The sequence below is a fragment of the Neofelis nebulosa genome, chromosome 3, assembly GCF_028018385.1.
Source record: "Neofelis nebulosa isolate mNeoNeb1 chromosome 3, mNeoNeb1.pri, whole genome shotgun sequence".
Lineage (NCBI taxonomy): Eukaryota > Metazoa > Chordata > Mammalia > Carnivora > Felidae > Neofelis > Neofelis nebulosa.
This window is the reverse complement of record NC_080784.1, coordinates 76937962-77514677: the sequence shown is the minus strand read 5'-3', so window position 1 is coordinate 77514677 and position 576716 is coordinate 76937962. Positions and strand designations below refer to the sequence as shown.

The following is a 576716-nucleotide window of genomic DNA, read 5'->3' as shown; positions in this document are numbered from 1 at the left end:
TTTCCAAATTCCTCTCCTACTCTAACTTCCTCTCAATTTCCAAAATTGGAACACAATTCCTATTAGTCCTATGTGCCTGCTGATACTCTAGTATAAATGAGTTTTATAGGACACCTCAATCAGACATACGTATTTAAAAAAAATTTTTTTAAGTTTATTCATTTTTGAGAGAGAGACAGAGTGTGAGTGGGGGAGGGGCAGAGAGAGAGGGAGACACAGAATCTGAAGCAGGCTCCAGGCTCTGACCTGTCAGCACAGAGCCTGATGCGGGGCTCAAATTCATGAACTGCGAGATCATGACCTCAGCCAAAGTTAGATGCTTAGCTGACTGAGCCAGCAGGTACCCTAGATATAGGTCTTTTTTTTTTTTTTTTAATGTTTATTTATTTTTGAGAGAGACAGAGCGCAAGCAGGGGGAGGGGCAGAGAGACAGAATCTGAAGCAGGTTCTGCACTGTCAGCACAGAGCCTGACATATGGCTCGAACTCACAAATGGTGAGATCATGACTTGAGCCAAAGTCAGACACTCAACCAACTGAGCCACCCAAGCTCCCCTAGACATGTCTTTTTAAAAATTTTTTTATTTTATTTAATTTTTTGAGAGAAAGAAAGAGCACAAGGGAGGGGGAGGGGGCAGAGGGGAAGACAGAGAGAGAGAGAGAGAGAGAGAGAGAGAGAATATGAACCTCAAGCAGGCTCCATGCTCAGCACGGAGCCCAAAACGGGCTCAATCCCACAACCATGGGATCATAACCTGAGCCAAAAATCAAGAGTCGGACACTCAACCGACTGAGTCACCCAGGGGCCCCATTTGCCTTTCCTTTCTAATTATGAAATGAAATTACGTGCTTGACATCAGCACACACCAGATATTCTGGACAGAATTAGGGAATAGGAATTGAGCTTACATTCCCCCCAAAGGCAGGGTCTAAAGACAATCCCAATGCAGATATTTACAGAGCCTCAAGAAACGAAGGAGACATTACAACAAGAATGGTATCTCCCACACAGAGGAATTCCAAAAAAATTATGTAGTATTCTGCTCTCTAGAAGGTGGAGCATAACTCCTTCCTCCTTATGTGTGGGCTGTGCATAGTCATTTCCTTCACTTCTTACAGTATGGAAAGGGGTGGGGGTGGGTTGAGTAACCCTGAAGTAGAGAAACCTGGCAAATGCAAACTCAGCTAAATGATCAAGGTCAACATCAACAGTGATAAATGATGCTAATATTACGTACACTTAATATGTGGTAAAAATGTGGCAAACACTCATACCTCCCAAACATCCGTAACTCCAGTCTAAACATGAGGAAAACATCAGACAAATTGTAAGAGGGATATCCTCCAAAATATGTGACCAGTACTCCTGAACACTGTCAAGGCCATCAAAAACAAAGAAAATCTTTGAAACTATCAGAGCCCGAGGGAGCCTGAAGAGTTACAACAACCACATGTAATATGGCATTTTAGATGGGATCCTGTAAAACAAGAAGGAATTAGGTAAACACTAAGGGAATCTGAATAAAATATGGATCCTAGTTAATAATGTATCAACATTGGTTAAGATGTGAGATGTTAATGGGGGAAACTGGATGTGGGTGTATGGGAACTCTGTACTATCTTCACAATTTTTCAATAAATCTAAAACTATTCTAAAACACAAAATATATGAAAAAAAAGATAAGATGGTCTACAGCCTGTACCCTTCCCCAGTCTCCTCCATATACCCATTCCCACCCCAACGGCAAGCTTAAAGCTCCTAAAGATGAGGTCTACAGTTAATGAGGGATAGGAACTGGTTTCCACCTCCTTGTAAACAAGAAGACAGGCCTCCTTCCTGATTTGTATCAGGCTATCTCCACTTCCTCTCCAACCTTAATTCCTCTCTATGCTCTGAAACTACTAAACATATATTTTCATCTGGTACTTAATTGATAACATTCCCATCATACCTATGTTCAGTACTATAAATTCCCTAGAACATATCTCATGTCTTCCCTTCCACTGATGAAGTAGAACATCATCATTTTAACAGTGGAGCTCCTATCTTGAGCTGACAAGACAATTTAAACTACTATAACTGCTCTCCCCAAGTGAGGCAATGTTTTGAGCTTTGCATTTTTGGCTCCTCCCTCATCAAAAGAGCAGTTCACAAGGTACCCAGAGAAACCTCCACAAGATCTTATCTTGCACATCGGCAAACTTCTATACACCAAGTCAGAAGCTACTTTTTCTTCTCATCTCCTAAAATCATAAAATGTTAAAAGTGGAAGCCTCATCCTTTCAATTAATAAAGCAAAAACCAAGGCCCAGAGAGATGCTATAAACTGCTAGAGGCTAAAGCTAATCGAGAGAGACTTGATTAAAACCCAAGTGTTCAGAGGATTAGTTTCAAAGTACCATTGAATGCAAAACAGAAATGATCTAAGGGAAAACAGTATGTTGCCCCCAAAATATAATGTGCCAATGAAATTAGAAGCACTGGATGAATAGTGTCAAAACTGAAAAAAAAAATAAATAAATAAAGAGATGCACCCTGATTAAAAATAGGATAGGGCGCCTGGACGGCTCAACCGGTTAAGCGTCTAACTTCGGCTCAGGTCATGATCTCACAGTGAGTTGGAACCCTGCATCAGGATCTTTGCTCATAGCTCACAATCTGGAGCTATTTCAGATTCTGTGTCTCTCTGTCTGTATCTCTCCCTCCCTCTCTCTCTCTGCCCCTCCCCTCCTGTGCTGTCTCTGTCTCTCTCTCTCTCTCTCTCTCTCAAAAATAAATAAACATTAAAAAAAAATGAAGAAAAAAAAAGCATATAAGATCACCAACTTACCTCTGATTTGCTGAAATCACTGTGTAAAAGTCACTACAAGCCATGTTAAAATAAGTCTGTATGGGGCAAGGAAAGCCAAATGAGGAACCAGGCTCAATCTTGTAAAATTGGTATATTTCTAAAAGATGAATGAACCCCAAAGCAAAGCAACATAATCATTAGGTTATGAAATGGTGAAGATGCAGATTTACCTCCCTTTTCTCCACGAGCCCGAAACCCCTTAACTTCTCCCAAATAAAGAAAACTGCAGACACAGCTATGTGTCAGTATTTTACCAGTAATAACAAAGTATACATAAATAAGCGCTAATAACTTTATAGGTATTTACTATGTGTGTACCCACGTTTTAAGGGTATTATCTATGGTAACTCATTTAATCCTCAAACCCTATGCAATAGGTTTTATTAATATTCCCAATTTACAAATAAAGAATGAAAGCACAGAGAGGTTAGGTAACTTGCCCAAGGTCACAGTGAGAGGTAAACTAAAAAATTAACTATAACAGTTTAGTTCTTTTGCTAAACTCCACTTGGTAGTCACCATGCACTACTTTATGTTCTTATTTATCTTCATTAAAGTGTATTAGCCTAGAAGACATGGATAAATTCCTAGAAACCTAAAACTTCCCAAAACTGAAGGAAGAAATAGAAATTCAAACAGAAAATTTGAATAGACTGATTACTAGCAATGAAATTAAATCAGTAATCAAAAAACTCCCAACAAACAAAAGTCCAGGACCAGATGGTTTCCCAAGAGAATTCTACCAAACATTTAAAGAGGAGTTAACACCTATTCTTCTCAAACTATCCCAAAAAACAGAAGAGGAAGGAAAACCTCCAGATTCATTCTGTGAGACCAGCATTACCCTGATACCAAAATCAGACAAAGACACTACAAAAAAAAAAAAAAAAAAAAAAATAACTACAAGCCAATATCTCTAATGAACATAGATGTAAAAATCCTCAACAAAATATTAGCAAACCAAATCTAACAATAAATTAAAAAATATCATTCACCATGATCAGGTGGGATTTATTCCTGGGATGCAAGGGTGGTTCAACATTCACAAATCAATCAATATGATACATCAACAAGAGAAAAGATAAAAATCACATAATCATTGGCGTGCCTGGGTGGCTCAGTCAGTTAAGCGGCCGACTTCGGCTCAGGTCATGATCTTGCGGTCCATGAGTTTGAGCCCCGCATCGGGCTCTGTGCTGACAGCTCAGAGCCTGGAGCCTGTTCCAGATTCTGTGTCTCCTTCTCTCTGACCCTCCCCCGTTCATGCTCTGTCTCTTTCTGTCCCAAAAATAAATAAAACATTAAAAAAAATTTTTTTAATCATATTATCATTTCAATAGATGCAGAAAAAACATTTGACAAAGTACAACATCCATTCTTGATAAAAACCCTCAACAAAGTAGGGATAGAGGGAATATACCTCAACATAATAAAGCCCATATTATGAAAAATCCACAGCTAACATCATACTCAATGGGGAAAAACAGAGCTTTTTCCTTAGTATCGGGAACAAGATAAGGATGTCCACTCTCCACTTTTATTCAACATAGTGCTAGAAGTCCAAGCCACAGCAATCAGACAAGAAGAAATAAGGCTTCCAAATTGGTAAGGAAGAAGTAAAACTGTTTGCAAATGACATAATGCTATACATATAGAAAACCCTAAAGACTCCACCCAAAAACAACTAGAACTGATAAATAAATTCAGTAAGGTTGCAAGTTACAAAATCAACATACAGAAAGGGCACCTGGTGGTGCTCAGTCGGTTAAGTGTCCGACTTCGGCTCAGGTCATGATCTCCTGGTTCAATTCCTGAGCTTGAGCCCTGCATCCGGCTCTGTCCTGATAGCTCACAGCCTGGAGCCTGCTTCAATTGTGTGTTTCCCTCTCTCTCTGCCCCTCCATCACTCATGTGCACATGCACGCTCTCTCTCAAAAAATGAACATTAAAAAAAAATCAATATACAGGAATCTGTTGCGTTTCTGCACACTAATAATGAAACCGAAGAAAGAGAAATTAAGAAAACATTCCTATTAACAATTACACCAAAAATAATAAAATATCTAGGAATAAACTTAAACGAAAGAGGTGAAGAACCTGTACTCTAAAAACTATAAAACACTGATGAAAGAAATTGAAGATGACACAAACAAATGGAAAGTTATTCCATGCTCACAGACTGGAAGAACAAACATTGTTAAAATTTCCATAGTACCCAAAGCAATCTACAGAATTTTAATGCAATCCCTATCAAAATACCAAGAGCACTTTTCACAGAACTAAAACAAATAATCCTAAAATTTGTATGGATGCACCAAAAACCCAAATAACCAAAGCAATCTTGAAAAAGAAAAATGAGGGGCACCTGGGTGTCTCAGTCAGTTAAGGGTCTGACTTTTGGTATCGGTTCAGGTCATGATCTCACACTTCATGAGATTGAGCCCCACATCGAGCCTGCTTGGGATTCTCTCTCCTTCTCTCTCTGTCCCTTCCCCACTTGTACTCTTTCTCTCTCAAAATAAGTACATAAACTTAAAAAGGAAAAGAAAAAGGAAAACAAAACTGGAGGTACCACAATCCCAGATTTCAAGATACACTCCAAAGCTATAGTAATCAAAACAGTATGGTACTGGCACAAAAAAAAGACACATGGCTCAATGGAACAGAATAGAGAGCTCAAGTATAAATCCATGATTATATGGTCAATTAATCTACAACAAAAGAGGGAAGAATATGCAGTCTGTTCAACAAATGGTCTTGGGAAAACTGGACAGCTATATGCAAAACAGTGAAACTAGACCACTTTCTTATACACAAAAATTAACTCAAAATGTATTAAAGACCTAAATGTGAGATCTGAAATCATAAAAATCCTAGAAGAGAGCACAGGCACTAATTTCTCCAACATTGGCTACAGCATCATTTTTTTAGATATGCCTCCTAAATAAGGGAAACAAAAGCAAAAAAAATAAAACACAAAAAACAAACCCCAAAACTACTGGGACTACAACAAAATAAAAAGTTTCTGCACAGCAGAACAACAAAATTAAAAGGCAACCCACTGAATGGAAGAAGATATTTGCAAATGACACATCTGACAAAGGGTTAGGATTCAAAATATATAAAGAATTTATACAACTCAACACCAAAAACACAAATAACCCAATTAAAAATGTGCAGAAGACATGAACCAGACATTCTCCAAAGAAGACATACAGATGGCCAACAGACACTTGAAAAGATGCTCAACATCACTAAATATCAAGGAAATGCAAATCTAAACCACAATGAGCGATCACCTCACACCTGTCAGAATGACTAAAATCAACAGCACAAGATTGTTGTGTTGGTGAGGATGTAGAGAAAAAGGAATCCTCTTGCACTGTTGGTGGGAATGCAAACTGATGGGAGTCACTGTGGAAAACAGTCTGGAAGTTCCTTAAAAAATTAAAAATTGAACAACCATAATATTCAGTAATTCCACTACAGGGTATTTACCCAAAGAATATCAAAACACTAATTTGAAAAGATAAATGCACCCTTATGTTTATTACAGCATTAGTTACAAAAGCCAAATTATGGAAGCAACCATCAAGTGCCCATTGATAGACGAATGGATAAGAAGATGTGGTATATAAACACAATAGAATTTTGTGTCATAAAAAAAGAAAGAAATCTTGCCATTTGCAACAAGATGGGTAGATCTAGAGACTACAATGCTAAAGGATATAAGTCAAAGAAAGACATATACATATGATTTCACTCATGTGTGGAATTTAAGAAACAAAACACAGGAACAAAGAAGAGACAAACAAACAAAACAGACTCTTAAATATAGAGAACAAAATACAGAGAACAAACTGGTGGTTACCACAGGGGAGATGGGTGGAGGGTGGTGAAACAGACGAAGGGGATTAAGAGTACACTTATCTTGATGAGCATGGAGTAATGTATAGAATTGCTGAATCACTATATTGTACCCCTGAAACTAATATAACACTACATTAATTATGCTGGAATTTTCAAAAAATAAAGTATCAGCTTTACCTTCCCCAATTCTATGACACGTCCTTTTAAAGCAGGGAGCCTATTTTATAAATGTTTGTATTCCGTGTATTTTCTACACCGTTTTGCACATATTATACTGATGGTGATAACTACACAGGTCTTCTCAAAGAACTTGGTGAATACAGGATTTTTTTTGTTTAATTTTTTGAGAGAGAGAGAGAGAGAGAGAGAGAGAGAAAGCATGCACGCGAGCCGGGGAGTGGGGCAGAGGGAAAGAGAAAGAATCTTTTTTTTTTTTGAAAGAATCTAAAGCAGGGTGCACGTTCAGTGTGGAGCCCAATGCGGGGCTTGATCCCACAACCCTGGGATCAAGACCTGAGCCAAAATCAAGAGTCCTATGCTCAACAGACTGAGCCACCCAGACACCCCATGAATGCAGAATTTTTAAACAACATGTAAATGTAGCCAGTTTCCGTGGGACTTAAAATAAATTTCTTTTTAATTTTCTTTTTTAATATTTATTCTTGAGAGAGAGAGAGAGCAGGAGCAGGGTAGAGAGAGGGGGGGAGACACAGAATCTGAAGCAGACTCCATGCTCCCAGCTGTCAGCACAGAGCCCAACCCAGGGCTCGAACTCTAGAACTTCGAGATCATGACCTGACCTGAAGTCAGAGGCTTAACCAACTGAGCCACTGAGGCGCCCCAGTTTCCTTTTTTTTTTTTTTAAAGGTTTATTTATTTATTTTTATTTTTTGAGAGAGACAGCAAGAGTGAGTGAGGGAGAAGCAGAGAGAAAAGGAGACAGAGGATCCCAAGTGGGCTCTGTGCTGACAGTTAGCAAGCCCGACTTGGGGCTTGAACTCACGAACTTTGGGATCATGACCTAAGCCAAAGCGGGAGGCTTAACTGAGTCACCCAGATGCCCCAATCCTGCCAGAGTTTATCATAAAGACATCAACATATGGAAAGAATAAATATATTTAGTATTTATTAAACCCTACTAAATTCCTACCACTCTTCCTGGTGATTAGGGGAGGTCAACGAATTTTGCATTCTCTGCCCTTTTGAGAAACAATATAAAAATGCTGGAGGTCAGCCGGAGGGTCTCAGACCCATTTGAGAGTCTGAAGAAAGCTTTAAGACTTTTAGGAAATGCAGGAGATTAGGAGAATATCTTCATGACCTTGGGGTAGAGAAAGCATTCTTAACCAAGGGTGACAGAGAGGGAAGAAGGCTACTAACAGTTAAGAGAAAGATTCATAAATACATCTGCATTAAAATTAAAAAATACATTCCAGGGGCGCCTGGGTGGCGCAGTCGGTTAAGCGTCCGACTTCAGCCAGGTCACGATCTCGCGGTCCGTGAGTTCGAGCCCCGCGTCAGGCTCTGGGCCGATGGCTCGGAGCCTGGAGCCTGTTTCCGATTCTGTGTCTCTCTCTCTGCCCCTCCCCCGTTCATGCTCTGTCTCTCTCTGTCCCAAAAATAAAATTAAAAACGTTGAAAAAAAAATTTAAAAAAATAAAAAAAAAATACATTCCACATCAAAAGAAAGTATAATGAAAACTTTAAAAATAAGCTGCAGAGTGGAAGAAGACACTTGCAACACATGCAACAAACAAAAGTTGAGATTCCTGAGTCAGAACTCCAACAAATCAATAAAAATGACAGACAAAAACCAGGATATATTTATGCAGTGAAAATAAACTACAAGTGCACATAACAATATGAATAAATCTCACAAACAGTATTGAGTGAAAAGAGTGTAACACTAAAGAATACATATCGGATGGCTCCACTCATATGCAGGGTTTTTGTTTTTTTTTTTTCAATGTTTGTTTATTTTTTGAGAGAGACAGAGCACAAGCAGGGAAGGGGCAGAGAAAGAGGGAGACACAGAATCCAAAGCAGGCTCCAGGCTCTGAGCTGTCAGCACAGAGCCCGACCCGGGGCTTGAACTCACAAACCCAGGAAATCATGACCTGAGAGGAAGTCGGAGCCACCCAAGCGCCCCATTAGTCATATGAAGTTTTAAAATAAGTAAACCAACATTGTATAGAAATACATATGTGTATGTATATGCATACAGGTAAGACCATACAGAAAAGCAAGGAAACAATAATCGCAAAAGTCAAAATTTAAGTTCGTTCCCTCAAGGGGAAGGAAGGGACCAGGACGGATCAGATCTGCTTCTAAGGAACTGACAATATTCTATTTCTTGACTTGGGCACAGGTTACAGGAGTTTCACTTTATAATTTACAGGTTTTATATGCTCTTCTGAATGTACATTGCAAAAGTAAATAAACACACCTTCACAACCACACCTAAGTTTAACAGGGAAAGAAGTTCACAGACTCCCTTAAGTCCATAAACCCCAAATGTATGGTGTCAAGTTATGTGAGATCAAAGAAAAAATCTAGATTGTAAAATGGTGGGGGAGGGAGGAAGTCTGAGAACTGGAGAGGTGAAAGATTAGAAAGACAGATGTTAAGCAGAAGAAACATTAAACTTCTGGGTCAGTTCACACTCTCACTTGGATAGAGAACAATATCTAGCACAACTGTAACTAACAAATGCCCAAGCTTGGTAAGGAATGCGATGGTGTCTGAAAAACACAGTTAACTAATGAGGGGAAAGAGGAGGACAGCCTCTAAAGAAATGTGAACTACTAAATAATGTATCCGGAAAAAAGAAGACCAAATGTTGCAAGTTTAACCCTCTGCCCACTCTATAATCTGTCCTTCACCCCTTAATGGAGTCAAGGCATATTACGTGGTTAGAAACTGCAAACACCAATTTCTGAGTGAAAGCGTAGCAAAGTATTAACCACAGAATCTAGAAAAGCTTCTGCCAGCCTTGGAATAAATACACATATTGCAACTAAATGATGAACACATATCTGGAGCATATCTAGTCTGACCTCCAACATCCTTTACAGCTCTTCACAATACAGTCCATTTTGAGACAAAGTGAAGCGTTTTGGTGAAGGAAGTAGTAGGAATCGAAGGCAGCCTATGCTGTTTAAATCAGCAATACAACAGAGGTACATCTTTGTAAAGTTTTTTCACTGTATTCTCGCAAGAAATATTAATTCATATCCAGCAATTACCCATTATTTCATTAGTCTGGATTATACTAAACAAAACTATTATTTTCAAAACTGGTATTTATGCATAAAATCAAATGCCTTATTTTGATGGAAAATCCTAGTGATGGGCATAAAGAATTATTTTTAAGGTTCCAAGCTCCTACCAAGAGCATCAAATTGACAATTTATGTTCCATCAAATTCTCTCCTTTCACCCCTTCTATCCCTCATTGTTTCCCCACAGACCTGTTATCTTCTAATTCTCCAACTTTCAGGCTAAGGGAGCCACACAGAAAAGCTTCCCCATGACTTGGTGGAATGTTTACTAGGTTCCAATTTCCAAAGAGGCTTTAATGAATCGTTCTCACCTGAATCCTTCTCACTTCTCTATCTCCCTCTTGTTGTCAGCTCCCTAGGATTGTTGTCACTCTAGTTTGTAGATACATGGCTTATCCAGTTGAAACCAAAGGCCAAAGAACTTCCTCTCCACTATGTTTGACTGAAAAACTGCCCCAGGAAGAGGGAAGGGGTGTGGATCCACACTTATTCACTCCTCCACTTAAGTTCCAAACTATCGATCCGAGCCGCCTTCGTGCACCCAAAAAACATTTTAAAAACCCACAAAAGTAACTGTAGACTCAGCAATGAGTCTCAGTCCAAATGAACTGCCTTTTGGCAGGCTACCTCCTGGACTGGTTGGGGGCTCACCTAAAAACTCAAAAGCAAGTGCTATAGAGATTATGGTGAGCTCGGGCGGTGGGGGGTAGGGAATAATCAAAGGTCCGAAGTTCAGGAGACAGGAAACCAGCCCTGACTATCAGCACGTGGTTCGACCAGGTAGCCGCAGCGCAGGCAAACCCGACGGGAGGGGTGTCGTCCCCCGAGACTGCCAGACCCAGAGAATTCTTCGCCGGCTTCTGACTCATCTAGAGATAAGTAATCACCCGGGCCCAAATCAGGAGCTCCTGATTTACTGCGTACGAAACACCTGTAGTTTCGGCTCCGGGACCACTAGCAGGTAGAGAGACCAGTTTGAATTTCCTCGGGCTCGGCCCGCAAGTGAGGATGAGGATGGAAAAGCCACTCTACTCTCCCTGCGTCTCGCCGCGCAGTTAAAGGAGCCCACCCCAACCGGGCGGGTGAGGAAGCCGCCGCAGTCCCGGGCAGGACCTGCGCGGCCCCGGGGCGCCCGTCACCCCCTCCTCCGCGCCCCCTCGCGCTCCCCGCGCCCCTCACCTGCGGCCGAGTGGCCGGACAGCGCACGGCCCCGGGCGCGGCGCGGGCCCCCGAGCTCGCGGCGCTCGCGCAGCTCTTCCTCCTCGTCCTCCCGCCGCCGGCCCTCAGCCATGGACGAGGCGCGGAGACGCAGCCCCGGAACGGCGAGCGAGCCGTGGGCCTTGGTGCTGGGTCCGCGAGCACCCGGCGCTGCACGCCAGCGCCCTCGGGCCCCGGGGGAGGCGGCGGCGGCGGCTACCACCTCTGCGGACTCCACCTGCAGCCCGCGGGGGAGCGGCCGAGCTCGGGCCGGTTTCCCCGCCTCCTCGCGGCGCACCGGCGGCCTCCTTCTCCCAGCTTTCTCTCTCCCACTCTCTTCCCCCTTCTTCCTTCCCTTCCCCGCCCCGCAGAGTTGGAGCCGGGATGGGGCGGGTTGTGTCCGGGCCTCGCCTCCTCGGGGAGGGGTTACCGCCTCTGGGACCGCCCCATAGCCACACGCTTGGAACCGCCTGCTCGACCAAAACAAACGTGTACAAAATACATAAATGGGATAGGAAGGGGAAAAGAGGAGGTGCCGTGGCCTCTTCCTGCCCTTTCACAAGATCCTGGTGTCAACAGGAAACCCATTTGCTAGACACTTAAACAAAGTAGGGGGAGGGGGAGGGGAAGGAGGGGGAGGAAGAAGAAGAGGAAGAAGAAGAAGAAGAAGAAGAAGAAGAAGAACAACAACAACAACAACAACAACAACAACAACAACAACAACAACAACAGAAGAAGAACCTTCCCGGGGCTGGACGTGGAGAGACCGGTCCGCTGGGAGCCCTGAACTCGGGAACAAACTTGAGAGTTTGCTCAAGCCTATGAGCTGCACGCTTTTTTCTTTTCCTCTCTTTTCACCTTTTTAAATGGAGCCTCTCCAGAACACAGAGGATTTTTAGGGCAGTGAAATGATTTGGTATGATATTGTAATGGTGAATACATATCAATATATTTGTCCAAACTCATACGTGTGCAACACCCAGTGAATCCCGATGTAAACCGTGGGCTTTGGGTGATTATGATGTGTCAGTGTAGGTTCCTCAATTGTAACAAATGGATCTCTCTCTGGGGATGTTGATGATGAGGGAGGCTGTGCCTAGGGGAGTGAAATCTCAGTCTTCAGCTCAATTTTGCTATAAACCTAAAACTGCTCTAAAATATGGAGCCTAATTTAAAAAGAGATTTTTTTTTTTAATCCCAGCCTCACTGGATTCTAGTTATCTTAAGAGTTGGGAAGTGACCACAATCCCTGGAAGAAAATGGCTTAAGAGCCATGTACCTGATTATTTGTTGGGAGGTGATTTGGTAAGGTGTCAGGAGCACTGGTGCTGGAGTCAGAAACTAATTTGAAGCACTTAGCTGCCAGACCTACCCCTGTGAACGTTTTTCAAAGATGAAAAGAACTGTGTAAGAAACGTATTGTGTGTATCTCTGTATAGTACACATCTTAGGTTCAGGACTTGCACGTACACACAGTTTCAAAGAGAGGGGCAGATCCTGGAATCTCAGAAAAAGAAACCCAAGCGACAAGCAGGTACATTGCCTCGACATGAACTGGTAGGAAACTCCCTGGTGGAATAAACAGGGCTTTATCTCCAGCCTCTTGCTCTATTTCTGAGAGATTGTGAGAGTTTGTGATGTTCAGCATGTGAGAGAGAAAAAGAAAGGGAGAAAAGGGTCACTGAAAATAGAATTGCTTGCCATAGCTGAGCGCTGTCTCTTTGCCTTTTCAATAGTAGTTGCTACTGCCTGAGAAAATCTTTCTGCTTTTAGGCTGATAAGAACCACAATCGATTTTGTGGAATTGAGGTCAAATCCACAAGTAAAAATTTTATTATTGCATAAGCAGTTAAATAAGTAGACATCTTGAGAATTTGAAATTAAACTAGGAAAAACATTTTTCTGGGCCTGTCGGGTTGTTGTCAGTGTTTGGGTTCACTTTGAGTGAAAGCCTACTTCTCACTTACCTTCAAGGATTAAGAATCACTTGGAGGCCCCTACTCTGACACAATACAGCTTCACTAAGCTGTTGGGAGTCAGTCTCTGATGTGACTCAGATTCTTAGTTTGAAAAGGCCTGAATGTGTTCTGGATCTCCCATCCAATCAGAGCCTTAGGAACCCACATCCTTCTTTCAGAGTGCACTTGACACTCTGTGAGCAAACATTTATGAGAGCCAGCATGTGCCAAATACCACACTAAGTGCTGTGGGGAGACTCAAAAGAGGGAAAGAAATATTTACTTTCAGGCCCTATGGTAAGTTTTTTCATACAGGTGTTGTCATTTTATTTATTTTTATTTTTTAACATAAAATTTACTCTCTTAACCATTTTTTTAATGTTTATTTATTTTTGAGAGAGACAGAGTGTGAGTGGGGGAGGGGCAGAGAGAGAGGGAGACACAGAATCTGAAGCAGGCTCCAGGCTCTGAGCCATCAGCACAGAGCCCCACCGGGGCTAGAACTCACAAGCTGTGAGATCATGACCTGAGCCGAAAGTCGGCCACCCAACCGACTGAGCCACCCAAGTACCCCTTAACCATTTTTTTAGAATAGGCTCCATGCTCAACATGGGGCCAAACTCATGACCCTGAGATGGAGAAATCACATGCTCCACCAACTGAGCCAGCCAAGCACCCAGGTTTTCTCATTTTAAATGAACAAAACATATTCCTTATTCCCCAATGACAGATAAAGATTCATCCAGTTGACTACAAAACAAGGCAAAATTTGGTAAATTCTATAGTAAAGATATGACCTGAGATAAGGGTGCCAAGGTAATTCAACGGAAAAGAATTATATTACAACGGAAAGGAAATATATTCTTATATTCAGAATATATAAAGAACTAGGGGTACCTAGGTAGTTCAGTCAGTTAAGCATCTGACTTCAGCTCAGGTCATGATCTTGGGGTTCATGGGTTCAAACCCTGCATCAGGCTCTGTGCTGACAGCTCAGAGCCTGGAGCCTGCTTCGATTCTGTGTCTCCCTCTCTCTGCCCCTCCCCCATTCACACCTCCCTCCCTCCCTCCCTCTCTCTCTCTCTCTCTCTCTCTCTCTCTCAAAAATAAATAAACATTGGGGCGCCTGGGTGGCTCAGTTGGTTAAGCGGCCGACTTCGGCTCAGGTCATGATCTCGCGGTCCGTGAGTTCGAGCCCCGCGTCGGGCTCTGTGCTGACAGCTCAGAGCCTGGAGCCTGTTTCAGATTCTGTGTCTCCCTCTCTCTGACCCTCCCCGTTCATGCTCTGTCCCTGTCTCAAAAATAAATAAACGTTTAAAAAAAATCATTTGAAAATAAATAAACATTTAAAAAAAAGAATATATAAAGAACTTACAACTCAAACATTTTTTAAAAATTAGCTCAATTTAAAGATGGATATACTCCAAAGAAGATACACAAATGGCCAATAATAACATGAAAGATGTTCAACATCAATAGTAATTAGGGAATTGTAAGTCAAAACCTTGATGAAACATTACTTCACACCTCCTAGGATGGCTAAGATAAAAATATAGATAATAATAAGTGTTGATAAGAATGTGGAGATATTACAACCCTCATACATAGGTGGCAGGAATGTAAAATGGTGCAGCCACTTTGGAAAACAAATTGGCAGTTCCTCAAAAAGTTAAACATAGAGTTACCTTTTTTTAAGTGTTTATTTACCTTTGAGAGAGAGAGAGAGAGAGAGAGAAAATGTGTGTGCGCTCGTGCATGTGAGGGAGGAGGAGAGAGAGGGAGACAGAGGCTCTCTGCCGACAGCAGACAGCCCAATGTGTAGCTTGAACTCACAAACCACGAGATTATGACCTGAGCCAAAGTCAGATGCTTAACCGACTGAGCTGCCCAGGTGCCCCTAGGGCTACCACTTAATGCGGCAATTCTACTTGTAGGTATATGCCCCAAAGAAATGAAAACACATCCATACAAAATATTGTTCATGAATGCTCATAGTGGCGTTCTTCATAATAGCCCAAAAGTGAATACAACTAAATGTTCATCAATTAGTGAATGGACAAAGAAAATGTGGAATATCCATACAATGCAATATTATTTAGCCATAAAAATGAATGAAGTACTGCTACATGCTACAACATGGATGAACCTCGAAAACATTGTGCTAGGTTAAAGAAGACAGAGACAAAAGACTGCTGTCATGTATTATTCTGTTTACATGAAATGTCCACAGTAGGTTAAGCCATAGAGACAGAAAGTAGATCAGAGCTTCGAGGGCAGAGGAGAAAGGAGAGTTGTAGCTAATAGGTACAGGATTTCTTTTTGAGGTCAGGATAATACCATAAAATCAGATAGTGGCAATCGTTGCACAACTCTGTGAATGTACTAAGGGATAAATTTTATGATATGTAAATTTTATGTCAATAAGGCTGTTATTTAAATGTCTATGTATAAATATAAATATATATATATATATCACCATAAAAGCACAGAAAATAAGGACAGGTGAGAGCACTGCACTCTGAAGTCATCATTTTAAAGTAGAGAAACCAGATGGGAGTTACAAGTAATAACAATTTAATCATATAAAAGAAAACCAAAGGCGTGGCCAGCTAGCAACTAAATAAACATGCCGAAACAGTCTACTCACCCAAGTGACACAAGAGCCAAACCCATAGAGGGAAAATGTTAAGAAACTTGGAATGCAAATTTACAGACTAAGAGAACACGATTCACCATCAAAGCTTTAAGGTATTAATTTTTTTTTTTTTGTAAAAGGTATTGAAAAAGAGCCCCGATTATAAAGGAAATGTTCTTTCCTTCTCACTTTAGATATATAGCCTGTAACAAAACGGTGTATTGAATAGAATGCTACCAAAAAGTAAGAATATACTATATCAGGGGCGCCTGGGTGGCGCAGTCGGTTAAGCGTCCGACTTCAGCCAGGTCACGATCTCGCGGTCTGTGAGTTCGAGCCCCGCGTCGGGCTCTGGGCTGATGGCTCGGAGCCTGGAGCCTGTTTCCGATTCTGTGTCTCCCTCTCTCTCTGCCCCTCCCCCGTTCATGCTCTGTCTCTCTCTGTCCCCCCAAAAAAAAAAGAATATACTATATCAATACATATGTAGCACAGTGCTTGGCCAATAGAAGACATAATAAATATTTGTTTAATGACTGAATGAACACCTTTTCATAATTCCTTTTTCCTGCTGAATCACCAGAAGGCATGAGTCTCAAGGCCTTTAACTTAAATAAAAAGTATTTGGAATTTAAAATTTATATCGGAAGACCTCAAAAAAGAAAAAGCAAGGATGGACAGAAGTATATAGTATCTTCAAAGTTTTGTTTCTTAAAATATCCGAACCAACTATGACAGAATTTTAAGATTCATTAAAGTAGGATGGTGATTTAATGAGTGTTAACTGGGGGTACCTGGGTGGCTCAGTCGGTTGAGTGAACGACTCATGATCTCTCGGTCCGTGAGTTCGAGCCCCGCGTCGAGCTCTGTGCTGACAGCTCAGAGCCTGGAGCCTGTTTCAGATTCTGTGTCTCCCTCTCTCTGACCCTCCCCATTCATGCTCTGTCTCTCTCTGTCTCAAAAATAAATAAACGTTAAAAAAAAAAATTTTTAGTGAGCGTTAACCGTATTCTCCACATTTTCTGTCTGTTTTTCATTATATTAAAAGAATTAAAAAGCAAAGTGTAGTAAACTGCGGTAGCTATAGTTTCTGTTTTCTAGTGCATTCTCCTAGTGATAGATAGCTTGTGGAAATGGCCCCATTTCTTTATGTGTCCCTCTTCCTATACTTTACAATGTGACTTTGTATCCCCTTCAGCAAGATGTGGTTCCCTATCCAATGAAGTTGGGCCGGCTTTCAGATATGCTCTGGCCAAAAGAATATGGCAAAAATGACAGTGTGTGACTTCCACGTCCTCAAGAGGCCCTGCTTGCTTCAGCTTGCTCTCTCGAGAGCCTTTTACCACCATGTGAGCAAGCCGAGGTGAGAGGACCAGGGAACGAGATGCTATGTGAGGGAAAGACCAGTTGTCCCAGTGGAAGCCACCTCAACCAGCCCATAGCCAACAACCCCCAAAGCTGAGACAGAAGCCAACTGCAACCGGCAGAGCTGCCTATCTGTGCACCAGCTGACTGCAGACACATAAGTGACCTCAGACCAAAACTTGCCCGGCTGGCCTGTAACCTCATAAGCAGTAAGACATGCTTAATGTTTCACGTTGCTGAGGTTTGGTGGTGGTTTGTCATGCAGCATGTGCTGACTTGGGATCCTCTGTAATCAGTCACTGAAATAGAATTGGAGGTGCAAGAAATTTATTTGAGAGGAACATCTGTGAAAAGGAGAAGGGAGACAAATACTGAACAAGGGGAACCACTACACAGACCTGACAAAGCCTCTGCTGGTCCAGTCATGTAAATGAACAGGCCCTTGCTCAGTCACTAGGTAAGGCTGCTTGGAAGCTGAGGCTGACACTGAAGAAGCTACCAACCAGAGGCTGTCAGCTTACCACTTCTTCATACGTGGGCAGCAAGAGCTTTCTGGAAGGGAGCAGCACCTCTCTGTGTCTGCCATGGTTCAATCCTTGTCCCATGCAAATCTACTTCTCCATCCACATGCAGGAGTAGCTCAGGTTAACCACCATCACTGCACTTGGTCTTAGGGCCTGCACTAGCTGTCCTAGCCTCTCTTCTCCACTATCCATTCTAGATCCCTCTATCCCTCGGCTACCACCTCTGTTGGTCTTGGTGGCTTACCAACTTTTCATGATCAGGTTGTCTTAGCCCCTAGGAATCATATCCTTCTCAGTCTGGGGTTGTTTCACTTGTCTGTTCACAATTACAGTTGACCAAAGGAGAACCAAAAAGATGACCAAGTGGGTCATCTGAGTTCCAAACATAAGCCTCTCTGTTCCCATTATGTAAATTCAGCCTTACCTCCCGGTGTTGATCGGAGTTAATTCTCCCTGCCACAATGGTCACTATTCTCACCTGCTGGTCTCTGGCCACAAGGGGCTCAAAGTGCCCAGATGATAGCCCTAGTTTGTAATTCAATTGGACCCTTGTTGTAGCCTCTGGTGAAAGCATGCCTTTAATGACAACCAGTACCTCTAAGCCTATAGAGCCCAAGAAGCATAACTCAGTAGATTATTGGGAGTGACGGTAAGTGAGGCCGCTCCTATTCCCACCCCCTCATTTCCAGACCCACATATTCTTCTGATTGGAGACATAGCACCACCAAAAGAAAGATCTCTGATATAATGTGTATACCACATTTTTGTGGGTTAATCCCCCTCTTCATAGGGTACAGCCTCCAACTTTGCACTTCAGCTATGGCTTTCTTCACGGGAATACATGTACATATGCCTCTATACATACATACACACATGCATACATATATATACATATATACATACATGCATACATGTATATATACACACATACATATACATATGTGTGTGTGTAAGTATGTATAAAACTAGAGTAAGAAGTGTAATATATAATAGCTTTTTAAAAAAAGTACTATTGCAGCCATCAAAAACAAATCCATAAAGCATGTGGGCATAAAATCCAAATCTCTCAAAGTCACATTCATGGAACAAGCGATTATTATTAGTCCCTCTCTTCAAATAAAAATGAAGCCTATATTGCAAAATCAAGACCAGGGCTCTCAGGAGCTGTAGCTTCAGGTTCAAAACATAATAAAATACATGAAAGTGTCAAAAATGAGAGTTCATTTCCTGACAGAAGGACATTTTTATTCAAATTCTTGACACATCTGAAAAAGAGAAATGTTAGTGGTTTATATACAGTGACCTAGAGCTTCTAATATCCTTTGGCCAAGTGAAATTGTAATCCTTTTCCTTCACCACTTCATTGTCTTTATTCCTGTCTACATTTTAACTTCTCAAAAATTGCTTCTTTCCTTCCTCCCTCCTTTCTTTCAGTTTGTCAATATCTTTCACTTTATTTTTCCTTGGCAATTTCTTTGGTTTTCTTAATTGCTGTGTGCCTCAGTTTCCTCCTCTGTAAAATAGGGACAATAATAATGGCTATCTCACAAGAGACTTGTGAGGATTAAAGTGAGTTAATATATTAGTTTGTTGAGGCTGCCATAATAAACTACCATAAACTGAGTGGCTTAGACAACAGAAATTTATTGTCTCACTGTTCTGGAGTCTAGAAGTCCAAGATGAATGTGTTGGGAGGGCTGAACCCTGTCTGAAGGTTCTAGGGAACTATCTATTCCAGGCATCTCCCCATGCTTCATGTAGTTCCTTGGCTTGTGGCTGTGTAACTCCAGTCTTTACATGGTGGTCTCCCTGTGTACATTGGGCACATATCTCTGTGTCCAATTTTCACCTTTTTTTTAGAGTTTATTTATTTATTTTTGAGGGAGAGAGAGACAGAGAGAGAGAGAGAGAGACAGAGCATGAGCAAGGGAGGGGCAGAGAGAGAAAGGGAGACGTAGAATCCGAAGCAGGCTCCAGGCTCCAACTTGTCAGCACAGAGCCTGACGCAGGGCTCGAACTCACAAACTGCAAGATCAGTCAGACGCTTAACCGACTGAGCCACCCAGGCGCCCCGGAACTTGACCTTTTTATAAGGACACCAGTCTTATTGGATTAGAGGCTCACCCTATACCAGTATGACCTCATCTTAAATAATTATATCTGTAGCTACTCTGTGAGCAAATAAGGTCACATTCTGGAGGTAGTGGGACTTTAACACAGGAATTAGGTGGAGGTGAGTGACACAATTCAACTCATGACACATATGGAAAGAACTTAGAACAGTTCTGGAACATAAAAGGCACAATGTAAATATTTGCTATTTATTGAGTGCATACTATGTGTGGAGCACTGTGCTGGGTACCGAGAATGTGACAGTAAAGCAGACACTGGTCTATTCCTCAAGGAGCTTGTGATTTAATAAGATCCAAGGCAGAGATGACATAGAGTGACTATCATCCCAGTTTGCTTATACATGATTGTGGACTGGGGAGTGATAGGTGGTTCCCGGGACCTAGAACTTTCAGTGCAAATATTAGCAAAGTCCAGGGCAAATCAGGCCAAGTCATTTACCCTGGAAGTGGGCAAGATAGGAAGATATATAAGAAAGAACAGAGGAGAAGCACAGTGGCAGGAACTGTTGTTTCCTCCAGTATCTGTTATCTCCTTAGTGTTTGGTCATCAACAATAAAGACTACGTTGTCCAGTGTTCCATGACACCAGGCATGGCCATGTGACTAAATTCTGGCCAATGGGAAATGGTGTGTGCCAAGTCAGAGAAATGTTTTAAAGAAAAGAGGCACACCATTCTTCACCTCTTTCTTCTGTGGGTTAGAATTTGAGTATAATGGCTGAAACTGGAGCAGCCATCTTTAACCACAAGATGGATGCCAAATATTAACAAATTAGGAGCCTGAACCCCTGGTAATTACAGAGAAGGCATACCTATTAGATCTCAAATATCTAGAATTCATTTATGTGAGAAATAAACTTCTACTTAAAAAAATGTTTATTTTTTGAGAGAGAGAAAGAGAGAGCTCATGAACAGGGAAAGGGCAGAGGTAGAGGGAGACAGAGGATCTGACACAGGCTCCACACTGACTGCAGAGAGCCCAATGTGGGACTTGAATTCGTGAACCCTGATATCATGACCTGAGCTAAAGTTGGATGCTCAACCAACTGAGCCACCCAGGTGCCCCAACTTCTACTTTTTAATGCTAAGATTATTTTGGATTTTCTGGCACACAGTTAATATAATTCAATACATTACAGATATTAACCTTTGTCTTAAACAGTCATGAGAGGAGGTATGGGGGAAAGAAAGTGTTCTGCACAAAAAAAAAGGTCATATTTCATATCTGATAAAGGGTTAGTATCCAAAAATCTGTAAAGAATTTAGCAAACTCAACACCCAAAAAACAAATAATCCAGTTAAGAAATGGGCAGAAGACATGAATAGGCATTTTTCCAAAGATGATATCCAGATGACTAACAGATACATAAAAAGATGCTCAACATCACTCATCATCAGGGAAATACAAATCAAAACTACAATGAAATATCATGTAACCTTGCCTGAAATAATCTACTCTTTTTCTCCTTCTGCGTATAAAAGCCTCCCATTTTGTAAAGCTCCTTGGAGCTCCTTTCTATTTGCTACATGGAATGTTGCCCAATTCATGAATCAATGACTCATCAAAATAGGTCAGTCAAATCTTTAAATTCATACAATTGAATTTTTTTTAAAACAGATTTGGTGGCAGAGATGAAGTCCAAAGTGAACTTCTGGTAGCATTCAGAGACTATGAGAAACACAGGAATGGTACTACAGATCCTTCTGAGTTCTTTCTCTCCGTTTCTGATAGCCATGAGTAGGTTCCTCTCAGTTCTGAGCTCTATTGTTTTTGCATCAAGATCCTGATCTAATTGGCTTTCTGGTCAGTTCCACATTGGGAGCTGCTGGTAGTTCAGGGTGCAATTATCATGTAATTGATGGAAACCCTCAGCCCTTGATTCTCTCCTAAGATCCAGGTGGGAACTGCTGGTAGGAGTTCATGGTTACCCATTTATGTGGAGCCCCCCATCCACAGCGCCCATTTGTTGAGGTATGCTCGTTCAATCCTTCCTCTGTTCTAACTTCCAAGGTGGGAAGGTCCTTCTGTCAGCAAGAATGCATTAACATCTCTTGGTTATTACCAACATATTAAGGTGCACATGTTTGTCTTGTTTTGTGTAGATAAAGGCTATTGCTAGTGGGAATCTTGGAAGCAGTCACAATATTGGCACGCACAGATCAAGTACTTAAAAGCTGTGAGAGTACTTGCCACCTAACTGGAAGACTCCTGTGTTAGGATAAGTTGGTCACAGAATGCCTTAGGTTGACACTGGATTATCCACTAGCCTCAAGAAAATTTACATACAATGAGGTACATTGTAAAACATCACACAGTTTCTAGCCCAGTGCCATAACCTTATTAGGTGTTATATCCAAGAGAGCCAAAGGCATAGATAGATAGATCCTTAAAGTCCAAAGAATCAAGTGTACCACCTTCCAGCATACCTGCTTATTTTGTCTAAGAACTATATAGTCCCAAAAGCTATAAATATCTACAAAAATGGCAAAATCTTACTAAAAACAGTACAGATTGCAATGCCCATTATGGGGGATGTTCTAGTTAGACAAGATGATTCATTTAAGAAATGTAGTTGAGGGTGCCTGGGTTCCTCAGTTGATCTCATAGTTTGTGAAATTGAGCTCTGTATCGACTCTGCACTGAAGTGTGGAGGCTACTTGGGATTTTCTCTTTCTCTCTCTCTTTCTGCCCTTCCCCACTCATGCCTGTGCATGCACATGCTCTCTCTCTTTCTCTCTCTCTCAAAATCAACATTAATAAAAAAAAAAAAAGAAAGTGCAGTTGAAAGCATGTGTTCCCAAATTAAACAAAGAGAATGGAATATCAATTTTAATCAGTATACAGAAGCTTCTAAAAGGCTTCATAATTCCAAAATAGCTTCATTAGAAGATTTGTTACAAAAGGCTAATGAAAAATTAAAAACACGAGAGGTACCTAAAACAATAATAAGACCTACGTGATTCCTACTGCATTCCTTTATCCTTCTTTACCTGAGTACTCATGCTTTATTAACTCTTTGTCTGAATTGACTTTCCACTCTGAAGAGACTATTAAACAGCTACCTTTAATAATAAAACTACTCAAGGTTATAGGAGATCCTCCTCAGATATCTTTTATTCCTTGGTCAAATACCAAACTAAGGGCCATAGTTAAAAAATTTCTTAAGCCCGGGGAGGATCTCCAAATGTTTTCTGAGGAATTTAGAGTCATTATTAGGGCCTATGAAACTGAACTTCCTGATCTTTATTAGCTTCTGCATATGCTAGTAGGACCTGGGGAGCCAAGAAATGGATGTGGGAAGCAGGATGGTGTAAACCCTAGGATGATATCTGAGATCCTTGACCTTCAAGACAGTCTCCTAACGGACCAGAAGAAGCTCGTAAAATAAGGACCAATCTTTAAAAGTCATTCCTAGAGTCTTCCCTGCCCACATTGATCTGTCTATTATTTAAACATGCAAACAAAAGAAGATGAATCTGTGGCAGACTTTAAAACCCATCTGGAAGCTCTCCTCCTGTGGCATTCCAGGTTCCATGCAATAAATGAGGTCACCCAATCTGCTCTAGCTGTTCTGTTTGTAAATGGATTATCTCCTGAGATTAGTGGATTGATAAAAAAGCAGAAAATAGGATGGGAGGCTACTAGTTTGAGTGAACTCATGACACATCTGAGCACTTTGAAAGGACTTTGGAACAAGACTGTAGGCCAAAGTCCACTAAGCTATCGGCCTTACAGATAGAACAGACCCAAAAACATCCACCTAAAAACACTTGGGTCCTCCTCATTGCACACATCTAAGGGTCTACCATCAAAATGATGGCCTAAGGGTCAGTGCTTCATTTGCAATCAACTGGGACACTGGGGGAAAAGTCTCAAAGAGTCCTACACAAATTCTTCAACATAACTTGAATGAAGTAGCTCTGCAGTCAGAAGCTCATAATCAGAAACTGATTTAAGTTGCAACCCAAATCTTTGAGGCGTTAAAAGCAACTGTCCTTACAAATCTTTACAAAACTAAAACAAAACAAAACAAAAAAACCACCTTGTTTCAAGTTCTTTTATACCTAGTGAGTTTTGTGTTGATTCATGGCAGTAATTCTAAAATGAAAGTTGTAGGTCTCTGTATCTCTCTCACTCTCTCTCTCTCTATATATATATATGTGTGTGTGTGTGTGTGTCTATCTATCTATCTATCTATATCTATCTATATATACATGTATCTATCTATCTATACATATATACTGTAGATGTATGGTAATTTTCTACCTCTGGATGGTATTACCAAAATTAATTTATAAAAGAGCTCTATTTAGTTGGCTTAAAGGTAAGTGCTTATATAGATTAAATTCTCAGAAATATAATAGAAACAAACCCAAGTGAATTTCAAGTTCATATGATCTGGGGAAATATTTAATATTAAAGCTAACTTAAAGTTTATTGATTTCATTAAAATAGACATGTCTTCATAGTTATCAACATTAAAAATAATGCAGACATGCATGCAACTTTTATTCTACCTAGGCTTGCTAAAGGTCAAATGAGTTCAGGTTATCTCCTATAAAATTTGTCAATAAGAAAAACAGCTTGGGATGGTAAATGATATTGTCTAATGTCTCATTAAGTTTTTAGTAGGATAAAGAGTTTTTAAGTGAACTTTTAAAATAGCTTTCCCAAATTTTTTTGGTAACTTGAAACCTTAAGTTTTGCTAAGTTAAGTTAAATGATGAGTTAAGTTAAATTTATTGAATATCTAGATCATTGTATTTATTTCCAAATATGATAAAATACTAAAACATTTATTAGTGAACATCAGTCTATCTATTTTTTGCTTCCTTTCACAGAAGCACTGAAGATATTTGTGTCTATTGGTAAACATGTATTGTGCTCCACCAAAACATTTACTATGAAAAACTATATGTTCCTAGAAATTATAAAAGGTGTTTACAAATTAAGGCCAAAAATAAATAAATACATACATAAATAAATAAATAACAGATTTGCAAAGCCACAGAATGTTAACATGAAAGAAAATTTACAATTGTTTACTTCTTTATTTTCACTAGAAATTAAGGTTTCTAAGGATTAATAATTCTAATATGAGTAACTAAAACACTAGAAATAAGGGAAATATCTCTGTATGCAAGGAAAGTAGGATGTGTGTTTCAGTAAAAGAAAGTATAAGGTATGGAAATGCATTTTTGTTGAGAGAAAAGAAAATAATTTTGTCCTAAAGAGAGGCTGGTTATTTCAAAATGGGAAAGAAGAAAACATAGGACAAAATTTTACAAAGTTCATGGAAAAAAGAATTTTGAGATCAGAATTTCACGTGTGGCCAAGCTGGAAAAGATTGCATAGTTTGTTACAAGGATTTTAAAAATAAGGTATAATAGCAATAGTGTACTTCTATAAAACTAAATCTTCATATTCTCTCATCTGCTAAAAGAACAAGTTTTCTTAGATTATTTGTCTGCTCTTAATAAGAAATTACACAACTATTTGACCTTCTGTATTTGCCAATGAAGTCTTTAATTGTCAAAATGGTTAAATGGGGGGTGCCTGGGTGGCTTGGTCGGTTAAGCGTCCGACTTCGGCTCAGGTCATGATCTCACGGTCCGTGAGTTCGAGTCCCGCGTCAGGCTCTGTGCTGACAGCTCAGAGCCTGGAGCTTGTTTCAGATTCTGTGTCTCCCTCTCTCTCTGCCCCTCCCCTGTTCATGCTCTGTCTCTCTCTGTCTCAAAAATAAATAAATGTTAAGAAAAAAAAATTTTTTAATGGTTAAATGGGTAATAAATATTGTTTAACAGTGACCTATGATCCTATTTGAACTTTTTGATATTTTTGACAGTCTTCCCAACATCAAGTTCTAAATGAAATCATTTTGACTTTGAACTAACTTTGGAGTTTTTTAGTGGATACCTGGAACATCTAAAATGATTTGCTCTCTCCTCTTATAAAAAGGAAGATGTTAAACTATTTAGACATATTTGACATGTTAACTTATGTGGGAAGCATTGTCAAATAAGAAGTAATACTAAGCATTCTTTTTGTTGTATTTATATAGGTCTATAGTACTGTTCTGTATAGAAATTGTGTGACTTGTCATGCATTTCTGCCCAGAGTTGCACATATACAATCATGAGGGCCTTAGTTGGCTTGTAGTCTGTTTCTGGTCTCAGGATAGAACTGGCCCTTTTATTCCTGATGCCAAGAGGGATTAATGTGCCTCACGGACTTTATCCAGATCAGGCTGGCCCCCTGGAATGGATCAGGGAGGGAAGAGGAATATACAGATACCCAGGCTCCTAAGATTGTGAGATACGGTAAGAGAAACAGGGAAAAAACAGCTTTCTTGGAACTGCACAAACTTAATGACTCACCATAAATCACACCCAGGTAGTATATATATTGCCCTCGGAAGAATAGCTAGCTGGAAGTCTCACCTGAGGGGAGCACACTCCACAAGGACCCTCAATCGGGACTCCAACCAGGCTGTTCACTGTGGGGTTTCCACAGCCAGAAGGTTGCATGTTGTAAGAACCTAATTTGATGTATTAAGCCCTCTTTGTTCTTCTCTCTACTTCTCTCCTTCTTTATGTTTACTACAATTGTTTAATTCCATATGTTCTCTTTCCCTTATAATTAATGAAGTCTTCCACCATGAAACCGGAAGTACATCTATTATGAATCACTATTATTTAGAACAGGTGTAAGTGTTCCAAAAATTGCATGAAACTCCTAGAAATCTGATATGTCCTATTAATATGTTATTGATCATAGTTCCAGTTATTATTATAAAATATTATGTGTTACAAAAATAACCAAATTTCCTTGTCAACTCCGTTATAATGAACTCTCATCAGATAGTCAATAATGGATATTTTAGGGGCGCCTGGGTGGCGCAGTCGGTTAAGCGTCCAACTTCAGCCAGGTCACGATCTCGCGGTCCGTGAGTTCGAGCCCCGCGTCAGGCTCTGGGCTGATGGCTCAGAGCCTGGAGCCTGTTTCCGATTCTGTGTCTCCCTCTCTCTCTGCCCCTCCCCCGTTCATGCTCTGTCTCTCTCTGTCCCAAAAATAAATAAAAAACGTTGAAAAAAAAATTAAAAAAAAATAATGGATATTTTAAAGTCTTTTGTCTTTTACAGAGAATTATTGTTTTACTCTGATATTTTGCAAAAGTACCAAGTGCTTTGTCTTCAAGAAGATTCATGGAAAGGACTCTGGCAAGCACAGATTTCTGATAACTTTACCATCATAAAGCTGAACTGAATAAGAATTTCCAGAACTAATAACAAAACAAAACAAAACACTGGATTCAAGCAGAACAAGAATAAATAGGTGGAATTGAGTGAACTGAGGAGTATGACTATAGTTTTTATGACTTATTGTTTGAAAGAGCTCTGGTTCTTTAAATGTTTTGTTTTTCCAGATTTGAGGAAACTTTAAGTTATCCCTGACAGCAGTTTGGTAAAGTGTACTATTGTAAACAAAGATGAAACATTTATTTTTTTCTCTATATCTGATCCCTCCTGATTTCAGAAACTCTTCAGTATTATTTTTGTGGCAAAATTATTATTTATTTACATAAATTCGATAAGAATTTATTGTCCTTATAAAGGAACACAATTGGAAATATTAGCTATATTTCCTAAGCTTTAATTGGAATGTCATATTTGAGATAAATGTGCATAGATTCAGATGTGGCCAGACAGATTTAAGGAACTAAAGCTGACTTTACAGAGCCAATAAAACCCCTTGGAAAAATAGACCCGGTGCCCTGCTTACAAAGTTCCAACAAAGCAGACTTAAAAAGTGCTCATAGGGGCACCTGGGTGGCTCAGTCAGTTAAGCCTCTAACTCTTGGCTTCAGCTAAGGTCATGATCTCACAGTTCATGGGTTCAAGCCCTAAGTAGGGTTCTGCCTTGGCAGTGTGGAGCCTGCTTGGGTTTCTCTCTCTCTCTCTCTCTCTCTCTCTCTCTCTCTCTCTCTCTCTCTCTCACACACACACACACACACACACACCAAATAAATAAAGAAATAAATTAACTTTAAAAATAATAAAAAGGTAAAAAGTGCTTCTATGAGGCCATGGTGCTGGGAGCTCTGCAGGTGTAGGGCCGATACTTACAGTCTGGTGGCCACACAGCCCTAAGCACACTGTACCTTGGCAGAAGCAGCAGTATCAGCAGCAGTAGAGCCACCCCCACCATCACAGCCCCTGCACTGGTGCAGTCACCCTCATTACCTCTGTTCTTCCTCCCTTCACCTGCACCATGGCTGATTACCTGACAGAAGAACAGATTGCTGAGCTCAAGGAAGCTTTCTCCCTATTTGACAAAGATGGTGGTGGCGCTGTCAGAACAAGGAAATTTGGAACTGTCGTGAGGTCACTGGGTCAGAACCCAACAGAAGACGAATTGCAGGATATGATCAACAAGGTAGATGCAGACAATGATGGCACCATTGAGTTCCCAGAGTTTTTGACTATGACAGCTAGAAAAATGAAAGAATCAGATAGTAAAGAAGAAATTCAGAAGGCATTCTGAGTCTTTGACAAGGATATCAATGGTCACATCAGTGCGGCAGAACTATGTCATGTCATGACAAACTTAGGAGAAAAACTAACAGATGAAGAAGTAGGTGAAATGATCAGGGAAGCAGATATTGATGGAGATGGACAAGTCAACTATGAAGAATTTGTGTAGGCAGTGCCTGGGTGGCTCAGTTGGTTAAGCATCCGACTTTGGCTCAGGTCACGATCTCACAGCTCATGAGTTCGAGCCCCTCGTTGGGCTTTGTGCTGACAGCTCAGAGCTTGCAACCTGCTTTGGATTCTATGTCTTCCTCTCTGTCTGCCCCTCCCCAACTCTCACTCTGTCTCTCTCTCTCTTTCTCTCAAAAATAAATAAACATTAAAAAAAAATTTTTAGAAGAAAAGAAGTAGCTATCATTGGTGTTCATTCTGCCCAAGAAACTCGATTAAGACTTCATATTTTAACTAAACATGAAACCCTTTCTTCTTCCCTTTCTTTCTTTTACTCTGGCACTGGCCTGGAAAGATAACACTGTCATCTGATTCCCCCAGGCCACATCTTTCAGACTATTGGATTTGTCATCAAGAATTCCAATCTGTCCATGATGCTAGTGATTCCCTCATCCATTTCCTTGTCTCTGGTTAAGAACCCTAAACCTGGGGAAACTTGTGTACAGGTTCTAGGCAAAGAAAGGGACACATAGCAACCAGAATAAAACTGCCTGTGTGGTCTGTAGACCCTTAAAATTTTATTGGCCTTCATGACTGTCACCTTTCCAGGCCTGACTCACAGGAGGCATTCATGATTCAAGATTTGCTTCCTTCGTCAGGGCCCTACTTCCCTGGTTAGTAGTGAGTACAAATGAGGCTATGATCAGGAATTTCTCCTTAACTCTCAAAAATATTGCAGAATCTGCTGCTAGAACGGTAGTTGCCCAGCAAAAAATCCTTTGACTCTCTGGCCAAAGCTGTTCTTGGTAATAGGATAAGACTTAATTATCTTTAGGTTGAGCAAAGAAGTATCTGTGCTATAGCCAACATCACCTGCCAACACCTGGATTAACACTTCTGAGGATGTTGAAACTCAATTACATAAGGTCACTGAGCAAACCACTTGGCTTAAATAAGTGTTTCCTTCAATGAATTCTTTCTTTGACTTCTTTGATTTTTTGGGGTCGTGGCTTTGAAGTGTACTCCAGACATTGGGAATTATCCTGCTTATAATAATCATAGAAATCTCCCTAATGCATTGTTTTCTCTTGAGAGCTTTAAATTTATGTTTGCACCCACTAACCACCAACCAAATGATCTCCCTAAGACTGGAACATCAGAAAAGGAACAAAGAGATTGACCAACTTAAAAATTGTAAAGCAAAGAAGCACCTGGGTGGCTCAGTCGGTTGAGCGTCCGACTTCGGCTCAGGTCATGATCTCATGGTTTGTGAGTTTGAGCCCCGTGTCAGGCTCTGTGATGACGCTGGGAACGTGGAACCTGCTTCAGATTCTGTGTCTCATTCTCTCTCTGCCCCTCCCCCACTTGTGCTCTGTCTCTCTCTGTCTCTCAAAAATAAATACATGTAAAAAAATTTTTTTTAATTGTGAACTAGAAGGCATTGCTTATGAATATCACAATGATTCAGCAAAAACACTGCAACCTGTGAATACCACACAGAGGATCAACAAAGACTGAAAACTTTTGAGTGATAGCTAGGAGTGGTGCTAATTCCTTAAATTTTGATCGCATCTCTCAGTTAAGCTGAGAGTTTGATCAAAAGGGGGTAATTGTTAAAAAGGACCAGCAATCCCCAAATTGAGTCGCTGTGCTAAGCCCTGTGTCAGCAAATCAAGACTTAATACCTAACCTGATGAGCCTCTCCCAAGACTGTAATCTTAACCAGCCAGTCTGGAATTTCCTGGTCAGTACTAGTGAGGTAATCCACCTGATAGACCTTTTTTGGCCCCTAAAGGAAGTTGACCTTACTTGAAATAATGCACTCTCTTTCTCCTTCTGCCTATAAAAGCTTTCTGTTTTGTACTGCTTCTTGGAGCTCCTTTTTATTTTTTAGATGGGATGCTACCTGATTCACGGATCACTGAATAAAGTCAATATGATCTTTAAATTTTTTAATGTTTATTTTTGAGAGAGAGAGAGAGAGAATGGGGGGGGGGAGGGGCAGATAGAGAGGGAGACACAGAATCCAAAGCAGGCTCCAGGCTCTGAGCTGTCAGTACAGAGCCTGATGCAGGGCTCGAACCCATGAACTGTGAGATCATGACCTGAGTTGAAGTCAGACGCTTAACCAACTGAGCCACCCAGGTGCCCCTTTATCCTCATTTTATAGATAAGGCAGCTAAGTCACATGAAGGTTATAGAAGACATAAGGTACATGGTACATGGTGATGTGGGAAACAAAGGCAAAAGAAAAAATTTAAATTTCCTTACAACTTACAGCCCACTGACAAGTCCTTGAGACAGGCAGAGCAACCTTCCTCTATGAGCTCAACTGCCTTGATGTTAATACTTTGCTAAGCACAGACAGCAACCTTATCTTTTTTTTCCTTTATGATTTTATCATTTTAAGAATGTTATATAAATGACTTTTTTTTTCACTTTTCTGTGGTTTGCTGGAACATATCTTTAGAACTCTGTTTTTATTTATCTCTAGTGTTTGTGAGTGTATCTCTTTGTATAGCTATTTCATTGGTTGCTCCCACTATTACATTATAATATATACATAATTTATCAGTCTACTGGTGTTACATTTTACTAATTAATTTACTAATTACATTTACTAATTGATTAATTACCAGTTCAAATTGTAGATATTTTATCTCCCCTTACCCTCCCTGCTTATAATGTAATCACTGCAGATATTTTCTCCAGGTACATGAGAAACACAATAGTGTTAAAACTTTTTTTTTTAATCTTATTTATTTTTGAGAGACTGAGAGACAGAGCACAAGCAGGAGCAGAGAGAGAGGGAGACACAGAATCCGAAGCAGGCTCCCGGCTCTGAGGTGTCAGCACAGAGCCTGATGTGGGGCTCGAACTCACAAACAGTGAGATCATGACCTGAGCCTTAGTCAAATGCCCAACTGACTGAGCCGCCCAGGTGCCCCTAATGTTAAAACTTCTGATTTAACCATCAAACAGGATTTGGAAAACTCAAGAGGCGAAGGAAAGTCTATTGCATTTACCTCTATTATTGCTCTTTCTGTTCTTTCTTTCTGATGATGATCTAAGAGTGCTTTTTTTTTTTTTAATGTTCCCAAAAAACCCCACAAAACTAATTTCCTTTCTGCTTAGAGAACTTCCTTTAGCCATTCTAAAGGTAAGTCCGCTGGTGACATATTCTATTACTTTTCCTTCATCTGTGAAAAAGCATGTGTTTTCCCTTCATTCATGAAGTATATTTCTGCTGGATATAGAATTTGGGTTGGTAGTTATTTTCATTTAGCACCTGAAAAATGTTATGCCACTTCCTTCTGACATGTATGCTTTCTGATGAGAAATCCACCTCTCATTAGACTTGTTTCCCTCTCTAGGTAAACAATTTATTGATCTTTCTGTGCTTTCAAGATTTTCTTTGGCTTCAATTTTCAGGGATTTGACTGTGCTGTATTTTGGTGTGGATTCCTTTGAATTTATCATATTTGGGATCATTTAATTTCTTGAATCTGTAGGTTTATATCTTTTGCCAGTTTGGGAGAACTTTCAGCCACTATTACTTTAAATGCTTTTTCAGCCCCATTCTCTTTCTCTTCTCCTTCTGTGATGGCCTGAATATTAGATCTTTTATAATAGTCCCACAGGTATCTGACACTCTGTTCACTTTTCTTTTTTTGAGCTTTATAATTACTTTCATTCTACATTTTTTTAATATTTTTGAGAGAGAGAGAGAGAGAGAGAGTGAGAGAGGGAGAGAGAGAGAGCATGAGCAAGGGAGGGGCAGAAAGAGAGGGAGACACAGAATCTGAAGCAGGCTCCAGACTCTGGGCTTCAGCACAGACCCCAATGCCAGGGCTTGAACTCAGGAACTGTGAGATCATGACCTGGGCCAAAGTCAGCCGCTTAACTAACTGAGCCACCCAGGTGCCCCATTATCCTACATTGTTATTGTAATTACTGTGTTTGTGTGAGACCATTTAGAAGGCAACCTTATCTTTATATTAACCCAACCTCCAGAATCTTGTAAGTTTTCCTTAACATATAAAATTTCCTTTGGAAACTTCCTTCATCTCTACCCTTCCCCCCCAAATATATGTTAGTAATCATCCTCCAAGTGTATGGCCCACTGATATAATCTGAAGAGCCTCATGACTAAGGTTTTATTAGACAGTAATAAATGACCTTTTCCTACTAACAGCTAGCCTCCTCAAAGTCCTGGAAACCTTGCTTCCAAAATTCCTTAGAGGATTACACTAACCTCCTCCCAACTTGAAAGTTCATAATCAGTCACCTGTCACAACCTCAGGACAGCTCTTTCTGCCCATAGGTACTGTTCCCATTCTTTAATAAAATCACCTTTTGCATTGAAGACATCTCAATAATTCTTTTTTGGCCAATGGCTCTAAACCCACCTCACAAGGTACATGGATGTCCAACTAGAATTCTAAAAGAGGAAAGAGAAAACAATTGACAAAAGGCAACTTTTGAAAGGATAAGGACTGAATATTATCCAGAATTAATAAAACTCATGAATCTTCAGATTAATGAAGTACATCAAATCCCAAGTAGATCTCTAAAGCAATGCTAATACAAAAAATAATAACTAACATTTATTGAGTACTTACCAGTTAGACTATTCTAAATGAATTATATAAATTATTATATCATTAACCTTCAGAGCATGGCAACCTTATGAGATAATCCCTGCCATTATCCTCAGTTTGCTGATAAGAAAACTGAGACAGAGAGGTGAAGTAGCCCTCCTAAGATCACAGCCTGCAAATAGTGAAGCCAGGATTGAAACTCAGACTATTTGATTCCAAAGAATGTACATTTCACACCAAGAAAGGAAATAGGTTTTTTTTTTTTTTTTCAACATTTTTAAATTTATTTTTGGGACAGAGAGAGACAGAGCATGAACGGGGGAGGGGCAGAGAGAGAGGGAGACACAGAATCGGAAACAGGCTCCAGGCTCCGAGCCATCAGCCCAGAGCCTGACGCGGGGCTCGAACTCACGGACTGCGAGATCGTGACCTGGCTGAAGTCGGACGCTTAACCGACTGCGCCACCCAGGCGCCCGGAAATAGGTTTTTTTAATGATTATTTATTTATTTTGAGAGAGAGAGAGAGCTCCCAAGTGTGCAAGTGGGGAAGGGACAGAGAGGGAAAGAGAGAATCAGACTCTCTGAGAGAATCAGAGAGAGAGAGAATAGATTCTGCGCTGAGCATGGTGGGGCTCAGGGCTCAATCTCACAACGATGAGATCATGACCTGAGCTGATATCAAGGGTTGGATACTTAACTGACTGAGCCACCCAGGTGCCCCAAGAAAAGAAAATGTTTTAATATTATTTTATGCCCTACAACTTAACATTATATCTGAACAATCTTACATCTTAATAGCCTATGCCCTTGCTAAAAAGTGTGGTCCATGGACTAGTGGCATCAGTATTGTATGACACCATGTTTAAATATAGAATATCAGTTGCGTTCTAGACTACTGAATCAGAATCCATTTTTTAATAAGATCCCCAGGTGATTCACACACAAAGTTTGAAAAGCACTATTCTATGCACTCCCAAGCCCAATCTTTTTACAATACAGTAATAAAAATTGCTAACTTTAACCCTTTGATGCAACTGGTTGTAGTTCTCTGGTATTATACTGCAAACTCCCCCTGAGCAGATACTGTGTCTGCTTTGACTATGACTACATTCTGAGTGCCTGATACCAAGTTGGGACATAGTACATTTTTGATAACCATTTTGGTTCAATAAGTAAATAAATATTGGCCAAAAATAGATAGAATTTTTTTATGGGAACAAGAAAATATGGTATTAAAATGACCTCTGTTTTCTTACATCTAAGTTACATTTTAAAAATATATCATTGGGTGCCTGGGTGGCTCAGTCAGTTAAGTATCTGACTCTTGATTTCAGCTCAGGTCATGATCTCATGGTTCATGAGATCAAGCCCTATGTCCAGCTCTGCACTGATGATGTGGAGACTGCTTGGGATTCTCTCCCTCCCTCTCTCTCTGCCCCTCCCCTGCTCCATGCTCTTTCTCTTTCTCTCAAAATAAATAAGCTTAAAAAAAAACTTTTTTTAAATATCAGACTTGGGGTACCTGGGAGGCTCAGTTGGTTAAGAATCTGACTCTTGATTTTGGCTCAAGTTATGATCCCAGGGTTGTGGGATTGAGCACTAAGTCAGGGTCCATGTTGAGCTTGGAACCTGCTTAAGATTCTCTCTCTCTCTCTCTCTCTCTCTCTCTCTCTCTCTCTCTCTCTCTCCTTCTGACCCTCTCCCCTGCTCTCTCTCTCTTTCTCTCTAAAATTAATAAAAATATAAATATAAAAATATATCAGATTAGTATATATTGGTAATGTTCTTGAATTGTTCTGAATTGAATTCAGTGCTATTTCTTCTGCTATATTAAAATCAATGCTAAATATATATTATTAAAATAATTAGGTAGAAGTTAATTTTCTTTTTTAATAGTTCGACAAGTGTCTGATATGGGATAGCTGAAAAGTACAAATAGTGTTTTGTACTTTTCTCCCCTGGAAAAGTACAAATAGCATTCAGCCCTCAGCATTCAGCATTCGGTTTAATGTATGTGATGATTTCAATAATACAATAGAAATCAAAGGTAAATTTTTTAATTTCTACTTCTCAAGTAAAGAAGCCACATAACAACAAAAAAAGTAATGCCACCACATGTAAGCATTCCAACCATCTAGAGAAGAAAACAGATGGGTCTTCTGTAAAGTCTTGGACTCAGTCAATTTCATTCCTAAAGTTTCTCTTCAAATTGGTGTTTATTTACAAACATGTTATGTGTGGAATCTTGAGTTACTGTGCTTCCCTCTAATTCTGCTTTTGGAAGACAAACATTTTTGCTTTTCTTTGCTTATGTTGCATCTCCATAGCAATTGTCAGAACTCTTCCTCACCCACCACGTTGACCTCAGCAAGACCAAAAATGTCTTACACAGAGCTTGTCTTATTTTGTTCCCTCCAAAGGGAATGTTCCACTTCAGCAATTCTTAGAGCTAAATATCATAAGCAAATTAGTGGGACTGACATATTTTATGAAATTCAGTACTTGGAAGCCCTACATACCTAACTGTGACTAGTGTTTACTGCCCACTGACCCCACCCCACCCTCTGTGCTTCCAGTCACTCTCAGTTTGTCACTGTCCCCAACATACCCTTCTTGTTTATGTTTCTACCTCAGGAGACACACTGTTACTTCTGCCCAGACTACTTAGAAAGCAAAAGGGTAGAAAGAACATAGGCTTTGGGCAAACTTTGATTCGTTTTTTCATTCTGTGATTTTGAGCAAGTTCATTAACAACTTTCAACTATTTATTGATCAGAAAAATAAGAAATAACAATATAGAGAGGTTAAGGCTGTTATAAGAACTAAGTGAAATAAAAGTAATATTAATTAACAGTTAATGAACACCTTATGTGGCATTATTGTGCCAAGTGCCTATATTATTTGAATTAATTTTTTTAAAATGTATATTTATTTTGAAAGAGAGAGAGAGAGCATACACATGTGCATGAGCAGCGGAGGGGCAGAGAGAGAGAGAGGGAGAGAGAATCTCAAGCAGGCTCCATGCTGTCAACATGGAGCCTGACACTGGGCTTAAACCCATGAACAATGAGATCATGACCTGAGCTGAAATCAAGAGTCAGATGCTTAACTGACTGAGCCCCTTGAATTAATTTGTATATCAGTAGGAAACCTATCCTTTCAGTAGTTCTTTCTGTATTGTGAAATGATGAGTTTTTTAAATGTACCTGTCTTATACACTAAGCCATTAGTTCCTCAAGGACTAGGACATTATCTTCTTATTGCTCTCGGAATCAAGCAAACATTGTGTCTGATACAAAGCAGGAACCTGGTGAATGTCTACTTCATGGGTTGATAGTATGGCATTGTTGACATCCCAGCTATTTTTGCACTGTCACCTTTACTCTCCAAGTCTCAGGTGTTCATCTACTAAAAATCATACCTTGCAGGATTATTTTGAAGAGTAAAAATGATAATGTGCCACAAAAAGACACGGAGGAAACTTAAGTGCATATGGCTAAGCAAAAGTAGCCAATCTGAGAAGGCTGTATACTCTATGATTCCAACTGTATGACATTCTAGAAAGGGCAAAATTGTGGATACAGTAAAAAGATCACTTCCAGAGAGGGGTTCCAGAGAGGCAGGGAGGGAAGATAATTGGATGGAGAATAGTGGATTTTTAAGATAGTGAATTTATTACATATGATACAAAAGTAATCCACTGTCAAAACCTATGGGGTGTATAACACAAAATGTGAACCCTAGTGTACTGTGGACTTTATCTAATAATAATCTATCAATTTTGGTTCATCATTTTTAACAAAAGTACCACATTAATGCAAGATGTTAATTATACGAGAAACTAGGTTGGGGAATGAGGGGGTATATGGGAACTCTGTACTTCCTGTCTGATTTTCCTGTAAAGTTCTCTAAAATAATTAAGTCTATTAATTATTTTTTAAATATAAAATAAAATAATAATGTGAACATAATGATATTTCAATATATGATAGGCTTTTTAAGAATTACATTCAGCCAGGGCACTTGGAGAGTCAGTTAAGCATCTGACTCTTGATTTGGGCTCAGGTCATGATTTCATGGTTTGTGAGATGGAGCCTCACATTGGTCTTTGAGTGGCAGCACGGAACCTGCTTGGGAGTTTCTCTCTCCCCCTCTCTCTGCCCCTCCTCTGTTCTCCCTCTCTCTCCTAAAATAAATACATAAACTTAAAAAAAAAAAGAATTACATTCAACCAATAGTTATTGAATGCTTACTTTGTACTAGGCACAGTGCTGGGCGCTGGAGTTATTTACAGGGAAGACCTTGTCCCTGTCTTCAAGGGATTTAAATCTAATGAAAGGCACAGAGAGACAAAGAGATACTTTTCAATACAAGGTGACATGCATAGATATGCACAGAGGAAGCACATCTCACCCAGTCCAGAGGAGAGGTGGCTAGGGCAGGGAAGTCTTACTGGAGGAAGTTACCCCTGAACTGAGCCTTGAAAATAAGCAGATATTAACCAGATAAGGAAGAGGGGAAAGTGTAAGAAGAAACTTTCAGGCATGATCAAAAGAGAGAGGTGTAAACACAGTATTCAGGGAATTATACGTAGTTGAATATTACTGTGGGTAAGAGACAAAAGGCTGTAGGAGCCACAGGTGAAGATGACAAGGTAGGGAGAGGTGAAATTAAAAACAGCCTTTATATACCATGCTGAGGGATCCATTGCTGGGGCAATAGGGATCCCTAGAAAGATTTTAAGCATCAGAGAAACCTGGTAGCCAGGAGGAAGATTGAGAAGGGCCAGTCTTTTGGACTCGGCTCCCTCTTCTTATCATGTCCCTAGTCCCTGTGCGGCACTGCTCCTACCACATAGGCAGTTTGTTTTTCTGGAAAGGGTCTAGGTGCTGACAGCAGGTGAAGATTTGAAAGTGAAGATTTTGGCAGCCAAATGGAGATGATGTGGGGCATGAAAGGAAAGCAAAGAAGATGGAGGGGCGCCTGGGTGGCTGAGTTGGTTGAGCATCCACCTTCAGCTCAGGTCATGATCTCACGGTCTGTGAGTTGGAGCCCCGCATCGGGCTCTGTGCTGCTGACAGATCGGAGCCTGGAGCCTGCTTCGGATTCTGTGTCTCTTTCTCTTTCTGCTCCACCCCTGCTCACACTCTGTTTCCCTCTCAAAAATAAAGATTAAAAAAAAAAAAAAGCAAAGGAGATGGATATTTTATCAGGCTGCTCATCGCCCATTAAGGCTGCTTTTCTATGACACAGACTCTTTCCACTTCGATCTACTACTCATTGGCTTGATCTTCAGAATATCATCTCCAAAATCCCAGGAGAGGAAGTAATTGAAATATTTAAGGAATACTACTATCATTCTTTTTTTTTCTCAGATATTTTATCAACCACTGTAAGTGGTTAATATAAAAACTGAGCAAGGGGCTGGCTAAGTTGGAGGAGCATGTGACTCTTGATTTCGGGGTTGTGAGTTCAAACTCCACTCTGCGTGTAGAGATTACTTAAATAAATAAAAACTGAAAACTGAATAAAAACAAAAACTGAGCGCAATCAGAAACCCGGATGTGTAAGAAAAAAGCGTGAAGGCACTATTAGATGATCTCAAAGAAGGTAAACTGAACACAGTTTCTAGCCCATAGTTTGGCTTCAGCTTCCATGAAAATGTATAAAGGGCATTTCTGGAGAAATCAGTGGGCAAGGTCATAAGCAAGAACTGGGAAACATAGAACTTAATAAAAATTGGGACTACTGGTAGGTGGCTAGGTACAGGACATTTGGCAAGACTATGGTGGGGATTGGGGATGGGGCAGGGGGTTGCTCTTTATTTTTTGCCTCTAAGTTCACCAAAGATCATCCCAGTTTTGGAGTAGGTCAAAGCAGAAAACTTCTGTGGGGTTTAATGGGTTCCTCAGCTTATCTGGGTGGTAGGTCATGGTGGGGTAGGAGGATAGGTGGGCAGGAGAACAGAAATTCGATCAAAACATGGATAAGGCAAAGAAAATGCAAATAACAACCTGGATCAGGCTCATTTAGGCATTCCATTCTCAGATTTTAAAAAGTAGTACAATGGCAGTTGACATCTTAATGATAACCTCTCTCAAGGCTTCTTCTCTCTTGAGTTATAATGCTCCAATTTGTTGTTCTCTATATCTGGTATATAAACTAATACACCCCCATCTTGAAGTCTCACTTTACCTATTTCCTTACTTGGATATTCTTTTCCTATAATCCATACCTTCTTCTTTCTTTGTTTACACTTTCTTTTTTTGATTTAACATGTCCTCCCTCCCTTAACTTCTTGAGAAAGCATGCATGGAAGCTAAGGTTTTTGAGAATTTATATGTATTCTACCTTTATTCTTTGTTTGTTTGTTTGTTTGTTTGTTTTTGCAAGTTTGTTTGTTTTGCAAGAGCAATTTGTTAAAGCAAAAGTACACTCTCAAGGTGGGAGAGAAGGCAGGATCCACAAGGTGGAACCATCCTCTTTATTCTCTTTTTTTTCTTCTTCAAATTTTTATTTGAATTCTAGTTAATTAACATATAGTGTAATATTGTTTTCAGGAGCAGAAATCAGTGATTCATCACTTACATATAACACCTAGTGCTCTGGTGTTGTGTGGAAACCAGTTTGACAATAAATTTCATTAAAAAAAAACAAACAAAAAAAACCCCTAGTGCTCAACATGACAAGTGTCCCCTTAATACCCATCTCCTATTTAGCCCACCCCCCTACCCACCTCCTTCCATCAGCAGTCAGTTTGTTCTCTATAGTTAAGAGTCTCTTATGGTTTGTTTCCCTCTCTCTCTCTCTCTCTTCCCCCCCCATATGTTCTTTTCTTTTCTTTTCTTTTCTTTTCTTTTCTTTTCTTTTCTTTTCTTTTCTTTTCTTTTCTTTTCTTTTCTTTTCTTTTTTAAGTAGGCTTCACGCTCAGTGTGGAGCCCAGTGCAGGACCTGAATTCATGACCTTGAGATCAAGACCTGAGCTGAGATCAAGAGTTGGACACTTACCTTACTGAGTCACCTAGGCAATCCTATTTTGTTTCTTAAATTCCACATATGAGTGAAATCATACAGTATTTGTCTTTCTCTGACTTATTTTGCTTAGCATAATACACTCTAGTTCCATTCATGTAGTTGCAAATGGCAAGACTTCATTCCTTTTGATGCCTGAGTAATACTCCATTGTTTATATATACCACATCTTCTTTATCCATTCATCAGTCCATAGACATTTTGGTTCTTTGCATAGTTTAGCTGTTGTTGATTATGCTGCTATAAACATCAGGGTACATGTGCCCCTTTGAACCTGTATTTTTTTTATCCTTTGTGTAAATACCTAATAGTGCAATTGCTGGATAATAAGGTAGTTCTATTTTCAACTTTTTGAGGAAACTCCATACTGTTTTCCAGAGTGGCTGCACCACTTTGCATTCCCACCAATAGTGTAAGAGGTTCCCCTTTCTCTGCATCCTCACAAACACTTATTTCTTGTGTGATTAATTTTAGCCATTCTGACAGGTGTGAGGTGATATTTCATCATTATTTTCATTTGCATTTCCCTGATGATGAGTGATGTTGAGTATCTTTTCATATATCTGTTAGCCATCTGAATGTCTTTTTTTTGGGAAAAATGTGTATTCATGTTTTCTGCCCACTTCTTAACTGGATTATTTGTATATTGGGTGTTGGGTTTGCTAAGTTCTTTATAGATTTTGGATACTAACCCTTTATCAGATATATCATTTGCTAATATCTTCTCCCATTCATAGGCTGCCTTTTAGCTTTGTTGTTTGTGTACTTTGCTGTGCAGAAGTTTTTATTTTGATGAAGTCTCAATAGTTCATGTTTGCTTTTGTTTTTCTTTCCTCTGGTGACATGTCTAGTAAGAAGTTGCTCTGGCCAAGGTAAAAGAGGTTCCTGCCTGTGTTCTTCTCTAGGATTCTGATGGTTTTCTGTCCTGCCTATTTATTCTTGATGGACAGTTTGTCTGGGTATAGAATTCGAAGTAAGAAAAAATTTTCCTTCAGAATTTGGAAGCAGTGCTCCATTGTCCTCAGAGTTCAGGGTTCAGGGTTGTTGTTCAGAAGTCTGATGCCATTCTGATTCCTTCTCCTTTGCACATGGTTTTCCTGTTTAAAAGTTTGGAGAATTTTGTCTTTGTGTTTGGTGTTCTAAAATTTCATGATGATATTGTTGGTATGGGTCTGTTGCCATTCATTGAACTGGATACTTGGTAGACCCCTTCAATCTGGCAATTTAGGTCCTTTCCTTATCTTTTACATTACAGGATTTCCTCCTATATTTGGTAATTCTGACTGCCAGCTCATATTTAAAGGTGGGAGAGTAAAAAGCTGATTAGAAGTTCTGTGCATCGGGGAAGAACTGTTGACCATGAATGGTTGCTGAAAGGTGATAGAGTAACCTCTTTTTTGGGAAATTCCACCCCTACCCCATCCCACTCCATATCACTATCTTTAAGGATTTTTTTTTTCACTTGGGCTAGTCGTGTTCCTTAGAGAGTCTTCTCCCATCTTATGTCTGAAAGGTAAGTCTTGATTTCTAGCATATGAGGAATTGGGAGAGGATGTGAGCATTTAGTATGCCTACACTAATTGATCCCTGTTTACTCACTAGAGTCTCTAGCCCCTTCAGCCCTGGATAAGAAATGGATACACCTTCACTTCAGTTAGGGTAGGGAAAGGGACTGAAATCCAGTTGAAAAGAGAGGAAAGGATATAAAAGTGGTGTTACTTCTCAAGTAGCTTCCAACCTCCAAGTGAGACAAAGAAACTAAAGGGACCCCATGAAAAACTGCTTTTTTCCCCTTCTTTTCTCACTTTTATTTTTGCTGAACCCACACCTCCCCCTTACACATGCCTTATAGAACAGATAATATGTCCTCCTAAGGTCAAGGATTTTATGATTTCTTTGGAGTCTTCTAGACAATAGGTAACATCTAAGGAGTGACTGGGTGGGGTCATCACCAATATGTTTTCCAAGACTACTGACTTATCAAGGCCCCAGTTCCATGGCATAAATGACTTATGGAGGACACCTAAACATTCATCTTTGTACCTGGATTACTGAGAAGACCCTTGCACCAAAGCACCATCCTCAATAAAAACCCTAGGATCAAGTAAAGACAAGATTCACTCTTCTTTCTTTTCCAAGTCTCCCAGATGCTCTGTCTATATCTGCACTCTCTCTGTGCTTCAGTGGTTTCTTTTTAAACTTTTAAAAAATATGTTTTTAAGCAGTCTCTACCCCCAACGGGGGGGGGGGGGGGCTGGAACTTACAACCCCAAGATCAAGAGTCACATGCTCTACTGACTGAGCCAGCCAGATCCACCTTCAGTAAATTCTACTATCTGCTCTCATTTAATTTCTACCCTGCATGGAGCCAAGGACTCTCTGGCTGGTCCTGTAGGACCCCTTCTGGATCCTTGGACCTGGCCAGCCTGCATCAGAGCCATTTCCCTTATTTTAACCCTCCTACATCTTCACTCCATATCCAGAGGATTTTGTAATGCCACTAACTTAGCATTTGGTTTTCTCAGGTCTTCCAAGCCCTTTATCACTGCTTTCTAGCCTCCAAAAATCTGTTGCTAATTCTTCTTCTCCCTCTCTCTTCATCCTTGTGAGTTTTAGTAGAGTTCTGGAGGGAGTTAGATTAGATACATTTGTTCAATCTATCATTTCTACCTGGAATTGACTGTCAAACATTCTTAAAAAACTAAGATTCATATGTCTAATAAATATTGAGTGCCTACAATATTTGGGGCACTTTGATAAATGCTGGAGATGAGCTATGATTTATCTTCCATCATGATGATTAATGATCTAAGGTAATGGTTTGAAAAGAAAAGGTCCCTTTCCTTGCCCTGAAGTCAGAATTTTATTTTATGGGGATTACTCTATGCTTGGGTTACTTGGGCAGCTTCATAACTGATTCTGATTTGTAGCCACCTGTAGAAGCCTTGGATCATTTCTGATGTCACCCACTCATTCCCCCACCCTAGCTGTTTCTGAGTGTAGGCTAATTGCACTAATACCTAATTCCAAGACTGTATGTGGTGTCAGGGCTGATTTGCCTTAAAGACCAAAGTTCACCTGAATACTGCCCAGGCAAAGATCAAGTGCCTCAGGTGCTGATTGAAGGAAGGGTGTGCGGTTGTCTTAATAGAATCTTTACATGCCCCATTGTGTCTCTGTTTCTGGTGGCAGTTTATTCTAGATCTTTTCTTCAAAGTTTGGCAATAAGCTTTTTAAAAAATATATATATTCTTTTTTTTTTTTTTTTTTTTTGAGAGAGAGCGAGAGATAGTTCAAGCAGGGGAGGGGCAGAGGGAAAGGGAGATAATCTTTTTTTTTAAAGTTCATTTATTTATTTTGAGAGACAGTGTGTATGTGGGAGGGGCAGAGAAAGAGAGAGAGAGAGAGAGAGAGAGAGAGAGAGAGAGAGCATCCTAAACAGGATCCACGCTGTCACCACAGAGCCCAATGAAGGGCTCCCACTCACAAACCCTGAGATCATGACCTGAGCTGAAACCAAGAGTTGGATGCTTAACCGACTGATCCACCCAGGTGTCCCTACAATAAGCTTTGATAATCACAATGGTAGAAGGAGGCCAATAGGGAGGTATGACACTTACTGAGTGTCTGCTATGTGCAGGCAGTGGTGTTGGCACTTCACATTTAGTAATGCACTTAATTTAATATTATTCCATAATAAATCAATGAACATGGCACAATTCCCCTGGAACAAAGCAAATAATGCAAGCATTTGTCCTTCTCTTTTCAATCTCCTTCTCACTCAAACCTCACTCTAATCCTCCTGTTCTACATTTCTGTGTTCCGTTTTACAAAATCACTTGAAGCCAAATAGACATATTGACACAAATCACATGCATATGAAGGTGTGTTCCTGGGATACGTTGATAACCTTAGTCCACTTAGCTTTTCTATTCCCCGGAGATGAACTGCATACACCTAGCAGCCCAGCCCAGCTGCTTTGATGGCAGGTTGGGGCCCCTGTGGAACAGGAAGAGGTCCCATCCAGAACCAAGCCCCTTGAGCTTGACAGGTAGCTGCTGTTTTTGCCTGACATGCCAGTGTCTACAGATGAAAAGATTTTGAGAAAGCTTTTAGTCACCAATCTTTGTCCTGACATTGGAAAGATGCATAGCCTAGTTTGAATGGATTGTGTCATTTGATATTTCTGGCCCTGGTTACTGATTACAGTCTGGGATGAATTGGAAAAAAAAGAAAATGATCTCTGCTTATTACTGATATCTTCTATTGACAAGGAACTGAAAGATCTCTGCAATTCTTAATCTTGTGCCTTGCGTTAGGAAAAAATCACACATTTAGGACACCTGTAAGTACTAATGATATTAACAAAAACATCTTAGTTTTGCATAGCACGTTCTGGTTACAAGCATTGTTACATATACTAGTTCCTCTAAATAACCTTGAATTCCGTTTTCTTTGATTCATTACTGTGTGATTCATAGATTACTTTGTAAAAGTATTAATGACTAATACAATAAACATGTTTTATCAATTAGCAATTTCCTAATCTCAGTTTAAAGGTATAGTTTATATTGAAAATCTGCCCCCCCCATTCTCCCTCTTCCTGACATAATAACACCTGAAAAAATCTGCAGAACAAAGAACAGTGTCAAACAAACTATTTGGACCTTAAAAGCAGTACCTGAAAACAGAATCAAAATCTCAGTGAGGGAAGAGATACTGAAGGTCACCAGATTTAACCTCTGTGTATTCCTGTTGTACATTCAAATATCCTCTCCCAGAGGAGGGCTTGTTCTCTCAGGAAACTTTTTGCATTTCCTAGATAGTAGATAGCTCCTGGGGCTGGAGGCAATTTACTGCAGGTGGTGGGAGAATTGGAGGCAGTGGATGAGTTGGAAAAGGAGGAGAGAAGGTTGAGAAATGGGAACTGCCTTAGGGAGAGAAGACAAAAGAGTTAATTTTTTTTATAGACACTGACCTTGATCACCAGCCTAGCATAGTCGGTATTGTGGGGTACACAGAAGGAAAAAAATAGACCCCACACTTAAGGAGCATACATCCAAGTGCAGGAGGAAGAGCTTTTCACATGAAGCAGTTAAATGTAGGGTGTGCCAGTAAGTCACCCTTTGAACTCTGAGAAGTTGACTGATAAAATAAGGGCAAACATGATGACACTGGACATAAGTATTTAAAGGGACCAAACAACTAGTAGCCAGGTGTGATTTGTCTAGAGCAGAATTGGGGATTTCACTTAATTAAGCAAAGAATTTATTAACCAATTGTAATTGATTGCAAGTTAAGACCCAAAAAGTAAGTCTGAATGGGTCTTGGCTTCCAAATCCCATTCTAAAGAGAGACCCAAATTCAGCCTGCAGAGAAATTCTCAGTTGGGGAGAGGGCCTCATAGTGGCCTGGAAGTTCCATACCCAGGACTGCCTGCTACCCTTTGCTGTGAGTCCATCCTGAACAACAACCCTGGGCATGATACTTGAAGGAATATCTCCTCTGTGAAGTTCCTCTGAACATGGTCCCCCATCTGCCAGGTAGATGTTACCAGGTAGAGTTAACCACTCTTCCTCCTGTTGTTACCAAAAACTAGGTTTACTTCTTGGTAGGTCAATCCAAATACACAGCCAAGCCAGAGAATGGGAAAAGGAAGGGTTTTACTTGGAACAGTAAAGGAAAACACCAGGGATCCTTCCTGATGAGGGAGCATAAGACAAGCTGATAGGCTGCAAACACCCCCAAGCTCCTCAAGGCGGGGTATGTGTGATATTCCTCGGGCACTCCTGGCTGCCCAAGAACAAAGGAAAGGGGAAAAACAAATGGTTAACTGATAGAGATCACAGTCATGCAGGACATGAGTCTCCATCAGTTTACAAATATCTTAGTAAATTACAAAAAAAAAAAAAAAAAAAAGCAATCTTATCAATAGCCTAGTCTCCAGAAACCTATAGACTCTGTTTTCCTGGAGCCCCAACATCACCCCTCCATAGTGATATGAGGAACAAAGGTAGAAGGAAATGGCAGATAAAAATAAATTTCCTTATAGCATGCAGCCCATTGACAAATACTTGAGGCTGGCAGAGTAAAACTTTCTCCAGGAACTGCTTACTGTCTTAATGTTAATGTTTTGCTAGAGGGAGAAACAATTTTAGCTTGACAATAGCTGGGCCTCTGGTAGCCTGTGTGTCTTCTTTAGCATATGAAAATCTCATTGGAACCTTCCCCTGGAATTTATAACCAGTCTTTCCACAGGGCCCAGGGCAGTTTTCCTGCCCACAGGTCTTGTTCCCATGCTTTAATATAAGCACCTTTTTGCACCTAAGACATCTTCAAAAATTCTTTCTTGGCTGTTGGCTCCAGACCCCACAAACACCCTACTTTCACCCCAAAAACCTTATCACTTCCCAAAACAGTGTGTCCCCAAGAATAAAAGAGGGAAGTTTTAAGTTAAGGGTGCATATTTATTCATTATGGGGCTTGTGCAATGGGGAATACAGCATGGAATTGGGGCAAAAGTTCTCTGAAGTTGACTTAGTCCAGGTCAAATGAACCAGGCTGGTAAGGGTCAGCATCGTCAATTATCTGGCTCCTGTTGGTGTGGTATCTGGGTGCACAAAGGCACGTAGATACTGCAAAGATAACTCAAGAGTGTGCATCGGGTCAGGCTTCAGTTTTAAATATGAGTAGGTTATCCCCTGGCCTGATACTAGCTGATTGTTCTTCCATTCTTTCGCAAGATGACTGGGGACCTAAAATGACTTTTCTTATGTCAAGAAAGCTATGTCTGTCTTTGTTTTTCTGGGAACCCTTAACTCTTTCTACTTATAAAATCCCCCTCTTGAGATATTTTGTTCCTCATTCTTGAGGGGTCATGGATGGAGGTCAGCCTTCTGTAATTACTTCCTGCTGAGAATGGGTCTTGCGGTGTCCCTAGTTAGAGGAGTGACAGTCTCCTGCTGATAAAGCTAGATAAGTTTTTATTATCCCCTGGGGTGCTCTTTAAGGGTTGTTTGAAGAACAATTTGAGGTTGAATTTGTTATAATCACAAAGTGACAAAGTTTACTAGGAGGTTGGAGATGCAGGGGTCAAACAATAACAATACATTATTCCCAGTATTTCAGGGTAAGGTACATTTGACTCTCCTCGGGAATTTAACTCTCCCATGTTAACTGGATTTTCTGAAGGGGAGCTTGAAATCTGATGCCAGTTCACACTTGTAGTCTGTTTGGTCCCCTTCTTTGTTGCCCAAGACAGGTTCTGCTGTCTTTTCTACTCTGGAACGGTAGATCCAAGGTGTCATCCCTTGCAATGTAAATGAAGAGCTTGTGGTTAACGACACTAAATAAGGTCCATTCTGATGTGGAAAACAAGGGCAGAAGGAAATGGCAGATAAAATTGTTTCCTTATAGCCTGCAGCCCATTGGCAAATACTTGAGGCAGAAGGTCCTCCAGGAACTCCCTACTGTCTTTTTGTTGTTGTTTACTTACTTTTGAGAGAGATAGAGACAGAGTGTAAGTGGGAGAGGGGCAGAAAGAGAGACAGAGACAGAGAGACAGAATCTGAAGAGATTACAGGCTCTGAGCTGGCAGCACAGAGCCTGGTGTGGGGCTGGAACTCAGGAACTGAGAGATCATAACCTGAGCCGAAGTTGGACACTTAACCAACTGAGCTATCCAGGGACCCCAAGGAACTCCCTACTGTCTTATTGTTAATGTTTGACAAGAGAGAAAAACAACCTTAGCTTGACAATTCCTAGGCCTCCAGTACCCGGTGAGTCTTCTTTAGCATATGAAAATCCCATTGGAATCTTCCCCTTGTCTTTACCTCCCCCAACTCCTTAGTATAACCAGTCTCACCTCAGGGGCTCAGGGCAGCTCTTCCTGCCCACTGGGCCTGTCCCCTTGCTTTAATAAAATCATCTTTTTGTACCAAAGACATTTTCAAGAATTCTTTCTTGGCTGTCGGCTCCAGACCCCACTAACCCCATCATCACCCTAAAACCCTCATCAATTCCATAAGTGCTGTGTTTGATCTGAGGGGGTTCCTATTTCTGTGTCTTTAGATACAACTAGTCTTCTGGTTCATAACGATAACTTTTTATTTCTGTGGGGTCAGGAAGCCTTAGGTTGGCATAGTGGCTCAGTCCAGTCATAGCTTTCCCTAGTTGTATCATATGTTTTATAGTGTTTTCTATAATGTCTAGTTCAGGTGGAGCCCCACCCATCCCTTTAGGAATGGCTTCCCAGATATACATCATTCCAAAGGGATGGAGTTTTAACTTTCCTTTAGGGGCTGCCCTAATGCGGGTTAGAGCTACAGGTAGCAGCTTTAGCCATTATTCCTATGATTCTTGGCATAGTTTGGCCAATTTTTTTTAAGTTATTTTATTTTATTTTGTCAATGTCTTTTTAAAGGTCTAGTTAGCTTGCTCTATTTTTCCTGAAGACTGGGGCCTCCAGGCAGCATGCAGTTTCCATTTTATACCTAAGGAGTAAGTAACTTTAACCATCACTTTGGAGGTAAAGGCTGGTTCATTGTCACTTTGAAGTGTTTGGGATAGCCCCAAACTAGGAATAATATTCTATGGAAGGGCTTTAACTACTTCTCTTGGTTTGTTTGTTTGTTTGTTTGTTTTTCTGTCTTGCAATGGAAAGTTTTTAATGCAGCCAGTACAAGTGTCAACTAGGACCAAGAGATTCTTGAAGCCATCTGATACCGGGGGCATCACAGTAAAATCTATTTGTCAATTTTACCCTAGTTGGGAAACCCCAGGTTAAACAGCTCTTTTTAGTGCTGGGGCAGAAGGCCTGGTATTAGCATTGTTTTTTGGAAATATGCACATTGGCTCATTACTTTTTCAATTAGATGTCTTAAGCTGGGTGTGCTAATTATTCTCATCAGCCAGTTGTGCATCGTCTCTTTTCCTTGATGAATGGAGTCATAGGTGCTTTAACAATTGCCCATCCCAGACTTAGAGGTACCCATATTTTTCTGGCTTTATTGATTAGCCAAGATTTTAAGATTGAGGTCCCCTTGTAGTCATTTGTAGTCTCTTGTAGGTCCTCGGGGGTGTATTCTGGTCTAAGTCTACATAGGGAAACTAAGAAATAAGTGGTAATTCTGAGGCTTCCTTCTCCCTAGCTGGGTTTTTGGCAGCTGTGTCTGTCTGGCTATTGTCTTTGGCCTCTTCATATTCTCCCTTTTGGTATCCCTTGTGATGAATCACAGTTATTTCCTTGGGTTTGTGGATGGCTTCTAAGAGCCAGGGAATCTCTTTGCTATGTTTGGTCTCTTTATTAGCAGCTGAGAGTAGACCTTGCTCTTTCCAGATAGCCCCATGAGTGTGTATTACCGAGAAGGCATACTTTGAATCAATGTATGTAGTAAGTCTTTCCTTCCCCTAGCTCTAAGGCTTGGGTCAGGGCTATTAGCTCAGCCTTCTGAGGTGAAATTCCCAGGGACAGGCTTTTGACTTCTATCTCTTTATGCAGGGAGACCAAAGCATATCCAGCCTTATGTTTGACTCTCTCCATAAATCTGCTTCCACCCCACTTCATTAGCATTAGGTAAAAGTTCACTTTTTAGGTCTTTACTGGAATATACCACATCAATGGTTTCATTACAGTTAGTGGACAGGTGGCCCCTGGGAAGATGACAGCAAAGTGGCAGGATTCAAAGCTTGCTGTTATTTGATAAGCCGGCCTGGGGTATCTAGCAACAGGGCTTGGAATTGGCCTAGTTTGCCATCTGTTAGCCGATTATGGCCTTTGGTAGTCAGAATTCGTCTTACTTGATAAGGAATCCATACTGTGAAAGCCTGCCTCACAGTAAGGTTTTTGTTTTTTGTTTTTTGTTTTTTTTTTTTGCCCCTTTATGAATAAGCAAGTAGTCACCACTGCCTGTAGACATGGTGGCCTCTGTTTTTGACAAGTATGTTATGATTCTCCTCATAGGTCCCAACATTGGGATGAGGACTCCTAAGTCTCATCCCTGCTTCTCATGGATGTATCATTCAAATGGCTTTGGGAGGTCAGGAATGCCCAAAGCAGAGGGGCTTTTAGTTTTTGAATGTCTTCATCATTTTGGCCATCCCACTCAAAAGGGTCTGTTTCCAGTCCCTGCAATTTTTCATGAAGGAGCTTTTCAATCAAACTGTTGGGAAAATGAATAAAGTTTTATACCATAAGATGGCCTACGGGACTAAAACAAGCTCTGGTCTCTGGCTTGGAGACCACTCTTCCAGGTTCTTCTTGCCCTGTTTGCTGCGCATGTGCATGAACCCCCCCACCCCCCATGAATATGGAGACTGACAACTATAAATTACCCTTCCCGCTTGCATTTGCACTCAGATCTTTGGAGAAACGGTCTCCTCTGAGCCTTCCGGTGTTAAATAAATCTCCGATCCACCAAGATCTCCGAGTGCCGCTTAGTATTTCCGCCAGCGTTCCAGCCTGGTTCTGTAACAAAACCAAAATTGGAAATCCGTATCTGCCAAAATCCCACCATTCCCAAGAAACCCCTCAACTGCTTTCAAGTGTTGTTATATGGCTTGCTTTCTGTCCTCTGGGAGTCTCCTCTGTCCTTCGGGATCAAGTATCCTAAGTGATGAGGTTTTTGGGGTGATTGTGAGGTTTGTGGGGTCCAGAGCCGATGACCAAGAAAGAATTCTTGAAGATGTCTTTGGTGCAAAAAGATGATTTTATTAAAGCAGGGGGGCAGGACCCGTGGGCAGGAAGAGTTGCCCACGGACCATGAGGAGAGACTGGTTTTATACTATGGAGTTGGGGACAGTAAAGTCCAGGGGAAGTTTCCAGTGAGATTTTCATATACCAAAGAAGACTCACAGGATACAGGAGATCTAGCTATTGTCATGCGAAGGTTGTTTTCCCTCTAGCAAACCGTTAGCATTAAGACAGTAGGAATCCTGGAGAAACGTTTTACTCTGTCAGCCTCAAGTATTTGTCAATGGGCTGCAGGTTATAAGGGAATTTAGTTCTATCTGCCATTTCCTTCTGCCTTTGTTTCCCACATCACTATGGAGGGGTGGTGGAGACTTATGTCCTGCAGGACTATGATCTCTATCAGTTAACCATTTGTTTTTTTTCCTTTCCTTTTTTTTCAGGCAGTCAGGAGTGGGGGGGGGGAATATCACACATATCCCCCATGGGTGCGGGGTGGGGGGTTGCGGCCTGTCAGCTTGCCTTATGCTCCCTCATCACTGTCTTAGACATATGGGACTTTTTCTTTGAGACTTTATATCTCCTTTCTGCTAGGAAGTTTAGAACCTGTATTGTATTTTGATCTCAGTCTTCCTTTGCTGGGTCAGCTATAAGAATATTATCAACATTTGGGGGGACTATTCCTTTTTCTAGGTGTAGTCCTCTGAAGTCTTGACTCAAAACTTCTCCAAAGTAGTGGGAGAGCTTTTAAAACCCTGGGGAAGAACAGTCTAACAATATTGCTGCTTTTGATAGGAGTGAAGATCTTCACATTCAAAAGCAAATGGGTCTTTTGAGCCCTCATCTAAGGGTATGGAGAAAAAAAGGCATTTTTAAAGTCCAGAATGCTATAAAACCTGCTATTGCTTGGGAGGTGAGTGAGTGAAGTATAGGGGGTGGGGGCCACAAGATAGATATCCTGTATAGCCTCATTTATTGCCCTAAGACCTTGGACAAATCAATATTCTTCTGTTCCTATTTTTTGCCTTGTTTTGTTTTTTTTATAGGTAATATTGGAATGTTACAGGGAGATTGGCAGGGTCCTATCCAGCCTTGGCTTACCTATCTATTTATTACAAGATCTATTTCCTTCTTTGCCTCCAGTCTAAGGGGGTATTATTTTACTTTCAGCAGGCAAAAGAAAATTTCCCTTGAATTACTTAAAACCTTTACAGGTTGAACATTCACAGCTCTGCCTACTTACCCTCCCACCTAAACTTCTGTCTTCGCTTGATCAAGTTTGTAGGCAGGAACAGGAAGATCCCCATTTAAGAGTGCCAGAAGGGTAGCCTTCTGTGATTTGCGCACATTTATCTTAACTCCACGTTGGTTTACATATATCGTGGTTCCCAACTTGACCAGCAGATCTTTCCCTAACAGAGGGATCAGGCATTCTAGAGCACACAAGGAGTGCTTTAAAGTTTTTTGAATCTATTTCATAGGTCAGAGGCTCCAAAATTTTCTTATATTTACTGTTCCTGACACCCCCTTGATGTTGCATTCTGTCTTAAAAGGTGGCCCTGTTGGGTAATCAACACTGGTACCACCAGTATCAGCAAAATTTCAATTGGTTCTTCTACTATGTGGGGGTCTTCGGAGGATATTGGGATGGTGCCTTGAGGAGCCAACTGGGGAGCCCCCAGGCCCTGTTAATGTTCTGCCTCAGTCACCAGGAATTGAAAGGAAGAGGGTTTAGCTTGAGCCTTTCTTGTCTAGGAATAGTCAGGGCATCTTCTCTTCCAGTGTTCCTCCTTTTTATAGTAAGCACATAGGTTAGGTTCCAGCTTTGCTGGCAGCTTGTGTATCCCATGTTGGGGGTAGTGGACACTCACCCACAGTGTCTTCTTATATTCTTCTCCTGGGTTACCTGGGCTGATCTGCAGTGGCACTGCCTACAGGGCACTCTGTTTCTTCATCTTCGTGTCTTTTTATTCTTCTGCCACACTTGGTTTTTGAAGACCCTAAAGGCCACCTCAACCAGTTGGGAGGTGGGGCTGTTAGGTCCTACTGCAATCTTTTGAAGCTTGCAGTGAATATCTGGAGTGGTGTGAGATATGAAATAAGTGTTTACTACTGTAGCTTTTCTTGGATCCTCAGAGTCCAGGGTGGTGTATTGCCTAAGGTATTTGCTAATTCTCCCCCAAAAGGCAGAGGGATTTTCATTCCTTCCTTGTTGTATGTTCCTTACCTTGCCTCAGTTAATTGGTCAAGTCACTGCAGTCTTTACACCTTTGAGGAGCAAGTACCTATAATGTTCCAGCTTCCCCCTCTCCTGCCCCCCAGCCTAGATATCTGAGTCCTAGCAAAGGTCAATGGTTGGCACTGGCTGCTTAGCTGGTCTCCAAATAGCACTGCCTGGCTGGATGGTGGGCTACTTGTCTGCTTTCTCCCTAGTTTTTTCTTCTCCTGTAATCAGAGTAGTTAATAGGCTTTGAATGTCTCCCTTAGAATGTCTAAGTGCGGTTATGGTTCATAAAAATAGTGCTCATCAGGTTAATAAACCCCTCCAGGTCTGCCCTGAGTCCTTGAGTAGTTTGCTTCCACTTTTACAGGTTAGAAGTAGAGAAGGGTAGGAACATGCATAATGATCAAATTTCCTTCTGCGACCTGCCTTAGAGAGCATACATTCCTAGTGTGATAAGAATGACCACTCCTAATGGTGGGCTGAGCACTGGGGGCCCATCATTACGTTCTCCTTTTCCTAAGTAAGGTGGAGGTGGGTCAGAAGAGTAGTAAACAGGGGGTGAATCCAGCAGTGACTTGGAATCTTGAGGGAATGGACTTGCAGGTGGAACTGAGGGCTGGGGACCTGCTCTAAATCCCCAGGGCAAAGGGAGATCTAAGAAGTCTTCAGGGAGTTCCCTCCAAATGAGAAGCATGGTCTGATTCCCTGGGTTAGATAGTTGAATATACTCAAGCCCATATTTTTTCTGCAGTCCCTTATTTTAGCAGAGGGCCATTGTACATAATGGATCTCATCCCATTTTTCTTCCTTCTTATAAAACAGGTTTAATTGGAGTACAGTATTATAATTTAACAAGACATTTTCTGGCCATTTTTCCTGGTCTTCTAGCTGGTATCGTGGCCAGGAAGTATTACAAAAGAAAACAGGTTGGGGTTTTTTTTTGTCATTGGGATATACCCAAAAAGCTTTCAATGACTCAGGATCCTCCTTAACGGGTCATCTGAGGGAATTGATGTCTGATTCCCCGTATCCTTAGATCTCTATTAAGGATTTGTCTCTAACTACCAAGAGGTCTGCTTTAAGGGTTAGTAGAGACACAGATTTCGCTATTCTTAGCTCACTGAAAATTTCCTTCTCTAGAGAGCTGGTAAGTAAACTCTTTCAATTGGTAATTTAAAAGTGCACATTCAGGTTGTTCAAGTATACCAAACTGGCACATCTCTATAGACAATTTCCAGACAGACAATCTCCAGAATCTGACATTTATCTCCTTGAGGCCTTCAATGATCAGCTTCCAGGACTTGGGAAGACAGGGATGTCTTGCAATCCTCGGATTCTCCAGGTGGACCAGACCAGATAGTTGCACAGACCCTGAGCCTTTCCTGTCCCCACTTAAGATAGAGGCAGAGCCCTAAGGTCAGTTTGTGGGATGATTGCCACTCATGTCTCTGAAGGAACTCTGCAAGCAGATAGCCACTGATCCTGCCCAGTGAGTCTTAGGTACACAGATCCGACACATCAGGCTCCAAGAGGGATTCTCTTATGTCCTTCCCCGCAGGTTCCCTAACAACATAGATGAGTTCACCCAGCTGAACTCTCACTGTCACTGCCCACTTGTTGCCTGAGGGAGGTGGAGGAACTCAAGGGGGTTAGCTGAGAGGTCCCATCTGGGTCACCAAATTTGTTACTCAAAACTGGGTTCTCCTCTCTGTGGGCATTAAGCCAGAAGACACAACCAAGTCAAAGAATGGGGAAAAATTCTTTTTCCCATTGGAAAAAAATGCTAGGGATCCTTCCCAAAGCAGTGTCTCCCCAACAACAAAATTGGGGAAGTTTTAACCTAAGGGTATATATATATATATTCATTAAGGGGCTTGTACAATGGGGAATACAGCATGGGATTGGGGCAAAAGTCTTCTCAAGATGACTTACTCCAGGTCAAAGTCACCAAGGCTGGCAAGAGTCAGCATCATAAATTCTCTGGCTCCTGTTGGTGTGGTAACTGGGTGTGCAAAGGCATGTGGATCCTGCAAAGATAACTCAAGAGTGTGCATCAGGTCAGTCTTCAGTTTTGAATATGACTTGGTTATCCCCTGGCCTGATACTGGCTGTTTGTTCTTCCATTCTTTCACAAAATGGCTGGGGACCTAAAATGACTTTTCTTATGTCAAGAAAGCTATGTCTATCTTTGTTTTTTTTTTGGGGGGGGACCTCTAACTCTTTCTGCTTACACTCTGTCCCCATATTTATTGTGTACATACGTCTCTTATGGACGAACAGTACCACACAGTATTTACAATGCTCAAATTGCACCTATGTCTCCCTCACCATAGTGGAAGACAAGGAGCCATTCTTTGACATTTTTGTGTTCTCAGTGCCTCTGCCTGATGGGTGGCACTCAGTGGATGCTCTGTCAATATTCGAGTGGCAGGATGAGTGAGTGAATGAATTAGTGTATATGAATGAATGATAAATGACTGAATAGATGAAAGGATACATGCAGAGTTAATATGAGCAAAGACTTCAAGGCAACAGAGGAACAGGGAACAATGGCAAGAAGCATGAAGTATGTTTGGGAAACGCCAAAATAAAAGGGCTAACAGAGTTAGGCCAGATAATGGAGGGCCATCAGTGGCAAGAAACATTCTTTTGTTTATTCATTTTGTTCAACAAAAATTTGCTGCAAACTCTTTTAGGTAGTATGGATAATGTAAAGCAAGTCTCTATCCCAGAGATTGCATAATTGAGGAAGAGAGGATCGTATCCCAAGAGCTATCTTAAAAGGAAGACAGGACAAGAGTGGTCAGAGAGATATAACCAAGGAGCCTAGGATTTCAAGGATCAGTAAGTTGCTCCTGGTTGTGCTGATGGAAAAGCATCTGAGCTGGCCGTCAAGGGTAAGAGGAACAGCAGAAGGCATGACATCAGCAAGGAAGCAGAGATAGCACTGTGCGAGACACAGGGGCGGTGGGGGCAGCTGAGAATGATCCCCAAGGCTGAAGAGACAGGCATGAGACAAAAGATGAAGATTTAAGGAGAGCTTGGGTGAGGTTGTGCAGGGTATTTGTCAGGCTAAGGCAATCCCAGTCTACCTGGGAGGAGTTGGAGGATGTGTGATGGCTTGCTGAATGTTAAGGTGATGCTAATTACCACGAGTACAGGGAACTGTCAGCCCAGCCCTGGATAAAAAGCCGAGGCAAATCTTTTTGACAGGACTACCTGAGGTTTTGAAATTTTTTTACTCTATAATTAAGTGTCAAATGCTGAGATAGTCTCTGAGGTTTCTACATGGTATGTGGTACGTGCTGGAAGTCTGGTTTGTACAAGCACATCCTGAATGGTCCAGTTAATCACTATCTTGAGAATACAAAGATCCTGTCCTCTCTATATTTCCATCAATCAGAGTATGTAGAAAAAACATGTTGTTCAGCATTGGCGGTCAGGGGCTCCAGGCGTGGCCAAGCCAGAGCATCTCCTTGGTAACAAGGAGTGTCTGGATGACAGGTCTTGATCTCCTCGGAATGCTAGTCATTCAAGGAGGGAAAAGACTCCTGATAGTTGCTATAAGAGCAACTATAGGCTAGTTGCTCCACTATAAAAGCTTGCTGTGTGTAGATCCCAGCAGCAGATGCTTCATCCGGTCTGCCGCCCCTGGACTCCCTATATGTAAGTTCTCCAATAAACCTATGTCTTGCTTGCTATCTCCGGGTCATTTCTTCGGTCTCGTAGGGCCATTAGTCACCATTGGCTTAGAGTCTGCCAGGGTGTGCCTACATAACTGGTGAGCCAGCCAGGAGGTCAGAGAAACTTGTGAGTGCCCAGATGTGAGAAAGGGAAGAAGGGAAATCTGTGCATGGGGGGTAGGGAGCTGGGGTACATCCCGAGTTGACCATCGACCTTTGTGTGGGCAGTAATGGCTCATGCAAGCCTCTTAAGTAAGTTCCCTAGACTTAAGGAAGAGGCATCTGAGGGAGAAATTCTGACTTGTTTGTTGACGTCCATGTGGGGAGGGGTGGCCCAGACGTCAGATATTTGTGGACCAGCGCATGAGTACGAGGATGCCCTGAAAACACCCGCTGGTCTAATGCACCTGGCAGAGGAAGTGTGGCAAGGAAAGGAAGCACATGGTAGCCCTGTTGTGCTGTCCTCTACCATGGGTAGTCCAGCTGGCTACCAGTGCTTGACTGCAGGCTGAAGCTTGTGTCTGGAAGTTAACAGATGAGCTGAGATTAGAAAAGGATTCGAAAATGTTCACAAGCCTGATGGCTTCGGGGCTGGTGGACAAGATGGGAGAACAGGATAAATGAGAGAACTTAGCGTCCTGTGCTGCAAAGCTAAGAGGGCACAAGATGCCATAGATTAAGATCCTGGCACTGTAACAAAGCCCAATTAGGATACTAAGAGGTGGAAACTCTAAAAAGTGATGAAAAACCCTAATACAAAGAAAACTTAAAAAAAAAATTTTTTTTTAATATTTATTTTTGAGAGAGAGAGAGCCAGAGCACAAGCAGGGGAGGGGAGAGAGAGAGAGAGGGAGACACAGAATTTGAAGCAGGCCCTAGGCTCTGAGCTGTCAGCACACAACTCGATGTGGGGCTTGAAGTTGGACCTGGGCCAAAGTCAGAGGCTTAACCGACTGAGCCACCCAGGTGCTCCCCAAGGAAAAATTTTAAATGTAATTACTACCAGCTCCTAGGAGATAACTCGCATTCTTTCTCTGACCCTTGAAGTTGTAAATCTTATCATGTCTTTAAGGTATAAATACTCCAGGTGATAACCAAAACACTGCTCATAGAGGTTGGAGGGAAAAAAGGAGAGGGAAGGCTCTTTAAAATATAGACTGCTAGAAGGCAACTCTGTATGTAGGCAAAGTAGGAGATGTGCAAAAAAAGTATGAAGAATGAGAATACATTTTTGTTAATGTAAAATCAACAAATTAGTCCAGAAATGAGGCCAGTTGTTTAGAGAGGGAAAACTTAGGACAAAATCTAAATGAAAAAGAAATTAGAAGGTTCATGAAGGGGAATCTTTGGAAAAGAATTTTATACATGATCAGGACTGACTAAACTTGAAATAAATGCATTGTAAAAGTACACTCGTGTAAGACTGGGATTTGGTTTTTCTCTCTATTAAAAGACAAACTTTTCTTGAATTGTGCGTCTGTGCTTGATTAGAAATTGTAAACAAAGTTTTTATTTTCTTTATCTACCCAGAAAAACAAAGTTTCTGTGTTTTGCCTTTACCAGGTTTATAAGAAACTCTCAACAGACCTTTAGCCATGGGTAGTTTTATGTCTTTTATTATTTATAGAGTTACTGTTTTACTCTGATGCCTTGGCAAAAAAGTGTTCTTACAAAAGTACTTCATTCTCCAGGACGCTCATGGAAAAGACTTTGACAAGTACAGGTTTTTGATAGCTAGGATCAAATTGCCTTCATGTAGGAGGGACAATGATAAACCTTTCAAATGCTCCCCCAAGGCTACCTGTAGAGCCCCACAATATGTCATGAAATGTTAGCTGGGGATCCTGTTCTTACCTCCATCAGTGAGGTGGACCCATCGCATTGAGGATATAATGTTAACACGTGAAGTCTTGTCTCTGCTGCAGAGCATCTTTCAGGCTTTGCTGGAACAACTGGAAGAGAGAGGATGGACAGACAGTGAACCCACAGAAAATTCAGGCCCCTGGCTTATGAGTCAAGCACTTGTGTGTGATCTGGTTGGGTAAGATAAAAGTTGTTTCTGCGGTGGTCATTAGTCAAATACAGGCATACCACCCCAAAGCAGTTACAAATTTTCCTAAGTCTCTTAGGGTATTGGTGTCCTTTTACCCTTCACCTAGTTCAATTGCTTCAGCCCTTTATAGATTGGTAAAAAGGGAGACCAATGGGACTGGTCCTCAAAAGAGAGCAAAACATTTTTTTTTTAATTTTTTTTTATACGTTTATTTTTGAGACAGAGAGAGACAGAGTATGAACAGGGGAAGGGCAGACAGAGAGGGAGACACAGAATCGGAAGCAGGCTCCAGGCTCTGAGCCATCAGCCCAGAGACCGACGCGGGGCTCGAACTCACGGTCTGTGAGATCATGACCTGAGCTGAAGTCAGACGCTCAACCGACCGAGCCACCCAGGCACCCCGAGAGCAAAACATTTGAACAAGCCAAGATAGCTGTTAAACATATCCAAGCCTTAGATATTCTTGTACAGGGATAGTCATGTGAACTGGAGGAAGCCACTTACCCAGAAGGGTTAGGATGGGTTTGTGGCAACATCAAGGGCACAAGTGAGTACCATTAGGTTTCTGGTCACAATGATGGAAAGGAGTCAAGATGTGACTTGGTGTTTTAGAACAACAGCTGTGTGCTAATTACCATGCTTTATAGCAAGTAGAAGACATAAATAAAGGGATCCGAGTAACTCTTCGTGCTCAGTATCCCACAGCAGGATGGCTAAAGGATATATTCCAAAAGCCCAAGTCAGGCAGTGCCCAGACCGACAATGGCCGAATGCCATGCCTACTTGCATCAACGCTGTACCTTGACAAACAGCCCCATGTAGTGAGAAGTAGTGAGTGTAGTGAGAAGCTACACTCCATTCTCCGCCCAATAACTTATGTCAACTCTGAAGAGCAGCCATTAACTGACAGAGCAGAGCCATCACAGCTGCCATCCTTTGTGCCGAAAGGAGACAGACCAATCCCTGAGCATGCCTGGTATACTGATGGCTCAGCAAGGGGCCCACCTGTGCCTGGATCGTCACTGCCATCCAGTCCTCAACAGGAAATATCTGGATAGACTCCAGCACTAGACATAGTAGTCAATGAGCCAAGCCTTGAGCAGCCTGAATGGTGATGCTCCCTGAGCCTGACCCCATGTTAGATGCACAGAGAGCTGGATAGTCTACAAAGAACTGACCATGCGGCTTCTCCAATGGGAGGCACAGGACTGAGTGGTGGCAGGGCACCCACTATGGGGCAACGGCCTGTGGAAGGACATTCTCCAGCACATACGAGGTATGAACATCACTGCTTATCATGTAGATGCACACAACGGCACACATCCCACCTGGTAATCAACAGGCTCATGAGTTGGCCCACATCTGCCTCCTTGAAGATATGTCAACAGAAGATGTAACCACCTGGCTACATGAAAAGACAGGACATCTAGGACAACGGACCTTGTGAGCCATTGCTAAGAACTGGGGCTAACCTTGGCATACAGAGACATTGTAACCATCTACTAACAATGCTCAACCTGTGACCAGCAATGACCATGACTGCCGGAAGCTAGGCTATCCCAGCCTGATGGCAAAGCCCTTGCTGTGGACAGATTGGGACTGCAAGGCGGCCCACCGACAGTGAAGCTTCTTGTACTCCCACTTTTATGTAATTTGGCCCTAATAAAAGTACCTGGGGAATTGTCTATTGGGGAATTGCCCTCGACAGGCCCCCTGAGAAAAGAATCATTGGGAAAGAAAATAGCTTCCGCAAGGAAATTGTGCGGCCCTACATTTGGCCCTTGCCATCCCCTATGGAGACCCCTCTGTTTGAAGGAAGGATAGCCTCATGTATTTCTTAGCCTAGGAAGGAACGAATGGATTTGAAAGCCCCACTCCGGCAACTAAGGAGTGTATCTATGGGCACAAGTTACTCCAACCCCTAGGCCCAGTTGGCCCCCAGCAGGCATTCCAGATGATGATTGAAACCTAGTCGGTTAAAGCACAGAATGGTTCATTAGTTCCTAGGTGCATTGTCTCTCTGAGAATGTATAAGGCGTGGGTTCCTAAGGCCCTTTTGGCCCCCTCCTGGCACCTCGGACCAAGGCGAACACTTTTGTTCCTCAAACCACAAATGGTTCGGGGAAACAACTAAGAGGTCATGTCCCTGTAACTATTCCACTTGAGGTGTTGAGAGATAGATGACCTTTCACGAAAACAGCAAAGCAAATGCTTTATAGATTATAGATAAACGTAGATAATAATGAAAATAATGTAAGAAATTAATCAATAAGCAAAGGGCAGGAGGGAATGTTATGAGAAAACAACCATGTTATTCCTTAAAGGGTGATTACACATAGGAACATTTTTAGAATTAGGTAATGCCAAAAAACACAGATGACGCACGCTATAAGGAAATTGCTAGCAAATATAACTCCACGTTTGCCACAATAAAGCAGCCAGTTCAACACACTGCTGTTGTCTGTGTCCATTTTTATTTTTGTTTTTTATTTTAGTTTTATTTTCACTTTTTTGCCGACACCATTCATCCTTTGGGAACCCCTGGACTTGCTGGAGCTGGACTCAGGCACATGACATTTGCCAAGAGACACTGGACAGATAGCAAGGAGGCAGCACCCTCTTCAGAGATGGCAGAGATGGGATCGGTCCCCTGCCCTTCCCTGACGGCTGCTGTTATTCTTTGATACGTATTGACACTTACTCAGGACTCCTGCAAGCCCACCCCAGTAAGCATGCTAACCAGAAAGCCACTGTCCTTGGTCCAGAAGAGTCGTGTGCTGCCTGTGGGGTGCTCACTGACATTGACAGTGACCAAGGCTCCCACTTTACAGGACATGAAGTGCCAGCACTCAAGGCACCTGTTGGCATTTGCATCTACCATGCAATCCCACTGCAGCTGGACTGACAGGACGTGTGAGTGGACCATCAAAACAACTGTCACAAGAAACCATTCACTGGCCCACAGGACAAGCCACCTGTCAACAGCTCTAGGACATTAAATGAACAGGTACATTCCAATGGGTCCAGTGCCTGTACTGTACTCACTCAAGGACCTGACGTCACCCGTAGAACAGAGTAGACAGCAGGCAAGAAAGATGTTCTCTGCTGTAGGTAGGGGCACGAGGTAACCTTTTATTGTCTTTGCCACAAGATCCATCTACAGGGAAACATATAATTAAATGGCCCTGTAAATGGCAAACAAATCCATGCTGGTTTGGGTTTTTGACTCAATGTGGAATAGGAATAGAACAGGACCTAACCATCACTCCATTTTTTTTTTTACCCCGTTCTACTGAAGACAATGAAGGTACACAACCATGTACCTTTCATAAAAAAAGGACACTATCATAATCACCTTATGGAGCATTGTTATACCTCCATTATCCTTTTCAGGTTTTCCCCACTATGTAACAGTGAGAGGGCCAAAAATTTTGTACTCTAAACCTGGAGCCAAACCACAGTCAGGGGTGGTGCAATCCCAGAACAACACCACCTCCTGCATTCTGTTAGACAACCATGACTTGCCTCTTCTGGTATGTACTAAATAGCTTATGTTTTGCTTTTAGATTCTGCATGGGAAACCTGTTCCCCCATTGGGTCCTGACCACAGCTTCTATACAGAATAAGACCAACTATTGGCTGTGTACTGAATTCCTCCCATCAGCAACTGTAAGCCTCCTCTGGCAAATCTAAGTTGTCAACCTTAGCACTTAGAAATACTTCTACACTTGATATAATGCCTCCTTGCCCATACCTGTACTGACACATTTCCCTGGGTGTTGGGCTCCCTCTCCTAGAAGACACAAAGAGAAAAAATTTCCAATTGATACACAAGCAGATAAATAAGACTCTTCCAGTAAAATATGCCATTTGGGATGGGCTGGGATGGTTAACTGCAACCCAGGTACAAATTATGGGAGTAGCCCCATCATGCATAGTGAGGGAAAATGGAACCATTAATGCTACAGGTCCTAATGTGGGATAGATAGTCACATAACAATGCAATCACGCTATACTCATTACTGCTGATACCTGGCTAGGTAGACAAAAGGTGCCTTCTTCTCTCCATGAGGATGGCTATAGCATGTGGTACCCATGGCTGGCCCTACTTACTCTATAACTGAACTGATGCTGCATCTGGGGGCACACATACTTGCCATGCTTTATAATTATCTGCTTATAGAGGAAACCTATCAATTAGGAAGTGGTCAAGGCTTGACACAGAACCAATAGAACATCTTGGTTGTTCTATCCCCTGTCCATTTTCTCCCCTTTTGCAGCCAACATTGATGTAGAGTGGCAGGTAGAGGTCCTAGCCAAACACACAGTTTCCACCTTTAATTCCACCTGTAAGACAATGACCTTCCTTACCAAAGAGAATTCCCAAATAAGACTGGAAGTTCTGCAGAGAGTGGCTCTTGACACGTTAACCATAGCACAGGGAAGGACATGTGCTCTCATCAAGACAGAATGCCATGTGTATGTACCTGGCTATTCCCACAACGTTTCCCAAGCCAAAGCTAGTTTAAACACACAAATTAAATGTATTGATTCCCTGACTACTGATCTTGTTAGTGCTTGGTTAAATCACTTGCCTTCATCCTGGTGAAATGTTTTCTAGTTTCTGAGCTATCTGTGTTTTCCTATTATTTGGATATTGTGGTTTATATTGTTGCTGTGGGATTTGATTGCAATGCACCTTGGCATACTGGCTCCAGGGATATCTCAGAAGAGGTGCATGTAAAGAATGTACAGGCCATTCAGGGTATTCTGGTGTGGAGTGAATGGTATTCGCTAGAAGGCTGGTTTGTACAAGCACACCCTAAATGCCCCCATTAATCACTACCTTGAGAATATAAAGATCCCATTCTTCCTCTATATTCCCATCAGGTAGGACATATAGAAAACACATGTTCAGTGTTTGAGGTCAGGGGCTTCAGAGGCGGCCAACCCATAGGGTCTCCTTGGTAATGAAGAATGTCTGGGGGTCTCTGCCTGGCTCAGTCAGTGGAGCATGTGACTCTTGATCTTGGGGTGTGAGTTAAAGCTCCACACTGGGTGTAGAGCTTACTTAAAAAATAAAAATAAAAAGGAGGCACCTGGGTGGCTCAGTTGCTTAAGTGTCCAACTCTTAGTTTTGGCTCAGGTCATAATCTCATGGTTCATGAGTTTGAGCCCTTACATTGGGCTCTGCACTAGTAATGCAGAGCTGCTTGGGATTCTCTCTCTCTCTCTCTCTCTCTCTCTTTCTCTTCCCCTCCTCTGCTCGCTCTCTCTCTCTCTCTCACAATTAATAAATAAACTTAAAAAAAAAAGAATGTCTGGATGGCAGGCCTTAATCTGCTTGGAATGCTGGCCATGCAAAGAGGGAAAAAGCTCCAGATAGTTGCTAGGTTATTTGCTACATGATAAAAGCTTTCTACATATAGATCCCAGCAGCAAATATTTGTCTAGCTCCTGGACTCCCTATATGTAACTTTCTCCAATAAAGTTATGTCTCACTTGCTGTCTCTGGGTCATTTCTTTGGTCTTTCTGGCCCATCATCCACCCTTGGCTTAGTCTGTGGAGGTGTGGCCACACAGCTGGTAACTCATTCTTCGCATGCTACCCTTCCATTGCACCAGATACTGTTACTATCATTGCTTAGTGTTCTAAAGCAGACCTCAGCTGAGACAGATAACCACAGACCGGGAACATGGTAGGTTCTTCCTCTACTAGTTATAATATACTTGATCATGGGGTAGTGAAGTTGAGAGCAAAAGTACTATGGAAACTTTCAGTTAATAGTGCCTTCAATTTATGAAGCCCCCAGTTACTTTTAGCCATGTATGGTTGTATTCAACTATGGGAAAAATTTAATTTTCTACAGTCGTGGTACAAAACCCAGGTGTATTTTTCAGGATTCTATTGGTTATAAATGATGAAATGTCAAAAGTAGCTTAGTCTTAGATTTATTGGATAGATACTGGGGTAGCTCACAGAGCTGGGAAAAAAAAGGGCAGAATCAATAGATTCTGAGAAGGTTCTAGATGAGAAAACACCAGGAATCTATCTCCCCATCAAGACAACAATTGTGCTGGTAGAATCAATCTGTCTGATGTAAGTATTCTGGAACTCTGGAGTCTATTGAAGGCTTAGAGGCTTGGATGGTAAATTGTGGTCTTTAGCTCTCAGCACACTGACAGCTATCCATCTTCCACCTCCAGTCCCATGGCAGGCAGCCATGCATATGTTTTTGGAGAAGTTTGCTCAAAGCTTGTGGGAGCCAGTTGGGCAAAAAGGACCCTTTCTCCAAACATCAGTGATCAGCTCTGATGGCTGATACTGTTTCTGATCTTAGAGATGTAGACAAAGAGGCAGGCGGCCATTGTTGTTGTACCTTCTCTCATTTTTGCAAGCTCCTCTCCCTCCAACTGAAGTGACTTTTAAGGAAGTTACAGGGCTGGTGCCCTGCTCTCCCTCGTTTTTCTTTCTTTCTTTTTTTCTTCTTTAGGAGCTAGACACTAAAGACAAGAACATTCAAAAACAACAGCCTATGCGAGAGAAATTTGGAAGTCAATGCACATGGCCAGCGAAGGGTGTAGACTCAGAAAAGACCTGAGAAGACTTTAGGTTTACACCTCAGGCTAATCTTTGGCACAGAGATAGACTACAGCAATAAAAAACAAAAAATAAAAGTCTCCAGCAAACCCTGGGGAAGAAAGAGAATCTGATTTCCAGAGTTAACACACTATCGATTCAAACGCCCAGTTTTCTTTTTTTGTTTTGTTTTGTTTTTCCAAATGCCCAATTTTCAACAACACAAGAACCACAAAGCATACAAAACAGGAAAGTATGGCCCACTTAAAGGAAAAAAAAAATTAACAGAAATTGTTCCTGAAAAAGACCTAATGGCAGATCCATGAGACAAAGATTTTAATTTTTTTAAGTTTATTTATTTATTTTTGAGAAAAACAGAGACTATGTAAGCAGGGAAGGGGCAGAGAGAAAGGGAGAGAGAGAATACCAAGCAAGCTCCATGCTGTCATCACAGAGCTTGATGCAGGGCTTAAACTCATGAAACTGTGAGATCATGACCTGAGCCAAAACCAAGAGATGGACACTTAACCAGCAGAGCCACCTAGGCATCCCAAGACAAAGATTTTATTTTTTTTTTCTTTTTTTTTTTAAATTTTTTAAATGTTTATTTATTTTTGAGAGAGACAGAGATGGAATGCAAGTGGGTTAGGGGCAGAGAGAGAGGGAGACACAGAATCTGAAGCAGGTTCCAGGCTCTGAGCTGTCAGCAGAGAGCCCGACGCGGGGCTCGAACTCACGAGCTGTGAGATCATGACCTGAGCCGAAGTCGGTCCCTCAACCAACCGAGCCATCCAGGCGCCCCCCAAGACAAAGATTTTAAAACAACTGTTGTAAAGATGCTCAAAGAACCAAAAAAAGATATAGAGGGTTAAGAAAAAGATGTATGAGCAAAATGGGAATAAAATAGATAGAAAACCTAAAAGGAAACCAAAATGAAAATTCTGGAATGGAAAAGTACAATAACTAAAATAAAAAATTCAGTAGAGGTGTTCAAAAGCAGATTTGAGCAGGCAGAAGAATCAGTGAACTTGAAGATAAGGCAATGGAAATTATCGTGTCTGAGGATCAGAAAGAAAAAAGATCGAGAAAAATGAATAGAGCGTGAGGACCTGTGGGACACCATCAAGCAGGCATTATGAGAGTCTCAGAAAGACAGAGGGGGAAGTCTTGAGAGAGAAAAAGGGGCAGAAAGAATATTTGAAGAAATAATAAATGAAAATTTCCCAAATTTGATGAAAGACATGAATATAAACATCTAAGAAACTCAATGAACTCCAAGATGAACCCAAAAAGACTCAGACCAAGACATACTATACCAAACTTTTCTAAGACAGAGATGAAGAAAATCTTGAAACCAGCAAGAGAAGCTGCTAGTCACATACAAGGGAGCCTCAAAAAAATTATTTGGAGATAATGTAGGTTGAAATGAAAGGACACTAGACATCAACTTGAAGCTGCCTGAAGAAATAAAGAGTTCTAAAGGTAAATATGTGAGCGATTATAAAAGCTAGCATTGCTGTAACAATAATTTGTAATTCTATTTTTTGTTTTCTATATGATTTGAGAGGTTAACACATACAATAAAATTATTGGTCTAAACACTAGTATTATTATGATTCTAACTTCACATGTGTTTCTACATAATTGAAGGGACTAATGCATTTAAAAGAATTATTAGTTTATGTTTTGGGGGACACAGTGTATAAAAATTTAATTTTGTGACATCAGCAGCAAAAAGGTGGGGATGGACCTGTAAAGTAGCGGGTATTTTTTGTATGTTGTTGAAGTTAAGCTGACATAAATTCAAATTAGAGTGTTCTGACTTTAGGATGTTATATAACCCCCATGGTAACCACAAAGAAAACAGCTATGTATAGAATATACATAAAATGAAATAAAAAAATAATTGGAATATACTACTACAAAAAGTAAACTAAGCACAAAAGAAAAAAGTAATGTAGGAAATGAGGGACAAAACAAAACAAAACAAAACAATAAGACATATGAAAACAAAGAGCAAAATGACATAAGTTCCTTATCAATAATGATTTACATGTAAATGGGTTAATTTTTCCAATCAAAAGACAGAGATTGGGAAATTAATTAATTATCATCAGTAAAACCAACCAAAGAAACAAATAAGCAAACATACACATAATCAGCTATATCATTATTACTAGTCAGCCTTAAAAAAGAAGGGAATTCTGACATATGTACAACATGGATAAACCTTGAGGGGATTATGCTAAGTGAAATACGTCAGTCACAAAAAAGACAGTTATTGTCTATTTCCATTTACAAGAAGTATATGGAGTGGTGAAAAATCATAGAGACAGAAAGTAGAATGGTGTGTGTCCAAATCTGGGAGGCAGAAAGTAATGGGGAGGTATTGTTTAACGGGTATAGACTTTCAGTTCTACAAGATGACAAGAGTTTGGGAGGTGGATGGTAGTGATGATAGCACAACATCATGAATGTGTTTGTTTATTTTTAAATTTTATTTAAATCCAAGTTAGTTAACATATAGTGTAATAATGGTTTCAGGAGTAGAGTTTAGTGATTCCTCACTTACATGTAACACCCAGTGCCCATCCCAACAAGTGCCCTCCTTAATGCCCATCACCCATTCAGCCCATCCCCCCCCACCCTAGACCCCTCCAGCAACCCCAGTTTGTTCTCTGTATTTAAGAGTCTCTTATGGTTTAAAAATGGTTAAGATGGTTAATTTTATGTTATGGGTATTTTCCCACAATAGAAACAGTTTGGAAAAAAAAAAAAGGAATGATGCACTGACACATGCTACAACACAGAGGAACTTGAAAATGTTATGCCAAGGGAAATAGTCCAATCACAAAAGGACTAATATTATATGATCCCACTTACCTGAAGTACTGAAGTAGTCAAATTCATAGAGACAGAAAGCAGAATAGAGGCTCAGGGCCTAGACGGAGAGGGGGGAATTGGAAGTTGTTTAATGGGCACAGAGTTTCAGTTTGGGAAGATGAAGTTCTGGAGATGGATGGTGGTGATGTTTAAACAACAATGTGAATATACTTTACACCATTCAACTGTACAATTAAAAAACTTAATGATATGCATGTTTTACTCACATGCAAAAGTTTACCACCCTCTGAGCATGAGTCCACTAGGAGCTCCACACTAAGAGACTCAGGTCATCGTCTGCTCCCAAATTATGGGAGAGGGGGAGAGCCCCTGCTAGAGAATCTTATCCCTCTGAATGCCTGTCAAATACATCCTGTATCATCACAGGACAATCCCTGCCTTGGTTGGGGAGGCAGAGCCGAAAACAATTTTAAAACAGTATGAGAGAAAAGTAAGAATTTCTGGAAAAGGCAAAATCCACATAGACAGAAAACAAACTGGTGGGTGCCTGGGACTGAGTGAGGGTGAATGGGCAGTGAGTGTTGATGGGTATGGGGTGTCTTTTTGGAGTGATGAAAATGTTCTAAAGTTAGATACTGGTGAAGGCTGTACAATCTTATGAATATATTAATAATCACTGAACTGTATGCATTAAATGGGTGAATTTTGGGGCACTTGGGTGACTTGGTTGGTTAAGCATTGGACTTCAGCTCAGGTTATGATCTCACAGTTCATAGGTTTGAGCCCCATATAGGGCTCTGCGCTGAAGGTGGGGAGCCTCCTTGGGATTCTCTCTCTCTCCCTCTCTCTCTGCCCCTCCCCCACTTGCACTCTCTCTCTCAAAATAAATCAACTTAAATAAATGGGTGAATTTTATGGTATATGAATTATATCTCAGTAAAGCTTTTATTAAAAAAAATTAAAACTAAAATAAAAAGAAAAGCTATAACCAGGCAACTCTGGATTCTTGGAGATTATAATGGCTCAAAGCTGCCAGGACTCTCTATTTACCCTTCTCTTCATTACCCTGTTGGTGGGGAACATGGCTTCTGACAGTTTCAGATTCACATCCTTCCTGCATGTGACCCAACAAGCAAGAGTGAGCTTCCTCCCCAAAGCTCCCGTAGAAAGTTCTAGGTGGGAGCTTGGAATGACTTTGTTCGATTCATGTGTGAAGCCTGGCCTATCATTGAAATGGGGGGGTGAGCAACCTGGCAAGGGTTACTTGGGCTTCCCTGGGGTCAGAGGGCCTGGGGCTGTTCCCAGAAAGTGTTGAATAGCACAGGACAAAGACAACAGCTGGCTATATAAAGGCGAAAATTCTCATGTAGATTCTCACTTGATTTTGGCTAGAACTCTGTGGATTTCCTGATTTAAGCTCCAAAAGCTTACATTTATGATTGAGTTCCACTTTGATGCATATGAATTAACTCTGTCTTTACACTACAGTGCACCTTAATTATATCTTAATTACTTCTGGGTCACTGGCACACAGTCTAAGTCCTTCAAATTATTTAATTTAAAAGGGGTTAATTTTTACCTCTAATATCTGTTTATTCTGAAAGACATCTGTTTTCATGTCCTTAGCTCAGAAACAGAAATTTCAAAATCTAGAGGCAAGGCTTATGCTTTAACAGGCACCCTCAGTAGATTTGTGAGTTTGTTCTTCTGGAGACAAGGGAGTGGCTTGGTCATGACTCATCAGCTGCTAAAATGTAGCAGTCCCTTCAGTGCCTGAAGCTGGAGTGGGAGCACTGGTGTCACTCCTGCTGGGTCAGGGCTGAAGAGGGATTGGGAGAAGGATTTAACTGTTCATTTGTAAGCATCCAACATTACTTAGATCCTGTTAGGGGTGGAATTATAGCTCTCCAAAATTCAAAAAAAAAATTTTAATGTTTATTTATTCTTGAGATAGAGACAGAGTGTGAACAGGGGAGGGGCAGAGAGAGAGGGAGACACAGAATCTGAAACACTCCAGGCTCTGAGCTGTCAGCACAGAGCCCGTCGCGGGGCTCAAACCCACAAACTGTGAGATCATGACCTGAGCCAAAGTCGGACTCTTAACCAACTGAGCCACCCAGGCGCCCCATTTAAACAATTTTTTTGGTAACGTTTATTTATTCTTGAGACAGAGACAGAGCGTGAACAGGGGAGGGGCAGAGAGAGAGGGAGACACAGAATCTGAAACAGGATATCTCTCCAAAATTCAAATGTTGAAGTTCTAACCCCCGGTACCTCAGAATGTGACCTTTTTCAGAGAAAGCGTCTTTCTAGAGGTAATCAAGTTAAAATGAGATCATTAGATTGGGTCCTAATCCAGTATGACTGGTGTCCTTGGGAAAAGAGGAAATTTGGAGATAAACATTCACACCGGGAGAAAACCATGTGAAGGTGAAAGCAGAGATCAAGGTGCCACTGAACATGAAAGGTTCCCAACAAATTAGGAGAAACTAGGGGACAGATATGGAACAGACTTTTCCCCACAGTTCAGAGAGGGAACTGACCCTGCTGACACATTGATCTCAGACTTTCAGTCTCCAGGGCTGGGAGACAATACAGTCGTTTTAGCCTCCCAGGCTGTGGTCCTTTGTCATGGTAGCCTTAGCAAGAGAATAGAGATCCTTCCTAATGATGGTGTAAATTCAACTAACATCCTCAGGGGTGGAGAACACACCTTTCCCCTTGCCTCCTTGGTCTAGAAGCATGCTTCTCTCTGCCTAGTTTAAGCTAAACATCTTTACCTTGGCCAGTCTTACTCCCCTCCTATCTCACCTTCCAATCTTTTTTTTTTTTTTTTTTTAATTTTTTTTTCAACGTTTATTTATTTTTGGGACAGAGAGAGACAGAGCATGAACAGGGGAGGGACAGAGAGAGAGGGAGACACAGAATCGGAAACAGGCTCCAGGCTCTGAGCCATCAGCCCAGAGCCTGACGCGGGGCTCGAACTCACGGACCGTGAGATCGTGACCTGGCTGAAGCCGGATGCTTAACCGACTGTGCCACCCAGGCGCCCCTCACCTTCCAATCTTAATCTCCTTCTGCCTACCCTGTGATCCCACCATTCCCAGCATCTTTGACATCTGTTCTGGATCCTCCCCTCTAACCAGTCCCCACAGTAACCCACCCTATGTCACATCTTTATAGATCAAAGTCTAATTTGGAAGTTATCCTATTCCTAGTGTGGGCTGAATGTAGATGTCCTACACACTCTCAGAAGGCCCCTACAGGAAGAGTTCCTTGAAGGAGCAGTGATGGGGTGACATTCCCAAAGCCACAGTGGGCAAGATTTAACCCCAAGAGAGGACTGCATGTCATCGTCACCATCACCCCATTGCAACAACCACAGAGAAGTCACCAAAGCAATCCCTCTGGGATTGTGGACAATTCATTTCTTCTCATCCTGAATTTTGTTTCCTTATTATGGGAGTAAAAACAAATGGTTAAAACATAAGACTTGAGGTTAGAAAGATCTGGGTTCTAGAGGTAATTCTGACATGTTCTGGTTGTATGACCTTGTGGAAACTCCTTAAGTTCTACGAGCTTCATCTGTAAAAGAAAAATAATAATTTCTATATCTGGGGTTGTTATGTGGATTAAATAAGATAATAGTAACTATTGAAAGTTTTTGAAAGCTAACACGTATGTACATGATACTATGCTACGTGAACCACCTCATTTAAAAATGTTTTCAAGGATCTAGGTGTACGGTAAAAACTTCCTGTCTGGCAGAATAGGAGAGGTAGGGAACCTACGGAAACATTTTTCTCTCTTATTCAGACGTTTTGAATAAAAGCCTAGTATATCAAATATACTTGATTAAAAAGTACAAATTACAGCAAAATTTAAAGGTCTATTCAATTTTTAATACTCTAATTATGTTGTATTTTATGTTTCTTGAAATAAAAATGAGTCTCAGTTGGAAATATTTCGGTTCTAATCAATTTTTATGTGGTTGCACTTTGTAGTGGATTGTGCCTATGTACGTACAGTGCATCAAGGCCTTAATTCAAACAATTCACTCAACATTGCTCTGCACCATTGCTTCTCAGCCAGGGACAATTTTCCCCACTGGGGAACATTTGGCAATGTCTGGACACAGTTTTGGTTGTCAGGACATGACAGACTCTCACAACAAAGAATTATCAAGCCTGAAATGTTAAGAAAGCTGAGGTTGAGATACCTTCCTCCCCCCTCCCCTGCCCTCTCCCTATATAATGTAGTTCTCTCTCTCTCTCTCTCTCTCTATATATATATATATATATACCAAGAGAGTTTTTTAAATGCAAATATATATATGACATACAAATGTACAGTCATCAAAGAAACAGAGGGGAAGCGAGCTACATAGTAAAAGAGTTTTTCCAAAAAAAATGCTGTTGAGGAGGGGAGGTGGTGAGCTGGAACTATGTGTCTGAAGAGTCTGCCTGTCTGTGGAGGCTGGAGATGATCAGGACGTCGGGATTCTGAGCAAGTCAGCCAACTTTCCAATTTATCTGCCAAAAGCATAGCCCAATTCTGCTTCAGCCGAGTGACCCATCTGTGAGCCTTGGCTACTGGAGACAAAAGTGTTGCTATCTCTTCGTGGAGCTGGGCACAACTGCAGAGCAGTGCACACTAGCATTTTTGTTAGGAGTTGGCAAGTTCACAATTAGCGCAATTGTTTCAGAAAGTGTGCGAGTGCACTATTGCTTCATGCCATTAATGTCTGCAGTGTGCTAAGAATAAAAGGATGGCTGGGGGAGGGGTACATAAGTTTTAATTATTCAAATACATGCAGAATTATACAGCTGTAAAGACTCCATTTCTGAGGCTCCTTCCTGCATCGACACAATGCATTGGATTCTACCAAGAACACAACGTAACTCCCTTGCTTTGAATTAGGAATTGAAAGGAGGTCCATTAATTCAGGCTGCCAGGTGATCATTTGGTCATTCCTACTGTGGGCAAAACAAAGAAAAGAGAAGAAAAAATCAGAAATGACAAGACTGGACTGGTACAATTCTCTTGGTCTACTCCAGTACTTTTTTTTTTTTTTTTTTTTTAACATTGCATCAGCTCAGAGGCTGTCTCTCATTGTAAGTCCTATGGTTTGTGCAGCCATATTTATCAAATGCTATTATCATTTCTTTCTTTTCTTCTTCTTTTTTTAAGATAAAATAAATATTTGGGGCCCTATCATCCCAGTATTAAAAGACTCACTCTGCGACAGGTTAAGCTCTTACATCTTCAGAGATGGATAATAATGTCAGGCCACCAAGATGCTATTTTTTGTTGGGTTTCCAGGTCAAGCAGTGAATCGCAATGGGATGCTGTTCAGTGCCACGTGTAGTACCCAGCAAATAATTAATAAGCGACCACTGGTACTCAGCATGATGTCAGGTGCTATGAGATACATAAATATATGTTATAGATCTATAAATATGGAAGTAAATGTAAGTATATAAGTGAAAAATAATATGTTATAGATCTATAAATATGGAAGTAAATGTAAGTATATAAGTGAAAAATATCAGATTTTTTTACTTTAGTGGGTCAGAGGTAGTATTTATGGTGAAGGGGGTACCTCAAAAGACTATACTCTAGCAGCCAGTTAATAGAGTTTCAGACTTCTAGGGTATTATAATCTATTTAGAGACAAATTACATTGATAGTAGAGAATTAATGATTGCTAAATAGTTTGGTCTTAAATATCAGTGCAGTATAAGTTTACAAAAGGAAAAACCAGATTGGCTTGAGTAAATGATTTACTCTATGAAGCAGTTAGAAATAAGATGGGCTGAATAATTCATATTACAGAAAACTAGTTAAGCTAAGGAGACTGAAGTCGATATCACACACACACACGCACACATACACACATGCACACACACACACACACACACACACACACTGAAACAAGTCCCATGAACAAGGGAATGACAATCAGTCAAGAGCCATGATATGTGCTGGGCACTGTGTCAGGTGCTGGGGGCACCAAGATGCCCATTGTATGATTCTTGCTTTGATGGAACTCACCAAAAAAGCATTTTAGGGAATTGATTTAGTTGCAGTCCATAGGACAGACAGGAATAGGGAGAGTCTAGAGTTAAAGAGACTAGCTACAAGGATTAGTAGGGAGACGATGAGGGCCTGGGCTGGTGTGGTGGTCCCAGGAGAGCATATAAAGGTGAGTCCGGTAGGCACTAATGTACTGGGAGCCTGGAAAACAGATCTGAAGCAGAGGGAAGCAATATGGAAGGCAGGGACATAGGAATAATGGCAGTGCCATCACCCGAAACAGGGCATTTGCAAAGGGAGCCAAATTGGAATAGCAGAAGTTATGAATTTTGTGAAGATATTGAAAGTGAGGTAGTGTCAGCATGTACATGCTGAAATAAATAGTAGGAAGATGGAACTATGGACTGATGCAAGATAGATAAGAATGAATGAATTCTACAGGAACTGAAGAGAGAGACAGAGACAGAGACAGAGACAGAGACAGAGGAGGTGGAGATCAGAGTCTTGGGTGTATCATTCTCAGAGTTAAGAGTTGGAAGGGAGGAGAGGAATCAAAAATAGTTGAAAAGGTCAAGAAGAAATAGGGAAATGTAGTGTCACTGACTCTAAGGGAGGAAAGAATTTGAAGGAGTGGGTTGCCAGGGTGGTTAAATGTCACCGAGAGGCCAAAGAGAATGAAAACCAAGATAAAGCCATTCATTGTATAAGATTGCACTCTATAACACAGGCTGTGGGTTTTTCGTTTTAAAATTAAATATAAATTATCAGATATTTATAAGCTCTGAAACAAAACATACATGTGAATGAATGATATCTAAGATTCAGTGACCCGTCAGGCTGACATAACAGCACATTATAATCATATAGCAGTTTGGTTTCCAAGTACCTTCAAATACATTATTTCAACTGATCTTTTACAACATTCCTGGGATGATTATAGCTTAAAAAGAGTCAAATTTCTTGTTTTTATCATTTACTTGCTCAATTACTGTTTGCATTTGTATAGCTATCAATACTTATAACAATAAATAACCATCCAGGAACTTTGCTGGCAGAAAATGAAAGATGATGGTTATAATGATGATACCCATTAGTAATGGTACCCAACATTTATGTGGCATAAAGAGATTTCACCCATGTTATTTCATTTTGCCTTCAACAATTCTGTGAAATAAGTCTTGTTATCTCCATTTTATTTGTGTGTGTAGCTTTTAAAGACTCATGCCAGAAACAAATACAGGTGTACTTGTCTTACTGTGCTTCACTGTATTGTGCTTCGCAGATAGTGCATTTTTTATTTATTGAAGGTTTGTGGCACCATTTTTCCAACAGCATTTGCTAACTTTGTTTTAAAATTAAATAGAAATTATCAGGTATCTGTCACATTTTGGTAATTCTTGCAATATTTCAAATGGTTTCCTCAGTATTACATTTGTCATGGTGATCTGTAATCAGTGAGTTTTGATGTTACTATTGGGATTGTTGTGAGGTGTCACAAACCATGCTTGTGTACAATGGTGAACCTAATAAATGTGTGTGTTCTGATCACCCCACCAACTGGCAATCCTCCCATTTCTCTTCCTCTCCTCGGTCCTTCCTATTCCTTGACACACAATGATATTGAAATTAGGCCAATTAATCTTACAACATGGCCTCTAAGTGTTCAAGTGAAAAGGAGGAGCCATATATCTTTTACTTTCAGTCAAAAGCTAGTAATGAAGCTTAGTGAGAAAGGCCTGTCGAAGGCTGAGATGGACCGAAAGCTAGGCCTCTTGTGCCAACCAGTTAGCCAAGTTGTGTGCAAAGGAAAGGTTCTTGAGGGAGATAAAAAGGGCTACTCCAGTAATCACATGAATGATAAGAAAGTGAAACAGCCTCATTGCTGATGTCGAGAAAGTGTGAGTAGTCTGGACAGAAGATCAAATCAGCCACAATATTCCCTTAAGCCAAAGCCTAATCCAGAGCAAGGCTCTACATCTCCTCAATCTTCACAGCTGAAGGCTCAGAGATGAGGAAGCTGCAGAAAGGTTGCTAGCAAAGCTAGCAGAGTTTGTTTCATGAGGCTTAAGGAAAGAAGCCATCTCCACAACATCAAAATGCAAGAGGAAGCACCAAGTGCTGATGTAGAAGCTGCAGCAAGTTATTCAGAAGATCCAGCTAAGATAATTAATGAAGATGGCTACACTTAACAACATATTTTCAACATAGATGAAACAGACTTCTATTGGAAAAAGATGCCATCTAAGACGTTCATAGTGAGAGAGAAGTCAGTGCCTGGGTTCAAAGCTTCAAAGGACAGGCTGACTTTCTTGTAGGAGGCGAATGCAGCTGGTGACTTTAAGTTGAAGCCAGTGCTCATTTACCATTCCTCATTCCTACAGCCTTTAAGAGTTATGGTAAATCTACTCTGCCTGTGCTCTATAAATGGAACAACAAAGTCTGGATGACAGCACATCTGTTTACAATATAGTTTACTGAATATTTTAAGCCCACTGTTGAGACCTACTGCTCAGAGAAGAAGATTCCTTTCAAAATATTACTGTTCACTGACGATGCACTTGTCACCCAAGAGTTCAGATGGAGAAGTACAAGATTAATGTTGTTTTCATGCCTGCTAACACAACATCCATTCTGTGGCCCATGGATCAAGGAGTAGCTTTGACTTTCAAGTCTTATTATTTAAGGAATACGTTCCAGAGTGCCTACGTGGCTCAATTAGTTAAGCGTTGGACTTTGGTTCAGGTCATGATCTCACAGTTCATGAGTTTTGTATGGCTCTCCGCTGTCTGCACGGAGACCTCTTCAGATCCTCTGTCTCCCTCTCTCTCTGCTCCTCCCTCCCTCATGCTCTCTCTCTCTCTTTTTTCAGAAAAATAAATAAACATTAAAAAAAAAAGAAATACATTCCATAAGGCTATAGCTGTCATAGACAGTAATTCCTTTGATGGATCTGAGCAAAGTAAATTGAAAATCTCCTGAAAGGATTTACCATTCTAGATGCTGTTAAGAACATTTGTAATTCATGGGAAGAGATCAGAATATCAACATACCACAGGAGCTTGGAAGAAGTTGATTCCAACCCTTGTGAATGGCTTTGAGGAGTTCAAGTGGAGGAAGTAACTCTGCAGGTGGTGGAAATGGCAAGAGAACTAGAATTAGAAGTGGAGCCTAAAGACAGAACTGAATTGCTGTAATCTCTTGGTAAAACTTTAACAGACAAGGAGTTGCTACTTACGTAGGAGCAAAGAAAGTGGTTTCTTGAGATGGAATCTACCCCTGGTGAAGATGCTGTGAAGATTGCTGAAATGACAACAAAGGATTTAGAATGTTACATAAACTTAGTTGATAGAGTAGAGGCAGGGTTTGAGAGAATTGACTCCAATTTTGAAAGAAGTTCTCCTGTGGGTAAAATGCTAGCAAACAGCATCATATGCCCCAGAGATATCATTTATGAAGGTAAGAGTCAATCAATGTGACAAACTTCATTGTTGTGGTATTTTAAGAAATTGCCCCAGATACCCTGGCCTTCCCCAACCACCACCCTGGTCAGCAGCCATCAACACTGAGGCAAGCCCCTCCACCAGCAAAAAGATTATGACTCACTGAAAGCTCAGATGATGGTTAGTGTTTTTTAGCAATAAAGTATTTTTAAATTAAGGTATGTACATCATTTTTTAGACACTATGCTATTGCTCACTTAATAGACTGCACAATAGTATGGACATAACATGGGAAACTGAAAAATTCATTTGACTCACCTTATTATGATATTCACTTTATTGCAGTGATCTGAAACTGAACACTCAGTATCTCCAAAATATGCCTATACATTGAACAAGGCTAACCTAGACAATATAAATGTCATGCTTTTCATGTTTAATACACTTAAGCTCTGCTGAGAACAATGAGGGAAATCTCTTCCTAGAACAATGTAAAAAAAAACCATATTAGGACATATCAATTGATGTATCTCCTTTCTATCAGTAGACAAAATATAAAGCTGCTTTACTTATTTAAAAGTCTCATAAATTTGTTGGTTAGAAATGTTTTGGTTGCAAATGACAAAACTCACCTCAAAGTCATCTAGGGGAAAAGTAGTGGCAGGGGATTTATTAGCTCAATAATTGAAAAGTCCAAGGATAGAAGTTCAGTCTAAAGGTTCAGCTGTGACTGAGTCCAAATTCAATTTAAGCTGAAAAAGAGCAAATTCAGAGCTTGGTGGGGGGTGCTGTGTGTGCATGTACTGTGTGTGTATGCATGTGTATGTGTTGGAGGGGGGGGGGGGACTGGATGGAAATCAGTTCTACCCCAATTGCAAGAGCTTGGAGTAGGGAAGGGGTAGTTCTCCAAAGGAAAACCAATGTGCTCCTAGCAGCAGAAGAATGGATATTGGGCAGGCAAAACCAGAACATCTCTAAAATTACTTCTGTCCTCTAATAGTGTTTCACCAACTTACCTGAAATTCTCACCATTATTTCTCACTGTTTAAGACTTTGAGACTCAGGAGTGTGGTACAGATACTCTGAGGCAAAGGTTCTCAGCACTAGCTACACATGATTAGAATCATGGGGGTGTGTATTAAAGTATATACATCTGAGTCTAATCTTTCAAGCGAGGTCTAACACCTCATGGTTTGTCCATGAAGTAAGTGGTTGGAAGGAGTAATATACCATGCAAATTTAATAGCAGTAGATATCAGTTCTTCATCCCATACATTTTCCCTCTCCCTTCTCTTCACCCAAGTTATCAGTGACGATCCTTGGAAAGAGTAGACATCCCATTAATATTGGCAGAATTGAATTTGGTGGAACTGAATGGAGAGGGCATACTGTGCTATCTATGTTTGTCATGTGTGTGCTCTAGCACCTTTTAGTCCAGTAGGGGAAGGAAATGAGTTTACAGGAATTGCTGTTCAGAGCCGGGGTGGGGGTGGGGGGGTTCGGGGGGGGGACTTCAGGCACCAATCAACAATCAGTCCCATCTTAGAGAATTGAAAGGAATCTACATTTTAAGAGAGATTTAGAAGTCAAGTAAAGAGAGGGGATTTGGGGTTTGCTTAGTATGTGTAAAGTCCAGTAAGCAAAAGGAAGCCTGGCCTATTAGGGGACTTGAGAGTAGTTCATTATGGCTAGAGGATAATGCCTAAGGGCAGGATGAACAGGGCTAAAGCTAGAGAAAAGAGCAGGGGACATAAGTGCTCAGTTTATTTTTGTTCAAGTGCTCAGAGCTCAAAGGAAGCATTTATTACAGACCCAAATTCCACACATTCTATCATTTTGAGCTTGTAAATTTTCTATCTGTGAGTTGAAGAAAACAACTGCAGTTTTAAATTGGATTTAAAAAATGAGTTCATAAGTGAATAAATTGAAATAACCTCTTTAAAACCATTGCGATTTGGTGCAGTGCAGCAGCTCCGCCACAGGGGTGCAGTGCAGCTCAGCGTACAGTAGGAACGGAGACTACTGAGCAACGGTCTGGGGGGCGGGGCTCCAGGAATCCCTCCCCAAAGCAACAAAAGTGGTTTTTCTTGAACTGGATGGAGCACATTTCCCCACTACTACCCTTCCTAGCTTCCCTGAACATCCATCACCCTCTCCCTGGCAAAAAGCAAAAAACAAAAAAACTCTATCATAAATAATGCGTGTAGAGCACAAAAATATCTGTAAATTGATGGTCCCTACAGTACTTGCTAATATGTCCCCATATCCCAGTAAACAGGGGGCTTGCCTTGTAAAAAAAAAAAAAAAAAACAACAACTTGGAAATAATCCAATGTCCGATAATAAGGGGCTGACTAAATGGCTTATGGTATAGTCATACAAATAAATACAATGCAGTCATTAACAGGTAGGAAAAATTACAATGAGAAAAAGTTAAGTGAAAAAAGCAAAATCCAAACAATATATAGTGAGATCCTAGTTTTAGTAAAGTGTTTATATAATACATATTAACATAGAATAAAACCCTGGAAGGTATCTGTGATAATCTCTTTATGGTAGAATTATTGTCGATTTTTATTTTCTTCTTTATAGTGTTTTATATCTTAGAAAATAATGAATATGAATACTTTTATATTTGGAAGAAAATTAATGAAATTCCAAAACAAATAAGTAAATATCTATTCCAACACATAGAAAAGGATGAGCAATTTCATAACTTTATTACAATTATGTGGGACTAGTTTGGCTCATGGGACTGATTCCATATGAACAGCATCTTCCACTGATATAGGCCAGGGACTGAGAAGCATACTCACAAGTCCTTGAAAGAACAATGAAATACAAGAACGTATTAGTAGTGATTATACATATTTGTTTATTTTCTTCTGAATACTTTTCTGTGTCTTTAAAATTTTTTATAGAAAGCATGTACAGATTTCATTTAAAAATATAAAACAGGGGCACCTGGGTGACTCAGTCCGTTGAGTGACCAACTCTTGATTTCAGCTCAGGTCATGACCCCAAGGTTGTGGGATCAAGCCCTGTGAGGGCCTCTGTGCTGAGAGTAGAGTCTGCTTGAGATTCTGTCTCTCTCTCTCTCTCTCTCTCTCTCTCATTCCCCTTCTGACCCTCACCTCAGTTTGCATGCTTTCTCTCTCTAAAATAAAAAGAATAAATAAATGAAAAGTAAAAGAAATTTAAAAATATAAAACATAAAGGCAAATACAGACTGATTGCAAAATGGAAAGCAAACACAATGATTGAATGAGAAGGGAAAGTCTATCATATAGTCATTTAGAGAGTTCCTCCTTCTTCAGTTTGAAACAGGATTTAACTTGTCAGATGTAATTTGAGATACACATTATTTTTTCATGCTAAACATGACTATTTTGATAAATATATCTTTCTAATCATAAAATTTCAAAAATTTTTAAACTTGAAAACCTTTTTTTTTAAAAGAGGCATGCATTTGTTTTTGTGAAAAATAACTGGTAATTTCTTCACTTAGAACTGTAAATATTTTGTTTAAAAATTTTTTTTAATGTTTTTTTAAATTTATTATTTATTTATTTATTTATTTATTTATTTTTTATTTTTTAATATATGAAATTTACTGTCAAATTGGTTTCCATACAACACCCAGTGCTCATCCCAAAAGGTGCCCTCCTCAATACCCATCACCCACCCTGCCCTCCCTCCCACCCCCCATCAACCCTCAGTTTGTTCTCAGTTTTTAACAGTCTCTTATGCTTTGGCTCTCTCCCACTCTAACCTCTTTTTTTTTTTCCTTCCCCTCCCCCATGGGTTTCTCTTACGTTTCTCAGGATCCACATAAGAGTGAAACCATATGGTATCTGTCTTTCTCTGTATGGCTTATTTCACTTAGCATCACACTCTCCAGTTCCATCCACGTTGCTACAAAAGGCCATATTTCATTCTTTCTCATTGCCACGTAGTATTCCATTGTGTATATAAACCACAATTTCTTTATCCATTCATCAGTTGATGGACATTTAGGCTCTTTCCATAATTTGGCTATTGTTGAGAGTGCTTCTATAAACATTGGGGTACAAGTGCCCCTATGCATCAGTACTCCTGTATCCCTTGGATAAATTCCTAGCAGTGCCATTGCTGGGTCATAGGATAGGTCTATTTTTAATTTTCTGAGGAACCTCCACACTGCTTTCCAGAGCGGCTGCACCAATTTGCATTCCCACCAACAGTGCAAGAGGGTTCCTGTTTCTCCACATCCTCTCCAGCATCTATAGTCTCCTGATTTCTTCATTTTGGCCACTCTGACTGGCGTGAGGTGGTATCTGAGTGTGGTTTTGATTTGTATTTCCCTGATAAGGAGTGACGTTGAACATCTTTTCATGTGCCTGTTGGCCATCCGGATGTCTTCTTTAGAGAAGTGTCTATTCATGTTTTCTGCCCATTTCTTCACTGGGTTATTTGTTTTTCGGGTGTGGAGTTTGATGAGCTCTTTATAGATTTTGGATACTAGCCCTTTGTCCGATGTGTCATTTGCAAATATCTTTTCCCATTCCGTTGGTTGCCTTTTAGTTTTGTTGGTTGTTTCCTTTGCTGTGCAGAAGCTTTTTATCTTCATAAGGTCCCAGTAATTCACTTTTGCTTTTAATTCCCTTGCCTTTGGGGATGTGCCGAGTAAGAGATTGCTACGGCTGAGGTCAGAGAGGTCTTTTCCTGCTTTCTCCTCTAAGGTTTTGATGGTTTCCTGTCTCACATTCAGGTCCTTTATCCATTTTGAGTTTATTTTTGTGAATGGTGTGAGAAAGTGGTCTAGTTTCAACCTTCTGCATGTTGCTGTCCAGTTCTCCCAGCACCATTTGTTAAAGAGACTGTCTTTTTTCCATTGGATGTTCTTTCCTGCTTTGTCAAAGATGAGTTGGCCATACGTTTATGGGTCTAGTTCTGGGGTTTCTATTCTATTCCATTGGTCTATGTGTTTGTTTTTATGCCAATACCATGCTGTCTTGATGATGACAGCTTTGTAGTAGAGGCTAAAGTCTGGGATTGTGATGCCTCCTGCTTTGGTCTTCTTCTTCAAAATTACTTTGGCTATTCGGGGCCTTTTGTGGTTCCATATGAATTTTAGGATTGCTTGTTCTAGTTTCGAGAAGAATGCTGGTGCAATTTTGATTGGGATTGCATTGAATGTGTAGATAGCTTTGGGTAGTATTGACATTTTGACAATATTTATTCTTCCAATCCATGAGCAGGGAATGTCTTTCCATTTCTTTATATCTTCTTCAATTGCCTGCATAAGCTTTCTATAGTTTTCAGCATACAGATCTTTTACATCTTTGGTTAGATTTATTCCTAGGTATTTTATGCTTCTTGGTGCAATTGTGAATGGGATCAGTTTCTTTATTTGTCTTTCTGTTGCTTCATTGTTAGTGTATAAGAATGCAACTGATTTCTGTACATTGATTTTGTATCCTGCAACTTTGCTGAATTCATGTGTCAGTTCTAGCAGACTTTTGGTGGAGTCTATCGGATTTTCCATGTATAATATCATGTCATCTGCAAAAAGCGAAAGCTTGACTTCATCTTTGCCAATTTGGATGCCTTTGATTTCCTTTTGTTGTCTGATTGCTGATGCTAGAACTTCCAGCACTATATTAAACAACAGCGGTGAGAGTGGGCATCCCTGTCGTGTTCCTGATCTCGGGGAAAAAGCTCTCAGTTTTTCCCCGTTGAGGATGATGTTAGCTGTGGGCTTTTCATAAATGGCTTTTATGATCTTTAAGTATGTTCCTTCTATCCTGACTTTCTCCAGGGTTTTTATTAAGAAAGGGTGCTGGATTTTGTCAAAGGCCTTTTCTGCATCGATTGACAAATTCATATGGTTCTTCTCTTTTTTTTTTGTTAATGTGATGTATCACGTTGATCGATTTGTGAATGTTGAACCAGCCCTGCATCCCAGGAATGAATCCCACTTGATCATGGTGAATAATTCTTTTTATATGCTGTTGAATTCGATTTGCTAGTATCTTATTGAGAATTTTTGCATCCATATTCATCAGAGATATTGGCCTGTAGTTCTCTTTTTTTACTGGGTCTCTGTCTGGTTTAGGAATCAAAGTAATACTGGCTTCATAGAATGAGTCTGGAAGTTTTCCTTCCCTTTCTATTTCTTGGAATAGCTTGAGAAGGATAGGTATTATCTCTGCTTTAAACGTCTGGCAGAACTCCCCTGGGAAGCCATCTGGTCCTGGACTCTTATTTGTTGGGAGATTTTTGATAACCGATTCAATTTCTTTGCTGGTTATGGGTCTGTTCAAGCTTTCTATTTCCTCCTGATTGAGTTTTGGAAGAGTGTGGGTGTTTAGGAATTTGTCCATTTCTTCCAGGTTGTCCAATTTGTTGGCATATAATTTTTCATAGTATTCCCTGATAATTGTTTGTATCTCTGAGGGATTGGTTGTAATAATCCCGTTTTCATTCATGATTTTATCTATTTGGGTCATCTCCCTTTTCTTTTTGAGAAGCCTGGCTAGAGGTTTGTCAATTTTGTTTATTTTTTCAAAAAACCAACTCTTGGTTTCGTTGATCTGCTCTACAGTTTTTTTAGATTCTATATTGTTTATTTCTGCTCTGATTTTTATGATTTCTCTTCTTCTGCTGGGTTTAGGCTGCCTTTGCTGTTCTGCTTCTATTTCCTTTAGGTGTGCTGTTAGATTTTGTATTTGGGATTTTTCTTGTTTCTTGAGATAGGCCTGGATTGCAATGTATTTTCCTCTCAGGACTGCCTTTGCTGCGTCCCAAAGCGTTTGGATTGTTGTATCTTCATTTTCGTTTGTTTCCATATATTTTTTAATTTCTTCTCTAATTGCCTGGTTGACCCACTCATTCGTTAGTAGGGTGTTCTTTAACCTCCATGCTTTTGGAGGTTTTCCAGACTTTTTCCTGTGGTTGATTTCAAGCTTCATAGCATTGTGGTCTGAAAGTATGCATGGTGTAATTTCAATTCTTGTAAACTTATGAAGGGCTGTTTTGTGACCCAGTATATGATCTATCTTGGAGAATGTTCCATGTGCACTCGAGAAGAAAGTATATTCTGTTGCTTTGGGATGCAGAGTTCTAAATATATCTGTCAAGTCCATCTGATCCAATGTATCATTCAGGGCCCTTGTTTCTTTATTGACTGTGTGTCTAGATGATCTATCCATTTCTGTAAGTGGGGTGTTAAAGTCCCCTGCAATGACCACATTCTTATCAATAAGGTTGCTTATGTTTATGAGTAATTGTTTTATATATCTGGGGGCTCCGGTATTTGGCGCATAGACATTTATAATTGTTAGCTCTTCCTGATGGATAGACCCTGTAATTATTATATAATGCCCTTCTTCATCTCTTGTTACAGCCTTTAATTTAAAGTCTAGTTTGTCTGATATAAGTATGGCTACTCCAGCTTTCTTTTGGCTTCCAGTAGCATGATAAATAGTTCTCCATCCCCTCACTCTCAATCTAAAGGTGTCCTCAGATCTAAAATGAGTCTCTTGTAGACAGCAAATAGATGGGTCTTGTTTTTTTATCCATTCTGATACCCTATGTCTTTTGGTTGGCGCATTTAATCCATTTACATTCAGTGTTATTATAGAAAGATACGGGTTTAGAGTCATTGTGATGTCTGTATGTTTTATGCTTGTAGTGATGTCTCTGGTACTTTGTCTCACAGGATCCCCCTTAGGATCTCTTGTAGGGCTTATCTCGCCTTCTATTCTAAATGACAGACTTGCTGGATAAAGGATTCTCAGCTGCATATTTTTTCTGTTTAGCACACTGAAGATATCGTGCCAAGCCTTTCTGGCCTGCCAAGTTTCAAAGGAGAGATCAGTCACGAGTCTTATAGGTCTCCCTTTATATGTGAGGGCACGTTTATCTCTTGCTGCTTTCAGAATTTTCTCTTTATCCTTGTATTTTGCCAGTTTCACTATGATATGTCATGCAGAAGATCGATTCAAGTTACGTCTGAAGGGAGTTCTCTGTGCCTCTTGGATTTCAATGCCTTTTTCCTTCCCCAGTTCAGGGAAGTTCTCAGCTATAATTTCTTCAAGTACCCCTTCAGCACCTTTCCCTCTCTCTTCCTCCTCTGGGATACCAATTATGCATATATTATTTCTTTTTAGTGTATCACTTAGTTCTCTAATTTTCCCCTCATACTCCTGGATTTTTTTATCTCTCTTTCTTTCAGCTTCCTCTTTCTCCATAACTTTATCTTCTAGTTCACCTATTCTCTCCTCTGCCTCTTCAATCTGAGCCGTCGTGGTTTCCATTTTGTTTTGCATTTCGTTTAAAGCATTTTTCAGCTCCTCGTGACTGTTCCTTAGTCCCTTATCTCTGTGGCAAGAGATTCTCTGCTGTCCTGTATACTGTTTTCAAGCCCAGCGATTAATTTTATGACTATTATTCTAAATTCACTTTCTGTTATATTATTTAAATCCTTTTTGATCAGTTCATTAGCTGTTGTTATTTCCTGGAGATTCTTCTGAGGGGAATTCTTCCGTTTGGTCATTTTGGATAGTCCCTGGAGTGGTGAGGACCCGCAGGGCACTTCCCCCGTGCTGTGGTGTATAACTGGAGTTGGTGGGCAGGGCCGCAGTCCGACCTGATGTCTGCCCCCGGCCCACCGCTGGGGCCACAGTCAGACTGGTGTGTGCCTTCTCTTCCCCTCTCCTAGGGGCAGGATTCACTGTGGGGTGGCGTGGCCCGTCTGGGCTACTTGCACACTGCCAGGCTTGTGGTGCTGGGGATCTGGCGTATTAGCTGGGGTGGGTAGGCAAGGTGCACGGGGGCGGGAGGGGCAGGCTTAGCTTGCTTCTCCTTAGGTGATCCACTTCAGGAGGGGCCCTGTGGCAGCAGGAGGGAGTCAGATCCGCTGCCGGAGGTTTGGCTCCGCAGAAGCACAGAGTTGGGTGTTTGCGTGGAGCGAGCAAGTTCCCTGGCAGGAACTGGTTCTCTTTGGGATTTTGGCTGGGGGATGGGCGGGGGAGATGGCGCTGGCGAGCGCCTTTGTTCCCCGCCAAGCTGAGCTCTGCCGTCCGGGGGCTCAGCAGCTCTCCCTCCCTTTGTCGTCCAGCCTTCCCGCTTTCTGAGCAGAGCTGTTAACTTATGACCTCCCAGACGCTAAGTCGCGCTTGCTGTCGGAACACCGTCCGGCCCCTCCGCTTTTGCCAGACAGACTCTGAGGTTCTGCTTGGCCGGCGAGCCGCCGCTCTGCCCCGGGTCCCTCCCGCCAGTCCGTGGAGCGCGCACCACCTCGCCACCCTTCCTACCCTCTTCCGTGGGCCTCTCGTTTGCGCTTGGCTCCGGAGACTCCGTTCTGCTAATCCTCTGGCGGTTTTCTGGGTTCTTTAGGCAGGTGTAGGTGGAATCTAAGTGATCAGCAGGACGCGCGGTGAGCCCAGCGTCCTCCTACGCCGCCATCTTCCAGGAAACCTATTTCTTAACTTCTTTTTAAATTTATTTTTGAGACAGAGAGAGACAGAGCATGAATGGGGGAGGGTCAGAGAGAGAGGGAGACACAGAATCTGAAGCAGGCCTCAGGCTCCGAGCTGTTAGCACAGAGCCCGATGTAGGGCTCGAACTCACAGACTGTGAGATCATGACCTGAGCCGAAGTCGGATGCTTAACCGACTGAGCCACCAAGGCGCCCCAGAACTATAAATATTTTGTCAGATATAGAAACAGATCTTTTATTTATTTGTTTGTTTATTTATTTATTCTTTCTATAATTTATTTATTTTTTATAATTTACATTCAAGTTAGTTAGCGCATGGTACAACAATGATTTCAGGAGTAGATTCCTTAAGCCCCTTACCCATTTAGCCCATCCCCCCTCCCACAACCCCTCCGGCAACTCTCTGTTTGTTTTCCATATTTAATAGTCTCTTATGTTTTGTGCCCCTCCCTATTTTTATATTATTGTTGTTCACCTGTTTTGTATCTTAAATTCCTCATATGAGTGAAGTTATACTTTTACCGATATTTGTCTTTCTCTAATTTTGCTTAGCATAATGCCCTCCACTTCCATCCATGTAGTTGCATATGGCAAGATTTCATTCTTTTTGATTGCTGAGTAATACTCCATTGTATATATACCACATCTTCTTTATCCATTCATCCATCGATGGACATTGGCGCTCTTTCCATACTTTGGCTATTGTTGATAGTGCTGCTATAAACATTAGGGTGCATGTGCCCCTTCGAAACAGCACACCTGTATCCCTCGGATAAATACCTAGTGCAGTTGCTGGGTCATAGGGTAGTTCTATTTTTAATTTTTTGAGGAACCTCCATACTGTTTTCCAGAGTGGCTGTATCAGCTTGCATCCCCACCAACAATGCAAAAGAGATCCTCTTTCTCCACATCCTCACCAACATCTGTTGTTGCCTGAGTTGTTAATGTTAGCCATTCTGACAGGTGTGAGGTGGTATCTCATTGTGGTTTTGGTTTGTATTTCTCGGATGATGAGTGATGTTGAGCACTTTTTCATGTGTCTGTTCACCATCTGGATGTCTTCTTTGGAGAAGTGTCTATTCATGTCTTTTTCCCATTTCTTCACTGGATTATTTATTATTTGTTGAGTTTGATAACTTCTCTACAGATTTTAGATACTAACCCTTTATCTGATTTGTCATTTGCAAATATCTTCTCCCATTTAGTTGGTTGCCTTTTAGTTTTTCTGATTGTTTCCTTCGCTGTGCGGAAGCTTTTTATTTTGATGGGGTCCCAATAGTTCAAGAAACAGATATTTTAAGAGTCTCCTGCTCTACTGACTGAGCTAGCCGGGCACTAAGAAACAGATATTTTAAAATAAAGCAGGAACCTATTGTTTTGTGACCTGCTAAATATATAATTATATATATCACAGTTTTCCCCATGTCATTAAATAGATAATTTTTAATGGCTGGGATGTATACTTATTTTAACGTAAGTATATACCATAATTTATTCAAGTAGTCTCCTGTTGTCATATGCAGTAAAACCTTGGTTTGTGATCATAATTTGTTCCAGAAACATGCCCATAATCCAAAGCACTAGTATATCAAAGCAAATTTCCACATAAGAAATAATGAAAATATAGATGATTTGTTCCCCAGTCCAAAAATATTCATACAAAAATGATCACAATACTGTAATATAATACAAAATAATAAAATACCAAATATAGTGAAAAATAAACAAATTAACCTGCAATTACATTTGGAAACCTTCATGGCTGGTGTGAGGGAGACAAGAGAGAGGAGGATTATTGTATAGGATGACTTTCACCATCACTAACAGAATCACTGCTCTCTATTGGCTCAATGGAATCTTTTTCTTTTCGTGTACCTTTAACAAGGAACCTATTCAATGGCACTTGCTTTTGCCTCCTTCTGAGGATTTCTCAGAAATGTGACACTGCATTGTCCTGAAACAAATTTATCACTCACACTGCCACAGCCTTATTCCGGTGGTGCTTTTCTACAAAATTTTGCACTGTTACCCACATTTTACACACCTCCCTAATCTCATTTGAAGTAAGGGATTCCTCCTCCATCTCTCTACAGATGAGATGCAGATATAGACTACTTATAAAATCTTGCAATTTTGGCCATTCACATATCTTGTTAGTACTTCCTGATGATTTCCTCCCTAACTGCCATCGTAATCATCTCCTTCTTCTTACCACCTTTCTTTTCAACCTTTTTCTGTGCTGTATGTGCTCACACCAATGTTGACTACAGTATTAATAAACTCTTGTCATATACTGGTCATAAGGCAGCAGAGAAAAGGGTCTATACCCGCAGGCTGCTTAACTTAGATGATGCAAAGCATTCTTAAGCTTACTTTTGTATGGAAAAGCAAAGGATTGTCCATAGGTGCTTTGAAGTGACAAAAAATACACTAGTGCCAGTTTGGGCACCTTGCAATGTTCTGAAAAATCACTGACTTCTACCAGACACTGAGGTCTGAGACCAAGCATCAGAGCATGGGAGATGATCACCCACAATCCTGCAGCAAGAGAGAGAGAGAGAAGAACCAGTAGCTCAGTTGTGATCATGTGGCATCCGGTGTCACAGACTACTTGTATTGCAAGACAATGCTCGTTTATCTAGTTAAAATTTATTAGAAATGTTTGCTCGTCTTGCAGAACACTCACAGAACAAGTTACTCGCAATCCAAGGTTTTCTGTTAAGTTTCTAGTTTGTAGCCACAAAGAATAATGATGATTTTACTATCTTTGTTCTGTGTCTTAGATTTTTTTTAATAGTAGAAATTGCTGAAACTGAATTGTTGCGTCAAAGACTTTAGTCATTTGCCAAATGATATATAGAACCAGTGCTTCAATTTACACTCCCCTCAGTTGTATCTATTTGGAATATTATAGTGTTATAACAAGTCTTAAAATCAGGTAGGGTTAGTTATCCAAATGTGTTCTTCTTTTTCAAGGTTGTTTTGGCTATTATGGATTTTTTGCATTTCCATGTGAATTTTAGTATCACGGTCAGTTTCAAGCAAAAAAAAAAAATCAGCTGGGATTTTGATTGAGATGGCACTGAATCTAGAAATCAATTTGGGGGGAATTGACACGATTTATTTAATTGTAAGTTTATTTAAGTTAGTTTTTAAAGTTAATAGACTTTTTAAAGCACTCTTAGCTTTGTAGGAAAATTGATGGGAAAGTACAGAGAATTCTCACATATCCTCTCCACCCCCCAGTTTCCCATATTATTTACATCATACAAATTACTGTGGTACATTTGTTATAATTGTGGAACCAATATTTATACATTATTATTAACTAAAGTCTATAGTTTATGGCTCATAAGAGCCATTCCTTGTGTTGCATATTCCATGGTTTTTAACAAATGTACAATGATATTATGCCTACCATTATAGTGTCTTACAGATTGGTTTCATACTATTGCTTTTTCGTACACTGATCCTGTACCTGTACCCTACAACCTTGCTAAGCTCAATTATGCTAGTGACTTTTGTATACATTATATTGGATTTTACACATAGACAATAATTTTGTCTGAAAATAAGAACTATTTTACTTCTTCCTTTCCAGAACTTCTAGTACAATGGTGAAAAGAAGTGTTGATCCACGCCTGGCTCCTGATCTTAGGGGGTAATGCATTCAATCTGTCACAGTTAAGTATGATGTTAGCCGTAGATTTTTCATGGATATCCTTTATGAGGTTGAGGAAGTTCCCTAGCTTGCTGAGAAAACAGATGTCAGATTTTATCAAATGCATTCCTGCACCTACTTAGATGATCACATGATTTTTCTTTTTTAGTTTAAGATGGATGAATTACATTGATTCATTTTCTAATGCTAAGTAACTCTGTATTCCTGGGGTAAACCCCACTTGGTCATGATGTATTATCCTTTTTATATATTGTTGGATTTTGTTTAGAATTTTTTGAATCTATGTTAATGAGTCATATTGAACTATAGTTTTCTTGTCATGCATTTGTTTGGTTTTGGCGTCAGGGGAATTCTGCCCAGATGGAATGAATCAGAAAGTATTTCCTTCTCTTAAAATTTCCAGAAAGTTTGTTTATAATTAATATTATTTCTTCCTTGATTGTTTTATAGCATTTACAAGTAAAGCATCTGAGCCTGGCATTTTGTTTTTGGGAAGGTTCTTTACATATTTAATCTTGTTAATGAACATATAGGATATTTAAGTTAATTCTTCCTGAGTGAGCTTTGGTAATTTGTGCCTTTCAAATAATTGTTTCCAAGACTCAGGTAGTTTCCTCACATACATGCACTCATCAGTACTCTGCTGAATACTGAAAGGGGCCTTCTGTATATCTCCAGGGTTGTGTCTCTGGGCAACTCTTTCTTCTCCAGTACTCTGTCCTGTGGATGCTCACCATTTTGGTTACCTTGGACTCCTGGCTCAGGGAGTTCACTGGGCTGTGTCTGGATTCTGGCTCCCTGCCCTGGGGCCTGGAACCTCTCCCAAAGCAGTAAGCTGCAGCAATCACACGGCTTCCCTTGCTTGTTTCCCATTTTCCAGGGATCATTCTCCTTCATTGTCCCATTGCCTTGAAAACTATTGCTAAATTTTGTCTTTTGCTTTTTTTGAGGGTGTTTTGGACCCTTTTTGGAGGACCGAAAATTCTTACTACACATTTGGCACATGCTACATATCTTTGAATATCAATGAACTCAGGAAGAAATGTTTTGAAATCATTGTGAGAATTCTTGATAAGTCCTCATTACTTGCTCTGTGAAAACACTATACAATGTAAAGCTTTATACAGTTAAGTATTATTACTATGTTTTCTGCACTATAAAAAGCTTTATATGTATTTTGGGCTTGCACTGTACCCCTGCTCTCACAAAAGATTTAGAAGCAACTGAATAATGAAACTTGGGAAAACAATATCATGAAATGCTTAATTTGGTAACTTTACCAATTATATTTAATAAGTTAAAATTTCTAGCTTACTGATGAGTCATTACATATAAAGAGTTTGGATAGGACTATTTTAAAAATTTATATTGGGAAAGGCTTTTTCTTAAGATCTTGCCTTTACAAGCTCCAGAACTTTAGGAAATGTTTAAATGAAAGGAAAGTTACCGAAAAATTATAGTAATTAATGAACATTAGGGACAAAAGTGAAAATATCCATTCAGAGCTGCAAATGTAAAGCTGTTTCTCTTATTATGGTTTGAATTGAATATGCTCTAATGCACTAATGCACACTGAAATCTATCAAGTTTAATTATTTTCTAAATGATAAAATAATTATAAGTTTCCAAAAATGATGGCAGGAATCACAGTAAGTGCTCTTGGAGCATTGAATTCTATTCAGGCCCTCCCACCCCCCATAACTGGTAATACTTTAGGAACAGTTTAGCAAACCCTCTCTTAAAATCTTTTTCATCCACGGTAGGTGTTTTTAAGGTATTGTATGACTGGAAAGAAGAATAAACATACAAGAGCTTGAAGATAGACATTAAGCCAATGGGAAGAATTTCCCTTTGCAGAGAAGTGCATTCCCTTATCTCTCCACTGTACAACAGAGTAATAACCAACCAACCAATCGGCCAAAAAAAATCAACAACCAACTCTTTCAAGACCACCTCATTAGTATTCACAGGTAGCCATAAAGCTCTAAAGAATCATGAATTAACTGTGAATCTTTACTCAAGAAAAATTCTATCCTCTTAATGATGAAAGGGGAAATAAAACTAGCTCTTTGATAGGTCAAAAGTTAATGCAATTCATATTTTGAAAGGTAAGGTTGCAAGTTGTCATAAACAAAATCAACGAAATAAAGGAACCTAGATTCTGAATCAAACCCTCTTCTGTATTTTGAGTCACCCAGTTTTGATTCATATGGTTACCATGTCCTATCAAATACAGAAACCAGTGAGCAGGGTAAGTTGGACACTTGAGAGCTTTCTGGTTAAGCAGTTTTTGCAGGTTCTTTCACCGAAACTATCAGGAAATTTCTACTTGAGTTGAATAGAAGTACAAGACTGAAGTTTCTATTAAAAAAATGATTATTTACTATTGTATCAATTTGGAGACTGCTGGTTCAATGAAAACAAGCAAGGTAAATTTCCCCCTTGGGAATGCATCATATCAGGCACAGAGTTCATCCTAATCTTCTCTGGCTTCCAAACAGATAAATTCTGCTGTAACCACAAGGATGCTGCTTAGTGTGAAATATTTCTGAGGAGGGAAGCTTTAATCCTTTCCTTTAAAAAAATCGTTTGTAATAGCTCCCACACATGCTGCAATAAGGATGAATCTTGAAGACAGTATGCTAAGTGAAATAAGCCAGTCACCAAAAGACAACTCTTGTATGATTCCACTTACATGAGGTGCCTACAGTCGTCAAATTCATAGAGACAGAAAGTAGAATGGTGGTTGCCAGGGGCTAGGGAGAGGGGAATGGGGGAATGTTGTTGAACTAATATAGAGTCGAATTTTTCAAGATGAATAGAGTTGTGGAGATGAGTTGCACGACACTGTGAATGTGCTTAACGCTACTGATCTGTACACTTAAGAACGGTTAGGATGGCAAATCTAATGTTATGTGTATTTACCACAATTTAAAATAAAACAAACAAACCAAGTAACCTATTGCCGACAATAATAATTCCCAGTATTTTTTTTTTTTTTAAACAAGGCACACACAGAAATGATCACTAGCACACTAGGGTAAATAAGTAAAGTTGTTCGGGGCGCCTGGGTGGCTCAGTCGGTTAAGCGTCTGGCTTCAGCTCAGGTCACGATCTCGCGGTCCGTGAGTTCGAGCCCTGCATCGGGCTCTGGGCTGATGGCTCAGAGCCTGGAACCTGCTTCCGATTCTGTGTCTCCCTCTCTCTCTGCCCCTCCCCCGTTCGTGCTCTGTCTCTCTCTGTCTCAAAAATAAATAAACGTTAAAAAAAAAATAAGTAAAGTTGTTCAAGGCCAGAGTTGACCAGTTGGGGTCTCTGGTCATCTTATGCTCCCTGTTTACCCTAAAGGCTTGAAAGGGTCACACTCTTGGCACTTCAGTCACCATTCGCAGACCCCACGTTGGGAGTATCTGCTCATGTCCTTCAGTCTAGACTTTAACAACTCTTCACAGTGTGGCCTCTCCCTTCCTAGGGCTTTTTCATTACATGTAACTGAAATCCAACACAAACCTGTTTAAACAAAAAAGCAGGATATTGACCTATAGATCTAAGTAACTGATGATAGGCAAGAATGCTTTGAGGGGTGCAAACAATTTTTTTTGGACTTGTGCCCATATAAGATTTGACTGTATCCTACTGGAGGTCAGCTTCGTTTTTCAGAAATGCTCTGAGTCTCTGATTTTCAATCAGAAGTAGAACTGCTTTACTAAGTGAGTAGCATCTCTAGTCTGAACAGTTTTGGAAGTGCCTCCTAATCCAGGAAGTTTTCTAGGGAAACAGTGTTCAACAGGTAGTCCCACTCTGCTTCTCAAACTTCAATGTGTTTACAGATTACCTGGGATTTTGTTAAAATGCAGTTTCTGATTGTTTAGGTTTGGGGTAGGCCCTACCTTTTGCATTTACAATAATCTCTCAAGTAACTTTGATGCTGCTGGTCCAAAAGCTACGTTTTGAGTATCAGGGCACTAGGGGAATGTGCAGGAGCATTTTTGATGGTCACATAAACAGGAACACTTATGGCAATTTGTGATGGGGAACAGCGATATTAAACTTTCTTCAATGTGCTGGTCTATGTAATGAATTGTCCCACCAAAATACCAATAGCTCCCCCTTTAAACACCAGTGCTCTCAGGCCCAATATGATGCATGCCTAGTGTCATCCTAAATATTTTAGGATGAAAGTCACTAAACTTTTCATGCCACATCAAAATAGAGTATGACACTCAAGAAAAATTAAAACTACAGTGAATGTTGGGAGGCCACCATTGAGAGTTTTTTGAGGGGAGGTGGGGCTAAAAATACCATTAAAGTTTTAGTATCTATTTTTCATGTGCTTAGAGCAGAACTCAGCCTGATTCCAAATCCTGTTTTTAATCTTAAAAAAAGTGTTGAGAAGCCAGATTCTTGCTCCAAATTTCATATGAAGGCTCTTGCTCTAGTGATATAAATATAAATGCCTGTGTATATGGTTGGAGCAGGTGCTTTGAAGTATTTTAGATAAAATTGGGCTTCTGTGCCTGGTGGAAGCAAGCCAAATGCAGATTAGACTCCACCTTCACTGCACCCTTTTCTCTTGTTCCTGTATCGTTTTTTCATTAGATGCTTGAATGCACCATTCATTATGCTAGGTTCTGAACATTAAGCTAGGATGGTATGGTCTGTTTCTGAGAGTATGTGCAATGTCTCAGTTTCAGACAGCCTGAGTTCAAATCCTGACTCAGCCAGACACTAAGTTGTGTGACCCTGAAGCAAATTTCTTACCTAAGGGACTTTTTAAGTTTATTTATTTATTTTGAGAGAGAGAGAATGCAAGCGGGGGAAGAGGGAGAGAGGGAGAGAGAGAGAATCCCAAGCAGGCCCTGTACCACCAATACAGAGCCCAATGTGGGGTTCGAACCCGTAAGTTGTGAGATCATGACCTGAGCCAAAGTTGGACACTTAACTGATTGAGCCACCTAGACACCCCTTAAGAAGTTAACTTAGATTCTCAGCTGCGAAGTTAGATAATACTGGCACCTACTTGGTGGGATTGTTATGAGTAAGTAACAGATGAAAAACATTTAGAATGCCAAGCATATAGTAAGCATTCAATAGATGTTCATTCCTGCTAAAATATTCATTTGAGTTTGTTACAGCATATATTTTATGATAAAGCAATAGGAAGACAAAACATCATAGTAGAGAGGACACTGTTTTTCATAAGAAATGTGAAATGGTTCCCAGGATAAATTGGAGTGTTTCCATACAATTGAATACTAGCCAACAGTTTAGATCAGCAGTTCTCACTTTAGTGAGCATCTGAATCACTAGATTTGTTAAATAATAGATTGTTTGTTAAACAACAGGGTTTGTTAAACAATAGATTGCTGGGCTCCACCCCCTGAATTTCTGATTGGGTGAGATGCAAAGCCCTGGTATTTGCATTCTGACAAATTTCCATTTGATGCTCAGGCCACTAGTCAGGGATCACATTTTGAGGATCACTAGTTTAGGTGGGGGTTTTTAAACCTTGGCACTATTGATATTTTAGACCAGAAAATTCTTTCTTTCTTTTTTTTTTAAGTTTATTTATTTTTGAGAGGGAGAGAGAAGGCAGGAGCAGGGTGAGGGGCACAAAGAGGGAGACAGAGAATCCCAAGCAGGCTCTATGCTGTCTGCATGGAGTCCTGACGTGGGGCTCCAAACCACAAACCAAGAGATTGTGATCTGAGCCGAGATCAAGACTCGGACACTTACCTGACTGAGCCACCCATGCACCTCAGAAAATTCTTTCTTGTGGGGAGCTGTCTTGTGCATTGTAGGGTATTTAGCAGCATCCCTGGCCTCTCCTTACTTGATGCTAGTAGCCCTTCCTTCTCCTTTCTCATTGTGACAACCAACAATGTCTCTGGATATTGCCAAATGTCTCTTGGGGAGGTAAAATTGCCTTCTGCTGAGAAGCACTGGTTTAGAAGAATGAATTAGTAACATGAAGCAATCTTAAAAATATAGTTTATCTTGAAAATGGCAGGCTGCAAAAAAAGACATACAGACAATATCCATTAATGTAGAATTTAGAAGCACACAAAGCAATGTTATTTCTATAGATACAAATGTATGTATTAAAATTATCAGAAAAGGGGTGCCTGAGTGGCTAAGTCAGTTAAGTCACTGAGTCTTGACTTTGGCTCAGGTCATGATCTCATGGTTCGTGGGGTTGAGCCCCACGTTAGGACTTCACGCTGATAGCGCAGAGCCTTTTTGGGATTCTCTGTCTGCCTCCCTCTCTGCCCCTCCCCCCTCTTAAAATAAATAAGTAAATAAATAAACTTTAAAAAAGAAAATGAAATAATAAAAAAATATATGAATTGGAAGGACACACAGCAAAATCATAAAAATAGTTGCTGATAGGGAGATAGAATACCCAGCCCCAGGCCCATGGCCTTTCTTATCTGTAATGTTCGAGTGTAGCATTTTATTATTCAAATATTTTAAAAATTCAGGAGCTTATTTGGCAACCCAATCATTCTTGTTAATTGTAAGTAATAGACATGTGGAAATTTATTACAGTATTCTCTGTATTTCCCCATATTTAGGACATTTTTCCAAATGAAATAAAATAAAAATATTTGTGTTACTCATGTACTGATTGAAAGTGCTTGTTTTAGGGTCAGAAAAACTACAGTTCAAAATCTAATCATTCCATTGATGAGATAATGACTTCTCTAAACCTCAGTTTCCCTATTTATAAAGTAGAGATGATCGGTACAATTTGTGTTATAAGCATTGACTGAAATAATGCATTTACTGTGTGAAGACAGGTCCTGCAAGAAGCAGGGGTAAAGATGCAAGGATTCCTTTTAGATTTTCCCCTGTGAGAGAAGATGGAGAAGGAGCTGGAAAGGGCAGGGAGAGCCATCAGACCACAATGCCAGTCTGACCATCAGTGGAGTAGAGAGAGAAGCAAGTTGGGTGGAAACGTCCCAGACTGCCACGCAAGCTACATAAGCTTTGGCAAAGCCGTTAGGGAGCCCTCAGACCACTGAGTTGCCTTTCAGAGGCGTTGAGTATCTCCAGGACTGGGCTTGCCTTTGTACCTCTACCAATGCTGAGGCATTGGCTGGGAGCAGCCAATAGTTTCAGAAGCTTGGCCCAAATAGTTTCAGAGCCTAGCAGCCGAGGCCAGTAGATTGATGCGGTTGGAGGTCTGAGAGGAGCATCTGGGCTGCCACAAGTGGGTAGCATTGTACTGAGTGCATGGTGAGCATTCAATAAATATTAGGTGCTAATAACAACAGAACCAATATTAAGTTATACTCTTTTGAGTTTGCCTTGTGCTCAGAACATAAATGAGCACCTTTTCCATAATTTATCCATTCATTAGTCAATGGACATTTTGGTTGCTTCCTCCTCTTGACTGTTGTGAATAATGTTCCTATGAACATGGGTGTGCAAGCATCTTTTCCAGGTCCTGCTTGCCATTCTCTTGGGGATATATACCCACAAGTGGAATTGTGGGATCATATGGCAATTCTATTTTTAAGTTTTTGAGGAAACACCACACTGCTTTCCATAGCAGCCGCAGCATTTTACATTCCCACCAACAATGCACAAGGATTTCAGTTTTTCCACATCCTTATGGACACTCTTCCTCTTTCTTTCTTTCTTTCTTTCTTTCTTTCTTTCTTTCTTTCTTTCTTTCTTTCTTTTTAATGATAGTCATCCTGGAGCACCTGGGTGGCTCAGGCAGTTAAGCATCCGACTTCAGCTCAGGTCATAATCTTGTGGTTTATGGATTTGAGTCCCATGTCGGGCTCTGGACTGACAGTTGGAAGCCTGGAGCCTGCTTCAGATTCTGTGTCTCCCTCTCTCTCTGTCCCTCCCCTGCTCACACTCTGTCTCTCTAAAATAAACATTAAAATTTTCTTTAAATAATAGCCATCCTAATGAGTGTGAGGTGGTATCTCATCGTGGTTTTGATTTGCATTTCCCTAATGATGAGTGATGTTGAACATCTTTTCATGTGCTTGTTGGCCACTTGTATATTATTGGAGAAATGTCTAATCAAGACCTCTGCTCATTTTTAATTTTTTTTTTCAACGTTTTTTATTTATTTTTGGGACAGAGAGAGACAGAGCATGAACGGGGGAGGGGCAGAGAGAGAGGGAGACACAGAATCGGAAACAGGCTCCAGGCTCCGAGCCATCGGCCCAGAACCTGACGCGGGGCTCGAACTCACGGACCGCGAGATCGTGACCTGGCTGAAGTCGGACGCTTAACCGACTGCGCCACCCAGGCGCCCCTTTCTGCTCATTTTTAAATTAGTTTATTTGTTTCTCTGATGTTGAGTTGTAGGAGTTTTTTTTTCTATTCTGGATATTAACCCCTTATCAGATATACGATTTACAAATATTTCTTCCCATACCATAGATTGTGTTCTTTGATGTATGGAAGTTTTAAATTTTGATGTAGTCCAATTTATTTTCAACTTTATTGCCCATGCTTTTGATGTCATATCCGAGATATCATTGCCAAATCCACCGTCGTGAAGTTTTCCCATATGCTTTCTTTTAAGAGTTTTATACTCAGTTCTTATGTTTAGGTCTTTGATCCATTTTGAGTGAGTTTTTGTATAGCCACTAAAGATTTTTGAATAAATGGAGTGATGTGAAATGGTCATGAGCTAAGGATTTAGCAACCAGTGATAATCAATAGGTGCTACACTCATGTCCTTAGATTCTATGTCTACTTTAACCACACCAAATAGAATCCTTTCCATAAAAGGGCCTTGATCAACTTAAACAGTGGTTCTCAACCTTAAGTGCCCTAGAATTGCCTGGAGAAGCTCTAAATACTGATATCTGCTTTCCAGCCCCAGAGATTTTTGCTTAATTGTTCTGGGATACAACCTGGGCATTCACTGGTACTTAAAAAAGCTCCCTGGGTGATTCTAATATGCAACCAAGGATGAGAACTACTGTGCTAGAGAGATTTCCACTGTGGCAAAATTAAGCAACAGTTCACTGTGTGATGATCATTGTTTATTTGCTTTACTTACTGTAGTAAAAGAGCTTGCAGGTTTAAGATAAGGGGAAAAGACAGATTTTCCAATATGTTTTTAACAATGTACTGCTTTCCTCAATATTTAGTGATATTAGAGAGAATCCAAATTCAAGGTTTGGTACATTTTTAAAGAGTTCTTAAATGATCAACTGCCTATACTCTTATTTTTATAACTGAATCATACGCCGTTTTGGTAAATAATGGCAATTGTTTTATCTTAATGGCATCTATTCTAACTCCAGGAAACACATTCAAAAGGAAAAAAATACTTGCAAATGGAATATGCTAATGAACTGTAAACAAGCCTAGAATTAAAAAATGTAACTCTTTTTAAAAAAAAAATTTTTTTTTTAACATTTATTCATTTTTGAGACAGAGAGAGACAGAGCATGAACGGGGGAAGGTCAGAGAGAGAGGGAGACACAGAATCTGAAACAGGCTCCAGGCTCTGAGCTGTCAGCACAGAGCCCGACACCGGGCTCGAACTCACAGACCGCCAGATCATGACCTGAGCCGAAGTCTGACGTCCAACCGACTGAGCCACCCAGGCGCCGCCAAAAATGTAACTCTTTATATTGCAGAACTGAATATCCAGGCTATAGATAAGGCCCCTTATTTATTTTTTTCTAAAGCTACTTAGCTTTGTAAAGTTCACTGTTTATCAATCATATTTTCACAAATTCTGAGAAACAATTAGAACCTGAAATTCATTGTCAAAGCCTGTGGACCACAGAGAATCCTGAAAGGGATTAAGGAGCAGTAGAGGATAAAGGGAGGGGTAAGAAGAACTGAGTGTTTTGTGTCGCAGAGTTAGGTCCCGATGACAGATAGAAAACAGCAAGCATCATATGCTTAGATCAGGAATTATTTTGATAACAGGGTGTCACAAATGCCCTTTTTAATGCCAGATCTTATAGCTTTCTTTTTGAAAAATCATAGACAAGCCGAGGATGGCCAAATCCCAAGGCTATCTAAAATTAGAGGAATTTAAATTAGGTATGTTGAAGAGTTGCCTTTAAAATATCTTCCTGCTGTGTTTTACACCTGCAGTTCTCAAACTTTACTATGTATCAGAATCACCTGGTAGGGTTGTTAAACCATGAATCGCGGGGCCTTAACCCTGAGGTCTGATTGGTAGGTTTAGGGCAGGGGCATGGGAGGAGGCAAAACATCTTCATTTCTAACAAGTTCTCAGGTAATGCTGATGCTGATGATGGAGAAGGATGCACACTTGGTGAGCCACTGTTTTATGCTGGGCACAGGTGTCTCCTACCAGTCCTTATTCTTTTTGTTTTTTTTTTAGCACATCTTTCAAACTGATTTTTGTATTTCATGGAAAGAAAGACTGCTTTTTTTGCAAAAATGCTTTTCTTGAATATGGTTTCAATCTGATACCTGCTTTTATTTTTCAACTGAATAAAAAGTCCTCGTGAGTAACCACTAGGACTCACATATTTAGATATGTGACTGTATTCTACTGTGAGTCACCATAATCCTTCATATTGATACATTTGATTTATAGATAATGATCCTTTTGGTAATTACAAATTTATAGTCCTGCCATCTTTCCAAGTTTTCAATGATTAGAGTTGCAAATTCAGTGGGATTTTAGGCAGAGGGCATGTGTGATAGTCTGAATATGTCCCTTCAAAATTCATATGTTGAAACCTACCCCCCACAGCCATGGTGTTTTGAGTTGGTCCTTTGAGAGGTGATTAGGTCATGAGGGTGGAGCCCTGGTAAATGGGATTATTGCTCTTATAAAAGACCCCTGAGTGAGCTCCCAGCCTCTTCCAGCAAGTGAGGCTGCAATGAGAAGTCTGCAACTCAGAAGAAGGCCTTAGTGCCCTGATCTTGGACTTCTGGCCTTCAGAACTGTGAGAAAAAGATTTCTGTTATTAATAAGCCATCTAGTCTGTGGCATTTTGTTAAAGCAGCCCAAATGGACAAAGATGAAAGCAGTTTTTATTAGGAAAACTTGTGAATTTCAATTATTCATACAATTTTATGAATAGTCATGGTTCACTACAGCTACACTTTCTTGTTGGATTTTCCTTTCTAAAAGCTCCATATAGCTGCTTAATTATAATCTCTCACTGCCTACTTACAGAAAGCTCTTGAAACTGGCTGTAGGTTTCCTAAGTATCTGTGAGTTTAGTGTGTAATGTTATTTTGTAGCCTAGGTCCGAAGATAAAGCATCCAGTATAGAGTGTATGTAACAGGCCACGAAGAGAATACAGTTTCTGAGAAATGTAAAACATAAATGGCAAGTGTTCATCAGACTATAACAATAGACAAGCAGGGGAGAGGGACAGAGAGAGAAAGAGAGAAAATCTTAAGCAGGGTCCATGCTCAGCCCAGAGCCAGATGCAGGCTTCATCCCATGATCATGACATGAGCCAAAGTCAAGAGTTGGATGTTCATCCAACTGAGCCACCCAGGCACCCCATCTCTCTTTTTAAGGAAGAGGTTTATCACTAACCAGTTAGAGTGGGTGACTCCTGCAAATAGAGGAGAAAAGAATCAGAAGTCATGAAAGCTTGATGAAAATGTTAAATAAAAAAAAAAGTGGACCAATTCATATCAGGAAGAGCTAAAAACAAGAAGCCTTAAAAATTTTTTTAAAAAATGTTTGTTTATTTTTGAGAGAGAGGGACAGAGCATGAGTGGGGGAGGGGCAGACAGAGAGAGGGAGACACAGAATCCAAAGCAGGCTCCAGGCTCTGAGCTGTCAGCACAGAGACCAACGCAGGGTTGGAATGCACGAACTGCGAGATCATGACCTGAGTTGTGGTCGGATGCTTAACCAACTGAGCCACTCAGGCGTCCCAATCTCTCTCTTTTTTTTTTTTTTTTAAAGTTTATTTATTTTGAGATAGAACCAGTAGGGAAGGGGGGGTGGGCAGAGGATCAAAGCAGGCTCTATGGTGACAGCAGAGTCCGATGTGGGGCTTGAACTTCTGAATCGTGAGATCATGATCTGAGCTAAAGTCAGATGCTTAACTGAGTGAGCCACCCAGGTGCCTCTATAAGTGTCTTTTAAATTGATAACCACTTAAATTTAGATGTATCCTAAAGGTCTACATCCCCCTACCCTATGTTTTATGTTTTTGAGGTCACATTTTACATCTTTTTATCTTGTGTATCCCTTAATTATTGTAGATACATTTTTACTATTTTTGTCTTTTAACCTTCATACCATCTTATATGTGATGATCTATGCAACCTTTATAGCATTATTCTGAATTTTACTATATATTTACCTTTACGAGTGGGTATTATACTTTCATATGTTTTCCTGTTACTAATTAGGACCCTTTTGTTTCAGCTTAAAGAATTCCCTTTAACATTTCTTAAAAGGCCAGTCTAGTGGTGATGAATTCCTTTAGTTTTTATTTCTGGAAAACTGTATCTCCTTTAATTCTGAATGACAGCATTACTGGGTTGAGTATTCTTGGTTGTCAGTTTTTTTCTTTCAGCTCTTTGAATATATTGTGTTGCTCTGTTTGGTCTACAAAGTTTCTGCTAAAAAATCTGCTGATAGTCTTATTGGGATTCCCTTGTATATGACAAAGTGTTTTTCTCTTGCTGCTTTTAAGATTCTCTCCTTTAGGGGCGCCTGGGTGGCACAGTCGGTTAAGCGTCCGACTTCAGCCAGGTCACGATCTCGCGGTCCGTGAGTTCGAGCCCCGCGTCAGGCTCTGGGCTGATGGCTCGGAGCCTGGAGCCTGTTTCCGATTCTGTGTCTCCCTCTCTCTCTGCCCCTCCCCCGTTCATGCTCTGTCTCTCTCTGTCCCAAAAATAAATAAAAAACGTTGAAAAAAAAAATTAAAAAAAAAAAAGATTCTCTCCTTTAAAAAAAAAAAAACTTTTGACATTCTTTAAAATAAGTTTCTTAAATTTTAATACCAGTATAGTCAACATACATGGCTATATTCATTTCAGGTGTACAATATAGTGATTCAACAATTCTATACATTACTCAGTGCTCTTCATAAGTGGACTCTTGAAACCCAATCCCCTGTGTCACCAATCCCCTCCACACTCCCTCTACCAACCACCCCTCTGGTAACCAACAGTTTGTTCTCTATAGAGGAAGAGTCTTCTTCTTGGTTTGTCTCTCTTCCCACCCCCCCTTGTTTTTTTTCTTAAATTCCACATGTGAGTGAAATCATATGGTATTTGTGATTCTCTGAGTTATTTCACTTATATTCTGCAGCTCCATCCCTGTTGTTACAAATGGCAAGATTTCATTCTTTTTTAAGGCTGAATAATATTCCATTGTAAATATGTACACACTTTATCCATTTATCAATTGATGGACATGTGGACTGCTTCCATAATTTGGCTATTATAGATAATGCTTCAATAAACATAGGGGTACATGTATTCCTTTGAATTAGCGTATTTGTTTTTTGGGGGTAAATACCCCATAGTGTGATTATTGTATTATAGAGTAGCTCTATTTTTAACTCTCTGAGGAACAACTATATTGTCTTCCAAAGTGGCTGCAGCAGGTTGCATTCCCACCAACAATTCAAGAGTCTTTCTTTTCCCCCATATCCTCACTGACACTTCTTACTTGTGTTGTTGATTTTAGCCATTCTGATAGGTGTGAGGTGATATCTCATTGTAGTTCAATATGCATTTCCCTGATAAATGATGTTGACCATCTTTCCATGTGTCTGTTGGCCATCTATCTGTATGTCTTCTTTGGAGAAATGTCTGTTCATGTCTTCCCATTTTTAATTAGATTATTTGGTTTTTGGCTATTGTACAAGTTCTTTATGTATTTTGGATATTAACCCTTTATCAGATATGTCATTTGCAAATATTTTCTCCCTGTCAATATGTTGACTTTAAGGATTGTTGCTTGTTTGCTTTGCTGTGCAGAAACTTTTTATTTTGATATATTCCTAATAGTTTATTTTTGCTTTATTTCCCTTGTCTCAGGAGACCTCTAGAAAAATGTTGCTATGGTGTCAGAAAAATTACTGCTTGTACTGTTTTCAAGGATTTTTATGATTTCAGGTCTCACATTTAGACTTTTAATTCATTTTATTTTTGTGTATGGTTAAATAAAATGATCTAGTTTCATTATTTTGCATGATGCTGTCCAGTTTTCCCAGCACCATTTGTTGAAGAGATTGTCTTTTTCCCATTGGATAGTCTTGCCTCCTTTGTTGAAGTTTGATGGACTGTATCATCATGGGTTTATTTCTGAGTTTTCTATTCTGTTCCATTGATCTATGTGTCTGTTTTTATGCCAGTACCATACTGTCTTGATTACTATAGATCTGTAATATAACTTTAAGTCTGGAATTGTAATACCTCCAGTTTCTCTTTTTCAGGATTGCTGTGGCTATTTGGGGTCTTTTGTGGTTCCTTATACATTTTAGGGTTATTTGTTCTGGTTTTGTGAACGACGCTCTTGGTATTTGGTAGAGATTGCATTCAATCTGTAGATTGCTTTTGGTGGTATGGACATTTTGACAATATTTGTTCTTCCAGCCCATGAGCATGGAATGTCTTTCCATTTCTTTGTCTCATTTTCAGTTTCTCTCACCAATGTTTTATAGTTTTCAGAGTACAGGTCTTTCACTTCTTTCAGTTTGTTCCTAGGTATTATTTTTGGTGCAATTGTAAATGGCATTGTTAATTTCTCTTTCTGTTGCTTCATTATTAGTATATAGAAATGCTATGGACTTCTGCAAATTGGTGTTGTGTCTTGGAAGTTTACTATATTCATGTATCAGCTCTAGTAGTTTTTTATGGAGTCTTTAGGATTTTCTCTGTACAGTATCATGTCATCTGCAAATAGTGGAGGTTTTGCTTCTTCCTTACCAATTTGAATGCCTTGCATTTCTTTTTGTTATCTAATCACTGTGGCTAGGACTTATACTTTGAATAAAAGTGGTGAGATTGGACATCCTTGTCTTGTTTCTGACCCTATGGAAAAAGCTCTCAATTTTACCCCATAGACTATGATGTTAGCTGTGGGTTTTCATATATGGCCTTTATCATGTTGAGGCATGTTCCCTCTAGACCTAGTTTGTTGAGACTTTTAATCATGAATGGATGTTGGGGAGCCTGGGTGGCTCAGTTGTTTAAACATCTGACTCTTGATTTCAGCTCAGGTCATGATTTCATGGTTTGTGAGATCAAATCCTGTGTTGGGCTCTGTGCTGACAGTTTGGAGCCTACTTGGGATTCTCTATCTCTCTCTGCCCCTTCCCTGCTCGCTCCCTCTCTTTCAAAACAAATAAGTTAACCTAAAAACAAACAAACAAACCCTAATGGATGTTATGCTTTATGGAATGCTTTTTCTGCATCTATTGAAATGATCGTATGGTTTTAATCCTCATTGATGTGATGTATCACATTGATTTGTGAATAGTAAAATTTTATTTATTTATTTATTTATTTATTTATTTATTTATTTATTTATTTATTGAGAGAGGCAGGCAGACAGAGGATGAGCAGGGGAGGGGCAGAGAGAGAGGGAGCACACAGAATCCAAAGTAGGCTCCAGGCTCTAAGCTGTCAGCATCCCAAAGCCCCATCCAGGGTTTGAACTCATGAACTGTGAGATCATGACCTCAGCCAAAGTCAGACGATTAACCCACTGAGCCACCCAGGTGCCCTGATTTTTTTATGAATATTGAACCACTTTGCATGCTGGGAATAAATCCCACTTGAACATGGTGAGTGATTTTTAAAATTTTATTTATTTTTAAAATGTACTTTATTTTTTAATGTGTTTAAATGTATATTTTTGAGGAGGGGGGGCAGAGAGAGAGGGAGACAGAGGATCCCAAGCAGGCTCTGTGAACCTGACGTGAGGCTCAAACTCGTGAACCTCAAGATCATGACCAGAGCTGAAGTCGATGTTTAACTGACTGAGCCACCCAGGCGCCCCAGTTTTTTAAAAATGTATTGTTGGATTTAGTTTGCTAGTATATTTTGAGGATTTTTGCTTCTATGCTTATCAGAGACATTGGCCTGTAGTCTTTTTTTTTTTTTTTTTTTTAGTGTTTTATCTGGTTTTGGTATCAGGAGATACTGGCCTCAGAATGAATTTGGAAGTATTTTTTCCTGTTCTGTTTTTGGGAATAGTTTGAGAAGAATAGCTATTAACTCTTCTTTAAATGTTTGGTAGAATTTGCCTGTGAAGCCATCTGGCCCTGGACTTGTATTTGTTGGAAGTTTTTTGATTACTGATTCAATTTCATTGCTGGTAATTGTTCTGTTCAAAATTTCTAATCATTCTTGCTTCAGTTTTGGTAGGTGCTCTGTTTCTAGGAATTTATCTATTTCTTTTAGGTTGTCTTATTTGTTGACATATAATTTTTTATAATCTCTTATAATTGTGTTTTGGTGGTATTGGTTTTTATTTCTCTTTTATTTGTGATTCTGAGTCCTTTTTTTATAATGAGTCTGGCTAGAGATTTATCAATTTTGTTATTTTCAAAGAATTTGCTCCTGATTTCATTAATCTGTTCTATTTTTTTAGTTTTTATATCATTTATTTCTGCTCTAATCTTTATTTCCTTCCTGGTTTGGATTTTGTTTTTCTTTTCCTTCTTTTTTAATTTTTTTAGCTTCTTTATGTATAAAGATAGATTGTTTGAGATTTTTCTTGCTTCTTGAGGTAGCCCTATATTGTTATAAACTTCCCTCACAACCGCTTTTGTTGCATCTTAAAGATTTTGGACTGTTGTGTTTTCGTTTTCATTGGTTTCCATGTAATTTTTATTCCTTCTTTGATTTCTTGGTTGACCCATTCATTGTTTAGTAGCATATTATTTAACCTTGATGTATTTGTGGTATTTCCAGATTTTTTCTTGTGGTTGATTTCTAGTTTCATAGTGTTGTGGTCAGAAAAGGTGCATAGTATGACTTTGATCCTTTTTAATTTGCTGAGGCTTGTTTTGTCACCTAATATGTGATCTATTCTGGACAATGTTCCATGTGTGTTCTGCTGTTTTAGGATGGAATGTTCTGAATATATCTGTTAAATTTATCTGGTCTGGTCTGTCATTCAAAGCCATGGTTTCCTTGTTGATTATCTGTTGGATGGTCTGTCCATTGATGTAAGTGGGGTGTTACAGTCCCATACTATTACTGTATAACTATCAATTATTTCCTTTACGTTTGTTATTAAGTTTTTTTTTTGTATTGGTGTGCTCCCATGCTGGGTGCATAAATATTTACAATTGTTATATTCTCTTGTTGGATTGTCCCTTTTATTATTATATAGTGCTCTTCATCTCTTATTACAGTGTTTGTTTTGAAATCCATTTTGTCTGATACATGTAGTGCTACCCCAGATTTCTTTTGACATGTATTTGAATGATAAATATTTCTCCATCCCCTCACTATCAATCTGCAGGTCTGAAATTAGTCTCTTGTAGGCAGCATGTAGATGGGTCTTGTTTTTTTATCCACTTTGTTACCCTATATCTTTTGATTGGAACATTTAGTCCATTTACATTCAAAGTAATTATTATTTTTTTTAATGTTTATTAAAAATTTTTTTTAAATGTTTATTTTTGAGAGAGAGAGACACAGGGTGTGAGTGGGAGAGGGTTAGAGAGAGAGGGAGACACGGGATCCAAAGCAGGCTCCAGGCTCTGAGCTGTCAGCACTGAGCCCGATGTGAGGCTTGAACTCATGAAGGTGAGATCATGACCTGAGCTAAAGTTGGACACTCAACTGACTAAGCCATCCAGGTGCCCCAATGTTTATTTTTGAGAGAGAGAGAGTGAACGAGCTCGAGTTGGGGAGGGGTAGAGATAGAAAAAGAGGGAGACAGAATTTGAAGCAGGCTCCAGGCTCTGAGCTGTCAGCACAGAGCCTGATGCAGGGCTTGAACTCACCAACTGTGAGATCATGACCTGAGCCACCCAGGTGACCCCCAAAGTAATTATTGATATGTTACTTATTGCCATTTTGTTACTTGTTTTGTGGTTGTCTTGTAGTTTTTGTCTGATCCTTTCTTCTCTCTTTCATGTTTTGTTGGCTTTCTTGGGTAATATACTTGGATTCCTTTTTCCTTATTCTTTATATACATTACTGGTTTTTGATTTATTACAATTTGGTTTGTATATAACATCTTGTGCATATAGCAGTGTATATTAGTTCACGATTGCTTAAATTTGAACCCATTCTTTTTTTTTTAATTTTTTTTTTTTAACATTTATTTATTTTTGAGACAGAGAGAGACAGAGCATGAACGGGAGAGGGTCAGAGAGAGAGGGAGACACAGAATCTGAAACAGGCTCCAGGCTCTGAGCTGTCAGCACAGAGCCTGACGCGGGGCTCGAACTCACATACCGCAAGATCGTGACCTGAGCCGAAGTCGGACATTTAACCGACTGAGCCACCCAGGCGCCCCGATTGAACCCATTCTTTACTCCTCTCCTAAAATATTCCCCCACATTTTAGGAATATGGTATCATATTTTATATGCTTTTATTTTATGAATCCCTTGACTGATTTTTTACATAAAGACTTAAACTGCTTTTGTGTTTTTTACCTTTCATACTCTCACTTATGGCATTTCCTTTCCACTCAAAGAGTCCCCTTTAATATGTCTTATAGGGCTGGTTTTGTTGTCATGGTCTCCTTTAATTTTTGTTTGTCTGAGAAACTCTTTATCATACCTTCTTTTCTGAATGATAGCCTTACTGGATAGAATATTCGTGGCTGTAGATTTTACCCTTTCAGCATTTTGAATATATCATGCCACTCCCTTCTGGCTGCAAAGTTTCTGCTGAAAAACTGCTGATAGATGTAGGGGGTGTCCCTTGTATATAACTGTTATCTTTTCTCTTGCTGCTTTAAAATTTTTTTCATTATCACTACTCTTTGCCATTTAAATTACTATGTGTATTGGTGTGGAGTTCCTTGGGTTGATTTTTGGTGTGTGTGTGTGGGGTGTCTCTGTACCTCCTGGGTTGGGATGTCTGTTTCCTTCCCCAGATTAGGGTAGTTTTCAGCTATTATTTCTTCAAATAAATTTTCTGCCCCCTCCCTTTTTTCTTCTGGGATTTCTATAATATGAATATTATCACACTTGACAGAGTCACTGAGTTCCCTAAGACTATTCTCAATTTACATAATTTGTTTTCCTCTCATTTGATCAGCTTGGTTACTTATGGTTGCTCTTTCTTCTAGGTCATTAATTCTTTCCTCTGTTTCATCTAACCTGGTATTCTTTTTTTTTTTTTTTTTTTAAGTTTGTTTTATTTATTTATTTAGAGTGAGAGTACAAGTAGGGAAGGGTCAGAGAGAGAGTGCAGGAGAGAGAGGATCCCAAGCAGGCTTCTCACTGTGAGCATGGATCCCGATGTGGGGCTCGATCCCATGAACTGGGAATTTATGACCTGAGCCAAAAGCAAGAGTTGAACACTTAACTGACTGAGCTACCCAGATGCCCCCATAGCCTGGTATGTACACTATTGATTGAGGTTTTGTTTTATTTATTGTGTTCTTCATCTCTGGTTGTTAAGGGTCTCACTGTTCTCCACTCTTTTCTCAAGTCCAGTGAGTATCTTTGTAATCAATACTTAAAATTCTCTATCTGGCATATTACTTATATCTATTTCTTTTAGGTCTCTTCCTGTGGTTTGGTCCTATTCTTTCATTTGGGATATATTTTTCTGACTCTTCATTTTGTCTAACTCTTTGTGTCTATTTCTCTGTGTTAGAAAAGTCAGATATGTCTCTTGTTGACAGTAATGGTCTTATGAAGAAGAGGTCCTATAATGCCCTACAGTGCAGGGTCCCCTGTTCCCCAGGGCCTGGCCCTTCAGGAAGTGTCTTTTATATGTGTTGTGTGTGTTCTGCTGTTGAGTCCTGGCTTCTTTTTCCTTCAGTCCAATTGTCTGCAGAGGCTCTCTTTTCCTGTTTTGGGCAGCATTTGGTTCCTAGCAGGGGTTGGGCATGATTTAACAAGGTGTGCACTGGTCTGTTTCTAAAGGATATCTGACGCCACCACCAAAATGCTGGAACTGAGGTTCCATAAAACACCTGTTTGGGAGATGAGACATTGGTGGGGTTTATGCCTCTCTACTTGGGGAGAGGGTCTGCAGTGCCCTGCAGGTGTAACTGAGGAGGACAGTTCTGCTAAAGCATGTGTGGGGTGGCTTGTCATAAGCAAGTTAGGTAGCAAGTGTTGGTATTGTGCTGGTCCCTGCAGGTGGCCCTATGTTTATACTGTGGGGTGGGATAGGGAAATGGCATATGACAGTTCCTTTGTTCCTGGTGGGGTCTCCCTGTGATCCCTATCTCTCAAGGTCATACCCTGAGATGAGTAAATTACTCTCCCTCCTATTAGTCCAGGCATTTTTCAAACTGCTGGTTCTGTGCTATATCTGCATGAGCTTTTGGGCTCTGTCTTTAAGGATGGGAACTCGGCCTCCTAATGCCCTCCAGGCTCTCCCAGAATCAAACCAATGGATTTTAAGAATTTTGGGCTTTAAGTCTAACTGATTGTAAGAACTCATGAAATTTGGCCCCTTTCGCTTTTATTTATATTTTTTAAGGAATATAAAATATTCCTTAAATATTCCTTAAAAATATAAATTTTTTAAGGAATATAAAATTTATTGACAACTATTTACCTGTATTTACAATAAAGTAAACAACATAGAGTTGGATAACATTCTGACTACAAAATTATAATTTTTCCTGGTTTCTGCTGAACCAGTAATTCAAATACTGAGAGGATTGAGCATGCATGTAAGGAATGAGTTGGGATCAAGAAAAAACATTCAGGTCAAGAATTTAGATTATAGAAGTTTGTCCACCCATTTATTCCAGCAGGTGTTAAATTGTCAACTTCTCTAATCATCTGATTATGATTAGGTTTCCATGAATGAAGTCTTATACATTCCATGAATAATGACCTTTTAGTGAATACAGCACAAGGATTCCAACTTCTTGAAAAGGAATGGTTCACTAGAAGGAAGCTTTAAATGTCCATTTAGCTAAGTTTTGCTTACCTAATTAAACCAGGATTTATCTAGATTTCTCATTTAGGTGGGCAGTTGTTGGTAGCAACAAAATTTTCCTTTCAGGGATCTTACAAATAAATTTGCATTTATAGAACTATTGATATGGATATGGATTCTGATGTGGCTGCTTTTAAATTGTCCAACTTAAATTGTTTACATGATAAGCAATTTTTTGTTTGTGGGGGAGGGGCAGAGAAGGAGGGAGAATCTTTTTCTTTTTCTTTTTCTTTTTCTTTTGTTAATTTAGATTTTAGTTAACATACAGTGCAGTATTGGTTTCAGGAGTAGAATTCAGTGATTCATCACTGACATACAACACCTAGTGCTCATCACAAGTGCCCTCTTTAATACCCATCACCCATCTAGCCCATCCCCCTGACCCCCCTCCCTCCATCAACCCTTAGTTTGTTCTCTATTGTTAAGAGTTTCTTGTAGTTTGTTTTCCCCTCTTCTCTCCCTCCATCCTCTTCCCATATGTTCACCTGTTTTGTTTCTTAAATTCCACAGGAGTGAAATCATGTGGTGTATTTCTTTCTCTGATTGACTTATTTAGCTTAGTATTATATATTCTAGCTCCATCGACATCATGGCAAATGGCAAGATTTCATTCTTTTTGATTGCTGAATAATATTCCGTTGGATATATATACACCACATTTTCTTTATCCATTCATCAGTCGATGGACATTTGGGTTCTCTCCGTAGTTTGGCTATTGTTGATAATGCTTGTTGATATCCCTTTGAATCAGTATTTTTGTATCTTTTGGGTAAATACCTGGTAGTGCAATTGCTGGGTCATACGGTAGTTCTATTTTTAGTTTTTTGAGAAATCTCCATACTGTTTTACAGAGTGGCTGCACCAGTTTGCATTCCTACCAATAACGCAGGAAGGGTAGCCTTTCTCTGCATCTTTGCCAACTGTCTGTTGTTCCTTGTGTTAGTATTAGTCATTCTGACAGGTGTGACGTGATTTTGATTTCTATTTCCCTGACAATGACTAGTGTTGAGCATCTTTTCATGTGTCTGTTAGTCGTCTGGATGTTGTCTTTGGAAAAGTGTTCATATCTTCTGCCCATTTCTTAACTGGGTGGGTTTTTTTTTGGAGAGGGTGTCTTTATAGATTCTGGATACTGACGCTTTATCTGATAGGTCATTGGCTAATATCTTCTCCCATTCTGTAGGCTGGCTTTGAGTTTTGTTGATTGTTTCGTTCATTGTGCAGAAGCTTTTTTTTCTTGATGAAGTCCCAAGTTCGTGTTTGCATTTGTTTCCCTTGCCTTTGGCAACATGTCTAGTAAGAGGTTGCTCTGGCCAAGGTCAAAGAGGTTGTTGCTTGTGTTCTTTTCTCGGATTTGGATTGTCTTACATTTAGGTCTTTCATCCATTTTGAATTTATTTTTGTGTATGATATAAGAAAGTGGTCCAGGTCATTCTTCTGCATTTTGCCATCCACTTTTCCCAACATCATTTTTAAAAATTTTATTTATTTATTTATTATTATTTTTATTAAAAAAAATTTTTTTTAACGTTTATTTATTTTTGAGACAGAGAGAGATAGAGCATGAACGGGGAGGGTCAGAGAGAGAGGGAGACACAGAATCTGAAACAGGCTCCAGGCTCTGAGCTGTCAGCACAGAGCCCGACGCGGGGCTCGAACCCACGAACTGTGAGATCGTGACCTGAGCTGAAGTCGGACGCTTAGCCGACTGAGCCACCCAGGCGCCCCACATCATTTTTTAAAAAATTTTTTAACGTTTATTTATTTTTGAGACAGAGAGAGACAGAGCATGAACGGGGGAGGGTCAGAGAGAGGGAGACACAGAATCCAAAACAGGCTCCAGGCTCTGAGCTGTCAGCACAGAGCCCGACGCGGGGCTCGAACTCACGGACCGTGAGATCATGACCTGAGCTGAAGTCGGACGCTTAACCGACTGAGCCACCCAGGTGCCCCCCAACATCATTTTTTGAAGAGACTATCTTTTTTCCATTGGATATTCCTGCTTTGTTGAAGATGAGTTGACCATATAGTTGTGGGTCTGTTTCCGGGTTTTCTGTTCTGTTCTATTGATCTATGTGTCTGTTTTTGTGCCAGTACTATACTGTCTTGGTGATTACAGCTTTGTAATATAGCTTGAAATTCAGAATCATGATGCTCCAGTTTTTCTTTTTCAGGACTGCTTTGGCTATTTGGGGTTTTTTGTGGTTCTGTACAAATTTTAGGATTGCTTGTTCTAACTCTGTGAAGATGCTAGTGGTATTTTGATAGGAATTTCATTAAATGTGTAGATGGCTTTGGGTAGTATAGATATTTTAATAATGTTGCAATCCATGAGCATGGAATGATTTTCCATTTCTATGTGTCCTCTTCATTTTCTTTCATAAGTTTTCTATAGTTTTCAGAGTACAGATCTTTTACCTCTTTAGTTAGGTTCATTCCCAGGTATCTTATAGTTTTTGGTGCAATTGTAAATGTGATGATGGGATTGAATTTTTTTTTTTTTTTTGCTTCTGCTTCATTACTTGTGTATAGAAATGCAACAGATGTTTACATGTTGATTTTTTATATACTGTGACTTTGCTGAATTCATGTATTAGTTCTAACAATTTTTTGGTGGAGTCTTTCAGATTTTCTGCATAGAGTATCATGTTATCTGCAATTAGTGAAAGTTGACTTTGGGGTACCTGGGTGGCTCAGTTAGTTAAGCAACCAACTTCAGCTCGGGTCACTATCTCACAGTTCATGGGTTCAAGCCCCAGATCAGGCTCTGTGCTGACAGCTTAGAGCCTGGAGCCTGCTTCAGATTTTGTGTCTCCCTCTTTCTCTGCCCCTCCCCCTTGCATGTTCTGTGTCTTTCTCAAAAATAAATAAACATTAAAAAATTAAAAAAAAAAGAGTGAAAGTTGACTTCTTCTTTGCTGGTTTCTATGCCCTTTATTTCTTTTTGTTTTCTGATTGCTGAGGCTAAGACTTCCAGTACTGTGTTAAATAGTAATGATGAGAGTGGGCATCCTTGTCTTGTTCCCTACCATAAAGGAAAGACTCTCAGTTTTTCTCCATTGAGGATGATATTAGCTGTTGGTCTTTCGTATATGGCCTTTATGATGTTGAGGTATATTCCATCTATCTCTACTTTGTTGAGAGGGTTTTTATGAAGAAAGGATGCTGTATTTTGTCAAGTGCTTTTTCTGCATCTATTGACAGGATCATATGGTTCTTATCCTTTATGTTAATGTTGTGTATCACATTGATTGATTTGTGAATATTGAACCAGCCCTGCAGCCCAGGAATAAATCCCACTTGATCATGTTGAATAATTCTTTTAATGTACTGTTGAATTCGATTTGCTAGTATCTTGTTGAGAATTTTTGCATCCAGGTTCATCAGGGATATTGACCTGTAATTTTCCCTTTTAGAGGGGTCTTTGGTTTTGGAATCAAGGTAATGTTGGCTTCATAGAAGGAGTTTGGAAGCTTTTCTACTATTTCTATTTTTTGGAACAGCTTGAGAAGAATAGGCAGTAACTCTTTAAATGTCTGATAGAATTCCCCTGGGAAGCCATCTGGCCCAGGATTCTTGTTTGTTGGGAATTTTTTGACTACTGATTCAATTTCTTTGCTGGTTATGGGTCTGTTAAAATTTTCTATTGCTTCCTGTTTCAGTTTTGATAGTTTGTGAGTTTCTAGGAATTTGCCCATTTCTTCCAGATCGCCCAGTTTGTTGACATATAATGTTACATAGTATTCTTTTATAATTGTATTTCTGTGGTGTTGGTTGTGATCTCTCCTCTTACATTCATGATTTTATCTATTTGGGTATTTGGGTTCTTTCTCTTTTCTTTTTGATATGTCTGGCTAGGGAATTATCAATTTTGTTTATTCTTTGAAAGAACCAGCTCTTAGTTTTATTGATCTCTTTTGTTGTTGTTTGTTTGTTTTGTAATGTGTATTTCTGGTCTAATCTTTATTTCCCTTAAAAAATTTTTTTTGATGTTTATTTTTGAGAGAGAGAGAGAGCGAGAGAGCGAGCATGTGAGCAAGTGGGGGAAGGGCAGAGAGAGAGAGACACAGATTCTGAAACAGGCTCCAGGCTCTGAGCTGTCAGCACAGAGCCCAATGTGGGGCTTGAACTCTCATGCCATGAGATCATGACCTGAGATGAAGTCAGATGTTTAAACTACTGAGCCACCCAGGCACCCCTATTATTTCTCTTCTTCTGCTCGCTTTAGGCTTTATTTGCTCTTCCTTTTCTAGCTCCTTTACGTGTAAGGTTAGGTTGTGTATTTGGCAACTTTCTTGCTTCTTTTTTTTTTTTTTATAATTTCTTTTTAAGTTTGTTTATTCTTGAGAGACAGAATGAATGGGGGAGGGGAAGAAAGAATTCCAAGTAGGCTCCATACTGTCAGCATGAAGCCCAATATGGGGCTTGAATTCACAAACCATTAATCATGACCTGAGCCGAAACCAAGAGTCAGATGCTTAATGACTGAGCCACTCAGGCTCCCCGGGACCTTTCTTGCTTCTTGAGACAGGTCTGAATTGCAATGTACTTTCCTCTTGGACTGCCTTTGCTGTATCCCAAAGGGTTTGGAGTCTCGTGTTCTCCTTTTCATTTGCTTCCATGTATTTTTTTATTCTTCAATTTCCTGGTTAACCCATTCATTGTTCTGTAGGATGTTCTTTAACCTCCATGTATTTGAGGGCTTTCCAAATTTTTTCTTGTAGTTGATTTCAGGTTTCATAGCATTGTTATCTGAAAATATGCCTAGTATGTTCACAATCTTTTTGTACCTGTTGAGGGCTGTTTTGTGACCCAGTATGTGATCTATTCTGGAGAATGTTCCATGTGCCCTGGAGAAGAATATGTATTCTGCTTTAGGATGAAATGTTCTGAATATATCTGTTAAGTACATCTGGTCCAGTGTGTCATTCAAAACCATTGTTTACTTGTTGGTTTTCTGCTTAGATGATCTGTCCACTGTTGTAAGTGGGGTATGAAAGTCTCCTACTATTATGGTATTATTATCTAAGAGTTTCTTAATGTTTGTGATTAATTTATGTATTTGGGTATTCCGTGTAGGGGGCATAAATATTTACAATTGTTAGCTCTTCTTGATGGACAGATCCCTTAATTATGATATAATGTCCTTCTTCATCTCTTATTACAGTCTTTGTTTTAAAATCTAGTTTGATAGAAGTATGGCTACTCCAGTTTTCTTTCCATATCCATTAGCATGATAGATGGTTCTCCATCCCCACACGTTCAATTTACAGGTGTCCTTAATTCTAAAACGAGTGTCTTGTAGGCAGAATAAAGATCTTTTTTTTTTTTTATTGGAGCATTTAGTCCATTTACATTCAGAGTGATTATTGAAAGATAAATTTATTGCCATTGTGTTATCTGTAGATTTGGTGTTTCTAGTGATGCTCTTTGGTCCTTTGTATCCTTTGCTGCTTTTTTTTTTTTTTTTTTTTTCACTCCACTATTAGAGTCCCACTTAAAATTTCTTGCAGGGCTGGTTTAGTGGTCATGAATTCCTTTATTTTTTGTTTGTCTGGGAAACGCTTAAAATTTTTTTTTAAAAAACATTGATTCATTTTTGAGAGACAGAGATAGAACATGAGCAGGGGAGGGCCAGAGAGAGAGGGAGATACAGAATCCAAAGGAGGCTCCAGACTCTGAGCTGTCAGCCCAGAGCCTGACGTGGGGCTGGAACCCACAAACTGTGAACTCATGACCTGAGCTGAAGTTGGACGCTCAACCGACTGAGCCAGTCAGGTACCCCTGGGAAACTGTCAAAAAAAAAATTTTTTTTTTAATGTTTATTTTTGAGAGAGACAGGGGGAGGGGCAGAGACAGAGGGAGACACAGAACTCAAAGAAGACTCTAGGCTTGGATTCGGGGCTCAAACTCAAGAACTGTGAGATCATGATTTGACCTAAAGTCGGACACTTAACTGACTGAGCCACCCAGGTGCCTCTTGTCTGGGACTCTATCAGAGCGAGAGTGAATCTTAAGCAGGCTTCATACTCAGTGGGGATCCCATGACCCTGGTATCATGGCCTGAGCTGAAATCAAGGGTTGTTGAATGCTTAACCAACTGAGACACCCAGGTGCCCCAAGTTTACATTATATTTAAATCTTCCAATTATAAAATTTGAAAGTTTAAGGCTTCAGGAAAAATTTCTATTTATGTGATTTATTTCTTATGTTGCTGAAAATGATGGCATTCCAGCAACACAGGCTCATCCATGGTTATAAAGTGCTGTTGATGTTTTGATGAATGTAAAAAAAAAAAAAAACAAACGGGGGGGGGGAGGAGAAAAGAAAACCGTTTACATACTTTTTTTTTCTAATACAAATCAAATCAAATTATTTAATTTTGATAAACAGTTTCAAAACTCACAATCAACTGAACTTATATCTGATGACCTAGTTTTAGAAATTCATGATTGCCTTGCTGCCTTGCTTATTTATTTATTTATTTTTACTTATTTTATTTTTTTAATATTAAATTTATTGTCAAACTGGTTTCCATACAACACCCAGTGGTTACATACGTATTTTAAGCATATGCATAAAAAGTCCCCAAATAAACAAAAAACTCAGAATGGTCGATAGGCATATAGGAGTTGAACACATTGTGATTAATGACTATAAAGATTTCCCCCAACACTTAGAGAAGGTGTTCTCTAATGCGGGAGAATAATATACCATGTCTCAAATGCTCTTTTCTGATAAAGGAAGCAATTACAGAAAGCCTTTATTTGTTCAAAGTAACCAGTGCTATAGCTGCAGAACCCATCCCCCCCCAACAACCCCCCAATACTACTTCAAAAGAAACATATCAAACTTGATTTTCGTTAGAATGTTATTTTTTCTCATGAGTAAATTAAAAAATCAAGACCTAGATTCCCTCTATATTTTATATTATATATTATATATTAGATGAAGCAATGCAAACAATGAGCTTTATCTTCTGGACAAGAATGCCAAGTTAGTCTGTCTTCATAAGAAGCAGTTACAATTTGAGGACACTTCAAATTTGCCTCTTTTGCCAACACCAAGTCTGCCTTTACTGAATTTTTTCATTTCATGAGAAACATTAATTCTCCATTGCTGTCTGTGGCACCAATTATTTGTCCAAGATCAAGACCTCTGGCAAACTTGGTTTATCAGTAGTCTATCTTTTCTTCTTTGACTTGCTCTCATCACATTCACTGTCAAAGATTTTCTTTTTGTACCATCTTTTCCTCTACCAGCTTTTTGAGAGGTAAGAAATGCTTCAATTAACTCTGGACAATCTAAATTTCCCTTAGGTTCCCAAGTATTGCCAGTACCTGTAAATTCTTTCCATTTCAGTAAATGCTCCACCTTCCCATTCGCTACACATCAGTCCAGTACTTTTTCCACCACAAATTCTTTAGGCTCTGCCTCTTCCACTTTTTTACTCTTTTTATTCTATTTCTTTCCCATTTTTTTGCAATGTAGTTTTATTGGAGGCCACTTTTTATTGCAGACTTGAAGAGCTATTATTCTGAGCTGCTCCAAGCCCTGGGTCTGTGGTGTCTCCTCCCTTCTTGCTTTAAGAGCCAAATGTCATAGGGATTTGTTTTTCATGTGTAGCACCCCCCCCCCCCCCGGGGAAAGTCTCCTTTTCATTCTTCACCTGCTACCGGCTCCCTTTCTACCACAGACAATGTCTGTTTCACTCCCAAATGGCATCTTCACCCTTCCTACTCTCTTTTAGTGTGGATTATTCTCTACCTTTAGTTGTGGAGTTTGTTTTCCCAGTCTTCATATTTTTTTTAATGTTTGTTTATTTTGAGAGAGACAGAGTATGAGCAGGGGAGGGGCAGAGAGACACTCCCAAACAGGCTCCGTGCTGTCAACATGGGGCTCAATCCCACAAACCATGACATCATGACCTGAGCCAAAATCAAGAGTCAAAAGCTCAATTGACTGAGCCACCCAGTCCCCTCTGGGTTATTACACTGATGTGAATGTTACCTAGTTGTATCTGTGGGATGTAGTGAGCTTAGGGTTCTCTTACTCTCGCATCTTCCCAGCCTCTCTCTATCTTGGGACATTTTAATTATAATGTGTTTTGGTGTAGATATTTTGGGATCCATCTTTTTTGGAACTGTCTGGGATTCCTGGATTGTAATGTCTGTTTCTTTTACTAGGTTAGGGAAGTTTTCATCAATTATTTTTCAACTATGTTTTCTGCCCCTCTTCTTCTGAGCCCCCTGTAATGCAAATGTTGGTCCACTTGATGTTGTCTCATGAATCCCTAAGGCAGCTTCCACTTTTTTTTTTTCTTTTTCCACTTTCTTTTTGCTGTTCCGATGGGGTGAGTTCCACTGCCTTTTCTTAAAGTTCACTGATCTTTTCTTTTGCTTCATCTAATTTGCTGTTGAATCCCTATATTTTCCAGTTCAGTTATTGATTTTTCAGCTCTGTGACTTCCTTTTGGTCGTTCTATATTTTCTTTTCTTCTTTTTTCTTCTTATTTGAGAGAGAGAGAGAGAGAGAGAGAGAGAGAGAGAGAGAGAGAGAGAGAAGAGAGAATCCCAAGCGGGCTCCACATTCAGTGCAGAGCATGATGTGGGGCTTGATCTCATGACCCTGGAATCATGACCTGAGCTGAAACCAAGAGCTGGATGTTCAACCAACTGAGTCATCCACACACCCCAGTAGTTCTATGTTTTCCATCTTTGTTAAAGTTCTCATTCTGTTCATCCACTTTTCACCTATGTTCTATGAGATTTTTCCTGACCATTATTTTGAATTCTCTATCAAGTAAATCACTTATCTGTTTCCTTAAGGACTTTTTTTTTTGGTGTTTTATTTCGTTCTTCAATTTGGAACACATTTCTTTGTATCTTCATTTCATTTGTTTGTTTGACTCTGTTGGTTTCTGTGTCTTTGATAAAACAGCCACCTCTCCCAGACTTGGAGGAGTGACCTTGTTTAGGAGATGAAACTTATTGTTCAACCCTGCCCTAGCTCTAGGCTCTCAAACCTTCATGATTACCCAGGCAGCCTATTTTATTGCTAGTGGATCCCAGTCATTGAGAGTATGCTGAAACTTGTCAGTTTCCCAAAGAATAGGATCCCAGTCAGTACATTTGTTCAGGTTGATTGGAAGCCAGACCCTCAGGATATAGCTTTTATTATTTTTTATTTTTATTTTTATTTTTTTGTTTACTCAGACAGCAGCTTTTAAAGTATGCAAACATAAGGGCACCTGAGTGGTTCAGTCGGTTAAGCATCCAATGCTTGATCTCAAGGACATGGGATTGAGCTCTGTGCTACAGGCTTGGTCCTGGGCGTAGGCTTGATTAAGATTCTCCCTCTCCCTCCCTGTCCTCCACTCATGATCTCTCTCTCAAAAAAAAAATATTTTTTAAAGTATGCAAACATACACAGTCCTATGGAACTGCAAGCATTAAGTCCCACTGGCTACTAGCACCAGGTGATCTAGGTGTCCATTGGTGACAGCTACAAAAATTGGAGACCAGAGGAGGGTAATTATTCCTTTCCAGGAGATAATGGTGAGCTGGAGTGAGGCAGAAGGAGAGTGCAGATAGGGCATGCCAGCCTCTGTTCCCAGAGAGTGCCCCAGTATGTTCCTTGATGTGTGTTAAGTTAGATGCCTGCCCTCCAGACAGGTGTTTAAGATAATTAAATAAGCATTGTTTACATAAAGTTTGGGCTCCTCTAAATTGGCTGCCTCTGCACTGGTCCCTGTGATGGGTAAGTATGAGAGTGTGAGCTCTTTAAGAGGTGTTTCTCAGTTCTCTATAGCCTTGTTGGTCTTGTGGACATGTGCCCTATTGGTTTTCAAAGCTCGCATGTTGCGGGCTTCTCTTTCAGGTGCAGGTGTTGAACACTGATGTGACCAATGCAGGCTTAAAATCCTTAGCTCCTCAGGTAGAAGCTCCAGGTTTTGATTGCCCTCCTGATTTTGTGTCAGTGTGTCTGAGATGGTCTCAGCTACTCCTACCTGCTTTAATGTGTTTTTTTCCCCCCCCATCCTTTGTCTGATACATAGGATTTGCTTAGCTAGTTTGTGTTTTTTGTTTTTTCAGAGGAAGTTGTTTCATGTGTAGCTGTTGATTCAGTTTATTCATGGAAAGAGGGGAGGTCAGGATTTTCCTACATTACCATCTTGATGTAGAACTTTCAAGTACCATTCTATTAGATCTTTCTTATTTATTTATTTTTTAACATTTATTCATTTTTGAGAGACAGAGTGTTGAGTGGGGGAGGGGGACAGAGAAAGAGAGGGAGACACAGAACCCGAAGCCAGGCTTCAGGCTCTGAGCTGTCAGCACAGAGTCCAATGTGGGACTCACATCCACAGACTGCAAGATCATGACCTGAGCTGAAGTCAGATGCTTAAGTGACTGAGCCACCCGGCTGCCCCAACTATTAGACATTTCTAGGTAGCTCCAGCTAAATTTACTTCCCTTAAAAAAAAAAAATTCCTATAACTCTAATCCTAGAAGGTTTGGAATTTGGTAGGTTCTTTTTGTGTGTACAGTATTTAAGGGAAGGAAGGAAATAAATGATCTCTACCGTGATGACTGCCTTTCAAGTTAGAGTTGATGTCTTGGCCATTGCAAAAAGATAACAATAAATGTGAAATATAACTGTTAGTTCTGCTAAAATCTATAAAAACCACATCGAGCTTATTAAATAACTTATTAAACAATACTAGGCAGCTTACTGAGTCTGTAACATTGGCAACAGATACAGATTTAGAAGCCATATAACTGGGAACTGCATGTACACCAATCACCCTGCAGGTCTTCTGTAGGGGAGACAGTGCTGTTCCCACTCTGTGTGGACACTGCAGTGAGCATTGCCAATACTACCGCTGTGAGCACTGGGTACTAGTGAGAGAATCTCTCCCCCAAGCCGGTCTCTGTTTTCTATATCTTGCAGAATGATGCGTTGTGGTGGTTTCTCCTTTAGCTCATTAGTGTCCCTTTCAAAATCTATGTTCTATCTGTACAAGAGTCTAGAAAAAGCAAGTTTCCGCTTTCTTATGGGAGTTGGAGACTTAAAAGGAGAGAAACCTCTTCTAATGCTAGGTGACTGGAAAGAATTGGTGAATGCATTACAACATGTCACTTTCAGATGTTGGTAATTTATATAAATCCTCTTCAGATTCAACCAAACTTGAGAACCAAAGAGAGTCCAGCAAGAGAGCCAGATGTGTGATCAATATATAGAAATAAATTTCATACCTTCATACCAGCAATGAAATTACTAGAAATAGTAATAGAAAACGTTTTAATTGCAACAAAACCATATGATATACAGAAATTGAGCTATTAAGGAGTACAGAAAATAATTGTGGAAAAAATTATATAACTTTATTAAGGGATATTTTATTAAAAAATTTTTTTTGTAACGTTTATTTATTTTTGAGACAGAGAGAGACAGAGCATGAATGGGGGAGGGGCAGAGAGAGAGAGGGAGACACAGAATCCAAAGCAGGCTCCAGGCCCTGAGCCATCAGCCCCAGAGCCTGACGCGGGACTCGAACTCACGGACCGTGAGATCGTGACCTGAGCTGAAGTTGGACGCTTAACTGACTGAGCCACCCAGGCACCCCTATTAAGGGATATTTTAAAAATACTTGAATAAATGAAGCAAAATATCCTGCTAAGAGATGGGATGGGTTAACATTTTGAAGATTAAACTACTCAAAATATACTCAAAAATATAAATTCAGTGTAATTAAAAAGAATCCCAGAAGGATTTTTGGAGGCATGTCAATAAAGTGATTCTAAAATGTATTTGGTGAATATCTAAAGACAATTTTGAAAAATAAGCCAAATCTTTCGAAACAGTGTTCCAGGATCAAATCTTTAAGCCAAGAAGTCAGGGTAGAAAGTCAAGAAACACACCTGTGTATATAGGCAATTTGCCATAGAGAAATAAAATCAAAGAAATATTGGATTATTTAGTAAATGGTACTGAGAAAATTAGCTCACTGTAAGAAGAAAAATATAATCAGATCCTGATTTTATCTAAAAGTAAACTCCAAATGAATTATAAAAGATCAAGTATAAAAGTGAAGAAGAAAATATAGGAGACTATCAGGAAAGGAAAAGATTTCTTTAACAATTGTTCCTGGTTGGGTCCTCCAGTAAACAGACCCTAAAATAGAGATTTGCATTTAGGGAGATTATTGGACTCTGATCTCAGGCTCAACACCTGTAGGGGAGTAAAGGGAGCAGGATCCTGCTGAGTGAGCAGTTGAACTGTGGTAGTCTCAGCCTGATCCTATGGAGAATTCCAGAGCTGGGACTGCCTTTCTGATTTGCTAAGAGTGGACCCAAACTTTGTTTCTTGCATAGACCAGTCACTGTCTCCAGGAAGTGGGCATGACTTTGGATGAGCTGGATAGTCAAGGACAATGCCAGAGTTTCCCACCTTTTCCTCTTGGCTATTGTGAATAATGTTGCTATGAACATGGGTGTGCAACTATTTCTCCAAGATCCTGCTTTCAATTCTGTTGGTTTTATGTGAGAGAGGGGATTGCTGGGTCATGTGGTAAGTATATTTTTAACTTTTTGAAGAACTGTCCTAGTCTGTTCCATAGTGGCTGCACCAATTTACATTCCTACCAATAGTGCACAAGGGTTCCCTTTTCTCCACATATTCCCCAGCATTTATTTTCTGTGTGGTTTTTTTTTTTTTTTTGATAGTGGCCATTCTAATATGTGTGAGGCTTTATCTTGTAGTTTTGATTTGCATTTTTGACACAACCTTTTTTAAAAAGTAAAATTTATTCTCTTACCATAAAGTAACATATTCATTGTAGAAAGCTGGGAAAATATAAAAAATTAGAATGAAGCAAATATCTCTTAGAATCCTGATTCTTCAAGATAATCAGAGTTAATACTTCGGTTTGCGTTTTTTCAATCTTTTTTGTTTTTGTCCAGATTTACACATAGGTGATGCTAGCCCATACTAACCCTTTGGGCAATTCAGAAAAAGGCATCCTGTTCTCTAGATGAATGCAATCTTGAACCAGGGTGTACAGCTTGATAAGCGGAGCACAGCTAGATTTCAGATCTTACTTGCTCCAAGGGCAGGCATCCTGTGCAGTGAACAACTTGCACAACCATACATTGTAGTTCTGAAAGTACACAGGGGTTTTATTTTATAGCTTTTTTTTTTTAAAATAAAATGGAGATCATACTATGTGGTAGACTGACTATGTTTGGATAGAACATAATTTACTTTAGTTCATTCCTATTCGATAATTAAATTACTTCCAAAATTTTGATATTATAAATTCATGCTGGTATGATAATACTTGTACTTAAATATCCACTTTTAGAATTACTTCCTCATTACAAATTCCTAAAAATTGCCTTGAAAACTAAATCTACTGAGTGCTTATCATGTGCTCTACACCGTGCTCAGGGAGCTACATAATCCTCATCACAAACTAGTGATATAGTTACTACGATGACCTCTTATTAGAGCAAAAACTGAGGCACAAGAAGAAATGAAGTTACTTAGTTACTTGATCCAGGTCACACAGCTGGAAAGCAGTAGAGCTGGGATTTGAACACACTCCTGTCGGCTGCATCTGCTCCAGAGCTTAGGCTGTTAACATGCTACAGTGATTCATTTTATTTTCATTTTTTTTAAGTCTATTTTGAGAGAAGGCAGGGAGAGATTAAGAGGGAGAGGGGACAGAGAGAAGGAGAGAGAACCACAAGCAGTCTCTGCACCATCAGCACAGACCCCGATGTGGGGTTTGAACTCACGAACTGTGAGATCATGACCTGAACTGAGGTCAAGAGTCAGACCCTTAACCAACTGTACTACCCAGGCGCCCCTACCCTGACTTTCTTTAAAGGAGAAGACAGGTGGATTTGAAAAGAGTTTTTATAATAAATAAGACATATTTCATCAGTGGAGTAGGTAGACCTTGACCACTTGATAATCTCCACAGGAGATGAGACCATTGAAAAGCAATTTTATTTTATTATTAATGTATTTGTTAGAATTTCTTGACAGAATGATTAATATTCTAACAAGATACACATTGTTCATTTCTAAGCTCTTCTTAAGAGAAGCAACTTTAGGAGACAATTTATATTTAGATTTAATCTGACTATAAATGATAATGTCTTTGTGTCTTTTTTAGATTAGATTCCAAGGTATCTGGGTCAATGAAGGGATCTTTTTGACATCCTCATCTCAAACTGCCCTCTTCCCTTTGCTGTACCTGAACTTCTGTTTTTGTTAAACAGAGCTGATAGCCTTTGTTCGCTTTCTCACAGAGATGTTAAGATAGAGACTATAGTCCCATGAGCTCTGTGAAAGAAGAGTGTTTGCAAGTACTAATGAGATACTGCTCTCCTTTTTTTCACGTAATCATGGATTTTGATGTTTTAAATATTTTGAGGGAAATGTGTAAGGCAATTTGAAATACAATTACATTTTATTTAAAAAAAATTTTTTTTTCAACGTTTTTTTATTTATTTTTGGGACAGAGAGAGACAGAGCATGAACGGGGGAGGGGCAGAGAGAGAGGGAGACACAGAATCGGAAACAGGCTCCAAGCCATCAGCCCAGAGCCTGACGCGGGGCTCGAACTCACAGACCCGAGATCGTGACCTGGCTGAAGTTGGACGCTTAACCGACTGTGCCACCCAGGCGCCCCAGAAATACAATTACATTTTAAAGCAGGGATAAAGGAGGTAAGAAAAGGGAGTCTTGTGCAGCTGCTGCATTAAAGAAATCTAATCTGAATACTTTGACTAATGTATATAACACAGCTAAAAAGGGTAAGAATAAATGAGATAATGAAAAATACAACTTAGAAAGGGTTGGCATTATATTACTAATCTGTGCATTCACAAGAATGTACTTCTATCTTCCATGAAATCATTTTAACTTCTAAAGTAGTAGAGTTCAAAACAATGGCTGTTTATTGGATACATTATGTTAAAAATGCATTGTTTCAAACTAGAACTCTTTTATATAGTGCCAGTGGGAGTATAAATTGGTATAACCATGTTGGAAAACTTTTGGCAATATTCACTAAATCTCATTATATATTCAGCAGCTCCACTCCCAAGAGAGCATGACACTTGCTTATGGCAGAAAACGTGGAAATAGAGAAAGGAACAAAGAAAATAGTCATCCTAATATAGGGATGACAATTAACATTTTTAAGGAGAATCCTCCTTAAAATTTTTTTTTAATGTTTATTTTTGAGAGAGAAAGAGCTTAAGCAGGGAATGGGCAGAGAGACAGGGAGACACAGAATCCAAAGCAGACTCCAGGCTCCTAGTTGTCAGCACAGAGCCTGATGTAGGGCTCGAACTCACGAACCACGAGATTATGACCTGAACCAAAGTGTGTCGCTCAACTGACGGAACCACCAAGGCACCCCAGGAAAATACTATTTTACATTCTGTTTTGTGGTAGGCTTATTTTATTTTAATGTTTATTTATTTTGAGAGAGAGAGGCACAGAGAGAGGGAGAGAGACAGTCCCAAGCAGGCTCCACACTCAATGTGGTGCCGAAATCAAGAGTTGGACGCTCAATTGACTGAGCCACCCAGGTGCCCCATGGCTTATTCTGTTACTATAATATATTGTGAACATGTTTTCATTTAATAGATATTCATCCATATTTAAAAAAATCTGCCTATAATAACATAAATGGCTTTACCATAACCTAGTGCTTACCATAATTCTGTCTTGTTGGATACTTAGGATATTTCTTTTCACTATACTTAAATGACCCTGTGATGGACATTGTTATATGTAAAGGTTTTTTTTTTAATGTTTATTTGGGGGGGTGGGGGCAGAGAGCGACAGAATCTGAAGCAGGTTCCAGGCTTTGAACTGTCAGTCAGCACAGAGCCCAATGCAGGGCTTGAACTCATGAATTGTGAGATCATGACCTGGGCAGAAGTCAGATGCTTAACTGACTGAGTCACCCAGGTGCCACATTATATGTAAAGTTTTAGCAAATATTTGAATATTAGAATAAATTCCTGGAAGTAAAATTTCTAGTTTGAAAAGTATAAACATTTTCAATATTTAGATACACATTTCTAAAAATTACTATAGCTTCCTTTAGCATGATATGAAATTATCCAACATGCAACAATATTACTTTTTATAATTTTTCTAGTCTTGCCAAATTTATAAATAAAAAATAATTGTTTCTCATTCTAGCTTTAATTGATATGACTGGACTGTTAAAATACAGTGGTCATCTGTGTTTTTTTTACTTTTACTTTTTAGAATTCTCTTTTGAATATTTATCTATTCTTACATCTTATTTGAAATAATTTTTTATAAGGAGTAGTACCCAAAATTCTTTGCTTATTATATATATTGTACTTTTTTTTTTTTTTGCTTTATTACAAACTTTTCATGTTTCAAATTCCTTTCCCAAACTATCAAACTCTGATACTTTTGTTTGTCTCCTTGAGGGACTAGAACTCCAGAGAAACTACTATAACATGGATTTTATTAGACACTTTTCTTGGACTTCATTTCTTCTGTTTTTTTCCTGCATTGACTATGACTTTCCATCTTTCTAAATTTTAGTATAATTGAAATACAATATCCTATTTCAGGTATACAACATAGCAATTTTATGTTTATATACATGATCATCCTAATAGGTCTAGTTACCAGTTGTCACCGTAAAAAGTTAATACAATAATATTGACTGTATTTCCCCTGCTGTTCAATACTCTCCCATGACTTATTTATTTTATAACTGGATGTTTGTATTTCTTGATCCCTTTCACCCACTTTGTCCCCCACTCTGGCAATCAGTAGTCGGTTCTCTGCATCTATGAGTCTGATTTTATTTTTAAAATTCCACATATAAGTGAAATCATATAGTATTTGTCTTTCTCTGTTTGACTTATCTCACATAGCACAACACTCTCAAGGTTCATCCTTGTCCCAAAGGGCAAGATTTCATTCTTTTTTATGGCTGAGTAATATTCCATTGTTTTTGTATTTTTATTTCATGTTCTTTCCTTGTTTTCTTTTCCCTCTCCTTTTAGTAAGACTTATTTCCTCTGAAACAATGACTCTGTTTCATCCCCAGAGGGCAGAGTGGATATGTATGAAATTCATATTGTACACAGGAAACTTAACTGCTTGCCATTTATTAGGTACTGTGCTAGCCACTTCACTGGATTAATTCATGTTATCCTTAAAACAACCCTAATGAAGTACGTATTTTTTTCATTTTATAAACTGAGGAAATTGAAGATTGTTCAAATTATGTGTCCTTTTTTTTCCTGTCATCCCTTTGGCCTTCTTGATTTTTATCCCAACCTGCTCCTTTTGAAGTTGTCTTCTTTGCCCTGGCAGTTGCACCCTTTCAGCTGCTCAGGACAAACACCTCAGTCTTCTTTGCTTTCTTTCCGTCATACTTCACACTCAATCTGTGAGGGATTCCTGTCAGTTCATCACCTCCACCCATATCTCCCTGGTCCAAGTCACTATCCTCTTGCTCTTAGATTATTTCAGTAGCCTTTTAATTGGTTTCTGCTACCCACTACTGTCTATACTCAATCTAGCAAAGTTATCCTATTAAAATGTGACAGAAGATGTCACTTTTCCACCCTAAACTCTCCAATGGCTCCCAACTCAGAGTAAAAGCCTCACCTGAACTGTCTCACCCCAACCTCTTCCCTGTCTTTACCTTCTTCGATCTGCCATTCTGGCCTCTTGGCTCTTCCTAGTGCACTCAGGCATAATTCTGCCTCAGGGCTTTTGTACTTGCTGTGCTTTCTGCCTTGAAAGTTGTCTGTCCAGATATCTTGCTCCTTTAGGCCTTTGCTCAAATATACTTCCTACAGAGGTTTTGCTAGATGTTCTTATTTAAAAGAGCACCATGGCCAACGGACACGTGAAAAGATGCTCACCATCACTCATAATAAGGGAAATACAAATCAAAACCATGATGAGATACCACCTCACACCTGTCAGAATGGCTAAAATTAATAGCACAAGAAACAGGTTTTGGCGAGGATGAGAAGAGGAACCGTCTTGCACTGTTGGTGGGAATGCAAACTGGTGCAGCCACACTGGCAAACAGTATGGAGGTCCCTCAAAGAGTTAAAAATAGACCCTATGATCCAGCAATCACTACCAAGCATTACCCAAAGGATATAAAAATATAGATTCGAAGGGGGCACATACATCCTGATGTTCGTAGCATTATCAACAATAGCCAAATTATGGAAAAAGCCCAAATGTCCAACTGATGAATGGATAAAGATGTGTATACATGTGTACACACACACACACACACACACACACAAATATTACTCAGCCATCAAAAAAGAATGAAACCTTGCCATTTGCAACAATGTGGTTGGAGCTAGAGTGTATTATGCTAATTGAAATAAATTAGTTCAAGAAAGACAAATACCATATGAAACAAGACAGATGAATATAGGTGAAGGGGAAAAAAAGAGGGAGGAGAACCATAAGAGACTCTTTTTTTTTTTTTTTAATTTTTTTTCAACGTTTTTTATTTATTTTTGGGACAGAGAGAGACAGAGCATGAACGGGGGAGGGGCAGAGAGAGAGAGGGAGACACAGAATCGGAAACAGGCTCCAGGCTCCGAGCCATCAGCCCAGAGCCTGACGCGGGGCTCGAACTCACGGACCGCAAGATCGTGACCTGGCTGAAGTCGGACGCTTAACCGACTGCGCCACCCAGGCACCCCAAGAGACTCTTAACTATAGAGAATAAACCAAGGGTGCTGAGGGGAAGTGGGCAGGGGGGGATGGGCTGAATGGGTGATAGATATTAAGGAAGGCACTTGTGTTGAGCACTGGGTGTTATATGTAAGTGATGAATCATTAAATTCTACTCCTGCAACCGGTATTACCCTATATGTTAACTAGAATTTAAACAAAATTTTGAAAAGAAAAAAAAAACCTGTTCCTCCTCATGTCCCCTCCCTGCTTAATTTTTCTCCGTAGCATTTCTAATCATATGGCAGTCCACACATTTATCATCTGTCTGTCTCCCATTTGGAAGGTAAGCTCCATTAGGGCTAGAATTTTTAAGTTTTTTTGTTATCCCCTTTGTCTCCAACACCTAGAAGAATGCCTAGCATGCAAAAAGCACTAATGATTTCCCCACATTCCAATTATTAGAGCAGGCCAAGGTGACCTGCTGGGTAGAACTTTCCCCTTTTTTCTCCCTTGTCCTTCCCCAGATTTTACTTGAGACCCTTGTCTACACTTGTTACAGGTGAAAGGCTAGTGAATCCTGAAAGGACTCCCAGCAAGCGCAACCTGTGTTGGTGCTGCTTTCCATGAGCCACAGCAGTGGTCGTAGACAGCCTTAGAAGGAAGTGTGTAGTTCCTATCATCCCATTACCATGGTTGCAAGAGAGAACTTGAAACTAGATATACCTGATTTTGGTTTTCCCCGGATGCCATTCACTGAGAATGGAGGGAGGAGGATACTCTTCCAAAGGAGAATTTGGTGAGGTGCCAGCAGGACGCTGCTGAGGTGGAAAATCCTCCACATCCACCTTTGTAAGTTGTGGTGTGGCCCGACCTGCTCAGGTTTTGGCTTACCTCAAGTTTCAGCCATGCCAACCACAGGGCTCTGAAAATGCCAAGAAGGCCTCTACCTAAGAATTTGATTCCTCCTCCTGGCTTTAAAGTCCAGAAAGCAGAGCATTGACTCTGCTGCCCAAGCACCCAGGGGGCGTGGGAGATGCAGGAATAGGGGAGGGAAGTCAGCGCCGCCTACTTTGGCAATGGGCACAGCCCCAAGTGTCAAAGGGCAAAGGAGAGGCTAGGCCCTACACCGTGGAGGTCTGGGCTCTGGAAAGGAGACCCGCGCCGGGCCAAAGACCACCACCAACTCCTCTCCCCGGGTGCTGGGGTAATGGATCCTGAACCTGCTGTGCCATTTTCTGGGGAGTCCTGAGTTGGGGATGGTTCCTTTTTGCTGTAGAACTGTCCACATTAAAAAGCCCTCATCTGGGGGTTGGGGGAGGATTGCTAGGGAACATGTGCCACGCACACATATACTCGCGAACAATTGCAACAATGCTGACTCACCTTAAAAACAAAAAGCAACTGCCCTCCACTGCCCTCCGTTCCCCAAAACCCTGACTCCTTAAGTCCGCCAAGAGTAAAACTCCCCCTGCTCACTTCAGTAGAATATGCCAGTAAAATAACAGGAGAACGCTTCCGTCATCGACTCAGCTCTCTTGGGACCTTGTTAGTGTTTTAAAGTTCAAACCTCAGGGATAGAAAGAAAGGCTTCAGTGAAAGAAATTGGAGTGGGGAGAGGGCACCAATGGCTGCCGTCAAACCTTTGGGGAGCAAGAAATCTAAAACGTCCGTGACATGCGGAGTTGTCTGACTTCCTCCACCCCGCAGGACCCAAGAAACCAGCCTTGTGGCCGGTTCATAAATATTGATTTATTTTTTCGTTGGTGGGGAGGTGTGGGAGCGGTTGTGTGTGAAGGGATGCAGTGCTGACAAAAGACGAGCCCCTAAAGGCGGGGTGGGGTGTACTCCACGTCGCCCGGGTTAAGTTTCGGTGGAAAGTTTCCCTCCGAGGCTCCTCCCCCTTCACCCTGGAAACCCGCGTTAGGCGGCCGCGCCGCGGAGCCCAAGCCCTGGCGCACCTGGCGGCCGAGCGTCCCAAGGGCAGGGGTGGGGGCGGGGCTGGCGGCGGCCGGGGCGGGGCCGGGCTCCGTGCTCCCCAGGGCTGCCGGGCAGGTTGGGCCCCGCCTTGCCCCGGCTCGCCCCGCCCCGCCCGCGCTCCCAGGAGCACAGAGTTGGGAGGGGGGAGTGGTGCAGAGCCCCGGATCCGCGCGGCTCAGCCGCCCGCTGACGCATGGTCGGAAAGTTGCGCTCAAACCTTTTCCCTTCTCCTACTTTCTTCCTAGGGCCGGGCTGTTGAGTTGGAGCCGGGCGGGGAGGAGCCGGCTCTCCGCCCCTCCTGGAGTCCGGCGCGGGTGGCGGCTCGGGGTCCGGTGTACCCTGGACGGCGGCACAAACTTTCCCGACAGTTTGGGGACACTTGTCCGGAGCGTCCCGCACTGTGTGGAAGGAGGAGCCGAGTCCGCGGGCAGGTACGTGGCACCCTGCTTGGAGCTTTGCCGCTTGAGGACTTCTTTTATTTTAGGGGGTTAAGAGAGTGGGGAGAGCAGACGCGTCCTTTCTCTGCATTCCGCCGACTGGGCTGGAGGAGCAGGTATTGGGATGGGGTTGCACTGGGAATACCCGAAACTAGATCGCTGCATCGGGCCGCAGCACTGCGGGGACGAGGTGGCTGCGAGAGCCGCGGGACCCGGCGTTACTCGGTGACTGACCCCGGGAGAGAGAGAGCCGGCTTATTTTGACGGAGAAAGATGTCATCAGGGCTCTCCACCTCTTTCCTTGGTCCCTGGGGCCAGAGAGCGGGGGTCCTACGGGAGGAGGAGAGGCGAAGAGATCTGGGGCTCAGTTTTTCTCCCCAAGCCACCTCGCTTTCACGGGAGACCGAGGTGGCGTCCCTCTGAGGTTTGTAGCACTCTCCGGGTGGAAGGGCGGACTTGTTGGGTGGCTCTTGCTCAGTTTCGTAAGGTCTCTAATGAAACTGCGTTCAAATCATGGTGGTTGTTATTGATGTCGTGCCTGCATGCCTGTCCGTCTGTTTCCCGCCCCGACTCCAACAATGCTTCCTTGTTAACCCCGTTTCTGCTAGGGAATGAACTAGCTGCTGTTCTATTTCAAGCCTGGCCAGGGTGAGGTGTTGGTAGCAGCTGTAGTCTTGTTTGTTTGGAACTTTGGGAATCACGTGACCTCTGTCTCACCTACCTGGATCCATCCCTTCTTAACAGACCCGGCTTCCACCATTCAGCAAGTGCTGCAGCCTCAGCCATCCAGTGACGGGGAGATATCCCCATTGGAGGAAGGATCCGCAAGCTGAGGAGTAGTAGTAGGCAGTGTCAACCGATTGGGCCCACACCCAGCCTTCTCGGGAAGGGCTGTGCTATCAAATTCATCTTGTTAGGAAGTCATCTGCTGTCTGCTAATAGCCATAGCAGCCTGATGAAATTATGTAGGTCATTGAAAAATAATTCCTGCTTAATCACCTTTATCCTGTTGATTAATGAGAGAAAAGATTTCCTTTCCTTAATGTACCATGCCTGTTTGACAGGGTCACCTGCCTGACCTCAAGTTTACTTGTAAACGTGGCACTGGACCCGATGTTGTTCCTGCCTCAAACCTAGCGTACCCCAGCCGAAGTCTGCATTTGGAGAACATTAGTGGTCTCCTTTGGACAGATGTAATGCAGGAGATTCAGTCCATAAATTTTAATGCTGCATCTTGTCGGCTTTAGATAACTTTTCAGATAATTAAAAGCTGGTTTCTTTTAGCTCCAGTTAATCCCTTTCCATAGAACTCATAAGAATTATGCCCACGCCTGTCCTGAAACTGTTTGGGGTCTCCTTTTTCATTTGTCCTATAGCTTTAGGAACAGGACTAAACCGTGTGGGGTGGGTGAAAAGGGCAAAAGAAACCGAGCATCCCTGAACTAGATTCAGAGAGAGGTTTAGAGTGGTCTAATACTTTAGGCCCAGCTGCCCACCTAGCTTCCTTATTGTCTCTAAACAGAGACACTCTAGGTTGTATTGCTTTTAATGTAGGCCTTTGAAGACTAGAAATGAAAGGGTGGTTTAGAGTAATGCATCACTGGACAGTTCTGCATCATAATATCTCAAGTTTGGCTCAGAACACTTTCTCTACGAAGTTCATTCTATCATAATAGGAAGCCAATAGATAATGTCTACAAGTCAAAAAGCAAATGTACAAACAAATTATTTCAAAATAGAGAGGTACATATTAGAAGAAACAAGAGTTGCCTGAGGGGTGACTTTTGAAATTTTGTTCTCATATTACTTAAAATAAAATTTTGGTAAGGAAGCTTCCTCTCCAGGTGAATAGAAAACTAAATTGCCTTCTCAAATCCATGCTTAGGTATTTATTTTATATTCTGTGTACACGTGAGCCCTTTGAAGAACTGGACACTCAGATTCTGGCCTTGGAACACAATTGATATCTATTTCACTCTTATTTTCAGTGACTTCTAACTCAGCCTAAGTAGAGGAACAGTGCTCAAGAGTGACCAATAATGTCAGGGATTTCATTTATAGGGATCTGGTCTCTTATAAAGGCAAGAGCAGAAAGTAACATTTCTGTATGTTTTTTTTTTTTTTTTTTTAATTTTTTTTTTTTCAACGTTTTTTATTTATTTTTGGGACAGAGAGAGACAGAGCATGAACGGGGGAGGGGCAGAGAGAGAGGGAGACACAGAATCGGAAACAGGCTCCAGGCTCCGAGCTGTCAGCACAGAGCCCGACGCGGGGCTCGAACTCACGGACCGCGAGATCGTGACCTGGCTGAAGTCGGCCGCTTAACCGACTGCGCCACCCAGGCGCCCCTTCTGTATGTTTTATGATTAGCTTTATAATTAGCAAAGTACTTTGATATGTACCATATTTGTGCTTTGTGATTTAACCATTTTGTAGTGGGTGCTATTATATTTAGATTATATAGGAGGGAAACAGTTAAGATTCAGAGAAAATAAGGAACTTCTAGGTATATACTTCTATCAGCCTTTTATTTTTTATTTTATTAAAAAAAATTTTTTTTTTAACGTTTATTTATTTTCGAGACAGAGAGAAACAGAGCATGAGCGGGGGAGGGTCAGAGAGAGGGAGACACAGAATCTGAAATAGGCTCCAGGCTCTGAGCTGTCAGCACAGAGCCCGACGCAGGGCTCAAACTCACGGACCGTGAGATCATGACCTGAGTCGAAGTCGGTCGCTTAACCGACTGAGCCACCCAGGCGCCCCTTCTATCAGCCTTTTAAAAGGAAAAGGTAAGCAGTTCAGCCAAATTTATTCAGGGTAACAGAGGAACTGCAATTCAGGACAGGCAATTGATGGTGAACTATAGGCAGGTTGGGAGAATAAAGGAGGAGAGTATCCTTTTATAGAGAAAAGGAGCAAGTTGGGAGGGCTTTTGAACACGAGTTCTTTGGAAGAAAAATGAGATTTCCAAGCGGTAGTGGCTTCTCATTGGCTGCAGGTGAGGGCAGCTTGCTGTTGCTGGGCTGAGAGGAAATTTTTCTTCTGGATTGTGCAAGCTGTGACCACGAGTGGTACGTGTGTCAGAGCCCTCCCTTTTTGGCTTCCCAACTCCAATTTTGAGTCTGGTTTCCATAACACATTTTTACATTTCCCCATTGTGATCAAAATATTTCTTTAAGAGCATCACTGATCAAGAGTTGGGTCATCTGTTCTTATTAGAAACATTTTTATTTCTTGATGTGAGGAAGAACCTTTCCTAGGGTCCTGTCCCGTGTCAAGGAAAAGTGCCCAGATTGGAAACTGTTGAGGCCACATTTGAGTAACAAGGGTGAGTGGAAGAGAGAACTCTCAGGCATTTCCCATCTAAAGTCTATATCTTAGGTTGTAAGCATTGGAGATCATCTTGATGCATTGAGCCAGCATCATCTTATTGGGTATGTTATTTCTACCCAAAGGTTTGACAGGCACCAGGTACAAAGTTTGAAAATGATTATATAAAATAAGATGAGCAGAATAATGACTCCAGTTTGTGTAATAGTCCTAAACCAGGAGCCTAAACCTGAAGGTAACTAGCAAAAGAGATCAAAGGATCACGGATCATCAGGTGGAATTTGCTGTAGCAATGTACTTGTTCCCTAATTTTATGTATTTGGGTTTCTGGTTCTTTGGAAGAATTTATTCATGTGTGTTAGTTGCTTGCTATCACACAAATACCTCTGTATTTAGCAAGTGGGTAATCAAGGACGATGTGATGGTCCAAAACTACTTTAACCAATGAGTCAAATAATTGTGGTTGGACTGCTATTGTCTTAACAGAGGAATTGGCAAGTTTTCCCAACTCCAGAGAGAGATTTCTAATAATTTGTTCATTGGTGTGAATACCTACAATAGAGGCATCCAGAGTCCTGTATACCTCTGGGGAGTTCCTGGTGAATGCAGAGTTGAAGGTTTAGGGAGGAAGACCACAGGAAGGCTTCAGATTTATTGTGGATGTTCTCAGAGACCGTTATTCTAGCAAGCATTGGCCTCCAACCTGCCAGCTGTCTAAACATTCATAGGCCCACTGAGAGGCCGGTTCGCCACAAAGATAAAACCAGGTGGTGCATATAAGATTCCTGCTAGGGTTTGATTATTAATAGGGCTCTTAATTGGGATTTTTCAGTTGGTCCTTTCAAGCTAAGGGTCAGTGGTGTTTGAGGAACAAGTAGGGAGAAACCATATTGTTCTGTGGACTTTGCTCTCAAAGGCCATATAGAGAGGAGGTTGTTTGGCTAGGGCAAGCAGACCTAAGGTAGTAGTGGGAATGGGAAACTGTATGGGTGGAATTGGTATGATTAGTTGCATTGAGAGTTATGGCAGGGGAGAGATCAAACCAAGGTACAGGAAAACGTGGTTGTAGAAAATTGACTTAGTGACAAATATCCATAGAGGTGCAGGTATAGTTAGTGGTTGTAGTGGAGATGAAGGAGAAGGTTGCTGTGAGGAAGACTACAAGGTCATGGCTGTCCTGGACAGATTGGGGTTTTGGATGACAGGGTTTGTTCAACAGAATCTGAACTATCAGGAAGGTTTCCCCCTTTTGTGAGGGATTGGGAAACGTGAAGGAGGGTGTTGTCCCTCCAGGATAGAGAAGGAGAAAACAGATAAGAAAAAGCAGAAAGATTATTGGCCTGATGCCATCATCTTGGGGAAAGCTGTCTGCTCCAGCTGTTGTCTGCTTCAGTTCCTGGAAATCTTTAATTTGAGGCCACCAGTTGGTGTACAAGTCCAGTCAAGTTTAAGAGTTTTCTTTACATGGAACACATGGATCTAGGAGTCTACTCCTTGGATTTTGGCTGCACAGGGATTAGTCACTAACACTTGGTAAATGCCTTTTTCTAGTGTGGTTGAAGAGAGTCTTATTGGAGATATCTTTTCCAATAAACAAAATGCCAAGGTTGCAGGGTGTGATGTTTGGGTCTTCATCTCCTGGGAACACACTGTGAAAAGATTGCTCTACTTGAGCATGATTATTTTCAAGAGATGTAATTAGACATTCGCAATATTGAACTGTATCTCCTTTTATTAGGTGCAGGGAAAAAGATGTGGAAGCTAGATTTACAGGGAACCCAGTAAATAACTCAAAGGATGAGAGTTTATGAGCTCCAAAGGGGGTGGATCTGAGATTTAGAAGAACCAACCAACCACCAAGGCATTTGGAGAGTTTCCACAAATTTTGCCAGTTGGGTTTTGATGATGCCTTTGGTTCACTTGACTAGTCCTGAGGAGTGAGGATGATAACTACAGTGAAAATGCTGTAGAACTGGCCAAACAGCACAGACTTGCCATAATATTTGACGAGTAAAAATGGGTTCCCTGGTAGCTGTGAAGCTCAAGAGGGATTCCCTGTGTATAGATGCTTTTCCAATAGGATTTTAGCTTCTGAAGAGGCAGTAGCTTGTCTACCTGGAAAGGCTTGACCCAGTGGGAAAACATGCAAATTATTACCAAAACATATTTATATCCGTAAGATGGAAGTAGCTGAATAAATCCATTTGCCAAACCTTGAACGGTCCATTAGGCAATTTAAAGTGCCCAGGAACTGTGCACACGGGTTGCCCTGGATTTTATTTTGGGCAGGTGGGACGAGTAAAGTAGGCACTTTCTGAAGCCTTGTTAATATTTCCCTACCAGTATTGGTTCCTAAACATCTCATTTTATGTATCAACTGATAGTTTAATGCATGTACAGTTGTCAGTAGTGGGAGTTTTAGAATTTCTGGTAGGGCTATTTTTTTATTTGACCCAAACCAGAGGTTTCTCTTCTTATACCAGCAACCATCCGATTGCCAATACTGTTTTTTCCTTTCTTGTGCTGATCATTGGGTGTCTCTAGTCAGTTTCTCCACATTATCATCTGAAGATGAGTTCCTTTGGACCACGACAGAAGTTTGACTTTGGAACTTTGGAGGGCAGTCTATTTTGCAGAAATGTCAGCAAGGTGATTTCCTTTAGTTTTCCAAAAGTCAAGCTTAGAATGCTCTGGAATCTTAGTAATAGCCAAAGCAGCAGATAATAGTATAGCATCCAATAATTTCTGGAAAAAAAGTCTGCTTTTAATTTTGTCTTTGAAGGAAGCCACATTGTTGCCATAACATTTCAAAGTCATGAGCCACTCCAAAGGTATATCTACTATCTGTGTAAACGTTGGCAGTTTTGCCATTGATTAGGATACAGGCCCCAGTGTGTATGGTTTGGTTTGTTGGGCCAAAGTAGCCAAAGTTAAAGGTGCTGCTTTAGTTCCTTCAAAAGGAGTTGATATTGCATACTCAGCGTGATATTTACCATCTTCATTTTGCACATAAGAACCATCAGTGAACCATGCATGAGTAGTCAGTGTTACTCAGAGTTTTCTGTAAGTCATCACAGGGAGTCAGAGGGTGATCTGTTGGTATTGAGCAGTTATGGGGGGTTTCGTCAGAGTAAGAGGGGAAAAATAGTAGCAGGGCTAAGGTTTTTACAGTGATTTATTACAGTGATGAGTTATTACAGTGACTTACTAAGTGAGACAGCCTACTGAAAGATGCTATGATGAGAGTTAAGAACTTCAAACTGCATGTGGCACAAAGATGGTTAAAGGAGATCCTATGACTATTTCCTTAGTGGTCTTTATAAGAGGGCAGTAAAAGACATAGGTGTGAGGCATGGGGTATCCACAGGCTACAGGATCTAGTTGTTGGCTGTAATATCCAATGGATCAATGGCAATCTCCATGCTTTTGAGGGAGTGCTTCAAGGGCATTCCCTTCTTTTTCATATACAGAAAGGGAGTTGACAATTGGGGTGTCCAAGGACAGTTGTTTTTTGTTTTTTTTGTTTTTTTAACTTTTAGGATTTGAAAAGTCATGTTATCTGAATCTTTCAGATGTTAGATTCAGATTTAGTAGTTTTTAACAAAGTGTATAAATCTTGGGCCATAAGGGGAAAGTTTGGGATCCAGTTGCTACAATAATCTGCCAGTCCAAGAAAACCTTGCAATTCATGTTTGATTTTGGGCTTGCCAACACCTGTTGTTGCTTGTGTTGTTAATTTTAGCCATTCTGACAGGTGTGAGGTAGTATCTCATCGTGGTTTTGATTTGTATTTCCCTAATGCTGAGTAATGTCGAGCATCTTTTCATGTGTCTGTTAGCCTTCTGGATGTCTTCTTCAGAAAAGTGTCTATTCTTGTCTTCTGCCCATTTCTTAACTGGGTTGTTTGTTTTTTGGGTGTTGAGTTTGCTAAGTTCTTTATAGCTTTTGGATACTAACTCTTTATCAGATATGTCATTTGCAAATATCTTCTCCCATTCTGTAGGCGGCCTTTTAGTTTTGCTGATTATTCCTTCATTGTGCAGAACCTTTTTATCTTGATAAAGTTGCAGTAGTTCATGTTTACTTTTGTGTCCCTTGCCTCTGGCAACAAGTCGGGTAAGAAGTTGCTCTGGCCAAGGTCAAAGAGGTTGCTGCCTGTGTTCTCTTCTAGGATTTGGATGGTTTCCTGTCTCATTTTAGGTCTTTCATCCATTTTGAATTTATTTTTGTATATGGTGTAAGAAAGTGGTCCAGTTTTATTCTTCTGGATGTTTCTGTCCAGTTTTCCCAGCACCGTTTGTTGAAGAGACTGTCTTTTTTCCATTGGATATTCTTTCTTGCTTTGTTGAAGTTTCGTTGACCATAGAAACGTCAACCTTTTAAAAGAAAAAAGGTAAACTGTTCAGCCAGCAAAAATTGAGCTTATTTGGGAAGAGTGGAAAAATTACAGTTGGGACAAACAAACTATGGGGTACCATAGGCAAACAAAGGAGAGTGTTTCTTTATAGAGGTAAGGAGGAAGTTTAGAGGGATTTGTTTTGAACAAAAGTTTATTGGAGGAGGGGCGCCTGGGTGGCGCAGTCGGTTAAGCCTCCGACTTCAGCCAGGTCACGATCTCACGGTCCGTGAGTTCGAGCCCCGCGTCAGGCTCTGGGCTGATGGCTCAGAGCCTGGAGCCTGTTTCAGATTCTGTGTCTCCCTCTCTCTCTGTCCCTCCCCCGTTCATGCTCTGTCTCTCTCTGTCCCAAAAAAATAAATAAACGTTGAAAAAAAAAAATTAAAAAAAAAAAGTTTATTGGAGGAAAATGAGAGTTCTAAGTGGTGGTGGCTTCTCATTGGCTGTAGGCGAGGGCAGCTTGCTGTTGCTGGGCTGAGAGGAAACCTTTCTTCTTTTTTCCTGGACTACACAAGCTGTGACCACAAGTGGTATGCGTCTCAGAGACCTCTCTTCGTGGGTTCCCAACTCCAGTTTTGAGTTAGGTTTCCTTAGCACATTTTCACACTCTGCTGCTATACATCGTGGACTCAAACCCGAATCCAGGATTTTTAATACAGAGGCCAAGCTTTTAATTTTTTGCCTGCTACATTTTGTGAAGTGTTTGGATGTGAAATGAAAGCTTATTTATTAACCAAAATATGACCTCACTGGGAACAGGATGATATGTAAATATGTACACACGTATATGTGTATGTAATTTTTATATCGTTTGCATCTCAACAGTGTGGCTATACCTGGGGAAGTGGGGTGGGTGAATAAATGCCCCAATAGATTGAGAAAAGGACTTTTTATAATGTCTAAAACTGAAAAAAAAAAAAAAAAAAAACCTGGGAAATTCTAATTTAAATGTGTGATTTACAAATGTGGAATTAATTACCAGAAGAAATATCTTGCAGAGTTGAAGGAGCTTCTTCTGGGGAATGGAATTCAGGGGTGGAGAAGAGACACACAGGAGTCTGCTGTTTTTGGCTATGTTACTTTACAACTTTGTATCTTATATGCTATGATGTGTACAGGTATACTATTAAAAAAATTCCTTTGGCGAGAATAGCATAGTGGTCTGTTTTTAGAATTTTAGAACTGAAAGGACTATAGCGACTCTTTATGGCCAGTTTTTTCATTTTGCAGGTGAGCAGATTGAGGTATGGGAGTTTAAATGTTTATCAGGGTCCCATGACTGTAGAGACAAACCTCTCCTAGCACAAGTTCATACCATCCCCAGGCAGTAGAACATTTCCCCATGTTTGTTTCTCCACAATTACCTTTCTAGGCAATTCTCTTTTCCACTTTGATCTAGTTTTTTTTGCAATGTTTAAATAGGTTATGGAACTGTGGATTCAAGAGTAGTTATCTCTTAACCCCTCATATTTCCATTATGAAAAAGCTTCAAATATCTTTAGAGTCTGCAGACTCTGTACCTTTTCTTGTGAATTCTGTATTAACTTGTAGTTAGAATTAGAGACACTGAATGCAGTTTGTCTGCAACTGTTTAGGAAGTGACAGCATTGCTCAGTTGAATTTGATAAGTACTGGAATTTGGGCTTAACTTCTATCCTGAGAAGCTGTGACTAACAGGAGATGCTAGCTAAGGAGGTGTTTCCAGTATCCGTGTGTGTGGCTTAAATTTGAAGTTCTGAGAAGGATATAACTTTTCTAAAAGGGAGATACAGACAGATGTTATTTTAGAGCAATTATAGGAAAGTGGTTTTGTTTTGTTTTTTGTTTTTTTGGCATTGTTTGTTTTTTAGAGAGGGCACGCATGAACGGGGAAGAGGGGCAAAAGGGAGAGAGAGAGAGAATCTCAAGCAGGCTCCATGTTTACTGCGGAACCTGATGTGGGGCTCCATCTCACAATCCTGGGGTCATGACCTGAGTTGAAATCAAGAGTTGGTCGCTCAACTGACTGAGCCACCCAGGCACCCCTAGAAAAGTTTTTAACATCTATGTTTTCTCTTTATCCTAAGTTTTTCTCCTACTTCCCTTTGAAGTATATCACTAACTTAAAATAAAACTTTATTCTTTCTGATTATACACATAATACATATTATTCAACAATCAAATATTATGGAAATATGTTATGTTTAAATTTGAAGTGCACTGTAATCTAATGTTCTGGAGAAACTGCTATAAATAGGTACATGTTTTTCCTCCAAACTTATCTCCATATTAAAATATTATTGAGGTTGTTACCGAGTACATGGGTAATACTAAACAACTTTCAACTTGGTTTTTATTTTAGCTTAATATATATAACTTAAAAGTATTTCCATGCCCCTACATACAGAGCATTTCGGCTGTGTAATAGCACATCACAGGTTATTTAAACTGTTTCCTATTGTTGGAAATTTGGGTGGTTTCCCATTTTTCTATATTAAGAATAGCATTTTAGAGAATATCCCCTAAAGTACACTTGTGTGAATGTTTTCTATAGCGAAGTTTTGTGAAAGTCAAAGACATGAAAATATTAAATTTCTCTAATTTATACTTCCTGTAATAGTGTCCCTCCGTGTAAAATTATGTTAACACCTTTTTTCTTAATGTGTAAGACTGAAGATAGAAATGATTCATATGTGATCAGACACTGAAATAGGAGGTCATAGTAGCAAAGGCTCTGAGCTTTTAGGTGGGTCTTGCCTCATTTGCTCACATTGCAAGTTCCTTTTGGTTTTAATGTTTTCCCCAAGAGAAGATAGTAATTGATAACAGCTATAAAAATACTCTGCAGTTGTTGGCCGAGCTGCTAATTAGTTTTGATGGAGCATAGTTTTTTTTTTTTTTCCCCAAACATTTTCCGAAGAACGTTATTCTAGGACATGCCTTTAAGGAGTTCAGCGAATCCATTAGGTGGTGCAGAACACAGAATGAGTGTATCTTAGCTCTTCTTATATTGTTAAAGTTTACTTCTAATGAAATACTGGTAATGGGTTAATTTTAAGACCTTTAGGTTTATAGAAAGTGCCAGGAATGGATTTCACTTTTCTGTGTGTGAAAAATGTGAAAAATGATACTTTGATAAATGTGATAAATGTTACTTTGATGAATTTCATGATTCAGGGTCATTGAAGCAAGCACATCTCAGGGATTCCTGTGGCAAAGTGTTTATTGACTATCTGAGAGAGTCGATTAATAGTTTCACTGAGTTCAAGCTTTGTTCATAGCTATTAGATTAGAGGATTAGATTTCATGCCTCAAAATGAGTGTCTTCTGTTTGGTTTGTGTTCATGGAACTTGTACTTGGGATTCATTCATTTTAGTATTTTCTTTGTAATATATCAAAACGAGTATAGAAAATGTATATAAATGTGTGTACACACATATGTATACATGCATGTATTGATGTGTAAGTGTATTTTAACAGTGTCTTAAGTAGCTCTGTTAGCGTGATTATTTGGTGCATCTTCAACATGAAGATGACGTCTGTCCATCTTTGTTTTATTAGGGGAAATGTTTCTTGACATTTTTTTATATGAAACATTTTCTTTTTTCTTCAAGTTTATTTATGTATTTTTGAGAAAGAGAGAGAGAGCGAGCAAGCAGGGGAGGGGCAGAGAGTGAGGAAGAGAGAGGATCCCAAGCACTGACAGTGCAGAACCTGCCATGGGGCTTGACCTCATGGACTGTGAGATCATGACCTGAGTGGAAATCAAGAGTCGGACACTTAACTGACTGAGCCACCCAGGTGCTCTTATATGAAAAAATTTTTTTAATAAAACTATTTCTTAAGACATGGGGGTACTTTACAGTTGGCATATGCTCTTATTTTGATCTTTTTGGGAAGATGCAACCTGTCTAATGTATTCTTGATTATTGTCTATTCTGTAACATGAAGTCAGTTTTTTAAGTTGAGTATTTAAAATCTCTCCTATTTGTGTATATATTCAAAATGTTGACATTTTGCTTATTTTAAGCAAGATGTAGTCATTTAAATGTGTGTGAAAAATCTGACAGCGGGACTGTTGTTGCCCTTGATTTGCTTCAGGAAACACTATTTACCTGAGTTGTATTAAATGCTTAATGGTTAATGCAAATTTCTTATCAGCTTGGTTAAGTTTCACCTTCTCTGCATTTCCTCCTGGTACTTCTCCAATGTGTTACTGTTTAAGACCTTGCATGTCCTATTTGAAAAGCAGACACTGGAGTTGCTACAGGAGAACCCACTTGCAACTTGAGTTTGGGTGTGTGGGGTCTGCTTGTGTTGCTGCCTCCCGTTCTTTTCCCCTTAAAGTAATCCTACCTTTTGAACATGTTTTAGAGTTAGTCTGTCACTGAGGAGTGGTCATTCCTTCACAGTGAATCACAAAACGAGTAGGTCTGATTAGGCTTCCTGACTCGAGCCTGACTGACTCAACCTGCTGTCCTCTGAGCTTCTCCATATAGGCATGTCAGGGGCAAACTCTCAACTTGGCTCTCTTCCCCATGTGGATAATTTATAAATCTGCATCCTCTCACTGACCTTTGGAATCTTAGGCTTGCTTCTCCAATTCCTGCTGGACAGGTCTACGTTTGAATCCAGATATCAAATTAAACTATAGGGTAGCACTTATGAGTAAGTGCATCTTAATCACCTAGCAGAGTACCTTATATCAAATAGAACCCTATACATGTTTGTTGTTTGTTGATGATCTATCTACTTCTTACTGTCACATGGTCAATTATATTTTTTAAATGTTTATTTTAAAAATAACATGAGAGTGTGCGCGCGAGAGAGTGTCTGAGCAGGGAAGTGGCAGGGAGGGGAGAGAGAGAATCCCAAGCAGGTTCCATGCAGAGCCTGTATGCGGGGCTAGAATCCACGAACCATGAGATCCTGACCTGAGCTGAAATCAAGAGTTGGACACTTAACTGAGCCACCTGGGTGTCCACAATTATTTTTTTAAATCTTGTTTCTGTTTCTGGTTTTTCTTTCTCTAATCCATTTTCATGCTAAAGTCAGTCTGATTTTATAAAGTGTATCTTTGCCCGTGTCACTGATCATGGTCCTTGTTTCCTACTGGTAATGACTCAACTCAAAGTGGGGTGATAAATTTATGTGCCAACTTGACTGGGCCACAGGATGTCCAGATATTTAGTTAAACAGTATTCTGTGTATGTCTGTGAGAGTATTTTTGGATGAGATTTAACATTTGAATTGTTAGACTGAGTAAAGCAGATTGCCTTTGTTGTGGGTGGGCCTCATTCAATCTGTTGAAGACCTGAATTGGACAAAAAGCTGAATAAAGAAAAATTCACACTCTTTGCCTGTTTTTGATCTAGGCCATCCATCTCTACCTTTAGACTGAAACTTGAACTTGAACTGTATCATTGGCTCTCCTGCTTCTCTGACTTGCTAACTATAGACTGTGGGACTTTTCAGCCTTCATAATTGCTTGAGCCAATTCCTTATAATAAATCTCTCTCTCTGTCTGTGGGGTGTGTGTGTGTGTGTGTGTGTGTGTGTGTGTGTGTAATCTTCTATTGGTTCTGTTTCTCTGGAGAATCCTGAGTGATACACAAAGCATCCATCTATGATCTGGTTGCCATGCTGGTCTGTTCTCATTCTGGAGCAGATGCTACCTATGCCTTTTCATCCAACTCTGCTGGGAGTAACCCTTCCTTTTTCTAGTTATTTCAGTGATGCACATTCTTCAAAGCCCAGTTCAGAGCTTGTGTCCTCCACTAAGTCTTTCTTGGCTATCTTTTGGTGTAGCAATTTCTTGGCATGTGAATCTCTGGACTGAAATTTTACAAGCTGAGTCATTTGATGCCTTGCAGTGTCATCTTGTATACATTTGACCTTCTTCCCAACTAGATTATAAATTCCTTTAGGAATTTAAGAATCCTTTAGGAATTCCAGCCCTATCCTTCCAAATCCTCCATTGTTCTTGATGTTAACTTTTACTTAGTAGGTGGCCAGAGAATGTCTACTGATTTTTTTTTTTTTTTAAAGCACCAAGATCTACCTAGGAAAGGGAAGGCAAATCATGCTTCCTTGCCCACCCTCCGTATTGAACCCAGTAAGAAATGTCTAATTCATTTGCCACAAGACCCCAAAGTCTTTATCAATGCCATACTCCAGGGAGACTCTGCAAGTTGTTTGGGGTTGTTACCAGAAATGAAACCTATATATCATCCTTGAACTAGATCCAACTTTGCCTGAGAAAAAAATTGAGTCCTAAAGTCTTGTTGAAATGAGCCCATTCCTGAGGCACTGGTTTGCCTGGTTTACTTTAACTGTCATCTGCTTTGCTCGTGTCTCTCGTAATTCCCTTTGCTCTGCTTCTGGCTAAGTCTTTTTGTATCTTCTTCTGTAAATACGCCATATAGCACATTTTTGTCAATAATTTTGAACAAGGGTGAAGGAAAATAAATAATAAAATGAGCTATATGTTCCTAGGGAATTTAGATTTGTCAAATTTTATGCAAATTTTATTCAAGCAGAGTATGATTTTCCTCATTTTCCCACAACTGAACGTACTTTTTGAGGAACACCATTGGAAATCCGACCTCATTCTGCTCTGTTCTTCAGCTCATCTTTTTTTTTTTTTTAAAGATTTTATTTATTTATTTTTTAAGTAATCTCCACATCCAACATGGGGCTCGAACTCATGATCCTGAGATCAAGAGTCACATGCTGTACTGACGGTCTGCTCATCTTTTAAGCTCAAAATACTGGAAACACTTTCTACTTTCCATCTTCCTTACCCTGCTCTTCTGCATTTATCTTCTAACATATTATAATTTACTTATTTATTATGTGTACTGTTTATTGACTCTCTCCCTTAGTAAGAATATAGAGCTCCAAAAAGGACAGCGATCTTTGGCCATATTAGTATTGGCTGTCTTTGGCTGTATATCCCAAGACATAGACTCGTGCTTGACATTCAGTAAGAATTTGTTGAACTGAGTGGGAGTTTGCTAACTTGGAGGTCTTCACTCCCTACCATTTGTTGCTTAGCTTTTCTTTTGTATTCTTTTGTATTCTCTGAATTCTAGAGAATGGTTACTAAAGATCACTTCTATCCAGACCAGGTTAGTTCTTTCAAACCATATAACTACCTGTTCCCCAGATCTGTGCGTTTGTAATAATAGCCATATCACAACAGAAGTTTATAGTCCCTTGGCTGTTCATGGTTTACAAAGCACTTTCATCTATATGATCTCATTTCAGATATTCTTAAGCCTGTGACAGCTTTCCATTCTTTAGGGGCTTTTACCAAAGTATGCAAGTCAGCAAGTGAGACAGTATGTCTTGTCTCACCAGGGGATGCATTCTTCAGTATGTGCTGGGCATACCTCCCCTTGACTGTGTTGTTCCAAAATTACATGTGCCTCTTCAATGTCCTCTGGCCTTTTAGGAACAATCATTCTGTTCCCCAGAACTGTGCCTATATGGTGTCAGGTCCTCAAGGAAAGTGATAAAAATGAGAAAGTGATAAAACACTTTGTTGTGATAAAAATGAGAAAGGGTTAAAAAAAAAAAAGAGAAACAGACAACCGCCAATATACATTTATGGGACTCTTTTCAATGGAAGATACTTGGCTGGATGCCGAAAAACTATTGCCTCAAAGTTCATTTGCTAGCAAGAGCTACACGTGGACTTGGCTAGCAGGAATTGGAGGCACAAGCATGAAATTGAGAAAGTTGGCCCAAAGGATGCAGATACTGTAGAGGTGAGAACTGGTGGTGATTAGATTCTCCACCAGTAAGTTGCTTTTACTGTCCTGGCCTCTCTCCTTTTTAGCTGTGAAGATGAAACCATTTTCTTCCTAAAGGCCTTCTGTTCCTGCCTCCAAGCCATGGGAGCGTTCGATAACTATTAGTGTCTAATGATGACACAGGAATATTCCTCTGAGCAATTGGAGAGCTGTAGGCGTGTCACATGTTGACAGGTGCTCACAAATCTCTTTTTGCTGTTTTGAAATATCACTGCCAGGGGAGTTGTATACAACTTGTTCTGACAGAGTAGTCTTAAATATTCATTCCTTTTACCTATTACTTTAAGAGAAATGCCAGCATTTAGTCTTCAGGCTGCCAGTAGCAATCTTGGTGAAATTGTATTATAACTTTTTCAAGATACTTATTTTCATATAGTTCATTTATTTATACATCAATACATTAATGTTATTTTTAATGATGGAGGAAAATGCACTTTGAGGTTAGTGGAAACTCAGGGGTTACATGGAAGTCTCTGATCATTTATACTTTCTGGTAAGTTAAGTAGCAAGGATTTATATTGTGGGAAGCAGGATGGCAGTTTATTATTTTTTTTTATTTTTATTTTTTTATTTTTTTATTTATTTTTGGGACAGAGAGAGACAGAGCATGAACGGGGGAGGGGCAGAGAGAGAGGGAGACACAGAATCGGAAACAGGCTCCAGGCTCCGAGCCATCAGCCCAGAGCCCGACGCGGGGCTCGAACTCACGGACCGCGAGATCGTGACCTGGCTGAAGTCGGACGCTTAACCGACTGCGCCACCCAGGCGCCCCAGGATGGCAGTTTAAATACACATCGGGTTCAAGTCCCTACCCTGCCATTTGTAAATGTGTGACTTTGAACAAGTTACTTTCCTTGGATGAATCTTAGCTTCCTCATCATCAAGTGGAGATAATAATGCCCTTATTTCTGTGAGTGTTAAATAAAATAACAGATGTGAAGTGCTTAACATGGAAGTAAAAATCAGTGCACGGCAATCGTTATTTATATACTCAGGTCTATTAGCCCCATTCTAGGGACTGTTTGGGGGAGGTCAAGAAGTGTGTAAAATATATGTCTGGAAAATATATGTGGCAACAGATATGTAATTGACACATAAAATTATTAGGATAGTATGTGATGAAAGTAGGTATGACAAATGAAGGTAGAGGTGACTGTGGTCAAAGTCTTCAAGAATCATGGTAGGGATCATATTAGGATTTCTTTGGTCATAAATTATAGAAATTAAACTGTACAGAAGGAGAACTTATTGGCTCACATGGCCAAAATATAGGACAGGTGAGGTGAGTGTGAGGGAAGCCCAAACCAAAAACTCCTGTATCACCAAAACTGTCTTTCTCTCTCTCTTTTTTTTAATGTTTATTTTTGGGAGAGAGAGAGACCGAGTGTGAGCAGGGAAGGGGCAGGAAGAGAAGGAGACACAAAATCCAAAGCAGGCTCTAGGCTCTGAGCTGTCAGCACAGAGCCCAACGCGGGGCTCTGACTCACAAACCTTGAGATCATGACCTGTGCTGAAGTCAGACGCTTAACCCACTGGGCCACCCAGGCGCTCCAAGACTCTCTGTCTCTTGTCTCTCCTTCTCTCTAGGTCATTTGCTTCCAGGTGGCTGGGGCATGGCTGCCAGCAAGCCAAAAATCACTCAGAGGGGGCTTGACTTGACCCTCTTTCCTTAGTCCAAATCTCTGAATCCTAGGAATGGCTCTGGTTGACCTCTCTTGGGTGACATCTTTGTCCTTATGGCCAGTGGCACCGATTGTCTGGTTATTGGCAGCCCCATTTAGAAATACCTATTTGGGGTGAGGAAGAGGAACAGTTTCCTAAAAGAAGGATTGTGCTTTTCTCAGAAGAGAGGAGCCGTGTTGGACAGCAAGAGCAGGAGGTGTTTTGACTCCTGGAGGGGAAAAGGCCAGCTTTAGTAGTTTGCAAAGAGAGAGGCAGACGTGAAGAACATTCAACCAAAGGCACAGTGTAGAATGAGAAGGTGGTTTGTATTAGTGAAATAGGATCCAGTAGACCCAGACTGAATGGTTTGGAGTGGTTAGTTGAGGAGTTTAGAATGATCTGATAGGGCATAAATCCCAAGAACTGACATCAAATTGACATGTTGTGTTGGATTCTGGCATTTATCTATCTATCTATCTATCTATCTATCTATCTATCTATCTATCTATCTGTCTATCTATCTATCTATTTAGAGAAGGTGCAGAGGGAGAGAGAGAATCTTAACCAGGCTGTAGGCTCAGCGTGGAGCCTGACATAGGGCTTGATCTCATGACTTTGGGATCATGATCTGAGCAGAAATCAGGAAGAGCCAGATGCTCAACCGACTGAGCCACCCAGTTGCCCCAATCCTGGCTTTTATTTAAAAATAGGTTTTATATTGTAGACCAAGTATTTGAATTGGTAATTTGAGAACTAACTTGAATGCAGTTGGAAAGTTACACTCATTGAGTATAGACAAGGTGGTCTTTGTAGTCTCTTTGTTATGTTCATCCTGGCACTCCCTTAAAAATTAGATGTTATCAAGCATTTATAGTACCTTTCCTGTTTAAAAACAAAAAGCCAAACAGCTGTATTTCAGAGTAACCAAATAGTTTGGAAAAAATCTTGTTTTTAGAAGAATTCTAGCTAACAAATGTGGAAGGAATGATATAAAGAAAATATAACCATTTTGTTAACCCGATGAAATAATAGATATTAGGAATGGTCACCAGTGACTAGGGGTCAGAGGCTGATGGCAGACTTTATAATTGATGGATTAGGCTAATAATCCCTGAACCCACTGATCAATCTTAATGTTACAAAAAGAGAAAGAAGTAGATACTACAGGCCTCCTAATTTGATGGGATAGGAAGTATACAAGGTTGTCTGTGAGGTTTCTTGTTAGAAGAAAATGTCATGTAATTCAGATCAAACTTTTATGCCTAACTACTAGTTTATAAGAAGCACAGGAAAAAGAGGACGATGTTAAACAATACCACAGAGAGGTAACCAGCCAAATCCAGAATGTAGAAGTTCCTGTAGGACAGATTACTCCATTAGTGTGATTAAATAAATGACAAGGAAAACAGAGGGAAGAGAAGCTATCATTAGGGGACTTGAGATAGGTGTCCATTATGTTTGGATCTTGATTTGGATAAATTAATTACAAAGCTATAAATTATACAGAGTTAGATAATCTGGACAATTTAAACTCCAGACAGTGGATAAATTAAAGGATTTAGAGGAATAATAGTGGAATTATTGCTATTATTTTTTAAACATGTGTAGACCTTTTTTTTTTTTTTTAAAGGTTTATTTTTGACAGTGAGTGGGGAGGGGCAAAGAGAGAGAGTGGGGAGAGAGAGAGAGAATCCCAAGCAGGCTCCCTGCTGTCAGCACAGAGCCTGATGTGGGACTTGAACCCTCGAAGCATGAGATCGTGATCTGAGCTGAAATCGGGTTGGTTGCTCAACCGACTGAGCCACCCAAGCGACCCAATAGTGGTATTATTTTAAAAATAATTTAAAAATTATTTTAAGGATGCATACTACATTTTTTTTCAGATTATATAGTATTGTGTTAGTTTCCTTTGACTGCCTTAACAAATTACCACTGACTAGGTGGATTAAACAACAGGAATTTATTCTCTCATAATTGTGGGAGGTCAGAATTCTAAACTCAAGGTGTTGGCAGGCCATGTTCCCCTGTGAGGTTTCTAGAGGAGACTTCCTGTGTCTTCCAGCTTCTGCTAGCTGTCCTTGGCTTGTGGCGGCATCTCTCTGCTTAATCTCCTGTCATCTTCTTGTGTACATCTGTATCTAATCTCCTTCTGCCTCTAATGAGAACACATGTGATTGCATTTACAGCCTCCTCATGTAAATGAAGGTAAATTCCTTTTTAAAATCCTAAATTATAGTCACATCTTTTGCTAGATAAGGTAGTATTCACAGCTTCTGGGGATTAGGAAGTTATATATCTTTGGGGGCCATTTATTTTGTTTACCTTCCATACGGGTATATGAGATTTGCTTTCACTTTTCAAACAACTCAGCAAAGGCAAGGAGCAAAGTGAAAGATTATAACCTGCTGAATTATGACTGGCCATAAATTGTTAATTTTTGAGATGAGTCTCGGCAGTTAAGTGTACTGTTCTCTCTACTTTGTGTTTGAATATTTCTGTAGCGAAAGGTAAAAACAAACAAGAAAGGTTGACTCTCAGAGCAGGATTTCTTAGTTTCTCTGAGAATCTGGACAGTATGCTACATTGACTCCTGATAAATACAAATCTCAATTTTTTTTTCCTGCTAATGAAAATTAGGTATGAGATTTCTAACATCCTTCAACTTTTCACCAGCTTTTTAGACATTTCTTTATGTTTCTCAAGAGAGATAGAGGGCAAATGAAAATCTGTTTACTTGGAATCAGAAATTGTAAGCTATAAGATGACCTGAGGCTTAGCTAAGGGAAGTCCTTTTTCTCTTCTGTACTAAAATCTTGGTGATCACATGAGAAGTGTCACTGTTGTTGGTGAAGAAGACTCTCGGGCAGAGTAACTTATTGTATCATTACATCTTTGTCAAGCAGATGAAATTATGAAAGATAATCTGTTCTGCATTATTTTAGAACCCATCTTTCAACTGTGTTTTCATGTGATCGTAAAATGTCCCAGTGACCCACAAGTTGGCATGTAGCTCTGTAGTAGTTAATATTTTTCTATGAATTACTCTTTTAGGTAATACTGCAGTGTTATAAATCTTGAGAAATCCAGTCTGTTTTACTCTGTTTTTCCTTAACCCCGCCCCAACCCCCCCAATAGTGAAATTTTTCATGATTGCTCCTTCTCACCCCTGTGCTTGAAAGATTTCAAGTTATATATTTAAATTATTTTAAATATTTATTTTTCAGAGAGCGAGAGCACGAGAGTGAGCGCGCGGGGGAGGGGCAGAGAGAGGGACCACAGAATCCGAAGCAGGCTCCAGGCTCTAAGCTGTCAGCACAGAGCCTGACATGAGGCTTGAACCCACAAATCGTGAGATCATGACCTGAGGGGAAGTCAGATGCTTAACCGACTGAGCCACCCAGGCGCCCCTCAAGTTATACATTTAAAATAACCACACGATGGTGTAGAGCACAGCATTTCTCAGAGCTATTGTGGTATGTCAGAAATACGATTATTTTTCAAAACACTGCAATATGCCCAATTCAGCCTTAAGTGTATGTGCTATAAATGATAATGACTGTCAGGATACTGTTTTAGACTATTCAAATTACTTTACATATACTTGTGTACGTTAAGGGTTTTTTTTTTTTTTTTTTTAAGGAAAGAAAACAAATTCACATGTAGAATCTCTGATAAAATAATGCCTGAGTCGTGACTTTAGTTGCCAAAAGCAGCATATTTAAAAGTGCATTTAGTCTTCAGAAGTCAGTTTATTGACATTCCATGATTTTAAATTCTTTCCTCAGTGTTTTTCGTATTCAGTTTTTTCCTTCCCAAGGTAAAAGCTGCATTTTGAAGAGTTGGTATAAACTCTAGTTGCAAAATCTCAAAATTAGACTGTCTTTTTTTAGCTCATTGAATTAGAATTTAGCTGGTACATTTGTTTTGATATATGAGACTCCTAAAACCCAGTTCTTTCTTTTGTGTTCATTCTGAGCTGTAGTACAAATTGGTCTATATAGTCAGACAAAATGACATGTGGCCAAAATTAGACTTTTGTGGTGGTATATGGGTATAGTCTATAAGGCTGACTATATTTTGAGCTTCTTATATTGCTATGACATTGTCTTCAGGCTTATAGGAAAGCTACGTTTCTTTGGAGGGTATGGACTGGAGATGGCATGTTGTAACGTAGATATAAAAATGACTTTTCCATGTGAATAAAGTCGTTGGTGGATGAATAGATTTAAATCCTTGCAAGCCTCTTGGGCATTCTAGTTGCTTACTAAATGGTTTATTATAAAACTTGCTGGTGATTATTAAATTTCTCAGCCATTCCATCTTTTAAGGGTTGTAAAATCACCCAATTTATGTACCCTGCAATAAAGGAGAAGTGATTTACGGAAATAATCAAGATAGTGGTTTATATTTCACTTGATAAAGTATCACGATAATCTGTTCTGCATTTTTTAGTGTATGCTTGTGTGCAAGGAAGAAATATTTACTCAGTAATATTCTTTATGAAATAGATTCTTTTATTACCCAGGTGTAGCATAATTTTCAGGAGCACATATTTTTACATAAAATGAGATACTTCTTAAATTTTGTTTTTTTCTTTGCTACTTTTTCTTCTTCATTTAAAAGAAGCTAAAATATGATTTAGAAAGCTGATTGAGAAAGTATCCTGGCATTTGCATGATGCTTTTTGGTTTGCAAATAATTAACAAATAAGGAACTCTTGGGTAAAACCAAAGCATGATCTTTGAGTAAACCACAAATGGAGAATACCATCCAATCCTTTACTGAGTTGACATCCTTGGTATCTCTCAAGCCCTTTCATTTCTCTTATCTGTATTAACTCTACCCTCTCTTCTAGATTATTACAGTAGCTTCTTACCTGGTCTTCCTGCTTCCACCCTATCTACTCCCCACTTGGCTCCTCATTCCAGCCTCAGTGATTTGTAAACAATGCAGATTTCATGGTGTTGTTTTCCTCGCTCACCTTCCCTCCCATTTTAGGAGGCTTGGGGCTTCTCATCACTCTGAAGGTAAAAAAAGATCCTCTGTGTGCCTGTCTCTGAGGGGTCCAGCCTGACTACCTTGCCAGCCTGTCTCACACCCGTTACTCATTAGCTCACAATACTTTAGCACCACTGTCTTTCCTTCAGTTCTTAAGGTGCCCACACTCTTTTAAAAAGCCACAGAATCTTTGCACATGCTGTTCATGACTCCGAACATTCCTCCTCACCCCTACCATGTCTATATCTCTCCCTGTCAGTCCCCTTTGCTTAATTAGTTAAGTCCTGTTTATCTTTTGCTCAAACCTTGTTTCCTCAGGGAAGCCTTTTTATACTAGTTGGGTCTCACTGTTGCAGGCTTTTATATCACCATGAATCTCCCCCCCCCCCCCCCCGCCCCACTTCCCCATTCCATTGGGCTTACTGGTGATAAATTATGTTATATAAATTGTCTTCATAAGGGAAAGTAGTGGGCCTGTTTTTGCCCTAGGACTTAGTACCTAGCACATAACAGGTGCATTGTAAATATTTGTTGAATGAAAGAAAAACATGAGAAAATGGAATCAGGCATAGCTGTTACCTAACTGATTAAGTGCATGTAATCACTTTTGCCAGTACCAAAGACACTGTCATAAGTGAAGTGTGCCTTTCAGAGGGGTCATCCGGGGAGGTTGCCTGCTTATTCTGCTGCTGTTGTTAGAAAGGAATTCTGGAACATATAAGAATTGTTTTCGGAAGAAGTTTACAGGCTGCTTAATAAAAGCACTTACTTTTGGGGCACCTGAGTGGCTCAGTCAGTTAAGTGTCCAACTCTTGTTTTTGGCTCAGGTCATGATCCTATGGTTCTTGAGTTCGAGCCCTGAGTTGCATACTGCACTGACACTGTGGAGCCTGCTTGGGATTCTCTCTTTCTCTCTTTCTTTGCCTCTCCTCTGCTCTCTCTCAAAAATAAATGAGTAAACTTAAAAAAAAATTAAAAAAAAAAAGGACTTACCTTTTGATTAAAAATATCCAGCTTGGTGATTCTAAAAGTACTTCCACTTACAGATACCAATTCCACTTTCAAGGAACCAAATTTGCCACAGTTAAAAACTTCAAAAGAATGCTATAAACATAAGGCAGCCTTAAAAGAGTTGTTCCTAAAATATGTTGACCATTGGTGGGCATTTTTGTAATCAGCGTGTAGTCTTTGAAGAGGCTAATATTCCTGTGGATGTGTGGATTCTGCTATGTTTCTGTTAAAATCTTTCATGAAGTCACCCTTCATGTTGAAAGGATGTTTCACGTTTGTTTCTGGCCGTGAGGGAGAGGGATGCATTTTACTTTCTTAAGTCATTCACTTCATCTTTACGCTTTTCATCCTCCACGGGCAAAATGAGTCTTGCAAAATTTGTTTTTTCCTGGAAAGGAATGTAATAAGGGATTGAGTTAACCATTATAAAGTGCTTTAAATTTCTTAGATGTTGAGTTCTGTGTCTTGCAGAAGTCTCTGTTGGTATGAAAGATCACAGAACTGGGACCATATTCTTCCATTGGAAAGTATCCAGGAGTCTGGCCAAGTTCTATTCAAGATTATTTATTCAGTAGTTTTGTTGACTTAGTCAACCAGCACTTAACCTCTTTTTTGCTAAGGATTGCCCCTTTACCTCCTGATTTTGCAAAGAAGTTGTATGTATTCCCTTTCCCCAATAGCTTAAGTCGGCATTGATCCTGAGCAGAAATAACTGAATTGAAATTAACCCACATATGTCTGTGTCTTAAAAATTTTTTTTTTAACATTTATTTATTATTGAGAGACAGAGCATGAGCAGGAGAGGGCAGAGAGAGAGAGAGAGGGAGACATAGAATCCTTAGCATGCTCCAGGCTCTGAGCTGTCATCACAGAGCTCGATTCAGGGCTCGAACTCACAAACTGAGAGATCATGACCTGAGCTGATGTTGGATGCTTAACTGAGCCACCGAGGCGCCCCTGTGTCTGTACCTTTTAATCTGTGGGAACTCTTTTGGATACACCGAACTGGTAACTGCAGCTATTGAAGTTCGTCTTCAAGCAGGACATTTGTCACAGCTCCATTCAGGTGACCATCAGCACTGTATTTTTCCCTTGCTCACCTTTGAGAAAATGCATTCATCTCTTCCTGATGTAGATGGTTTTAGAATAGTAGACAGCTCTGTAAGCCAACAGTTGAGTGACAAGTTTTAGTAACAAAAGTTCCATTGACCTTTGATTCTCAAGTGTTTTTGCTTACACCTGAACAACTGGGATTTGACTTTCTTTAGTGTTTTGTTTGGTTTACAACTTGCCAGTTAAAGGCTTACATTTTCACACTGCTTCAGTGCGGATAGTATTTACTTATGCAAGTGTATTTTTTGTGCCTCCTTTTGCAAATACATTTTCTGAGCTAAGCAATAATACCAAGATTTGTGAGAGAACTAACTTTTTGATTTTGGTCTTTTAAATGGTGGTTCTATGCTCAATGTCTTTCCTGGCAGGTCACTGCTTCTTGTTAAATAAAGCTCTTAGAAAAAGACCTTTCAGTGTTTGTGCATAAGACTCACTGTGTTTTCTGTCTGTGAATCTCAGTGATTGCTCTCTGTGACTGAGTCATAACCTCATACGTGAATCAGTGACATTCATTCATCTTTGTGAGCCCTGGCCAACCATTCTCTGCCTCTAATGGAATTATTGTCCCTCCACAGGGATTTGAATGCTGTCGAATGCATTTTGACTGAGACATACTGACTTTAGCATTAAGCCCTCTATTATTATCAGTTTTTGTGAATCATCCAGTCTTAAGCCGGGGTCATGTTATTATATAATGTATTTGATGGGTACAATTCTTACGCTCATCACTTATCTGATTGTTGTGCTGTTTTCTGTGTGTTACAGGAAAGAGAACTGATTTTCTGTGTAAGGTAGTGCCATCTTGGGACATTATTTTGCTGTAGCTCTGGGAAGTCTTAGGAATGATGGCAGTAATGTGCTCAGGTTACCTGTGCTCATTGGATGAACCCTGAAACACTGTGAGGTCATGAAAAATTAATGGAGAACTAATACCTACCATTAAAAATTTTTTTAAATGTTTTTATTTTATTTTTGAGAGAGAGAGACTAAGTGCAAGTGGGGGAGGGGAGACACAGACTCCAAAGCAGGCTCCAGGCTCTGAGCCGTCAGCACAGAGCCTGACCTGGGGCTCCAACTCATGGACTGTGAGATCATGACCTGAGCTGAAGTTGGACATTTAAGCGACTGAGCCACCCAGGTGTTGTAATACTTATTATTTCAAATAATGATCTACTCAAGTTCAGGCAACATATGTTAAAATGTTCTAACATGAGTTGAACAATTTAACGCTGGTAAAGAAGGTGTAATGAAGGATTTAGGGCTGACTGTTCGTTCATTTAGCTGTGAAGTAAATAGGCTGCTTTGCATGACACATTTCCTGATCCTGTTTCAAAGAGGAAGCTGAAGCCAGGAGAGGTTAAATAGTGTTCTCAACGTCGTGTAGGTGATCAGTGCCAGAGCTGGGATCTGAACCCAGACCTCTTGGACAGCACAGCTGGTGATCTAATCTCCCGCTGGGCTGCCTTTTCTCCAGGAGGAAGACGTCATGTGGCATGAGAAAAAATAGACTCCTTTTACTGACAAGATGAGATGAAATCAGATTGAAAAGATAAATTAATAAATTACTTGGGCTTTTATTGAACCAGCAATTCAATTTAGTAGAAGTTTATCGAGGGTGTAGCATGTGCAAAGCACTATGCTGGGAGCTGGAGAGGATATCAAGATCACCAACTGTTAGAGCCTGTAAAACATATACAAAAATAACTTACACATGACAGAATTCATTGACTCCGCAGACATTAATTTGGCACCTGTGGTGTGCCAGGACAGGGCTAGACACTAAGAATCATTCATCTGTTTATCAATCATGTGAAGCGTTTGATCACCTGCTATGTGCCAGGCACTGTTCTAGGTGTTGGGAATATAGTTGTGAACAAAGCAGGCAAGGTCTGTATTCTCTCTGAGTGTACGTTCCAGTGGGAAGGAGACAGACCATACCTAAGCGTGTCAAGACCTGCAGAGAAAGAAAATAGGGTGGCGTGCAGAGAGTTGCTGGGTGGCTACGCTAGATTGCAAAGATAAGTAAGGTTTGATACTCTCCCTGGAGGAGACACACATGTAGACCACCTGCTACAGAGTGAGTCAGTGTGTGCAGAGACTGATGTGTGGACAACGTGCTGTGGGTGACTCCCACTCTGAAGGCCTTGCATATCCTCATGAGAGCTGAGGGATTACTACAGGCAGTGTGCTGACAGGACCAGATGTGTGTTTAGGGTGGTAGTTGTGGAGCAGACTCAAGCATAGGCTAGACAGGGAAGACTCTAATGATAGGACGTGATAATTACTGTGAGGAATGACAGCCCTAGACAGGCGCAGGGGGTTAGGAGAGAGGAGGAAGTGTTACTTTCCACGGAGAGAATTAGGGAAGGCTTTCTGAGGGAGGTGACCTTTCAGCTTAGTCTTTAAACACACAGAGGTGAGGGGTGCCTGGGTGGCTCAGTCGGTTAAGCATCCGACTTCAGCTCAGGTCATGATCTCAAGGTCCATGAGTTCGAGCCCTGCATCGGGCTCTGTGCTGACAGCACAGAGCCTGGAGACTGCTTCGGATTCTGTGTCTCCCTCTCTCTCTGCCCCTCCCCTGCTCATGCTCTGTCTCTCTCTCTCTCTCTCTCTCTAAAAAATAAATAAAAACTTAAAAAAATTTTTTTTAAACATGCAGAGGTGAAGGGAAGGGCATCTCATGGGTATATTACCATGAACAAAAATGGAGAGATCAGCTTATTTTAGGGAGTGGCTAGACTTACTGGCTGGCTGGGGCATAGGCTGTGTGGGAGAGAGATAAGTCATTAGGCCTGATATGCCGGATTGCTTCAGGTAAGCAGGGGGAACCCGCTGGAGGCTTTTTTATAGTTTTTGTTTTTAATTTTTTTTTTAACGTTTTATTTATTTTTGAGACAGGGAGAGACAGAGCGTGAACAGGGGAGGGTCAGAGAGAGGGAGACACAGAATCCGAAACAGGCTCCAGGCTCCGAGCTGTCAGCACAGAGCCCAACGCGGGGCTTGAACTCACGGACCGCGAGATCATGACCTGAGCCGAAGTCGGCCGCTCAACCGACTGAGCCACCCAGGCGCCCCCGCTGGAGGCTTTTTTAGTGGATGGTCATAATCACAGCCTTAGAAATATTATTCTTGCAGTAGTGTAACCCCTAAATTGGAATGGGGAGAGAGAAGTGACTGAGCAATAATTCAGGGCCCTGAGATAATGGTGACGTGACCTGGTAGGGGGCTCCTGGAACTCGTTTAGAGACAATGGGGCAGTTGTGCCACTAGGAATGGTAAGGTAGACTGCTGATCAGATGTGGGAAGTTGAGGAGGAGGAGGAGAAGAGTTGATTTCAAGAATGTAAGATGCCTGAGGGGATAGGGTTTCTATACAAACAAGGAATGGTAGAAGGAAAATCTGAGAAACATTACTTAGAGGAGTTTGGGATTTGTGGAGTTAATTTGCTGGTGGGGACCTTGAGGTAACAGTGTTAGATAAGTAAGTGAAAATAAATAGGATTTTAGCTCTGGGTTAGAACATGTAGGCTGGGGTGATAATTAAGCAGCTCCAGTTGTAGGATAGACGACATTGGGCCAGGGACTGACTAGTTCAAAGAGAGAAAGGAGGTGAGGATGGAAACTTAGAAACATGATAGTTTTGGCTGTTTATTTTTATTTTCGCTCTTGTACTTTAGTGCTAATAATCTCTTAGTCAAACTACATTGTTCGACTCCAGCCCTGTACTTCCAGCTCAGTTCTCTGTGTTGCTTGAAAAATTGTGCACCTGGGCCATTTTATCTTGACTCCACTGTAGAATTCAGTTATAATCAGGGACAACATAAAAGGCCCCAGCTTTGTGACCTCCTTTGTTGTTGAGATGCTATTGGGACATTTTTACATCCCATCTTTCAGTGTCTCCAAGAGCATTTTATTTCATAGTAAATAATAGTAAACATCTTTTCTTCCTTAGAGGATTGCAAATTTTTGTTCCTCATAGACAATCCTATAACTGGTCACATTTACCTTTTTACTTCAGCTGTTAGGAAGCACAAAATCAAAGTCTCTGCTCAACTGTATTAACTATGTAGGACCTTACAGTCTCCATACTTAAGTTCTATTCCAATATCTCTTCTCCCAGCCACAGTCTTTATTTTCTTCTCTAATTTATGGTTTCCTTTGGCCTCATTTTTAGTTTTTTTCCCTTAATACATGCATTTCTCATAAGTCACCTCAAATTCTTTGTGGAATGAGATGAGGGCAAAATAATGCTTGTATGCTGTTAACTATTTGGATGAGATGTACTTAGAATGTGATAGATCAGTATGTAAATAGAAGGACTCAAACTATTTTAAATTTATATGTTGTTTATTCTCTGTGAATGTGTCTTCATTGATAATTTTTAGACACATGATACATAATCAGACTGTAGAACTAAATGAAAAATTAGGCAACAGTGAGAGCCAAGTTCATGAGTAAATATTTTCATGTTGACCCTACCCTCTCTGCCTCTTCTTGATCGGTTATTCATTTTCAGGTATATGAATTTTTGCAATAAGAATTGGGTTTTTTTTGTCAGTCATTTATAAATTTTAATATTTGGTCCACGTGGAATCCCAGAGTTGTTAATAATGGCTGGGGACTAATCACTGGAATTTGAACTAATGTGGTCTAGTAATGCTTTTATTTCTAGTCAATTCATGCAGACTCCGCTGCAGAAGACTGTGTAATGTTTGTGGATTGTTCACCCAAGCAATGAATAGATCACTGGTTAGGTAAAAAGAATTGACCTCTTACCACCAATCATTCCTGGATTCTGTTATCTAAGAATGATCTTTTCCATTCTATAAAAGGAGACTTTTGCTTTCAGTGGCCAGATCAGGAACTAGATGCCTTTTTAACACAAATCTGTTAGTAAAAATAGCCAAGTATCTGTTATTATTGGATTTACTCTCCAGTAGAAACTTTCCTCTTATTTTAAAGTTGAAAAAGTGTTATCCTTTCCTCGAACTACTTTGTTAATTCTTGTAAAGTGGGAAGATACAAACTTCTGCTGATGTAAATTTAAGTGGTAAAATAAACCTTTGTAGAATCAAATGATGTCAAATGAGATATTTTTGGAAACTTTGTTTTAAAAATCATATTTCTAAATGTAACTAGACTTCTGTTTGTTTCAGACTGATGACCTACTTTCCTTTTTAAAGAAAATTTATTGTTTAAATTCAGGTTAGGGGCGCCTGGGTGGCTCAGTCGGTTAAGCGTCCGACTTCAGCTCAGGTCACGATCTCGCAGTCCGTGAGTTCGAGCCCTGCGTCGGGCTCTGGGCTGATGGCTCAGAGCCTGGAGCCTGCTTCCGATTCTGTGTCTCCCTCTCTCTCTGCCCCTCCCCCGTTCATGCTCTGTCTCTCTCTGTCTCAAAAATAAATAAAAACGTTAAAAAAAATTTAAATTCAGGTTAGTTAACATACACTGTAGTATTGGTTTAAGGAGTAGAACTCAGTGGTTCATCACTTGCATATAACAGCCAGTGCTCATACTGAAAAGTGCCCTCTTCAATGCCCACCACCCGTTTAAACCATCCTCCTCCCCCCTCCAGAGACCCTGTTTGTTCTCTATATTTAAGAGTCTCTTAATGGTTTGTTTCCCTCTCTGTTTTTATTTCAGTTTTCTTTCCCTGCCCCTGTGTTCATCTGTTTTGTTTCTCAAATTCCACCTGTGAGTGAAATCATATGGTATTTGTCTTTTTCTGACTGACTTACTTCTCTTAGCCTGATACCCTAGCTCCACCCACTCGTTGCAAATGGCAAGATTTCATTCTTTTTGATTGCCGTGTAATATTCCAGTGTGTGTGTGTGTGTGTGTGTGTGTGTACCTACATATATCACATCTTCTTTATCCATTCATCAGTCGATGGACATTTGGGTTCTCTTCATAGTTTGGCTATTGTTAATAGTGCTGCTATAAACATTGGGGTGCATGTGCCCCTTTGAATCAGCATTTTTGTATCCTTTGGATAAATATCTAGTAGTATAGTTGCTGGATCATAGGGTAGTTCTATTTTTAGCTTTTTTTTATTAAAAAATTTTTTTTAATGTTTATTTTTGAGACAGAGAGAAACCGAGCATGAGCAGGGAAGGAGCAGAGAGAGAGGGAGACACAGAATGTGAAGCAGGCTCCAGGCTCTGAGCTGTCAGCACAGAGCCCAACGCGGGGCTCGAACTCACGGACTGTGAGATCATGACCTGAGCTGAAGTCAGACGCCCAACCAACTGAGCCACCCAGGCGCCCCTGTTTTTAGCTTTTTGAGGAACTCCACACTGTTTTCCAGAGTGGCTGCAGTAGTTTGCATTCCTACTAACAGTGCAAGAGGGCTCCCCTTTCTCCATATCCTTACCAACACCTGTTGTTTCTTGTGTTGTTAATTTTAGCCCTTCTGACAGGTGTGAGGTAGTATCTCGTTATGGTTTGGATTTGTATTTCCCTGATGATGAGTGATGTTAAGCATCTTTTCATGTGTCTGTTAGTCATCTGGATGTGTTCTTTGGAAACGTGTGTATTCACATCTCCTGCCCATTTCTTAACTGGGTTGTTTGTTTTTTTGCGTGTTGAGTTTGGATACTAATCCTTTATCAGATATGTCATTTGCAAATATCTTCTGCCATTTCGTCAGTTGCCTTTTAGTTTTTGTGATTGTTACTTTCATTGTGCAGAAGCTTTTTATCTTGATGAAGTCCCAATAGCTCATGTTTGCTTTTGTTTCCCTTGCCTCCAGAGATGTGTCTAGTAAGAAGTTGCTGTGGCCAAGGACAAAAAGGTTGTTGCCTGTGTTCTCCTCTAGGATTTGGATGTTCTGTCTCACATTTAGGTCTTTCATCCATTTTGAATTTATTTTTGTGTGTGGTTTAAGAAAGTGGTCTAGTTTCATTCTCCTGCACATCGCTGTCCAGTTTTTCCAGTGCTACTTGTTGAAGAGATTGTCTTTTTTCTATTGGATATTCTTTCCTGCTTTGTCAAAGATTATTTGGCAGTAAAGTTGTGGGTCCATTTCTGGGTTTTCTATGTGTTCCACTGATCTGAGTGTCTGTTTTTGTGCCAGTACCATACTGTCTTGATGATTACAGCTTTGTAATATAGCTTTAAGTCCGGAATTGTGATGTCTCCAGCTTTGGTTTTCTTTTCTCAACATTGCTTTGGCTATTTGGGGTATTTTTGGTTCCATACAAATTTTAAGATTGCTTGTTCTAGCTGTGTGAAGAATGCTGCTGTTATGATAGGGATTGCATTGAATGTGTAGATTGCTTTGGGTAGTATAGACATTTGAACAATATTTGTTCTCCCAATTCATGAGCATGGAATGTTTTTCCATTTCTTTGTGGCTTCTTCAGTTTCTTTCATAAGCTTTCTATAGTTTTCAGTGTACAGATCTTTTACCTCTTTGGTTAGGTTTATTCCTAGGTATCTTATGGTCTTTAAATGGGATCGATCTCTTGATTTCTCTTTTTGCTGCTTCATTATTGGTGTATACAAAAGCAGTGGATTTCTGTACCATTTCTGTTTATATCCTGTGACTTTGCTGAATTCACATATCTGTTCTAGCAGTGTTTTGGTGGAGTCTTTCGGGTTTTTCACGTAGAGAATCATGTGATGACCTACTTTCTGTTTACATGAAGTATCAATTGTTGACATCGAAATATCTTTGTGATTAGATTTGTATAAGGAAACATGAATTTAGTTGCATAACACAGTGGCATTTACTTATTTAGACCTCCTCTTACTCTATAAGAAGAAATGCAGTTGTTCTAAATGTGGTGATTAATGCTTCAGTATCTTCTCTGAGTGCTATAGGTATGGAGTTTGCGGTCATAGTAGAGCTGAGGACTGCTCTTCTGCCTCATGTCCATGTTGAATTTCTTGGTTTTCATTAGAGCTTTTCAGCCCTACTCACACTTATTATTGTTTATTGTAAATATATATATATATATATTTACATATATTTATATATGTAATACATATATATATATATCTCCCCTTATGGTTTTTACTACTTTCAGTAGAATCTCCTGTCAGGAACTGTGGTTGAATTTCTTTCTGATCTCAGTATCAAAAAATAGTTCTTTCTCTGAGCAACTAGTTTATTTTTACCCTGTGGACACTGAATATTATAACCGATCATGTTTCCCTCTACATGTTGGCTGCAGCACAGCTTAGAGTCCCTGCCCACCTCCTTTTCTTCCTCCTCCTCCTCCTTAAATGTCTAGAACACCTCTCTTCTCCCTGTCATTCTACCTTGGTGGTATAGTCATTGGTACACTTATCTTTTCCTACTAGTTTAAAAGCTGTTTGGAGACAAGAATTCTATACTTTTCTTTATATTCTTTACATTGTTATCACAGGGCCTTGCACACATTTGGCACTCAAATAGTGGCTGACTTGAGCATTAGTAGGTCATTCAAAAATAGCTGCATGTTGGGCCCTCCATGGTGATAAGAATAAGGAGAAAGAAAGAGGCAGTATGGGGCGCCTGGGTGGCGCAGTCGGTTAAGCGTCCGACTTCAGCCAGGTCACGATCTCGCGGTCCGTGAGTTCGAGCCCCGCGTCAGGCTCTGGGCTGATGGCTCGGAGCCTGGAGCCTGTTTCCGATTCTGTGTCTCCCTCTCTCTCTCTGCCCCTCCCCCGTTCATGCTCTGTCTCTCTCTGTCCCAAAAATAAATTAAAAACGTTGAAAAAAAAAATTAAAAAAAAAAAAAAAAAAAAAAAGAAAGAGGCAGTATGCCAGAGAAGGTTTTGAAATGTGCTGAGGGTCAGAGGAATTATATGTTTGAAAATATAACACAATGAAATGTGATGCTCCTAAGGATGAGAAAAGAATGTTGAATATTGGAACCAACATATGCTATTTTCCTCATTGTGTCATATCTAAATATACTGCTGCATCAAAATTGGGACCCTGGCTTCTCCCAACTTAGCTCCGATAAGAAAAATCAGTTTTCTCCTCTCACAGAAAAAAGATAAGGGGTTAGTTAGGAGAGGAGCAGTCTAATCAGTGTGGGTTTAGAAGTTGCTTTCAGATCTGTGCACATATATACTATAGTTATTATACCTGCTGTGAAATGCAGATTACGTCACCTCTAGAAGAGTTGTAATAAAATGGTTGTGAGCTGAAACCAGTGATCCATGTATTCAACTATTATTCTATATGATTAAATTCTAGTACAACTAACGAATGTGGAGTGAATTCTAATCGAATGTGGCACATAGTCAAAGCTCTTATACAGGAAGGTCCATTGAAATGAAAATGAATCTAGTTAACTGAAAGCAAAAGATCATCAACTTTATTTATTTATTTTGAAAGAAAAGGAATCCATTTTAATTGTATAGGAATTTTTAAAGACATCTACATCTGTGCAACTTGGTAGAAAACAGATTTTTTTTTTTTTTTACCTATAACATTTCAGTGAACAGACTTCTTTTTAAAAAAAATTTTTTTTTAATGTTGATTTTTGAGAGAGCGAGAGCGAAAGCGAGAGCGAGAGCGAAAGCGAAAGCGAGAGAGAGAGAGAGAGAGAGAGAGAGAGAGAGAAAGCAGGGGAGTGGCAGAGACAGAGAGGAAGACACAGAATCTAAAGCAGGCTCCAGGCTCTGAGCTGTCAGCACAGAGCCCATTGCGGGGCTGGAACCCACGAACCATAGTATCATGACCTGACCCAAAGTTGAAGCTTTAACTGGCAGAGCCACCCAGGTGCCCCTCAGTAACAGACTTCTTAAACTTTTTTTTATTCTTTTTTTTTTTTTTTTTTTTGAGCAAATGAGTAACTTTCATCGTATAAACAGCTTTATAATTTTCAGTACCAAGGTTATGTTTTCACAAAAGCTCAAATTGACTAATCAGTTAAAAATGAAAATATAATTCTGATATAATATGATGTGGGCTATTATTGAAATATGTTGAATTTATTCAATTTTTTAAAATTTACATTCAAGTTAGTTAACATATAGGGTAGTATTGGTTTCAGGAGTAGAATCCAGTGAATCATAACTTACATATAACACCCAGTGCTCATCTCCACAAGTGCCCTCCTTAATGCCCCTCACCCCTTTAAGCCCTTCTCCCCACCTAACACCCCACCAGCAACCCTTAGTTTGTTTTCTATAGTTAAGACTCTCTTATGGTTTGTCTCCCTCTCTTTTTGTATTATTTTTGCTTCCCTTCCCCTAGGTTCATCTGTTGTGTTTCTTAAATGCTACATGAGTGAAATCATGTGATACTTGTCTTTCTCTGACTTATTTCACTTAGCATAATACATTCTAGTTCCATCCACATTGTCACAAATGGTAAGATTTCATTCTTTATAATTAAATTTTTATAAATTTTATAAATAAAATCTGTATTGGTATGTTGAGAAGGGGCAATCTTTGTTTTTTTGTTTTTAATTTAAAAATGTTGTATTTTATCAGTTATCCCCCATTATCATATGTTATTGGTAAGCTCATGATTCTAGTAGTAAAACTTTAAATACCAGATGCTTAGAAAAATTCTAACCAGAGGGGTGCCTGGGTGGCTCAGTTGGTTGAATGTCTGACTCTTGATTTCGGCTCAGCTCATGATCCGAGGGTCGTGGGATGGAGCCTTGCATAGAGCCTGCTTGGGATTCTCTCCTTCTCCCCCTGCCCCTCTTCCTCTGCCTCACTCCCCAGCTTGCACGCATGCTCTCTCTCTCTCTTTTTCTCTAAAATAAAAAGAAAAGAAAGAAAAGAAAAGGAAAGAAAAATTCTAACCAGAGAAGCTTTTTTATTTGTTTTTCTCTCCCTTACTCTCCTCAGAAAACTAACATGTAAGATTTGTCCAATTAACAAAAACATGAACCCCTGCTTTACCAGAGTTTCATTTAAAAAAAAAAAAATTGCTTAGGGTCTGGAAAGAGTATCTTTGAAATAGTATGTGGTTGGAAACATACCTCAAGGACTTGTTATTGAATCAGTGACTACCAGTTATTTAGCATAATACTGATTATATTATATAGTTTCAATTTTTTTTTCTAAATCATGTCTTCCTCAGACAAAGCTTAAATAGCTGCATTTTTGACATGCAAATATGTTCTAATTCTGCTAGGGCCAAATGAAAACTCTAGACCTTAGTATCCTGGTATACTGATAGTATAGTATACTGATAGTATAATGATAAAGATTATGCTCCATGAGGCTATGCATAAATAAGTAGAAGGGTGTGACATGGCATTAAGCAAGGACTCTGGAGTCTGACTGCCTCATAAGATTGTTCTGAGGATTAAGCGAGTTTATTATTCATGACCAGTAGTTAGAGGAGTGTCCGGCACAAAGTAAGTGCTATATAAGTGCTTTCTGTTTTTATTATTGGCATTATATGGCAAAACCATGTATTTATGTAATTAAAAAATATTTTTCATTGCCTCCAATAGAGTTTGAAGCTCTTTTAAAGTGACCAAAAGGGCTACTGTTGTTAAAAGTTACAAAAAAGTCTAGAGAGTTCTGGAACTCCTCTTCTCCCAGTCGTCTTTCTCTCTAAGATGACCTTCCCTAAATTCTGGAGGCCTGTATGTCCTCGACTGGAAGATGACAGTTCCATGGTGGTGGGTCTCTGATATCTCTTCAGGCCCACAACAATCCTGTGATCCTTTGATCCTACCCTCTGTTTAAAAGAGAAGCTTGAGGCTGTTTATGTCAATATCCTTGATCTGGAATGGTACAACTTTAGAAGTGGAAGGCATTTTAGCCAAATAGTCTACTCCTTGGGGAACTCATCCGTTCTTAGGTTCAACTAGTGGTTTTTTTTTTTTTTTCTTTGTAGATTAGTACCAACCTTTGTTTTTCCTTTTATATTGTTCTTGCAAAGCACTTTTTACATACCATATAATGTCTTTACTGTGTTTATCGTTTGTCTCTATTGTCCTGCTTGAATGTAAGCTTCACAAAGGCAGGGATCTTTTATCTTTTTTTGTTTAAGTGTCTGGCACATTGTAGGTGCTATGTAGGGGCTTGATAAATATTGTTGGGCAAATGAATGAATCTTCAGTTGCCTAGTGGACATGTCTATTAATACATCACTTTTGATTCTCTTCTAAAGCAACTCCCTTTCGTGCCTTTCTTATTTCCACCAATGACACTGCTTTCATGTTACCAAGAGCAAAGTCCTAGAGGGGTTGGCAACCACACCTTAGAGCAATTTTTTCCAGGAGATTTAGACAGTCACTGGCATCAAAACTCTTGGAGCAGAAATAGTACGTTTTCACACAGGGTAGATGGGCCTGAATCTTCTCAAACAGAACCTTTTTTTTTTTTTTTTTTAATAGTTATTTATTTTGAGAGAGACAGAGACAGTGTGTGTGGGGGAGGCACAGAGAAAGAGGGAAAGAGAGAGAATCCCAAGCAGGCTTCGCTCTGCCAGTGCAGAGCTCCCACTCTGGGCTCCAACTCAGGAACAGTGAGCTCATGGCCTGAAACCCAAGAGTCAGTAGCTTAACCAGCTGAGCTACCTAGGTGCCCCTCTCTTCTTTGTAATAACCCTTTTGAGGGAAGGGGCTAATAGCATAATGAACTTGTTGTGAGGGAATGAATCACAAATCCTAACTAAAGCAAAACCTGCTAAGCTGTGGTGCAAAATTGACCTAATGGAAGTGTATTTACTAGCCTGTGATGAAGTTCTCTAGGGTTTTAGAAAGTGCTAAGATCAAGTTCTTCCTACTTTCTTTGGAGGGAGCATTAAAGTGTCCTTTTTGCAAATCAAATGATGCTGGGGCATCTAGGTGGCTCAGTTGGTTGAGCGTCTGACTTCAGCTCAGGTCATATCTCATGGTTTGTGAGTTCGAGTCTCACTTCTGGGCTCTCTGCTGTCAGCGCAGAGTCCACTTCGGATCCTCTGTCCACCTCTCTCTCTGCCCCTCCCTCACACGTGTGTATACACTTGTGCGCACGCGCTCTCTCACTCAAAAATAAACATTTCAGAAAAAGAAAATCAGGGGCGCCTGGGTGCCTCACTCAGTTAAGTGTCTGGCTTCAGCTCAGGTCATGATCTCGTGGGTCGTGAGTTCGAACCGGCGTGGGGCCCTGCGCTGAACGCTCAGAGCTTGGAGCCTGCTTGGGATTCTGTGTTTCCCTTTCTCTCCGCCCCTCCCCCCCACATGCTCTGTCTCTCAAAAATGAATAAATGTTAAAAAAAATAAAAAATCAAATGATGGTAATAATATCTAGTCACAGTAATGTCTTCAAATGAATTACCTTTACTTAGAAAAAAGAAAATTGGCGGTTGTATTGGCGGAATGTGTGTGTGCCTGTGTGTGTGTACCTGTATATATATATGTATAGTTCTACTGGTTTCTGAAATCAGAAGGTCTAGGGAAGACTAGGCTTGGTGGCTGCTAACCACGCAAGCCTGTGAACACACACTCTATCCCTAAGACGTGGCCGTGTTGCCCTTGCTCAGTTGTACAGTATTTGTCTCTTACTGTCTTAGATTGGCTTCAGATTCTTAACGCTGTGGTTTGACTCTGGTTACCCAGGGAATGCATGAAAGTTACCTTCCAAATAGGCAGAAGGGTTCTGTTCATTTTCTGAACTTCAAAGAATATTTTTTTTCTTGTTCAGTGCAGGTTAATCTAGACAATGGCATTCCATGTCCTTTCTGAGTAAATCAGCTTTATTCATGTCATCAAAAGAGGGGTTTTGCCTGGCTTTCTAATTTTTCACACTGATTGAAAAACTCTGCCAGGATACAAAAGACGTTAATTTGTTCATTTTCCTTCCAAATCTTGAACCATTTGTTCTCTTGTTCATATTGTAAGGCAAGTTAACCTTCTCCTCCTCTTCCCAATTGTTCCACAGTTTCGAGTTTTCATTGAATACACTGTATGTTTACTCTTGGATTTTGACATTTTAATTATTGGGAGTGTTTGATCACATATAATCTTAAAAATGTTCAACAATACGACACAGCTCACATTATTGTGGGACGCTGACAGAATGACAGGCAGTGGGAGCCAATATTGTGTTGTGCACAGAGGATTGGTGAACAGAAAGGCAGGGCGTTCCCATGGTGGAGCAGACATGATGTGGTATCTCTTGGTTACTGTGCAGTTCCAGACAAGAGATACCTGCTGTTTCACTCAGAGTTTTATTGGTTGCAGAGAACAGCAGCCCACTCAGTTCACTTAAAAAACAAAAACAAAGCCAAAAAAAAAAAAAAAAACCAACCCTTGAAATGTAGGATTTAACAACCAATCTCAGTGGTACCAGTGGACCCGTTAGGGACTATGGCTTGGGAGAAAAAGTCAAGAATCATGGTCACATTGCCTCCTCTCTTGTTCTGCCTTTTTCTCTACCTCTCTGTTCCCTTCTCTGTACCATGGGCCAACATATTTATACCTACTAGCACTGACATGACCTTTGGTTTTAGGCTCATGTTAGAGCCTGTATTTTTCCTAAGTCAGATTCTCAAAAGGGGCACTTGGGTTGGCTTAGTTCTGCCAATGGATCTATTTCTCCTGGATCAGGTAGCCACCCTGGGTTTAGTGACCTATTGGGGTTGGGTCAGGGAAGACTGAACATCGTACAGATTGGGCAGCTTTTAGTTGGATACTGCATCTCCTGCATTGGTTCTTTGTTTCCGATCTTTTCTATTTTTCATTGTCTTTTCTTTTTTTTTTTTTTTTTAAAATTTTTTTTTTCAACATTTTTTATTTATTTTTGGGACAGAGAGAGACAGAGCATGAACGGGGGAGGGGCAGAGAGAGAGGGAGACACAGAATCGGAAACAGGCTCCAGGCTCCGAGCCATCAGCCCAGAGCCTGACGCGGGGCTCGAACTCACGGACCGCGAGATCGTGACCTGGCTGAAGTCGGACGCTTAACCGACTGCGCCACCCAGGCGCCCCTCATTGTCTTTTCATTACACATTTTGAGAGATTTCCTTATTTTTATCTTGCAGTACTTTTACAGACTTCTCATTTTAGTAATCACATCATCAAAATTGTTTAAAAAGCTCTTGCTTGGGGCGCCTGGGTGGTGCAGTCGGTTAAGCGTCCGACTTCAGCCAGGTCACGATCTGGCGGTCCGTGAGTTCGAGCCCCGCGTCAGGCTCTGGGCTGATGGCTCGGAGCCTGGAGCCTGTTTCCGATTCTGTGTCTCCCTCTCTCTCTGCCCCTCCCCCGTTCATGCTCTGTCTCTCTCTGTCCCAAAAATAAATTAAAAAAAAAAAAAAAAAAAAAAAAAAAAAAAAAAGCTCTTGCTTATTTTCCAATCATTTTATTTTCATTGTGTCTCCTTGTTTAATAGCTGTAGTATCTTCTTGGAATCTTTGAGTTGCATTAGAGTGATTTCCTTTAAAAGTGCTCTTCTCTTTTCCTGAATTAACTGTTTCTTCTCAGTGACAGGTTCCCCCCGCCCCCCATGTTATTGATTTTCCTTGTAGGCTTGTTTGCTTTTTCGTAATTTTTGCTAATGTTTATTTATTTTTGATAGACAAGAGCATGGGCGGGGGAGGGGCAGAGAGAGAGGGAGACACAGAACTCAAGGCAGGCTCCAGGCTCTGAGCTCTCAGCACAGAGCCTGCTGCAGGGCTTGAACTCCTGAACCACGAGGGCATGACCTGAGCCGAAGTCCTTCGCTTACCCGATTGAGCCACCCAGGCACCCCTGCATTTTCATGATTAAAGAATGAAAGACTGGAAGAGTCTAAAAAGATCTGTATGTAGAGTTTCTCCCCCACAGCTGCACTGCACCCCTAAGTAACAATTCTAAATAGATTTGAGGGGAGGCGGGGCCGGGAGAGGCTGCGTTGTCACCTGGCAGCTTTACTTCTTCCCCAAATGCCGTAACGATGAGGATTTATTCTGAGAGAACAAAATTCACATCGGAAGCCTTCGTGCGGCATCTCTCACTCCCTACTGTCAATTTGGTTCTGTTCTTTTAAAGATGAACCCCAGATGTTTTGTCTGTCATTATACTTAGCTAAGCTGCCTGGAGGCTCCGTGAGAGGCTGAGGGAGGTGGGGTAGTAGTGCGCACTGTCATCGCGTAACCCCCTTATTTCCTGCTCTGTGTCATCCTTCTCACTCTGTGATACCTGTTGTCTCTGAGCCCGGAGTCTCACTGGGATTCTGTGGAGCAGATTGTCTCCTTGGTGGTCCTTGGGTAGCTGCTTTCTCCTCATGCTCCATCTGTCAGCACATTCCCTTTTCCTGTTTTCTAGAATGTGTTGAAATCTCGGTCCATTTGAAGTTCTCTCTCAGCAAACTTTTTTTTAATCTCCTGAAATTCTTCTGTTTTGTTTTTTTGAAGCTTTCACTTCATTAGGAATTCAGGAGAGGCACCCAGGCCGTCAACTATTTTGAAACTGAAATGTTACCAGGTTGTTATTTAAAAAAAAAAAAAAAAAAAAAAAAAAATTGCATTTGGTGTTTGGATTTTTTTTACTTTTTAAAAAGAGAGATATATCATATATACACATGTACATACAAAAGGGTATATATCAGTGTATGTATAATTTAAATAAAAATAATAAAATGAATACTGGTGCCTACTAGATAGCTTGAGAAATGGAATATTTTATTTTTAATACATATGAAACTCTTCTTCCCCTCTCCCTCCTGTGGTAACTAACCATTATTCTGTAATTTTTAGCCATTCTCTTGCCCCCCGCCCCCTTTTTTTTTTAAAGGACTTGCCCTGGGGTTGCCTGGGTGGCTCAGTTGGTTAAGTGTCTGACTTCACCTCAGGTCATGATCTCATGGTATGTGGATTCCAGCCCAGCCCAGCGCTGGGCTCTGTGCTGACTGCTCAGACCCTGGAGCTTGCTTTGGATTCTGTGTCTCCCTTTCTCTCTTCCCCTCCCCGACTCACACCCTATCTCTTTTTCAAAAATAAATAAACGTTAAAAAAAACAAAAGGACTTGCCTTATGTGTATTTATCTCTAAGCAATATATTGTTTAGTTTTAGCTGCTTTTACTCTTTGTAAAAATGGAATCCTGTAACATGTATTCTTCTCTACCTTGTCCTTTTACTCCAGATTATGTTTTTGAGACTCATCCATGTTTATTCACAAAGCTGTATTTTATTTGCTGTATAGAATTGCATCATAGGAATATGCCATATTTAATTATCTTTTCTGTTGCTGAGGGACATTTGTGTTAACTTTTTGCAATCATGAGGAAGATCGGTATGAACATAGTTCCTATTGTATATGTGCTAGAGCTTCTCTAATGTATAAACCTAGGAGTGGAATTGTTGGGTCATAGAGGTTATACGTGTTACTAGGTGATGATGACTGTTTACCAGTGGTTGTATCAGGATGAAGGACATTGCCTGTGGCTGGACAACATTTGTATGATCGGATTTGTAAAAAATTTTGCCTGTTTGGTAGATGTGAAATCCTATCTTATTGTGTGTTTTAGAAATTGAGATGTAATTTATGTGTAGTATAATTTACATTCTTGTGACTTTAATTTTCTTTATTAATGAGGTTAGAGATATATTTTCATATGGCTATTAATCCTTCATGCTTTCTTCTGTGAAAGTTTGTCATTTTTTTCAGTTAGTTTTCTCTCTCTCTTTTTTTTTTTTTTTAAATGTTTGTCTATTTTGAGAGAGAGAGTGTGAGCAAGCATGAGCTGGGTGGGGGGGAGGGGGGAGAAAGAAAGGGAGAGAAAGATAGAATCCCAAGTAGGCTCTGCACTGTTAGTGCAGAGCCTGACACGGAGCTCTAACTCATGAACCATGAGATCATGACCTGGGCCGAAATTGGGAGTCGGGCACTTAACCGGCTAAGCCACCCAGGCGCCCTTTTCAGTTAGTCTTCTCTTAATGACTGGTGGGTGTTTCTTCTATAGCTTGGATATGTAGGTGAGAGTATGCATATCTGTATATCTATAATATGTGATGGAATTTAGTTTTGGTGGGCAGACTCCATTGCACCAGGAGGAAGAGGAAGTGCTCATCTCCAATAGTTGATTTTCTGCTTATATGGTTATGGTGTTCTCTCTTTCTCTTTCTGGTTGTGATTCTTCTTGGACAAAATTGAGAAGTAAGTTTTAGCACTTCGAACATTTTGCAGTTATTTTCCCTTCTCTCCTAATCTGCCTTTATTGTGAAAAAATTTTGGCCGACATTCAGTGACTCAGAACGTTTTCTCTGGTATGCATACTATTACAGTTGGAGGATGATGCCTGGGATGCTGGGTTCCAGCAGATCTGTTTCAGTGGTACCACACCGCAGGCTGGCCAGCACACGGCCAGAAGGGGATTTGGGTTGTGAATGCTGATCCAGGGCTTTAATGTGACAACTCTGGTATTTTTCTTGACTCCGCACTTAACACATTTCAGAAATTTTCTGAAATCGAATGGAAAAGTAAGTTGGCTTTATGTAAAATGATAGTATTAATTACCAGTCTTTTCTCCATTTAACAATGTACCCTGAGGTTAACTTTAGGGATGTTTTCTCTAAAGTGGTGATATTTCTATAAATAAAAACTTCATGAAATGGTTAAAATGGTAAATTTTATGAGTGTTTCACCATAGTGTTAATTAAAAAAAACCTAAGGCTAGAAAAGAGAAGTTTTGGAAAACTTAGGACATTAACAAAAATGCAAAGATGACCCCTTTTGAGTGCAGAGGGGTCTTTCAGAAGCTAATTCAGGGGTGCCTGAGTGGCTCAGTTGGTTAAGTGTCTGACTTCAGCTCAGGTCATGATCTTAAGGTTCATGAGTTTGAGCCCCGCGTTAGGCTCTGTGCTGACTGCTCAGAGCCTGAAGCCTGCTTGGGATTCTGTGTCTCCCTCTCTCTCTGCTCCTCCCCCGCTCATGCTCTCTCTGTCTCTCAAAAATAAATAAATATTAAAAAAAATTTTTTTTAATTAAAAAAAACAGTTTAAAAGTTAATTGAAATTACCCATGTATGGTAACTAGCAATACCTCTCTTAAATAAGCTGCTTATTCTTTGTCATGGCTGTTCTTTTTAGAAGGTTTTTTTTTTTGTTTTTTTTTTTTTGAGCTTGTAAATTTTGGAATGAATTTTCAAGAATTGTCTTTTCGTTTGTCTTCTGTTGATGACACTGGCTGTCACTTTCCCCTTCGAGGCAGGCTTGCAGGCCTTCTTTCATTTCCTCCAATCACCAAACTTCTCCTTCTGCAGGGCCTTCCCACAGGCTGTTCTTTTTTTCCCCATGTCTGCTCCAATTTATTTCATTATTATTTTTTAAAAATGTGGTAAAATATGCATGTTATTGGCTGAATTCCCTCCCCCCAAATTTATAGGTAAAAGCCGTACCTCCAGTACCTCAGAATGTGACTGTATTGACAGGGTCTTTAAAGAGGTGATAGAGTTAAAATGAGATCATTAGGGTGGGCCCTAATCCAATATGACTGGTGCTCTGGTAAGAAGAGGAGAATTTCAACACAGACAGTTGCTGAAGGAAAGCCTTGTGAAGACAGAGGGAGAAGATGGCCACCAGCAAGCCAAGGAGAGAGGCCTCAGAAGACCCCAATCCTGCTGACACCTTGATCTTGCACTTTTAGCTCCCAGAAAATAAGTTTCTGTTGTTTAAGCCACCTTGTCTGTGGAACTTGGTTGTGGCAGCCCAAGCAAACTACTGTAATACGTAACACAAATTTTACCATTTTAACAAGATGTACAGTTCAGTGGCATTAAGTACGTTCACATTATTGTGCAACCATCATCACCATCCATTCCAGGACTTTTGTCGTCTTGCAGAACTGAGACTCTGTATCCCATTCTTTCCCCCATTCCCTAGCAGCCACCATGCTATAATGGTCTCTACGAATTTGACTGCTCTATGTACCTCATATACAGGGAATCCTACAGTATTTATTTTCTTTTGTGACTGATTTATTTCACTGCACATAATATCTCAAGGTTCATCCATGTTGTAGCATGTATCAGAATTATCTTCTTTTTAATGATAGAATATTCCATTGTACATATATACCACATTTTGTTTATTAATTCATCCATTGATGGACATTTGGGTTGCTTTCTGCTTAATGCTACTCTGAACACTGATGTACAAATATCTCTTCAAGATCCTGCTTTCAGTTCTTTTGGGTATATAGCTAGAATTGGGTTTGCTGGATCATATAGTAATTGTGTTAATTAATACTTATTTTTTTGAGGAAGCTCCATATTGGTTTCCATAGCAGTTGTTCCATTTCACATTCCCTCCAGTAGTGCACAGGGGCTCCAGTTTCTCCACATCCTCGCCGGCATTTGTTTCTTTTGTCTTTGTTTTTCTTTTTTTGGATGGTAGAGATGGTATTACTAGGTATCAAAGCTTTCAGGTATAATGCAGTGCCCTTTTGATTTTGTGGTAGGAAGGTAGTGATAAACTACGGCCTTTTAATTACCACTAGGTTAAATAAAAAGTTGACTCTCGAAGGGCTGTGATAGGGCATCTATATGCCTCTTGATTCAGGCGTATCATCTTGGAGGCTCACCAGGAAGCATTGGTATTGTTGGTGTGGAAGACTGGCAGCCACTTTTGTACTGTTTGGGCCAATAACTTTGCTGCTGTAGGTAACTTGGGGTCTACGTGTGTGATACAGGACCAGGTATGCCAAAATACAGGCATTTCTCACTGCAAAGACTGTAAAATAACTCTTTTGCAGAACTAAAAAGGCTACTAAGTTTGTTATTCTTCCCACCCTCAAACCCCCAGCAAATTTCCATTTTCCTAAGTCTCGACAGCTGTGTTTGTTTAAAACGCTCAACACATCTAACAATTACAGTCCAGTGGAGAAAATGGGGCAAATCAGACCTCAGAAATCTCCAGCAGAGGTGGTTGTAGAACACAAACCCCAGAAATGCAGTGATGCTTCCTAAAGAGCATTTCTGAAATCACGGAGGAGTTATGTTTGACCATAAATGTTGCATTACAACTGCCTGAAAGATTAGAATCAAGTTGCGTTAGGAATTTCTTTTTATGTTTATTTTTGAGAGAGAGAGAGAGAGAGAGAGAGAGAGAGCGCGCGCGAGCGAGTGGGGGGAAGGGCAGAGAGGGAGAGGGAGACACAGAATCCGAAGCAGGCTCCAGGCTCTGAGCTGTCAGCACAGAACCCGATGCGGGCTCGAACCCATGAACTGTGAGACCATGACCTGAGCCGAAGTCGGAAGCTTAACCAACTGAGCCACCCAGGTGCTGCAGAAATATTTATAAACACATCCTTTAGCTTTTGTTTGTGTGTAAAAATGGAAAATCTTAGTAGGGTTTATTTTTCTTGTTCACTTGTGTGGATTTCCCTTCACTCCAACAGCAATTCCTGGTGGCTCACGGTGGCAAAACAGAAATCATTCTTTCCTGTGGTTTGGGACACAGCCACCCAGCCTCATTGGGAGTTCAAATCCCAGTCAATTCACCGCCTCCCCTGCTTTGCCATCCTAAACTCCAGTTTGTATAGATGATTACTTGACTCTGAAGCAGCTCAGTTTAACGATTCCAAATTCACAGTGGCTTCCCCGTAACCAGTAAAATTAATTTTACACACCCAACTCCTGTTTTTCTTCACACATTGGTATACCCACTGGTTTGAGAATTCACAGTAAATATAATTAAAGCCGTTGAAGCCAAAGAATATAAGGATGTTTCCTCTGTGATTAGCCCATCTTCAGCGTCACTGTAATAATAGTGCTTTGTCTAAGATCCCTGAAAACCCTGCCAGTGCTTCACAGCCTTTGTAAACTGAGATCTCCACCTCTGTCACCAAAGGCAGGCAGGGTATCCCCCAGGAGGGATCAGCTCCTCTTGCCTTTTACTGTTTGCTAATTGGATTCTCTATGGGATAGTAAAGCTGGATTAGGAGTCTGCAGCTGACATCACATGCTTTTCTATGGGAATGATGCAGGAACTGGAGTGGATTTCATTACTGTCTTGAGAGGTGGCACCCCCAGGTCTGTTCTCTTACTTTGGGCAGGGCTGACTCAGGGAGAAGCCACTTCTTCCTCCCGTGCTTGGTGTGTTTTCTGAAAGCCTTCCCATCAGTAGTCCTGATGTCGGTCATTGGGACCACATGTCAGTCTTTGTTATTACACAGAATACAGTGCTACCTCTAAAGGCAAAGAAGCAGAAGGCTGAGTTTACTTTACTATTAATTAATTGATTATTAATTGGTTATTTCATTTATGTTTAACAAATAGGTGTCAGAAGTCTGCTGTGTTGAGAGAGCTGCTAACCTCTGGAGAGGTCTATAAAATACATGTAAAATGCAGTTCCTATTGAAAGTAGCCAGGAGTAGAGGGTAGAAGTGTTGAGCGCTAGGGAACGCATCCAGCTGGCCGCAGAAAGGTACAGACCATCGTGTGGTACAGAGGGTAAATGCTATGGCATTCTGCGGGGGAGAAGTGAAGGCAAAGGAGTCCTGGTGGAGAGCTGCTTTCCATATACTGACCCTTGACTCCTTAAGGGACTTGGCCCTTTAGGAAATATATCCTGAACCTCAATAGTAGTTGGGTATAGTATCCTTAAAATAGATAAATAAACACTTTTCATCTGATGAAAAAAGGAATATATATATATGTGTATATATATATATATATATATACACATATATATATATTTTATAGAGCAGAAGACTTGGAAAACATATACACAAAAGAAAAATTCCGTAGGATCGATTCCTCCAGAAATAAACCATGTTAACATTGTGGAAAATGCCCTTTTTTTTTTCTTTCTTTGTAAATTACTTTAATTATGTTTACTTTGGATTCTCAGATCAGAGGGTGTGCACATTCCATAAAGAGTAAATACGAGTTGGATTCATACAAGATCACTGTATTGGTTGTTGTGATGGTAATTTTGACCTTGTCTGCCTTTTATTTTGTAGTTATTTTGAAAATTTTTGTAAACCTTGAAAGAAGCCCAAGTTCTTTTAGAGTTGAACAGCCTGGGGGTTAGGGAGTACCAACCGTCTGCATAGACAAGAATCCATGTATAACTTTTGACTTTTCAAAAACTTAACTGCTAATAGCCTTGTTGACTGGAAGCCTTCCCAGTAGCAATGAACACATATTTTGTATGTTATATGTATTATATAATGTAGTCTTTTTTAATTAATTTTTTTAAATGTTTATATATTTTTGAGAGAGAGAGAGAGAGTGAGTGAGGGAGGGGCAGAGAGAGGGAGACGCAGAATCTGAAGCAGGCTCCAGGCTCTGAGCTGTCAGCACAGAGCCCAACACGGGGCTCAAACTCACAAATTGCAAGATCATGACCTGAGCTGAAGTCGGATGCTTAGCCGACTGAGCCACCCAGGTGCCCCCCATTATATAATGTAGTCTTAAAGTAAGCTAGAAATAAGAAAATATTAAGAAAATCATGAGAGAAAATACATTTATAGTACTGTAAAAAAGTCTGTATAAGTGGATTCATGCAGTTCAAAACCATGTTCAAGGGACAACTATATGTTGAAGTAAATGATCATGTTTTTATTTTTATTCTTTTGGAAATGATCTTGTTTAATTTTTTTTTAATTTTTTTTTTAACGTTTATTTATTTTTGAGACAGAGAGAGACAGAGCATGAACGGGGGAGGGTCAGAGAGAGGGAGACACAGAATATGAAACAGGCTCCAGGCTCTGAGCAGTCAGCACAGAGCCCGACGCAGGGCTTGAACCCACGGACCGTGAGATCATGACCTGAGCCGAAGTCGGCCGCTTAACCGACTGAGCCACCCAGGCGCCCCGGAAATGATCTTGTTTTAAAGAGAATGTTTTCAATGGATAGCCTCTTGGGAATGATAAGAGATAGAGATTTTTTTAATAAAGAGAATTATGGTTATGTAATTTTATATCAATAAATCTCTAATATCTTTACAGTCTTATAGTGTTTAATTTTTTTGTACTTTTGACGTGTATTTTTTCCAGAAATTATATGTATTATGAAGAAGGTTACTTATTGTACTTTTTATCATTTATGGAAAATCTTTGTGGGCAAAGTTAGTAAGAAGAGAAAAATATTAAATGTCAGGCAGCTTAACTTTTTTTTTTTTTAATTTTTTTTTATTTTTTTATTTTTTTTCAACATTTTTTATTTATTTTTGGGACAGAGAGAGACAGAGCATGAACGGGGGAGGGGCAGAGAGAGAGGGAGACACAGAATCGGAAACAGGCTCCAGGCTCCGAGCCATCGGCCCAGAGCCTGACGCGGGGCTCGAACTCACAGACCGCGAGATCGTGACCTGGCTGAAGTCGGACGCTTAACCGACTGCGCCACCCAGGCGCCCCTTAACTTTTTGATATCTACAAAGCTATAGGTGAATTTAAGACCTTGACTTCTGACAGGTGCATTTGGAACAAGAGATTGCCTGGATATAATGGCCTTCTGCATTTAGGAAAGAGTCTGGCTTTTGAAGTATGTTTTCTGATAAGCTGGTATTATTTTTGTCCATTTTGTTCCAGACCAGCAAAGCTAACAGTGGATTCTGTGTTTTAGAAGAACCTTGCAAATTCTCCATGTTTTGGAAGTTGCTACTGACCATAAACTACAAAGTACAATTTATTCCTTTTTTTCTCACCTGTCATCTGTTTGCCTTTTGATTGATGGGAGAAGTCTTAACCTTTTTGGAAATGGTGGCTCCTTGCTATGGTTTTTAAAAAGGAATTGTTTTTAGTATAATGCCTAGCTACCCTAGCTCTAGAATGTTTTTGTTTTAAAAAAAAAAAAAACCAAAACTCCTGTGTATCTCTGAGACCTTTAGTTTGGGGAGGTGTGGAGGGGGGTAACATACATTTAGGGGCCAGATAGGTAGTATAATGAGATATAAGGTTTTAAGGGGGGAATAGTGAGGATTGTGACAGATTGGAGCATGCTTACCTCTCCAAAAGTAATAAATAAACAAAAGTGATGTATATATGACAGCCAAACAAAGTTCAAATTTGGCCTGAAGCCTACCAGTTTATGCCAGTTATCCCTGTAGTAATAACAACAGTAGAGTACTAATATCATAACAAAAATATCTGACATCTACTCTGTGCCAGGCACATGTATTATCTCATTCTGTCTTCACAATAAAGGTAAATGCTATTATTATCCCCATTTTGGAGATAAAACTGAGACTTAGAGAGGTTTTTGCCCACGTCACAGAGATGGTAAGGAGCAGAGTCAAAGCCACTTTTGCCTGGCTCTGGATCTTGAGCTTTGTGAGGCTTTGATTTTAAGCCACAGAACTTTGGCTATATTGAGTAGGAAGGAAATTGTCAGTGGTTAAGCTACTCAGAGTTAAGCTACCGGCTTGCTTTGTGGTCTTAGAGGAAGCTGCCAGGCCCGGGAGAAGGGGCAGTGTTTGTTCTTGGTCCTAGAAGAGGAAGAAAGCAGGATCATGTCTGCTGCAGTGTGCACAGACTCTAGAAAAGTCTTTACTAGGTGCCTGGGGACTTGATTACCTTGCTAGGGAATAAAGTAATAGTGGAGGTGGAGGAGATGGGGGTGGGGTTGGAATGTGTGCAGGAAAATCAGATGAAATGGAAGTTTGGTAGGAGCTTGTAATGTAGGTTTTGGCAGATGTGAGTAAGATCCCCTGGGATATTTGCACCATTGGCTTAAATGTGTATGAGGGAATATCTAGAGTTGTAGGCTAAAGAACTAAAACGTATGGGGTCTGAGATTTAATCCAGGGCTTCCTGTTACAGTACACTTGAAGACGAAAGGAGGCTTTTGCCTGGAGATGGGGGGCAATGAGGGTGGGGCGGGGTGGGGGTGTGTGTAGAGGTGGGGACAGACTCCTTTGCACTGGTCTCCTGTTTGGTTATCTCACTAAGGCCCCCACTCAAGCCTCAGAGTGGCTTTTCTGGGACATAGCAGATCTGAGTCAGGATCACTGGCATTTCCCGTGATATTTAGTCGAAAGAGAGTAATAAAGAAAGTCTCTTGACAAACCTTTGGTTGCTGAATTAAGGAGCACAATCAAAATATTCGGCTGTGAACGTAGCACCTTTAAACAAACAAGCCCCTGACTCTGCACATTGTAGCTCTCAAAGCCTCTCTGTCTAAGTGACTCCAACTCAAGGAAATGAAAAGTAAAGCCAAGCGATTTTTAACTGGCAGCATGTGAACATGAACCCTAGCAAACACAGCAGCCTCTGTGAGAGGCCTGTCTGGATAAACTCACAGAGCCCTAAAGAGAATTTAAAAATTACACACACACACACACGAAAGGACTGTATCTTGACTTTTTCCCCTGAAAAATAGGAATATACCACAAAAATATGTAAGAAAGTAGGATTGATTAATGGAGTTTGCTTTCTGCCGTGTGAAGACTTTTAAATAGATACTGAAGCAGGAAGAAGCAAACTTAGTTGCAAGAAACCTAATCCTGCTAGAAGGAGGGGGGGGGGGCAGCAAGGGTGGGAGCAAAAATAGGTCCTGAGTGGGTCTAGGGAAACCCTTCTGTTGAATCACCTCCCTGGTTTAAAATGATTGTTTTCCTAGAAGCAACAAGAAAAACTGGTCCAGTTTGTTTTTAGAGTTGGAAGAAAATACTCACATAAGCAGCTCTTGTCTTTGCAGTGTTTCCATCTGGAATATCATCTAAGAGTTTGGCCAGATCTCCAGTGATTTATGTTTAGTAAACAAGATTATCTTCTGCTTCCTATTGTGCAAGAGCAAATGGTTTGGGGTTTAGTTGCTGCTTTTCAGCCTCTTTTAATTGCTTATTCAAGGTAATACTGCGTTAATCTCCATTATTTATCTCCAGTGTCAGATTTAAGACCGTAGTTTCTGAAGCAAGAAACCAGAACAGTGGTTGAAGCTGGAATGGCTTACGTATGGAGGCCCTTGTTGTGGAGCTGCCAAAACGATATAACCTTTTCTTAAGGTTGGTGGTGGTGGTATGAAGGTGAAGGCAGTGTCACATTCAGTTTTTGTGTTTTTTGGTTTTCTGTCGTGGGACAGATGCTCTGTGTTTTCGTGGCAAATGAAATGAAGGGAATCTCAAGTCAACTATTTTGAATGCTTAGGATTTTTCATGTTTTAAGAATTTACTTTTTCCCCTGCTTTGGAAAACCATTTTTTTTTTTATTAAAAAAATTTTTTTTAATGGTTATTTATTTTTGAGAGATAGAGACAGAGCACGAGTGAGGAAGGGGCAGAGAGAGAGGGAGACATTGAATCTGAAACAGGCTCCAGGTTCCCAGCTGTCAGCGTAGAGCCCAATGTGGGGCTCAAACTCAGAATAGGGAGATCAGGACCTGAGCTGAAGTTGGACGCTCAACTGACTGAGCCATCCAGGCACCCCTATGGGAAACCATTTTTTTTTTTTTTTATTGAAATTGTGTATGCCTAGCAGTAGATGGCATTTCTTTTTGATGTGTGAAGATACGTTCTTGTGCAAATAAGAATACTGACACAGTGTTTTCAAATGTGTATGAAGACTTTAATGTATTAAATTTAAATTAAATAGTTTTTGTAGATCTTCTTCCAGTTATTAGGTTGAAATGTTTGTGTGAGAGAGCCTTTAAAATTTTGTTTTTAATGTTTATTTTTAAGAGAGAGAGAAAGACAGAGTGCGAGCTGGGGAGGGGCAGAGAGGGAGGGAGACAGAATCTGAAGCAGGCTGCAGGCTCCGAGCCGTCAGCACAGAGCCCGACGCGGGGCTCGAACCCACAAACCATGAGATCATGACCTGAGCTGCAGTTGGACGCTTAACCTCATGAGCCACCCAGGCGCCTTGAGGTGTGAGCATTTTAGCAAAGAAGTGACCATTTTATTCTGCAAGACAGAAAAAGAAAACATTCAGTGCATAAAGTTTAGGAATATTGTGCATTACACATTTCACATTGGCTGCCGATAAAAAATAGTTACATCTAGTTAGTAAGTATTCTGCTATAGCACTCTCTCCCAACACCTCTTCCTAAATCTTGAATTGAAGGTCTCTCCCTAAACTGGTATCTTGATATTCTGAGTTTCCTATCTTTCACACAGTGCAAACCAAGCAAAATATACAATGTATAGATAGAGGTCCGTTCTGTCTTTCAGATTTTATCAGCTATTTTGAATCTAATTTTTAAAACTGTTCATGATGCTTTGGCAGCAAGCCATGTGGTTGTCATTTTATCTCATTAGAGTTAAATCTAGTCCTGTCAAGAGCAGGTTTATTAGTCTTTTTTAATTGCCTGCTTAAAATTTCTCGGTTCCAAAATCAGCTGAAGAATTTAAGATGGTCATAGTATGGACCAAGGTCAAGTACAAGTTCTGAGCAGATCGGAAGTTCACTGTAGGGGGGAAATGCAGAGAGGAATGATTTCAGGCTGTCATGGAGGAGTGGCAGGTTGCTGAACATTTGTGTCCAAAAGAATGGAACAGGGCTTAAATTGTGTAGTTGTATGAAAATGTATATGTTTATTTGACTAGTATAAACAGTTTTTATGGGTGCATTTTTGCCTTTAAATGTGCCACCTGTTCTTCTGGGGAACCAGAGGCTAAGTATCAGAGGATTAGAAGCTTGACCATAAACGTGAAGATGAGGTGGAATCTGGAGCGGACAAAGAGAGAGGGATGTGCAGTGAGCTAAACATATTGATAAGGTGGAGGGAAAACTGGTTAGAGAGGGAGCTTGCTCAGGGGCAACAGCAGCAGAATCTACTGTATGACAGAGAGAGGAGAAAGGGCTACAGAAAAGGTGAGGTGAAGAGGCTGGCGGTGAGTGCTTTGTTTCCTGAGAAGACATTTGTTGCTGACTGGAATAAAGTATACCCGCGCCTGTGGGAATTGGGGAGGGCTGGCTTTCCGAGCGGTGGTCAGGCTTACTCTGTTGATGCTGCCCAGGAGAGTCTGAGGTGTGTGGGTGTGGCACCCATTCTTCCCATTGTGTGGGGAACAAGAGAAATGGAAAAAGATGTGGGGGACTGTATTAATTTCCAGGGCTATGTTTGGAGCCACATGAGTTTGTGTGACCTTGAAGGCAATGGAAAGCATGAGCAGTTGGGACTATATAATCAACTGGGTAGTCTAGTTGGCTCAAGGTAGAATAGCCTGATAGGCCCATCTCTTTTTCTTGAAATGTTTCTCATCTGGAGGACTTTGGGAGTGGGATTTCTTTGTAATGTATGAGGGTAGGGCTGACCATGAAGAACTTTGGATATATGTCATCAGAATTTTCTCTTGGGGGGCGCCTGGGTGGCGCAGTCGGTTAAGCGTCCGACTTCAGCCAGGTCACGATCTCGCGGTCCGTGAGTTCGAGCCCTGCGTCGGGCTCTGGGCTGATGGCTCGGAGCCTGGAGCCTGTTTCCGATTCTGTGTCTCCCTCTCTCTCTGCCCCTCCCCCGTTCATGCTCTGTCTCTCTCTGTCCCAAAAATAAAAATAAAAAAACGTTGAAAAAAAAAAAAAAAGAATTTTCTCTTGGTTCCTCCAGTTCTCTTCCTGGGGTATACTGTGGATTCACATTGTTTCCTGACAGCCCCAATTTGCTGAACATATATTACATATTCTGGATCTTTCTTGATTTTCTTTTTACCTACCAAAACTCTCTGGTGTTTCTGGTCTCTCCAGATAACTGGAGCTAATTTGGTAAAAACAGTCATTCTCTTGTGTAGGGATAATGTTTGCATTCAAGAGAAAGATTCACAGTGTGTGGACTCAAAGAAATGGTGGCATTTTGGGCATGCCTTTGGGTAAATATTAAGATGGTGATAGTCATTATATGCATATTTCACTCATGGGAATTAAACTAATGCACTTGGCCAAAAGAAAAAAAAAGGTCAAGAAATGATGATTGAATTATGATGAGTATAGGTCCTAGAGTGAACATGAGATGAGAGATAGGAGCCTGCTGTGTTAGGGAGATTTCATTTCCTCTCAGAGAGACCAACTGGGTTTAACCACATGGCCTGTAAAATGCAGGCCAAGTACTTCATCTGGTGTTTACCTGAAGAGGTAATAGTCTTTTCTAGAGAGCAGGAAAAACTGGTTCTCTTGGACTTAGGATTGTACAGCATAGTATTGTATTTATGAGGAATTTCAGGGAATTTTCAGGGGTAGTTTCAGTTGTTTGTAATTGCTGCCTTGAGTTTGACTTTGGACTCTAACCTAATTCTCTGTGCAATTAGATATAACTTTACAGTATTGGTTGGCTGAGGGTAGGTCTTTCAGGGCCCCTGTGAGCTCCTTTAGATTTGGGACTATGTAATATTCATCACTGAATATTAGGTACTTAGGAGACATTTTTCTTGAATGAAATAATGAATTCACAATACCTCTGCTTGGTGCTGTCTCTTCTCACCACCCTCGTTCTACAGTGGTCCCTAGAACAGATACGAATGGGGACATTCTGGCTGCTTTGGTTTAGGAGAGATGAGTTTTACTGAGTGGTTTAGATTTTCTGTTGGAATTGGATTGATCTTTGAGATAATCCCTTTTTCCTGCTTCTGGGAGCTGCCCTAGCCAAAGAAGGTAACCAAAGGGATTGTTTGAAAATAGGATGATGCTATGTGTTTGAAGATGCTCTTACTGTCTTTGTTTTGAATCCTGAACCCATATCTTCCATTCCATAACAGGGCATTCTGGTCATTATAGACCACTTTGGCATCCCAGGAATGGATGGTTCCTCACTTAGAAAGTTCCATTTCCTCATTTGCCCCTCCAAGGTGACTCTGAACACTGGAATTATGGATGACTTACGTTAAAGCATAATAAAAGAGATGTTGTCCACCTCCCCCATACCACCACACCCCCATCCACCTGTGCTCCGTTCTGTCTTTTCAGCTGTGGTCCACCTGTGGACTGCAGTGATGATCCCAGTACTTTGTGCATAACTTGCCTGGTAGCTTACAAATATGCATCATAAAGAAAAGTTTGGCCAGTTTCGTAGATGGCTTTGTTGATAATAATCCTGAGTATGTGGCATCTTGCTCTATGTCTCAGAATATCACCATGGTCCTTATTGAAAAGACCGTCGTTTCTGTAAGGTGTCTGCTTGATGGGGCAAGTTTAAGTAAAGGTAATTACTACTGGAGGTTTTTTTTTTTTTTTTTTTAAGGTTTGATTTCTTTTTTTTATTATTTTTTTATTTTATTTATTTATTTTTTTAATATATATTTTTTAACGTTTATTTATTTTTGAGACAGAAAGAGAGCATGAACAGGGGAGGGGCAGAGAGAGAGGGAGACACAGAATCTGAAACAGGCTCCAGGCTCTGAGCTGTCAGCACAGAGCCCGACGCGGGGCTCGAACTCACAGACCGTGAGATCATGACCTGAGCCGAAGTCGGACGCTCAACCGACCAAGCCACCCAAGTGCCCAATTGATTGATTTCTTTATTTTGAGAGAGACAGAGTGAGTACGGGAGGGGCAGAGAGAGAGGGAGACCAAGAATCGCAAGCAGGCTCCGCGCTGGCAGTGCAGAGCATAACACAGGGCTCACAAAACTGCGAGATCATGACCTGAGCCAAAACCAAGAGTTGGACGCTCAACCGACAACTGAGCCACTCAGATGCCCCTGGAGTTTGTTTTTTTATATCCCGTTTACAGAAGTTCATTTGCTGCCCTCAGTGAGTTTAGAAGCTCCTGTGTGTGACATCCAGACCTTCTTACCAGACACAAATGTGATCTGACTGCTAACCACTCATTCTGATGCTATTTTTAGCCATTTGTCAGCCCTCTGGGCCAGTTTGGTATTTTTATTTTTATAATGGGGCGGTCAGCCTTTGGCTGTTGTATTTAATAGATTTATAGAAATGGAGGGACTCTTAAAGGTAGTCAAGTCCAGAGTTCTTTAAACTTTTCTTTGCCTTGAAAGGACAGTACAAGCACTAATAAATGTAATTTATGCCACTGTGTAAATTGGAGAACAACTGAACATTAAGTTCAGAGAGGCACTGAAACGAGAGGCCAAAAGCCTCTTTTATCTCTCTACTCCCTTCCACCCCAACCCTTGAGGTATACAGATACACCATCTGGGGCTCTGTGGAGCTTAATTTGAAAACCACAGCTCTGGAGGTAATGGGTGTTTTGCTAAGTCTTAAATATTCCTAGCACCAATTTGCTGTTTATTGCTTCCTGAGGGTACAGTTTTAAAACAGAACTGCTCAGAGTTCTTCCCCTGTAGGAAGTAGTGTGAATTACTTACAGACACTCACCAGTCATGAAGAAGCTTATTGTATGTTGTTTAGCCCAACCAACGTGCACGTTAGGTACAGGTAAGAATCTGACTTGAGTGATGGAGTGATACTGGTTTTTCTCTTTGATGGCAAGTATGGCATATGGCTGAAACTATGGATGTGCTTAGGAAGTTGGGATGCCCTATGTGGGATAGACTCTAATTGTGATATTCAAAGTGGGGTCCCGTGGACTAGAAGCAGCCACAGCCCCTGTAACTTGCTAGAATGCAAATTCTTGGCCTCTTCCATGAGTCTGCTGAATCACAAACTTTGAAGATGAAGCCTAGTGGTTGGTATTTCACAAGCTTTGTGGGTGATTCTGCTGTCAGAGCAGTAGTAGTCTAGGGGTTAGCATGGGACAGCTACCCCTGTCCCCTTGCCTTCTATATATAGAGTTTTTCTTGCTCTGTTGTGGACATTTGATGTTATCTCTATCTTATAGGAAATCCTCAGCAACTTTGTCTTCAAGACAGGTTTTAAAAAAAATTTTTTTTAACATTTATTTTTGAGACAGAGCATGAACAGGGGAGGGTGAGAGAGAGAGGGAGACATAGAATCTGAAACAGGTTCCAGGCTCTGAGCTGTCAGCACAGAGCCCGATGCAGGGCTCGAACTCACGGAGAGAGAGATCATGACCTGAGCTGAAGTCGGACGCTTAACCGACTGAGCCACTCAGGCGCCCCAACTTTGTTTTCAAAACAAATAGCCTAGCTCTGACTTCCAATTAGATTACCACCCCTTGGTAACTTTGATGTGGAAATTCTGAAGCCGCGACTAGATGTGTCTGAACACTAGGTGTTCCAGGTGTTAGTAGGGAGCCTGGTTGTTTTGTTTTGTTTTTATTTATTTATTTATTTTTAAACGTTTATTTATTTTTGAGACAGAGAGAGACAGCGCATGAACGGGGGAGGGTCAGAGAGAGGGAGACACAGAATCGGAAACAGGCTCCAGGCTCCGAGCTGTCAGCACAGAGCCCGACGCGGGGCTTGAACTCATGGACCGCGAGATCATGACCTGAGCCGAAGTCGGCTGCTTAACCGACTGAGCCACCCAGGCGCCCCGGGAGCCTGGTTGTTTATGAGAGGAAGTGATCTTCTGCTGGAGCAGTCAGGGCCTCATGCTTCTGGATGCTGCTGAGGCCACTCAGGCATTTCAGCTTCGTGTCTCCAGGGAGGGTCTGCTGGAGGATTCCCAATGAAGCACTTACATGACCACGATCGTCTTAGCTGTCTCAGCATTGCAAACCTGTTCCTCTTCTCTTGTGTCTCCCTGATTAACTAGGCAGTCATTCAACAGCCTGTAGCTAGGGATTCTGAATGTAAGTAAGATCCAAGAATCACCCCTGAGATCAGAAAAATAAGATTTGCTTGTATGTATGAATATGATTTTTTTTGTGGATAGAGGGTCTGTAGTTTTCATCAGATTCTGGAAAGTATCTCTGTCCCCCTGATACCTCCCCCAAACTGATTAACTATTGCTTTAGCTGCTTTGGGATAATAGTTGTAAGAAGTCTTCACTAGATTTGCAGTCATCTGAGGTGGAAGAGCTTTCGGAGGGATTGGCAATCCTAGTTTAGCCTGCCTTGTGGTCTCCTCAAGTGTTTGTACGTATGTTAAGTAAAGCGAGACTGGCTCTTTACTTCTAGAATCATGATTTTCTGTTTCTGAGCAGGAGGGAGGATGCACACTTGTTGCTATCAATGGCTAATTCAGTAGTTTCAGGAGTAGTTTCTTTAAAAAGTACAATCCTCTCAGGTATATAGAACAGGAGGATATTATCCCTGTTTACAGTTGATGACCCTGAGATTTAGAGAAAAAACGTGAAATTGTCGCTAGGTTTATCTGTCCCCATGGTCTGAATGCATAGGACACTCCCACTGGCTCAGGCTCTGGTTACTTCTTTTTTTGTTTTATTTTGTTAAAAAGATGTTTTTTTCATTTTGTTTTAGAGAGAGAGAAAACACAGGGGAGAGGGGCAGAAAGAGAGGTGGGGGGGAGAGAATCCCAAGTAAGCTCCATGCTCAGCATGGAGCCCAGCGGGGGCTCCATCCCATGATCCTGGGATCATGACCAGAGCTGAAACAGAGTCAGAAACTCAACCGACTGAGCCACCAAGGTGCCCCTATGACTACTTCTGAATACTCTTGGATGATGCCTAGACTAGTATTGAAAGTTCATTGTGGATAAAAGTCTGATTGTTTAACTGCACCTAAAATTGTTATTATTATTTTTTTTTAATGTTTAATTTAGAGAGAGAGAGAGACAGAGCATGAGCAGGGGAGGAGCAGAGAGAGAGAGGGAGACACAGAATCTGAAGCAGGCTCCAGGCTCCGAGGTGTCAGGACAGAGCCTGATGTGGGGCTCGAACTCACAGACCATGAGATCATGACCTGAGCTGAAGTCAGACACTCAACCAACTGAGCCACCCAGGCGCCCCTAAAATTGTTATTCTTTAAAGGAAATGGATCCTGTGAAAATTGGGGATTTCTTTTTTGCTGTTCCTTATGTTTAAATAAAAATTTTATAGATCTCATCTCCCCACTTCACAGTCAAATGTAAGCTGGCCCCAACCCCTCTTCTTTTCTCCTTCATAAAGATCATAGAAAACCCCCCTGATCATATTTTTTTAGCATGTTGCGTCAGGAGAGGGCAAGTCATTGGCAGCTGGTAGCATCGCCTCCTTTTCATTAGATTGTTCTTTGGGTTTCAAAGACTAGTGCCCTTGTAACTTATATTACACAGCCTTAAAATTGCACATAAAAGTTTGCTATGGAAGAGTAGCAAATGTAAGATAAATTGAGAAGGTTAAGGGGAAAACTGCTAAGAGCCTCTCATAAGTGAATTCTCATCTTAAAAGCACAGCGATTTCTCCAAGTGACAAATTAACTTGAGATTGTGCTTTGCATTTTTAAGTAATGTGTGTGGTAGGGTAATTCCATTTGTGTTTAAGCTAGAGGTCAGTGCCTCCTGTACTCCACTTGTACTTTTTTGCTTAATGTAGAAAAGGAAGCTGTATATGTGGACATTTAATTTACTTTTATTTTGCAAATGCATTGTATCTGTGATTCAGTCAGTGATGAGATTCTGTGTGTTAAGGAAGGCTGGCATATAAAAGGTGTCTGTGCTGAGGGCTTAGGGCCAGAGCATTTTCCAAAAGGAGTATTTGTGCTTTGAAAACTTCTTATAAAGATTCTTGTTCTGACTTGAATTACTTTTTCACTTCGGTAGGGTCACCGAAAAGGATCAAGATGTCAGTAATTTCAGTTCCATGGCATTGGGTGGGTAGAAAAGGCATTAGTAAGTGGGGGTGGTGGTTCTTTCTGTCAGTGTCATACTTGATTATGAAAATTTAAGTAGGTGACTCCCTATTTCTACCAGGAATATGCATACTGATGTCATTTAGACTTTCACTTTGAGCAAGTGACTCCATATTTCTATCACAAATATGCATATTAATGTCACTTAGACTTTTTTTCTCATTTAATTTCTGTATTTTAGGGCTTATATATCTGTGATTTGTTGAACAGTAGTGAGAATACAGAGAAGAGGGTTTCTGCCTAGCGTTCTTTTTTTTTTTTTTTTTTTAAATATAATTTATTGTCATGTTAGCTAACATTCAGTGTATATGGCTTCAGGAGTAGATTCCCGTGATACATTGTCCTGCTTAGCATTCTTACAATCTGTCTGGTGAGACCTGACTGATCATAGAAAGCTCTTAATTCTTCTAGTCACTGATGTCAGTATTAGGTGTTTAGACTGGGTAATTAATAATATCCTTGCCGTCTGCATCTTTCTATTGAGGTCTTCATTTTCCTTCTTTGGTCTTTGGCCACACTGCATTTTTGCTCCAGGATTTTAATTTATGGGGCAGAGACAGTGGGTATGATGTTAGCTAATTGTGCCTGATGTGGACCTCGCTTTTCAAAGTCAGAGCACAATACTGAAGATCATATTTTTTACTTGAATGAGATGCCTTGTTTTGATCTCAGGGGAATCAATGGGTACACATGCAATGGAGATTAAGAGAGATGAGGGGCAGGTGGTAAGTTCATGAGCTCCAGGGCCACGTTCCAATTAGTCCCCTAACCCGTGGTGGTGGACTTTATATTTCTAGGAAGAAGCAGAATAGATTGAAATACTTGAGGCTAGGAGGGAGCCTGAGGCAAAGCAGGCATCTAGATTTCCCTGAATTTCCTTTTACCTCAGATTCTTGTAAGAAAAAAACCAAACAAACCCAAAACCAGCACTCTGAATCTGTGCTTCCTACAATGGAGCCTCCTATTACAGAATCTGTTTGCATCTAAATAAAGAAAGTAAATGAGTTTCAACACCATGCCGGTCACCTGACCCAGAAGCCATATATAGCTTGGTGGGTATTTTGAGGTTGTGTATTCACCTGTCTGGACAGTTAAGGATTCTGGACATATGTGGGGTTAGGAAATACTTGTGTGATTTTTAAAGGCTTATTGTTTCTTGTGAAACATACTATGTTTATATTAGAGTCCAGTGATGTAGTTTCTGACTTCACAAGAGCTTTGCCTTAGTAACATATACTGTATGATTTCGCTCTTGTGGAATTTAAGAAACAAATGAGCACAGGAAAGAAAGAGACAAACCAAGAAACAGACTCTTAACTATAGAGGACAAACTGATGGTTACCAGAGCAGAGGTGGGTGAGGGGATAAGTTAAATAGGTGACAGGGATTAAGGAGGGCACTTGTGATGAGCACTGGGTATTGCATGGAAGTGTTGAATCACTATAATTGTACACCTGAAACTAATATTACAGTAAACTTTAACAATAATGGAAATAAGATTGAAAAAAAAAGCTTTGCCTTAATAATTAAAACAAGCCTTTTCCTTACCATTTGGCTTTTAATATATGTTTGAGGTCATGATCTTTTTGGTATTGTTTTAATAGAAATAAAATTTACATGATATGAATGCTGTGAATATATTTTGTCAAGAGAATTTAAGAGAGGTTAATTGACTCAACACTTGGTTCATTTATTTGAATTCACTGGCCTATCGGCCAGTGAATTCACTGGCCTATCAGACCAGGCTGATATAAAGCCAGGTCTTTGCCTTCAAGGAGATCATAGCCTCCTAGGGGTATAAAAACATAAACAAATATTAATAGAGGCAGGTACAAGGTGCCCTGTGGCTGCAAAGAATGTTTACTGTGCTTTGCTTTTTGTGCCTGAAAATGGTGGAATCTTTTCCTCTTGCTCTATTTTTTGTAGCGACTTGTCTCACTTTGTTGTCTTCGTGTTTTCTGTTAGGGATTTCATATTAAGGTTAGAGTTTTGTCAGCTGTTTCATGCTTCTGAACATTTCTTGCTTCTAAGATTCAAAGAAAGAAATGCGCGTGGTGATGCCCGATGCTGGTCTGTTTGTTAAGAATTGTAAAGCATGAACTTGCTATGTAACTTGCTACAAAAGTTGATATAAAAAAGATATTTTTGAATGTTGGAGTGTAAACTGAGATTCTGCCAAACTTATTTTTCCTGCAAGACTGCTGGCCAGTATACTCCTGACCTGTTTGCTTACTTAAGCCAGTCCTATGTTATATATATTTTTGCCTTTATTGTATGTTTTAGCCACATCTCCTCCCCAAACCCCAGGCCAAAAAAGAGTCTACTTCCTGTCTTCTTTGCTTTGAAGTTTCCTGAAACTTTAGATCCCTTGTTCTTTTTTTTTTTTTTTTTTAAACACTAAAATCTTTTGCATGTTTGCAAATGGTAGTAGCAGTGCCTTTTCCTTTCATACTGGTAAATGAGGGATTAAGTGGACAGTACTTATAAAGAGGTCCAGAATTCTTAGAGAAAGGAATAAATAAGATGAAGGAGTATTATGCAAGGTGAATAAATTATTTTCTTATATTAAGCTGAGTTTTATTAAGTTAGTGAATTTTTCTCAATGCTAATCTCTCTTTTTTAATTTAATGCTCTGGTTTCTCTTTTTATACTTAATGCTTTTTAGACTTCCTCACTTCCCTTTGGTAAGGCATTTCTGAACTGGCACAATTGCCATTTTTTCCCTTAATTTTATAAAGTATGGTATCTTTTAAATGTTACTTTAAAAAAATTCTTTCATGCCTCTTCCTTGGCTCATATGTAAAAATTGACTTGAATAGACTTCGCTGTAATAATCTTTATTAAAATCTTGCAACATGTTGGTAAAGTGTGCTAGCTTATAGTTTTCATAGCTAACTTTTAAACCGTAACCAGGCTTGTATTTTACCTTTCTCTCTGTGAATTGCTTAAAGGGCAGACTTATCTGGTTACACTTTCCGGTTTCACAGAAAGGCCCTTTTCCGCCTTTTGCTATCTTGACAGCTGAGAAAGTCAAGGGAACAATCAGCAGCCTGGTTTAAGAGGGCGGACATGTGTCCCTTGCACTGGCATTTGCTTCCTCTCTGGTGTGAAAGCTTGTACTTGTGGCTACGAAGTGACGTTGTGCAAAAACATGAAGGACAGGTGTTGACTCTGGCCTTGACCAAGGTGAGAATTTGAGATGAGAGATTTGGGCTCCATGGAGGAGGTGATTTGGAACTTGACCAGTGGGTCGGTTTTGTTACCTATCATTGAAGCTGGAGACTAAGGAGATATCAAGGAGGTATAATTTCACAACTCATAATATAGCTCTAAAATCTTTTCCCTTTTGCTTGATGTATTTTAAGCAGTTGAATACATTTTCCATAAATTTTACTGCCTTCTATTTATCTTTGAATAGAAGCCAATGAGAGAAATATTTAGGAGGTTATGAGCGACAATAGCATGAACTGTTAGAAAAGTCCTTTTGTGGCATTCCTCAAGTGTGTGCTGGTGGAAAAATTGCTGTAATTTGATAGTGAAATGTTGGAAAATGATTTTATTTAGTATTTAGAAATAACGTAAATGAGCCTTGCTTTTTAAATTCACAGGTTCAAAACATTTAGTTATGCCTCACTAGCTCAATCTTTGCTCATTATGCTTTACATTGATGGAATTAAATGTGACACATTGCAATGTTGGACCAGCCACACAGTTCTGAAATACAGAGTTTGACTGAATTCTGAAAAAAATTAAAGGTACCATTTAATATCAGAAATGGAGATTAGTGAAATTTTGTTTTTTACCCTAAAGTTGGTTCAAGAAAGTGTCCCAGTGATAGAAGAGGGAAAGAGCATGAAGAAGACTCAACTGTAAATCGCCATAAAACCAAAAAAGATTCTTAGGCTTTGAGAGAGCAGATAGTTTTTCAAAGCCGTGTTCCCGATGTGTGTAGTGGCCACATTCTGGGTAGTCTTGGGGGTGAGGGGGACAGGCAGTGCAGTTCTAGTACTTCCATCTACCGGTGCTGTTAGTAAACGTGTGCCGAATGGCATTTGGCCCTGAAGCATTGAGTTTTACCTGCTGGGTATCCAAGGACATATGTGGATGAAGGTCAGAGCTTCCTGATGCTTGGAATTGTGTGAGGTTCATGGGTATTGAGAGAGTTGCCCTAATAGAATGCCCATGCATTTTGTAGGAAACCTCTGGAGGCCATCTTCTGATTCTTGTGCTTATCTCGTACAGGGACCATCCACAGTTTTCCTGTGACTTTCAAAGGCATCAATAATTTGTGCTTCAGTGTTGATAAGATAGTATGAGCATTTTCTGTGAGCTCAAATCACCTGTCACCGTTTTGACGGTTAAGGGTAGGGAATTGAAAGTTAAACTTGGGTTTCAGTCTCCGCTTTGCCACTGTGTGATTTTAGTTACATAATCTCTTAAAAAATATTTTTTTAATGTTTGTTTATTTATTTATTTATTTTTTTTTATTAATTTTTTTTTTTCAACATTTTTAATTTATTTTTGGGACAGAGAGAGACATAGCATGAACGGGGGAGGGGCAGAGAGAGAGGGAGACACAGAATCGGAAACAGGCTCCAGGCTCTGAGCCATCAGCCCAGAGCCTGACGCGGGGCTCGAACTCACGGACAGCGAGATCGTGACCTGGCTGAAGTCGGACGCTTAACCGACTGCGCCACCCAGGCGCCCCAATGTTTGTTTATTTTTGAGAGAGACAGAGACAGAGCACAAGTGGGGAGAGTCAAAGAGAGGGGGAGTCACAGAATCTGAAACAGGCTCCAGGCTCTGAGCTGTCAGCACAGAACCCGACACAGGGGGCTCGAACTCACGAACCGTGAGATCATGGCCTGAGCCAAAGTCGGCCACTCAACTGACTGAGCCACCTAGGTGCCCCAGTTACATAATCTCTTTAAACTTCACTTTTGTTGTCTATCAAATAGGTATTCATGGGGCACCTGGTTGGCTCAGTCAGTGGAGTGTGTGACTCTTGATCTCGGGGTCATGAGTTCCAGTCCCACGCTGGGCAGAGACTACTTAAAAAAATGGGTATTCATTCATTTGTTCATTCATTCATTCATTCATTCAGTGAATATTTCTATGTGTCAGGGCTGTTGGTGCTGGGGAGTGAGCAGTGAGCAAAGCAGCAAAACCCCTGCTTTTGTGGAGCTTATATTCTACAGGGAGAAACGGAATATAAATGAATAGAAATAGAATGTATTTTAGATGATAACAGTTGCTACCAAGAAAAATAAAACAGGTTTGGGATAGAATGACATGACTAGAAGGTGCTTTCTTTCTGTTTTATGTGAGGTAGATAGGGGAGGGCTTTGTACTGAGGTGACATGTCAGCAGAGACCTAAATGGAGACAGGAATGATATATGAAGGTATCTGGGGATCTCAGGGAGGAACAAGTCTGCACAGTCCCTGAGGTGAGAGCAAGCATGGCTGTTTGGGGAGCAGCAAGGAGGAGAGCCAGCCTGCAATGAGTGAGGGCCAGAGCAGCTGTGAGGGCAGTACCCACCTTGTAGGGTTGCTTAGAAAATGGAGTGAGAAAACACATTGAGTATGTACTTTATAATACAAGAAGATTGTTTTAGGCATACAAGAAGCATTCAGTAGTATGAAGCTTATTAACAACATTCATTATCTTATTAAATATCAGTAGAAAAAATCGTATCATTTTTATGTTTAATGTTTATTTAATGTTTATTTTTGAGAGAGTGGCAGGGGGCAGGGACAGAGGGAGATACAGAATCTGAAGCATGTTCTAGGCTCTGAGCTGTCAGCACAGATCCTGAGGCGGGGCTCAAACCCACAAACTGTGAGATCATGACCTGAGCTGAAGTTGGATGCTTAACCGACTGAGCCACCCAGGTGCCCCCAAATCATATCATTTTTATAGAAAAGCCATCTGATAAAATTCAATATCAATTATTGGTCTCAAAGAACTCTATAAAATAGAGTAGGAAAATATTCTTAGCAAAAGAAGGTATGTCCATCTCATTCCAAAAGCCATCTTAGGCTTAATAGGAAATTTGAGAACATACTATGAATATATTTGCAAATGAATATATTTGTAAATGACAAGAATATATGACTAGAATACCCAAGAGAATCAAGTGAAAAACTAATTATAAAGATAATGTATGGGGTGCCTGGGTGGCTCAGTTAAGTGTCTGACTCTTGATTTCAGCTCACGTCATGATCTTGTCGTTAGTTTGGGCCCCACCTTGGACTCTCTATTGACAGCATGGAGCCTGCTTGGGATTCTCTCTCTCTCTCTCTCTCTCTCTCTCTCTCTCTCTCTCTCTCTCTCTCTCCCTCTCCCTCTCTCTCTCCCTCTCTCTCTCCCTCTCTCTCTCCCTCTCTCTCTCCCCCCCTCCTTCCCTCCCTCTCTCCCCCTACCCTCTCTTCCTCTCTCCTCTCTCTCTCTGCCCCTCCCCTGTTTGCATGTGCTCTCTCTCTCTCAAAATAAATAAAAAAAAAAAATACAGATAATGTATAAATGTGCCTGGATGCCAAGATATTATGTCAACATTTACAACTTTCATATATACCAACAATAACTAATTTGAAGATATATGGAAGAAAAGACCATTAGCGTACAAAAGTATAAAATACCTAAGAATAAACTTAAGAAATATATATGATGTATATGTAGGCAGGCACTTAATGCTGCTGAGGGATGCAAAAGAGATATGAAAAGGCCTGTCATATTCTTGGATAAAAATATGCCAATTCTCCTTATATTCATTAATATGTGTGTTTGATGATGTTCTAGTGAAAATAACAATAGGATTTTTTTTTTTTTTTTGGTGGGGGATACTAAACAGGCTTATTCTATGTTCGCATGGAAAAATAAACGAGATTCAAATATATTATAAGGCTGTGATACTTGAAACATTGGTACTACCAAATACCATATTTAGTGTATGATAAAGATGGCCTTTCAGATTAATTAGAGAAAGATGCTGTGTTTGATAAGTAGTCAGATGAGCAGGTAGCCATCTGGGATGAACAAGCTATTCAGAGCGGTACCTCAAATGTTAAGCCAAAAGCTATATAAAACAGAAATTAAAAAAATAAGTTCTAGAAGACAGCATGAGGAAGCTATTTTATAACGTTGGACTGCATAGGGCCTAAGTAAGACAGAGAACTGAGAAGCCACCAAAGAGATGGACCAACTTGATCGCATTGCTGCCCCCACCCCCGAAAAAAAAAAAAAAAACTAAAAAAATTCTGCATAAGGAAAGTCAGAGAACAAGAAAATTGGGAAAAATGTTTACTTTTTTATATCAAAAAGGGGGACTAATTTCTCTAATAAAGAGATCCTACAAATCCATAAGAAAAAGTCCAGCAACTCAGTAGAAACATGGACAAAGGATACAAATAGTCTTTAAAAGGAAGGGAAATAACAGTGGCTTCTAAACATGAGAAGATGCTTAATACGTTTATTAAAAGATATTTGTACGTGACAACTATGCCAAAGTACCATTTATCTCCATTAAATGGGCAAAGATTTAAAAGGTTTATGATCTACACTGTAGAGAGTATGAATGCAAAACAATAGCCTCTTTAGTGGCCAATTTGGCAGAATCTACAATAACAAAGAATCTCATATCCTTTGACTGGGAACTTCAGTTCTAGAAATTTATCCTAGATATGAATATATCCTCTGAGATATACTGTATATACATATGTACTATGAATGTATCTTACATGTATATATATATTACCTGTATGAGAAAGTGATTTATGTACAAGATAATTATTGTAGGAGTGTTTATGTTGGTTAAAGATTGGAAACAACTGAAATATTCATCCATGGCAATTGTTACATCTGTACATTAGAAAACTAGTGCAGTCATAAAAAATACCCATGAATCTCTTTATGTATTGTCTTGGAAAAATTGCCAGTATGTGTTTGGTGAAAAATGCAAGGTATAGGATAGTTTATATAATATGTTTATCTGTGTTAAAGTGTTTTGCTTGTTTATGAATAGATACAGCCTCTGGGGAGTATAATTTGAATATGAAGACACCCCCACCCCTTTTAAAAACAATTACACTTAGCACAATGCCTTGCACTTAGCACATATTACATGTTGGTGGTGGTGGCTATTTGCATTATAATTACAGGGTTTATCTCCTGAGTTGATTTTTAACGATTGGGTCTAGAAGAGGAAGCCCATCTTGCTATAAATGCTGCTTAATGAGGGTCATACTCATGTTGTTCATCAAAAATGCTATATATGCTTCCTGAAGTATCTTTCTTTCTTTCTTTCTTTCTTTTTTTTCCTGAAGTATGTTTCTTGGAGGATGTCAGTACAAGCTCTGCAAACCAAAGATGCCAAATAAAATTGGGCAACATTGGATTAAAACTAAGCAGGCTTCTTTCTTGCAGGTTTTTTTAGATCCTTAATACATAAAATGTTCTTTGTGAATGTTCAAGAGAGATATTTAGAATGCAGTGTTTTCCAAATTTATTTGAATGCAGAACTTTAAACAACAATTACTACTTTTTTTCCTTTAAAAAACATCTTTTTGAGTAGTTGTCACATTGGGAAATAGCACTTTAATACTTAGATTTTGGCTTTGTTCACCTTTGTTATTCATTTTAATAAATGTGTATTTTTGATATATTTCTAAGATATTTGTCATCTCTTTCTGCCTGCTTTTCCTCCTCTGTGATATGCTACTACTCACTCATTTGTTTCTTGGTTGATACCTTCCCAAAGTCATCCAGATTACACTGGGTTTCTTGGGTAAATAAGAGACTCTATAAAAGTAATGCAACATCTCAGGGATTGATTGAATGGAAATTGAAGATTGAAGCTTCATTTGATTCAACTTTTCCCAAAGCTTTAGAAGTTTTGCTGTTGGGGGGGTGGGGCGGAGGAATATAATCAACTTAATGGGTAGATAGTTGAGGAATCGTGAGCGTATAATGTGGAGAAGGTGGCATCACTGTGGGTCAGAAGATAGGGTATCTCCCTCTGTCTTCACCACATACCAGCTGTTTGATCTTGAACAGGTCACTCAGCCTCTTGTGCCTTGTGCTTCGTTTTTATTGTCTGTAAAATTCAGGGATTGGGTTTAGGTCCGTGCATTTTAAGGCTGAGTTGTTATTGATGTGCTTAATGGAATCATTGAAGATTGTAGGACCATGTAGAATATATTTTGTTCTATCCTACAGTTTCCACGTGTGGATATAGTCTATCTCAGGTCAGCTCTTTTGGAGGATGAAATTATTCAATAATTAGCTCATAGTCAATTGCATGTATTTGAATGAACTTGTTGAACTTTTTGAGACTTCTGTTTTGATTGATTGATTTAATTACCCTCCAGGAAAGCACTTGATTATAGCACAGGTCAATTAATATAGTGCTGCGGATAAATCCACACCTCCTGTGTAAACCCCCTGAATCTGTTGTACTGATTATAGGGAGAAGTCCATGATGTGGATATTAATTATCCTCCCTGCCCCCCACCCCCGCCCTGTGTTCATTTGGTGGTTTCGCTGTGCTTTTTGTGTGCTTCTGCCTGCTAACAGATTTCTGAACTCAGCACAGCAGAGGTCTAAATTCACTGAATTTATGCCATCAGGAAATGAGGTTTAAATTTTGTTTCTCAGTTGAAATTAGGGATGTAACCTAGATGTTACACAGAAGAGTGTGAGCCTGAATTTGATTTTATTATGTGGAGGTAGAATGTTTTGTTAGGAGAGTACTTGCCTGAGCAGAGATCTGAGTGTGACTGAACAGTTAACTGCTAACTCCCTACCCCCCGCCCCCCTTTTAAGCAGGAGAAATATTTTGTTTTTAAATGAGATGACAACCAAGAGAATTACCAAGACCCAGTGAATTTTTTTGAGAGTCCTTTCAATTTACTTGAGTTCTTTTTAACCTTGCTTCGATGTCATTCTGTGCATTACTGTCAAAGGACTCTGCTTCCTTTGAAGTTCCAAAGTGTTGCTGCTGGCGGAATCATGATGGTAAAATAGAAATGGTTCTCAGTAAAGCCCTTAGTGATACACACACGATGCCTTTTTACCTAAGTAAAAGCGTATGTGTGTGTCTAAAAATTTAGAGTGTAAGGGGAGGATATGTGATATATGATAATGGACACTAAGATGGGAGAAGTATTTCTCATGAATTAGAGATGCCCTTTCATAATTCAAGAGTCACAGAATGAAGAAAGGCTCGAAATCACCTGAAAAGCATCTGGAAGCAATCTGTAATTCTTAAGAGGTACTAGGAGAGCCTGTATCTCTCCAGTGCATGATGATGAAACTGTTCATGTGGGATTATGGAAAAAGTAGCATTCTGTTCTCTTGTAAAACCTCTTGCGATTAAATGCCTGTAGATTTGATTATGAATTATACTGCGCTGTCCCAGATGCTTAATAAATGATTAATTCATTAGAGTGAAGAAGGCAGATTTGAAGGTACTGAAGATATTTTGGTATTTTTAAACAACAAAAATTCAACGGAATAAATTTGATGATCAAACTGGCCTTGTTTAACTGATTTATGAATTGGGCAACCTCCCATCTAGCGACAGAAAGGAGCTTTATAGAGCTGTAGAAGAGGAAAGGTTTTTAAAGGCAGGAGGGTGGGGGCAGAAAATGGAAATTATTAGCAAAGAATACATTGTTTCCGACAAGGTTGTCACCCTAAGGGAGATGGGAGGGGGTGCATTTGGTAGATTATCTCCCTAGTGCTGTTCAGCTAATTCCATGTTGATTGGTTAAAGGTTACATTCCTAGGGGGATGGTGAGGGGGTTGGAAAAGCAGTTAGGTTAGGTATTAAGTCTTGGTTTGCTGAGGTGGGGTTTAGCACAAGTGCCTCCATTTGGGGCCTTCTGTCTCCTTTTTAATGATAAGAATTTATTTGCATGTAAAATGTTACCTTTTATTTTCTGTGCCTCATACTCACTCTTCTTGTGCCTGGTCAGTACCACTACTGTGCCCAGTTTTGAAGATTTAGGTTGCACTGAGGTCTCCCTCCCCCCTCCCCATTTTTTCGCTTTTGTGAAACTTTTGTTACAAGAAAAGGTATTACGTTCCAAACACATACACAAAACCTCTGACAGTGACTTCTAGGAAGCCATCTTTTAATATATTGCATTAACGAGTGGCTCATCCTTGTTACACACAGATTTTAAAGACGTATTTGTTGTACTAGACTCTTGAATTGTTCCCCTTAACCTAAGTTGGGGAAATATTTTACCCAATACTTATAACTATATCAGAACATATCGCATCTTATTTCTTGCTTTTGCAAAAGTAGTTGTGATCATATGTAATTACAACATTGCACTGTGCTTTTTCTTCATATGGTAAATGGCATTTTCCATTTTGTTATAAACTCAAAGTTTTTTGATGGCTGACAAAATTACGGTTAAGTAAATTATGTTGTGTCAAATTTACTTAACTCTTCCCCAGTTATTGGGCATTTAAATGGTTTTTTTGCTTTACAGTTAAGTGTTTGTATGTGTGTGTATATATATGTATATACATATAATTTAATTTTATTTTAATTTGAGTAGAGTCAACAGGCAGTGTAATAGTTTTAGGTGTGCAATATAGTGATTCAACACTTCTGTACACACCCAGTGCTCATCACCACAAGTGCACTCCTTAATCCCCATCACCTATTTAACCCATCCCCTCACTCATCTCTCTGGTAACCATCAGTTCTCTGTAGTTAAGGGCCAAATTTAAGTGTAGCATTTATTGTTTTCTTATAAGATGTTCTTACCTGGACATTTGTCTAGCTTCCACCTATTTTGATCTTGAACAGTGACTTCTTGTGGTTTTGTTTAGCATTTGCATTAGCTTCTGCCTTTTGTACTCTGTGTTGGGAGCTAGTGTTTTTGCTGTGCTCTCCAGGACACTTCTAGGTGTTCTTTGTATTTCTCTCAGGTAGGATAATTTCCCAACATTCTTCAGACTCCTGTATTTCTGGCTGTACAGTAGGGATTAAGCCATCCATTTGTGTTGTGAAACTTATCTTCCCAGTTAGGCCTGATGATAGGAGATGTGTGTCTAAGACCAAAGTAAACCTTGCTCATGGGCTGGCCAAAAAGCTGGAACTTTCAACTGTCAAAGTCAGGGTAGGTCAGAGGTACCAGGGAATATTTTGGGAGTATTCCACACTTTTAAAAAGTTGATTGTGAAAGTTGTTTGTGGCCCTGCCTTGACTATTTTGTATTGTATTGTCATTATCTTAATACAATGCTGCTGATGCAGGGGTATGGATTTATTTAGTTTCATGTTTTTTTTTTTTTTCTTCTATTCTGAAAGAAGTGTGTAGTTGTCTAACATCTCTTAGACAATGGAGGAATCCTCTACTTTCTGCTACCCAGAGGGAGTCTTTCATTTTTGGTGAACATTCAGGTGTTTAAGTAAAAAATTACTTTTTGCTTATAATTTTCTTTTTGATAAAGAGAGGTGCGATCTGAGGAGAACCCTCTCAGTGTACCACAAATGGTGGGGAAAGGGAGGGGAGAAAGACTAGAGAGTCTTAGACTGGGTTTTAGCAGTTTATTAATGATCGTGGGATATTTTTTATTCCTTTCTATAGATTTCAGAAGTCTTCTTCTGGGAATTTCCAACAGTGCCAAGTGTTGGAGAAATCTTTTCTGCCCCTCTGATAGCGTGAATTGAGCAAATACAGCCCAGCACTACGCTACCAAAGACAGCAATCTCAGGTAACATCTTCTCATTACTATTAGTATGAGTTCAGTACTGTTCTGTAACAGGCTTAAAAAAAAACTTACTTGAACTTACACATCCAAGTGAACATTATCTTGTTCACAACAGTTTGAGAGGCTGTCCTATACTCAAAACATTTACATAAACATAAAAAACCAATTTATTTATGTGTTTTTTGGATCTACATCTCTATCCTCTAGTAGCATTCTTTTTTTTTTTTTTTTAATTTTTAAACGTTTATTCATTTTTTTGAGAAGCAGAGACAGAGCGCAAGTGGGGTAGGGGCAGAGAGAGAGACAGACGCAGAATCTGAAGCAGGCTCCAGGCTCTGAGCTGTCAGCACAGAGCCCAAACCCCACGTAGGGCTCGAACCCGCAAGATCATGACCTGAACTTTGGTAGCTTAACTTACTGAGCCACCCAGGCGCCCCTCTCCAGTAGCACTTGTAAACATCATATTTTCTGTGGTGGCACATCTCAACCCTGTGGGGGTGTATTTGGGAAGTAGTCTAAACTTCTTTAGAGCTAGGGTGATGAATCTGTGGGGCTCTACTTTTGATCAAAAACCACAAGGTACAGTAACATAATGAAAACAGTTTTCCTTTTTGTAATTTGTGTGTTTGAAGGCTTATACACTGTATTAAAAGTTAATTCTAAGAAGAGGTGACTCTAAGTTTCAAACAATGGTAGTATTGTTAAACAATAGGGCTTATAGTTTGCAGAGAAGCATGTGCTATCTATTTGACTATGTATATGTTGGTATTCTTTCTTATTAAAATCAATCAGTCTGCATTGTAGAAAGGGTTCCTGTATTAATGAGGTTAAATAAGATGGGATCTAAACTTCAGGTATACCTCTACGCCTTGTAATTTGCATCTCACTGGTGGTGTGTTTTGCATTGTTTTTCCAAGTGTTATTAGGGTGCTTGTTAAAAATGCACATTAAAAATTCAAATTATTAGGCCCCAATCTAGGGTGTCAGAATCAGAATGGTGTGGGGAGGGGTTTGGGAATCTGCATTTGTCAAGTAAATACCATCAAAGATTGACATCCCCAATGTCGTAAAAGCATACCTCTATCTAATCTTTGTATTTTTTTTTTAATGTGAAGCTGTTGTTGCATAGTTAATTCTTTGATATTTGCTTTGAATATAATAGCACAGGACTACATTCTCAAGTAGGTTATCATTAGATCAAATGGAGGGTGTAATTGAATAAAACTGTACTTTGAACTTTATGTCTAAATTCAAAGTGGATGTATTTTTTCCTTAGGTGCAAATCATAAATCTGTTTCTGACATCCAGATGCCAAATGCTAAATTTTATGAAATATCTGCTCTTCATATTTGCTAATAAGTTGTACCTCAGATATCTTCTTCAAGTGTGGCTGGGAAAGAGGAATGGGGAGGCACTGGAGGCCCCTGGAGTCTATGCTACACTCATTTACCATCCAGCCCAGTGTTTTCCAGTAAATACAGTCAGGAAAGTTTTGCTGTGCAATTTATGATTCAAACAGAAAAAAGACTTGGGGCACCTGGATGCCTCCCGTGTCCGAGCATCCAACTCTTGGTTTTGGCTCAGGGCATCATCTCACAGTTTGTGGGATTGAGCCCCATGTGGGGCTTCATGCTGGCAACATGAAGCCTGTTTGGGATTCTTTATCTCCCACTCTCTCTGCCCCTTCCTGCTCTTGTTCTCTCAAAATAAATAAATAAACTTAAAAAAAAAAAAAAAAGGAAAAATTTATAGTGTCCTGAAATTTTGTGAAGCTCTTTGAACACCCCCCCCCCACAATGAAAGGGAGTATTAACGTGAAATGAAACAGTAGCCTTTGTTACGATGTTATTTTCATTACCATGTACATTCTTTAGAAATTGTTCCTATAAATTTACTATTTTTAGGTAGTGTAAGCCTTGCGTATAAAGTGTGTTATTTTTTAGATATTTTCAAGTTTACAGATTATACCTTTACTTTAAAAGATATGTGCAATATTATAGCATTCTGTGCATGTTAATATTGAGAGATAAATGTAAAATAAAAATGTGACTGTAGATTTCTAAGTGAAGGCTATTATCTTGAGATGCTTGTTTCCTTTTTTTAAATATATAGTTTTTTATGTTTATTTTTGAGAGAGAAGGACAGCACAAGCAGGGGAGGGGCAGAGAGAGAGGGAGACACAGAATCTGAAACAGGCTCCAAGCTCTGCACTCAGAGCCTGATGTGGGGCTCAAACCCATGAACCGTGAGATCATGACCTGAACTGAAGTCAGACACCCAACCGACTGAGCCACCCAGGCCCAGAATTTCCTTACTTTTTAAGGCTAAATCATATTCTACTACATTTTTGTGTTATCCATTCATCAACTGATGGACTTTTGGGTTGCTTCAGCTTTTTTGGCTGTCACTAATACTGCTGCTATGTATGTGGTGTATAAATATGTTTGTGTCCCTGTGTTCAGTTATTTTATTATATATATATTATTATATATTCTAGTATATATCTAGAAGTGGAATTGCTAGATCAAATGGTAATTCCATTTTTGATTTTATGAAGCACTGTTTTCCTTAGCAGCTACGTCACTTTATAGTCCCACCAATGGTACCCAAGAGCTCTCTACATCCTCACTGACACTGGTTATTGATTTTTTGTTTTGTTTTGTTTTTTTAATTTTTATTTATTTTTATTATTTTTAAAATTTACATCCAAATTAGTTAGCATGTAGTGCAACAATGATTTCAGGAGTAGATTCCTTAATGCCCCTTACCCATTTAGCCCATCCCCCCTCCCACAACCCCTCTAGTAACCCTCTGTTTGTTCTCCATATTTAAGAATCTCTTATGTTTTGTCCCCCTCCCTGTTTTTATATTATTTTTGCTTCCCTTCCCTTGTATTCATCTATTCTGTGTCTTAAAGTCCTCATATGAGTGAAGTCCTATGATATTTGTTTTTCTCTGACTAATTTCACTTAGCATAATACCCTCTAGTTCCATCCACATAGTTGCAAATGGCAAGATTTCATTCTTTTTGATTGCCGAGTAATACACCATTGTATATATGTATACCACATCCTCTTTATCCATTCATCCGTGATGGACATTTGAGCTCTTTCCATACTTTGGCTATTGGTGATAGTGCTACTATGAACATTGGGATGCATGTGCCCCTTCGAAACAGCATACATTTTTCCCTTGGATAAATACCTAGTAGTGTAATTGCTGGGTCATAAGGTAGTTCTATTTTTAATTTTTTGAGGAACCTCCATACTGTTTTCCAGAGTGGCTGCACCAGTTTGCATTCCCACCAGCAATGCAAGAGATCCTCTTTCTCCGCATCCTCACCAACATCTGTTATGTTTGTTTGTTTGTTTGTTTGTTTGTTTTTTTATAAGGGATATTTTTTTTTTAAATTTTTTTTTTCAACGTTTTTTATTTATTTTTGGGACAGAGAGAGACAGAGCATGAACGGGGGAGGGACAGAGAGAGAGGGAGACACAGAATCGGAAACAGGCTCCAGGCTCCCAGCCATCGGCCCAGAGCCTGACGCGGGGCTCAAACTCACGGACCGCGAGATCGTGACCTGGCTGAAGTCGGACGCTCAACCGACTGCGCCATCCAGGCGCCCCTGTTTGTTTGTTTTTTTTAACGTTTATTTATTTTTTTGAGACAGAGCATGAACGGGGGAGGGTCAGAGAGAGGGAGACACAGAATCGGAAACAGCCTCCAGGCTCTGAGCCATCAGCCCAGAGCCCGACGCGGGGCTCGAACTCACAGACCGCGAGATCGTGACCTGAGCCGAAGTCGGCCGCTCAACCGACTGAGCCACCTAGGCGCCCCTGTTATGTTTGTTTTTTAATAGCAGACTTTCCGATGGATGTGAGTTGGTATCTTGTAGTTTTGATATGCCTTTCCCAAATGATTAGTGATGGTGAACACCTTTTCATATGCTGTTGGCCCTATGTGTACCTTTTTTTTGAGAAATGTTTAGTCAAGTCCTTTGTCCATTTTTAAAAAAAAAAATGTAATGTGTATTTTTGAGAGAGAGAGAGAGAGAGCAAGCGCTTAAGCTGGGGAGGGGCAGGGAGAGAGAGAGAGAGAGAGGGAGACACAGAATCCGAAGCAGGCTCCAGGCTCTGAGCTGCCAGCACAGAGCCTGACATGGGGCTCAAATCCACGAACTGTGAGATCATGACCTGAGCAGAAATCGGACACTTAACTAACTGAGCCCCCCAGGCACCCTTTGTCCTTTGTCCATTCTTTAATTGGGTCATTTGTCTTTTAGTTTTGAGTTGTATTTTTTTAATATATGCTATATTCTGATATTAATCCTTTATCAGAAATATGACTTACACATATTTTCTCCCATTCTGTGGGTTGCCTTTTCACTCTGTATATTGTGTCCTTTGATGCACCAAAGTTTTAAATTTTGATATAGTTCAGTATATCTGTTTTCACTTTTGTTGCCTGTGCAAATCAAGGTCATGAAGCTTTCCCCCTGTCTTTTCTTCTAAGAGTTTTTTTAGTTTTAGTTTTTATTTTAGGTCTTTGATCCATTTTGAGGTAATTTTTGTATATGGTATAAAGTAAGGGTCCAACTTCATTGTTTTGTGTATGGGTATCTGGTTTTCCCAACACTGTTTGTTGAAGTGAAGTTTGTACTTTTAAAAACAGTTTAGGATAAGGAAAAGAAAAGCAGAAAATCATAAATGGCTATGTTGTATCTATGTAGGAATTCCCAGAAACTCCTCTGTTTGTAATTAAGAAGATATGTCAGACTATTTCAGAAACGAAACAAAAAGAAAAAAAAGACTATTTCAGAAACTATTTTATAAATATGAAGCCACTTTAGTCTAAGGTTTAATAAATGTAGGTTAGTGTAAAGCCTGTGTTTAAGTTTTATGTTTGTTAATTGGTGGGCAGTGACTTCTTGTATTTGGGCTTTGATTATGGTAAACTCTGTTTTGTTTTTTAGGTATGGGTGTGTGTGTGTATGAGACCTGATACAGGGCTTTTCTCAGTTAACTCTGGCCAATGAAGGATCTTGTCGTTTTATGGAGCTTTAGTTTCAAGATCGTAACAGAATCAACGTTTTTGTGGTAAAGAATAGCCAGTAATGAATCCTGGGAAAAACCTGTAGCCAGCTCAAACATTCACCTGTCTGTGTAGCAGACGTTATTTGGAACCTGTTTTTGCCTCTTAGCTGTAAAAAGCAGTGTGTGTGTGTCAACAGAATATTTACACTGGTTTTGGAAAGGTCAGATATTGTACCCTTAGAAGTCAGGTTATTTTTGGGAGGGGAGGAGGGTACTGGGCACTGAGTGGGAAGAATATAGTAGCAAATATATGTAACTGAGAGGAAAGCCTGGGCAGAAGATAGAGGGAACAGTTCAGGCGGGTGTAGGAGTGGCATGGATAATGAAAGGATTGCATACTTAGGCGCATTACTTTCTTCAGAGGAAATGGTAGCAGATAATAAAGGTAGCACAGTAAGTACTACAGATGGAAAGTGGGTTTGAAAGGAGTTGGAGACAATATGATATAAAATGTGTATGATAGTCTTGGGGAGATGCTGTCAGTGGAATTCATCTGTTAGGGATTTTGTTCTCAGAACAGTGAGACAAATAGCAGGTAGACAGAGGCAATTACAGATATTCTGAGCTGTTGAGGGAATTACATATTTGAATGTAGTGTTTCAGGGTTAAGACTCATCTACACGAGAGAAGAGCCACAGTGATAGCAGCACTAGAATGCTGTCTTTCGGACGTAAATCCGGGATGTCTGAGTCATGCAGAATTGGGGTGGTGAGTGACTTCCATGGCTTTGTGTGGAACCAGTGGGAAACCACTGTCAAAAGTGGTTTTGAATAAAAAATCTAGCCTCAAAACTGGACTAGATTTTTCTGAGTAAATAATGCTGAGGGAGCGTAAAGCAAGCTGATAGGTAGCAAACGCCAACCCCCCAGGTGGGGTATGTGTGATGTTATTCCTCTGACACTCCTGGCTGTGCAAGAACACAAGAAAGGAGAAAACAAATGGTTAACTGATAGAGATCACAGTCATGCAGGACATGAGTCTCCATCAGTTTACCAATATCGTAGTAAATTACAAGAAAAATGCAATCTTATTAATAGCCTAATCTCTAGAAACCTATAGGCTCAGTTTCCTGGAGCCCCAACATTACCCTCCCCTCCATAGTGATGTGGGGAACAAAGGCAAGAAGGAAATGGCAGGTAAAATTAAATTTCTTTATAACCTGCAGCCCATTGACAAATACTTAAGGCAAATACAGAGTGTGGATAACATTTCTCCAGGAACCTCTTACTGTCATCATGTTAATGTCTTGCTAGAGGGAAAATAACCTTAGCTTGAGAATAGCAAGGGCTCAGGTATCTTAGGAGTCTTCTTTCACTTATGAAAGTCCTTTTAGAGGCCTCCCTTTTTGCCTTTACCTCCCCCAATTCCATAGTATATAATCAGTTACTCTTCACAACCCCAGTGCAGCTCTTTCTGCCTACGGGTCCTGTTCGTGCTTTAATAAAATCACCTTTTGGCACCAAAGAATTCTTTCTTGGCTGTCAGCTCCGGACCCCCACCACTCCAAAACTCCATCAAATAACATAAAGAGATACCTAAAATGACTTTGTACAGTCAAATAATCAAACCAGCTACCTAGGGCTTTCATTCTGAAATTTGTTCATTCTGCATGTATCTTTTCATAATTTATAGACTTTAAAATCACGATCTATCTTTAAATTGTTTTGTGAAATCTGTCCTTTTATTTATTCAGTTATTTTTATTTCTTCATAGGTTCCACGACCCTTGTAATTTCATTCTAGCTTAGTTTGGATCTTTTCCAGCTCTGTATGTTTCTTCCAGTTTACCAGAACGGCTTAGAATAAATGTATGTAATTTATGTTTGGTCATGTTTTCTATTTATTTTCAACAATGTTCCTGAAACGCATTGGCTTTTCTTGGTCTTTAAGAGTATAAGGCTGCCCTGAATCGGTGTACAGAGAAAAGTCTCTAATGGCTCTAGTGCAGACCAGAGGTTGTCAAAGTGTGGTCCCCAGATGAACAGCATCAGCTTCACCTGGACGCTTGTTAGAAATGTAAATTCTTGGGGAGCCTGAGTGGCTCAGTTGATTAAGTGTCCGACTTCGGCTCAGGTCATGATCTTGTGGTTCATGAGTTCGAGCCCTGTGTCGGGCTCTGTGCTGATAGCTCAGAGCCCGGAACCTGCTTTGGATTCTGTGTCTCCCTCTCTCTTTCTGCCCCTCCCCTGTTTGCTCACATGTGTGTGTACTCTCTCTCTCTCAAAAATAAATATTAAAAAAATTAAAAAGAAATGTGAATTTTTTTTTTTAACGTTTATTTATTTTTGAGACAGAGAGAGACAGAGCATGAACAGGAGAGGAGCAGAGAGAGAGGGAGACACAGAATCCGAAGCAGGCTCCAGGCTCTGAGCCATCAGCACTGAGCCTGATGTGGGGCTCATACCCATGAATGGTGAGATCATGACCTGAGCCAAAGCCAGATGCTTAACTGACTAAGCCACCCAGGTGCCCTGTCATTCATATTCTTTAGCTCTTGGTTTCCTGATCAGATAAAGCAAGGGTTCTCAAATATTAGTGTGCACACAAATTGTCTAGTGAGCTTATTTAAAAAATTTTAAAAAGCAGTAAATTTTTTCTAACCTCATACCCTGAGATTCTGATTCAGTAGGTCTTGGATGACTCCGCTGTCTACTTTTCAGCAAATTTTCATATTTATGATCTGAACCAGTGGATGTCTCTGAGTTTCTTTCAAGTTATAAAGCAATGGGATTTAAAATGGCTTTTTTGGGAGGTTCAGTAACTGAAGCTTGGGGGCCAGAACTTTATTTGCAAAGTGCAGTTTGGATTATTTTTCACTGAAACCAATATGTTCTGATTTTGAAAAATCAGAATCTTACCTTGAAAAATCTTGTTCTTTCTTGGCTACTTAGATTACTGTAGGAGATTTTTCTGATGCTAATCCTCATTGGTAAGGCAGTCTGCTCACTTAAAAGAGCTTTCTGACTCTTGTAAACTTGGAGATTTCATTATGTGGTTCTTTAGGTAATTTATAAAAATAAACACTGGCTCTTAGGGAATACTGCTTTTTACTGAGGTCTTTTTGTCCTTACCCTTTATTTATAATCTCTGAGATTGTTCCCTCTGTGTGATGTTTCCCTCATCTGACTTTTGAAGGAATTGAGATCAAGCCTCCCTGATATGTGCCACTTTGGCACGTGGATTACTTTGAGCTGAATTCGAGGCCCAAAAGACTCAGAGATTTCCCCTCCCTCTTAGGGGCCTAAAAGAATTTGTATAGGGGGCTTGGTCCAGGAAGAGAACTGTCACCAGAGATAACTATAAGGAATATGGTCTAAGTGTGGTAAGCTTGGGGGAAGCTTGGCAAGGCCTGGAAATCAGGTTCCTTTCTGTATCTCATTGTCTTTGAATGGCATGGAAAACATTTGTTTTCCAAACATTAGCTCTTCCCACCTTTTGTAAATTGTCTTTCTCCCCTTTGAAGTCTCACACCCCTACCCCCTTCTCCTTAGCTCAGGATGGCATATAAGCCTCAACTGCCCAACTGCCTGTGGGTCACGTTTTTGGGGACTCCTGAATGTACGTAATGAAATCTGTTTTTCTACTGTTAATCTGTCTTTTGTCAATTTAATTAATAGACAGCCAAAAGAACCTAGAAAGGTAGAAGAAAATTTGCTGCTCCCCTCCCATGCCATTCATATTTTTGTTTCTTTAATTTTTATGGTACAATCTTACTAGAAATATTTTTCGTGAGTCTCCCTCTTAGTGGCTGCTCCTTCTCAGTCTTTTTTTTCCTTTATCCCTTGAATGTCAGGGTTCCCCAGGAGCTTCTTTCCTCCACATCTCACCTACGTGCTCTCCCCTCAGGGCCCGCTTCTGCATGTCTGCCAGGCCTTGCTCAAATGACCCCTTAATACCACCCTTTGTAAAGTAGCACCTGACTCTCAGAACTCCCCTCTGAGCTTTAGTTCATATAATCAGCTGCCTACTGGATATCCCACAGGCAGATCCAGTTAAAATATCCAAAACAGAACTCTTCTTTCTACTCCCGTGAAATCTCTCATGTTCCTTGTCTTGGTGAATGGCATCACCATCACCCTTTATGTAGCTGACATTTATCCAGCATTCCCTATGTGCCAGGGACTGTTCTAAGGACTTTCAGGTAAGTCTCACACGATTTTTTGAGGTAGATTCTATTGTTATTCCCATCATACAGATGTGGATACCCGAGTATGTGGCTTAAGTAATTTCCCCAAGGTCACAGCTGTTAATTGGTGGAAATGGAATCCCAGAGTTTGTAGTCTTAATCATTGTGCTCTGCTACCTTCCTCTCTCGGAAGCCTAGCCAGACGTCTAGGATTACCCTTTACTTCACCCTCTTTCCCTCTGAATGTCTGCTCAGTCCTCTTGAGCACACCTACTAAATTTCAGAAGCACAATCTACTTCTCTGTCTCTGTCTCTCTTTTTTTTAAGTTTATTTATTTTGAGAGAGAGAGAGAGAGAGACAGAGAGAGAGAGAGAGAGAGAGAGAGAGAGAAGGAACTTGTGCATGAACAGAGGAGGGGCAGACAGAGAGGGAGAGAAAGAATCCCAAGCAGGCTCACACTGTCATCATGGAGCTGGATGTCGAGCTTGAACTCATGAACCCTGAGATTGTGACCTGAGCCAAAATCAAGAGTCAGACGCTTAACCAACTGAACCACCCAGGTGTCCCTCTCTGCTTTCTATTGTAAGTATTCTAATCTAGGCCTGCATCATCTCTTGCCCCTGCTATTATAACCTGTGTCCTCTTTCCATCCATTTCTTTATATTATGGCCAGTGTGTTATTCTTCCTTGTAGTAAATCTGATTATGACACTTTTCTGTACTCACCAGCCTAACCTTTCCATGATCAGATAGCTAGTATTGGGTGAATCCTCGATTATTCCACTTCTCTGTTGGGCAAGCCCCAGGAGTTCTGAGGAAAGAATGTTTCAGGCATTTGAAGAATCTCACCCTAAGGCAGAAAGCTGGAAGGGTGCAGGTACCCGCACCTTGGTGGTACCTGACATTTTGAGAGTTTCAAAATAAAAAGATAATTGATATCTTTGTTTTTGCCTCTTTGGGTCCTTAATTTGTATTTAGAGAAATAAAAGAACAAAAAAGTCAGAGTCAGGTCTGGTGCAGAGAAGGGTCGGTATCTGTCCTTTTGGAAGTTCTCTGGAAGAGTGCTGTCCCCACTCCCACTCCAGTTCTGTGCTCTGGCAAAGCATACTGTTTGCATTCCCTACAATATGTCACGGTCCCTCTTTTCCTCTGGGTCTTTTCATATGCTCTTCCCTCCACCTAGAATACTCCTCCCTCACTGTCTCTTCGTCTGGCTAACACTACCATTTCCGTTTTCAGGTCTCAACTTAAATTTCAGATCACCCGGAAAACCACCTCTGATCCCATTTACCTTTCAACAGTTTGGGTTAAATGCTTTTTTTTACCTGCTGCCATAGCATACCATTCTTTCCATACCATCTGATTTATAAAAAAAGTTTTTTTTATTTTGAGAGAGGGAGAGTGAATTGGGGGGAGGGGAGTGGTTTGCAGAGAGAGAGGGAAGGAGAAACACAAGCAGGCTTCATGCCCCGCTCAGAGCCTGACATGGGGCTTGATCCCACAACCATGAGATCATGACCTGAGCTGAAATCAAGTGTCAGATGCTTAACTGACTGAGCCACCCAGGTGCCCATATAAAACTGTTTCTTAATTGTTCAGTTTTTCTTTTAGACTGTAAGCTACATTATTGCTGTGTTTCCATTGCCCGGAGTAGCTATTGATTGTATGGAAGAGTAAATGAGTATTTAAATGAACTAATTAATTCCTGCCAATTCCAGCTGCTTCGTACCTTTTTAAAAATAACTCTTTGATATATCAGTTAGGGTTAGGTTCACCTATAAGTAACTACCAGAACCAATGGCTCAAACAAATTAGGGGATTATTTTTCTTCCACATAAAACAAGTCTGGCACTAGGCTATCCAGGCTTAGTGTGGTGCTTTCTTGATTATCAGGGACCTAGGTCCTTCCATCTTTCAGCTTTACTATCTTGGTGTGATCCTTGCCCCATGTTCCCATCTCAAGATGGACATAAGAAGTCTAGCCCAAGTGTAGGTCCTCATTCTAGGAACGAAGGGAACATCATAATGCAAAAGGGAGCTTGCCAGCAGTCTGCCTCTTGCCTCCACCCTTTTTAGGGGCTTTCCTGAAAGGCCTTCATGGATTTCCTTCATGGATTTCCCCTTATACTCATTGGTCAGACGGTATCATAGTATCACCTCTGGCTATAGGGAGGCCAGGAGATCTTTTTTTTTTTTTTTAAATGTTTGTTTATTTTTGAGAGACAGACAGTGTACAAGTGGGGGAGGGGCAGATAGAGAGAAAGACACAGAATCTGAAGCAAGCTTCAGGCTCTGAGCTGTCAGCACAGAGCCTGACATGGGGCTTGAACTCATGAACTGTGAGATCATGACTTGATCTGAAGTCGGATGCTCAACTGACTGAGCCACCCAGGCACCCCCAGGAGATCTACTTTTTGCCTTAGATCTTGGCTGCTTGCTGCAAAATTGGTATTCTGTTAATAAAGGAGAGAATTAGCAATCTACTTGGATATTTTATGATCTTTATTCACAGGCATGTAAAAAATCTAAATGATTACTTTTATGAAACATTTTTTTCTGGGTATTTGCACTTAGTGATTTGAGAGTATACCTTAAAGTCTCACTGAGATGCGCCCCAGTCTTCTGGTGGGAGTATAAATTGCTAGAATATTTAACAACATATTTGGCAAGAGATATCAAGAAGTAAGAAATTTCTATCTTCAGTCTCCTTCTCTTCACTTTTCTGTAAAGCTAAAATCTAAATTCCATAAATTGGATTATTTTGAGAATGTAATGACTTGGGAAAATGCTTAGGATATAATATTAAAGGGAAGGAGCAGGAATCAAAATTTGATCCCAAGTCATTAAATTCTTTAAAAAAAATGCAATTTTAACAGTTGTCATTCATTCCACTATAAGAATATATTTAATCCTTTTCTTATTATTGAACACAAGCTTGTTCCAGTTTTTTCACTATTAGAAATATTCTTTGATGAAAGACTTAGTATATTTGTATATAATTTTATTTAGATTTCTGTGTTTTTGGTAGATTTATAGAAGAATGAACAGAAGAGATTGAATATTTGGATCCCTTATTTGTTGATTTCTGTTGCCAGTTCTTTTGCCACACATATCTTATACCTCTGATTTTGTAAAATTTATGAAATTATTAGGAAATGTAGGGAAAAGAGTAGAAAGATATTAGAGCTTTAAAAATAGTATATTGCTTATGCTTTGAGACATTTTTACTATTCTTGTATTTTCTATATATTCTTTGTTTGCAATGACTATTGTTTTTTATGATTTAAAAAAGAAATTCAGTTGAAAATAAATAATATGCCTTCTATTTTGATGATCAACCACTGCTTTGCTATTTAGGGTCTTATCATCAAAGGTAAAGTTATATATTGATGTTTTAATCACAGAAGAATAAACAATGGCAGATGTATCCTCTAGGGTTTAGAATTTACATGTTAGACATGTTTTCCTGAATTGGTGTAAAGATCCCTTCTCTAGTTTGCCTGGTATTTCAGCCTTACCTAATGGAAACTAGAAAGTTGAAATAACAAACGTTGCTGGGTCTTTTTATTTTCCCCAGTGGCATTTGTTGTAGTTGTTAAAAACAAAAGCACCACAAAACTTGAATTCTCGTATTCAGTAGCTGGATTGGAGTATCACCTCTATGTAGTCCTAGGGTCATTTTTAACTAAATCATCATTTCCAGGGCAATTCTATTAATATATAAGTATATATTTGTTTCTAGAGAAAAATAATGAGAGGACCATGGAGTGTATGGGTTCATGTAAGTGACCCTTAGGCAAGATAGTGACCTCTTTCATATTCACAGGCTCTGTAGGCAGGAATAGAGTAATTTTAGAGGTGCATTCCAGAGTGTTATGAAAGGAGAGAGTGTATGAAAACCATGTGAAATATAAACCAAAGTAGTGTCAGTTAAAAAACAACAAAAACAAACCTCTAAATCAACACTGTATGTCAGAATTTGGGGACCTCGGGATGGGAATGCAAGGTTTAGGTTACATTTGGTGGGGAAAGGGCAGATTTGTGGGAATTTGTTTTGAGTAGTTTCCTTCAGGCTCCTGAGAATGAGCATACTTTTCTAATGTAAAATCATTCTGTGGGCTGCTATAAGATTTTGCCCCTAATTCTGTTTTCCCTCAATTGAGAAAATAATACTGATAGAGAGGTATGAAGACTCTACTCATATTTTTAAGTAACTTGGTATTTTATTAAATATAATACTGTCTGTATACTGTCTGTATACTGTCTATAAGTACTCAAAAAGTGGTTAAAGTGGAGTTTGGGCAACAATGGCCCATGGACCAAATCTGGCCTGCTGTCTGTTTTTTTTTTTTTTTTTTTTTTAAACCATCTACCAGCTGAGAATAGTTAGGGCATTTTTTTTTTTTTTTTTTAATGTTTATTCAGTTTTCAGAGACAGAGTGTAAGCAGGGGAGGGGCAGAGAGAGAGAGGGAGACACAGAATCCGAAGCAGGCTCCAAGCTCTGAGCTGTCAGCACAGAGCTGGACACGGGGCTTGATCTCACAAACTGTGAGATCATGACCTGAGCTGAAGTTGGCTGCTTAACTGTCACTCAGGTGCTGCAGTTTAGGCATTTTTAAATGCTTGGGAAAAAAAGAGACAGGAATATGTATAGAGAGCATACAGTTGATGCATGAACAATGTAGGGAGTTAGGGGCACTGGCTTCCCAGAAAATCCACAGCTGGGGCACCTGGGTGGCTCAGTCAGTTGAGCAACTGGCTCTTGATTTCAGCTTAGGTCATGATCTCATAGTCTGTGAGTTCGAGCCCTGTGTTGGGCTACTGTCAGCAAGGAGCCTGCTTCAGATCCTCTGTTTCCTTCTCTCTCTGCCTCTCTCTGCCTCTCTCTCTCTCTCTCTCTCTCTCTCAAAAATAAATAAACATTAAAAAAACAGAAAAGAAAATCCATGCTAACGTTCGACTCCCTAAAAACCTTCCTAAAATCACTAATAGCCTCCTATTGACCAGAAGTATTACTGATAACACAGACAGATAATTACTACACATTTTGTATGTTATATGTATTATATACTGTATTCTTTTTTTTTTTTTTTTAAATTTTTTTTTCAACGTTTTTTTTTTTATTTATTTTTGGGACAGAGAGAGACAGAGCATGAACGGGGGAGGGGCAGAGAGAGAGGGAGACACAGAATCGGAAACAGGCTCCAGGCTCTGAGCCATCAGCCCAGAGCCCGACGCGGGGCTCGAACTCACGGACCGCGAGATCGTGACCTGGCTGAAGTCGGACGCTTAACCGACTGCGCCACCCAGGCGCCCCAATACTGTATTCTTAAAGTAAGCTAGAGAAAAAATATTATTAAGAAAGCCATAAGGATGAGAAAATACATTTATAGTTCTGTATTTATTGAAAAAAAAATTCACATATAAGTTGACCTGTGTAGTTCAAACATGTGTTGTTCAAGGATCAAATGTATATGTATCTTGAAAAGCCTAAAATATTCACTGCCTGGCTCTTTACAGGAAAGAAAAAAAAAAAAAAAAGACAACCCTTGATCTGAAGCAGTTGTTTTCAACCAGAGGCAATTTTGCCACCAGGGGACATTTGGCATTGTCTCCAGACATTTTTGGTGGTCACAACTGTGGGGGGTGTGGATGCTACTGGCAATTAGTGGGTAGAGGCCAGAGATGTTGCTAAACATGATGCACAGAATGGCTCCTCAAGACAAAGGACTGATCCAAAATGTTGACAAAGACTTTCTCTTGCCCAAACTTAAGTTAGGCCCCTCTGAGCCTTCTTGCTGACTAGGTCTTAAACTTGGCTCCCATCCTGTTTTTGGCCTGCCTGTCTCCATTTTGGCAAGAATTTTGCCAAGCCAGTTTAGTGAAAATACCCCCATTCTTAATATCTGATCAGCTTTGATTCCTGATCAAATTCCATATTCCCCACCCTTGATATCTGCTCAGCAAGAATCCTGTTAGATCAGTTTAGTAAGAATCTCCCATCCTTGCTGTCTTGTCTTAGTAATTTTCTGTCTCCTGACCTCCTCACTCTGCTTGTTGGTTGGTATAAATTCCCAGTTGTCTTTGCTCTATGGAGTTGAGCCTGATCTCACTCCCCTGTTTTGATAGTCTTGACACCTATTATAATGGTACTGAGTTAAATCCTCCCATACTTGTTTGACAACTGTCAGAATATTTTCTCTTTAACAATATCAGTAGTGTTGTGGTTGATAAACCCTGGACTAAAGTAATTTCAGCTTAGGTCATGATCTCATGACCTAATGTTTGGTACATATATGAATTCAGGGATCACCTCTGTAGAATGACTGCAGTGGGGACCCCCCCCCCCAACTTTACCTCTGGGGTTCCATTGTTTTATAGGGAGGAAAGACCAGCAAGCACAAACCTGCACTGGGGAACAGTTGCTTCAGGACTTGGAAGAGGCCAGCTGTAAAGATACTTCACCCAACAACATTTCCAGGGTAGAGGATGGCTGTGCTCTTTGGGTGGCCTTAAGAATGAAATAAGATGGACTCTATCTAGGGGGATTTCAGTTTCAACCTCTCTTTCTCTCCAGTATTTGTTTACACGTTGGAATCTTCATTAAAAGATAAAACCTTGGGGTGCCTAGGTGGCTCAGTCGGTTGAGCATCTGACTTCAGCTCAGGTCATGATCTTGTGGCTTGTAGGTTCAAGTCCCGTGTTGGGCTCTGTGCTGACAGCTCAGGGGTTGGAGCCCGCTTTGGATTCTGTGTCTCCCTCCCTCTCTGTCTCTGACCCTTCCCCACTCACACTCTGTCTCTCTCTTTCTCTCTCTCTCAAAAATAAACATTAAAAAAAAAAAAAGATAGAACCTTTCAATCTTCAACTGAAAGTAAAATGCTAAAAGGCAAATGTATGAACTTGTTAAAAACAAGTTTAGATAGTTACTAAGCAATAAATGGAAGTGATTACTATATCTTTTGGGTTCTCATTTAGAAGTGTGTAAAGAGAACAAGAGTGCACACAGGGTCTGAAGATGTGTTTTTATATCTTGGGGTAGAAGTTAAGGAGATTGGAAATCTTGCTTGGTGACTGAGAGGCAAGAGCAAGTGAAAGACAAGAGCTATAACTTGACTTTTACTGTATATGTAAGTCCCAGTCTCCCATTTCTTTTGCCTGCTACTTTCCTAAGAGCTAGAGCCCTGACCTCTATTCAATCCATGTGGCTTTGCTTCCTTCTCTGGGCAGAAACCCTGGATCGTTGGCTTACCTACTGGTCTGAACTTCTCTTTTTTCCACATGAAGCCAATTCTGCCCAGTACACATCCAGCCTGCTCAACTGAACCCCTCTAGCTGATGGTTATCATTTTCTTTAACATCCTGATTTTCCTTGATCACATTATTCTAGACTGAGTTCTGATATATGACTTCATAAAGTAAGCATAGTTATAAAATGGCCACAAAGCCCTTAATGCATGCCAATTAGAATTTCTCTTTGCATTTATCTCCATTCTCCACACGTTTTAATTTTTCCCCCATTTTCTTCTGGAAATCTTTCATTTTGATGATGGGAAGTCATAGAGAAGACCATGCTGTTGTTTATAGATCTTCAGCTATTGTCTGGGAGAATATTCTCATAAGAGACTTTATGGGTACTATCAGGACATTGTTTGAGACTATTTTAATGACTTGGAATTGCCAACATAGAAGATGTCCAGAAGGACATGGGGAAACTTTAAAATTTGTGCAGAGAGAGGGGGAGAGCATGTGGAGACTTCTAATTAGTAGCCTACTGGACTTTGTGGCCATTCTTTATTTTTCTAGTCTCCCAAAGGACCATTTTATTTTTTATTTTATTATTATTATTTTTTAACGTTTATTTATTTTTGAGACAGAGAGAGACAGAGCATGAACAGGGCAGGGGCAGAGAGAGAGGGAGACACAGAATCTGAAACAGGCTCCAGGCTCTGAGCTGTCAGCACAGAGCCCGACGCGGGGCTCGAACTCACGGACTGCGAGATCGTGACCTGAGCTGAAGTCGGCCGCTTAACCGACTGAGCCACCCAGGCGCCCCAAAAGGACCATTTTAATGTATTAGCAACTCAGTAAAAGAAGGCAACAATCAGTCAAGCAATGAGGTAGAACCTCCTAATTTACTATTTGTTATTAATAGACATAGAAAAATCTTTTTCCCCCTGGATTAAGTCAAGATCAGCTATTCTCTTCAAATAAAATCTGTCTATTAAAAAAAAATTAAATCTGCTAATGTATCCTAAGAAATACTGTATAATCTAGGCTGAAGAATACTGAGTTTGGAGACAGCCTACCTGGGTTCGAATCCTATCTCTGCACCTTGTCACCTGGGACGAGTTACTTAACCTCTCTGCCTCAGTTTTCCTTTCCTCTCAGCTGTGAGACAGAAAATAACAGTATACCTACCCCCATAAGATTGTTATAGGGACTCTTGAGGCATATGTCATTTAATTGTGCTTCAGTTTATTGCTCTTCAGAGATACTGTGTTTTTGCTTTTTTTGTTTAAATTAAATTTTTTTTTTAACGTTTATTTTTATTTTTGAGGCAGAGAGAGACAGAGCATGAACAGGGGAGGGTCAGAGAGAGGGAGACACAGAATCCGAAATAGGCTCCAGGCTCTCAGCTGTCAGCACAGAGCCTGATGCGAGGCTCGAACTCACAGACCGCGAGATCATGACCTGAGCTGAAGTCGGCCACTCAACCGACTGAGCCACCCAGGCGCCCCTGCTTTTTTTTTTTTTTTTTTAAAACAAATTGAAGGTTTGTAGCAACGCCGCCATCAAGCAAGTCTTTCAGCACCATTTTTCCTGTGGTTTGCTCACTTTGTGTCTCTGTGTCCCATTTTGGTAATTCTCCTTTTATTTCAAACTTTTTCATTATTATATTATGATGGTCTATGATCAGTGATTATGACTCACTGAAAGCTCAGATGATGGTTAACATTTGTTTAGCAATATTTTAAATTAATGGATACATTAATAAATGCATTAACACAAATATGTATTAATAAATATATTACTACATACATTGCTAAATATATATAAATTAATAAAAACATTGATTTTTTAGATGTAATGCACACTTGCTAGACTAAGGTATGCTGTAAACATAACTTTTATATGCACTGGGAAACCAAAAAGTTCATTTGACTCACTTTACTGCAACATTAATGCAGTGGTTTGGAAGCAAACCTGCAGAATTTCTGAGAGGTGCCTATATTAGTTTATATGTAAGTCTACATGCTCAGTGCCACTGAAGCCTTAGCTATTATTAGTAGTATTTATTACAGTCCTGGAGTTAATGACCTAATCCGGTCAAATACTAATTTAGGGAGTTCAAAGAAATAGGTTCAGACATTTCCAGAAAGAAAAGCCTAAGCATAATTCTTAAATCAGCGAAAGTTAAATGAAAGAGTTGGCAGATTTAAATTATATGTTTTTTGTATAAGTGACTCACCATACACATAGTAGTGTATAGCTTTATGTTTATGGTATCTTTAGCCGACGAAGTACTGCTGCCTTCTGGGTATCTATTATGGCTGTGGTTAAAATGGCACTGGGTTAAATAAGTATCACTGGGCAAATACTGATTTTCTGAAGAACATAGGAATGAAGATTTGTATGGATTCAGTTTTGGAGAGGATAGCAAAACACGTGGGATTTGAATTTGGGTGATACCAGCCATAATAAAGGCAGTAAAAACACCTGGACTTTGGTCACATGACAGAATAAATTGGCCATTTATGGAGGGGGGCAATTTTTCCTTCATGTTGTTCAGGAGATGGGAATTCAGAAGATTAGACACTTTTCTTTAATCGGTATAGTTGTTTAATTTAGATGTACAGAAACATTTCCAATTGACATTTGTTTTCCTAAAATGCCAAAGGAAATTCCTGAGCTTCATTTTCATATTTTATGTCAATAACCTAATTTTTTTAATGTTTATAATCAAATACACCTGTGTTAATGTGTTGTACCCATCTGTAAAAGGATGTAATTATGGTATAGAAAACAAATTTAGGAAAGAGATAATGGATTTATTCTTTTAAGTAAAAATATATCTTCTTTCTCCGAAAACGGTTTTCTTTAAGAATACCAGAAAATCTGAGCAGCATTCTGCTAGTTGATTTTTTTTTTAAAGCATGAAACAGATGCTCCATTGATCCCCGATATGGTTATTTATGTGCCTGGTTTTCTACATGAAGGGAAAAAAGTTTGATTAATTACCATTAACTGTGACATATCCCGTGGGTAATGAATTTCTTTTGTGTGTATCTGTTTTCTCCTTTTTTCAAATAAATTGGTGGCTGTGTAATGTGTTCCTGTAAAGCGGGCTGCCAGAACACTTAGTGGAAAATAAATGCAGCTTCTGCAAAAGCGTAGGATGGCAGTGTTGTCAAGTACTTAGCTGGTGCCTGAGAGATGGGCTGTTCTGCCAATGTCTGTAGGGTCTGAATCCTTAAGTCATTTTTCTGGGAGTTTTGTTAAGGTCCTGGTGGTGCCTGTGCATCCTTGAGGTGGCTGCTTAGGCTTGGAGCTGCAGTATGTTGCCATGAACAACAGTGTGAGCTTGAAGCCAGTCCAAGATTAAACCTGTGGCTTTGATTTTGGTAACTCCTACTTCTGTTGTCTCTTGTTATTCAGAGTATCATTGTTGCTGTTCATTAAATCAGTGCTTTCTAATTTGGAGTAACAATAGAATTTGACGTGCTTGTATACATTTTCCTCACTTGACTTAATACAACTATATAGGAGATAGGCAGGGTGCCAATTAGGATAAAGTAGGGTTCAGTGATTTGCCCAATGCCATTAAATAGCATGTGACAGACTGAATCTCAAACCCAGACCTTCCAAGCCCAAGCTTGTTGCTCATCCTTCTGTATCACGTGCTTTCTCATAGATTGTTGAATTTGATTTGCTGATATTTTGTTGAGAATTTTTATGTCTGTGTTCATTAGAAATTTTGGTCTATAATTTTCATTTCTTGTAATGTCTTTGTCTGGTTTTATACTAGGGTAATGCTGGCTTCATAGAATGAGTTAGGAAGTATTCTCTCTACTTCTATCTTGAAGAAATTATAGAGATTGGTATAATTCCTAAAATGTTTGGTAGTATCTACCAGTGAACCCATCTGGGCCTGGTATATCTGTTTTAGAAGATTATTAATTATTGATCAATTTCTTCTTTTTTTTTTAAATAAATGTTTATTTTATGAGAGAGAGGGAGAGAGAGCTCCTGTTGTTCAATGTGGATGAAAAATTTGCTTCATAGGTGCAGCTGACTTACATTAAGGGGAGCCAGAAGGGGAGCCAGAACATCACAATGATTTAAGAACAAGTGTCCTGAAGGGGTTGAGCCTGTCTAAGGCTGGAGTTGGGTTCTGGGTTCATGGTGTTTGCAGACCTGAGCTGCAAGAGTTTTAGGACCTTACCACAATCTTCTGCCATCAGTGTGACTTAGTGTTAAAATTACCCAGTCTGAGGAGCAGAAAGCAAAAAGAATGAAGAAGAATGAGCAGTGCTTAAGTGACCTATAGGACACCATCAAGCTTAGCAATGTATGCATTACTGGGATCCTTAAAAGAAAAGAGAAAGAAAGGGGCAGAAAGATTATTTGAAGAAGTAATGTCTGAAAACTTTCCAAATTTTATGAAAGATAGGAATTTACACATCCAAAACTCAAAAAAATTCAAAGTAAGATAAACTCAAAAAGATCCATACCTAGGTACATTGTAATCAAATTATTGGAAGCCAAAGACCGAGAGAACTTGGTAAGCAGCAAGAGAAAATTGACTTGTCACATACATGGGACACTTAGAAAGATGAACAGCCAACAGGGCACCTGGGTGGCTCAGTCGGTTGAGCGACAGACTTCGGCTCAGGTCATGATCTCACCATTCATGAGTTCGATCCCCACGTGGGGCTCTATGCTGACAGCTCTGAGCCTGGAGCCTACTTTGGATTCTGTGTCTCTCTCTCTCTCTGCCCCTCCCCCACTCATGCTCTGTCTCTCTCTGTCTCAGAAATAAATAAGCGTTAAAAAAAAAAAATAAAAAAAAGATGAACAGCCAATTTCTCTTCAAGACCATGGAGGCCAGAAGGCCATGGGAGGATATATTTAAAGTGCTGAAAGAAAAATTGTTATCCAAGAATTCTATATTTGGAAAACTATCCTTCAAATATGAGGGGGACGTTAAGGCATTCTTAGATAAACAAAAGCTAAGGGAGATCATTGCTAGTAGACCTGTCCTGCCAGAAATGCTAGAGAGTCCTTTAGGCTTGAAACAAAAGGACACTAGGCAGTAGTGAAGCCATATGAAGAAATAAAGATCATCAATGAAGATAACTATAGGTAAATATAAAGCTAGTATTACTGTTATTTTAGTTAGTAACTTCTCTTTGTCTTTCCCATATGCCTTACTATTTTTTTAAAGTTTATTTTTTTTGAGAGAGAGAGGGACAGAGAGGGCACAAGCGGGGGGTGGGGAGGGACAGAGAGAGAGAGGGAGACATAGAATCTGAAGTAGGCTCTAGGCTCTGAGCTGTCAGTTCAGAGCCCGACGCAGGGCTTGAACCCATGAACTCTGAGATCATGACCTGAGCCAAAGCTGGATGCTTAACTGACTGAGCCACTCAGGTACTCCTCCTATATGATTTATTTATTTATTTATTTATTTATTTATTTATTTAACTTTTTTATTTATTTTTGAGACAGAGAGAGACACAGCATGAACAGGGGAGGAGCAGAGAGAGAGGGAGACACAGAATCTGAAACAGGCTCCAGGCTCTGAGCTGTCAGCACAGAGCCCGACGCAGGGCTTGAACCCATGAACTCTGAGATCATGACCTGAGCTTAACTGACTGAGCCACCCAGGTACTCCTCCTATATGATTTAAAAGACAAATGTCTAAAGCAGTAATTAGAAACCTGTGTTAATGGGTGCACAATGTATAAAGATATAATTTGTGACAATAACAGCATAAAGTAGGGGTACAGAGCTGGATAGGAACAGATTTAATGCATGTTATTGAAGCTAAGTTGATATTAATTCAAATGGGTTTGTTATAAACTTAGGATATTCACTGTAATCCCCATGGTAACCACTAAGTAATCAATATAATATACCACATTAATAGAACAAAGGGGAAAAACACATGATCGACTCAATAGACACAGAAAAAACATCTGACAGAATTCAGCACTCTTTTGTAACAAAAAGGCTTAGAAAGGGGTATCTGGTTGTCTCAGTTGGTTCAGTGTCTGATTCTTGATTTCAGCTCAGGTCATGATCCTAGGGTTGTGGGATTGAGCCCTGTGCTGGGCTCTGCACTGAGTGTGGAGCCTACTTGGGTCTCTCATCCCGTTCCCCCCCAACACCTGCCTCTTTCCCCCACTTGTGCTTGCACTCTCTCTCTCAGATTAAAAAAAAAAAAAAGACTCAGAAGACTAGGAATAGAAGTGAATTTCCTTAGCATGACAGAGGGCATTTATGAAAAATCCCCAGCTAACGTCATACTCAATGATAAAGACTGAAGGCTGAGATTAGGGTTGGGACAAGGATGTCTGCTTTCACCATTACTATTCAACATTGCACTGGAAGTCCTAACCAGAGCATTCAGGCTAGGAAGAGAAATAAAAGGCATCCAAATTGGAAAGGAAGAAGTGAACTATTTCTGTTTGTAGATGATGTAATTCTATATATAGAAGATCCCCAAGAATGCATGCATACACATACGCACAAACTACTCGAGCTAACAAGGAAATTCAACAAAATTGCGGTATAAGATCAACCCACAAAAAGTCAATTGTGTTTCTACACCAGCAATGAACAATTCTAAAGGAAATAAAGCAAAATATCTATCTATCTATCTATCTATCTATCTATCTATCTATCTATCTCCAGGAATAAATTTAACTAAGGAGGTGAAAGACTGATACAGTAGAAAACTATAAAATACCACTGAAATAAATTAAGACTTAAATAAATGGAAAGACCTCAATGTTCATTGACTGGAAGACTTAATATTGTTAAAATGACAGTATTCCCCAAAGTGATCTACAGATTCAAAGCAGTACCTGTCAAAATTGAAATGGATTTTTCCCCCTAGAAATAAAAAAAAGCCAATCCTCAGATTCATACGAAATTACAAGAGGCCCTAATTAGTTAAAACATTCTTGAAAAAGAACAAAATTTGAGGACTTATACTTCCTGATTTAAAAAGTTACTACAGGGGCTCCTGGGTTGGCTAAGTTTTTACTCTTGGTTTCGGCTCAGGTCATAAGCACCCATATGCTCTCTCTCTCTCTCTCAAAATAAATAAACTTTTTTTTTTTTTTTTTTTTTTTCAACGTTTTTTAATTCATTTTTGGGACAGAGAGAGACAGAGCATGAACGGGGGAGGGGCAGAGAGAGAGGGAGACACAGAATCGGAAACAGGCTCCAGGCTCCGAGCCATCAGCCCAGAGCCTGACGCGGGGCTCGAACTCACGGACCGCGAGATCGTGACCTGGCTGAAGTCGGACGCTTAACCGACTGCGCCACCCAGGCGCCCCAAAATAAATAAACTTTTAAAAAACAGTTTGTAGTAACAAAGCTGTAGTAATCAAAATAGTGTGCTCCTGACATAAGGATAGACATTTAGACCAGTGGAATAGAGTTGAAGATCCTGGAATAAATTCAAGTATCTATGGCCACTTAATTTGCAATAATTAATTTTCGATAAGGTTAAAAAAACCATTTATTTATTGGGGATGAACAAAAAAGAGTCTCTTCAACAAATGGTGCTAACACAACTGGATAACCACATGCAAAAGAATGGATATTGAGCCCACTCAATCTACAAAAATTAACTCAAAAGGCATAGGGCTTAAATACAAGAGTTACAACTATTAACCTACTAGAAGAAGTCATAGGGGTAAATCTTCATGATCTTAGATTTGACGCCAAAAGCATGAGCAACAAAAGAAAAAATAAATTGACTTCATAAAAATGAACAATTTTTATTAATCAAAGGACATTATTGAGAAAGTGAAAAGACAGTTTACAGAGTGGGAGACAATATTTGTAAGTCCTATATCTGATGAGACACAAGTTCTCAAGTTTTCTTTTTTTTTTAATGTTTATTTATTTATTTATTTATTTATTTGAGAGTGAGAAAGAGAGAGACACAGCATGAGCAGGGAAGGGGCAGAGAGAGAGAGAGAGGGAGACACAGAATCTGAAGCAGGCTCCAGGCTCTGAGGTGTCAGCCCCAGAGCCTGTCGTGGGGCTGGAGCCCACGAGCCATGAGATCACGACATGAGCCAAAGTTGGACACTTACCCAACTGAGTCACCCAGGTGCCCTACAAGTTTTCTTAATTGACCTTTACTTCACCAGATTTCATGATTCATCCAGCTTCCATTTTCTCTGCAAAGCATCATGACCACCGTCCACAGCATGCTGAATTGCACTTGCAGCCAAGGGCTACTTAGAGAAACCTTGTACTTGGGCTTCCTCTAGTTGCATTTTATATTTACTGTCAGCCAACTATGTGTATGTTTGTGCAAATTTTACTTAGTGTATGAAATAATTAAGTATTATATAAAACAATTGTAAGAGTAAAAAGATATATCTATGAAAAACAAGTATTAATGCTTTGGAAAAACTTGATGAGAATAACCAAACAAATACTGCTTTTACATTTTATATAAGTGAAACAACTGTAAACTATTGTGAAAAAATTCCAACAACTCCATAAGGATTCAGCATTCAGATTACTTAGGAAGTACCTTTATTAATTTACATGAAAGAAACCCAAACTGGAAAGGTGTAAGTATGCCCTGTGGAGGTGGCTTATGTAAGAAACAAGGTATGTAATAACAACCAGAGTCCTGTACGAAACAAAACATGTGGGTCCTGCATCTAAAGATTGGTGAATAAATGTATGTTCATATGTTTACATGAAAATAATGCTTATGTAATTTTTATGATTTTTATCAGTTAGCCAATTCTTTAACATTAACCATCCAATTAGATCATTCTGGGTAAAAAGAAGTTTTTGCTGTATCTGTTACCCCAAATATAGAGTACTCCACTTCTTGCAGTCCCTATCAAAATAACACCAGCTTTCTTCACAGAGCTAGAACAAACAATCCTAAAATTTGTATGGAACTGGAAAAGATCCCAAATAGCCAAAGCAATCCTGACAAAGAAAACCAAAGCTGGAAGCATCACAGTTTCGACTTCAAGTCGTATTACAAAGCTGTAGTCATCAAGACAGTATGGTACTGGCACAAGAACAGACACATACATCGATAGAACAGAATAGAGAATCTAGAAGTGGACCCATAAATGTGGCCAACTAATCTTTGACAAAGCAGGAAAGAATACCCAATGGAATAAAGATAGTTTCTTCAGCAAATGGCATTGGGAAAACTGGACAGTGACATGTAGAAAAATGAACCTGGACCACTTTCTTACACCATACACAAAAATAAACTCAAAATGGATGAAAGACCTAAACGTAAGGCAGGAAGTCATCAAAATCCTAGAGGAGAAAACAGGCAGCAACCTCTTTGACCTCAGCTGCAGCAACTTCTTACTTGACATGTCTCTGGAGGCAAGGAAAACAAAAGCAAAAATGAACTATTGGGACTTAAAGATAAAAAGCTTCTGCACAGTGAAGGAAGCAATCAGCAAAACCAAAAAACAAGCAATGGAATGGGAGAAGATATTTGCAAATGATGTATTTGATAAATGTCAGTATCAAACGTTAGAAACGTTAGTATCTAAAATCTATAAAGAACTTATCAAACTCAACACTCAAAAAAACAGTCCAGTGAAGAAATGGGCAAAAGATGTGAATAGACACTTTCCCAAAGAACACATCCAGATGGCTAACAGACACATGAAAAGATGCTCAACATCACTCATCATCAGGGAAATACAAATCAAAACCACAATGAGATACCACCTCACACTTTTCAGAATGGCTAAAATTAACAACTCAGGAAACAAGAGATGTTGGTGAGGATGTGGAGAAAGGGGAACTCTTTTGCAGTGTTGGTGGGAATGCAAACTGGTGCAGCCACTGTGGAAAACAGTATGGAGGTTCCTCAAAAAATTAAAAATAGAACTACCCTCTGACCCCACATTTGCACTACCAAAGGATACAAATTTGAAGGGGCACATTCACTACAGTGTGTATAGCAGCACTATTAACAATAGCCAAAATATGGAAAGAGCCAAAATATCCATTGACTGATGAGTGGATAAGGATGTGTGTACACACACACACACACACACACACACACACACACACACGAATATTCTTTGACAATCAAAAAGAATGAAACCTTGTCATTTGTAATAACGTGGATGGAACTAGAGTGTATTATGCTAAGTGAAATAAGTCAGAGAAAGACAAACATCATATGATTTCACTCATGTGGAATTTAAGAAACAAAACAGATGAACATAAGGGAAGGGAAGCAAAAATAAGATAAAAACAGAATACAGAGAATAAACAGGGTTGCTGGAGGGGAGGTGAGTGGGGGGCATGGGTTAAATGGGTGATGAGTATTAAGGAGGGCACTTGTTGTGATGAGCACCGGGTGTTACATGTAAGTGATGAATCACTAAATTCTATTCCTGAAATCATTATTACACTATATGTTAACTAACTTGGATTTAAATTAAAATAAATTAATTAAAAAAAATAAATACAGAGCACTCCACCTCTAAATTTGTTTAACTGCAAACAATAACAGATATCTCTATGATAGATTTCAGGGCTAGTTGACTGGCAGTTCTACAGTGTCATCGATGAGCTTTTTGTCTTTTCCACCATCTTCAATGTGTTTGTCTTTAGGCTGGCCCCTTTCTAGATTGCAAGGTGGTTGTGATATTATCCAAAAGTAGAAAGAGTTCCTGACATTCTTCTGTTTTCCTTATAGGAGCAGGGAAGCCTGCCCCAGAAATTTCCATAGCAGACTCCCTCCAGGTCTCATTGGCCAGAAATGGGTCACCTATCTACCCTTAAACCAGCCCTAGAAAGGAGCATGAAAGGCCGTTATGAGTGACTTAGAATTTAACTCCTCACTCTTTATCCCTGAAGGAGGAGTTAATGCTGAATCAGGTGGAATCAGGGTAGATACCCAACAAAGTCAAATTTTGCCAATAACAACAACAAAAGGGCAAAATGGCAGTTGGAAAGGTAACCAGTAGTTACAGAGGGACAGCATATCCTTCATTAATTTTCCCTGAATGTTACTTCCTACAATTAAGCTTTTGATCAGAGCTGAGCAGCAGAAAATTCAAGGTTATTCTCTTGTTATGAGCATCCAGAGTTGAGCTGTTCAACATTATTGACAAGAATATATCCTTATGCTTCTCAATGGTCATCTAGTGGGTGGCAGGTTGCTGTCTGTTTTAAAATGTGTAAGAAGTCTGGGAATTACACTTGGGTAGATGGCCACCTTATCTTTCATGGAGGAGGTCATTGGTAAACTGTACTAGCTAATGATTATTGCTGCCCTGAACATTTTTCTCTCATTGCCCCTTTGGTAGTAACAGCCCCTTCCATTTGGAGACTTCTTCCCCCACTTGATGTGATTTTGATAAGGATAACAGTCATGTTGATCCATGTCTCCATTCCCTGCCTCCCATTCCTAGCCACAAAAGCAAGTATGAATTGAGGCCTGACTAATTACAGTGCCCCATCTCGTCCCCTGCCCCATCTTCCAGGCTACAGTGATGTATATGGGGAAAGGCACATGATCTAATTAGGCAAACGGGAATTGTCCCCAAGACTTTTGTGATAAATGATAGCTTGGAGTTTATTTCCTGGGTCACATGGAAGACACACATAGAGTGAAGAGGAGGAAGGCATTAAGCAAGGAGACCCAGAGATAAGCAGAAACTTGTTAAGGTGGGTGGTGGGTGAGTTTCATGACAGTACTGAGTCCTGATTCCTGTTTCCTCTGATTTGAGTGCTGTCCAAAATGTCTTCCTGTCTAGATAAACTAATATATCTTCTGTTTTGCTTAAGCAGACTTGAAATGGATTTCTGTCACCTATAATTTCAGCCATTCTGATTAACACACTGTTTGAGGAAGAATCTGGGGATACGGTAATACTTTTTCTTAGAATGGTCACTCTAATACCTGGCTGAATGAACCACTGAGGTGTTCCATGGCGAAAGGTGCACTCATGTTAAATCTACCCCAGAATTTTTCCAGAGCTGGTATTATTATCAATCATGACCATAGGGGAAAGCAATCTCAACTTGGAAATAGTCACTGGCCAATGTTAAGTACTGTAGCTTGTTCCTAGTAAATGATTTATTGTTTTTTTTTAATGTTTATTTTTTTGGAGGGAGGGAGGGAGGGAGAGAGAGAGAGAGAGAAAGAGAGAGAGAGAGAGAGAGAGAGATAACACAAGTGAGGGAGGGGCAGAGAGAGAGGGAGACATAGAATCCGAAGCAGGCTGTTAGCATCGAGCCTGACATGGGGCTTGAACTTGAACCATAACATCATGACCTGAGTCGAAGTCATATGCCTAACCAACTGAGCCACCCAGGTACCCCAATAAATGTTTTAGAATAAGTGGGTTGCAGAGGTTTTCCTTAAGAGATATTATTCTAGTTCAGTGTGGGAAGATATAGACTTAAAACATATTTGGGGAGAAGCACTGAACTGGATTAGTTTTAGAATAGTTGACCTTGAGTTACTTGTGGTGAGGCTAATTTGATATCAGAAGTTCTCTGTCTTGGCTGTTCATAGTTTGTAGAATTATAAGCATATAACCAGTGTGGAGAATACTCATCTTTAGTTTCCCTATAGCTGGGATTCATGTGCCCAGGGACATTCTTGTTGTTTTGAATTCAAAACAAACATGAGTGGAATTCTAATTAGTAGTGAGAGAGGATGGTGACTGGACTGATTGGAAATCTGAGGACAGAGGGTATGAGGTTAAGATCTGTCCAAAGGGAGTCCATATTGTGGAGAAATTCTGGTGCTGTCACAATTAAACAGGTCTTAGAAACTTAGTATGTCCTGATATACTTGGGAGGAAGCCCTGAACTAAATGGAGCCTGGAAAGAATAAGTGTGCCAGAAGAATCTAGCATTTTTCTGTGTGTAAGATTGCAATAGAGTTAGAACTTTTCCTTGTTTCTTTAAAGACAAATAAGGGACAAGTGCAGAGAAACGAAATGGGCACAGTGTCCAATTTCAGAACAAGAATATGAAGTTAATGTAGTAAAACAAACGTTTCAGTGTGGCAGTCGCTTAAGCTCTTTAACTGTATTGAAAACACGGGCTGGCATTACTCTTGTAATGACTGAAGGAGACGAGAAATGACACAATTCCTGTGCTGCCTGGTGTGCACCCAGTAGAGTATTTTGAGTTGTCCTAGCATGCTATGGATTGACAACAAAATTGTATGTTGTTCAAGGCCATTAATAATAAACTAGCCACAAAGGGAAATCTTCTGTACTTAATGGCTAGCTAGCACCGAATAATTTGGGGTTTCTGAAAATGTAAAATAGTTTGATAATCTCCCGAGCTCTGGACCATCTGCAGACTAACTTAATTTACCTAGAACTAGATATTGAAAGAATTAGTAGTCAGACTTGGAAAAGCTTTCTTAATAAATTAGGACAGATTATGCTGTACCCACGAGACTGATAGTCTGCCAAGATTTGATCAGTAACTTTTATTTAAAGGTGCTTTACCATATGGTTTTCTCAGAAAGCTAAAGATCAGATTCTAGCACATTTGCATTAATAAATCATGTTCGTAAATGAGGATAGGCTTGGCCTGTATTTGGGGGATAAAATTCAAATGGAGTTATGGAAAATGGGGGAAAGAAATTGGCCTGGGTGGTGAGTATGTAGAGAGAGGTGATTTTTGGACAGGATACTTAATAAAATATTTACTATATTGCAAGGCTCTACTGAGTCTTCTATGATCTTTGCCAGGGAAGTATTTCCACTAAATAAAAGAAGACCTATATTAAAAGAGTGCTGAATTTGAGAACATAAAAATATGAAACCAATTATGTAATATGGGAGGAAATTTAGAACTGTGGTAATAATTTCTTAAATTTATTTGTAAACCAACTTTCTTACCTGGGACAGAGGACAAATCATACTGCTCCAAGAGAGAAATTCAATATGATAGTCCCTTAGCATTTAAGGCCAAAATGAGACTTACATAATCTTCAATAATGAGTACATGTTTCCTACCCAAAGTAGCACTGCTTAATTCCATGACTTGTACCACTGTCTCTATTTATATGCTGGGATAGGTATAACTAATTTTAAAATCTTTTAAAGTTTATTTATTTATTTTGAGATAGAGAGAGAGTGAGAGAGGGGCAGAGAGAGAGGGAGGGAGAATCCCAAGCAGGCTCTGCACTGCCAGCTCAAAGCCTGATGTGGGGCTCAAACTCAAGAACCTGAGCCAAAACCAAGAGTTGAACGCTCAGCCGCCTGAGCCACCCAGGTGCCCTGGTATATCTGATTTATTTATTTATTTATTTATTTTTTAATTATTTATTTTATTTTATTATTTTTTTTATTAAAAAAATTTTTTTAACGTTTATTTATTTTTGAGACAGAGAGAGACAGAGCATGAACAGGGGAGGGGCAGAGAGAGAGGGAGACACAGAATCTGAAACAGGCTCCAGGCTCTGAGCTGTCAGCACAGAGCCCGACGCAGGGCTCAAGCTCACAGACCGTGAGATCATGACCTGAGCCGAAGTCGGTCGCTTAACCAACCAAGCCACCCAGGCGCCCCTATCTAATTTTTAAAAAGAAGTCAATAAGGAGTGAGAGACTGTAAAAACCAGAAATGAATTTATTAAAAAGTTAAAACATGTTATGTATTATTTTTAACCCAAATTCTTCACTTTTTACTTCCAGGAAATATTTGCATTTATTAGTATTTGATAAGAGTTATCTAATGTATTTTTATTTTCATGTCGTTATATATTAATGGTATGGTAGATAATCTGAGATTTATGTTGTATTTTGAGGGAAATGCTTTCTTGGACAATTAAGTCAAGTGGCCTCTATGATGGTTTTTATCTTTTTTCTTGAATTATAATTGGGATACAATTATATTAGTTTCAGCTGTACATCATGATGAGTTGATATATTTATACATTAAAAAATGATGACCTTCATAGCTCTTGTTACCCTCTGTCATTATATGAAATTATTAAAATATTTTGACTATATTCCCTATGTATGTGTATATGTCTGTATACACATACTACATATATATGTATGTGACACACACACACACACATACACACACACACACACACACACACACACACACACACACCACACTAGGAGGTTAATAGGCAAAATACATAAAGAACTCATACGGTACACTTACCAAAAACCAAACATGAGGATCTGAATAGGTATTTTTCCAAAGAAGACATCCAGATGGCCAACAGGCACATGAAAAGATGCTCAACATCACTCATCATTAGGGAAATGCAAATTGAGACTGCAACAAGATATCCCCTCATATCATTCAGAAGGGCTAGTATCAAAAAGACAAGAAATAAGAAGTGTTGGCAAAGACGTGGAGAAAAGGGAACATTGGTGCCCTGTTGGTGGGAGTGTAAATTGGTACAGCCACTATGGAAAATAGTATGGAAGATCTATACATTGATGAAAGTGGAGTATTAAAGTCCTGTACTAACATTGTGTTGCTATCTTCTCCTTTTATGTCTGATATTTGCTTTATATATTTTGGTGCTTCTATTTGGGTATATAAATATATCTAAGTGTTATATTTTGTTGTGGATTGATCCCTTTATCTCTATGTAATGCCCTTTAAAAAATTTTTTTTAATGTTTATTTATTTTTGAGACAGAGGGAGACAGAGCACGAGTGGGGGAGGGGCAGAGAGAGAGAGAGACACAGAATCTAAAACAGGCTCCAGGCTCTGAGCTGTCAGCACAGAGCCCGATGTGGGGCTTGAACCTATGAGCCGTGAGATCATGACCTGAGACGAAGTTGGACGCTCAACCGACTGATCCACCCAGGCGCCCCAACCCTTTGTTTTTTATTCCAGTATTTGTTTTAAGGTCTATTTTATATAAGTATTCCTACCCCAACTTTCTTTTTATTTTCATTTGCATAGTCTATCTTTTTCCATCCCTTTACCTTTAGTCTGCCAGTCATTCCTTTCTGTGAGGTTCACATGACATTTTATGCAATAGCAGTGTCTTTGAATATGATAGTAAGTTAATTTTGAACACATTCCAAAGCTTTACAGTTTCACCCCCCCCCCCCCATTTTATGTTTCTGAGAACATATTGACATCTTTTTTATTTTATGTATCCCTTAACTAATTATTACATTTATAATTAATTTTACTACTTTCTAACCTTCATACTTTAATGCCTATCTTATTATTTATTTACCTTTTCCCTTGAGATTTTTACTTTTGTATATTTTCTTATTAATTAGTGCTTTGCTGGCTAGCTTAGAGAAGTCCCTTTTTCATTTCTTAAATTTTTTTTAATGTTCATTTATTTTTGAGACAGAGAAAGACAGAGCGTGAATGGGGGAGGGTCAGAGAGAGGGAGACACAGAATCTGCAGTAGGTTCCAGGCTCTGAGCTGTCAGCACAGAGCCCGATGCGGGGCTTGAACTCACGGAGTGTGAGATCATGACCTGAGCTGAAGTCGGATGCTTAACCGACAGAGCCACCCAGGTGCCCCCCCTTTTACATTTCTTATAAAGCCAGTGTGATGATGATGAACTCCTTTAGTTTTTGCCTATCTAGAAAACTTTTAATCTCTCCTTCAATTCTGAATGGTAATCTTGCCGGGTAGAGAATTCTTGGTTGGCAGTTTTTTCCTTTTAGCTGTTTGAAAATGTCATGCCACTTCCTTCTGGCCTGTAAAGTTTCTGCTGAAAAATCTGCCGATAGCCTTACAGGGTTCCTCTTGTATGTAATATGTTGATTTTCTCTTGTTGCTTTTAAGATTCTCTCTTTATCCTTAAATTTGATCATTTTAATTATGATATGCCTTGGTTTTGTTCTCTTTGGGTTCATCTTATTTGGAACTCTCTGGGGGCTTCCTTGACCTGGATGTCTGCTTCTTTAACCAGATTAGGGAAGTTTTCAGCCATTATTTCTTCAAATAATTTTTCTGGCCCTTTCCTTCTTTCTTCTTCTGGGACACCTATAATGTGAATGTTATTATACTTGTTATTGTCCCAAGGTCCTTTAAGGTATTCCTCTTCTTACAAATTAAAAAAAAAAAATTCCCTGTTCTGAGTGTTTTCCATTGCTTTGTCTTCCAGTTCATTGAGTTGTGCTTCTACTTTATCCATTCTGCTGTTGAACCCTTTTAGTATATTTTTCAGTTCAGTTGTAACTTCTGTTTGGTACTTTCTTATATTTTCATTCCATCTGTTGAACTTGCTGTGTTCATACATTCTTCTCCTGAGATCAGTGAGCATCTTAATGGCCTTACTTTGAACTCTTTATCAGATAGGTTGCTTATTTCTGTTTCATTAAGTTCTTTTTTCTGTGGTTTGGAACATATTTCTTGGTCTCATTTTGCTTGTCTGTCTGTGTTTGTCTGTATATAGGTGAACTAACCCCCCAGTCTTGAAGGAGTGATCTTGTGAAGGAGCTGTTCTGTGTGGCTCAGAAATGGAGGCTCAGGAGCTGTTCTGTGTGGCTCTGAGCCAGGCAGTCTGTGGGCATCCCCTATGTGCTGTTTGTGCTTTCTGGCTGGGATAGGGCCCTGGCTGCTGCATGCCAGGAGGACAAGGCTTGGGGCACTTACCTGGCCCAGTTGCGCCTTGGCCTCTGTATGGGTAGAGTGGGACTCAGGATGCTCACACAGTCCAGTTATGGGTCAGCTTCTGGGCTCAGAGGGTGGGCAGGTGTGGAGTGCTGACCCATCCTGGTTTTAGCTCAATCTCTGCATGCTGGGGGTGGGGTGAGGACTGGGGCACCTGCTCGGGTTGATTATAGGTCAACTGCTGTGGGGAGATGGTGGGGCTTGCGTTATTCACTTGCTGTGGTGGCAGCTGGTCTCTGTGTGGGTTGGGTGGGGCTGAGACCATCTGTCTGGGCCAATTGCAGCTCTGGTGCTAATTAGGATGGGTGGTACTATGGGTGCTGGCCAACCTGGTTAGAGCACAGGGTGGGAAGAACATGCCCTCCAGTGCTGGCAGGCTAGAGGGAAGGCACTACAAGTGGTGCCCCTTGGATCTGTCACCCACGTTAGGATGGGAATGCAAAAATGGTGTTTGTGAGCACTTTTGTCCCTGATAAAGTCCCTGTGGGTTCCTGCCTCTTCTACAGGCACTTTAAAATTACTAATTTTAAAGTAGGTCTCCTTTGCTTATGGTATAGGTGCTTTTCAGTCTGCTTCTTTCGTGCTGGATCTCATGGCAAGTGAGTTTGTACACAAGCCCTTTAAGAGCAGCATGTCTGTCACATGAAAAGATGCTCAACGTCACTCATCATCACAGAAATACAAATCAAAGCCACACTGAGATACCACCTCACACCAGTCAGAATGGCTAAAATGAACAACTCAGGAAACTACAGATGCTGTCAAGGATGTGGAGAAACGGGAACCCTCTTGCACTGCTGGTGGGGATGCAAACTGGTGCAGCCACTCTGGAAAGCAGTGTGGAGGTTCCTCAAAAATTAAAAATAGAACTACCCTATGACCCAGCAATAGCACTACTAGGAATTTATCCACGGGATACAGGAGTGCTGATTCACAGAGACACATGTACCCCATTGTTTATAGCAGTGCTTTCAACAATAGCCAAATTATGGAAAGAGCCTAAATGTCCATCAACTGATGAATGGAAAAAGAAGATGTGGTTTATATATACAATAGAATACAACTTGGCAATGAGAAAGAATGAAGTCATGCCATTTGCAGCAATGTGGATGAAACTGGAAGGTATTATGCTGAGTGAAATAAGTCAGAGAAGGACAGATATCATATGTTTTCACTCATATGTGGATCCTGAGAAACTTAACAGAAGAGCATGGGAGAAGGGATGGGGAAAAAATAGTTACAAACAGAGAGGGAGGGAGGCAAACCATAAGAGACTCTTAAATACAGAGAACAAACTGAGGGTGGATTGGGGGCTGGGGGAGAGGGGATAATGGGTGATGGGCATTGAGAAGGGGACTTGTTGGGATGAACACTGGGTGTTGTATGTAAGCGATGAGCCAGGGACGGAATCTACCCCAAAAACCAAGAGCACACTTTACACACTGTATTTTAACCAATTTGACAATAAATTGTATTAAAAAAACAAAAACAAACAGGATGTCTGTTCCCTTTAGTTCTATGATTTTCCTGAGTTTAATTCCCATTGATTTTCAAAACCAGATATTTTGGGGGCTTGTCTTTCTGGTGATGCCCCTAGGGTTGGGTGCCTGTTCTGGGGCACAATCTCTTCACTCTTTTAAAAAAAATTTTTTATGTTTTATTTTTGAGAGAGAGAGAGAACGACTGACTGAGTATGAGCAGGGAGGGGCAGAGAGAGGGAGACGACACAGAATCCAAAGCAAGCTCCAGGCTCTGAGCTGTCTGCACAGAGCCCAACATGGGGTTCAAACACGTGAACTGCAGGATTATGACCTGACACTTAACTGACTGAGCCACCCAGGCACACCTGTAATCTGTTCACTCTTGAGGGGGAGCTCCCCGGTTTTTGGATCCCCACCTAATTGTGTTGTTTGAGGAGGGGGGTGGGTCGTGGGTGAGGCCATGTCTTTGCCTCTCCTACCCTTCTCACTGCATCTCTTTTGTTGTGGAGGTTCTGTTCATCTAGTTCTCAGGCCATTTTCAGAGGAAAATTATTCCATACGTAGCTATAAATTTGTTGTGTCCACAAGAGGAGGTGAGTTCAGGGTCTTCCTATGCCACCATCTCGACCCCTCCCCCCACTATTTTCAGAGTTATAATGACCTACAGAAAAGCTCCTATTGCTCTCTCCACCCCTCTCTCACTACCCGTTAATTTAAACACTTTGAGAACCACAGTTTTGAGTCTGAGGGAGAGATGGAGACATTTACAGGGATAGAAGTGGGTTGGGAACTGAAAAGGGTGGTGTGGGCTAGTGCTTAACAGAGAGATTGTGTTATATATTATTTAAACAGTGAAGGTAAATGTTGCTGATCCTGGAAGCAGACTAGTATTGAAATTAGTGTCTTTTTCCTGAGGCATTTCTGCAGGATTCAGGAGAAGACAGAGAATATAGAATGAAAACGGAAGAGGCAATTTCAAGGTGAAGACTAGAGGAGGTACCATAGGAAGGTTGAGCACTTAGGCCTTGCCGAGCAGGTTTATGAAACGGTTTGGAAGAGGCACAAAGATGGGACTGGGGAGATAGAGTAGGGGTTATGCAACAGGATCACATAATTTTATGTGGCTTTGTGCTTTGAGTGACTCAATTTTTATTTTGTCTTAGAGTATCTCAGAGAGGTGCAACATTTGCAAATGAAAACAACCTTTTGGGAACTTAACATTTAAGAAAGACCTAGGCAGGCACGGTAATTTAGGGAAGAAAGGCTCTGGGGATCTGCTTTCGTGTGCTATCTGGAAATGTTAAGTGTGCAGACGTCTGACCCGTGGCCAGCATTGTCTCCTTACGTTACTGGCTCTGGAATTGTTAGCATTTTGCCTTGGGGTAGGATCTGGCTCATCTAGAGGCTCCTCATCAGAGAACAGAAACTAAGAATAAATAACTGGCTGTATGTGGCCCCCGGCTGGAGCTATGGGTGACAGTGTGAGACGTAAGAAAGAACAAGCAGCTTTCTACTTGCCCTCTCAGTGAACAGTGGTCCACAGTCATTCGTTGAACCAAAAATTCAACGGTGTACTTGCATGGAAAGGCTCTCAGGATTGTAATATGATGTATTGCTTTCACAAGGCTTAGAATTATGGGCTAAACAAAAATTGGTAATTTGGAGTTGGAACTCACTGAGTCCAGAACCAGGTAGGGCCAGTCGCTTGGCATTGTCTGGATCCTGGCAGAGAGAGAGCAGAGCAAACGGGCAGCTCAGAGGTTAGAAAAGTCCATTTCCCCACAGTCAGCTCATTTATGCTTCCCCTCCCCAGCCTACCTTCCCTAAAAACTTTCTATAACTTTGAAGGAACATTCCTCTTAAAACTTCTGCCTCAAGATAAATCCAGGAAACCCTTAAAGCAACAATTTTTCTTCCGTTTGGATTTGGATGAAATTCCTCCCTGTGGCAGTATCGGACATTATTTGGGAGGAATATAAATAGCCCCTAGCTTGGGGCTACCCTTGTACAAGTGAATACTTACTAAATACTACTTGAGGAGTAAATGAGATGGGAAGCAAACTCTTTCAGCCATTGGCACACTGGACGCATTCATTAAGCTCTTTACCTTTATGGGGCACTGAGCCAGGGGTGGTACAAAATGGATTGGCAGATGTGATTTTGGCCCTTGGAGACTGAGAGCACCATTTGTGAGCTTATTCTTGTGTGAAATTTACCTCTGTTGTCATTCTCAACTGGCAAACAAGTAAATAGTGGTTGGGGCAAGGAATAATGGTGGCCAACAGAAGGCTAGCATTGAGGTAGACTGCATCCCAGGGCCCCTTTTTGTTTACTCCATGTTTCTTTCCCATTGAGCTGCTGAAAGTACTTTGAAAATACTGTGATTGGCGTAGTTATTCCTTATTTTGTGTGTAGGTATAAATAATTTAAAGAGATTTTCCCCCCACCCTGTATGTATGTATGTATGTATGATCGATCTATCTATCTATCTATCTATCTATCTATCTATCTACCTACCTACCTACCTACCTACCTACCTACCTACCTACCTACCTATCATCCATCTTTCCTCCCTCTCTCCCTCCCTTCCTTCCTTCCTGAATTTATATCTCTCTCTTGACAAGTTGTGATCTGGATTGGAAACATCAGTTGGGTCAAGGATTGATCTCTCTTTCTCTCTGTCTGTCTCTGTCTTTTTTGTTGTTGTTGTTGAGGAGGAGCAGAAACCTTTTGGGAGGTCCAAACATTTTTCTTACAACTGAAAGTATTAAAACATGGCTTGTCCTAGACAGGGTTGGGAACTAGGAGAGCTTTGTTCTCTTCTTCTTTCACATGCACAGGGCAGGTTATGTCCCTTTTAGCCCAGATGTCTGGCACAAGCTAGCAAATGGAAGCACGCAGAAGGCAGATGTGACTCCCTGACCCACTGTGCCCTTTTCTGTGCCCTTGCATATACCTCCTGCTTCCTTAGCTGCCTCCTTCCACATGTTGCATGGGCCCTCCTTGTCAGCATTTAAAAAAAAGACTTTTATTTCAAAATAATTTTAGATTTACAGAAGAATTGCAAAAATACCATAGAGAGTTCCCTAGTCTTTTTGAGGACACATGCACATCCACACATTCGTGTGTGTGTGTGTGTGTGTGTGTGTGTACATGTATACATTTTGTGGGGGATAAATGCTTAGGAGTATGTTTACCTTTATAAGAAACTGACAAACCTGTTTCCAGAGTGGTTGTCGTATTTTACACTCCCACCAGTGATATATACGAGTTTCTGTTGCTCCCCTTCTTTGTGTTGGGCAGTCTTTTTGATTTTGGTCATTTTGTTTGGTGTGTAGTGGTCCAATGATGTTGAGAACTTTTTCACATGCTTATTGGCCAATTGCATATCTTTTGTGAAGAGTCTGTTTACATATTTTGTCCATTTTCAGACTGGGTTGTCTTTTTATGATTGAATTGTTGGAGTTCTTTATATATATTTGGATATCAGTCCTTTGTCAGATAGGTGTTTTGCAGGTCTTTACTCCCAGTCTGTGACTTAGCTATTCATTTTCTTAACTCTGTCTCTGATGGCATTTCTAAATTTGGACAAAGTCATATTTATTATTTTTCCTATATTATTGCATTCTGTGACCTGAGAAACCTTTGCCCACCCTGAAGTCATGATGATAGTCTATATTTTCCTCTAAAAGCTTTATGGTTTTAGTGTTTACATTACATTGCAAATCAGTTTGTGTGAGTGATGTGAGATGTAGGCATCAAGTTGGTATTTTTCCATGTAGATTAGATAACCCAGTTATTTCAGCATCATTTGTGGAGAAGATTTTTTGTCACTGATTGGATTGCTTTAGTACATTTGTTGAAAGTCATGGCTGTGTATGTGGGACTTTCCTTCCGGGGCTCTCTATTCTGTTCCATTGATCTCCTTTGACTACTTTTGTCTTGTGCCATTATTAATAGTTGTATATTTCATGGATGTCCATAATCATATGGAGTCACTTTGCTGTTGGACTTTCAAAAGTGTATAATTTTTGCTGTTAAAAACAATATGTGATGAATATTACTTAGGTTATTTAATTTTTGATTATTACAGTTGTAAGTGGTAGAAATAATTTGTAAACAAAAATTCAGGGCAAATATATACAAGCGTGATGTTCAGCTTTACATAACATATTCTTATTTTTAGTTCTGTGACAAATGAGGGTGCCTGCTCTTGGTAAAAAGGTAGATTAGCCACGAAGTGCTTATCAGCCAGAGAAGAAGATAACACCTTGCTTCTAAATGTCATCGATGGATTACTTCTATTATACTGTCAACCAAACTTACTAGAGTAGAGAAGTATAAAGACTAAAAATAAAAACTTCAGAAGGGTTTTCTGAGAATTTATTGTTCTCCGTAGATTCCACACTCTATTGTAAATGTGTATTTGCATGCATGTCAAGTGACTGAGAATGAGAGGCAGACATTTGACCAATTGTCTAAAGGCATTCATTCAATTATGGAAATAGAACAGCAGTCATAACTCATGTCTCATATACCGTCAGATGTGAGAGGTTATCTGTCGTAAGCTTTTTTATATGATAATCAGCAAGACATTTAGTTGTGTAAATGATACCCGAGGTGAATGTTTTTTATTTTATGTGAGTATATAAATAAAATTAGATCATGGTGTGAAGTGTTTATAAATGCTTGTTGATAATTTATCCACTTCCAGGAGCAATTTCTGGTGGATGGGCCACCCTAGACATCATTTAAAGTATTTGTGATGCTTTTCTTGGGGAAGATAGATTCTAAGGGAAAAGCAGTTATTTTAGGCGAATATTTAATATATTTTTCATGTTCTCAAAACTTTTTTTTTTTCCATCTGGAAAGTGAATTAATTGTACTTCATAATCTTTTAAGAGGTTTTGATGTATTTACAATAACAAAAATTAATATTTGTGTTGGAAAGACTACCGTACTGGGAAACTACAGTTCTCATAAATTATTAAGTTATCTCTGCAATCTAATCAAAGTTTGATAGCCGCAGCTTGTGGCAGGCTAGATTTTTGGCAAGCAGAACGACAGAGGACAGTATGTAGAACAGTATCATAGGAACTCTGTGGAAGAGTGGATTCTTCACACTTTATATACGCCTTTTAATTTGTCAGTAAATTGGAGATGTCGGCCATTTTTAACGAAATGTAAACTCTCATCTGTGTGAAGCTTTCACTATCAAACTATAGTTGATTATAAAAAATGAGAATCTTTCAGAGGGCTACCCCCGTTTTCTCCTTTTCTGAGGGGCAACAGGAAAGAGCATAACAAAGTGAGTCAAAAAGCCATTTACCCTCCATTCCAGTCCCAGTTTTGATGCCAGCCTTCAGTGCTGATCCTGTGAGGAGGTCACTATGGACACAAGGCACAGGGGCCGCCCTAACCCAGCCCCCATCTGGATTCAGCTCGCAAGATAGAATCGTTGGTTTCAGTTGTATTGGCTTTGAGGTTTTGAGGTGCATCCCAGAGTGAATTGAAGGAGTCCTGGACTGAACTCAGTCTCTGGTTATTCTTTTTTTTTTTTTTTAATATGAAATTTATTGTCAAATTGGTTTCTATGAAACACCCAGTGCTCATCCCAACAGGTGCCCTCTTCAATGTCCATCACCCACTGGTTATTCTTAATGGAAGACTCTCTCTCCTTTCTCACAGAACAGATGGATGTCCTCAGTGGTTCTCTGCTCAGGAATCTGCCCTGGGAAGTCGGTAGAGATTGAACCAGGTTGAGTGAGAGGGCGGTCACAGCTGGCTGCTGGCGGCTGCACATTTCCTTCAGAATCCAATTTTCCAGTCCCCTGCCTATTCTCCTAATGAGAAATAAGCCAGAAAATGGGACAGAACAAAAACCAAAACCCAAACCGTAAAACAGGTTTAAGATGAATTTCATCCTTTGGCTCTCTAATCTTCTCATCGAATTAGCCTGTGTTCAGCAACTTTTGATAATGTGTGTTTTATGTTTAAAATTGGTTTATATGTTTTTCTTCCCGTTTTTTTTTTAAATCATCGCTGAGAGATGCGTTTGCTTGTGTAATTCTAAAGTGGAAGCTTAAAATTAAGAACATTTTGTTCTCCGTCCTTCCCTTGTGCAGTGCTCTTTAACATCAACACCAAGGTGTGTGTGTTTGGTTTGTGATCAGTTTAGCTGTTGGGTGTTTGTGGTTTTTTCAAGCTGACTCTTGCTGCTAATGAACATGATCATTTATACAGTGTCACTGTAGTATAGGCATGTTAAATAATTGATTGGGTCCTGGCAGGTAGAGAGTGGCAAATGTAGTCCCTTTGTTGCTATGGTAATACATTTGGTTTAAGGAGACTGTCATTGGGACCACATGGATCTGGTGAGTGTGACATAATTGCCTATGGTGGAGGCAGTTGGAGAAGAAAATCAGCTTAAGAGGAGATGGCATTTTGAAGCGAATTAATATATATTTCAGAGACTGCTTGGACTCACCATTCTGGAGTGACTTATTCTTTTTTATTAAAAAGCTCATTCTTAGCTAATGCATCAGCACAGAGAATGAGTCAAGTGACAGATTTGTTTACTTGCTAACATGGTGGGATCTGATCATTTATTGTGTAAAATGGTTATTGTGTGAGGTTTACATTCGTCCCTCTATTATCCCTAGGAGGGCTCCCTGTAAGTAAAATTGATGCCATATTTATTAACGATCCTGAAGGGAGAGGACAACATGTTCTCTCTCTTTTATTTCTCCATTAAAAAAAAAAAAAATCCGAAGTCCTTAAAGATAGGGGCTATATTTATGTATTCTTTAATGTATATTTACAGTGCATGCAGCTAGATGCTCTCAGGGTTTGGAAGTCTAGTGTATAGACTAGAGCAGAGCAGATGTGGTCTTTGCCCTCAGTGGTTAGGTGCTAGTAGGCCATGTCCCCTTATCTTTAAATCTCCCTTTACCACTATCCTTTGCCTTTTAGAAACCTTTCTTAATAGGTACTTGATAGACTTTTAGAGTTGTTCCTTTTTGCCTTCCTTCCTAGTTCAATCTCATACTATGTGTTTTTCCCCAATGGTGTATTAATACGACTTGTCAACAACCAACGCAAAAGTAAATGAAGGCTTAAGTGACATAAGCACATGTCTTTCTTTTGATCTATGTTCGTCCTATCTTTCGTGGCTTAACTCAAGTTCTACCTCTGCCATGATGCCAGCCAAGCCAACAGCAATCTCTTTCTGGATATTGTGCTCAGTCAGTGTGACATTTTACCTTGTTTTCTTCTGCTATTATTTAATTTTTCTTGTGTTCTTGCCATACCTTTTTGGTGCGTTGGGGCAGGAAAAAGAGGCTAAAAGCCAGTGGTCAAGTCTTGGCATCTTTATTTTGTAGAGAAGAAATCAGGCCTGTAGAATTTAAAAGGTAACTGGTTAATAGAAGAATCACGACTGGTGTCCAAGTGTCCAGACTCTGGGATCTTTTCTCTTTGCTCTTCACTTCTGTCTGAGTGGAAGCATCAGCAAGTTCTGTGCTCTCAACTTGGCGTGGGCATCTTGTGACCATGGGGTGATGAACAAGATTGCTGACTCTTGGGCTGACGGTGAGCTTAGGTACAATGGGTTAGGACAGTGGCTGGATAGCGCACAACTAATGGATGCAACACTGGGTGTTTTAATTTGATAGGTTGAACAGTTGGAAGCCACTATAGGCTGCTGAGAAGAAGCTGAACGTGGGCAAATTAACACTCAAGGGAGGACGCAAAAGATACTTGCTGCTGTGTGTCAGTGTGGTTGCGATCAGGGAGGTCAGCAAGAAATGGCCTTGGGAGGGAAGTGCTACTACCCGTTTGACACATACAAAGTGAGGCTCTTTGATTTGGCACTCAGGTGCTATAATAAATATATGTTAGAAAAAGGAATCAAATTCTCAAATGGCATGTCAGCTCTATCTCTTTTGATCAAAAGGTTTTCTGACTTGGAATTTTGATGATAATCTTACTTCATTTTCACTTTTTGAAGGATCATTTTAATATTACTTAAGCCTCATCCCATGCTCTAGCCCTAGCCCTGATGAGATAGGTGGACGTTAAGAGAAACCTCTACCTGATTAAGTGAAAAGGGAAATTTATTGAAGGGGTTCTGGTGCCTTAAGGAACTCGGACTTAGCCTGCGCTCTGACCAGGGAATGGATTGCTGGCTCAGCATTCTATCCTGTTTTCTTTCTTCCTCTTATTACACTGGCTTTCATTCCACCTAGCTCAACTGGGCTGCTTTATGTCTCCCAAGTTTATGTCCCAGTTATTGAAGCAACTAGAGGAACTCCTTTAGTGTTTTCCATTTCTGATTTAAATCCCTAGTTGGGGGGGGGGTGCAGAATTTGATTGGCTCAGCCCATTTTTGCAATCCACTCAGCGAGGGTGGGAGGGAGGACAGCCAGGCTCCACCCCTGAATTGGGGGTACTGGGGAGAGAGAAGAGAACCTGTTCAGATATTACCCACAAATTATAATCCCAATTTAAAGTTGCCCAGATTCCTGAAAAGTTATTCACCGTTTGTTGTGTAAATGTTTTGAAATTTCTCTGTGGCATAACGAAGAGTTAAATTTGGTCCATTTTTATCAATTTCATTATATAAAAATAATTGCAGAACCCTAGCTTTTCCTTGAAGCTGGTGTTTTGCTGCTTACCTGTCTGCACGTAGTAAACCCTATTGGAAAATGAGGTGTTTGGCGTTTTGTTTTGTTTTTGGTAACATGGCATGAAAGTTAAAGGTCTGCAGTGCTTTAGCCTAACGTCCTCACAATCAAAATGTGGAATTTTTGTGAGCTCAGAAGTTTTGTTCCCTACAAACTGCGTTTCTTTTGATTGTGTTTATATCCTTCCCGGAGAGGTTTAGAAATGAATAACCTTGAGATGTTCAGACCTCCGGAGGTTTACTGGCTTCAGAGATTCTGATTTTATTTATAGGCTGCAAGAAAACACTCAATGAAGTTTGTTGTGATTCACTGCTCATCACCTTGAGCTATTGCCACTCAGTGCCGGGAAGGCACTGAATCTCGTACAGTAAGAGAATAGAATAAAAACCACGTAGCTCAAAACAGAAGCCTAAGTGTTGTTATCTCAGGATTTCTCATAACATATCGAGTGGACCCAGGCCAATGGCTTTAGATCTGAATTTTTCTGCTTACTCCCACCCCTGTGAGAGGTGAATACTTTGTCAAAACAGCAGCTGCTTTGGGCCTAGTGCTTCTGGTGGCTGAAGGAAAAGCTAACAGGAATGACAGTTTTCAGGCCCAGCTGAATAGCGGTCGGATGTAAAGTAAATCTAGATAAATTATGCTTTGGCCTGTTAGAGTACCCCTGACTCCCTCCCCAGGTCTGATTTATGCAGAAGTGCCTGTCTGCCGCCTCTCCTGAATATACAGCAAACACATTTTCGATGTTCTGTGCAGATTTGAGAGAGCCACTGAAGCAGGTAGCTGTGAAATGGACATCAAGGGTGTCTGCCGAAACCCATTGTCCATGCTGTTGAAATATAGAACTCACACATTTAAGCCAGAAACATGAAGTGGAACAAATTGCGTTGCAAGCCAGGTAATAAAATAAGTGATAAATGGAGAGGGACCCCAAAGGTCGTCCCGAAAAGCTGGCACGGGATTGGAGGCCAGGCTGGGAGGAGGTCGGTGTTGGGAGGGGCTTCATGCGGAGGCTCCTGCATGATGGATGCAGCCAGTTATCTTGACTGCAGTTTCCTACATTTTGTATTTGGGAGGGGGAGCAAGGAGGCTTGGCTTTAAGGTTTTTTTTTTTGTTCTGTTCTTTGTTTTGGAAGGGCTTGGATAGTGTATTTTGTTGTTGTTGTTTTTCATTCCTTAATGAAAACTTAAAGTGAGAACTAGCAGCGTTTATCTTTGTTTCAATCTCAAGAAGTGCTGGAGTGTTATTTTTTTTTTTCTCCCTCAAAGGAGGCTAGAAATGGTGGCAAAGATATGAGGGCTTTTGGACTTTACTAGGCATTTCCTGGCATGGAACTACTACTACCATTACTACTTCTTCTTCTTCTTCTTCTTCTTCTTCTTCTTCTTCTTCTTCTCCTTCTCCTTCTCCTTCTCCTTCTCCTTCTCCTTCTCCTTCTCCTTCTCCTTCTCCTTCTCCTTCTCCTCCTTCTCCTTCTCCTTCTCCTTCTCCTTCTCCTTCTCCTTCTCCTTCTCCTTCTCCTTCTCCTTCTCCTTCTCCTTCTCCTTCTCCTTCTCCTTCTCCTTCTCCTTCTCCTTCTCCTTCTCCTTCTCCTCCTCCTCCTCCTCCTCCTCCTCCTCCTCCTCCTCCTCCTCCTTCTCCTTCTCCTTCTCCTTCTCATATATCTGAGAGAGAGAGAGAGTGCACAAATGGGGTAGGGGCGGGCAGAGACCCAAGCAGGCTCCGTGCTGTCAGTGCAGAGCCTGACGTGGAGCTTGAACTCAGAAACCGTGAGATCATGACCTGGGCCGAGATCAAGAGTTGGACCAAGAGTTGGATGCTTGCTTAACTGACTGAGCCGCCCAGGCGCCCCTCCCTTCACGGAAATTCGTAAAGATCTTTATCACATACTTAGTATCATATAACAGGGTGTCCCCTCCCCTGAGTTGTTTTCTCTGGCAGTTTGGGTCTGTAAAGGGCATCTTTTAAAAAAAAATTTTTAAAATATTTATTTATTTTTGAGACAGAGACCAAGCATGAGCAGGGGAGGGGCAGAGAGAGAGGGAGACACAGAATCTGAAGCAGCTCCAGGCTCTGAGCTGTCAGCACAGAGCCTGACGCGGGGCTCGAACTCACAGACCGCGAGATCATGACCTGAGCCGAAGTCGGACGCTCAAGCGACTGAGCCACCCAGGCGCCCCAGTAAAGGGCATCTTGAGCCTTTCTTTGTTAGATGGATCATGTCCTTGCTCCTTCCCAGTCTTGTCCGTGAGGTCCTACAAAGCAGCCTGGTGAATGGTTCTCTGCCCCTCATGCCTATTTCACAGGTTGGTGTAGGCCACTTACATGCCTTACCACTGGTTGCAAAGGACAGACATGGACTCCTGTGACTTCAGGTCCTGTGAAGCTTATTGTTAGGTCCTAGGAAAGGGAAACAGTCAGGCTCTGAGAAGGGAAGGGCAGGGGCTGAGGAGAACTGGAGGCTGAAGTCAGAAGGCTGCTTGTGTCTCTACTAGTTCTGGAGGCCTCTGCTGAGAGGTTGTGGGGTGTCATTCTGGGAGCCTGCCCTCCCTGTTAACTCAGGTACTCTCCAGGTTGCTGGTCTGTCTTGGGGCTATCTGCTTCACTGCCTGCTGCTAGCTGACTTTACTTCCTGATTCAAATCTCTGAGAGAATTTGAATGGTTGAGCCAACTAACCATCGTCTCTGAGGCTAAACCACCACATCACAGGTTGATGGCCAGCCTAGGGATTGGTTGCTTTTAGGTCAGGTTCCCGATCTGGGTCCTGTCAGTTTCTGTTCCATATGACTAGCAGGTCGATGGTGTGGGAGTGTGTGTGTGTGTGGAGGTGTGAGTGTGGGTGTGTTTTAGTGAGAAAATCATTGCCTAAGGCTGCCCTCAAGCATTGGTTGGGAATATTACCAATTTCCTTTAGAAGGGATCGTGAGCAAGGCATATGCCTCAACGGGGTGAAGAGCACACACACTTTCACGTAATGCCTGCAAGATACCAGGAAGGTAGGTGGAGGATATTATCCCTCTTTTGACACTGAAGAAATTGGGGCCAAAAGAGGTTAAGTACTTTGCTTAAAGTTATAGACATGGTAGGTGACTGAGCTGAGATTTGAAAAATGCCTGATTTACTTGGCTCTCCTAGGCCATGATATGTTTTCTACTTTCGAGTTATTCAAAAATGAGGCAGGGCCACAGTACAACTTGAAATGGTGTTGGCCCTTTCTTGTTCTTGGAGGGACTGGGCTTGTGGTAGCCATTTTCCTAGTGCTTGGTAGCCAGGAGAGCATCTCATTTTTTCCATCCCAAGGGAAAGAGGCTCTAAGAAAGATTCTTGAGTTTTCAGTTATTGAAAAGAAATGGTTAAAACTCAGTATGTTGACATCACTACTGTTCTCACTATATTGGCGCTGAACCAGGAGCTGGGTTGGGGACGTTCTCAAACTGAGAAGCCTTCCTCTGAATTGAGGAACACTAGAGGTGAACATTACTGGAATGGAGCCTGTCAGTCCTGTTCATTTCCCTTTCCCAGGTTCTCTTCCTCACACAGGGGTTTGTGATTGCTCTCCAGCTGGCACACGGTGGGCATAGGCTACACTGTGTTGGCCAGCTTGCAGCTCCACTGCCTGTCCTCAGGTCCTGGGTAGGCACCTTCTTGATGAATCCCTTTTTCCTCATGCTTCATTCTCATTGTTTCTCTCTCTTTTAAAAAAAATTTTCTTTTCAATGTTTATTTTTTTTTGAGAGAGAGACCGAGCATGAGCAGGGGAGGTTCAGAGAGAGAGAGGGAGACACAGAAACTGAAGCAGGCTCCAGGCTCCGAAATGTCGGCACAGAACCCGATGCAGGGCTCGAACTCATGAAGGGCGAGATCATGACCTGAGCTGAAGTCAAGATGCTTAAAATGACTGAGCCACCCAGGTGCTCCTCATCATTTCTCTTTTTATTAAAAAAAATTTTTTTTTAAAACATTTATTCATTTTTGAGAGTGAGAGAGACCACATGAGCAGGGCAGGGGCAGAGAGAGGGAGACATAGAATCCGAAGCAGGCTCTGAGCTGTCAGCGTAGGGCCCAACGCGGGGCTTGAGCTCACAGACTGCGAGATCATGACCTGGGCTAAAGTCGGACGCTTAATCAACTGAGCCATCCAGGCGCCCCATCATTTCTCTTTATTCAGATTTTACCCGCTGTGGGGGAGAAGGCAGATTTTCTGATGCCTGTTTGGGGAATTCTTTGGAATTCTGTTTGGCTTCTTTAGTGGTTCAGCTTTAACTTCTGTGTTCCTTACGATTTTTAGTCTAATAAACTGTACTTTGGGGAAAATGCAGATGTTTGTACTTAACAACTAACTCCTCTTTCCTGCTCCCGTCTCCTCTTTTGACATTACCTCTTTGGTGGTAATGTAGCAATTAGAGTGTGGATTTTGGAGCCAGAAAGATGGGGATTCAGTTCCCTGCTCTAACATGCCCTGAGTCGGGTGACCTTGGGCAAGTTACTTGGTCTCTCTGAGCTTTTGGGGCATGTAAAGAAAGCATTTGGCACAGTCCACGGCACAAGGTAATGACTCCAGAAAAGTTAGGTGCTGCTAAGGTTATAATGATAATCGTGGTAATTGTTGCATTTTCTTCTCAGGATTGTTAATGCTCGTTCTTCCCAAAGGGGGGAGCTCTTAACTTTGAGCTGCTTCAGCATAGTAATGGACAGGAGCCTTAATGCATGGCCTTCTTGTTTATATTCTGTTGTCATACTGGGGTTTGAAGCATTTCAAGTGTTCTAAAGCAAATTTCCTATGAAGATAATTATCATGTTTCTAATGTAGTTGGGAGCTGAGGTGTTTTAATTAATGATGTGCCAGCAACCCTTTCAATATGGTGAAGTGTGATTTTTTTTTTTTTTAAGGCCTTCCTCTACTTGCTCATAATTAGGGACATTTGGAACGCTCAGGCATAATATCTGGTGATTTGTACACTTTCATTAAGCAATTAGGACTGAATGACCCAGTGACCAGACCTTCAGGGGATCAGGTTCCAATTTTTGAGGAGGAGGAGATAGTTATGCTCTCTTCTTCTCCCCTGCCCGTTTTCCCCGTCACCTTTACTCACAGCCAGTGTTTATCTGAAGAAGTGCTGCTGTACATCTTTTGAGGCCTTGATTTTTATAGATTGTCCCTACTGCTCTGCCCCTCTCACACCCGCCCCTCCCCGCCACTTTTTTTTGCCTTGTGAGCCAATCTGGCTAAATCTTAATGCTACAGAATAACATTTTCATATGGCACTGAGTGCTTTTGGGGTACTAAAGATGATTAAGAATGCAAATGAAAGAGGTAAAGTTAGATCCATGAGAATCTGGAGAGAGAGGGAGAAAACCAAAGAAAAAACCTTGAAAACTTAAAAAGGATTGTTGATTTCATATCTAACCATCATTTTTATAGATTGAGCTCCTTAGGAAACAGGTGCCATGCTTGACTTGTTCTGTCTTATATTCCTGTACTTAGCACTGAATCTGGTGCAGAATAGAATTTATGGAATGATTTATTGAGAAAACGGAGGTTCATTGATACTTATGTAAATTACAGTGATATCTATAGGGACAGATATCTGTAGGGTCAGAATCTGAATCTCCAGGACCTAGTGAAAGAAGTGTAAACAACAGAATGAAGTAAAGCAAGAATTAAAACAAAAACAAAAGACAACATAGAAACATATTAGGAATGTATAAGAAAGTTACAAAGTAGAAAATGTAAATTTCCCTTGTGATAGTTCATGTAGAGGGAACATAGAGTGTGTGGATGTGTGGCATTGCATAATTCAGTGCTGCTATTTGATTATTTTTCAAAAAGCAGAGGGCGAGCAGCTGCATAACAATTTTGCTCTTGTTTGGTTTATATCTTTTCTTGATTTTGTCCTTTTATTACTTAAACTAGGATGACTTCTCAAGCTCAGAGTCTCATCATTTTTTTTCCATTTTCCACCTTAGGTTTACAGTTGCTGTGTTTAATCACCCTTAATTTCAAAACTCTTTTCCTTGCTATTAATGCAGATTATACAATTTCAGATCCATTTTCATTCATCAGGTCCTTTATACAGCAAGGGAGTCAAAGGCTGGTATGAGTCTGACACGTATCTTCATTCAACAGGAAGTTGAGTTTTGAGCCGTACTCCAAACATGCCCTCTGTTGTGCAGGTTCCACGGACCAGATACTGTTCCTTTCCCCAGCCCCCTGGCTGCTCCCACTGCTGACATACAGAGGTGCCACAGGGGCCTCCTGGAGCAGTGTGGGTAAACGCTCCTTAAGCACTGTGGCACTCTCAGCCAGCGTAATGCGTGGAGTCTCCTCCTCTCACATCCTGAAGCTAGGTAAGGATTCTAACTCCCGAACCTGGTCAAAGGGGAGGCTGGTGGTGGCGGCTTTCTGGGATCGGGGTGAAGTGGGCGGACAGATATTTCCTGAGGAGTAGAAGAGCCCAGATTGACCATCAGCCTACTCCCATTCTTCCTTTTTCAGCTCAGAGGCATGTATTGGTGGTTGTGGTGTGTGGTGAGCAGAGGACAGAGGTGAGGAGCATCCATCTTTCCTTGTTAGAAAGCACCTGTCATTGTTTTGCCTTGGTGATGTTTTCCCAGGTGATTGCAGCAGTGGTGACTGCCAGATAAGAACTGTAGCCCCCAAGGGAGTGGGGAGCGATCCGTACAAACCACTCACTCTAGGGCTGGAGTGTATGTATGAGGGCTGTTTTGGGTGCCATACAGGATGTATTTCCTTTAGCTCACTGGAACACATACTGTGATTTCCAATTATGTAGGCACCTAGAAAAATTAGTTTTGAAAATCTTTGAAGTAGGCCCAGCACCTGTTTACCAATTCATCTGTAATTACTTATTGATCACATACCATGTGACCAGGCTTGGCCAGAGCTTGCTCAGATAGAATAGTAAAATTTGGTCCAGGGTTTTTGAACCGTCATTCTGTTTGTGATTTAGGTTATTAGGGAAAGCCCATTTACCCTGAAATAGAGACAGATAGCCTCTGGGAGTTCTGAGTGGAAATTCATCTGGTCCCGCTGTCATTTGGAGAAGGTAGTGCGCTGGTACCTTCAGCAGTGGATTACGCACAATCAGCGGTGATGAATGTATGAGCATTTTTAATTAGTCTTCATGCCCTCTGTCTAATGCAATCAGAAACCCTCTATCAGAGGAGAGATTTATAATCAATCATTCATCATCTTCTGAGGTGGTTATAAACCCATTCACTTTTAGCCTGCAACTTAAAATATCTGCTTTAGAGAATTATTATTTAACCAGGCAGATATCTATAAACCAAGTATATTTTGAGCATGTAGACTTAAATCTTAAATTGCAGATTGCTCTGATTAAGTGTAATTGTGTGAATTAAGGTGTCTCTAAGCCTTCAGTCTGTGCAGGGGAAACATAGTGCTAGAGAAAAAGGATCAGCCTGGCATTAAGGAGATATGAGTTCCAGGCCTAGCTTTGTGAACCCCAGTTTCCTTGTTTGTTTTTAAAAAAAAAAAAAAGATTGATACAGCTGGTATTTCAGTCCTCACTATGTCAGTTAAGGTTACATTGCTTATAGCACAACCTTATAGTAAACAACGTTTTTAGACCATTTACTCTGTTGGGCACTGAGCTACTATACTGCATCTTATGGTAGGTATGTGAAGCCTGCATCATCTCATTTATTCAAAAGGCCACCTCTTTGGGGGCACCTAGGTGGCTCAGAGAGTTAAACATTTGTCTCTTGATTTCAACTCAGGTCATGATCTCATGGTTCATGAGATTGAGCCCCACGTTGGACTCTATGCTGACAGTGTGGGGCCGGCTTGACATTTTCTCTCTTCTGTCTCTCTGCCCACCCCTCCCCTGCGTTCGTTCTCTCCCTCTCTCTCTCCCTCTCTCCCTCTCTCTCTCTCTCTCTCTCAAAATAAATAAATAAACAAACACTTAAAAGAAAAAAAGAGGCCGCCTCTATCAGCACTGGAGTTCTTGGTGGAAAGGCTGATTTCTGCAGGCCAAAGATTTGGAGGTGTCAGATATGAATCTGCAATAATTATCTAAATAAAGCTGTTGTTTGAATACAGAGTCCTACAGAGATGATCTTTTGTTTGCCATAGAGGGTCGGACAAATTTCTGCAATTAAAGTGAAATTGACAAATTAAAATTTCTAATTTAACTCACAGCCAAATAATTCCTCTATTTTGATTCGCTGAAAAATGATTTTTTTCTGGGTCACCTGGGTGGCTCAGTAGGTTGAATGCCTGACTTCGGCTCAAGTCATAATCTCACAGTTCATGAGTTTGAGCCCCGCATTGGGCTCTCTGCTGTCAGTGCAGAGTCCACTTCGGATCCTCTGCCCCCCCCTCCGCCCCTCCCTGCCTCAAAAATAAATAAATATTAAAAAAAATTTTTTCCCCCCAAAGGTGAAATTCTAGAGAATTTGATGACAAGTTAATCTTTATTGTTGGTCAGCAGCATTAGTAAGCATGTAGAAAGTGGATCGCTTTTATTCCCCTACTAATTTTGGGGAGTATGGATCAGTACAGTTCTTTGGGAGCCCACTTATATCAGAAGCCTTCAGGTGTGTGTACTTCTAGGGTTTTCACAAAAGGACAAAACTAAGGATATGCGAAAATGTTTAGTAAAAAGAATGTTCATTGTCCCCTGTTTATGACACTAGTTGGTTAAATACATACATTTTATTTTTTAACGTTTTTATTCATTTTTAAGAGACAGAGAGAGACAAAGCACTAGCTGGGGAGGGGAAGAAAGAGAGAGACACAGAATCTGAAGCGGGCTCCAGGGTCCCAGCTGTCAGCACAAAGCCTGACTCGGGGCTTGAACCCACGAACTGTGAGATCATGACCTGAGCCGAAGTTTGACGCTTAACCACCTGAGCCACCCAGGTGCCCCTTAAATACACATATTTAATGTTAAAACAGGTCATTAAAATTGCATGTGTTGTTAAGCAAAAGAAAAAAGTTATAATATATGCTATGCAAGTCTTAGGGTAAGTGCAAGCACATGAATTGGTGAATATGCACACGTAGATGCGGGTTTAAAGTAGGATATCTGGAGCTTAACATAGTTATTTTTGTCTGGTTGAGTGATACTAGTTGTGTGTTTTTTTTCATATCTGCATTACATTTGTTTTTCTGTAATTAATCTGCATTGTTTTTCTGATAGCAAGCAAATAATACAAACCTCCTGAAGTAGTAACCCCAGCTCAATCCAAGGGCTAGAAATTGCTTACACACCTGAATTTGTGAGGAAATGTAATTGTTTTGAATGGACATAATTCTTACCCCGAGATAATCCAGTTTGGTTAATTTGTCTTTATTGACATTGATAATTGAGGAGATCTTTGAGTTCTTTGAAACAAGATTTAGAAAAAATTCACTCTGATTGTACCCTGATAGAAACCAAAAGAAAGTAAAAAGCAAAAACAAAGACAACAATCTCTGGGGACCTTCCTTTTTTCCTTCAATAGTTAAAATTAATACCAATGAAACTTGTTAATTGTAGAAATTTAGAATATTTAGACAGATAACAAAGCAAATAAAATTAAACACACACACAATCCCACTTTCCAGAAATAACCACTATTTACATTTTGGGTTATGTCCTTCCTGAATTTATATTATAGATGCACATATGTGCGTGTGTGTATGTGTGTGTGTATGTGTGTATTTGTAGCCACACGAAGAGATACATGCACAGTGTTTCTTTTTTTTTTTTTTTTTTTTAATTTTTTTTAAATGTTTTTTATTTATTTTTGGGACAGAGAGAGAGACAGAGCATGAACGGGGGAGGGGCAGAGAGAGAGGGAGACACAGAATCTGAAACAGGCTCCAGGCTCTGAGCTGTCAGCCCAGAGCCTGACGCGGGGCTCGAACTCACGGACCGCGAGATCGTGACCTGGCTGAAGTCGGACGCTTAACCGACTGCGCCACCCAGGCGCCCCAATGCACAGTGTTTCTTACCAATAGAGGACGGTCTACCAGACTGTGTAGTTTAATGAGCACCAGGACTGTGGCTTGTGGGCATGTCAGAGTTCATAGTGCAATAACAGTGCCTGGCACTTAGTTGGAATTGAATAAATATTCATGGAACAACTGCATGCATCTTGATGATCTTTCAAGTCACCTGTTTTGCTCCCAAAGGTTATTTTGACGACTAGCTAGAATCTCATTGTGCGGATATACCACACTTAGTTGTTTCCAGTCTTTAAGAAAGCTCCGCTGAAATAAATGCTCTTGTAACTAAATGCTCGATACATCATAAATTATTCATTAAGATTAATAACCTAGTGGTTGAGTTGTTGGACCAAAGATCAAAGGGTATGTATGTGTTTCTCACTTTCAATAGCACTGACAAATGTCCTCCAGAAAGGATGCACTATTTTACGTTTCCAGTGAAAGAACACAGTACAGTACTTGATTTTACCTACACACTTGGGATCATAGACCTTTTTTTAAATTGATTTCTTTTTTTTTTTAGATAATTGTAAATTCAAATACTGTTGTAGGACATAATGCAGGGAAACTCCTTGTACACTTTGCCCAGTTTCCCCCAATGGAAACAGTTTGCAAAGCTATAGTATAATATTAAAACCGGGATATTGACATTGATACAATCCATTGATCTTCCCCAATTTTGTGCTTATTTGTGTGTGCCTTTATTACCCTGTTAAGTTCTATACAGGTTTCCCATCTGGGTAGGTTTGCGTGTCTACCTCCACAGGCAAGATACTGAACGGTTCTAATACTGGAATTGCCCGTACCTAACCATGTCACTTCCCTCCTGCCCTCCCAGTCCCTATCTTCCCATACCTAACTCCCGGCAACCACTAATCCACCCACCATTTATAAAATCTTGTCATTTCAAAAATGTTATGTGAAAGGAATTGTACAGTATGCAGCCATTTGAAGTTGTCTTTTTTCATTCAGAATAATTCCCTGGAATTTATCCAAGTTGTTGCTGTTATCAGTAGTTTGTTACTTTTTATTGCTGAGTAATATTTCATGATATGGATATACTATAATTTGTTTAACCATTTACCTGTTGGACATCTGGGCTGGTCCTAGTTTTTGACTGTTACAAATATAGCTGGTATGAGCATTTGTGTCTAGGTTTTTGTGTGAATGTAGGTTTCATTCTTTGTGATAACTACCCACTGGGTCAGTTGCTGGGTTGTACTGGAGTTACATGTTACAGAAACTGCTGAACTGTTTTCCGGAGTGGCTGTACCATTTTACATTCCCATCAGCAGTGTATGAGCGATGCAGTTTCTCTACATCCTCACCAACATTTAGTGTTGTCATTTTTACAAATTTTAGCTTATTTTGATAGGTGTCTAATGATACATCATTGTGGTTATAATTTGTATTTCCCTAACAGTTAATAATGTTGAACACTTTTCATGTGCTTATTTGCTTCTGGGTATCCTCTTTGGTGAAATGTCTGTACACATCTTTTGCCTGTTTTCTAATTGGATTATTTACTACTCTTGAGTTTTGAGAGTTCTTTAGTTTTCTAGACACTTTGTTGAATATGTAGTTTGCAGATATTTTTTGCCAGTCTTTATTTTGTCTTTTCATCTTCTTCATATAGGCTTTTACAGAGCAAAACGTTTTAAATTTCAATGAGGTTCAGTTTATCAATTTTTCCTTTTATGGATCATGCTTTTGGTATCAAGTCTCAGAACTCTTTGTCTAGCCAACATGGCCTTTTGATTTGTTCCTCAGAGACCCTCTAACTTTGATCATAATTTTTCAGCTTGGGGTAACTGTGTAGGAATTGGGTTGGACTATTTTTAGATTTATTAATAACTGGGCTATTGTCTTTCCCTTTCTCATAACTTTAGTTGGGAGAATATAAGGGTTCTGTTTTATTTCATGCTGTCGAGAGCTTTCACAAGATGTTACAATCCTGCTTCAGAATCGGGGCACCTGAGTCTGGTCATTCATCCTGTTCCCGGTCTCTTTCACCAGTTCTACAATTTCTTGAATTGTGACAAGCAAAATAAACTCCTTATTTTCTGCCATGAAGGATGGTGATGAATGTGGAAATGGGCATTGTTAGGACTCCCCTAACTGGGCTTTTGCTGAGTCAGAAGCTGTAAACCTTTAGGGATTTGTATTTTATATTTTACAGCTTCCTTTAGGCGAGGTAGTAGTGTGTGGTATAGCTGGGTGGTTGACAGTGAACTCTTTAGCAAAATGGCCTAGTTTTTCATCCCGGCTCTTCCGTTCACCACCTGAGTCTGCAGAGCCATGCTCCTTAATCTCTCTCTCCTCCGGTTTCCTTATTCGTAAAATGGGGATAATAATAGTATTTACCTTATGGGGTTGTCCCAAGGATTAAGTTATTACATGTAAATTGCTCGGAGCATGGCCTGGGGAGCCCTTATGGTTGTTGTTAATACTTTTATTATTATACCTCTTGCATCAGTGTAATAAAAGTAAGTAGCTTGGGTGCTTATTAACATGCAGATTCCTGGATCTCCACTCCTAGACGCACTGAATCAGAATCTGAAGGATTAAGGGCTCTAAGGAATCTGCATTTCAGCAAGGTTCTCATATGGTTCTTATGGAGGCTAAGGTGTTTGAACAGTTCATTACTCAGTTGCTTCTGTTTCTCTGTGGTAAGTGAATGCTCCAGTCATTCTTTACTGCCGGGGTTGGGTGCTTCTGCCAAGGCAAATGCTTTCTCTCTAAGAGCACTCCTAGTTGTTACTAGAGACAAACCAAAGTGTCTATACAGGATCAAGTTATGGTGGAACTCTATTAATATCCTAACTGATTCAGTGGCATTTCTGCTGGGGTGAGGCAGGTGTGAGACCATAGGGAGTGGTGAAGTCTATGGTAAACTGGAGCATGAATACCAAACCTGTTAATCTCCCAAGTGGGAATAATAGTAATAAAAAATAAGCCAGGGGGCTGACTTCAGTACTCTGGCTGCCAGTTGTAATAGCCTTGTGCAGGTATAGAGCAGTGTCTTTTGTGTGTGTTTGTGTGTGTCGGTGGGGGTGTGTGTGATGTGGGAGATTCTATTTGCCATCTGTGTGTCAGTTTTTTCTCTACCAGCTGTAGTTTTTTTTCACCAGCTTGTCTGTTAGGGATTATTGTCCAGAGTGACTACTGGAAACTAAACTCTGGGATATCCTTAGGCTATGCGGATAGCAGTACATGTTTCCATTCTCAAAAAGAACGACTCTCTAGCACTTCTCCCACAAGGGATGCTGCAGAAAGACACAGAAGTTCCCTCCCTGAGAGACTTAGCTGACATTTTCTCTAAACAAGACATAACTTTGCCTGGAGATACCCTTTTAAGCTGGAGGCTGGCTCTTGAAGACACAACAGGCTTCTTTCTTGTCATACAACGGCAGTTCTCATAACCTATCTAAGTGGTTCCCTGGATCTCCAGTTCCTTCTGTTCCATCTGGAAAACACACTACCCACTCCCTGGTGAGTGTTCTATTTGGTCGACTATTTCCAGGGTGTTCTTGAGGTTCAGATGTCTCCTCCCACTGCTGAGTTGTGTGCGTTGTTACAGTAATTATATAATTTCATCAAATAACGTTGAAACTGATAAAATATATGTGCGGAGAGACAATTGTTCCCGTGAAGTTGAATTCTTTGTAAAGAGTAAAATAAAGGCGAGTTGCTCTAAGACATTGCTGTCAAATTGGGTGTGGAAGAGATAACTCTAAAAGGTTGGGAAGATGTTTAAAATATGAAAAGATTCTACACTTAGATTCACACTGAGGTTTTTCTCAGCTTCAAGTAGCCAAACTGGAAATGATACATTATACATTATGAGCATGGTTCATGCAAGAAAGACAACTTTGAACTTCAGTCAGTATGCCTGTACTTGAAGAAATGGCAGTGTGAAAATATTGGCAAATGGATTTGCTTTTCTTTAGGGTTCATGATGAAACAAAGTATTGAAAATGTGTACATATGTCCTTTTTAAAGAGTCTCTGCCTTCAAGGACATTTTGTGTTCATCTACCCACAGTCATCTCAGTTGCAGTAGGATTTCTGCAGCCCCTCCATCCCAGAGAGCTATATGCTAGCAAAATTGAGTAGTTGACTAAGACTGGTCTGCAGCCAAGCAGGGGGCAGGTTTTCTTTTCAGAGAAGACAGTCCTCTAAAAACTAAATTATCTATAAATACCTTTCAAAACAATTCTCACTGAAAACTGAAGTTTGATGCATTTCTTTGTTGTCATAGATGTTTAGTTTTAGTTCTTCAAATACTTAAATAGCAGTAATTATACATTTGGTAAAATCAAACATTTTGTTTTCCTGTGAGAAATTTCTCCTATAACTGATGCTCATTATTCAATATAAGGTGACACAAAGTGATTCATTTTTCACGTTCAAGGCTATTCAAAACATACTCTAAGCAGTAAAATTTGGTATAATAAATTATCCTTACTTCAGACACGAACTGATAAATTGTTTTTATATAAGATCTTAGTGGTAAAAATAAGTTTAGAAAAAGTAGTAGCAGTCTGCTTAGATGGCTGACCCTGTTCTGTTCCCACTGTATGCTCTGAGTGTGCCCTGTGTCCCCACGTCAGGCAGGCTGCCCGGCTATTCAGGTCACATCCGCTGACCCCGGGCTCCGAGAGCATGAGCTGCTATGGCTTCCTGGACCAAGGATCCTTCCAGGCAGTGATGTTGAAGGTTGAAGGTAGAACAGGCAAGACAACTTGGATAACCAACTACATACTATTTTTTTCTTGTGCTGACTTTGGCCGAGTCCAAATTGAGTAATAATACCCTTTCTGAAGAAGACAGTTTGCTTTTTGGAAATACATGTACCACCTGCTAGTAACCAGTTAGTCTCCTGCCCCTTGTGATCTGCAGACTATTAGATGAAGCTAGTGATGTCACTTTTCTTTTCTCTGAGTTGTTCATCTCTGCTCATGAAGGATTTTTTAGCACACCAAACTGGTTTTTAGACCCTGTCTGGCTTTAGTAACAAGACTAGATAGAGATAATCATTTATTACCTACACAGGGCAAATGTCCAAGATGATTTGTTGAACGAATGAATTACTTTGCTGGACCCAACAGACATGGCTTACATTTGCTAATAACCTCAAGTGAAGACAGGCATTATGATTAGGTTAATAAACCATTAAAGTGGAGAGTGGGAATGTTAATGCCGGTATAATGTACTAGAATTGCCTGGCCGGAGCAGAGAATTGGACTTTAGCCATCACACATACATTTTTGTAGTCCTTCCTGTTCCTTCCTCTTTTCCACCACAAGAGCTTGTTCTTTTGAGACTCATGTTGTGTCATCACTATCCAATAATGTTCATTAAGCTCCTGCATGCTGAGGACTGCTGGGTTTCGTCCCTTTTAATGAGCATAGACGTTTAAGTTGAAGGATAGGCTTTTATGCGACACTGCTTTGTCCTGGAAGGACTAGTCTGTGAGGACACATGATTTTGGCACGTGTTTTCCTCAGTGCAGTAAGCTAATTAGATCAATCACATATTTTTGTTGGCAAGCTCTTTAAAACAAGGGGTAAATCAGCTTGTCTTTGTCCTGGAAGATGTTATCAGACCTGGGCTCTTTGTCAGCATTAGCCATTAGTGGGATCTTTATCTTGATTTTGTAAATAGCCACTTCCTTTCCACAGTAGATGTTTATGTTCTATGATTCCTTGCTAATCACTTTGTTGCTCCCTGCGGGGCACCTTTTCGCTCACCCCCCATTGCTTGTACAGGGTACAGTGTAGCATAGTGCTTTGTTTTGTGCTACTATTGGTTTGGTTTTTAACATACGTTTTACAAATAAGTAATTGCACTAAATGTTTCACAAAACTTACAGAAATCAACATGAAAGGAAACTTTTCTAGTCTGACCCTCCTTGGGTTGTGGGATGTGACTTGTTTGTCCCTGTTTTTTTTTTTTTTTTTTTTTTTTTTTCTCCCAGCGTACAGCGTTTCCAAGTTCTTAATTTTTCCTTCAAAGCAGGTTTTTTTTCTTCCATTTGTTCAGCCCTGTTTTCTCTTTGTCCTCTCACCTGGCCCAGTGCCTCATCACTGCACCAGTTATAATCCCTCTCTCTCTCTCTGTGTCTTTCTCTCTGTCTCTCTGTCAAAAGCCTCATTCCAACATATCCCATGTTTATCTAACAGACTAATTTCTTTATGTTCCTCTTTTGTCCTGGAACTGCTTTGCTCAGAAATCTTTATCAACTCCTAATTGCCTTAATGAACTAGAGCTTTAACTCACTTGTCTGGCTTTCATTATCCAGTTCCATGCACTCTTGTGCATGGACTCTTCAAAAGTAAGTTGTCTGCCCAGGGTAAGCTTGTTTACTGCTCCATACAGGATGGTGTCATGATAAAGAACATGGGCTCTGGGGTCACATTAGCATGGGGTTCAGATGCTGGTTCAGCAGCTTACCTTGGGCAGTTAATCTTGTAGATTTCTCATCTATAAATTGGGCATAATGATAGTCCTTCCTTCACAGAAGTGTGAGGTTTGAGTTGTATATGTATCTGGCACAAAGTAAGAATTCAGCAAAAGGGTGATGTATTAGTGTATTATGCATAGGTAGTCTAAAATGCCCTTCTAATAACTATCCTAGTACTTACATAATGCTTACTATGTGTCAGACACTGCCCTAAAACCCTTATATGAATTTGTTTAATCCTCACAAGAATTGATATCAGTCCCATTTTATAGATGAGAAAACTGAGGCTGAGAGTTTGAGGGACTTCCCTAAACTCACACAGTTGATAAATGGCAGAGCTGGGATTTGAAGCTAGGCAGTCCAGCTCTAGAGTCAGGGCTCTTAAATACTATTCTGTACACTCAAATTCTACTTGTGAATTTCCTCAGTCCCCCAGCCTAGAGTGATGGCTCTTTGTCTGAACTCCTAACTAGTATAATAGGGAGAATAAGTTAGTAATTACTTAAGTCTTTGCTGTTTTGTATTCTTCAGTCCTGTTTATGTACTAAAAATTCCTTTGACTGTGAGATTATTACATGCTAAAATAGAGATTTTGGAAAATGGAAACATCAAAGAAGAAAATAAAATACACCTGGAGGGGCGCCTGGATCGCTAAGTTGGTTAAGCCTCTGACTTCAGCTCAGGTCATGATCTCACAGTTTGTGAGTTCGAGCCCCACGTCAGGCTCTGTGCTGACAGCTCAGAACCTGGAGCCTGCTTTGGATTCTGTCTCTCTCTCTCTCTCTCTCTCTGAACTTCCCTCAAAAATAAATAAATGTTAAAATATATATATACCCGGAGATAATGTTCTTCACATGGTGTCTGTCCTCTTTGTCTTACTTATAAATATTATACATATATACCTGATAATACAGAGCATTTATATACATTATATACAATTATGGCCATGCCATGTATATAATTTTGTATCCTGTTTTTCTTAACATTATATGTATTTGCCTATGTCATTAAGTATTATTCTAAATCAACATTATAATGAGTGCAATTTAGTTGTTTATGTAATTTGTCTATAGTGGACCTATAGTTTACACCCAGGTCTTAAATGACTAATAAATATTTCTATAATTAAACAGGTCATAGGTCCTGGCTTTAAAGAGGACTTCTGGTATATTCACAAAATTGCCTTTCAGAGATTGTACCACTTTCTTATGTCATCATCATGGGAAACTCCAGGTGTTTAAGCGCTTGTTGACCACTCATTCACTGTTCCTGTTGACCAATAACATTTTGATGAGTCATCCCCAATGTGATGGATGATCTAGGGCAAGGGTCATGACTCACATTGCACCAAACCCAAGGCACATGATGTTGCATGAGTAGTTACTTGGTTGATTTTTCAGTAGAGATGTGATGGGCTCTATAGAATTCTAGGACTTAGGAACTGGAGGAGACTGTACAAACTGTTTAACCCATGTTGTGAAGATGAAGAAAGTGAGACGCAGAGGGGTTAAGCAACAGGTTCATAGAACTGGTTCAGAGCAGAATGAATCTTGATCTGGTTTTGAAACTCATTGATTTTTCATTTTGTCACACTGTGTCTCATTTACCTTAATTATTCATCTACATCTGTCCGTCTGGCTTCCCAGACATAGCTGACCAAATTTGGAGGTACTGCTTAGAACAAAATAATCAATGTTTGCAACTCTTTGGGGCTGAGGTCAAAGGGTTCAGGTTAACCTAATCGGACAGTCCAGCTTTGGCACCGTTCAATCCTTCCTTTCCCCACTTAGAGCTTCCCAGGTGCCAATGTTTAACTCTGATAGAATGGAAGAAGTGTGAAGATGAGGAAGATGAGGACTTGAGCAATGACCTGTCCCTGACGGGCAGAGAGAGGCCTCCAACTCTGTGAAGTTCTTTAGTGCTTTGTGCTTGGAAACAGGTTTCCTTAGGAGTGTGGGCTTCAGTGGTTTTCTCTTCTGCCGTGGTTTGAGGAAAGCTATGGTATGGAGCTAGTCCACGGAAGCTGATTCAGTCTGACTAAACCTTGCCCTGGAAACTGGTTCTTAGGACCATCATTTTATTTTATTTTTATTTTTGTAAAAAGTTTATTTATTTATTTTTGAGATAAGAGTTGGGGTGGGGTACAGAGAGGAAGAGAGAGAGAATCCCAAGTAGGCTCTGTACTGTTAGCACTGAGCCCGATGCAGGGCTTGAACCCACAAACTGTGAGATGGTGACCTGAGCCAAAACCAGGAGTTGGACACTCAGCTGACTGAGCCACCCAGGTGCCCCCTTAGAACCATAATTTTAATGCAGCTTTGCTCTTCAGGCTCAGAAGTATGTAAGTCCTCACTGTTCTCACTCTTTTTGCCTTTATCTTAAGAGCTCTTGGTTTTCCAGGAAGGTCTAGGTAGCACAGATTAGTATTTCTGTATATCAGTATTGTGGGATGAGACGTAAATGCATTGAGTTTTTGCAGTTCAAATGTTTTTTTGATATTGTGATGATTAAGGCATAGAAAGGTTAGTAGCTTCAAGGTTGGAAATGCACATTAAATTCATATCTCTCCTTTACTGCCAATAAGATTGACTAAAATTACCAAGGCAAGATACTTCCTCACTTTTCTTAGTCTCAGAATAACCTACCTTTATCACCCTACCCTTAAACAGAGAGCATAGGATGTTATTGATTACAAGAACTGTCTTGATGGATTAAAAGTTCCTGTAAAAATAATTAAAAAAAAAAAAAAAAAAGAAAAACCTGCTTTGAAAAGCCTCTGGCCTTTGGGGAAAGGTGAATGCCTAAACCCTATTTAATATGCTTTTGGAGGAGAAGTTTAGAAAAGGCAATTTTTAAAGATAATTATGTCCATTCCTCTCTCAGAAACATATTATGGTTGTTTAAACATCATGGAAATGATAGGTAAAACTGGGCTTAAGTTTTTGGCCTGACAACCCTGTTTCCCTTTCTTTTACTTAGTCATTCATTAATTCACTCAACAAATATTAGTGAAGGGACTCTTATGTGCATTGTGTAAGGTGTAAAAGGAGATTTTAATGGTGGGGGATGGGCAGGGGGGAAGCAAGCCTAGCTAAGAGTCTCTTCTAAAAGAGGGTTGGGAGGTCATATGGGAGGAGGAGCTTACATGGGTACTCATTGCAAGAACTATGATCTTTTTGAACTTTTAAGCCAGCCCACAAGCCCTTAGTGGGGATTTAACTTCCTCCTCACCATGGCAACTGGATCATCCACATCCTTCACTTTGAAAGGAGCCAGTTCAGTCTAAGACGCTTCAGTCCCTCGTTTGCATATCATTCCGGCCAACCCCAGTTAACCTAATTTCAATTCCTGTTTTGTATACTGTGCCTCAATGAAAACTACACTCCTAACTTTTCGCCTTTATAACTCTGTCCCTCTTTGTCTTCCTTGGAACACGATTCAGTGTGTCCCACGAATTGCAATTCTAATCACCCAAATAAATGCTTGCTTAAAAAAATTTTTTTTGGTGAATTCTTTCCTGGTCAACAAAGGCATTGGGTTTGATACAGCAGTGAACAAAATACAGATCTTGCTTTCATGGGGTTTATCATCTTGTGGGGCAAAATGTCCAGTCTTTCTGGGAAGACTTCCCAGTGGTAGAGCCATGCAAGCCAAGACCTGAGCAGTGAGAAGATGTCCTAGTCATCCAGGACTGAAGAATATGCCTACTATGAAAAGATCTGGAACTGTGGGGATGTGCATAAAAGAAGGAGGACCACGAACATATTCAGGCTTAGGGACAGAGTCTTCATCTCAATAACAGAAACTGTTTGCTGTTATTTTAGAGCCTAAACTTTGTTTCTCTGGTGGCCACGTTCATGGCCAGAGGGAAACGCAGCGTCTCAGGCTACCACTGCGAAGACGTTCTTTTTGATCCCCACTTCATCGGATTCAGCAGCTCCAGCGACTCCTGCCTTGACACTTGTTCCCTTTGTTGGAAAACTACATGGTGATTCTTCCTCTAGATGGGCAGTTTTGATTGGAACGCATCATTGCTACTCAGAAACCAGGAGAAAATAATTGTGATGTGCTTCTGTGCAGTCGTGCCATTAATTGGCCTTGTCCCCTGCAGGGTTGTCGTAAAGCAATACAGGCCATCAGCTGCATTCTACCTTGTGTGACAAGTGGTGGAAGTATCTGCAGCGGTGGTGCTGAAACTACATTACAAAGAGGGTCTCTGTGGAGCAGGCTACACACTCACAGAGAGCTCCGAGATCAGCTGGTCGATGTTCTTTGAACTTTCTTAAATGCTTTTTTTCCCCCAACAAAATCTTTGGATATCTAGGTTATAAGTCTGAGAAAAGCAATGAATTGACACCTGGGAGAGCCTTCATGGTCATTATTTTTTGGATGTCTAAGCACTGATTCTTCCCGAAGCTCTTGGATTCTGCCAGGCACATGCTGAAAAAGAGCTAATCATACCAGCTCATTTGTATTGGTGCTTGCAATGAGAGAGACACTGTGGAGCACATACTTGTAGTGTCACATTTACTGTCCCTAGCAGCCCTATGATGTTGACATCATATGGTCCTCACTGTTTTACACATGAGGTATTAGGCTTAGTGACCTTTAGTGACCTGCCTAAGGTCACATGGCTAGAAAGTGATGGGAGTTGGCCTTGAACCTGGGTCTCCCTGACTTACCAGCCAGTGTCCTTAATTGCCAATCTAGTGGGACATCAGCACTAGATGTCAAAGGATGTTGTCATGACTTCGTGAGGTCACATCTGTGGTCACGATCAGGACCCAGTAATTTTGACCCCTGGTCCAGTGTTCTTCGTGCTGTACCATAGTGACAGCTGCTTTGGAACTATCAGAGTGATATTTCATAGATCAGCTAGTTTCCTAGGAGAACAGTTACCTTAAGCAAAACGTAGTGATGCATGTCCTTCTTTTCATAAAGCAAAAGAATAGTGTTTTTTTGAAAAGGAGATGAGCATGTGTTGGAGGGGAGAAACCCCTTCCTCCTCTCACCTACCTTATTGTCTTGTCTGTAACCAGACAAGTCAAAAAATCTTTGAAAAGGGTTTATTTTTGAAAGAAAAAGTTAGTAGGTGGGTTAATTTATTTGTCTTGTTCTCCAGGTTGTTTGTATGTATGTATTTATTCATTTATAAATGTTTACTTTTGAGATGGAGTGAACATGCCGGGGGGACAGCAGTAGAGAGAGAGGGGGACAGAGGATCTGAAGCGGGCTCTGTGCCGACAGCAGAGAACCCGATATGGGGCTTGAACTCTCGAATGCTGAGATCATGACCTGGCCCAAACCAAGAGTCAGGTGCTTAACCGACTGAGCTACCCAGTTGCCCTGATATTTATTTATTTTAAATGAACTCAAATCACCTACCAGTCTAACATGAGGGACAAATATTTTTTAAAAGGTAACGTAAGCACATAGAGTAAAAGCTACTTTTGTGTTAATTCTTAAGACTGGTTAGGACTGAATATTGGGAAATATGGATTGAGTTTATTGAAGCAGCCTTAGTGTTGTTTTTTGTTCGTTTGCCTGTAAAGTTATGTTCTTTCTCTGTTTGAAGACTTCTAACATTTCAAAAAATTTTTGTTGTTCAAAGAAATAGGATTTTCTTTCTTTCAAAGTAATCTTTAATAGCTGTGGATATGTATGTGGCTTCTTGTGGTGACTGATAGTGCTTGTTGTAGGCCGTCTGGGATGCAGACTCTGAGATGGTTAGGTTAGGCTGTGTTCTTTGAATCAATACCTGTGGGGAGAGAAGGAAGAAGGACTAGGCAGAGAGAGATGATGGACTGCCACGAAGTCTCCACAAAGGCCTGGGCTGTCCTGAATTGGGGTGAGGTGGTCCCAGCGTTCCTTAGTCCAGGCATGGGTGTGGCTGCCTTCAAGGAGAAGGAGTAATATTGGGTAAAATGGCTGTCTTCAGCAGAGGGCAATTTCTAGAGAAAGCTGACAGCCAGGAACACTCGTAGCAGCTGGGAGAATAAATCTCTTGGCCCTGGAGGGGCTGTGTGGATGTCGCAGCAGCCAGTACAGTGCCGTCAGCTCTTGAAATTCAGTAGAAGGGTAGCAGAAGGTGGAGAGGAGGTTATTAGATAATCTTTGTGTGGTGGATATGGGTTTAAGGTAAGTGGATAGTTGTAGAAGATGCAATCTGTTAACAAATCCAGTCTTACCCTGTGTGTGTGTGTGTGTGCGTGTCTGTGTGTGCGTGTCTGTGTGTGTGTGTGTGTGTGAAGAGAGTTTGAGGTATAGCCCCATAAAAATAGAACCACTTTTTTTGGTATAGAATTTACCTAATTTATTGCGTGATTTATTCTAGTATTAAATTCCAAATCTGGCTAAGTCACGGATTTTTAAATTGCTCACACAGGAATGTGCTTGTATTATAATTATCTGAAGAAAAGCCTGGAACCATGCTGCATAGAGAAGATGAGCATGGCCTATAGAAATTTTATGTAACCAGGAGCCAGATTGCAGAATCTGATCCACAGGGGGGATTTAATATAAGGATTAATGACCTGAATTTTTATTTAAAATATTGCATGGTTTTATATTTCATTAACAATTTTACAAAACACATGTAGTTACATCTTAATTTGCTAATTTGAATTACATACAAAAAATTGCAGTAGATACACAACTAAACTTATGAGCCGTTCCTCATATTGATCAGTATTTGCCATATGAAGAAATAAACACAAAAGTGTTTTGAGTCAGCATTTTGGGTAATTAATTCATCTTTCTTTAAAAAAAATTTTTTTTAATGTTTATTCTTGAGAGAGAGAAAGAGAGAGAGAGAACAAACAGGAGGAACAGAGAGAGAGGGAGACACAGAATCCGAAGCCGGCTCCAGGCTCTGAGCTGTCAGCAGAGTCTGATGCAGGGCTCGAATTCACAAACCACGAATTCATGACCTGGGCTGAAGTTGGACACTTAACTGCCTGAGCCACGCAGGCGCCCCCGTTTTGTTAATCTTTCTAACATGCATTAGAATTACAAACCAGTTGGATTTCATTTGCATAGCTACTCCTGGTATAAGCAGGGAAATGCAACAGCATATCCAGTAGCTGAAACCCCTGATTTTCTAAACTGAGTGCTAGGTTGTGGCGGTAGCAACAACTGGTTGACTAATGGTTGCAGTTTCTTCCAGCCATTATTTTGCCTATTCCCAAACTTTTAATCTGTCTACGAGTTGGATTTGTAATGGGTACAAGCTCCATGACACCGTTCTCTTGACATTATAGTAAAACAAATAACAAATGGAGACATTTCATTAAGACCTAGAATGTAGAGAATCACATCGTATTTTTATCAACACACTTCTCATTTGGTCAGGTGAATTGCTGCCCTGTGTCACTCTCAGATACATTCCCGCACAAACATGGTACCGGTGAAAGAACCCCTCTTTGGTGAAGCCATTCCTACTCCCTTGCTTGACCACTGCTGCAATGGACTCCTCTTCTCTCTCACCAGTCTTCCAGCTTGTCCGGTCTCTTTGCCTCTGCTTGTTGTTAGCCTTGCGACCATTCATCTTTCCTTTAGCTTCAGTTCCTTCAACTATAAAATGGGTATGATAGCCCCTACCTCATTGAATCGTTGTGAAAATTACACAGATGGTTTAATGTGGTACCTAGCACAGGGTACACTGACTCTCATAAATGGCAGCCCTTACTTCTGGTTATTACTGTTACTTGCCCAGGTAAACCTCTCCCCGGTGTGAGTTCCTTATTCCCCGAGGCCTCGGACTAAATCTTATTTCCATGCTCCACACTGTGCATCTTGGGCAGTTGGATGAGTGCTTTGTAAATCACCCATGAATAACATAAATTGTGATCCCTACCCCCAAGGAGACCAGAGTCTGGTTCCGAAATAACTAGAACACAAAGTAGAAAGTACATTGCCATAGGGAGATGTAATTAAGAGGTTTAGAGAAGAAAGAGATTAATAGGGTAAATTTAAGGCAGGCACTTAGTAGGTGTTCAGCATAATGTTTTTGATCCTGGCAGCCAGAGGTTTGGGGATGGTAGAAATTTTTGCAGGATTATAGTGGACATGTTATGTTTCTGCTTTGAATTCTACCCCCCTCAACTTGCAATGGCAGCTTGTTGTTTGAACTTTACATGTGACAGGGGTGGGGAGGGTGCTTCTTTTTTAGCCCAAGCAGGTGGAATTAGATCTGAGAGCATCTGTTAAACGCATCCAGGTCCTTTTGACACTTTTGCTACCATTTACCGAATACATCTACCATTATTTACACTGCGTGTGCTGTTACACTGAGCACATGCTTATTTCGTATGCTTGGTTGCAGTGTGTAGATAATATGAGCATTTTTTTTTTATTTTTAAAAATTTTCATTATATTGTTATTCTGTTTAATTACTTTGAAAAGATTCTCCAGAGAGAGAGAGAGAGAGCGAGAGCGAGCAGAATTAATTATTTTTTAATCACATTTTTTGGCTAGCATGTTCTGCTTTGTGATCCTTCTCCCTTCTCCCCCCCCCCCCCCAATCACATAAGCTAGATTTAGGGGAGAAATCACAGGAGGATCTGTTCAGACAGTTACTTGTTTGATTCCCCCAGAGGCACTGGCTCTTAGATCTTCTACCAGTGTAGCTCTTCTGATCTTTTATTCTGTAAGGTGTTTGTGTCTCTGTATGATGGATGTTTCACTGACCCAAGTAAATGGAAGAAAATTTTATCCAGCCTTTAAATGTATTGCTTTCCTTGTTCTTTCAAAAACACACTTTTCTTGGGTAAGAACATTTTAGAGGCATTTGGCATCAAATCAACAGAATTGTGGCCTTTAATGGAATTTGAAGCACCGAGAGGTGGTTTGATTGGTAAGAATCCATTTTTTGTTGTTGTCGTTCTGTTTCCTTCTCCTTGGCTACACCCCTTTCACACAATAAACAGCTCTCCTCCTCTTCCTCCCCTTATTTTTTGAAACAAGAGTATCTGATTTCATTGAGTTTTGTACTTTGGCTTTTATTGTCACTTTCCTTTTTCCCTTGAAGGGGAGGAAAAACTCAACTTGTGTACAGAGTAAATTAAATTATGAGGAAAATAGTCCACGGAGTTAAACAAGATGAACTGAGGTTTTGTAACTGAATCTAAGCATTGCCATGATGTTGCAAATAGTCTAAACTATGATTCAGAAACATATTAGTCATTTTGATATACTGTTGATTTGGCTAATTACCCTGAAGGCTGGCTGGCAGACTGAATTGCCCAAGTCACCTAGTAATTTCGATCAAATCAACGAGTAATTATAGTTTTGTGCAGGCAACAAATATAGAATACTGATTATGTTAGACTAAAGAAGATGTTATTGTGATATAATCATATAAAATACTTAATTCTAGCATTATAGCAGTCCTTACCTTTTTTGCACTCAGTGCTTAAATTCTCAGCACATGACAGACAAAGATTGTGGCAACTTTTTGGAGAAAATCGTTTTATTCTCTCAATAAACCATACTTATAAGTACTTATATTTTAAACATACATTAATTATAATAAGCATGTGTTTGGAAACCCTTAGAACTAGATATGGTCAGGTTTAAAGCTCGAAATTCTCTTAGATTTCGCATAGAAAGAACCTAAAAATGAACAGTTTGTATGCTAGAGCCCAAAGTTTTTGCTACTAAGTTCACTATCAGTTCATTAGATCAATACTAATATTAGCACAATCAGGCCCACCTGAAATCCAGATTAAATTTGTTTGATTCCCATTCCGTTGTCCTCTTTTTTCTCACGTTGGGGAAATCCTTCTCCAGAGTATGGTGTTTATTACCGGATTTGTAACTGGCAATGTTTATATGCTATTTTCGTGGGCATAAATTTAAAATATTTTAGAACAGAGCCATGTTTACTGAATGGAAAAAATCTGTCTTTAATTTTACTCCAGTTGTCTCTTGGATGGTTTACCTACATTCCTTTTCTATGAAAGCAGGAAATGTAACTTACTTGGAATTAGCACAGATTTGGTATGTAGTTAATGTTTGTGAGGCTCCTCCTTGTGAGTTATTCTGAAGCAAACTCCTATGTTGTGTAGTAACTTCACCCACCTTATATGTCCTTGACCTACCACTCCCCCGCCCCCAAAAAATCAGAGAAAGAGAACAATAATTTCAAAGTTTCAGATATTTTGAGTTTGTTCTTGGGGAATTGTAGATGTGTTCCTGCTATCTTCTTGCTTGGTCCTAACTTCTACCTGCCTCTCCTGGTGTGAAATGTGTCATTGTGCTGAAAGCCATTCCTGCATTTGACCTTACATGTTATGTTTGGTACAACCGACCCCAAATGCCTACTGCTTTCTTGGGATACTCTAGCCATTTTGCCAGCTTAATGAGACAAAGTATGTTGATTTCCAGCAAGGGCTTTGCTAAGGGGTGTCGGTAGTAATTTTGAGTGTTTGCATGTATTGCCTTAGGCATGGACATTAGAATCTACAGAGAAGCTGCAATTCCATTCCAGTGGTATTGAGTCAGATCATCAATCTTTGGTAATTCTGCAGGGTTTAGAATGTAAGCGAATTATTATGCATATGTATGTTAATATTATATAAAATTATCCTTCCACAAAAAGGAACTCTTTTGCTTCCATACCTACTTCACAGCTCCTTTGATTTTAGAAGTTAATTAGCTCTCAAGTGCAGGATGCTTTGAGGGGGAAGTAGGAACTCTTGTCTACTCTTTTTGCTCATCGTTTTCCACCTGAAACACTAACTCCAGGGAGAAATAGTGCCAATTGCAACATTTATCTCAAGCAAAATTTAATTTAAAATACCGTCTTTGATTTTTCTTTTCTTGCTTTCACTTTCACTTTCTTTCCCCTCTGTACAGAAGACATTGATACACACATGTTAATTTAGTGGAGAAGAGTTTTAATTAAACAAGTATGGATAGCCTGAAACCATTCAAGTCTGTGCCAGTCACTGTAGAGGCAAGTGTAGATGAATTGAAGCAGAATATGGGAGAGCTGTGATCTACCCAGTTGCTTCTGGAGGCTTATAGATAAATTAATGCCTTCCTCCCCATGAGGACAGCCTCTCAGCAGGTCTGCTAGGGGGCTGGCAGCCATCCAGTCAATAAGCCACCCTTGCTGCAACAGTGGAACTGCTTAATACGAGTCGCTTCAGCTTTGCTTTTATTTCTTGGAAAGGCATCACAGTCAGCCTAAATTCTGGACCCCCCAAGCAGAAATTAGAGCCTCTATTACCCTTTGTTAATTGCAAATTACATATGGCTTTTGTACTGTAGCGTCTCTGAAAAGGCAGCAAGTAATGATTAGTGTTTCCATCTGTGTGCAGAACTAGACTTGTGTGTGTGTGTGTGCGTGCACCGTGTGTGCATCTCTGTGTGCAGGGAGAGTGAGAGAGCATGTACCTCTCATTGAGGGAAAGCACTGCTTTGTTTGGAGGTAACCGATCTCTTACCAAGTTCTATTTTCGACTTCCACAGGATGATGCTTGTGGCAAAATGGAGGCTTCAGTATAGTGAGATCTGCTGTTAATGAGTGCAATATTTTTAAATGAGAAAGTTTAAGAAATGTATTTGTAGGTGCATAATATTCGGTTTTCAATGGCAAATGTTAGTTTGGAAGAATGGGGTTTGTACAGGTAGAAAAAAAAATCCTATTAAAAAAGACAACATTTAAAAAGTTTTAGTGCAGGAAGCCTGGGTGGCTCAGTCAGTTAAGCATCCGGCTTCGGCTCAGGTCATGATCTCGCGGTCCGTGAGTTCGAGCCCCGTGTCGGGCTCTGTGCTGACAGCTCAGAGCCTGGAGACTGTTTCAGATTCTGTGTCTGCCTCTCTCTCTGCCCCTCCCCTATTCACGCTCTGTCTCTCTCTGTCTCAAAAATAAATAAACGTTAAAAAAAATAAGAAGTTTTAGTGCATGGTGGTGAAATCGCTCAACTATAACTACAGTAAACTGTAATGCTGGACGATTTTTAAAGTAAGAGAAATCTTCATAGTGAGCTGTGACTGATGTATTTTTTTTGATTTTTTACTTTTACTTTGACGGATTTTGTTTTGTCTTAAAAAGAGGTCCTTAAAAAATTATTGAGAACCGTGGAGAATACAGGATTCCTCCAACGACATTTGGAGAACCAGTGATCTAGACTGACAAAAATTTTGGCAAGACATTAATTCTCTAAATTCCCAGAGCTATGAACCCCATAGGGAAAGGTAAACTACATAAATTTTAACTAAGTATTATTACACAATAATTTAAAAATAAGTATTAGAAAAGTGGTCCTTAACAGTAAGACTGCCACTCTTCTGAATTCTTTGCACTTTTTTTTTTTAATGTTTATTTTTGAGACAGAGACAGAGCATGAGCAGGGGAGGGGCGTAGAGAGAGGTAGACACAGAATCCGAAACAGGATCCAGACTGTGAGCTGTCAGCACAGAGCCAGACACGGGGCTTGAACTCATGAACCGTGAGATCGTGACCTGAGCCAAAGTCAGACCCTTAACCGTCTGAGCCACCCAGGTGCCCTGAATTCTTTACACCTTCTTAACATTTTTTTTCCATCCATATTTAGTCTGTTGGAAGCTAATAAGCCAGATCTCTAGATGTAGCTGTTTTCCCTTTGTGTGTCTTCTCTTGAATATTTTCTCAGACATCTTGTGGTCCCTATAATTGATTCAAACAGCATACTGTAGGGGCGCCTGGGTGGCTCAGTTGGTTGGATGTCGAACTCTTGATTTCAGCCTGGGTCATGATCCCAGGGTCGTGGGATTGAGCCCTGCATTGGGCTCCGTGCTGAGCATGTAGCCTGCTGAGGAGTCTCTCTCTCTCTCTCTCTCTCTCTCTCTCTCTCTCTCTCTGCCCCTCTCCCCAACTTGGGCATGCTTGCTCCCCTCTCTCTAAAAAAACCAAACCAAACCAAAACCAAAACAAAACAAAACTGAAAACAAATGGCATATTCTATTAAGATTCTCTTTTATCCCTGTTCACACCATCAGGCATTTTCTGCACAGGTACTTTTCCTTTCCTGTTGAGATGAAGAGACATCAGGTCTATTGGAATTGCTATACTAAGCTGGACTTGGGTACTGCTGTTTTGGATGTTCATTTGCTTTTATAACCTTTTTTTAAAGTTTATTTTTTTGAGGGAAAGGGCATGGGGGGGAAGGGGTAAAGGGAAAGAAGGAGAGAGAGGGAGAGGGGGAGAGAGAATATTCCAAGCAGGCTCCATGCTGTCAGTGCAAAGCTTGATGTGGGGCTTAAACTCATGACCCATGAAATCGTGACCTGAGCCAAAATCAAGAGTGGGACACCGACTGAGCCACCCAGGTGCCCCTGCTTTTATTTTAAATTAAAAAATGTTTTCTCTAAGTAGTACATGACCATGGTACCAAATGCAAAAAGTGAAGAAAGGTACACAGTGAAAAAAGGTCTCCCTGCCTCCTCTGTCCCCAGCCACCTGATGTCCTTCTGCAGAGGTAGCCACTTTGCTAACCTTTTTGGGTATCTTCACAGATGGTCTGTGCATTTTCAGGCATATAGAGTAACACATTGCTTTTTTTCTTACACAAACGATGTATTTGTTGTGTATTTCTTACACAAACGTGTATTTGATGTTCTGTACATATCCTGGCAGCCTTTCCGATATTGGTACATTCAGAGCTACCTACTTTAAAAAAAAAATTGTGACATAGTTTCCATTATATAGAAGTGCCCAACTGGGGCACCTGTCCACTGTGCTGACAGCTCAGAGCCTGGAGCCTGCTTCGGATTCTGTGTCTCCCCTCTCTCCTCCCCTCCCATGCTCGTGCTCTGTCTCACTCTGTCTCTCAATAATAAATAAACGTTAAAAAAAAAAAAAAAAAAAAAAAAGAAGTGTCCAACTTATGTAACCAGACCACTGCTGGGGGATATTGAGGATCTTTCCAGTTGTTTACTATCTAAACAGTGCTACAAAGGCTATCACTGTAGTTAGAGAGGTGCTAGTGGTTAAGAGGACGTGTCTGGCTCAGATCCCAGGATATCTGCATGACTTTGATTAGGCCACTTCCTTTACCTCTCTGTAATTTCCTTACCTGTGAAAAAAGGGGAGTATAGCCCATGGGACTGTTGAGAAGATTTAATGTTGTAATATATTTCAAATAGTCTTGGCACAGAGACATGCTCCGTGTGTGACAACTCTTACTATTCAGTCTGCCATTTTGCAAGATGAAAGGGTCTTCATAGGATAAATGCACAGAAATCGTTTTGCTGATCAAATTTAATTTTGAAGACTATTGCCAAGTCATTCCCTGTAGGTAGAAGACCAGTTGATGTTCTCACCTGAGGTGTGGGAGGTGAGCTCATTTTTAGTTCTCATAAATCGCCTCTGGATATGTGTGTAAATCTGTACCATGATTGTATGTTCCCGAGGCCCATTTAAGTAGTTGCTCAAGAGGAAAAGATTTCAAGTTAAAAACTTCTGACCCCTGAAATTTTTCAGTGCTTCTAGAAGATCTTACTTTTTTACTTTTATCATCATGACATCTTATCTTAATAATAAACTGATCAGGGGCGCCTGGGTGGCGCAGTTGGTTAAGCGGCTGACTTCAGCCAGGTCACGATCTCGCGGTCCGTGAGTTCGAGCCCCGCGTCGGGCTCTGTGCTGACAGCTCGGAGCCTGGAGCCTGTTTCCGATTCTGTGTCTCACTCTCTCTCTGCCCCTCCCCCGTTCATGCTCTGTCTCTCTCTGTCCCAAAAATAAATTAAAAAGTTGAAAAAAAAAATAAAAAAAAAATAATAAACTGATCATGGCAATAATAAATGTGTGAGTGGTAAACTACTTTAAACCAGTAGGCTTTTATTATGTACTTCTAGAATTCTTTACCTACTCATAGATGAGAAAATGTAGTCTATTAAATCTTCATACCATTTGTTAGAGGGATTATTATATTTACATGTAAGGAAGATTTACATAATTTTTTTCTAATGTTTATTCATTTTTGAGAGAGAGAGAGAGAGAGAGAGAGAGAGGGAGAGACAGAGCGTGAGCCGGAGAGGTGCAGAGAGAGAGGGAGACGTAGAATCTGAAGCAGGCTCCAGGCTCTGAGCTGTCAGCACAGAGCCTGACGCGGGGCTCTAACTCAGGAACTGTGAGATCATGACCTGAACCGAAGTCAGACGCTTTAACTGACTGAGCCACCCAGGCGCCCCCATAATTTTTATGTTCATAAAAAATGAATGTAAAATTAGAACTTGATAGTGTTAGGTTACCACATAAGCTACTAGTATTGCACCTGCTTGAAGGTAAGACAGCAGTCTCGATTAGCTCAAGCACCAGTGGTTTACTCCATTTCTGTCATGTTTAGAGTACACAAAAGACACCCAACTCTGTGGCCCGTTTCATAGACTGGTGAAGAAGAGTGCTTTGTCCTAATCAGCGTAGGATCATGTTCTCGGAGACAAGCAAATTGTTGACTTCTAAGCCTTTGCTAACTCTGTAATAAATGCTAATCACTTTGTACCTCTGATGCCTCACCTTGCAGTGTTTTGGGTAAGAGTGGAAGCGCTTAGCCGGCCATGAAATTGGTAGGACACCAAGGCCTGAACTGATTATTATTCAAGAGCGTGGTTACTCATGGGCTGGAACCAGCCCCACGCTGCTGCAGCAGAACTTTTAGTTACAATTAAAGTCACAAAAATTCTACAAGTCTCTCCAGTAATACCTTTAGTACTGGAACTGGCTGTTAGCCTCTGTTTTGGGACTCTTCATGGCTTTACCATGAATGCATCTTTAAAGTGGCTTTTAAACTTTTTTCAAACGGGAGCAATTCATTGACACTTTTTTAGAATTGGCTGAAAACTGTAGCTGCCTCTCTTTAGAGAAGGATGCCCACAATTTATGAGATTCCTGGATATGCATGGGATTTTATTGGTACTTCACTCATTGGATTTAGTATGTCTTATGCCGTGCATGGATGAAGGACATTTTTTGAAAAGAGGGCTTTTCATGTTGTTATTTCAAAGGTAATCATCACATCACCTTGGTTCTACTATGGATTGCGTATCTGAAAATTTTCACTGAAAGCACTTGAAAAGCTGCTGGGAGGGAACTAATTTTGAATGATACAGCTATAAAGGTAGGTGTAGACTCAACAGCACAACTTCCCAAAGTACCTGCTTTTCCCTAGAAAGTGCCCAAAAAACATGTTGGTCAAAAACTTTTTTTTCCAAGAACATTTCTTGAGAAGAACTTCATTAGTATGAGAGGGTCCTTAGATTCAGAGCGTTTACCCCAAATCTCTGTTTTAGAATATTACCCCATAGAAGTTGTTGGTTCATCTTGTTTCTGCATTTACCTCAGTTTTGTGGCATAAATCTTACCTGAGTTATCCTTTGATAGCTTTCAACAAAATAGTGGTGTGAAAGGGCGGTGCATACTACCAAAATTGTAGTGGTGAATTGGTTTGTTGGGGAGACTCCCCAAGAATGGTTTAGTTTTCATGTTTCAACAAATCAGTCCATGTGTGCAAGAAACTTTTCTGTTCAGTCACCAGCGAGCTGATGTCTCGACACTTCGTATAATTTTCAAAAACTATAATTTTTACGTTCTAAATCCTTGCCAGCAGTGGGTTAGTTTCTTAAATAGCCTTGAAAATTAAGTCCCCAAACAAATTTCAGGTATGAATATGAATATTAATTTTAATTTTTCTTCTCCATTCTACTTATCAATCAGTCACATGGCACTTGGGTATGACCTCGGTGGTAGCCCGTTCTAGTGAAATTAAAATGTAAACCATAGAATTCTTTCAAGAAGTTATTGACAGTTTTCTGCAATCTAGTTACTATTTTGAAGTATGCATTTATCAAAGCCTGAAACTATTTGGAATCTACGTACTGAGAGAATTTTCCTTGTGCACACTCTGTTAATGGGCGGTTTACAACTTGGTAGGACAAAACAAGATTCTGCTTTACTGAATAATGGACAGTAATCAGTGAATGAGCCAGAGTCAAAAAACTATGGCAGGTTGAGGGAGGCTAAGGACAAGGTCCAGGAGACTCAGGGCCTATTGGATGCTTGCTTTATTTTCTACAGTCCAGCATTGCTATGTGATATGACAGCCAGAGAGAAAAGGAAACTGGGCCAGAGGATTACAGCACAGGGAGGATTTAGGTTTAATAGGATTTTATTAGGCTCTAAGTAGAGGTTGTCTGAGGTAGTTTAACCCAAAATGAATTCCACCCCCCCCCAACTGCTATTACTCATAATTGAGGGCACAGGTTTTCTCTCTCTTCAGGTGTTCCCAGTATTCGAAGAATCTTCACCCCTAGATGGAATTTTACATGATAAGCACATTTATAGTAATAGACTTTTTATGTATTTAGTAGCAGCCAATTCAGGGCATTCTTAAGTGCATTCTAAAACAATGAGTTTTTCTATTGGCAATTGCTTAGGAAAAAACCCAAACAAACTGAATTATATTAGAGATGGCTGATTCCTGTGCTTTGGGTTTTTTTTTTTTTTTTTTTTAACGTTTTATTTATTTTTGAGACAGGGAGAGACAGAACATAAACAGGGAAGGGTCAGAGAGAGGGAGACACAGAATCTGAAACAGGCTCCAGGCTCTGAGCTGTCAGCACAGAGCCCAATGCGGGGCCTGAACTCACGGACCGCGAGATCATGACCTGAGCCGAAGTCGGCCGCTTAACCGACTGAGCCACCCAGGCACCCCTGCTTTGGGTTCTTTAAGTGAACTAGGCTTTAATTGTTGTTTGTTTGTTTGTTTAATATACCTCCTTTTCTTTTTTTTTTCTTTTTCTTTTCTTTTTTTTTTTTTTTTGAGAGAGAGAATGTGTACGTGCAAGCATGAGTTGGGGAGAGGGGTAGAGGGAGAGGAAGATGGAGAGAATCTTAAGCAGGCTCTATCAGCATAGAGCCCAAAGTGGGGCTCCATCCCATGATCCTGAGATCATGACCTGAGCTGAAATCAAGAGTTGCACACTCAACCGATTGAGCCACTCAGGCTCCCTGAAATACGCTTTTAATTGTTAAAAAGAGTACAGATAGAATCCATTTATAACTAGAAATCTTACAAAGATTTTTATATTATGGCCATTATTCTGCTTCTAAGCTATCTTCTTACCCCTCCCCCGTTAGTAAAACAGTGGAATAAAGTACAGAAAATAATGACTTTTGAGCTGGGAGAGACCTAAGAAATAACCATGTAATCCTAGTAACTCATCTAAATCAGGTTCCAAACCAAGAGCCCTGTTTTTTTACTCAAGGTCTCACAGCTGGTTAGAGTCCTGGAGCCATCTCCCAGTTCAGAGCTCAAGTCTCCAAGTGGTGACTTGACATTTTCTGACCTCCACACGTGGAAGACTGAGCTAAAAACTCTTAGCCCTATCCTTTGTTACCACTTTAAATCCACCTAATCTCTCTAAGCATTTCCACAAGCCAACCAGAGAAATATGAGGAGGGAAGGAGAAATGGGAAGGAAGCCTGTCATGCCTTTTCATCAAGTTCAAGAGATTGCTTCTAATTTGGCGACTCACTGTGGAAAAACTCAGTGTGGCTTCTCTTTAAGTCTAGGCCTCTCCTACTTGTGTTCTTGACCTTGCCTTTCCTCTGCTCTTGTTGCTATATCAAAATCCTTAATATATATATATATTAAGGATATATATATATATATATACACATACACACACACATATATATATATAAATATGTATATAAATATACATATATATTTAAATTCTCTATGTTCATTGGTTCCTTCCCATTAGGCCTGCAAATATGATCATTTTTTCCTTAATAAAAATGTTCCCTTGGCCTTGTTTCCCCTTAAGGTGACCATCATTTCTTTTCCTTAAGGAATTTTTTATAATACATTATTAGAAGATATTATATTTAAATAGATAAAAGAAGGATGGTATGAGATCACATATCATTAAATGACAAAATGTTTACTTTGTAATTTCAGTCTTATAGTGAAAGAGGGGTATATGAAAATAGAGTCATTTGTTGTTCAGGGGGAAAGTGATTTTCACACATTTATAGCTTTCCTCAGTATTAAACTTTTCAGAGGAGCCTGAAATTAGATAAGGATGTCTGTCTATTTGGGAATGAGGCTGAAGGAATTTTTGCAGTGGCAAGAGGTATAATCTAGTAACTAGAATCTAAGCCTTTATGATCTGATGGTATATTTTATAATTCTGTGATATGGAAGCATATGCATGTGCTTTTTTTCATAACCAAATAAATGATATAATGTACTTTCAAAAAAGAGCAAATAAGAATACATATAATTCTTATGTCAGTTATCTCTATCCCCAACAGTGATTTAATAGCATTTTTCTTTCCTTACTGATGAAAAATGTTTTTACATATAATATTAATGAGATATATAAATTTGACTGTTCAGTAATTTTGGAAATAATAAAGTCAGTTCTGTCTGCAGTATAGAATCTGTGCTGGCTTATCAGACGCTATACATGTATTTTGGTAGCTCCTCCCCCCCACCCCATGCCAAAAAACTCAACAACCACACCACAAAACCACATGCAACCGCTGTCGGAAAGAGTCCTTTGGGTATTTTTCAGTGTTGGTGGTTCATTTGAAGAAAGAAAAAAGTCACTCTGAATGGTTTATAGAGCTGTCTCTCAGGCATGAAATTCAAGTTGAAGAGCGTGTGGGTATTTACAGGGAGAACAGCCTGAATATGTGGCCAGAGTGTTCCTCTAAACAGTCCCAGCACCTATAGGTCAGGCTACAGAGAGTAGAGGGCAAGAACGGGGAGGAAGGTCCAACAACGCCGTACTTATGACTTGAGCACATGTTCCGGTGGCTGCAGCTTCTTTTACCTGCTCCTGGCTTTTTGCTTAGTTTTGTCCTTCTCTGTTCTTCACTTGGGACTTTCAGCTGTGCTCTGAGAGTTAAATAAAAAGCCTGGAATGGAAAAAATGCAAAAGGGAAAAAAGTGAAGCCTGAGAACAGGCAGATGCAGGAATATATTGAAAACCCTGGGGCGCCTGGGTGGCTCAGTCGGTTGAGCGTCCGACTTCGGCTCAGGTCATGATCTCACGGTCCGTGGGTTCGAGCCCCGCGTCGGGCTCTGTGCTGACAGCTCAGAGCCTGGAGCCTGTTTCGGATTCTGTGTCTCCCTCTCTCTGTGACCCTCCCCCGTTCATGCTCTCTCTCTGTCTCAAAAATAATAAACGTTAAAAAAAAAAAAATTAAAAAGAAAACCTTGGCATTTGAGGAAATATGCCTTTGTACATCTCTCATAAATATGGAGTCCTCTCTTTCAGTTTTCTATTGCCCTGGGGACACTCTAGTGCTTTAATACTCTAACATGGGAATGAGAGACAGACAGACAGACAGACAGAGGAAATATCCAGCTTTCTTGTCTCGGATGTGTTGGAAGTATTTTCATTTATAGAATCTTCTTGGCAGTTCTCCCAAGCTTACCCATTATTGTGGTTTCTATATTTATGACACATTTAGAATCTTCTGTATTTATGACACATTTAGCCTTAAAAATATGATTGGTTAAGCATCGTCCAAGCGAGATGCACTTTTCTTAGAGAAGATACAGCCTCCTTTGGGAATAGGGCCAGGGATTAAAGCCAGGAGAAAGGAGAATATAGATTTCTAGAAAGAACAGTGGACTGGGAATCAAGAGACTTACCTTTGATTTCCATCAAAACTAACCTGTGGGGCACCTGGGTGACTCAGTGAGTTGACCATTTGACTCTTGATTTTGGCTCAGGTCATGATCCCAGGGTTGTGGGATTGAGCACTGAGTTGGGCTCAGTCCCAGAGTGGAGCCTACTTAGGATTCTTTCTCTGCCCCTCTCCCCTGGCTTGCACACCCACTGTCTCTCTCTCTCTCTCTCTCTCTCTCTCTCTCTCTCTCTCTCTCAAATAAAGTAAAATAAAATTAAAACAACAAAAGAAACTAATTCGTGATTTATGACTTTAGCTAAGATATTTATCTTGTCTATAATGCAGTCTCACTGTCTGAAAAGAGTGCGTGTGCAGCCCCTCTGAGAACAAACCTAACAGACCTTAGAGAGCATGTTTCTAATTTTGATTTAGAAGCAGTTGGCATGTTGAATGTTCCCTTCTTATGTCAGAAGAAGAATCTGGGGATCCTGGGGCTGGGAGGAGTCTCAAGGAGTCTTGTACTTTTTGAACCTCTGGGATGAACTGAAACACTCTGATTTTCCTTATTATTTTCATTATAGCATCTGAATAAGAGACATTGTCACAGAAATATTATGTTTAAGACAAGGGAGTTAAGTCAGAACTTGTTTTTATCTCTTATCACGTAAAGCAGGGCCACATACTGAAATGTTACCTAATAAGGGCCAGTCCAGTAACCAAGAGTGAGGTGATGACGCTGGCTGTCAGATTCTAGGGAGTGGTGGGGACCGTGGGAACGGGAAATGTATACCCTGTGTGCGTGGGGAGGCCATTCCTGGTGTTTAAGACACCACATGGGCCTGTCAAAACATGCCTCTTAGTGGCAAAGAGCTATTGTTGGCAGTGGGCAATGTCTTATTGAAAACAATAGATTTGTATTATTAGGAATTAAGAATTACATGTTGGAAAATTCACCAATTTGAGTAATAAAATATAGTCCTAGACGATACACATGAGCTGTTTCCCTCAGGTATGTAATTTGTGTGATCTTTCTTCAAAGAGGCTGTCCTCTTTCTACATACTTTAATCTCCTTCCATTCTCCTTAAAAAATGTTTTCTTTCCTCAAGAATTATCACATCTAGCAAGTTTTCTGTTCTTACTTTCTAACATTTTTTCCCCCAGATATGAATGTTGAATGGTTAGCCTTCTACCCCCAACAGATGTCATTGTTTTGAATATTCCTTAACTATGTTCTAGTTAATTTCACTCCCTGCAAAGAACTTGAGCCATAAGTCTAACCTGAATCCTCACATTAAGCCCCCTTTCTCACACTTTATTGTTAGTGGGTGGAAGAGTTGACCAGTGTGATACCCTTCATATTACTCAGTTGAAAATAGTTGGGGTTTTTTTGGCACTGCAAGTCTGGAAATTTTATCATGGATTTTGTTTCCCGGTGCTCTAATAATTATCCTGTAATCACTTTGAACTCTCTCCAGTTTGTATGCTTAAAAAAAAAAAAAAAAAGGATTCTGAACTGTACCCAGTCCTTTGGATGGGCTGACCACAATGATAAGACAATACCACTGTCTTACCACTTTTGTCTGAGAGTTAGCAACACGCAGCTGGCTCATATTTACTATACACTCTGTGACCTCAATATCTTTTTTCTCCCTACTGGCTCTGTTGTAGTCATACTTTCTTCATATTTTATCCACATAATTCATTTTTCATTTGTAAGTGTGCTATCTTGTACTCACACTGAGTAAGCACTATCTTGTTTTTGATGGATCATTTCTATCTGTGATTTGTCAAGGTTACTTGGAATTCTATTATTTTTCAGAAAAGCTAGAAACCTTAACTTGGTTTGTAGCTATGAAATGACTGAGAATGCTTTAAATTCCATTATGACAGCCATTGATTAAAAAAAAATTCAATCATAATGGACCCAGGAGTCTGGGTGCTGTTTTATAACTACCACAAGTGGCATCAAGCTATTTATTTCTGTCGCCGTTAACTAATGGTTTTCCTGTTTCTGGATGTTTTTAAACTCCACAGACATTGTTACCATAATCTCTTGCTTGATTATAGACACTAGATTTGAATGATTAGAATTACAATCTAGGGGACTGTGGTTGGTGGTAGTGGAGAAAATAAAGCCAATAATTGTTTAATTCGTGAACGTAGCTTTGGTAGTAGCATCATTATTTTATATTTTTAGTAGCAAGGTAAGAGAAAATAGGGGAACCCGTAGATAGAGTAGTAATGTCTCTTTCGTGGATGTTTTGTTCTGCGTTGAACTTTGAGAATGTCTATGCTTGGATTTAAATTTAATAGCCAGTGTCCTATTAAATATATGAACATAACGAGATGTGTTTTTGTTATTGTCATTACAGGTTTCAGAAGATAACAATGAAATGTGAAGAAGTTACATTTCTTACGTGATACTTGAAAGTTAGTGACTGCTTCCCAAATTTTCTGGAAAATTAAATATGACTTAGAAGCATTGATGTATGAAGGTTTATGATGTCATCGGTTGCGACAGAAAGTAAACTCCAGCAGACTGTGAGCCTGCAGGGAGTTGACCCAGAAACATGCATGATTGTATTTAAAAACCACTGGGCACAGGTAATGTATGAGTTCCACTTCCTCTGCTGGCCTAGGTGGCCCTCAAGGTCTCCATCACATTGAACCAGGATTGCCTACCTCTGTGGCACTAACTAAGGCTTCCAGAAGTATAGGGCACGGAAACCCTTTCAGGTGGAAGGGAAAGCAACTTTTTTTTTTTTTTTTCTTTCCTAGAATAGGGATCTGGTTAAAAACCATGGTTGCCATAAAAGCAATTAGGGAACATATATGTTCCTCAGATATTTTTAGAAGAACAGCAATTGGCCTTAAAGTGACTTTTGCATCACTTTGCAGTAGACTTGACCTTGTTTACAAACTCTCTTTCCCTCCTCCCTGATGATTTCCATTTAGTCCTCACATTCCAATAGCACTAAAATACACATTTATGAAATACCTACCAAGTGCTGTGCTGAGTACTTCAAAAGCTTTAAGCTTTATGTCATTTAATCTTCTCCGCAAACCCACAAGGCAGTTAATATTAGCTTCCTCATTTTACAGATGAGGGAATGGAAAATTAGTGATGTTAAATGACTTGCTTGAGGTTATACAAATAGCGAGTTTGCAAGCAAGTGCATAGACCTTGGTCCCTTGACTCGTGTATTTGACCTCTGTGCTTCTACCATTTTTTGGGCTGGTGGTCCCTGTATAATTTAACAAAAGAAGGTGCCTGGCAGTACCTGAATTCATTAGAAAGCTGTTTATAAAAGTTTTCTTGATTATTCGTTTTGACTTCTCTGTAACTCTGATCTGCTCATAGAGATAATTAAGGGTTGAGTGTTCAGAAAATTTATCAGCTCACCACCTTTCCTCAGGGAGTTTGTAAGTAGTAAAATAAATAAAATTGGCCTTCTTTACTACTTGTCCAACATTACACTCCCTAGGTGAGCTGGTAAGTGGCTATTTATGTGACAGTTTTTTAATGACTACCCAGTTCCTTCCTGTGGCCGGACACAGCACAGGGGTTAAAGCACTGAGCCTGCAAATCACAACAATTATAGGGGACACAGTTTAGATCAAAAACAAAATTGATTCTACTTCTGGGTCATTTGCACTTTGTAGCTTCTTGTCATTCATAGAAAGCTTCCAAGATTTTTTATGCATTTCCCATTCTCTGACTTTTTACAATTAGAATCATAATGGATTTGCTCTGGATTTTAAGGGCATGTCTGCTTTAGCAAAGGGAGGAAAGTAATTCAGGAGTTTTCCAGATAATTAGAGTAGTTGTCTTTGACTTTGCACTTTTATAAGTATTTTAATGTGCCAGCTCCAAAGTGGGTTTGTGAACCAAGGGGATGTGGCTGTTAGCCCATTGGGTGTGGGAAGAATATTTTAGAAAACCTATTTTTATCTTTATCTTTAATTTAACTTAATTTTATTTTTTTGAGAGAGGGCAGAGGCGGGGCAGAGGGAGAGGGAGAAAGAATCTTAAGCAGTCTCCATGCCCAGCCCAGAGCCTGACATGGGGCTTGAACTCACAAACCCATGAAATCATGACCTGAGCCGAAGTCAGACACTTAACTGACTTAGCCACCCAGGCACCCCAATTAGATGTTTTATATTAACAGTACTTTCAGCCTCAGTCATTTCACTTGGCTGAAGAACTCCCATCATTCTAGTATGTATTCTTGGCTCTGAGCCCATTTTGTTTATTTGTGTAAAAATACTTTTGATTGTAATTGTTCTTGGTGGAGTATCTGTGATGTGGTCCATTTAATATCCATTTATACAGACATGATATATCAACCTCTTGATTTTATGTGGATGGATCATTTGCCCTGTCAAATTCCGTCCTGGGCAAGCTTTCTCCAAAGCTGTTGGAGTGCTGTTAGAGAGTCTTAATTCATGAATTTGTAAATACTCTTTCACACTAGTGAAGGAGTAAATTAGTGGTCCCAGAATCATATTACTCATTTCCCTATTTTATATGAATGACTTCAGCATTATCAGACATTTTGGGTTATCTGAAACATAGTACCCTTTGTTTAGTGCAGAAAATATATTTTTTCTTTTCAAAATTTTAAATGTTTATTTATTTAGAGAGAGAGTGAGGGTCAGAGAGAGAGGGAGAGAGAGAGAGAGAGAATCCCAAGGAGGCTTCATGCTGTCAGTACAGAGCACGATGGGGGATCATGACCTGAGCTGAAATCAAGAGCTGGATGTTTAACCAACTGAGCCACCTAGGAGCCCCTCTTTTCAAGTTTTTACTTAAATTCTAGTTAGTTAACATATATTGCAATACTGGTGTCAGAAGTAGAATTCAGTGATTCATCACTTACATAACAACACCCAGGGCTCATCACAAGTGCCCTCCTTAGTACCCATCACCCATGTAGCCCAAGACCCACCCACATCCCTCCATCAACTCCCAGTTTGTTCTCTATAGTTAAGAGTCTCTTATGGTTTGTTTTCCTCTCTTTCTTTTCCCCTCCTCCCATATGTTCATCTGTTTTGTTTCTTAAATTCTAATATGAGTAAAGTCATATGGTATTTGTCTTTCTCTGACTGACTTATTTCATTTAGCATAATATACTCTAGCTCCATCCACTTTGTGGCAAATGGCGGGATTTCATTCTTTTTTTTTTTTTTTTTTTTTTTTGATCTGATGGCTGAGTAATATTCCATTGTATCTATATATGCCATATCTTCTTTATCCTAGTGCAGCAGAATATTGAGTTGAGAGTAAGGATAACTTTGTCAGAGGGAATGGTGTTTAGTTATGAAATACTTGCTTTTATAAAGTGGAGACACTCTTGGTTTTATTGTTGTTTCAACCATTTCTTTAACTTTCTTACCTCTTTAGCCTTGACTTTTCCTTTTAAATAAACCTGCAAAGTGCCCACAGTGTCTATTTACTTCCAAGAAAGGCTCTTGAGGACTTTTCTGTTGCATTTCTTCACGTTGAAGAAATGCATGTGAATGTCAACACAATTATTGTTAAATGGAGATTTACCAAGCCCAAACTGCGGATACATTGGTATAGGGGGCACAGGTGGACATGGGAATGTGTAAGCCTTGGTCTGAGCTTTTAAAGAATGTATATGCTGGGATACCTGGGTGGCTCAGTCAGTTGAGTCCGACTTCAGCTCAGGTCATGATGTTGTGGTTCATGAGTTCGAGCCCCACATCGGGCTCTGTGCTGACAGCTCGAAGCCTGGAGCCTGCTTCAGATTCTGTGTCTCCGTCTCTCTTTGCCCCTCACCCCTCATACTCTGTCTCTCTGTCTCTCTCAAAAATAAATAAACGTTTAAAAAATTTTTTAAAAATAAAGAATGTATATGCTAATTTGGATGACAAGGTGAGATACATGATTAGAAAATGAATAATATTACTACAGGAATTAAATCAAAGGAAGGGACTATTATGGGTGAAAGTGGCTTGGGAAATGGAGGAAGTGAGATTTTTGCTAGCTTGACTATAGGAAAGGAAAGTTTTCTTGACAAAGGAAAACAATGTTTTGGAGAAGATGTTGGGAAGAAATGTTCAGCTTTGGCTTTTCTTGGTGATAAAAAAAAGTGAGGAAGTTAGGGCAAAGTGGAGGTGCAAGGCTAACTCAGGTAAGGAATGAGAGATTCAGTTGATAGGAATAAATGAGACTCATTTCAGAGTTTTGTACATTAGTACTTTGTTGTGAGTTGTGCAGTGTGGAGGTACATGTGGAAGGGTTGCAGAGGATTGGGAAGTGAGCTAAAGCCTGACATAATCTCCTGTGACTAGTGTGACAGCAGCCCCTGGGTTCCCCCGAGGCCACCCGAGGAACCTGTAAGGCTGGTAAGAAATGTGGCATAGTCAGAACTGGGTGACAACATTGTATTTACTGAAGTGCCCCAGCAGCTGGCAAGCATAATACTTTTTATCTGTTAAATTAGGGAAAATGAAGTCAATAGACGTCTGTGGTACCCAGAGTTCTTCTGTTTGTTAGGATACTTGAGTACAAATTCAGCCTAATTAACATGTATTTGGCAGTTTCTGTTCCAGGCCTTGAGTTACAAAGCAAACTCTGATGGAGGAGGCTATCCGCTTGCCCACCTACACGTTGCAGTCTGTCAGGGACAGCTTGTCACACAACCAGGCATCATCCACGGCAGTCTGTGACTCAGGAAGGTTGCCAGTGGAGAGATCTTGAGTGGCCCAGTTGTGCACTTAAGTTTCCAAACTGTTCCCTGGGCCCAGTGATGTCATGACATCCCCAGAATAGTTCTTTAGGGGACATTCAGCAGGTGACATTGCTGACAGTGAATCCAGGCCATAGGAAGCAGCCTCTGGCTTGTACTTTCTCTCACTTTCTGAGACGCCGTCTTGCACTGTCATGTTGCCAGAGCAGTGACTCTAAAACCCAGATTTGCCCGTGTCAGTTTTCTAGTTGGACATTTCAGTGGCATCCGGGCACCTACAGGCCAGCACGTCACACAGGGCCTTTATGGTCTGGCCTCATTTCACTCCCTGTCTCTGATTTATTCTCTAGAAATGGGAAATTACTTGGAGTTCCTAGCCAACCCCACTCCTAGGCAGTGGCCTTCATGCTATTTCACGCTTCTCTGCTTTAGGCATTTCCTCCTCTTCCTGCCTGCAATATCCCTCCCCCTGGTTAAATGCCTCTCCTTCTTAAAGACTCTTTTGGGACATCAGTTTTTCTAGGAAACCTTCTCTGCTCTCTTTTATGCTTCCACTCAGTGCTGCAGCAGCATCCTGAGTGTTCTTTCTCTGTTATACCAGCCACATTCTATTAAGATTATGTGTGCAGTAGCTTCCTTCCACCCTCATTTCAAGCTCTTCATGATCAGAGACCATTTATAGTTGACCTACATCTCCAAGTGCCAAGAATAGCCTAGCCCCATTGTTGTAGATATTCAATAAATTGTTGAACTGCGAGATAGGAACATTGTATGAAGTACAACTTTAGAAGAGCTAGGTGACTTAGAAAACAGCTTTGAACATACGTTAGTGTTAAAACATTCCATAATTTTGTAGGAAGGTCTTTGGACTTCTATTTAATGATCTGTGATTTGGAGGACTGTGTGTGTGTGTTTAGTTTTTATAGTAGTCTGGAAGAACGATTTATAGTCGAGTAGACTATTGTTTTTATCTCTTGCCTTTACTTCTGTGCTTCTTCTGAATGGAAGAGAGAACAGGATGTAAGAAGCATTGGTCCACCAGATAATAAACTGTTCAACTATTTTGCCATGTGAATTAACCCACCCATACACCAGTTTTTCGTAATGGCACAGCTGTACCATGAAGCTTCATGGACCTTGCTCTATTCATTCTCTGTCCTCTTCTTTTGAGCCTTGAATCAGTATTGGTTACATACCCAATGGTGTCTGCACTTAGAGCTAGGAGAACAGAAGTGATGGGTTAAAAATAAAATCAATTGGAAATGCACATTTCTGTGTGCTTCTGGTTAGTCAATAGCCCAAAGCTTCTCCTTACCACCCCTCAGCCTCCAAAAATAAGCGGTTATACAATTTTTGAGCCAAGAAAATTTCAGAGCTCAGATAGAATAATGGCAATGGATGAAGAAAAGTGAGTGAGTCTAGTAGCCTTTCTCTTCTTGGTGAGGGTGGGGATGGGAAAAATTAGATTAGTTAATTAAGTCAAATGTCTTCCCACAATAATGCAAAGTAGATGATATGGTTTAAGTATAGTATCTTTATAGAGCTCCAAGGGGCCTGATCCTAGTAAAGAAGTATAGAGGACTTATAAATGGATTTGAGATGTGTCTGTTCCCTGTGATACTGATTCTCTTGTTCCGTTCATCTTCATTCTTTTGGTCTTTGCCTTGTCATGGACGAAATGACAAAAATTAGTCTTTGAGAGATGAAAAGTTGGGAAGTATTAGAGAATCTCATCTTAATATCTTAGTCAAATGATGTTTGTTAATATTTTAAAAATTTATATCTCTTAGCTTCTGAAATAGCTCTGAACTTGACAGTAGAAAGTGAAGCAGAACAGAAGCTTTGTTTCTTTAGAGGGCTGAGGCATTAACTTATGCTTCTAGTGGACTTTAAAGTGGTCGAACATGTGGAAATATCAACAGTGCACCCACTGTATGATCAGTGATGTCTTTTTTTTACCATGGAATATTATTACATAGATCATTATTCTTAAATCCTTTCCCTAAAACCTAAATTTAACAAACATACCTAAATGAAGGTTTTATTATGTTATTTTACTTATTGATATTTCTACCATGTTTCTTTATTATGGTAGTGCTAGACCACCTTTGGTCCCAAGGAGGTATGATGTGTAGATATAGCTCCTGCTTTTACCCTGTTCAATCGCAGATTTAGATATGCCTCTGGAGACTGGGACTGGAGCTGACCTGAACCAAATTGTACAAGCACAGATATATTACTAGGCTGTTAATCTTAATACAAAAAGAAATGACTCAGTAGATGTCTCCCATGGCAATAGGTGTGCCAGGAATACCCCAGATTGAAAGACATGGCTTTTAAGTAATGATCAAGGACTGGATAGAAACTTAGTTTTGTTGTAGTTATTTGGTACATTAAGTGGAATTTGGCTTAAGATCGCAAAAGCCTGGCCTTCTTCTGTGTGATGGAAAATGTTGCTTAGTAACTTGGTTTTTTCCACGATGTCACTTTAATTAGCATTCCAAAGGATTTGGAAGTATGGGTTATACTCATGTGACTTTCTTGAAATAACTAGGCTCTAACCAAAGTAGCATAAGTAATCATCTCTTAACATATGCGTGTATATAAGACATAAAACAATATTAAGATGTAGTCAAAGCTAATCTGACAGATATACACTTGTGTTTACCATGAAGAATAATCATTTGTTAGCTAGAGGAGTGATTATGTGGATCTTTCATTTTGACAGCATTTGAGATGCCTATTTTAGAATTTGTGAATATTTTTAATCCAGGCCTATTATTGCTGACTGATGGGGACCATCATTAGGAGTAGCTGATATCCTTAATAAAAGAAAAATGCTATTTATTCATCTCCTTTACCCCTAATAACCTTTATATTTATAGAGCAAATGACTTTGAAGTTAGGTTAAAATTTAAGTGTATTTGTCAGATGATAATTTGTATACAATTGTTCATACTATTGATTTTTTGTACATTTGTGATAATTTACATGTGGCTCTATTTGTGATCCAGGCTATGATTCACACATATATGTATCAGCTTATATTTTTTAAAGTTTGTAGACCAACAGATGCCTAGCCATGATCAGCAAAACATTTACAGTGCTATTTCCGATCTTAGCTGCCTTACTTAATGAGCTGGGGCTGTAGCAGGGGTTGATTGCTTTATTAAATGGCATTTTTAGCCGAAAGAAGTGAACTTGTTTAGTAAAGGAAATATTTGCACTGCATATTTTGCTTGCGTTCATTCTCTTCCCATCTCTAGGTCCCTCCAGCTCCCCTAATGGTGTTTTTTTCCGGGACCTGAATCCCTGAGACTGAGTATACAGCGGAGAAGCCAACTTAGCAGAGTTGTGAGCATAAGATAGAGGATACTCAGGGGAATGTGCTAGGCCTGGGGAAGCCACCAGGAGCAGCAAAGACCGTGGATCTATAGGCCTGGAAGCTCAGAGTAGATAAATGGATGAAAGTAGGCAGCAGGCAGAAGTCAGGACACAGGAGTACTGGTTTGGTGGAAGTGATGTGAGAAGACAGCACTAAAGGAAAAAATAAGGAAAAGTCCAGGTCACGTGAGAAAGCATCTACAGAAGCTGAGAGAACTGTGACACCATCTGGGCAGTGAACTTGAGGCATCAGTTCTTTGGCATTTCAACGCATGTTGTGCTGTAGCCAAGAAGCTTCTTAAGACATTCCCTGTCAGGTTAGGAACCAGGCCCTGGGTATGGGCCCTTAGAGACCACTCTTAAAAGCAGTTCATGGGTGTGTCTGCCAGGAAGGGAAAGGGAGGTGGCCTGGGTAGGGTCCTGACACCTAAGAAGAGAGGTTAAGGACATGTGTCAACACAGGCATAATTAACGCTTTGCTGAGCACTGTATATTCCATGACTCACAGGCCTTGGTGTAACACACCCTTTTCCAGGCAGTAAAACCACCCGGCCAGGGCTGGGAATGAGTAAGGGCTCTTAACATGTCTGCTCCATTACAGATGATCAACAAACCTTCAGTCTCCATGGGTTATCATAGCTCTGTTCTCGAGTTTCTCTGCCCATTAACCAGTGTAGAGGAGCTTATACTATAAAGAGGGTAAAGATGCTTCAGTATAAAAGTGGCTAAGTAGTTTGTCTTCTGTATAAAAAACTCAGTTCTCTTTTCTAAGCTTTTTCACAGCAAAAAAAGTAAGTCTGTTTGCAAAGGAATACAGTGGAATAAATAATATGTGACGGTTAATTTATGAGAAAAATGTGCTTCATGACTATGTAAATAGTTCTGCTATATATTACTTATATATATTTAGATGTGTAACATATACTTACTTACATGCATGCATATAGTATAAATACATATACACGTGTATAAATTTATATTGCTTAGGAATTTCTGAGAATTAGGAGATTTTCAATTATTAATTGCTTTTAACTCAGTGTTTTGGTTTTTATTTTTTTAAAGTTTAATTTTTGAGAAAGAATGAGCAGGGTTGAGGCAGAGAGAGAGGGGAACAGAGGATCTGAAGCAGGCTCTGTGCTGACAACAGAGAGCCTGATGTGGGGTTCAAACCCACAAACTGAGACCATGACCTTAGCCAAAGTCAGATGCTTAACTGACTGAGCCACCCAGGTGCTCCAGTGTTTTGGTTTTTTAAAAAAGAGATTAGTGCAAAATTACTTTGTCTACTTTTATTTTTATTTATATTATGAAATTAGATCAATTTATAGGGGAGAAGAAGTAATTAACCTTAAAATCCCATTTATATCTTTTCAGACTCACTTATGATCCTGTGTCTTTTGTCAATATATTTAGTTTTTAACTTAAATTATTTCATATATACATTTGCATGCAATGATATGTTTCACTTAGTGTTTATTTTTAATAATTTTATTGTATGGTGATGTAACATTTCGATTATAATTCTCTTATTGTTGACTGGGTCAATAATATTTTTATTTTTCATTATTGAAAATATCATTGGCGTGAACATTTCTTAACATATTATTTTTGGATTGTTTCCTTAGATTCTCCCCAAAGTGAGATTAACAAGTCAAAGGGCAGGGATAATTTTATAGCTTCTGATACAGATTGCCAAATTGTTTTCCAGAAAGATGGAGCTAATTTGCCCCACCACTAACAGTGTATAAAGCATAGGATCAATTTTAGACAGTTTAGACAGTCTGAGCACACATGAGAAGTGTAATTACATTTCTACCCTGAGGCCTACCTGTATAGATAGTTCTCATAAGTAAACTCAATATGTGGACTTTGAAATTATGGAACTGGGAGAAAGCGTGTTGCTGATTTACTCTTCAGAATGTGGAACCTTGAAGTTCGAGCTTTGGGGGCTCGAGAACATACGTGTTGAGGTGGAGGCCCCTTTTGGACAAGTGAGGTACTGTGGTCCTATGCTGGGAGATGTTGTCAAGGCCAGAGCAGAGGGAAAGGACAGCCAGATCCCAACATTTCTGCCAGTGAGGTAGTCAGTCCTCTGAGGAATTCTGGAGGACTTCTTAGAGGTTGGGGGAGGCTGGGGGATCTCTGGAGTCTGGCAGGGAGCGAAGGAGAGATGTCCGTCCAGTGGATGTGCTGGGGCTGAGTCATTAAGCCAGGTGCCACCTGGGTAGCTGCGAACCCAAGGCCTTTCTCATTGAAAATGTCAACTCAGGGGTGTTGCAGTGATTTTTTTTCTTTGTGACAACATTATTAATTTTATAATGAAAGTTGATAGAGATTCCAGATTCTGTAGAATTCTGTTCATTCTATGAGGATACACTTGCTTGGTCTATAAAGGCTCATTTGCCTTGTTTCTGACAGGAGAAAAACTTAGACCTTTCCTGGGGAAATACATTTTTCTCATTTCTCATGCATGCTGACATAGCATTGTACTTTTGCCAGCTTCCCCAGTGACTTGCAAAAATTCTATAACCTAAATATAGAGCGTGTAACAGCACGTTATAGAACTGGGCCAGGAGGGTACTGCAAAAGACAAACATAATCCCCATAGCATGCAGTTCAGAAAGGCAAAAAGGAACAAGTATAAATTCATCGCTAGGGTGTTGGGTTGTCTAAAAATTATTATTAGAATATGTATACATTTTAAGGGAAGTCAATTGAATGGATATTGTAGAAATTCCAAGTCATAAAGTTACATGGGAGTTGAGATAGGAAATTCTTTTAATTTCTAGGTCCTAAAGTAGAGGTAAGTACTGATGGGCAGAGAGAGGTAGGAAGCATTCAGTAGGCAGCAGTCGTAAGGGAGAAAAACACCAGGACATCGCATGACCTAATTGGGGATTTATTTATATTTTACCGTCAATAGATTTTTTTCTTTGTGGTGGTAAAACATATATAACAAAGATTGCCATCTTAGCCTTTTTAACTTTCTTATTTATTTATTTATAAATTTATTTTTGAGAGAGAGAAAGAGAGAGCACAAGTGGGAGAGGGTCAGAGACAGAGGGAGACACAGAATCATGAGCTGTCAGCACAGAGCCCAACGTGGGGCTCAGAGTCGTGAACCACAAGATCATGACCTGAGCTGAAGTTGGATGCTTAACTGACTGAGCCACACAGCTGCCCCTCATCTTAACCTTTTTAAAATGTGTAGTTCAATGGCCTTGGCTACCTTGACAATGTTGTGCAACTGTCTCCACTATTTCCAAAACTTTTTTTTATCACTTCAAACAGAAACTTGCTGCATTAGGGATTTACTTAGTAAATGGTCATCCCAGAACTTTTTCTGGTTTTAAAAAATGCAAAGTTAAGGGGCGCCTGGGTGGCTCAGTCGGTTAAGCGTCCGACTTCAGCTCAGGTCACGATCTCACGGTTCGTGAGTTCGAGCCCCGTGTCGGGCTCTGGGCTGATGGCTCAGAGCCTGGAGCCTGCTTCCGATTCTGTGTCTCCCTCTCTCTCTGCCCCTCCCCCGTTCATGCTCTGTCTCTCTCTGTCTCAAAAATAAATAAACGTTAAAAAAAAAATTTAAAAAAAATGCAAAGTTCAAACCTTCATTTTTTTAGTTTCATCATATACCATATGCTAGGGGTGATTGTGCTAGGTATGTATCCCTTGTTCATCAGTTTCCTTTCATCCTTACTAACCTTGCATGCTTGGTGGGAGAATGTGTCCATCCAAGTAGAGGAGGGAGGGATGTTCAGTCGAGGGCGTGCGAAGGAGCCATGTTTTCCTGTTGGAACCTCCAAATCTATTTGTAGAACATGGGTAGTCTTACTTATTTAATGTATTTTAAAATTAAAAAGTGATATTTTTGACAGTGCAGAAAAAAAGTGAAAATTTATTATCACTTTGAACACAAAAGTTATTATTATTTTTCCATATATATTTTTCGATCTTTTTTCATGTATGTTTTTGACATAGTTGATAATGATGTATCTGACTATATATAAAGACTTCATTTTTCATCTAATATATCACTTACAATTTTTCATTTTGCTCAGTAGTATTCACAATAGGCTCATGAACACAAGTAGCTTAATTTTTTAAACTATACTACTTTCTCTGACGTTTAGGTTGCCCAAATTTGTAACGATTTTAAATGAACATCTTCAAATGTCTGCTTTCTATAGTTTAACCACTTCATTTTATTCTTGTGAGAGAGAGAGAGACAAACACAGTGTTCATATTTATCTTGTTTTGGGCCATGGCTCCTTCATTTTCCATGAAAGATAAGGCCCAGTCAGGGGTGGTGTGTATTGTAATTATGGTAAACATGAGATGGATGACAAATGTTTGCATTGGTTACAGGTTGTGAAGATCTTAGAGAAGCACGACCCCTTGAAGAACACCCAGGCAAAATATGGATCCATCCCTCCAGATGAGGCCAGTGCTGTGCAGAATTATGTAGAACACATGCTCTTCTTGCTAATTGAAGAGCAAGCCAAGGATGCTGCGATGGGGCCGATTCTGGAATTTGTGGTCTCCGAGAACATCATGGAGAAACTCTTCCTTTGGAGCTTGCGGAGGGAATTTACTGATGAGACTAAAATCGAGCAGCTAAAGATGTACGAGATGTTGGTCACTCAGTCGCACCAGCCTCTGTTGCACCACAAGCCCATCCTGAAGCCCCTGATGATGTTGCTGAGCTCTTGTTCGGGAACAAGCACCCCTGCCGTGGAGGGGAAGCTGGTTGTCCTCCTCAATCAGCTTTGTTCGATCCTTGCCAAAGATCCATCTATTCTGGAACTCTTCTTCCACACTAGTGAGGACCAAGGGGCAGCCAACTTCCTCATCTTCTCCCTTCTGATTCCCTTCATTCACCGAGAGGGGACAGTGGGTCAGCAGGCCCGGGATGCTTTGCTTTTCATCATGTCTCTGTCTGCTGAGAACAGCATGGTGGCCAATCACATTGTGGAGAACACCTACTTTTGTCCAGTAAGTCCCTCTCGTTGGCATGCTTTCCACCCACTCTGCTTTTCCTCTCTCATGCTCATGGTAAATACTTTTTTTTATACCTTTCTTTTCAGCAAGTTGTACTTGGCACCTTCTACGGAAAGATGTTTGGAGGAAATCTTTTGGAGGGAGCAATCTAAGTTGAAAAGCTATTTGGCTGAGCACTGTCAGCTCTAAATAAGCCAACAGAGGAAACTCTATGTGTTACCATTTCATGTTTCATTTCTGTTGGGTTAGGAACTATTTTAGTTTTTTACTATGAACATATCCTGAGTGATTGGTAGAACGTGCACTTTCTATATTCTTAGCTTTTCAAGTTGATCTTGCACTGTAGAATCATGGCACGCTGTGAGACTGCTCAGCTGGTTTCACAGATCAGTTTATTTCTCAGCAAGATAGTGACCAGATGATTATAGACACAAAGCACTGATTTTATTTATAAAAATAAATACGTATTTACAGTTTGAGGTAGCAAGAAATACTTCACTCTGTATAGCTTTGTGATCATCGACATGGTGACAAAGAAAGTGTGAGGTCCTTTGCAGGTGTTGGTGTAGCATAGATCCAATCGTGGTCACAGTTCCAGAAAATAATGGGAGCTGTCTGAGGCTCTTAAGATACCTTAGGGCTCTGATTAGTTTTTGGTGTTAGTGTTGTCTTTGGAAGGGGCATTTGAATGGCAGATTTATATCATCTGATTTGTCGGGGATGTTGGGCAACAGCTAATTTTATTTTCCCAACTCAGTAAACACTCCCAGTCTATTTCCATTGTCTGTTCTTTTTAAAAATTTTGTATTTTATTTTTTGAGAGAGGGACAGAGAGCGCACACATGCATAAGTGGGGGAGGGGCAGAGGGAGAGAATCCTAAGCAGACTCCACCCTCAGTGTGGGGTGGGGCACAGGACTTGATCCCATGACCAAGAGATCATGACCTGAGGGGACGCTTAACTGACTGAGCCACCCAGGTGCTCCAATTGGTTGTTCTTCTTACAGTCACCTCATTATATTTCTTTATAAACTGTACTGTCTTAAGTATGCCTGATTCTGCTGGAATAGTAAGACCATTAATGAGTTTTATTGAAATAGGCCAGGCAAGTTGCCATAAGTAGATTAGATTCATTATTAACGAACACTATATGAGTAGTTCTTGACTGGGGGGAGGGCAGTTAGGAATGTCTGTGGGGTGTCCTTTGTTGTCATAGGGACATGAGGTGGCTGTGGAGGGAGGTCAACTGGCATTTAGTGTTCAGAGGCCAAGGATGCTTAATGTCTGGTAGTTTGTGGAACAGTCTTGCACAGTAAAGAACCGACTTGCCCAAAATGCTAATAGCAACCCTAGTGAATAATATACTGTATTTTGCTTTGAGGTTCAAAAGCAATAATCTTTTTCATGCTACTAAATTCTTATTTTTACTAATAAACCAGGATCACCTAGTATGTGGTGAATATTTTGGGGCAAACAAATGGATAAAAATTTTGAAAATTAGAACTACAGTTCAGAAATTCAGGGTACCATGTGTCTCTTCTGGGTTCTGACCAGTAGAATTAGAAATTGTAGAAAGAGTGATAGTCAGATGGGAAGTAAGGAGCTGATTCCCTTCCATCTGTGCCAACATATTAAATCTCCCTTCCTTACTGCCTTCAACGGTGCGGTTTCTTGTAAACTCTTTTTAAAGAATATATTATCATCGGCAAAAATGGAACTTCTTACCTGAATCTAAGCACCTTTGAAATACATTGCTGTATTACTTTTTTATTTCTTCTGGTGGCTTTAAGCAACACAAATTCATTATCTTACGGTAGTATTGGCTTACTGTAGGTTCGAAGTCCAGCAGGTGTCACTGGGCTAAAATGGAGATCTTGGCAGGGCTGTGCTCCTTTCTGGAGGCTCTCGTGGTGAGTGCACTTCCCTGCCCTATCCTGCCTCTAGAAGCCTCCCACATTCCTTGGCCTGTGTCCCCTTCCTCCACTTGTGCAGTCAGCAGTATTGTATCTCTCTGAACACCATTTTGTAGTCACTCCTCCCTCTTCTACTTTGAAGGAGCCTTGCAATTTACTTTGGGTTTACCTGGATTATCCAGGATGACCTTATTTAACCATCAGCTGATGAGCAACGTTAATTCCCCTTTGCCATGTAACCTATTACATTCACAGGTTCAGGGATTAGAAGCGGACAGTGTGGGTGTGTGGGTGTGGGTGGGCATTAGTGCCTATCACATTTGCTCTATCCAGTTCAGAGAGCTCTTGAAGAAATTTGAGCAATAACACGGTAGAATCAGAATTCTTTTAGGAGTTTAAACTGGGTAAGATAGGTGAGTTTGCTCAAGATGGGGAGATGCTGAGGAGGTCGGGAGATACATTAGGGTCTAGAAACAAGAACGATAGGGATGAGAATGGCAAGGAAGGGCTGGATATGAGCAATGCTGTGGAGGCAGAAGCTTACTAAAAATAGTTTTGTGAGGGACCTATCCAGAGGTTTGGGTTTGGGCTTGGGCTTATTTGAATTGTTTTGGGTAGTTCTGTTAAAGAAGGAGCACAGCCATTGAAACAAATCATCAAAATATTCAGGTGGTTCTCCAGATCAGTATGCAAAAGGCAATTAAGAAAAGATATTATCTGCAAAAGCAAACAATTCTAAGGTATCTTGAATAAATCTAACAAATCTGTGAAAAGGGTTTTACAGAGAAAATTATAAAACTTTTTTAATCAGTATAAAAGAAGACCTAAATAAATGGAAAACTGTTTAGTTTGTAGATACCGTGTAGATGACACTTTCCTGAAAATCAGTCCATAAAGTTAATGCCACTTATGATTTACAACCTTTTATTATAAAAAAGGTAAAATACAGAAAACTTGGAGGAATACCGAAATGATCACCAAATACACACGACTTACATTCAAAATTGTTAATATTTATGTTTATCATCTATGTTTTTTGTTTCTGCTGTACCATTTGAAATGAAGATAGAGACATTTGGAATTAAGTTACAGACATTAAATACTTTAGTATGAATCTCCTATAAATAAGGACACTCTCCTGCATAACCACAATGCCTTTATTATACCTAAGAAAATTATACAATAATTCCGTAATAGGATCTAATATCCAATTTCTCAGTTATGCCTTGAATGATTTTTGTAGGTTTTTTTTTTTTCAAACTGGAGTCTGATACAAGGTACATCTCTGATTGTCATATCTTTTTTTTTTTTTTTAATGTTTTTATTTATTTTTGAGACAGAGAGAGACAGAGCATGAGCAGGGGACGGGAAGAGAGAGAGGGAGACACAGAATCGGAAGCAGGCTCCAGGCTCTGAGCTGTCAGCACAGAGCCCGACGTGGGGCTCGAACTCACAGACCGTGAGATCATGACCTGAGCCGAAGTCGGACGCTCAACCGACTGAGCCACCCAGGCACCCCTGTCATATCTCTTTAAGTCACTATTAATCTATAACAACCTGCCACTTTTTTCCTTAATGACAGTGACTTTTTAAGAGAAGCCATTGTTTTGTTGAATGTCCTACATACTCTGGGTTTGTTTCTTATGTAGTTTAACTTGTCCCTATCACCTGTATGTCCCGCAAATTGGAAGTTAGGTCTAAGTGCTTGATTAAATTCAGGGTAAGTTTGTAAGAATACTTTACAGGTGATGTGATACACGTCTTACTGCATTATATCAAGAAGCATGTGTTGGGTCGTCTCACTTTTGTGATGCTACACTTGCTTACTTATTGGTTAAAGTGGTGATCACTTTATCTCTCCAGGTAAAAGTAACATTGCCCCCTTGCAAATGTAAGGTGTAATTTATGAAGTGTTAATGTGACTTAAATCAAAATCCCAATAGGATTCTTCATGGAACATGACAAATCACTGCTAAAAGTCCTATAAATGTGTGTAAAAGACCAGGTATAACAGATGATTATGAATAATGGTAACAGTAATGTATTTGTTGAGAACTTACTGTATGGCCGATACTGTTCTTCATGCTTTACATGTATTAAATCATCTAGTCCTCACAACTGTAAGTACTAGTATTATACCCTTTTTTATAGATGAAGAAATTGAGGCACAGTGACAGTAAGTAAATTTGTAAAAGGCCTCATGGCTAGTAAGAGATGAAGTCGGGATCTGAACTCGGGCAACCTGACTCAAGGACCCTTGTGCTTAAGCAGCACTTTGTTTATTATGTGAAGACTTCCTATAATGCATGAACCATAAGGAAGCGACTAGAATTAAGAACAAAAACACAGATTTGAAGATATTTGTAATACACATAACTGTATATGTGATTGGAACCCCAAATACACAAAAATATATGTAATGCTACAAATTAATAAGAAAACAATGAAACAGCCCATTAGAAAAAAGGGCAAAGGAGGCCTGCATGGCTCAGTTGGTTAAGTGTCTAACTCTTGATCTCAGCTCAGGTCTTGATCTGAGGGCTTTGAGTTCAAGCCTCCCATCGGGCTCCACACCCAGTGTGGAGCAAAGGATATGAATAGACAGTTCCCAGAAGACACCCAAGGCCAATAAACATATGAAAATATTCTCATCCTCAGTAGCATCAGGGAAAATGCAGATTGAACCCACAGTGAGACACCAGATAATGCTCATCAAGTTGGCTAACTGTTGGACATCTGTTAACACCAAGTGCTGTCAAGGGTGAGAAAAAACAAGAAGTCTTGAGAATATAAATTGGTACAATAATGCAGGAAAGCTGTATGGCAATATTTAATAAAATGGAATATTTGCATACTATGTAATCTTGTCTTCACTTCTAGATATCTGCCCCAGGGAAATCTGGCACATGTTTACAAGGGTACACACACAAAGATACTCAATAGAATAGTGATTTGAGGAAGAGCAAAACAAATGCAGTAAGGGAAAGATAAATGAATGGTTTATTTTTTTTCAATGGAATACTACTCAGGATTCAAAATGAATGAATCACATGTATTAGCATGTAACTAGATCCACATGTGTGAACACCAGTAATCTAAAAACATGTTGAGTAGAAAAAGTAGAAAGAGGTTTCATATAGCATGTTAGTATTTACATAAAATTTACATAAGGTTTTAACTCACAAAACTTTAGTATAGACTGTTTTTTGGACACATATGTATACAGCGAAAGTACAAGACCAAGCACAGGAATAATATGTACTGAGTTCAAAATTGTGGTTATTTCTGGGGATGAAGGAAGGAGAAATGATGGTTATACGATTGGAGTAGGCTTTAGCTCTATTTGTAATGTGGTTGTTTTTTTTGTTTTTTGGGTTTTTTTTTTTTTGAAAAAATAAAGAGCACTCTGAATAAATTATGGCAAAATATTAAAATATGTTAAGTCTTGGAGGTGTTTTTAGGTTTTATGTTTGTAATATTTTATACTTCAAAATGTAAACATATCACTAGAATGGAGCAGTTTTTAATGTTTAGATACCCACTTATTATGTGTTATAAGCAGAATTCACTGAGTAATTGTTGCTTTTATAAAAACGTGTTTTAAAACACTGTACAGTTCATTAAAATCGGAGGGACAACAACAGCTCCAGCTGACCTTATTTGCTAGAGTGGAACACAGAGGTCCGTTGTGCCAAGTTGCCCCTCAGGATAGATCCCATAATCTCATTTGTACCCAGTTTTCTATAATTACATCTGACAACATAATTAAAAAAAAAAAAGAACTCTTTATGTTGATGATAAAAGCGTACTCTGTTAGCCATCCAGCTAAGGACCACAATTGACAAAAAGCTTTCTGTAATTAGTATGATTGTCAAAGTGTGTTAGCATCAGGCTTTGGGAAGAGTAATGACTCTTTCAGGAAACTGGACCACATTTTGGAAACTTTTGTGTTGTAGTTTTTAGGAAGAGCTCGTTCCGCTGCCTCCACTGGCAAGACGTGCTCTCCCAGAAAAGGAGGAGAATTAGAAAACTCTAGGGTACAGTTTAGTACCGACAAATGATGGATGGGCAACTATATATGACCCTATCACTTTTGATTTTTTGTAACCAAATATTGATGGTTATGTCTTCGTCACTTGTTACATATTGGCCAAAGTAGAAAGCTGCATATATGTAAATCAGGAAATGCAAATTGAAGTAAGCAACCTGTAGGTACACAGCCACTGATAGAAAGTTATTTATCTCCTATCCAAAATTTATGAGCTTTTTTATTTTGGCAAGTTGTATCAAATGGTCCCCACCAGCTGTTTTGCTGCTAGCTTCAGACTAAAGTCATCTTCTAGAAATCTTTTTCTTTTGCTAAAATTAACCAGGTACCATTAGTGTTTAAAGTTAATGATGGACCTTCCTTGAATTGTTCCACCCTCTGTGCATGTCCTCTTTCTTTACCTCCACTGGAAACACTGCTGTGTGTAAGCCACGATGCCCATCTCTGTACATGCGTATTGTCTTTAATTCTTTCACCAGTTCACTGAAGAAGCTGAACCTTAGAAACCTCTGTAAATGGCAAAGTCAGGTTTGAAACCGTGTTAGTCTGATACTAAAATCCACAGTTGCAACAGGTCCCATACTGTTCTGCTGTCAGGGAAGTGGTTTGCTTTTTATTTTATTTTGTTTTTAAAGTTTTTGAGAGAAAGAGAGTATGTGTGAGAGAGCCCTGACATGGGGCTCAAACTCACGAACTGCGAGATCATGACCTGATCGCTTAACCAACTGAGCTACCCAGGCACCCTGTTGTTTTAAACTGTTGTTATCCTTACGATTTTATATGGTGATTAGCTTTCTTTTAAGGAGACTCTTGAGAGAAGATAAATTAGAAATACTGAGTTAACACTTAATGGGCTGGGAATAAATACTATGTTTTACAATTACTTTTTTTTTGTTTGTTTTGTAGAGAGGATCATAAAAGGCTCAAATAATAGATGGGCATTTTATGTTTAGCTGTTGAATGTCTATATTTTTTTAAATTTTTACGTTAAGAATGAAATATAAAAGTGAATAGATTATGTCATTAAACTACTGGGAAAATGATCTACAAAACCTATTGTTGCCTCTCCTTTTCCCTTCTACTGTTCCTACAGCACCCCCTAAGTCCCTCTGTAGAGCATTCGTGTTTCTTGCATTTGTTAGTTTGTTGGCTGTCTTCTTCGGCTCACCCGGTCTGACTTGCTCATTCTAGTCCACACTGGAGGTGTGGATGATCTGTCCAGTCAGGTATGTTGAGTATCAGATGCTAGAAGCACTCGCTATGAATAACACATCCAACTCCACAACAGACTACAGGCCTGGAGATTGAGAATCCAAGGTCTTCATACAGAGACACCAGCTGATGCCATGGGAGAGAGTGGGAGTTGGGCGGTGTGGAGGAGCAGGGGGGCGCATCTGGGAGAGAAGCCCACAGTGGAGTGTGAAGGGCCCTGAGAAAAACAGGTGAACCATTTCAACATGGGAGTCGTCAAGAGTATATGTATTTCTCTGTTTTGTTTATAATGACCTTTATTGATGCATTCATTCACTCACTCAAGTGAACACCTTCAAGCCAGATAATATGTTAAAGTACTGGAAACAAACAGTAAACGAGATTGTGCATTTATCTCTTTTTCAAAATCAGGGCATTTGTTGTCCCAAAGAAGAATGTCCCCTATTTAAAGTATTTAACTCCTTGTCAACATACCCAAACAAATCATTTTAATTCCAGTTTTGAATGTGACCCGAGTGAGTTACCTGTTACAAATTTGGAACCTCTGGCAAGGGAGAACAGAGACGGAGAATTCTCCTTGAAGGGAAATCTAATCTTGATGTCACATTTTAAAAATCAATTACATTTGCTAACTCATGCTAAATTAACCGCAGTACAAAGGCTTTAATTCTGCATACTCCCGATTCCTTAACCACTTTGAGGCTTTGAAGATGAATTCATAGACAGGCCTAATTTGTCTGACTAAAAAGCTGGGAATAACTATTCAGTATATCAATATAATTACAGCAACATTAATTTTCAAATTACATACATCACTGACAGTAATTAAAAATAACACATACCTAATATTTTACTTAAGAAAAAAAAATTTTAAGTTTATTTATTTATTTTGAGAGAGTGACAGAGAGCGAGTGGGGGAGGGGCAAGGGTGGGGAGGAAAAAGAGAGGGAGAGAGAGAGAATCCCAAGCAGGCTCCACTCTGTTAGCACAGAGCCTGACATGGGGCTCGAACTCACGAACTGCGAGTTCTTGACCTGAGCTGAAACCAAGAGTCAGATGCTAACCGACTGAGCCACCCAGGTGCCCTAGTATTCACTTTCAAAAAGAGTATTCTGAGAAGGGCATGGTTCAGATGCAAACAGAAGCCTGCCTGTGCAGAAGGACAGTGCCACGTGACAGCTGGACACAGAGGCCTACTGTGTTCTGACCTACAGAAAGTGGAGCCAGAGGATGCCTGTGCTGTCTTCTTCAGAGTGGCAGAGAAACATGGATGAAAATGTTCTGCAGAATAATGAGTATTGCATAGTCTTAAGAACAAGACTCCAAACCTTCATTGCTAAATATTTATGTCTTCCTTTCCAAGACTTTGCTCAGAGTTCAGATTCATTCATGCAACCTACACATATTTCTAGAACACCGACTGTCGGCCAGGCACTATGGAAGGCTGGTGCTGGGGAAAGAGGAGTGAATAAGTCAGACCAGATGAACTGGAGAAAATAGCCAATCATCTAATAAAGACGACCAGAAAGATGACTGTTCCACAGAGAGATGGGAGAGTGCTGTGGGAACAGGACAAGAGAAAAGGAGAGACAGCAATGAGTTGGCAGATAATTTTTCCAAGTTCAGCCTACCTGTTTCCATACTTTCTTCTGACTTTCTGTTTCTGATGCCAAGCCCTGGATTATTTTGTCGTATCTCATCTGTCTGAACCTGCCTTCCCTCCTCTCTCTGGTCTTGATGGCTTGAGGTACCGTCTACAAATGGATGACTCCAGATCTCCACGTCTGGTCCAGATCCCACTCCTGAGCATCAGACGCACACATCTGTCTACTAGGCTCCCCATTGGGGTGTCCCTCAAGCTCTTTTCCCTGGCCTCCAAAACCCTATAGGATCTGAACCTGCCTGGTTCTTTCTACCTCTACCTTTACATTCCAGTAATGCTGTATTTCTCTTAGTTCCTGGAAGATGCCATCTTTTCTTACCCCTATGAGCTTTCGTACATCCGCTGCTTGAAATAGTCTTCCTTCCAAGGCTCTTTTTTGGCGTAACTCCTATTTATTCCTCAGCAGCTTGGATATCAGTTCTGTTGAGAACATTTCATGCTCTCAGCCCCCCAAGTCTAGAGTAAGAGCCTTTTGTATATCCAGAGCACTATATTTTTTCTCTTACATATTTTGAGTATTTATTGCACTATTGTAATTGGCCTGTTCATCTCTTATTAGACGGTCAGATCAATGAATACTTCACTCTTTCTTTTCTGGGGCTAACTCAGGATTGAACGTTTCCTTGAGTGTTCAATCTGATTTGAATTCCTTGTAATTTTAGCATTTACCCTGGAGCAGTGCCTTCTATAGATGACCTCGTTGCACCCATTCTGGGCCACTCCTGCCTGTTCTTTGCATGGCTGCCAGATTGGGGATCTCTAAGGTGCTGTTTAGCTGGCATCAGTTCCCAATTGGGAGGCCTCTAGTACTGTGAAATTAATAGTTTTCCTTGGTCTTATACTCTGCAAGATAAAATCAATAGGTACCCACTGTAAATGTGTTTCTTTCCTACACTTCTATCTCTATTAAAGGCATCACCAGGGTGCCTGGGTGGCCCAGTCGGTTAAGCATCTGATTCTTGATTTCAGCTCAGGTCATGATCTCATAGTGTGAGAATGAGCCTTGCTTTGGGCTCCCCGATGGGCATGGAGCCTGCTTAAGTCTCTCTGTCTCTCTGTCTCTCTCTCTCTCTCTCTGCCCCTCCCCTGCTCACATTCTCTCTTTGAAAAAAAAAAAAAAAAAAAAAAAGAGGATCGCTATTTTCTTAAAGACCTAGCTGGATAACCTGACAAATTTGAGTTCTCATTCACCCTCACTGACTAAGCCCAAATGCTGAAAGTTTCTTGTTAGCACTGAGAGAGGATGTAAATAAACCCTGTGACCTTTGGATTACTACTGGGTTGATAGAGGCCTACCTAGTGCACTCTCACAGCCACCTGACACATGATACTCAGCTCTATTTCCTCCTCTCTTCTCTTATTGCTGATGCTTCAGCTTAGACTCACCTTAGCTGATCATCATCACATCTCACTGGCCCATGACCTCCACTTCTTGCTATAATTTGTGGAGATCAGATTAAGGTGCTTTCTAAACTGTAAACATGTGCGTATTGGTCATGACCTTTAATACGTCTGCACGAATCTTTCTCATAAGGCTACTCATGGTTCTAACCTGTGCGATCTTCTGTCCTGGATTGCCTTAGTCTTTCTCTGGATTTGAACTCAGTGTGTTGTACTGTAATGCATTGTATATGGATCCGCCTCTCTCCCAAACACCTCACGGGCAGACTCATGTTTTCTTCATCTCCGCATGTGTCTCCCTCCACTCCCTGTACCCCCAGCTTAGCGTATGCCTGGCACATGAGAGATAAGCAGCCTGTATTAACCGTGCATGTGTCAGCCAAATCCCTCTGGTGCTGCTGTGTCCTCGGCTGGAGTTGAACCCTTCACCTGTTGAGTCCTTCCTAGCTAGCTGATATTTTTGAATATTTGAATAGCCTCGGTGCTTAGAGTGTTGTCTATGGACAAGTGGCATTGGCATCACCAGGCAGCTATGAGTTACAAGCTAAGAACTTTGGAAAAGAGCTTATTTTTATGTCTGAACACAGGTACTTGCAACCGGGCTCAGTGGTCTCTACTCCTCCCTGCCTACAAAGCTTGAAGAGAAAGGTGAGGAATGGCACTGCCTTCTGAAGGACGACTGGCTCCTACTCCCTGCACTCGTTCAGTTCATGAACTCCCTGGAGTTTTGTAATGCCGTCATACAGGTGGGTACTGGAGCACAGTAGAGGAGCCCTTTGTGCTGGTGCATTCAGGATACAAGCACTGCGGAAGATAGTTCATCAGCATTCCTTTTTAAAATTTTAATGTTTATGGAATATTGCTGCTTTATTTTAAGCATACTGAATGTCCTTGAATGAACAAAAATGTTAGTTTATAGGTTTGGGGGAAGTTTTAATTGAGAAGAAAATAAGTAGGTTTTCTTTATCTTCCTTATAAAAAGTGTTAATTCTGTTTTGATTATCCACTTAACCATCAACAATAAGTTCAATGCTTCACTCATTAAATAGATATTTTTAGGCTTCTAAGTACACCAAATTATACTACTCTTACTTCAAGGTCTTCTTGGGAGTATACAAAGGAAAACACTTTATTTTGCTTAATGGTGCATGCTACATAAAGAATATTGTTATCCCAATTGAATTTAGAAGAAGTTAAGCATCTTCTTAGCAACACAAATTAAATCTATGCTTTGAAATTGGTCTGCTTTGGGGAAGAAACAACCACTGAACTCTAGTATATTTGGCTCCTTGATTAGATTTTTACCTTCAGATTTCTTGTTACTGCTTTCAATAAAAATCAGATTTTATATATATTTAAGGATGTAGTGGTTTTTCATAAAAAATGTTTTCTTTCTATACAATACAAATATTACCTTCATATTGGATTTATTAAGAAATCAAGTTTTCCTTATGTTGATTATAAGGTGAAAAATGTTAGTTATAATCTGTTTATCTACCAAATAAAGAAATAGCTTCTGGAAGAAAATGAAAGTAAATTACTTTAGTTCCTATCTCATTTTTATTGCTAAGTCAAAGGAAGTTTTATTTATATATAAGATAAATGGATTACATCTTCAGGGTTTTTTTTTTTCCCCTTTAATATTACAGTCTATCAACATTTCTTGCAGAAGTGTGTGGAAATAAAAAAGATGAAACTATTAGTTCCTTCCCAAATGTACACACAGAGAGAGATTATCAGTAATTTAAAGATCTAGCTTTACTTCCCTAGAAATTGCTTTTCACTTTATTGTTTGATTTTATTATTATTATTATTATTATTATTTTTTAAGAAAGAGAAGTAAAAGCTAACAGGCATGGTTAAAGACAGAGAACTGATATATTTCATGCTATATTTTGAAATTGAGGCCATATAGTTTTAAGATCTTTTTGTTTGGAGGTATTACTGAAAAGATTACTCATAAAAGATATTAGTAAAGTGTTATCCATGCTAAATATATTTTAAAAATCAAACATAGGAAGAGTTGTACCTCTGGTAATGTTTTCAACTTTTGAACACTATCTTATTTTTTATGAAAAGATTTTCTACATGCCTTCCCCTCAGTATAAATGTCAGAAAATTCATCATTAACATGAATTCTTTCTGCTAGAAAAATAAATGTATTGAATTGTCCACTCTAGTAGTTATACTCTTTTTTTTTAATTAGTCAGAAGTTGAGATGGGACATAGGTGAAGTTATGGGGCAAAAATATACTTTACAGTTTGTTAATTTTAATTTATGTGTCCTTATACATATTCAATCCACTATCTGTTTTCAAGTAGAAACTTGAAATTATCAATTATTTCAGAAGTTTATTTATTTTGAGAGAGAGAGTGTGAATGGGGTGAGGGGCCAGAGAGAGAGGGAGAGAGAATCCCAAGCAGGCTCTGTGCTGTCAGTGCAGAGCCCAACATAGGACTCGATCCCATGAACCTTGAAATCATGATCTGAGCCAAAAATCAAGAGTCAGATGCTTAAGTGACTGAGCCACACAGGCACCCCTAAAGTTACCAATTTTAAAATTTGAAAGTCCAAGCTGTTTATACTGGAATAAACCATCTGAAAAAAATTACATAGTGGTTTGAAGTCTGAATTACTTTTTAATCATGGAATAAATGGCCAAAATATGAATTTCCTTTTTTAATGTAGGATGTTCACAGAAATGTGTGATTTTAAGAAGACCTAAAGATTAAACTCTTTGTCTTTTTCATGACTACCTGTTTCTCTCTTAGGTGGCTCACCCCTTGATTCGCAATCAGCTTGTTAATTATATTTACAATGGGTTCTTGGTACCAGTCTTGGCTCCTGCGCTCCATAAGGTCAGTGACTGGCTAATGTAATCTTGTCTGTTTATGGTACAACTGGTGGAAATTGAGGAAGGTGAACAGTGTAATTGACTTGATAATGACCTTAGCTTCATTTTTCTTCTCATTCCATTCACATTCCTCAGCAATATCAAAGATAGGTCTTTTTTAAAATTTTTTAATTTTTAATTTTTTAATTATTATTTTTTTAAAATATGAAATTTATTGTCAAATTGGTTTCCATACAACACCCAGAGCTCATCCCAACAGGTGCCCTCCTCAATACCCATCACCCACCCTCCCCTCCCTCCCACCCCCATCAACCCTCAGTTTGTTCTCAGTTTTTAAGAGTCTCACTTAGCATAACACTCTCCAGTTCCACCCACAAAAGGCCTTTGCTACAAAAGGCCATATTTCATTCTTTCTCATTGCCGCGTAGTACTCCATTGTGTATATAAACCACAATTTCTTTATCTATTCATCAGTTGATGGACATTTAGGCTCTTTCCACAATTTGGCTATTGTTGAGAGTGCTGCTATAAACATTGGGGTACAAGTGCCCCTATGCATCAGTACTCCTGTATCCCTTGGGTAAATTCCTAGCAGCGCTATTGCTGGGTCATAGGGTAGATCTATTTTTAATTTTTTGAGGAACCTCCACACTGTTTTCCAGAGCGGCTGCACCAGTTTGCATTCCCACCAACAGTGCAAGAGGGTTCCCGTTTCTCCACATCCTCTCCAGCATCTATAGTCTCCTGATTTGTTCATTTTAGCCACTCTGACTGGCGTGAGGTGATATCTGAGTGTGGTTTTGATTTGTATTTCCCTGATGAGGAGCAACGTTGAGCATCATTTCGTGTGCCTGTTGGCCATCTGGATGTCTTCTTTAGAGAAGTGTCTATTCATGTTTTCTGCCCATTTCTTCACTGGAATATTTGTTTTTCGGGTGTGGAGCGTGGTGAGCTCTTTATAGATTTTGGATACTAGCCCATTGTCCGATATGTCATTTGCAAATATCTTTTCCCATTCCGTTGGTTGCCTTTTAGTTTTGTTGACTGTTTCCTTTGCAGTGCAGAAGCTTTTTATCTTCATGAGGTCCCGATAGTCCAGTTTTGCTTTTAATTCCCTTGCCCTTGGGGATGTGTCAAGTAAGAAACTGCTGTGGCTGAGGTCAGAGAGGTTTTTTCCTGCTTTTTCCTCTAGGGTTTTGATGGTTTCCTGCCTCACATTCAGGTCCTTTATCCATTTTGAGTTTATTTTTGTGAATGGTGTAAGAAAGTGGTCTAGTTTCATCCTTCTGCATGTTGCTGTCCAGTTCTCCCAGCACCATTTGTTAAAGAGACTGTCTTTTTTCCATTGGATATTCTTTCCTGCTTTGTCAAAGATTAGTTGGCCGTACTTTTATGGGTCTAATTCTGGGGTTTCTATTCTCTTCCATTGGGCTATGTGTCTGTTTTTGTGCCAAAGATAGGTCTTAACAATGGCAACAGTTTAAGTCTGATGGAATCCAGCTGGTGTCATAGAACCCAGCATTGTGAATGTTAAGTAAGATAGTCTATGTGAGGATTAGCAAGTGACTCTGACTCTTGCGTTTCTTTCAGTTCATGGGGAGTAGCTACTTGGAACTCTCCATTAAGCTGTCCTCTGAGGCCAAGTCTATTCTAGAGAGTGAAAGGTTTACTGTGGTGGGGGAAGGGGCAGTGGTAGCACAAGTGTCATAGATTTGTCATCTCCTTAATAGAACGTAATTTTTTATTATAACAATTGTGTGACAGCAAAAATTAAAGCGAAGCAACTTAAGGTCCCAGCAAAGATTGGCTGTCCCATTAACACCACTCTGAATTCCTTACAATGCACTCATTTCATATAATAAATCAACTGGTATCTTTTCCAGTGTGAGCTGTCCGGAGACACCCATGCACCTAGAATTCTAATTACAAGGAGTTTTTCTTCACGGAGTAAAGAGACACATAGAGTATTTAGTTCATAGAATCGTTGTGGAGTTACTAGAGTTGCCAGTGCATGTGGGGAGATAAGCAAGAAACAACTTATCACATGTGTTGATGGGATGCCCAGGTTTCTACATCTGAAAGTACCATTTCCATGGGCTCTCATTTTACAGAATTGAAGAATACCTTATTATGGCGGCTTTGAAGCCATGGTAATGGGGTTTCTAGTTTAGAGCAACAGGTTTGATAGAAAATGTTCCTCTTTTACCATTTAGTGCTGCACTATTTTGCAAAACAGTGTTTTTGGTCTGACTGGGACTTTTGTGCTACTTCTAGGTTGAGGAGGTCATCTTGGATGTGGTTTCAACCTCAAAATATTGATATTCCCAGATTGGTTTAGTGGTTAATGGGCACAAAGGGACCAAGTGTTCAAAATGAAATCTGTCTTGGAAAATACAGGATGTATCTTTGGAAAATACAAAGCTCGTGTTTGTTTCCAGGTTGTCCTTCTTTTAGTACCTTGCTGTCCTGGAGGTGGGGTGGATGTCTTGTATTGAAGGTCTCTAAGCCTCTACATGGAGACATTTTCCTCTCTGAAGGAATACAACGCTGCTATTGAAATTCTTTGGCAGTAATTATACTCTCTCACACATTTAGACTTTCTTCCTCATTTATTCCCATGCTTTTCCTCACTGACCAGTTGATCTAAAATAATTTCCCAAGTCATTATTATAATAGTGATAATTATCATGATTATTTGTTCAGGATATTTTACATTATTATAATTATCATACCTTAATGTTACAAATATTAATGATAACTCTTTATCCATAATTGAGAATGAGATCCACCTCAGAGACTGTTACAGGGACCTCACTGGTCACTCTGTACTACTCCTTCATAGCACTTACCAGAAGTGGAATCAAATCATTAAATGTGCAATAGCTTGTTTAATGGCTGTCTCCACAGTGGTTTGCCTGCTTCTTGTGGGTAAGGTTCAGACCTGCTTTGTTCACTGGTGTATCTTCTATGCCAAGGTCAGAGCCTTGGACTCGGGAGGCTGAATAAACACTGCCCAAACGGAAGGATGTTTGTTAAGGTGCCATGCAAAGAGAATACTAATAGCACTTTATGTATATTAATTAATATTGCCCTCTATTATGCCTGTAATTAAAATATGAGGTTTTTTAAAATCATGAAGTCAGGAATACATCCTTATTGTGATAAAAAACAATACCGTCACTACTGAATAAATAAAATGCAAAGTGAAGGCTACTATATTAGATTTGAATTTCCAACCACTAACTAAAATTCCCTAACTTTTATCCATTACAGACAGTTTCTCCCAGGGCTATTTAGAGACCAGGGAGAATATTTCCTTCCTAATTAATTTTTCTTTTGCTTTCCAATATTTTCTTCTTTGTGGTTTTTTATCATTTAGAATGAAAAGGTTTAGGAAGGAAGCAGGGCAAGGCAGGAGGGTAAACAATCTCTCCCCTGACTGTTGGCTGCCTCAGTGGTTGATGAAGTAAGGTGCCTCTCATGAGTGGCAGGACAGGAGACCCCGAGGCAGATGAGGAAGTCCAGAATGGGGTGTTTCTAGAGGAGTTCCTGGGGGAACACTCACCTCCAATAGCCTGTGGCCTCTCCTTTGATATGGGAAAGGATAGCTGGAAGTCTCAGGTCCACTGTAGAGGCTCCAATGTATGTTTTTTCATGTTTTGTGTCCCTTGCCCTGGGAGAGGAGCCTAATTTAGTATCCTAAATAAATTTCCATGGTGTACTATTTCAGCTCCCAAGTTATGCATAGTATTTTAGTTACTGCCCGTCCCATCCACGTAGGCAGTTTGCAGAGGTGAACTCATTCTCTCTGTCTCATAAATAATATAAATAAATTCATAGTTAAAAATATTCCTACATCACAATCAATTCTCATAAACTATTTCTGTGGCATTTCCTAACCAGAGATGAGGTCATCACGGAGGACTGCGGGTAATGAGAGGTGGGGTGCTGCTGCTTGACAGGCGAAGGTCGCCTCTACCATCCCTCTCCCAAGTCAGTATGTGCACAATGTAAAGTTGCCTTTGCAAGTTGTTCCATTAGGTGCTTTCTCCATCCAACACTGTGGCCTGTTAGCGCAAAGGCATATTTGTGCTAGCGCAGAGGCATATTTGATTTTTTTCACAGGGCTGCATAGTTTTCTGTAGTGTGGGTATACTCATCCATAATCCCTTATCCTCAAGTCAGAAATTCAAAAAGCTTGGAAAACTTTTTTTTTTTTTTTTTAAATAATTCATGTGGCAGCACAACCTAACCTTTGCTGAACTCATTTGGTGGTAAACCCTCCCCTGAACTATCTTGAGACTATTTGTTTTTATTCCACTTGTGTTAACATGTGTATGTTCTGTGGAAGGAATACTAATATATTTGGTTATATAAGGTGCTGCCTCAGATCCGCTGGGTTAGTCAAATACGGCAAATTTACTTTTCTTAAAAAACAATTTTTGTAATGTTTATTTATTTTTGAGAGAGAGAGAGAGAGAGACAGACAGACAGACAGAGTGCAAGCGGGGAGGGACAGAGAGAGGGGAAGACACAGAATATGAAGGAGGCTCCCGGCTCTGAGCTGTCAGCACAGAGCCTGATGCGGGGCTCGAACCCACGGACCGCGAGATCATGATCTGAGCCGAAGTCGGACACCTAACCGACTGAGCCACCCAGGCACCCTGCAAATTTACTTTTCTAAACTATAAAAAGTTTGAGTTCCAATGTATGTATGGTCTCCAGGATTTTGAATAAGAGATTGGAAGCCTGTTTTGGACATTTAGGAAAGGATCAATTTTTGGAGATAGGTTTAAAATCATACTTTGTAAAAGTCATACTAGAGAAAATGATACCATATTAATATGGATGATTTAGGAATTAGTTTGATCTAGACACTGTGTTGTACAAAACTGGTTATTTATGACTTTAGGCAGCCCTTAACCAGCAAGAGTAGTTCTCTTGTTTCTGTATATTTAATTTATTAAAACTAAATTTTCAAGGCTGAATATTCATTGGTGTGGTTGTATTAGTCTGTGTGTTCTCAGAGAAGCAGATGCCAAGACAGGATTAAACGTGCAAGGATTTTATTAGGGGAAATGCTTGCGAGAGAGAAAATAGGCAGCAAGGTGGGGAAGGCTGGGAGTTGTCGGACCTCAGTGCAAATCTGACCCCAAGTGAAGTAGAGAGAGGGAGGTTGGCTGGGAGTGTCCTTCAGTGTTGTGCAGTCTGAGGAGGCCCATCAGAGGAGGCCTGTGTCTCCCAGGGACAGGTCTGCCTGGTGTCCCTGCTGCACTCAGTCACTGTGGGGGCTGCCTGTGGGATATGTGGTGAGGACTTCTGAGTGTAGTAGCAGGGACCCTTGGTCTCTTTCACTCCTTGTAGATGGAAGTCTAAGAGGTGGGTTCCCATGTTTCCAAATGGTTGACTGATTTCCATGCTTTCCTGATTATAGATGTGAAAGCGATGGACCTATATACTTGCTTCCTTGTGTACAGAATTTTCAGGAGTTCAAATGGTCTCCACTGGCAAGGGTTTGCTTTGGTCAGGATTCGCTTGACGAAGGAGTGTACTATGTCGGTCACGATGAGTATGCTGCAGTCACAAATGACGCCAACATCTCAGGGGCTGAAAAAAACAAATACTTATTATTTGTTCACACTACTTGTCCATCTTGGGGTGTGGGGTGGGCAGTTTGCAGCTAGCGTTCCTCCATGTTCTTCTAACTCAGGGACCCAAGGTGGGGGTCCATCTGGAACTGATAGCTGGGAACATAATGTGAGAGGAAGAGAACACAGTAAATGGTCCACTGGCTCTTGAAGCTCTTATCTGGAAGCTCTTATCTTGACCCATGGCATTTCCGTTCACATTTTGTTGTCTAAAGCGAAGCAAGTCACCAGGCCACATCTCAGAGGGAGGTACGGTTCTACCATTTTCCTAGAAGAAGAGAAGTCTGCAGTGGATTACAATATGACCCTAATGGCTGTCATACGTATTTTGTCAGTCAGGGCCCAGAAGGAACAGATGGCACTCAAATTGGGCAGTGGGGGGACTGGTTACAAGAGTATGGTGTTTCAGTGATCTACTCCTATGTAATAAATTCTCCCTAACTTAGTGACCTGAAGCAACCATGTATTAGTGTAAAGCACGACTCTTTGGTTCAGGAATTCAGGCTGGGCACAGTGGGGATGGCTCATCTCTTTGATATCTGGGACCTCAGCTGGGATGAGTACGGTGGCTGCGGCCTGAATATCTTGGGGCTGATTGGAACGATGGGTTTCTCTCTCTCTCTTCAGCCCCCTTCTCCCTCTCCCTCTTTCCCTCATCCCACACAGTTTCTTCACAGGGCTGGCTTGGGCTTTGTCTCAACATGGCAACTGCAGATAGATGGATTCCTTTTTGTTTGCTGGGGGCTCAAGAGACAGGAAGTAGAAGCTGTCAGTCTGGAAACTGAAACAGTGTTACTCCTGGCATATTTTATTATTATTCGTAGAAGTCAGAGTCCACCCCTTTTGAGGGGGAAAGGACATAGACCCCACCTCTTGGTAGTAGGAATGTCAAAGAATTTGTGGGCAAGTTGACCATGGTTACCATCCCTAGGACTGAATGTGTTTGTAAAGTGTCAGAGAGAGGTGTGTGGAGAGGGCCACCTGAATAGAACCAGAAACTTCAGGTGTGGGTCACAGCCAATCTGAGGCAGTGCCTCAGAGAGGGAGGCAAGGGAAGAAATAGCCAATTTCATTCCCCTCCTTCCCTCTGGTCTCCATTCCCTGGTCTCCCTTTGAGTGAACCCGAATGGAAACCAGATAGCAAGGGAACTGTGGAAAGAAAGTGGTCCATACGGGTCATCTGGGGCTCAGAGCATGGTGGAAAAGATGGAGAGCAGATATGGAGAGGCGAATAGAGGTGATTCAGCACACGTATTTACTAGTATCAGCACTTTAGTGTGCCGATTGTAGGAACAGACAACTGTAGAGTGTATTTGGATTTAGTGCTTAAGTAAAATGTGGTTTAAAAATTTCTAGAAACACACAAGTCCACTTGTCATAGTATATAGTTACTGCCTGTTTCTATGTATTGATCCTTGTTCTCTGGAACCTGAAATCATAGTTAGACTTTAATGCGACAGGCAGATATGCTAACGATATACCAGATATGAATAAACAATGAAAAATTACCTAAAGCACAGGCAGAAGCAGGGTGTGCGCTGGAAGAGTACTAGACCGGGAATCAGAAGATCTGAATTCTAGTCCTGGCTCTCAAATTTACTGCTGTGTGACCTTGTGCAAAGTTTTTAGCCTCTCTGAGTCTGTTTCCTCAGCTGCACAGTGGGAACAGCAAACTCCTCTTTCCTCCTTGCAGGGAATGGAGAGCAAACATGAGAGCATTCTGAGAATCACCTGCCGTTATGTGCAAAGGTGCTATCATAGTTATTCCAGGACAAATTCTGCCATCTCCTATGCAGTCAGAGGATAATATTGTTTGTTCTAAGACCACTTAGTGATTGTGCACCGGAAGCAAAGGTCTGTACCAGACCCTATGGGGAAATGAAGTTGCCTGAAAACCTTCTTGTCTCCATGGGGTTTATAATCTGGGACCTAGGATCCTGACATGTTAACCACAAATGTGAAGCAAGATGGACTAACATAAGTGCTGTCCCAGAGAAGGAAGCCAGGCAGGTGGGGGAAGGTGTGGGGTGGACACAGAAGGTGGAGTAGTTAGGGAGAGAGTGACGTGAGTGACCTGGGGCTGAACCTTGCAGGTGAGCAGGTGGGGAAGGACGTTCAGGAAGTGAGCTCCAGCGGGAGTCCGGGCTCGGGGTGGACCGGAGCGCTGTGGTGTACACAAGGGGATAGGGAGAATGAGGACTGGGCAAAGACCCTGGTCTGACTCCCAGGGCAGGTGAGCATTTGCATCCATAGTGAGCAGTTTCAGCGCAGAGGGGGTTGGGAGATCAGGCTCAGGACCCGTCTGGTGGTGACAAGATACGGCAGTAGGTGTGGTTGGCGTTTTGGGATGTGTCTGGGTGAAATGAAAGAAAACAGAAAGAAAGGGGACTCAGGAGAAGGGAAGGGCTGAAGAAAATAGGGATACAAGGAAGAAGGATCCTAAAGAGAAGATATTATTCCTCTTGCTACCCATAAAACCCTTTCAAACTACTGAAAGAGATGACTGCTTTTCTTTTTTATGTACGCCTGCCAGCTTTCCCCTTGCTGGATCATTAAATGCACTTAAACTTTTGTTTAAAATTATTGGGATTTGAAAAAATTGCTTTATTAACAAATCCAAGACTTCTGACTCCCTAGTAACCTCCTTTCCCCTTTGATGTCCACCCCGTGGACTCTCCTGGTTCTCCTGTAGTCTGTTGGCCGCACAGACTTAACTTTCCCCTCTCCTTCTCTAAATAATGGGCATGCGTGGGGCTTGGTCTTCTGCTGATCAACCCCTACCCCCACAATCAACTACCCAGATGGCCTGAAAATCCTCCACCGCTGGCTGGGTATTTTTGCCTAAGCGACCTGCTGTGTTGTTCCTCAAATTTAGAATATCAGAAGCCAAACTCGTAGCTTTCGCCCCAGTCCAGCTTAGCTCCTCCTCTGCACGTCGTTTATTTCCTAGTTACCTGGCCTAGATGCCTGGTTGTTCTTGAACCTTTTCTCTTACTACCCCCTTTGTTAACCTTTCTTCATAAGGTTCTTTTGTGTGATCCTTTTGTTTCTTCTCCCAACATGGGCACTTTAGGTCCTGTCTCCATGTGCCTTGACCAGGGTTAGTGTCTGCTCACACGTCTTGTTGCTGCAACTTCTTTCCTCAGGTTGCCTCACACATATGGCTGGGTTAAGCTCTCTAAACATATCTTTAAAGCCATTACCCTCCCTCTGAAACCTGAAATGGCTCCATTTCCCTCGGTCTCCTCAGTCCACACCTTGCGCCGTGCCCCCTCACCCCCCACTCCAGGCCATCCTCCTTCTTGTTTCAGAACCTCTCCTATACTTAGCCTATTTCCTTTGCTTGGAATTTTCTCTTTCTTCCTCTTCTCTTGTCAGGTCTTACTGTCTCTTCAAGGACCAGCTGAAGTCCCACTCCTGCCTGTGGCTTTCCCTGACTGTGGGTTCCAGGCATCTCCCTTTTCTAGAATCTGTAGCTTAGTGTCTGCGTCAATCTTTTATCCATGAGCCTATTCTCCTTTCAATTGTTTGATGTATTCTTGGCATTTGACTCTGTTTCCCTGCCTCCATCCTATCACCTGCAGTTCCTAAACAGTGTGCCAGGTCTCGGTGAAATACTCTAACTTTATGAAGGAAGTACAGTGACGTCTGTCAGATACCACATGAATTACTGGCTTGGAATTGCTGAGTTTCGGTATTAAGTATACATTCCTTTCAATATGATTGTGCTTTTGCAAAACTGAGTTTTTGGTGGGTGCTGTACATAAAAATCAAGTATCACATGAAAATCATTGTGGAACGTGGAATGAGGTTGGTATTGTCCAGTCTGATTCCGAGGTTTGAGTGCCCAACAGGAGGTAGGTTGTTAGGACTTAAGTACATGTTAAGTTGTTTGGACTGAAATACTGAATAAATGGGATGGTTGGGTATTTCTTTTGGCCTAGAGGTGCTGTGAAAAAATTACTGATGCACTGAAGGTGCCATGGACTGAGAAAGCCCTACGACCTCTGTGTTGTAATGCTCTTTTATGCCTCCAGAGCGGGGCTTGGAAAACTATGATCTATGGGCCAAATCTAACAGACTGTGGCCTGTTTTTGTATATCCTGTGAGTTAAGAATGCTTTTACATTCATCTACAGATAAACGGATGAACAAAATATGGTATAAACCTACAATGGAGTATTATTCAGCCTTAGAAGGAAAGGAAGTTTTGATACAGGCCTCAACATACATGGGCCCTGAGGACAGCATGCCAAGTGAAATAAATGAGTCACAAAAAGACAAATGCTGTATGGTTCCACATAGTAGTCAAATTCATAGAGTCAGAAGGTAGAACGGTGTTTGCGGGGAGCCTGGGGGAACATGGAGTTTATTGAGTATAGAAGTTTCAGTTTTGCAAGATGAAAGAGCCCTAGAGCTACGTTGCACAACAGCGCGAATGTACTTTGCTGACCTGTCCACTTAAACATGGTTAGGATGGCACATTTTATATTATGTGTGTTTTACCAAAATTTCTTTTTAAAAGAGTGTTTTTTACCTTTCTCAAATATTGTTTTTTAAAAATGTTTATTTATTTTTTTTGAGAGAGAGTCAGCGAGTGGAGTGGGGGCGCCAGGGAGAGAGAGGGAGAGAGAGAATCTCAAGCAGGCTCCGTGCTGTCAGCGCGGAGCCCCACGTGGGGCTTGAACTCGCAAACTGTGAGATCATGACCGGAGCCCAAATCAAGAGTTGATGCTTAACTGACTGAGCTACCCCATCACCCCTCAATTAGTGTTTTTTAAAGAAAGGAGTATATGACAGAGCCTGTATGTGACTCACAAAGCCTACGATATTTACTCTCTGGCCCTTTACAGGAAAAGGTTGCTAACCTGTACTGTAGGAGGCAGCATGGTGTCCTGTATTCGTTAGGTGATCCCTAAATGTTTGAAGATGGTGGTAATACTGGAAGGAAGTCCCTAGGTAGAGAGGCCTAGTAAGGGGATTATCAAGACCCTTTGTTGTTGGTGCTGGTCATTTTTTGAATGCGGTGATCAGGCTGGGGAGTAGCAGATAAAAACGGAAGTGAGGCAGGCTGGTTGACTTTGTCACTAGCTTGGAAGAATCTCTGTGCAGGTGTGTCGTTTAGGCCTCCGGGCTGGCGGGAGACTGGCAGACTGCTGGCAGTAGCAGCCAAAGATGGCGTTAGTGCTTGCCCTGGCCATGGCGGGGTTAGAAAGAGGGGACTGGCAAGGCATTTGGAGGAGAAAGGGTGCGCGAGTAGCATCCCAGGCTCAGTCGTATTATTTTGGTCAAGTGTCTTGTGGACTAGCATGTTCTTCTGTTCTGTGGGTTATTTTGTCTCCTTTATTTGGAGACCGTTAGGAAATTGACAGGAGACCTTGACAGGGGAGTGTGCTGAAGGAAGGGAGAGAGAGAAGGAAAAATAATTACATACCCCGCTTCTTTGCAGGCAGCTCACAGACATTAGCAGTAATAACTGACCTCAAAGAAAGCCTGTACCTTTGGTTTTTGTGAAGAGCAGCCAGCTGTGTTTCATTCAGCAAGTTATTCTGTACAAGGATGCTTGGAAAAGAAGTAAAAAAATCTACCAGAAAACCCAATTTCCCACCATCTCTTGTGTGCTACATGCTTGAACAATGTACATGGGTAGCATAATTTCAGCCATTTCCTTAAAGGCATGTGTGGCTGGCTTCCTATAAACCACGGTGGAGCCCATTTGTTTTACAATCTTGTCTCCTAAACACACACATACATATTCATGATCTGTATCCTGTGAGCTCAATAATTCATGGCTTATTGACTTAGGTTGATGGATGGAAGTTTTTTGGGGACTGGAGAAGATGGAAATTTTGAGAGGCTGGGAGCAGCCACACTCGTGAGTCACCCATTTGCTCTTAGTGTGTCTGTGGGTTAGGTGGGCTGGGACCCCTTTAGAGTCTAATTGGGCTCTCACTGGCTAGGAATGTTTTTGACTTTTATGCTCAGGGGAACTTGTGACTGAAGGTTTTAAGAGAAATTAAATACCATCTTCAAATTATCACCAGTAATAAATGTTAAAGAGCTATAATTGGATGCTGAGTTTACAGGAGGTGTGCACTGACCTCTGAGGTCATACTGTTTTTAGTCTCCAGGGAGGAGTGGGCAGAGCAGCCTGTCACTTAACTGTCACTTCACTCCGTTTCTTCTGTCCACCCTTCTTTACGCATCTCTAGTCTGGGAGATGGTGGAGAGGGTTCTGGAGTGGCCAGAGTACAGAGACAGGCCTCCTGCCTGCCCTTCTGGCAGACTTCCTGTTGCGTTTCTAGATGCCCAGCACGTTACTCTGCTGTCGTCTGCATTACTTCCTGATGAAAAACACCTTGAAGTTTTATGTCTGGTTCCAGTAATGCTGTAAAACTTCACCGATCAGGTCATTCCTTTCAGTGGGAAATTGGAAGAAAGAAGGAATCAAAAACATGGAATTAGGATGCCATCTCGGCCTTGGAATTTTGAGATTTTATATTTGAAATTTGGTGTTTCTTTGCTAAATCTTTTACAATTTCCCTTGAGTGATGGAGCTCCAAACTAGGCTCCAGCTCTGGGGTGTGCCATATAAATAACTGTAATGGGATAATATTTTGGTCTCTCCATTTCATATTTCTGCTTATACACTTCAGTAATTTGCTTTTTAAAACCCATTCTCTACGGGGCGCCTGGGTGGCGCAGTCGGTTAAGCGTCCGACTTCAGCCAGGTCACGATCTCGCGGTCCGTGAGTTCGAGCCCCGCGTCAGGCTCCGGGCTGATGGCTCGGAGCCTGGAGCCTGTTTCCGATTCTGTGTCTCCCTCTCTCTCTGCCTCTCCCCCGTTCATGCTCTGTCTCTCTCTGTCCCAAAAATAAATAAAAAATGTTGAAAAAAAAAAATTAAAAAAAAAAAAAAAACCCATTCTCTACATTTTGGACCTAAGGTGTCCAATCACTAAAGACTCTGGAATATTATCCTGCCCCCCCCCCCCCGTTTTTTTTGCTAGCTTCTCACTCCTCTTCTTATAATGATGTTGAGCTATACTTGTTCATATGGAACTTGGTTTCTTACCATGCCTGGAGTAAACCAGTCACTTAAAATGATTCTGTCCTCCACCATGCTGAAAGCATACCTGTGCACCCACCTGGCCCATACCCTGCTGGTCTGGTGTAAAGTGAAGGGGTCTCAGGGATGTCCTAGAGAAAGAAATGGGGTCACTTCTTCTAGAAGTTGCTGCTCTTGTCTCAGAGCCTGAGGCAGGCTCCAGCGGCTTCGGGTCAGGGAGGCAGGCATTCCCATTAGGGCCATCTGGCAGTGGGGAAGCCATGTGTTGTGGATGTTTGAGCTTGAGCTCAAGCGGGAAAGCCTGATGCACCTGGGGCCGTCTCTAGCTTACATCCTAGTGTCATGGTCCCTGTCTGATGCTAGAGATCTAGTTGTGACCGAGTTGCTGGGATGGCAGTGGCAAGGGGCCCGAACAGTCATTCTGTGTCCTCGGTCATCCTGGATTTAAACAGAAGAGTCCGTGGAAGTCGAGAGGCCAGATGTAGGGATCACTGTGGTCTGTCAGTAGAGGCAGTTGAATGAGGTAATTAAAAGGCCCATCCTGTCATGGGCCTGCAGCTATGTAACATGGATTGGCTGTAGTGCTATGCAACTTGGATTGAAGAAATCATGTGAAGCAGGCCAGCTTCAGACCGCCTTAATTAATAATTGCTCTATCCAACGGGAGGCAGCTATTAAATAGACCCAGAGGATTTTAGTGACACTTATAAGAGGCTTTGACTTGGAAATACTTGATTTATGAATTGAAAACTGAAGGTGTGTGTGTGCCATCTAAGACATTCAATTAATGCATTATAATTGATTAATACAATTTGAGGAAGCAATCTAGCATAACATTTCAAAAAATGTTTTTGAGGTCAAAGAGACCTTAGTTTGAGTTCTGGCTCTTTGCTACTTAAGTAGCAATGTGACTGTGGCAAGTACCTTTGTCTATGCATATATATTATGTATGGATAAAATAATACCTATTTTATTGGGTTCTTGTGAAGAACAAACAAGGCACTGCATTTACAGTTCTTACTGTCTCTGGCATTTATTCCTGACGCATATCACCCATTAACTTAACCAGCTGAATCTCTTAAATGAGACATCCTTCACATGACACCGTATGTTACTGATGTTACTGGACAGTGAATCTTGTACCATTTGTAGTCACCGGTATTTTGATTTTAGATAATATGCCTATTGTTCCCTTTTTTTCACTCTAAATAGACACAATTTTATTTGTCAATTAAATTTAGTGGGAAAAATTACTGGTTCATCAGTATTATGTAGCCCTGTAATCTATACTTCTGCTTATATTTTTTTAGACCTTTCAGTGGAGATTTTTTTAAAAATTTAAGTCCAAGTTCATTAACATATAGCATAATGATTTTACAAATCATATTTAGTGATTGATCGCTTACATATAACATCCAGTGCTCATCCCAACAAGTGCCCTCCTTAATGCCCCTTGCCCATTTAGCCCACCCTGCCCCAACACCCCTCTAGCAACCCTCAGTTTGTTCTCTACAGTTAAGACTCTCTTATGGTTTGTCTCCCTCCCTGCTTTTATATTATTTTTGCTTCCCTTCCCTTATATTCATGTTTTGTATCTTAAATTCCACATATGAGTGAAATCATATGATATTTGTCTTTCTCTGACTGACTTAATTTGCTTGGCATACTACACTCTAGTCCCATCCATGTTGTTGAAATAGCAAGATTTCATTTTTTTGATCACTGAGTAATATTCCATTATGTATACACCACATCTTCTTTATCCATTCATCCATCAATGGACATTTGGGCTCTTTCCATACTTTGGCTATTGTTGATAGTGTTGCTTATAAACATTGTGCGTGTGCCCCTTTGAATCAGCACTCCTGTATCCTTTGGATAAATACCTAGTAGTGCAATTTCTGGGTCGTAGGGTAGTTCTATTTTTAATTTTTTAAGGCACCTCCATACCATTTTCCAGAGTGGCCGCGCCAGTTTGCATTCCCACCAGCAGTGCAAAAGGATTCCTCTTCTCCGCATTCTCGCCAACATCTGTTGTTGCCTGAGTTGTTAATGTTAGCCATTCTGACAGGTGTGATGTGGTATCCCATTGTGGTTTTGATTTGTATTTCCCTGATGATGAGCGACCGTTGAGCATCTCTTCATGTGTCTATTAGCCATCTGGATGTCTTTGTTGGAAAAGTGTCTGTTCATGTCTTTTGCCCTTATCTTCACTGGATTATTTGTTTTGGTGTTGAGTTTGATAAGTTCTTGATAGACTTTGGATACTAACCCTTTATCTGGTATGTCATTTGCGAATATCTTCTCCCATTCTATCAGTTGCCTTTTAGTTCTGCTGATTGTTTCCTCTGCCATGCAGAAGCTTTTTATCTTGATGAGGTCCCAACAGTTAATGTTTGCTTTTGTTTTCCTTGCTTCCAGAGACATGTCAAGTAAGCAGTTGCTGCAGCCAAGGTCAGAAAGGTTGCTGCCTGTTTTCTGCTGTAGGATTTTGATGGCTCCTTGTCATACATTTAGGTCTTTTATCCATTTTGAGTTTATTTCTGTGTATGGTGTAAGAAAGTGGTCCAGGTTCATTCTTATGCATGCCGCTGTCCACTTTTCCCAAAACCATTGTTGAAGAGGTCTTTTTTCCATTGGATATTCTTTCCTGCTTTGTCAAAGATTAGTTGGCCGTACGTTTGTGGGTCCATTTCTGGGTTCTCTGTTCTGTTCCATTGATCCGAGTGTCTGTTCTTGTGACAGTACCATACTGTCTTAATGATTACAGCTTTGTAATACAGCTTGAAGTCTGGAATTGTGATGCCTCCAGCTTTCATTTTCTTTTTCAGGATTGCTTTGGCTATTTGGGGTCTTTTCTGGTTCCATACAGATTTTAGGGTTGTTTGTTCTAGCCCTGTGAAGAATGCTGGTGTTATTTTTTTTTTAATGTTTTTCAAATTTATTTTTGAGAGACAGAGAGAGACAGAGCATGAGCTGGGGAGGGGCAGAGAGAGAGGGAGACACAGAATCCGAAGCAGGCTCCGGGCTCCAAGCTGTCAGCACAGAGCCCGACATGGGGCTGGAACCCACAAGCAGTGAGACTCATGACCTGGGCTGAAGTTGGACGCTTACCCAACTAAGCCACCCAAGCACCCTGAGAATGCTGGTGTTATTTTGATAGTGCTTATTGTTCCTTACCTCATTTTTATCTCTTCTCATAGCCTAACTTTGGATTTACTTCTTTCCTTATTACTCTCAGAACGTGATGTCAACTGTGTTGTACCTGGAATTACTTTCTTCCTTATTCTAATTCTCTATGCGCTTTGCACTTAAATGTGCAAAGACAGTCATCTGGGAACTTCTTACTCTCAAACTCCTGAGTAGCAGGATCTAATTTAATAGGGCTGATGCCCAGAGCTTTGCCTGTTAGCCAGCAACTGGATGATCCATGGACCACGCTGGGTGATGGGACAAATAATCTCTGCCCTTCTGCTGGCATGATACCTGCTTGTGCTCTTTCATTGGACTAGGATTCAGAAGACATAGATCCCAGTTTTATGTGTGATCTTAAGGGGCTTATCCTGGTTAAGCATGCAGTTTTTTCATCCGTGGTAATCCCCATGCTGTCAGCCTCCTAAGGCTGTGGTGAACATCAGATGAGGAGGTAGAGAACAGTGCTTTGGGAAGTTGTGAAGTCTTTCCCAAACGAGCAAGGCATTAAAAAAGGGGATATGGTCTGCTCTGCCTCCCTCTGGAGCTGTTTTAGCCATCAAAGCGGGTAGCATAGGTCACAATACTTGCATCATTTAAGGACTTAGTAGTAGTAGCATCTAAAGGTGAGTAGTGAAAGGACATTGTTGAGTTCTTATGTATTGGTTCTTTTTTTAAATGTTTTATTTATTTTGAGAGAGAGAGAGCGAGAGAGAGAGCAGGGGAGGGACAGAGAGAGAGGGAGACAGAGGATCTGAAGCAGGTTCTGTGCTGGTAGCAGAGAGCCCATCGCGGGGCTCGAACTCATGAACTTGCAAGATCACGTTCAGGACCTGAGCTGAAGTCGGATGCTTAACTGAATGAGCCACCCAGGTGCCCTTTTATGTATCGGTTCTAAGAATACATTTCTGCTCCCTTGTGTGTGTAGAGTGTTTGATTGTAAGAAGTACCTCCCATGGTTCAGGATGCTGGACAAGTGCCATTATTTACTGCTGTGAAATCAACATGGCTTTCCTGTGTAATACTATGAAGATATGTATACAGTGATGTGAATACCATAAAAAATACTTTCAAATGGAAATGTTGCCAGCTTGGCAGTAGGAAAACTGGCCACACATTGGTGTCATGTATATCACAGAATACAACAAAGCGTCATCCTTGTACTGCTGACTGGACCCACCAAGATGCCATGGTGCTATGGGCAGAAGGGGAAGTGAGTGCTCCTTGTCATGAGAGATTGCACAGTAGAGACAAGATTTTCTTCATTTGACTGTAACCATTATTAGTTGTTTTTTTTTTTACTTCTCATATTCTAGGTTATTAAGTGGAAAGATGATGCACACAGTCATTTAGATCCATATACAAATACACGTTTCCCTTCATCAATATATAGAAAAGCCTAAGAGAGTCGACTGTTTATCCCAGAGCTATCTCTTGTGGACCAACTGTGGAACATAATGAAATGTCTTAGTATTTATCGTGGGAAACCTCTGAGAATATAGAAATAGGTTATAATAGAAACTATCAGAACAATTAACTTTTTTTCTAAAGAAAATCTTCTAATTAATATCTAGGTTGTAGTGCGAAGCTTCCAGCCTACGTAACCACTGTATCTTTAAAAAAATTTTTTTTTAACATTTACTTATTTTTGAGAGACTGAGAGGCGGAGCATGAGTGGAGAGGGGCAGGGAGAGAGGGAGACACAGAATCTGAAGCAGGCTCCAGGCTCTGAGCTGTCAGCACAGAGCCCGACGCGGGCTCCAACTCACAGACCGTGAGATCATGACCTGAGCCGAAGTCGGACGCTCAACTGACTGAGCCACCCAGGTATCCCGTAACCACTGTATCTTTGAATATTTTGTAAATGTGGAGGCTCCAGGTAGGGCACATGGTAAGCTGAGACCTGGGCACGCTGTTATGTGCACAGAAACCCAAATCTTCCCTCTCCTTTTGCATATTCCCAGAACAAATTGTGAACTGACTACGGAATCCATGGCCCAGAGCCAGCCTCATGGTGTCTTGGGGGCATCCCTGTCTTTATAATGCTGTATATAATGCTGTGACAAAACAAAAACCAAACAAAAACACTGGCCCGAGTAAACAGACTTAAAATAGAGAGCAAAGAGGAAGGTGCATTTATTCGTTGGCATAAACCTGGATGTAGTGGTTAGTGGTATCTAGTTAGTTCTTTGCGGAGGATTTAATGTGGTGTGACCTTCAGAGTCACACTGCAGGGGTTGATATTCCAGCTTCGCCACCTGCTAACTCTGTGCCCTTGGGCAGCACTTTCAACTTCTCTGAGCCGTTTTCCTTGTTTGTAAAATGGGGATGATATGATAGTGCCTACCTTAAACGACTTGTGAGGATTTAATGGGTTGATACTTTGCAGTGCTGCCTGGCACAGAGTTAGTGCTTTGTATGTGTTAATTCTGTTATTCCTTTTTAGTTCTTATCATGTACATGTTGGAGAATCATAGTTTTAAGTCACTGGGCAGCTCTTTCATTAATCTGTAATTTATAAAATTTGGCATATTGCCAGGAGTAAAAGGTAGGAAACCGTAGGCATCAACGTACTAGGAGAAATAACTCTGGGACTCGACTAGTAGAGCTCAGCTGTTTGAATCTTTTCCCAGGCTGACCCCGAACTTCCTCCAAAGGCTGACTTTTCCAGCTATCTTGAACCACTTGCTATACACTGAGTATGAACTTGATTTCCAGTTAATTGTGCTTATGCCATTCCTCTACTTGAGATACCTTTCTCCTCCAAGTATACTATACAAATCTTTCTCATCCTCCAGTGTCCCGACCACATACTGCCTCCTTCTGAAAGTCTTCCTGACCAAGCCAGGCATAGGCAATCATTCTTCTCATCTTTAGAGTTTTGTTGGTTTCACTCCTATGGCACTTAAAAGATTACCTTGTATGATCATTATGGGTTTGCTGTGTCTTACTTATCCTACCAGGTGACAAACAGCATGAGAGCAGAGATTATATGTGCTTATTTATATATCCATTGAGCATACAAATATTATAGCAGCACATCTAGCACACTGCCTTGCACATGTAGGTATTTTGCTGTTTTCTGAATAAGTAAGTGAACATAGATATGGTAACTAGATAGTGATGTGTATCTGTGGAGCAAATGTGAGGGAGAAAGAGGAGAGAGCTAAGAAGACATTAAGTAGTTGGAGCTGTTGCGGTGGGGGGGGTGTCATGTCAGGTTGATGAACTGATGTTTGGGTGACAGCTGGCACTCCAGGGTGGCATGGAATGGGAGGAAAGTGAGGTACTTGAGGGGAAGGGTGTTTAGGATTGGCTAGACGTGGCTTTTTGCTGAAAGTGGAATATGTCTTATTTGTTGTGGAAATCCACAATGGAAATGACCAGATTTGAGACAGATATTGCTGGAGCAGTGTAAAGGAAGATACGGAGTTTTCCAGAAAGAAAAGAAAAATGAATAAAAAAATATTACTCAAGAATCAGCGATGACGCTAAGATTCATATTTAAACTTTTTTAATGTTTATTTTTTTTTATTTTTATTTTTTTCAACATTTTTTATTTATTTTTGGGACAGAGAGAGACAGAGCATGAACGGGGGAGGGGCAGAGAGAGAGGGAGACACAGAATCGGAAACAGGCTCCAGGCTCCGAGCCATCAGCCCAGAGCCTGACGCGGGGCTCAAACTCACGGACCGCGAGATCGTGACCTGGCTGAAGTCGGACGCTTAACCGACTGCGCCACCCAGGCGCCCCTAATGTTTATTTTTGAGAGAGAGAGCGAGCATGAGTGGGGGAGGGGCAGAGAGAGAGAGGGAGACACAGAATCTGAGTAGGCTCCAGGCTCTGAGCTCTCAGCACAGACCCTGATGTGGAGCTCGAACCCACCAACTGTGAGATCATGTCCTGAGCCAAAGTCAGCCACTGAACCGACTGAGTCACCCAGGTGCCCCTCTAAGATTCAGATTTAAAATGTGCCCTCCACATCTGGAATTGAAATTGTTCAAAATGGGAGAATTTTCTTTATTGTTTTTGGCTTGAGTTGCCTAGGAGATACCTATCAAGTTAAAAATAATTGGCAATATATCATTTTCATGGTTATTTATCAAGGCATTCAACTATCTGGATAAGCATGTATGATATTTATATTCATGATAGTTGCTTTAATAGAACTAGTGGATTTAGCTGTCCATTTTTTTCTTTGAAGATAGCATTCTGTCAGAATTTATGGTTTATAACTTTAAAATCTATTGGATTTCAGTTTTACAGAGGAGCTCTATGTGGAACAAAGGTAAGGAACTCCTTTGTTTCTGCATCCTTATTTCTGGGACAGGTGTCACCCCAGTGCTTGGCACCCAGTAGGGATTCTAAAAATGTTTGTCAGTAAATTAATTAATAACATCTCAGTTTAAACAAATTTCACAGATTGGTTGGATTTCATGAAGCATTTCCTGTGTGTGAAGTTCTTCCCAAATCTAAATGGAGAGATTGAATTGGAGATAGGAACATAGTATGTGATATACACTCACAGGATTTTAGTACTAGACATAATTCCAGAGACTGTATAGTCTCAGCTCCTCATTTTTCGGATAAAGACATTGAAGACCAGAGAGGTTAAGTGACTTGCTCAGGCTCACACAGCTGATTACGGGCAGAACTTGGACCAAACCTAGAACTGCTGGTCTATAGAGGCTTCAGTATCATCTCTTCCCATTACCCCTTTGGAAGTAAATCTTAGATCCATTGATTGCTTCCAAAGCGTAAGTTAACTCCTGAGCTCCCAGTGCAGAATTTAGAACAAATTCTCCTTATGCTTACATTAATTGCAAAATAGATTTCTTTGAGAGCAAATCCTTTTACTCTGAAGCCTCCTATGTGATCAGGGGCTGGTTGGGTGCACCCATACTAATTTTTGATGTCCTGCTTGAGTTTCTCCTCTTGGTAAGTCTGCTCTAACAGGAGAGCTTGCACCATCTAGTGGATCTAAGAAGAGGCTCTTGGATTTACTTTTTGGTGGCCCCACTTTAAAATAAAGAAATGAACAATATTTTTAGTTAATCTGCAGATTCTTACCTGGAACCCTTTATTCATATCATGAGAGTGATATTAGAAGCCCAGAATGGGGAAAAAAAAAAAAGAAGAAAAAGAAGCCCAGAATGATGTTAGGGTCACTTTGTACCTCACAGTGCTAAAAGCAGAACATGCTATTGACCATGCTCTTCTGTTTTTTTTAAAAAAAAAATTTTTTTTTTTGTCGTTTATTCATTTTTGGGACAGAGAGAGACAGAGCATGAATGGGGGAGGGGCAGAGAGAGAGGGAGACACAGAATCGGAAGCAGGCTCCAGGCTCTGAGCCATCAGCCCAGAGCCCGACGCGGGGCTCGAACTCATGGGCCGTGAGATCGTGACCTGAGCTGAAGTCGGACCCTCAACCGACTGAGCCACCCAGGCGCCCCAACTTCTGCCTTTTTTAATGGTAGAAGGAGGGTAAGGAAGTGGGTGTTATATCAACCTGTCTTTTCAACCATGCTTGGATCCTTTGCCTCATTAATTCAAAACATTAACTCTTCTATAATGGGTCTTTCTATAATAGGTGGGAATTAGTCAAATCCTGCTATTATTCTCGGGAAATTCTCTAGTACTCATTTGGACAATTAACTTATTCAATAATGTACAGTATTCTATCCAGTTGGATAAGTGAAGTTTTTGGAAGCTTCCAAATTACTCCTTTGTTTTCTTCAATAGAAATTTAAAATCTTTTCTCAAGCTCCGCACGATATTTGCTTTGTATGGCAGGTGGTAGAAAATGGCATCTTTCAAGCAGGGTAATTTGATGACTGCGTGGGCAACGCAGGGTGGGGATCTCACCACTGACTTGCCCTGTGATGTGAAATGCTCATTTACTTCCTGGGCTGGAGTCTTCTTTGGAGGGAATGTGATTGTCATCCTTATATTTACAGAGTAATGCTCAGCAAAAACCAGAGTTGTTGTTGTTGTTGTTTGTTTGTGTTTGAGTTCTTCATTTTGTTTTTACTTTTGTTACTCCATCCACTGAAGTATCTTACATGGCATCCTAGCACCTGCGTAATGTAGGTGTCCTTTGTGATGGTGTTTCTTACCCTGGTGCACATCAGAGTCATCAAGGGAAGCCTGGCCCCACCCATGGAGATTCTGATTTACCTGGATCCAGATAGGGTGTGAATATGGGTATTTTTTAAAAGCTTTTTGAGGTGCTGTATGATGTTGTTGAAAATGTGTTTGAACCATTGGATTCCAAATCACATTGAACATTGGAGATCTATATTTGAAAACCATTATTCTCTTTGAGGCTAGAAGCTGTACTGTATTGTGATTGGAGTAATGAGGTCATTGCTCTATCTAAAAAGACTCCATTTTTGCATCCCCATTTGGGGCTGGTAGAGTCAGTTTTGGGTGTATGATCCAGGTCTGAGGAATGGGAGTCCCTTCTGGGATAGCCAGGAGCTGTGAGGACCAGAAGTTCATGTTTTTGTGAGTGGCAGTTTAATGTGTTATTATAATTGTCCTAATATTAGGTATGGATTCTATATTGTTGGCATGTGTCCAGTGATAGTAGGAGAGTTGGCCTTTCACATTAAGTCTTTTTCTTCTCTTGTTGGTTTTAAGAACAATTTTTTCCCTTCCTATTGGCTTAATAATCAATTTTACCTCTTTTGATGGTTCCCAGGAGTAAGGTGCTCAGTAAGTTCTTTGGAGAAGCTGTTTTCTGGAGTGAAGTCTAGACTCGTCCCTGGGAGCAGCTGGTTTAGAGAAAAATAGCTGAATTGGTGGGATGAGGGATGGCGTGGTAAAAGGGCAGGAACGGGTATAAATCCTCCAAAATGCCATAACTCAACTCTTATAATGGGAGATAGTGTCTTTGACCTTAATCAGCCCACATAGTTGATACAACTATTCAATTTCAAAGTATTTATGCTCAGTTTCCAGAGGGCAGGGGACGAGAATGCCAAGGAAATGTTAGAATTCTTATCTTGGCTTCTCCTCAAAATAGTACAAAGAACATGAAATTTGGTATTGGGCAGACCTGGTCTCTGGTGAATCTGGTCTCTGCCACTTATTGTGTACTTTTGGGACAAGATTATGAGCCTCACTTTTCTTATCTGTGAGAAGACGACTCTGACAGCTACCTTGCAAAGCCAAATTGACTTAACCCAGAGAACATATATGAAACACCATAATGCATGGTGCAGAGCTGGGACTCCATAAATGGTAGCTATTTCTGGAAATACTATTAATAATAGTAATAATTACTGATGATTATAAAAATAAACAAATTTTTTCCTCCTTTGGAAATGGCTCCTGGCCTGTGTCCAGTTGTCTCTCCGGTGGGCTGAGAATAGGGACGGTAAGGGTGTTGACAGAGGTCCCAGCTGGAAAAGGTGTACTCAGAATTTTCATCCTCATATAATCAACATGTTATCATTTAGCCTCATCACATGTTAAACCCTTAAAATGTAGGTGCTCCTTAGAAGACTTAATTCCACTGATCTTTCATCTTGTGTATAGCTTGCTTGTTTACCTCAGAGGGAATAGACTATAAATCTTCATTTAAACAGTGTGGAAGGGGGGGTTAGGAGGGAAGATGGGAGAATGTGACTTGTGGGGGGATTACTTTAGTGTTAAGTTACACCTGGTGGCGTGGGCTTCGGACATACAGAAAGGGCTGGACCATTACGAAGCCCAGAAGAGGAGATGCCAGGACCGGGGACTTTAGGGTGGTGAGGGCCCAAATACAGCAGCCGTCAGTTTGGAATTGCTGTCCACAGTTCCCCGTCAGGACTGCCTGTGTGTTGCCGTAAGTTTGTTTCGGTGGCCACCTTTCTCACTGCCCTAGGCTGGCAGTGTCTGGGGTTACAGTACAGTTGAAGCCCTGGGCCTGGAGTCTGAAGCGTTTATATGAATCAGTGGAAACTGCGTAGCAGAGGTTATGCAGTTTCAGGAAAGTCAGTATGGTGTAATTGAGGTATAAAGGGCTTTCTTCCCCATCTGAGTTCTGACAGGTTGAGAACTACGAGTGAGGCAGACAGGAGATCAAAATAGTGCCTTTGTTATCAATAAAACTGAGGCTGAAGAATAGAGTTTATACCTGGGGGTAAGATTGCCTCATACCGACCCCCAGGATTAGATAGACTTGCCCAGATGCACCATAGAGCCTGCAGTGAGAGGAGTAGAGAAGAATGTGTACTTCCTGCTGGCAGTTGGGCTCCCAGAAGAAAGGAGAGAGGAAGGACAGGCTTCTCAAAATGACCTTACTCTTCTTCTCCTGGGGAGGGCGTTAGGGAGGCACAGAGGCCGGAAGTACTCTGTTGGGTGATCCTGCACGTGGGAGGAAACATTAAGATCATTTTTCTCTGTCAGGTTTACGGAAATCCAACCTTTCTAAATTCTAGAGATTTGGAAGCAGTAATTCATACTACAGAAACAAATAGGGGTAGTTTAGATGTTATTGCCATGTTGAAGAGCCCATCATGCGTGCCTGTTGCCTGCAGAAAATAATCCAGACTCCCTCCCTTGTTTCTGAAAACCCCTCCTAATCTGTCCCCATCCTGCCTTGTAACGTTCCTTCCCCCGTGATTTTCAAAGGCAGACCTGAGGTCAGAGCAGTGCCTCCCTTGTCCTCTTTCTTATTACTGTGTTCCTGCTGGATAATTCTTTCTGCTTCCTGTCTGTCTGTGCAAAATGTATTCATCGGCTAAGTCTCGGCACAGTCCCTGTATTGGGCTAACGCCCTGCACTGAAGTACACACTGATTTGTCTCGTCTCTGAACTGCCGCTCTCTGGAAGCACGCGGTCTCCTGCTTGTTTCTCCGCGTGAATTTCAGCAGCCCCCCCTCTGGAAGTGCCACGAGGGACAGGATGTTTCCTGTACTTCTTTTATGTCTCCTCAGCTGCTCGTTTACACAGGAAAAGCACTCAATACATAGGCAGGTGATTAAATAAATGTTTCCAAAGAACGTGGGTAGCACCCTTATCACTACAGAATAGAGTCATGTGTTGATTAGGCTGGAGGTAAAATTACCAAGGCAAAGAAATGAAATTAGCTCCCGTTTCATGTCACTGACATGAAATCAAAGAATTTCAGGGTTTTGGAACTGAGAGGGTAGATCATCTGGTTCAACACCATCATTTCACAGCTGAGCACGATAAGGCTCATGACTTGAAAAGAAATATTCAGAGACTGTGAGCTTAGTATTTGTGAGAGGAATAGAGGATATGGAATAGATGATTTTTCAATGCCTAAACATTAGATTATCCAGAGGAGGCTTGTGTGGTGGCTTTATGTTAACTTCAGGGAGTCCTCTAAGTGTTCCAAAGCGCTTTTCGGTTACCCTGGGCCTCACCTTATGGGTTCTCACTAAAATCTGTGGAGGAAGATGCTTTTCACAGAAGCTTTCACCACATCTCGTTGTTGGGCTTCTTCATGGACATGCTGGATTCCATCGTGGGTCAGGGACATCCTGCTTGTTCTGCAGCTGCAGTAGTTGAGACACCAATAGATTGCTTGATTTGCCCAAGGTCACCAGAGTCCAAGGATTAAAATGCAAGTGTTTTACATTCCCACTGCTGTCTGTTTTCTACTACTCCATGCTGCCCTTTGCTTCTTTTTTTTTTTTTATTAATTTTTTTTATGTTTTTTTATTTCTGAGACAGAGAGAGACAGCACGAGTGGGGGAGGGGCAGAGAGAGAGAAAGGGAGACACAGAATCGGAAGCAGGCTCCAGGCTCTGAGCTGTCAGTGCAGAGCCTGACGTGGGGCTCGAACCCACGAACCGCGAGATCATGACCTGAGCCGAAGTCGGACACTCAACTGACTGAGCCACCCAGTCGCCACCCTTTGCTTCTTTAAATTAGTATCTGTAGACTTTGAGAATCCTAGCTTAGAAAGGAAGTGCATTTTCGGTTCCCTCATCAGCTAAGAGAAAGAACAGTTAACACAAATACTTAACCATCTAGAGTAGACAGTTTTGGAACCAAGCTAGGATAAGACATTAGTGATGATATTGAACTATTGTATAAAAATGGCAAAATAAGCACAGTGTTTTGTTTTTTCTACCATTGTTTCTTTTTATTACCTTTTGAATATTTTAGATTTTTTAAAAGTTTTTATTAATTTTGAGAGAGCAAGAGAGAGCAAACAAGCAGGGAGAGGCAGAGAGAGAAGGGAACAGAGGATCCAAAGCAGGCTCTGCGCTCACAGCACAGATCCTGATGTGGGGCTCAAACTCACGAACTGTGAGATCATGGCCTGAGCTGAAGTCGGGCACTTAACTGACTGAGCCACCCAGGTGCCCTGAATATTTTAGAGTTTTAATTAAGAAACAAAAAATCAAACTTTAGTGTTTGCTCTTACTCGTTTAGCAGTTAACAGAAAAATTAACAGGTAAGTATATCTGTATTTTAAACAGTTTTCAAACACTGAGTATTGTCATATTAATGAGTCACAAATTTGGTTTGGTAGATTCCAATTAGCACTTAAAAAACAATAAAATAGAAAACATCAGTGCGTTGTACTTTGTAACTGTAAATACTATGTATTATTGTAAAATATAGTTCTTATGATGGGTTCTGGTTTTAAAAAGTTTAAAAAATACTGTTCTCATGTTTTGGAAGATTATTTGGAGAATGGGTTATGAGATTAATCTTGACACTACTTTTAAGCCTTATCATGGGCTGCAAATGTTAGCTGGTCTTCTCTTGGTATAAAACATTCATTATTAATCCATTCACTCAACAAATATATTTTGAACACCCAGTATATGTGAGGCACTGTTCTAAATGCTGGCATGAGATCACTCTAGCAGTTTACTTACAAAGCAAATCATCTAATTTTCAGAGAAAACACTGTATCAGTTTGCATAAGGTTTAGCTGCAGATAACAGAACACTCCCTTCATGTCACAGAAAACTCCCTTTAAACAATCTTTTTTTCTTTTTTTTTTTTAATTCCATACACCAGTTCTGTTCACGTCTATCTCACTGGCCAGGACAGGTACAGCTATACCTAGATACAAAGGAAGGGGGAAACTGTAGTTTTTTTAGCTCTAAATTTAAGGTTCATTCTCAAAGAAGAAAGACTGAATATTGGGGAGACAGAAGTGCCTGCCACAAACCTCAAAGTTTCATAGATGTTAACAAAATTTAGTTTCTGTTGATGGGAAGCTGGAGCTTTCTGTTACTATTCTGTGGAAAAGCCAGGCTGTGTACATATAGGGTTGCACATGTTGTGCACTGCACAGGGACGTCCTACAGAAAGGGCAGATCAGAAGAGGGAGTTGGCAGAAGCAGCTAGAAGTTAGGAGACTAAAGTGTGTTCATTGTCTCAACACATGCAGTCAGCTTTTTAGAGTCTGAATCAGTGTAAGTTTCTGAAAAGCTACCTCATCTCTGACCTTGCCGTGGTACTTCATGTCATTTCTCTGCCATTGTAGGAGAGAAAATTAGGGTTATAAATTAAGCTTGCATTTACTGTTGATTTGAAACGGAAAAGTAGATTTCTGTCTTTCTTTCTTTTTAATTTCAACAAGTGCACGAGGGAGATAATGCTCCCTCAGTTCTTAAGCATCAGAATTATGGAAAGATAGGAAGGGTCCCACTCTCTCTAACGCAAAGAACCACAGGAAAGTACCTCGCACAAAGCCCCACCTTATTTATCTAAGGCAGCCAGGTGGTGTTTGTCCTGGAAACAGTCTTGGAGAAGAGAGGGAGGGTCCGGTCTGGAAGGTGGTGTGAATCTTCTATTCTTTCCCTGCACCCTCCTAGCAGAACATTAAACATTTATTGGCAACAAATGCCCGGCAATATTTCAAATTGTCGTAAGAAAACCAAAAAGGAAAACAGAAAGGAAGTTTGCAGTCTGCTTAGTTTTCTTTTGCCCGACACTAAACTTTCTTTTCCTCTCCCCCACCCCCCATTTGTATGTCTGACTGGCGTTTCCAGTGAGGTAGAGACAGAATCACTGTGACAGGGTCCACCTCTGTGTACCTTACTCTGTGATTATCTAGTGCCAGGTGATGACCAGGTTGGGGCAACAGAGAGAAACGAGATTTAGAACAGAGAGACGAGAATTATTGAATTCACTTAAGTAGATACCTGTGTGTTTTCTAAGTCTTCCATTGTGTTGAGGACTTTCTGTCTCATGGGAAGTAAGCCAGGAGTGAAATCTGGCTTTTGTCATCCTAGCTTGCCTTTGTTATAGTCTGTGGTGTCTAGGAAAATTGGTCTGTGTATAAAACTCCAGGGCAAATAATACCTTTGACCCGGCAGGCAAATTGAATGGGGAGGGAGGTGGTAGGCCTTCTTATAATTGTTCTCAAATAACTTCATTCTGCAGAAGCTGCTGATTGAGACTCTGGTCCATGAACCATTTCCCCTTGACTGTTGGGTTTTAATGTCAATGCTCATCAGAATTCACTAGTACTGTCCGATTAATCAAGAAGAGAAATTAGGGGGAAACCCAAGGAAGCATTTCTTTTTTCCCACTAGGTCACTTTTCTAGGTTGCTGTAATTCAAGAGCATGGCATGAGTTAGGCTCTGTATTTTCAATGTAATGTTATTCGTGATAAAAGGAAAATATCCTCTGCTTTGCATGTATTGTCAAATTAATCTAACCACCTTGCTGATGAAGGCGTCCCCAAACATGGGTTGTAAAAACCACGTGTTTTTATTAGTAACAGGGCTGCTGATTTCCATCTCGACACATGTATTGATTATCCTCTGAGTCCCTGCTGGTGTAGCAGGTGCTTTGAGAATTCACACTGTAGGTCAGACACAGTCATTTCTGCAGTAAGTTTGTAGTCTTAAAGGATGGGCGAAGGCATTAAGGAAGCTGGGAAAGGAAATGGACTAGCCTACAAAAGAGAAAGCTGAGGGCTTAATAATTCCAGAATAGGAAAGACAGCTGAGTTTTGAGAGTTGGCATTTCCCTGTCACCACGTCTTAATGTGAGCACAGGGTGAGGCACACTGTTTTTTTAAAAAAAGTTTTAATATTTATTTTTTGAGAGACAGAGCATGAGTGGGGGAGGGGCAGAGAGAGAGGGAGACACAGAATCCGAAGCAGGCTTCAGGCTCTGAGCTGTCAGCACAGAGGCCGACACGGGGCTCAAACTCATGAACTGTGAGATCGTGACCTGAGCTGAATTCGGGTGCTCAACTGACTGGGCTGCTCAGGCGCCCCGCGTGAGGCACACTTTAGATGACGGGGGTAGAATCTTCTTTACAATGAGGAATGCTTTCTGGTTGGGAAGACCGGGGCTGTGTTGCCACGGGAAGCAGTTTAGAAGAAGGCAGAGTGGCGATGTGTGCTTTGGCTGCCCAGCAGCAGAACCCCTTCCTCTGGAAGCCCACTTCTTCAGCCTTCTGGTGGTTCCGCTCACGTACTGCAGGGTCCTTTCATGCAGGGTCATTTTGCTTGGGTTGAGACCGTTCTCATGAAGTTGTGTGGACTCCAGGAGCTGAAGCAATATGCTGAGAATAATCCTTCATTACACAGTAGGTGCTCAGAAACTGACCAGTGATGATGGCGTTGTTTCTATGGTGGTTCGTATTATAACTAAGATGCTTTCTGAAACAGCTACTAAACAGCCAACAGATGGATTTAGCGATCTTTGGGATACTGTTTGGATCTCTGCTTCTGCACTTAAACACCCACCCCAGAGTGTCTCTGTTCATTCTGACCTCAGAACCAAACTGTGAAATAGCTTTCTTATGCGATATTTGGAGGATTTCAATAACTGAATTCTATTAGATGAGGTTCAAATATAATGGATCATATGTTGAATTACACTCTGATAAGTTATATTATAATGAAGTATTAGGGAACAAATTATGCACACATAGTACAGCAAGGGAGGTTTTAGATATAATGTGCCAGGGCACCGGGGTGGCTCAGTTGGTTGAGCATCCAACACTTGGTTTTGGCTCAGGTCATAATCTCATGGTTTGTGGGCTTGAGCCCCGCGTTGGGCTCTGTGCTGACAGTGCAGAGCCTGCTTGGGATTCTCTTTCTCCCTCACTCTCTGCCTCTCCTCTGTGCTCGCTCTCTCTCAAAATAAATAAATAAACATTAAAAAAAAAAAAAAGAAAGAATTTGCTGACTGCTCTGGGGAGAGGTTTATGATAGGCAAGAGGAAGTGTATTATAATTTAATGGATTAGTTAGTTGATAAATATTTAGTTGATTTAATTATTACATTTAATGTATTACAGATATATTGAAGAAATGCTGGGAATAAAAGATAGAGACTGGCTTAATTTTAACATTTTTCCTTAAAATATGTTGCTGATGTCACTCTAGCTGTCATTTTAGTTCCTTCCTTCCTCAAATATTTTAGGAATAAGTAGTCAAACTTACTGATTTTGGATATCACCTCCATTTGCCTTTTCAGCCTGCCCATGGTGGTGTCAGTGACTGGTGTGGCCTAGAGGTCTAGGAGCAGAAGGGAGGCTTGAGGGGCCAGGAGGGAGAGAGTCTGACTCATCAACTGCAGGCTCTCTGCAGACTTGGAATAACCGAACGTCATCTTTCCTGAATGTTTGGCTGAAACAGTGGGGCTGCTTGCTGAGAACCAGGGTATCTGTCTTCCCTTATGTACTTGAACGTTCTTTGTGCTCTGTGTCCTTGGAGGGTAGAAGATGTCTGTGAAGAGCCCACCCAGCTGCTGCCCTTGGCTGCACTTGGGTGGACATGCCTCCTGCCTGGCCGCTAGCTTGTCTGGCAGCAGCGAGCAAAGTTCTTAGCCTGTGTTTCCTGTGAAGGTCCCTTCATGCCTGTTCAGTGCGGTCCAGCCTTATTGTTCCTCTCTTCCCTGCTGCTTTCAGTGGGCAGGGTTCAGCTGAGTCTCAGTTTCCTAACCCTCCAATTGGAGCTGCAGGGGCTGAAGACTTACACATGACCCGGGTGAGCCCCTGCTTAGCTAGTTTTTTCCTGTCTGTGGAAGGAAAAGCCAAGGGAAGGTGGCTTCTAACTTGGAGAGGATGCAACAGTCACCTGACCCCACTGCCTGCCACCTGCCTAAGCGACAGAAGGTAGAACCCATCTGTTTGTTCCAATGTGACTGGATCACAAAAAAACAATTAGCAGGTGGGAAATTTGTTTTTCGGGACATACACATAAACCTGCCATTATAGGGAGGATTCTGGTGCTAATTTAGATGCAAATGGAATTGCCCAACTAGAGCTGATTACAGAAAGGTCAGAATGTCTATATGCTCAATTTCACTCCTACGCTACGCATTAAGTTAACGTGCTGCCGCGATCGTGGGCACGATGGCTGGGCTTGGTTCTGGCCTTCGCTTTTGAGAGAGTTTTGAATTACAGAAGCGGGATGTGACACATGGTGTCAACTCCTCTCTTCCTTCCCACTCCCTTTTTTAAAGGAAAACAAGTCCTATTTTGTCCTTTTCTGAGAGGCTTGAGATATTAATTTTAATTTTTTTTTTTCAACGTTTTTTATTTATTTTTTTGGGACAGAGAGAGACAGAGCATGAACGGGGGAGGGGCAGAGAGAGAGAGGGAGACACAGAATCGGAAACAGGCTCCAGGCTCCGAGCCATCGGCCCAGAGCCTGACGCGGGGCTCGAACTCACGGACCGCGAGATCGTGACCTGGCTGAAGTCGGACGCTTAACCAACTGCGCCACCCAGGCGCCCCGAGATATTAATTTTAAAAATGCATGTCTGGGGCTCATGGCTAAGATAGAAAGGAGTAGATTGACTGTAAATTCAGTTGCTTCCTGGTCAGAGAACTAATCTGGACTTTGCATGCACTTCTTCCAGACTCTGAACATGCTGGGTTGGAGCCTGGGGTGTAGGACTGGTGAGGAGCCTGAGTGGCTGAGGGGGAGGCAGAAAGGCCCGTGGGCTGGTGTGGTTATTGCAGTGCTACTGTATCACTTTTCAGATGTTTCTGACTCTAATGCACAGAATTTATCTTAGGCATTTGTGTATGTTTGTCTATATTTTTTACTGAGTATGTAACAAGGCACATACATAAATATATTACATTACATATAGTTTGAACAAAATAGGCACCCAAAAGTTTCACAAAATAGTTCCTACCAAGTGCAATGTACTCTAGTATTTTCTGTTTCAGTCTGGTCTAAACCATGAGTGAACCGATACACTGATTTCACTATCCACTTTTGGATTTCAGACTCTAGTTTAAAAACACCAGTTTGAGGGACTGGTGAAGGCATTGGGCGTGAAGGGGACCCAGGTGAGAGCTACTGGAGGGGGGAGAAGGTGGGTGAAGAAAGGGATTGATTTCAAAGGGTAGACCAAACTGCTCTTGACAGAAATGAAGTCAAGTCCCTGAGTCAGGGCTCAGGTTCCATTCTAGAACTGGGGCTGAAAAGTGAAGCACAGAAGGGTGCCTCAGCAGATACATTCTTTAGGTTCATGGTTGCATTTATCTTGTCAAGGATAATTATTTGTTTGTGGGAAGGAGTTTTCCTTAGGTTATTGCTGTCCTGATGCCTTAATTTTTTAAAATTTGTTTTTCTAAATAATTTTTTTAGTGTTTATTTATTTATGAGACAGAGACAGAACATGAGCAGGGGAGGGGCAGAGAGAGAGAGAGAGAGAGAGGAAGACACAGAATGCAAAGCAGGCTCCAGGCTCTGAGCTGTCAGTACAGAGCCCAACACGGGGCTTAAATTCATGAACCATGAGATCATGACCTGAGCCAAAGCTGGACGCTTAACTGACTGAGACACCCAGGCGCCCCTATGGTTCTGCCTTTAGTAAGAATTAACATTCCTAAGCTTTAGTATCCTTAAATTTTATTACTGTATATTATATGGTAGTAAGGTAGAACCTCATTTACTATTTCTACTAGTATTTGTACCCAGATTTGTAGCTACCTGCAATTCCTTACAGAACAAGAGAAATAAATACTGACAGTCATCTCACCGGTAAGACAAAAGGTCTTACGTACATCAAGAGTTGATTGTCCTTTGTAATTGGACCATGAAGAGGATGCTACTGTCCTGTTCTACTAATATGTCCTCTTTGGGGGCATCAGCAGCTGCTTTGGTTTTGCATTCTGCAAAAGGCAGAGCTGCCTTCCCCTGGGGGTTCATCGTTAGCTTTCAAGTGATCACACTTAGGCTCTGGTCTCATCCTCGTTAAGGAGGTTGCCTATTTGGGGGATTAGAGGAAGATTCTGAAAAGTAAGATAATGGGGCAGGAAAAGATTTTCTGGGATAAAAGTCTTCTGAGGGCTCTGTGAATATGGAGGAGGGAAAAGACAGAGAAGGGAACCAGATTTTCTTGGCTTGGGTATTAGTTTAAGGTGAGTGTGACCTCGTTTATAAAGAGGTTACAACTTGATGCTTAATAGAATTGGGTTTTTAATATTTATACCATGTTATGTAAATGCTGCCCCTCCAAGTGTTTTCTTAAATCCTCTTAGCTTATAAATGACAGCTTTGATTGCTAAGAAAAGAAAAAAAAATAATAAAATCTTTCATTTATCCAGCCTAAGAGTAGTAAACAATAGATGCTTAATGCCCTGCTTTCATGTGAGCCCCCAAAGACTGAGACTTCTGTTCTAAAGGGTTTATTGCTGTGCTTTTGAGCTTATTAAGGTCATGTGTAACTTAAGGGGGGGAAAAGCTGATGGTGCATTATTGGTGCAAAGGCAGCTCCTGGAATTGTGCAGGACATGTCAGCTCAGCAGTGCTCAGTAAGGAAGGCTGAAAATACAGTATTGCAGAAATTGCATGCATGCATGGCCCGTTTGAAATGTCTGGTTGTGCGTTTTTCTAGTGATCCAGATCATTAGGGAATTAGACTTCTGCCCAAGTGAGTTTGAATTAAGTTTCTGCTAACGGACCCCGAGATTGTGGCAGTGGAATGGGGGTGAGCTAATGGAGCTCCACGTTCGGTGGTGGTATGAATCATTCCCCCATAAGTATACTTGGTGCATCAGTTATTTCATAGGTTTTTATTAAAAATGTCCCCATTCTCTGGGGCCCTCAGAACACATTCAGAGAAGAGGGAAGAATTAAAAATTAAGCTCAACTCTGGCAAATGTAAATCACTAGGACCTTGGGGGCTGTTGTTTATTCAGGAAATGTTATATTCAGTACCTTCTATGTGCCCAACTCTGTACATTGCACTGGAGTAATAAAAAAGACATAGCATGTGTTCCAGGACAGCGTTAAGAGTGCTATGAGCTTGGGACTGGAGAACACCAAAAAAACACAAGGATAGAAGCAGTTTATTTCAGGACCAGGGACAGCCCATGAGAAGCACTCTTCTCAAGGTAATTTATTTGCCGAGTGGTTGAGGCTCGCCTGTTTGTTTTGTTATATTTGGGCCACAGAGAGCCCTTTCAAGTTGGTCAGGTGACACAGTGGTGTGTGGAATGTTTTGAGGGCTCAGAGCACTGGCGCTGAGCTGGAGGGGGACGGTGTTTGCACTCTGTTGCACGCCGAGCTCATGCCACTCAGGGTTCTGCTGGGCCACTTGTCAACAGATCCTGAGAGGGTGAGTTCAAGTGTACTGTATAGGCATGCCTTGCTTGGAATGAGGAAAATAGACAAAACTGATTTGGCTTTATCTTATCCACTTGGACTCCTCTGTCTGGAATATAACTAAGGACCAAGAAAATATATAAAAACAGTTTAAGCCTTTATGTACAGATGCATCCACATGGGGCCTATCTATACTCAGATATCAGATTTGCTGATCTGGTTTCTAAACTGATTTTGAAGACAGAACATTACAAGGAGAAGAGTGTGTTATAAAAGGAATGACCAACAACAATATCATAAAGTGACAGTTAATACTTTGGAAGAAAGGAAGAAAGAAATGAAAAACTGGAAAAGAGAAAGATGTAACCACTCAAAAAGCATCCCCATCTGTTTAGCGTCAGGTGCATTAGACTCATGGCAGGGGAGATGGCTGAGATTTCTAGGGGATAGAGCTGGAATCTGAAGTTTGGAACTGTTTCCCTCGTGATTTCCATGCATCCCAGTTTGGGTATATCTATTCTAGTCAGTCAGACAATTGATGACCCCTGTTCATCAAGAGATGTTGTACTTTGCTTTTTAGGAAGACAAAGAAATCTATCCGAGTTCTTAAAATATTCCCTATCAAAATGCTTAAAATTAAAATTTGAATGCTTTAAGCACCAAATCCTCAGCACTTTGAAAAACTTGACTCTTGAGAGTTTTATATTCCATGAAAGACAGACATTCTACTGCTTGGGATAATCACACCACGTAGAAAATACTAATTTGTATTATTAAAAAAAAGTCGGTTACTTTGTAAGTGGTAAACTCTTTTTTTTTTTTTTTTTTTTTTAACGTTTTATTTATTTTTGAGACAGGGAGAGACAGAGCATGAACAGGGGAGGGTCAGAGAGAGGGAGACACAGAATCTGAAACAGGCTCCAGGCTCCGAGCTGTCAGCACAGAGCCCGATGCGGGGCTCAAACTCACGGACCGCGAGATCATGACCTGAGCTGAAGTCGGCTGCTTAACCGACTGAGCCACCCAGGCGCCCCAGTGGTAAACTCTTATAGCACTTTATAAATAACACTTTACGTATATTATTCAGTTATAAAAATTTGACTTGCGACTTTCCAGGAACATACCTGAACATCTGCATTACTTTGTATCTGTACCTCTTACATATATACATACATACACACACCCATCTTCCTGGACAGAAAATGTGTTCTTATGGTTCTAGCTCCTGGTACATAGCAAGTCTAATAAATATTTATTGGATGACTAATGATGAAACAGTTATACTGAGCTTTCTAATTAATCCTTTATTGACCATGTAGATACTTTACATTATCTTCCCCCCCCCCTTTGTGGTTACACACTAAAATCTTTATGGTATTTGAACTGCATTTGATGATTAGAGTTGTCAGAACACTTGAATTGCTTTTTTATGTCCTTGCTTTTCCGTTACTGAATTAAAGGGCGGAAGCAGCATGTGGTATTGTGGGATGTGAATAGGTTATAGGCTTCAGATGAAGCTCTGAAGCGTGTTCTTGTGGTTGGCATGTCCTTGCCTTGATGGGGTCACTACGGTGAGGCCAGGGGCCTTTGGGGAAGCATGTATCACAGCATCGAGAGGATGCTCGCCTGTGCTCACTCTGTCGTTGGTCCCAGGTGACTGTGGAGGAGGTCATGACCACAACTGCATATCTGGACCTTTTCCTGCGTAGTATCTCCGAGCCAGCATTACTCGAGATCTTCCTCCGTTTTATCCTGTTGCACCAGCACGAGAATGTCCACATCCTAGATACTCTCACAAGCCGAATCAACACCCCATTTCGGGTAAGGTGAACCCCAGAGGAAGGGACTTTATAACTCAGAACAAATTTCAGGAGAGTTTGTTTTGGGGATTAATGATGAATATTTTTTCTCTAATCCCCCCTCCCCTGCTGTTTCTTGTAGCTATTATTATTATGACACCATTATGGATTTCATTGACCAGGTTTTAGGTCCGTCCTGTCTAGAACACAGACTAGGAATTACTACCTGGTGCAAAAAATTACTTAAGTGCTCTGATGAAATGATGAAAGCTTACTCTCAAAAGGGTACAATGATTTTATAATTCACCTGTAGGTATCTTCCCTATTTGGCTGTTTACCTTTCCTTTTTGGAAATTAGAGATCAAAAGAATTCTTGGTTTTGAATGAACTTCTTAGAAAACTGTATTATCATACTCTCAGCACTACTGAAAATGGAACCAAGGAGAATGTTTGCCCCAAAGCCAAGAGACAAGCCCAAAGGAGCTGAGGCATGGGTCTAAACACTCTAGTTGGGGAGGTGGCCAGGGTACCTGCAATTTTCTGTTAGCCCTGTCTTGTAAATAACCAATGTCATATTTGAAAATAACTTGGGAAAATAAATGCCAAGCAGGAGATCGTGTGTGTGTGTGTGTGTGTGTGTGTGTGTGTGTGTGTTGGGGAGTTGTAGGGGCACGTTTATGTGGATCTTTAAAAGTTGGAAATAAGAGCACAGGCATTTTGTAGGAGGGTCATTCTGCATTATGGCATCATTCTAGACATAAGCTTTCTTAAATGTTTATTTATTTTTGAGACAGAGAGAGACAGAGCATGAGCAGGAAAGGGGCAGAGAGAGAGGGAGACACAGAACGTGAAGCAGGCTCCAGGCTCTGAGCTGTCAGCACAGAGCCCGACATGGGGCTCGAACTCACAAACGGTGAGATCATGACCTGAGCCGAAGTCGGACACTTAACTGACTAAGCCACCCAGGCGCCCCTAGACATAGGCTTTCTAATCAAATCCTGTAGGAGAACTAAAAGCCTTAACACACATTCTCTCGGGAAGCAGCATGTTTTTATCAAAGCTGCTAAAAAAAGAGGCCATTTTATTTTGTAATTCTGATTTATTTTCCATCTGTGGGGAGTAGAGCTATCCTTCCAATATCTGAAATAGAATGTGTGTTTTTTGCTTCCCAGCTCTGTGTGGTGTCCCTGGCATTGTTTAGAACTCTCATCGGTTTACATTGTGAAGATGTGATGTTACAGCTAGTTCTAAGGTGAGTTGCCCTCTTTTGTTCTCTTTAAAGAAAAACTCAATATGTACTATTGCTATTATATTTTTCTTTGGGTCATATAAGCCATGTAGGAGCCATGCTTCTAAGGGAAAAAATGATCAGGAATATCAATCTAATTTCTGTATCATTTCCCAAGGTTAATTTTAGTTTTCCTATTAAGAGTATTTACAGGGCTAAATACATTGTATTATAAATATGTTCCTGGAAATAACAGATAGGATGTTGGGAAATTTTCAGACTATGAAGGCTTTCCTGTTCTGCGGCTGAATGTCTTTCTCCTGAAGTACACTTTTAGAGGCCTGTGTTATTGGAAACAACTTTTCCAAATATGAAATGCTATTGATATATAATTTTTATGACTCTTGCTTTCCTAATGTTACACCTACAGCGTGCTCTCTCTGACCTGTAAGTATGTTTCAATTCAATTCAGTAAATATTTAATGAGTACTTTCCATGTACAGTTCAGAAGAGAGTAGGGCATGGGGTAGATGGATTGAAAAGGACTTATAAACAAGGTGGAGCAGGTAGGACCTTCGGAGGGACAGGTGAGAAAGGTTTGGGGAATTGGCTAGTATTTGAAGACAGGTGTCAGGAGTCAAAGTGAACTGCTGTTTAGGATGCTATTAATGTGATCATTTGGCAGGGGACTCAGGAACACCTAATCCCGCCTTGGCCCAACTCTGCCTCTCCTGTGGGGGTCCCCAAGGGAAGCATCTGCTTTGTGAAGGGAGAGAGGGGGAGGTGGCTAGGCTTTGTGCTCCCACACTCCCCTCTCGGGGTATGGAAACAAAAAGGAACAAGTCAACCAGGGTCGTCTGGCACGCCTTCCTGCCTCCTCCTTCCTTTGATTCCTTTGAGGACGTTCTGACCCTTTGTGTGACCTCCTCCTTGGGAATAGCGGGAGAAGAAGCCTAGGACAAGGGAAGAGGAGGAGACTTGGACCACCTCTGGTCACCAGTGGGGTTTTGATACAACGTGAATAGAATTACGAGAAGAGGACATTCCAAGTGGCTGCGTTAGCATTTCCATCGTGGTAGCTGTGGACAAGTAAGGGGGTGGCGAAGTGGTCGGGGAGCAAGAGGAGAGGCTTCACCCAGGAACAGGTTAGAAATGCAGATTCTTGGTCTTTTCCCAGATGTGCTGACTCAGGGGGTGGGTGGGGCCTGGCAAGCTGTGTTCTAACTAACTCTCCAGGGGATTCTGATGCATGGCTGATTTTGAGAACCAGTGGTCACTGGTTTATCTGCAAATGGGAGCGATAAAAAAACCAAAACCAAAACCAGGCTGGAAGAGGTGGATGGTGGCAGGCATCATGGTGGAGGCCTCACAGGGTTATCATTTCGTGGGGAAGTAGATCACTTACTAATTTTCTTACTTTTAAAAAGAGTTTTTGGACTTTCTAGAGGTTTAGATTAGGTCATCAGTCACTAATCTTAAGGCACTGGCAAAGAACAAATCTAATCACCAAGAGAGAGCCTGGGTAGTCTGGCTAGAATATTTTGAGTAGAACATCCCATCCTAAAAGGATTGCTTCAGCTCCCGTTAGGTGTCTGCTGACGTGACAGATGCATTAGCAAGGCCTGAACGGAATCCCTCAGAGCAACTTGTTAAAGCCTTTCTTACTGCCCCAAACCACACTTTGCTTCCCACCATGGTAAAACCTGATTATATTTAAGTGTCAAATTCCTAAAGGCTGCTTCGCTCGGGGCATGAAATGCAGCTGTCTTTTTCAGCCTCCCTGGAAGCCTGGCCCTGCTGGGGATGTGCAGAGCCTTTCCCCTCCGAGCCACCTCATCACATGTGGCCCAGCTGGGGACAACTCCTCCATCACCTTTTGTCTACGGGGGATGCGGTGCGGTGCTCGTTGTGCTAAACTCTGCCCTCAGAGATCATGTTAGCTCCTTTTGAGACCCAGTCATGTGCCACGTGAAGGGGGAGAAATTGGCTCATGGTTGAGATATTTCCATATCCAAGTCAGGGCTAATCGTTTCCCAGCAAAGTGCCTGAAGGGCACACATCGAAGATTCTGAATAGGGTGATGGAAGCCAAATCCCATGTAACTACCTGGTCTTAGGCTCTCTGAGCCCAAGCATTTTCCTTGTTTCTTTAATAAGGATGATGGCGATAATACAATAATGATAGTTACCCTTTATGTAATACCTTCTTTTTCTTTTTTTTAAGAGAGAGAGAGTGTGAGAGGGGCAGTGGGGGGTGGGGGAGGGAGAGGGAGAGAGAGGGAGAGAAGGAGAGAGGGAAGCCCCCAAGTGGGCTTCATGCTCAGTGTGGAGCTTGGACGTGGGCTTGATCCTATGACCCTGGGACCATGACCTGAGTGAAAATCAAGAGTTAGGTGCTCAGTGGACTGAGCCACCCAGGCGCTCCAATTTATTTCGAATTCTACCTCATTGCCTGGGGGAATCCATGAGCGAATGGAGAATATACACGGAAGTCAGGTACGCAGCAGACTCGTGGGAACCCTCAGCTTCCTGGTCTCTGCCCTCTGAACTGCCAGGTCCCCCCCCCCCCATTTTAAATTATATTTAATTGTCATAACATACACAGAACATAATATTTGCCATCGTAACCATACAGTTCAATGAATGGTATTAAATGCATTCACATTGTGGTGCAGCCATTGCTGCCATCCATCTCCAGAAATGTTTCCACCTTGCAACAGGAACACTGTGTCCCACTACACACTAATTGACCATGTCTCCCTCCTCCGGCCTCAGGAAGCCCCTCTCCTACTTTCTGACTCTCTGAATTTGACTACTCTCTAGATACCTCCCTTAAGTGGAATCATACCCTTTTTTTGGTGCCTGAACTTTTTCACTTTTCATTTTGTCTTCATGTTGTTGCGTGTGTCAGGATTTCCTTCCTTTTTAGGACTGAATAATATCCCACTGTTTATATATACCACATTGTGTTTCTCCGTATGTCTGGTGATGGACATTTTGGGTTCCTTCCGCTTTTTGGCTGTTGTGAATAATGCTTCTAGGAGCATGGGAGTACAGATACCTCTCTTCAACACCCTGCTTTCAATTCTTGTGGGTGATATACCCAGAAGTGGGATGGCTGGATCACATGGTAACCCTATTTTAAGTTTTTTACTGTTTTGCATAATAGCTGCACCATTTTACATGCCCACCAACAGTGCACGAGGGCTCCAGTTTCTCCACATCCTTGCCAACACCTGTTATTTTCTGTTAAAGAAATGGTGTTTTTGTGATCATGCAAAAATGACAGATTTCAAGAACCAATCAGAACTCTTAGAAGTAAAAGCTGTAATTATTGCAATGAAAAATCAGGGGTTTGGGTAAATAGCATGTGGGACGCAGATTAAGAGAGAAAGAGAGAATTAGTGAACTAGGAGATAGAATGGAAGAAGTTATTACATTTGTAGCAGAAAGAGATAAAGAGATTAAAATTATGAAAACAAGGCTGTGAATGATGGTGGTTAAATTGATAAAGTGTAACAGATCCCATTAGAAGGAGAGTGAACTGCTGACTTGACCTATTCTATTTTTGGAATTTCTAGCTCATACTCAGATGTTTGGGAGAATCAAGTGTGGGGCTATCTGAAAAGTGTTTTTGAAACGCTGTAACATACTACACAAATTGAAGGGAGGAGAATTTCCTGGAAAATACATCCTAAACTAATGAAAACGTTGTCTTTTCTGATTTAGAATCTGTACAAAAGCAAAGACAATGCAAAATCCTTATTCTTCTAGTCATTTAAACTTTATCTTCAGGGACATAAAACACAGATTTATAATCTGTCCTTTTTGTTATTGCCACTATAGTGGTTCGAACGCACATGATAAACGTGTGGGGCTGAGAGGCAGTAGAGCAGTCGAGATTATGTGAGTCCACCGAATTGAACTTATTTGTTATGTGATAAATAATAACTATATGTCCATTTTTGTTGCAATCCAAATACTACTAAATACTGATATTGCAAAGTGATAATCCATTCATAAGTGATATATTTCTTACAGTTAGCATAATAATCAGGAGCCGTAACTTGAAATAAGGTACCCCCAAAAGAGAGGCTATTTTAGTGAGCAGAAAACCAAGGAGAAACTGTCCACCTGCATGGATGTGACATAGAATAGGCCAGAGGCAGGCAGGAAATGCCGATAAGCAGTGAGGTGACAGATCACCCCCATATTCCTGGCACTTGCCAGTTTAGGCAAAATTTAATTGCTTACTACCCTGAATGCCATTTCTGAATATTCTGGTTGGGGCATTTTTTCCGGAAGTGCTGGTCCATCGTCAGGTTCTTGAATTGCGTTGCCTGTTGTGTTCAGTCAGAGGATGTTTTGCTCGGAGAGGAAAGTGCGTTGCTGTGTGTCCACTTCAGAAACATTTCCATCCTGCATGGGAGCTAGGTGTCTGGAGGAGAGCAGGGGGAAAAAAAAGGCAAGCCAGCCTAGGGGAAGATGGCTAGGAAAAGTACAGTCAGAATGTCTTTGGAAAACAATCTTTTTGAAATTTACTGATGTTGCTTTGTAGATTTTTGCCTCTCGGTGCGTTATTGAGGTTCTTGTCATCTCATAGAAACACCTTACCTACTTCATTGTACTGCTTTGTTTTGCTCGTGTTGTCAGTGTAGCAATAGGCAATGTGTGCGCTTTGTTACTGATTGGCTGTCACTGAACTGTTTCAGATGCAACGATGCTTCACTTCAATGAGCGAGAGGGAGAGGGACAGTGGGCCAAGGGGTGTGAAGCGTTGGGGAAATAATGAAAAAAAGAGAGGACAATATGGAGGATATCATTTTTTCCCCCTGCTGTGTTGTAGGACGGCTTTGAGTAATCTGGATCTCTAAAATCAGATATTTCTTAGTTTCTGGTTATTTTTACTGCTTTTGAATTTAAATAAAAGCCTCCAGACAACGTATGTGTAGTATAAATGAAAAGATGGTTTGAGGACAAATTCTGGAGTGATTTCTCTCTTATCGACAGTCACTTCCTTTTGATATTTGACATTAGGGCAGCTTCTGACATTCATTCTGTTCCTAATCTTTCCCTGTAAGGGATGGGAAGACAGAGGGTCAACGCGTGGTATTCCCACTCTTCCCTCTGGGATGATCCTTCACTTCAGAGGTGCTGTGGAAGCACTGTGAATACGAGGGAGGGGTTATTTATGTGAACTCACTCCCCATTTCCAATTTTTTTTTTAACTTTCTTTATTTTGAGAACGCACAGGGGGGAGGGGCAGAGAGAGAGGGAGAGAGAGAGAGAATCCCAAGCAGGCTCTGGGCTGTCAGCACAGAGCCCAAAGCAGAGCTCAGACTCATGTCCTGCGAGATCATGACCTGAGCTGAAATTGGAAGTCAGACACTTCACTGACTGAGCCACCCAGGTACCCCCCCCCAACCCTTTTTCAATTTGATAAAGTCTCTGCTTCAGCCTATAGGGAATCTCTGTTTATTTGATTTACTCAGAAGAAAATGCTTAGTTTCTGCTGAAAATATGTGTTTGCAAAGTTGCAAATTCCCAATTACTCTTTATTCTAATATAATTTCCAGCTACCCACTGGTGATATTTGATAAATAGCTTTATTAGGTTTGATCCACTGTTCCATTTCTAAAAAATACTTCAAACAAAGAGCAGAAATCTATGTATATCAACTTAAATCATGAAATATGCTTGGTTGGAGCTGTAAGCAGTCATCAAGTTCCTGCAGTGTATAAAAGCATTGAAGCAGTTTCTTTCTTAAATAATTAATGATCAAAATAAGGAGATAATAAATCCTATGTGATATGAGTTTCCCTAGGCCTCACCAGCCAGTGAGATGAGAACAGTCCATCTCAACAACCACACGATATGTCTCCCTGGGTCTTCTGGCCTTCACCTGTCAACTAAGACCTTGGCCTTAAAGGGGTCTTAACCCATGGTCACAAGCAAGTGTGTCCACCACCACAGTTGCCACAGCAGTGCCTGGTGAGGCCCCTTTGGTTGGTGCTGTCTCCTTCTGCCCCTGCCTGAGAGTGCAGAGGTGCTGAGGTGCTGGCCCAGCACTGCCTTCCCTTGTGCCCTCAGGGCCAGAGCTGTGCCCTGTGTAGACAAGTGGGAGAAAGCCTCTCTCCTCTGCATCATTGTCTGTCACCAAAGCATCTCTGCTCACAGATATCCTTGTGAAAAGACCGCCTTCATTTTGCTACCTACAGCTTCTTTTTTAAAATGTTTGATTATTTTTGAGAGAGACAGAGAGACAGAGAGACACAGAGAGAGAGAGAGAGACAGAGGAAATATGAAGCAGGCTCCAGGCTCTGAGCTGTCGGCACAGAGCCTGACGCAGGGCTCGAACTCACAAACTGTGAGATGATGACCTGAGCCGAAGTCAGAAGCTTAACTGACTGAGCCACCCTGGTGCCTCAACCTACAACTTCTGTTTCTTCTCCGCTAGTGCTCGGATCAAGACCCCAGAGCTGGGCCAAGGATTAGAACAGACCTGTCACCTTGCCCATATTGTCCTCCTCTCTTTCCTTTTTGTTTTTATGACCTTTGATATTCATACACTTGAATATATGAAAGTCGATGCCACCACATCAGACCTGTGGGGAATGTCTGGATCTCGGTGATTCCAAGTTTAGGCTTCAGGAGTGTGTGGATTATATGCCCGTGGGTGTGGGGGAGAAGAGACTAGGAGCCTCTGGCAGAGTACTTGAAGAATGGTGTGGTGGTTCTTTTGGGAATGGGAGGGCTAAGTGGCAAACTTGTTTCACACTGTGAAAGTTATTAAGATCGTTCATGTAAAGCACCACGAAAAGAATTCAGTCTTTTTTCCTCCTTGACTCAGGCTCTTGCCCTTGGTCAGTCATTAATGTAAAGGTACCTTCCTCATTTGGATCAAGAGGAAGTGGGAGACACAGCTTAGTTGTTCTCAGGCCTCCAGACACACCCTGAAAGTTGTACTTCTATCTTTTTCACCGAATCCTTCATCATAGCTTGTTTTCTTCTGTACTGCCTCTTTCTCAAAAGCAAAAAACAGAAACAAAAACATTCTGGTTTATTGAAGATCATGGCTCAGGTCTTCGGGAATTGGCCCTGGTGTAACAGTGACACTTGGCTCTGGAATGCTCCATCCCGTTTTTTTCCGTCTTTGTTTAAAGGAACAGTATTGTCCTCCCCCCCCTCCCCCCATTAAGAGTGTCAGCCATTTAAACAAACTTTATTCCACCTGTGAAGCCCACGGATGTGCTCCCAGGGTGTCAGAACTGATTGCCCAGATTTTCTTATCTCTAGGTTCATAGTGATACTCAGGTATTTTTTGATCACCCACGGAAAGCATTTTGTGTGCAGTGGGGCCTAGTGTTCCTTGGTGAGGCCTTGGCCACTGTGAAGTTGTGATTTATAATAAGAGATACATATTTGGTCTCTGTCCTGTGTCTGGCACAGACCTCCTAAAACCCTTGGAATTTCCTACATGCTGAGAGGAACAAAGATGTGTTTGTTATGTTGATAAGGCCACTCCAGGACCCAAATCTGGGAATGGAGGCTGGTTGCCAGGAGACCCAACCATGTGATTAGACGGTTACTTATAACTCTTGGTCCTACTCCCCTGACCTCCCGGGTTAAATCAGTCACCAACAGCCAGTGACTTAATCAACCGTGTCTCTGTAATAGAGCCTCCATAAAAATCCAAAAGGACCGGGTTCAGAAACTTTCCAGGTTGTTGAACACACAGAGATGTGGGGAGAACAATACCCTCGGAGAGAGCATGGAAGGTCTGTGCCCTTCCCCCACACCCTGCCCTATGCATCTCCACCATCTGACTGTTCCCCAGTTATATCCTTTTGTAATAAACTGGTGATCCAGGAAGTAAAATGGTGTTCTGAGTTCGGTGAGCCACTGCAGCGTATTATTTGATATCCAAGGAGGTTGTTGGAACCTCCCATTTATAGCAGGTCGGTCAGAAGCACAGGTGATAACCTTGGCCTGCGATGGTCATCTGAAGTGTGTGTACGTGGGCGACAGTCATGTAGGACTGAACCCTTCACCTGTGGACGCTATCTCCAGGTAGATACGGTCAGAATTGAGTTGAATTGAAGGACACCCTGCTGGTGCCTAGAGCCTTGTTGGCTTGTTGGTGTTGGGGCACCCCTTCTCCCTGTCCCCAGCTCCCATGTTGGAACTGGTGACCAGAACACCTTTCGCCGCCATATTTCCTCAGGGTCAACCACGAGAGTACGAGAGGGGGTTTGCACTGTGGAGTGGGTCTTTGCCTTTTCGTGCAGCTGCGGTCATTCAGCATCCACTATGAGCCAAAGTTTCTGGGACTATGAAACCACACTGTGAAAGAAGGCCCCTGCTCTGGTAGCACGTTGTACTGAGTGTCCGAGTGTTCTGAGACGCTGAAATAATTGTGAGTCTAGGTACCCGTGCTTTAGGAGAGGGCGGTGAGTGTAGTGGAGGGCGGGAGTAGCTCTGTCTTGGAGCAGGAAGCCCCGGAAGCCTTCCCAGAGAGGGTGACACTGAAGCCGGACCTTGCAGGATGACAAGACATCGGTGAGGCAGGGAACGGGGAGCACATTCCTAGTGAGGGTTACCGTGGGTGCAGACATGGAGGCAGAGCGATAGCAGACCCGGTGAGGGAGGAGGCAGTTTGTGAAGGTTGCAGCGTGAGGGCCCTCTGCAAAGGGGTGGTTCTGCCAGAAGAAGGAAGCCCTCCGCAGGTTTTAGGCAAGCGAGTGAGCCCCGGGGCTGGTAGGATGGCTGGCTCGAGAGTGGGGAGAGGATGCATCATGCGTCCACCTCGGGCCATGACGAGTCCCCATGGGAGTGGATGTGGCAGACACTGAATGCAGCCGTGTTGTCGTTACAGGTATCTGATCCCTTGCAACCACATGATGCTGAGTCAGAGGTGGGCCGTGAAGGAGAGAGACTGTTACTCTGTTTCTGCGGCCAAGCTGCTCGCCCTGACCCCCGTCTGCTGCTCCAGCGGGATCGCCCTGACTCTTGGGAACCAGGAGAGGGACTATATTCTCTGGTCAAAGTGTACGCATGATAGTTCAGGTAAAAGGAACTCGCCTAGTGAATAATCTTTAAACAAAAAGGATGCCAGATGCCATTCCTCCTCTGGATATGTGTCTCTTTGGGTAGACAGGGAATAATGCAGTGAGCCCCATTTCATTTATGAATGACTCGGGGAGGGTCTTTTCTGCTTCGTCTGATAAAAATTTTTTAAATGTTTATTTATTTTAGAGAGGGAGACAGACAGACAGAGCTGGGGAGGGTCAGAGAGAGAGAGACACAGAATCCGAAGCAGGCTCCATGCTCCGAGCTGTCAGCACAGAGCCCGATGTGGGGCTCGAACTCACGAACCACGAGGTCATGACCTGAGCCGAAGTTGGATGCTTAACCGACTGAGCCACCCAGGCACCACCCACCAGACCTTTATTTTGACCAGGTTTTAGTGGCATCCTCAGAGTACATATATGAAAATATGTGCCACCATGTCTTTTTAAACAAAATGGGGGTAGAGATGTGGAGATGGTTGTAGCTAAGATAGAATTAGTCCTTATTCTAATTTCTAAGATGACCCTTTGTGCGTGCTTGCCTGCCAATAATATATCATCATAAAGCTCGAAATTTGTGATGTGGCAAAAATATCTGATTCATTTCGTTGACCTACTTAGGTTTTTTGGTTTTTTTTTTTTTTAGTTTATTTATTTATTTTGATAAAGAGAGTATTCACTCAGGTGGGGGAGGGGCAGAGAGAGAGAGAGAGAGAGAGAGAGAGAGAGAGAGAGAGAGAATCCCAAGCAGGGCCCATGCTGACAGCACGGGGTGGGAGCCGAGGAATGCAGGGAAAAGCTTGATCCCAGGAATCATGAGATCATCACCTCAGCCAAAATCAAGAGTCGGAGAGTCAGATGCTTCACTGACTGAGCCACCCAGGTAACTCCGAGGGTTTTATTTGTTTTTAAATAAATACTCTGGTTTTGTTTTGTTGTTGTTGTTGTTTGGTTGTTTTAATAGGAGTTATAGTACTTGTGCTATTTGCCAGTTACAGTTGATCTTGTACAAGTAAAATTTATTTATTTATTGAGAGACACGGAGTGTGCAAGCAGCAGGGAGGGGCAGAGGGAGAGAGACTCGTAAGCAGGCTCCACCCTCAGCGTAGAGCCCCACGTGGGGCTCCATCCCAGGACCGTGGGATCATGGCCTGAGCTGAAATCAAGAGTCAATGCTCAGTTGACTGTGAGTCACCCAGGCCCTGCACAGGTAAAATTTAAATGGTCACCTATATCAACCTTGGCCCTCTGGCAGGCAGCTGAAACAAGGGGGTATTTGTTCATCTTCGGTGGTCAGAAGGCTATTTCAGTTCAGGAACGTTCTGCCTTTCCTGTGACCGCTAGGAAAGAGTCCAACCCTGGTACTGACCCCAGTATTTCCAGTGTGTATTCTGATATCCCCCCAAACAATATCATCCTGTCTATCCAGGCACCATCTTGTTAGATAAAGTATATTTTCTCTAAGAGCTGGGCTACTTGACCAGGAAAATATCAGGGTGTTTGGTGTAGATGTAATTGTTACAAATTAAGGTGGTTGTATTCTTGGTCTTTAAATAAAGATACAGTAATCATGGAAATTAATAATTTACTTGGCAGTACAAGTTATTTTAAATGTATTTTCCTATTCGGTAAACTAGTCCAGATATCTTCTATTTTCCTACCAATAGTCATTTTTTAGAACATATTTGACAACTGATGTCTTTTTTTATTTACTAAGAAAGTTGTTCCAAGAATGATTCTGGGGCTGACCTTGCTGCATAATTCGAAATTTAAATTAGACAAGCGATTGTTGAATGCCTACAACTTGCCACATTCTTTCCCTGTATTCACATTTAATCCTTTGAAGAAAGTAGTATTTCCATTTTACACAGGAAGAAACATACTCAGAGGAGTTGACTTGTTCAAGGCTACACAGCTGATGGGTCCTCTGATTCCAAATTCCACATTCTTTCCACTCTCCCACTCTGGGATCGCCTTACAGTGGAGTGCCCTAATGGATGAACAGTGGCGTAGGTGGGTGGGTAGACAGGTAATGCAATTCATAATTCTGGTCTGGCCTGGCAGAGATTTAGATAATGAAGAGACAGGAAGCTTGCAAAGGTGTGGCATCGAACAAAGTGTGAACGGGGGTTGACGTGAGACAGCCTGTGCTTGAGTTGTGCTCCGCCCCTGAGTAGTTGGGTGATCTTTTGTCTCTGAGCCTCAGTTTCTTTGCCTGTAAATGGAGAAAATGATATCTGCCATACAGGGCTGTTGGGAGGGGTAGTGTTGAAAAAGCACCTGCCATGTAAGTTCTCCATTTAAGAAATGGTAGAGTTCATCGGGCTCTGTGCTGACACCTTGGAGCCTGGAGCCTGCTTCAGATTCTGTGTCTCCCTGTCTCTCTGCCCCTCCTCCGCTCGTGCTCTCTCTGTCTCTCAAAAATAAATAAACATTTAAAAAAAGAAGAAGAAGAAGAAAAGAAATGGTAGAGTTCTGGGGCACCTGGGTGGCTCAGTCGGTTAAGCGTCAGATTCTTGATTTTGGCTCAGGTCGTGATCTCACGGTTTGTGGGACTGAGCCCCGCATCAGGCTCTGCACTGATAGTGTGGAGCGTTCTTGTCTCTCTCCCTCTCTCTACCCCTCCTCTGCTCTCTCTCTCTCTCAAAATAAATAAAATAAACTGAAAAAAAAAAAAAAGAAATGGTGGAGTTCTAGGTCTCCTCTATGATTCTATAACTTCTATGAAGACAGACATTCTGTTCTTCTTAAAATCTAACCATTTTTCTACTCAGAAGTTACTAGAACTAAAGTAGCTGGCGGGACAAAATCTTAGCAGCCAAGTGAGTCACATCTGTGTCCACTACCTTTGTCTCCCCACCTGTTGTACGTGTAAGCAGGGGGCTCGTTCTGATTCGTTTCTGCCTCCCGTGGCAGGGGCCGTGGAGCAGCCAGTGCCCCAGGTGTCGTCTCCGTCGGCCTGCATCGTGGAGTACGGCAAAGCCCTGGACATCAGCTACCTGCAGTACCTGTGGGAGGCCCACACCAACATCCTCCGCTGCATGAGGGACTGCCGAGTCTGGTCCGCCCTGTACGATGGAGACTCCCCTGACCCGGAGACGTTTGTCCAGAGTCTGACGGAGGACAGCGCCGTCGGCTCCCCCTATCCTGTGTTCAGGCTCCCGCAGCAACTCCCCAGGAAGACGGGCTCTCCGCTGCCTCCAAGAAAGGAGAAGAGCCACACGGAGCTGGAGTGGGATGACAGCTATGACACCGGCATCTCCTCAGGGGCGGACGTGGGCTCCCCCGGGCCTTATGACGATCTGGAGAATTCGGGCCCGCCGGCACCAGTCGACCCCCCCAGACACATCCAGGAGATGAAGAAGAATGCCATCCTGCTCTTCAAAGGGTCCTACATCGAAGAGTCTGACTTCCAGGATGATGTGATGGTGTACCGGCTGTGTGCCGAGAAGGACTCTGAGGACACTAGGAAGGTACAGGCGGAAACCGCCAGGCCCGCAAGCCAAGCCCAGACTGAGGTTCAGGGTCCTGCCCTGAACAACGGCCCCCTGCCCAGCCCTCCGTCAGGCACAGATTCAGAGGAGGAACACGGTAGGGACAATTCAGACCTGTTCCCAAATGCGTCCAAGGGACCGAAACAAGAAGAGGAGGCGGCAACAGCCCCGCAACCGAGCGCGGAGTTAGCGCCTCCCATCTCCGAGGCTGAACACGATTCAAAGCCGATGGTCATTAACCCAGGGGGTGAAGATTTCATCACCCAGTATGACCAAATCATTAAAGAACTAGATTCGGGCCCCGAGGGCTTGACAGAAGAGAATTTCCCCTCGCCTGGTGTCTTGCATCTCAAGGGAGAGCAAGAGGGGAAGGAAGAAGAGAGCAAAGGAGAAAAGGAGGACGAAGAGGAGGAGGCCGGGGAGAAGGCCCTGGAAGAGGAGGACGACTTTGATTCTTTTATAGCAGACACTCCCACCATCGACACCGCGCCGTCCCCGTTTGGGGTGAGAGATGAGACTGCCTTTGCCAGTCAGCCTCCCGTGAGGACTCAGAGCACCCCGTTCACAGGTGATGATCTTCGCTCGCTTTCTGATTTCTGCTTTTGTAAGTACTTGGACGTATTGTAACGAGGAAGTACGGTAGGTGGAGGCAAGGCGCATTGCCACTTTACCTAACAGAGTGGGGAGAGTGGATTTGTGAAGAGCACAGAGAGGTGGTTTCATGTTACCTTGTCATTCTAGGGGTCTATTTTGGACCCCAGCCAATCAGAGGATGCATTTCACAGCTGGGTAACTGCTTCCCTTGATATGTGTGTGATAAAATAATAGGACTGATGAAACCACACAAAAAATCCAGTCTCAGTATTTGATAGCCTCATTTCCCTTAGTCTACTAATTTTTCTCCATGGCATGTGTTTTTGTATAGAAAAAAGGTACGGTTTCCCCCACTAGAATCATAGGCTCCGCGAAGGCACAGTTGTTGGATTTTCTCTGCTCTTTCCCAGCACCTGAACAGAGAACAGAGCACAGGGCAGGTGCTCAGAATAGCTGCTGAATAAAGACAGCTGTATACACACGTCAGAGACCATTGGAGCTAGGTATGCCTTTGCCCCGGAGCTCATTTCAGGTAACTGCAAAATCTTTACCCAAAAATAAGTAGAGTGGACCCCCATAAACCTGTAACTCTGCCAACGAATGGGTGTGTTCCAGCATACATCCCTAACAACAGGTAGGAACCGGGTAAGAGCCCAAGGGATAGGTTAGGATATCAGACATGTGGATTGGGGTGAGGAGTTATGATAGAAAACATCATTAAATATTAGCCAGTAATGTCTGAATCTGCAAATTGGGGTGCGGGGGGAACTGGCACAGGGGGCTCATCAAACTCAGGGAAGGCTGGTGTGGGACCCCTGAGCAGTGTCTAGGTAACCGGGAGAGATTCCCCCCCCTTTAGGGGCTGACACCGCAGAGGGACAGACAGCGACGTTGGAGTCAGGCCTGTGGGGGATTCCTGGCTGTAGCATGTCCAGCTCTGAGGTCCTAAACCCTCCCCTTTCTCCTGTGAGGACTGAATGGGAACCCCAGGGCGTGTGTGTTGTTATCACTCTTACAGGCAGCCCCCAGCAGCCTTGGCTGAGGCTTGCCTTTCTCTGGCAGGCGGGGAGCAGCTTGGTGGGACCGGCCCGCTGTGCTCCACCTCCTTGGATCACCCAAAATAGATGAGATCACATTATCTTCCGGCCCAGTCTGGTAGGCTTCCTGTGATTTCAAGTGGCTCTTCCAGCCTCCTCCTGTATTTATTCATCTATTTACTGAGGCCTGAAGATTTATTTAAAGAGGGAGAGAGCTTTTAATTCCACAATTAAAAGGCTTGAGGTTCTAGTGGAGATAACATTTCAGTGTGAATGGGTTTTAATTAAAATTCAATCAGTCAGTCCATCAGAAGAAGGATTAGATAATCTCAGTTTGCCCAGGTGATAAGGGGAGGGGGCTGGAGGTGGGGTAGGGAGCAGGAGGGCCCTGGCTGCCTGAAGGGGGGCAGAAGTAACCTAGCACACACCCGAATTTTGCCTGGGGCCTGCCCCATTTACTCTGGCCCAGCTGGAAATCTCCACTTTGCAGAGCTCTTGGGGGTGTGAGGGCCACCCAGGGCTAATGAGGGTTGCTCTTTAGAATAGAACGCTGGCTTTCTTGTGAAAGAGCTTCGTCCCTGGGAAATATGTAAATTGCGGAAACAAAGTATAGCTTAGGGCAAGAAGAAAAAGGGAATACAACACTTTATCAAATAACATCAGTGTTCTGCATAGGATACACCTGAGAACCAACAAAATGTGAGTTTTTTTTATACATATAGGTAATTTTAACCAAAACTTTGCTTTTTCCCTCCTTTGAAATTTGTACACAGCTTCAGGAAACATCTTTTCTCTTTCCATGTATATAAACTTTGTAGTTTCCAAACTCCTGAGTGTGTTGTGTAGCAGTAAGCGTAACTTCTGTCTCTCCGTGGAATCCTGATTTCCACCGAAATGAATTTGCTTCTCACGACGATCAAAGCATTCCATTTCATTTATCTAATTAACTCTATTTGTGCATTCAGCAGTCTTGTATTGATCTCCTAATATTTGGCAGGTTCTGTGCCAGATACTAGGACAGAAAACTGAAGGGGTTCACAGACTTTCAGAGGAGAGATCAAGAAAGAATTGTACTCAGTGAGAAAAGCATTATTTTCTTAAGTTTATTTGTTTATTTTGAGAGAGAAAGAGACTCACAGAGTTGGGGGGAGGGGTAGAGAGAGAGGGAGAGAGAATCCCAAGCAGGCTCCATGCTGTCAGAGTAGGGCCCGATGTGGGGCTTGATCCCACGACCCTGGGACCATGACTTGAGCCAAAATTAAGACTCAGACACTTAACCAACTGAGTCACCCAGGTGCTCCAAAGAAATGCATTATTAGCGATTGTGTGTCACACGTCTTAGGGGAGCCCAGTGGCGGGGGGAGTGGGAAAGACTTCACAGAAGAGGGGTACAAACAGCGGATAGAAGCTCTCAGGTAAAAGTGGCTCAGAATGATCATCTGGAGAAGAGGAAACAACAGGCAGAAGACAAAGGAGCCTGACAGCGCAGGCACAGGTGTGACAGAGCGTGGATCCTGTGAGACAGTGAAGTGTCTGAGAGCGGAAGCCAGAAAGCTTGGTTGGTGCCACCTTATGGGGAGGGGGTCTTTGGGCCAAGCTGAGGAACAGGGACCTTGCGCTGCTGGCACTGAAGAAACCCTGGAAGCGTTTGAGTTGGCAAGTGATGTGACTGGGTCTGTGTTTGAAAGGCCAGCCTAGAGTAATAGGGAGAGAGAGAGCAGGTGGGAGCCTGCTGTCACTGTGGCAGAATTCAGAATGCACTCATGCTCTGAGTTCTGTTCCTCGGAACGTCTCACAGTCTGTATTCACACGTATATGCCAAGATATATTTACAAGGATGTCTGTTGAGGTGTTGTTTATAATAGAAAAAGACTGGAAACAACCCAAATGTCCACTAGTAGGAGACTGTTTTATGAATGTAGTACCCATGGTGACTGAATAGCTTGCAGCCTTGTGCTGAATGAGACCGCTCTGTATGTGCTGCTATGGGACAGTCTCTAGGGTAGAGTGTTCGATGGAAAAGCAAGGTGCAGGATAGGGTGTGGAAGATGTCATCATTTGATCAAAAAAAAAAAAAAAAAAAAAAGAACCAGGATACACACACACACACACACACACGTGTGCGCGGGCAGAGGCAAGGCAGTGTGTTGGTGAAAAGAAGCAGCACTGGAAACAGATGGGCTGGATTACAGTTGTGACTTTTCATTTATTGGCCATGTACACTTAGCGTTCTGCCTCATCGTTCAATGGGGATAATCAACTTCGTAGGCTCCTGTAGAATATTTAAGTAAGTTGATACATGAAAAGTGTGGAACGCTTAGAACACTGCCTGGCACGTAGTGATTAGTAAATGTTTTAAATAATAATTCAATTATTATTCTATTATATATGTATTATTATATTCTATATATAATATATAGAATGTATATATAGAATATATACATTCTATATATATTCTATATATATATTCTCTCTCTATATATATATATATTTATATATATCTATATATAATCTATATATCTATATATATATTCTATATATATATAGAATATATATTCTATATATATTCTCTCTCTATATATATTTATATATATCTATATATCTATATATATTCTATATATGTAATATATACATATATATTCTATATATGTAATATATAGATTCTATATATGTAATATATAGAATATATATATATAGAATATATATATATTCTATTATATATGTATATATATATTTCTGGAAGAACACGTTCTAATCTGTTAACAGGGGTTGCCTCCAGGGATGAAGGCTATTCTTTATTTTATAGTTCTGTACTGTTTGAAGAAAACTAAAAAAAAAAAAATCATTTAAATCTCTACTAAAATAGAAAGACCATTGCTGGAGTCAAGACAAGCAACCATGGGATTCAGACCTCAGGCAGAGCTGGCAGAGAGGTGGCAGTGAAGGCCCACATTCAGGAGGTATTTCCAGCATGGGACCAGCAGAGCCAAGGCACGGAATTGATGGCCGCTCCATTCTTGGAGTTAGAGAAAAGAGGAGGAGCGGGCGGGTAGGTGGGGGCAGGGGAAGAGGGCACATGAGAGGGGAGAGACGTGAATGACACGTTGTCTTGTTATTCTGAGAAATTAGTATTTGCTGGGTGGGGAGTTTGCCTGTCCTAGAAGAAGAGAGGAAGAAGAAACACACTGCCCACCCCACCCTGCACACACACCTGTGGCTTTCTAAATTGTAGCTGAGTTTTTTCTGATTTTCAGCTGCTTAAGAGTTTCCCCTAGCAACTGTTTGTTGCCAGGCAGTTTTTTTTTTAAGTGCTGGAAATCAACTAAGAATAAAAGAGGAATTTGAAAGGGTTTCATGGATGTTTCTTATTGCACATGCCTAAGAAGTTGTAATTAATGTCATTAGTGGATTATGACAGTTGCTGGTCTTGACCTAACGTTCTGTCATTCAGAACAGAGATGGTGATGCCACTCGCTCTCCACAGGGGGCTGGTCTGTTTCCCTCCCCTGTAGTAGCGGTAGACTGTACCTGCTCTGCCCTGGGCACCTGCAAGGTCGGCACATCTCATGTGCATTGGATGGCTACACGGGCAAAGTACAGTCTCGGGCCATGGGAGGGCAGGGTTGGACTCTCATTAAGGACATGTGTTTGTTTATAGGGGATTCTATCTACCTCAAGGGACTGAATTCACCTGTCTTGGCTTCCTCTGGAGGAAAATAGATGCTGAGCCAGGGACTGCAGGGCAGTGGGGGAGGGGGCGGGAGGGGAAGAAAGGGAAGACCTGGCCGGGAGTCAGGGAGGATGAGGGCAGTAGCCTTCACCTTGTACCTCTACCTGAAAAGCTTGAATTGGGTTGTGATGCCTTCAGAAGAGTTACTAGTGACATTTCCAGGGTTTTTGATGAAGCCTCTTTAAGGTGCTTTCAAAGTGGGATTCTCATCCAGTTTCTGAATGTGTTTGGCACACTCCCAGTTGTGTTTTGTGAGCAGGGCCTCTGCGAAGGCTCTCTACTCAGAGAGTTCATTGAACGCCTGTGTTGTGGAAAGTGAGGAGCTCTGTCCATCCCAGAGATGGGGAAGTTGAGGCTCATCTAAATACATGAGGGGGTAGTACCTTTCTGTTTGAGGCCCCAGTAGAAACATCCTCTGCAACCCCAGCGACAGGAATATTGCCATCATCCAGGGGTAAAGGGTTCAGGTTTGGTGTTCCCAATTCTCACAGATGGCTTCTCTTTTCTTGCAAAGGGTTTTACTGTCTTACACCACCAAGGCTTCTGAATTAAGCATCTTGTGGTAAAGTATGTTTTTGTCAAACTCGTATTAATGTTGGTGAAATCTTCGTAAGGCACGTGTATTCATCAAGGGTGATGTGCTTTTGTTATAAAGATGCCGTGGTTTAGAGGCATCATCAATAGCTCCACTGGGGGAAATGCAGAATTCTCATTCATTTTGCTTAATGGACCGCTTTTATGGTAAAAATGGAAAATGTCTTCAAGTAATTTTATTAATGCCAGATTAATTTTTTTGATTTTCCCTGTCTTCAATGAATTCCCACATAAAGCACATTAATTTTCTCACGATCCAAATTAGTCAAAGCCTCTTTTTGCCTAATTATTTATGAACTACTTTTGCAGTCATATAGATTTTCTTTCTTGAGGAACCTATGACGCCTCAAACTATAACTCCCCAAATTGAGTCTCTCTTCTCCCTCCCTCCCCTCCTCCACCGGAAGATTAAAGTATTGTTACCCAGGTGCCCAATGCCATTAAAATTACAGCCCAGGCCTCATTCACCCCTGGTTTTTCTCTTCTTCCGATTCTTCCACATGGTGATATTTCACAAGACGGGATCTTTCTCTGGGTGCTTCTTGTGGATAGACAATCCCTGTTCACATGTTGCTACTTGGCAAACATAGTTTGTGTGTGTTTGCTATTCTTTACTAGCACAAAGGTTTTTTTGTTACTAAAACTTTTGCTGGTTTCTGATGTTTGTGTGAAGCCCTACAGTATGCGTCTTCATGAGGTGATTGAATATCATGGTTTTGAGCTCTGGCAGTTCCGGGAAATATGGCAACGTTATGGAGTATATTTTAATTTAAAAAAAATTTTTTTTTAACGTTTATTTATTTTTGAGACAGAGAGAGACAGAGCATGAACGGGGGAGGGTCAGAGAGAGAGGGAGACACAGAACCTGAAACAGGCTCCAGGCTCTAAGCGGTCAGCACAGAGCCCGTATTTTAATTTTTTTTAATGTTTGTTTATTTTTGAGAGAGAGAAAGCTTGACCAGGGGAGGGGGCAGAGAGAGGAGGGGGGGGGGACAAAGGATCTGAAGCAGGCTCTCCACTGACCGCAGCGAGCTCGACGCAGGGCTCAAACTCATGAACCATGAGATCATGACCTGAGCTAAAGTTGGACCCAAGTGCCCCGAAGTGTATCTTTAAAATTATGCTTCCTCTGACTTTTTTCAAGGTCTGTGATAATTTTCAAAGCTTCAAAACTGCTCATAGAGTCAAAATACCAGCTCCCATGCACGTATCCCTGCTTTCTCCTGGTGGTGGTGGTTTGCTTCATGTTCTGCTTTGAGGCAGGAGAAGATCTGGCTCAATTTGCTGTTTCTGTATTTGATCTGCACCTGGCGGACCCACGGTTTGGGAGCGGTGGCCCCGGTGCCTCCTGAGTTGTCGAGGAAAGATGTCATCTGTGCTGAGCCAGCCCTGATGCCTTGTGCTCTTCCTGCAGGCCCATTCATCAGCGTGGTCCTGTCAAAGCTGGAGAACATGCTGGAGAACTCTCTACATGTTAATTTGCTACTTATCGGGATCATTACTCAGCTAGCCAGCTACCCGCAGCCTCTCCTGCGCTCCTTTCTGCTCAACACCAACATGGTCTTCCAGCCAAGTGTCCGCTCCCTCTATCAGGTACGTTAGCTGAGCCCATATCCATACCTGTTGATTTTATGGGTGCTAAGGAGAGGGCTGCTTCTCTCCTTTCCCCTGTTATTTTGTTGTTTTTCTAAAATCCCTCGGTTCTAATTCATTTGCTCTCCTTCCCCGTCCTATGACACCAGTTGTGTGGATTATTCTAGACAAACTGAAAAGCTTCATTTAGCTTGATGTTTCAAGGGCGCCCTACCAAGAACACCCAGGCAGTTAAAAACAAGCAAATGCCTGATATCATAAAAGTTCTGGCAACGAGGGCTGTACCAGAAAGATGTATCGATAACTGAGGGTGGGATTCCATTGTGGAGCATTCACATCATTAATGTCGCTTTTGACAGGTCCTTGCATCTGTGAAAAACAAGATTGAGCAGTTTGCTTCTGTGGAGAGAGACTTCCCGGGGCTCCTCATACAAGCCCAGCAATACCTGCTCTTCCGAGTGGACATGTCTGACATGACCCCTGAGTCACTAACCAAAGGTAAGTCAGGTGTCTCTTCTGTGTCTCTCCTCCAACTGTTCTTCCATTTCCCCAGCCTCCTGACTTGGGCTCACAGATGCTGTGCTGGCTCCTGGGCCTTAAAAGCATCTAAATACATCTTCATTTTCCCCAACAGGGGAGAGCCGCCTCTTCGCGTTCTGAAACCTAAGAAAAGTCTCCCCAGGGGCGCCTGGGTGGCGCAGTCGGTTAAGCGTCCGACTTCAGCCAGGTCACGATCTCGCGGTCCGTGAGTTCGAGCCCCGCGTCAGGCTCTGGGCTGATGGCTCGGAGCCTGGAGCCTGTTTCCGATTCTGTGTCTCCCTCTCTCTCTGCCCCTCCCCCGTTCATGCTCTGTCTCTCTCTGTCCCAAAAATAAATAAAAAACATTAAAAAAAATTAAAAAAAAAAAAAGAAAAGTCTCCCCTGCTTGCACCTGGCCTGCTCCCGGCTGGGAGGGCTTAGTAGGACATTTGCTTGCCTCCCCGAGAGTGGTCAGGGAGGAGTGCTGCATGTTGTTGCTTGGCTAGAATAAATAACTTGGCGTGTGTGGGCCAGAAAGAGGCATTATGTGCACACCCTGAACCATTTTTTGGCCAGTCCTGCCCTGGGGAGGGCATCCGTTCTCTTTATTATGTTTTCAGAGACTCTCAGGCCCCAAATAAATGTGCTTTAGGGCTCCGGAAGGTAAAAACTATTCACTTGGACTGGGAGAAGGAAAGCTTCTGCTCAGCCTCAAGTTTCTTTTTTTTTTTTAACGTTTATTTATTTTTGAGACAGAGAGAGAGTATGAACGGGGGAGGGTCAGAGAGAGGGAGACACAGAATCTGAAACAGGCTCCAGGCTCCGAGCTGTCAGCACAGAGCCCGACGCGGGGCTTGAACTCACGGACCGCGAGATCGTGACCTGAGCCGAAGTCGGCCGCTTAACCGACTGAGCCACCCAGGCGCCCCTTTTTTTTTTTTTTTTTTTAATTTTTTTTTAAAATTTTTTTATTTTTTTTAATTTTTTTTCAAGTTTCTGAGAGTAGTGCCTTTTCGTCAGCTCTAGTGGTGCCAGGCGGGGGGGTAGGGTGGTGGTCGGAGCAGAGCAGGAGAGCCGAGGATGGTCCTGCGGGCCGGCCAGGCCTGGGGAGCACCTCCGCTTTGCCTCGCTTCAGCTCAGGCTGGACGGGTTTGATGGCCAGTTGTATTCTGAGCCAAGATTTAGGCCGAGGTGAGTGCAAACTAGTAAATGACCCATATTACACTGGCTTTTGCTCATCACACGACCCGGACAAGCCAGGCTTCCTGTGGCCGGTGAACAGTGGAGAGCGTGGGGCTCCCAGTTTCCGGCTAAAGGCGTGCGATCAGAAACAAGATTGAGAGTGAGAGGCAGAAATGTAACTTGGGGCAACTTTTAAACCTGTAAAGGTAGCTGAAAGATCCCGGAACTCTGATGGCTTGACCTTGTCTCTGTGTAGCTATTTCCTCTTGGTCACTGGGCCTCACTGAGCCTCCTGTTCCTTGACTTTTAAATGAAGAATTTGTTTTCTATCTCAAGTCCTTTTGGCTGTAGAGCTCTGACTGTGAAGAGCCTTCAGGGCACTGCAAGGCAGACTTTGAAAGACAGGTGGGCCTGTGCCACTGGGAGATGAGGGGGCAGGCTCCAAGCTTTGGCCCTAGAGAAGAGTAGTCCAGGCTGGGCCGGGCCATTCACGGAGGGGGAGTAGCCCCCACGTCTCTGTGGAAAGGTGGGCTGTGGGCCCGCGTGGCCTCTCCTAGCTCCTGGACTACTGGTCTGTTAGTTGTGTTCCTCCTGAACCCAGAGCACACCGCTGTAGCTCACCCTGTGAGCATTAGCTTTTGTTCAGTAACAAACCACTGCAGCAACTCCGTGGTTTAAGAGAAAGTCATTTATGAGTGCTCACGAGTCTGTGTGGTTGCCCGGGTTTTCTGATCTGGGCCAGCCTCGGCTGATTTTGCCTGGACTTGCTTATGTGTGGCCATCAGCGGGTGGCTGGATGTCTGGGATGGCCTCACTCATATGGGTGGTTTCTGGCTGGGGTGATGGGGATCGTGGGGGTCTGTATTACTCATCATCCAGAGGGTTCGCCCCGGCTCGTCAACATCACGGCTGTAGGTTTCCAAGAACGAGAGCAGGATTGTACAAAATCTTTTGAGGCTCTGTCTCGGGACCCAAACAAGGTCAATTCTGCTACATTCTGTTGGGCAACGCAAGTCATGGGGCCAGCCCAGGTTCAAGAATGGAGCCAAACTTCCACCTCTCCATGGCAAGGGCTAGAAGAATTGTGGACATTTTTACAATCTGTAGATGGAAGGTGGCATGCCTCTTCTTACATTACACTCCGTGCTTGGTCTTCATTTGTAGTTTTCAATTTGTAACGTGCTTTCCGAGGCAATCTTGTTTTCAGATAGCACGGTGCAGTGGGCGAGAAGGATACTACTGGCTTCATTTTCGTATAAGGCAACCGAAATTAGGTGCCTGGAGTAGTCCGCCAGGGTCATGAGGCTCAGGTGCCTGAGCCTGTCTTGCCCAGTGTGTGGAGCCCAGGGCACAGACGCTGACTGGCTTCCTAGGCTTTCCTTGACCCACACACTCCAGGTGAGGGGTGGTGGGGTGGGGAGTGGTGGGGATCACTCACACCTTGTGCTATGTCCTGGACTGTTTCTTGGCTGTGGATGCCAGGTATGTGCCCAGGGGAACTTGTTCTCACCACATACAGTTGTCAAATGAGCCATAATTGATGCTTTCTAAGGTCTGTAATGTTCAGGGGGCTTTGACTTGTGAGAAGCTTCTCTCGGGGAAGAAGACTTTTCCTTTAACAGAATTGTTCAGGTAAACTTTCCAACTTCTTTCATATTGGCAAAGTGACACCCTCCTCTCAACTTAAAAAGTCTCTAAACTTTCTCACAGAATGAGAAAGGTGTCTGTCCCCTTGCACAAAGCTGACCACCAAAGCATTGAGTGTGATGCGATTGCCTATAAATGAGTTGAATCCAGGAGCTCGAGCGTCATGGTAATGGGCCAGACACTGGGGTTTTCCATGTTTGTGAGCTGTGTACTTTGTCTAGCACTGTGGACGTGGTGGGTGGGGGGAGCCTGTAACGGATTTCTCACCTGACTTTTAAATCTTGCCAGTATTAGTCTTGAAAACCGTCTGTTGCAGCTTTTCAGACCCAGGGCAGCATTTCAGAAAACCACTCCCGATTCTGACATTTATTTATACTTCTCTTCTTCCCTGCCTTTTTCTTCAGGTGCTTGTGCGTGCTTGCTGAGTCCTCTGATGATGGGTGGAACTCGGGTGCCTGCAGCGAGTTCCCCCATCATGCAGGTGCTCTACTCCCTTGGCCTCCTGACAGCCCTGTAAAAAACGAGCCAAAGGGGCGCCTGGGTGGCTCAGCCAGTTAAGCGTCAGACTTTGGCTCAGGTCATGATCTCACAGTTCGTGGGTCGAGCCCCGTGTTGGGCTCTGTGCTGACAGCTCAGAGCCTGGATCCTTCTTCGGATTCTATGTCTCCCTCTCTTTCTGCCCCTCCCCCATTTGCACTTTCTCTCCCTCTCGAATATAAATAAGAACATTAAAAAAAAATAAAAAACAAAAAAACGAGCCTCCTCACTAATGGCTTCAAATAGGGACAGACTTCCTATGCCAGCTGTCTCTTTGTCATCCTTGAGACTGTTGATCTCTGGGATCAGCCACTTCCCCTCAAATGCTTTCCAAACCACAGAGGTTGTATTTGCTTGTATTTAGTTATCTTCAGAGTCCTTTCACTGATCATGAGTTCTGGGAGGGAGGGAGGTCAGGTGGGTGGTATTTCCATTTTACAGAAAAGGAAACAGAGACGTTATATGATAAGCTAGTTGCCAGGTAGGAATCATAACTTGGTTCTCCTTGCTTTTGAACTGAGAGCTTGATGGAGCTTTGTGACACCCTGAGAGGCCACTCCCGTGCTAACAGCACAGCCTGCTGGGAGGGTTTCCCTGCAAATCTTAGGTCTCCCTCACTGGGCACGCTCCTGCTGCTGCCTTATTAGTGAAGACAATTTTGATTCTTGGATTCAAGTGGGTAAATGAGCCTTGGTGATGACACTTTTTTAAAGTCATGACACTTTTTGAATTCGTGGATGAAGCTAGAATAATGAACCACAAAAACCCTTTTTTTGGGAGGAAGGAGGAGTGAATTTGAAAGAGAAAGATGGAGATGAGGAAAATGAACCATCCAGGGAGGTCAGTTGTAGGGAAGAGCTGTTGTTGGTCAGTTCCTTCCCTCATTCGTTCATTCAGCAAATGTTTATTAGCTTCTGCTATGAATAAGGAAGTGGGTTGGGTGTTGTGAAGGACACATCGCCTAGGGGCTCAGCTCTCAGAAAACTCAAGGTCTGATAGAGGAGGAAAAACAAACAATACAAGGTTAAAGGGCCACATTGGCCTTTGCTGGTTAATAAAATGGGGTGGGAGGCTAGAGCAGGGAACAACATTTGGGGCAGGAAACAGGAAGTCTGTGAAGTCAGTGGCAGCTGAATTGCTGATGATATGATGGATGACCCATCAAGAGGTCCCTGTGTACATTATGCCTACTGGCTCATTTTTTTTTTTTTACCTCTTGTTTGTTGATTTATTGAGGTATAATTAACATACAATATTAGTTTTCAGTGTACAACATTGATTCAACAATTCTGTGCACTACTCAGTGCTCATCACGGTGAGTGTAGTCACCACCTGTCACCAAACAACATCATTACAGTGTTATTGACTTTATTCCCTCTGCTTTACTTTTTGTCTTATAACTAGAAGTTTATACCTCTTAATCCTCTTCATCTGTTTCACCCGTCTCCCTACCCATCCCTCCTCTGGTGACCATCAGTTTGTTCTCTATATTTAAGAGTCTGTTTTTTGTTTTTCTTTGTTCATTTGTGTTGTTTCTTAAATTTCACATGTAAGTGAAATCATACGGCATTTGTCTTTTTCTGTCTGACTTATTTCACTTAGCAGAATACTCTCCAGGTTCGTCCACGTTGTTGCAAAAGGCAAGAGCTCGTTCTTTTTTATGGCTGAGTAATATTCCGTTATATATGTACTATATCTTCTTATCCACTCATCCATTGATGGACATTTAGGTTACTTCTGTGTCTTGGCTCTTGTAAATAATGATGCAGTAGAGGGCTGCATAGATCTTTCAGATTAGTGTTTTTGTTCTTTTTGGGTAAATACCCAGAAGTAGAATTACTGGATCATACGATAATTCTATTTTTAATTTTATTGAGGAACCTCCATACTGTTGTACACAGTAGCTGCACCACTTTGCATTCCCACCAAACAGTGCAATAGGGTTCCTTTTTCTCCACACCCTCGCCAACACTTGTCATTTCTTGTTTCTGATTTTAGCCATGCAGACAGTTGCAAAGTGAGATTTCATTGTGGTCTCATTATTCAGGTCTTTTGCCCATATTTAATTGGATTATTTGTGTTCTGGGGGTTGAGTTTCCTATTGACTCACTTAATCCTTACAACTCTGTGAGCTTTTGACACATGAGGACATTAAAGTACAGAGAGGTAAAGCAACCTCCCTGATGTCACTCAGCCACTAAGTGGCAGAGTGTGTGCTCTTCTTAACCACTGCACTGGGGTCTCTTGAGGCTAGTGAGATCTAGAGGAGCAGAGATATGGGGAAGAGAATTCCATGGATAGTGCAGGTCTTGGCCTGGGATTACTGCCTATGAGAAATGGGTGTCCCATTTCTCACTTGTAGCCAGGCCAGCTTCCTTTGTGAGTTTTGCTGGACCCTTTGAAGAGCTGCGGTGCTGGAGGACTCCCGTGGGGGTCCCAGAGGGTGGTCTCCAAGGCTGGCCATGGACCTCAGCGATCTCAATACTTTTGTCCTCACTTTCTTGTCCGGATGTGTTGTGTGTTTCTGCTGAAAGGTGGCAGCAGACAGATCCTTTACAACTTTTCCAGTTCTTCATGGAATGAAGTGTGATAAACTCTAATCTAAAAGATATGTAAAGCAGTAAAGCAGAGGATTTTTTTTTTCACACTAAAGACTATAGTAGTGAGATGTGGAAAGTACTATAAATGTCAAGAATTTTTAGTACTGTAGTTAAGCGACACTCTGAGAAGTGTTGAAAAATGGGACTGAATTCTAAAAAGCAGCCAAAATAATGAAGAACTTGAATATAATGATTTATAAAGAGTAGTGAGCCTATTTGAGTAGGGGCAGACGGACGCATAAATAATTCCTATAAATATATGAAGGCTGGAGATATTTAAGAATTAAATAGTGGGGAAAGTTGAACCATTTTAATTAGTAAAACTGATTTGATGTGGAAATGCAAATCATTTGAATATGTTCAAGTTTGGGCTCATCTCATCCTGGACCCGTGTTACTGAAGCTGAGATTGAAACCCCTGAAAACCCTTCTTAGATGGAAGCTTCTAAGCCACTTGCTGCCACTAGATGCCCATGGTGGTGGGAAGTTCCCAATCTGGTCGGTCTTCCTAGCACCCAGCTTCCTCTCCGTTATTTCCAACCTTTAAAAGGCTTCTTCCATTCTGTTCTTCAAAAAAGGCTGGAGATCCCAGCCAGGAGCTGGGGGTCCTCAGGGAGCCCTCGAGGCCGAGCTACAGAGAGCGTGGAGTGGCTTGGTTAGCCCAGCTTGCCTCCTGCAGCTCTGCTTTAATTGGTAAAGGTAGGATGGTTCCCCCAACACCAGGGGAGCAGGTGGAGCCTCTGGACGCCCCCAGATAACACGTGGTGAGTTAAGTCTTCACTTGGTGGGATGCAGTGGCAGGAGACACCTTTTTCATTTTTTCCCTTCACCATGTCCTGGGCATGGAGGGTTGCCACAATTGCTGCACGAAGTTCCTTACACAGGATTTTGGATAAAACTCTCGCCATCACATACCTTGTGCTGGCGCCCTGTGTGCGCCACAGGGCGGAGAAGGTACACGTTCAAGGGCTGTGTCTTCGGACTTCAGTTCTAGGAACTGAACCCATGACTAGACAGTCCACCAGCCCCCTCCCCTCAAACACACATACTTAAGAGGGTGGACATAAAGGCCTGTGGAGGGTCGCCCTGACAGTTTTCTTTCTGCTTTCAGATCCCATTCAGGATGCTTCCAGGACAGGAATTGGCAAGAACCTTTTGGATGGTCCCCCAAGAGTGCTTCAGCCCTTCCTGACAAACAGAGCCAAGGTGGCTGGGGTGCCCCCAAGCCTGCCCCTGCCGGTGAGGAACACCATGCTGGCCGCTGCCCTCTTCCCAGAGTTCCTGAAGGAACTGGCTGCCTTGGCCCAGGAACACTCCATTCTGTGCTACAAGATCCTGGGTGACTTTGAGGACTCCTGTTGTTAGTTTTTTTTTTTTTTTTTTTTTTTAATAGAGGTTCTTGTTTTTAAGGTTTTAGCGTCTTGACTGAATGTTAAATGCAAAGCTGCTTACAAAAATTTCTACTTTGATACTTCCTGACAATACTTGATTTGTGGGGAGGGAAATTTTCTGTGTACCTCCTCTTTCTCTAGCCGGGTCTTTCCACCTCCTCTAGAATGTAAGTCTCATAAGCTGGTAACTCCTTGGGCAGGTTTTCTTTTCTTTTTTACTCCTCAATTTTTTGGTATTCTCCCATCCCTTTGAGTCACTTATCTTGCAGCTTAGAGCTTAGATCACACCAAGCAAATACTGGGGTTCCATGATTTCTGGAAGTACCCCGGGTTAGAAGGCTCAGCTCTTCAAATAGCACATGAATGAACATCTGTTCCTGTTGCCTTCTGCATTTTGGTTTCCCTTTTCTAAAAGGGAAGAATAAAGATGGGGCCCTGCTTTCCTCTATCACACAAGCATGTATCATGTGTCCCTTTGCATCTTACTTCCAAGATTTGCACTCTGCCCAACATGTGTTGCCTTATGTTGCAGGCAAATCCATTGGTTTCAGTTGTTTGCCTGGGAAGTCAGATGTGGTTGTGGATAATTTGGAATGCAGGAAAATTTTCTTGTTGCTTGAGAACTTTCTTTAATCAGTGTATCACTTCCTAAACACTGGAAATAGTCTTATTTTAGTAAGATTTGCACAAAATGAAATCTACATAGGCAAACCGTTACATTGGTTTTTAGAAGTTTGATCTGATGGAGAAAGTGGGGTATCATATACTCGGGTATCATTGTTTTGTGTTTTATAAAAGACAGATTTTGTGAAGCTATTTCACAGTGGGTTTTGGGGGGGTAGGGAGGAGTATGGGGCAGGGGAAAGGATAAAGGTGAACTAAATGAAATCTATAAAAACATTGGCAATTATTTTAGATCCTGTTTGCTTTTTCTAATATGTTGCACTTTGTAGAGAAACAAGCACTGTACACTTTGGGACCTGGAATGTAAATGCAGACGGGTCACAGGAAGCCCTGCGAAGCCAAGTGAAGTGCCTGCTGGTGACTCACTACACACAGAAATGCTGCCTTCTGAGTAATGGGGTTCATTAGAAGCCCCCACACGATGTATTAGTGCCTCTGTGCTGCTTTGCAGCCTGCTCCAGGCATAATTATACTTAGCGCCACCGTCTCCTTAAACCACCAAAGAGGGAGAAACACACACAATAACTGTCTGCTAAAAACGAGACCATGAACAGCTGATATTTGTGGACATTCAGTTCCACGCCCCTCTATTTTGAGCAGGGGAGGAGCACATAACAAGGGTGGGCCTCTCTGTTTGGGGGGAAACGGGAAGTCCCAGTTCTTCCCAGTTCTTGTTTTCTTTGTGGGCATCGCTGCTGAGCTCTGGGGGCAGCCACAGGTCTGGCGGTTGTGCCTCAGGAGGACTGGTATGATTTTAATCAGGCCTGTAGCAGAGGAGGGCAGTGGAGGAAAGAATCCCATCTGAGACCTTGCAGAGCAGAGGCTGCCCTTCAGTGTTTCACGGTTCTTGAAGCAGCTTTGTATTAAGAGCTAGCCAGCCCATGGAATGTGGACCCCAGGAGACCTGGCCTGGGCAAGGAGGCTCTCAGTGGCCAGCCTCACAGTGTTTCTAAGTCTAAGCAAGAAACCAAAGATGTCGACCTGTTGTATGTTTCTGACTTCCCATTTGTCTGTCTTGGAAAATGGTTTGCCCAGCTGTGGTACAGCCGCAGGAATGTGTGAGGCCCAGCGGACTGGCCTGGCTTCCTGGCACAGCCTTGTATTCGCAAACCCCCAGGTCTCCACTGGAAAAGAAGGTGGCTCAAGGTAGATTAAGAAAGAGGAACAGGAAGATGGAATGTAAGCTGTAATTTATTATCCTCTAGCTTCGTTTTGGACAAGTATTTACCTCCCAGTTTGGACTGAACAGGTTCAGAAAATGCTGCAGTCATACCTGGAAAGTGTATTCATTGGCTTTTTGGCTGATTTACACTTCTCTCCATTATCTGGTGATGGTGCTGATTCTTCAGTCCATATTGCTTTATTATAGACCACTGTAGTCCCCTGTGTAGAGGGTGCCCTTTTGGAAAGATATTGCTTTTGTGCCTCTTAGCATTTTTAAAAACAGGTACTGAACTAGACTTACCTTAAAGGAGGGCAGAGGTGATCAGTGTCGGGGGTGGGAGACAGTAAAATTAGCTCCCATGGTGGGGTGCCGGTAGCAAACTCACATGATAACCCTATTTGGAATTGGAAACTGGTTCATCTTTCTGCATCCATTATAGGCCTCCTCCACAGTATTGTGTTCAGGGGTTTTCAAAATGAAGTCAGAAATCTGACTTGGAAATGCATTATAGAGAACTGGAAAATCCACACGGTGGAGTGAAACAGCCAGGTAGCTTAGGTAAGGATGGTTGTGGCAATAGTGTGGACATACCAGAGGAAAAACAGCAGAGTCCTGAGGCTATAAATAAGAGAAGAGCAAATATGGCGGGGGGGGGGGAGGGGGGGGTTGGAGGAATGAACTTTGATCTAGGAAGATATGGAGATACTGTACCATAGGTGGGTGACAATGGTAATTCCTTGGTGGGAAAAAAATCATGGTAAAAATCATAAAGTAGTCGGTGGGGCCTGCAGAAATTCTTTTTTGTAATGTAGGGAAAATTTGTAAAGATATTTGGCGTGCTTTAAAATGTGGTCCAAGAGTGTGGTCCCTGCTCCATACGACAGGCTCCTACTCAGATGCTGTGCTACCTGTTGGCAGGCACAGTGGGCACAAACCCTTTGCTGCAGGCCTGAGACCGGAGTCCCTGTGTCTAGCCTGATGGTCCTGGGCAGTGAAAACAACTTGAGGATTCCTGGAACATCACACATGCCTTTCAATTCCCAATGCAGTGTCTGAGGTAAAGTTCCAGATGGAGTAAATTTTATGATTCAAAGTATATGTGTGCACTGGGATATTTAAAATAGATCTTTAGAAACGACCAACTAAATTTTAAAAATTATAAACAAATTCCAGGTGAATTTAGGCTAACGTACAGCTTTTGGGATACAAACTACAATTTCCCAGCCATGAAAGGGGGGTGCCAGAGTAACCAATTAAAGAGATGTAATTTCCTTTATTAATAGATAACTTCCTTTCCTCAGTATTTAAAGGAATTATGGAATTTCCCCCTCTTTACCCAGTACTGGCTTGGAAAATACTTTGACGTATTGATGGCTTGGAACTGCGGTCTCTGTCACATGTAGGGAGGATGCATTCAGTTCTTTTTTGGGTCCTTGGGAGTATCTTTTGCTCAGCAAGTGCCTTTGATTTAGGTCATACGTAATTGTTGGTTTTCAGTCCATTAAGAAAGACCTCACAGAGCTATGGAATTATGGGGAGAGCATCCTCTTACAAATAGACTCCAGAAATAGGATACGAGAATATTTGGGTTGCCTGTTCAGTTTGGGCGGCCAGTGGTACTCAGGGTTGAAAATGGTCTCTGAATCGGCTGGGATGCCATGGTCATGTGGGTTGACATCCAGATCTGGTTGGAGGTTCTGTGCCGTGGAAGCACCGCTCATTCGGAATCAGGATCGGGCATGTCTAGGTTCGTAAGGGAAGCGCTGCCCTGGCTGGGGTGGGCCGTGTCACTGGTGTGAGGTTAAGGATGTGCAGCATCAGCTACGGCTCTCAAGGGCAGTTCAGTTTAATTGCTCATTACCAGTCCTGTGTTTACGGAAGTGGCTGTCAAGCTTGCCATTTTTATGAAACGCTTTATTGCAGGACAGCTATTACTGCACGTGCTACTTCAAGCCACTGGCCCAGACCAGTGTAATTTGTGGGCTTGCTGCGAAGCTCAGCCAGCTCTGCAGTGTTGGCTTTTCCTGGAGGCAGCGGTCCTCTGGGGGCTGAGGCCACACCAGCTTTAAGTCATGGAGAAGATATTCTCAGGCCCCTCTTGCTTCAGCCATCATTCTATAAATCACGCGGCACTAATTCTCCATCAAATCACAGCTTAGAACACTGTCAGACCAGTGTATACTCCACCCTTAAATCACATCAGTGAGGAAACATTTTAAGAAAATGGAGTGGACTCTTTTTTTCCTTTTTGAATGACCATCATAAACCTAATGCTTTAGGAAGAGCTCTCAGAAGACTAAGAATTGTTTTCGGGATAATTTTGCCTCAGTAAATCCTCCCCACGTTCAGGCATTTATTAGGCCATTACTTGTTACAGATTATCCTGGCAGCTCGTTAACTGGATAAACAGGGCTTTCGTGAAAGGTTTTTGGTGACATCCTATGGGGAAGAAGACAGGGACAAGGTTGGGGGCGGGGGTGGCGTAAGTCTTCAGTTCTTTGGCTCTGCACTTTGGATCTGAAGACAGATGATGATTTTGGCTAGGACTGACCCTTCCCATCCCATTGGGTTATTGTGAATTTTGTTCCTGTCTTATGACATGTGAGTAAACCTAACTCACTGTCAGCCACACAGGTTACAAGACTGCCAGTAAGCTCTCTCAGTATGCATTCGATATGTATTTCAGGCATCTTTTGGGGAGCTTAGATTTACTATGTCATTTCAGAACCTGACAAGGGTGATGGAAGCTCTCAGGCCGGATTATAAATTTCACGGAGCTGAGGCTGCAGAAGTCTGTGCTTCTGAGTGTGTCTATGGACTTTTTATTGGGACGAGTCTGCAAAAGGCTTGTAACAAGGCCCCTTTTTGGCCTGGAGATATTTTAAGGGGGAATTTAGTGTTGATCTTAAATGCTTTTTGCTAAATTATTTGATTAAAGGAGGCAAGGAGAGAGGATTTTAATCACATTCTAGCCACCTTTCAATTTAGGGTCATCCGTGTTCAAATAATCCATGAATACATTTGTCTGAAATCTGCCAGAGAAGCATGGCAGCCATTTCCACGCTGCTTTTGGTAATGGGTAAATAACATGACCTTTGAGATAGACTTAGTGTTTTCCCCCCGCAACGCTCGGTAGGGTCCTTGAAATGCAGCAAATTCAGTAGAGATGAAAAACACAGTATGAATTGTGGGTTATTCCCATAAGCTGTGTATCGAATTAACTCAAAGCTCCAAGAGGGTGTGTACTTTCAAAAATTTCATAGCCTTCTTGCAGATAAGCAATAATTAGAAAAGAGATGTGTGTGTGTGTGTGTGTGTGTGTGTGTGTGTATAAGCTCAGCTGAAACATGCTAAACTTGTTATAAATAATGATTAGCTTCTTTTTTTCTGGGGCATGTATACTTTGAGAGACAGGAACAGAAGTTCACCTTGGTACATATGCCTGGACAGTCAAGAAGCTCCTTCCTAGACTCATGTCCAGAATTCAAAGCCTACTTGTTGGCAGCACCAGCCTCTCATCCTAAAAGGCTGTCCACTAATTTGGTTTTATAAACTTAATCAGCATTCACTAAAGTTACTCTGTGCCAGGTACCATGCTAAGTGTTGAGGCTGAGCTTCCTAACTTTCTGCCAGAACCAGCCAGCCAACCAACCAACCAACCAACTTCCTTGTCAACCAACAGAACACATGGTTTGGGCATGACCAGGTCCAGTTGGTTCATGCCATCCTGCGGATGAGCCAGTTTTCCAGCACATTTCCCTCCCAGCCTACAGGTGTGTAGATTCCAATGACAGATGGCAATGGCTTCACATGACATCAACTCACACATCTTCATGAGATTTTCGTTGGAACAGCAACGAAGCAGACTAAATTCTCACTCATGCAAAGATGTATTTAAAACTGTACTTGAGGGGCGCCTGGGTGGCGCAGTCGGTTAAGCGTCCGACTTCAGCCAGGTCACGATCTCGCGGTCTGGTCCGTGAGTTCGAGCCCTGTGTCAGGCTCTGGGCTGATGGCTCGGAGCCTGGAGCCTGTTTCCGATTCTGTGTCTCCCTCTCTCTCTGCCCCTCCCCCGTTCATGCTCTGTCTCTCTCTGTCCCAAAAATAAAAATAAAAAACGTTGAAAAAAAAATTAAAAAAAACTGTACTTGAGACCTGTTTATGAGTAGAGCCATACTTTGTGAGTTTCTGACTCTGTCATGCAAACAGGTCTTTTGAATATATAGTCAGGTTCCAAGTAAGATAATCTGAGCTGTGTTTTGATTTTACTTTTTCTATTAGCAGTCTAATTCTCAGGATTTCAGAAGTGGGCATTCAAGACCATGGGCAATTGTCTGAGGCAGACGGCACTATAAAGATCAGGTGTCTCCATGGCATTTTTCTCTGGAAACGATCAGTCCATAATACAGTCTACACTGGACATAATTTTGGTGATTTGTCTTCATCCGGCTGCCTCCCCACCCCCATCACCCATTTTAGCAAGGCCTTGATTTAAAAGGGTCCGGAAAGATCCTCCAGTATCATTTTTTGTAACGTTTGATTACCCAGAAGCCAGACCTTTGGTGAAAATGGAGTTTTTAAGACAAAACTGAACCATATTATTCCTGAGAAAACCATCCTGCCAGAATCCAGGCTCAGGCTGTCCTGCCCCATTTGTAATTCAGACTTGCAAAGTGCAGAGAGAAGTTGGACTCAGCCTCTCTCTCTAGAAAAGAAAATATTCTACTTCTAGGTCCAGTAGGTCGTCAGTGTTGGAACAGAATGCATGCGGAGCAGGCACGTGGTTGCTGCGTGAGGTAACATGTTCTCGCACAATTCTGAGCCACTCATTCTGTCACAATTTTTTAAAAACCTTACCTCTTCTTGCTTGTCTGGTTTCCTTTCTGTCCCTGCTCTTTTGGCTGGGTAAGGGGGATGCTTAGGGAAGTCCTAAGCAACTGCCAGCACCTGGGGCACCACTCATGGTCACCCTGGCGATGGGGAAGGTCTGCTTCTCTCTGGTTCCCCAGCTGCCACCGTTCATGACAGCAATGCTTGGACTCTTCTTGGTACGCTGGAGAATCCAGTGTAAAATCAGAGCCTCCGAAGAGTCTGTTCTCTTATGCCACGGTTTGACACATTACAAGACAGCATTTGTGAAAGTGGTCTTTGAGCACCGTGAGTCAGAGGTAACAAAGGCACGCGGCGCACACAGGGGTGCTCCGGTGCGTTACACAGAAGCCGCATTACTGTCACGAGAACAGGGGTGAAGGCGACCCAGCCTTCACGGAGAGGTTGTTAACTGCACCACAATTACTGCTAAAGGTCAAGATTTTGATGTACTAGTTTATAATCTTATTCTTTCCGGGGAAAACAAATCAATTTAATGTTACATTTTTTTGTTTTAATCTTTTTTCGGCCTGAGGGTGGGATGGGCGGGGGTCCTTGTCAGCTGCACAATCTTTGACGTGTAAGTTAATTTTTTATGTGATATTTCAGTATATATTTTGTTCATTAAATTTATTTGAAAACTTTTTTTGTTTATTACAAATAATGTTTCATTTACTCTCAGACCTCCCGGCAATCCCTGGGGAGCTGAGCAGGTGGGCAATGTCACTTTTACTCCGTGGATGAGTGCGGGCTAGTGAGACTAATGCCCTCCTTCCCAGCCCCGCAGGGCCTGTCTAGACAAAAGTGTGTTTATGGCATGTCTGTCCTGTTGTGGTTTTCATCTCCACTCATCTACTTTCAGGTCTAAAATACTGCATCCAGACCATGGTCCCTCTTGACCACTGCTCATGCCTGGCACCTAGAGCAGTGCCTGGCTTTTGGAACTTACTCAGAAATACTTGTTAAAGAAGTGCGGGATGGGAAGTTTTCTTAGAACAGTGACAGCACTTGAAACCGTGTGTTTCACTTAGTTTAGAATTACTAAGGCCTGGAACGTGCTATTCCTTCAGCACCACTGCAGCCATCCTGGAACCCCTTCTAGGTCAATGAGGCAAACGGGGCTGTCGCTGCTGGTCTGTGCAGGTAGCATCCCAGGGCAGAGTCGGGTCTGGCCCTGGGTGGCCTACAGCTCTAGCTGGGGCTAGAGACTGGGAGGCACCAGCAGGTTGAGCCCCTGGATGTCAGGTTTCACGGGCTCAGGTTCTCAGTCATGGCCGCTCTGCTGTCCCTCAGGCAGAGACGGACCCAGAACATCTCATGACGACAACTGCTTCTCCAGGATCTCCTTTATCACCGTAGGATCTGCTCGGTTGTGAGTTACTTTTCGTACCAACCCAATCAGTTTGTTTATGGCTCTGGGGTTTCCCCTCTTCATGTCCATTACCTTTAAAGATAGATAGAAACTGTTTTAGAGGAGAAAATAATGATATGCATACTTAAAAATGCTAAATTAAGGTTTATGTTTTCTGACACTTAAACTTCATTTCTTTTTTTTCCTGTTAGGATTAGATATAAAATGAGAAAAGGAAAGGGGGGAGGTGTGAACTTCTGAGGCAGTTTCTAGGCTCCCATCACAGGGATGTCTGCCACTCTGCCCTCTGATTAAAGCGGACAAGGAGAGGGCTGTGTGTAAGACGAGGGACTGTCCACAGCAAGGGAGCTGGAGTGCAGGAACGAGGGTGCTCTCCTGGGTGCCACAGTGACACAGGGACACAGAGCTTCTCAGTCTTGGGGTGAGTAACCCTAGATGAACGATCTAGTCTAGTCAGAGTGAGGTCCTTCTCTAATCCTTCCGTGGTCAGCAGGCATGGAGATGCCCAGCTTTCCTTCTCCCCCACTGCCTGCCAAGGACACGTGTTTGTCAGAAGACAAATACGAAAAATGGCAGCTGTCCCAGAGCACGGGGGTTGGGGAGTGCACTGTGGTGGGCAGGATGGGGACAACAAAAGAAGGAGGCGCCAGCTTCCTATCAAGTAGCCACTGACTGTCAGGGCCACCCGCCCCGAGCTCCGGCTCTGCGGCATCTTGATGGGTAATAACGTCTGTGGGCATCTGTACTCAGTGTCGCAGGACGAGTCCGAAACTGAAAGTGTGTCTTTATCAGTCACTACAGATGAGGCAGGAAGACGGAGATTGCTGGACCCAGCGCAAGCTCATTTTCCTTATCGAGAGCTCTTTTCAGAGCTGTTAGTGTCCCCGGCAAGCCGATGGGGGGGTGGGTATTATTCTGAAAGAGATGCTAGCAATTTTTTACCCACTAAAAAATCTCCAGACAGTATGATTAGACTTGGGGAGGAAGGGACGGCACTCATTTTCGCTTTTATATTTTGTTCTGTGCTCAGAACACAGAATGACTTGGTTTTCAGCTATGCTCCTGTCAAGGATTTTCTCCATAATTTACAAGTAATTTCCCTTTCTGCCTTTCTTCCCACCTCTTTTAGGCATGGAGCTAAAGCGTTTGCCCATCTTTCTTCCCTTTCTGCAGTCATGCCTGCTGGCTTGTTAGTGAGCGGTCTCCTTACAAAGCAGAGTGAGTGGTAACAGACTCAAAGTGCCCACCCTGGGAGAGGGTGCCGTGCTGGGAGGTCAAAACTTGGATCCGGTGAGCCCAATAAACACCCCTGTAAACTGAACTGCATGAGATGCAACTCCAGGGGTGGATTTTCCTTCTAGGAAATGTGGTATTTTTCTACTATTCACCAAATTTCAGCTCTTGACCTTGGCTAAAAACGGATAAAGTGTTTTAGGGAACTGCTGAGCAAGCAGGGCCGGCCCTAATTAGGAAGTGCCTCTGGGCAGTGAAAGGGAGCAGTGGAGAGGCTCCTGGCCGAGTCCTCAGGCTGGCCCTGTCCTGGTCTGACCAGGAGAGTAGACCCTCTCCACCCTGTGGTGACCGTTAATTACCACTTGAGGATGCCCCTCCATCACGGTGTGGCACACCCGTTCCAGTGCCTCTTCATCCTGCATCAGTTCAAGCTTCCTTTCTGAAACAATCTGTGATGGAGTCTTCCCTTTACTCCTCCACAATTCCTCAAACACCTACGGGCCAGAGGAGGGAGAGAGGGACGGAGAAATGAGGACCTGCTCCCCCTGCCGCGGCCAGGACAAGCGGAGCTGAGGTAGAGCAGATTCAGTGAATTCCCAGATGTGCGGGCTGGTTGCTGAGGACTCACAGGGCCCCTGCCGGCAGGAGTCAGAGGGCCAGGGCCAGCTCCGCTTCACGCCCACTGCACAACTTAGTTGAGGTGCTATTATCCTGTTGAAGGCAGGGGCAGCACAGGCTGAGGGATGCAACCACCGCACTGAGATGAAGTCCAGAAAGCTCAGCCTGCTGGGAATTATGATTTCCGGGGGGCAAGAAAGTGGCCCCATAATAAGTTCCAAAAGAGAAAATAACTAAAAACATAAATCGTCATCCACAGGGGCCTCTGCCATGCCACGTTTATCCCCTACTGGTGAAGCTAGACCCAAATCTGGCTACGATAACGAATAGTTCATGGTGTATTTTTCTATCTAAAAAAAAAATAAATAAATAACAGCAACAAATCCCCAAACTTATCAAAGTTGGGGAAGAAAGGAATACATTTTTAAAGAAGGCATTTCCTAGGGTGGTTTTCCTCCTTCCTCTTGTTTTTCGAGTGTCAACTGCAGGGGTGGGGTGTGGGCTCCCCTGTTAGTCTCCTGCGGCACCTCCTTCATCTCTGCCAGCGGTCAGTACTGAGCACTGGATGTTCCTTATGAACATTCGGGCTCAGGACAGGCCAGCCAGGAGCCATTCCTCCCAGAGATACAGAGCTTGTCAATAATTAGCACACAGGGCAAAGCAAATGAAGGGGAAGATGCTTTGTATCTCTGCAGGGCTCAAAGGTTTCCCCAGTCTGGACAAAGACAAACCACAAATGTTGACCGTGGCTACAACAGTCCGTGCGCCTTCCGCTCAGCTATCAGAATACTCACGGGGACTGTGGCTGAGCGGTGTTTTTGGTGGGTCTTCCTAGAAGCCCCCCCCGCAGGGCACCCCTCTGGCTACCGCTGCACAGGCCTGGCTGCTTAGAGAAAACCTGTCCCTGCTCTTAGAAAAACACGGACTATATATGCATCCAACCAACTTTTCAACTATTTTTTCAGTCAGAAAATGGGTGAGGCATTGAGGGAGAAGGGCTCAAAAACAGGTAAGAACCTTCCCTGCCTTCAACAAACTTCTTAGTGGAGCATCAGCAGCACAGGGATAACGGAACGACGTGTAAGGCAGAAAAGCAAGTCTGAAGGATTTCTCTCATCTACTTCTTAGATTAGAAATTTCTTAAATTTCTTAAACTGCAAAACATTGTTTCTAATTTATATGAGTAAATACATGTTGGGGGGATAGGATGAAAATGGCAGAGTAAGAAGATCCTGAATTTGTCTCCTCCCAAGGACGCACCAAAACTACAACTACATCCAGAACGATCGTCTCTGAGGACAACCTGAAGACTAGCAGAACAGCTCTTCCACAACTAAAGACCTAAAGTGAGGCGGGCAGGAGGGGCAGAGACGTGGGCTAGTCAGGACCCACACGCCTGGTGTGGCAGTCCACAAGCAGGAGGGAAATCAATGCAGAGGTCCCCCCTGAGGAGTTTAGGGTTCAGGCTCATCAGGCACTGCTGCCCCGGGGACCTGTACTGGGAAGATGAGCCCCCCAGTAACGTGTGCCTTTAAAAATCAGCAGGGTTTAGCTCCGGGAGAGCACAAGGGCTACAGGAAATGAGGTTCTGCTCTTAAAAGGTTGGAGTACAAACTCACTCTGACACCCAGCTCAGGGGCAGCCGTTTGAAAAGTGCCAGGCTGGGGCGCCCAGGTGGCTCAGTAGGTTGAGAGTCCGACTTTGGCTCAGGTCATGATACTGCGGTTCGTGAGTTCAAGCCTGTGAGTTCGGGCTCTGTGCTGACAGCTCAGAGCCTAGAGCCTGGAGCCTGCTTTGGATTCTGTGTCTCCCTCTTTCTGCCCCTGCCCTGCTTGCATTCTCTCTTTCTCTCTCAAAAATAAACAAAGGTTAAAAAAAGAGAAAAGAAAAGAAAAAAAGAAAAGTGCTTGGGCCATATAAGGAGGAGATTTATTGACTACCCTTAGGGTATGTGCCAGAGGTGCATGGATTTGTGGGAACTTTCTTGTGCAATGGAAGCACTGGTGGGCACCATCTCTGATACTCTCCATCTACCCTGCAAGCACTGCTCAACCCACCCAGATGTTCCCCTGAGGTGCCCCTCCAAGCAGCTCCTGTGCACCACCCCTGGGGAGTAGTCGGGATCAGCACATACCTTCTACATAAGATCATTCCTCAAGACTGGGCAATGTCACTGATCTGCTTAGTACATAGAAACAAATATAGAGAGTCGGGCAAAACAAGGAGACAGAGGAATATGTTCCAAACAAAAGAACAAGACAAACCTCAAAAAAAGAACTAAACAGAATGGAGGTCAGCAATCTACCTGATAAATAGTTCAAGGTCACAGCCATAAAGATGCCTACCAAACTTGAGAGAAAAATGAATACAGTGAGAACTCCAACAAAGAGAAAATATGAAAAAGAGCCAATGAGAGCTGAATACAATAACTGAAATGAAAATACAGTAGAAGGAATCGAGAGCAAATATGGATCGGCATCTGGAAGACAGGGTAATGGAAGTCCCCTGAGATGAGCAGCAAAAAGAAAAAAAGAATCTTAAAAGCAGCAAAAGGAAAGCACCTAGTTATGGACAAGGGAAACCCCATAAGACCATTAGCTGATTTTTCCACAGAAATCTGGTAGGCCAGGAGGGAGTGGCATGATATATTCAAAGTGCTGAAAGGAAAAAACCTACAACCACGAATCTACCTGGCAAGGTTATCATTTGGAATTAAGGAGAGAGAGTTTCTGAGAACCAAAAGCTAAAGGAGTTCATCACCACTAAACCAGCTTTAGAAGAAATGTTACAGGGGCTTTTGGAAACAAAAAAGGAAAGGCTACAACTATAAGAAAACCGTGAAAGGAAAAAATCTCTGACAAAAGCAAACATACAGTAAAGGTAGTATGAAGGTTAAAAGACAGAAGTAAAATCAGTTAATCTATAAAGATTAGTTAAGCAATACACAAAAAGACTGAAAATATGACATCAAAACAATGGGAAGAGGAGGAAAACCATAGTGCTTGTAGAATGTATTTGAGATTAGGTGACCATTAACTTAAAACAGACTGCCATATACGTAGGGTATTATATTATGAACCTCATGGTAACCGTAAACCAAAACCTGTAATAGGCACACACAATAAAAAGAAAAAGAAATTCAAACATAACACTAAAAGTCATCAAACCACAAGGGAAGAGAACGAGAAGAAGAAAGGAATGGAAAAGAACTACAGAAACAACCAGCAACTAATAAAATGGCAGTAAGTACATACCTACCAATAATTACTTTAAATGTAAATGAATTAAATGTTCCATTCAAAGAACATCGGGTGGCTGAATGGATTAAAAAAACAAAACAAAACAACAACAACCCCCCCCCCCCCAGCCCCGCCACCAAACCCAGGACCCACATTTGCTACCTTACCAGAGACTCATTTCAGACATAAAAACACACAAAGATTGAAAGTGAAGGGATGGAAAAAGACATTCTATGTAAATGGGAATGAAAAGAAAGCTGGGGTACCAATGATTATATCAGACAAAATAGATTTTAAAACAAAGACCATAACAAGACAAAGAAGGGCACTACATAATGGTAAAGGGATCAATCCAACAAGATGATAAAACAATTATAGTATCTTTGCACCCAATACAGGAGCACCTGAATATACAAAGCAAATATTAACACAAAGGGAGTAATTAACAGTAATACATCAGCCTCTTGAACAACACAGAGCTTAAGGGTGCTGATCCCCTTTGCAGTCAAAAACCACATATAACTCTTGACTCCACAAACCTTAAGTACTAACAGCTTACTGTAGACCAGAAGCCTTACTGAAAACATAAACAGTTGTTAACACATTTTGTATGTTAGATATATTATATACCGTATCTTTACAATAAACTAGAGGAAAGAAAATGTTAAGAAAATCATAAGAGACATATATTACTGTACTTATCAATACCATAAGTTAATGTACATTTACAAGTATCATCTGTCAGTACCTATATTAATAATGTCTTATACAAAACACTGTTATATGTATACAGCAAAAATAAAGACATTGTGAAAAAAATTATATTTACAAAATAAAAACTTTCTAATATATGTTGAAAAAAAACCTGTGTGTAAGTGGACCCACATAGTTCAAACCTGTGTTGTTCAAGGGTCAACTGTACAATAATAGTAAGGAACTTTAACACCTCACTTACATCAATGGAAAGATCACCCAGACAGAAAATCAATAAGGAAACAGTAGCCTTAAATCACACAATAGACCAGATGGACGCCTACCACCCCAAAACAGCAGAATACATATTTTCTTCAAGTGCACATGGAACACTCTCCAGGACAGATCACATGTGAGGCCACAAAACAAGTCTTGATAAATTTAAGAGGACTGAAATCGTATCAAACATCTTTCCTGACCATGACTGTATTTCAAGGATACTGATTTCAAGGAAAAAAAACCTGGAAAACACAGAAACATGGAGGCTAAACAACATGCTACTGAATAGCCAATGGGTCAACAAAGAAATCAAAGATGCAATAATAAAAATACCTTGAGGCAAATGAAAATGGAAACATACATTCCAAAATCTATGGAACACAGCACAAGCAAATGTCATAAGAGGGAAGTTTACAGCAATCCAGGCCCACGTCAAGAAACAAGAATAAGTTTCAATCTAACCTTACACCTAATGGATCTAGAAAAAGAACAAGCAAAGCCCAAGCTTAGTAGAAGCAAGGAAATAATAAAGATCAGAGTGGAAATGAATAGACACCAAAAAACAAAACAAGAAAAATAGAAAAGATAAATGAAACCAAGAGCTATTTCTCTGAAAAGATAAGCCAAATTGGCAAACCTTCAGTCAGACTCATTGAGAAAAAAAGAGGTTCCAAATAAAATAGGAAATGAAAGAGAAGTTATAACTGATACTAGAGAAATACTAAAGATTGTAAGAGACAACTGTGAAAACTCGTATGCCAACAAACTGAACAATCTAGAAGAAATGAATAAATTCCTAGAAACATATAATCTTCCAAAACTGAATCAGGAAGATATAGAAAATCTGAACAGACCAATTACCAATAATGAAATTGAATCAGTAATAAAAATTTCTCAACAAACGAAAGTCCAGGCCTCGACAGCTTCACAGGCAAATTCTACCAAACATTTTTAAAAGAGTTAACCTATACTTCTCAAACAATTGTTAAAGAAATTGAAGAGGAAGGAACATTTCCAAATTCATTGTACAAGGCTAGCATTACCTTGATAACAAAACCAAGGACACTACCAAAAAAAAGTAAAAAAAATAAAATAACAGGTCAATATTCGTGATCAACAACAGATGCAAAAATCCTCAACAAAATGTTAACAAATTGAATTTAAAAGTATGTGAAAAGGATCATACACCATGATCAAGAGTGATTTATTCCAGGGATGCAAGGATGGTTCAACATACACAAATCAACCAACATGATACACCACATTAACAAAATGAGGATAAAAATCATATGATAATATCAATAGATGCAAAAAAAACCTCTGACAAAATTCAATATCCATTTATGACAAAGTGGCTAGAGAGGAAACACACTTTAACATAATAGAGACCATATATGCAAAACGTACAGCTAACGTATTCAACAGTAAAAGCTGAAAGCTTTTCCTCTAACATCAGGAACAAGACCAGGATGGCCACTCTTGCCACTATCTTATTCAACATAGTACTGTAAGTTCTAGCTTAGTCCTAACAATCAGGGGAGAAAAAGAAAGAAAAGGCATCCAATTGGTAAGGAAGAAGTTAATCTGTCACTATTTATGGATGACATGATACTAAGAAGTCTCTAAAGACTCCACCAAAAAACTATTAGAATAAACAAATTCAGTTGCAGGATACAATATACAGAAATTGGTTGTGCTTTTCTAATAATGAAATACCAGAAAGAGAAGAAAGCAATCCCATTTACAACTGCATCAAAAAAAAATAACATACCTAGGGAAAAAAAAATGTAACCAGAGTGAAAGACCTGTACTCTGAAAACTATGAGACACCGATGAAAGAAACTGAAGATGACACAAATAAATGGAATGATATTCCATCCTCACTGAGTGGAAGAATTTATATTGTTAAAATGTCCGTAATAACTAATCTATAGATTCAATACAATCCCCATCAAAATGCCACCATTATTTTACACAGAACTAGAACAAAGAGTCCTAAAATTTGTATGGAACCACCATAAAAGACCCTAAATAGCAACAGTAATCTTGAGAAATAAAAACAAAGTGTGAAGCAGCATGTTCCCTGATTTCAAACTGTACCACAAATCTACAGTAATCAAAACAGTATGATACTGGCAAAAAGGGAAAAAAAAACAGACACAGAAGTCAATGGAACAGAGGCCAGAAATAAAACCATACTGATATGTTCAATGAATCTATGACAAAGGAGTCAATAAATATAATGCAATATAATAAATCTACCTGCAAAATAATCAAACTACCACTTTCTTACACCATTTACAAAAATTAACTCAAAATGGATTAAAGACGGAGATGTAGACCTGAAACTATAAAATTCTTAAAACAGTAAAATCTTGCACACTGGTCTTAGCAATGTTAATTTGGGTTTGTCTCCTCAGGCAAGGGCAATGAAAGCAAAAATAAACGGGACTATCAAACCAAAAACCTTTTTTGTACAGCAAAGGACACCATCAACACAATGAAAAGATAACTTGCTGAATGGGAGAAGATATTTGCAAGTGATCTATCCAGTAAGGGGTTAATATCCAAAATATATAAAGAGCTCATACAACTCAACACTAAAAAACATCAAATGATCTGATTAAAAAACGGGTAGAAGACCTGAATAGACAGTTTTCCAAAGAAGACCTACAGATGACAAACAAACACATGAAAAGATGCTCAACATGAGTAATCTTGAGGGAAATGCAAATCAAAACCACAATGAGGTACCACCTTCTGTCAGAATGGCTAAAAACAAAACACAAGAAGCAATAAATGTTGGTGAGGAGAAAAGGAATCCTCATACACTGTTGGTAGGAATGTAGACTGATGGAGCCACTCTGGAAAACAGTGTGGCAGCTCCTCAAAAAATTAAAAATAGAACCACCGTATGATCCAGTAATCCCACTTCTGGATATTTATCCAAGGAAAATGAGAAAAACAATTTGAAAAGATATATACATCTGTATGTTCACTGCAGCATTATTTATAATAGCCAGGATATGGAAGCAACCTAAGTGTGTATCAAAAGATGAATGGATAAAGAAGATGTGGTATATATATACAAACGAATATTACTCAGCCATAAGAAAGAAAATCGTGCCACTTGTGACAACATAGATGGACCTACAGGGTACTATGCTAAGGGAAATAAGTCAGAAATAAAAATATCATATGAGTTCATTTGTATGTGGAATCTAAAAAACACAAGACAGGGGCGCCTGGGTGGCTCGGTCGGTTAGGCGTCCGACTTCGGCTCAGGTCATGATCTCACGGTCCGTGAGTTCGAGCCCCGCGTCGGGCTCTGTGCTGACAGCTCGGAGCCTGGAGCCTGTTTCAGATTCTGTGTCTTCCTCTCTCTCTGCCCCTCCCCTGTCCATGCTCTGTCTCTCTCTGTCTCAAAAATAAATAACGTTAAAAAAAAAAAAAAAAAGATTTAAAAAACACAAGACAAATGGACTCAGGGATACAGAGAACAAAATGGTGGTTGTGGGAAATATGTGAAGCGGACTAAGAGGTATAAACTTACAGTTACAAAACAAGTCACAGGGATGTCAAGGTACAGCATAGTGATTATAGTCAATAATAAACTTTGGTAACAGATGGTAATTAGAGTTCTAGTGATCATTTTATAATGTACATAAATGTTAAGTCACTAAGTTGTACACCTGAAATTAATGTAAGATTATGTGTCAACTATACTTCTATTAAAAACATGTTCACTGTAGAAAATAAGGAAATATAAAAGCGATAAAAAGAAATCACCTGTATTTCCCATTCCCTCAAGATAATAAATGTTAGTATTTTGGTGTTTTTCCTTCCCCTATTTTTCTTTGGGAACACAGTTGCAATCATAACATATATACAGTCTGTGATCTGCTTTTGTTTTACTTGCTACAGAACTACTTTTCATATTAATAAATATCCATTAAGTATATTTATCAAAATATGATTAAATTAGCCCTCTGGTAAGTATTTAGACTTTGACCAGTGTTTATTTTGTTCATCTGCACAGTCTCCTAAAACAGTGCCTAAAAAATGTCCAACATTCAGCAGGAGAATGTGGAAATCTCAAGAGGGATCTAGATCGCTGGCTCAAAAGTGCAATCACCTGTGAGGACTTAGGAATCTATGCAGCACCTCTTTATAGGCAGATGAGGTGGAAAGCTCAGCAGACGTGGGCGGTCCCTGGGGCCTGGGAATCGTAAGCTGGCACACCTGGCCAACCCAGCAGGCCGCTCCTGGGCCTGCATCATTTTTCTTGGCCCGCAACAGCCACCGTGGCTGACAGCACACAGCGGACCCGAGGAGGCTGACCAGGGGCTCAGCCTTTGCCTGGCACCTAATACAGTGGGACCCGACAGGCTCGAACGCTGGTTGGATGAGCCTGAGCCAAAAACACCAGAACAGAGGCCATGTGAGGCAGCTCGGGAACCGCTGCCAAACCACACCATTCAAGAGGAAAAGCAAGACAACGCTAGGATGGACACTTTTAAATGCAGAGGCTGGCTGCTCCCTGAGAAAGTAGAGCGAGGTAGGGCGGGGATACAGAGTGACGCCGGAGAAACATTTCAGCGGCCTCCAGGAACAAATGGGAGCCCTGTGTCTGGGGTGTTCTCTACTCCCAGAGTGAAAACGTACCGGCTTGTTAACTTCCTCAATTGGTCGAGTGGCCACCGCAGCCCAGCCCCAGCCCCCCTGGGCCGATGCAGTAGACTCCAGCTGTCTAATCCTCTGCTCGTTCCTGTTTGAGACACAGTCTGTGCACTCCTGGCTGAAGCCCAGCAGGGTGAGAATCACTGAAGGGGCCTTCCACCTCCAGGCCAGACTCGACAGGGCTCCCCAGCCCGCTTGCTGCAAACATAATGGCTTCTGTACTTGCCAGCCTCGTGCTGCAGCATAAATCCTCAGCTTTTGTCTGTGTTTAATCACCACCCTGGGAAGTGCTATCGAAGTGCAACTGTTTCTGGCTAGGAGTGCAGCTCCCAGGCCCTGCCGCTGCCCACCCAAGATCAAAGTCCCTAACACAGGATTCTTAGGGTAATGCTGGCCGTCTGTGTTAAATGGCCACTGAAAGCATGGGGTCACGCAAGCTGGGAACCCCCAATCACACACTGACCACGGAGCCGGCTCTGACACATAGGGCAGCCTTAAGTTCCCTGGGGACTGAATTCACACACCCTGTCAACTACTACCCAGTTGTGTCTCGATAAAGCTATTTTTAAAGTATCTGGAAGGAAGGATGGAAGGAAAGCAGATGGGCCTCTCACCTGTCCTGGGGTTTCCAGGGTCAGAGTGTGGAGGAAAGGCCTGTTGAAGGGACAAGGTAGGGAGGGGGCCGGGACAGGAACAGAAAGGGGTGTCCCCTCTGCTCAAAGGCAAGAACTGTGAAAGGTCATTCTTCTAGAAAGGCACAAACATCAGCCCAAGCCCTGAAAAGAAGTAGGGCACAGTAAAATGCACATAGAACTGAAGCACTCACTAAAACGGAGAAAAAGACATCACATCATTTGTAACAGTTTTACTGCATTACATATAACATTTTCTGCATTAAAAGGGGTTGGTGATTTCTCTTTAAAGCAGATCCCAAAGTAGACAAGAGGAGACGGGTTAAGTGGCACACCTACATGTTAAAATTCAATTTCCATCGCTATGGAATCATAACCCGGCTTGGTTCCACTTGAAATGCTAAGCGGACAATCCCCAAGAGACCGTGGATAAGCCACATCTATTTCCGGTGTGCACAAAGGAGGCATGCACACAGTCCACACCATTTCCCCTGGGGCTGTGGCTGGCCAGCAGTGTGGACAATGCCCAGGGCCTCTGACTCACAAGAGGCTCAGGATCCCGGGGTGCAGGTCTGCAGGTGAACCGTGACTCTGACGGCCCTCTCCTTGGTGAGGGAGACAGGGGCCGCTACCCACAACTTCAACAGCTAGAACTAGATCCTGTGACAAGAATCGAGATGCTTTTGTCCACAGTTACCAGGAGGTTGCTCATGATGATAAGTAATCTTTTTCTCTTTCCGTTTCTGAAAAACAGGAGTGCTGCATCATAGCAACCTGTCAACACCCCTGCCCCTGGGGTGCCAAGGGGATGAGGCCTGTAAATCTCAGGAGCACTGCCGGAGTACCTCCAAGGAAGGGGCGGTAAAATGTGTAAGGGATGAAATAATGGGGAGTGATGGGTTAATAGTAAATTAGACATAAAGTGGGAGATTCTTTGGAATTCAGAGTGTTCTAAGGACAGGATGGCTCTTTCTCCATATCTGTCATCCTTAGGAGTCAGTTACTTGGTCTACTTTTTTTTCCTCATCTCCTGGTCATCTAATCACTAATAGAACCCCAATCCGTCAGAGGGAAACACCAAGAAGGAGCAGAAGCAGAGAGTCTGCTCTACTGGAGTACCCTTCTGGCACACAGGGTTTCTAGAAGCCAAGACCTACTTGGATTCTTTTTAAAAATTCAGTAAAAAGTTAATTGTAACATTTTTCTTTTAAAAAAGTACCCTACAAAAGACACAAAAAGATGCTCAACATAGTTGGTCATTAGGGAAACGCAAATCAAGCCCACAGTGAGATTATCGCTTTACACCTACTACTAGGATGCCTATAATCAAAAAGACAGACAATAACAAGTGCTAGCAAGGATATGGAGACACTGGAACCCTCATACATTGCTGATGGGTATGCAACTGGGTGCAGCCAGTTTGGAAGATGGTCGGGCGGCTCCTCAAAATGTTAAATGTACAACTACCATATGACCCAGAAATTCCGTTCGTACAGGTCTATACGTAACCAACTTGAAAACACATGCTCAAACAAAAACATCTGAACACAAATGTTCAAAGCAGCATGTTCAATAAGAGCCCAAAACTGGAAACAACTCAAATGTCCATTTACTGATGTGGCATATACTTACAGCAGAATATTCTTTAGCCTTAAAAAGAAATGAAGTACTGGCACATGTTAAAACATAGATGGATTTTCAGGCCATCTAATCTTTCTGTCACTGCTGAGCACTGTCATAAACATTTGTATTCCTCTAACATCCAGGCAACTCAAATCTTTTCCTACATGTGCCAAGGTCCCTGTAGTCGACAGCCTCACTGGGCGGTGGGTAAACAGAGCCTTTATTAGTTCTGTCTCCAGTTTCATTGCACAGAGCTGGGTGTGAGTGCCACAGCGTCTCATAATTAGCCAAAAGCAGTTGCTTTTCCAAAGCCTCACTTTGTGCCTGCCACTACTGTTGATGTGGTATAAATATTAAATGCAGGAGGCACCATTAAAGTCACACTAAGTTTCTGGCTGAAGCATTGATGGCTTTGATACCCAAAGTTGAAATAAGGCAGCCACCTTGGTGTTCTTTATCCTTTAAGACTTTTCTGGATTCCAGGAACCTTTCACCCACCTATGACTGTCAGGTGGAAAGGAGACGAGGCAGAGGCCACCTTTGATGACGATGCTGTTTTTCTCAGTTTGCATACACTGCACATGTGTATAAAGTTTTATCTACTAAACAAGAGGCAGTCTGTCTGACCTCATCCTCCTTGCTGGAAGACTAAATTTCAGGGGGCAATCATGCAATGAAGACAAATAAAGCCCTAGTAGTGGCTGGGAGCCTGCAGGGGACTGAGAAGGACTAGAGGACCGGGAAGCAGCGCTGAAGGTGCTCTGGCATCGGCCTCGTGGGGGTCACAAGGGGCAGTGCACGTGCTTCAAAGCCCCCAAAAGCTACAGTCCCGCCTTTCACATAAACAAATGTTTGGAAAATGTTCCAGGCAAAACCACACAGGAACCACCTGCTTAGCAAAGATGGAAAGCACATTACCTGCATTGCACATACCAGCTTTTTTTCATTTGCTAACTGAAATGTTTCTACCTTTTCAGTATGAAAACAGCCCTTACACGCATTTAATACTTTATGAAATTCAGTTAGTGACGGCATTTGAATTTCACATACAACATCTACTGGAATAGCAGAGCAGTCAGAAACTTTAGGAAGTGGGGACATACCTGTTTAGCTGCTGCTGAAGAAATTACTTTTCTGTCCAGCAGGTTGAGAAGCTCAGCCAGCACAGAAGGTGTGACAGGACTAGCAGCCCCCAAAAGGAGAGAAAAATAAATGTATATTTCACACTGTCAGCATACACCCATTTAGAAGAAGAGTACTCGATTTTGTAGGTTTAAATAACACACCCAGGAATGGAAATAACAGGGCAATGGGGCTCTATTTTATTTATTTATTTTGTAGGTTAGGATATAACATGTTTCGGTGACTAGTGTTGTTTTACCACTCAACAGTAATGGCCGTTTGGCAGAAGTTGTAGCAACAACTGCTCAGTTTAATTAGTCAAAAAAAAAAAAAAAAAAAAAAGGAGTGGCTGCAAAATTCATGAACCATGACAAGAGAAAAACAAAACAACAACAAAAAAACCAAAAAAACAACCACTCAGTAATTAAATATTTTCGAATGCAAGATCAGTCTAAAAATTACTTCAAACAAAAGAGCTAACAAGGCTACTTTTCTGAGTGCTTTTATGCAAATATAAATTCTTTTTAATTGTAAGAGCTTTTCCTTAAGAGAGTGCAGTGACTGCCATCCGCTTCGTTAACTGTCCCCATGGGCATCTGCACAGACACTGTTCTCCTCCACAGGCTCACAACAGCTTTCTGAGAGCTTTCACCACAGAAGGGCCCAGGATCCATTATATCTATACCTTTAGGATGTGACTTAGTGAAAAGTAACACTGAATTATAGACTATTTTAAAAAAAAATTTTAATGTTTATTATTTTTGAGAGAGAGAGAGCACAAGCTGGGGAGGGGCAGAGAGGGAGACAGAATCTGAAGCAGGCTCCAGGCTCTGAGCTGTCAGCACAGAGCCTGATGTGGGGCTCGAACTCACAGACTGTGAGATCTTGACCCGAGCCGAAGTTGGATGCTTAACCGACTGAGCCACCCAGGTGCCCCCTAGACTATTTCTTTTAAAATATGTGATTTTGCTATCTTATTATTTAAAAGCAGGCTTCACGCCCAGGGCAGAGGCCAACACGGGGCCTGAACTCACGACCCCGAAATCATGATCTGAGCCGAGATCAAGAGCCACTGGTCTGAGCCACCCAGGCACCCCTGATTTTGCTACTTTTAAACACATACAGCAACTAGGCTAAAAGAACACTGTTTATCTGAGGTCATTAGGGGACTAGTTTTAAATAGGAATGACTTATAAATAGCACGTTAGTATGTCTGTATAAACTAAAACTTTTGAAGTGCTTAACACCACTTGAAAACACCTTTTGTCTTAGTTTTCATCAATCACAATTAATTTCTTTGCGTGCTTTTAGATAATAAAAAGGAAATTGCCACTTAGCCCCCATCCAGTTTCCATGCATTCCAAACCAACTGAGTTCAAGTTTACCAGCTCTGACTTACTGGACTCTGATTCAAGCACAGTGAAACCTCATTAGGGTTGTTCATTCGAAGCAGCTGACACACGGAGGCAGACCATCATCCTTAAAGTCTTTGTTTATCCCAAAGTATGGATAAGAGGTAATTCCAAGTGGAAATTAAGTTTGGAGACTGTCTGGTGTTATTAAGTTGGCATTCGGAACATCTGTGAATCACCCTGATTAAATCTCAGCAGCAAGAGGGACAGAGGGCTGGGAAATAAACTGATAAACCCCCTTTCCAGCCTTCTACCTTACTGACAAGTAATAAAGAATCAGTTTGTTTTAAAAATGTGGGTTCCTTGCATGCTCTGCAATCCTAGAAAATACAGTGGCTGATTAGAGTGTAGACAGTGTATAGAACCCATAATAAGCATTGAGGTTGAACTGGATTTCTAGAGCATGAAAAAAAGAAAAGGTCCCTTCTCCCATTTGAGTTGATGATATAAGGGACATGGAGATGGAGAATAGAAATAGAACACAACGTAACTAAAAATACTTTGCCTTTCATCTAATGACCTTAATTCGTTAGTTAGGTCATAAATGTACACCATAAAATATTTCCACTGACCTAACAGTATTTGAGATTTCTCACTCATTTTTCTGTACCCACAAATGCTTGACACACAGTCGGTCAGTAAGAAATTGTGTCACAGAACTCTTCCCACCAACAGGGATATTTATCTGGTATACCGCCTACATTAATTCCAGATATGCCGGGGCTAACCTTGAATACGACAATGACAAAGATCAGTACCTGTCACGCGGATCCTGAAAGACCCCACTCCTCAGTTAAATAAATAAACCATCATCAGATTTGCAACATATTGGCAGCCGTGGCACAAGCTACTGATTTGTTGCTGTCAGATGCCAGTCTCTGGACAGTGAATGTGTCTCCACTAAGAAGAATCTGACACCTAAATGCTTAAGCTTTGCATGCCAGCTTCCAATCCCCTGAGGCCAGTGTAGGTACAAAGGGATCCTTCCAATCTGCCCGCTTCCTTTAGTCCGGCTAGCACTCTTTCAGGGTCACGACACCACCTCCAGCTTGCATCGGGAGCAGACGCACTGCCACCTCTACAACTGCACATTCCTGCCCCCTCCCTGCATCAGAGAAATGAGCAGCCCGTCTCCATCTCTGCACCCATTTCAAGCCTAAAGTCCACCTTCTCTACTTCTGCTAAGATGGGACACAGGAATCTCCTGGAGGAGGACACTGGGACTTGGACATCCAGGTGGCTCTTGCTGCTCAATAATCCTTGTGTTCCTCTCGATGAATTCCCCACACCCCTATCCGGTGGTCCCACCAAAGCAACTGTAACAGCCACGGCATCTTCTTCCCACCTCTCTTCTCAGCGCCTGCCCCCACTTCTCACTTCATAAGGAGAGCAGCTCATGATGCACGACTCAGAAATTTCTATCATGCCCTCCTCCTCCTCTTTCAGCAAACAAACCCCTCAACCCATGCTTTTATCCCATTACTTTCCACTCCTGCAGATCCCATTTGCATGTTTGTTTCCTCTCTCTTGGCTTTAATCATGCACCCTCACAAATGCTCAGATCTTCCTACCTTGAAAATGTCTGCAAGTGATCTCGGAGTCTGCAAGCCTGGTCTCTTACCTTACTTTTACGGATAAATATCTAGCATTAGTGGCTACTATCTGTCCTCGTAAGCATGTGCCATTCCAGCACCAATCCTCCCCCTCTACAGAAGATGTTCTCTTAAAAATCACACCCCTCCTCGCTTGTTGCCAAGCGTAACAGCTTTCCCCATTCTGCTGCACCCCGACTTCTGGGCTACATTTAAAGCCCTTTGTGAAAACTCCTCTCCTTGGGCCTCCAATCTCTTCCCTCTCCCTGGTTGTCCCTCATTCACTCCTGGCCCAATAATGAGCACCGGCCAGCATTCTTTCCCACATGGTCTTCTGCCTTCACCTCAGGCTGCCAGGGAAAGGAAGCACATCTGTTCCCAAGACTGCCACTGCTTCTTCGGGGTCCAGTTCTCTCCACCACGAGATTCAACCAGCTCTCACCAAACATGTTTTAAACCAGGGGTCAGCAAACTTCTTCTGGGAAGTGACAGAGAGTAAGTATTTAAGGCTTTGTGGGCCACACATGGTTTCTGTCACATATTCTTTGTTTTGGTTTAAGAAGTCATAAGCACTGTTCGCTTACAGGCCCGCCAGAATGATCTTTAACAGGTTCCGAACCCTGAAGCCCCACTTGGATGCTATCCCACACATCACACTGCTGGACTTACCTTCCCTTCACCACCAAGCCCCTCTTGGCTCAAAAGCCTGCCCTGATCTGCTAGTGCCTCAGGAACCGCTGCCCCTGGCTGACCTGAAGTTTGGGGCACTCAACTAGACTGGACAACTGGATGGTGGGGCTTGCCTGATCTCACCACGAAATGCTTGGTCAGGGTGTCTGTAATTTCCACTTTCTTAACTACATCAAACCCGTTATTAATAGTGATTTAGAAGGAGTTAACAGAAAAACAACTTTCAAAGCAATATGCTCAAAATAATTAAAAAGCTGAGTTCAACAAGAGCTTTTCTGGTTGGACCCTTTAAACACCATGACAGGTCTTTAAAGATGAGTGCTAATTTGCAAAATCGGTTCTTGCCAACTTGACCTCCAGAGTGTTCCCTGCCTGGGGTCATCATGAGACTACTGCAAAGCTCCGCAGCTACGGCCGTTCTAAGCTCTGGAAATGTTAGCCCCAGCAGCTGAGTTGTGCACTAATTACTGTTTATTCCAAGGTGAGGCTGCTGTATCCAGCCCAGCTAATGGTTCTTTGAACTGTGTAGAAAGAGGCTGCCTACAGCTTGGTTTTGGATCCTCGGCTCTTGATCTACATAAATTGTGTGATAGAGCTATTGTTTAGCTTCCTCTTTACCTGCTTTTGGAACAGTTACATATACTTTTATTTAGAACGGGGTACCCTTTGGGTTCTTAAAACTCTAGTGCATATGAGTATGGGTAAATACCAGGGGCTCCAAGTGCACTTGACAAGCTAATTTATTAACCTTAGCTCCTTTAACAGCTACCAACATGGTTGTCGAGCCAACCCCTAATTTTACAGACCAATATAGAAAGAAACTAGCTCGGAAGTCTGGGGACGTGGCTTCCAGTCTTAGCAGCTCACCACCTGAGGTGTGTCCCCACCTGAGGTATGCCACCTTGTCTGCTAAAGGAATGAGCTGAACCAAAGGTTATCTAAGGTCTCTGCTTAGAAAAGTCCGTGACTTTAAGAATCACAGCCAATAACATGGAAAACCATACATTTAAAGATCAGATCGGTAACTCCTCCAAAAGCTCAAATCACACCTGAAGCCTTCCCAGCTTCTCCTGGCCAACATGAATCTCCCTCCTCTCTGCTCTCACTGCACTTTGTATTGTTCTAAAACAGGAAGCACCCCATTCTGCCTTGAAATAAAATACTGATGCATGAGTCTAGTCCTCCCCAGGAGATGGAGAATTCCTTGAGAGCCTGGATGGGGTCCTTTTAGTGGTGCTCTACACGTATTTACTGGATTCACAGCTAACCTCCCCTGTGACTTCCCACACCCTCAGATTCCAGCCCTGCTCCAACCATACAGGAAGCAGTGCTTGCTGCCGTTTTCCATTCTCTGCTCCTGTAAGCTATGCTCCTCCTCGGTCTAAAAACATGCCAGTTCATTGCCATTCCACCCTTGGCTCCCTACAGGTGCTGCCCAGACCTCTGCCTCACCAAATCCTATCCATTCTTTAAGGCTTTGGTACAGTTGTATCTCCTCATAAACTCTTCTAGATGGTTCCAGTCTTCACTGAAGGCCACAATATTTTCAGTGTAGAGTGGAGTTTCTGAAGAGAGGCCAAACCTGAAAGAACAGGAATGAACGACAAAAAGGCCACAGATGCCACAGGAATTTAGGGGACTGAGGGTGGCCACTGTTTTGGTACTTGGTATACCGACCTGTCAAAGAGAAGGAAACTAACACAGAGGGCTCACACTATGTGCCAGGCACTGTGCATTTTCCTCTCAAAAACCCTTGGAGGCAGGTACTGTCATTTTTGTTTCATAGTGAAGAAATGGAGGGTCATAGAGGGGAACTCATCCAAGGCCACTGGTGGTAAGGAGCTAAGTGAGGAAGTGAATTGATCCCACATGCCACATTACAACATACATATACACGTTGCAAGCAAGAGGCTGGATGTGAAACTGGCACTGTATGGTGTTAACCTCCTTTGAGGGAATAGTTTTTCAGAATCAGGTATCAACATATGCTTGTCCCCCCTCCTCCACTTCTCCGTGGCCATGGGAGGCTGCTGAGACAAATGACACACCTGCTGAGGTTGGGCTCCCCCTTCCACCGGGACCCTGCCAGGCCCTGGCCATCAGCCTGGGGTTCCTGATGAATTCACTCTCCCTCCTTCTCCCATTTAAATTTGCTGCTTGCTCCTCCCTTCCTGAAACTTTCCTTTTCTTAGGCTTTTGTGGTGCTAACTCTGTCCTACTTTTCCTCTTCCCTGCCACTTCTTCTCGGATGCCTCCTTCTCTGCCCACGCTTCTCACTTAAGAGTCTAGAGCATCTCTGGCTCCTTCCTCAGCCATCTTATCAGGCCGTAGCCTCCCTGACAGTTCTCTTCTGCTTTAACAACTTCAAGTACCATCTATAAGCCACGAAGTCCACGTTCCACCCATACTGGACTATGCACTTGCATTGCCAGAGGTATGATGCCTGAACTTACCTCAAGATTTCTACACGTGCTATTCCCTATACCTGGAACACTCTTACCTCTTGGATTTTGCCTGACTAACCTTACTCATCTTTCCCTCAGGCCTTAGCTTAGCTGTTACCTTCGCCTTCTCAGGGCACCTGCTAGCTCACTGCTTTATAATCACCAGCTTCTAGACTGTCAGCTCAGAGAGCAGGGACTATATCTGTGTGCTGACTGATCTTCCCATGCTTAGCACAGTGCTTTGCACAGAGTCTAAATAAACATGTGCTGAATAACGAAATGAGAACTCTAGGATTTATACCTGCCAGATATCTCCCATCAGTGGTAGATCATATATCTGCCTGCCTCCTGGTTATGCCCGTGAGGGGGATGTCTGTCCCACAGGCAGCCCAGCTCAGCACGTCCAAAATGGAACATGGCATCCTGCCCCGCCCCTTCCCTCTGAACTCATTCCTCCTCCTCTAGCTCTTGCCAGGCTGAAAAACACTATCCTCCATGTCACTCCACTGTCCGAGTAAGAACTGGAAGTCATGCGATGTGAGATAACTGCTCTCCCATCTACCTCAGCTCAGGCCCATGGCATTTCTTACTGGCACTCTGGCAACAGGCTCCTTGCTTCTGGTCTGTTCTTCCATTCCACCCCTCCGAGTGAAACTGGAGTGTGCTGGAGATCTATAGCTTTGAGAGCTGCTGACAGAAGTGTTTGCACGGTGGCCTCTGGTGGTCTCTGCAGCTTTCTCCTGAGCTTTCCTGCGTACCCCCTTGGCACCCCGAAGTTTCTGGGTTTCCTAAGCCTCCATGCCTGCTCGTCTCTGAGTGTCCAATGGCCACTCCCTTACCCGGAATCCCCTCATCCCTCCCATCACCTGGCAACTCCCACTAGGTCTTCAGGGCCTGGTTCCAGCATATCCTCCATGGGAAACCTTTGTCATCTTCCGGCCTCAGGCCAGGCCCCCTTGGTGTTCATTCATGGCACCTTGTGCCTCTGGCCTAACAGGACCACACTAAGGTGAATGCCTGTTTTCTTACAGATCTGTATTCCCCACCAGCTTGTAGACTCCTGGTCTTACTCATCTTCAGGCCCCCAGCCCTGCATGGTACAAAGGGCAGTACGGACAGTCAGAGATTGGAACAAATAAATGAAATCTCAGAGGTGATGGCGGATAGCTTCAGAATCTGGAATTCACAAGGGTGTTTGTGTCTTGTTAGGAGATCTTAAGGGGAACGACGGAGAACAAAACACCAGCCCTGCCCTACTTAAACTGCTTCTGGACACAGAGTTCATCATAAAGGAAGAAAGAATCCCCAGACTCTACTCACCTCTCATTGACAGCAAGGTTCCGTTGCTTTAAAAAACCCAGAAAAATGTTGAGGACCCAACTAGTTACTTTTTTTGGCTCTGCCCTAGTTTCTTTTATCACATTCTGGAAGAACTCCAGTAGGCCAACTTCATTCTGTAAAGAAAAAAAAAATTCATATATATATATATACATATATATATATATATATATATGTATATATATATATATCTCCAAAAAAATGAAAGATCAGCATTCTGAAGGCAAATCTGAAACTGTCACCCTCTGCCTCCTCTGAGACACCTACCTGTACTTTCCTAAACATGGAAATGCCACCAGAAAATTCTAATCACTTTCAGTAAACAGCAAGTATTTGACTTCTACTCCTGTCATGGTGCTTTTTATATAGCTTTTTCTCAAAGGAATGAACATATTTCCAAAAGCCTGGCTTGGTGAACCAGAGGGCAATGAAATCCACTGTCCCCCAAACTCACCCGCCCTCTCACCATCAGCCCTGTGAACCCTACACCCTTTACCCTTGAGCTGTGTCCTTCATCTTCGGGCCCATGAAGTTTGGCTCCACTTCACTGTCTTTTCTCTTTCCAGGCCTATCCTCTGCCGGAAGTCCCAGTGATTGTGAGAATAAGAAGGCAGGAAAAGAAGTAAATGAAGAAGGAACAGACAGAATATTCTACCTCTGAAAAACCAAAAGTGGATCGTAACTGTATTCATCTTCACATCATCCCCAAAATGACAGAAATGGTTCTCAAATGTTTCCAAAAGGAGGAAGAACCCAGGCACATGTGACCGACTCAGACCACACAGCTGATGGAGGCAGCAGTGGCTTCCGGACCTTCGGAGCCAAACTAGACACAGCTAACCCTGCCTCTCCTCTTGCTCTGTGAAAACAATCGCCTGGGTGGGCTCAACAAGGAGATGTGAAGAAGACTACTATGTCTCCCCTCTGGACTGTCAGCTCTGTGAGTCAGGGGCCATTCTGTCCTGTTCACTCGATAAATAGAGCTAAGTCAGTGCTGGGCCATGGCAGTTACATGGTAAATATCCACGGATGGAATTAATGTCTGCTGCCATCACCATGTGCATTGAAAAAAAAAAAAACCTCACATGTGAATACTCATTCTTTATCATACCATGTTCACCTTTAAATATTAGAATTGCCACAATTATGCATAAGAGTAACCCCAAGGCACTCATCAAAGTGCCTTAACTACTATAGCTAACTGCCAGCTCAGAGCAGTTCGGCAGAACCAAAAAAATGTGGCTAAGTCCATCCTTTGTTTCTCAGTAAGAAAGATAAAAACATGTTCCCCTCACACAGGGGAAGCTGAAGCTTCCAAATGCAGAGGGAACACATTTTTAGATTTCTCCTACCTGCTGAAATGCAAATAAAACCACACTTTCCCCGAAATGGTCTTTTTCACTTTATACTGCGGGTAAGGCTCTCGAACCCTTGCCCTTTCAGAGAACCTTCGTTAAGCAAAAGAACTTTCTGGAAAAACAAGATACTGGGAAGAAGCAAGACATAGGAACAAAAGTTCTCTGAAAGCTCAGCTATTGCAGATGCCGTAATATACACACAGGCACACGGTTGCTAAAGTAGAAATTCCATAATAAAAAAAAAAATCTACATGCCCTTTGTAACAGATAAATTCTCTGGTGACAAGCCTACTGAATAATCCCATAATCATCTCTTGAATCTCTTTTCAAGCCAATGTTACTATTCTGCTCATGCTAAACCAGGGCAAAGGCTGCCTCAGCAGCCAAAGCTTGACTGCAGATAAAGGCAAATGCAGGAAGAATGAAGAGGAAGTTTTGCTTAACTTATGGAAAAGTATTCAAACTTCCACAATGGTACAGCAAACCGCTGGGGAAGTAGAAAACTACTATCTGGCCCAAATCAGACGGGCAGAATTCCCTTTGTTCTAACGCAGACAGGCTGGCCCGCTGGTGAAAAGAGCTGTCAGAAGCAGAGCTCTTTGCTTTGCCAAGGAAAGGTTTTCTAAATCCACCTAGAAATATTGCACTTGAACTCCCAGGCTTGGCTGAGTTGCTGGGACGTGATGAATATCTATTCTTCTACCCTTGGGTGGTTTTTTTATTGGATGGATAACATGGCAAGTCAGATTTCTGTTTGTCTTTTTGTGTCAGTGCTGTGATGAAGCCTCTCCAAGCAGGAACCGTACTTCGCTGGGGGATACGTGGCTCCGGCACACAACTGGAAGCGGATGTGAAAATCTGTGATGGTAATGGGGCGAGCTACACGCGGCAGGGCTGAAGAAGGCCGAGCCACTGCCGCCCAGGGAATGACGGATCAATACAAAGTCACACATGGGCTGCCTGTTCTGGCTCTTTAGATCACAAGCCTGCGTTTCAAGCATTCTAGATAAGGTCTTCTTAGTTTTTCTTAGGAGGTCGGCAACTGCTAATAAGCTCGGCACAAATCTCTGAGGCCCTGGTGAATGTGGCAGTGCAGCCATCTGGTTTTCTCAGGAAAACGGTGCGCTGGTAATTCCTTTCCATAAAAACCGTATGAAGAGCAACACAAAAAGGCCACTGCATTAGGGAACCCCCAACTTCCTTCCCAAAGGCGACATGCAAGCGTCCGACCCGGACTGACCTATCCTACATCAGAGCTGACACTCTAGCTACATGGGGTGTCAAGTCTCCTGGCTGAATGTAACACTAACTGTTCCTTCAGCTGCAGCTAACGCAGGAGGGACAACTAACTGGTCCTGCCTTTCATGTAACGCCAGACAGCCTTTGTAGCTCTATGACCCGGAAGCATCCTTTTCACATTTTAATCAAATTTCCCGAAGCATTCAATTACACCCGGCGCCAATGCCAGGTCAGCCTCGTAGAGGCTGACAGGAACCCTCCACCACTAATGGACCTGTCAGTTGGTCGATGTGGCTGTGAGGCAAGGCAGAGGGATCGCCTCACCTTCACCGTCTGCTCTGGAAAGGAACCCCGATCTACCCTTGCGCCAGGCTCTGGGAGCAACGTCTTTTTGCAATGCTGTCTTTTACATTCTACCTTCAGAGACGACAAAATGTCGGAAGACTATGAAGCTGGGATAGGATGAGGGCTGCCTTCCCAACCACCATTCTTGTTCTAAGTCACACAGACTTTGAACTTGATGACAGGGCAGAAATTAGCTGGACTATATTTAGAAGTAGAATGAAACTTGACAGAGACAGCTGCCCAGTGGCAGACTTCAGAGAAGAAAAAACCCACAAAGTACAAGCTGAGGAACAGCTGATTATGTGGCAGGGAGTGACATGGCAGCTAAAGGGACCTTAGATTAGCAATCCGGGGCTAGTTAAGAGGCTTTCAGGAATATTTCCAGAATAGCTGCTAGACATGGAGAACGGCAGCCAGCCCGGTGGGGAGCTGCGCATGGCTGCCGCCGCCATTGGCAATGATAATACATTTTAATAACAACAAGAGGGGCTAGGCACTTAGTTCTAAGTGCTGTCTTTGCGTTAACTCATTTAATTCTTAACAACAACCCTGGGTGGATCCTAGTAGAACTCTCTCTCACAGACAAGGACGCGGAGGCATGAACTCGCTTGAGGTTCCACAGCAAGAAAGCAGCAGAACTGGGATCTGAACCCCTGTGGTCTGTGCTCTTTATCTCCACGCTACACCGCCGCTGAGGAAGAAAATATCATGTTGCTGCCTTCCTGGGGACCAAGACGGAGCACCTACCAGTGCCAGGCACAACGTGAAGCAACTAGCTCATCAAAAGAATGCACTTTCCCACCACTTCCATTATTTTATTTGGTACCTGCCAGCTGTTCAAAGATTCTTAACATATTAAAAATGTTGCAAAGGCCCTTAGCAATTAACTGAGAAATTAGGAGAAAATAGGCAAGTTCTCTTTCTGCCTCTGCCAATGTACATCTACACCACCTGGCACTCTCCGCTGTGGCCTGACACACACCTGCCCCCAGATCATGGAGGAAGACACTCAAACCCCTACCCACCCCCCCACCCTATGCCACACAGAGCTTCCAGGGGACAGGAGGGTGGCCAGAGTTGCTGGGCTTCTCTTCTGCACCCCTTCTGCACCCTCTCCTCAGAGAAGTTACAGTGGGTTTGTATATGCCTCAACCAGGACACTGCCTAATTCTGATGCCCCTTCTGACATTATGAAACCAACCCCATTACTGCTCACATAGTTTTGGTATCAAGCACGCTGCATTTTACTGCATTCTAATTCTTCTAATACGAAGAACTTGTGCGTGGGTTTACACCTAACCGGGCAGGTCATTCCAGTGGTGGGAGTGGCTGACTGTACAGGAGACCCTGCATCTGTAGACTGAGCCAGGTGCTCACGTGCCATGTGGTGGAGACACAAACTGGAACCGCACCCTTCCACCACGTGGCAGGGGTGCTGGGGTGAGCGGCCACTGAGCTTTTCTGCAAACACTGTAAGAGGGCCCAGCATCTGTGGATCAGTGGGGACTCCACTGTTCCCTCTTTATTCCTGTGAATTCGGTCGCTCTCACAGAGTGGAACAGAATGCAGACCCACCAACTTTGCGAAAAGCAGCCCTAAAAATAGCATCAAATGCTAGTGTTGGGATGAAATGGAAACTAGGTAGGGATGCCTGAGTGGTGGTGCTAGGGAAGAAAGCAGAAGTTATGGCTAGATTAAGGACTGACACATTCAGTGGGGTGGTGGCTTAGGTCTGTGATGTGAGGGAGCCCTCCCTCTGCTTTTCATGGAAACAAGAAGTGGCTGTGGAAATCCTGCAGTGAGCGTGCACGAGCACACGCGCGCGCACACACACACACACACACACACACACACACGATCATCCAGAGGAGTCTTGGATGGGGAAAAACTAAAGGCAGCTGTTTGGTGGTGTGAGACTAGCGCAGGAGACACCACTCTCCCTTGAGTGTGTCAGGCGAAGTCAGAATCCTGAACCATCACGGCCACTTTCAAGAACACGGAGATCTGAAGCAGCTCTGAAACTGGCCCAGAAACACCAAGGGTATACTCTCTAGTCTGTCTCATAAAATACGCAACTAGAAAGAGCTACAGTCCTATTTTGGTCTTCATACTTTTTCCTCCTGGGTCATGTTTCCAGTGGGTCTGGAAGCCCCTACAATCTGAGCAAAACTCTGGTGCCAACAATTTCACTTGTGCTGTGTTCCCAGCAGAGTCGGGAAGTAACACATCTGAGTTTAACTCAGGATAATGGTTCCATTTGGGGAGGGTTCACACCTACATCTGGCTTAGACTAACGGGAAAACAAGTGTACGTTTTCCAAGATATATTAACTCTAGGAGGGATGTGAAGGGAAACCAATATAGCAATAAGACTTTTCCTTGGATAATTAAAACCCAAATAATTTAGGTAATAAACATTGACGGTAGATTGGCATAATTATAACTGTATCTGCAAGAGTGGGCCATAAAAAGTATGCTGTCAAGAAATCAATTCTGATTACAATCACATTCCAATGTGCCTAAAGCCACCATTGTCACATGGGCCCAACACGGAGAGAACCTATGTTGGTCAACAGCAGCTTTCTGGCTGCAGCTTAAAACCAGCAACAAAGCTTCAAGGCAGTGCTTGCTCACTGGCTCTAAGATCTGACTGAAACCTGAAATAATGTATTTTAATTGTCCCCAAAAGGAAATCATTCCACAAACAGGAAACCAGGTTTCAGGAAGGATTAAGGAGAGAGCCCCTGTGAATCCCCAAGGTTGGGCACTCGGGGCTTCACTCCTCCCTGTACTTTTGGGGCAATGAGCGGGTCCCTGAGGGGTCAAATGACCCTGAGCCCGGAGGATCTTCATCTCTGAAAGTCCTTTGTTAGTTGTATCTGAAATAAATGCATTGTTGGTTTTGCAGGAGTGAAGTTAGAAGGTGCATCTTTTATTTAGCTTTACCAGGACAAAATATTGGTTATGTTTCTAGTGCATACACTAACTGTAAAAGCACCCATAAGCTGGCAAGCACTGGGTACAATTTTATAAAATGAAGAATAAAATCAATTTCGAAAATTACATGGAGCTGAAATGGTGAGCGACGATGTTGACCAAATGGATTTTCCTTCAGCAGCAGTTAGAAGACCAGTGCTTTGCTCCTCAGTACATCTAAGCAGTCTAAAACCAGTCAATATGGTTTCAGACGCCTTTTTAAACTATTAGCTTTAAAGCAGTATTACCTATGGGTATACAGATATTTATCATGGGAAATTACCTTAAAGACAGTTCATCCAAACCAAGCCATTTCAAGCTTACTAGAAACTCAAAGCAAAACTCTTGGAAAACAATCCATTTAACGACCAACCATAGTCATGATATCTTTTCTGTTTCTTGGTCCCCTGGAGTCACTTTAACCTTTTTCATGGTGTCAGAAACAAAGGATTATGACTTTAAGTGGGGAATAACCAGCTGGGGAAAATGAAGCGGTTCAAGTAAGACTACACATCTTGAGGCTGAATACAAAGAAAGACAGCCATATACAGCAGCACAGGTCACTAATCTGGCGGGTCACGACCACTTTTTCCTGCAGTCTTACTGGGGCCTTTTCTTAAAGGAAAAGGACTGGACTTTTCTTAAAATGCAACATTTTAAATATGTTAAGAACCTTTGAACAGCTGGCAGGTACTGAATAAAATAATGGAATGGTGGGAAAGTGCATTCTTTTGATGAGCTAAAATCAATGTGTTAGTTAGCAGCTGTTCGGTGCCACTGCTCTTCTCCCCGGCAACTCATTCTAGGGAGTCTGCTTGGCTGCATTTAGGCTTCTTTTAGATTCAGTGAAGATTCTTCCCTGTCAATCATCTTTAGGATGAGTGAATCATCCCCTCCCCTCTTTCAGCTGGGGAGGGTAATAGCTCCAGTCACCTTTGCAGAGCTCTCCCCCTCCAAAGCATCAGAGGTGAGATCTGAAATCAAGACTATCTCTTAGTCAGTGTTTCAACCCATTGCCCTGTGGGGCTACTTGGGAGAGTTAAAAGTGGCATGGAAAAGATAAAGTTCTTATATCTGAAAACAGCATAAGGCACTGTGGCGCATACAGCAGGCCCTCAAGAAATACTAAATTGGGGATGCTATGCCATTCCTCCACTGAAATCTTTTTTTTTAAGTTTATTTATTTATTTTGAGCGAGAGAGAGCGAGTGTGCGAACACGCAGGGTAAGGGCAGAGAGAAAGAGAGTAAAAGAATCCCAAGCAGACTCTGTGCTCGCAGCATGGAGCCCGACGCGGGGCTTGAACCCACAAACTGAACCGTGAGATCGTGACCTGAGTCAAAATCGAGAGTCAGACACTCAACCGACTGAGCCACCCAGGCGCCCCCCTCCACTGAAATCTTGATGAGATAGACATCTTTCCATCTACTGACTTCGTACACAGCCAGCCACCCTGTGAGCTCATATCTGTTCCTCACCAAGTGCCTACCATGTGCCAGGATACATGACACGAGGCCAAAAACAGGCAAAGTCATCTCACAAACTCCACATATTCTGCACTCTGTGCAGACCCTTTACGATGATTTAGTCAGAAGGAGCCAAGAACCTGAGGCAGCAAGTTTGAGAAACAAAGTTGCAGAGGAGAGCTTACATTTATTTTTGGTGACTTAAATTTCCTACTTGGAAAATGGACATAATATCTGCTTTTCATCAGATTTGACTGATTTTCACTAAATTTAGTAGACAGCATTTTTTATTTATAAGGCAGTCTGACCTCTTAAAAACCAAGTGGTCAAAAGTTCGAATTGAATCAATGGTCTGTGACTGTGCCTGACTGAAGCATTAGTGGGACTGTATAAAACATTAACAAACGTAAAAATTCTATTTTCTCTATCAAGTGATCCAAAACAGCAATGAACTTGACACATTATTCCTGTTTGGCATTGTGACACATTACACATGCAGGCAGGCAATAGAGCTTTGGCATGTAAATAAAGCCTGGGCTCTGAAGTCCCCACAGGCTTGGCTGAGTTACTTAACGTCTTACATTCAACCGCAGAGGTTGTTTCCTCATCTGTAAAATGGGGAGAACAGCAATATCTACCTCAGAGGGTTGTTGTAAGGGTAAATTAAAAAGTGACCACTAAACCACAGAGACTTCTGTCAGCGAGTAGCCATTTTTATGTACTGCTTAGGCAAATGACTACAATTTGTTTGCATTCTCTGAATCAGGTAAGGCAGATTTAGGAAGAGATACCCCACAGACATCATTTTGGGATTATCGGCACATGCATATAATCTAGATCATTCTAATTACTCCTGGAATATGCTGACTCAGAGAAGGACTTGTTACACTATTAGAACCTCGTATTTTTCAGAATCCTAATACCCGGATCTCAGCTTCTACATTTCTATTCCTTAATCCTTACAAAGGAGGTCAACAATCGAGCAATCTAACTTATGAAAGGGAAGCAAGGTTAACTAAATAGGTCAAAGTTTCACGTCGGGCAAGATACTTTTTATGTGGCCAGAGGAAAAAACAGTAATACAGATTTTTCTGTTCGGAGGTGACTGTCAGGAAGGTTCATGAGAGAAAACCAGAATATAGATTGGACTTAATGTCCTGACAAAACCAGTTTAGAAAACAAGAGTCAGAGACACCAAGTGATTTGCATCGGAACACAGGATCTGGGGTGGTTAGAGTGGTGATCCAGGTCTTCTCACCCCGAGTTCAAGGAGTCAGGCATCGTTCCATGATTTGCTAGGTTGTCAAGACTGGCTTATGTATCTGATCTTTAGAAACAGAGATGCTTTTGTCAGGAATGCTGCTTCTTCCAGGGCTTCCATGAGTATTGTAATGGTATCCCACGTGCTTACTTGTTTGTCTGTCCATTCACTGAATAAATATTCACTGAGTGCCTACTACGTGCCAGACATGGTGGGAGATGCTAAAATATAATATTAGGGTTCTGTAAATATCAAGCCTAAATTATCAATACATAATTCAGTCCTTACCAGACAATAAAATAAGATAAAGATCAGAGTTAAATTCTGAAGTCTCTGTTATTTGTGAGTAAGGCATGTGTGTGAGGGTGGGTATGTGCTTAAATGCTTAACTTAATAAGCAATCTGAAGGCACAAAGCATAGAATCGAAGCTCAGCAAAGCACACCTCCACTACTGCCATTTATTTAATGAATACTCCTGGGCACTCTTTAAATTGAAAGATGGTTCATTAGATTTGTGCATCCGCCTTTCTCAGCAATCTGTTGTGTTTCTGATGAAGGCAGGAAAAAACATGAACATATCATTTTCGGGTCTGAGTAACGCAGCTTTCAATGATTACAAAGTCATAAAGAGCTCAGGATGCCTACTTTCAGGAAAACAATTTGTCTGACTCATTCTCTTTCCACTGCTTTTAAGTTCTCTTTGCGCTCATCTTGGGAATTTCAAGGGCTGGCCCTTTAAAAAACAACGCATCATCTAATACATTAGCTGCAAGCTATACAAATAAGCATATTTTTAAGCTATTAAAAGACCAGTCCCGTCAAAACTGGCTCAAAAATCACCTCCTTCTTGAAGTTTCTCCCTTTTGTTCTGATCAAGGTAATCACTGCCTCCCTGGGCTCCCATCCTGCATTATGCATCTATTGGTTAGCTGCTTAGCTGTGTCATGTGTGTGTGTATACATATAAACTCTTGGAAAGCAAAGAAACACTTTTTTTGTTTAATCTCTGCCTCTGAGTACCCACTACATAGGAGATGCAAGAGAAAATAAAAGTGGTGAACTGAAGAGATGAAAGGTGGGTTCCCCTAAACAGGACCTTAAACTATGAAAACATACACCCACTCACCAGGCATCCCTCAGCCTTTATTCAAGGCCTCCTGTGAAGGACACACGAGTGGAGCCTGGGTCAGAAACATGAACAAGAAAACCTCCCTGCCCTCAGAGGACTTCTTTCAGTAAGGGACGGCAGACACTCCCCACCATCACATGCTTGTCGGAGGCCAAGTGTGACAATGCTAGAGAGATGCTCTTCAAAGGGAGTGTATATTTGCAGTCCGTGCCTTGGAGAGAAATAGCCATAATCTTTTTTTCTTTTTTTTTAATTTTTTTTTTTTTTAACGTTTATTTATTTTTGGGACAGAGAGAGACAGAGCATGAATGGGGGAGGAGCAGAGAGAGAGGGAGACACAGAATCGGAAGCAGGCTCCAGGCTCTGAGCCATCAGCCCAGAGCCCGACATGGGGCTCGAACTCACGAACCGCGAGATTGTGACCTGAGTCGAAGTCGGACGCTCAACCAGCTGAGCCACCAGGCGCCCCGAAATAGCCATAATCTTGAGAGGAGTTTCCGAGAGATCTTTTCACCTCTCTTATAAAGGAAGTTGATATACAAAAATAACTTTTAACATTATATTTAGTGGATTGCTTTCTAAAATCGCAGTTGTGAGCAAAGAAATGGCCAAGAGAAGCCTGGGAGGTTCAGGTGGTTAAGCATCTGACTTCAATTCAGGTCATGATCTCATGGTTCGTGGGTTCGAGCCCTGTGCTGGGCTCTGGGCTGACAGCTCAGAGCCTGGATGGAGCCTGCTTTGGATTCTGTGTCTACCTCGCTCTCTGCCCCTCCCCCATGTGGGCCATCTCTGTCTCTCAAAAATGAATAAAAGTTAAAAAAATTCTTTTTTAAATGGCCAAGAAACCTAGGTTCTTCATTTGCTACCTCCAAGGGCTTCCTGTGTTCACCTGGTGGAAGGCCAAATAAAGAGAGGTAGCAGATGTCTTTGAGGCTAAGACCCAGTGGGCTCCATCCCAGTCCTCCTGTCCCCTGTGTAATCTGACAGTTGTAAAATGCAGAACCAGAATGTGGCATTTCATATTTAGTCCGGTGGGCTGGAAATTCAAGTGATCAGATGTTGGGGAAGATGGACAGGACTAAAACTCAGTTTGGTTATGTCAACCTAGGGAAAAATACTTGAGTTGTAAGAGGTTTCAGATTAAAAGCTGTTCTGTCCAAGATGCTAACTGATTCACACAAAGATCTGGCATTAAGCACTGCTGATGCGCTAATCTGTGCTGAGGAACAGCGAATGAGAGGGTGACACAGCCTTTGCCTGCAAGGCACTGAACAAGTCACACTATGAAATAATTAAAATCTAGCACCGCAACCATCACAGAGTTATGGCTAAGACACAATGTCAGCCCATGGCAGGCAGTGGTCACCTCTGCCTGGAGTATGAAAAAATATCTGCGCACGCCTAATCATTACCGGGAGGAAAAGAGGAGTTTTCACGTGAGATTCTCCAGGAAGTTTTCCTATTAGCTGATTTATAAAGAGAGAGCCGTTCACTCAACAAATACCCACTTGCCCAACCCTGTACCAGAAACGGCAGGACTGCTGTTACTGAAGTATATAAATATGTGCATTCCAGCATCCCTATGTAGTTATTATTGGTTAATTAAAATCCAAAAATCCAGAGTCTGTGCAGACTCCGCTGCTCCAAAAGCTAAAGTGTGGCATATCCCCAGTGCCTGAACCGTGCAGCAGCAAAACTTCATACTTCCTAACAGGCACGCAGGAGACAACTGTGACAAAACCCTACCCTCACTGAGGCTGTATCACTTTAATGTTGCCATGACAAAGAAAACAGCAAAGCCCCGGGCAGCTTTGAAAAGAATGGAAAATCCCTAAGCAGGTCTCAGTGGTGTCAGATTCTCTAACAGCCCCTTAAGATGCATCTTCAAGCCTCAAAGGGCCGATACTTTTAGTCGGAGTTTTCAACGTTTCGTGTGGAATAAACGTTTTTCTTCTACAATTGGAGAAACAGCTGGCTGGCTTTTGAGAACCGAACTTCCTGCCAGACCCTGTCATGGTTCAATACTGCTAGACATCTAGAAACCCTATACATTGATTTTCTTTTGTCCTGCGGACACATGGGAAAACATTCATCCATAACATTTGGACTGTCTTCAAGAAGCATCCATGGCTGCTGTGAGCAGCTGTTCATTTCTACACAGAAGAAATGACTGACGCGAGATTCTGCTTCATCTTCTGGTTTTTTGAGGAGTATTTACCATAAAGGGTGGTGAGCAAAGCAAAGGTTATCGCACCTTGTTCTTCTCAGAAGCATCTATTGTACAACTGAAGCAACCTGCCTGCTCCACTCAGAACCCACAGTGTAGAGCATTACCCTAAACTGCTGAGCTGGGTTTATTTTAGCCTCTGATCAATACCTACCAGTAAGGCGAAGCTGTGTTCTGGCAGTATCCCATACTGTTGAATGAGCTTCTCTCGGGTCTTACTGGGGAGCTCAGGGAGCTGCTCCCGAATCCGGTCAATGTTGATCACTTGCTGCGGGTCTGCACCAGCAGGCAGAGATGCAGTGTCATAGAGCAGCAGGGGAGGAAGGTTGGGTTCGGGCATAAACCTAGGCACAGAGAGGAAATGGGGTCTGACTTGGAAGTGTTTCGTTTAACGGGAAAAAACCCCTATCATCAAAAGTTTCATGTTTAGCTGCCATGTTAAAATTGCCAATATCTTCGAATGTCCCATAATATCAATTCTCCCTGTTTCCCAGGAAGGAGTCTTTGGACAAGTGTATTCTACAGGTCAAGACCACCAGATCTGCCAGAGTCCATGCTTATAAATGAATGATGAGCGAAAAAGCACCACGCAGGGTTGATGCCACACTGCGATTTCTAATTGTGGATAAAGTACATATTCATAAACACATAGGTTGCGAAAAACAGGACCAAATGAGAACAATCTACTTAATAGGCAGAAAAAAAGACTTTCCCTCATTTAAAAATTCTCACTATTTTTAGCAGTATCTGTGAAATAAATGAAAAGTCAAAGAAAAAGAAAACCTTGAGACGTGGAAGAAATCAATAAGATTTTGCCTAAATAAAATGTAGAAGCTATTGGGGAGGGAGGGACGAGTAAGCGGGGCACAGGGGATTTTCAGGACAGTGAAACTATCCTCTAGGACACTGTAACAGTAGATGTACGTCATTATACATTTGCTCAAAACCCACAGAACATACAACATAAAGAGTGAACCCTAATGTAAACTATAGACTTTAGTTAACAATAAAATCTCAATATCAGTTCATCAATTATAGCAAATGTACTGTACCAGTGTGTTTAGTGAGTGTTCAACATTTCCTGGGGAATAGATGCAAATCACACAGCAACGCAAGATGCTGTCAGGGGAAACTGTGGGGGGTGACGTGGAGCACACGGTACATGCCAAGGAGCATACGGGACCTCTCTGCTGCACCATTGCATATAATGTCTTTCCCTCTGTTGTATTCCAGCATCCAACATTTTCTCTCTGCTTATACTTGTCAAAGGGCTTACGCAGAAGCAGGATAATGCAGAGCAAATGGTGGCGCCATGGTGATAGATCAGCCGTGCAAACAACCCATCACCTCAATGCCAAATCTGTGCTGTGAATCAGCCTGACTTCCGATGGCAAGAGGAAAGCCAAAGGGAGGCTTCCTGAATCCCGCCTATTAACTTGAGGGATTCAGCCAAAGCCACTAGCTGACCTAAAAGCCAAACTCCACGCTGATTAAGAAAGCAGCACAAACAGAGTAGGGCGGCAACACTGGAGAACAAAGAAGCTCTTGGGAAGAACAGGTTGAACTGAGAAGATCACAGTGATTCAAACAATCTCGACTTTGACAGACAGGAGAGGAGCCCTTCAGGGGAGGTTCACTCTAAGGGTTTAGGAGTTTCTTTCCCACATCACAGTGCTACTTCTGTTCAAGATGCTTGTCATCGACAGCAAGAGCTGCACTTCCTGCATTTTGTGGAGGAATAGTGGGCTAACCTCAACAACTTTGTCGCTTAAAACCTCAATCTTTCAAATCTGCTAAACTCAGTGGGGGAAAAAACAAAAGGTTCAATTTACCTTAAGCCTGTCCTTATTTCTGGATCTCATATTAAGTACAACTTGTTTAGTTTATCAATTAAATAGCATCACCTGAGATACGAAGGGACATGCCACTGACATATGCATCTCTTTTTTTCTCCATATCTTGTCAAGGGTCTTCAGTGTGTTACTTTATCTATCACTGAATATAAGAACATCCTAGGCCCCATCCTCAACTGCCACCCTCTTAGCTCAACAACTCTCACACAGAGGTGAGTCAACAGTGTCTTCCAACAGTTGAATTTCGTCAAATCAGGCACTCTGAGGCTACCAAAAGAAGAAAACGTTCTTTCTCTCAGTATACACATAAAATAGGAAGTCCAGATTTTCCATCATGCAACAATACAAACACAAAGTGGTTCTTAAAAACTATCCAGGATCATTATGGTACTCTGCGAATGGATTTGAAATACGCCCCTGACCCCAAACATGTAATGGTACTTTGACAAGAGGAGTAACCACCTGTAGTCTTGTTTTCCTTCTTTGTCTCTCATCGGTACGGTGCACCTATGACAGTTAAATAAGAAAACGTTACACAAACATTGCATGCAGCACCGCCTAACATATGTGCAAAGGGAAATGGGTTACCCCTATCAATAAGAGCCATGGGCAAATTCAAGCTCTTTCACCTTCTTTGGCAGACACTTACGTGACTCCATGAAAAAATTATATTAATGGAAGAGAAATATTTAGATTAACTAAAAAAAGAGAGAAGAAATTGCTTCAATGTTTCCGGCTTCAACCAGCTCAAACTCTCATCTTCTGAGCTTTTTTCGGTCTCTTGCTAAAAGCACAAAATCCTCAAAATTCGGAGTCAGAATATCAGAGTCAAAGTTATCAAAACAAAGCAAAACAAAACAAAGGACACCTCTGTAACCAACCCTAAGCTTTCTTTACCTCTAACTTGAACTGGTAGAGCTTAAGTCTGATAGAATTTAAGGAAGTAGAAAATTCTTGCCATAAAGTGGGTAAACTAGAAGCAAATGAAAGGCCAGAACGTAATAAGTACTTATGTACAAGTCTGGTTCAATTTCAACCTCTTGCCAGCCCTACAGGATATTCTATCCCTGTAGCATACAGTATTCTCCCGATTGCACTAGTGAGAAAAGCATTCACGCAGAGAAGCTAAGTACCTTCTTCAAGGTCACAGGGCTTGTCTGTGGTGAGCCTGGATTGGAGCCCCACCCAGCTGTGTTCAAGATGTTTGTCAATGCAAACTCACCCTAGCTTGTAGTCAAATGAGCGAGTTTCATTGAGAATTTCACATCCATTCTCAAGTTCGTTGATTTGTCTCTGAATTTCATAGTCTAAGAAAAACATAGTAATTTAGTACCATATTTTGATTCCTTTAATCCAATCAAGCAATAATTAGAAATCTTTTTCAATCTTCAAGTCAAAAATAATCAAGAGAGTTGTTCAAATAATTCTTCCCTGATAGGCTATATTTTCTCATTGCAATCATAGGATAATGGTGCCGGAAAGGGCCTTTTAGGAAGTTCTGCTTCCTCACTTTCTGAGAAAACTCAGGTTCATGGTGACCCAGTCCAGTTTACAGCTCTTGGTAGAAGAAGGGTTAGGACCAATATCTAGGCCAACTAACTCCAGATCAGGGACCGCTGCCAATCAAGAGTTCTTATCCAGGGATCCATGGACAGACTTCAAGAGGCTCTGGTACCTCCTGAAATTATACACAAAATGTGGGTGTGTGCATTTGTACATTTTTTGGAGACAGAGTCCAGAATTTTCATAGGGATCTATGACCCCACATGATTAAGAGCCACTGCTCTATGCCATGCTCCCTCACCACCAAACCAGGCAGACTGTGGTAAGCAAAACACAGCCACAACTCTTAAGCTTCTTTCTGAAAGCAGCTTAAGCCTCCCCTTTACTCCCCACACCATCATATACCACTTTCCCGCACCCGAATCCAAACTTTTTTACCTGAGCTGACAAGCAGCAGCAACACCAAAATGTGTCAGTTTCTGCTCCCCATCTCCCCCACTGAGATGATAGCTAGTAGGCATGACGTAGGGAGAAACGTGGGGTGGAAAAATCATGGGCTTGGAGAATTAAGCCCATCATAGTAAATCTGAGGTTCTTCCGGTCCGAGTGAGAACACAGGCAGAATTCTGTCTTGGGAGCTCCTTTGTAAATCATTATGGATAAACCTACCTAAAATCTTGCTGCTTGTTTTTTTAGGTTGCGTCACAACCTCCTAGAATAATGAGTTCCAGAACACTTACTATTCACAGGGTGAGGCGGAGCTTTCTTCTATTTTTGCCAAGCTTCCCCTTCATAACACTGCGCTGTAAGGGTTTCCCTGACCCAAACCTTTCATGGCTTCATAAACATGGACTGTATCTCCTTTTAGAGACAGAAGAGTCCCACCTCTTTGGTCTATCTTCATGTGGGAACCTTCCCTTACCCCTTTCCCTTGAGTAAGTTATCCCCCTTGACCATTAGGATGCCATTTTTCTGAAAATTTGTACTCACAGTATCTTCGTTGAGGCTGATCATTTCAGGTTCAGGATAAGGTTTCACACAAGACTAGAGAATCTCTGCTCTATTGTTTCCAATGCTTTTCTCAACAAGACCCAAGACTCTACTCAACACACAGCAATGTATCCAGATAGCTTGTGCTCTGTGCATCCTTGAAGGAATGCACTTTATTTTATTTATTTATTTAAAAAAATTTTTTTTTTTTCCCAACGTTTTTTATTTATTTTTGGGACAGAGAGAGACAGACAGAGCATGAACGGGGGAGGTGCAGAGAGAGGGAGACACAGAATCGGAAACAGACTCCAGGCTCCGAGCCATCAGCCCAGAGCCCGACGCGGGGCTCGAACTCACGGACTGCGAGATCGTGACCTGGCTGAAGTCGGACGCTTAACCGACTGCGCCACCCAGGCGCCCCTGAAGGAATGCACTTTAAACTCAATCCCTCCCTACATTCTCTCTTCCTCTACAGATACTTTTGGTTTTAAAGAATATTTTAGGCCTCTGAGATGTCTTCACAGTCAGCAATGTCATGGGACTGTATGAGCTCCAATAAGACCAAAACTTGACTATATAGGCACATGCAATCTATTAGTAAAAACAGTAAGAAGCAGAAAAATATATTGACCAGTGAGGTCAAATTATGGCCAATGTATAATGAATAAACATGACTTTATAAAGTTCATGCAGGTCAGAAAGAATGTGGTAAACGGAAAAACAGAGTTACAGTATTTTGCAGACCCTCCCATAATAAGGATCCTCCCTTTGAATCTGCTTTGAATCAAATGTGCTGGAAGAGAGAGACACTATAGGAGTTCTAGAGCTTAGGACTCAAGAAGCCTTGAGGCCTCTGCCTTCATTCCCCTAGAATGCCCATTGCCAAACAAGAAAGTCCAGGCTAGGCAAGCGAATGAAGAAGGACCACAAGGAAAGAGAAGCCTAGCAGACCTCTAGCACCAAGGTGTTGATATGTGAGTGGCATCGCCTTAGACCCTCTGTTTCATCCGAGGTGCCAGCTTCCACAGCCTCATGAATGAGCCGAGGCAGGATCTAATCAGTAGAATTGTGAAAACTGAAATGGTGACTGTATAAGCCACGAAGGTTTGGGGTGGCTTGTTACAAAGCAATAGATAATGGATACAAAAGGAAGATTAAAAGTAATAGCTGACGTTCACCTATTGCTCTGGCCAGGAACCTGGCACTGTTGAGATTCTTCACTTCAGTTCGAACGCCCAAAGGCTCCCCAGGATGATGCACAGATATGTTGGCATCCACTCTTAACTGGCCCTCTGGAAGGAGAGAAAAAAGACAACTCTTTAGAAATTCTTTGAGGCAACGTGGTCTTTTGAAGTCTCCCGGCAAGTAATATTTAATTCCACTTGCTGTTTAGTCAGTTATGGCAACCCAAGTTTAGAGAAGGTATGGTTGGTCCCGAAGCTCTTCTGCCCACTTATGAGAATTACAGTCCTAAGGCATCTGAGGTGTGAGCTTATGTGTGCGTGCATATCTGTACGCCCCTGTGCACATGCAGAAGACAGGAGAAATTCTGGAGGTACCAGATGCAGAAATCTAATTTTTTGCCAAATAAGAAAAACAACACTGTCAAAATGGAAAATTACTCTGTAGTTTTATCCTGAGTTTTTATCCAAAGTGTGAGAGCTGAGCTGGCAGGAAGGCACTAGAAATGATCATCTGATAACCCTGCACAGCTCTCCAATGGAAGGTGGATTTCCAACAGCGATTCCAGGAGATCCATAAGGGAGTCTTTGAGATTTTACAGCTGAAGGGCAAATACCAGAAACCTGGGCTTTTCCCCTCCTCCTTCCTCTGGGTACTGCAATCATCTCTTCTTTCCACAAACAGGACTCTGAACCCTCCCTGATTGCTGTAAGGATTTGCTGCAGCAGACAGTGCTGTTATGAAGGGGTGAGTCTGTGGAGGAACCCGGAGGGGGCTACCTCCCTCCTGGAAGGCCTTTCTCTGACCCAGAGAGCCCCTTCAGATAAGGAGCAATAACCCCTAAGGAAGCAGGTGGTTTGTGGAGAGGACTAAGAAGCCCTTGAGGAGGAGACAGAGACAAAATCCTAAGACAAATAGGTAGATGAAAATAAAAAACAATAGCATTTTATACCCTACGAAGTAAAACTCAGATTCTCTATTCTCCAGTTTCGTTTACAATATTCAAAACTGAATAGAACGTGAGGGCAAAATGCTGGATTTTTATTTTCCTAGGCAGGTTCTTAAATTTAAAAAGGACGTGCCAAACCTGAGGGCTGTGATGGGCTGAATCAAGAGATTCATTTTCCAAGACTCCGCAGCAAAAGCATATTAAAATAATGAAACAGGATACATAAATTCCATGCCAAGAAATTCCATGGTCTTAGTCTCTGTTGCTCCCCCAAATGCTGATGTGGGGCTCAACCTCCTGCAAGCTTGAGACCACTGGCCACCCACTGCCTGCCCTACTCTCTCCACTTGTTCCCCCAGAACAAAGGATGAGCTCCCCCACTCTGCGACCCCAAGTGCCACCCATGCTGACCGTCAGGGAAAAAGGTGCTTTCAGCTCAGAAATTAATCTATGTCTCTAGCACGGACTTCTCAACATTTTGGACAATCTGTGCCTCCTTGAAGGTCAAGAAGTCCCAACTATTCCTGACGTTAGACTTGTGGTCTAGGAAACCTGAAGTCATCTACACTGCCTCCGTTTTCTTTTCCTGTTATGTCCAAACTGACAACTAGATCCTGTCAGTTCTTCTCTCCCAACCCCCCTCACATCTGTCACTTCCTCTCTATTTCCACTGCGGCCACCCTCGCCAGAGGGCTCGGAACTTCAGACCGGGTTTCAGAATCACATCCCGACTTGTAGTTCAGCAACCCCTCCTTGTCCAGTCACCCACAATGTGGCTATGACTTTCATCCTGCTACGATGTGGCTTTCATCATTTTCTCTGCTTGCTCATGTGCAGGGCCAGCTCCTGCTGGACCATCTTGTCTCCTCTGCTTGGTACTGAAGAGCCGTCATCCAGTCTTGGCTGATGCGACCCACATTTTCTCTGCTACTCAGACCATGAGAACGCTTTCCTCCAGTCAGGGAAGCTTTCTGCATAGGAGACCCTGCCCACTCCACTGGCTCCTGCACGTCCTCTTTACCACTATTACTGTCCCTTCTTCAGCCTCTGCTCATCCCCCAAGATCCCACTTAAGTGTTACCACTTCTCCTCCTAGAAGCTCTCATCAATAAGCTTGCCTCCGCTGGTGGCTCCTCTGAATTATTAGGATATACACAGTCAATACCATAGAACTCAGCACACGACTGCAGTCTGTTTTGAATTAATCTTGTCCTTAGGACCGAAATGGAAGTCTCTTCAGGACTGTCCCTAGATTTCAAATCCTCACCCACCCTCCTTCCCAAGAACATCATTCTTTCAGCTGCCTCCTCTCTCCCACATCAGTCAACCCCTTGCTTTCTCGGCAGTACTTCTAGCAGAGACACACACGGAAAGTCTCTCTCCCAGAAAACAAAAACAAACCAAACAAAGCACAAACCCTAGTCCCTTGAACCCCATTTGCTTTCCATCAGTTACTAAGCTGGCTCTCTGCTTTCCTTTCCAGCAAATCCTCTCCCAAAGGTTTTGCTTGCTTGTTGCACATCTTGTCTCTACCATCTCACCTCCTGTTCACTCCTAAACCTTCTTCAGTCTGGCTTCTGTCCCCGCCTGTCTGAAAATTCCTCGCTAAAGTCACCAGCAACCTCCTGGCTGCCAAATGCAGTGGACACAGGACCTGTTCTGTCTCCCCTTGCTGGACACTCCAGAAGCATGCAACATACCGACTAATCCTTCCTTCTTCAACTACCTTCCTCTCTCAGCTGCCGTGACCTTATATGCTCTTGGCTTCCCTCCTACCTCTCTGGACACTCTACTTGGATTTCGTCTGCTGGTATTTTCTTCCCCATCTAATTCAGGACCCTCTTCTTGCACTCTCTCTGGAGGGGTATATAGTTATAAATACCACCAATGTGCTGCTAAGTCCTAAATTTCTCTCTTCTGCCCAGACCTCTACTCTGAGCCCCACCCTTACCTCCACCTGACACTTCCACTTGGAGATCTCACAGATATTTCACTTTCCAGAACTAAATCCCGATTTCCCCTCCACAAATATGCTCATCTTCATCTTCCCAGTTTCAGCCAACAGCACCACCTAGCTCCTCAAGCTTCTTTGAAGGCATCCTTGATTTCTTCCTGCCCCTTGATTTCCACACCAGCCTGTTAACAAATCCCATTATTTGTAAAATCCACCTTGAATCTACTCAGCTTGATCACTCCATCTTTCCTGATGCCACCCTGTCCAAAACAGCATCATCTTTCATCTGGTCTACTATAAGAGCTTCTTTCCTGGTCTCTTTGCTTCTACTCCTACTCATCTGAAATCCACTTTCAACACAGCAGCCAGAGTGGTTTTCTACAACGTTCTTCAGACTCTGTCATTCCCTTACTTAAAAGCCCTTCAATGACTTCCCACTGCATTTGGGATGAAGTCCAAATTTCTTCTCATTATTGGTAATCTATCCCTTGTCTACTCTTTTCAGTCTTATTTGATGCCATTGTCTTTTTCACTGCCATATTCAGAATCTAGAGCTGGATCTGGCAGAAAGTAACTGTTCAATAAATTAATACCTTGTTGGAGAAGCCAGAACTCTGGTATTTTCCTGAGCAATGAGTAAGCAGACTGGTTACTGTCTCACAAGAAGCTCCTGATAAGTTCTCAACTTCTGTCTGAATAGGACTGATCTACAGCTGGAATCATCTGAAAGGCCTATTCAGCTCAGAGGAAAACTTCTAAAGTACGCTGAGCTGTGCTCAACCAAATCTCACTTCTTGGGAAACAACTTTTTTTTTGAACTCAGGGAACCCTGAGTGGGACTTCATCCGCTTTTAAAAATGGCACCATCTTTTGCAATTTCGAATTTTAACTTGGATAAGGAACAAGAGCATGAATTTCAGTCTCTCCCGGCGAAGGCCATGCTACATAAATGTCTGAGAGGAATCATTTAGTATCCTGCAGTGTTGAAAGAGAGTCCACTAGCCTGGATTCAAATATAGTATCAAGCATTAACAAAAGACATTCTATCCAGTGAAGACAAAATACCTTTTAAACAAATTAAGTTAAATTGCCTCCAGTGCACAAAAGCCTTACCAGTCAGGTTTACCTCAATGCATTCTGCAGCACTGAGTGAGGGGCCTTCATTCACACATCATGAGAGCGTTATCAAGCTCAATTTCTGCCCTCCAGAAACAGAGATTTGTAACAGCAAAACTAAAAAAACGATACCACTGAGCACAGTGATATGGTGCAGTTACATATTTTTTTTCTAAGAACACATTCACACATCAGCAATATACCATCAGGACAGAAAACTGTTTCTGTAAACAGCAGGGGCCTGAGGATTTAGAGAGGTCTGTTAAGCTATCTCATTCTGATCACTGGATGCTCTCCAGGACTTAAATAACAAGTTCTGACACACACACACACACACACACACACACACACACACACACACTGACCAAATTTTATTGAACATATTTCACAAAGCTTATGTACCCAAAGTGAGTGGTGGTTTTGTAAAAGCAACAGTACTTACTATCATTAATAAAAGCACCTAACGTTTACCGAGCACATGCTACTTGTCAGCGCTTGTGAGAAGTTTTATACACTTTATCACATTCATTTCCTACGATGCAGCTTTAGATGAAGCCGCTTAGACACCCTTTGGGCATCTCAAACTTCCACATACCCAAGATGGAATTCCAGATTTTCTCCCCGTCTTCCATGTCTCAGTATGCAGTGACACCACACCCAGCTGCCCAGCCCTATGTGATGACCTTTCCCTTTCCATACACAAGTATCTGGGGACTCGCTTCATAAATGTGGAAAGTGAGGCTCAGAGAAATCAAAACCCCTTGCCCAGGTTCTTTCGGCCACCAGAGGCAGGACAGGGCCCAACCCAGGGCTGGGACCTTAGCATCCTCAGCACCCATGCTCTGCCATCCTGCCTCTCTAAGGTGTCATCTATGGCTGTGACACTGTCGTGGCTGCCTCTAGGACGCAGTGCGATGCGGGGTTTGAGAAAGGGCTCCTGGGCTCAGACACACCTGGGCTCAAATCCCAGCTCATTCACTTCTTGTGAGCCTTGGGCAAATAACACTACCTCTCTAAACCTCAGCCTCCTCACCTATACAACAGGCGTGACAGCACCTATCTCTTAGGAATGCCGTAAAGTTTAAACGAGATGGTAATTTTTAAAAACGCTTGGTGAGCTGATGAGCACAGGCTAGCCGTTCAAAATGGCAGACATTATCACCGAAACCATGTCAAATGTCTACTTCAGTGCACACTCAACTCTACAGATGGCTTTGAGGATCTCAACAGTGGCAAACGTCCACTGAGAAGGAAATGACTTCAGGAACTCAGGCTGAGCTGACCCATGCTCATTAGCAAAACTATCAGGAACTCACTGAATCACAGTCCGAGCAACTGAAGCTTCATTCCAAAAGCACCCTGGGGGTCCACTGGTCCCTTCTAGGGTGGTCCTCAGTTCTCAGACTGCAGTCTCCAATGCCAGCATAGTGGTCCTACGGTGGTGGGGCAGAAGAAGGATCAAAGGGGTTGGGGCTGATAAAATACTAACAGCACAAAAAGCTGGACCCCTGCAGACTCTATGCGGACCTTCCCTCCCCATAGCACTCAGAACAGCCGCAGCCGCTCTGCTGCTGTGCTAGGGGCAAAGCTGCTGGATTTGTATTTAAAAGCAACAAACAGTGTCACAACAAATGAGATTTAATGAACCCTCTCAGCTGTCACCGACTGATGAGTTCTTGCCGTTATGGTTTATCTCTTGGCAAGGACCCAGATGGGACTATTTCTCAGCTAACAGGTGGTCCGTTTATTATTCCATAGGTTTGCTAGGAATCACAGTTATTTTGAGGAAGAACGGAATAATAAAATTGTTTTAAGTGATAGAGAGTCAACACTTAGTGCATAAATGGATAACCATCCAACCTGCCCATATTTCATTTATGTTCTGTGGGTAAAAAAGCAGCGTGAACCATAAATCTGAAATGGAGAGTTCTCTTACCCTACAACAGAGCCTCGCTTCTATAAAGCCAAGTTGTAGGCAGACTCATGTAGCTGTGTTTTTCCAGTGTTTAGCTTAAAGTAGATACTAAATAGGCAAGTTCTGTCTTCAAATTCAACTTGTATGGGGCTCCAATGTTACAGTTTGTTGCTTGTAACATGTTCTCTGTGACAAATGTGGCGTTACAATTTCAGAAGTCCTTTTGTAACACACAAATATAATGTGGGGCATCAAAAGGTTGGTAAATAGGGGCGCCTGGGTGGCGCAGTCGGTTAAGCGTCCGACTTCAACCAGGTCACGATCTCGCGGTCCGTGAGTTCGAGCCCCGCGTCAGGCTCTGGGCTGATGGCTCGGAGCCTGGAGCCTGTTTCCGATTCTGTGTCTCCCTCTCTCTCTGCCCCTCCCCCGTTCATGCTCTGTCTCTCTCTGTCCCAAAAATAAATAAAAAACGTTGAAAAAAAAAAAAAAAAAGGTTGGTAAATAGTATTATAAACCAACAAGGAGATGAATCATCATCCTCAAATGGTATTTACTGGCATCCACTGTGACCACTTTCTGATGGTTAATTTTATGGGTCAACTTGACAGAGTCACGAAGTGCCCAGATATTTGGTTAAACGGTATTCTGGGTGTGTCTGTGAGCTGCTTCTGGAGGAGAGAACATTTGAATTGGTAGACTGAATAAAGCAGACTGCCTTTGCCATTGTGGGCAGGACTCATTCAATCTGCTGGAGGCCTGAGGAGAACAAAAGGTAGAGGAGGGGGCAACTTGCTCTCTCTGCCTGACTGTCGTGGAGCCGGGGTACTGGTCTCCTCCAGCCTTCGGATTCAGCCTCACACTGGAACTTCCACCACCGGCTCTCCTGGTTCTCGGGCCTTCAGACTTGGTCTGGAACTATACTACCAGCCCTCCTGCAGCCTGCTGACTACAGATCATGGGACTGCTGGGCCTCCATAATCACATCAGCCAGTTCCTTAGAATAAATCTCTTCATATATAAACATACATACATATGACATTCACGTGCACATATACACACATCCTATTGGTTCTGTCTCGCTGGAGTACTCTAATACACTACTGAACTATGAATTAACAACTGTATATGCAGAATCTGTATCTTTTCTCCACTCCTGCCTTTCTCTACTCAAGGAATGCTGAGTGGCAAGAGTTTTGTTTAAAGCCCCTGGGAGGGGCGCCTGGGTGGCTTGGTCGGTTAAGCGTCCGACTTCAGCTCAGGTCATGATCTCACGGTCTGTGAGTTCGAGCCCCGCGTCGGGGTCTGTGCTGACAGCTCAGAGCCTGGAGCCTGTTTCAGATTCTGTGTTTCCCTCTCTCTCTGCTCCTCCCCTGTTCATGCTCTGTCTCTCTCTGTCTCAAAAAAATAAATAAATAAATAAATAAAAAACGTTAAAGCCCCTGGGAACAGAAAATAGAGGGCAATCATGGGCGAGGCTAGCTTTTGGTGACTTAAGGGCAGGAGGAGCACCTGGGTGGTTCAGCTGATCCAGCATCCCACTCTTGATTTCGGCTCAGGTCATGATCTCACAGTGTGTGAGTTTGAGCTCCACATCAGTCTCCATGCTGACAGCACAGCACGAAGTCTGCTTGGGATTCACTCTCCTTTTCTCTCTGCCTTCCCCCAGCTTGCATGCATTCTCTCTCTCCCTCTCTTTCAAAATAAATAAATAAAGTTTAAAAAAAAAAAAAAAAAGGAGTGCTAGGAAGGGGCCATGAGAGGAACCATTAAGAAATTGAGTTTGACCAAAATTTGTAATCTTTATTTATTTTTTTTGAGAGAGAGACAGACAGACAGACAGTGAGGTGGGGAGGGGCAGAGGGAGAGGTGGAGGGAGAATTTTAAGCAGGTTCCACGCCCAGCCCAAGGCCTGATGCTAGGCTGGACCTCACAACCCTGCGATCATGACCTGAGCTGAAATCAAGAGACAGACGCTTAACTGACTGAGCCACCCAGGTGCCCCCCAAACTTGTAATCTTTGTATCCAATTTGCAAACACTTAAAACATACATTTTGCTTGGTCCCAATGGCACAGGTGTTTCTTTTGTTTGATTTCCTACTACATTTCTAATGAACTTGATATTATCCCAAAGTTCAAATATTTTGAAATCATAACTTTGCCTTATACTTGATGTAATTAGGCTCCAGCTGTAGTTGGATGAAAATTCTACAAAATGAAAGACACAAATAAAAATCATCAAGTAGCAACTAAGTGCTACCTGCACAGACTCACAAACTAAGAGCTATTCTGGAAAATATAATGTCTTCTGAGAAAGATAAAACTGTTCAAACACACTATTTCACTGACCCTAATTTTGGTGCAAAACAACATTTGGACAGAAGAAGCCAGAAGAAAGCATCTAGTTGCATCTAGTCCTTTGTGAAAGAAAGAAAGAAAGAAGGAAAGAAGGAAAGAAAGAAAGAAAGAAAGAAAGAAAGAAAGAAAGAAAGAAAGAAAGAAAAGTCGCTCACCCCCAGTATAGCAAACCAAAACTTAAGTGCAGTTTCAGCCTCTCCCAGGACCGTGACCTTTTATCCAGTTGACCTGGAAGTTCCTGATCAACACCAGAGAGGTAATCTGCATGACAGACCCCGCCCCCCAAAGAAAGGTGACCTTACCTGAAACAATCCACTCTCTGCTATAAAACTTCCTTTATCACTCCTTTCTCTCTATAAAAGTCTTCCATTTTGTACAACTCCTTGGAGCTACTTCCTATTAGCTAGATGAGACGCTGCCTGATTCATGAATCTTTAAATAAAGCCAGTCTCGTCTTCAAATTTACTCAGCTGAATTTTTTTTTTTTTTTTTTAACAACTCCTAATCTCATATTCTTGGGCTCAGTGCCTTGGTGCCGTTGCTGTTGGTGTGTTTAGTTTTGACTAGGGGCTCATTAAGGAATCCAAGGAAAACTCTAAGGAAAAAAACCCCAGAGGTCTAAAGGCTGACAAAACACGTAAACAACCCCATTGCAGCTGATGCAGAAAACACTCCAGTGAGAAGACACCTGGGAAGCGGAAAAAGAAGATCAAGAAGGAGGGACACGACCGACAGCTCCTCTGTGGCTTCTACCTGCCATATTTGCCTGGCTGGTCCCCAGTGCTTGAAGTATCAGCTGCAGCTCTCTGACGGCTGTTGCTGCCTCTTCTCCACAGGACATGTCCGGCTCCAGCACCACTTCCAGAAGGCCAACTCCTACCAAAGAGAGGCAGGGTCAGCCTGACCGCAGCTCTCCAACCTGACCTCCAGATAAATCAGGCTGAAGTCTCAGGAAAACCCTGCATCACTGATGGAGTCTCAACACGAGTTCTAGCCTTTGAATGGTTTCTCCTCCCCTTCAAATTTTGATTAACTTTGGTTCTTTCAGTGTCTGCTTGAGAGATCGAGCTGCGGGGTCGGTGACGAGGTGGCTACATTTATCACATTTTAGGGATAGGTTATTAGCAGCCTGACGATAATCACAGTTATTGGTGGGTTATTAGCAAGCCCAATGGTAATCACAGTTCAGGCTGAGTTCTCGAGTCAGTTGTGCCAATACCAATGCTGATATTTGATCTGGATCTGTGAAACTCTTGGGCCTATTTCCTCAACTGATTTGGGAAAACTCTAGGGGGGAAGAGGGTTGGCTGGAAGGAAAGGCAAGAGAAAATCTCCAAGCCTACCTGCCCTGTTCAAATCGATGAGTGTCTGAGACTGCAGCTCATCGTGGAGGCTTTTGCCACTGTCTTGCTCCAGCTGGATCTGCTTGATCCTCACGGTCTTGGTGATCACCTGCCTCCATTTCTTCCCCACAGAGACACTGTATGCCAGGCTCCCATTCACAGCAATCGGGAGTCTCTGCTGAGTAATTTGGTAGCCTGCCTGCACACAACATGAGTTACACAGTGATTAGGCCATAAATGTGAGCGGGAGTCCAGTTCACGATTTCTTTTTATGTCACTAAGACGAGAGGTTTACTTAAAAACACAACAGAAGAAAAAAGGAAAAGGAGAAGAAAATTAGTTTATGCAATTTAGCTGTAATTTAACCTGGCCTCTTCTGGCTTTTCCCCCTCCCTTACCTTCCCTGAACCTCCCCCAACCCCCAATCATGATGCAATAAACACGAATCCCATCTTCCCTACAAATTGGGGAATAACAATAATCTCATTGTCAGAGGCCTCTAAGAGAAGAATTTATTGTTTCCACTTAGCTCATTAGCCTAAACCCTGCATCTGATTACTGGGCTCTTGACAGACCCTCCTTATTAGGAAGTGCTGGCTAAGCATTTTGCCATCTACTCTCAGCGCGGGAGACAGCAGTTGCTAGTGCCTTTACGCTTGTTTTGTTCCTGCTCTTTAAGGGAACCAATCATGCCAGCTGCCCTCCATGACCCAACTTCCCATTTCCCTCGCTAGAAAATGCTGTGACACTCACACTCGGCTAAGAAAACATGTAGTACTAAAATACTGATGGATGTTGCAAGGATTCCCTCAGCTCCTTCTAAGTAGAGATGGAAGGACTTCCAAACACACACATGCATCAGTACACATTAAAGAGACAGGAGGTTGATATGGAGAACTGGAGAACAGAGAGTAGCAGCTGAAGCCCCCTCAGTGCTTATGGGGTCCCAGACACTGTTCTGAGTTCTTCACACCATTTAATTCTCACGACAACCCTATGAGGGAGATACGGAGCAGGGAAGGAGTTAAGTGCCTTGTCCTAAGCCATAGGGCTAGTAAGTATCCATGTCAGGATTTGAACACCGGATGGTCTGGCTCCACACTCTGCTCTTAGCCACCGGGCTGGCATTTTTCACACTTCCTCTGCATCAGGAGTCCTCTGGCAGGCTGGTCGAAACAGACTGGCCCCACCCAAAGAGTTTCTCATTCTGCAGCTCTGGGGCAGCACCTGAGATTTATATTTCTACCAAGTCCCCAGGAGATGCTGATCCTAGTGGCACGGGGACTGTCCTTTGAGAACCACTGCACTGGGTCAACTCTGTGCTGAAATAGCAAGTCGCAATGTATAAAAATTAAACTCCGAATAGGGTTGAATAAAATACAGGATGCTCAGTCATATTTGGATTTGAATGAACTGTTTATTCAGATAAACAACAAAGACGTTTTACAGAAGTATGTTCCATGTAAAATTTGGCAAGACTAACTCTGGTTATCTGAGCCACCTGGGCCAGAAAGAACAGAAAGCCACAGATAATTAAAACATCTCATTTTAGTTGCATGCTAAGTCCCCCACCTTAACCGAACTGATTAGCACTCTCAAAAGATGGAAAAAAATGCAGTTTCATTCCCTTCATCCTACCAAGCGACAGAATTTGCTAACGGGTGGCAGCCAGAGGGGAAAGCAGCAAGCAAGCAATTGGAGAAATAAGGTTCCAGTCGCATTTTGTATTTAATTGCACTTCCACCCTCACCCACTAACAACCAGCTCACCCTCATCTTCAGTTCAAGGAGAATAACGGGAAGCAGTATCTTCGCTATCGTTTTTCTAAATCTGAAGAAAGGGCATACTTACTAATCAGAGGCTCAGATCAAATGAAATACTATTTTGGGAAACCCACTCAACGTTACAGTTTCGGTTCAGTTCAACATTATGAAAAACTGGCTCTACTTCACCCTGGCTTCTCCTAAAGAAGAAACTATAATTTTAAGGAAAAAGCAGGTTAATATTGGGTTTACTGCACAGACAATTACTGTCGTTAGTCGAGGCTTCTGGTTCATGTTTCCGCTTACTCTTGTCCACTTATGTGCTCCTCGTGAGATGACAGAAACGTCCCTGGAGGAGACAGTCCTATTACTGGTAACTTCAACTTCAAAGAGGAAAGCTATCACTCCATCTGCAAAGCTACAGTATGCATTTACTGTTGCATCAGCCACAGAGTTAGATTTGACCTAACAGGCAATTAGCGCCAAACACCGCGGCTGGGCTGAGCCCGAGAACGCTGGCTTCTACTCCCCGTTCAATTACGAGGGAGCCGGCAGAAGCATGAGGCTAAGCAAGGAGTCAGCAATCAGGACAACTGCATCCAATCTAGTAAACATCGGGGGGCACCTGCCTTCATCAGGGCCAGGCAGAACTTCCCGCTGACACGGACAGAGCTCTGACTGAAAACATGAGAGGCGCGGCCCCCCTCCCTCGCGTCAAGCCCCCCAGCTCTGAGGCCGTACACAGGGCGGGCCGCCAAGCGTACTTACAGGGAGGTCTGCATAGAAGTAGTGCTTCCTGTCAAACAAGGACTTCTTGTTTATGTGGCAGTTCAGTGCCAGGCCTGTCATCACCGCCGCTTCGACGCATCTCCTGTTGAGAACCTATGGAGACACGACGCACAGCATCTCTCAGATCCAGTCTGAACAAATGCTTCTCCCACACACTGACATCCTCCCTGAATATTCAATCTGGCCCTTCAACAGGCATTATCTCTGGTTCTCTGTGTGGGCAGCTCCAGTTCGCAAGTAGGCTCTGATCCTCTGGAACCGGGAAAACTTTATATAAAAAAGAAAATGCATGCAGTGGTGGGTTCCACGGGGAACTTCAGGAACTGCCACATCAAAGTTAACAGGGAGGGACCCAGAAAAGCCCAGCAGGGTTACATGGAATAAACTTAATCCTAAAACAGAACAAGGAATTGGTCAGAATACAGGAGAGGCACTGATTCCTAAGAGGAGGAGCCAAGAGGCAGCTCACCAAGCCACCTCAGCGAGGTTGGAAAACACTTCGCCAGAGGAAAACGAACTTCTGGAAACTCCGGGAAAAATCTTCTGGAAAAACGGCCACAGCCATTTCCTCAAGGGCTGGGAAATGGGGCATGCCTGCCTCCTCAGTTTCGGTCCAGGCCTGGTGGACTCACTAGAGGTACAGACCGAGTGTGCCCTGCACCCCGACTCTTCCTGAGCCTCTCTGGTCCTTCCAGGGGCTGTCGTACCTCACAGGTTCCTTCTAGATCCCACCCTATCCCACCTTCAGGAGGGAACGACCAAGAAATGGCTAGCAAACTTCCCAGCCCAAAAGGACACGAACAGCTTTTTAAAGAACTTCGGGGGGTGGCGATGTGGGATAAGGAATAAGACCGGCAACTAGAGACAAGGTGAAAGCATTAAGTTCTGGAGTAAGCAGGTCCAAACCCCACTTCTGCTATGTATAAGTGTGTGAAGACTTAGTTTCCTCATCTCTGAAATAAGGGTTTAATACCTACCTTGCAGAATGCATAAAGTAACAGACAGAACATCTACTCCATAGTAAGAAATCCCTATCTAGTTAGTTCATTTCCCCACTCTGCTTCGGGAAAATTTTTGAAGATGAAAAATTTTTGTACTTGCTAATGAAACATACTTCTACTCTTTATTAGAATATTTATGATGTTCATTAGTATATTTAGTATACTTTTATTTATATAGGGCTTTCCACATCCACCATTTTATTTCAGCTTCACAGCAACCCTGTAAAGAAGGAATTTGTATTATTTTATTTCAGTAAAGAAAAAACTAAGACCCAGAGATCCTAAGAGAGTCACCCAAATCACTGAGTTGGCAAATGGTAAAGTCAGCTCTAAGGTCCACACAAGCCCTTGCCTAGTGAGTGACAAACAGAATCCCTGTGGTTTAGGGACCGGCTCTCCAGGCTGGAATAATGAGTGGGGCACTCCAGCACAGGCAGAACTTGATCAAACACAGATTCTGAAGACAAATGTGTACAACAGAAAGGTAAGAGGTGTCTCTACTCACTGCAATATACCACCCCGAAAGAGAACTCAGTGAATCTCCCTCCTAGTAACATCATTATATGCATTTTCTTCAGAAACCAGGTTACAAAATGGACTTCTATTTGGATTTCTTCATTCTGGGGCAAGTAATATTGTTAGCTCTGCAGTAATAATGGTTTTCATGAAGAGATGTGGGGGGGGGGGGGCGGGGAACAGGATGCTCTCTAATTATTGATGTTTTCACTTGTTAATGTTTGGTATTTTACTGAATAGTTGTTACTGCAATACAAATATAGCTGGCAGAGAACACTGCCAAATCCCAGCCTGATGATTTGGGTCAAGGCACACAAGAATGTGAAGCTCGTGTCCCAGCCCGGAGCCCTGCTCCTCCTGGGCTCTACCGTAGTGGGGGCTTGCTGTAAACTGCCTGTCTTGCTAATCCGTACCAGTTCTTGCTTTATTATTCCCACTGTTTTCTCTCTCATCTCTGTCGGGTCTGCCCCTCAGGGGGCCAACCTGCTTCCTCCTTCTAGACATGAAGAGAACCCAGCTTTGTTTTGCCTGCTCATTTCTGCACGTGCATTGCTAACAAACTCCCTGTACCTGGCCCTGCGAGGCAGTGAGGGGTTGTGGGTGATCACAGACTCCCACTGTGCCTGTGTGCACAAGAGGATGCAGGCATTTGAGAAACCATCAATTTCCAAAGAATGAGAATGTGGGAAAACACATAAACATTACAGCAATATTGAATATACTTTAATCTTTTTTTGATGATTTAGAAGACGTGAAGTACTTCAGGGTCAGAATTATAAGCATCAATCATCTCCACACTATAGCTGCACAGAGGGGCTAGTAAATAGAGAGTGCCAGTTAAAAGAATGCCAAGAAAAAAGAATTTATTATGATCTTAGTCAAGCTGCTTATGACAGATGGAGGTCCAGGTCAGCATGTTGCGAGAATGGGATGCAGAATTGGAAAATTCAACTTGGGCTGTCTTTATTCTGAGAAACTTCTGAAGTGTCTATAAAGTACTAGATTTTAGAGATACAAAGGTAAATAGGACTCTGTCACTGGCCTCAATGAATCTGTAGTGGGGACATGAACGTGCCAGCATCTCCAACATCCTTCTCAAGTTCACCTGCTATACTGGGAAGATCTTGCTAAAAATGTAAATCCTACAGCATTTCATTGCTTAAAATCACTCAATGGCTCCCAACGCCCACAGGCTAAGCTTTTATAAGATCCAGTTCCCACCCCCCATCTTCAATTTCATCTCCCGTCACATTCCGCTCCCCACCACCCCATATGGTCCATCACCTATACAAACCACGCTGACCTGTGGACTCTCCCTTTTCTCATTCCATTCAAAATCTACTGAGATGTCACCAAACCTGCGAAACTCTCCTTACTATTCTTCCCTTTGTACCCCTCTTGATCGTCTACACACTTCCATTTGTGCTAGTAATACAGTGGACTGAACTTATTTACATATATTTCCATTAGACTAATTTTCACGAGGATGGGAATCATCGGTTCATCCTTGCATCCCTGGAGCCTAATAAGGAACTGAAAAATAGCGGTGCTCAATTAATGTGTGTTGAACTCCAATGAGGATGGAGGTGATGCATATCAAGACAAGGTTTCAGAGAGGCAGTGATGTCTCAATCTCCAGGCCTTCACACTGGTTTCTAGAAGTTTCCTGAAGCAAAAACCAATCATGTATAATGGGATCAAAGAGGTAACTTGAAAATCCAAAGAGCTAACTTCTCCCGAAGAAAGCATGTCCCAGGATTTTCTTTAAAATTAACATAAAGTGACTACAAAGGATCTCAGGTTTAGCCCCAACAGCTTTAATGCAGAAGGAAAGTAACAATCCTTGGAACTCACACAGCACACCGGTCTCAACTGAGTCTTAGAAGAGGCTTCGCTCTGGCTTCAGGAATGATCATCGGTGAGTATTTATTGCACACTGCATTGTGTCAGGAGGTGTGCCATGCACAACACATACGTTAGCCATTTAACCCTTTCAGTAATCATAGGGCATCTTACAGATAATGAAGGGGGTTCTAGAGATAAAGTAATTTGGCCAAGGTGACACATATCATAAGTGGCAGAGCCAGGAAGACCCCCGGAACTCCAGCTCTCAATTATGACACTCTACCTTGAATCTTCAAAGAATAAAGCGTACTGATAGCTATGTAAACTGCAAATACCTGGCTGTAACTCTGGAGCAGCAACTCAAACCAAACTCCGCTGTAGATAAGTTCAGGCAGGTATCGTTTCTAACATCTTTTTCTTAGCAGTTTTTTTCTCTCTAGGTTTGTTTTCAGAGGTTGAACTCCTAGAGAGCAAGCACTGTGTTCTTTTCAATTTGCACAACAATACACAGTCTCTGGCATGTGGAAGATTTGGTGATGAGTGGACCTTTAGCAGGGGATGTTCTATTTCTAGGTTTCTGAAACCCTTAGACACAAGTACCCATGAAATGATTTATAAAATAAGTCGAGAGGCTCTTTTATTTAATCAGAAAATAAGAGAGGCAGAGGTAGAAGAAACATGCATCAGACCTCCAAGGACACATTGTGACCCCAATTTGAGAAACAGTCTTCTAGTTTTAAGCAAGCATTTCCTAATCTCTGAGTAAAATGGACCATCATTTAATAACAACTACCAACACATCTTCCCCCTCAACCGCCCCAATTCACCAAGCTGCACATATTCCACCTTCTCAGTATATCCTGACTCACCCCTCCCCACCACCCCGCCTTCCTCTCAAACCCTCTGGTTTAATTCAGGCCTCTATTCAAGCATCATCCCCTCCAACTGAGATTTCTGCACAAACCACCTGGCCAAGTTTGTCTCCCTCCATTCCAGCCCTCAACATCTCCTCCACACCCATTCAAAAGCAATCTTTCTAAAGAGGAAGTCTGTCCATGCAATGCCCCTGCTTAAAAACCTTCTTCACCACTTCTCATCACTGTAAAGATAAAGTGCAAGTCTTTGGGGGAGTCTCCTATGTCCTTCATGATTTAACCCCTACCTTTCTAGCTTCCTCTTCTTCCACTGTCCCTAATCCCATAGACTCTCATGCAAACATGTATTTGACACCCTTTGGGCAGACTGCTGCTTCTGCTGGTAATGCCCTGTATTCTCATCCACTTGAACAAGATCTCAGCACCTGGCAAGCCTTGGACGTCCCGCCCCCACTGCAGTCTAGGTACTCCTTCTCCAGCACCCATGCACTCTGGTAAAGCACCAGCTTCCAAGCAGACTGAGCTCCCTGAGGGTAGTCAAATCATTTTATCTTATTCCTCTTTGCTCCCCCCCCCCCACCTAAATGCAATACCAAGCTGATTAAACATTAACTGAGGTAATGAATAATTTAACATTCCCTTTATCAACATCCAAAAGACTATAAGCAATGAAACAAAAGCAAAATTGTTCTATAAAATATATGTGTCAAGAGATAAAAACCACCCTTAGTATGTAAAACAGAACCACCTGAAAAAAGAGACTTTATTACACAGATGACAAAGAGCTGGGACATCACAGAGGGCACCGTAATGCAATTTAGGAGACTCTCAACAGCAGGAAGCCATTTCTACCCCTTGATGGAGGGATGGGGGTGGGGAGAAGCAGCATCACTGGATCCGGGGCACAGGGCACCCAGAGGACCCCAGAAACACAGCAGACCTGTCTCCTGGGAGGTGGAGCCAGGGATGAGACCCAGCCACTACCAGAGGTGTTGCCAGAGGAGGCTAGGGAAGGAGATATACCCTGTGGCTCCTTTCCTCCCACTTCCGGTCTTTTACCAGCTGAGCGGAGGCACCAGAAACAGAAGTGTGTGTGGGCAGTTCCCCAGTGATACTCAGCAGAGCAGAGGAACAGTGAGGTGTGATATGGCGATACACGGGCCACAACTGCACAGCAAATACACACATTTTTATATTCACTTCTGTGACTTTTGATAATAGCTAATATTTGATGGCATTCTCACGTCTATCCAATCAACATAAAACTGAAAATTTCGTGGACTCCTTTTTCACAGGCTGGGAGCCAAAAAATCATGAAATGCTACTAATTTCTAAGGAACATCTGTGATAACTCAACTTGGGCTGGAACAAACTCTAAGTCTATATACTAACTATTAGGAAAGGATTTGCTAAGCAAATAAGCTGAATGAAGAAGATTATATAACGCACTTAAGTCAATATAATATTCACTAGAATTTCCTGGAATTCTAGTAATCATAAATAAGTCTATTCAGTGAAGTCAGTCCCTGGGATCTATACCAGGAAATATTTTGTGATGCACTTCAAAGAAATAAAACTGCCTTTCATAACAATCTGTAATTCATACCATTTCTCTCCCCTTCCTACTTCATCCTTAACTGGTGATCCCCAAAGTTAGTCCAACTGGTATCAGTGCCTCCTTTAAAATGGAGGTTAGGGGCGCCTGGGTGGCTCAGTCGGTTGAGCGCCAACTCCGGCTCAGGTCACGATCTCGCGGTCCGTGAGTTCGAGCCCCACATCGGGCCCCTGTGCTGACAGCTCAGAGCCCAGAGCCTGTTTCAGATTCTGTGTCTCCCTCTCTCTGACCCTCCCCCATTCATGCTCTGTCTCTCTCTGTCTCAAAAATAAATAAACGTTAAAAAAAAAAAATTAAAAAAATAAAAATAAAAATGGAGGTAACATGACAAGACTCGTGTACTCGCTGAAATTCTAGTTAGCACTTCTTTTGGAGTGAAGACTATAAGGTGATGTTTTACAAAAAGCCCAAATGGCAATTATTCTGTGAAATTAATGCTATATATGACAAATCTGATGATTAAGATACAGCATGGTAAATGCTTTAATTTATGGATAGAAAGTAATTAAGATTTATTAAGTAAAAATAAGGCAGTAAAATGGGCCTTTATCTTACTGCTAACCATAAATTTATTTCAAAACATGAACTCCCTCTAATTCATATTCAAAGAAAAAAACTACACAGATAAATTTTCCTTATGGTAGAGAAAACTGTTCCCCCATTTCTGCATCCCCACATCCCTTCTCACCATGGAGCTCTTTTATCATCACCCAAAACAAATACAAACACTCACGAGAGCTATGAAAATTAAGCTTGTGAAAACTGGTCAGTTAGTTAATTTTTTTAAAGTGAAATTTTACCATCAGAAGTTACTAGCTTTATGCAGATATTAATGTTTATAAGGATATACCCATATAAATATATGTTCTTTATGCCTAAACATGGGCACTGCCTAGGGAAAAGGAGAAAGAGAATGCTATATTTTCTTTTGTTTAAATCCCTCTTTCACAAAAGGGAAAAAATATCAAATATGCACTTCACAGGAAACAATTCTTGTTCCAAAGAAGGGTGTGGTTTGGCAGTTTTGACTGTTCTTCAGTTCCAAGGTTCCTCTTTATCCTCTTGCACCAATTCCACTCCCGACGTCTGGTCAAGATCAAAGGCAAGGATGTTGTGCTGGTCCAAAGTGCCAGAAGGCCCAATCTCCTCAGGTGGGATTCCATCCTCCTCTAGCCTCTGCCCACCTGGCAAGGGGGACCTGGTGCCCACAGTCACCACCAGCTATGGCTAGCCTAGACCAGCTTGGTCTTTAGAGCTGGAGCAATCTCTCTTGCTTTTCCACAGACCACTGGCATCTAAGATCTGACATTTACCTGTGGATTGTACGAAAAAGAAGAAAAAACCTTGGCAACTCTAGACCCATCTCTAACCTAGTTAAAACTTCTCACAGGGCACAGCCTGGTTTGCTTGGACTTCCCTTTGGGGTTGGAGGCCAATGGCCTAGCTACTATATGTTCATTTGTGGAGTCTCAAGCTTGGCCACTTAGCCAAATCAGACAGGAAGGCTTAAGAGCGACTGACAGCCAGTAAAAAGCAAGATTGGGTATATACATTAAACTGGTCTCTTTCCCACAACATTTCCAACAGTTATTAATTTGGCATTACTCATTGCAGTCAAACTGATCTATGAGAAGACTTTTACTAATTGACAAACTGGGACAAAATGGAGTCAGAAAGATCTGAATCTAATCTCTACTGTTACTAGCTGTGTGACCTTACACAAATTACCTAACCTCTCTCAGCCTCAGTTTCCTTATCTGTTAGAGAATAGTAATTTTGCAGGGTTGTTCTGTGAATTAAACAAAATTACTCAACACATGGTAGACATTTAGAAAATACTGATTTCAGAACTCAAGTGTTATTAAAGGCAGAATGCCCATCTCATTTGAATCTTTCATATGCAAGCTTTCCTAGGAGGCAAAAGATTCTAATGAGAAAAGGTCTAAACAGCTCCATAGATCCATTACTCTAGATTTACAATCAAAAGTAAGGCACAACAGATGCTGAAATTATGTATTATGTCAACATGCTATTTCCCCCTTAAATGATAACCAACACCTTTTGTGATAATTAGTGTGTTATCTCCAGTGCAACAGAGACCATATTTCTTAATGCCTCAGGAAACTTGTATTACTTCACTGTCTCTGTTTTATGGTGACCCAAAATTTTCCCAGATAACACTGCATGCATGCCTGTGGCTGGAAAAAACTCCCATTCTCAAATCAAAGGAGCTACCTTCTAACAAGTTGAATAGTTGTAAATTAGTTAAATGAGCCAATTTTTACTGTCATCTCATTGATGTCCACCATACATTTGTGGCTTCCTGTCTTCTGAGACAGTAAATATGTTTGAAATGCAGACAGGCTGGGGAGAAGAGATGTATGAAGAAGGCATGAAGTAGATACAGGAATAATGTTTAAGAAAAAAAAATCACTGTTCTTTTTCAATAAAACTTTGGGATGGGGCCACAATCTTTACTGGAGAAAGATTCCCCCCCCCCCCCCACTAACTCTGAAATTCGTCTTTCTCTTGTTTATAACTTTTAAGAATAAATATATTAATGTCAAAAAGGCTAAACACACAAACCCATTCATTTTAGATTGACCCCATACCGAAACTGCTGAGTCTTTTCTAATCTATCCTAAAATTTACTCACAAGATTATCTACCTGGAGAAATTTAGTGGCATGACAAACTGTTTCATATCACTGAAATCTCAAGAGTAATCAGTGATAGTGGTAAGAAATTTCGTAAGTCAAAAGCTCTAATGATTCAGAATGAGATCTACTTTCATCTTTGTATAGAAGAACAGTATTATGGTGAAAGATCTGACTTGCTGAGAAATGAAACAACTGGCCTGAACCAACCAAACTCTAGAAAGGCATTTCAGCCTTCATTCTTGATAAAAACCATCAACAAAGCAGGGATAGATGGAATATACCTCAACATCATAAAGGCCATATATGAAAGACCCACACCTAATATCACCCTCAAAGCAGAAAAACAGAATTTTTCCTCTACAGTCATGAACAAGACAGATGTCCACTCTCACTAATTACTATCTAACATAGTACTGGAAGTATTAGACTCAGCAATCAGACAACAAAAAGAAATAAAAGGCATACAAATCAGCAAGGAAGAACTCAGACTTTCACTATTTGCAGACAAGATACTCTGAGGAAACCCGAAAGACTCCACCAAAAAACTGTTAGAACTAATACATGAATTCAGTAGTCGTAGGATATAAAATCAATGTACAGAAATCTGCTGCATTTCTATATACCAATAATGAAGCAGCAGAAAAAATAAATCAAGGAATTGATCCCATTTGCAGCTGTACCAAAACCTGTAAGATACCTAGGAATAAACCTAACCAACGGTCTGTATGCTGAATGAAAGATCTATGGGCTGAATACTATTGAACACTTATGAAAGAAACTGAACAGGGCACAAAGAAATGGAAAAACATTCCATGCTCATGGATTGGAAGAACAAACATTGTTAAAATGTCTATACTACCCAAAGAAATTCACACATTTAACGCAATTCCTATCAAAATACTACCAGCATTTTTCACAAAGCTAATTCTAAAATCTGTATGGAACCACAAAAGACCCCAAATAACCAAAGCAACCCTGGAAAAGAAAAGCAAAGCTGGAGGCATCAGGATTCCAGACTTCAAGCTGTATTCATCAAGACAGTATGGTACTGGTACAAAAACAGACACACAGATCAATGGAACAGAATAGAAAAACCCAGACATGGACCCACAACTATATGGTCAACTAATCTTCAACAAAGCAAGAAGGAATATCCAATGGAAAAAAGACAGTCTCTTCAACAAATGGTGTTGGGAAAGCCGGACAGCAACAGGCAGAAGAATTAACCTGGACCACTTTCTTACACAAAAATAAACTCAAAATGGATGAAATACCTAAATGTGAGACAGGAAACCATCAAAATCCTAGAGGAGAACACAGGTGGCAAACTGCTTTAACTTCAGCTGTAGCAACTTCTTACTAGACATGTCTCCGGTGGCAAGGAAAACAAAAGCAAACATGAACAATTGGGACCTCATCAAGATAAAAAGCTTCTGTACAGCAAAGGAAACAATCAACAAAACTAAAAGGCAGACTACAGAATGGAAGAAGATATTTGCAAATGACATATCAGATAAAGCGTTAGTATCCAAAATCTATAAAGAACTTAGCAAACTCAACACCCAAAAAACAAATAATCCAACTAATGGGCAGAAGACATGACTAGACATTTTTCCAAAGAAGACATCCAGACAACTAACAGACACCTGAAAAGATGATCAACATTACTCATCATCAGGGAAATACAAATCAAAACCACAATGAGACATCACCTCACACCTGTCAAATGGATAAAATTAACAACATAAGAAACAGTAAGTGTTGGTGAGGATGTGGAAAAAGGAGAACCCTCTGCATTGTTGGTGGGAATGCAAACTGGCGCAGCCACTCTGGAAAACAGTACGGAGGTTCCTCAAAAAGTTAAAAATAGAAGTACCCTATGATTCAGCAATGGCACTACTAGGTATTTACCAAAGGATACAAAAATACAGGGTACATGCACCCCAATGTTTATGGCAGCATTATTAACAATAGCCTAACTATGAAAACAAAGAGCCCAAATATCCATCAACTGATGAATGGATAAAGGAGGTATGGGGTGTGTGTGTGTGTGTGTATAAAGGAGTGGTATATATAGGTATGTGTATACATACACAACGGAATTTTACTCAGCCATCAAAAAGAATGAAACCTTGTCATTTGCAGTGACATGGATGGAGCTACAGTGTATTATGCTATGTGAAATAAATCAGTGAAAGACAAATACCGTAAGATTTCGCAAACAAAGCAGATGAACATATGGGAGGGGGAAAAAAGAGAGAAGGAAACAAACCATAAGAGACTCTTAATGATAGAGAACAAACTGAGGGTTGGCGGAGGCACGTGGGTGGGAGATGGGCTAGCTGGTGATGGGTACTAAGGAGGCCACTTGTGGTGAGCACTGGGTGCTGTATGTAAGTGATGAACCCCAGAGTTCTACTCCTGAAAGCAATATTGTACTGTATGTTACCTAACTAGAATTTAAATAAAAATCTGAAGAGGAAAAAAAAAATGCTAGCTGGGTATTCACTAGTGGGATGGATAGGGAATTTGGTGGAACAAGGCCTGTGAATACCAAAAGCAAAGTCCTACAGGCACATGTACCTGCTGCGTTCATCAGTCCCTGATGAGTGTCCTGAGGAGCGAGCCTTTGGAGGAGTCTATCAGGATGTACATTTTTAGGAAGAAAAAACTATCTTTAATTTTATGCACCCAACAGGAATACATCTCCTTAGAGGCTTCATGGCAAGCCATGAAATCATGGAGGTTAACAAGTAAAAGAAAAAGAAAAAAGCCAAGCCTTCATAGGGCAAAACACCCCATTTCCTTAATCATGTTTGCTTTAAAAATAGATTACAAAAGAACTTGGCCTGGACTTTTAAAAGAAGGGAAGGGAAAGGAGAAAGAAAAAGGAAGGAAATGATACCAAAGAGACAAGAAAACTAGTTGCAGTATGTGATCTTTGAATGGATCCTGGCCTGGGGAGAAGAAAATAAAGGATAATGCTGAGGCAACTGTGGAAACCTGAGTATGAACGGTGTTTTAGAGAACAGTGTTGTATCGCTGTTAGTTGTGATCAGTTCTCAGTGAGCAGAGAAGAGGAGGTTTTTGCTCCTTAGGAGAGAGATGCTAAGGTATTTATGGATAAAGTGCCATGATGTCTGCAACCTACTCTCAAATGACTCATCCAGAGGGAAAAACAATCTAGGTGCAGGATGGATGTGCACTGTACTATTTTTTCAACTTTTTCATAAGTTTGAATTTCTTCAAAATAAAAAGTGTGGGGGCAGGAGAAAGGAGTAGATAATTCTACCTGAGAGGATGGTGAGATATTACAAGCCATAAGAGGGAGAGAGAGCCTGGAGGAGACAGGAGCTATTTAAACTGATGCTAACTCATAAACTGTACATGTGTATCAGAGGCTTATATTCACTGCTGCTGAAAATCAGCTGTGGAAAGGAAAACATTCTAGATACTGTATCTATCTAAAACTTTCCTATGCCAACATTAAGTGGGACATACTAAGGCCCTACAGAGGTGATGAAGTATGGTGCAACCCTCCAGGAACGTGAAAAATCTGTTGACAGGGAATTCTCTACTATCCACATGTAAGTATATAAATCCTGCATATAGGCAACATGTTTGCAATCAAGAATATGGAAAGACAACTTGTTTATTGTTTTTTACCTGGTAGGTAAATTATTTTCCCCAACTATATATTTTCTGGTTGAAAATACTTCCAGCTTCCCCCAAAGCTGTGTGGGTATCTTATTTTCTGTTGATGCTTCCATTCTGTTGCTTCACTATGTAAATGTACATGAAATTTCTCAATGTGTGCTTCTCTGAAAGACATCCATGGTCAAGAACCTCATCTTAAATAAATTCATGCTGTTGTGACATGTGCAACCTTAAGTTATTTCAGTGAGCATTACACAAATATTTAACCACCTCCATTCCTTGCCCAAACCTACTGGCCACTATGAAATGCAAGTATTTATAATTTAATGACACAAAGTTAAGAATATGAGTATCATAATAATACCAAAAACATTTACATGCCCCTTGAGGGTTCATGAAGTGCTTTCACATACATTAACTTCTCTATGTTCATAGATGTAAAAATGGAAGAGAAAAAGAAGGCAACTAAGATAGCTAGCCAGCTATGATAAGAAAACACAGGTTATGAGTGAGGACAGGCATCTTAAAAGTTTACAACCAGCTATAAAGGAAAAAAATCCCTGTTATGTGTTGGAAATGAACAATTAGCAAATACTGCAGAATAGAAATACTGCAGAATGGGGACCAGGCAACTCTCACTTCTATTTTTAACTGGGCTCCTGACCTCCCTGACTCCCTAAGGCAAGTCAGCAAAGCCCTCAGCTTCTTCTTCTGTCGGCTGAGGTTGGAGCCTCTGACCTTGCTCACTGGGGTGGCCTATGAGTTGGCAAACATCACTGAGAATTCAGGACACTATTGACAATCACATATTATTTCCTGCCTGCATCTCCTAAGAAAGCTGCAGAGCATGACAAAGACCCTTGATTGATTATGCTTCTTGCTTTTACACTTGTGAAAGAAGATTCATGCATCAGAATTTGGAACAGAATACTTTAAGATTCCTGGGAATGCAAATGCTTTTTGATATTCCCACTTCCTCTTCCTGTCCCAGCTCTAGGCCTGTTATAACGATGCAACCAGTGGTGGAAGGCTGGAAAACATGAAGGCTCACTGGCAAGAACACTCTGCCACAAGGAACAGAATGCTCTTCAGAGAAGCCCAGCCTGACTACACCAACTATGCCAACCTCACCAAGCTGACATTTGTCATCTGAGATGCCAATGGCAAAATGACTTCCAAACTTTGCCAAGATTTTAAAAAGAGCTAAGGAAAAAAATTCCCCAAGATGTTGCAGTGTACAGAATAGCCAACCATTCCCCACCTCACCCCCTCACCATATTAATATAAAGCTGAAAATACACACAGAAATGACCAGGTAAGGAAGACCCCTCCCAATGGCCTCAGATGACAAGTGTATATATACCTGTGGTATGGAGAAAGAATTCCACAGAACCTATCCAAAAAGAGTAGTTCACATCTACTGCCAGACACAATAAAACTGTCCCATGCTTTTGAAGGCAGAGTGGGCATTCTCCATTCTCCTGTTCCTATGTTACCATAGCTAGATTTTGCTCTCTACTCCATACTTTGTTCTCCCAAAAGAGGACTGACTTAACTATAGTGACTTTGGGAAAAGGAAGCAAGCACATGGGAGTTGGCCCCTCTGGCTGAACATTTTTTTACAGGCCTCTAGCATAAATCATCAAAGCTATATGAGTTCTTTCCGATCAGCATGCCCACAGAGATGATATATTCTGGTATACTGTGGACACTTGAAAAGTCTTCTGTAGAAGCAGGCTCTTCCCCAACAAGTGAAAGGCCTACAGTTTTGGGGAGCCAGTTCAACTTAAGCAGAAAGTGTTAGAAGTTATTTGGCTATATATCAGGTTGCATTTTTCAATCAAGTCATTATTTGTAATAAAGCTGATATGCTCATCTCTATCTGACTTCTGTGTTGATTTCTCCATTGGTTCTGATTCAAAAGGAGAAGGGGGTCTTATTTTTAGTGACCCCCTAAAACCACATAATATCTTCCTGGAAATTCTTTTCTCATACTCATAAAACCAATCTAGAAACCTGCACAGCATCACCAATGACTCCATAGAGCAGAAGAAACCCAGGAGGGCCAGCTGCCATGGCTGGGCATGCATTTCCTGTGAGGGAAGAGCTTTTACATGTCTGCTGCAATTTTTTAAGTTCTGGTACTGTCCATGGAGGAAAAATGAATGGTACCCAGCTGCATGATTTCAGGCTGCATTTTTATTACAGGCTGCTAGTATAAATCACCAGTACAAAGCCTGTATGAGCTGCCTGAATGTCAGAGACAAAAATAGCGTCACAGAACACTGTTAGGTAATTTTTTTAACGACTATATATTTATATCAACAAAAGACCCCTAAGCTTTCATACTCCTGGGTATCTTTGGTAATGTGTTTATATTTTATTTTCTACATATCCCCGCCTCATTTTCTAGTATGACAGACTTTTTGGTGCAGTAGTGTACCAAATTCATTACAAACAGTTATGTGTTCTAAGTATAGCACCATCTTTTCTGACAAGGGTTCGTTGTTACTGTGTACAATCTCTCATCCAAGCACATATTTTGAGGGGAAAACAAACCAGCATAAGGGAATGTGGAAATGGGAGAAAATCCCTTTCCAAATACAATACTGAAGGTTTCATCCTCAGGAATGAATCTCTGGGAAGACCGAGTATGCTGCCTAGAGATGTTCCCTTATCAGGAAAAAGGCAGATAGCAGCAGAGAAACACGGCTGGGTTAGAGAGATGCTTTACAGGCCTAGGAGAGTCACCTGGGGAAAAGGCCAGGTGACTTTCCTCAGGTTCCCCAAGGTTGGGGTAGAGGGCAAGACAAAACTTCAGTTTCCTCATGGGTCTCCCACCATAGCTGGCTGAACCTTTCAATTCTATCATATTGCTTTTTGTTGTCTCTTTTTTTATTTACTAAAAAAAATTTTTTTAATGATTTATTTATTTTTTAGAGAGAGTGTGTGAGCAGAGAAGGGGCAGAGAGAGAGAGAGGGAGACACAGAATCTGAAACAGGCCTCAGGCTCTGAGCTGTCAGCCCAGAGACCAATGTGGGGCTCAAACTCGCAAACCACGAGATCATGACCTGAGCCAGAGTCGGACACTTAACTGACTGAGCCACTCAGGTGCCCCACTTTTTGTTGTTTCTTAAGAGGAATGAGATGGCACCATCATTTCCATACAAAGGTGAAGGCAATTATTCAATAATTTTTTTTGGATAATGATAAAGGATAAAGGATAAATTCTTTTTGGAAAATGATAACTTTTAAAGGCAATGGGTAAATGGATGATCAAGACCGTGGAGTAGGAGGATCCTGTACTCATCTCCTCCCACAGGCACTCCAAGACTGCAGCTACATAGAGCAGCCCTCTCTGAAAAAGACCTGAAGAGCAGCAGAACATTCTTCCACAGCTAAAGTTATAAACAGCCACAGCAAGAATGGGAGAATGGTAGGAGGGGGAGAGATGTGTATTGGGTCCTCCACCACTGATGTGGGATCCACATCACGTGTAATATCACACGTGTGGAGATCCTCCTTGAGGAGTGAGGGGTTCCAGATCCACACCAGGGGCACCTGGGTGGCTCAGTTGGTTATGCATCTGACTGGATTTCAGCTCAGGTCATGATCTCACAGGTCATGAGATCAAGCTCCACGTCAGGCTCTGTGCTGACAGCACGGAGTATGCTTGGGATTCTCTAAGTAAATATTTAAAAATTAAAAAACAAAAAAATAAATAAATGCAAAAAAAGATTCACATCAGACACTCCCTACCCTGGGGCACTATACTGGGAAGATGAGCCCCCCATAATGTTGAGCTTTGAAGATCAGCGGGGCTTAACTCTAGGAGTTTTGAAAATGAGTGGGGCTTACCTCCAAGGGAGCCAGAGATATAGGAAACCAAGTGTCTTCTCTTAAAAGGCCTATGCATAAGCTAACTTGCTTGGAGACTGAGCACAGAGGCAGAAGATGGAAAAGTACCTGGGCCATATGTGAAGTAGATGTATGATGAGTTTTAGGGCATGTGAAAGAGGCAGGGATCTGTAGGAATATTCTCCAGGAACAGAAGCACTGGCAAGCACTATTCTTCTTGCCCTGATTCTACCTAGCTGGCCCACTGCTGGCCAGAGCCAGTTCTTGCGAGCACTGTTCACCCTGCCCCTGTGTTCCTCCATGGACCTGCCACACCCAACCTGCTAGCCTTGGCAGGTGTCCCTCCATAATGGCTCCTACTCTGCCATACCCAATGGGCAGACTCTGTCAGGACCAGCAAATCCCCAAAGCAGCTCCCACCCTGCCATAACTGGCAGGTAGCTCATTTGAGACTAATACTCCTCCCAAACTGCTCCCACTCAGCCACACCCACAGCTAGCCTTGAACAGCTATGTGAACAATGAAATCTTGCCATCTGCAACAATGTGGATGGAACTGCAGGGTAATTATGCTAAGTGAAGTCAGTCAGAGAAAGATATCATATGTTCTCACCCATATGTGTAATTTGAAAACTTAACAGAAGACCATGTAGGAAGGGAAGGAAAAAAAAAGTTACAAACTGAGAGGGACCCAACCCATAAGAGACTCTTAAATACAGAGAACAAACTTAGGAGTTGATGTGGGGAAGGGCGGGGGGGGGGGGGGGTTGGGGAGGAGGGGTAAGTGGGTGATGGGCATTGAGGAGGAGGCCTTGTTGGGATGAGCACTGGGTGTTGCATTTAAGTGATGAATCATGGGACTCTACTCCTGAAGCCAAGAGCACACTACATACTCTATGTTAGTTAACTTGACAATAAATTACTTATGAAAAAAAATGTGTCTTAATAAAAACAAAAACAGAAAAAATAGATAAAACAAAATTAATAAACCTTTGGTGAGACTTACCCAGAAAAAAAAAAGGACTCAAATAAAATCAGAAATGAAAGAGAAACTTATATCACAGAAATACTAAAGATTTTGACAGACCACTACAATTATACACCTGCAAACTGAACAACATGGAGGAAATGGATAAATTCCTAGAAACACACAACTTTCCACGACTGAATCAGGAAGAAATAGAACATCTGAACAGACCAATTATTAATAATGAAATTGAATCAGTAATCAAAAACCCCCGAAGAAACAAAAGTCCAGAACCAGACAGCTTCGTGGGTAAACTCTACCAAACATTTAAAGAAGAGCTAACACCTATCCTTTTCAAACTATTCCAAAAAAACTGAAGAGGAAGGAATGCTTCCAAATTCATTCTAAGAGTCCAGTATTAGTTCAGTACCAAACCAAAGATACTACCAAAAAAAAAAAAAAAAAAAAAAAAAAAAGAAGAAAGAAAGAAAATTAAAGGGCAATATCTTTCATGAACATACATTCAAAAATTCTCAACAAAATGTTAGCAAACCAAATTCAATGACACATTTAATGGGTCATACCACAATCAAATGGGATTTATTCCAAGGATGCAAGGATGGTTCAATGTCTGCAAAAAACAATTAACGTGATATACCACATTAACAAAATGAAGGATAAAAACAATATGATCATTTCAACAAACGTAGAAAAAGTATTTGACAAAATTCAACACCATTTATGATAAACTCTCACAACAAGTGGGTATACAGGCAATGTACCTCAACGTAATAAAGACTATATAGGACAAACCCACAGCTAACATCATAATCAATACACATTACTGGAAGTCCTAGTCACAGCAATGGGACAAGGGAAAAAAAAGACATCCAAACTGATAAGAAGAAAAACTGGGGCACCTGGGTGGCTCAGTCCATTAAATGTCCGATTCTTGATTTTGGCTCAGGTCATGATCTGATGGTTCATGAGATCGAGCCCCAAGTCAGGCTCTGTGCTGATAACGCTCAGCCTGCTTGGGATTCTCTCTCTCTCTCTCTCTCTCTCTCAAAAAAAAAAGTAAATAAACTTATAAAAAAAAAAAAAAGAAAGAAGAAAAACTGCCACTATTTGTAGATGACATGATACTATATATAGAAGACCTTAAAGACTCCAACAAAAAACTATTAGAATTAACAAATGTCATTGAGGGATACAAAATTAATATATGGAAATTGGTTGTGTTTTTATTAGAATGAAATACCAGAAAAAGAATATAAGAAAACAATCCCATTTATAATTGCATCAAGAAGAATAACATATCTAGGAATAAATGTAACCAAGGAGGTGAAAGATCTGTACTCTGAACACTATGAGACTCTTGGTTTCAGCTTAGGTCATGATCTCATGGTTCAGTTTGCAAGATCAAACCCGGTGTTGGGCTCTGCTCTACACTGACAGAACCTACTTGGGATTCTCTGCTCCCTCCCCTGCACATGTGCGCTCTCTTTCTCTCTCTCTCAAGCAAAAAAAACCTTTCGAAAATACATAAAATTACTAAAGAATTCAAAAACTGAATACACAAAAAAGGCAGTATTTTTTTTTTTAACGTTTATTTATTTTTGAGACAGAGAGAGACAGAGCATGAACGGGGGAGGGGCAGAGAGAGAGGGAGACAGAATCGGAAGCAGGCTCCAGGCTCTGAGCCATCAGCGCAGAGCCCGACGCGGGGCTCAAACTCACGGACCACGAGATCGTGACCCGGGCTGAAGTCGGACGCTTAACCGACTGAGCCACCCAGGCGCCCCAAGGCAGTATTTTTTAAAAGACAGGAGACATTTGGGCACCTGGGTGGCTCAGTCGGTTAAGCATCCAACTTAGACTCAGGTCATGATCTCATGGTTCGTGTATTAGGGCCCCATGTTGGGCTCTGTGCTGACAGCTTGCAGCCTGGAGCCTGCTTTGGATTCTGTGTCTCCCTCTCTCTGTCCACCCCCCCCCCCGCCCCCACTCACACTCTGTCGGTCTGTCTCTCTCTCTCAAAAATAAATAAAGATTAAAAAATTAAAAAAAAAAGTCAGAAGACATTTAAAGGAAAAAACCAAATTTCTATATACGGAAGATACTCTCAGAAGAAAAAAAAAAAAAACACCTCAATGGATATATTAAAGAGCAGAGCAGACATAACAGGGAATTCGTGAACCAAAAGAAAATGTAGAGAAAATTTTCCTGGAGGAAGCATATAGTAAAGATCCTAAAAGAATGTTTCATTATAATCAGTATTTGCATGGTGATATGTACAGCTGAGAGCTACCCAGAGCTACAGCTGCTCCCTTAATGGTGGGTCTGGAGAAAGACTAATTAGGTTAGATTTTCTTTTCTCCATTTCTTCTTTGGAATCAGCACTCTTTCCCTCTTTTATCTCTCTCCAGATTTAGATCTCTCACCCAGTGGACACTGTCGTTAGAAACTGTGCATAATATCAGTGTCAATGCTAAATAGTCAATGCCTCTCTGTGCGTCTATCAGCATGTGGATGCACATGTAAACATATTACATACACATCTGTCAATGGTATTATGTTTTGAAATATACACATACCTGCAAAATAACAATGCCTACCAGCAATTCCGATAATGGTGGAATATAGACTGGAAGCTAAGCATGAGTTCTAATCTGACTGGGACACAAAGCAGTTGTGTGACTGTGGTCAAGTCACAACAGCAGCTCTCTCATCTGTAAATTAAAAGGACTAAATTGAATAATTTCCAGGATCTCTTTCTATTCCATTCTCATACTGTTTATAACTTTAAGAAGCTAACAAGCTTCTTACCACTCATGTACTTTGTATTGTAGACCAGATCTCTGTGCAGAGCCTTGTTCTTACTTACAGTAGCAAGTGAATAATCAGGCTTTCTGGGCTACAGCAGATGAGAAGCAATGATTGACAAGTAGAAAATGAGCAAGAAGGGGCTCCTTGAGTCAAATATACTAACAGCAGCTTAAAAAAAGGTGAGGGGTAGATAACTATAATAGCAAGGAAAAAGACTGCAATATGAAACCTAAAAAAAATGGCTTTTACTGTATCTGATCCATTTACTGTAGGATCAGATAGGTTTACACACCTCAATAGCCTTTGAAGGCACCATTATATTACAACACTGACCAATAACTGACGTTGCTGATGACCTTGAGTAATCAAGAGGTTAGCTTATATGTTCAATATACCCTAAACAAAAGTGGGAAAGTATAAAATATACTTCAGAAAGATTCCCATAAAGAGGTTAAAAAATGGCAAAAGGGTTTTAGACACCTAGAACTTTATTTCATATGGACTCCTCATGTATGTGCATGCCATTATATAGAGAAGTATCTATTCACGGTGTTATATACATGTTATATGCAAGGTACTGTCAAGCGTCCCAAGAAAGGTCCACGAACTGCTTTTTGGAAACTTATAATCAAACACATAAATTGCTATAAACAATATACACAAAAAGGATGGTCAATCAACTATACAAAACAAATATATATTGATACAAAGTAGAAGCCTTATTATTAATACAGTCAGACTTCATGTGGGGAATACTGCAGGTAAGACTGCTACCGGGTAGGGGAGGTGAAAATGGTCGTGAAGAGGGAGGCTTTCAAGAATCTACGGAGAGCTGGGAAAAGATCCACGGCAGGGAAGGAGTCAAATGATTCCCATGTGAGGGGAGAGGTCATGCTGCCTACTGAACATGTGAGTCCATCACCCTCATGAATCATCTGAGTTCAGATAGCCAGTTACTGACATCATAAGGCAAGTGTTGGACCATCAGAAGAGTTTAGGAGCTGAAACGGAACTTTTCCACATTTGTGTGTCTGAACTCACAGACACACCACTTTTATAGGGACAAGGGTCATAGGGCAAAACTCCTCACCCCTGGAACACCCTACTTTACAAAAGAAGGAAGGAAAACCATCAAAGTGACTCCGAGAATGACTGGCAAGATTAAAGACTGAGAATATAATGTAATTATAAGTTCTACAGATTACATTAAAGCAAATCATTGAAATGGAAAAATATTTTAATAGAAAACTGTCACATTTTGTCTTCTTAGTCAAATAACTTAACATAATCTAGTATGAATGGACAGAGAGGTAAATATAGATCTGATTATAAATGTATGCATTTAAACACTTCCCTAATGCTGTGTTCTTGAATTTCTATTTCGTTTAGAAGTTTTGAGTTAACAACTTTTATAATTACATTTAGAATTAAGAGTCAGGAAAGCACTTCAGCCTAATGCTCTCTAGAACTAGTCAAGTATTTCTAAATCTATTAGGTCCTTCAAAACAAAAGTTATTACTAGTATCTGCTATGTACAGAGAGCTAGGATATTGACAGCTAACTTTAAATAAATATGCCATAAGAAATTTAAAAATTAAATTAATCTCAAAGTATTTTACAAAGTATTCACATCATCATTTCTTTAAGGGCCAAGATCCCTTATGGTGCAACATGGCATACATGTTCAAGTATGAATCTCTAATATAAAGCATCATCTCTCCATCGTTTGTTAGTTTCCAGAGGGCAGGCATCATCTCAGATATATTGACATCATATCTTTCCCCCTCTTCCATTCTCTTCTTGCTAATAGTAATGCAGTTAACCCTTGAACAACATAGGTTTGAACTGTGCAAGTACACTTATATGTGCAATTTTTCTGACAAATACAGGAGAATATGACAAATAAATTTCCTTTGCTTATAATTTTCTTACTAACATTTTCTTTTCTAGAAGACTTATTATACAAATAACACATAATACATATAATCTACAAAATATGTGTTACTTGACTATTTATGTTATTAGTATGGTTTCTGGTCTACGGCAGGCTATTAGATATGTTCTTGGGGAGTCAAAAGTTATATACGGATTTCTGACTCTGTGCCTCTAACCCCTGTGTTGTTTGGGGGTCAACTGTATATACTCTCGGGCATAAAAGAAAGTTTTGTAAAATATGGTAAACAATCTTCCAGTTTTCATTCCATAGCTGCCAGAGCCAATTCCAAACATCTTTGATATGTAAAACTTCAAATGCTGTTTTAGACAGGTTAACCCTGAGAAAAGAGGAGAATATTCTTGCCTACGTGTGGAAAACAGTTTTTACAGCCCTTTCCCCTGTTCTGGAAACAATAGACATTTACAGTTACTAGGGGGCTCGGTGTTATGTACAGATAAGAGCTTTCAAACAAGGAAAACAAGAGCAGAGTCACTAGTTCTTAATTAATCTAATTGTGGCGCAGCCTGATTATCAGAAGTAGCTATCTACTGGCCATAGCTGAGCAACCTACCAGCTGGCATCAACAGAGGCAGAATGTTCTCTTTGCTTTCTCCTGCATAGGGATTGACACTAGGAGGGGGCAAGCATTTCAAGTAACAGACTGAAGGGTGGGTGGGTCCAAGCAGGTTTGCACAAGCACAAATTTCAAACAAACTTGATGAAATCTCACCCTTACTAGAAACATTAGCAAATTACAAGAGTTGTAACTTTGACATTTTATCAAACAAATATGTTTCCTTTCCTATTGTTCTTCCCATTTCACATCTCATAAAAGTATTGTAAGTAGAGAAATCGAGATGACACTGATAAGTAGGAAATAGTAAACTCTAGGCAGATAACCTAAGATTCGCTTAAGTTCTATAGATGAATAATTATTCAATAAGTTAAGGAAGATCCTATACCAGAGTAAGAGGTTTCACTACGTCAAAGTAATGAGTAAGGCTGAATCCCTGCTAATAAAAACAAAGAATGCTGTCCTTAGTTTAGCTGTAATCCTGCCTATAAGCAAGAAAATGGGCTGAATGACCTTTTCAGTCTGAAGATTTATGATGGGATTCCATATAATTCTAAAACTAACGGTAAAATAAGAAGATAAAATGCCTGTGGTCCTAAGAAACATTCAGAAGAGTCATCAATCAGAATAGGGGCAGGGGGCTGGGGTTGTAACCACTGGTCAAAATAGCAGCCTAAGTGATAGATAGCTGGGAGTACAGATACACTGGGGTTCGAGGGGACATGGTGGATGAAAACAAGTACTATATCTATACACACAGACATTATATAAATGTATAAATTTATAAATACACACACACACACACACACACACACACACACACAGCTAAGTTCAAAAGCCAGAAAGGAAACTGGGGTTCCATGGCAGTAGTGGAGCTTAAAGCCATGTATCACCCAAGGGTCACTATAAGAGATAGGATGGCAAAGGGGTTACAGGTTTGAACCTGGAAGGCAGACTACTGGGTTTGTATCTAGCTTCTCCACTTACTTTCTAATTGGGATGATGACGAGAACTGTCTGATATAGTTATTATGAGATTTAAAAAGGTTAACACATATGAAGAAAGCACCTCGAACAGTCCCTGCCACATACCACGCACTCGGTAAATGTCAGTTGATTTTACTACTATCATTATTGTTCACCAGGCGGAGAGGATACCAGATGTTGGCCACTTAAAGCCCCTCCCCCCCAACCCCCACCCCTGCCCTAGGAGCAAAAGTTGAAGTTGTGAGACACCTGGGGCAGGGAGATGGGAACCACAAAATCCTGGTCCGGGCAGAAAATGTTCTGCCACCAACTGTAGGAGTGGATATGGAACAGGCCGCCTGCCTCAAGGCCAAAGTGAAAAGAAAGTGTTGAGAAATCAGGGCCCCTGGCCCTGTACCTAGCATGGGTGTGGCTTGAATGTTGGCACTATCCAAGCTGAGTGATATTCAGGAGCTGAGAAAGTAACATGGAAACAGTTTGTTTAATAAAGCCTAATGGGCCTTGGTAGAGGCCGCCATGAATTCATCCCGCAGAGATACCTCCACAATCCAGGATAGAGTCTTCAAGTGGAAAAATCATACTGAGTACTGAGCAGAATAAATAAAAACAAATCCACACCTAGACATGTCCTGGCTACAGCTATCAGAGAAAAAAATCAGATTACTTACAAAGGATGCAGACTTCTCATCAGCAATAATAGATGCCTGAGGACAATGGAATCATGTCTTCAGTGTGCTGAGGGGAAATAACTGTCAACTTAGAATTCTGTGCTATCATTCAAGAGCTAGAAACGACTGGAGGCACAGAAAAACTGAGAGACTGAATCACCCACAGACCCAGAATGCAAGGGATACTGACTCAGGCAGGAAAGAGCTCCAAAAAGGAGTGTGAGATGTAAGAAACAGTGTTTGCTAGGAAAGGGAAAAACCAGATGGGAGATTCCTCAACCTTCCACAACCCAAACTAAAAAGTTGCCTTTACACATGGGTTGGAGGGACCATCTTCCGCGAGATTACAGATGGAAAGCTGTCTTTCTTCCTGTGCTCTGAAGATACTTCTTGCTTTCTCAGGAACCTGATTCTATCAATAATTTCCTCTTATCTATATGTTACTCCTTCACAACTAACTTTTAGTTGTTTAACAATTTATTACAGGCAGGTATTTTGAAATAATTTATAATGAAAACCAGCAGCTCTTGCTGCCCTCACCCGCCAGTCCTGTTCCCTGGCAGCACCACTTTCAGATCTTTGAGCTGTCTTGTCATATTTATCTTCCTATTTTTAAGTAATATGCAGTGCCAGGGGACCTTTGGAAAAATCCATCACCTGCTGGCCAAGGCTGCTGGCCATTTGCCAAGTGACAATCCTTCCTTCATCTGGGAAAAAGACAGAGTTGATAGCTGTCCTAATGACACAGTGTTCTTGTTTTAGAACATGGAGCCCCATGACTTGGCCAATTTCATTCCTATGAGATAATTTTTTTTTTTAGTGTTTATTTATTTTGAAAGAGAGAGAGACAGGGAGAGCGAGAGACCGCGAGCGCACAAGCAGGAGAGGTGCAGAGGGACAGGGAGGGAGAATCCCAAACAGGTTCTGCATTATCAGCATGCGGCCCGACATGGGGCTCAAACCCACAAACCTGAGCCAAAACCAAAAGTCGGACGCCTGACTGAACCACCCAGGTGTCCCCCAGGAGATAATTTAAATAAAGTTATAAGGCAAGATATTTTGCAGTATTTTTATCTTACTTTGCCTCTTAGAATTTACCCATGCTTTCTATTTTACTACATTTCTATTCAGGAACAAAATATGCCACTCTTCAGTCCAATCCCATGGTGAGCTGAGTAATGTTAAAGTCCAAAAAGTCAAACTGGTAGGTAGGTAGGTCACTTCACCTCCAGGAAAGCACACACTCCCACGACATGCATAAATTTGGGTATGAATAATCTAGAATATAGATGAGCCTGTTCCTCCTAAAAGCATGGTAAGGATGGGAATCACAGGTAGGGAGTGTGGCGGGGAGTCTGTCACTATTTGGACTTTGGGTACAAAAAAGATATTTCACTAGCAGAAGGCTGAGAAACCAGCAGAGGTTAATATTTGATTACTTAATATTACTTTTACATAAAATTTCTTAATACGTCATTGAAAACCCCTTTGAGTAATCTGTCTCTTGAGAACTCTAAATTTTTCACTCATTGCCTTATTTGTAAAAATTAAAAAAAAAAAAAAAGAATAAAAGCCAAAAAAACAAAAACAAAAACCAATCTACCAACTTAGGGCATGGAAAGCAGAAAGGGGCCTCCCTGAATCTGTGACCAAAACTAGAGTATATTCTTACTTTTTTCTTGCCTTATCAATTTGGAATGTGACTTCTGATAATGGTAGATAAGAATTTAGTTCTTTTATTTCCCCAAATCCTAGTTATATCAGCTTTTGTTAAATCAGTAGTTGGTTCTTCTATTATTATTAAGTAAATGGGTTTCTCGGCTAAGCTGTTAAGTATACTATGATCACATTTCCTTTCTTGAACACTGTGTGTTTTTTGGAGTTGACAAGTCTTTATTTCATTATTTGCTTCATATTTTTCACTTTACTTATTGCTTATTATTCTCAAAGACTCTATATGTAAAATCTTGTATCTACACAAACATTAGATATTTGCTATTCCCACCCAGCTACCCATTCTTTCTCGAAATGGCTCTGTTCTGGAGCCATCCATCCTGCTGTCCCACCAGATTCCCTGGGGCCTGCTGCAGGGCTGGCAATCTGGAACCTCTCCATTACTCCAGTAGGTTTTCATGATAGTAAAATGCCAAGTTTTTGAGAACCTGTCTGAAAATATTATTATTCTACTGTCACAGTTGATAGTGGATACAGAATTCTAAATTAGAATCATTTTTTTCTAAGATTTTTTTTAAGATACCATTTCATTCTCTTCCAGGTTTAAGCACTGCTTCTAAGAATTCTGATGACTTTATGGGGTGCCTGGGTGGCCCAGTCCGTTAAGCATCTGACTCTTGATCTTGGCTCACATCATGATCCCACGGTTTGTGAGTTTGAGCCCTGCCTTGGGCTGTATGCTGACAGCAAGGAGCCTGCTTAGAATTCTTTCTCTTTCTCTCTCTGCTCCTCTCCCACTCATTCTCTCTCTCTCTCAAAATAAATAAACCTTTAAAAATTAAAAAAAAATAGAAGTCTGATGACTTTCTGATTCCCAGGCCTTTGCATGTGACCTTTCTTTTCTTTTTTATGTAAGTTCCAGTATCTTACCTCTATCCCAGGCTCCTACACTTCACGATGACATGCCTGTATGTGAGACTCTTTTTGTTCCTCGCACTGGGTCCTTGGCAGGCCCTTCCCATTTGAAGATTCAGGTCCTTCCGTTCTGGGAAATGAATCTGTGTTATTTGATAGTTTCTTCTGGTCTATGGTCTCTCTTCTGTCTTCTGGAACTTCTATGAATCAGATGTTGGACATCCTAGACTGATTCTCTAATCTTCTAATTTTATCCCCAACTGTCCAATTCACTGTATTTGTGTTACACTTTTTGGAAGATTTTCTTAACTTTATCTTCTAACTCTTCTGGATTCTTTTGTCATCATAATTTTAATTTCTTGGAGCTTTAGTTCTAATTATTTTTAAAAAGTACTATCATGCTCTTATCTCAAAGGTGCAGCTACCTTTTTTACTTGAGGATATTTATAAAAGCTTTTAATTTTTAAGGTATTCTTTTACCCTGTGCATTATCTGCTGCCTCTTATTTCTTTTAGTCTTTTTATTTGGGGCTGTCTCCATTATGTAGGAGAATTTCCTCAAAAGTCTAGTGATTTTTGGCTATCGGTCTATATTTTGAAGTAGGGTACTAAAATGCTGATTACAAGTTCAACGTAAGTATCCAGGACTTGTTGACCGGTGGCCTGCATTCTAGGATGATCAGGTGACCAGGCAGTTTTGTTTAAAGAGACCCCTACCACTCCAAGTTTCAGTATCTGAAGCTCTTCGTTCCAGGGACATGTAATCTCCAAACAAGTTCCTGCAGATTCCTGCTTGGGGAAGGGGAGTGATGGCTATACAAGGTTGCCTGAGGTCCCCAAACAGTGTAGAAAAAAGCACTGGGCAGGCCCTGGAGTCTAGAGTGTAGACAATCTCTAACATCAGTGCCTTTCCTCTGCCTGGGGTTCCCAGGGAGAATGTGTTACCAGTTGAATTTTTCCTAAAACTATAGATTCCTGTGGGGGGTGGGGCAGCTACAGAGGGTCAGGGGAGAGGACCTTAAGTCTAACTGCTCCATATCCGGATTCAGAATCAATCCCTTGTTTCCACCTCTCCCTGGCCTTCCACAATAATTAAGGATCCCATATCCTGACCACTTCTGAGGCTATGAAGGGCATGCCATCTCACTCCTCACTAGTGGCCCTTTCTTGGGTTATACTTAATTCAGCTCTGCTAAGTCAGTCCCTCCTCCATCTACCATCTCTCATGTATTCTGGTCTCCCATTCTCTTATAGGTTTATAACTTTTAAATTCTTTTACTGTAATTTCAGTGGGGTTTCTTTGGGGTAGGGAGAGAGACCGATTACAATGCATATGTTCAAGCCTCTTTAACTGTTTTTAGCTCTTCTTCATTGGTTCCTCATCAGCATTTTTAAAAATTTTATTTTATTGCAGTAAGAATACTTATGATGAAATCTACCTTCTTTACACAGTTTTTAAGTATGGAATATCTTATTGTTGACTATAAGTCATATGTATTTAAGTATTCTCAAATCTCTCCAATATTAAGAAAAACAGGACTAATAAAAATTTTGCCCTTGATTTCATGTCTGCTTTCACCCACTTAAATGTCCCAAACACCTTCAATGTTTTCTTGCTATGCTTATCACTGGGCAAGCACCTTCTTCTTTGGTGTATAGCAAGAAGTCTTTCAAAGCATGTTCACATTTTAGTTATTTTAAATTGTCTCTAATACTTGACCACATTTAGCCACAAATGAAAGCCTATTTACAGAAAACATACCTATCTGCAAATAGATCTATTTCTAAATGTGAACTATAATAAATACTTTGTTGGATTCTGTATTCCCAGCTGCAAAAACCTAGAAAGAAATCAGAGGTTATGTGTAGCCTCTTGATAATGAACTACCATATGGTGAAAAAAAGTTTTGAGCTCAGAAGGAAAAAAGGAGAGGTGTTATGATGAACTGCTTTCCATCTCACTTGTCTGAACAGATATTACTCTATTTCTACTATATCTGCATCTCTGCCCAAACAGGAACTCATACGTTTGTAACTGAAAAATTGTCTCTTCCCAAACAAAAATTATTTTTCCACAGACAGATACTCTAAGCCGGAGGGAGGGAGGGACAGACATCCCTTTATCTGTCTTTCCTCCAGAAAGACCCAACAGCAAATCAAAGGTGAGCCTGGATAGGGTTTGCAGGGATGGGAGTCCTCCACAACAAAAAGCACAAGTAAGAGACACTGCCCAGTAGAATCAAAGCCCTGGGTATAGCAGGCACATTGGAGGCACTGCCCATAACCTTCTACTCTGGACAGTGACTCTGAGAAAAGTAAACCTCCATCTCTGCAAGTCTGCCAATGGTCACATCAACCAGCTTTCACTTGTATTCACATGTTAGACAGTGCAGAATTCACCCATCCTTCCCTCTCCCTGCCAGTTCCCACCATCTATCTATACACACTCCCTCCAAGGATGGCAGGAAATCCCACACCCAGTCGATATTGTATGTCCCGCACAGACTATGATTTATTGATTACCTCAAATATTCATATTGTTCCTTCCATCCTTTTCTTAAAAATCCAGTTAACTGTATGAAATTATATGATAACAATCTTGCTGCCTGAGTACACTGGACCTAGTCATTCCCTGGGTTTAAGTGAAAGTGAGTAAATAAGTAGTTAATTCAATGTATACTGTGGTTGACTTTTTCTACTATTGACCACTTAATTTTTCAATAATCACAATCATTATGAACCTTACACTATAATATCATGTGACATATGTTGTTTTCCGTGACCAGACGCCTTCTCCTCCTTCATTTACCTAACTCTTATCTGGCTTCTCAGATACCTCAGACACCACCTGTTTCAACAAGCTTTCCAATCATACTCATACCCCAATTTCTCACAATAATCCTTCTCTTACAAAATTAGATGTCCCCACTCTGGGTTCCAAAACCATGTCCTTCATATCACCTTCACAGGCATAATCACACACTACTCTACTTGTTTATAAGACACTTCTCCCCACCTAGTCTTTAAACTCCTCAAAGGCAAGGAATGCCACTCATCTTTATGTTCCAGTTCATAGCACAGGGTCTGGTATTTAGTAGACATTTTAAAATGTGTGTGAAATGAGTGAATACATGTATGAATAAATGGATGACATTTAGATTTAGAAACAGAATTACAGAGATGGGTCTTTAGAAAACATTTAGTTCATCCTACTTCACTCCAAATCCCTAAACAAGTACTAAGAATTGTGCCAAGATGTTAAAACAAGGAAATCATTATCTACGTCCAATAAAACATAAGCATTTTCTAATGAAATATGATTAAACAAAAACCTTACCGGCAGAGTTCCAGGCAGAGAAGCATCAAAAAAAGATACCAAAGAATTTGGAGGTGCTGCAAAGTGGACTTGAGATCCAGAGAAGAGTTTAGAGTTGGAGGCAATCTGGGCATGAATTTCCAAACCTACCACAGCTGCCCATTTGTGTTCACTAAAGAGAAAAAAATAATGGTTAAGAAGTAGTTGGATCTGCAACTATGCATGAATTTCTACAACCCTAAACCATACGTATTAATTTCATATTTTTTAACTTATTAAAATTTTAGATCCTTATATTTAAAAATATGTCATATTGTATTGATCACTGAATCAAAAGCAATCCATAATGAACATCTACAAGACCAGCAAGATAAAATGCATTTACAACATGGCATAAGGAAACTCATTGTACAGAGGAAGGTGATGAAGGGACAATTTGGCATCCTGAAACAATTTAGAAATGGGCATCACGTGACATCTGCTTGGCTGACTTCAGTGAAAAGCAGCATTTTCTACTTTAACTGTCCTTTCCCAATTAATGACTCAGTAAATGAAAGCTGATCTTGCAAATATTTTAGAATTAACATAAACATTATGCTTTTACTTCTAGAGAAGTAATGATAAATAGTTGTATATCTTATTTAAAAAGGAAGGGAAATTCTCCATCATGCTTTGAATTCATTTTATAACAATGGCTTGCAAGTAAAATGGTAAGAGTGACACAGATATAATAAATCATCACTAAATCATACTCTTCCTGGGAATTTTGTGCAAATGAAAACATTAAACTGTAAGATGTGGCTTTGTTTTTTTTCAATTCCCCAGATACAGTTTCAGGTTCCTGTTTGTTTATGCTTGATTGCTATCAAAATCTAAGAAGCTGTTAAATGCTATAATAATCTCTATCTGGCCACCCCTACTCTATTGGGTCTATATGAGCATTCCATACACAAATCTCTCCAGGTTCTTGTAAATGTGCTTATTCCTTCTGAAATCATACATCCTGGACAATGCATGTTTATACATACTCCTCCCATGTTCTGTTCCTATTCTGCTTTGCTCCCAAGCAATTTCCTATATTATCTAGGTTTTTGTTGGCATGTATTGGGTTTTGTTCCAATCATTTCAACACAAGTTCTCTATCTATAGTACTGTGAGAAGATTAAGTCCTTCCTTTTAAAGTTTGGAAGCGCTGCCTGCTACTGAGAGGAATTAAATGAAAAACTCATCAGGGGCGCCTGGGTGGCGCAGTCGGTTAAGCGTCCGACTTCAGCCAGGTCACGATCTCGCGCTCCGTGAGTTCGAGCCCCGCGTCAGGCTCTGGGCTGATGGCTCGGAGCCTGGAGCCTGTTTCCGATTCTGTGTCTCCCTCTCTCTCTGCCCCTCCCCCGTTCGTGCTCTTTCTCTCTCTGTCCCAAAAATAAATAAAAAACGTTGAAAAAAAAAAAAAAGAAAAACTCATCAGAAAGTCTGCATTTGCTAAAACATTACTCAAAAGTTTTTTTTTTTTTAAGTTTCATTACATGACAGAAAAAAATACTTTCCATTTACAGTCGGACGATCTAATTTATAAAAGGAATAGAAGCTGAACGTTTCTGGACATTTTCCTTCTGTCGCTCGAACAGAAAAGCAAATATAATGCCAACTTAACTGTCTCAAAGGATATAGTGATTACCAAACACGTGCCTTCTGTTTCTGTATTTAAAAAGAAACTACTTAAGTCTTATAAAGTATAAACAGCTGTTTAGAGGCTATTTAACAAAAGAAGCAAAGCTCTCTAATCAGAAGGAAGATCTCTTGTATTGGCTACATCCTCCATCCATCCTTGTATTGGCTACATTAAACACCTCCACAGATAGGTGGAGTTTTCTGACAATATTAAGCCACCACCATCCAGAGCTTGGAGGTAAAGGATCCCTCTCTACTTTGAAAACACTTCTCCCACAGTAGTGCTAAATAAATGTCAGCTAAATAAGATCCCGCTTATTGTCACGGACCCCACTGGTAGTGCTATTAGTAAGGTGACTGAATCCACACTTCGGTGTGTGTAGTTTTACATTCAAGAAAACACCTGCGATTTTACACTCACGAATTCCTCAAATATGCTTATCTATTTGATGACTTAGTGTGGAGGCGAGGCTGACAGAGGGCTCGTGTTGCTCTTTCATTTAGGTTTCAGGCTATAGTCCAACCCCCCCGCCCACAAAACGTCTAGACTGAAGCCAGGCTGTAGTGGCCACCACCTCCCCACTCCGGCAGTTCCACCTCACACCTAAGTGGGCAGTAATGGTATGAAATAGTATACCCTTTCCTTGACTTCTGGGCCGTGAGGAGGGGCTGCTGAGCCACGAAGCTCTGTCCCCTTTTCCCGCTGGACGTGAACCCAGTCGCGGCCCCTCTTCCGTGGCGAGAACCGCTGTCAATGCAGGCTAAAGCCCAACACCTTCCAAGGCAGCACCCGCGCAGCATGGGCGCCGCCATTGCCCCGCCAGAGTCCTGGTCAGGTGACACAGCTTTCCTCTGCCGCGAGGCTCTCTGGGAAGCGTAGTTCTAGAAATGGATAAAACTCCTTAGCCTCACACCGGAAGACTACTATTCCCAGTGAGCACTGCTACGCGAAGGCTGCCGGAACTCTGGCGGGGAGGGGAGGGAAGGAGAACTAGAGGAGAGGGTGGGAGGGCTTCTGGGTCGGGAGGTGTGACTCCTCCTAGCGGGGAGTTGGAGAGGTTTGTGGCTGGGAGTGCCTCGATGAGTTTGAGTAAGAGCAGGTGGTGCCGGAGTTCCAAAGCTAAGAAACCTGGGCGGGATCTTATACCTCAGTTAACCTTAACAGCTGAAGTAAATGAACTTGGCATCTCCGCGAAGACTTCCTGAGGTTCCAAATTCACTCAGTTATTTTCTCTATTTACTCTGCCCGTTCACACACTAATTTGTGCATTAATGCCACGAATACTCACTTGGGTGCCTACTTATATGCCAGGCACAGTTCTTAGGCACTGACGATAAAGGAACGAGGAAGACATTTACGTCCACTATTCTCGTGGAACTTACGTTATGGGGAGAGGAGCTATACAGAAAAGTTAACAAAACTAGGATACTTTCATGTAGGTAATAAGTGCTGTATTTAAGGAGAGGTGCTTGGAGACAAACAGACCTAGATTGTACCTTCAGGTACATTTTTATTTTCCTTTTTGTTCTTGCTGAGTATTTGAAACACTTTTTCTTACATGAGAAAAAGCCTTAATAGATACCATCATCCCAAAGGACTTCTTTGAAACTCAAACCCTTTCTGAAACTCTCACTGATTTCTTGTGTTTGAGCACACAATTCAGAACATTCAGCCATTCTGTATTATTCACCCTATTTTAATTCTCTATATAGTGCTTATTATGACTATCTGATGTTTATCTTCTGTCTCCACAAGCTCCTTGAGAATGGGGAATTTGTCTTATTCAACAAAGTGTTATCAGAGTACAAAGTAGACCCCTTAAAAATATTTGTTGAATGAAGTAGTGCAGTGTGGAAAATGTGTTTGACAAAGAATGGAGTGGATGCCCTTTAGAGTAGTAGTTGTTTAGGAGGGGGATGATGAAATAGTGTGGTGGTGGAGGCAAAGAGAAATTGACCTATGTGAGATAGATTTAGGAGGTAAGACTGAAGGACTTGGTGATGGATTAGATATGGTGGTGATAGAATAGGTGGGGTCAAGTAACTCCTGAATTCCTGGCTTGTGAAAATGGATGGCTGGTGGAGTTATTCACTGAGATAAAGAAACTAGAAAAGAAATAGGTTTGCAGGAAAACATGATTTTGGTTGCCTTGGAGACATACAAGAGAAGTCAAGTAGGCATCATGGATGCCTGACTTTGAGTATGGAGTAGGGAAAAAGCTGCATACTCTGCATACCTCCCACTGGTAGATTTTCAATTATTGATAAATAACCTATTGATTAGACAGCTTTAACCTATGATCCATTTCCACCAATACTTTTGTACAACTGTGGTATTTTATGCAGTTTAATCCCTCTTTGGAGGCAATTTTAGTCATTCTCTTCAAAATGTCATTATTTACTTTTTCCATCTTTTCTGTTTTTCCATATCATTGATCCAAATTGCTACACTGGAAGTAGTTATTCATGACCAAAATGAAAATGAGAGAAATGACAGAGACTGCAAAGTAGAGGAATAGATTTGTTCCAAAAGTCATGGTTAATTATTGACCTTTCTATCAGGTTCAGATCACTCTTCAGATTCATTAGTATCTCTCCTTTGAATTTCCATATTGCCCACCTTTTCTTTAGGTAAGTTTGTTTTCTCTTTCTCATTTAGTGCCTCAGATTTTTCTGGCCTAGATGGGGTGTCAGGGCAGTTGCTTCTGATCACAGCATGGTTCCATCTTTGATAGGAATGTAGAGGAAAGGGGAATCCTGTATCTCAGAAGTGAGCACAGGCATCTTTTAGCAAAAGAACAGCGGGATCCTTGCTACCTTACCACTGGTAATGAGCATACTTAGGCAATTCATTCCCTAACACGAAGTGTTGGGGGTGTTTTGAAAACTACCATAAGAGAGAGCAGCACACTACTAGTGAAAATACTCATTTTATGGGCAAAATGCACATCTTTGTTTAGGAAGCAGTATTATACAGTGATAGCATGTCACTTCAGAGGCTCCTGCCCTACCACTAGAGGGAGAGAAAATCCTCTGCATGCAAGTATATTTGATTCCTTTCCCAAATGGAAACCTTCCAGTCGGATGCATATTACATAGCCCTTTCAAAATCCTGCAAGAGCGCTGGTTCCCTTCTCCCCCAAGATTATGTGTCATTTCCAGAAGTGCCCATTGGTTTCCTCAAGCATGGTCTGGTGTCTAGGAGGGCACTGTCTTCCAAGCACCCCTCCTGTTAGTCAGATGCTCCTTAGTTAGTAGGTGCTCCCACCCAACCTCCTACCATGGGACCATTTCTTACCTTCCTCCTGCATGCCAAATCTGTTATCTGTCAGAACTCTTACTGACAGCACTCTAGCAGAGAGAGCTATTTTGGTTCCACCAAAAAGGTGGCTGTCATTTGGAAGACAGAGATTTTCATTTTCAAGAAGCTCAGAAGGTAGCAGGACAGGGTTTCTAGCAAAAACATTTTCTTAGGGAGAGTTTCTCAGCTCTTATTTTATTCACATAATTGACACAGTACAAATAAATTTAGAACAAGTTTTAAAAAAGATATGTAAGCCAGAGCAGGATTTTTGAGTTGTTACTTATAAATGGCAATAGTTAGAAAGTATGTCTAAAATAGCATGCTTGGTTTTGTTTAGTATTCTTCAGAGAGTCTTTGAATGTCAGAGTTGGATCAGACTGGCTTACCCCTGGGTTTGACTCAAAATCTCCAGGTATCTATGTAAACACATTGATTTTTTTAAACATAAATCATCACCCCCAAATCTAAGTTGTGTTTGACTGTAATCGCTCCCTTTCTCATCCTTCTATTGGCTTGGGATGAGCGAAATGGTGTGAAAACATGGTGTCCTAGGATTTATGACTGCATGACTAATATGGGTACAATGTGAGAGGATGGTGCAAGTGGTTCTAATTTTTTAGAACCACTTGCATCATTTTTCACAATGAAGTAAACGATTTTAGTGGAAACATTAAAATTCCAAGTAGAATTTAAAGGAGATAGTTTCCACTATTCACTTTGATAACGTATCACAGCAATGTATCTCAAAATTTCTTTGTATATAATTTTGAAACTTCAAGTTGCGTTAACCAATTTATTCTTCGATAGCTACTTTTTCCTGTGCTTTAAAGACGTTTAGCAGACTGATAAACAAAATGCCCCTTGTTGTCTAATGGAGCTGGCTGTAGTATTTCTTAACACAGTTGTGAGTTTAGTTCCTCTGTGGGACTATTAGTTTCTATCTGTTCCATGGCTTTAGTGCCCAGCCTGCTCTCTTAAATTTTGTGTTATGTGGTAAGGAGGAAGGGTAGCTAGGTAAGTATACATTCTCTAAGAAAAAAAAAATTAGAATGATGTACATATGACAGAAATTGACAGCATTATTTTCATGTAAGAAGAACACTGGCACTAGAAGGAAGAAGTCCTGTTTTTGAAAAGACATTCTGAAAATAGAAGTATCCTTCTTAGAAAAACCACATTTTAAGATCCAGTTAGGTGTCATTAGGGGAAGAAGAAAGACGGAATAGGTACATGCTGGACAATTGGGAGAACAGGATTCATTTCCTTTTATTTTTACCATTAAGTCTTGATTCTGATAAAATACTGATGTGAAGGGAACAATTGCTTTCTCTAGAAGATTGCTTCAGGGCAAAGAAATCTATAACTTTTTCTTCCTTTCCAAGGCAGGGAAATAGAACACCCTGTCCAATGTCTTTGTAGAGATGAAGTGCCATCTGGGGAAGATGAGTCTAGAGCATAGCTGCTAATAGGCTTGCCTGGCCCATAAACTGTAATCTCTCCACTGGCTTTCCTTGTTTCTGGTCTCAAGGGACGGTTTGCTGTTTCCCCCGTCCTTTTCTAGAAATCTGACTAATCCTGGAAGCAAAGAGAAATTGTGTGTAAGAAAGAAGTTCCACCTCTACATATCCCCATGACTCACCATTTACTTGAGAGAAGAGACTCCTGAGTCACAAGTAATGGGTTGTAGAACATGTTAAACACTGAGTCCCTGTAAACTATGTTCGGCATGTGGTAAGATTCCTGCTATGCACTAAGAAGCTGTCTCTTTTCTGTTTTGAAATTGGGTCTTTACCCTTCAAAGTTGCAGAGCTTATACACACACACACACACACACACACACACACACACACACACATTCTGAGTAATATCTTATTTCCAGATCATGTGCTTATAATGATGAACAGCTTTTAAATTTCAAAACAGATGATTTTTTTTGTATGTCAGATGGTTCTCTTGATTTTAAGTCTGAAGATTTTAAGGAGTAAAGTATGAATTTTAAGAACTACTCCACCAAAGACACAGGAACTCTGATGACAATTTTCCCTGAGTGAATGAAATCCTACTTGCTAATCGAAGGGAAGACGTATCAGACTCCACCAGGGTGGTATAGAAGAGAACAGAAAGGCTTATCTTACACATCCCGCCAGGTAATCCGTGTCATTACCTGTGAGTATCTGGACTGGGATCTCTACATCTAGGCTGCCCTTGAACCAAGAATGGATGGGCTGCACAAAGCAATAAAAGCTGAAGTCTTGTTGGTGGCAGAGCCTTCAGGGCTCGCCACGGTTTAATGTATGGCCGTTGAGAGGAGATTTAGGGCTCCATGAAGAGGTGCCAGATTGAATTAAAATCAAGCAGCTCAATTCAAACACATTAGCAATCAAATGATACAACTACTGAGATAAATGTAAAGAGAGAGACAGAAAAAAAATCCAGTGATTCATGAATACTAATTAAAGAGGGAAAGACCAACATAGACATTATTCTTGTCTCCTTGGAGTCCGACTCTAGCTTTTAATTCACCAGTAAGATTCGATAATTTGACCCAACAGTGATTTCAGGTTGATGCTGATTCCACACTTAGACCAGCTTTGTTACTAAAAGGTATTTTCACCCCTTTCATACGTAGTAAAAGTGAAAAGAGATGATACTAAAAATGGGGCTGGATGCCACGTTTTTCAAAAGGCAAAGGAAATCAAGATTATATAAAATGCCACTCTAGCAAATAACAAGCCTAATATTCTGTGTTCCTTCTCTAAGCTATTATCTTTATTTTGGCTGCCATAGGACATTGATACGGTATTTCTGGGAAACATTTTGCAGTGATTCAGAGCCTGTGATTTTAAAAACTTTATACAGATTTATTCAATAAATGCATTACCTTCTATTTGCCACACTGAAACTCACATAATCTGATGAAATGTTCTCACAATTTATGGGGGTCAGTTTGACATTTTACAGTCTCTCAGAGTTTAGTGTCCTTAGCAGATGCCAAAATGAAGACTCTTGAGTTTAGGAAAGAAAATAATTCGTCTTGCTTAGTTGTCCAGACTAGCAACCATTTTAGGTGCCTGGGGCCTTTCTCTTGGGATCTATGACAAGAGGACATTCTGCTATGTAACAACCTCCCTTAGAGCAATTTTGTTTTCTAGAATAGTAGCTCACTTCCCTAAGGAAAACCAATATTTTGCTGTTGGCCTACATTGTTTATTGTTTTTTTTTTTTTTTTTTTTAGAAACTTCAACTAGACTTTTCCTTATGCTCCTGTGTTCTCTTTACCCAACAGAGATCTAAGGTGTCACTTATTTCAAAGTGATAATATCCATTTGTATTGGTTCTATTGTGCAGTGGATCACATGAACTGTGCTTCTTACTGTGTAATAGTCATTGTCCATGGAGTTGAAAAGTAAAATTGAGTATTTATATGTCTTGTGTTAGATTTCTATGGCAACTTTGACTCAAATGTTGTGTTTACTCTTTCTTCTTTCAAAAGTGCTGTTATTTATTTTCGCTTGTCAAAAAACAGCAAGTGTGGAAGTGATCATTTTCACTCTGAAATATAATGTTGCAAGACAGGTCAAATTACGGAAAATCAATTAGTTTTTATTACAAGAGTCCTGTATCCGAGGTCCTATTTTTTCTCTAGATACCATAGCTAATGTCTGATCCTCTCCAAAGCAAATGTTAGGAGAAAACCACCCAAGATTTTTTTTTTTCTAAAGCAAAAAACAGATGAGGCCTAGGCATTTAATCTTGGTTAATTAAGATAGAGGCAGAAATAATTCCTCCTCTTCCTATACTTTAAAACCACGGACTCATGAAAGAAGTTATTTACTTTCCGAGGCCTAAAATTTCCAAATACTACAACTGCTGTATCCTACGATCTATGCCTTTTGATAGAAGATAAAGGCTATAATGTTCCCCAGGCTTGTGGTTTCATATATGTCTCATCACATCAAGAATTCTTTCTTCTCTGTTATCCTCTGATATAAAATAAACTAATAAGCTCAGTTAGACAAACATATCTAGGCCTTAAGTTTTCATTATTTCATTATGTTATGTTTTCATAGACTTACAGTTGAACATGCCTTTCTACCAAGATAAAAGTTGCCCCCAAATTCCCCTTCCTTTTCTTTCAGGTTTTAGGAGGACAGCTTTTGTCTCAAAGATTTATTTTGATGTCAGATAACTTATTATATTCCACCTGGGGAAACTAAATAGCTCTAAAAACAGGAGCACCATAGCACCGAAGATGTTTAAGGTAAAGAGCATTAATTTCTGATTTCAGAATATCAGTGCTTCCATTTTCCCCACTATAGAACAGGGAAGCCATAATCAACAAAGTTTTCAATTAGCATTGACTTGCACTTAAAGCACAGATGTAGGAGAATCATTTTTAAAGAGTTGTTACACAACATAAAACTTGTAGTAAGTCAAGTTAGAACTCCTGTGTTATCTAGGGCCTACAATTAATTTTTAAAAATCAAAACTCTGTTAAAAATAGCCTTGTATATTGAATTCCAGCATGGCACTGCTTTTTGTAGGGCCATTTCTGTAAAATGCAAGTTTATTTATAGATTGCAAGTGATTCAAAGATGTTACAATATAAAAGGAAATGATACTCTAGAGTCTTTGTTCAGGGCTGTTTGGGGCTCTCTTAGAATGCCTAACTCACTCAGAGGATTGCTTTTAATCTTCAGAAACAAAAGGAATTTCATAAATTAAAATTGTTGGCCAGATGGAATTTCCTGATTAATTTTTTAGTGTTTGGTGTTAAACATAATAATGAAAGGAAGAGTGCTAAGAGTAAACCCAATTAACATTTCATAAAATTTATTGCTCTAGATGGCTTACCCTTTATTTTTATGGTTTCCAACTACTGTCTTCCTGGACAGCCTGACTACCTGGAAAAACTGAGCATGGCCAACTTACTCCCTCCTTCTCTTCCCTACCTTTCTTTTATTCTTTATTCAACTTCCTTCTCTCATTTATTCTCCATGTATTCCTTGAGTCCTTACAAGACTACAGGCATCATTCCAGGGCTTCCTTTGTCCTATTCTTTATGGATCCTGTAGAAAGAATATTTTTAGCAGTCTGTAGTAGCAAGTCATTGCTGTTATAATGGTGTCACTGTTGTTGAACAAGAGACTCTTAATTCCATCTGTAATCATACACACGAACTCACAGTTTCATAAAACCAGTCTTTATGAAATGAAAGTGAAGGTGGACATTCTCCCTGCATTTTTTCTTTAAAATTATTTTCAGTTTTACTGAGGTTTAATTAACAAAAATATTGTAAGATGTTTAAAGTGTATGACATGATGATTTGATACACACATACACTGTGAAAGGATTTCTACAATTGAGTTAATTAACACATCCCATCATCTTACATATTTACCTTTTTTTTCTTTTTTTGGTGAGAACATTTAAGTTCTATACTCTTAACAAATTTAAATTCTATACCATGTTATGTATTAGATCCTCGGATTTTGTTCATATTGTAACTGAAAGTTGGTAGCCTTTTACCAACCTATCCCAATTTCCAATCCCACCCCAACCCTTGGCAATCCCTTTTCTATCTCTGTGGCTGTGAGTTCAACCTTTTTTTTTTTTTTTTTTTAGATTCCACATTTAAGTGATATCACACAGCATTTGTCTTTTTTTTTTTTTTTGTCTGGTTTACTACACTTAGTGTAATGCCCTCCAGTTTCATCCACGTTGTTGCAAATGGCAAGATCCAATTCTTTTCGTTTTATGGTTGAATAATATTTCAGTGTGTGTGTGTGTGTGTGTGTGTGTGTGTATACAAACTGCGTTTCCTTTATCCATTCATGGACACTTAAGTTATTTCCATACCTGTCCTACTAGACTGAGATTTTTGAATAAAAGGACCATATCTTTCATGTTTCATGCCCTTTAAGTTCTCAGAACTCTATTAGCTGTACTGGCCACCATTTACCCATTGATCCTAGGGTTATTTCCCACTCACACCATTCATATGACTCTGTTAGGAATTGCCAAGCTGAGCTAGAATTACATGTCAGGGCTGGCTACATAATTTGGGGCATCCAGTGCAAAATTAAAGTGTAGAATTCATTGATTAAAACTTATTAGGAATTTCTAGATGGAAACAGCAAAGCATTAAGCCAAGCATGGAATTCTTCTAAGCACAGATCACTGTGTCACTGCACAGTCTGCATGCACATGAAGCTGGCCTGCTACACACACACACACACACACACACACACACACACACACACACACAGCTACGGCTTATTTGACCTGAGGAAAGGAATATCTGACCCAAGTAAGTTCAATCAGAGTCCTTTCCTGCTTTATTTGTTTCTTTGTAACTAGAGAACTAAGAGAAGAAGTTTGTCCTAATTGGTTAAAACTGAGCACCTATCAGAAGTCTTGTTTCCAGCCATGTGAAGAAAGCCATTGATGTGCTAAACATACATTCCTCCATCCTATCTCAGACATGTGCAGGAGAATTTTGTAAATATGCAAGTTATCATCTAAAGTCCTGTTGGCCTGATAGTGTCCCCGCACCCCTGCAACTTACTATCCATTAGCCTTGAGTTTCAAGAGGTTGGATCACATGACCTCTTGAGCATTTTCAAGATCTAGAATTCTCTGGGTCTATAATCAGATTCTATCAGACTGACTTCCTCTATAACCATAATGAGTAGAAATATAGAAAATCTCCTGATTACTCATTTTTCTCAGTTGAGGTTCATAGAACAGCCATTTGTTTAGACCTTGACAGTACGGTGACCCCTTGAGATAGAAAAAAACCTTTCCCTTAAGGCTGGCCATTAGCCAAGGCAATTTTGCAGCAAGGTGATTTTGAGTGCTCCCTTAGAGGGAAAATCACTTAGGTCTAAGCAAAGAAGACCTCATACCCCAGGGAACATCTGTCTCCACATTTCAGTTTCTCCTTTTCCCAGTAGTATAACTCCAAAGAATTTTCTCAAAGAAGATTCACAAAAACACTAGCAAATGAATAAATATTGGCTCCTGGAAGACCTCTTCTTCTGGGAGCTAGTTTTAAAGAGTATCTTTAGGGCCAGGGCACAGTTATCTTCCTAGGACTGGGGTCTGGCTTTTGTTTTTTTCTGAATTTTTTTCTATCACTGTATTAGTCAGACTCTTCAAGGAAAGAAACAATGATCAATATTAAATGAAGGCTGTAGATGAAGTTTAAATTGAACAAGTAGTTCACAAACACACTCACACAGAAGCTTAGGGTACACTTAGCTGGATTTACTGCGCTATCTCAACTATTTTAAAACAGAAATGTGTATAGATTGAAATCTGTTCCAATGAGAAATAAGTCATTTCTGAAACATCCAAGAATGTAGGGTCCTAGATACAGAACAGCTTGTTGCAGAATGATATTTAAGCAGGTTGTCATTCTTAGGAAGACTCTTCTGTTTATGTCACCCTTTGCAAATTTGTAGGTGAAGATGCTAGAACCCATCATGGTGAAAATTCGTATTTTCACAGTGTCTACCAAGATCTACCCAGACCTTTTTTTTCCCCCTAATCATGGCTGGTTAATAACCAGAGCCCTGCTTCTGTGCACTGCCTCAGAGGTGAGAAATTGATACGTGTCATAATGATGACTTACTTCTACATTAATATTTTTAGTTCTTTCAATTGAATGTGATTTGGCTTTTTATCTCTTAAGTAAAAACAGAATAAAGCTGAGGTGAAAGCCATAGGACTGGAAGTGAATGAAAGCCTGCAAAGACAATCCCTAAGGGAGGGCTCTTCTACAAATGTCCAGAAGATTATGTCCATATGTCTTTCTGGAACCTTTGCCAAGATAGTCACAGGATCAAAATTACTTCTTCATGCCCATTATGCAGTGTCACATCTTACAGAGCCAAAGGAATAAATTCCAGACATGCAGAACACACGTCCCTTCAGCCTCTCTCAGGCAAGCTGTCAACTCCAGCATTAAAGCACAAATCAAAAAGGGCAGCCAGAGCCTTAAGACTTTTCCTGCTAACCTGTTCCCTACTGTCTGCCTTCCTAACGCAGTGGAGTGAGAAGCCTACAGCCAGGCCCTTGTCCTCCACACTGCACTCTCCCATGCAGGCATTCCTAGCCCAGAAAAAAATAGGGTCAGAAAGGAAGCAGGAAACAGAGGGAAGAGATTCTGTCAGGTAGAGAAGGAGAAAGAAGTCATATATTCATGAAGTCTCTAGTAAAGGACCTACCACAAAAATATTGACCAGTACCGCCTCTCCTTTAGGTGGCTAGAAAGCATGTTTCAAATGCTGCTCCCCTTTTCCTCAGCATGCTTCCATTTCTCTCTCTCCCTGTGGTCTGTCCTCCATAGCCGAATGCTTCTGAATGTTTTCACTCTTAGAAACAGTATGATTCCTGTCAAACCACAGCTTAAACTTTTCAGAAAAGCTCTTGAGCTTTCATTTCTGCAACCAAGATCAGCAATCTGTCATGTACAGTGGCATTTCCAACCGACTGCTGGAAATCTCCACCTGGATGCCCTGCCAGCACTTTGAAGCCAACATGTCCACAACGTCTCCCCTCTGAGCGTCATGCTCCTTCTCTGGGCTTTTTTTCTGTTAATCAAAACGGTGCTCTCGGCCATTCTGGCCACAAACATTGAAATGACACATGAAAGTTGTCTCTCCTGTACTGTCGTGTGTGTTTGGTGATTGCCTGGCTTCTGGCATGGGTGACTCCAGGGAGGTGATGCCTCCACAGGAAAATGAACAGTTGTGGGGAACAGGATACCAAGTGTGGTTTCAGACTCACTGAGTTTGAGATGTCAGTGAGACATCTAAGTGGATACATGGAGGGCTGGTGGAAAATACCAGTCTGAAAAACAAGAAGTCTAGGCTGAAAAACGTGAATTTGGGAGTCTTAAGAAGGTATGTGGTGGTTAGGACCATGAAAATGATGAAATTAGCTGGGCCCGGGTGTATAGTATGATTTAAAAGTTGTAAATACAGGGGCACCTGGGTGGGTCAGTTAGCGGCAGTTAAGCGTCTGACTTCAGCTCAGGTTATGATCTCACAGTTCGTGAATTTGAGCCCTGTGTTGGGCTCTGTGTTGACAGCTTGGAGCCTGGAGCCCGCTTGGGATTCTGTGTCTCCCTCTCTCTCTGCCCCACCCCCGCTCATGTCTGTCTCTTTATATATTTTAATATATAAAATACATTGTCCTGAGAGCAAACATGAGGTTTCTGGGTCAGAAGCAGAGTTGTTATAACTGCATGGGTTCCTCACATTGTACACTCCCCTTTCGGGGCAATGTAATGAAAGTCAGATGTCACCTACATGTCATCTACAGGTCTATGACACATTCTGAGTTAATTCTGGAGTTTGGTGTAAGGTGTGGATTAAAGTTCTTATCTTTTGAAGTGGACATTCAATTGTTTCAGCACCATTTGTGGAAAAGACTATAGTTTCTCTACTGAATTGCCTTTGTGCCATTGTGAAGAACTCAGTTGTTCATATATGTGCGGACCTATTTCTGGATTCTCTAGTCTTTTCTACTGATTTATAGGTTTATCTTTTTACCAGTACAATACTATATTATTGTAGCTTTAAAATAAAACTTGAAATTGAATAGTGTCAGTTATACAACTTTGCTCTTCTCTCCCAAAGTTGTTTTGTCCTTTGAATTTTCCATGTAAATTTTAGAATCAGCTTGTCATTTTCTATAAAAACATTGCTGGGATTTTGATTGAGATTGCATTGAATCTATAGATCAATTTGGGGAGAGCTGACATTTAACAATATTAAGACTTATTTAATTCATTTAGTTCTTTAATTTTTCTCAGCAACATTTTACAGTTTTCAGTATTCAGGCCTGGCATAGTTTTGTCAGATTTACCCTTAAGAATGTCATTTTTTTGGTGCCACAATGAATGGTATTATTTTTAAATTTAAATTTTTGGTTGTCACCAGGATACAGAAACATGACTGAGTTTTTGCAGACTGTATTCTGCAAATCTTCCTGAAAGTCACTTATTAGTTTATTGGCTTTGCTGCAGATTTCATCAGGTTTTCTACCTGAACAATTATATTGTCTCAAATAAAATTAGTTTTCCTTTTTCCTTTTAAATCCAGTTGCCTTATTTATTTATTTATTTATTTATTTATTTATTTTTGCTTTATTGCATCAATTAGAACTTCTAGGATAAGTTTGAATACAAGTCATGAGAATGTACATACTTGCTTTGTTCTTAGGAGGAGATATGTTTTTATATATTTACCCATTACTTACCAGTTCCAGCACTCCCTTTCTCCTTTGTGCAGATATATATTTCTACTTGTTATCATTTTTCTTCTGCCTGAAGGACTTTCTTTAGTCTAGATCTGCTGCTGATGAATTACTGCAGCATTTGTATGTAAACAAAACATCTTTATTTTGCCTTTATTATGTAATGCTTTTTTTTCTGAGTTCAGAATTCTAGGTTGCACATGTTTTTTTATCTTTTTACTTTATTATATTTTCTTATCCCTTTACTTTAAATATTTTCCCAATGTCTTCTCACTTCCATTGTTTCTTATAAGAAATCAGCTGTAATCCTTACTGTTCTTCTCTACCTAACATATCTTTTTTTTCCGTCTGACCAATTTTAAGATTTTCACTTTATCCTGACTTTGAGCAATCTTATTTGATGTGCTTCGTTCTTGAAATTTTTTCCTAAGATCTGTGGATTTATAGGTTTTGCCAGATATGCAAAATTTTCAGCCATTTTCAACTTCAAATATTTTTTTGTCCACCTCCTTTTTTTCCATTTCTGTCCTTCAGGGACTCTAATTTTATAATACTAGGTTTCTTAAAGATATCCCACAGCCTACTGAAGGTCTTTTCGTTTTTTAACTTTCCTTTTTCTCTGTGCCTTTTTATTTAGATCATTCCTATTACTATGTCTTTAAGTCACTAATCTTTTTTTTTTATTAATTTATTGTTTTAATTTACATCCAAGTTAGTTAGCATGTGGTGCAACAACTATTTCAGGAGTAGATTCCTTACTGCCCCTTACCCATTTAGCCCACCCCCCTCTCCCACAACCCCTCCAGCAACCCTCTGTTTGTTCTCCATATTTAAGAGTCTCTTATGTTTTGTCCCCCTCCGTGTTTTTATATTATTTTTGCTTCCCTTCCATTATGTTCATCTGTTTTGTATCATAAAGTCCTCATATGAGTGAAGTCATATGATATTTGTCTTTCCCTGACTAATTTCGCTAATCTTTTTTTATATAATGTCTGCTCTGCCACAGGCTCCACCCAGTGTATTTTTCATCTCAGCTATGTCTTTGGCAATGAAGCTTATGAGGGAAGGAACATTACTTATCAGGTGGACATCAGTGTCCTAAAGAACTTTTATAAAATGAGTATTTGGCAGTTCTTCTCTTTATGCATTTGCTGACCTTCCCTTCTTTCATTTCTAATTTTTATCCAAGGTACACATACATGGTTTAATATACAAGATAGATAATTAAAGTATATGTGTTAGTTAGAATTAGTTTCAGCTGCATTTAGCAAAAACCCAAAATGACAATGTCTTAAATATATAAGGTTTATTCTCCCTTAGTAAAAGCTATTTAGTGCTAGATAGTCCAGAGCTTGTTTGACAGTGTCTGAGATTATCAGAAACATAATCTCATTCTAGCTTTCTGCTTCTCTGTCCTCAGTCACAGTAAGCTCCAGGCTTTCATGTCTGCATTCCAGGCAGCAGAAAGAAAAAAAGAAGAAGGATAAAAGGCATGTCATACTCAACAACTTCTGCTTACATCTCATTGGACAGAATGAAGTCACATTGCTAGATCTAGCTGTAAGTGTCATTGAGAAGCATGCCATTTTATCTGGGCATACTGCTCTCCTGAATAAATTTAGTATTCTATTACCAAGAAAAAAACGGGGAAAATGGTAGGCAACAACATTTCTGTCCAAATTTCTAAGAAGAACTGTGTCCTCTGGGCCATCTTCCTTCTCACCCCGATTCCCACTTCCTAGAGGCAAACTGTTTTCAGCTATTTCATCTGTTTTCCCTAGAATTCAGGCAAACATTCACATTCAGGCAAAAACAACAACATTGTGCTGCTAAGTATTTTCTTGTTTTAAATACTATCTATTTATTTTATTATGGAAAATGAGAAATTTACCTCTCTTGTACACTTATGCCTACACCACTACCACTTCTCTTCACTCATTCTTCCAACATAATTATGTCATAATTTTATTCACTCTATGCTCAATGTTTATATTATTAGGGCCATGTTAATATTATTCAAAGCTCTGTTATGTAGTATATTACAGTTACATATTCTTTAAAAAATTTTTAATTTTCACCGAATGATTTTTTCCTTTGCTTAGTTTTGTATGTCCTTAATTTATTCCTAAGATTTTACGTGTAAATTGCATCTCAATTCAGCCAAACATGTATTTGTTTATCAGTTTCATCTTTCTTTTAGAGACTTGCTTCTGGAACTCACTGTTTCCTCTTCTGATCCTGGATGGTTGTTCCTTGGTCCTGATACACAACTGTACTCCTGAACAATCCTATTATCATCACCCTGGGGATTCCCTCTACCTTATGAATGTGTAGGAGGAGCTCTATTTCCTTATTCCCATGATATGTCTTCTTTCTTGGTTTATTTCCTTGTTTTGATAAGGCACATTTTCTAGTAGTTTCTTGAGAAAGGATATATTGGGAGTACATACTTGAGATGAATATCTGACAGCATATTTGTTCTAACCTCATATGTGATTGATAATTTGGATGGACTTAAAATTCCAGGTTGGAAATAATTTCCTTCAGAATTTTTTTCTCTTCTTCACTTAGACTTTTAAAGACATTGTTCCATTCTCATTTTCAATGTTACCATTGAGAACTTCTATGCCATTCTGCTTCTCAGTCCTTTTATGTCATCTGTGTTTTTTTCTCTTTTGATGCTTTTTGGATCTTCTCTTTATTCCTAGTGTTCTTAAATTTCATGACAATGCCTCTATATATGGGTCTTTTTTTTTTATCTCTCCAGCTGGGTATTCCACTGACTATCTCAATCTGAAAATTTATATCTTGCAGTTATGGATAAAAATTTTGAATTATTTTTCTAGTAATCTCCCTCTGTTCTCTCTCTTCAGGGCTCCTACTATGCAGATATTGCATGTCCTAAATTGATCTTCTCTCTCAATGTCTTTGTTATTGTGAGATTATTCTCTTAGTACATTTTCTTTCATTTTTATATAATTTCAAGATGTAGTAATAAATGCATGTGTCCAGTTCTCTGAATTTAACTGGAACCTTCCAATGCCTTTCAGATACTTTTATTTTATTGTGGGTAGGAACGGTTTTGTAAAAATCCATATGGTCTCTCTGAGATGATAGCCAGATTTCCTTTTGTTGGTCTGATTCTCCCACCTATCAAAATTTGCTTCAGGATGTTTGCACAAAGCAGAAACAAAGGCAAGTGAATGAAAGTATAGCAGGACCAGGTGCAAGCCCCTTGGGCATGTTATTCACTCTCTCTCTTGTAAGGCTTATTCATTTCAGAAATAAGGGACAATAATGTCCCCCCCCCCGCTTTTTATAGCTCAGAGTTGTTGTGATAATTGAATGAGGGCATGTAAATGAAGATTATTGGAAAGATACATAGTGGTATATTAATATAAAAGATTATAACTCTAAGAAAGGAACACAGAACCTCCTAATGAACACTTGATTAGAACGTCTTGATGTTTTTGACCAGAGAAAATGAAATAAAGCAAGAATAGAAGAAGTAAGAATCAGGTAAGAGACTATTCAAGGTCGCAGAGGAAGCTCTGGACACTGGATGGAGCAGAGGCCTTTGAGACAGACAAACAGACAGGGTTCATATCCTGATTTCAAAACTTATTTGGGCCAACCGTTAGGTGTCTTTGTCTGCAAAATGAGGAAGATAACATCTACCTTGTTGTGTTGCTGTATGAAACAGATTTATAGAGATAAAAATAAATGTAAAGCCTCTGGAACATAGCTGGCATTTAATAAATAGTAGCAATAATCAGTGGTTAGGGGCTTGCTGGTTCTGGAGCTAGGTTGTCTGGGTTTTGTCTAATTTTACCTTCTATGAGTTGTGTGATCTGGAGCAAATTCAGCTCAACAATTCTGGGCCTATTTCCTTATCTTTAAGATAGGATAGTAACAGTAACCACCTTATATGGTGGTTATAAATATTAAATAAGTTAGTCAATGGAAAATGTCTGGAGCCCTGGCACATAATCACCACTCAATAAATACAGGTATTATTATTTTTATTAGCCACTAAACAACAAAGCAACTATTTCAACCATGCATTGAGTCATCATTTGGAGTCCAAATAAAGTCACAGATGTAATTTAATTTGCGTGCTAAAATAAATTTGCACATAATAAATAAATAGAGATTACTTGTTCTGGTACCAGGTGGCTCATTATCTAAAGGACCTCCAGTCTTGTGTCTCTGGTCCCAAATGTACTTAAGCCAGGGGGGTGGCTTGAAGACATTCTGATGTCAGGGCTCTGGGCCAAGTCCTAATTTTTTACTGAAAAGTAGACGCCCTAAATTGGGAAATAACAAGTCAAAAATGGATGAATTATCTCCTGAACAGCCTTCCTTCATGGGCATCCCTGGGGAGATTCAGACATCAGGGTCTTCCCGTCGAATTCAAAATCTGAGAACTTAATAGAACTTATTGAACTTTGCCCTCTTGACTTCAAATATTCCAATGCTAGTTGCCTACTCCAGCCAATGATTAGATGGACTGTGGGACCCCGTAAGCTGCTCACCAGCCCCAACTTTACCCTGGCTTGCTTTTGACTCCAGACTTCCTCTTGGCCTGTGACTGCCAGCTTCATACTCTGGCATGGTTCCAAATTATAAGAATGGCAGCCTTGCCCAAGTGCTCAAAGAATATTTGCTGAATGAGTAACTAAGCAGTGGGGGCTAATAGAGTGAATATGTCTGTATCCATATCATAGCATATATATGAAACATAAAGGTAATATGTAGCTTATATATATTTTTATATTTATTTAAATCCAAGTTAGTTAACATATATGTAGCTTATATTTTTAAAGGTAATGTCTAGTGTTTGATGCCCTTCCCTGGCTCATGTACTTACTTTGTAGTGGTTTAGTGTTTGTGACGCCTCTAAAAGACTGTGAATCTCTCAAAGGTGGGGGACTTATTTTTTCTCGTCTGTAATATTTGAGGAATGGATGAATGAATGAATCTATCCATTCAGCAAGTATCCGTTGAGCTTGGAGCAGTAATCTGGAGATACAGGAGATACAGCAGAGCAGTGCTCAAGACAGAAGAGGTCTGTGATCTCATGGAGCTTACATTTTGGAGGAGGAGACAACTCATATGTGAGGAAGTGAACAAGATAATTTCAGAGAGTGAATGCAATAAACCCCTCATAAATTCCGCCGATGCAAATTTCTTTGGTATTTTTTTTATAAGGAAAATGTAGTGTGTAATTTGGCCCTGAGTGCCTTCTCTGTGCATCAGATCTCCACAGAGGGAGGGCATATAGACTGCAAAGATTTCTCTAAATTACTAAACTGTAATGATCTGGTCCTCCAAAATGAGACAAGCTGCAGCACTGCTTAAGTGTTTTAGCTTGGCCTGCAATTTGCTAATCAGAGGCTAGAGGTGACGTGCCATAAAACTACACAGGCTTTTAACTGATAGGTTTACAGAAGGTTCAGCAGCAAATCTGGGCTCTGTAATTGGAAGTTTAAAGGCACAAATCTCAGGTCACTTAAATAAAAAAGCTCAATATTCCCCCCACCTTCTCCCTCTTCAAAAAACTGAAGGAAACGTCTCTGTCAGAAATAATCTGATGCTGGTTTGTAACTGCAAACGAAGGAAAAATGGATGACTATTGACAACTAAGTCCTTACCCGTAGCATTTTTAACTTATAAGTGTATATGAGAAAAATTATTTCTTTTTTTAATTTTATTTATTTATTTATTTTTTATAAATTTTTTTTAACGTTTATTTATTTTTGAGACAGAGAGAGACAGAGCATGAATGGGGGAGGATCAGAGAGAGGGAGACACAGAATCTGAAACAGGCTCCAGGCTCTGAGCTGTCAGCACAGAGCCCGACGCGGGGCTTGAACTCACGGACCGCAAGATCATGACCTGAGCCGAAGTCGGCGGCTTAACCGACTGAGCCACCCAGGCGCCCCAAAAAATTATTTCTTAAAAACATGATAAACAGATTTTGAAAATATTGTTCTATGCATCTAAGTGATAATAGGAAAACAAACTTAAATAGCCTAGACCAAATTTCACCCTTTGATACACACAGATAACTCTGGCTGAGATGATTATACAAAAGTGAGGGCTGTACTTGGACCTCAGAATACTATGTGTTTTCCCAAGAGAAGAAGGTGGTCTTAAGCATGTCTGAATGGTTCTGTATCCACATGTAGTGTTTGTGTGTGTAGTGTTTCTGTGTCTCTATCCACTGCCTATGAAACGTTTCAAGAACTAGGTAGAAATTAGAGCTAAAAGGATGAGGACTCACCTCCTTTTTGCTAAATGATCTCTACTGTGGCTCTCAGAAAAGCTTGTTTTAGGGGTTTATGTGTATACACGTGCAGGTGGAGATTCTCTTCTGATCCCCTGATTAGTTAGTAATCTGTAGGTGGCCAAGAGGTGGGATAGATAGGAAGTGGGGCCATGAAACAGAAATGTCAGCAACCAGGGTACATTCCACCGGTACTTCCCTCCACCAGCATTGCCTAGTTTTCTTTCTGATCCCTGTTGTGTAGACAGCTACAGAACAAGGAGTGGTTCTATGAAGCCAAGGAATGGGCAGAAGGAAAATAAGATCTACGACTTTTCTTCTAGTCCTAATCCTCGTGTTTAAATTAAAGCATTAAAGCTTCAGAACCTTGGAATGAAAAGCATTGACATTAGTGGGAAGGGGTCTATCTTTAAGTTTGTATTAAGTCAACTCTATAACATGATAAAAATAAATTACATATTTCATCCTAAGCATACATGAAAAAAGTGAGAATAAATTATTCCAAAGAGATTACTCCTTAGAAAAGAGCTATTATACAACTTCTACTCTTGCTCTAGTAATTCACTTAGATTTATATTCAGAATGTGATCAGAATACATTAATCCAAGCAAGATACCGCCCAAGAATTTCAGTTATTAGTTACTCTCCTCTTATAATTACACATGCATTTTCAAAGGAAGCACATGCATGCAAATAGACAGACAGACACACGAACACATGATGCTCCGTCTCATACAGTGCAATCACTTTTGACAAGCTAATTTCTAGTAGGTGCCCAGTCATTGGGTTTCACAGCTTAGCTATTCATCGACAGACAGGGTGTCTGTGTTTTCCCCCATGCACTTCCAGTTTGTAGAATAGTGCCAGACTGGCATCTTGTCTTGTGACTTGATAACAGATTCCATTAATAGCGCATCCAGTGGTACTAACATGCAGTCCCTCTCAGCTGGGAGAATCTGGCAATCAGTGCCAGCCTGAAGAATTGTAAGTGTTGGGGCATGCACGTGCCAGGTCATGCATAAGAGGGCAACTGTGAATTCACACCCTCTGTGTGCACAAGGAATTATAAAAGGGGAGCTTTGCAACTAAAAAGATGAGGGAAGATTATGGGTAAAGACTTTCCTGATATTTACCATCCTCACTTTGTGAAATCTGAGGTGAAACAAAATCCCCATTGTTTCACTGGGTTGGGACCAGGCCTAGCTCTGTGCTCTATTTATCCCCCAACACATTGCTAGTTCTCAGTGATTATCATTATCATTATTAATGATGGTAATAATTGACAACATGGTAAATAACTTGAAAAGAGCTAGTTTCCTGAAGAAAAAAAATAAGTCACTGTAATAATGGCTCTTTTACGCAGTAATAAATAGCACATTTGTGTCTTGGTATTTTAAATTATGTCTTTGTTTGCTGAGGCTGGAGGGCATAGGGTGCAGTTTTGAAATCCAATAAATGAACAAATGAATTAGCATTAGGAAAAGGGTACATGTTAATCAAAACGAGCCATTTGGACTTCGGGTCCTTAATTGCACGTACATTTTCTGTTTCACTCCTCTCTTTCTTTCTAAACACCACTTCAGTTTGGGATTTGTAGAACTGGCCTTATCCATAAGAGAAAGAGAATGTTGCTTACTGGGTGCTGAGGTTTTAGGCTATGACACATGAAATAACTCCTTCTGAAGGAAGTACTCCGTAGTAGAGGTAAAGCTTAAAATGTAAATGTACTAAAAGGAAGGACTTAAAATGGGAAGCTCCCGATTCACCCATCATTTCTCCCCAGCTTTGATCAGTTAATAGTAGAAGAAAGAAGATAGACCTAGATAATCAGCCGCCCCAAAAACAGGTTAGTATCTTTTTTTCCCCAGAAGACTTGCCAAAGATTCTGCTCAATAGTCTGATTGAGAAAAATATATGTGTTTTCCTCCTACCTGTATCTTGAAACATTTTTCTGTATTTTCCTGTAAGGTAAATATATTTACCTTGGTAAATAATTTCAATTAAATTGGAATTAAGAGAAAATAACATTTCCTTCCATGTGCAATGACAGCTCAAGCCTTTACACCTCTACTCTTTCTGTGATTTACAATGACATCTAATACTGGAATAAAAACTCAACATGATCTATGGAACTTGAAGTACATTTCTTTTAGAAATGGTTTGGCATGAATGTACTTGTGCAACCGAACTCATTTGTTTAAAAAGATGGCAGAGTAGATTTTTACCTAGAAAACCCCTTGGAATTCCAAATACATAGTCTTGGGGGTATGGATTTATTTTTGGAGTCTGATAGAAAAAGATAGGAACCCATTTCAACGAAGAAAGCCTTTCTTGAAATATCAGCTTTGGTAGATAAAGTGTCAACTTGGTGGAAGTAATAATAATAAAGATGATAATATCTCATTGAGAAACAGATTGAGCAACATTTCATCCCCTTTTTCCCACAGAACACCAGTGGCCGGCTGTACTGCGTCTACAGATTATGAATTTACATTGCTCCCTGATGCCTCATTTCCTAGGGCTCCTTTACTTAAGGCCCTAAAGCACACACATACTTGGAGAGGCATTGTTCCATCGCCTGCTTTCAAGCTTTGTCATGAATTCCTCATTTCCTTTACCCTTGCAATTGGAAAACTTACAGTTTAAGACTGAATTCCACCTTGGTCCACCATAGGCTTCATTTCTTCTCAGAGCCACTGAATAGTTTTTGAGTATGCAGACGTCTCTTTTCTAGGTCTCCTGCACTGTTCTGGCTGAGCTAGAAACTTCATGTGGCTTCTGCCTCCAACTTCTTCTGTGCCACTCCAGTGAGTCAGAACATCCTACTCTTTGTGTGAGAGTCCTCTGTGCTTCCCAGTACTATATGATGCCCAGTTGACGCACTCCTCACACGGTACTTGTGATAGTTTCCTGGGGCCACTGTCAAAAATCACAATAAACTGGGTGGTTTTGAACCACAGAAACTTTTTCCTATACAGTCCTGAAGGCCAGAAGTCCCAAATCAAGGTGTTGGCAGAGTTGGTTCAGAACCACTGGGTGTTCTGAAGGAGAATCGGTTCCACGTCTGTCTCCAAGGTTCTAGTGGTTTCCAGAAATCCTTGGTCTTCCTTGGCTTGTGGCGCCAAAACTCCAATCTTTGTTTAGTTCTTTACATGGCGTCCTCTCCCATATGCTCTTCTTTGTAAAAGGACACCAGTCCCACTGGATTAAGGCATCAGAAGGGAAAAATGATTTTCTCTCACTGTTCTGAGTTCTCAGCAGAGACTGCTTAATAAAAGACAGGTTCACAGGAGGAAGGCAAACAGAAGTTTCTTATATAGACTTCATGTATACATGGGAGATAGCTAGAGAAAAAATGAGTAACTCCATGAGGTGGCTTAGAATGCAGCATTAAATACCATCTTAACAGACAAAAGAGAAGGCTGATATTGATGTCTTAGGGGAGAGTCAGGGGTTTTTAGTGAACGAGCCCTTAGAGGCATAGATGGGAGGTATGGTAGTTCGTGACAAAGTTTGTCTGGGTGTGATGTCCACTTTTTGTGTCTCCTATGATGAGAGTCAATTTTCTCTGGTTCATGCAACTCCCAGGGAGGGGATTTATGGCGATTGAGTCTCTTCTGGAGGATTCATCTTTAGGTAGATAAAGGGAATTCAGAGAAAGCTTCTCCGTGCATTTGCTCTTTTTTTCGAGTGCCTGTGGCTTAAAATAATCAATATAACAAACCAAAGTGGCATACTTTGAAGTGGCATGTCCTGAACTCCTGTAGTCATATTTTGGGGTGGCATATTCTGCTACCCTTCACCTGATTACATCTGTAAAGATCTTATTTTCAAATAAGGTTTCATTCTGAGGCACTGGTGGTTAAGACTTCAACTTATCTTTCTGGGGGACACAATTCCACTTACAGCAGTATTATAATTTGTGTTTACATGACTACCTTTTCCTGCTTTATTGTGAGCTCCTTGAAGACAGTTCCATGTCGACTGCATCTATCCCAGCACCTGATGCATTGTGGTGCTCAATAAATAATGACTGATTAATAAGTAAGCAAACTTACGGATTCACAATCACTGTGTTAGGGATTGGGGAAATGTTGCTACTTGATAGAAAAGGGCCCCTGATTCCTGCTTGAGGTGTCTAGAATTCATTATCCTGCAAAATATTGACTGGAGTGGGTACAAACACGACAGTTCACTTTGTAAAACTACTTTCAATATTTCAATAAAACCTGACAGAAATGGTACCTGTATCCACAGAAAGCCTGTGCACACTAACCAATATGCCTTCTGTGCCTAAGGACACTGCTGGGTTAATTTGCAGGAGCCCAGGGCTAACTTGGGTGAACTTTTCCAGAGCCCCAAAGAGAAGTTGGAGCAAGAGTTTTTATTTGCCCTTGGTGTTACTCTTATTATACTCATTTATCTACAGTAACTACCCTCCTCGGGTTTAAAGCTGGTCTATTGATTCTCTCTCCTTTTCTCTCTTTCTCTCCACTCTCGGAGTCTTTCCCAGGCTTTTGCTTTTTTGTTCCTGTTTTTTACTCCCTTACACTACATCCTCTCCATATTGAACAACAAACCTCACCAGCTTTTCTGTCACAGGGAGAAAGGGATAGCTTCTCACCACAACAGAAGAGCTCCACTACTGGCCCTTAATGAAGTGGATATTAGAGGACTTTGGAAAATCCTTTCAGCACAAATGCCTGGCTACTGAAGCTATTGTTTTACTGCATAATCCTACTTTGCATGTTAGAAGTGAATACCACCCTATAAGAAATTCTAATCTCCCCAATGACAGATGGACACCTTGGGTCTGCAGTACAAAAGCAAACAGGAAAAGCTAATTAAATAATTTTCAAAATATCACTTCTAATATACTAAGTAATTACAAGTTACTTAGTGACAAGTGCCAAAGAAGAAATCAACTGGGTGATGATATAGTGAGAGTAACTTAGTGGGGAGTTCACAGAGGGCTTTCCAGCCCATCAAACAGCTTTGAAAGGGGTTTAGGAGTTCAGAGTATGCCATCCCAGAATATGCCACTCTGGCATAAGGATTATTTTGAGCTGAAGGCATTAAAGAAGAAAAAAAAAGCAGGCACAAAAGACCTCTCTGCCCTCTCCCTCTCTGTCAAGAAGGGTAAGATGATTCTGAACCACTGGAGACAATTCTAGACTCTTACAAATACTAAATCCAGAGATGGCAGGCACCAGAGGAATCTATATAACAAACCTTGCCAGAACAACGCTTATCTTCCATTAGTGTCTCCATATATTTACCTTCCCACAGTTGGCCACCCCTAAAAGCCTGAAGCCCTTTTCCTTTGTCTTATCACTTCTCCACAAAACTTACTGTTCTTTTGTTAAGATGCTGTATAAGCCCAAGTTCTAACCACCCCATAAGTACTCACTTATCGCTGAGTACTTCCATGTGTATGGGCAGGGCACATGTTAATAAACTTCTGCTTGGGGGGTGCCTGGGTGGCTCAGTCAGTTAAGCCTTCAACTTCGGCTTAGGTCACGATCTTGCGATTTGTGGGTTCGAGCCCCGCGTCAGACTCTGTGCTGACAGCTCAGAGCCTGGAGCCTGCTTCTGATTCTGTGTCTCCCTCTCTCTCTCTGCCCATTCCCCCACTCACACTCTGTCTTTGTCTCTCTAAAAAATAAACATTAAGAAAAAATTAAAAAAAATATACTTCTGCTTGGTTTTCTCTTCTTAATTTTTTTTTCTCAGTCTAATTTGTAGGGCCCTAGTCAATGAACCTACGATGGATAAAGGAAAAAAGTTTTTTTTTTCCCCAGTAGGGGAAAACTTAGGATAAAAACAAAGAGATCACATTATTCTCTTCATTAAGGCATAGACCATATTTCCCCACTTCATCAGCCAGTCAACCACTTAATTTTACTCTGCAAATTCGCCCATTTATTTTAGATTGATAAGCATGTCTCTAAACATCTAGTCTTAGGCAAGTCTTGTGACACTCTCAAATACCCTTATCTAGTGACTTTTTTTTTTTATGTTTTAAGAACCTGTCATTTTCATGATGGAACATGGAGGAGGCAGAAGGAAGAATTAGAAGCTTTTGTGATGCTATGGCAATGGTGCTGTTCATTAGAATCACCTATGGAGCTTTAAAAACTGTGTAAGTAGTACAGCCAAGGTGGAAAACAGTATGGATGTTTCTCAAAAAATTAAAAATAGAATCACCATATGATCCAATAATTCCACTCTTGGGTATTTACCCAAAGAAGATGAAAACACTAATTTGAAAAGATACATGCACCCCTATGTTTATTGCAGCATTATTTACAATAGCCAGAATATGGAAGCAACCCAAGCGTCCACTGATAGATTAATGGATAAAGACGGTGTGGTATATATACACAATGGAATAGTACTCAGCCATAAAATGAATGAAATCTTGCCATTTGCAACAAGATGGATGGATCTAGAGGGTATAATGTTAAGTGAAAGAAGTCAGTCACAGAAAGACAAATGCCATATGATTTCACTCACATGTGGAGTTTAAGAAACAGGCAAACCAACACAGGAAAAAAGAGACACACAAAAAATCAGATTTTTAAATATAGAGAGCAAACTGGTGCTTACCAGAGGGGAGGTTGGTGGAGGGGTTGGTGAAATAGATGAAGGGGATTAGGAGTTCATTTATCGTAATGAGCACCGAGTAATGTAGAGAATTGTTAAATCACTATATTGTATACCTGAAACTAATATAACACTGTATGTTAATTATATTGGAGTAAATAAGTAAATAAATAAATACAAGACAAAATATGTACAAGTGTCAGTATGCAAGAGTTTACTATTATTACTTAAGCCCTGGTTTCTGGGACAGCATGATCAGGCACTAGGTTCTGGAAGAATTCCTTTTGGATTTCTGTAGTTAAGTTGGGTCCATGCTACTTCTATCCCAGGTGTTGGCATCGGCTTGTGTTCGAATGACATTTTTCAGCTCATAGTGCTCCCCATCTTCTCTTCTCAACCTGTGGAATCACATACTAAACTTTAGCATGAGCCTGTGCTGCACCATTAGACAGCTGGAGGCAGTTGTGTCAAGACCTGTAATGTCATCCCACCCAGCATCATGGATGTCTGAGTAAACACTGCCAAGATCATGTCATGCATAGTGTATGTCTTATTACAGCAGAAAGGTATGGTGTTGTGTGTGAGAGTTCAAGTTAGGGGTGCATCTCTTTATCTCAATGAAGATATCTGCCATCTCCTTGGTATTTGGCAACATAATGCTTATATTTCCATTTTGCCCATGAGTGATAGAATTAGGAAGAAGACCATTAATCTTGTTTTTTTGAAATTCTGCAGCCTGCCTTTATTCATATTCTTCAAAGTTAATAGACCAGATCATTTGCTTGGTGTGGCCCATGAAAGTCTGAAGTCATGGTAACTGTGATTTAAGAATCCTTATTTATAGGTAGGTGAGAAAGACCCCAACGGGAGCCAAGGTTAAGGAAGTACATAGCCTGGGTTGCTCAGTCGGTTAAGTGTCCGACTTCAGCTCAGGTCATGATCTCACACTCCGTGAGTTCAAGCCCCGTGTCAGGCTCTGTGCTGACAGCTCAGAGCCTGGAGCCCCCTTTGGATTCTGTGTCTCCCTCTCTCTCTGCCCCTCCCCTGCTTATGCTCTGACTCTCTCTATCTCAAAAATAAATTAAAAAACATTAAAAAAATAATTAAAAAAAAAGGAAGTACATAATAGCAGAAAGCTGCGGGTGCTAAAAGATGTGTAGATTTTCTGAAGGATTGGCTTGATCATTCATTATTTTCTTCTATTGTTTATTGGCTCAGAAAGTACTTATGAGATGCACCTCAAATGTTTGTGGAATGAGTAGGTAAGAAAATGATTTGTAGAAAGAGCTCCTCCTGAATGGCCCTGACCGGCTCCTTGCATCCTAGACTTCCTGACTGGTCATTTCTATAACGAATGTGGAGCAAATGCTCCTGCTTACTGATTTCTGCAGCTACCTTTTTTTTCCTAGCTATTTGTTGGAATAGACACCATTTCTGTCTCACTCCTACATCCTCTCCACATAAGTCTTTGGCTTGTCAATCATGACATTCACATTTATAAAATCCATTTTTGCAACTTCTCATCTACCAGAAAAAACTGGGATTAACTTCAATACTGTTTGTAAGTGAATTACACTCTGCTTTTCTATTTGTGTCTTAATTTTTTATATACTTTCATTTTGCTTTTTCCTAGTTTCTATTCTTTCTCAATTTTTCCCTAGATGCCATTTTCTTATCCCTACATAGATCAGAATTAAGAATGAGAGCTAGTGAAAAACTATTTGACATGATTATGATAAGGATACCCATATTTATTATGGGAATCTTAAAATTAATTTTAATTTATACTATGCATTTTGCTGAGATGATAACAGAAAACAATTGAAATCAACTCTGTTATTAGTAGGGTCCTGGTCAGCCCTTGGCCCTGGTCCCTTTCTCCTAGATGCCCTGTTGAAGGTCTGGCATAGAATAGGCCATTAATAAATATTTATTTAATGACTAGAAAGGAAACAAGCTTCTTAAGACCCAAGTTAGTTCAACAGAAAGATTGAAATGGAGATGGGGGAAAAGATTGAAGTGGGAATGAAATTTCAGAGTTCTCTGTGGACCTTGTTTCTCATTTCTGCCTTTTTTCTATAAGCATTGATAATTGCTTATAGAAAAATTAAACTGTATTTCAAGTGTATTAATTGATATGCAATTTGTTTTTCCTGAAAAATCAGTATTGTTTGACTACTTATCCAATTGATTTATTCAATGAAGTTTTAAGCTTTTGATGCATTTTTATCTTACAAGCCTGTTCTATACTTCTGAATAGTTCAAATAAATTATATCTCTAAAACTACCGGAAAGTTAGTAGTAAATCTTAATGTAACAAAAATCTCAATTTATGGAACCCAATTTTCCAGGGATGTAGGCTTTATGAAATGAAAATGACTATTCCAATCCATCGTGTAAAACTGCCTTCCACTCAAGGTGATGGCAGAGGTGCCTGCATTTGTGTCTCAGGTGCCTGCATTTGTGTAATTCCCTTTGCGAATTGTCCTTTAAACACCCTTGATTACAGGCATTCCTTGGGATTTCTGTTTTGCGAGCTTGTCCATTTCATGTAGTTTTCCTGTTCTCAACTTCTTTTATCCTTCACACCTAGCTGGGTATGATCACTCTGCAATTTCCTTCTCTACTCAAGTTCCCCAGTGACGGTTCCCTTCCTCAGTTTCCAGGAACTGCTCAGGTTTCTCTCTGGACATGAGTCTTTCTCTTCTAGAGTTCCCCTTTTCTTCTTTTCTAGGTTAGACATTTGTTGGTGTATTTTCTTGGTGGTCAGCATTTGTCACCCGGTGAAAACGTCAACACCTGCAAGTTTCGTCCTAGATCTCCCAACATTTCCTGAGAATCAGCTGATTTCCATATTTATAGAATATTATTTTTAATGGAAGTGCCCTTGACCCTAACCTGTTCTGTAAAAATGAAATTTTGCTTCATTTTCTTTCATTTTTGTGCCTGGATCTTGAACCTAATATTTTTATAGTTGAAAGCTATGCTATCTAGGGGTGCCTGGGTGGCTCAAAAAGGCCATGCAGGCTCGTGATTACCCTTAAATAAGAAGACTATTATAGACTTGAACACATATGTAGCTTCATCTAAGAGAAACCATCGAACCACAGTTAGCCAGACTTTTACTAAATGTACTAATGAAGTTTGACTATCTATCCCTTTTCCTCATCTTCCAATACCCAGGAATGGGGAATTTAGTAACAGTTTAATACAACAGATTTTATTCATTCCCTGCTGATGACGATTGTATGTGATTTGTATGTTATTGAAAAGTTTGTATGTGATTGAAGATGGATGCCTACATCCAATGAAACAAACAAACAAACAAACAAACAAAAAAGAAAATAGGCAAGTGAAAGTTTCAATGTGAATGTTGGGTCTCTGGTACCCACTGCTGACATGGGAGCCCCTGGCTAGTCCTAACCTCTATGACTTCAAGATGGAAATTTTGGCCAAACTCTGGTTGGTCTGAATTTGGTGCAAGGTCAACTCAGAGGACAAAACACAAGTGAGTGCACTGCAAACCATTTTCTTGTTCCAAAAGTGAAATTTCTTTTAAGGAGGCCACCCTCCTTCTCCTCAACCACTACAAATTTCCCTGAGGATTCCTTAATAGGAGTGTGTCATAGTAAAGGACAATGTCACAAGCTAATGAATACCAAATATTGGGGCTGCATGAATAGCTGTCAGCCAAATCTAGATCCTGATGAGTGGCTTTTTAATGTTCCTTTTCTCGAATTTAAACTGTGCATCTTTCTTCCCCTTGGTACTTTAAGCCTCTAATGGACTTCTAACACCAATTCTATAACCTAGTGTCTCCAGTGAAAATATACAAATATATTTATCTGAAAGTTGCCTTCTTATAGAGATTTGGATTTAGCTGTAAGAATGAATGGTTCTGCAGAAAGCCAGAGGCACCCCTGTAAGAAAAGGGGTAGTAAGTAGGACATCTTGGGGTCTGCATCTTTGCAGATGCAAAGACTGGATCTTTGCAGTCCAGGATGGTTCCACATATCAGGTAGACTCAAGGTTCTGAGCAGGCTTGAGGTTAAGCAAACAAGAATACAAAGCTTGCTTAAGCTAGAGGCAGCAGGGCCAGTAAATCTGAATGTTTTGGATAAGATTCTGTTTGCAATATTGCATCCCTATAGGACAGAGAGATATTTCACAGTGTTTCTTTTGATGAAAATTCTAAAGTGATTTATGACAATTTAGACAGACACTCATCTGAATGGAGGAACTCATGGTGTTCCTTGCACATTAATGATGAGAACCAAAAATTGTGTGACCACATCTGTGAAGAATGAAAGGCTAGTGGAAAAATGTTTGTCATAAGTTGTTGATGAGGAGTTCACAAAATTATTCATTCAGTTCTCCCCATCTCTCTTTTTTTCAAACAAAACAAGACAACATTGCACACACATGCATACACACACACACACACACACACACACAGAAAAAAGACTGGAAGGAAATGTATTGGAATATTCACAGAACCAATCTAAAATGGTAGCATCCTATTTTCTAATATGTATATTCTAAATTTTCTACCAAGTGCATATAATAAAATTATTAAAAACTGAACATCATTATTTGTCTTTTAACACTGCACCTGATATTGAAGGCATTAAAAAATATACACCAAAAACCAAAAAAAAACCAACAACTTCCTAGAACTCCAGGAAATTAAATGCTCAGAAGCATAGAGTCAGATGGGAAGCTGTGGCAGGTCAAACGCCTCACACCCCTCCCCAAGTGCCCCAGTATATAGAATTGCCATGACAGCTAACTGTGGTTCAGATAACAAACCAAAGAGAGAGAGAGACTTTTATTTGAATTGTCAGCCTTAGCCTTGAGATACAGCGCAAGTGGTTTTAACAGCCAAATCACATCTTTGCGAACAATGTCACAAAGATAGAAAAGGAGCATTATATTTTTTATCTCGCAGATGTCCTGAATAAAGTACACTCGGTTCCAATTTCATCTTGATAACGCATCACAGATCACAGTGACAGCCTTGCTGGAAAATCGCTGATACTGGGTTCAGTTCAGTTTTTTCCACTCTGGGTGGAGAAGCTCTGAATTTTCATTAGCACAGACCCATTACTATTACTTACCATTAAAAAAGTCTTCTTGGTTTTGATGGATTTCTAGCACAGGTACTAGAATGTCTTGGCCTCTAGAGTATGCAGATGGGACAGGTGAACTTTAGTGAGGATCCCATCTAACTAAACACACCATGGTATCACCTACCATCTGCCACAGCATATGCTTAAAAGACATGGTTTACAAATTAAATAGACAGTAAAACTCTGGTTTCCTAGCCCACATCATCTCCAGTACAAAACATTAGCTATATTTTCAAAGGCATCAGGAACCGAAACAACAATGACCTTCTGTAGGTCTCTAGCTGGGAGAGCTCATTTATTAAAAGGTCCAAGTAAGTAACTGGGAAGATGGAACACAGCTATACAGAAAGGAATACCCTACTCTTGCCTTAACCTGGTAGGAGCAGATCTCCGAGCATCCAAGTTAAAGGGCCCATGGAGGGTCACAGTCTCAATCATCTTAAGCTGATTCTTGAGTTGATAGGATTGGGTCCTGTTTGATTTGGCGGCTTTCTCTTAACTTGGAGCTAACAACAACAACAACAACAACAACAACACAGAAGAAAGTCAGAGACGAGGCCACGTCACTCCCGAGAGGGAAGCTGTGCATAAACAGGCATCAGACAGCAGACAAGAACATAGAAGCAAATAAGGGCAGTCTCCGTAGAGTTCACTATTGTCAGGAGCGTGATTCAGCTTCTCTTTGGTGCTTGGTGCCTTGAGGGCCCCAGAGAGATCTGACAGGGGCAGAGCAGGTGGAGAGAAACTGAGAAGACGAAGAGCAGAACAAGAAAGGAGGCGGTACCTCCACATATCTCCCCAGCTAGTCTGGGACTCGTTGCGTGCACAGGTAGCACCCTATGGCTCTGTCGCTCTCAGCTCCCAGCATGGCAATGAGGCAGGGAGAGAACTGGTGACCAGAGAAGAGACAGAGTGAACCCCCTCACTCCCACATGTGCAGACTGAGCAGCAGAGACGTGACACTTCTGTTGACTCGGAAACCCTTTAATTCTAACATGGTTCTTAAACTTCCCGAAGAATCCACATTTCTGAACTATCCTTCAAAACTGTCATTAATGCCAGTAAGTTTTGGGTGGGTGAGTGATGTTGTAAATAACACTGCCCAGGACATAGTTGGGAGAGGATCATAGATACTTAAAGTGGCCATACGAAATCTTTGGGAGTGGCCCAATCCTGTTGTCCCCATCCTATTTTATGTATCTTCAAAATATATCCAGGATCCAACCATGTTGTATCATCCACATGGCTACCACCTTGGTCCAAGGGTGGTAACCTCCCTCTCATACTGACAGCAATGCTATGGCTTTTTAACTTGTCCCCTGCTTCCACTTCTGCCCTCACCTCCCATCCACTTCCCTACTTCCCAGACCAACAGCTATTCTGGACAGAGCCAGATGGATGCTCTGAAGACATTGGTCCTATCATGTTACTACCCTGCTCCATGGTTGTCCTGTCTGGAGGGGAAAGCCTGAGTCATTACAGAATATAGTCTCCATGACCTCCCTGACTTCATCCACTGCTCTTCTGTTGCTCACTCTGCTCCAATCACATGCCAGGCATGTTTCCGCCTCAGGATCTTTGCACTTGTGGTTTTCTCTGCTTGGAAGGTTCTTCTAGATAGTGGCATCCATCATCTTCATTTGCTTAGATGTCTCCTTCTTGGTAAAGCCTACCTTAATTCTATTTAGAATTGCACCCCCACCCCACCTTATTTTCCCCATTTGATTTTTCTCTATAGCACATAGCAGTTATCACCTTAAAAATATATAATTCATATATTTTGTTCACTGTGTGTGTACCACCCCCCACCCCCCAGAATAGAAGCTTCATTAAGTCAGGGCTTTAAAATCTGTTTTGTTCACAACTATATCCCTTAGTACCTAGAATGATGTTTCACACGTAGTAGGTGCTCAAAGATATTTGTGAATTGAACTTGCTCAATTTTTCTAGAAGTCTTGTGGCAGTTTTTGTGTGTACAGCTTTATATATTTGAAAGGTCATGTCTGATTGGAACAAGAAAAACATTTGTAAAACCGTATACACACCATCTGGAGGCTGTTCAGCAGCCTATACATGCAATGGGTTGTAAGCGGCAGCCAAATGTCCTGTGGATAGAAATCCACACCAAGAAAACCCGCTACATCCTGCAGTTCCTTCACAAATGAAGTGGTAGTTCATTGGCTGAAGAAAGTGTCTATGTTGTATCTTTATCTAGGTTGTGTCTGGTGAGTGGAAAATGCAATTTCCCCTGCAATGTTCCTTCCTAACAAACCACTTTGGTTACCCTCAATGGCTTTAAAATAAAATAAAATAAATATAAAAGGTAGATATGCTGCCAGATCTCTCCAAGCCCATCTGTATGCTAGTTTATTTTTCATGAGGCTTGTTTCATTAGAAACTTGGACATAAGTGATGAAGGCTTATTGGATTGTTTTTGGTCGTGTATTGCAAATAGCTGGAGTGGGACAATAACTTTAGAGCCTTTCAAGGATATTATCCAACACTTTCACAGATCCTATTTACGTATATCAGTCCTATTGGCTAAAAAGCCATAATTATTCTCTTGACTTTTCTTTGTGAATTGATATTGCCATCGAAAATAACATCCCTGAAGACAGAGCAAGGTACTATTCATTTTTTCAAAAAGCTATCTTATTAGGTTTACCTGTTGTTAAGTATATTTCTTATTTAGCCTAGAAGTGCTATAGTGTGGCAAAATACTGTATCTTACATAATGCTTGTAATTTAAAAATGAAAACCACTAGATTATCTTTTCTTCTTTGCTTTGGTTTTGCTGGCTGTGTGATTTTTTTTTTTTTGGCTCTATCTATAAACATATAAAATGAATAACAGTAAATGAATTACAGAGGTATAATTCCATTGAGGGTTCTGGAAACAGCTTTTAGTCTCAAGAGCCAATCTCTTATACTCTGTGTTGGATCAGAATTGCAAGACAGAATTATAGCTCCGTTACTCAAGGTTTGCTTGTTGTTAATTTTATGGAGGACATAAAAGCTAATGTAAAGCATCTGTCGCATCCTTGACCCCTTTAAGAAACCTGTATCCATGGAAGCTGACATCAGGTAGGAGGAGGCGGCAGCCCTGAATCCTCACAGGGTATTTCAAGAAGAAGAAATGCCTGTCCCTTGAATATCTCTTTAAGTCAGTGTGGTGGTTAGGTTGTGATCAATTGCAGTCTATTCAGTGAACGTGTATGTATTGAGCTCCTACTGCTGGCAAGTCCTGTTCTAGATGCTGGGGTTACAGCAGTGAACAAGTCAAACAAAAAACCCTCCTGCCTTCTTGGCTCTTATACTAGAACCAAAAAGTGGAATGTAAAATATGTTACATGTGACAACCCATTTCACACAAAATTGGTGAAGGAAAGATCGTTGATAGGAGATTGGGCTTTCAGGGCTGGGAACAGTAAGAAAGACCTTACTGATGTCGTGGCATCTGAAGGAGGTCTGAGAGCAAGGCCCAATGAAGATCTCCGAGGGAAGAACCTTCCGGGCAGAAAGGACAGCCTGTGCAAATGCCCTGAGACAGAGGCTTGGCAGAGGGAGCAGTGATGCTAGTGTGACCAAAGCTGAGTGCTAGAGGAAGGGGTGATGGGGGGAAGAGGTCCCAGGAGATTCAGAGGATGGTATCCTAGAGGGCTTTCTAGGTCAAGGGAAGGCCTTAGGATCCTCTGCATGGAATGAGAAGTCATTGGAAAGCGCTGAGCAGAGAAATGGTTACATTTCAAGAGGTTCCTTCTGGCTCCTTCACAGAAAATAGACAATTGGGAGACAAGGCTTTAAATAGGAGACCAGTTGGGAAGGCAACTGCAGAAATCCAGGCAGGGGATTAGAGTGTTCGGAGGAAGGTGGAGGTGGTGAAGTGTGGTCCCCTTTAAGTTACATCTTGCAAGTAAGGGCAATAGAATTTGCTGACGGACTGGATGTGGTATCACCCCACAGGCCTATTCCCCTGGAATTGGTGCAAGCTGCACAGCGATCTTTGAGATTCCTCTGCCCTCCTGCTTTAGGCTCAGATGGAGTCTCAGGACTGCATTATTGGTCATACTTGGGGTTTACTTCTTTGCTGGTTTTTGCTCTGGGCACATATGTGGCATTTGCTAGGGTACAAGAACACGAGTTTGCTGCCCTTCTATTTTCTGAAACTCAGCTTCTTGCCACCATTGCAGAGTTCTTGCTAAAGCTTGGAAGTTCTCCTGGATTCAAGAACAAGTGTCTCCGTCTTCCCCGCACCATCATCTCATCACGTCTGGCGTTCCTTCACCGGAGTCTCCAATTCTGAGACCCGATGTCTCTTTCCTTCCAACTCTGCTCCAGGCCTTAATTGCTTCATGTTAGATTGATGTTATAATTGTCACGTTGGCCTTTTTATCTCCCCTTATGCAGAAAGCTAGCAGCTAGCAGCAACAATGATCCTCACCCAGTCTGTCTCCATCTTCCAATGGTTCCTTTCAGATTCCTGGCTCGGCTTCTAATGCCTTCATCCGCCATGTACATCATTTAGTGTGCCCTCTGGTAAACACTCATTGTATCCTTTTCATCTTCAGCAAGTATTTGTGTAATTTTGGATTCATGGTGGCAAGCCACTTGGAGAACTGAGAGTGAATAAAGCAAACGCAGGATCTGAACTGGGGAGAGGTTCCCCTTGTTTCTAGCATCTGCCCATGTCTGTGCAGCACCAGAGAATGGAACATAATAAGCTTCATTGTGCTACTGAATGCCACTGGGAGGGGTAATTCTTTACTCTCTGAATCTTCAGTTTTCTTCTTGGTGTAAATTAATTAAGTGGTGTGCTAATCATTTATGCAATTCAACAAATATTTCTGCTCTTCCAATACACAAAAGAAGATTGTACTTCCTCTTTTTTTTCGGATGGAGCAATGTGACTAATTCTGGCCAATGACTTGAGAGTGGAAGTCATTCTTATCGTTTCTAAGCCAGGGCCTTCAACTGCCAGGAGAAGATTCTAGAGCCTTCTTTCCCTTGGGGATGATGACTGCAACTTCTTTTTTTTTTTTTAGTGTTTATTTACTCTGAGAGAAAGAGAGAGAGGGGGAGTGAGAGCACACACACAAGCAGAGGAGGGGCAGAGAGAGAGGGAGACAGAGAATCCCAAGCAGGTTCTGCGCTGTCGGGGCAGAACCCGACATGGGGCTCATACTCATGAACCATGGGATCATGACCTGAGCCGAAATCAAGAGTCAGATGCTTAACTGACTGAGCCACCCAGGTGTCCTGATGACTGCAACTTCTAGGATGGTGGCCTGGGTTACTGGATGGCTCTGAGGCATAGACACTTGGCAACCTAGGATGGCTATGCAACATGAACAAGAAACCCTTATTTTGACCACTGAGATTTTAGATTTGTGTATCACTGCAGTGTAACAGTCTATTGTGCCAGACATATTCGGGTCATTTCCCTGTGAGAACTACTTGACAACAGGACCCCAGGCAAACAAAAGTGTGGATGGACATAAAGGACAAACCTAAGTTAGACGCCAGAATGGCCTATGCTGGTCATGGGGTTTCTAAGGATGATGGTTCTAGAGAGAAGAAAAGTGTTGCAGTTGGAGAAAAGCAGAAGGACCCTGGAGGCAACATGGAGAACTATCTAGGGTTTGTCTTAAGTTCGTACTGTGGTCTGCTATGGCTTCTCCATGGTGATAGAAGAAAAATATGCAGTGATCTCTGCCTAACACCTGGTCAATTGCTAGATGCCTCGCAGCTGGGGTCCCATTTGGTCAGGAGGGAAACTTCATTACACGTGATGACGGGAAGGCAAGGCCAGAGGTATGACTGCCTCTGTTCCATAACCTCCAGAGAGGATAGCTTCCGTGACCCATCTGCCCAGCTCTATCACATTTATTCGAATGAGTGGTCACATGTGGACAATGTCTGTGAGGAGGTGCTACAAGGTCAGGAGAATCCAACAAGGCCTGATGCTGTTGAAGTCCCTTAACATGTCAAATGGATGATTTCTAGCTTCCTGTAGATACCATTAGCTAAATTGCAATATCTGCCTCTAGTACTGCCTTTGCCAGGATCCTTGTCTCTTGCTTTGAACTTTGGGGGAGGGAGGGAGAAGTAGGTACCCTCTGCTCCCCCCCTCCCCCTGCCTTTTTTGTGAAGCCTGGCAAAGGAGCCTGCTGTTTGGAAAGTTGCTTTGTTTTTAATTAGCGGGAGGAGGCCTGTGAGAGCCTCTATCTTTCTGCCGGTGTTATGATTTTGTGACAGTGTGAAGTCAATCTTAGAGCAGTGACTGCTCTCCCGAGCTGTCAGTAACTCAGAGACTTTGACTCTGATTAAAACCCATGACTAAAAAAAATTACCATAATCCACTGACAGGCATGAAGAGAAAGCCGTAATAATACTGATAACAATGTGCCAGTTAAGAGGCTATTATATTTAGTGCCTTGCTTCAGCACAGAGAAATCTCCTCAGGGTTGCCATTGATATAACCAGTGCCTTGTTAATGGATGTGACCAGGTCTTTGCAGGGCCTGCCTCACCTCAGACACTCACTGTGGATGCACCTGGGGGAGGAGGAGGTGAGAGGTACAGCAAGCAATTTGTTTGCTGGAGGTTATGCTGGTGGCAGGAATAGAAGCGACATGGTCTTTGCTCCAAACCAGCGTGTTTAAGAGACCAGCAGGAAATGGGGCTCTCAGGTTTCAGTCCAACAAGCCTGGTGAATTGCCTGAACCCCACGAAACACATCCCTTGCAGCCTCTCACCTCTGTGCCCTCAGAAACACCCCATGTTGTCCCGTTTGCCACTGGAACCGTCCTTCTGTCCCCAGATCATCCAAGACATGTCTTTGCTACCCACCCTGCCCTGACTTTGGCCTCTGCGTAATATCACATACTCTGGTCTCATTTCCTTGGAGTCTTCGGAGGTGACTCCAGCTACTTGATAAGCTCATTTGAGCTCAGTTGTTAATGTTGCTAGTGGCTTAGGGTGTTGACTCTTCTAGCTCATCTATTTGTGTCTTAACAGGGACCTTTCAGCTCAAAGCAAAGGTGTTACTACTTAGAATTTAGGGCACACAACAAAAGGCTGGTGGGGGAGATGACACTTGGGAGTGTGAGTCTGTATGGGAGACACTTGAGAGCACACCAGGCAAGTAGCTGTTTGTGCATTTGCATCCTGGGATTCCACCTCCCTCTAGTTCTTCAGAAACAGATAAAACCCCACCTCTTCCAGCCACCCTTCCTTTGCTGGGATCATATGCATGGCTTGCTGGCCTTCTCTCTGTGACTTACTGTACACAAGCTCTTCACAATCTGAATATATTTGAGGGATGCACAGAAACCTGTCATTTAAGCAATATAGGTAGTCACGTGTCATAGCTCTGCATGGCTAAAAAACAATAGTCACTCCATTATTTGGTTGGCAAGTCCCTTTGAGAAATGGTGTTGCTCTTTTGGAATAAAGAGTTTAAGTCTAATCTCACTGCTTACCAACTATAGGTACTAATTGAAGACTAAACTTTGCTTGTACTTAGCATGGAAAGGACAGTGGATGTGGTTGAGTCACATGTGCACATGCACACACGCACACAGAAACATACATACACAGAGCAGTCCCTAGTAGAGAGTTACTTTATGTTAGAAACAAAGGATTCTGGGGGCACCTGGGCGGCTCAGTCAATTGAGCGTGTGACTCTTGATTTCTGCTCAGGTCATGATCTCACGGTTTGTGAGTTCAAGCCCCATGTCAGGGTCTGTGCTGACAGCCCAGATCCTTCTTGGGAATTTCTCTCTCTCTCTCTCTCTCTCTCTCTCTCTCTCTCTGCCTCTCTCTCTCTCAAAAGTAAATAAACTTGAAAAAAAAAAACCCTAAAAACAAAGGACTCTGGCGTAGGTGTGAATCAGTGCAACATTTTTGGAGGGAAATCTGACAAGTATCAAAAGTCTTAAAAATGTGTATATTCTTGGACTCAGTGATTCTAAATCTAGGAATTTATTCTAAGATATTAGAGATGCTCACAAAGAATTATGTATAAGGACATAGAAGGATATTAATCAGAGCACTTTTTTTTTTCTGATATAGGTGACCCTGCCATGACATGGGGAAGGGACAGGCCTGTTTGAGGGTAGAATAGACTGGAATGGAACCCAAAAAGGGCTCATGCTGACCCTAGGACCCTAGCCTGAATGTCCTGTCCCAGGAGCACTTGATGGGGAGTTGAGTGCTGCACTGCAGGGTGTTCAGGCTCAGAGGATCTAGGTGTGGAGAAAAAAAGAAGAGCTCTAAGCACTCTGGTGATCACACCTCCTTGGCCTCAGTCTCCTCCCCTGTAAAATGGAGGTGATGGTAATACTGACCTCACAGAGTTGTTGAGGGATCTAAGACTTAATAAATGAGCCTCCTGTTGGGTATCTTTTCCCTGGCCAATCCCTGAATGTCCTGTTCAAAATCCCCCAATAGGAGAATTCATTTATTCATTCATTCCATATGCATTTATTAATCTCTCCCTCTAGGTATCCCCAGAGTCAGAGCACTTTTAGTTGTAAAAGAGTAGGAATAATTCACATGATAACAATGGAAGATTAATAAATGGCTGTAGTATTTATGAACTAAGAAACAAAAGTTAGCCATTAAAATCCCTATCTTAGGGGAATATTTAATGGCATGATGAAATGCTCACAATATCTTTTTTTGGTTAAAAAAGTAGATTATAAGAGATAGTTTAATCTAAGTTTTGTAAAATATATATGATATAGGTATGGAAAAAAGACTACAAGGGCATATACCAAAATGTTAATAATATTTGTCTGAGTGCTTGTATGAGTGATTTCAAATTGTCAATGAGAATCATTACTTTTATAATCATAAAGGGGTTTGATTAAAGAAGATAAAACTCATTTGTTAAAAAAGTTATCATGGAAAACCTACCAAGGTATTGTATGCCATATTGGAAGGCTTGGCAAACTATGGCGAGCCTAGCAAAAGTTGTTCAGGCAGCTTACAAGAAGAGTTCTGGGACGCCTGGGTGGTTCAGTCGGTTAAGCGTCCGACTTCAGCTCAGGTCACGATCTCGCAGTCCGTGAGTTCGAGCCCTGCGTGGGGCTCTGGGCTGATGGCTCAGAGCCTGGAGCCTGCTTCCGATTCTGTGTCTCCCTCTCTCTCTGCCCCTCCCCCGTTCATGCTCTGTGTCTCTCTGTCTCCAAAAAAAAAAAAAAAAAAAAAACTTACAAATCAGAAAAAAAAAAAAAGAAGAGTTCTGATTTTGTATTCCAGTAAAACTGGGTTGGAATCCTGGTTCTTCCACTTATTAGTGGAATACTATTTATTCTAAGCCTTAATGTTCACTTCTGGATAATGGGGCCAATAAATCCACCCTCTGGAGTTATCCTAAAGATTGACAAAGAACATTCAAAACTGATAGCTATTATTTTTAGTGGCACGGTGTTACAAGATGGTCCTTCCTAACCATCTCTGCCCCACTGCCTCATCCATCTTAGTCGTCTGTGAGAGTCACACAGTCCATGGGATTTGCCTACCCATTTAAGTTCATAGCTTATTGCTTTATTTTACAGGTTTTATTATTATTTAGGTATAGTGAGGCCAACAGCTTAGAAGATGACTGCCATTGAAAAGATGGCTTGTTATACTCACAGACCCCAAGAGGAGGGCCTGCCATGCTATGTGGGTGGGGGGCATATAGGGAGATACTAGGGTTAGTCAAGAGGCAGAAGGATCAGGGGAAAGCCTAGGCAAGAACCTTTACTGTGATTTCTGGGAAAGGCAGTCAGGGTAAGCAGGTTTAGAATTGGCTACTTTGAATGATTTCAGTGGGCTCTCTAGTTGTCTGGTACCCAGAACTGGTAATTATAGCAGGTGGAGGGCAGCCTAGAGTGTGAGAACATGATAAGGAGGTAGTTGGGGTATGAGCTCTGGACTGGTTGGTTTGTGTATGAAAGATGTGGAGCCCTGTATCATTAGCTCTAGGAATTGGCTATCCCAGGGAGGGACAGTTTCTCCAGGGTCAGCAAGGCCCCAAGTTGTCAAAGCACCGAAAATATAGAATAAAAATGCATGATTAATACAGTTATTGGCTGGGACAAATGAACAACTTTAGCTTTTATCAGCTTCATAAGGAAAAGGGTAAGATCCTTGGCATATGAGACAGCCCTTGCCAACCTCTGTTTTGCAGAATCATTTACTTTTTGGCTCTCTCTTGCTATGTAACAAACCATCCCACAAACTTAGTGGCCTAAAACAACAGCCACTTTATTTGGTCATGATTCTGCAATTAGGGCTGAGCCCAATGGAGTGGTTTTTTGTCAGCCTTGCCAATGGTCACTCCTGTAATTGTATTTAGCTGGCTATCACCTATGGGCTGGGTTCAGCTGGGATGCTGGCATGGCTGGTCTCTCTCTCTCTTTTTCTCTCTCTATTCCCGACTCTTTCTCTTCTTGAGGGCTCAGGGTCCTGCCTCTTCTAAATGTCTTCTCCAGCAGAGAAGATGGACCTTTTTTTTTTGGGGGGGGGCGGGGAAGATGGACATCTTAGTAGTACCTCAGAGCTCCCAAGAAGGCAGAAGTAGAAGTTTCCATGACTCCTTAAGGCTTAGAACTGAAACAGGCACACCATCACTTCTGCCACATTTTTAAATGTCTACTTATTCATTGAGAGAGAGAGAGAGAGAGAGAGAGAGAGAGAGAGAGAGAGAAAGAGAGAGAGGCAGGCAAAGGGAGAGAAGAGGGAGAATCCCAAGCAGGCTTCATGTCAGCACAGAGCCTGACACGGGACTCAGTCCCATGAACCACGAGATCATGACCTGAGCTGAAATCAAGAGTTGGGCACTTAACCAACTAAGTCACCCAGGTGCCTTTATGGAAGCAAATCGCAGGCGAGGCCCAAACTTAATGGGAGGGGAGTATACAAGTGCATGAATTCCACGACATGTGTTTATCAGGAGGAGAGTCTCATTGGGGCCATCAGCATAATGAATTATCATGATAGACGAGGCAGGGTATTCATTTTAGCAATCCTTCTAGAGATTCTGAGACCCTTGGAGACACAGAGAACCTTAGAAGTCATCTAGCCCAAACCAGTGAGGAAAGTGTGATCCTGATGATGACTGACTGTAGAGGCTGTGTGAATGTTCTAGGCTTTCTCTTAAAACAGTGACAAGTTGAGAAACCATACTTGTTTCATAGAGAAAAAAGGTCTTGAAAAGGTAGAGACCAGTTTTCAATGAGCAGGCCTCAGAGAATGAAGGTATGCTATATTTTTAGACAAATTCTACTAGGTCACTACTGATCAGAGAGTCACTAGCATGACTTGATGAAAAGACTTTCTCCACCTCATTGTACCTTAAATACTTATTCTAGCTTCTGTTTTTAGCCCTCTTCATATTCTTCCTAGCTCATCTTACACACTCCCGTGAATTCTTGTTATCACTTACATTCTGATTATTGTCCAATTTTTACGTGTAAAGAGCACAATCTTTTTTTTTTTTCTTTGAAGCCTGGAAACCTAATTTTATCAGCTCACTGAACATTTCCACGCAAATGCCCTGTGGTACCTCAAACTGAAGTGAGCTCATTATGTCCTCCACAAAATCTTCTTCTCTTGTGCTCCCAATCTTAATACCACAATTCTCTTAGTTCCTACCCTAAGTTGGGAACTTTGAAGTTACATTTGATGCCTCCTCCTCATTTCCCAAGCTCAAACACTAAAATTCCAGTGATTATAGCTCTAAAACATAAAAACACACAAAACAAAACACACACACACATACACACACACCCACACCTGTCTGTTTTTCCCTAGTCCAGGAAGACACCATCTTTTGCTTGGTCTTCCTCTTAGTTAGCCTAGGTTTCTGTAACTGTAAACTTAAATAACAGACATTGATTTCTCATAGTTCTAGAGGGTGGAAAGTCCAAGATCATGGTGACAGAGAATTTGGTTCTTGGTGAGGGCCTTCCTCCTGGCTTGTGGACGGTCACCTTCTTGCCGTGCTCTCACCTGGTGGGGAGAGAGCGAGAGAGAGAGAAAGAGAGAGGGAACTCTGATATCTCTTCCTCTTTTTATAAGGATACTAATCTCATCATCAGGGCTCTACTCTCATCTAAACTTAATCATCTCCCAAAGGTGCCACCTCCTAATACCCCCACATTGGTGTTTAGGGATTCAATATATGAATTTGGAGGCGACACAAACATTCAGTCAATACAGGCTTTTATGACAATGTCTAATTGGTCTCCCTCACTTTCAGTCTTTCTACGCAGCTTTCAGATTTGTCTTCCTAAGATACATTCACTCCCTTGTGTAAAACTTTTCACCAAGTCCCCGTGTTATTTAGCCGTGGCATTTGCAGCAGATTCATCTCTAATTACTCCTTCTGTTTTCCCACCCTCTCTCCTTTGCTCCCCTTGATAACACTCTTTCCTCTGGCCCCATATGCTTGGCAAGGCAAAAACTGCTCATTCTTTCTGGCCCAGCTGAAATATAATGGCTTTTATGAAGTCACCTCTCCAGGCAGAATTAATCATTTCCTTGTCTGGGGTTTATAGATCAGTTGTTCTTAACTCCTATAGCATATTTGAATCACTTGGTATATCAGGCTTCCCCAGAGAATCAGAACCAAAATATGTATAATATTATATAACACACACACACACACACACACACACACACACACACACAATTAGGAATTGACTTACATGGTTATGGAGGCTGATAAATCCCAAGATCTGCAGTCAGCAAGCTGGAGACCCAAGAGGGCCCACGGTGTAGCCCATTTTGAAGACCAGAGACTGGAGATGCAGAAAGGGCCAATGTTTCAGTTCAAGTTTAAAAGTAGGGAAAAAAGGATGTCCTGGCATGAAGGCAGTGAGACAGAAAAAATTCCTTCTTAATTGAGGAAGGGTCAGACTTTTTTGTTCTATTCAGGTCTTGAGTTGCTTGGATGAGACCCACCCTCACAAAAATGCCCAGCATATTGCTTGACCAAATATCTAGGTGCCCTGTGGCCCAGTCAAGTTGACACATGAAATTTACCATCACACCTGGGGAACTGTTACAATATACTAACACTGCTGCACCTCGTTCCAGAGGTTCTGGTTTTATTGGTCAGGGGTAGAATCTGGGCATCAATATATTTTAAACTTTCTCCTGCAGGCTATGGGGCGAAAACCAAGTAAATTACTCATATGTATGCCTCCTCTAATAGACTGTAGGATCCTCAAGAGCAGGGACTGGCCTTACCCATAGTTACCTCACCACCTGCCTGCATGTTATCTAACATCAGATGCTGAATTAATGCAAAATGCTTAACTGAACCAGGCTTGAGCATAACTACTATGGGTTGAATTATGTCCCCCATCCCCCCAAAGATATGTTGAAGTCTTAATCCCCAGTACCTCAGAATGTGACCTTATTTGGTTTTAGGGTTGCTGTAGGTACTGGAGTAGGGTGGGCTTCTAATCTAATACAACTGGTATTCTTGAAGGGAAGAGACACAGAGACAGACACACAGGGAAAATACTATGTAAAGACAGAGGCAAAGGTTGGAGTGATGCAGCTGTAAGCCAAGGGACGCTGGAGTTTGCCAGAAAGCCAGCAGAGAGAAGCCAGCAGGAGGCAAGGAAGAATTGCCCTACAGGTTTGAGGAAGCATGGTTCCGTCGACACCTTGACTTCTGACTTCTTCCTTACAAAGCTTTGAGACAATACATTTCTGTTTTAAGTCACCAAGTTTGTGGTACCTTATGATGGAAGATCCAGGAAACCGATACAATAACCAGTTAATGGAAAGATACATTAGGAGAATGTTCTCCTAAATTTATGGGACAGTAGAGTGGGGTAAACAAGAATCAGTCTTTCTTTCAGTGTGGTTGAGGAAGGAGTATTTTGAGAATTGCTTTCTTTTTCTTTCAAGCTTTAAGATTTGAGATCCTCCAAATTTAAGTGATCTTGTGAAATATAATTGAGTCTCCTGAATTGAACAGCCTTCCAGAAAGAATCATCTGAGCTGGCAACCGGTCTCATTTCACAAGCCACACCATAGATCCATTAGAAATTAATAAGCAAGCACCCTACCTGCCTTATCAATTTATCCTTTTCCTCTTAAAGCTTGGTCAGTTCAGGATTTCATTCATCAGATGACATTTCTGGATCTGCAAAACTCAGGATGAGGCAGTGGGCTTGGGTGCCCCCATCAAGGTCATTGAGAGGCATTGCCTGCTCAGCCATCTGCCCCTCACTCTTTGACGTCTTTTCAAATTAAACACCATACCCTGTGGTAAAATTGTTCTTGCTCTATAAATAGCTGACTTGGCTTGAGTCGCGCTGAAAATGTTAACCAGAGAAAGGGTGTCAGAAAGAAGAAAAAGGAAAGGCCAAAGACTCAAGGGTAAATTTCTCGGTCAGATGAATTTGTCTCTGAGGAATCCCCAGAACTCTCTGTGTGAAGGAGGCACCCTGGGCCTCTCCCTCACGTCTCTTGTCTCCCTTGACTTCCCATTCTGAGAGCTTACCCACCCAAGTGAACATTCCCTTTTTCCTTGACCAATTTTTTCATGCTTGAGTTTACTTTGGATCAGGAAATTGCTATGAGGTTACTTTAAGAAAAGTACACACTTTCTGTGGCCTCATGGCACACTTCTAATTTCAATCACATCATTACCGAATTAAAATGGAAACTGTCCACAGGCAACACATTGTTACTGATGCTTTCTTCAGCCACATCATTATAATATCATAATATAATTTTATGACTAGTTGGCCTACGGTTTTATAGGGCTGCTACAAACCTCACATCTGCTCCCAAAGAAGGGCCCTGAGAGCTTCCTAACTTCTCTCTCCTGTCCTCTATACTATTTTCTCTAACTTCTCTGTCCCAGCCCTGTCAGGTGTGTTTTTCTCCTGTGGCTGCCCCACTTGAGGAAGCTCCTCCTGGTTGTTACCACTAGAGTCAGTCAGTTCCCAGCAAAGCTTCTTGGGCTATTAAAAAAAAAGTTTGGCCTTTGCTCATTCTCTGTTGTACCCACTACTCATTCTTCCTGCTCCTTCACTCCACACACTCACTTCCTGTTTGTACTGCACCCCCTCCCCACCCAAGCCCTCATTTTTGGCTACATGCCAGCTTTTACATCCAGTTCCTTCCTTGTGCCTTATGGTGTAAAGACAGAGCAGTGAGGCTGTGTCCAGGGACAGGGATTCTCAGCTCCACTGAGAAGCTTGCATTCTGGTTCCTGACCCTTCCATCCCTGAAAAAGTCCCATCTTGAAGCCCCTCATCATGGTGGGCTGTGGCTTTCCCTCAGTGGTTCCTCTCCCAGTCAGGTGCAAAATACAGAAGACCTGGGAGTAGAGGTCTTCCTGGACTCAGGTCTCTCAGAAGCTGGGTTTTGCCTCTGTTCCTTTCAATAGAGGATTAGGTCTCCAGAATCTGCAATGATTTTGAGGTTAATTTTGGTGTCTGCATAATATGCTTTTTTTTTTTTACATTGTTTGCAGCTTTCTGGGGGGTTAGAAAAGCAGGGTAGAAAGGCCAGCACCCTTGAAATGCACTGGATGGTTTGGGTGGTTCTCGCTATAACCCGGGCCACCCCACCTCAGGTCCCTTTTTTTTTTTTTTTTTTTTTAATGTTTATTTATTTAGTGTTGAGAGAAAGAGAGCAGGGGAGCGGCAGAGAGAGAGTGGGGACAGAGAATCTGAAGCAGGCTCTGTGCTGACAGCAGAGAGTCCGATGCGGGGCTCAAATCCACGAACCGTGAGATAATAACCTGAGCTGAAATCAAGAGCTGGACACTTAACCAACTGAGCCACCCAGGGGTCCCTGGAATCTCTTTTTAATTCAATCCCCAGGTGGTCGAGCATAGGGGTGTGCTCTAGCTGAGGGGTGTTATGTTCATGCATGCAGTCACCTGGGACAGTGCCCCAGCCGGCCCAGTGCTCCTGGTGCTGTTGAAGGAACACCCTCAAGAATGTTAGCAGGCTTAGTGCATTTAGAGGTTATCAATGTGTCAGTACAGCAACCTTTTTATGGGGATTGTTTAATTAACGTTAATCGCTCTTGGCCTATTGTGTGACTCGGACAGGATTTACGGAAAATCACCACAATCTAAAACCCTGTAAAAGAGTCATTGCTTTCAGAGGCCTTGTAACTCATGCCTGGAGACACCTTCTGATCTTTGATGTATCACTCTGATGCATAAATACTGCCCGCGTTTGCATAAACCTCAGAGGTGGCCAGGCACTCCATTTTTAGGGGGGCAGGTACACTCAGGTGAAGAGCAATGCCCCCTGTGCGTTATGATCCGGGTAGCAGTGGGTGAGAATTTGCTTTCTAAAGAGAAAAGATTTATCCAGTTTTAGTACCCAGTTCTGTGCTTTCATGGATTACATAAATTCTGTTGTTACCGTCAGCCCAGTGGATGTATGAAGTTGTTTCCACATCACTAGGACACCCCACCCCTCCTCCTTGTAGTGTCCCACAGGTCAGGGAGAGGGAGAGGCAGGCTTGAGATAAAAGTAGAGACAAGTGATGGCTCGTGAGGAGCTGTGGCCCAATCAGAGGAGAGCCCGCAGGGCCTTTCTGAGGACTGGAACCTGTGTAGACACCACTACTAGGTTAGAAGGGAAAGGGAATCACTGGGCTAAGGACCAGCCTCTCTGTGCCCACCTCATGGCTAAGATCACAACCATTTGAGCAAAAGAACAGGTTTGTCTTCTTAATATTAATCTTTGGCTTCCTTGCCCTCTGCCCTCTGTTCCCCATCCCCGCCCCCCCACCCTGCCCCGCCCTTTATCTTAATCTCTGTTGTTATTTGAAAAGGGTTTTTTTGGAGTCATTCACCCTCTGCTTCAATTATCATCAACAGTAATGTATCTCCCGTATTTATTACCCTCCCGAGAGGAGTTGGGCCTCTGAAACTTTTACCCTTCACACTTTCAAAAATCATTCCTCACATTTGTTTTTTCCCTAAGAGAAGAATGTCTTTCAACTTCGAAAACAGTTTCGTTCGTGGTCCTGAAATTTTCTGTACCCCATGCATTCCACCCCCTCCTCTTTTTCTTTCTTATTTTTTTCTTTTTTTTTTTTTGAAATTTATTGTCTAATTGGTTTCCATACAACACCCAGTGCTCATCCCAAAAGGTGCCCTCCTCAATACCCATCACCCCCCCCTCCCCCACCCCCCATCAGCCGTCAGTTTGTTCTCAGTTTTTAAGAGTCTCTTATGCTTTGGCTCTCTTCCACTCTAACCGCCCCCCCCTTTTTTTTTCCCTTTCACTTCCCCATGGGTTTCTGTTAAGTTTCTCAGGATCCACCTAAGGGTGAAAACATATGGTATCTGTCTTTCTCTGTATGGCTTATTTCACTTAGCATCACACTCTCCAGCTCCATCCACGTTGCTACAAAGGGCCATATTTCATTCTTTCTCATTGCCACGTAGTACTCCATTTTGTATATAAACCACAATTTATTTATCCATTCATCAGTTGATGGACATTTAAGCTCTTTGCACAATTTGGCTATTGTTGAGAGTGCTGCTATAAACATTGGGGTACAAGTGCCCCTATGCATCAGCACTCCTGTATCCCTTGGGTAAATTCCTAGCAGTGCTACTGCTGGGTCATAGGGTAGGTCTATTTTTAATTTTTTGAGGAACCTCCACACTGTTTTCCAGAGTGGCTGCACCAATTTGCATTCCTACCAACAGTGCAAGAGGGTTCCCGTTTCTCCACATCCTCGCCAGCATCTATAGTCTCTTAATTTGTTCATTTTGGCCACTCTGACTGGCGTGAGGTGATATCTGAGTATGGTTTTGATTTGTATTTCCCTGATGAGGAGCGACATTGAGCATCTTTTCATGTGCCTGTTGGCCATCTTCCACCTCCTCCTCAAACACAGAACCTCAATGGCTTGCTCAAGACAAGACCAAATCCTATTCATCTTCCCTGAGTTGGCCTTGTTTTGGTTTATCTTTACATTTGCTATTTCTTCCAATCTCGTTACACTCCTGTGATACTGTAAATAGGGAAAGTACTGAAATGCCTATTTCACAGATGAAGAAACCAAGGTCAGGGAGCCTTTTTCTGGAAGCATAGCTGAGCCAGGGAGAAGACCTCTGGCTCCCTGTCCAGAGCAATCATGGCCACCCAGGACTGCCTCTTCATGGTGGTCTGGGTCCTCTGCAGGCTCTAGCTGCCAGGCACTCTGGTGGCAGCAGCACTGTGCCACGGGCCAGCCAAGTCCTCTCTGCTGTGTGATGGGGCCACCATTGGCCTACCCATGGAGGGCCAAAGTCAAGAACCCCATTGAGCATAACACAGCATTTGAACTTGTTTCTGCCAACCTATTGTGGGCACAGGCCACATTTGTCAGCACCTAGGTGCTACCTAACAGTGCTGGAGTCTCCACAAATCCACCCAAATTCTTCCCAATTGGCTCATGGCACAAAGGCTCTGCTTCTCTCCAAGGTGTCTTAGGCTCTATAGTAATTGGTCTGGGAGAGATGACCCATTTTTCTTTAAAAAATTTTTTTTTTAATGTTCATTTATTATTGAGAGACAGAGAGAGACAGAACATGAGCATGGGAGGGGCAGAAAGAGGGAGACACAGAATCTGAAACAGGCTCCAGGCTCCGAGCTGTCAGCACAGAGCCTGACATGGGGCTCGAACTCACAAACCGTGAGATCATGACCTGAGCTGAAATCGGATGCTCAACCGACTGAGCCACCCAGGCGCCCCGAGATGACCCATTTTTCTATACTGGGCAGCATGTGCTATCTGTGGGTTCTTTCACTCAAGTGATTCAAATTCTCTTAAATCTAGTTTCATTATCTTTGTCATTTGTTCTGTATCCCAGCTTTGCATTGTCTGCTAATCAGGAGATCTGAATTTCTGTCATTTTGCTCCTTCCAATCTGTAGATGAATTGATGGAGAATCAGTGGTGCCCAGAAAATGCTTCATTCACTCCCTCCCTCACTCACTTTTTATTGCACACTTACCTTGTCTGAAACCCAGTACTGGGCACTGGGTGACATAAAACTGGCCAAGGCTAGATGATTCCTGCCAGTGAACTCATCCCCCAGTGAAACAGAACAAAATGGACAAGAAGTGGGTTGCATTGAGCATGAAGTCCTTTCCATATCCCACTGGAATCAAAGCCCCACAGCAGGGATGATCATTAGTGTCTTTTGCCCATAGATCCCCAGCACCTAGAAGAGTGTCTGGCATGCATTAGTGCTAAGTATTGAACTGAATTTCAGTTTGCATGATTGGCCCTGTTTCCCCATCCTCCCTTCTTCTTACCCTTGCCATGTGACTAGGTAACTCCCTGGAAAGAAGAGAGCATCTCCCTGCTGCTTTACTTTGGGGTGGGCCATGTGACTTTCTTTGACCTGTGGCCTATAGTGGAAGTCAGTGGAAATCACCTTAGTTGCAAGAGGCTCCTAAGAGCTGATGCACATTTCCACTCTCTTTTGGCCTCTGTCACTGCCACAAGAAGAGCAGTCTTGGCTAGCTCACCGGCCTAAGGAAAGTGAGAGGCTGTGGTAGAGATCCAAGCTGCAGACTTGCAGTGTAGAGCAGACTGCTCTAGCCTTGCCTCGCCTAAGGTGGCTTGTTCACCCCACCCAAAGATGCCTGAGTGAGACCAGTCAAGATGGGCAGAAGTGCTCCAGTGAGCCCAGCCCACCTACAGATGTGTAAACTGCGGTGTTATTTTCAGCCAAAGAGATTTGGGAAGGTTTGTTATGCAGTGTGCTGTGAAAATAACGAAGTGAAACCCTCTCCTTGGGCTACCTGATTTCTTTCAGGGTCTTGACCCTTAAGGACTTATTTACCCTCGTGGTTATTTCAAGACCAGGGGTTGGCAAACTTGTCCGTAAAGGCTCAGATGGTAACTGCTCTAGGCTTTGCAGGCCCACATAGGGTTTCTGTGGCATACTCTCTTCCCTCACCCTTTCCTTCCTTCACACCTTCCCTCCCTCTTTCTCTCCCTCCCTCTTTCCTTCCCCCCTCCCTTCCTTCCTTCATTCCTCCCTTCCATCCTTCCACCCCTCCTTCCTTCCCATGCATATTTTATAAGAGGTCCTCTAGCTGATGAAAAGAGCTCTGAGCATCACTGAATGTCCGTTCAGTTCGAATAGAGATTGGAAGGAGCAGAATGACAGAAATTCAGATCTCCAGATTAGCAGATGATGCAAAGCTGGGATGGGAAACAAATGACAACAGACAGTGAAATTGGATTTCGGAGAATGTGAATTTGAATCATCTGGGCCTGGACCTTCATTTGTACTCTTGCTCTGGGCCCCTGTCTTTAATTTGGAGAATATGAAGTACTGACTTCAGGATCCCTCTAGTGATTCCTTTCAGCATTTTTAAAAGTTTAAAGATTAACTTATTATTTTAAACATAGGTTCATTTAAATGGCACAAAAGCCAAAAGGTCCAAAATGGTATAGAGTAAAAATTAAGTCGCCTGCTCACTCTTGTACCCCTTTGTCCTTTTCCCAATTCTCCCTATGGAAGTAAGTACTGTTCTTTGCATGGAGATTATATGTACACTATACACTATACACTATATATATACTATATATATACACTATATATATAGTATATATATACACTATATATATATATTATATATATACACTCTATATATAATATATATATTATATATATATATATATATAATATATATATACACTTTTTTTTTTCCTTTTGAAACACAAATGTGAGCCTACTCTATATATGTGTGCCTTGGGGAGCATTCAATATCAGTACTTCTAAAGCCACACTCTTCTTCTAAATGAATGCATAGCAAAATTGAAAGAATTTGGGCTTGTATTATGGAAGATATGGCAAAGCTGGAACTTCAATATTATATGCTATTTAGTGAAAAGTTCTTAAAAAATGCATCTCCAATTCATTTAAGTAAGAGTCAGCAAAGTATGGCTTGCTGGTTAAATATGGCTGATAACTATTTTTATATTACTCATGAGCTAAGAATGGCATTTGCATCTTGAAAAACAATCAAAAGAAAAATAATATTTCATGTTACATGAAAATTATATGAAATTCCAATTTTAGTGTTTATAAATAAAGTTTTATTTGAATATACCTCCCTTTAGTCATTTATGTGTTGTTTGTGGCTACTTTTGTACTACAGTGGCAGATTTGAGAGGTAAAGCCTAAAGTATTTATTCTGGATTTTTACATAAAAAATTTGTATCGTATCTGGATTTTTATGGAAAAAATTTGCTGCCCCTTGGCCTAATCATACAGTTTAACACTTCGATCATTTAAACTTTGGGACAGGAGTATATGATCAATACTCATCAATATGATCAATGAGGGGATTCCCCAAAGCATTTCACTGGGAGGAACTCTGGAACCTTCTGACTGGGCTAAATCTACTGTAACTCTAAATCAGAAAGAAAACAGATTCTTTTATCTTATTTGAAATCCAAAAGCCAAGATGCATTAATTATCAAGTTATTTAAAATTTCAATCAAAATCAGACTTGTTAATGGATTAGAGTAAAGAAGTTCCTAACCTTTCTTGTAAGCATGCTCTTAATTTAGAAATCAGCTGCACATTAGCAAATAAAATATGAAAGGGAGTTCGTACTAAAGGGAACTGACTTTTGGTTCTTTTCATTCTCAGAGATGAATCAGAGAGGGCAGCAATTGGCCTTTTTCAGGTCTGGAGCTGAGTCAAATTTTTCAGAGATAGTGAATCCTTACTTCTGTATTATTTAGGGATGTATCACAGTTAACAGTGGATTTGCTCCTAACATTTAAAAATGAAAACGATGTATATATAAGAAATGGCGTTTCCCCCTTTTTTTGAAATAGCAACAGTAGTAATATATATATTTACAGATATTTGCATCCAAGGGTCTCAAAGTGATCTCTCAACCTAAATATCAGAATCTTTTAGAAAGCCAAAGGAAAAGCAAGAATCATGTCCGTCATGAGGTAATTAATGTTTCAGATCACATATCTATTCTAACAATAGTGAAGAAGCAGTAAATTAAGAAGAAAAATGTAACCGACAAGTAATACAACTTGAAAAGAAAAATTTCTGACCAGCAACACTTGTCTTTGACTAGCCTCAGAATTGGATATAGGAGTGGCAGATGAAAATTGGGAACAATATGGATTATAGATAAGGGAGGAAAAAGAGTAGTCCCCATCTGGAAAGCTGTCCATCTGTGAACTTAAGAGCTGTCACCTATGAATCATTTCATCCAACCCGGAGTGATCAATATGTGATGTTATGCGAGGTTCTGGAGGAGTGGGCAATGTAAGTGTCCTTGCCCTTCTAAAGGAAGGGCAGTGGAGGTACAGAGAGATTCCTTTACCTGAGTTAGTGCTCAAAACTGAAACCATCACCAGACATTTCAAAACAGTTAACCAGCAGTTCAGTTTTCTTCCTCAATCACGAATCGATAGCCTCTTCTATTCAAAGCATCGAGGCAGGCAGAGTGGAACACAGAGATCCATAAAACAAGGCTCTCACCTACCTGGGACCTATAATTTTGCAGAAACATAGACTCCAAGCCACCAGAACATTCTTGGTAATACCATCTGCAATGCTGGCTGAATGATCCTAAGAAAGACTTATGGAAGTGGCACCTGGCTGGCTCAGTCAGTGGAGCATGTGACTTTTGATCTAGGATTGTGAGTTTGAGCCCCATGTTGGGTGTAGAGATTACTTAAAAACAAAAAAGTCTTAAAAAAAAGAGTTGTGGATGTTAAACACATGAGAACTTACTTTAACATTTTATTTTCAGTAAATGAAAGAGAAGTATTTCTAATTGGGGGTCAAATGCAAAATTCAGAGCAGGGCATATGGGTCTGGTTCTAAGTGGTTAGGAGGTAAGACTGTCTTGTGTTCCCAGAACCAGAGGAAACACTATTAGAAAACCCACTGCATTCAAAGGAGCCTTTTTTCAAGGTGGATCAGGAGGATGTACCGATGGTTACAGTATGACATGTAATTTTTTTACAGATTGATTTCTTTTTAAAATCTTTGATTTAATTGGAATTTATTTTGGTGAATTGTAGATTTTTTTTCTTCCGAATAACTAATGGTCTCAGTACCATTTGTTGAATTGTTCCTTTCTCCCAATGACTTGTGAAAATATTCAGTCACCATTGGTTGAATGTCTGTTATGTAACGGGAGATTTGCTGTATTTTGTAATGGACTTGTGCATCTTCTAGACCACTCAGAGTCTGAAGTTCCTTGCTCTGTTTGGTAAATTCTCCATCTGAGGCACCTTTCTGGGAAATGGAACTTGCCTTGACTATAAAACTTGAAAATGCCAAGAACTTATTTTCCCAGCCTCCTCTGCACTTTGATTAGGAGCATGTGATCAAGGTTCAATTGATCAATGAATCTATTCAGATTTCACAACTGGACCTATTGATTCACAGGAGGTGGGCCAAGCAAAGGCCATTTGATGTGTGATGTCAAAAATTCCTACTTTGCATATGGAAAGAGCCCAAATGTCTATTGATGGACGATGGATAAAGAAGATGTGGTATATATATAACAATGGAGTATTACTCGGCAATCCAAAAGAATGAAATCTTGCCATTTGCAACTACATGGATAGAACTGGAGGGTATTATGCTATGTGAAATTAGTCAGTCAGAGAAAGACAAAAATCATATGACTTCACTCATATGAGGACTTTAAGAGACAAAACAGACGAACATAAGGGAAGGGAAACAAAAATAATATAAAAACAGGGAGAAGGACAAAACAGAAGAGACTCTTAAATATGGAGAACAAACAGAGGGTTGCTGGAGGGGTTGTGGGAGGGGGGGATGGGCTAAATGGATAAGGGGCATTAAGGAATCTACTCCTGAAATCATTGTTGCACTATATGCTAATTTGGATGTAAATTAAAAAAACAAAATAAAATAAAAATTCATCAAGCCACACACTAAGATATACATACTTTTCTGTTTATATTATACTTTAATAAAAGTTTACATTAAAAATTGGATTGGAAAATAGAAAAATGAGTGTGTTCCAGATTTGGATATGGAAAAATGTCACGAGGGGACATTGGTATTTCAACATTAAATTATTTGTTTTTGTTTTTGTTTTTTTTTTTAAATCCTACTTTTCAAGAGTAAATGGGGCAGGACCAGCTGCAGCAGCCAAGTGTTCAGCGGTGGGGCTGAGTGAGTCTTCACATGCTCTCTGCTGGCCTGCCTTCTTTGGTCCTTCCTTTTCGCAAGCCTGGGAAAGTTTCTCCCACCTTCTCAGACATTTTGCAAGCAACACGATAGCCTTGAATAAATTCCTATTCTGCCCAAATTAGCCAGCGTATGTCTCTGTAACTACAAGCCTAGATTAATACATATAATGTAATACATTTGGTTCTCAAATCCTCACACCTTTCATTAAATTTAGGTGACTAGTATTTAGTAAGAGCATTAAGCTAACTATACAGGGAGGACTGGAATTCATAAAGTTTTTTTTTTTTTTTTAATGTTTACTTATTTTTGAGACAGAGAGAGACAGAGCATGAACAGGGGAGGGGCAGAGAGAGAGGGAGACACAGAATCGGAAACAGGCTCCAGGCTCTGAGCTGTCAGCACAGAGCCCGACGTGGGGCTCGAACTCACGGACCGCGAGATCATGACCTGAGCCGAAGTCGGCCGCTTAACCGACTGAGCCACCCAGGCGCCCCGAGGACTGGAATTCAAATCCAGGTTTGAATTTGCCTGATTCTAAAGTTCATAACTCTTTCTACTCTAACACAATGCCAATGTTATCATAAAATACATTACACACATGCACACACATGAGTAGTTTTTCTGTCCGTGGTTATGCTCTGTTGGTCTGGTCATTTAGTCTTGTGCTGGCACCACATTTTTCACTGCAGTTTTATAATGAGTTAAAAAATCTGGTATACGGGGCACCTGAGTGGCTCAGTCGGTTGAGTGTCCAACTTTGGCTCAGGTCATGATCTCGCGGGTTTGAGCCCCACGTCGGGCTCTGTGCTGACACCTCAGAGCCTGGAGCCTGCTTCAGATTCTGTGTCTCCTTCTCTCTCTGCCCCTCCTCTGCTTGCACTCTCTCTCTCTCAAAGATCAATAAACATTAAAAAAATCTAATATAGCAAACTTTCCTTTATTCTTTTAAATCTTTTTTTTTTTTAACTCCTTCTTGAATGTTTATTTTTCTAGATGAACAACTGGACAATTTGGTAAAGTTTTCCAAAGTCATGGAGGGACAAATTAACAGCTTTAATTTAAGATGCCTCAATCTTCATGTTATTTTCACTTAACAAGGTTATGTGAGGTATTCATGGCTTCCACATACGCATGTGTACACACACTCACAAATACATACCTATATAAAGATTTTTTTATCTGTTAGCTTCAGCACATTTAAACATTTCCCAGAAGCAGAAACTGTAGCAGTGTTGGCCCAGGAAGCTCTTTCACGTTAAGGCTAGCCAACAACTGAAGGAAGATGCCCATGATAAAAAAGTAGCAGTGAGGAGGAGAATAGTTTGTCACAGGCTTTATTTTTTATATTGCTTTGTTCCTGCAAACAGAAGCATGGATCACTTTGAGTCTTCCATTTGTTTTTCTCTCTCAAAGCATAATTTTGCTGCTATGGGAATTCTCACTGAATGACATCCAGCTAACAAATCCCAGAAGAATATCTGATTTGTGTTTGCACACAATTTGCCTGATGTGGATCCTAGGTAATAGAAAAGCTAAATAATGCCCATGGAACTGGAAGAATTTCTTCAATTATAGAGTTGTTGAGGCTCTGTTAAGAACCGATGATACTGAGAGTCCCTGCTTAGTCCAATGAACCAAGAGGGTAATTTCCACCTCTTGAAGTGGATGTGGATTTGATGCATGTATATCCATCACAAATTAACGAAAAGCCTGTGCTTTCGATCCAGGAGGACACCAAGCTCTTCCTTTTCTCTTGCAAAGAAACATTCAAGTAAAAACATCCCTGTGAGAATTCCCCATAGGACACTCCATGCAACTGCTCAGATTAAAAAGGCATCAGCTTATTTATTTCCTCTAATAGAGAGGGACTTCTCTGAACACGGAGTTCTCTTCTGAAAGGCCAGTGGCTTGGTTCTGGGAATTGTGAGCTCCGGAAGGTAGGCTCAATTGTGATGCTCTTCACAGTAGATTCTGAGGGTGTACGGATGCTGATAGCCTCGTGCCAACTGTGCTGCAGGACCCAGCTGCCTTTGTTGTAGGCATGGATCTGACAGTGTCGGGGAATTTCAGAGACTCTGCGCTTTTATTCCAGATTCGGGGTTGCTCTTTGGTACCGCAAGTCGCACAGGTATGTTTCACTTGTCTCAGAATTGTGGATCATACCAGAAATAGAATTCGGCTTGTAGCAATCCAGAGAACTAACTTCTTCTTCTGAAATTAAATTAGGATTAGCTGTCGTACCTCATATCTCTGAAAGCTACCTGTGCTGCATAATAAGGTGGAACTGAATGCTGTCCCCAGGAAATTTATGCCACATTTGCGGCAACATTTCTGATTAAAGAAAAAAAAAATGGAATTGATGAGCACAGAGTTAATCATGTTGTAAATGTATATAAGCTCATGAACCACTGTCCGCTGGAGTAAGAATTAACGGTGTGCGCGGAGCTAGCCGGTAAAGTTTTCCAGTCTGGCTTTCCATCAGCAAGACCTCGGCCAACAGGCAGAATGGCTTCTGAGGAGAACCAGTTAAGAAGCTGGATTTGCCTCTTAAAAGCCAACACTTTTCGTTTGTCCCGATTTGGAACAGAGCTGTTTTTCTAGCTGAAGTTGTAGTGACAATGACTCAACACGAATTTCTCTCATTGAGGCACCTTCTGAAAGGTCAGTTCTGGGCATCCAGAAAGAAAAAAGCTCACAAGTTAACAAAGTGAAGGGACAACATGATAGTTACTGTAATACTGCTGTCCCTAATCAGTAGCCTGTAAGCCCACACAATTAGGTATTAATAGTCCTTTCTCACCCTATTGCGGTAAAAAGAGAACTTGCTTTAGCTTCAGAGAAACCTGGTTTTACTATTATTTCAAACAAATTAAAAATGCATATTGGATCTCCTCTTAGCTTTTTGAAGTTTCAATACTGAATATTCTGTAACCAGTACACATTCAATTCCTCTAGTGATCATAAGCTCTGGTATTAAAATTTTTTTTTTTTTTTAATGTTTATTTATTTTTGAGACAGAGAGAGACAGAGCATGAACGGGGGAGGGTCACAGAGAGAAGGAGACACAGAATCTGAAACAGGCTCCAGGCTCTGAGCTGTCAGCACAGAGCCCGACGCGGGGCTCGAACCCATGAACCGTGAGATCATGACCTGAGCCGAAGTCGGACGCTTAACCGACTGAGCCACCCAGGCGCCCCTGTAAGCTCTCGTATTAATATGTATACGCAGTTCCTTAAAAATCAGCTCACAGTGCGATCTGCTATTGTGTTTTGAGTGAATGACTCATGACTACAAGTTTAAATGGTAGCTTCAGAGAAAAGTCATCTGAGTTTTTTAATGATGTACCTTTTCCAGGTAAAGTGTCAGAATCATTCTTCCATTTAATTTTTCTGGAATCCAATGAAAATTGATCACCTTACTTTCCTCTTCCCTTAAGTGAACAATTAGCCATTGCAAGCACTAATGCAGCAGTCTGAAAATTTAAATTTAAATCCCAGATTAAAAAAAAAATTGACAATCAAAATCGCTTAAAATATTGCTCACCAAAGCTAGAAAAAAGTCCAAGGGGCCCTAAGTTATTTATTCCCTAGGTAAAACACACTTGGTGACTTCGCAATTTTGAGGGGAGCCAAAGGTTGTTCCAAAACGGTGGGGGGTCTCCTAGCATGGTGAGGGGTGTCTGTCTCTCATGGATGAAAAGAAGGAAAAGCCATTTCATATCAAATGTGTGATATAATTATGAGAACTATTCTGGGTCCTAAACAGAGCTGATTAACATCCAAATGTGGACAGTTAACTAAAACAATGCAAACTGGTCAGCCTCAGAATATGTGATTCGTGAAAGAAAATGGAATGCACTCATTAATCCTAGATGCTGAAGACCCCACAATAGTTATGGAGAGCTACATTAAAATCTGCTCTTTACTGAATTCCCCATTTGAGTTTTCTGCAAGCTATAGAGCCCCTTAGATCTGTGCTCTCAAATACAGTAGCCACTGGCAACATATGGCTATTTAATTTTTTTTAGTTTATTTTTTATTTAGAGAGAGAGAGGGAGACAGAGACAGAGAGAATCCCAAGCTGGCTCCTCAAGGTCTGCGCGAAGCCCAACGTGGGGCTCAAACTCATGAACTGTGAGATTATGACCTGAGCTGAAATCAAGAGTCAGATGCTTAAATGACTGATCTACCCAGGCGCCCCAACATATGACTATTTAAATGTAATTAAAATTATACAAAATTAAGAATTCAGTTCCTCAGCTTGCACTAGTCCCATTTCAAGTGCTCAATATCCATGTGGGGCTGGTGGCTACCATATCAGAAACTCAGAGATAGAACATTTTCATCATTGCAGAAAACTGTATCAGACAGCGAGGTTTTAAAGAAAGGAGTAAAGAAATATTTATTGAAAAGTTACAATGTGATAGGCATCATATTTGATCTGTTTTTTTCTCATTTCCCAGTGAAGAAGCTTAACCTCAGAGAGCATAAGTCACTTACTCTAGTCCCAATACATACAGAGCAGAGTTAGGACTCCAACCAATATCTCTTGACTCCAAGCCCCATTTCCAAGTGCCATTTCTGATATATGGCCAAGCGTTTGCTCATCCATTCATCTACCTAACACATACTTAATGATAGAATAACTGTGTATTTTAATAATTATTAGAGGACAACAGGTAAAAACTGACACTGAGCAAATCGGTCCCTATACTAAGAACCTGTGCTTGCAACTGGGGCCCTAAGGTTAGAAGGAAGAATACAGTTCCTGATTTCATAGCATGTATAGATAGCGTAGTGGGGGAGTTAACCATTAAATATATAATCACAAAACTAATTATCAGTCACCCTGGTGATAAATATCAAAGAGGAGACTCCATCTGTTTTGGGAGAGGCTTCCAAATCCCATTAAATAATAACAACAACAATAATAATTAGCAATAAACTTTAGTTTCCAAAGCCTGTAAAGTTCAAATTAGTGAGACAAATCTATGATACTGTTAGCCTCCTGATTGATGAGTCCACTGTAATCTTTATGCCTGGTAAACAGAGAGATCTATTTCATTCAAGGTCATCCTGGGTTGGCATGACCGACTTCAATTTCGTTCCATTCTCCTTGGGTGGAAGTATCTCTGAAACGAAGAGCTGAGATCGGCTAATTTGTCAACATTACAAAGCAGGAGCCTATCGCCGTAACTCTTCCCTCTCACTGAACCTTCCCAGCAGCAGCAGCTGACATATGAACCTCGCACATGAAGATGCTATAGCACAGCTACTTCTCAACCACACTGCTGAGGGTCAGATAGTGGGAAAATGCTTCTTCTTAGCCATTTCTTTATCATTCTTAACAGGGTCAAGCTCAAATACCCATAAAAGGAGATTGAGAGCCAATATGCTATGCCATCTAATTTAAGAGGCTAGAAAAAAAAAATCAAAACCATAAACTGTTATCATTTTCGGTATTTTATTCCTTTTAATGCTAGTCTATTAGTTTCAATAGAAGGACAACAGAATGTCCATTACACTGTAACTTGACATGCCTATTATGCCAATATGATTAGTTTTTGTAAAATGCTCATGTACTGGTTATAGTTTATAGAAAAATTGATTTTACAGAATCAGAGAAATTAGAATTGGAAACATTCTTATTAGATCACTAGATACATCCTGTGAGACTAGTATAGAATTGATCCCTATTTCACAGTGTGTTATCTGATACATTTTTCTATCAGGTTTTGATAGGTTTGTATATTTATTATAGGCTGGCAATATGTACCACAAAAAATTATACCAATCCATCTGAGAAATAAAATTCTAGAAAAATAAGCGTTTGCTGAGCACTAATTTTACTTTGGTGCATACATTTTTAATATACTAGTTTTTATAGCCTCTCATCTTATAAGAGGCAGGGTAGTAGCACCAGATCATGGGTTGGCATTATAATCAAATAGTGAATTTGCATATTTTAAGTTGTGGAAATTTCCCCAGACATAGTTTCCCATCAGATTTCTACAAAATGTGGTACGAATTTTTGATTGCCAAGAATGCCTTATTTTTCATTCAGGAAATTGAGCCCTGTGCCTCAAGCAAGTGCCTACAAGTGCCTCAAACACTTCGTTAGGCTGACATTTTCTTCTTTGCGGGCAGTGTGTACTAAACTGTAACTCTTGGAGAGACCATTTCAAGAGAGCAAATGGAACTCTGAACTAGGGGTCCTGGGGTGGGGTGTAGCCAGTGAGTGAGCTAGTGTCACACAAACTCTATGTATTCTTCCTCTCAGTGACTCAGAGAGGGAAAAAGTGGAGAAGAAGAAAGTGGCTTCACCAGGCAAAGTTTACATGTAATATAATCAACCTATAAACTCCTGAGGTCTCCCAGGTCAGATGGGTGTGATTGCTACTCTCTGCTTCAACACCTACCCTTTCGGGAGCTCTCTTCCCCTTTAAGACCATCCTTAAAGTTCAGTTTCACCTGAATGCATTTATTAAAGATGGAGAAAAGTGCACAATGTGATTTTCTTTTCAGTCCTGCTAGGTTTTTCCTTTACCTGTAGCTCCTTAATGGAAGTAGTGAGTGGAGTGTTGGATGTGGGCTAAATTGAAGAGTGAGGGAGAAGGGGAATCAGGCTATGTGTGGAAAAGGGCAGAGAGGAAGGCACAGAAATGTAGCATTCAGCTAAATAATGCCTAGTTCCACTTGTTGTTCACGTTCTCATGTCCCTGTTCAAAAGCCCAGATGAAATTCTTGTTTGTTCAGGATGCAGCTGATGAGTATTATGTCTGGAGAGAGTCCCAGAGAAGGTCTTATACATCTTTTATACACCTGCATGCTAAATGAGCAAGAACACCCAGGTGCTGAGTAAGACTTATGAATTCGTGGTAAATTATGCAAACAAGTAATTTTGCATGTCCAGAAAGTAGTGCTATCAGTGGTACAGTTTTCCTAAACTCTCCATAATTTAGGAGAATGCAAACTGAATGGCAGTCAAACAGTGACAAGGCCTAATTGCTCAGCCCAGTGTATCTGCTTCAACAGGCACCAGTCACATGGAAGGATATTTGCCCCTTGGGGACACTTTTACAGCCCGAGCAGAAGCCAGTAAAACTGTTCCAGGGGATTAAAAATGGCAGAGACCTTAGCCATGTTAACCCCTGGACGGCAGCAGAAAAGATAGCTTTATCCATGGGACTCAAGCCTGAGCCAAAGCGATAGCAACACAACTGTGAAGAAAGAGAGACAGGGAGCTGTGCTTTTGGGGTCAAACAGACTTACAGTAGTGATGGAGGATCTAACCTTGCAGAATCAGCGGGTCTTGGGAATTTGTTGTGCCTACAGATTCCTGGGCCCCACCCCAGACCTACTGAATCAGAATCTGTACTTTTTTTAATGTTATTTGTTTTTAAGATAGACACACACACACACACACACACACACACACACACACACAGAGTGGAGTGGGGGATGGGGAGAGAGAGGGAGACATGGATTCTGAAGCAGACACCAGGCTCTGAGTTGTCAGCAGAGAGACCCGACGTGGGGCTTGAACTCACGAGCTGGGACAAAGTTGGATGCTTAACTGCCTGGGCCACCCAGGTGCCCCAAATCAGAATCTGTATTTTCAGAAAATGCCAGGTGATTTATAAGCATGTTAAAGCTTGAGAAGCACTAGTACATGCCACCAGCTCCCTAATAGTTTTCTACAGTCAGGGCCTAAGAAGGGACACAGCTTTTCCAGCCCAGTGGGAAGTTGGTCTCATGTTCATGTCAGCAAAAGCCAATGAATGATTATGTTTCCTTCATGAATACACATTCCTTCTTCTTCTTCCTCTCTCCCTCCCTCTCTCCCATTCTCTTTTTTTGTCTGCTCCCATTATTTCCTTTTGGTAAGTATTCCTTCCTAACTGCATGTGATTCTGGTAAGGCCATACTAGGAAGCCGAGGCACCTGACTGAAGCTGGCCAGGAACAATTTCTTTCTGGGACTGATATATAGAGGGAGGGCATTTATTCTACTGAGATCCCATTTATTCTACTGAGATCTCAAGCTGAGATCCCTTGAGATATTGGCTTGAGATATTGGCTTGAGACTGGCAGGGGTATCTTGTTACCACATGTAGAGGGAATTTGCTTGAGAATGAAGCCAGGGGAGTAGGCAGAGCAGAAAGATGGAAGGGAGAATCATTTGAACACTCAATTCAGTTGTACCCAAAATCAGTCAACCCCTTGAAGTTCTGAGTTGTGTGAGCCAATAAATTCACAGTTTAGAGAAGTTGTATGTTGGTTTTTGGTCATCTGTAACTAAAAGAGTGGTCCTGACCAATACATTTCTGCGACTGGATTACCAGTTTTTCCAAAATGGAAACTTTTATGCTTTGCTAAGGGAATAAATTCATTGCAAAGTTCACAACCTATAACTGACATTAGTATGAGTATGTGTGTTTAAGTATAATTTGAGTATAATTAAATGTAGAAGGTTTAAAACTTTTAGGCACTCATGTGTCCTAAATACTGGTTATCTGTATAATTGCAGCAGGCTGTATTTATTTTCTAGATTTAGAGGCAATGCCTACTGAACTTAATATTCAAATTTATGCCAACTAATATGCAAATAAGCATAGCTTTGGTGCTTTCAAAAACAAGAGGATAGGATTGCAGCACTGGTGTTTCAATGGTGCTGATGCTTTGATGAAAGAAGACAAAGAGGGTTGGGATGCAGATGAAACGCATGCCCTTGGAATACCCAATGCAAATGCGAAACTCACAGCTCTGGAAACTGTTCTAAAACAGAAGACAATCCCTCAATTTAATATAGCAATTTAACCATTCATTAATTTACTTGCTGCCAATACCACAACTTCTCAGAAACGATGCCACTCATAAAGATAATCTATAACCACAAAAGAAAATATGTACTTTTACTCTTGCCAAATGTCAAAATTTTAATCTATAATTGCTTGTTCCCGGTGAAACACCGAGGTCTGCCTCTCTTCTATAACCTCTTCTACGCCTCTCTTCTTGGGCAAGGATTTCACTATTATGCGTATAGCTCAATATTATTTAGGGTGTGCGCATATGTATCACAGAATTATCAGTTAGGATTAAGTTAAGTGGGGAGTAACAACAACTTGGGAAGCAGTAGCTCAAATAAAATGGAAATTTCTTTCTTAAGCAGGAGAAGTCTGGAGGGGGACAGTCCAGAGCTGGTATGGTGTCTGCATGGTTATTGAGGACTAAAGATGTTTTTCCAGCTGGGGCACCTGGGAGGCTCAACCAGTTAAACATCTGACTTCAGCTCAGGTCATGATCTTGCAGTCCTTGGGTTCTAGCCCCACAGTGAGCTCTGTGTTGGCAGCTCAGAGCTTGGAGCCTGCTGCAGATTCTGTGTCTTCCTCTCTCTCTGTCCTTCTCCCACTTGCACTCTGTCTCTCTCTCAAAAATAAACATTAAAACAACAACAACAACAAAAGAAAATTCTTAAAAAAAAAAAAAAGATTTTTTTCCAGCTTTTTAAAACACAGCACCTAGGATGTGATTCTAATCCTGTAGGGTTCAATATGGCTTCTGGGTCCCTAGCCATCCTATCCAGTTTTCCAGCAGCAAGACGGAGGAAAACAGGAAGGGGGATTTGCCCTCTCTCCTTTAAGGAAACTTCCTGGAAGTTCCACAAAGTATGTCTACTTATATACCATTGATCAGAACTTAGTCCCATGCTACAGTAACTGTGAGGGAGGCTGGCAAATATGGTGTTTTAGCTGGGAGGCTATGTGTCCAAATAAAATCATTACTCTGTTAATTTGAGAGACAAGCATAAAACAGGTACCTAGAAGGCAACTGTCAAACTCTGCTCCAAATATTTAAATACATATTTGGTCATTGATTTATTGTGTGTTTTCCCCCATGAGAAGCTAGCTCCATGAGGGCAAGGGCTTTATTTTGTTCATGATTGTATCCTTAATGCTAGTCTCTGTTCGTCTTTCCTGATTTTCTTTCATGAGGTTGGGAACCTTGGTCAATTAGAGTGCTGTGTGGAGAAGAATGCAGGAACCACATCCAGATGTGGCCAGAAAGAGTGCTGTGTTCAACTAAGAATGTCTGTGGCAGCCAGACCGGATGGCCCAGGCTTCAGGCACTCCCTCCAACCCCTAGCTTTCAACTAAAATGTTGTGCAATTGTGGTTACTGGGAAGCCAGTTTAAATCAATATACCAAAAGGCCTTATTTAAATTTGTTGGTTAAAATGTTTTCTTCTGAGTAGAGGTTGGGTAGTCTCTGCAACATTTCCCCCCCTTATGTGGAGCTCTCTTGTGCAGTTTTAAATTTTGCAGGTTTCCAGAGAGTTGCTAAAGGAATTATATGCAAATTCCAGGTTACACTTAGTTGGCAGATTCTAACTAGAAAGTTGCTGGGAACAGGGGATTTTTGCTGTCCTTTCAAAAACAGATCAATAAAATTTTTGCTGTCAGAGTAGAGGTGTAGTGCTGTGGCTTGTCCCTCTTCTGATTCCTTGAGACGGTAGGAGGGGACAGGAGAAGTGATAAGGACTCTCCAAGTTCTACACAAATGCTAGAAAGAGAAGCTTAGGCCTTCTCTTTATTTAGCTCCAACAATCTAAGCATGGGGACAAGAGGACCAGAGTTAAATTAAGCTACAATTAAAAATAGCTAAGACTGTTGAGTAATGTACCAAACTGCATCTAAAAAAGTTTGTCTTTAAAAAGCTGTCACCGCAGCAACCTTCTTTTTCTGCCCCACACAACTTGTTTCCTCATCAGTAATGGTGACAAGGCAGTGACTTGATGTGGCTGTGATTCTTTCAGAAGGAGGGAATTATGCAATACTCTGTAAAGAGAAATCAGAATTTCAAGGATGTCATTTGAAAAGCCCCCCTTGATTACTCTTATGCACTTCTCCTTGGGTACATATCCCTCTTTCTCCCTACTTTCCTGTCTGTGAGTCAACAATTACTACCTAATTGGAATGACTTGCTTGCTTTTTAAGTTTTGTTTTATTTAGCTATTTTCATGGAGAATGGCCATTTCTATGTAATATCTGGAAATTCCACATCTTAGTTTGGGTTCTCCCAAAAGCAGAGTCTAAGAGTCTTGGGAGCATGTATTTTATTTGGAAGGTGGTCCTAGGAAGCAGGGATATGGAGACAGAGGGGGAAGGAAAAGCCAATAAATGAGTTTGGTAGTAAGGTTACACTATGGGCAATAAAGGCTTGATTTTATCAGACCCTCTGGAAAAGTAAACATATGTCAGAATTGTCCCCCTAAAGGATGGATGATTGCAGCACTTATCCATTGGCTTCCATTCCTATGGGTTGCAAGTTGCTCGAGGAGCATTAACACACTTCACCCTCCCGCCACTCCTGGGTTGCACTTGTGTGGGATGGGTACCCCATGGCATCAGATAACTCAATCCACACTGCCCATAAGAAAAGTCCATGGGACTGATACTGGCAGAGCACCGTGACACTGAGATTACTTGGAACTGTCCACTGTGCCTGCAGCTGAAGTCAGAGGTAGACTGGGAGTGATGTTAGGGGGAGGGGTGTGTGTGCCGGAAGTATCTGGCTAGAGTCCCTGATTGTGACCTGGAATTGAGTTAATGCTTAGCAGTTTGATATTTAGACTGCATGGTTGTATCGAAGGCATTTGGTTGTGGATTTTAGTTGAAGATGCAGTTTCAAGTCAGCAAGAACCCAAAGTTATAAAGTGAAGACTAACATTACAGTAGCCATATTACTCATATACAGGTAAAATTTAAGCCCTTGGATATTTTTCTCTCTCTTCCTGCTGTTTGACTTTCAAATTTCTCTTCTGCATGCTATGATCTCTACTGATGGGTAGGGTAGAAAAAGCAAGGTGGTGGAAATAGAACCTGTCAAATATTGTCACTTGTTAGGAACTCTTCAACAAGTCCTTATGGAATAAGAGGCTGAGATTATTGGCTGAAATGAGATTTGGGGGATTACATGTGATTTTTAATTTCTCCATGCTGTCCAATTTCTATGATTAATTGGGACACGACTCATAATCCTGAGTAGTCAGCACAGAACACAGAAAAGAAAGATGTATCAGCTGCTTATTACTGTTGGGGATGCAATTCCTGTATGCAGTGGGCTTGGTGGGCGAAGGATACAGAGGCAGGGTGGCATGGTGAAAACTGCAAGGTCTATGAGTTCGAGTCTGCCCCTTGCAGCCATGAGACCACGTTGAGCCTCAGTTTCCACAACTCTAAGATGAGGGCAACAATAGCTTCCTTGCAGGGCTGTTGCAAGGATTAAGCATTATTATGCAAAGTGTTTGCACATCAAAACTGCATTGTTATAAATCAATTAATAAAAAAATGAAAAATCTTGGTTCCATTTTGTACCCACTTAGAAGTTGGTTTCTGGGTAAAGCTTACATTTAGTGAAACAAACTTCTTTGACTCATTTAGACTAAGTCTTTGAAGATAAAATCAGAAAACGCCTTGGGTTGATACTGAGATGAGATAACAGGTGCCAAGAGATAAGCATATTCCCCATTGTATCTACTCCAAGAAAAAGGAGTAGTCTCCCAGTGACCAAAATAACTCCTCCCAAACTGTAGTAAGTCGTTCCAGAGCACTCCCCACTCCTATGGCCACTGCTCACATTCTAGATGTAAGTTGAGAGGCAGGTCCTAAATGGGATGGACAGGGCAACACTTGGTGGTCCCTCATCATCCCCAGCCATACGGATCCATCATGGGGGAGGATCTTGGTTCAGTCTGCAGCCCATGGTACACTTCTCTCAAGAGCAACTGTTTTTCAAATCTGGGGCACATGAAGACTTTCAAAGAGGTACACAGACTTTCCTAAATTTAAAGGGAACTCATTTCCAGTCCTCAACTTTAATATGTACCCTTTCTAAAATTGAGTAGAGGTGGTTTGAAAACAAGACTATTTCTCTCTACCACATTCCCTTTCATAGTTTTCCTTCACTTCCTTTAGAGAAGCATTTATTTCCTACTCATCCCAAGTCATACTATGATGCATTGCCCAGGATGTAAAAACCTCTGTGGTGCCAAACAAAGGGACAGTGAGAAATATGGTACCTTTCTAAAAGACCTTGTTTTTTTCCATACTCCAGAGATTGCCAAAGGAACATTCTATTCTGGGGAAGATCGCTGTGACTTTTGATAAGACCCAATGAAGGCAGAGTCTTATTTCATGAAGGCTGGGAATATTATCTATCTCCAGTGGATGGTTGTCATAGAGACATGTCTCAACATGTTTATTTGACTTAATAAGTGAAGTCAGATATGTTCTGGCAGAAAGTAAGCCTGATTTGGCTCATTGGCTTGATATGAAGGATTATTTATATGTCAGACATTTTCCATTAATAAATGAGTTAAAGGAATAGCTTCAAAGTTGTTTTAAAACATATTTAAAGTGGGGGAGGATCCAAGATGGCATAACAGCATGGAAGTTTTTTGTGTCTCAGGTCCATGAAATACAGCCAGACCAACACTAAACCATCCTGCACACCTAGAAAACTGATCTGAGGATTAACAACAATCTGCACAACCTGAACCACCGAATTCAGCAGGTACGTGGCGCGGAGAGGTGAAGTTGGGGAGTGAGAAGCCGCAAGAAGGGAGGTGCTTATGCAGGCAGAGAGAGCCGGCAGTGGGGGGGGGGGGGGGGGATATGGGAAAAGCACCCCTCCCCAAAAGCAGCTGAAGAGAAAGTGGAAAATTGGAAACAGCCGCATGGACTAAACTAAAAAGGGAGAAAAGAGAAAGGAGAGAGTTTAAATTCCATTAAGACTGTAAACAAGGGGAGCGCAAAGTCTGCAACTATGCAGCTCAATACCTGGCGATGCTCTGGTGGGAAGGGCGAATCCCCAGGAGCAGAGTGGGGTCCGGGAGGTTCTCAGGTCACACAGGAAAAAGCGGTTCCACTGCTGGAAGAACATTCGGTAGAGACTGTTGAAGCCACCTGGTCCCAGCAGACCCCAGAAAATGGCCACATCCGCTGGTGCTGGAACAAGGTCGTTAAGGGTGAAGCCTGGTGTTAGATGTGTGTTGTGATTTTCCGTAATCCCTGAAAAGCTGCCGCCATACTATCTCGCGAACTTTTTCCGGGGCAGGCTGGCACCTGGCCGCAGTCTCGGGGCACCGGCAGCAGCAGGGTCCGACAAGCGGTCCTGGGTGCAGCTGACATTCAGCCATTGCTCATTCCGCCATTGCTCGGTGAGACCCTCCCGCAGAGGGGCGGAACGGGCCAAAGCCGCAGTCCTTCAGAAGTAAGGGACCAGGGGAAACAGCCGCACCTGAGACAAAACTCTGGAGAGAGGTACTGCCTGGGGCTTGGTCACGGACAGTGAGAAAGCGGGAAGTGGACAAAAGCTGAAGACAGAGGACGGGTGCGCGATTGCTGATGGGGAGAACAGACTGGGTAGCTGGGTGGGGGCCATTTTCAACACTACCGCGCATGCGCATACACACCTACGAGCACCGCAACACTCCACCCCAGTAGGCTATCAGTGCCATCTAGTGGAGAACAGAGCCATTACACTGAGCCCCGCCCAACTGGGCCAACCTCGCTCTTCAAGAACACGTATCTCACCGCCTACTTGTTTATGGACTATAAAGTACTTCATAGTCTGACTTCTAGGGAAAAACGAAGTAATTTCAGTCCTATTCCAATCTGTTAGCAGGTCCATCTATTCAATTTTCTTTCTTTTTTTCTCTTTTTCACTTCTTTTTCTTGAATATAGAAAGAGAAAAAAATTCATTTTTATTTTCAATTTTTATGAAAAATATTTTTCTTAAAATTTTTTTACTATATTTTTTACTTTTGTGTAAATTTTTTCAAATTCTATTTTACTTCCATCATTTTATTTTAGTCTACTTCAGTGTATTCATCTTTTCAAATTTCAAATGATTTCCTTTTTTTCTTTTTCTTTTTCTTTTTTCTCTTTTTCATTTCTCTTCTTTTTCTTGAATGCAGGAAGAGAAAAACTTCATTTTTACTTTCAATTTCTATTATAAATATTTTTCTTTAATTTTTTTACTATTTTTTTGCCTTTATGTAAATTTTTTCAAGTTCTATTTTACTTCCATCATTTTATTTTAGTCTACTACAATGTATTCACTTTTTCAAATTTTCAAAATATCTCCTTTTTTTCTCTTTTTTTGTTTCTTTTCTTTTTCTTGAGTACAGAAAGAGAAAAAATTCATTTTTATTTTTAATTTTTATTAAAACTATTTTTCTTTAAAATTTTTCTACTATATTCTTTACTTTTGTGTAAATTTTTTTCAAATTGTATTTTACTCCCATCATCTCATTTTAGTCTACTTCAGTGTATTCAGTTTTTCAAATTCTCAAACAATTTCCTCTACCCCCCCCCCTTTTTTCCTTCTAATCTGTCAAACCACTTTCAACACCCAGACCAAAACACACCTAGGATCTAGCATCATTTATTCGACTTGTGCGTGTGTGTGTATTCTTAATTTTAATATTTTTTAATTTTAATTTTTTTAATTTTAATTTTTCTACCTCATTAATTCCTTTTCTCCCTTCAAAATGACAAAACGAAGGAATTCACCCCAAAAGAAAGAGCATGAAGAAACGACAGCCAGGGATTTAACCAACACAGATACAAGCAAGATGTCTGAACCAGAATTTAGAATCACGATAATAAGAATACTAGCTGGAGTCGAAAATAGATTAGAATCCCTTTCTGCAGAGATAAAAGAAGTAAAAAATAGAATGAAATTAAAAATGCTATAACTGAGCTGTAATCATGGATGGATGCTGTGGTGGCAAGGATAGATGAGGCAGAACAGAGAATCAGCGATATAGAGGATAAACTAATAATGAAGCAGAAAAAAAAGAGGGAGATTAAGGCAAAAGAGCACGATTTAAGAATTAGAGAAATCAGTGACTCATTGAAAAGGAACAACATCAGAATCATAGGGGTCCCAGAAGAGGAAGAGAGAGAAATGGGGGTAGAAGGGTTATGTGAGCAAATCAGATTGGAAAACTTTCCTAACCTGGGAAAAGACACAGACATCAAAATCCATGAAGCACAGAGGACCCCCATTAGATTCAACAAAAACTGACTATCAACAAGGCATATCATAGTCAAATTCACAAAATACTCAGGCAAGGAGAGAATCATGAAAGCAGCAAGGGAAAGAAGTCCCTAACCTACAAGGGAAGACAGATCAGGTTTGCAGAAGACCTATCCACAGAAACTTGGCAGGCCAGAAAGGAGTGGCAGGATATATTCAATGTGCTGAATGAGAAAAACATGCAGCCAAGAATTCTTTATCCAGCAAGGCTGTCATTCAAAATAGAAGGAGAGATAAAAAGTTTTCGACACAAACAAAAATTAAAGGAGTTTGTGACCACTAAACCAGCCCTGCAAGAAATTTTAAGGGAGACTCTCTGAGGGGAGAAAAGATGAAAAAAAAATGTATATAAATTACATATATATATATATATATATATATATATATATACCAAAAGCAACAAAGATTAGAAAAAACCAGAGAACACCACCAGAAACTCCAACTCTACAAGTATCATAATGGCAATAAATTCATATCTTTCAGTATTAATTCTAAACATGAATGGACTCAATTCTCCAATCAAAAGACATAGGGTTACAGAATGGATAAGAAAACAAGATCCATCTATATGCTGTTTACAAGAGACCTACTTTAGACCTAAAGACACCTTCAGATTGAAAATAAGGGGATGGAGAACCATGTATCGTGCTAATGGTCAACAAAAGAAAGCTGGAGTAGCCATACTTATATCAGACAATCTAGATGTTAAAATAAAGACTGTATCAAGAGATGCAGAAGGGCATTAATTCATAATCAAGGGGTCTATCCACCAAGAAGACCTAACAATTGTAAACATTTATGCACCAAATGTGTGAGTACCCAAATATATAAATCAATTAATCACAAACATAAAGAAACTCATTGGTAGTAATACCATAATCGTAGGAGATGTCAACACCCCACTCACAGCAATGGACAGATCATCTAATCAAAAAATCAACAAGGAAACAATGGCTTTGAATGACACACTGGACCAGATGGACTTAACAGATCTATTCAGAACATTTCATCCTAAAGCAGCAGAATACACATTCTTCTCCAGTGCACATGGAGTGTTCTCCAGAATAGACCATATACTGGGACACAAATCAGCCCTACATAAGTACCAAAAGGTCAAGATCATACTGTGCATATTTTCAGACCACAACGCTATGAAACTTGAAATCAACCACAAGAAAAAATTTGGAAAAGTAACAAATAGTTGGAGACTGAAGAACATCCTACTAAAGAATGAATGGGCTAACCAAGAAGTTAAAGAGGAAATTAAAAAGTATATGGAAGCCAATGAAAATGATAACATCACAACCCAAAACCTCTGGAAGGCAGCAAAGGCGGTCATAAGAGGAAAGTATATAGCAATCCAGGCCTTCCTAAAGAAGGAAGAAAGATCTGAGATACACAACCTAACCTTATGCCTTAAGGAGGTGGAAAAAGAACAGCAAATGAAACCCGAAACCAGCAGAAGACAGGAAATAATAAAGATTAGAGCAGAAATTAATGCTCTTGAAACCAAAAAAAAAAAAAAAAAAATGTAGAACAGATCAATGAAACCAGAAGCTGGTTCTTTGAAAGAATTAACAAGGGGCGCCTGGGTGGCGCAGTCGGTTAAGCGTCCGACTTCAGCCAGGTCACGATCTCGCGGTCCGTGAGTTCGAGCCCCGCGTCAGGCTCTGGGCTGATGGCTTGGAGCCTGGAGCCTGTTTCCGATTCTGTGTCTCCCTCTCTCTCTGACCCTCCCCCGTTCATGCTCTGTCTCTCTCTGTCCCAAAAATAAATAAAAAAAAAAAAAGAATTAACAAAATTGATAAACCACTAGCCAGTTTGATCAAAAAGAAAAAGGAAAGGACCCAAATAAATAAAATCAAGAATGAAAGAGGAAAGATCACAACCAACACAGCAGAAATAAAAACAATAATAAGAGAATATTATGAGCAATTATATGCCAATAAAATGGGCAATCTGGAAGAAATGGACAAATTCCTAGAAACATTTACACTACAAAAACTGAAACAGGAAGAAATAGAAAATTTGAACAGACCCATAATCAGTGAGGAAATTGAATTGGTAATCAAAAATCTCCCAAAAAACAAGAGTCCAGGGCCAGATGGCTTTCCAGGGGAATTCTACCAAACATTTAAGGAAGAGTTAACACCTAATGTCTTGATGTCTTGAAGGTGTTCCAGAAAATAGAAATGGAAAGAAAACTTCCAAACTCTTTCTATGAAACCAGCATTACCTTGATTCCAAAACCAGGCAGAGACCCCACTAAGAAGGAGAACTATAGACCAATTTCCCCGATGAACATGGATGCAAAAATCCTCAAAATGGTATTAGCCAACTGGATCCAACAATACATTAAAAAAATTATTCACCACGACCAAATGGGATTTATACCTGGGATGCAGGGCTGGTTCAATATCCGCAAAACAATTAACATGATTCATCACATCAATAAAAGAAAGGACAAGAACAATATAATCCTCTCAATAGATGCAGAGAAAGCATTTGACAAAATACAGCATCCTTTTTTGATAAAAACCCTCAAGAAAGTAGGGATAGAAGGAGCATACCTCAAGATCATAAAAGCCATATATGAACAATCCAATGCTAATATCATCCTCAATGGGGAAAAACTGAGAGCTTTCCCCTTAAGGTCAGGAATAAGACAGGGATGTCCCCTCTCACCACTGTTATTCAACATAGTATTGGAAGTCTTAGCCTCTGCAATCAGACAACACAAAGAAATAAAAGGTATCCAAATCGGCCAGGAGGACGTCAAACTTTCACTCTTTGCAGATGACATGATTCTCTATATGGAAAACCCAAAATATTCCACCAAAAAAGTGCTAGAACTGATCCATGAATTCAGCAAAGTTGCAGGATATAAAATCAACACACAGAAATCAGTTGCATTCCTATACACCAACAATGAAGTGACAGAAAGAGAAATCAAGGAATCAATCCCATTTACAGTTGCACCAAAAACCATAAAATACCTAGGAATAAATCTAACCAAAGAGGTGAAAAATCTATATGTTGAAAACTATAGAAAGCTTATGAAAGAAACTGAAGACACACACACAAAAAAAATGGAAAAAGATTCCATGCTCCTGGATAGGAAGAACAAATATTGTTAAAATGTCAATACTACCCAAGGCAATCTACATATTCAATACAATCCCTATCAAAGTAACAGCAGCATTCTTCAAAGAGCTAGAACAAATAATCCTAAAATTTGTATAGAACCAGAAAAGACCCTGAATAGCCAAAGCAATCCTGAAAAAGAAACCAAAGCAGGAGGCATCACAATCCCAGACTTCAAGCTATACTACAAAGCTGTAATCACCAAGATAATATGGTACTGGCACTAGAAAAGACACTCAGATCATTGGAACAGAATAGAGAACCCAGAAATGGACCCACAAATGTATGGCCAACTAATCTTTGACAAAGCAGGAAAGACTATCCAATGGAATAAAGACAGTCTCTTCAGCAAGTGGTGCTGGGAAAACTGGACAGCGACATGCAGAAGAATGAACCTGGACCACTTTCTTACACCATACACAAAAATAAACTCAAAGTGGATGAAAGACCTAAATGCAAGACAGGAAGCCATCAAAATCCTTGAGGAGAAAGCAGGCAAAAACCTCTTTGATCTTGGCCGCAGCAACTTCTTACTCAACACGTCTCCAGAGGCAAGGGAAACAAAAGCAAAAATGAACTACTGGGACCTCATCAAAATAAAAATCTTCTCCACAGTGAAGGAAACAATCAGTGAAACTAAAAGGCAACCAACAGAATGGGAGAAGATATTTGCAAATGACATATCAGATAAAGGGTTAGTATCCAAAATCTATAAAGAACTTATCAAACTCAACACCCAAAAAACAAATAATGCAGTGAAGAAATGGGCAAAAGACATGAATAGACACTTCTCCAAAGAAGACATCCATATGGCCAACTGACACATAAAAAAATGCTCACCATCACTCATCATCAGGGAAATACAAATCAAAACCACAATGAGATATCACTTTACACCTGTCAGAATGGCTAACATTAACAACTCAGGCAACAATAGATGTTGGTAAGGATGCAGAGAAAGGATCTCTATTGCATTGTTGGTGGGAATGCAAGCTGGTACAGCTACTCTGGAAAACAGTATGGAGGCTTCTCAAAAAACTAAAAATAGAACTACCCTACGACCCAGCAATTTCACTACTAGGCATTTATCCATGGAATACAGGTGTGCTGTTTTGAAGGGACACATGCACCCCCGTGTTTATAGCAGCACTATCAACAATAGCCAAAGTAGGGAAAGAGCCCAAATGTCCATCGATGGATGAATGGATAAAGAAGATGTCGTATATATGTATATACACACACACACACACACACACACACACACACAATGGAGTATTACTTGGCGATCAAAAAGAATGACATCTTGCTATTTGCAACTACGTGGATGGAACTAGAGGGTATTATGCTAAGCGAAATTAGTCAGAGAAAGACAAAAATCCTATGACTTCACCCATATGAGGACTTTAAGAGGCAAAACAGACGAACATAAGGGAAGGGAAACAAAAATAATATGAAAACAGGGAAAGGGACAAAACAGAAGAGACTCATGAATATGGAAAACAAACAGAGTGTTACTGGAGGGGTTGTGGGAGGGGGGATGGGCTAAATGGGTAAGGGGCACTAAGGAATCTACTCCTGAAATCAGTGTTGCACTATATGCTAACTAATTTGGATATAAATTTAAAAAAAAATAAAAAATTAAATTAAAAAAATAAAACATTTTTAAAGTGTGTGATAATATTAAAGCATTTAATAAAAAATAGTATATTGGAAAAAGTCCAGTGAAAGAAGCCATAATTCCCAGCGCTTTGTGTGTGTATCACACACACATTTTGCCCTTAAACGAAAGAGTAAAATGTACAAATGACGGTGATTTGCTTAATTTGAGTAGAGACTTTTTTTTATATAGTTCTAAGTATTTCATAAAGGGGATGGCTGCCTGAGTAACGTTTTGCAAGTTGGGTGAGTTCGAGTCTGTGCTTTCAGTAAAATTGAAGGAGGACCTAATTGAGTTGTCAGCTCTCAGACATTAAAAATAATTTGTGGTGATAGCTGACTTTGTTATTTTTGATATGGGAATCAGAAAGATTTCAAAGAAGTGAGTAGTACTTCTAAAACAGACCTATTTTCCTTCCATGCACGCCTATCTATGTATTTATGTGAACAGGTATATCAGCAATTACACTGAAAACAAGGGTAAGTAGAAATGGAATTGCTGCTGAAGCCATCTTATTCTAGCAAAAAGTAATGTTCATTCATGGAGCATCAGCTAATTGAAAAAAGAAGCTTCATCTGTCCTGCTGAAAGACACATTTTTAATAAAATGTGAATTTTGTGTTTAATGATTATTTGTCAAGATTTGTAATATATTGGTATTTTGTTACTAAGAAGCTTCTATTAGCATAAAATTCTGTGGGCAAGATAGAATGAAAATGTGAGTTCAAAGGAGAGAGAAAAAAGAATCATGTAAAATTTGCATTTGTAAATATGATGAATAATTTAAATGTTAACTTAAACATGTGTTGAGGGAGCACATTAGTTTTCAAATTTTATTAGAGGATATTCAAGTGAAAAAAACCCACACCATTGCAATAGGGGAGCCAGCCGCTTATAGTCCTTAGACTAATATGTCCTTGCTGGTATGGGGATGAGGGAGAGTTATGAGAGGGGCTAAGTGGCTCTGGGGGAATGTGTCTGGCAACTGATTTCATGAGATTTTGATTTGTCGTATAGGCTTCCTTTGAATGGGACTTGAAATTCTGGGTTAATATTGGAACCAGCCTTTTGCCTTGACCTAAAATAGGCTTTCTCTGCCATTTTAGGTTGTCTTTAGTTCAGATCTGTACGTTCTTAAAGATAGCTCCCTCTTTGAAGTTATCCCTGACATTTATCTGTGCTACCACTTGTCTCAAGATTCAATGAAAGCGTGGCACCTGGGTGGGTCAGTCAGTTAAGTGTCCAACTTCCACTCAGGTCATGATCTCAACGTCTGTGGGTTCGAGCCCTGCGTCGGGCTCTGTGCTGACAGCTTGGAGCCTGGAGTCTATTTCAGATTCTCTGTCTCCCTCTCTCTACGCCTCCCCCGCTCGCACTCTCACTCTGTCTCTCTCTCAAAAATAAATAAACATTAAAAAAATTAAAAAAAAGATTCTATGAAAGCATTTCGTTCATTCATTCATTCATTCATTCAAGAACTATGTGTGGGCCAGGCACTGTGTAGGCAGCTGGTTATGCCCTTGCAAACCAAACAAGCATGGGCCCTACTCTCATAGAGTTGATATCTCAGTGGAGATAGATGAACAATAAAAGTAAGTAATTATGCAGATAGACGACTAAAGATGATAACAAGTACTATAACTGAAAGAACATGTTGATTATGACAAGAAGGACAGGGGGTGCTTAGTTCTAATTGAATAAATGGGGCAAATCTCTTTGAGGAGATAACAGGTAAGTTGAAATCAGCAGTATAAAGAAGCAAGCAGCCATGATAAAGATGGTGAAATGGTGTTCCAGTTACTGGAAATGACACGTGGGAAGACCCAGAGATAAGGAGTCCAGCTCATGAGAAACACTGAAAGGAGGTCAGTGTAGCTGGAGCTCATGTGTAGAGGGTGGGGGTGGGGTGGGAGACCAACTCGTGACATGGAAGAACAGAAAAAAAGCAGGGATCCCTAAAACTTTCAGAAGCTCAGATTTTATTCTCAATGCTGTGGAAATCCATTGAAAGACTTCTAGCAAGTTTTATTTGTTTTTAAAAGATAATTTTAGCTGCTGTTTGAAGACTGGGTTGGAGTGGGCAAGATAGAAGCAGGGAAATCATTTAGGAGGTGTATCGGCCAAATTAGGCAAGGCTCCCCAGTAATAACCCCTAAATCTTCGTGGCTGGTATCAACAAAATTTTGTTTTTTACTCATACTACACATCCATTACAGGTCGGCTGGGAGCCCGACTCCATATCCACTCACTCCAGGATCTGGACTGATGGAACAGCCACCATCTTGAAAATTGCTGATCTCATAACAGGAAAAGGAATACGGCGAACCAGGTACTGGTTCTTAGACATGCCCCCTGCCACTTCTACCTGTATTTTATTGTCCATATTAAGTTATATGATCACTGCTGATTTCATCGTAGACAGAATGTACCCCCTGCAGGGAGGGGCACAGCAGGAGAAGAAAATGAAATATCCAGTGGACAGTAGTATGATGTACTGCTGGAGGCCATTATTGCAGTCCAAACAAGACATGATATTAGCTTTGATTGAGGTGATGTCAGTAAAGACAGAGACAACTGGACGGATTTGAGGTTATTTTTGGAGTTCCTTTTTGGATGTGATGGTGGCTTGAAAATGATGTGTTTTTTTGTTTGGTCACCCTCCTTAGACTGTGGACCCCATGAGGCAAGCCGTAATTTTCATCTCCATACATCCAGGGCCAACCATGGAAACGTTTACTGAATGAAGGAATGGGATTCCACAAATCAAAAATTTACCTCCTGGTGTAATTGCGGCTTAGACTTTCCCACAAATGGGCTGAACCTGTTCTGTAAAGAGAGGGAGGGAGAAGATTAAAACAATTTTGTTTACACATAAAAGAAAGCCTCACTCATTGGATTTTCTGCAGGATTGTGAGGTAAATTGATTTAAGAAATCCTTCGTGCCACAAAGCACTGTTCTTTTCATGGGAAAGATCTGACTTAGAGAACTCGAATGTCCTGCACTGTCCTACTCCGTTTCCTCTTGGGCTTTACGTTTCTTCCATTTCTTGTCAGTTTCAGATCTCTTTACACCGCAGGATAGAATGGAAGAGTGGGCATCTGCAGCGATGCCTTTGGAGAAAATAGATTCTAGATACAGCCAATAAATCCAGCACAGAGAGTAACTCCCTTTAACAAAGAGAATGGCTGGTAGAAAAGAAAAAAATCCTGTGGAAAAGAAATCATCAAAATGCCACAAGGGGGGCACCAGGGTGACTCAGTCAGTAAATCGTCTGACTTTGGCTCAGGTCTGGACCTCGTGGTTCGTGAGTTCGAGCCCCAGGTCACGTTCTGTGCTGACAGCTCAGAGCCTGGAGCCTGCTTCAGGTTCTGTGTCTCCCTCTCTCTCTACCTCTTTCCAACTCGTGCTCTGTCTCTCTGTCTCTCTCAAAAATAAAGAAACATTAAAAATAATTGCCACAAGGAAGTCGCCCTCTGCACTGGTGACAGCTCCTTGCAGTCAGCTATGGTGGAGTCCCAGCCCCTGTAGGATGCTGGGTGAGGATATGGCCTGCAGTGTCTCTAACAAGCAGGGTGATTGGAGGCCCCGTGTGCAGACAAACAGAAAGTTGGCTTCTCCACGTTAAGGCAGAACCCCCTCCCCCCACTCCCCCTGCGTCCTCTCCATGCCACTGAGTGCACTGTGGGTTAGCTGACTGCAGCACTGAGGTTCAGCATGGTGGCGCCAGCCTCCCACAAGGGTAAATTTCTCTGTCTGTAGTCCAAGCAAATCCCACCAGAGGAGTGCCTGCCACTGAGCAAAGCACATTTCTCCCTTGTTGATGCGGTCTCCATTACCCCGGAGGACCAGACTCTTCTCTAAAATCTGCTTATGAGAACCCCCTTTGGGATTTATTTTGGTCCTTGCCACAATCTTGTCCACTCGGTTCAACATCTGGGGTGCTGGGTGAGGGGATGGGTAGGATGGGACTTTCAGATCGTCACCTTAATTCTCTGCTTTCTTGACCCTGCCCTGGTCTCCCTGCAGCTGGCTTCCTAGCAGTCAGTCACCCCCGCTCCCCACTGCTGCCAGCTCTTGTAAGGAGCCAGGCTCAGTGAGAATAGCCAGGGAGGAAGGAAAAGGGCTGCCGTTCCTGCCTGGGAGGGCAGCAGTGGAAGAGACCGCGTGGGAAGAGAGAGGAGGCAAATGTGCCCAAGGCACAGTCCTGGGCTCAGCTACAGAGGAGGAACAGCCTTAGGCTTCACTCCTTGGGCTTCAAGCCTCACTTTGCACATGAACCAGTAGCAATCTTATGCATAAGAGAACAAGGAGCTGCCTCTGTGGTTTGACTTCAGATAGGACAGGCAGCTCCAAGGTGAAAAGCTCCCATCTCCGGAGACTGAAATGCCATATTTTGGGGTTTATTCCTCAGAACTCTGCAGTGTCCCTCCTGCCCCCCACCCCCCACCCCGGCCACCCGCACTGCATCTCTTAAGAAATGTTGCTATGACATAACTGCATTTGATCTGACCACTGCGAAAATTCATTCTGTTGTACTATTTTCACAATATTTAAAGCAGAAGCATGTCAGTTAGGTGTTTTTTTTTTTTTTTTTGCATAAGGTTGTTTTTTTTTTTTTTTTTTTGTAGTGTGTAATGTCTTTTTTTTTTTTTTTTTTTTTTTATTTATTTTTGGGACAGAGAGAGACAGAGCATGAACGGGGGAGGGGCAGAGAGAGAGGGAGACACAGAATCGGAAACAGGCTCCAGGCTCCGAGCCGTCAGCCCAGAGCCTGACGCGGGGCTCGAACTCACGGACCGCGAGATCGTGACCTGGCTGAAGTCGGACGCTTAACCGACTGCGCCACCCAGGCGCCCCTGTAGTGTGTAATGTCTTAATCATAGTCCACCATCAAATATTTTAGGAGTATCTTTAATGTTTAGGTGGTATATTAGCAGCGTGCAATAATTGCATCCCAAGTTCTCAAGCAGAGGCAGTCTATCGCAAGGACCTTCTTTGCTGTCAGTTATCATAGGCTGTTTTAAGTTAGAAAACCAGATAGCAACACCGAATACTGTAGAAATTCACTTTGCTCAGTAGTACTTGAGTTGTTGCAACATTTGATTGTCCATTTGGTTGTTACAGAAAAATTCTTAACTGTAACTGATGGTTGTTGCCTTAATAGTATCTTGCCTGTATTTCTACCTCTAGTAATGGGCTTTATGTGCCAGATTTTAATGCCCTTGAGGCTGAGCAAGGGCACAAGTCTTTTTAAAAGAAACACGGTTTCCTTGCACAAAACGGATCAGTGTTGAGAGATCGTTAATGCCCTTGAAGTGGTTTTGTGGGTGTGAAACAAATGGTGAGAATTTGAATTGGTCCCTCTTATTATAGTATTGAAATTGCATCTACTTAATTTATCAAGTCATGTTCATTTTTGATTTCATATACGGATTTTATATACTTGTATCTATCAATAAACATTGTGATAGTTGAAAAAAAAAAAGAAAATCTGCCTTAGAGGAAGAACTCCAGCCAGCCACACCATCCAGTAAATGAAGGAGTTCTCTGTCAGATGCCTCTGGCTTGGAGCAGGAACAGGCGAGAACAAAAAGAACCTCTGGGGTACGGAGGGTGGAAGGTCTTGAAACAAGGAAGAGAAGAAGGGAAAGGGAGGCAGAGACTGCAAATCTTGGGTGGCAGTAACAGTGGAGGATTACCAGGCCCTGCAGTGGAGCTTTTGACAGGGGGACCTGGAGCATTGCCCCCCACACCCCCGCACCCTCAACCCCTGGGGGAGCAGAAAGGAGCCAGCCCCAGGGGAGAGCACTAAAAGTGTTTCTTAACAAACCCGAAGCTCTGGCTAGACACTGTGCTGATTTCTCACACCCCTCACCCTGACCTGCATGGGCAACTCTAACACATGTCCCAGTAACTGATTTTTGGCAGGAAGGGGTGGTACCAGGGGGCAGTGATCCTGTCCATCTACCTGGGAAGCCAGAGTGTGAGAAAGACACCATAGGTGCAGCAGCAGCAAGGGCTCCCAGCTTCCAGCCCCGGCCAGGCCAGCGACTCTTCTGCTCAGCAAGCGCTCATCCCAAATGCGCATTCAGGTCCCCATTTGCCAGTGATCACAAGGTTCAGAGAGCTGAGGGAGCCGCGTGCCTCTACAACGCAGCCTGCCTCACCCACCTTCTGCTCATCTGAACGGGCAAACTTCACACAGCAGCCCTGCGGCCAGAAACCAGTGCCTGATTCTCCCTCTGTGCCTGTGTGGTAGATGCAGAGGGTGCTAGTGTTGGCCCTGAACCATATTCTGGGACAACTGATGTGGTCTGCTCATTCTAGCCAGGGCATAGACGGTGCCCTCTAGGCAGAACCCAGCCACCCCCTGACTTGCTGAGAGGCCCCTCAGCTTGTTGCCAGGGCCTCGTTGTGCATGAGCAGGTGCGTCTGCGGGGCAGCGGATGGCCCCTGAGAGATGCCCATTGCTTTATGGAGAGGCAATCATAATGCAATGCTTTTCTGCATTCACATAAGTTTAAAGTCAGCATTCTGTTGGGGAAAAAACAAACAAAACCCAAACAAAACCTGTTTCCAGAATATTCTCCTGCCTCCCATCATCAGTATAACACCTTAATGATTTGTGATACATAAAAAAGCGGTGGGAATCAACTGACATGCCAATCAACAACCTCTCTCATCATCAGACCTGGGGGAGCAGCAGATACTTTTATCCCGTGATAGCTAGCTAGCTACGCAGTCCCACAGGCCAATAAATGCAAACTCCACAGCCTCCTCCTCTCCTCTTCTCCCCACCACACAGCCCAGTGCATACTAAGTACTGAATTAATGTGTTCATCATTGGGGCCAACTCTGAACCGGGCTGACTTCTTAACAACCAGTCTGAGGAGAAGCAGGCGGGAGTTGTCTACTCACTGACCTCAGATGAACATTTGATAAAAATGTTGATTCCTTTGGTTGCTTAGGAGTTATAACATGCATATAGATGAGCATGTCTTATTAGTTGGTATAAATATTAAATTTTATCAATATAAAACACGCATTTTGCTCTAAAGGAAGCTAAACTGGGTTAAAAGTGAGTTTTCAAATGCCGTTAGAACTTGTGTTCCTGACTGCATGTCTGTCCCAGAACAGGCGCTCCTTTGAATCGTAGGATCTAGCATTGCAGAGCTCATCAAACCCACCTTCTTTCAGAGGTGAAGGAAAGGAGGCCCAGAGAGGTATAGTACCCTGTGAGAGCCTAGCCAGCATGGGATGGCAGAGCCAGAACCAGTGTATAAGACGCATGTCCTTTGGGCCAGCATTCTGGTTTTTTTGCCATGGACCATACGATCAGAGTTTCTAAGAGCCTCCCAGGCTGGGGAATGTGTTTTTTTGCTGTTCTCTCTCTCAATCTTTTTTTTTTTTTTTTTTTTTAATTTTTTTAATGTTTATTTATTTTTGAGAGAGAGGGCACGAGCGGGGGAGGGGCAGAGAGAGAGGGAGACACAGAATCCGAAGCAGGCTCCAGGCTCGAAGCTGTCAGCACAGAGCCCGATGCGGGGCTCAAGCTCATGGACTGCGAGATCATGACCTGAGCTGAAGTTGGATGCTTAACCAACTGAGCCACCCAGGTGCCCCTTTGTCCTTCTTTTTAAAGCAAGCTGTAAGACATAATCTGTAGAGAGTACGTTTCTTTATAATTCCACGTGGGGATTATAAGCCCTCTGTGTTATTCTGTGATTGTGTCATGCTAGCTTATTATATTGAAATGTTTCTTTTAAATATATTGGAGTCATAAAGTATTTATTTTAAACAAGGGGAACTAGCCTTTAGGAGATGTAGTAGTTCCTATGTTAGAAGCTCAGACATTTTATTTTATTTTATTTTTCAGACATTTTAAATTAGGACAAAAGGCCCTAGGTAAAACTTTGAAGCAGGCCAGCAAGCTTGGTGGGTGCATGAGAGAACTTATTGTGAGGTGTCAGTAGATTCCCATGTACACTAAGAACTGATTAGAGACTGAACAAATAATATTTCTTACCCGTAATCTCCTACAGGTCCATGAGCTTGTCTTTTAAACTTTTGGGGCCAAACATATTTTGGAAGTCAGGTATTTCAAGTTTCAGAAGTCAGGTAACAGGATGTATATACCACATACTGGTAACATTCCCAGTAGAGTTGGAACAGCACCTTATCATCAAACACCTTAATAGTTTTACAATCACGCACGGGAATGTTCACTACTAATAGAATAATACAGGACTATTAATAGCCTGATGTTAGTTCAGGTCAGGTTTTGCCCCCAAAATGAGGGGTGGGAGGACCAGTGAGGACCTAAGCCTGGAGCCTGGCTAGGAAAAAAACGCTATCTTTTAGGGCAGGGATTCCCAATCTTATTAAATAGGAGGGCCCCCTTTTAATTGTATAGACTCCAGAGCCAGATTTCTGGGTTAAAATTCTTGCTCCACGACTTACCTGTTGTGAGAACTCAGACAAATCATTTAACCTCTTTGTACTTCACCATCCTCCCCAGTTATAAATGAGGATAATAATAGTTCCTATCTCATAAGAATAATATAAGGACTAAAGTTAATTAAGTAAAACTCTTACAGGGGTACAGGCACATTGTAATCTCTCAATATATGTTGACAATTATTATTATTATTATTATTACTATCATTATTGGTCTACACGTCTATGGTAGACAAAATAATGCCCCCCAAGATGTCTACACCTTAATCCCCATAACTTGTCGCAGAATACACTGGAACATGCCAGTATAGACGTAATTAAATTAAGGACCTTTAGATGAAGAGGTTATACTGGATTATCCAAGTGTTCCCTACTTAATTTCGTGAATCCTTAAAAGGGGAAAACGATTCCTGGCTGTGGTAAGAGAAAGAGATATGACAACAGAAAGAGTCAGAGAGAAGCTATATTGCTGACTTAGAAGATGAAGGAAGGGGCCACAAGCAAACTGTGGTACATCCATAGCATTAAAGATTATTGGTCTGTAAAAGGAATGAAGTTCTGATGCAGGCTATAATACGGATGAACCTTGAAAACATCATGCTAGGGGCGCCTGGGTGGCTCAGTCGGTTAAGCAGCCGACTTCGGCTCAGGTCACAATCTCGCGGTCCGTGAGTTCGAGCCCCGCGTCGGGCTCTGTGCTGACAGCTCGGAGCCTGGAGCCTGTTTCGGATTCTGTGTGTCCCTCTCTCTGACCCCTGTTCATGCTCTGTCTCTCTCTGTCTCAAAAATAAATAAAAACGTTTAAAAAAAAATTAAAAAAAAAAAAAAGAAAACATCATGCTAAGTGAGAGAAGCCAAACACAAAAGGTCACATTTTGTACGATTCCATTCATGTGAAATGCCCAGAACAGGTAGATCCATAGAGACAGAGGCAGATATGGTGGCTCTAAGGGGCTGGCATGAGAGGAAAGGTGTGGGGTACTCTCTGTTAAGAGTCAGAGAGAGAGAGGGAGAGAGAGAGAGAGAGATTTTCTAGCACCAGACAAACTTTATTCCATAAACATCAAGAAGTGGCAGCCACAAAAAAGAAACAGAAGATGCTGCTGGAGCTGAGCGTGGCTCTTAACCCTGCATCACCCTGCATTTCCGACCCTCCCCTAACCACGTCCGTTCCCCCTTTCACCAAAAATCATGAGGAGGAAAGATAACCAATTAATGAAATCCTGAGGATTCTCATCAATATGTTCCAGCTTTAAGAGAAACAGATTGAGGGGATGACTAAGCAACTCTGGGAAAAGTCCTTGAGGGAAGCCTCAGGGCTTGGTCCTGGGGCTTTGTCTGTGGCAGAAAGGGCTTCCGGGTCCCTGCATTGAGCTGCAGAAACAAGCTGATGCCCAGAGGAGTGCTCTCCACCCTTGGTTAAATGGACTGGGCTCCAGTTAAAAGATAGTGAGCTGCACCTCAGAAAGGAGTGAAACCCTGGGCCCCAAACAAGGACTCCACTCAGGCCCAATTTGATTGTTCCCTTGCATCATTCCCAAACCTTCAAGCTATAGAAAAGGGGCTTGAAAACAATACCCGGCCCTCAAATTGCAACTCGGAGCAGGGAAGGAAATGTTCCATACAAGGTAGGGAGGGTGCCAAGGAAAATTCACTTATACTGTATTCTATTGAAGCAATAGACAGAATTGCCCATATTAAGCATAAATAAGATGAAAAGAAATGGCAGGGTCATTGTAAAAATGTACTAAGGAAAATACATGCATGGTAAAGACAGATGAAAAATCCTGTCTGGAAGAAACCAAAACCAAAATAACAAGCAGGTTCTTTGCAAGTGCATTGCACTATGTAAGAACTTAATAAGAACACAAATTAAATAAAACAAAAGATCAAAATAAGATAAGACAACAAAATGAGACAGAATGGGGTATCAGAGAGCTAAATGAACAAAATATATTTTCAAGAAACTATTAGAAATAGAAAGAGATTGCAGACATCGATAAAAATCATGTTAACAATTAGTGAGGACTTGAGATAATTATAGCAGATGTAAAGGAAAAAATAATTGATAATAATTATGGAGCTCAAAGACAATTCAGTACAAGGATTTTTTATATTCCTGATAAAAACCCGACAAGATAAACAGAAAAAAATATTGAAAAACATAACACAGGAAAAATTTCTGAAAGCAATGGAAGAAGTGAAATGGCAGTTTGAAAGATCACAAGGTATACTAGGCAAATCTGATATGGAATGAGCAACATTAGTCATATAATGACTAGGCTATTCCACCTCAAAGATAAAGAACTTTTTCAAGCATTCTGCAGAAAAAGCCAAAGGGATAAAAAGCCAAAGGGGCTTCCAACTTCTTCCCGTCAACTCCCAGATGCCAGGGAACAGCATGGCAATGTCTGCAGAGGAAAAGAACTGTGACCTAGAATATTTTCATCCTGCCAAATTGTCATTCATGGATAAAGGCAACAAGGAGAGCATGATAAAACATGACAGAGCTCGGGGAATAAAGCACACATACGCCTCGTGGAAGAAAACGTTGGAGGACAGAGTCTCTGAAGCCAGATTGCCTGGCTTTGTGTCCCAGCTTTGCCACTTAGTAGCTGTGTAATTTAGGCAAGTCACATTTTGTAACAAGTCTCCTCATCTGTAAAATGAGGATAATAATAGTCACTATTTAATTGGTTTGTCTGGTGGGTTCACTGGATTACTATGTATACGGTGCTTGGAATAGTACAAGGCCCATAGTAAATGTTATATATACACATGTTTTGCTGTAATCAATACTGGGTGTCTTTGTGAGGAGGAAAGCCATTTCACCAAGAGATAAACCAAAGAATGGTAAAGATAAACCAATGAATTAGTTGAAACACAAAGCTAAGATGGAACAAAAACAGCAACAACCGAGGGAAATAGGGCCGCAGAACAGAATGTAAATGTGTAAATCGTGACTAAGCAAACAAAACAAAAGTACCAAAAAAAAAAAAAAATTGGGAGATGATATGAGGAAACAGGAGAAGAAGTACAAGTGTGCTGGTCACTTACCTTTCATAGTAAAATTTTTCAATTCATACTGTCTAAATTGAAGTAAGTAATTAGACATCTTCTTAGTGATACTCCTGATTTTTTTTCTTTTCCTTCGAGCAATCTCTTAAGAATGAGGGGAGTTCTGTGAGTTCTAGCATTTTCTTTATTTTCCCTTTAGTTTCTGGGTTTTGGTGTTTTTTTTTTTGTTTGTTTTTTTTTTTTGTCTTTCATTAAATTCGTGTAAAATTTAATGGCTTTTTTTATCCTTAAAGGGAATATAACACAATTCTATTCTTATGAGATTATTTTTGACGAGCTATCCATCCCCCAATCCAATTATGCATTTGTGTTGAGAGAAGTCTGAACTGATGTTCAACATGTATTAACACTGGTTATTGTTGGGATTTGAATGATGCATCGTTTTTCTGGTATGTTTCTTGAATTTTTTTAATAAAAATATTTTTTAAGTTTATTTATTTATTTTGAGAGAGAAAGAGAGAGCAAGCAGGGGAGAGGCAGAGAGAGGAGAGAGAGAATCCCAAGCATGCTTCGTGCTGTCAGTATGGAGCCCGATGTAGGGCTTGATATCATGAATTCTGGGATCATGACCTGAGCCGAAACCAAAAATCACATGCTTAACCTACTGAGCCACTCAGGTGCTCCTTGAAGTTTTATAATATGCATGTATAGAACTAGTAAAGTTATTATTCTAAAACTAATCAATTAAACAACCAATTAAACCAATCAATTGATCATTTCATGACCCTGTAAGGAATGACTCATGCCTGTTCAAACACATTTTATTCTTAAGAGAAGAGACTGTATGTATAATCAGAATCAACCTCTTCATATCTTGTCAAGTATTTTCCACTCTATTACTTAAGCATTAGGGAACAGTTTTGTTTTGTCAACATCTAGCTAGAAATAAAAGCTTATATGTGTTGAAAAATAGTGGCTGTGGGGTATGGAGTGATTCACAGGAATGTGATTTCCCATGTCAGGAAGAAATGATTTCCACCGAGTAACTTGGCTGGACTTCCTGTGATGTCGAGCAAGAAGGTAGGACTGACAGGAGCAACAGGCAACTGTTTCTTCCCCTGCTACTCAAACAAATATGGTAATGATGCCTTCCTTTGACTAAAGATAACCCCATGTACCTGACATAGAACCTGCCATTGAGTTTTGAGTTCTGTATTCAGTAACTGGCTGAGCCTCTGAGCTGCCCTAGGGAGTGTTTGCTGTTCCTTCCCTTCATTCCCATTGCATCTTGACCACTCTTGGCTTATGCGTCATTGTGGTAGTTGGCCTGTCCCCTGTGTGAGCCTGTGAGCTCCTTGAGGGCAGAAACCATGGCCTTGTTCACTACTTCACCCTAACCTCTGTGTCTAGCACAGAGCCTGTCTTAAAGTGGGTGTTTGGTGGACGTTTGGTGAATGGATGAATATTGCATGAGTTATCCATCCTACCCACCTTGTCCCCTTTGTCATCAGGTATATACACGTGTTAGAACAAATAGGCTGGGGTGAAGGAATCCATCTTCTTCTCATAATGTCACGTGAGACTGAAAACTCTGAATATGACCAGCTTTGTTACTCAAATGTAGGCATGGCTCCCCTGCTATCTAACCAGATTCACTTTTTTTTTCTTTTTTAGAGGCAACGAAGAAACCAAAGAAGGACTGATTAAAGAGCAGTTGTTCTGGAATCACTCCACCAGAGACTTTATGAACCAGTAGAATAATATCTGGCAAAGTATTATTGCCTTGGTACCAAATGTACTAACTTGGGGTCCTCTTCATGCTGTTCCACATCCTAGAAGCCATGGGCCTCCCTTGTAATACTACACAAGCCATTAGGGAACAGCTTAAAGGTTAATCGTTCACAGAGTTACCTTGGCAAATAGCAATGGACATGTCTGAAAAAGAAATATTTAGATTTTTAAATTTCCATTAGAGGTAGACTTGGCCCCTTTAAAGAATAGGGCCCGTAATTCCCTGTGTAGGTCAGATCACAAAGACCCTCTTGTGTTGAGTATGGTTGTATTCATCGGAGAAGGGCATTTAAAGAGAAATCTGGAGGAGAAACTTGCTTCTTGTTCCACATTAGTAAGAAGCAACGGGTGCAGTGAACAGGGATCAAGGCTAAGGATATGCACAGAAATTGGGTACATACAAGAGCTAGTTCTGAATGGCCTTCAGACAGCATTTTCTTCTTAATACTTAGACCACAATGCAGATGGTATTTTTTGGTGAATGGAAATAATGGGGGGAAAAGGACAGAAAGGAGAGGAACTCTACAAAATACTAAAACTACTGTGTTTCCTGACTAGTGTCCAGGTTTAAGTCATGAGATGGATAGACATTTTGCCTTTTGGGATAGGACAGTCAGGTGGTACTCTTTAACCCACTTAAGTTTCAAATACATCACTTAGAGATGGACTCAGGTTCACTGAGTCCTTGGTTTTGGTCCTCCTATCGATAAGAATTTGCTGTTATTATGTAAGCCTTGCACATTGCTGAGGGGAAGGAAGTATTTTTGATTTCAGAATATTTCCAAAATTTTGAGAAAACCTAACAGTACAGGTAGACCTGGGGTGCACTCCTGGCTATTTGGGCCCCTTCCCAGGCAGGAGAGGATCTTTGCTTGGGACTGTGAGAACGATTGCCACTCCTACCGGCAGCCGGGTGCTGGGAGAAAGGGCTGTTGTAAGTAAGACACTGCTCACCAGCTAATAAATAGCACCGCAGCCGGCATCTTTGACTCTGCCTTCAAAAAAAAAATCACCAATTAAGAATTTTAAAACCGATTGCATATTGATCAGAAGTTTTCAGAAGTTCAAGTGTGAGTCTCAGCTGGAAAACATGTAAAAATGAGGATTTCTGGGCCCCATGTGCCTGAGATCTCGGGTGGGACCCAGGACTCTGCAGTGTTACAAGCTTGACGGATGTCGGAGCTGTGAACAGCACAATCAGAGAAACTTGGCTGCAGATGCTTGCACACATTCCCTGTGAGACAGCAACTGATGGGGCATTATTAATACCTGTGAAAAAGCTTTAAGAAATAGAGAAGCAGAAGATTTTTTGAAAGGCTGAGGTGTTCTGCTCTTTCAACTACACTCACAACAACTCTGGATGTCACTTATTTGAGATGCTACTTCATGCTGGGCTTGGTACCAAGCCTTCACCTGGTATCTCTAATCCACCCAGAAACCTGCAGGTTATTATCTCTGTTTTGCAGAGGAGGAAGCAGAAGCTCAGAAATTATGAAAATTTCCCCAGGCCTGCAAGTCCTAAGGGTGGGAGCCAGAAGGCAAGTCCAGGTCCGTATAACCCCAAAGCCCAAAGGTGCTCCACTCTGCTGAGCTGGCTGTCATATCAATACACATTCAGTGAGGGGCGCTTGGGTGGCTCAGTCGGTTAAGCATCTGACTTCGGCTCAGGTCATGATCTCGCGGTCCGTGGGTTCGAGCCCCGCATCCGGCTCTGTGCTGACAGCTCAGAGCCTGGAGCCTGTTTCAGATTCTGTGTCTCCCTCTTTCTCTGACCCTCCCCTGTTCATGCTCTCTCTCTCTGTCTCAAAAATAAATAAATGTTAAAAAAAAATACACATTCAGTAAAACAACAACAAACAACACACACACAAAAAACACAAAAAACAAAAAAAATGAAAACAAAACAAAATAAAACAAATCAATGCCTGGCAGGACTCCCTTTTTCTCTTACTTGCCTTCAGGGACCCTGGGCCTCATTCAGGGTCAATGGCATTTACTTCAAACGTGTTTCTAATTCTATCTTCCCCTGTAGTGGATGTCACAGGGAGACTTACCCCTGATTTTAGTTAGGCTACTTAGGATTCCATAAGTTTATACTGGTGTCAAGAAAAATATAGCTTTGGAGGAGTTTGTCTAGAAAGACCTTTAGCCTACTTTTCAGAGGGTCATTTCTGCAACTGCTACTTCTGTTTGGCCCCGAGCACTAATGGGTGATGATGCTCCAGGCCAGTGACAAAGCTGCAGGCTCAGCAGAGGCATCAGAGCCTCGGTCACCAAGGAACCCTTCCCTGAGATGCTATGCTGAGTTGCGACCCAGGGCATATATCATTGATGGGCACATATAGTAAACCAACAAGTTCAATGGGAGAGCAAAGAAGCCATTTGTCTGTTTACATCCTAGAGACAATATATAATCATCTTTTTCCTTCCTAAGGGAAGAGACTTACAGAGGTGGGGGTCGAGTTAGGAAACAAGCCAAGGAAGCACTCAGAGACTAGTAATAGGCATGCTCTTACTAATACTGTGCCTAATGGGAGTAGGGAGGGGAGGGACTGAGGTTCTGGAACCTGGGGGGACCCCAAGGGGGGCAGGAGATGTGCCCAGAGGGATCTTCAGTTGAAGAACTGCCTGGAGACCGCCTGCACAACATCTTCAAAGCAGCCTTTGCAGAAAGAGGCTGAGAAATCTATAAATAGTCTTTTTATTTCCAAAGATAAAATAGGTTAAAGGCGGCTGATCAGAGACATTCTTTTTTCTTGTGTTCAGTCCATCAGGAGCATTTGGTCTTTGAGGGAAACCATACGTGAATGTTTATCAAACTAAATATTTGACCACTGCAAGCTTTCTACTCTACTGCAAGTCACTTTTCCTTAAATTGCTGATGCAGTAGCCAGGCTGCCTTAATTCAGGTCAGTCTCTCAAATGTACCCAGTTATCAGTCCTAAATTTGACTGAATTGGTTTAGGTGGGCCAGCTCTTTAAAGAGTTAGCATCTTACCACCCATACATTTTCATTGGTTCTGGCTCAGCCTCCAAAGAAAACCTGACATCAGCTCTGGTAACGAGTGCTTACTATTTTTTTGTATTGTTTCCCTCTAGTTTGGAGCATCATTTCCAACTCTATCCATATTGTTATGATAGGATTAGCCATGTTCCCATAGAAGGACCCATTCAGCCAGCACCTACTTCAGTTCATGAGGCCAGGGTGGTCACCAAGCCAGAGTGTCTTTCCTGGAAACTCCGAATTGGATAACTGTGTTTCCTCCTGGATGGTGGAATTAGTAACATGTGAACTTAGAGGGTTCTCTACAGCCATGTTTTCCTACCGTGTGAACCAGAAAAGCAGAGCAAGCAAGGTCACAGAGAGGAAAAGAAGAATGGAGTAGAAGCAAAACAGACTTGGAGAAAGAATTCTGTTCTTTCCCATCTGCATTCCTAGCTCACTTCAACTTAGCTAGACCTGATGGGTCTCTGTAACTTGCATTCAAAAGAGTTGTCTTCATGACTCACTTTCTTTTCCTACACAAAAATTGTCATGGTAGATTAGATTGCCCATGAAAGGGTGGGCCTATGCCGGCCGACTCCATCTTGTTCTGTGTCCTTCACCTTGACCACGCCTCCTCCCCTTGAGTAACCTCCCGATCACCTGCCTAACAGGACTCCGACCCTTCCCCAGCCAATCGGCTGAGGCCACAGCCATTACCTCACCAACTGCCCCTAGGCCCCAATAAAACCTTTGTCCTTTTGAAACTCGCTCTCTCTCCCCGGCATCTCACCGCTGTGTCGGTGCAGGTAGGGGATTGAGCTCGAGCTAGCTCGAATAAAGGCTCTTTTGCTTTTGCATCAGACTCGGCTCCCTGGTGGTCTTTGGGGATCACGAATTCCGGGCATAACAGCCCACATGAATTTTCAAGATTGTCAGGATTCAGGATTTCAGGATTGTCTCAGAGCTAGCCACGTGGGTAGGCAAAGGCATCGCATTTTCCTAAAATATCCTCATTTACCTTACAACTCGTGTCATAACGACAATAATCAATATTTATGAAACACCTATGCTTCCAAGTTGACTCGATTTAGTGATGGCAAAAAGGAGGCTGAGCGAGGTGAATCAAGTTGCTTTAGGTAGGACAGCTAGCATATAAGCGACGGCCAGAATTCCAGAACTCTTACTTGCTCTGCTCTGTGTAAATCGAGCTTCATGGAAGGGTCATCTTCTCAGTGGTTCTACATACCAGCAGGATGACCCCATTGACCCAGTTCCCACTCCAGAACTGTTTAGTTAGAGATTCAGAGTGGAGACTGTAGCAAGTTATGATTTTAAAAAGTTTTTAAAATTTAAAAGTTTAGGGGTGCTTGGGTGGCTCAATCGGTTAAGTATCTGACTTTGGCTCAGGTCATGATCTCACCATTCATGAGTTTGAGCCCTACATTGGGCTCTGTATGGACAGATGGGAACCTGCTTCAGATTTTCTGTCTCCCTGTCTCTCTGCCCCTCCCCTGCTCACGCTCTCTCTCACTTTCAATAATAAATAAATGAACATAAAAAAATAAATAAAAACTAAAACTTTAAAATAACAACACATGCATATTTATCCAACAAATGTTTGCTAAGTACTCATATATAAGAATTAGGTTTGGCTGCAAAATAACACCAATCATGCAGCTTAAACAAGGTGGAGGTTTATTTTCCTCTCAGGCGAAAGAAGTCCAGAGGTAGGCAGTCTAGACCTGGTATCAGAGGTTCCTGTAGGTAAGTTTACCTCATGGACACACCATGGCTGTTGCAGCTCCAGCTATCACTTTCTAAGTACTAGGAAGGAGGACAGGCCAAGAGTGAAAGGGCATGACTTCTTTAAAGAGTGAGACTCCTTCAGTGTGTTTTCCAAGAAGCCCCACCCCATGACTTCTGCTTAGACCTCTTTGACCACTTCTATTGACAAGAGAGGCTGTGGATGTAGTTACATAGCTGGACATAACTGCTGGACCAGACTATACTGTGGCTCTGTAACTAAGGAAGAAGGGGAGCATGGATGTTAGGTGAGAAACTGGCAGCTTTAACCACAACTCATTATGTGCCAGGCACCAATTTAGGCTGTGAGGAGACAGCAGTGGCTGGCTGTTCTCCTCGTGCTTACATTCCAGTAGGGCGATTTGTTATAGTAAGTAAGCAAAACATAAATAGTATAACTTCAAGTAGTGATGGGTAAGGGTGGTAATTTAATTTTTATTTTTTTTTAATTTATTTTATTTATTTTAATTTTTTTTTTCAACGTTTTTAATTTATTTTTTTTGGGACAGAGAGAGACAGAGCATGAACGGGTGAGGGGCAGAGAGAGAGGGAGACACAGAATCGGAAACAGGCTCCAGGCTCCGAGCCATCAGCCCAGAGCCTGACGCGGGGCTTGAACTCACGGACCGCGAGATCGTGACCTGGCTGAAGTCGGACGCTTAACTGACTGCGCCACCCAGGCGCCCCAAGGGTGGTAATTTTAAATAGGGCAAAAGGTGAAGTTATTTCTGAGCAGATGACTCTGAACAGAGTCCCCGTGATGTGACAGGGGTCGGAAGAGTGTTCTGGGCAGAGGGAACAGTACCCATGAAGACCCTGAGAAAGGATGATGGATATGCACTCTGGTGGAGAACCACTGATCCAAAACCTTTAAAAGTCTCATATAATCTGTTCAGAGGAGTTGAAAAATAATCTGGGTTACATTAACTGGAGGAACAATGTTAGTGACATCCCATCGGTAATATTTTATTTATTCATGAAGTACATTTTCTTTTTTTCTTTTTAATTTTTTTTAACGTTTATTTATTTTTGAGACAGAGAGAGACAGAGCATGAATGGGGGAGAGTCAGAAAGAGAGGGAGACACAATCTGAAACAGGCTCCGGGCTCTGAGCTGTCAGCACAGAGCCCGACGCGGGGCTCAAACTCACAGACTGTGAGATCATGACCCGAGCTGAAGTCGGATGCTCAACCGACTGAGCCACCCAGGCGCCCCCATAAAGTACATTTTCTTATCAATATGGTAGGTATTGACACTGCAAGTTATTAATCAATCTCATTGATTTAATTATAGTAATAGAAAACTCCTGCTCCTTAAACATGTTGCATGGGATCTATTTTAGAAAGTTAAAATGAATTGTTGAAGCATACTAAATATCAGGATAGTATGGAGACTTCTAGTTGTATTTCAGGACTTCTTCATCTTGTTGATATAATTTTGGATTCTTCCCTCTCCAGAAAAGTGCCATGTGAGATATATTTATTTTTCAAATTCATGTTGATTTAAGTTTAAAAATGCCATTTATGGGTATTTTAGTCTATACCATTTCTTGAGAGGTAGTGTCTTCCCTAAGAGTATTTGTTCTTGCTTTTCCAATCTCTTACTTCAAGTAGTGCCATCCTGGGGTCCAGAAAAGACTTTTATTGGCCTTACCTATATCATTCATGATTTTATTGATTTCAATAAAATTTACATTTCAACACTTGCCTTCATCTTGAAATCATAATCTTTTAAAACTTCTTCTTGTTTGCCAGACCTCCCTCCCCTCCACACTACGCCCTTGGTCTTTTCATTGCCCTTTTCCGGCTCTGTGATATCTTGCTTGAAAAACTAGCCCTCAGTATTCACTTTACATAACCTTTACATTAAACAAGGAAGGCCATGGGATATAATCATGAACCAATGCTCTGTCTCCTGCTGTACCTGTAAATCTGCTGTGTAAGCTCTTGCATCTAGATGAAAAATAAGGCAGGCTTTTTGGTCACCCAGGTAATACAAGATCCTCCAATCAATAATTTAAACTCTAGTCCCGTGTAACAGACAATACTTTGAACTTGGTTCAATATTAAGTTTTCTCTTCTTTCCCCAATTGTGACCTGTTGCAGGTGGAGGCTGGCAGCAGGGAATGGGGATGTGTTCTTTCTTCACCTTGTGCTTTTCTATCTCCCTCCTCCAACTCATTAACTGTGATTTCTGACCCCTTCAGGGCAGGGAATGGGGAGAGAGAAGAAATAACACTGGTCAGAAAAATTTTTCCTTAGCTGGTACGATTGTGAGCTCAGTGTTGCCCTCTCTGGGTCTGGGTGGTGTTTAAAGCTGACTCCTGTTCTCATCTGTATCTCGTATGTTTTTCTTTTGTTTTGTTTTGTTTCACATTCCCCTCGTTGGAGACCTCTTTCTCCCCTGTAGTTCACTAACACGGGCAACACACTCTTCTCCAGCTCACTGCATACTCCTCTGCTTCCAGTCATTCAGTATTACCTCTGGCTTATCTCTGCTGCTATCTGTTTGTCTCTCCAGGCAGCTCTTTGGGATGAGACTACACTTGCTCCGTATCTGGCTCCTGGAAAGCAGTCCGCATCTTTTGCACTGACGAATTCTGTGAGAGCAAACCACCCAACACAGCCTCCTCTCTTGGACTATGTGTTGGTAGCTGGCCAACGTTTGCTCTTGAAAGTTCTCAGGTGGGAGACAGTCACAGTTTAATGTGTCCCACAGCTGCAGGGCACACACGTCAGGCTCAGATTGAAGGCTTTCGCTAATCTGAACACAAGGGGCTGGCATCCCAATCCTACCTCCCAAGGAGGGGATTGAAATCATGACACAGGGTCGCCTGGGTGGCGCAGTCGGTTAAGCGTCCGACTTCGGCTCAGGTCATGATCTTGCGGTCCGTGAGTTCGAGCCCCGCGTCAGGCTCTGGGCTGATGGCTCGGAGCCTGGAGCCTGTTTCCGATTCTGTGTCTCCCTCTCTCTCTGCCCCTCCCCCGTTCATGCTCTGTCTCTCTCTGTCCCAAAAATAAATAAAAAACGTTGAAAAAAAAATTAAAAAAAAAAAAAAGAAATCATGACACACACAGAGCATTCTCTGAAAATGTTCTCTTAATCTCTACTCTCTCCTTTCTTGACCTCTCCAATCTCTTGGAGAGGTGGGAGGTCAGCTCAGGGTTGAAATTGGCTTCTGGTCCCCCACTTCCTTTTTTTTAAAAAAAGCTTTTTATTTTGGAATAATTATAGGTTCACAGGAAGTTGCAAAGAAATGTGTAGGAAGATCCCATGTAACCTTCACCTTCAGTATGAACATCTTGCATAACTGCAAAGCAATATCAAAGCCAGGGAATTGACATTGGTACAATCTACAGAACTTAGTCAGATTTCATGTGTTGTGTATGCACTCAATTGTGTGTGTGTGTATGTGTGTATAACTTAAGGTAATTTTATCACATGTGTACTGCCATGTAACCACCGCCACAATCAAGTACAGACCTGTACTGTCACCACAAGGCTACCCCTTTATAGCACACCCCCTTCTCTTATCCTTACTCTGGAAACCACTAATCTGTTCTCTCTCATTATGTTATTCCATGGAATCATTCAGTACATATCTTTATGAGATTCTCAGTCATCTCCTTTTTGCAAGTTCTTAAAAACAATAATGGTCTTGGGGCACCTGGGTGGCTCAGGGCGGTTAAGTGTCTGACTTGATTTTGGCTCAGGTCATGATCTCGTGGTTCATGAGATTGAGCCCCACATCAGGTTTCATGCTGATGGTGTGGAGCCTGCTTGGGATTCTCTCTCCCTCTCTCTGCCTTTCTTCACTTGCATGCGCACTCTCTCTTTATCTCTCTCAAAATAAATAAACATTAAAAAAATAATGGTCTTACTTTGGAATGTAACATGTACTGGTTTTGTGCTTCAGCTAACATGGAGACAAGAAGAGCCCCATTTAAAAATCCTGTTGCAAATACTTCTGTTTTTTGGACATTAAAAAAATTTTTTTTAACGTTTATTTATTTTTGAGAGAGTGAGAGGGAGACAGAGCATGAGTTGGGGAGGGGCAGAGAGAGAGGACGACAGAGAACTCGAAGCAGGCTCCAGGCTCCAAGCTGTCAGCACACAGCCGGACACAGGGCTCGAACTCACAAAGTGCAAAATCATGACCCGAGCTGAAGTTGGACGTTTAACGGACTGAGCCATCCAGGCACCCTTAGGTTTGGACATTTTTCTATTTTATGTCTTTCTGATGATTCATTTTTTTCATTCATTTAACAAATATTTATAAAGTGTCTGGCATTTTGTTGTCTTTGATGATATTAGGCTTTATGTTCTGAGGAAAGAAACTCCCAAGGTCTTGTCTTGGCTTTATGGGTAGTTCTTAGGCTATAGTTCTACAACTTTTTATTCTTCAGGTGCTTTAACTTGAATTGCCTGCACTGAAATTCTTGTACCCTTTTCTACTTAGCCTCAACAAGTTTCTGTCTTGTTGGCCTGCCATTTCACTTCTCAAATGTCCTGGGGTCATCTACAACCATGGAAGTATCACTGCGTACCTAGCTCTTCAAATCTCTTTACAAAATTACTCACCAAGATCAGCCCCTCTTGATCTCTGAGGACTCTTACTTTTTACAAAGAAATGGCTTTTTTTTTTTTTTTTTTTTTATCACTCAGTTTTCCTATGTTGGAATTCAATTCTTCATTCATTTCAAATAGTCCCTTAATCCTGTGTTGACTCAATCATTCTTTACTTGCCCACAGTAAGTTTTTGGTGTGAGCTCTTGCCAAAGGCAATTCCAGAGTCTGAATAACGACTCCCCCCTTTTCCTTGTGCCCTCAAAGATTTCTGTTAATCAGATCCTGGTTCCTCTGTATAGAACCAATCCTGCCCTTGCCTCTATGGCTTGTGCTGATTTAAGTTTTCCAGAACTCTGTACTTTATGTAATGATTCTACCAGGTTGGCTAGTATGGAAGGGAGAAACCCACTGGTTAGTGGAGTATTTCCCAGGATCGCCTCTGGAAACTCAGAATAAGGCTAGCATTGGCCACCTGACTGTTCTCTATCTAACACAGCAGCTGTTGCAACAACTGGTCTCACATCACAGTCGACAGCCTGTGAATTCTGCCCATGAATTCATTCGAAATTCTTAGGTGGATCACATCCAGTCTGGGTGATTTATTGATATCTGTTTTGTCAGTTAAAACTAGAACATTCTGTGCATTTACTACAGTTTTATTGAATGTTCCAATCGGGCCATGTCAAGGGCACACATCTTCCTTGGTAAAGAGCAAAGAAAGATGTTAATACAGTGTCTCTTCTCTTTCTTTTCATCATCCCTTAGCACATTCCATTGATGCCTTTAGTTTCTTGGTTTTGTTTTTGACATTCTTTGGGGTTTCTTCCAAGGTGTTCCTTAATGGATCATAGAATTTCAGAAATAAAAGGAACGTTAAAATGTAATTTGGTCCAAATGCCCTGGCCTAAAGATAAAAACTAAATTTGAACAAAATTATGTGACTTGATCTGACTTATTTATTAGCTTATATTTCTGTTGGTTGTGCATGCTTAGTTTTTGCTATTTGTGTTAATGTAAAATTTTGAATAATAAGGGCTCCCTTTTGGCCTTAAAATGCTATCTTTTCATAAAGTTCCACAGTGTTGCAATGACAGGCATCTGATAAATGGTGTTGCATACCCAACTGCCAGCTGGTTAGTCTTATAACCTGCCATTTGGGGTCCAGAGACCCTCCAATGGACCTTCAGGATCTTAAGGGAGCAACCCCACCTGCCCAGCCCTGCCCGGTTCAGGAACCCCTTCACCTGACATTCCCTACAGCTTCTGCCTGACACCCTCTAACAGCTTGTTCGTTTCTCCACAGACAAAAATTCCTGTTACAGTGTGTTCCTTTTATAAAACGGCCTGCTTTCCCGAAGGCTGCTTTCTCAGAGCATCTCATTTTGCCATCTCTATCAGGAGATCTGAGACATGACATGCGCAGGGTGTAAGTGGGATGGGATGAGATGGGAACCCTTTCATTTCTTTCTGGAGGGTGTGAAACCAGCCAGCTTCTTTTGACTCACCATCCTACTGCCTTATTTTTACAGCTACAACAAGGCACAAATTGTGCTTGCTTGCAGCCTTCATTCTGAACACCGCACACGCATTTCATACCGTCAGGGAGTTTTCTGTTCCCATCTGGTCCAAGTGGCCATTTCCACTCATGTGACGTTTGCAGAGGCCTTCACTAGCCACCCTTTTGCTGGATCTGGAGGCTCTGGCTCCTTTGTCTGCCTCCCATCTGGTCGGTCTATGCTGGTGGTGAGAGCACCACTGGAAAAAAAAAACCAAACATGCTTTCCCTTTCCTCACGGCCGTTGGATCGGGTGGACCACAGCTTCACGCAGGGGTACCTGAGGCAGGGTCTAAGTTTTCTGCTTCTTTTGTATTCTTGTAGCTGCGGGGCACACAGCAGACCCTCCGAGAGCCTGTGCGCATCATTGGATGTGTTCTGGCAGGCTCTCCCTGCCTCCACCTTGGCTCCCCAGCGTTGGTCTATTATTTATGCAGCAGTCTCGGAGAACTTCAAGAAATGTACATCAACCGATGTACCGAGGAATGGTCTTGCCATTCCTCTGTCCGTTGGCCTTCTTCCCCTACACAATGATGGCCCCATCATTACATGTGGTAGAATGAATCGCTGTCCCCATTTGTATGTCCCCATAGTGTAGTATGATACACATACCCAGCCACAGCCTCCCCATGACTAAGGTGTACTCCTGGTCCCTTGGCTTTGACTTAGTCACAAGACATGCTCTGGCCAGGGAATGGTAGTGGGCCTGACCCTGTGCCCTTGGGTTTGCTCTCCTGTACCTCTGCCGTAGCCGGGGCGAGAACATACCCCAGGAGCTGCTGCTGCTGTAGCCTAGCCCCAGAATGACACAAGTGGAGGAGGGCTGCCCTGCCCAGCCCACGGATGCACAGTGAGAACTAGAGGCTCGCTCTTGTGAGTTGCTCAGCTTCAGCAGCTGCCATACCGCAATTGCTGATGGATGCAGGATCCAAAGTTCTTACCAGGGCGTGCCTCGTGGTCCTTGGCATCCTCTTGAATGGTGTTTTTGGGCATGCCTGCCCTCATTCTCCATGTTTCAGCAGTCTTCTCCTGCTTTGAGGCTTTGCTGTCCTCTGCTTGTAAAGTATTTTCTTCAAACATTTGATTGGCTCTCTGGTGGTGATAAGTGTGGTAGAGCAGGCTAAGCGGGCAGTGAGTCCTGGCAGGGGCAGAAAGAGGCTCTTTTAGAGGGCATGTCCTGAGGAGAGGACATTTGAGCAGAGAACCAAAGACGGTGCAGGATTGAGCCATGCACACACATCTGTCAGGCAAACAGTGTCTTCTACGCATTCTGAGTTCCTTCTGCTTTGGGGACTTAAAAAAATTTTGTTAACGTTTATTTATTTTTGATAGACAGAGAGAACACAAGCAGGGGAGGAGAAGAGAGAGAGGCAGACACAAAACCTGAAGCAGGCTCCAGGTTCTCAGCTGTCAGCACAGAGCCCAATGCGGAACTTGAACACGCAGACTGTGAGATCATGACCCGAGCCATGGTCGGACGCTTAACCGACAGAGCCACTCAGGCGCCCCTCGGGGACTTTATACAACTGTTTTCTTCATCTGTAAAGTCCTTTCTTCCCTCATCATCCTACCCACACCCTTGTTCTTCTTACTTGAGGCCACATATGTTCTAGGCTCTGTAGGATGTGGTTGGTATCTGCTATGGCAGATGGCCCTGTGTTCTTGTTGCAACCTAGCAGCCTTCCAGGTGTTTCTTGGGGAATGCCATCTTGAGTTTATAGCCACCCAGTAATAAGAAATTACTACACTTATGAGAAAAAAACAATAGCTAGGAAGAATTTTAAAAAATGTATTCAGCGAGACATCTGGGTGGCTCAGTCAGTTAAGCGTTTGACTTTGGCCCAGGTCATGATCTTGCTGTTCATGAGTTCAAGCCCCGTGTCGGGCACTGTGCCGACAGCTCGGAGCCTGGAGCCTGCTTTGGATTCTGTGCCTCCCTCTCTCTCTGCCCCTCCCCTGCTCGCACTCTGTCTCTCTGTCTCACTCTCTGTCTCAAAAATAAATAAACATTTAAAAAAATGTATTCAGCAACAAAAGCAAAAAAAACAAAAAACAAAAAACAAAAAACAAAAAACAAACCCAAGTGGGAATATGACATACTAAAGCTTCTGCACAGCAAGGAAAGCCATCAACAAAGTGAAAAGGCAAACTACTGAATGGAAGAAAATATTTGCAGATCATAATCTGATAAGGGGTTAATGTCATATATGAAGAACTCACATGTCAATAGCAAAAAACAATCTGACTAAAGTATAGGCAGAGGCTCTGACAGACATTTTTCCAAAGTAGACATACAGATGGCCAACAGGTAACTGAAAAGATGCTCACTATCACTGAGCAACAGGGAGATGCAAATCAAAACCACAATGAGATATCTTCTAATACCTATTGGAATGACTAATATCAAAAAGACAAGAGACAAGTGTTGGCAAGGCTGTGGAGAAAAGGGAACCCTCACACTCTGTTGGTGGGAATGCAAACTGGTGCAGCCACTGTGGAAAACGGTATGGAGAGTCTTCAAAAAATAAAAAAAATAGAAATACGAAATGATCTAGCAATTTCACGTTTGAGTATTTATCTGAAGAAAACAAAAACACCAACCTAAAAAGATATCTGCACCCCCATGTTCATAGCAGCATTATTGACAATAGTCAAGATAAGCAAACAACCTAAGTGTCTATGAACAGACAAATGGTTAAAGAAAATATAATATATATGCATATACAACGTGATATTATCCAGCCATGAAAAAAAAAAAAGAAATCTTGTCATTTACAACAACATGGATGGACCTTGAGGGCATTATGCCAAATGAAGTAAGTCAGATGGAGAGAGACAAATACTGTATGATCTCACTTTACGTGGAATCTAAAAATCAGCCCCCTAAAGGAAGCTCATAGATACAGAGAACAGATGCGTGGTTGTTGGGGGTTGGGGGTGAAGGGAGCCAAAAGGTTTGAACTTGCGGTTACAAATAAGAGAGTCATGAGGATGTAATATACAACATGGCGACTATAGTTAACAATACCATACTGTGTATTTGAAAGTTGCTAGAAGAGTAAATCTTAGAAGGTATCATCACCAGGACAAAGTTCTTAACTATATATGGTGATGGATAGTAAACAGACTTACTATGATGATCGTCGCGCAGTCTACGTTGTCCAAATACCATATCACCATGTTGTGCACCTGAAACTAATATAATATTTTATGTTGATTTTACATCGATATGAAAATACAAACAAAAACACTGTTTTCAATCTGCCATTCACCTCTTTTGAAAACTGCTTCTGGGTCCAGCTAGGTTGCTAGAGAGCTGGTTACGTGGGCGTCGTATCAGCCTTCTGACACAGGGCTTGATATTAATTGTGCTTTATTGCGATGCTGCCAGCCAGCGCTGTAAGTTCATATCGCACGCAGCCCAGTGACATATGATGTGGTCTAGAGCCTTCCTACTCAAAGTGTAATCTGAGGACCAGACGCACTGCGGCATAGACATCTTGGGGGAGTGTGTAGACATTGAGAATCTCAGGCTCCACCCAGACGGTCTGAATCGGTTCCTCCAATGATCTGTGTTCACTTCAAAGTCTGAGAGGAACTGATCAATTCCATCTTTCTGACATCATTGGGCATCCTCTTTATTAGGAATGTTCAGGTAAATTCCTGCTTAGTTAGTCCCGAGACAAATTGTTCTTCGGAGCATTTTATTTGCTTTATTGCTCTTGCAGATAATATTGTGAACTGTGTACAGTTTCTGTTTCCCAGCTGGCTGCTAAATCTTTATCTTCTCACCGCCTCCTCTGGTGACTTGTACAGGGTTGAGAAGTATTTGATGCACGAATGAATTAATGGAATAATGAATTAATCCATTCCCTGGATTACTAGCAATAAGAGACCTTGGAAGGCCTGTGATAGACTCGTGTGCTTGCTTCGGTGACATCAGGGTAGCAAAGAAATTGGGCAGAGGCTTTTGGGAACATGGGCCCTCCAGCAGAGCAGGTGCTGACCATGAAAGAGGAGAGATGACTACCATTTTTGATGGCTAGGAAGAAGCCCACACTCTCCCGTGGTTGCCTTTTGCACAACTGGAAGCTCTGCCCATTGTACATCGGTTCCTGTCGACTCCCACTCACGTGCCCAGTTTGTCCTCTGGATAATGATGATCTCCAGCCACGGCGTGAGGGGTAGGCCAAATGGACTTGCCCCACCCTCAAGTAGGGCTCTGGCTATGTACCCCTTCTCCCTTCATGGCACAAGGGGCTCTTGGATTGCTGGGCACTGGAACTTCTCTCACAATTTTCCAGGAGGGAGAATGTTCCAGGTGCAACCTCCTTTCCCAAACCATAGCCTCCCTTGGAATCATCACTGTTTTACTCTTCTGGGTTGGGGTCGGAGAGGAAAGGTAGCTGAGCTGGTGGGTCCCTGCACAGGTCT

The 576716-nt window shown here is 41.2% G+C and overlaps 3 protein-coding genes, 1 long non-coding RNA gene and 2 pseudogenes across 9 annotated transcripts in view; 2 read left to right on the top strand and 4 right to left on the bottom strand.

The window, feature by feature from the left end:
• The window catches only part of SH3D19 (SH3 domain containing 19), a 189479-nt gene extending 177924 nt beyond the window's left edge, over positions 1 to 11555 (bottom strand). The window contains exon 1 of the mRNA XM_058721173.1: positions 11181 to 11555. Coding sequence (XP_058577156.1) covers positions 11181 to 11292 — 112 coding nt within the window. The 5' untranslated portion in view covers positions 11293 to 11555. The remainder of the gene's footprint in view (positions 1 to 11180) is intronic.
• An 8140-nt stretch (positions 11556 to 19695) lies between these two features.
• LOC131506988 (calmodulin-like) lies at positions 19696 to 28512 on the top strand (annotated as a pseudogene).
• A 90348-nt stretch (positions 28513 to 118860) lies between these two features.
• On the bottom strand, positions 118861 to 119417 carry LOC131508001 (chromobox protein homolog 3-like; annotated as a pseudogene).
• A 13332-nt stretch (positions 119418 to 132749) lies between these two features.
• On the top strand, positions 132750 to 380903 carry FHIP1A (FHF complex subunit HOOK interacting protein 1A). Of its 2 annotated transcripts, XM_058721168.1 has the most exons (14): positions 132750 to 133059; positions 205391 to 205517; positions 282179 to 282291; positions 289194 to 289425; positions 301287 to 301913; positions 312743 to 312901; positions 314928 to 315014; positions 351083 to 351250; positions 352401 to 352480; positions 361331 to 361521; positions 364440 to 365585; positions 372387 to 372565; positions 372925 to 373063; positions 380161 to 380903. In XM_058721168.1, the coding sequence occupies exons 4-14, from the start codon at positions 289321 to 289323 to the stop codon at positions 380412 to 380414; spliced, it is 3135 nt and encodes a 1044-aa protein (XP_058577151.1). In that variant the 5' UTR covers positions 132750 to 133059; positions 205391 to 205517; positions 282179 to 282291; positions 289194 to 289320; the 3' UTR covers positions 380415 to 380903. The 2 variants fall into 2 exon arrangements, with proteins under 2 accessions (XP_058577151.1, XP_058577150.1); XM_058721167.1 differs by lacking the exon at positions 282179 to 282291.
• A 6868-nt stretch (positions 380904 to 387771) lies between these two features.
• Positions 387772 to 472248, bottom strand: GATB (glutamyl-tRNA amidotransferase subunit B). 4 transcript variants are annotated; one of them, XM_058721171.1, is made up of 13 exons: positions 472033 to 472248; positions 469749 to 469899; positions 439817 to 439930; positions 437286 to 437484; positions 436696 to 436818; positions 427649 to 427762; positions 425200 to 425284; positions 424425 to 424484; positions 422279 to 422468; positions 410108 to 410241; positions 402631 to 402709; positions 390159 to 390257; positions 387772 to 388602 (listed from the first exon to the last, which is right to left on the bottom strand). In XM_058721171.1, the coding sequence occupies exons 1-13, from the start codon at positions 472206 to 472208 to the stop codon at positions 388474 to 388476; spliced, it is 1653 nt and encodes a 550-aa protein (XP_058577154.1). In that variant the 5' UTR covers positions 472209 to 472248; the 3' UTR covers positions 387772 to 388473. The 4 variants fall into 4 exon arrangements, with proteins under 4 accessions (XP_058577154.1, XP_058577152.1, XP_058577153.1 ...); XM_058721169.1 differs by having other exon boundaries at positions 390123 to 390257; positions 472033 to 472247; XM_058721170.1 differs by having other exon boundaries at positions 390123 to 390257; positions 424440 to 424484; positions 472033 to 472247.
• Positions 472249 to 514543: 42295 nt separating this feature from the next.
• Positions 514544 to 517229, bottom strand: LOC131506985 (uncharacterized). Of its 2 annotated transcripts, none has more exons than XR_009259258.1 (3): positions 517066 to 517229; positions 515689 to 515843; positions 514544 to 514990 (listed from the first exon to the last, which is right to left on the bottom strand). It is a non-coding gene; the product is annotated as an uncharacterized LOC131506985 (long non-coding RNA). The 2 variants fall into 2 exon arrangements; XR_009259259.1 differs by having other exon boundaries at positions 515689 to 515781.
• Between the last annotated feature and the right edge of the window lie 59487 nt (positions 517230 to 576716).

Excerpts from the sequence above, each read along its gene's own strand:
- FHIP1A (XM_058721167.1), top strand. The coding sequence starts at position 289,321 with ATGATGTCATCGGTTGCGACAGAAAGTAAACTCCAGCAGACTGTGAGC. Across the intron at positions 289,426-301,286 it reads TTAAAAACCACTGGGCACAG|GTTGTGAAGATCTTAGAGAA; the intron begins GTAATGTATGAG and ends CATTGGTTACAG. Across the intron at positions 352,481-361,330 it reads ATGTTACAGCTAGTTCTAAG|GTATCTGATCCCTTGCAACC; the intron begins GTGAGTTGCCCT and ends TTGTCGTTACAG.
- GATB (XM_058721169.1), bottom strand. The coding sequence starts at position 472,208 with ATGGCGGCGCCCATGCTGCGCGGGTGCTGCCTTGGAAGGTGTTGGGCT. Across the intron at positions 410,242-422,278 it reads AACACAGCTTCGCCTTACTG|AATGAAGTTGGCCTACTGGA; the intron begins GTAGGTATTGAT and ends TTTTCTTTACAG. Across the intron at positions 390,258-402,630 it reads CTTCAGCAGCAGCTAAACAG|GTGTTTGAGGAATTGTGGAG; the intron begins GTATGTCCCCAC and ends TCTGGCCCGTAG.